The sequence below is a fragment of the Folsomia candida genome, unplaced genomic scaffold, assembly GCF_002217175.1.
Source record: "Folsomia candida strain VU population unplaced genomic scaffold, ASM221717v1 Fcan01_Sc002, whole genome shotgun sequence".
NCBI classification, from domain to species: Eukaryota; Metazoa; Arthropoda; class Collembola; order Entomobryomorpha; family Isotomidae; genus Folsomia; species Folsomia candida.
Window position 1 is genome coordinate 408,485 of NW_019091194.1, and position 480,512 is coordinate 888,996.

At 38.6% G+C, this 480,512-nt stretch overlaps 78 protein-coding genes, 8 long non-coding RNA genes and 1 other non-coding gene across 134 annotated transcripts in view; 40 read left to right on the top strand and 47 right to left on the bottom strand.

Moving 5' to 3' along the window:
- Positions 1 to 839, top strand: part of LOC110844373 — a 6,976-nt gene extending 6,137 nt beyond the window's left edge. The window contains exons 4-5 of the mRNA XM_035848233.1: positions 1 to 81; positions 215 to 839. The exon at positions 1 to 81 is cut by the window's left edge and continues 117 nt beyond it. Of these exons, the coding sequence (XP_035704126.1) occupies positions 1 to 81; positions 215 to 401 (268 nt within the window). The 3' untranslated portion in view covers positions 402 to 839. The remainder of the gene's footprint in view (positions 82 to 214) is intronic.
- Positions 840 to 1,148: 309 nt separating this feature from the next.
- LOC110845020 lies at positions 1,149 to 2,398 on the top strand. Its single transcript, XM_022091375.2, has 3 exons — positions 1,149 to 1,801; positions 1,870 to 2,064; positions 2,190 to 2,398. The coding sequence occupies exons 1-3, from the start codon at positions 1,407 to 1,409 to the stop codon at positions 2,311 to 2,313; spliced, it is 714 nt and encodes a 237-aa protein (XP_021947067.1). The 5' UTR covers positions 1,149 to 1,406; the 3' UTR covers positions 2,314 to 2,398.
- Positions 2,399 to 8,716: 6,318 nt separating this feature from the next.
- Positions 8,717 to 24,027, top strand: LOC110844443 (bromodomain-containing protein DDB_G0270170). Of its 2 annotated transcripts, none has more exons than XM_022090649.2 (2): positions 8,717 to 9,409; positions 21,211 to 24,027. In XM_022090649.2, exon 2 carries the CDS (start codon positions 21,231 to 21,233, stop codon positions 23,637 to 23,639), a length of 2,409 nt encoding a protein of 802 aa, XP_021946341.1. In that variant the 5' UTR covers positions 8,717 to 9,409; positions 21,211 to 21,230; the 3' UTR covers positions 23,640 to 24,027. The 2 variants fall into 2 exon arrangements, with proteins under 2 accessions (XP_021946341.1, XP_035703356.1); XM_035847463.1 differs by lacking the exon at positions 8,717 to 9,409 and adding an exon at positions 20,765 to 21,028.
- On the top strand, positions 10,885 to 10,956 carry Trnae-uuc. The gene has a single exon. It is a non-coding gene; the product is annotated as a tRNA-Glu (tRNA).
- On the bottom strand, positions 12,482 to 17,841 carry LOC110845277. 2 transcript variants are annotated; one of them, XM_035847465.1, is made up of 13 exons: positions 17,178 to 17,841; positions 16,551 to 17,103; positions 16,310 to 16,474; positions 15,363 to 15,906; positions 14,729 to 14,747; positions 14,529 to 14,625; positions 14,335 to 14,456; positions 14,204 to 14,263; positions 14,108 to 14,126; positions 13,913 to 14,038; positions 13,640 to 13,846; positions 13,029 to 13,237; positions 12,482 to 12,954 (listed from the first exon to the last, which is right to left on the bottom strand). In XM_035847465.1, exons 2-13 carry the CDS (start codon positions 16,832 to 16,834, stop codon positions 12,791 to 12,793), a joined length of 2,016 nt encoding a protein of 671 aa, XP_035703358.1. In that variant the 5' UTR covers positions 16,835 to 17,103; positions 17,178 to 17,841; the 3' UTR covers positions 12,482 to 12,790. The 2 variants fall into 2 exon arrangements, with proteins under 2 accessions (XP_035703358.1, XP_035703357.1); XM_035847464.1 differs by having other exon boundaries at positions 16,551 to 17,841.
- A 61-nt stretch (positions 24,028 to 24,088) lies between the features above and the next one.
- On the bottom strand, positions 24,089 to 26,988 carry LOC110845278. Of its 2 annotated transcripts, XM_035847466.1 has the most exons (5): positions 26,303 to 26,988; positions 26,016 to 26,227; positions 25,006 to 25,873; positions 24,278 to 24,531; positions 24,089 to 24,196 (listed from the first exon to the last, which is right to left on the bottom strand). In XM_035847466.1, the coding sequence occupies exons 3-5, from the start codon at positions 25,354 to 25,356 to the stop codon at positions 24,130 to 24,132; spliced, it is 672 nt and encodes a 223-aa protein (XP_035703359.1). In that variant the 5' UTR covers positions 25,357 to 25,873; positions 26,016 to 26,227; positions 26,303 to 26,988; the 3' UTR covers positions 24,089 to 24,129. The 2 variants fall into 2 exon arrangements, with proteins under 2 accessions (XP_035703359.1, XP_021947365.1); XM_022091673.2 differs by lacking the exons at positions 24,089 to 24,196; positions 24,278 to 24,531 and having other exon boundaries at positions 25,601 to 25,873; positions 26,303 to 26,965.
- A 1,574-nt stretch (positions 26,989 to 28,562) lies between these two features.
- On the bottom strand, positions 28,563 to 31,768 carry LOC110844976. Of its 5 annotated transcripts, XM_022091325.2 has the most exons (7): positions 31,491 to 31,768; positions 30,863 to 31,096; positions 30,664 to 30,798; positions 29,969 to 30,589; positions 29,720 to 29,779; positions 29,513 to 29,655; positions 28,563 to 29,443 (listed from the first exon to the last, which is right to left on the bottom strand). In XM_022091325.2, the coding sequence occupies exons 3-7, from the start codon at positions 30,767 to 30,769 to the stop codon at positions 29,153 to 29,155; spliced, it is 1,221 nt and encodes a 406-aa protein (XP_021947017.1). In that variant the 5' UTR covers positions 30,770 to 30,798; positions 30,863 to 31,096; positions 31,491 to 31,768; the 3' UTR covers positions 28,563 to 29,152. The 5 variants fall into 5 exon arrangements, with proteins under 5 accessions (XP_021947017.1, XP_021947021.1, XP_021947020.1 ...); XM_022091329.2 differs by lacking the exon at positions 31,491 to 31,768 and having other exon boundaries at positions 29,513 to 29,652; positions 30,167 to 30,589; positions 30,863 to 31,170; XM_022091328.2 differs by lacking the exon at positions 31,491 to 31,768 and having other exon boundaries at positions 30,167 to 30,589; positions 30,863 to 31,170.
- A 300-nt stretch (positions 31,769 to 32,068) lies between these two features.
- On the bottom strand, positions 32,069 to 37,211 carry LOC110844731 (TBC1 domain family member whacked). Of its 4 annotated transcripts, none has more exons than XM_035848689.1 (10): positions 37,102 to 37,211; positions 36,040 to 36,133; positions 34,887 to 35,961; positions 34,429 to 34,470; positions 34,066 to 34,335; positions 33,867 to 33,985; positions 33,669 to 33,805; positions 33,540 to 33,601; positions 33,240 to 33,455; positions 32,069 to 33,170 (listed from the first exon to the last, which is right to left on the bottom strand). In XM_035848689.1, exons 3-10 carry the CDS (start codon positions 35,864 to 35,866, stop codon positions 32,990 to 32,992), a joined length of 2,007 nt encoding a protein of 668 aa, XP_035704582.1. In that variant the 5' UTR covers positions 35,867 to 35,961; positions 36,040 to 36,133; positions 37,102 to 37,211; the 3' UTR covers positions 32,069 to 32,989. The 4 variants fall into 4 exon arrangements, with proteins under 4 accessions (XP_035704582.1, XP_021946699.1, XP_021946700.1 ...); XM_022091007.2 differs by lacking the exon at positions 37,102 to 37,211 and adding an exon at positions 36,815 to 37,072; XM_022091008.2 differs by lacking the exon at positions 37,102 to 37,211 and adding an exon at positions 36,657 to 36,800.
- Positions 37,212 to 37,334: 123 nt separating this feature from the next.
- LOC110843145 (mediator of RNA polymerase II transcription subunit 12) lies at positions 37,335 to 48,048 on the top strand. Of its 3 annotated transcripts, none has more exons than XM_022089080.2 (21): positions 37,335 to 38,058; positions 38,141 to 38,242; positions 38,314 to 38,671; positions 38,753 to 39,060; positions 39,124 to 40,282; positions 40,357 to 41,301; positions 41,369 to 41,599; positions 41,666 to 41,952; positions 42,014 to 42,161; positions 42,238 to 42,474; positions 42,542 to 42,884; positions 43,036 to 43,347; positions 43,440 to 43,957; positions 44,027 to 44,226; positions 44,283 to 44,449; positions 44,512 to 44,638; positions 44,710 to 44,868; positions 44,955 to 45,434; positions 45,520 to 45,724; positions 45,794 to 46,093; positions 46,154 to 48,048. In XM_022089080.2, the coding sequence occupies exons 1-21, from the start codon at positions 37,957 to 37,959 to the stop codon at positions 46,792 to 46,794; spliced, it is 7,329 nt and encodes a 2,442-aa protein (XP_021944772.1). In that variant the 5' UTR covers positions 37,335 to 37,956; the 3' UTR covers positions 46,795 to 48,048. The 3 variants fall into 3 exon arrangements, with proteins under 3 accessions (XP_021944772.1, XP_035704580.1, XP_035704579.1); XM_035848687.1 differs by having other exon boundaries at positions 44,955 to 45,428; XM_035848686.1 differs by having other exon boundaries at positions 43,443 to 43,957.
- A 3,821-nt stretch (positions 48,049 to 51,869) lies between these two features.
- On the top strand, positions 51,870 to 53,009 carry LOC118432912 (keratin, type II cytoskeletal 2 epidermal-like). The gene is made up of 3 exons (XM_022091135.2): positions 51,870 to 52,343; positions 52,446 to 52,762; positions 52,829 to 53,009. Exons 1-3 carry the CDS (start codon positions 51,966 to 51,968, stop codon positions 52,917 to 52,919), a joined length of 786 nt encoding a protein of 261 aa, XP_021946827.1. The 5' UTR covers positions 51,870 to 51,965; the 3' UTR covers positions 52,920 to 53,009.
- A 526-nt stretch (positions 53,010 to 53,535) lies between these two features.
- LOC110844835 lies at positions 53,536 to 55,757 on the top strand. The gene is made up of 2 exons (XM_035848268.1): positions 53,536 to 54,383; positions 54,447 to 55,757. The coding sequence occupies exons 1-2, from the start codon at positions 53,571 to 53,573 to the stop codon at positions 55,569 to 55,571; spliced, it is 1,938 nt and encodes a 645-aa protein (XP_035704161.1). The 5' UTR covers positions 53,536 to 53,570; the 3' UTR covers positions 55,572 to 55,757.
- A 138-nt stretch (positions 55,758 to 55,895) lies between these two features.
- On the bottom strand, positions 55,896 to 59,081 carry LOC110843897. 2 transcript variants are annotated; one of them, XM_022089956.2, is made up of 8 exons: positions 58,579 to 59,081; positions 58,207 to 58,348; positions 57,893 to 58,086; positions 57,766 to 57,826; positions 57,610 to 57,669; positions 57,258 to 57,534; positions 56,326 to 56,780; positions 55,896 to 56,262 (listed from the first exon to the last, which is right to left on the bottom strand). In XM_022089956.2, exons 1-8 carry the CDS (start codon positions 59,064 to 59,066, stop codon positions 56,026 to 56,028), a joined length of 1,914 nt encoding a protein of 637 aa, XP_021945648.2. In that variant the 5' UTR covers positions 59,067 to 59,081; the 3' UTR covers positions 55,896 to 56,025. The 2 variants fall into 2 exon arrangements, with proteins under 2 accessions (XP_021945648.2, XP_035704035.1); XM_035848142.1 differs by having other exon boundaries at positions 57,893 to 58,122.
- Positions 59,082 to 60,070: 989 nt separating this feature from the next.
- On the bottom strand, positions 60,071 to 61,655 carry LOC110843177 (proteasome subunit beta type-6). The gene is made up of 6 exons (XM_022089126.2): positions 61,517 to 61,655; positions 61,289 to 61,411; positions 61,145 to 61,212; positions 60,929 to 61,060; positions 60,572 to 60,846; positions 60,071 to 60,502 (listed from the first exon to the last, which is right to left on the bottom strand). Exons 2-6 carry the CDS (start codon positions 61,403 to 61,405, stop codon positions 60,375 to 60,377), a joined length of 720 nt encoding a protein of 239 aa, XP_021944818.1. The 5' UTR covers positions 61,406 to 61,411; positions 61,517 to 61,655; the 3' UTR covers positions 60,071 to 60,374.
- Positions 61,656 to 61,981: 326 nt separating this feature from the next.
- On the bottom strand, positions 61,982 to 63,936 carry LOC110843803. The gene is made up of 4 exons (XM_022089844.2): positions 63,611 to 63,936; positions 63,310 to 63,527; positions 62,825 to 63,108; positions 61,982 to 62,508 (listed from the first exon to the last, which is right to left on the bottom strand). The coding sequence occupies exons 1-4, from the start codon at positions 63,856 to 63,858 to the stop codon at positions 62,218 to 62,220; spliced, it is 1,041 nt and encodes a 346-aa protein (XP_021945536.1). The 5' UTR covers positions 63,859 to 63,936; the 3' UTR covers positions 61,982 to 62,217.
- A 1,387-nt stretch (positions 63,937 to 65,323) lies between these two features.
- Positions 65,324 to 69,695, bottom strand: LOC110842967 (lon protease homolog, mitochondrial). The gene is made up of 12 exons (XM_022088855.2): positions 69,265 to 69,695; positions 68,895 to 69,199; positions 68,311 to 68,812; positions 68,043 to 68,234; positions 67,738 to 67,953; positions 67,589 to 67,677; positions 67,376 to 67,515; positions 67,173 to 67,294; positions 66,853 to 67,099; positions 66,502 to 66,782; positions 66,198 to 66,432; positions 65,324 to 66,020 (listed from the first exon to the last, which is right to left on the bottom strand). The coding sequence occupies exons 1-12, from the start codon at positions 69,523 to 69,525 to the stop codon at positions 65,560 to 65,562; spliced, it is 3,051 nt and encodes a 1,016-aa protein (XP_021944547.1). The 5' UTR covers positions 69,526 to 69,695; the 3' UTR covers positions 65,324 to 65,559.
- A 456-nt stretch (positions 69,696 to 70,151) lies between these two features.
- On the top strand, positions 70,152 to 73,265 carry LOC110842968 (protein qua-1). Its single transcript, XM_022088856.2, has 7 exons — positions 70,152 to 70,246; positions 70,330 to 70,397; positions 70,471 to 70,687; positions 70,766 to 70,908; positions 70,974 to 72,539; positions 72,616 to 72,726; positions 72,800 to 73,265. The coding sequence occupies exons 2-7, from the start codon at positions 70,356 to 70,358 to the stop codon at positions 73,097 to 73,099; spliced, it is 2,379 nt and encodes a 792-aa protein (XP_021944548.1). The 5' UTR covers positions 70,152 to 70,246; positions 70,330 to 70,355; the 3' UTR covers positions 73,100 to 73,265.
- A 173-nt stretch (positions 73,266 to 73,438) lies between these two features.
- Positions 73,439 to 75,533, top strand: LOC110845279. Its single transcript, XM_022091674.2, has 6 exons — positions 73,439 to 74,284; positions 74,342 to 74,522; positions 74,613 to 74,746; positions 74,872 to 75,163; positions 75,224 to 75,330; positions 75,480 to 75,533. Exons 1-6 carry the CDS (start codon positions 73,865 to 73,867, stop codon positions 75,531 to 75,533), a joined length of 1,188 nt encoding a protein of 395 aa, XP_021947366.2. The 5' UTR covers positions 73,439 to 73,864.
- On the top strand, positions 75,260 to 79,253 carry LOC110844035. The gene is made up of 12 exons (XM_022090129.2): positions 75,260 to 75,639; positions 75,700 to 76,381; positions 76,458 to 76,739; positions 76,807 to 76,964; positions 77,041 to 77,188; positions 77,260 to 77,396; positions 77,462 to 77,627; positions 77,742 to 78,002; positions 78,088 to 78,224; positions 78,300 to 78,573; positions 78,641 to 78,811; positions 78,937 to 79,253. The coding sequence occupies exons 1-12, from the start codon at positions 75,565 to 75,567 to the stop codon at positions 79,101 to 79,103; spliced, it is 2,658 nt and encodes an 885-aa protein (XP_021945821.1). The 5' UTR covers positions 75,260 to 75,564; the 3' UTR covers positions 79,104 to 79,253.
- A 624-nt stretch (positions 79,254 to 79,877) lies between these two features.
- Positions 79,878 to 86,019, top strand: LOC110843003 (E3 SUMO-protein ligase RanBP2). Of its 2 annotated transcripts, none has more exons than XM_022088905.2 (13): positions 79,878 to 80,074; positions 80,271 to 80,430; positions 80,515 to 80,646; positions 80,721 to 80,811; positions 80,890 to 81,187; positions 81,266 to 82,020; positions 82,092 to 82,729; positions 82,798 to 83,233; positions 83,325 to 83,959; positions 84,070 to 84,520; positions 84,610 to 85,244; positions 85,321 to 85,684; positions 85,772 to 86,019. In XM_022088905.2, exons 2-13 carry the CDS (start codon positions 80,359 to 80,361, stop codon positions 85,858 to 85,860), a joined length of 4,596 nt encoding a protein of 1,531 aa, XP_021944597.1. In that variant the 5' UTR covers positions 79,878 to 80,074; positions 80,271 to 80,358; the 3' UTR covers positions 85,861 to 86,019. The 2 variants fall into 2 exon arrangements, with proteins under 2 accessions (XP_021944597.1, XP_035704225.1); XM_035848332.1 differs by having other exon boundaries at positions 79,878 to 80,064.
- On the bottom strand, positions 86,018 to 86,903 carry LOC110843004. Its single transcript, XM_022088906.2, has 2 exons — positions 86,388 to 86,903; positions 86,018 to 86,320 (listed from the first exon to the last, which is right to left on the bottom strand). The coding sequence occupies exons 1-2, from the start codon at positions 86,530 to 86,532 to the stop codon at positions 86,097 to 86,099; spliced, it is 369 nt and encodes a 122-aa protein (XP_021944598.1). The 5' UTR covers positions 86,533 to 86,903; the 3' UTR covers positions 86,018 to 86,096.
- A 187-nt stretch (positions 86,904 to 87,090) lies between these two features.
- LOC110842936 (histone H2A.V) lies at positions 87,091 to 89,051 on the bottom strand. Its single transcript, XM_022088812.2, has 5 exons — positions 88,892 to 89,051; positions 88,732 to 88,809; positions 88,506 to 88,619; positions 87,420 to 87,549; positions 87,091 to 87,350 (listed from the first exon to the last, which is right to left on the bottom strand). Exons 1-5 carry the CDS (start codon positions 88,892 to 88,894, stop codon positions 87,274 to 87,276), a joined length of 402 nt encoding a protein of 133 aa, XP_021944504.1. The 5' UTR covers positions 88,895 to 89,051; the 3' UTR covers positions 87,091 to 87,273.
- A 1,761-nt stretch (positions 89,052 to 90,812) lies between these two features.
- Positions 90,813 to 98,607, top strand: LOC110844446. 2 transcript variants are annotated; one of them, XM_022090652.2, is made up of 8 exons: positions 90,813 to 91,108; positions 91,234 to 91,281; positions 91,359 to 91,564; positions 92,267 to 92,521; positions 93,027 to 93,594; positions 96,866 to 97,017; positions 97,318 to 97,738; positions 97,798 to 98,607. In XM_022090652.2, the coding sequence occupies exons 3-8, from the start codon at positions 91,411 to 91,413 to the stop codon at positions 98,249 to 98,251; spliced, it is 2,004 nt and encodes a 667-aa protein (XP_021946344.1). In that variant the 5' UTR covers positions 90,813 to 91,108; positions 91,234 to 91,281; positions 91,359 to 91,410; the 3' UTR covers positions 98,252 to 98,607. The 2 variants fall into 2 exon arrangements, with proteins under 2 accessions (XP_021946344.1, XP_021946345.1); XM_022090653.2 differs by having other exon boundaries at positions 91,364 to 91,564.
- A 2,431-nt stretch (positions 98,608 to 101,038) lies between these two features.
- On the top strand, positions 101,039 to 118,336 carry LOC110842866 (cadherin-87A). Of its 3 annotated transcripts, none has more exons than XM_022088708.2 (26): positions 101,039 to 101,398; positions 105,150 to 105,459; positions 106,029 to 106,243; positions 107,921 to 108,058; positions 108,127 to 108,252; positions 109,251 to 109,385; positions 109,453 to 109,645; positions 109,711 to 109,763; positions 109,980 to 110,246; positions 110,320 to 110,475; positions 110,552 to 110,634; positions 110,700 to 110,852; positions 110,921 to 111,398; positions 111,469 to 112,008; positions 112,077 to 112,232; positions 112,299 to 112,434; positions 112,504 to 112,694; positions 112,749 to 113,050; positions 113,119 to 113,500; positions 113,583 to 113,807; positions 113,880 to 114,245; positions 114,329 to 114,413; positions 114,485 to 114,992; positions 115,057 to 115,359; positions 115,423 to 115,605; positions 117,288 to 118,336. In XM_022088708.2, the coding sequence occupies exons 2-26, from the start codon at positions 105,351 to 105,353 to the stop codon at positions 117,619 to 117,621; spliced, it is 5,817 nt and encodes a 1,938-aa protein (XP_021944400.1). In that variant the 5' UTR covers positions 101,039 to 101,398; positions 105,150 to 105,350; the 3' UTR covers positions 117,622 to 118,336. The 3 variants fall into 3 exon arrangements, with proteins under 3 accessions (XP_021944400.1, XP_035703147.1, XP_035703146.1); XM_035847254.1 differs by lacking the exon at positions 101,039 to 101,398 and adding an exon at positions 104,677 to 104,765; XM_035847253.1 differs by lacking the exon at positions 101,039 to 101,398 and adding an exon at positions 104,864 to 105,016.
- On the bottom strand, positions 108,714 to 117,427 carry LOC118434257. Its single transcript, XR_004833877.1, has 2 exons — positions 117,304 to 117,427; positions 108,714 to 110,472 (listed from the first exon to the last, which is right to left on the bottom strand). It is a non-coding gene; the product is annotated as an uncharacterized LOC118434257 (long non-coding RNA).
- Positions 118,337 to 127,755: 9,419 nt separating the features above from the next.
- On the bottom strand, positions 127,756 to 128,783 carry LOC110845280. The gene is made up of 2 exons (XM_022091675.2): positions 128,141 to 128,783; positions 127,756 to 128,064 (listed from the first exon to the last, which is right to left on the bottom strand). The coding sequence occupies exons 1-2, from the start codon at positions 128,592 to 128,594 to the stop codon at positions 128,009 to 128,011; spliced, it is 510 nt and encodes a 169-aa protein (XP_021947367.1). The 5' UTR covers positions 128,595 to 128,783; the 3' UTR covers positions 127,756 to 128,008.
- A 1,464-nt stretch (positions 128,784 to 130,247) lies between these two features.
- Positions 130,248 to 132,814, bottom strand: LOC110844756 (stearoyl-CoA desaturase 5). Its single transcript, XM_022091035.2, has 9 exons — positions 132,656 to 132,814; positions 132,059 to 132,303; positions 131,825 to 131,980; positions 131,626 to 131,756; positions 131,063 to 131,274; positions 130,909 to 130,987; positions 130,783 to 130,815; positions 130,550 to 130,615; positions 130,248 to 130,463 (listed from the first exon to the last, which is right to left on the bottom strand). The coding sequence occupies exons 2-9, from the start codon at positions 132,285 to 132,287 to the stop codon at positions 130,338 to 130,340; spliced, it is 1,032 nt and encodes a 343-aa protein (XP_021946727.1). The 5' UTR covers positions 132,288 to 132,303; positions 132,656 to 132,814; the 3' UTR covers positions 130,248 to 130,337.
- A 3,998-nt stretch (positions 132,815 to 136,812) lies between these two features.
- On the bottom strand, positions 136,813 to 140,615 carry LOC110844755 (ammonium transporter Rh type A). The gene is made up of 10 exons (XM_022091034.2): positions 140,247 to 140,615; positions 140,091 to 140,154; positions 139,873 to 139,995; positions 139,596 to 139,799; positions 139,162 to 139,253; positions 138,537 to 138,566; positions 138,201 to 138,472; positions 137,644 to 137,777; positions 137,316 to 137,497; positions 136,813 to 137,232 (listed from the first exon to the last, which is right to left on the bottom strand). Exons 1-10 carry the CDS (start codon positions 140,428 to 140,430, stop codon positions 137,030 to 137,032), a joined length of 1,488 nt encoding a protein of 495 aa, XP_021946726.1. The 5' UTR covers positions 140,431 to 140,615; the 3' UTR covers positions 136,813 to 137,029.
- A 2,244-nt stretch (positions 140,616 to 142,859) lies between these two features.
- LOC118434658 (formin-B-like) lies at positions 142,860 to 143,809 on the bottom strand. Its single transcript, XM_035848694.1, has 2 exons — positions 143,525 to 143,809; positions 142,860 to 143,120 (listed from the first exon to the last, which is right to left on the bottom strand). The coding sequence occupies exons 1-2, from the start codon at positions 143,807 to 143,809 to the stop codon at positions 142,860 to 142,862; spliced, it is 546 nt and encodes a 181-aa protein (XP_035704587.1).
- A 494-nt stretch (positions 143,810 to 144,303) lies between these two features.
- On the bottom strand, positions 144,304 to 147,219 carry LOC110844757. Of its 2 annotated transcripts, none has more exons than XM_022091038.2 (6): positions 147,065 to 147,219; positions 145,824 to 146,002; positions 145,396 to 145,593; positions 145,139 to 145,319; positions 144,875 to 145,065; positions 144,304 to 144,806 (listed from the first exon to the last, which is right to left on the bottom strand). In XM_022091038.2, exons 2-6 carry the CDS (start codon positions 145,980 to 145,982, stop codon positions 144,663 to 144,665), a joined length of 873 nt encoding a protein of 290 aa, XP_021946730.1. In that variant the 5' UTR covers positions 145,983 to 146,002; positions 147,065 to 147,219; the 3' UTR covers positions 144,304 to 144,662. The 2 variants fall into 2 exon arrangements, with proteins under 2 accessions (XP_021946730.1, XP_021946729.1); XM_022091037.2 differs by lacking the exon at positions 147,065 to 147,219 and adding an exon at positions 146,170 to 146,329.
- A 308-nt stretch (positions 147,220 to 147,527) lies between these two features.
- On the top strand, positions 147,528 to 149,733 carry LOC118434681. The gene is made up of 2 exons (XR_004834182.1): positions 147,528 to 148,209; positions 149,429 to 149,733. It is a non-coding gene; the product is annotated as an uncharacterized LOC118434681 (long non-coding RNA).
- On the bottom strand, positions 149,694 to 150,900 carry LOC110843808. Its single transcript, XM_022089848.2, has 4 exons — positions 150,609 to 150,900; positions 150,286 to 150,542; positions 149,996 to 150,219; positions 149,694 to 149,903 (listed from the first exon to the last, which is right to left on the bottom strand). Exons 1-4 carry the CDS (start codon positions 150,673 to 150,675, stop codon positions 149,804 to 149,806), a joined length of 648 nt encoding a protein of 215 aa, XP_021945540.1. The 5' UTR covers positions 150,676 to 150,900; the 3' UTR covers positions 149,694 to 149,803.
- Positions 150,901 to 151,299: 399 nt separating this feature from the next.
- On the bottom strand, positions 151,300 to 173,735 carry LOC110845281. Its single transcript, XM_022091676.2, has 10 exons — positions 173,347 to 173,735; positions 156,877 to 157,273; positions 156,138 to 156,560; positions 155,662 to 155,783; positions 154,667 to 154,880; positions 154,488 to 154,586; positions 153,895 to 154,173; positions 153,415 to 153,551; positions 153,146 to 153,356; positions 151,300 to 153,079 (listed from the first exon to the last, which is right to left on the bottom strand). Exons 2-10 carry the CDS (start codon positions 156,992 to 156,994, stop codon positions 151,569 to 151,571), a joined length of 3,114 nt encoding a protein of 1,037 aa, XP_021947368.2. The 5' UTR covers positions 156,995 to 157,273; positions 173,347 to 173,735; the 3' UTR covers positions 151,300 to 151,568.
- Positions 171,557 to 173,139, top strand: LOC118434682. The gene is made up of 3 exons (XR_004834183.1): positions 171,557 to 172,093; positions 172,167 to 172,196; positions 172,359 to 173,139. It is a non-coding gene; the product is annotated as an uncharacterized LOC118434682 (long non-coding RNA).
- A 14,011-nt stretch (positions 173,736 to 187,746) lies between the features above and the next one.
- On the top strand, positions 187,747 to 191,793 carry LOC110844974. 2 transcript variants are annotated; one of them, XM_035848796.1, is made up of 8 exons: positions 187,747 to 187,995; positions 188,081 to 188,370; positions 188,437 to 188,685; positions 189,278 to 189,457; positions 189,568 to 189,948; positions 190,015 to 190,161; positions 190,233 to 190,655; positions 190,765 to 191,793. In XM_035848796.1, the coding sequence occupies exons 2-8, from the start codon at positions 188,109 to 188,111 to the stop codon at positions 190,944 to 190,946; spliced, it is 1,824 nt and encodes a 607-aa protein (XP_035704689.1). In that variant the 5' UTR covers positions 187,747 to 187,995; positions 188,081 to 188,108; the 3' UTR covers positions 190,947 to 191,793. The 2 variants fall into 2 exon arrangements, with proteins under 2 accessions (XP_035704689.1, XP_021947013.1); XM_022091321.2 differs by having other exon boundaries at positions 188,081 to 188,331.
- A 1,732-nt stretch (positions 191,794 to 193,525) lies between these two features.
- Positions 193,526 to 215,733, top strand: LOC110845282 (WD repeat and FYVE domain-containing protein 3). Of its 3 annotated transcripts, none has more exons than XM_022091677.2 (46): positions 193,526 to 193,670; positions 193,734 to 194,189; positions 194,253 to 194,847; positions 194,926 to 195,112; positions 195,202 to 195,368; positions 195,463 to 195,575; positions 195,638 to 196,046; positions 196,128 to 196,175; positions 196,279 to 196,446; positions 196,520 to 196,844; positions 196,917 to 197,359; positions 197,437 to 197,908; positions 197,988 to 198,349; positions 198,768 to 198,965; positions 199,037 to 199,542; positions 199,606 to 199,662; positions 199,747 to 200,113; positions 200,239 to 200,483; positions 204,116 to 204,752; positions 204,828 to 205,034; positions 205,110 to 205,156; positions 205,244 to 205,454; positions 205,513 to 205,827; positions 205,891 to 206,307; positions 208,612 to 208,696; positions 208,793 to 208,852; positions 208,926 to 209,114; positions 209,175 to 209,367; positions 209,442 to 209,792; positions 209,854 to 210,028; positions 210,101 to 210,457; positions 210,532 to 210,669; positions 210,754 to 210,997; positions 211,080 to 211,326; positions 211,404 to 211,665; positions 211,729 to 211,811; positions 211,889 to 212,121; positions 212,193 to 212,348; positions 212,413 to 212,667; positions 212,757 to 213,081; positions 213,148 to 213,578; positions 213,647 to 214,084; positions 214,156 to 214,354; positions 214,428 to 214,630; positions 215,048 to 215,245; positions 215,315 to 215,733. In XM_022091677.2, the coding sequence occupies exons 2-46, from the start codon at positions 193,986 to 193,988 to the stop codon at positions 215,442 to 215,444; spliced, it is 11,652 nt and encodes a 3,883-aa protein (XP_021947369.2). In that variant the 5' UTR covers positions 193,526 to 193,670; positions 193,734 to 193,985; the 3' UTR covers positions 215,445 to 215,733. The 3 variants fall into 3 exon arrangements, with proteins under 3 accessions (XP_021947369.2, XP_035704687.1, XP_035704688.1); XM_035848794.1 differs by having other exon boundaries at positions 214,156 to 214,351; XM_035848795.1 differs by having other exon boundaries at positions 197,988 to 198,325.
- On the bottom strand, positions 200,802 to 201,377 carry LOC118434696. Its single transcript, XR_004834186.1, has 2 exons — positions 200,942 to 201,377; positions 200,802 to 200,876 (listed from the first exon to the last, which is right to left on the bottom strand). It is a non-coding gene; the product is annotated as an uncharacterized LOC118434696 (long non-coding RNA).
- On the bottom strand, positions 206,406 to 207,312 carry LOC118434695. Its single transcript, XM_035848797.1, has 2 exons — positions 206,713 to 207,312; positions 206,406 to 206,625 (listed from the first exon to the last, which is right to left on the bottom strand). Exons 1-2 carry the CDS (start codon positions 207,283 to 207,285, stop codon positions 206,509 to 206,511), a joined length of 690 nt encoding a protein of 229 aa, XP_035704690.1. The 5' UTR covers positions 207,286 to 207,312; the 3' UTR covers positions 206,406 to 206,508.
- A 1,665-nt stretch (positions 215,734 to 217,398) lies between the features above and the next one.
- LOC110844941 (cAMP-dependent protein kinase catalytic subunit) lies at positions 217,399 to 229,372 on the top strand. The gene is made up of 8 exons (XM_022091279.2): positions 217,399 to 218,305; positions 227,275 to 227,446; positions 227,515 to 227,624; positions 227,700 to 227,853; positions 227,955 to 228,046; positions 228,119 to 228,300; positions 228,407 to 228,484; positions 228,552 to 229,372. The coding sequence occupies exons 1-8, from the start codon at positions 218,020 to 218,022 to the stop codon at positions 228,669 to 228,671; spliced, it is 1,194 nt and encodes a 397-aa protein (XP_021946971.1). The 5' UTR covers positions 217,399 to 218,019; the 3' UTR covers positions 228,672 to 229,372.
- Positions 221,033 to 222,503, bottom strand: LOC110844942. Of its 2 annotated transcripts, none has more exons than XM_035848644.1 (5): positions 222,316 to 222,503; positions 222,090 to 222,132; positions 221,909 to 222,022; positions 221,803 to 221,829; positions 221,033 to 221,721 (listed from the first exon to the last, which is right to left on the bottom strand). In XM_035848644.1, the coding sequence occupies exons 1-5, from the start codon at positions 222,349 to 222,351 to the stop codon at positions 221,555 to 221,557; spliced, it is 387 nt and encodes a 128-aa protein (XP_035704537.1). In that variant the 5' UTR covers positions 222,352 to 222,503; the 3' UTR covers positions 221,033 to 221,554. The 2 variants fall into 2 exon arrangements, with proteins under 2 accessions (XP_035704537.1, XP_035704536.1); XM_035848643.1 differs by having other exon boundaries at positions 222,087 to 222,132; positions 222,316 to 222,482.
- Positions 229,373 to 229,443: 71 nt separating the features above from the next.
- Positions 229,444 to 232,461, top strand: LOC118434638. Its single transcript, XM_035848639.1, has 9 exons — positions 229,444 to 229,792; positions 229,859 to 229,912; positions 229,975 to 230,219; positions 230,310 to 230,593; positions 230,656 to 230,896; positions 230,961 to 231,048; positions 231,118 to 231,225; positions 231,303 to 231,466; positions 231,712 to 232,461. The coding sequence occupies exons 1-9, from the start codon at positions 229,753 to 229,755 to the stop codon at positions 232,201 to 232,203; spliced, it is 1,716 nt and encodes a 571-aa protein (XP_035704532.1). The 5' UTR covers positions 229,444 to 229,752; the 3' UTR covers positions 232,204 to 232,461.
- A 408-nt stretch (positions 232,462 to 232,869) lies between these two features.
- LOC110844940 (cAMP-dependent protein kinase catalytic subunit PRKX) lies at positions 232,870 to 246,470 on the top strand. Its single transcript, XM_022091278.2, has 11 exons — positions 232,870 to 233,130; positions 233,238 to 233,700; positions 243,862 to 243,896; positions 243,959 to 244,027; positions 244,093 to 244,157; positions 244,919 to 245,028; positions 245,091 to 245,244; positions 245,312 to 245,403; positions 245,467 to 245,648; positions 245,716 to 245,793; positions 245,869 to 246,470. The coding sequence occupies exons 2-11, from the start codon at positions 233,238 to 233,240 to the stop codon at positions 245,992 to 245,994; spliced, it is 1,374 nt and encodes a 457-aa protein (XP_021946970.1). The 5' UTR covers positions 232,870 to 233,130; the 3' UTR covers positions 245,995 to 246,470.
- Positions 246,471 to 246,557: 87 nt separating this feature from the next.
- Positions 246,558 to 247,403, bottom strand: LOC118434640. The gene is made up of 3 exons (XR_004834166.1): positions 247,293 to 247,403; positions 247,111 to 247,178; positions 246,558 to 246,820 (listed from the first exon to the last, which is right to left on the bottom strand). It is a non-coding gene; the product is annotated as an uncharacterized LOC118434640 (long non-coding RNA).
- LOC118434639 lies at positions 246,728 to 247,655 on the top strand. Its single transcript, XR_004834165.1, has 3 exons — positions 246,728 to 246,866; positions 246,927 to 246,993; positions 247,061 to 247,655. It is a non-coding gene; the product is annotated as an uncharacterized LOC118434639 (long non-coding RNA).
- Positions 247,656 to 247,759: 104 nt separating this feature from the next.
- LOC110844939 lies at positions 247,760 to 249,787 on the bottom strand. The gene is made up of 5 exons (XM_022091277.2): positions 249,651 to 249,787; positions 249,072 to 249,581; positions 248,849 to 248,997; positions 248,542 to 248,765; positions 247,760 to 248,433 (listed from the first exon to the last, which is right to left on the bottom strand). Exons 2-5 carry the CDS (start codon positions 249,564 to 249,566, stop codon positions 247,880 to 247,882), a joined length of 1,422 nt encoding a protein of 473 aa, XP_021946969.1. The 5' UTR covers positions 249,567 to 249,581; positions 249,651 to 249,787; the 3' UTR covers positions 247,760 to 247,879.
- Positions 249,788 to 249,866: 79 nt separating this feature from the next.
- On the top strand, positions 249,867 to 253,143 carry LOC110844938 (cytoplasmic tRNA 2-thiolation protein 1). Of its 6 annotated transcripts, XR_004834164.1 has the most exons (10): positions 249,895 to 250,080; positions 250,181 to 250,412; positions 250,495 to 250,613; positions 250,701 to 250,889; positions 250,984 to 251,188; positions 251,260 to 251,658; positions 251,744 to 252,071; positions 252,374 to 252,484; positions 252,552 to 252,656; positions 252,724 to 253,143. XR_004834164.1 is itself a non-coding variant. In XM_035848642.1 (8 exons), the coding sequence occupies exons 2-8, from the start codon at positions 250,033 to 250,035 to the stop codon at positions 252,067 to 252,069; spliced, it is 1,518 nt and encodes a 505-aa protein (XP_035704535.1). In that variant the 5' UTR covers positions 249,867 to 249,941; positions 250,010 to 250,032; the 3' UTR covers positions 252,070 to 252,122. The 6 variants fall into 6 exon arrangements, 3 of the variants coding, with proteins under 3 accessions (XP_035704535.1, XP_035704534.1, XP_035704533.1); XR_004834162.1 differs by having other exon boundaries at positions 252,374 to 252,656; XR_004834163.1 differs by lacking the exon at positions 252,724 to 253,143 and having other exon boundaries at positions 252,552 to 252,708.
- A 1,164-nt stretch (positions 253,144 to 254,307) lies between these two features.
- On the top strand, positions 254,308 to 259,209 carry LOC110844372. 2 transcript variants are annotated; one of them, XM_022090559.2, is made up of 6 exons: positions 254,308 to 254,794; positions 256,532 to 256,952; positions 257,025 to 257,377; positions 257,460 to 257,893; positions 257,967 to 258,150; positions 258,228 to 259,209. In XM_022090559.2, exons 2-6 carry the CDS (start codon positions 256,546 to 256,548, stop codon positions 258,758 to 258,760), a joined length of 1,911 nt encoding a protein of 636 aa, XP_021946251.1. In that variant the 5' UTR covers positions 254,308 to 254,794; positions 256,532 to 256,545; the 3' UTR covers positions 258,761 to 259,209. The 2 variants fall into 2 exon arrangements, with proteins under 2 accessions (XP_021946251.1, XP_021946250.1); XM_022090558.2 differs by lacking the exon at positions 254,308 to 254,794 and adding an exon at positions 256,036 to 256,447.
- Positions 259,210 to 259,601: 392 nt separating this feature from the next.
- Positions 259,602 to 262,413, top strand: LOC110844713. The gene is made up of 6 exons (XM_022090983.2): positions 259,602 to 260,402; positions 260,594 to 260,868; positions 260,949 to 260,991; positions 261,062 to 261,202; positions 261,265 to 261,441; positions 261,522 to 262,413. The coding sequence occupies exons 1-6, from the start codon at positions 260,264 to 260,266 to the stop codon at positions 262,193 to 262,195; spliced, it is 1,449 nt and encodes a 482-aa protein (XP_021946675.1). The 5' UTR covers positions 259,602 to 260,263; the 3' UTR covers positions 262,196 to 262,413.
- Positions 262,414 to 263,444: 1,031 nt separating this feature from the next.
- On the top strand, positions 263,445 to 266,341 carry LOC110843981. The gene is made up of 5 exons (XM_022090056.2): positions 263,445 to 264,355; positions 264,423 to 264,741; positions 264,811 to 264,918; positions 264,984 to 265,173; positions 265,246 to 266,341. The coding sequence occupies exons 1-5, from the start codon at positions 263,925 to 263,927 to the stop codon at positions 265,614 to 265,616; spliced, it is 1,419 nt and encodes a 472-aa protein (XP_021945748.1). The 5' UTR covers positions 263,445 to 263,924; the 3' UTR covers positions 265,617 to 266,341.
- A 125-nt stretch (positions 266,342 to 266,466) lies between these two features.
- LOC110845284 lies at positions 266,467 to 268,200 on the bottom strand. Its single transcript, XM_022091678.2, has 4 exons — positions 267,847 to 268,200; positions 267,530 to 267,769; positions 267,381 to 267,449; positions 266,467 to 267,304 (listed from the first exon to the last, which is right to left on the bottom strand). Exons 1-4 carry the CDS (start codon positions 268,198 to 268,200, stop codon positions 267,059 to 267,061), a joined length of 909 nt encoding a protein of 302 aa, XP_021947370.1. The 3' UTR covers positions 266,467 to 267,058.
- A 5,806-nt stretch (positions 268,201 to 274,006) lies between these two features.
- Positions 274,007 to 278,542, bottom strand: LOC118434547 (DNA-binding protein RFX6-like). The gene is made up of 12 exons (XM_035848323.1): positions 277,858 to 278,542; positions 277,200 to 277,551; positions 276,752 to 277,138; positions 276,462 to 276,677; positions 276,125 to 276,383; positions 275,947 to 276,072; positions 275,737 to 275,867; positions 275,546 to 275,667; positions 274,993 to 275,470; positions 274,740 to 274,905; positions 274,475 to 274,658; positions 274,007 to 274,401 (listed from the first exon to the last, which is right to left on the bottom strand). The coding sequence occupies exons 1-12, from the start codon at positions 278,114 to 278,116 to the stop codon at positions 274,241 to 274,243; spliced, it is 2,841 nt and encodes a 946-aa protein (XP_035704216.1). The 5' UTR covers positions 278,117 to 278,542; the 3' UTR covers positions 274,007 to 274,240.
- A 119-nt stretch (positions 278,543 to 278,661) lies between these two features.
- LOC110843839 (proton-coupled folate transporter) lies at positions 278,662 to 280,974 on the bottom strand. Its single transcript, XM_022089880.2, has 5 exons — positions 280,330 to 280,974; positions 279,722 to 280,250; positions 279,489 to 279,651; positions 278,934 to 279,414; positions 278,662 to 278,850 (listed from the first exon to the last, which is right to left on the bottom strand). The coding sequence occupies exons 1-5, from the start codon at positions 280,521 to 280,523 to the stop codon at positions 278,796 to 278,798; spliced, it is 1,422 nt and encodes a 473-aa protein (XP_021945572.1). The 5' UTR covers positions 280,524 to 280,974; the 3' UTR covers positions 278,662 to 278,795.
- Positions 280,975 to 281,327: 353 nt separating this feature from the next.
- Positions 281,328 to 283,156, bottom strand: LOC110844056 (mitochondrial E3 ubiquitin protein ligase 1). The gene is made up of 7 exons (XM_022090166.2): positions 282,977 to 283,156; positions 282,757 to 282,902; positions 282,486 to 282,679; positions 282,188 to 282,413; positions 282,026 to 282,116; positions 281,888 to 281,959; positions 281,328 to 281,823 (listed from the first exon to the last, which is right to left on the bottom strand). Exons 2-7 carry the CDS (start codon positions 282,883 to 282,885, stop codon positions 281,480 to 281,482), a joined length of 1,056 nt encoding a protein of 351 aa, XP_021945858.1. The 5' UTR covers positions 282,886 to 282,902; positions 282,977 to 283,156; the 3' UTR covers positions 281,328 to 281,479.
- A 67-nt stretch (positions 283,157 to 283,223) lies between these two features.
- Positions 283,224 to 285,925, top strand: LOC110844661 (cold shock domain-containing protein CG9705). 3 transcript variants are annotated; one of them, XR_004834101.1, is made up of 9 exons: positions 283,224 to 283,377; positions 283,453 to 283,618; positions 283,686 to 283,852; positions 283,934 to 284,059; positions 284,127 to 284,245; positions 284,312 to 284,360; positions 284,494 to 284,700; positions 284,874 to 285,037; positions 285,116 to 285,925. XR_004834101.1 is itself a non-coding variant. In XM_022090918.2 (7 exons), the coding sequence occupies exons 2-7, from the start codon at positions 283,523 to 283,525 to the stop codon at positions 284,899 to 284,901; spliced, it is 585 nt and encodes a 194-aa protein (XP_021946610.1). In that variant the 5' UTR covers positions 283,236 to 283,377; positions 283,453 to 283,522; the 3' UTR covers positions 284,902 to 285,925. The 3 variants fall into 3 exon arrangements, 1 of the variants encoding a protein (XP_021946610.1); XR_002547448.2 differs by having other exon boundaries at positions 284,874 to 285,925; XM_022090918.2 differs by lacking the exon at positions 284,494 to 284,700 and having other exon boundaries at positions 283,236 to 283,377; positions 284,874 to 285,925.
- Positions 285,926 to 286,219: 294 nt separating this feature from the next.
- On the top strand, positions 286,220 to 290,324 carry LOC110844957. Its single transcript, XM_022091297.2, has 4 exons — positions 286,220 to 287,942; positions 288,019 to 288,718; positions 288,783 to 289,429; positions 289,502 to 290,324. Exons 2-4 carry the CDS (start codon positions 288,400 to 288,402, stop codon positions 289,919 to 289,921), a joined length of 1,386 nt encoding a protein of 461 aa, XP_021946989.1. The 5' UTR covers positions 286,220 to 287,942; positions 288,019 to 288,399; the 3' UTR covers positions 289,922 to 290,324.
- A 7-nt stretch (positions 290,325 to 290,331) lies between these two features.
- LOC110844958 lies at positions 290,332 to 294,670 on the bottom strand. Its single transcript, XM_022091299.2, has 6 exons — positions 292,246 to 294,670; positions 292,014 to 292,170; positions 291,637 to 291,948; positions 291,431 to 291,558; positions 291,143 to 291,349; positions 290,332 to 291,030 (listed from the first exon to the last, which is right to left on the bottom strand). Exons 1-6 carry the CDS (start codon positions 292,900 to 292,902, stop codon positions 290,413 to 290,415), a joined length of 2,079 nt encoding a protein of 692 aa, XP_021946991.1. The 5' UTR covers positions 292,903 to 294,670; the 3' UTR covers positions 290,332 to 290,412.
- Positions 294,671 to 295,906: 1,236 nt separating this feature from the next.
- Positions 295,907 to 302,227, bottom strand: LOC110845285. 2 transcript variants are annotated; one of them, XM_035848324.1, is made up of 5 exons: positions 301,160 to 302,227; positions 300,490 to 301,096; positions 299,694 to 300,232; positions 297,243 to 299,625; positions 297,016 to 297,150 (listed from the first exon to the last, which is right to left on the bottom strand). In XM_035848324.1, exons 2-5 carry the CDS (start codon positions 301,089 to 301,091, stop codon positions 297,147 to 297,149), a joined length of 3,528 nt encoding a protein of 1,175 aa, XP_035704217.1. In that variant the 5' UTR covers positions 301,092 to 301,096; positions 301,160 to 302,227; the 3' UTR covers positions 297,016 to 297,146. The 2 variants fall into 2 exon arrangements, with proteins under 2 accessions (XP_021947371.1, XP_035704217.1); XM_022091679.2 differs by having other exon boundaries at positions 295,907 to 299,625; positions 301,160 to 302,219.
- Positions 302,228 to 302,616: 389 nt separating this feature from the next.
- Positions 302,617 to 304,549, top strand: LOC110844483. Its single transcript, XR_002547438.2, has 2 exons — positions 302,617 to 303,955; positions 304,032 to 304,549. It is a non-coding gene; the product is annotated as an uncharacterized LOC110844483 (long non-coding RNA).
- On the bottom strand, positions 304,513 to 308,564 carry LOC110844482. Of its 2 annotated transcripts, none has more exons than XM_035848325.1 (8): positions 308,290 to 308,564; positions 308,131 to 308,170; positions 307,898 to 308,040; positions 306,899 to 307,830; positions 305,865 to 306,811; positions 305,626 to 305,791; positions 305,195 to 305,545; positions 304,513 to 305,113 (listed from the first exon to the last, which is right to left on the bottom strand). In XM_035848325.1, the coding sequence occupies exons 4-8, from the start codon at positions 307,763 to 307,765 to the stop codon at positions 304,958 to 304,960; spliced, it is 2,487 nt and encodes an 828-aa protein (XP_035704218.1). In that variant the 5' UTR covers positions 307,766 to 307,830; positions 307,898 to 308,040; positions 308,131 to 308,170; positions 308,290 to 308,564; the 3' UTR covers positions 304,513 to 304,957. The 2 variants fall into 2 exon arrangements, with proteins under 2 accessions (XP_035704218.1, XP_021946387.1); XM_022090695.2 differs by having other exon boundaries at positions 308,265 to 308,564.
- Positions 308,565 to 316,105: 7,541 nt separating this feature from the next.
- LOC118434524 lies at positions 316,106 to 319,046 on the bottom strand. The gene is made up of 4 exons (XM_035848266.1): positions 318,738 to 319,046; positions 316,692 to 318,126; positions 316,426 to 316,559; positions 316,106 to 316,311 (listed from the first exon to the last, which is right to left on the bottom strand). The coding sequence occupies exons 1-4, from the start codon at positions 318,951 to 318,953 to the stop codon at positions 316,198 to 316,200; spliced, it is 1,899 nt and encodes a 632-aa protein (XP_035704159.1). The 5' UTR covers positions 318,954 to 319,046; the 3' UTR covers positions 316,106 to 316,197.
- Positions 319,047 to 320,482: 1,436 nt separating this feature from the next.
- On the bottom strand, positions 320,483 to 322,577 carry LOC110845288 (potassium voltage-gated channel protein Shaker). Its single transcript, XM_035848270.1, has 6 exons — positions 322,406 to 322,577; positions 322,024 to 322,343; positions 321,739 to 321,963; positions 321,441 to 321,681; positions 321,002 to 321,269; positions 320,483 to 320,912 (listed from the first exon to the last, which is right to left on the bottom strand). The coding sequence occupies exons 1-6, from the start codon at positions 322,550 to 322,552 to the stop codon at positions 320,599 to 320,601; spliced, it is 1,515 nt and encodes a 504-aa protein (XP_035704163.1). The 5' UTR covers positions 322,553 to 322,577; the 3' UTR covers positions 320,483 to 320,598.
- A 1,035-nt stretch (positions 322,578 to 323,612) lies between these two features.
- LOC110845289 (monocarboxylate transporter 9) lies at positions 323,613 to 327,206 on the bottom strand. Its single transcript, XM_035848696.1, has 13 exons — positions 327,042 to 327,206; positions 326,809 to 326,976; positions 326,566 to 326,746; positions 326,448 to 326,476; positions 326,233 to 326,347; positions 326,089 to 326,123; positions 325,857 to 326,027; positions 325,656 to 325,785; positions 325,209 to 325,574; positions 324,797 to 325,012; positions 324,485 to 324,726; positions 324,243 to 324,303; positions 323,613 to 324,181 (listed from the first exon to the last, which is right to left on the bottom strand). The coding sequence occupies exons 1-13, from the start codon at positions 327,204 to 327,206 to the stop codon at positions 323,613 to 323,615; spliced, it is 2,448 nt and encodes an 815-aa protein (XP_035704589.1).
- A 341-nt stretch (positions 327,207 to 327,547) lies between these two features.
- LOC118434659 (CD109 antigen-like) lies at positions 327,548 to 330,359 on the bottom strand. The gene is made up of 6 exons (XM_035848697.1): positions 330,080 to 330,359; positions 329,029 to 329,836; positions 328,734 to 328,965; positions 328,146 to 328,568; positions 327,933 to 328,088; positions 327,548 to 327,855 (listed from the first exon to the last, which is right to left on the bottom strand). The coding sequence occupies exons 1-6, from the start codon at positions 330,357 to 330,359 to the stop codon at positions 327,601 to 327,603; spliced, it is 2,154 nt and encodes a 717-aa protein (XP_035704590.1). The 3' UTR covers positions 327,548 to 327,600.
- Positions 330,360 to 330,426: 67 nt separating this feature from the next.
- Positions 330,427 to 334,016, bottom strand: LOC110845290 (CD109 antigen). The gene is made up of 11 exons (XM_035848698.1): positions 333,686 to 334,016; positions 333,409 to 333,488; positions 333,147 to 333,269; positions 332,822 to 333,058; positions 332,563 to 332,766; positions 332,370 to 332,501; positions 331,912 to 332,298; positions 331,234 to 331,495; positions 330,976 to 331,174; positions 330,623 to 330,769; positions 330,427 to 330,457 (listed from the first exon to the last, which is right to left on the bottom strand). Exons 1-11 carry the CDS (start codon positions 334,014 to 334,016, stop codon positions 330,427 to 330,429), a joined length of 2,133 nt encoding a protein of 710 aa, XP_035704591.1.
- A 447-nt stretch (positions 334,017 to 334,463) lies between these two features.
- On the bottom strand, positions 334,464 to 335,689 carry LOC110845306. The gene is made up of 3 exons (XM_022091704.2): positions 335,546 to 335,689; positions 335,171 to 335,460; positions 334,464 to 334,872 (listed from the first exon to the last, which is right to left on the bottom strand). Exons 1-3 carry the CDS (start codon positions 335,661 to 335,663, stop codon positions 334,543 to 334,545), a joined length of 738 nt encoding a protein of 245 aa, XP_021947396.1. The 5' UTR covers positions 335,664 to 335,689; the 3' UTR covers positions 334,464 to 334,542.
- A 300-nt stretch (positions 335,690 to 335,989) lies between these two features.
- LOC118434456 lies at positions 335,990 to 337,218 on the bottom strand. The gene is made up of 3 exons (XM_035848043.1): positions 336,990 to 337,218; positions 336,675 to 336,932; positions 335,990 to 336,602 (listed from the first exon to the last, which is right to left on the bottom strand). Exons 1-3 carry the CDS (start codon positions 337,084 to 337,086, stop codon positions 336,379 to 336,381), a joined length of 579 nt encoding a protein of 192 aa, XP_035703936.1. The 5' UTR covers positions 337,087 to 337,218; the 3' UTR covers positions 335,990 to 336,378.
- A 199-nt stretch (positions 337,219 to 337,417) lies between these two features.
- Positions 337,418 to 339,508, bottom strand: LOC110844493 (probable sarcosine oxidase). The gene is made up of 6 exons (XM_022090708.2): positions 339,123 to 339,508; positions 338,899 to 339,055; positions 338,671 to 338,830; positions 338,419 to 338,599; positions 337,977 to 338,212; positions 337,418 to 337,674 (listed from the first exon to the last, which is right to left on the bottom strand). The coding sequence occupies exons 1-6, from the start codon at positions 339,418 to 339,420 to the stop codon at positions 337,486 to 337,488; spliced, it is 1,221 nt and encodes a 406-aa protein (XP_021946400.1). The 5' UTR covers positions 339,421 to 339,508; the 3' UTR covers positions 337,418 to 337,485.
- Positions 339,509 to 339,729: 221 nt separating this feature from the next.
- Positions 339,730 to 341,242, bottom strand: LOC110844594. Its single transcript, XM_022090836.2, has 4 exons — positions 340,996 to 341,242; positions 340,720 to 340,911; positions 340,560 to 340,645; positions 339,730 to 340,056 (listed from the first exon to the last, which is right to left on the bottom strand). The coding sequence occupies exons 1-4, from the start codon at positions 341,042 to 341,044 to the stop codon at positions 339,880 to 339,882; spliced, it is 504 nt and encodes a 167-aa protein (XP_021946528.1). The 5' UTR covers positions 341,045 to 341,242; the 3' UTR covers positions 339,730 to 339,879.
- A 1,085-nt stretch (positions 341,243 to 342,327) lies between these two features.
- LOC110844454 (cytochrome P450 3A24) lies at positions 342,328 to 347,818 on the bottom strand. 6 transcript variants are annotated; one of them, XM_035848076.1, is made up of 9 exons: positions 347,696 to 347,818; positions 346,392 to 346,443; positions 345,969 to 346,321; positions 345,731 to 345,830; positions 344,781 to 345,253; positions 344,085 to 344,334; positions 343,828 to 344,015; positions 343,385 to 343,758; positions 342,328 to 343,094 (listed from the first exon to the last, which is right to left on the bottom strand). In XM_035848076.1, the coding sequence occupies exons 4-9, from the start codon at positions 345,798 to 345,800 to the stop codon at positions 342,983 to 342,985; spliced, it is 1,467 nt and encodes a 488-aa protein (XP_035703969.1). In that variant the 5' UTR covers positions 345,801 to 345,830; positions 345,969 to 346,321; positions 346,392 to 346,443; positions 347,696 to 347,818; the 3' UTR covers positions 342,328 to 342,982. The 6 variants fall into 6 exon arrangements, with proteins under 6 accessions (XP_035703969.1, XP_035703968.1, XP_035703970.1 ...); XM_035848075.1 differs by having other exon boundaries at positions 345,969 to 346,443; XM_035848077.1 differs by lacking the exon at positions 346,392 to 346,443 and having other exon boundaries at positions 347,696 to 347,741.
- LOC110844455 lies at positions 347,786 to 352,241 on the top strand. Of its 3 annotated transcripts, XM_035848079.1 has the most exons (6): positions 347,786 to 347,899; positions 348,699 to 348,750; positions 348,861 to 350,866; positions 350,952 to 351,246; positions 351,465 to 351,719; positions 351,789 to 352,241. In XM_035848079.1, the coding sequence occupies exons 3-6, from the start codon at positions 350,782 to 350,784 to the stop codon at positions 352,132 to 352,134; spliced, it is 981 nt and encodes a 326-aa protein (XP_035703972.1). In that variant the 5' UTR covers positions 347,786 to 347,899; positions 348,699 to 348,750; positions 348,861 to 350,781; the 3' UTR covers positions 352,135 to 352,241. The 3 variants fall into 3 exon arrangements, with proteins under 3 accessions (XP_035703972.1, XP_035703971.1, XP_021946358.1); XM_035848078.1 differs by lacking the exon at positions 347,786 to 347,899 and having other exon boundaries at positions 347,930 to 348,750; XM_022090666.2 differs by lacking the exon at positions 347,786 to 347,899 and having other exon boundaries at positions 347,930 to 350,866.
- Positions 352,242 to 352,796: 555 nt separating this feature from the next.
- On the top strand, positions 352,797 to 355,312 carry LOC110843962. The gene is made up of 5 exons (XM_022090032.2): positions 352,797 to 353,058; positions 353,145 to 353,521; positions 353,597 to 353,775; positions 353,851 to 353,908; positions 353,973 to 355,312. The coding sequence occupies exons 1-5, from the start codon at positions 352,956 to 352,958 to the stop codon at positions 355,206 to 355,208; spliced, it is 1,953 nt and encodes a 650-aa protein (XP_021945724.1). The 5' UTR covers positions 352,797 to 352,955; the 3' UTR covers positions 355,209 to 355,312.
- Positions 355,313 to 359,250: 3,938 nt separating this feature from the next.
- LOC110845307 (solute carrier family 13 member 2) lies at positions 359,251 to 368,152 on the top strand. Its single transcript, XM_035848055.1, has 20 exons — positions 359,251 to 359,378; positions 361,202 to 362,293; positions 362,374 to 362,428; positions 362,654 to 362,679; positions 362,745 to 362,787; positions 362,867 to 362,914; positions 362,990 to 363,127; positions 363,198 to 363,555; positions 363,782 to 363,924; positions 363,993 to 364,050; positions 364,134 to 364,188; positions 364,267 to 364,412; positions 364,468 to 364,505; positions 364,802 to 364,999; positions 365,063 to 365,145; positions 366,611 to 366,668; positions 366,754 to 366,854; positions 366,912 to 366,965; positions 367,035 to 367,133; positions 367,207 to 368,152. The coding sequence occupies exons 2-20, from the start codon at positions 362,150 to 362,152 to the stop codon at positions 367,420 to 367,422; spliced, it is 2,061 nt and encodes a 686-aa protein (XP_035703948.1). The 5' UTR covers positions 359,251 to 359,378; positions 361,202 to 362,149; the 3' UTR covers positions 367,423 to 368,152.
- On the bottom strand, positions 365,255 to 366,498 carry LOC110843624. The gene is made up of 2 exons (XM_022089609.2): positions 366,257 to 366,498; positions 365,255 to 366,175 (listed from the first exon to the last, which is right to left on the bottom strand). The coding sequence occupies exon 2, from the start codon at positions 366,167 to 366,169 to the stop codon at positions 365,399 to 365,401; it is 771 nt and encodes a 256-aa protein (XP_021945301.1). The 5' UTR covers positions 366,170 to 366,175; positions 366,257 to 366,498; the 3' UTR covers positions 365,255 to 365,398.
- Positions 368,153 to 368,819: 667 nt separating the features above from the next.
- Positions 368,820 to 370,471, top strand: LOC110843156 (acyl carrier protein, mitochondrial). 2 transcript variants are annotated; one of them, XM_022089100.2, is made up of 6 exons: positions 368,820 to 369,072; positions 369,138 to 369,287; positions 369,365 to 369,484; positions 369,694 to 369,781; positions 369,862 to 369,960; positions 370,040 to 370,471. In XM_022089100.2, exons 1-5 carry the CDS (start codon positions 368,947 to 368,949, stop codon positions 369,951 to 369,953), a joined length of 576 nt encoding a protein of 191 aa, XP_021944792.1. In that variant the 5' UTR covers positions 368,820 to 368,946; the 3' UTR covers positions 369,954 to 369,960; positions 370,040 to 370,471. The 2 variants fall into 2 exon arrangements, with proteins under 2 accessions (XP_021944792.1, XP_021944793.1); XM_022089101.2 differs by lacking the exon at positions 369,365 to 369,484 and having other exon boundaries at positions 368,821 to 369,072.
- A 207-nt stretch (positions 370,472 to 370,678) lies between these two features.
- On the top strand, positions 370,679 to 373,051 carry LOC110843077 (thioredoxin-2). Its single transcript, XM_022088992.2, has 5 exons — positions 370,679 to 370,836; positions 372,023 to 372,133; positions 372,206 to 372,325; positions 372,395 to 372,410; positions 372,492 to 373,051. Exons 1-5 carry the CDS (start codon positions 370,807 to 370,809, stop codon positions 372,536 to 372,538), a joined length of 324 nt encoding a protein of 107 aa, XP_021944684.1. The 5' UTR covers positions 370,679 to 370,806; the 3' UTR covers positions 372,539 to 373,051.
- Positions 373,052 to 373,058: 7 nt separating this feature from the next.
- LOC110843076 (cysteine protease ATG4B) lies at positions 373,059 to 375,542 on the bottom strand. The gene is made up of 7 exons (XM_022088991.2): positions 374,956 to 375,542; positions 374,727 to 374,891; positions 374,313 to 374,655; positions 374,107 to 374,241; positions 374,009 to 374,043; positions 373,786 to 373,919; positions 373,059 to 373,712 (listed from the first exon to the last, which is right to left on the bottom strand). The coding sequence occupies exons 1-7, from the start codon at positions 375,131 to 375,133 to the stop codon at positions 373,383 to 373,385; spliced, it is 1,320 nt and encodes a 439-aa protein (XP_021944683.1). The 5' UTR covers positions 375,134 to 375,542; the 3' UTR covers positions 373,059 to 373,382.
- A 54-nt stretch (positions 375,543 to 375,596) lies between these two features.
- On the top strand, positions 375,597 to 380,098 carry LOC110844742. 2 transcript variants are annotated; one of them, XM_022091020.2, is made up of 13 exons: positions 375,597 to 375,973; positions 376,052 to 376,264; positions 376,331 to 376,648; positions 376,736 to 377,151; positions 377,229 to 377,498; positions 377,567 to 377,764; positions 377,837 to 377,953; positions 378,025 to 378,121; positions 378,186 to 378,346; positions 378,444 to 378,719; positions 378,790 to 378,859; positions 378,936 to 379,075; positions 379,167 to 380,098. In XM_022091020.2, the coding sequence occupies exons 2-13, from the start codon at positions 376,072 to 376,074 to the stop codon at positions 379,389 to 379,391; spliced, it is 2,481 nt and encodes an 826-aa protein (XP_021946712.1). In that variant the 5' UTR covers positions 375,597 to 375,973; positions 376,052 to 376,071; the 3' UTR covers positions 379,392 to 380,098. The 2 variants fall into 2 exon arrangements, with proteins under 2 accessions (XP_021946712.1, XP_021946713.1); XM_022091021.2 differs by having other exon boundaries at positions 377,855 to 377,953.
- On the bottom strand, positions 379,698 to 380,722 carry LOC118434461. Its single transcript, XR_004834041.1, has 2 exons — positions 380,622 to 380,722; positions 379,698 to 380,194 (listed from the first exon to the last, which is right to left on the bottom strand). It is a non-coding gene; the product is annotated as an uncharacterized LOC118434461 (long non-coding RNA).
- Positions 380,723 to 380,806: 84 nt separating this feature from the next.
- LOC110844484 (long-chain-fatty-acid--CoA ligase 4) lies at positions 380,807 to 390,524 on the top strand. Of its 5 annotated transcripts, none has more exons than XM_035848053.1 (12): positions 380,807 to 380,837; positions 386,460 to 386,635; positions 387,246 to 387,636; positions 387,717 to 387,968; positions 388,037 to 388,186; positions 388,260 to 388,360; positions 388,429 to 388,490; positions 388,567 to 388,693; positions 388,769 to 388,868; positions 388,942 to 389,070; positions 389,148 to 389,554; positions 389,623 to 390,524. In XM_035848053.1, the coding sequence occupies exons 1-12, from the start codon at positions 380,822 to 380,824 to the stop codon at positions 389,890 to 389,892; spliced, it is 2,181 nt and encodes a 726-aa protein (XP_035703946.1). In that variant the 5' UTR covers positions 380,807 to 380,821; the 3' UTR covers positions 389,893 to 390,524. The 5 variants fall into 5 exon arrangements, with proteins under 5 accessions (XP_035703946.1, XP_021946388.1, XP_021946390.1 ...); XM_022090696.2 differs by lacking the exon at positions 380,807 to 380,837 and adding an exon at positions 382,010 to 382,502; XM_022090698.2 differs by lacking the exon at positions 380,807 to 380,837 and adding an exon at positions 384,300 to 384,709.
- A 1,652-nt stretch (positions 390,525 to 392,176) lies between these two features.
- On the top strand, positions 392,177 to 414,946 carry LOC110845308. The gene is made up of 11 exons (XM_022091706.2): positions 392,177 to 392,466; positions 394,163 to 394,897; positions 409,109 to 409,273; positions 409,348 to 409,578; positions 409,648 to 409,978; positions 410,581 to 410,888; positions 410,954 to 412,050; positions 412,121 to 413,644; positions 413,727 to 413,971; positions 414,044 to 414,091; positions 414,159 to 414,946. Exons 2-11 carry the CDS (start codon positions 394,734 to 394,736, stop codon positions 414,447 to 414,449), a joined length of 4,404 nt encoding a protein of 1,467 aa, XP_021947398.1. The 5' UTR covers positions 392,177 to 392,466; positions 394,163 to 394,733; the 3' UTR covers positions 414,450 to 414,946.
- A 427-nt stretch (positions 414,947 to 415,373) lies between these two features.
- LOC110845309 lies at positions 415,374 to 428,866 on the bottom strand. Its single transcript, XM_022091707.2, has 15 exons — positions 428,734 to 428,866; positions 425,729 to 425,748; positions 425,404 to 425,648; positions 424,744 to 424,775; positions 424,600 to 424,670; positions 424,473 to 424,535; positions 424,183 to 424,404; positions 422,900 to 423,958; positions 422,672 to 422,826; positions 422,527 to 422,606; positions 422,002 to 422,166; positions 421,749 to 421,895; positions 421,456 to 421,665; positions 416,714 to 421,183; positions 415,374 to 415,944 (listed from the first exon to the last, which is right to left on the bottom strand). The coding sequence occupies exons 3-14, from the start codon at positions 425,517 to 425,519 to the stop codon at positions 417,198 to 417,200; spliced, it is 6,306 nt and encodes a 2,101-aa protein (XP_021947399.1). The 5' UTR covers positions 425,520 to 425,648; positions 425,729 to 425,748; positions 428,734 to 428,866; the 3' UTR covers positions 415,374 to 415,944; positions 416,714 to 417,197.
- A 1,990-nt stretch (positions 428,867 to 430,856) lies between these two features.
- On the top strand, positions 430,857 to 445,194 carry LOC110845077 (E3 ubiquitin-protein ligase TRIP12). Of its 2 annotated transcripts, none has more exons than XM_022091435.2 (30): positions 430,857 to 431,248; positions 431,931 to 432,121; positions 432,211 to 432,513; positions 432,607 to 433,188; positions 433,276 to 433,914; positions 434,021 to 434,463; positions 434,531 to 434,907; positions 434,990 to 435,274; positions 435,354 to 435,542; positions 435,615 to 435,827; positions 435,892 to 436,045; positions 436,122 to 436,264; positions 436,342 to 436,561; positions 436,644 to 436,969; positions 437,279 to 437,682; positions 437,765 to 437,874; positions 438,083 to 438,570; positions 438,667 to 438,855; positions 439,063 to 439,284; positions 439,356 to 439,525; positions 439,732 to 439,874; positions 439,965 to 440,334; positions 440,405 to 440,453; positions 440,523 to 440,820; positions 440,899 to 441,248; positions 441,323 to 441,646; positions 441,843 to 441,900; positions 444,198 to 444,283; positions 444,352 to 444,529; positions 444,752 to 445,194. In XM_022091435.2, the coding sequence occupies exons 3-30, from the start codon at positions 432,275 to 432,277 to the stop codon at positions 444,949 to 444,951; spliced, it is 7,449 nt and encodes a 2,482-aa protein (XP_021947127.1). In that variant the 5' UTR covers positions 430,857 to 431,248; positions 431,931 to 432,121; positions 432,211 to 432,274; the 3' UTR covers positions 444,952 to 445,194. The 2 variants fall into 2 exon arrangements, with proteins under 2 accessions (XP_021947127.1, XP_021947128.1); XM_022091436.2 differs by lacking the exon at positions 430,857 to 431,248 and adding an exon at positions 431,474 to 431,623.
- On the top strand, positions 441,907 to 444,196 carry LOC110845078. 2 transcript variants are annotated; one of them, XM_022091438.2, is made up of 6 exons: positions 441,907 to 442,065; positions 442,663 to 442,713; positions 442,810 to 442,984; positions 443,048 to 443,362; positions 443,430 to 443,690; positions 443,786 to 444,196. In XM_022091438.2, the coding sequence occupies exons 3-5, from the start codon at positions 442,834 to 442,836 to the stop codon at positions 443,633 to 443,635; spliced, it is 672 nt and encodes a 223-aa protein (XP_021947130.1). In that variant the 5' UTR covers positions 441,907 to 442,065; positions 442,663 to 442,713; positions 442,810 to 442,833; the 3' UTR covers positions 443,636 to 443,690; positions 443,786 to 444,196. The 2 variants fall into 2 exon arrangements, with proteins under 2 accessions (XP_021947130.1, XP_021947129.1); XM_022091437.2 differs by lacking the exon at positions 441,907 to 442,065 and having other exon boundaries at positions 442,557 to 442,713.
- A 612-nt stretch (positions 445,195 to 445,806) lies between the features above and the next one.
- On the top strand, positions 445,807 to 451,557 carry LOC110843114 (synaptotagmin 1). The gene is made up of 11 exons (XM_022089040.2): positions 445,807 to 446,066; positions 446,408 to 446,857; positions 446,916 to 447,319; positions 447,385 to 447,421; positions 447,508 to 447,605; positions 447,698 to 447,792; positions 448,024 to 448,093; positions 448,179 to 448,220; positions 448,291 to 448,404; positions 448,476 to 448,676; positions 448,759 to 451,557. The coding sequence occupies exons 2-11, from the start codon at positions 446,551 to 446,553 to the stop codon at positions 448,882 to 448,884; spliced, it is 1,494 nt and encodes a 497-aa protein (XP_021944732.1). The 5' UTR covers positions 445,807 to 446,066; positions 446,408 to 446,550; the 3' UTR covers positions 448,885 to 451,557.
- A 1,549-nt stretch (positions 451,558 to 453,106) lies between these two features.
- Positions 453,107 to 459,556, top strand: LOC110843684 (protein tramtrack, alpha isoform). Its single transcript, XM_022089701.2, has 10 exons — positions 453,107 to 453,826; positions 453,897 to 454,006; positions 456,305 to 456,428; positions 456,511 to 456,976; positions 457,050 to 457,412; positions 457,487 to 457,728; positions 457,860 to 458,006; positions 458,139 to 458,171; positions 458,303 to 458,356; positions 458,421 to 459,556. Exons 2-10 carry the CDS (start codon positions 453,933 to 453,935, stop codon positions 458,592 to 458,594), a joined length of 1,677 nt encoding a protein of 558 aa, XP_021945393.1. The 5' UTR covers positions 453,107 to 453,826; positions 453,897 to 453,932; the 3' UTR covers positions 458,595 to 459,556.
- Positions 453,982 to 456,212, bottom strand: LOC110843685. Its single transcript, XM_022089703.2, has 6 exons — positions 456,080 to 456,212; positions 455,732 to 455,940; positions 455,543 to 455,671; positions 455,225 to 455,476; positions 454,830 to 455,158; positions 453,982 to 454,759 (listed from the first exon to the last, which is right to left on the bottom strand). Exons 1-6 carry the CDS (start codon positions 456,091 to 456,093, stop codon positions 454,025 to 454,027), a joined length of 1,668 nt encoding a protein of 555 aa, XP_021945395.1. The 5' UTR covers positions 456,094 to 456,212; the 3' UTR covers positions 453,982 to 454,024.
- Positions 459,557 to 459,703: 147 nt separating the features above from the next.
- LOC118434534 (dynein heavy chain 5, axonemal-like) lies at positions 459,704 to 461,071 on the bottom strand. Its single transcript, XM_035848296.1, has 3 exons — positions 460,893 to 461,071; positions 460,442 to 460,802; positions 459,704 to 459,986 (listed from the first exon to the last, which is right to left on the bottom strand). The coding sequence occupies exons 1-3, from the start codon at positions 461,035 to 461,037 to the stop codon at positions 459,755 to 459,757; spliced, it is 738 nt and encodes a 245-aa protein (XP_035704189.1). The 5' UTR covers positions 461,038 to 461,071; the 3' UTR covers positions 459,704 to 459,754.
- A 52-nt stretch (positions 461,072 to 461,123) lies between these two features.
- LOC110845310 (dynein heavy chain 8, axonemal) lies at positions 461,124 to 467,265 on the bottom strand. Its single transcript, XM_035848699.1, has 13 exons — positions 467,053 to 467,265; positions 466,607 to 466,970; positions 466,187 to 466,549; positions 465,743 to 466,116; positions 465,478 to 465,675; positions 465,310 to 465,411; positions 465,096 to 465,242; positions 464,771 to 465,031; positions 464,507 to 464,703; positions 463,423 to 464,264; positions 463,166 to 463,351; positions 462,796 to 463,098; positions 461,124 to 462,289 (listed from the first exon to the last, which is right to left on the bottom strand). The coding sequence occupies exons 1-13, from the start codon at positions 467,263 to 467,265 to the stop codon at positions 461,124 to 461,126; spliced, it is 4,716 nt and encodes a 1,571-aa protein (XP_035704592.1).
- Positions 467,266 to 480,512: the final 13,247 nt, after the last annotated feature.

A 480,512-nucleotide genomic window follows, 5' to 3' on the forward strand; every position in this document is an offset into this window, starting at 1 on the left:
ACGCGTCCTTTGCGAACTCAGCCAGGAACACAGCCTTACTGGAGAGACGGGACGGAAGATTACGAACAATTATTTGTTGAGGTACGTACATAATTTTATTTTTTAGAATTTTGAGAGAGTATTTGGAAATTTGAATTTTTTGGAAGTTGATCAATTTGAAAATTGAATTGCTTATTCGGAAATTTAATTTTTTTTGAAACTTTTTTTATTCCAGATTCGTCGACGTCCTGGACGGTCTTCCCATCCCGCAGATAATCCAAGCTTATCTGGCCGAATACAAGGAAGCCATCACTGAGGGAAAGAACGCCAAGAAAACTTGTAACGAGATTTACTCTCACAAGTGCAAATTCTCGCTGACCAAGCTCGTCGAAACTATGAAGAAGGAGAGCAAGAAAGAGTAAAGAGGGGGATTTTCTGGGGGGAATGGACTTAATTTCATAACAATTAAGCCATCAATTAATGACAATTGGATTGAATCGTTTGAAAGTTTTTTGAAATTCGGGTAATTTATTGCTGTTTTTTTTTGTAAAATCATTGAATTTTTTTTTGTCCTCTACAAAATCAACTTACTCAATGCAATAATTTTAGTTTAATTGTTGACTCTTAAAGGCTAGTTAATTTAATTATGATTATAAATACTTGACATTTTTGGTTCGTTAATACTGTGATGACTGATGGACGCATACATACAAAAAAATATACGAAATCTGAGCGACGACTTAATTAGTGACGATATTTACGTATTAATTATATAATTAATTACTGAAATGGACGCTTAACTGCACAATGTGACCATGATTTAGACGAAAAATAAAGATAAAGTAAAACTGAAAACAAAACCGACATGTGAAAATGACGCTGAATTTCTTGAATAAAAATGAAAATAATTAATATTTATTTATGTAAAATGTACAACTTTTAAGAATGAAATGAACTTGTACTTATCAATTTTTGCTCATCTTTTGACATGAATGATAACACAGTCACTGATCACTTAACAGTATCGTTTAAATAAATATCAATATCGGGCACAGCATAACGAAAATCACTTAAAAGTCAGCAGACCTGCTGATTAACCCTGATAATTTGACCACCAAAACAATTAGCACTTGTCTTTTCTAGGGCATAATTCCACATTTTATAAACCGTTCATGACTCCCGAGACGTTTCAGTTCAGTCATTCATCATCAGGGTCGTTTAATCTCCATTTTTTCACCATTAACTTGGATCATTTTCATTCTGCTGAGAAAATTCAGTAAAAAGTAGTGCACGCATGGGACAGACAGGTAAATATGTAGGTGGAGAAGGTCAAAATAAGGATTTTTTTAAATAAGTGGTGGTGGTGGTGCTAAATTTTAAAATATAGTCAAAGTTTCCGTGGAAATGATCAGAAAATTGGTGGTGACATGAGAGGAATTCGATACCGGAAAAGGGTCGACGGGGTGGCGTCCTGTCTATTTTTCTATTTTGTGATTCATCTTGTTACTCTTTTCGTGATGGGGGCGGACAACGTGTCAGTGTCAAGTTCGGGTAAAAAATCGAGAACATTTTCCGACTTGTTAAACATCGTGGGGGGTTTGGGGGGCGGTGGAGGGAAACCGGAAGATAAGACATTTTTTGGGGAGGACGCCGATGGAAATGAGATCTTGGTAGGGACCTGGTTTCAATATGGGTCCTACACCCTAGCCACGGCCATGTTTGGGACGGGATTTTTGGTCGCGTGTGCCGCCACGGCGGTTTATTATGTACTTTTTGTCGTCACGGATCCGAGGCAGAGTGGGTTGACGAAGAGTAAAAGGAGGTGGGTGAAAAAATTGGAAATAAAGGATTTTTGAAGGGATTTTTGGAAATTTTGGATATTTTTTTCAGCTTGTCCTCAACGACTTCAGCAGTTGATCGGATTGGTAAACTATTTACCACGGTGGATCTAGCGTTTGACCTGTATGACAGGTTTGACTGGAGTAGTGACGAATGTCGGAGGAGGATGTGGTGTCATTTTAATGGGGGAAATAGTGACGAAAAGAGGACCTTTATGCCAGACTGGGTTAAGAAGAGTAATTATTGGTAAGAGTTAATTTTGGTGATTTGCGCCATAGTTGAACTATGATGTATAACGTTGGCGCAAGTTACTTTTGATTTTTGTGACAAGGAAAATTGTAGGTTTGATAAATATCTTTTTGTGCAAACAGGAATCTTCTAAAAGTGGTCAGTTTAGATGACGCGACGAATTTGGACTGCTCCGAAGATACTGATGACGTCTGTACATTTCCATTTGACGAGTTTGGGAATAAAGTTAAATCGTTGTATGATTAATTAATTAATTTTAATTTTTGTATGTATTGCTCAACTTGAATAGCGTTTTGAATAAATAAAGATGCCAAGTATCATTATAGATTTACAGGTTATTTTGACATGTTGCACAAATATGTACCTATGTAAATAGAAGCAGAAAAACACGTGAGAATCGTGTATTGAAATAAAATTGGCAAAAATAATTACTGCCAAATTTCTGCGCCGGCAAAAATCGATTTTGCAAATAAAATTGAAATTTAGTGAATCGTGTATTGAAATAAAATTGGCAAAATAATTACTGGCAAATTTCTGCACAGCCAAAAATCGATTTTGCAAATAAAATTAAAATTCAGATATTTTTTTTTACATTTTAGTCAATCTCCACATTCTCTTCAACTTCTGTAGCATCTTTATCTAATTCTCACTTTTGCATAATCTATTACATCCATTTCTTAAAACTGGCGTTGAAATTAGGCATAATTATTAATAATTTTAAGGTTTATGTAATCGTTCTGTTTGTCCCTCCTTCTGTCTATAAATCGGAAACTATAAACCAATTTTGACCAAATTTTTGGTAGAAACATGCTAATTTCATTTAGGGTCAAGTTTCTTATGTCGAAAATCATATCAGACGAATAATCGAATCGAGAATAAATGATAAACTTGTGAATTAAAATAAATGACAATTTAACATATTCCTCAACTTAAACAGCGTTTTGAAGAAAATGGAATTGTTAAGAATAAATAAAGCATGAAAGATAAGTGGTTCATTAGTTTGTAAAACAAACAAATAATATTTTTTGCTAAATATTAGTCAAAATTCTGGAGCAAATAATTTTGGTTTGCATTCTACACAGAAATCGAAAGCTGTTGTGGCTATTTTGCCAATATTTTGGCAAGTGATTCATAAAATCACTTTTCTTACTCGTCAATTTTGCGAAAACAATAGAAAATTTCAATCACTAACCAATTCCCCACAAATAAATAGAACTTATCTGTCATCTGTACACAGTAGTCTAGTTCAGTAACAATTCTCACCCTAAAAAACACGCAAGTTTTTCCAATTCCGACCAGTTTGACGAGACGAGTCTTTTTACTTTTATTATTGAAATTGTGCCAGATTGAAATCGAAAATTTACTTATTCGAAATTTAAATACGTAAGAAAGAAAACCCGTTCTTTTTCCAATCAATCGATTGATAATCAATTTTTATTTAAAAAATGTTATCGGTTTTTGAAAAAAAGTAGATCGATAAATAAAATAATAATTTCGCTTTTCAAAATAACAAGATTTAATGGAAAACTACAAAAGTTAGTGGTACAGGGATATTTCTCGTTAAAATGAGACCATAACATGGCACGCCGTCTGCGGTCTTGTGGTGCCGTAAAGATTCCAATAATTCGCAAGTGTGAACTTTTAAAAAACTATGCTTGTTTTTTTCTTTACTCTTGCACCTGTTGTACTTTTCGTGTTCAGTAAACATGCAAATTTTGTTGGTTGGTTAGTTAGTTAGTTAGTTAGCCATGAATATGAGGATGAGGAGATCTTCTTGTTAATACCGGTCTTGCGAACGAGTGGATTTTAAATACTTTCTATTCTTTCTTTCTTTACTTAATAATTTATTGATTTGCTGGTTGGACGGCGATCTTCATTGAAATTCATGTGGCATTGTCATCTTTTAAAGTCTCGGTGTTGTCTGGTGGGGTTTATATAGTTTATTAAACCAAGTCAAGTCTGTCAGTCAGGCAAAATTTGGTATAATTTCATATCAGATAGGGTTGCTATATTTTTCAAAATTGTACATATATATGTATGTATTTTCAAGTTAGTCAGATTATTTGAATAATTTCATCCCCGATTTATTTTTGGATATTTTTCAAATGTTTATTTTCAAATGAAGATTTTAATAATTTCTTCATCGAATTTTTTATATTTTTTTAAATTTTTATTTTTAAGTCAGTCAGATTTTAATTTCATCCCAGATTTTTTTATATATTTTTTAAATATGTATTTTCAAGCCAGCCAGATTTTAATAAATTCATCCCCTAAATTTTTGCCATATTTTTAAAAATATGTATTATCAAGTCAGTCAGATTTGAACAATTTCATCGCCGAAATTTTTATTTTACTTTTTAAAATATTAATTTTCAAGTAAGTCAGATTTTAATAATTTATAATTTCTTCCCTGATTTTTTTTTTATATTGTAAAAAATATGCATTTTCAAGTTAGTCAAATCTTAACAATTTCATCCTCGAATTTTTCGTCATATTTTTACCACATTTTTCCAAATATTTTACTAAATCGAACCCAAAATTTTCTAAATCTAGCACACCTCCCGTGTGTAACACGTGATCTTGGAATACTTACAAAAAAAGTCATTATTTACTTAAATTTTGTGTTTCCTACTGGGTCGATTTTTCGGTAATTTAGTAACAATAAGAAGCCATCAAAATGTTTATTTTCACGTCTTTATCGTCGCATTAAACGTTAAAAGACAAACTTTTAAACTAAACCGAGTCAACGATTTGTTGTATTTGTTTCCTTGTTTTAAGCCTCTCCTCCTAAGAATAGGAATCTAACGGGAGTTGAATTGCCCAATTGGAAATTACAATCGGGACAAGATGACAATTGGATGTGCATCAATTGTCAATTGTTTTTCCGTCGTCTTGTTGTGTCGGAGGGACAATAATTACATCGAATAATGGCAAGAGGCATGCATGGCATCTTTAATTTAACGAGTACAAATGTACATATGTACATGAAGACGACGATGATGATTATATTTTAGTGGTGAATGAATGCGAATAGTAAAGTTTGGAGTCACACATCCTTTGTGTGGAGATAAGCCGATAAAGATCTTCGTTTTTAGAGGGGGAAAGAGGGCTTATGGAGGTATTGAAAGTGTAGGTCTGTCGGTCTGTCCGTGATTTTAATAAAAACTTATCCGATCGACTTGAAATTTTGGGCGAAATTTTATAATTTTTGGTCAAATCAAGAATCTAATTCGAAAGTTGGACAAATCGTGACTGTCTGTAAGTCCAGCATTTCTAACTTTAAACTTACGATGAATTTGAAATTTTGCACGCAATTGTTGCAATTTGAAAATTTTAGGCCAAATCAGGAATCCAATTCGAAAATGAATCAAATATCAGTTTTTCGATTCATTTTAAATTTAAATTTTGTATTAAATTAATTTTCAATTTTGTAAAATTGCGCATCTTGCCGTATTAAATTAAATTTTTGCATTTTTGATTTTAAATTTTGCATGAAATTTTGCAATTTTTGGCCCATAAATCGAATTTGAATATAAGCCAAATGGGTAACCTGCAAGGATCGGAACTTTAATCTCCGAAATAAACTCCCTCATCCTCTTCCTCTCGGGCTTGGCGAAGTTTCACTCTCAGCCTTTTTTTCGATAGTGATTAGTGTGCAATGACCAAGTAGTAAATTCGAATCGTGAATGGATGACTGCTCGTCTAGTCGGCTGCGCATAAATATATTGGCAATTTGTAACGCAGGTCTAATTCCGAGTTTGTAAATGAACGAAAAGAAAGAAAAAAACTGATTTTGCGATACGAATTTGTGTGTGCATGAGGTGTGGTGAATGCAAAAGTTTAGGTTTATTTTTGCATCCATCTTCACCACCAGTGGATGAGAAATGAAATGAAATTGGTGGTTGGTAGCAGTGGCCGCGGAAGCCGTGGGGACATCTGGGGACATTGCCATTGTAGGATAGGGGACGGAGGGGTTTATATAAGATGGGGAGATGGTGGGGACATCGAGTAACCGTGGGGAAATTGTCCACACCCTTCCGCGGCCACTGCTGATGAATGAAGTTTACGCCACAGGGCTGGTTGGTGGTCAGACTTGCCATTTCGTTCCTTTCGGTATGAACAATTAAAAAGTAAAGTAAATGAGTAACTAGGCGCAAAAATTGCGCCCGAGGAGCTGAATTTGTTACACTTTTCGATCAGATGAACGAATATGCAAAACAGAGGTGAAGATGACGAGAACTTGCGTGCTTAATTAGTCGAATTGTCTTAAATTGGAAGATGGATGTTTCACAATGGAGGTCTCCCAACGAATGATCTCCGATTTTGACCACATTAGTGTTAAAATCGATAAGAAATTTGATTAGTATGAAATTTGCGAAACACACGGTCTCCCAATGGGCACGTTTGGCAGAGATATTTGCATCCCAAGAGGAGAAAATGAGTCTTAATGTTGACAAATTTGACAATTTCTAAAAAATTTACTACCCGTTTTTGGATGCAAATATCTTCGCCAAACGTGCCCATTGGCAATTATTGCCTTTTGCAAATTTAATTTCTTACTAATCAATTTGTGATCGATTAATAAATTTACTATAAATTTTCTCCTCTTTGGATGCAAATATCTCTGCCAAACGTGCCCATTGGGAGATCGTGTCTTTCGCAAATTTCATACTAACTAAATTTGCAATCGATTAACACTAGTTTGCTCAAAATCTGAGAGCATACGCTGGGAAACCTCCATTCTCAGTTTGACTGACTGACTGACCGAATAATAAATAATATTCAGTAATGGTTTCAATACTACGTGTCAATGAAAATCTGAGGTGGGCGAGGTTTCTAAATTGGCATGAAACAGAAAGAAAGGCAGAAAGAGTCGTCGTCATTCTTGGAATGGATTCTAAATATATTTTTGTTTAAAGAGGTTGACGACCAGACCAGGGAGGCTAAATAAATGGCAAGTGTGTTGTGTTGTCGTCTCGTCGAGGATGACGAATGGTCACCTCACGTCGGTGAGGACGATGGATGCGGAAGCGGCATTCTTATTAATTTCATATGCGCACCTGTGTCAATTAAAGGGGGATTTTTGTATGCACCGTTGTTTTGCATTTATAAATGTCAAGCGGTTATAATTGGAAATATTTGATTATTTGGGATCCGCTTAAGAGAGAAATTATCGTGGTAAACAGTGGCCGCGGAAGCAGTGGGGACATTAACATTGTAGGATGGGGGAGGGAGGGGTTTGTATAAGATGGGGAGATGATGCGGACATCGAATAACCGTGGGGACATTGTCCACACCCTTCCGCGGCCACTGATCGTAAATAAATATTGAGCATGAAATGGGATTAGGATTTTGGGGGACATTAAACCTCGCGAATAACGACGACTTCCGGTCGACAATGGGATGAAAGTTTGCTTATTCCTAGAAATAAAGAGTTATCATCTTCTTCTTCCGCATAATCACATTTGCAACACGGCGAAGATAAGGTAAGGAACGATATCACCATAAAATTAGTGGTTAACGAGGTGTCAGTTGACCTGCAACTAAATACTTCTTCATTTTTTTATGGGTTAAATGAAATCGAAATGAAATTAGTGTTTCTTTCTTTCTTTCCTCCACTCTCACTATTTCTTGCTTGTTGGCAATAACGCTACACGCATTATTAAATACATAAATGTGTGCATTTTAATCTGAAATAAGCCATGATTCAGTCAAGTATTCGAGTCAAAGGAAACTTTTCGGTCAAGATCAAGAGTACTTAAAACCTGTGTTGGCAAGTATGTACATAAGCAGGAACCAGTGGCCGCGGACAGAGGGGCAATGTCCCCACGGTAATTCGATGTCCCCATCATCTCCCCATCTTACATAAACCCGTCCCTCTCCTATCCCTCAATGGCAATGTCCCCACACCTTCCGCGGCCACTGCACCTAAGTGACTACGTGCAAAGAAGGTAACAAGTTTACCTGTAAATCACCTACCTCAACGGTAAGTAAGGTACACACAAAGTCAAAGTCATGGTAAAGACGCTACCAGTACCACTGGTCGTGGTAGCATTACTGGTCTTCACTGAGCTACCTACTAAACTAAAAAATGCCACGATTTCCCTTCAACTTGAAGAAGAGGAAAGGAAACCACGACGATATTTTATTGTTGCGAATGCGAATATGTGAAGAAGAAGTTGCACATCTCGCACAAGTGTTTACTCACTCAAATGCAAATGCGTGCACTTCTTTAATGTGGCGTGGTATCTGGTATGTATTCGGACATGAGTAAAGTAAGTAAAATGTGCATAAAGCAGGTAACCGTACAGTGGCCGCGGAAGGACAGAGGGACAATGTCCCCACGGTTGTTCGATGTCGGCATCATCTCCCCATCTTATACTAACCCGTGCCTCCCCCCATCCTACAATGGCAATGTTCCCACGGCTTCCGCGGCCACTGAATCCTAGTAGGGACCGACCGGCAACGTAAACGTATGTACAACTTCTTTAATGTGTGTATATGTACACATACTTTTTGAAATTGCATTTTCTTCAGCTACGTAAAATCCATTTGGACACAACCTATTTCACACGTGCTACAGATAAATCAGAGGCATACATTCTGTTCTGTCTTCTTCTGGGTGAAGTTAAGTCGTAAAGAGGGTGGCGTGGCGTGGCTTGGCTTGGCTTTCCGTATTTACATTCACAGTGCAGAAAACTTTGTGTGTTTGGTAGATCTTTATGGTGAAATTGGATACGATTTTGTACTTTTTATTGTGATGGGATAGGAGGTAAGGAAAGGATGGATAGATATTTGGGGTGGGTTATCGTTTAGTTTTATTATTTGGGGGCTTATCTTCTTAAGGAAGAGACGAGATCATCCTCGTGGTAGGTTTGTAGGTAGTAGTAGTAGCGTCTCGTCTGTCTTTTGTGGTTTTGCGATAGTGCAGCAGCAGCAGAGTGCAAATTCATTCGGCGTACGTTTTGCGAAGAGATGTGAAACGGAAATTGAGTGAAGAGGAAAAGTGGAATTGTCAAATAAATTGTGTGAATTTTGATAAGTTGTGAGAATAATTTGAAGTTTTTTGTTTTTATGAAACGGTGGATCTGTTAAATTATAGAAATAATTGAGAATTGTTTGCAAAATCGGTTTTTGGAGTGGAAACTGTGCAGTTTTTTTAGCGATATTTCGATGTAAGATTTGGTGAATTTTGCCGACGTTATCAACTTTTGTGGATTTTTAGTTTAGTTAAATTAGATTTAGATGTTAACGGTACATTAAAGTTTTGCATTTTACCCGAAAAATTAGCAAAAATTGAAATTTTGCTTTTGAAAGTTATTATTGGACACGATTAATGCAGGTGAGATAATTATCATTCATGGTACACATTTTCTAACCTAAATGAATTAGGCAAAAAAGAAATAATAATTTTTTGCATATCATTTTTACACATAATTTTTGCAATTTTTAAAAAATACATCTTGGTCAAAACAAAGGTGAAAGCGAAATTGATTATTTTTTGTGGAATTGGCGGAAGTCCATATAAATATTCGTAAATCCAGTCCATTATCGAAACCACGAATCTAAAAGTAAAATCTTGCACGCAGTTTAAAAGGAAACTTGATAATTTCGTTTGAGTCAAGTTTTTTAGGCAGACAGGTCGTCGGACATGTGATGTTCATTAGATGCAATCTACATGATTTTGATGTGATGTGATATTTTGCGTCAAATTTTTTTTGCACAGATTTTCACTGACATTGTTGTTGTTGTCATTTATTTGTCTGGCTTGGTTTTATGGGGACTCCAAAAATTGTGGAGGAGTCGAAATTATCATTTATTAATGATGGTAATATACATGTCAGATCGAGAGACTGACCAATTGAGACGTGGACGTGACGAAAAGTTCAAAGTTTTGAAAATTCACTTAAAACCAGTTTTTTTGGGGAAAAAATGGAATGCTTGAAACATGGCGATTTACGACACTGGGCCACTTTCGATTGTTTGTATAGTGAAATTGGGTGGTTGGTGGGTGCGGCGTGTGCAGAATTGCAAATTTGGTGAATAATTGGTAGATTAAGTATTCTCACGGTTAAGTTTAACAATTAATTTACAGGTCAGCGGCATTTTTAGGTGGAATTAGTTACGGGAAAATAATTTAAAATTAAGGAACTAATATGTAAATTTTTGTAGAGATATTTTGGAATTATGAAAAAAAAACTTTACAGTGAAAAATTTCATTTTGGTAGAAAAATTACATGAAAAATCTCAATTTGAGTGGCAATCTTTTTGCACCATGAAAAAATTCAGAAATTATTTCGTAGAAAAATAGTGTTAAAATATATACAAACCAACGAGATTCATTTTCAGGCAGAATCATTTACGGGAAATAATCTAAATTAAATCCATAATATGTAAATTTTTGTAACGATGTTTTTGAACTATGAAAAAACTTTACAGCGAAAAATTTCATTTCGGTAGAACAATTACGATTCGAAAAATTTAAATTTTATTGGCAATATTTTTGCATCATCAAAAAATTCAGAAACCATTTCATAAAAAAATCATGTTACAATATGTACAAACCCATTTTTAATGATTTCTCATATTTATTTCTTATCGCATGCTATTTAACTGCAATCTTGCCTTGTAAGGCTTTAACGCCAGAATTAACTGCACAAAAAAGCTTAGTGAACTTACATTCATGTTTATATTAGCTGAGCCATGCCAAAAATTGTGCATGGACTTTTTGCATGGAGTTTGCTCCACAATTCCATACATTGGAGGAGCATGGAACACAATAAAGCCAGATTTGAGAGAAGGTTCCATCACTAGCTCTCCCGTGTGGTCTAGTGGTTAGGATTTCCCGCTTTCACCGGGACGGCCCGGGTTCGATTCCCGGCACGGGAAAGAATTTTTGCCACTTTTTGCTTCGGTTTGCAATCTTTTATAACATTGCCAAATTTTTTACCCAGTGTTTGAAGTTGTGAAGATACTTTTTGCATCATTTTCAAAAGTTTATACTTATATTGTCCACTCTATATTAGAATTAATTTACAATTTTATACCATATTTTGACATATTTGTCGTATAAATGTCATTTTACGGTGATTATTGCACATGGTAAGACAAAAAATATACTACGTGTAAAACATATAAAATATATAATTATACAATAAAATATAAAATTCATATACTAATTTAATTAATTTAAATTCCTGCATCACATGGCACAAAATTGGGATCTATGATTTTCATAATACTAGAAGTTAATATAATACTCAATTCGTCGTTGAAGCACATAATTTTCAAAAAATAAAAAATTTCAAGTTCTTTTCACCCACAATTAATTTTAATAATTTGACCCTTGAATATGAATTTAATTTATTGATGATAAAATTCGCAACACAAATTGTACTAATTTCTAACCGAAAAGTTATATGTTTTTCTAACTCAAATTTTTGCATTCCAATTTTTTCTGACAAAAAAATGTAAAAAAAAAGTTTGTTCCTCGTTCACAATTTTTACTTCATTTTTGCCTCAGTCATCATTCCTCATCTTGACAATTTCAGTATTATTTTTTATATTAAAATTATAAACCAACTTTCCGTGTCAACTTTGCATGTCCAATACAATTGTATTCAGAGTTGGCATTGTGGTCCACAATTGGCAACAAAGACGGGAAATTATAGGTTGGCTTGGCGGTGGTGGTGGTAGCGAATTCAGCACTTTGCGGATTGTTGCAAATACAAAGATATTTCTTCATTCTTGTGCAGTGGCCGCGGAAGGTGTGGGGACATCGGGGACATTAATATTGTAGGATGGGGGGAGGGAGGGGTTTATATAAGATGGGGACATGATGCGGACATCGAACAACCGTGGGGACATTGTCCCTCTGTCCCCACCCTTCCGCGGCCACTGTTTTTGTGTTAATAATAATGAATGGATGGATGACAGGTCGGTGTGATTTAGTAATTTTTTAAAGAGACAAGATGATGATGGTAATAACGAGATATTGGATTTTTTTTGTCATCCTGTTAAAATACCCAGTGCACTGTAAGTTTAATAATAATAGGTTCAAATTACAGGCCTTTTTTCATATCCGACTACTGTAAATTCGAATACTTTCTCTCTCTCTCGCTCCTATCAAAATGTCACTTTCATTGAACCCGAAATTAAATTGGGGCTGATTTATTATTTTTTATTTGTATTTATTGTTCCGGTTTTGAAAATACAAGGTTAGATTGAATGCGGTGATTGTAAAAATTTTGAGATTTTTTTGTGTGAGGATGTATTTATGTTATTTGGAAATAGGAAATCATGTGTGGAAATTGAAAGTTTTTAGGTAAAATTTCGCGAAAATTGTGGTGAAATTGTGCGAATTTTGTCGGAACTACAGTTTTGTTGAAAAGGGTGAATTATTAAATTAGGCGAATTTGCAATATTTATGCATATTTATTTCAGTTTTAAAATTATTATTTTGAGAATTATAATTATTTTAATGTAAAATTAGTTAAAAGCGTATATACTATTTTGACTAGGAGCGATCAAAATATAAATTAAAATATAAATATTTTAATTAAAATGCCATTTATATATTTCTTTAAGAACAAATTAAATTTTGCAGATTTTTTTGTGTCAGAATTGCACACTTGTTAATGTTAATGTCAACAGTACGTACATACATAATTTTTGCGAGTCAGCAGGCTTACATTTTGTGCACATTTTGCAATTTTTGTTCTGCTTAATCCATTATTCTATTAATATTTCGCACGTGATTAGAACTTCGCAGCGTGCTTTGTTTCGTGCTGAGGGACGTGTTCAGTCCGAGTGATTCAGATTCTGCGGCCCGGCGCTGAGAAAATGTGCGCTTCTTCCGCGTAATGCAGGCGCATGGGATGAGAATTGCTAAATTAAATATTTCGCAAATTATTAGTTGAATGTTTTTTTTTTGCAAAAAAAATTTGCATGCAAAATCTTACGCTTCAGCCATGGGTAGTTTTGCTCCAATGCCCAAAGAATGTCGGGTTTGCAGACGAAAATGATGAAAACGGCGACTGCTCTGAGAATATTCAAAATGTCGAAGGCAGCCCAATACCAAAAGACGCCAGAGCCGGAAACAAACCAGGAAATGAGTTCGAAAATGTAGAAAACTCCCATTACGAAAAAGAGTTTGAAGAAGAGGCGATAGCTGAAATATTGGAAGAAATATTATGAATTATTTTGCAAAACTGGGTAAAAATCAACATATAAAAAATTAGCAAATTTTTTTGAAAAAATTGCATGAAGTAAAAATTGCATTGTGCAGTTTGCACGTCGATATTGGCAAAATTTGATTTGACAGAAATCTAATTTTCTACAGATGCATTTTCCCACGTAGGCTTTATTTTAATTTTTTATTTATTTCATGTTTCTGGAAATCCGAGATTTTCAGAAAATCCGATTTCACTCTAACATTTTTCATGAGGAAAAAAACCACACTGTAAAATCCTATTGTTTTCTGTTAGACACGATTCTATCGATTTTTGCAAACAATATATTCGCCCATATTGAGAAACTAAAACTAATTAATTTCCAAAATTTTATAACTCACAACTGCTGCTGTGTGTCATCCTTGGTCGCAATCTTTGTGCTGTTTTGATACACGTATAATTTGACTGATGTGACGGTAAAAAAGATAAGATTGATAATTATCATGGCGGCGATTGGGTAGTAAAGATAAGCTCCGAGTGCTTTCTCCTGTAAAAAGCAGGACGTAACTCCATACCCGGGCGTTAAAATGGTTCCGCAGGATCTCTCACTATAAAAAAATTATGCGGAAATTTTTCTCAAAATTTTGAATTTTTATGAAAATTTTGAATTTTACGGATGGTCTTTCGTCAGGGTCCACCCCGTCCCCACAATTATGGCAGGAACTCCCCATCCCATCACAGAGTAGAAACTGTAGCGCTTGAACCCCTTGGAATTTGCGCCCCTTCGTGGAGTCATCGCTCTTTAAAAATAAATTTTAATAAATTTCCGAAATTTTGGCAAGTTTCATAAACAATTTTGAAGTAAAAACCTGAACGTCAACCAGAGATCTACTGATCATTAACTATTATTAATATATTATTAATATATTATTATTATATTATTATTATTAATAATAATATCAGACCAATGCTTATCATGCACAACCAGCAAAATGTCGAGAGGAAAAAGAAATGGGATAAAACGGCTGAAAAAATGGATACATTTTTTTAATGTTTTCAGGAATTTTTGCAGATTTTTTTTGCAATTTTTGGCAACCTATAGCAAAACAGAATTCCATCCTGAGAATGGCATATCCTTGCGTGACCCGTAAAAGGTGGGACGTTCCCAGGAAAATGTACATGAGAAAGAGGGAGATCGTATGAGATAGGATTGTCCACCTGGAAAAAAAGTTGGGAAAATGATAACCACTTATCTTCTAAAATAGGATCTTGTTTGGCATTTGTTTATACCCGTGAACCGTTTGCCTTTCCCAAAGCATGAAATAGACAGCGATAGTCAAAAGCAGAAAAACCGAGCTCCCAATCATTAAACTACCATATAAGAACCCTGCAGAATAAAAGTGATGCGTAGTTTTTTAGTAGGAAGAAAATTCCAATTTTTTTTATTTTATGTAAAAATGTAAAAAAAAAAAATATGTGAAAAAAATCACCTCCTTCTTCGGTTTCTCCCTGTAAAAAAATTGTAAATTAAGAAACTAATTAGTTTTGAAATAAATAAATATGTGCCAGTTCTGAATTTTATAAAATTTTGAAAGCTAAATGTAGATAAACTTTGCCTGGAGTTTAGCCATAATTTGAAACCTTTAGTGAATTATTTGTCTAATTGAATAGTTTTAATCAAAAAAAGATAATTCAGCCAACAAATTTTTAAAGTAACCAATGTTTCAAATTTTAGTTTAAAATTGATTGAACCTTCATGACCTTACTTTTGTTGGATAAGGTCAAATTTATCCATAATTTGAAAAATGTAGGGTAAAATATAAATTACGGGGTTTCAAAAAAGGCAAATTTTAACGCAAGTTCTATGCATGACATAGTTTGACACCGAAATTTAATTATTTATCGAATCGAATATAATTATTAAAATTACAGGTGCGTAAGACATATACATTTTACTCATGGCTTTTGAAAATTTTGAAAAATTTTGAATTCAAATAGTGAGTGACATAATTTGACACCGGAATTAAATTATTTGTCAAATTGGATATAATTATCAAATTACAGATGTGAAAAAAAAATTTATTCTTGAATCTTGAAAATTTTGAAAAAATTATGAATCCGAACCTCTCTCGGTGGCAAAGAGCACAGAAAAAGGACCAAATCTTCCTCATCATTCTTAAACGGCTTGACCTCCGGACCAAAATTGATGACCGCATCGATACACATGTTGCTGGCGAGGGGGTCAATCACCGCGCAGACGCCGTCTCTCTCCCGGTACAGGATTTTCCCGTCGTGCCGCACCTTGAAAGGGTGGCCGGTCATGTTGTACGGCGTGTGCGACGCGATGGTCTCCGCTGTGCTGGGAAACACGAAAAGGTTCGTTTTATTCTCGTGGCACTGGAATTTGAACTCGGACGGGTATCGGGACACGTAGTGCGGCGCAAGTGCGGTGGCGTCGTGAGCGGCGTGCTCAAAGTCGGTGTACGTCACGGGAGAGAAATAATTGTTGCTGTAGTCCTGGATGGTTTGACAGCCACGTTTGGGGGAAGAATTTGGCGTAAAGGCGAAATTGTAGACTTGATGTAGACCGCAGCATTTTACGATGCAGGGACGTGGGCCTTTGCAGGATTGAGGGCAGACCGAGATTTCCAGGGATGTGGCGTTTTTCCTGGGGGAAATTAAAGTAATTTGCTTACAATGGGGACGCAAACTATGTTCAACTCAGATTAATTTTTGACTATGTTAGTTTGAAAGAGCTACTATTAAGAAATAACGTTTAGTGCGACACTTGAGCAGATGCGAAAAATTCAGCAAGTTCGCAAAAACGCGTAACTGTAGCCGTAGATTTAGCTGAATAACTTTGCGAACTTGCGGCGACCAAACTTGCCGATTTTTTCGCTACCGCACTAAACGTTGTTTCTAAAGAGTAGCTCTTTCAATCTTACATGGTCAAAAAATAATCTCGGTTGAACATGGTTTGCGTCCCCATTGTCAGTATGCTAATTAGCCTCAGTTTTATAAATAGTTTAACTATGGCGCAAGGTGGCAATAAAACAGTGCAGCAAGCTCACCCGTTGACGCAGAATTCATCAGGGTGAAAGTAATGGTCGTCAATTCGAAGGTAGCCATTTCTCAGGAGGAATAATTCAGATTGGTCGGAGGAAGAAATATTCAAGGGCATGGTGAAAGTTGTGAGGGAGTTGGGAGAGCAGAATTTTGTTCGTTGGGGTGCTATCCTGTACATACATGGAAATTTGTTGTTAGAAATATTTTATGAAATATTTTAGAAGAATTTTATGATTTTTTTTTCACCGGAAGGAGAAACTTATGTTCTCTGCCATCAAATGGGCCGGAATTGCGAGAGATTTCGAAGGGAGGATGTCATTGTTGCCCCCTTGTTTATTAGAAGGTTGACATTTTACTGCAGTTTCGCTCTGGAGGTTGATTGCGCAACAGGTATTTATCGTCGGTGGTGGTGGTGGTTGTGGTGCAGAGGTCACATTATTGGTCATATTTTTATGACCAATACTTTCACCTGGGTAAAATAAGGCGACGACAAAGAAGACAATAACGGCCACATATTCACGTGTCGCCATTATTTCGAACAGTTTGGTAGACAATTTTAGCGAATTTGTTTAGTTCAGAAATTCTGACTATAAAAATTGCTGGTCAATCTTAGATACATGCAAATTTTAATATGGAACTTGCACAATTTTCATACTAACTAATTTTGATCCGGATTCCAATTGTCTATACTGTTCTCACCGCACTCACAAAACCACAACTGCTTTGGTCACCCAAAATATTCACGTCGTATTTATTACATCCTGATAATTATGTGTTAACAACTTCCTCTGTCCGGTTTCTGTACAGTGTACGTAATAAATATGTAAGTCTAGAAAAATATTAAATATTAAACACATAAAAAATGTCAGTCACCTCTGTACGACATGAATTTTGAGCTCAGCTCTTATCTCAAAGTTAAGTTACACATTTACACAAGATGAAAAGATAAAAGTGGTCTTTTTTAAGACACAAAATAACTCGAAGAGATTACACACTCTCAAAAATACACTTAACTTAACGTAATCTTATCATGTATTTAGAAACTTATGCAAATAATATGGTCACCGTGTTAAGTTTAACAAATTAGTGTCAGTTTGGCTTGCTGAGAGGAAAAAAACTGGTGAGAAAGCACTTTCCCGATTACGTATTTGTGTAACCGAGTTGGACAAGATGTTGAAAATGGAAGTGTCAAATTAACCACTGAAATCTGACACGTTACTCCTTTTTTGTAACCTCATCACTTAACGAAACTGATGAATTTTCAAAAATACACCATAAAAAAACTTGTAAGAAAAATTTGATACAAGCCAAATGGATAACGTTTTACGATGTTTATGAAAAAGCCAAACCTTGTCTGGTCTGGTTTTTGGACTGAGAAAATTTCCAGGTGGACTGCTGGATTCGTAACGTAACGGATCTCATTAGTCGGACTGGGCGGGTCGTGGTCGTCGAATATGTATCTCATTAGTTGGTGGAACGGACGGGGTATTAATTGAGCCCTATTTTATGCTGTCGGATCATTACTTCTAACAGCTTATTGCGCCCAATAATATGTATCGTACACATATGTATCGCCCTTGACGGTTTTATGACGATAAACAACAAAATTCATCACGCATGCAACACTTTCTTCGGTATCAGGAGCCGCGGAAGCGGAGGGACAATGTTCCCCGGGTTGTTCGATGTCGGCATCATCTGCCCATCTTATATGAACCCGGTCCTCCCCCATCCTACAATGTTAACGTCCCCACAGCTTCCGCGGCCACTGTTCTTTATTGCATAAATACGTGTCGCAGTTTGTTATTCCAGAGGCCGCGGAAGCTTGGGGACAGAGGGACAATGTTCCCCCGGTTGTTCGATGCCCCCATCTTATATAAACCCCTCCCTCCCCCATCCTACAATGGCAATGTCCCCACACGTCCCCACAGCTTCCGCGGCCACTGGTTATGTCGCCCTCTTTCTCCTGCTGCTTATTTGGACTGAAATGAAACACAACGCAGAATTCGACACGTAAAGGATGCCAAGTCACGAATATTAGCGATTAATTTGTGCATGCATATTTGCTCCGTGGGTTGATTGGTTTGGTGGTGGGTGACGATCGGGTCGGATAAGTATGTACGTAAACAAGGCTGTTTATTCATATGTAAATTGGAACACAAAGGTTTCGGTAGGGATACTTGACCTATAAAAAACTTCGTATGAAATGCGTCATATGAATGAATGGAATGAATGGAATGACGTTGCAGGAAAGGTGTGGGTCGGATGGGAAAGTTGAGACTAATTTAATTTCCGTAGTATGCCGTGAGTGAGGATGGTGAGATTGGATTATGTACGTACGTACGTAATTACTCTATCTATCCAGGAACATTGGCCGCGGAAGGTGAGGGGGGACATCTGGGGACATTAATATTATGGGATGGGGGGAGGGAGGGGTTTATATAAGATGGGCAGATGATGGGGACATTGTCCCTCTTTCTCCGCGGCCACTGTCCAGGAATTGTGGGCGGAGGTGGTTCGTTGGTGAAGGGAAGAACATGAAATCGGTTAATGTGTCACTATATATGCTGGTTAGTCATAATTGTTGATTGTGATGGATCGATTAAGGGCTAAAATGTTTGGGGAAAATTGGTAATTTGATTGATATTTGTGTACATATGGATGGAGAAAGGGAGTAATTGTGCTGTTTGGTTTTGATAGATGGCAAAAATGGATTAAAAGGTTGATTTTTTGCGAATTTGTTACATTTTACGAATTTGTTAAATTTTGGGAATTTATTACATTTTGCAAGATAATTTGTTAAATTTTGTATACAAATTATTTTCATCGGACCCAGAAGGTTGTCCAGATTTCATTTTTATTTTAGTTAACTTTGCTGTAAAAAATAAAGTTATGATTTGACGTCAATGTTAAAATATATATCACATTGAATATTATTTATGGCCGTAAGATCAAAGAAAGCGAGAAAATATATGTACGAAAGATAAAAACTGCAACAACTGCATTCAAACTTGAACCTTGTTTATTACAAAATGACGACGAAAATATACAAATCTTTCTTAAATCCACCAAATGTGGAATGAATTGCGTTACGAATCTGTCTAGTAAAAAAAACTCGTAAAAATCGTTAAACAGAGTTTCCTTTTTGTTATATTTTTCGCCCTAATTAATCGCATTTTTTACCACGAGTAAACAACCCAGCAAAGCTTTGTGTACATACAAACAAATAAAAGGCAGCGTCTTGAAGAAGATTTTGCGTTTAGTTTAGTTTAGTGAGATGTACGAATTTTATGTGTGCACATTATTGGCAGAGAAATGATGGTGGTTTATTTATCACCATTTTATGGTGTTTATAGAGAATGGGAAGCTGCTTTTATTGTTGAGGGAAGGATGAGCAGCAGAAGGGATAAATAAATAAATGAATGAATGATTAATTAAATAAGGTCAGTTAACTTATTTATTTGGTTTAGGTTTTAGTTTTGTGTGCATGTGCTGCACTAACTTGCAGTATTAAGTTTAAAGAATGTATTTATGTGGTGGTGGTGGAAGTGTGGTTAGTTAGTAAATAAATTGCTTATGTATGTATTTAAGTAATTAAATCCAAGCTATTAAATTGGATGAGTTTGCGGTTAAAATGTAAGAATTTGATTGATGGAATTATTTGGAGCACAGATTTTTAAAGAAAATTGTTTAAAATTATGTACATATTTAATTTACATATCGTTTGGAATGCGAATGTAGTAATGTCGTCGTTATTGTTGTGTCACGAATAATGGGGGAAATATTAGTAAGTTGGCAAAAACATGCGAAATATTTTTTTAGGTGACACAATTTTTTAATGAAAAATCTGAAAGATTGAGACGTATATATTTATAAATTGTCAAAATTAAAATTTTCATATTTTTAGGTTATTATACGGTCAAAAATAGCAGTTGGACAGACCTTGCAAAATACTATTAGTTTGGCTCCACATGAGCCAAACTAATCGGTAATCGGCCAGCGGTATCTTTTCGTTTGTTTGACAATTTATGACACTTTTTTCTCAAAACTTCATCTTCGCCATTATACACGAAAAGATGTTGTATTTACTTGTAATTTTGTGTTTGCTTGCGAATTATACCCACCGACCCACGTTTTGCATGATGGAATATCCATTATGAAGAAGATCACTGCAGTTATTTGGGCTTGTTTCTGCTATGCTAAGGAGCATATCCTATGTACATATTTTTAGACAATTGTCATCCCTGCGTCAATTCTTGGTTAAACGTAAAACCATGTCACACAGAAAATTACATGGAACAATGCACATTAAATCATTACACAAGAGAGAGAGAAGCGATGTATGTGGGTACGTACGCAGTGGCCGCGGAAGCATGGTTGGGACATTAACATTGTAGGATGGGAGGGAGGGAGGGAGGGGTTTATATAAGTTGGGGAGATGATGGGGACATCGAATAACCGTGGGGACATTGTCCCTCTGTCCCCTCAAGCTTCCGCGGCCACTGTGCGTATACGTATCTGCTTGTGGTGATCACTTGCCAGGGTTTTATTGTGTATTTACAGTTTCAAAAATAAAAGAGACATGTCATACAAAATTTGGCAGTCCTTAAAGCGACTCGGTTTTAAAAATAGTTCTTAAAGTGCGTTAATAGTAGTAACTTACGCCATAGTTAAAGTATGACATTGGCGCAAGTGTAATAGCACCAGCTTTAAAGTTGTGGCGTAGCGTAAGTAGGCAAAAACTTGCAAATTATAATTTGTTTGCATATAGAGTTCTTAAGTGCGCTAAATATATGTAACCTACGCCATAGTTAAAATATAACATTTAGTATAATTTTAGCAGATACGCATAAAGTAAGCAAAAATTTTGCAAATGTATAATTTTTTTGCATTTTTGTCTCTCTTGCAGAATTATCCGACAAGCTAAAGATGACCACGAAGCCCCAACTGCACCCCCTCCTCCGGATAAAGAGTAGCAGAACGAGAAGAAAATGTGACGACGACGACAATAAATTATGCGACGAGGCGAAATTACTAGAAATTCGACAAGAACCACATCCTTTAACCCGTGACATAAAAACAGTGATGGTGACACATAATAACTCCAATTGTGACCAAATAATATCGACTTTGAACAATAATAATACCCAAAATGTGACGTATATTAGTAGTAAACTTAAAGTGAAAATGTTGCCGTGTCGTGCCAACAAATTTTCCAAATTTTCCAAATTTCTCGCCCTGGCAGTGCTCCTCTTAATTGGACAAAGTCTCCTCCTCTCCGGCGTCAATGCCGGCGGAAGCCCCAAGAAAAACAATAAAACCTTATCATTAACCAGCCCCGTGCCGACCTCCGTGTCCAAAGCGTACACCAACATCCCCCTCCTTCCCCCCACCTACGTGGAAAAAGTGAACATTTCCCGATCCGCCATTTCCCGACCCTTTTTCACCCGGGTCACACCGGGCGACGCGAAACCCAAGACGACACGACGCGTAGAAAATAACAACAACCAGTTAAAAAAACCGTCCAAACTCTTCACCAACAATGAGCGTGATCCCCTCATGTCCGCCGACTTTGACCAGGCCGTGTTTGACTCCACCACGGAAAAATTGCCACCCACGTCGACGAGAAAATCGTCGTCATCATTCTCCCCATTTCTCACGCAGACGGATACCGGTCCAAAAATTAGGCTGGAGCCATTTTTCAACATTTTATCCACTTTTCAATCCCTCGCCCTGGGAAGTTCGAAAGAGCAAAAGTTTTCCCCCTCGTATCAAGCCGTGGCGGAGGGCGTGGGCGTCGCGGAGGAGAGATTGAAGGCGAAAAGGAGTAAAAAAGAGAGGAACAAGGGGACAAAAGGGTTGCGCAATAAGAATCCTGGGTCACCCTCAGACCTCGGCAAGTGGAAGGGTAATAAAGGGATCACAAAGTTCGGCAGTGAGGATGCCAATGGGGGGGGACCGGTGCAGATAACGTTACCCAAACCGGTCGTATTTCCGGAAACGAGGCCACATTTTGAGGAAGGGGACGACGACATTATCACGGCAGAGTCTCTCCAGAAGGATGTTAACCCCATGGATGTCTTGACCGTGTCGATGTCCACGTCCATGTCGATGGGTGGGGATCATCATCATGACGACGGGATAATTGTGGCGTCATCAACACCGAAAAGTAAGGGAGTCGTGGAGGATGTCGAATTGTCCCCAATTTCTTCCCCGTTACGCCTCCCCCAACAAATGGACAGCATTACGGAACCCTCGCTCGGATTTCCACTTAATTTGGAGCAAAAATCCCCCCCAAAAAATAAGCGACAGAAATCTAAAAACAGGAATAAAAATCAAAATAACAATGGGCGAATTCACATCTCTCTCACCGACAATCCAAATAACGGTAACTTGACCACCCCAGAATCTCGGGAGAGACGACTTCGTTCCGAAAATCCTCACTTTTTCGAAAACTTTCACCACACAGATTCCGAATCTGACCTTCTCGCGCAGGAGTCCACCCCACAAAACCAGGTGGGGTCCAACCTAAATGCAAATATTCCTCCCGGCTACGCCCTCCCGGCCCAATCTCGCGACGAGGAAGTTGATCAAATGGCGAACAAATATCCGACAAGTTTCGCCCAGTTGTCGCAAAATAACCACCCAAATCCCAATAACAACCTTCCCCCACCGGGACTTGGTCTTCCTCCAAAGTCATTCTTCTCCCTGGCCGGTGGTGGAAATCTTAACGGAATCCCATACCCAAAACGGCCTCCTTTCCATCATCATGCTAATAATAATAACAATTACGCAGCCCTAATGACACCGTCGCATGACCCAAATAATCATCATCCTTATTACTCGCAACAGAAACCGAATATTTATGGAAATCTAGCCACTAATCATCCTTTCAATAAGCCACCCGAAGCCAGCACGGATCTTGGCGAGCAGCAGAACGCGGCCGACAGCAAGCTTGTCCTCACAACCGGAGGGACGACGAATCCGCACCAAAAAATCGGCGTTATGGACGGTTTCGACGTCTTCTTCAAGCAGTACAAGGTTCTCGTGTGGGGCGGATTTTTCGTCGTGTCGGCCCTCGCGTTTCTGTGCCTGGTCGTTTTTCTCTATACGAACAATCCGCCGACCGAAGTGGTCACGGCGAAGGGCTTGTTGACGGACTGGTTGACGAATCCGAGCCCGGAAATGGTCAATTTTTTGTCCTCCGTGGTCAATGAGAATGAAAAAGCGGGTGGGAACGGGAAGAAGAAGAGGAAGAGGTTTAAAATGCAGAAGAGGAAGAGGGCTTATCGGCCGGAGGGGGAGGGAGATTTGAGTAAAAAAGACTTATTGCAATAGTAGTAGGAATATTTGTTTTAGGAAATTTAGGAAATTTTAGGATGCAAATTGTTGTTTTTTGTATATTTTTTTGTATTTTGTAATATGTATCTTCGACTCAAACGAGCTTTTTTTAAAATGGAAGGATAAGGAAATTATTTTATAGGACAGTTTTTAAGGTACGCTTATTTATGGAAAGTTGTTTAATTTATGGTAATAATTTTAAATTATTAATTTAGTTAATGATTTCTTCCTTCGTGATCTACTTTCTTCAATGCCGGATTTGCTTTTATTCAGTTTTTGGATGTTAAAATGTCCTTTTAGATTTCGATTTCTTGATCGTATTCTTGGAAGTTTTTTATTTTTCGTTTATAGCCATAATTGTTGAACATTATTTAATTGTTGGTATTTATTATTTAGAATTATATTAGGAAATTATGAAATAAATATAAAGTAAAAATTGTATTTGTATTTATTCATATTTTTTGCTAATTAATTTCAGCAATTATAATTAAGTATGATGATGATAAGGTTGCAACTTATCGAAAAATTGCACCATTTCAGGCCATCCTTCATCCCTATTTGGAGAAAATAGCTTTAGAAAACTTTTCTAATTAGCGAAATTTTTGCATAATTAATTTTGCACAATAAATAAATACCAAAATCTGATCGGTGTCCCCCCAAATAGTACACTTTGACCTCCGATGACCTCGTTTGACCGCATCCTTCTCGGCATCGACGAGTCTGGTTTCATCCCCAGGAAAAAGTTCCGACAGTCCACGAACGAGCAGACGAAGGCGATCGTGCCCGTCGTGGCGAAGACGGTGAGGGAGACGAGGGCGAGGATGTACAAGCCCGCAAGCAGGGCAGAGGTCACGCCGTGCTTAAAAGGGTCTTGAATTTGAGACATGACCTGACCCCGTGTTTTATTTATTTACATATTTGCATCAAGCACTCTTCCTAGGTTATAGAAATCTCAGATACGTTCGTAGAGCGTGCCTGAATATTTTTTCGAAAAAATTCAAAACTAAAAATTTTAGATCTTTTTTGTTCTCATGATTGCTTACCGTTCGAATCGTTATAGATTTTTCAGGAAAATTTGGTTTTTTGATATAAATTTTTCAGAAAAAATTGGGGTTTTGCTTTTTCCTGAAAAATGTATAGTGATTCCAACGTTAAGAAATTATAATTATATTTTTTGGTGTCACACGCATTATGCAAGCAAAAAAGAATCTCTAATTTTCCGTTTTGATTTTTTTTTATAAAAAAAATACCCGGAAACACTCTTTGGGAATTTCTACAACTCAGGAAGAGTACACCGTTCAGACTTGATCTTCATTTAAATTAATAATTAAGTACTTATAATAATCTGTAAATATTTGCATACGTCTTGAATCGCGCTGGCCGCCATGGTCGAATTTCCTCCTGACGATTGTGTCGTCGTTGCCGTCGTCGTCGTCGCGGCCGTGGAAGTGATGCTAATCGTATCGTTTGGTTTTAGAAAATGGTACGTGAACGCGTATCGGGCCAGGGCGTCGGGTGGTGGTACTGGTGCTGGTGATGACGTCCCAATTCGGGTCACTTTATCCAGAAAACTTTGTAACGTGACCAAATTATCGGTCACTTTGGGAGCCTTCCAAACTTTGCTGTTTGACGAATTTCTGGAGCTTAAGGATGACCCCGGTTTTAGCGAAGAGATTAGAAAAATTATGTGCAAAAATCTGCAGATCATCATCATCTCGAAGAAGATGGAATTTGAATACTTCAATTTTTTTCCTGACTGGCAAATCCGAACAGATTTCACTCCGACGTTACGTTCCACCTACTGAACTAGAAATCTACTTTGGTGTCAATAAAAATATATATATTTCTAAGATGCGTAGGTATATCCTAATTTTGGATGCATTACATTTCGCATTTTTACGATCGAGTAAAGTAATGAAAATAACGTGATAAAATGGATCCACCATGGAACAAGTTTAGCACGAAGTGATCATATTTTACTGCCTTTCACCAAATAGATAAACAAACCGACTGAGAAAAATCAATTAGGAAATAATGGTTTCAGTTTTTTAAAAAATTAGTGTTTTTATTATTATTGTTTATCAATTGATTTTTTACTTCCGTCGTATTTTTTGTATCCTTCGTCCAAAGCTTGGTAGACGGGTTGGACCTGGTTTTCGTAGTAGTTGTAAGGGTCAAGGGAGGACGAAGGGCTGCCCCCGTAGTAGGAGGGCGAAGAGTCAAATTCGTTTCTGCGTTTGAGGGTGTAATACAATTTTAGGAAATAAATTTTGGGAAAATATAAGTAATCAATTTTTTTTAAATTTCAAAATCGTGATTTGAGAATTTTTTGGCCTCAAAATTCACAAAATTTCAATAATCTTGTAACCTCACCGACTTAACAAGCTGGAAAAAGGTGACGACCCCCCACCCCCGAATGTGGACCCCAATCCTCCAAAATTGCCCAAGAATCCTCTACAATTGACGACATTACAAGCAAAAAAGGCAGCCCCAGCGACCAAAAATACGATAACCGCTCCGATAAAGAGTGGCGGCAGGACGGCCGCCTTTAGAGCCGTTAATCCTCCAAGGACACCACCCTTGACCTTCAAATTATTCCATTCTTTTTTACTAATTTGTAGGAAAAATTAATTAACTAATTATCTTCATAAATTACTTACCAACGCGATAGTCGACGCAATACCGACACCACCAGGGTCAACAAGTCTGGTCGGATCGCTGCCAAGATTTCCTTGCTGATTGCTAATATCGTTCGCATAGTTTGGATATGGCGTCGTAGTTATATCGGTTAAACCAGGAATTTGTATATTTCCGGGCAGATTAAATCCGAATTTCGGATTTCGGAGGATTTTCGTAGTACTATTTTTCACAGGTGGGTACACTTTCTCTGTCGTAACAATATTACTTTGTGCCGTCGTCGTTATTGGGACAATTTGTTCCGTGGTAATATTAATATTCTGATCAGCGTTACAGGAAGAGGAAGAAATTAGGGTGGAAATTATGAGGAAAAAAGTTTTCAAATCCATTTCTTTTTTTCAAATTTTCTATTGTGCAAAAATATTTTGAAGTGCAAATGAATGAGTGAGTGAGACGTGCCGAGAATGAAGTTGAGTTAAAAATGGGCGTTGGAGAGGGCAAGGGGTGAAGTATTTATGGCTGTTAATCGGTCCGGGTCGTCTTTAAACAGAAGTGAAATAAATCAGTCACATTGTTCGTGAAATGACAATAAGTTACAAATTGCAAATTAGTTGGTGGCTTGGTCGGTCTCTTGTCTCATTTCGTCAACAAAGAAAGGTTGCACAGGATTTTCGTTATGATGACACGGGTAGTAGTGAAATATGTGGCTGGCTATTTTTCTGCTGACCCAGAATTAGATTATGATGGGAGACTAAACCCTAAAAGTACACGGATGGAATGGATGGATTTGGAAGTTGACACGGATTCGACACCTTAAAAAATTGTTATTAATAAGTCAATACTAAATGGTAAGTAGAGGGCGGATATTTAGTTTTTGGTGACGCATTTGGTGACGCAAGGTCAAATTTTGTGGGTGTTGAAAAATTCAGGACAACTCAAAAATTTCTAAGAATTTCTAAATATTACAAAAATATTCCAAAGTTTTTTGTAAATAGTATTAATTTGCAAGTATTTCAGGTATAAATTTTTAGCAAAATTGTAACATAAAAAACAGATTGGGCGTATTCACGTCAAAATTTTATAATTTTGTAAGATTTGCAAGAATGTAATATTTTGACGACTTTAGACGAAAATATTTTTTTTTAAAGTTTACACTACAAAATAGATTTTTGGCAAAAATCCCTAAAATTTCTTAATTTTACTTTTCTTTCTTAACAAAATATTTGTGAAATTTTTCATAGATAAATATCCGCCGTGTGTTAATAAGTCAATACTAATAATATAATGTTAATAATATGCTAATCCACTCCCATACAGGTATTAAGAGGCATTGTTTTTAACGCCTTTTTTTATTTTATTTTGGAGGTATGTGCGAAGATGAAGTTTGCCCTTTGTTTGAGACAGAAAAATGGTTCCGGTTGATCTTTGAGAGATATTTATTACTCCTTTTATGCGTACGTAGGTACTACTTACGACTTTTATGGGAAGGGTTGTGTGTGATGAACAAAGGTGAAGGATTAAAAAATAAGTGGCATTTTTTTGCGGTGCGTGAATTGAGTTGTTAATACAAAAAAATGCGATAAGTGCAGCAGGTGAAGGTGAAAAAAATATGGGAAAGTTGTTAAGAATTTGGGCAATTTCGTTGCAAAATGGTCAGTTTTTAAAGTTTAAAGATAGTCACGTGCGTAGGGAGGCAAGAAAGCGTTGTATTTTCACAATTTGGGTCACTTAAAAAACAGAATGAGTAATTTTATTGACTTTGACAACATTTTTATTTAAAATTTGTGGGAGTTTCATAATTAGGGATTTTGAAATCAAGATTATTTTGAAGTAGAACAATATCTCCTAATCCACTATTGCCATTTGAATTACTAAATTATGAAATAATGGCATTAAACTAGCACAAATGAATGATTCGCATTTTGACATAACATTGGAGACAAAGTTCGAACCAAGGTGAAATGAAGATGAATTTATTTGTAGCAAGAATGCCATAAGTCGGTAGATTTTGATGTGAAATTTAGTTAGAATTCGCAATTGGCAATTTTTTCAGTCATAGTATGCATTTATTTCCGGAAAAAAATTAATAAATAGCTGGGTGTATTTTCCTTCCAGGAACCGTGATTCATTCAATTTTACTAGGTGAAGTTAGATCATCAGCAATTTTTCATTCATAAATTTAGTCATCATCTCAATTTGAGATTCTCAAATTATGCTGAGCATGAAATTCTTGCCTGAGAAATATTATCAAACAATAACATGATGATTCATGAACAACCTTGGTTTAGTTTTAACAGATTGTAAAATTCATTTTTAATACGATTTGTCTTACAAAAAAAAACAAGATAAAAATATGAAAATATTGATATCTATTAATTGCACGTGTTGGGACATGTGTAACGCGTGGTCAGAAACTTTTCTATAATACCATTTTTTTTTAATAAATGACAAAAAACTGTTAACAAATACTGGCAAGTTGCATGATTATGATTATAATAATTTTTAGAAATTGTATAAGCGTATGTACTTTACAGTCAAGATAAGACAGCAGGTCTGCAAAATAGGAACTTTGAAGTTGAGCGTTAATTGATTAACTAATAACACATGAATGGTAATAAGTAACATGAAAGCTAAATAAGTCTCCAAGTAAAATCACGAAAGACGAATCCTCACAGTTTCCAGCACTCTGGACGGACTCAGGTAGTACATATTTCCTTCTTAATGAGAATGACAAGCTTGGCAATGTAGTTAGTTATTATTACTGATTGAATATTGCTTCCTAAAATCTATCGAACTTTAATTAAAGATTTAATTAAATTCTACGTGATTGTCATGAAAAGAGTAATTGAGAATTCTATGCAAAATATTCTCGATTAATGGGAAAGCCGAACAATTCCGAGGAAAGTTTGTCCCATTTTTTCTGCCTCAATGACTGGAAAGGCTTCAGTGAAGTGCTCCAAGTAGACTTGATCCCCCTCTTCGATAAACCAACAAATCTGGGTGAAACAGGTTTGATAAAACGTTTTGGGAAAGGCTGGTACACATTCGGCAATGGGAATTGGTTGTTTAAACATTTGGCTGGTTTTTGTATTCTTCTTCAAGTAGATTTTGAACCCCATGGGAGAAATTTTGTCCTTCTTGGTCTGCGTGCTTTTGTAGTAAACCTATCATTAAGAAAAATTTAGTCATCGGGAATATGTACCTAATTTCACTATGAATTTTTGATTGCATACCTGCGCATAAATCAAGTAGAGTCCATTTTCTTGAAAAACGACGGAAGTTCCGTTATAGTCAAGGGCCAAGTTTCGATACCATAGGTCGTTAAAGCCCAAATTTGAACCCGTCTCCGCCATGTGCCAAGGACCGATGAGTTCTACTGAAGACAAGAGAATGAAGTGTACCTTGATCAGGATGGATTTTTAAAATGTTCTCCGGCTTACGTTTAGGGTTTTGAATGTTGATCGCTGTATCACGCACGGTTAAGTAGACGGCTCGGGCATCTGAGAAAAATTATGTTTCAAATTTTTAAAAAAGTTTCATAATTCGAATTGTCAAAATGTGTTCTAGTCAAATGACTGAAAATATTTGCCAAAAATGAGAAATAATGAAATTTAAACATCACAAAGGTAAAAGAATGGTAAAAATTGAAATGTGTGTGCTGTTGGATAAAAGAGTGCAGAAAAAAGTACCACTCGTGTTGCCAGCATTTCGATTTTGGTCACGGGCACTCGCGCGATAAGCAGTGAGAAGAGATTTTGCAGTTTTAGCACGTATCTTGGCAGATTCAAGTTTGATTTTAAGCTTAGTGAGATCGATTTGGTCCTTTTCACGGAGATCCTTGAGATTACGGAATTGTTTCAAGATTTCTGATTTAGTAACTGCTGTACCTCGCTCTCGTTTTCGATGATGGGAGGCGGAGGTCAAATTCATATTCTTAAATGAGGAATCCGCATCATTTCCCACCGATCGCGGAACACGTCGTCCAGATTTTTGTGCATTATCATCCTTCTCTTCATTTGCATAGTATTGATCAACAACGGGTGATAACCTTAATTCATTCTCCCACTCTGAACAGATCCTACTGGTATCATCATTTCCCGACATTTTCGCCATGAGACAGGTCAGCTTGAGATTCACGGTGCGGAGTTCTCCCTCCAAAGCGACATTCTTCGCCTCCAAGTTGTGAATTCTGCAATTGAGCACGACTCCGGTCACGATTAGGGTCAAGAGGAGTCCCAAAACGCAAAGTGTGGTTCGAGTGGAACGAAATTTTACTTGCGTCGTTCCAGCAAGTGCCCATTTATCAGAGACTGGAGATAAATATGATTAGAATAAATAAATTAATTACTGGCGATTGATAATCATTTAATAACTTAATTATTACTTGGAATCCGAAACATTCCACCGTTCTTGTCCAATCTGAGGATGGGGCTGCCCCCTCCAACCACAGCCAGTTTCGCCTTGGTCATCTCGGCTTGATCCATTTTCATCACAAATCAAAATTCAATCGTCCCCTTTTCTACAATTATTAAATTATTTATTTACAAATGGATTTCATTATTAATTAATCAATCAAAATTTACCTTTTCCGCTGGAAGAACAACCAACGTAAATTTGTTACGTCTTTTTCGCCCTCTTGTTCCGAACAACTTGTTTCCGTTCCTTCTTCCCTCCGTGAAGTGAATGACTGGTCTGGCCTTGTCCTCTCAATAAATAATAAAATAAAGCTCGTCTCGTTATTATTTGACTACTGCGTCCTCCAAAATAACTGCACATAAAGAAAAGAAGAAGAATGTGTGTGAAAATGTAATCCGATCCTAAATACCAACCACAATTAGTTAAAGTTAACCACAAGCAAATTATCAACTCCTTCGTCCTTCTTCTCGCTCTCTCTCACCAATATTGTGAATGCAATGCGATACCGGCAAAAATCACGACCATCATCACTACAAAACTAATACCTAAATGGAGCCATCAGCCAAGTAGTAAATAAACACTTGTGGCATCGCAGTCTCACAAAATCATCATCCAGCAACATAACATCTCATCTCTGAGCAAAAAATGTACTCGTCTCGTCGTAGTAAAAAAAACTAATCTAATCTTTGTTTACTATTACAAGCGAGACGAGGGACGAAAGATAATAATATTATTGTGCGAAAAAATGCACCTCTTTCTTTTTTAGCGTACCATTAAATACTGAACTGAACTTACCTCGGGTCACAGTCCCACGCTCTGCCAAAGTCGTAGTACAAATTTTGACTTGATTTTGGCAATTTTATTTTTGACTTCACTTTTCTACTTAACAAAAGTTGAGAGGGATCCGAACGAGACGAGATGGACGCGTGAGATGGGCAAAGGTCGAAGGCACCACGAGGTAGGCACTCAGACATCGGATGGTGGCGAGCCCTTGGAAGGAAAAGTGGACCAAAAATCCGAAAATGAATGACAATGAAATGAAGGGCACTTTCAGTTCAGAGTTGGATAATAAGGGCTTCACCTTCCTTCATGAAATGGGACCCTTTCTTCGATTGGTTTGTTGGCTTCTTGGGTAGGCTGAAAGTTTCATGAATGAAAAAAAATATATATCAGGCGAGAATAGACTTCGTGGAAAAGTATTTAGTTTAGTTTTAGACGCGTAGAAAGAAAAGGAGTAAAAGTACCTGAAGTGGATCGATTGAAGGAAGGAATGCGGATTAAATTTCGTCTTCTGAGAAGTGATTAAATGACAAATTAAAAATAAAATGCCATTGAATGAGGTCTATGATCTGAGATTGTATCGTATTAAAAAGTTGAGCATTATGTCATCCTTAACTGGAATAACTTTAACAATTTATTGGTTCAAAGTTGTTAAATTGTTAAAAAATGCTGGCTGTATTTACAAAGTTTGCGATTTTTACGGTATTTTTGTATGGAAAGTACATACGTAGAAATAGAGTTGAGAAGCTTAAATATGGATTGAACGAGAGTATGTAATCAGTCGGAATGAAGTTTACATATATTAGATAATAATAGTTAATTAAAAACAATAAATATTTTAGAAATGAATTAAATGCTGTGTTAAATATTGTTGCATTGATTTTGTAATTAAATAGTTAGTTTTTTAATGTTAAAAGATTGAAGAAAATTTGAAGAGTCGGAATGTTCTGTTGAAAGAGAATGATTAAAGATATTTAAGGTTTGGGAAGAATTAACAATAAGCAGAGTTTAAATACTATTTGAATCATTAAATAACTTGCGCCATAGTTAAGCTACAACATTGACGCAAGTTATTAAAGAGTAAAGTATAAAAACAGTTTTAGAACATTTTAGGAATAGTATTGTACAGTCTCTTTTCATTTTCTGGCATTAATTAGTCCTAAATATTCCTAGTAGCAAAAGCACACTTGCAGAATTTATGTAGTTACTTTTACAATTATTTTGTACATTTTCACAAAAAAGCACCAGTCAGCTCGGAACAAGGTTTAGAGAAAATGTGCAAAAATCTTGGAGTATTTTAAGTAAACCCCATACAAACGCTAATAGTAATAAATTATACTTGTCTTAAATTAATTAATTTTCCAGTAAAAATCGAAAGAACAGGAGTTTGAGTTTTGTCGATTCATCATTCAGCATTATTTGGTATCGTAAGCCGTAATTGATAATAATATTCCAGTAATTGCTGTTTGTTTAAATACAGGTTGGTATTAAATCATAGTTTAATCACTATTAAGCTACAATGATGTCTCGTGGCTTCTGTATGTTCCTCCAGGATTATTTTGGCCTGGACGACGAGAATTTGCAGCATTTCTTTCCTGTTGTCTCTTTGCTTCTTCCAATTTCGCTGCGGCCTTCTTTCTCTTCTTGCTTTGTTTATAGTGTTCTCGTCTCATTTGGTCGTCAGATACATCCATTCTGCAGGGAGTGACATGTTTCAATTAGCAAATTCTACATTAACTTTTAATTCATAACACGTGTACGTACCGTTGAATCTGTGCAACGAGGAACTGCTCATGGGTCACATAATTTGGTAGATTCTTTAGCATTGACAACGTCTCGTACATGGAGGGACACTGTTTGAGAATGCCGGGGCGTCCCAGCGTATATTTTAGAAGGATAAGACCAACGCGAAACAATACTTTGACCCCTTCACATAAAAACGAATCCCACACGCGGAGCACGGAGGACCATGGGAGCGTTCTGCGTTTAATTAAATTAACCAAATTACATTCGGTTCAATTAACTATTATCACAGCTTATCTTTACATCAGTAAGAAAACTAACCGTGTGAAGGCGCAGAGAAACCATTCCGTCATGTAGAGAACGGGGTCGATCTTTTGTTTTTTCTAAGTGCACAAAATTAATAAAAATTTTAGCCCACAGATTAAATGGATAGTTAATTAATTAATTTACCATGTGCTTGTAAACAGGGGGAGCTATACGTTTCAAGAGACCGAATAAAATATCTCCGTCCAATTTTAACTGCTCCATCTCATGGGAGTAGTATCCCTTGAGATATTTGTCGCAGATGGCGACCAAGCACCAGAAAGCTACAAATATATTCATTTTTGGTAAATTCGTAATTTTTAATATAATCGCTAATAAACTCACCGTCTTCTGCCGGCATGTGCATAAGTAAAATGGATGCGATGGGAGCTTGAGCTTGACAATAGCCGTCCTGCGAGTTGAGAATTGAATGTGCCTTGAGAACATTGAAGAGATCTTTTTTCCTAAAAAGTACAAGAGCACCACAATTAAATAGAAGCATTTTAATAGTAAAATATGTTAATTTTATGCTAATTTTGGTTACCCATGTCCCTCCTCTGCAAAAATCTCATGCCACGGAAACTGTCGGTGAAGATCTTTCTTAATGTCCTCAATATCGCTGGTTCTACCCTCTTGTTGCAACAACTTGAAGAAAAGGTCGGGGTCCTTTTTCTTGACGAATGCAGCCCCACAGAGATAGTACCACGCACGACCACGAACTGAGCGAGGAATCCCCTTGCGACACCGACTTCGAACCGTTTTGAAATCCTTACGCATAAAGTGATCCCATTTGTCAATCATGTGAAGCCATTTCCTGAAATAAAAAAAAAACATTAAAATATTAAAAGTTTACACACAGATTGGCTGATAGCTGATTAAAGATATGCATGTACAATTAATTACTCACATTTCACGACGTCTGACTATTTCGGGGGATGGATCCGGTTCACTGTAAAAAATAAATAAAAGTTTGATTAGTAAAATTTTTCTGTAAAAAAAGGTACAAAAGGATCACGCACAATTCGAAAAACGATAAAAACTCTTCATCCGAATTTATATCAAGCACAAATGGCGGTGGTAAATCAAACTTGACACTGTTCTGACTGCGAGGTTTCGATCTCGATCTGAGTGTCATTATTATTTTACAAAAATATTCTTGAACAGAATTACAAAACTATTACGAGATCGTTTTTTCCTGACTAAATGAGACTATGAAGAACTATAAACTTTTTGAGTACAAACAAACTTATAAAAACTTTAAACTGTCCAAAAAACGAAATTTATTTTACAAAATTCATTCTCTGCATACGCAAAATTTCTTAATTATTGCGTAAATCCGTAGAAACTTCATTTTCAAAAATTTACCTTTCATGTGTAAACTGCTCTCCACCCATGAATCCGTACCGGTCGGGAAGTTGCGAGATGACTGACGGGTTATTGACCACACTGCTCATTTCACTCACGGTATCATTTAAATCGGACGGTTGCGAACCCACCAGGCCGCCCACTCCGACGCCGAGATTGTTATCAAATCTGATGGAACATCTCCCATCGTCAGCATCCTCGCCATTAGTTGGAGTAATTTGTCCATCACCGTCGTCAATAATAGCGTGACTACTAGAACCATTTAGCACTGTCACTTTGACCACATCGTTTTCTGGAGAGGGAGACTTTTCGCCAGTCACTCTGATTCGGGTGATGGCCAGCCCGTCAACGTCAATGTCCAAGTCGGTCTCTTGCATGTGAGAAGAAGTCCTCTTGACGACGGTGGTCTCTTGTGTGCTGGTAGAATCTTGGATCCTTTGAGAATTGTTGGACTGGACTTGAATTATTGTGATTGCGCTATGGTCGACATTGTTGGACGATGATGACGACGTCGATGCTATTTTTGTAGATTCTTGGACACTATTCTGACTCTGGTGATGGATCTGCGTTGTTGACGTTGACGAGGGGAGGACTTCAACCGTATTTATGGCGGAGGAGGAAGATCTTTCGTCCGTCGAAGAATTGTAATGATTATTTTGAGAAACTATTTTCGAATTTTCTGCTTCGTGTGAAGAAGATGATGATTGCGTCTTAAAATTGCTACTAGTAGTGTTGGTGAGAAGGAGCGGCGTGCTGGTCAGCGGAGAGTGCGAGGTGACTGGACGGAGGGGGGATTCTTGGGGGCTAGTAATACGGTATGTCGATTCTCCTTGTTCCACAGAAATTGAGGTGACCGTGTTATCACTGCTACTTGTACTGCTGGTGGTTGTGGCGTGACCGTGTCCATGTTCTTCTTGTTGGACACGGCTATGGTCCGTTTTTTGGCTATTTTCAAGGGTGGTTTGGTCTTCGAGACTCATCGTGCTTTTGTTAATTTTATGTAGACGTTAATTATGAAAGAAGGGACGGTGGATAATTGTACAAGGGTTTTGATTCTGGTCGAATTTTTTAATATCTGTGTGTACAGGAAAATTAATTAGGTCTCAGTGCAAGGTTATTTAACGGACTTAACTTTTTAATGTATATTACTTACCAAATCTAACAACCTCTATCCACATTCTTATAATATCGACTTGTCCTCATTTATTACTATCCAGCTGGCTGTCAAATACTTTAAATCGGAATATCTATAAATCCAACACAAAGAAAAGCACAAAGAAAATTACAAAGAACAATAAAGTTTCAGAGTGACACATTATCCAACAATTTAGCATACTTAATTGGTCACAATAACAAATAGCCGTCATCATCATCTTGACTCCACCACTCCACGTTAAACTCGACAACTTGTTGAACTACTAAAATCCCATAAAGTATCTGCCCATAAAATACTACAAGTTCTATTCTAGTCGGTAGTTGGCTGTTAATTCTAATTGAATTCCACACTGCGTTTATTACTTAGTCAACCAATTGATCCACTCCTCATTCCGTACCCACCCTCCACCACAAAAGGCTAAATGCGTAACGTACTAACCACACTTAAAATGAAAACCCTGGGCTCAATGTCAACCCATTGAATGAACTAAAGGATTACTATTCTGTAATCGATACCCCAAACAAACAGCCAACAATTACTAACTGCTCTACTAACTGCCCAAATACAAATAACAACAAATGAATGAAACAAACATCATCAAAAGGTGTAAGTACCTCACTTGTCAAAGATAAAAAAAAGTTCCTCCCCAATTTCACTCACTTCCACTATCCAATCCAATCCACTCAAATACTTGACACACATTTCACCACAATCTTAATTATTTTAAGTAAATATAACACAAATACTTTCATTGTTGTGTTTGTTTATTTACCTTCACTTTCAATCCGTCTGTCTTTTTTACTCCTTGTTTTTAGCTCGTGGAGAGGAGCTCATTTACAACTTTACGCTGTTACTAACCGTGTCTTTTGCACTAACCAACTCAGCAAAAATATCAGCAGCAGCAAATTGCTGCGTTAGTTAAAAAATTAAATTAAATTAAATTGCGACCAACTCTGCCGTAGAAAGAAATGAAATGATGACAAGAAACACGAATGCTCGACCGACCGATCTCACTCAACCACCACCACGACAACAATATTATTTATTACGTTTTTTTACCTAGTCTGGTTTGACTTGTGTCTCATTCATTCATGTCACTGCATGAATTCAGTAATTTGCATAATTTTCGAACAATTAAAAAATAAATAAATGCATTGTTAAAAGTTAATTGTTTATGCATTGGAATGGATGAAAAAATTTGTATGGGGTAAAGTGACACAAATCTCAACTTTTTTCACTCCGCGGTAGAAATTGAACTGTCACTGTATTTACTACAACACCACAATTAACGGAATCTCGATTTCTATTTAGTAGGAAAACCCAGCCTAATAAAAATTTAATTATTTTTAGTATGTCGTTCTTACAATTAAATTTTAATTAAGGATTAAATTAGGGGGTAAAATTGTGTGTGTAATTAGTTAATTAAATGGGTGGGGAAGAGGGTAAAGATCTATATTATGTGGGAAGGAGTGGTGGGTTATTTATTATTCTGATTTAATCGGAAAAGAGGAAATCACGGCAGGATGGAAATCTTGTTGTTAAATTTAACTAGTGATTAAGTAGGGATTTAATTAGTTAAGCTAATAATGAGGTAAATAACATCACTGGAATGAAAAGGTTGTGAAAAAAGCTATTAAAAAAATTTTGTGGCCAGTTTGCAATTGTTTGTGTCTTATTATCAAAAGAACTGACGACGACGAAAAAAAGTTAATTATTTTAGTAGAAATTGAAGAAGTATTTAATTCAAGTTGGTTGTAGTGAGATGTGTCATAAAAGAAGATATAGCTAATTAGTAGTGGATAGTTGAAGGGAGGCTGTTAATTGATTATTTTACTACTATTTTTAACCCCGATCTCTTAATCTCTTCTCTTCTTGCCGGTGAGCTAGACTCATTAAAAACAACCCAGCAATAAAATGATGGCCAGCACGATGATATTCTCTCACGAGAAGAGGCCTTTAAAACGGCCGAAGCTTGGACCGCCGGACGTTTATCCGCAGGATCCGAGACAGAGAGAGGTAAGGAATAAGTTTAGTTGACTAGATTAGTTAGTTAATTGTGCATGGAAAATTTAACGCTACAATTTCTTACTTATTTCAGGACGAGCTAACAGCGGTCAACGTAAAACAAGGATTTTCACATATACCTCAACTCTCTGATGAATTCGGAACTGCAAAAAACTGTAATATTAGCACAGCGAAGGTAATTAGTAAATATAACCAATGCTATAATTTTAAACAATGGCTAATTTACTAATTAATCTGTATTACTAGCTCGGAGCCTTTATGAACGGTGCTCTCTCCAAACGTACCGAAGCTAACACGTTTCCCGACACTGGAAAGCGAAGATTACAAGTAAATACCAAAGATCACTTTTGGCACGTGACCCACACTCCGCGACACAAGACGGTGCTGGAGGCTTGGATGCGTGACCTAGCAGGGGGCAAACCTCTCTCCGCCATTGCGAAAAAAGTCCCCATCTTTAACAAACGGGAGGAAATCTTCCTAACTCTGGCAGAACACCATGTGCCCATGATTCGTGCCGGATGGTTCCTCAAAATGACAGCATCCTACAATTCTGCCATTTCGGAGGCTAAGACAAAAAAGAGGCAGATGCCGGATCCCTCGCAAGGTAAAGAAATTAATTATGCAAAATCTTGATTATGCAAAAAATAATGGAAAATTTAACACGTGTGGTTTTTTTAATTGTTAGAGTGGACAATTTCCTTGGCTCGCTGCTGTAAAGACATCCTCCTCCGCGTCTCTGACTGGTACAATGGTGGCACCGGGGCAATTTCTCTCCTCAACTCGACGTCCTCTAGTACGAGCAGCAGTACGACGGGTGGACCACCATCCGTGGGATCTCTAGCGTCTCCTCTTAGCAATTCAATCAACGGCCCAAATCCAACCAGTGGTTCGAACGCGTCCTCGTCAACTCCAATTCAAGGACTGTCAGACGACGGAAGTGTGAGCTTGAAACAGTGGCTTTACTGCATGGACTTGGCCAAGTATATGTACGAGGTGGGTGAAATTATAATAATTTACATAATTTGTATCTGAACTAATTATTCAAAAAATAATTAGGAGGGCCTCCTCGATCGATACGAATGGCTAATCTGGGTAATCGACATGTGCGACAAGACAAAATCAGTCGATGACGCTGGGTGGAAAGCCCTCCTCCCCGTCATGCTCTCCTTCCTGCCCGACATTGCCCAGTCCGAACTGCTCGCTCGACGGTTGGCTACCCTCTCGGCGCGAAAACTGTCCTCCATATTCACCGATGCAGACTTTATACCTCCCCCGGGATCCAGCCTCGACCAACTTGGACCGCCTTCAGGGCTAATAGAGCGACTAAAGTGTCCCACCCACCGTCCCACCGTGCTCGGGCTATGCTCCGCTATTCAAGTCGTTCTCATGGAGTGTCCCTCCGCAATGGTGTTCAATGGGAATCCGATGGCGCCACAGAGCGAGAGTGGGCGAAATTCTGTCCCGGGTGGCTCTCCTCTCGACATTTTACCTCTTCAGCCTTCCATCTTTCCAATGCCGAATCGCGCAAATAATTCCTTAATCCGCGCCCAACTCAACGATGCGGAGGATTCTGTAGTGCTGCGAAGCCGAGCGGTGGAAGCCAAGTGGAGTTGCGACGAGTGGCAGCAAAGTTCAGCAGGGTCGATTCTGCAAAAAGTATTGGCCACTCTGGAGCCCTTGGATAAACATAATTTTGACAAAATTGACAGTTCGAATTCGTTGGATACCTTGTACTCACAAATATTTACGTGCCCTCCGGTAAAGGAGGATCCCGTCGAGGCGGACGCTCCAATTATTCTACTTCTTTGCAAGTGGGCCGTGGGGAGTCAGAGAACTGGGGAGCATCGTGCCCTTGTGGTGGGCAGATTATTAGAGCATCGTCAAGCAGACGTGTTATCTTCTTCAGGTGGTGGAAGCGGAGGTGGAAGTGAAATCGAGTCGAATCCAGCGTCAGATACGAATAATTTGGGAATGAATATCAAGAGTGAGAGTCCGAGTGATACTAATGGCGAGAGAGGAGATGGCAGCATGATGGACGTTGATAACGCCGACGGGTCAAACTCCAATTCGAATTCGAGCAATATTAAAATTGTGAATGGGTTGAGTAATTCCGGAAAAGGGGGAGAAGACCAAAATGAAGACGGGTTTCCTAACGGGCTGCCAATTTTTCATAATTTATTGTTGGGATTTTTGGATACCGATGCGCCAATTTTGGGTAATTATAGTTCTATCATTACCTTAATTAATTTGAATTTGTAACTAATAAGTTAATTATTAATTTCTTATCAGACGAATCCGTACGTCACAGTAAGCGAATGTTTGCCTCTCTCGTCAACCTATTTTCTTCCCTGATTCGCCACGACGTCTTCTCTCATGACGCCTACCTCTGCACTCTCATTGCTCGCGGCGACCTCTCCAACTTCCCTCCTCCATCAGGCCCCTCGGGAAGTTCGGGGGGATTGGCGCCACCATCCTCTGTCCAACCCATTCCCTCCGTCGCCACGCCAGGCCCTCTTTCCCAACAAGGTGGCCCCGCTACGCCCGCCTCTGTCTCGTCTGGGCCTTCAACCACCCCTCACCACGACACGGATGGACCCCTATTCCCACCACTCCCCCGCATGACCGAAATTCCTCGCCAATCTGACTTTGACGACCCCAACATTGACGACGACCTGGATCGAATACTCCAACACATCACGCAAGATCAGATGGAGCGGGATCAAGTCGATTCACCCAAAGACGACTCTGGCACATCTGCCACTGGGGCTTTTGGCTCCATCACGCCAAACGCACATGGCGGTGGTGGTAGTGGTGGCGGCGGGGGTGGTCAAGCTCCACTCTCCAACTCGACAAACAGTTCGGACCAAGTGAACTCGAAAGTTGGCCAATCGGAGGGTCGTCATCGTCAATATGTAACCAATTTCCAGCTTCCTCAGGACGACAATTATGCCCATGAAGCTAACCAACGACACATTCTGCTCTACGGGGTCGGAAGGGCGAGAGAAGAGTCGAAACATGCAGTGAAAAAAGTGTCACGAGAGTTGAATAAATTGTTCAGCAAGAAATTCTGCCATGACGTGAATGATGGAAGCCGAGTGAAGAAACATTCCAAGAACGAGGTGAATCTGGAAGGTTTGACCGGAAAGTATTGCGCGTTGCCGTACTATGATCAGCACGCGGTGACTTGTTCTTTTGGGGGAACGGTGGTGGAAATGTTTACCACGTTTGTGTCTGGTGAGTTGGATAAAGAAGTTATATTTGTATTTATAAATACTAATTATGTTTGGTTAAATCTGAGCAGGTCGGAACAGTTATCTCCCGACTGTGGAACACATCGGCTACTTGGCCGACTTGATGGAACTTGGACTGAATTATATCGGCCTGTTGGAAATGTGCGTTGGGATTTTGCGCGAGCTGGCGGCCGTTGAAGTTTTGCTGAGCCAAAGGGCGAGTTCGTTGGGGGGCGTGTACACAACCAACATGCAGCTTCAGTTGGTCGCTGTTCTGAGGAGATATCATTCCTGTCTTTTGTGTAAGACACTTAATTAATTATAGCCTTATTTTTTTATTTAATTAACTCCATATTTTTCTCTTCCAGTGGATGGAGAGATGACCATGATGGCATGGGAGAGTTTAGTCGGCCTACTCCGCAGGATAAATTCGACTCACGAATGTTCCTCCGCGGAACGCTGCGTGCTCGCCTATATCACCGAGTTGCAGTCCTGCTGTGGGTTTCTGAGGGCTAAAAGCGTCACGGAATACTTGTCCCCGGTCGCGGCGAAGTTAAGGCAATCATTGTGCAATGATATTCGTCCAGCCGACCCTTCCTCGCACAATTGGAATCAATCCTTTATGACAGAGTGTCTTGAATTTCCAAAGAAAAAGGTTGAATTCAACATAAACATTTTTTAATGGGACGATTTTAGTTAAACTTGATTTTATTTAGGTTGAGGCGTCCATTCTTCGACAATTGAGTGATGTGACAAGCTCCTCCTGCCGCTACAGTTTCGTATGCAATGCTGTTCTGGCCATTTGCAATGAGGCGGACGCCGATAGACTGAACGATTTGTCGTCGTTGTGTGCCGAAATGACGGGTAGGTTTTTGTAGTTTGTGGATTTTGAGATTGAGGACTATTTTTATTAAGAATTATATTACTTATCTTAATCTAGCGGCGTGTCCTGCTCTTGCGGCGGAATGGTTGGGTGTTCTGCAGACGTTGTGCAGCCCGTCGAGTTCTAGGCACAGTCCACTCTATGCAGATATCCTGTCAGCCGTGGATGTAAAACATTTGAGCATCCATTCCAGTTTGGCAACGTTGACTTCTCTCTTAGTGGCGAGGCAGTGCTTTTCATTAGAGGACTTTGTGAAGCAGGCGGTCTTCTCGTTGTTAAAGGCGTGGAATGAGGGTGGGTATAATTTTGGAAAAATTGTACAAAAAAATCGCCTGAGATTTAACATATTGTTTAATTCCAGGCCGCGGTCCAGGGTACGATCCGGACACGGAAGCCGGTGCGAGACTGACTTGTCAATTGCTCCTCAGCCTGTTCAAGACGCAGGAGGGTGGCAACATTTCAAACTCGTCGTCCTCCTCCTTCTCCAACATACTTAAACTCAGTTGCGATCGGAGGTTGTTATCCGCGACGCACAAGACGATCACTTTGGGCGCAGTGTGTGCCGCTTTGAAGGCAATGCTACTTCTGGCGGATGCAGCAGGGACGGGAGATCGAAGAGGGAGACCGGGTCATGGAGAACTTAGCATTAGTCATATACTTGGGACGTCAGATGCCCCCTCGGCAGATAGGAATGATATTATTCGGTAAGTGGTCAACCTGTGGGTTGATGCGACATAGTTAATTTATTTTTGAAATCATGTGCAAAATTCCTACAATTTCAAACAGAATTCTAGAAGATGCTAGCAAAATGATTTGTTTTGTAGGTGATGTTAATTAATTAATTTGTTTATTTAGCGGCGAACCTCGTACTCTGACAAGTTTCGGGTACAGTGCTCTCCAACAAATGTGTTCCGAACCATGGGTACGGGTCCGATGTTTGCAACAAATGTCCGAATTATGGAACGCTGAGACGTTGCTTGATCCCATGGTGTCACCGAAGCAAGCGCAACGCCTCCTCCACCTCATCTGTTACCCGGAAGTTCCCCTGCAAGAGGACGGACTCGACCCAAGGACGCATATTCCTCGCCTCATGGAAAATCTAGACCAGTGGAATTTAAGGGAGGCCTTGTTGACGTTGACGTTACAGAACAAGCAATTAACAAACAAGTAATTTCGTCTTATTTAAGCATAAAAATTATTTAAATCAGCGAAAAGTTTGTATTCTTGATTAAAATTAATTGATCGAATTTTTTCTGTAGTAGTTACAATGGAGGAAATTCTGTCGAGCACGGGAATTGGTTGGACATTGTGGCCCGTGCTGCCTTAGACGTGTTCAACCTCGGAGGCAACGATGGTCACGACTACATGTTGACGGCCGCAACCTCTGTAACGTCACCTACGCCTGGGAAGAGTCCTCGAAGTGGGAAAAAGGCATCGACTCTCGACACCGTGGCGAAAACGCCGCCATCCGGAGGGAATTTAATCTTGGGTGGTGGTGGAGGAAATCCGCTCTCTGGAAATCCACCCTCCGTGTCGAGCAGTGGGTCTGGGAGTAGTTCGAGCTCAAGCAGCGAGTGTGGGAGTAGTGTGGATGAAAATAACAAAGGGACGGGGAAGTCACCCAGCCGATCTGGGAACGAGAAACAGGCAGAGGAACCGATTGAAATCATTACGTGTGGTTGGAATCCAACTGCGGCGTGGCTTTTGGCCCCACTCATGACAAAGTTGAGCTCTGCGGTTCAAGGGAGGGTGCTGCGACATGCGGGAGAGTTTCTGAGTAAGATAACGTCTTATCATTTTTTTAAGGTATTATTTTTCTAATAGCTGATTGTTCGATTTGAATTAGGAAACGTGTTGGAAGTCTACTTTAAAAAGAAGAGCCGCCGCGGTCAGGTTCACAACTCGAATGGTGGCAGCCTCCAAGCGCATCTGCCCTTCCTCGCGTTAATCTTGACATGTCTGAGGGGACAGGATGAACAACGGGAAGGATTGTTGGCCTCGTTACTTACACAATTTACTCAAATTTTGGCCCTGGCCAAACTTCCGGTGAGAAGATTTGTAAAGTTTGGGCGTGGATTAGGTTACTAATTTCTTTATTGCAGGAGGTGGATCCTCAGTCTCCGTCTCTCCGTGACGTGCTCCGCCTTCGCCTCAGTTTGGTTGGAGGCATGTTTGACGCGATTCAACGAAGTAGCACAGCAACGGCAGAGTGGGCCGTTGTATTGGCGCAATTGGTGACACATGGCGTAGTCGATTTAAACAATAACAAGTGAGCTGTTTTAAAAAAATATGTAATGAGAAGTATAAAGAAAAATTGAAACGTTTTTGTAGTGATATTTTCCCAACCGTAATCGACATGGTCACAGCGCTCGTTCATTCCACACAAATAGCTGAACCTGGTGATAGAATCGAAGAAATGAAGAGACAAAATATGAATTTGATAAAAAAGCTGAAAAAGGTAAGGTTTCAAATTGAGATTGAAATGGGAATGAGCATATAGAACAGATCAATTCATAACTTTGTGCGTAGGAATTATCTGACAAGGACACCGACTCGATAAAACCGCTGCGGCAACTCCTCCCATTCTCAAAAGTTCAAGTTGACATCATTGTGACAACGGCCACTTCAATGATTATCGACTCGAAGGGAAATCGTGTCCAAAGTTTTGAATATGTGGATAAGAAACCGGTACGCATTTAATAAATAGTTTAATAATGAGGACATGACTTGAGACTAATTTTAACTAATTCATCTATGAATTATTTTCATTGTAGGGTCTTCAAGTCTGGGAGAAGCAGCGCGTCTCGCCTTGGGAAATTATTGAAGGTCAAAAGAACCCCGCCCAACTTTCCTGGGGATGGTTTGGTGCCGTAAAAATGGAACGAAAACCACTCCGTTACGAAGAAGCCCACCGATTTTTACGCTTCCACTCGCACAACATGATGAAGTCTAATACCCACTTTTTAGAACCCGTCCCCCTCCCCCCGGAGGATGTGGATGTACGGCACGAAATCATAATTAAGGAAGAACATCTCATGAAACCAGAGCAATCTCCCATGTCTTCGGATCAAAGTCCGATAATTTTACAAATGCCGGGCAACGGGCGAACTAACGTGCGGCCTAAAGCGCCAAGGAAGAAGAGACAATCAAAAGCTGCCCTAGCTCTCGCAGCCGCAGCGGCGAGTCAACCCCCACCGCCAGCCATTCCAAGTCCAAGCTTACCTCCGCAGATGCCTCCAGTTCCGTCGGTGAGGGTGGGGCACAAATTATCCAATTATTCTAATATAGCTTTTTCTTTGGTGAAGGAAAAAAGATATAAATTTGAATCATATTTTTCAGGTGAATTCGTTTAATCCACCCCAAATACAAAATCAGATGGCTCCCGTTCCAGTGCCAAATTCCGGTCCGCCACCAAACTACCCACAAGGGGCGAATCCGCAAGGATGGTATAATGGAAATCCGAACCAACAACAACAGCAACCACCACCACAGCAGCAGCAACAGTTCTTTGGTCAAGGACCGACTGGGCAAGGGCCTGGTCCAGGTGAATAGCTTTTTAAACATGAATTTAAGTTATCAGATGAACCGAATTTTAATATTTATTTAATTACAGGACGACCTCCGAAACAAGTCTTGAACCAAATGCTGCGAGCACGACATCACGCTGGCGGAATGCCCCCACAACCACCACCCAACCAATTTAGTCAATTTCCTCAAAATCCTAGTGGTGTAGGACCAGGCGGGCAACAAGTTGGTGGACCAAGACAACAAAACATTTTACGGCAACATTTACGCGGTCAGCAGCAGCCCGGTGTGATGCAGAACCAAAACTTTCAGGGACAACAAGGCCAACCAGGGATTCAACCTAATCCGAACCAACAGGGGATGATGTTTCAGCAACAACAGCAGCAAGGTATGCAGTTTTTATCACTTTTTGGTGTATTAAGTGTACAATTCAACCTCTTTTTTTCAGGAGGAATGAACCAAAACTACGCCTTCAACCAGCCCAACATGGGTGCTCAAGGGTCAAACATTAACCCCAACGTGATGAACCAACAACCACAAACGAACGTTCAACTAAACCAAATGCTTGGCGCTCGTGGCGTCGTCAGTGGCGGTGGTGCTCCCCCAAATCAAGACATTTCCAACTTTATGCAACAAGGCGGTGTTGGCGTTGGAGGTCAACAACGCCCCCAAATGGTGGTAGGTCAACAAAGGACTGCATTCATGCAACAACAACAAGGCGTCGGAGTGGGTGGACCTCAGGGACAAATGGCTTATCGAATGCAAATGGGCGGTGGCGGAGGAGTACCCCCAGGACAAATGGGGATGCAGAATCCGAATCAAATGGGTCAAGGAATGGTTAGTGGCGGCGGCATGCAACCAAATCAGATGAACCAAATGGGAAATCAAGTCGGAGGAATGGGTCCTGGAATGCAGCAGGGACAAATGGGCGGTCAAATGCAGCAAAATCCCAATATGACAGGAGTCCAGCGTGTCCGACAATTCGTGATGCAGCAACAGCAACAACAACAGCAAGGAATGGGCGGGATGGGTGGGGGCCCTCAAAGAATGCAATACCAAAATCAAGGTCCTGGACCTGGAGGCTACTGACGATAACTTTACCTCTGCGGATTAGGTTAACGGATATTATTCTTATATTAATTCACGAAAAATCAATGCATTTCAGTCAAAACACTACTAACTAAATACGGACAAGGAAACCTTTGCATAATAAGTAGTTACTAAAACTTAAGTGATATCAAATTACTAATTTTACGGTTGTTTTTTAACCTGACTGATAAACGTGTGTACAATGTAATTGTGGCATTTCGTATTTATTAAGGCATGTATTTCTCGGCATTTTTTTTCCTCCTTCTGACCACTCCTTGAAATAACTTGGCTGTCTTCCGACGACAGAATTCTGTCTTATTCTTGTTCTGGCTGGGTCGAACTTTTACCCCTTTTTCTTCAAAAATTATGCACGTACGTAATAATGATACCGCGACATTTAGCTAACCATACTTAACTAATCTCGCTCTTTGGTGGGAGAAGAAAAAGACAAATTTTAAACGTTTTGTTGATTAATTAATTAATTACTGATACTCATTCAACTTTTACCTGGACTTTAGGCTAAATAGTTAATTAATTGACATGATTACGAGTCTCTGATTGAAAATTGTCCATAATTATGTACAGAAGATGAGCGGAAAAATTGTAATAATTTATATACTTAACATTGCGTTTTTTTAAAGACCGGATTGCATTTACACCTACCGACCTATACCTAAATACCTTGAAGGAAACGATACAATGAAGAAAAATATGCACGTTAATTAAGTTTAAGTAATTAATAATTAAAAATAAGAACTTGTACAAAATCGTGTCACTCTCTTAATTCTGTTATTATTATTGTTACTGCCCGTTGTTCATTGTTGACCAGACTTAATTATTATCTAGTTTAAAGAGGAGGAGGAAGAAAATCTGTATTTTTCATCACATTTTATTGCTATTAATCAAACATCACATCGAAGATGGGTTAAATTAGTTATTTAATTATGTTGTATAGTTAAACTAAATGATAGTATGTAACTAGTTAATTATGTATGTACTAACTAACTGTAACTGGGTTATAGTATTGGTATTATTATATTATACGAGGAAGAATTGATATACGATGTGTAAGTAACTTATATTTCACGACTTGCACCATGATTTATCTATGGCGCAAGTTAGAACCGAGTGCAGATTAAGGTTTAATTAACTAACACTAAATTTAACGTTGTTAAATGAAAGAACAGATGAATTTTTTATGAAATATGGAAAAGGATACATAAAATGAATAAAAATGCAATACTTTGAAATGAAGAAACATAAATGAGTGAGATTTTCTTATTTCTGTAAGAAATGGGGATTTTGAGAATGAACGTCTCAAGTGTCTCACCTTGGGGTGAGTTGAGAATATGAGACGACCCGTTTAGAAGGGGCACATTGAGACTTTACATCCTACTTTCTCATCTCTTTGGTTTCATTACCTACTCAGGTGGAGAATTAGGATTCTACAAATGCGTTCTCGGACTGGGTTGGGAGTGGGACAGGTGACAGGTGAGGGTGGAGTGATGCGTGTCGTTATTTATGCCAAGTTAGTGGTAAAATTGTCGTAAAATAAAATTAGGAAGGCAAGATAACTGCCAATAAGTCAGGGCAGGAGGAAAGTGTCACCCATTCTGAAGTAAATTAATTTCACTGGTGATGACGGAACGGACGACGAGCATCTAATTAAACAGATTGACAATATCGTGTGTTAGCCCGATTTTATTTTATTGCTTTTGTGTCACTTTTCTCGTCTCCGGGTAATAAAATCCGAAAATGCAAGTATTGCCACTTCAAGCAATTAATATAATTAGCATATTTATGAATTAGGCATGGTGGGCATGGCAGATGACCAACTGCTGGTAACCAACTATTGTGAGAGATAAAATAAATATATGAGACGACATGTGTTGGAGCATAAAAATAATTAAAAATGTTTATCGTTAGTTCTACATTTTTTCAAAATTGGTACTAATTTTAATGAAATTTAGTAGAAAATTATTCGCTCTTCCTTTCTTTTTGTACTTATTTTTGTACAGATTTAAGGGAATCTCAACCCTTTTTATTACATTTTTGCTACATATATTTCTTTATTATCAACCTTGAGACTAAATCAAAACTACAAAAACGAAGGTTGGAAATCGGAAATTTTTCCTCTCGCCTACCAAAATCGAACGAAGGGGAACGTGTGTATTTATTTATGTACGATAATTATTGCACGGTAATTAAATAAATGTACCGCAAATAAGGAACGGATCTCCTCTAACGATACGAGTGTGAGGAGATATACGTATGAAAAATCCTGCCAAAGTATTCAGGCCAAGTCATGAAAATGAAATGACATCCCGACAACAGGATGAACATTGAAAATTGAAATTAGCAAATATGCACTTACCGATATTAAATTCTACTTGAAATTTTCTCCGTCAAAGTTATTTACATACTTATGTTGCATTGCATTGTGTTGTATTCATTGATGTATTTGCGTAGCGAAAGTCGACGCCGGGAATGTGAGACGACTTATTTACAGACTTGCCACCACCCACCCATCCACCTGTCCTTTGACTTTGACCATCAAACAGTGGCCGCGGGACAGAGGGACAATGTCCTCACTGTTATTCGATGTCCCCATCATCCGCCCATCTTATACAAACCCGTCCCTCCCCCATCCTACAATATTAATGTCCCCAGATGTCCCCACGCCTTCCGCGGCCACTGGACTATCAAGAAATTTGAGACATGTGCTGTTAAAGACAATCGAATAAAAACGGCAATGGAATAAAATTACCTGCAGTTTAGTTTGTCTTAAACGAGACGACCCGATATTTACGGGTCGTCGTCGGGGTTGGCGAGGATGTGATGCGATGCGTATTGTTTGTTCATGTATGTATTTGTATTCATCATTATTATTCCTTTCCTTTATCCGGCTCATCTTGATCTCTACGAACTGAATTGTAATGAGGAGGGAAGAAAATATGAACAATTGATCCATTATTGCCCTTTGACTCGTACCTGGTCACGTGGCGTACATTTTTTTCCTATCGGGTTGACGGTAACGATACGAAGATTGTAAATTTCCTTATTTTTTCAATTAATTGCATTGATGGATAATCGATGTAGTGGAATCTTACTATTAATTTCATCAAATTGGATAATTACATTTTTGTTATCGGTGAAGATATGAAGATAACACATTTATTTTCTCAATTAATTGTATTAATCTTAATATGGCGTGATTAATTTCATCAAATTGGATAATTTTATGCGAGAAATGTACCCCTGTCAAGTTGTAAAGGTGCCAATTCACTTATCGGAATTCGAAATATTTGCCACGCATAAGTTTGTACGTATCATCGTGAATCTTAAAAAGCTCAATTATTAAAATCTGTATGCGTGACCTACACATGGAGATCGACACTTTAAGGACAATATGTGTCATTGTTTTATTTTGTGGGCTGAATTTTAAATTTATTTTCCTGCGACCCAGCCAGCCATGTGTCACATTAGTGACCCATATCTCTCATTTTTATTTTTAGTACCTACATAAATAAATTAAATGCAAATGAAATGCAATGCGGGGCAGAAGGTTAGGTCAGAAAGTGGCTTTGATTTGACAGACGACGAACGAACCAGGAAATGTATGTGCCCCATACGCAACCCGATTAGTTAATAAGACAATTTAAAATACGGTAGAGGATAGACGAGCAGATAACGATAATCGATAATCAGCAAGGAGTCGATCACTAAAAATATCTAAGTCTGGTCGCAGAAATGGCATCATTTAATATTTCAGTCGAGAAGGGTTACTTAACCTTTACCTTTACAGAAAGGGTGTGACCAGTGGCCGCGGAAGCTGTGGGGACATTAGCATTGTAGGATAGGGGAGGGCGGGGTTTATATAAGATGGGGAGATGATGGGGACATCGACTCTCTGTCCGCGGACATTGTGGGTGTGACCTAGAATTTCGAATTTGTACGTACACCTAAATAAATACGTACCAAATTTTGTAATCGAGTAGTAGAGACATGTAAATTGTGGGATGGATGGAATGGTAGATCGCTAAAAATGAGACGATATACACCCAACAAAACAATTTATGTATGTATACTGAGCCCGATGTGGTAGTTGGTTTCGGCTTCCTGCAGGGAATGAAATGTTACGTTGTTACATTTAATAATAGGGTCGTGTAAAGTGTAATCACTGATTTTGATCACTTATTTATTGAGATTGATTCTGCATTTTAGTTTATATATGTATGTATGGGATCGTCTCGTACTAAATATTCACTAGTATTACGATTTACTAACGATTTACTAACATATTGATGAAATTAGTGTCTAATTTGTGTCATGTATGCAATTTTTGTAAATAAATATTGATAAAAGCATAGGAAATGAGATTTTCTCATATTCCCCATTATCCACATTTTCCTCTCAAATTCACTAATATTACGATTTAGCAACATATGCATGAAATGAGTGTATCGTCATGTATGCAATTTTTAAGGAATAAATATTGGCAAAAACATGAGAAATGAGATTTTCTCATATTCCCCATTAATCCAGATTTTGTCTCAAATTCTCACATAGCCCCTCAAACTATACATATATACACTCACATCCTTAATTTATGAAAGTGGAGATTTTACCTACCCGAAATTATGCACGTTTTCATTTTCACTCACTAAAAATTTGGCACTTTGACCCTTCACGATCCGTAAATTATTTAGTATACGACATCCTAATGCCCATCAGCCTCCTCTTCCTTAAGTACGACTTAACTGGTAATAAAGTCCCTACTAAATAAATCTTTAACGATAAATAACGACATCCTTCCTCTCGCATCGAAACGCTAAATATAAAGTAGCCCGAGAGCAGAAATTTGTGGACCAAACTTTAACCCACCACCACCACCACCCACAACAACCCATAAACAATAATAAGTAACGATCTTCTCCCTTCGGTCAGGGAGTCGCACTGGCTGCGTATTTTTTACTAACTGTGACGACACAAAATTATTAGTAAGGTTCTGATTTGATGATTTGCAACCAGCCCAGGTAGATAAAAAAGGTATAAATTCCGGCGACTGCACACTTGAACACGTTTATTGCCTGATCTCACCCACCACAGGTAACACATCCGCGTCCATCCATCCGTCTCATTGTTCTTCGCAAAAAAATAATAAATTCGCAATGAAAACTTGCCTACTCGTCGTGGTCGGGACGTTCCTTTTCGTCGGAGGAGTCGCCGCCGCCTCCACGACCTCCAAACTTTCACCGTCCGTGTTGGTATCAAAAAGTAGTAAAAAGACGAGTTCGTCGTCATCCCCCCAAATTTTGTCCGAGGGGGAAAATGTGTTTGTCCGTTTAGCAAAAAGTGTGGCGTACGAGGCCATGCAAGAATTTAGTGAGGAGGGCAGGCGAAATCCGAGATTCGGGATTACCATGAATCTCGGAAATCTTACCGATCTCTCGTCACTCTTCAACAGTACGAACGGCTCCGCAGGAAATTTGACGGGACTCGCAGCCTTGGCCGGGGTTCCGGTGGCGATTAAGGTTTCTTCGTTGGGGGTAAGGGGGAATTTTTTAAGGAAAATTTTGTGGGAGAAATTTTGGGAATTTTTTGGGGAAATTTCTGAGGAAATTTTGTGAAATTTTACTTTTTATTTTTAGGTTAAAGGTGCCCTGTTGGGAGGACTGCTTGGACTAAAGGCGTTCATCATCAACATTGCCATCACGCTGCTCTGGTTGGCCTTCCTCATTTCAGGAACGGCCTATTTCATCTGTAATTTGGGATTTCTTTCCTGCGGAATGGGGGGATTGGGGGGATTAAGTGGAGGTATTGGTGGTGGAAGCAGTGGGGGTGGTTTGGGTGGGTTGGGTGGAGGAGCATCGTCCCTCTTTGGAGGAGGTGGTGGTGGATCATCCCCGTTTGGAGGGAGTGGTGGCGGTGCCAGCTCGTTTTCGAATCCGTTGGGCGGAATTTTCAGGTATAGTTGATAAGGCTTGATAAGCGATGAATTTTATCTTATTTTTAAATGTTATTCTCTATTTAGTTCAAGATCTGGACATGCAGCGCAGCAGTTGCAAGAACAGGCGAGCCCGATTTACAAAGCGATTGACGAAGGGTACAAAAAGTACCAGTAGAGAGAAAATTGACCTTATTTAAATTTAATTAATATCGGTCTAATTTTGACCGTCCGTTCATCACTATTCGTCAAAAATGTCATCAGTTTTCACAGAAAGTGAAAGTTCGACCTGCTTTTACTTCCTGTTCGATGGTATGAAAATGTTTGTTTGCCATGCATTTATTTTTGTACACTTTGTTATGTAAATTATATATTAATTAATGATATGTCGACTGTGAATAGATGACAAATAAATTATTAACAAGGTTAAAACTATGATTCGCATTCAATAAATTTACACGCCATGCATACATATCTTTTGTGATAAGGAGGGATGCACATTAATAGAAACTATTATTCTTAAACAGAATTTTTAAACCTGATAAGTTAGTGATAAGTACTAAACACAGAAAAAATAATGGTTGATTATCTCTTATCCGCCGGGTCATCCATTTTAATTTACATTTGAACGTATAAATCGTACCAAAATTCTATGATTTCATGAACGTTGGCGTGTCAACAATTTTAATAGACAATTCCACGATTGCTTGACTTTTGATTTCTTTTGACGCTAGAATTGTAACTACAAATTTCGAAATTTCATAATAGTTTCCACCCAGTTTTATCCACCTTGCTTCCAAAACCCCCACCTAATAAAATTGTAACAATCATGTCGAGCAAGATTCCCGTCGGTGGTGCTGGACGTGGACAAGGTTCCTACAGTGGAGGGGCGTCACCACGTGACAATAACAATAAGAAGAAAGCTCCCCCCAAACCATCAATGATTCCACGGCTGGGAAATGTCAAAGCCAAAATTGACACCGGACTTGTCCGAAGCGTCCCCAAAAAACCAGCCACAAGCCCAAAACATGTCAGAATTGTGGAAAATGTGGTTGAAACTAAAGGACAAGAAGAACAAGAACAAGTCGATGTGTCCTCTCCAATTATTCAGACCTTTACATTCGGGGGACAGAAATCATCAAACACTTTGTCCGATGGTGACACCGTCCAACCTCAAATTGTCAAGAGCAGATCCTCCATCCTCAAAGTGACGTCTTCTCAACCCAGGGTGGAAATCAGGTCGACGGAAAATGTGAAATTTCTTGAACCCGAAAATCAGAATCGTGTCCAATTCGACGATATCCCAGCAGCACCATCGATGACAGAACGTTTTTATGTTTACGACAAAGAGGAAAAGGATCGTCTCGACAAATTACGCGATGAAGTGCACGCCTTAGAAGCGGAAGTTGAAGGTTTGGAAGGTCCTTTAAAAATTCCACTAATGTCCGCCATTTGTGGACACCTCTCGGATTTACTCTCGGCCAAAAGTAGTGAAGAGGTCAGACCGGAAAGTAAGAAAATTTACGACAAAGAGAAAAAACCTGAGGTGAAAGCAAGCCCGGTGAAAGTTACGTCGCCAACAAAGTCACCTAATCCGTCTGTAGACCAGGTCGGACCACCACAAATAGGATATGACCATTTGGTAAGTAATTTGACCCTTAATTTTACCACTTTAAACATATCTTACCACTTTTTTTGTCCCCAGAACTACCAAAACTCCGGACTCGATCCCTTCTTCGACTTTCCCTTGGAAGAATGGTTGCCAAGATCCAGACTGGTCGACGGTGACGATGAAGGCAACCTGAACTATGCCCGTTCCTTGTTCAAGACCACTAGTTCCGGGACGACCCAGTCAATTCCTAAGGAAAACTATGCCAGCATTCAGGACGTCACAGCGCCCCCAATCTTGCACGAAACCGTGTCCGACCCCAAGTTGGGGGATGACCCCGTCATCCAGTTCGAGTTGCAGGGGCGACCCTCCATCTCCGAGGAGCAACCTCCCCCAATGGAAGTCGAGTCCAGTCCGTCCCTCGACATTGCTTCGGAGAAGATTATTTCCCCCAGAATTTGTGAGGGGGATGGGAGTGTCGAAACCTTTCAGACTTTTGGGGATGGAGTTTCTTCATCCTCCGAGTGTGAAGTGATCCGCGTTCCAAAGTCGTTCAACGATATCCTTCAAGAAGGCGAGTCGAGAACGAATCAGCAAAATTTCGACCTCATGGAGAAAGAAATGGACGTTTTTTTAGAAGAGCAAGCTTTACTGGAGGGGCAGAAGGAGGAGGCGGAGGAGGATCAAGATCTCGTCAACGGGAACGACGACGACCACCCCGAAAACAACGGAGTTCCAGTAGAAGAACGAACCGAAATTGAAAAATCGGATGTGCAGAAAATGGAAGAGGTCAATGAACTCGAAGCTGAGGACGAAGTGGGGCAAGATCTACTGGATAAGCCGCAACCTTTATCCATCCAAGAGCAGTATTATTACACATCGGAGGATGAGGAGGCAGAAGGGGCACACGAACCGGAAGTGGAAGCAGGACAGATAACCGACCCCATCATCCTGGACCAACTTTTCCTCCGGGATTCACCTGCTCACCTTGAAACAGATCTTGTCCGATCGGCGACCTACATTAATCGGGAACTGGTCAAGTTGCGTTCGGGTGTGCGAGAATTGCAGGTTTGGAGCACTGTAACAATGTATCTTTCCGCCATGGCCGTAATTGGGGTCTTGACGATGGAAAATTTTCAAGATTTTATGAATTTACAATTTCCTTCCGACCCTGAACCTCCAAGTTCTTGGTGGGGTTGGATTTTTGGAAAAGGGACGTGAATTAACATGACGGAAATATTTTCTTCGAAAAAGTAACATTTTTTCAGTTGTGGTACGAAAAATAGTGTAATAAGTAAAAAGACTGAAATTATTGATCATTTTGTAAACGTAAAATTCGAATGAATGACAACAAATACTGTAAAAGGAATGTCAATTAAACATGATTGAGATGTAATATTCATTAAATAAAAGCAATCCAATATTCAAATTCAAATTAATTAGTAATTCATGATTAAATACTCAATTTTCTAATTGACTTTAAAAACTACCAAAAATAGTAAATATCTGGAATAATAATTCATATATGAAAATCTCACGGAAATCTAAAAATGTATTTATTTATTTAAAACCTTCAGTCAAAATGTGATTACACTTTTATTTAATATTAAAATTATTTATCTACAATTTAATTAATTACTTAACTAAATTAATTATGTAATATAACGTTAACTTATTATGACCTCCCGTGAATCAATAGCGGAAATTTTAGTGGAGATCTCCCAATTCTAGCTTTCTCTCCACCACCACCACTTTCACCCCCATTATTATTCCTCCTCCCCCCCACGATCCACTTGATCCCATCCGTCGCCACAGCTTTCTCCGCCTTGTAGAACGAATGCAGTAGCACTTCCGCCGAACCGTCGGAAACTTTGATCTCCTCCCCTTCCAAAAACATGTCCGTGTCTTTCACCTGAAAACAAAAAATCGGTGAAAAGTCACAATTTCAAGATTTCCATATTTTTATTTCGCCCACCCGAATAACGACTTCATCCTCGGTCTCCAACCCGATTTGGAAGTGGGCCATATTCTTTTCAAAGTTTGAACTCGCCTCCTCCATCTTAAATCGTGGCGAATTGTTCAAGTCTTGCAATCGATAAGGCAAATACTTATCTTCGTTGAGAATAAAGAAGAAATTTGCGGATTCGTCCGTGACATTGAGCCGCCATCGGTACCGTCCCCATTCGTCGGAACGTTCCTCGAGGGCGTCGAACTCGTCCGAGGGGACGCGTTTAGTGAGGACGTCGAGACAGTGGTAATAGTGCCGGGCGACGCAACGTTTCGCGTAGTAAAGGTAGCCACGGTTCAGCTTGTTTTGCAGGAGGAAGGAGCCGCCCAACATGGTCGTCAGGGTGGACGGGAGAAGGTCGGTGGACAGATGGGGACAACTCTTTCGGACGGCGATGGCGACCGGGAAAATGTAGGGATGACCTGGAAAAATAGTGAGGTCATGAAATCAGAGGAAAGAATTAAGTGTCATGTGTGAAATAAGTTAAGGGTCCTATTTAACTGGGCATAATTTAATATTTTTTGTAATCATAATTAGTACTTTTCTTCCGAATACCTCCTCTCATTTAAATGAAATTCAAATTGACCAAAACAGAGAAAAAATCCCGTCTTTAAAGAAAGGCAAGCTTGGTTGACAAGTAAAGGCTTCCAAGCCATTTGTGGTTGGCTAATAAGAATCGATAAAATTTGTAAAGTTTTCTAAAATCCAAGATTTTAAAGCGGTCTTAACACGTATGTATTATCAATGATGATTTATCATTTCTGGTAAAATCGAGTACTTATGGACAACGAAACACTTTATTATGAGTATTTCTGTAAAAAAAAAAACACTTGGTATGGTCGGGAGTAGTATTAAATTATGATCAGGTAAACATTCCCCATAAATTAATGATAACTTACCCCCGAAAACGTGCCCATAATTGGTCATTTCCGAGTACAGCGTGGCGAATCCAGAGCACTGTGACGTTTCTGCGATGAACGAAGCCAAGGGGGCGATACGATCTGGGACTCCGTTGTACGCCTCCTTCACCAAGTTGGCCAGCGTGGCCTCGACCTTTTCTGGGGAGGAGATGTACTTCATAATCTGGACCCAATGTTTCTGAGCCAACGTCCCGTTTCCTGACAGGATGGCGGAGATGCATTTGTTTCTCTGGTCTTCGACGAGGGTTCCTTGCATCTTGAAGGCAAAATGGATAAGGAATAGAATTAAGAGTGTGGGGAGAGAAAGTGGAAAATGAAATTAGAAATTTACCAAAGTTTCCATCTTTTCGATACTCTGGTGAATATTTGAAATAGCGGAAATGATAGATTCCTGAAAGGTAGAATAAAGTGTTTAATAACTTTTTCTAGTCATTAAGCCCCAGGCTTATCTTAGTTGATAAGGCGTGAATCTTATGGCGTTCCATACCAACTTGTTCTCGAGAGGATTCGGGTTAGAATTCTGACACACTTTTCCAGATTCTTCGTCACTAAATAATCGGAAATACATAAATTAAAAGTGTGAAAATGACTTTATTCATTAATAAAACTCGTACGTGGTAATAGCACTTGACGATTTAGCAGCCTCAGAACTCGAACCGGAAGTAGTAGCAGCAGTAGCAGCAGTAGAATCTGCTTCCCCACCACCATCATCGTCACCTGCACCGCCTCCACCCCCACCCCCAGCATCACCGGATGTAATCGTCGTAGTCGAAGTAGCTACCGTTTCACCCCCACCACCACCACCACCCTGGTACGATAACATGATAATAAACCCGTTGGGAAACTTTAATCAAAATTTTGTGATAAAAAACTGTTTAAACAAAATTCGAACCAAAAATAATTCGCCCTGAGAGCAGAAATGGATTACCGATTCATCTCCGTCATGCCGTACGACGAGTATGTTGTCGTCGTCTCCGCCACCCCCTCCGCCCCCTGAATCGGTGGGTGGTTGAACGTGCACACTTTCGGCGTAGTCAGGCCCCCCGTCGTCACCGCCGTGATGATTGCGTCTTAAAGTAAATATACACAAATTAGATACCCAGAAATCCGGAACAGTGGCCGCGGAAGCCGAGGGGACATCTGGGGACGTTAACATCGTAGGATAAGGGAGGGAGGGGTTTATATAACATGGGGAGATGATGGGGACATCGAACAACCGTGGGGACATTGTCCCTCTGTCCTCACGCTTCCGCGACCACCGATCCGAAACCTTTGAAAATATATAAGCTTTTATTCCTACCCGTTATAATGATTATCATCCGGCTGCGGATATCCATGATCGAAATTATGGGGCTCCTCTTGCAAATGCACGACGGGGAAGATAACCCCCAAAATGACCAGTTTGACGACCAGCAGACACAAACAGAGGCGACCCCGCCCCGTACAACAGCACCACATTTTGAGGCTTCTCCACTCCCAGCACAACCACGAATTTCGACAACAAGGACAACAACTCCTCCGCCCCCGGACTCCGTAGCGGTCTTCGAGGTGACCGTGCTCGTTGGGGAGGAATTCCTCGAAATAAATTATGTTCGGAGTTTCCAAGTCTTGTTCAAGTTTTTGGAAATCTTGTTCCTCCCGAGTTAATAGGAGTGGAATGGTGATAGCGTCCGCAGGTGGAGGAAGAGGGAGACGCAAAGTACTCGTGGTTGTGGGGTCGGTGGCACCCAGAAGGAAAGTGACGCGGCGTCTGGTGTCGAGTCGACTAGCAGCATCGTCGTCGTCCATGTCATGATGATTAGTAATAAATATGCATGACTATGAGTTGGTAGTGGTGAGGAATAAGATCATAAAATGAATGTGGTGGACCTGATTTTTTTCGAGGCTCAATTAATTTTTAACTGGCAAGAGAAGAAATAAATTGAAACATGATGTTGATAGTAATAAATAAATGTGACGAGGTTGGTTATGCAGTTCTGGCTAATTGGCGGCGGAATGGGGGAGGGTAATTTATGCAAAATTTACATACATTCTTATCCTAGTTAAGTTTTGTCCTTGCATCATTTAAAGTAATATTTGTTGCACATTGAGATCAATGCGGGGTGCAATTTTGGATGTGTTTAGTACGTTATTTTTAGTGATATTAGATCTCGTCATGCATAAATGGTAAAATGAAGGAGGGGGATTTCAATGGTTGCAATATTTTTGCAAAAATATTTGCAAAAATTATCATGTTCGACGGTCATGCTAGCGAACAATTTGACCAACTTGCTCATAAAATGCGCATCTTGATAAGGTGATCCACACTGGTTTTGTCAAACCGTTTTGGAAAATCTGGTGCATGCAGAGTTCAGACTCTGCATTGCAGTGCAGAGGCTCGGGCTATATCCAGTCCGCACTCATTCTATAAGGCCAACTTATTACAATAACACGCTATACATCCGCATGCATTTCAGCCTTTTTGGCCAGTGGAATGCTATAATTTATGAGGAACACTGTCCTTCGAGACGAATTACACCGATTGGCGTTAAGTGCATCCTTTTTATTTTCGTTAATGAAATGTCTGCCTGGCTGGCTAGATAGGGATATTACTTACGGATTGCGAAATGCACTCTGTGCCAAAATTACAATGGTGCAGCCTTGGACCACATTTTTAAACAGGGTTGATTCAATTTAACTTCGACACGAGCATTTAATCTTAATTGTAAAATATTTACGAAAAATCTTGAACCAGTGTTAATACTACATATACAAATATGTAATTATTATCAAGCGAATTAATCGAAATCCCATTAAGTTTTACAATTTTGAAGTTAAAGACGTATCATTATTTATTTCACGAAAGGATAGTGTATAAAAGTTTTGGATAATTGACTGAGCGCTACTTTTTATTCATAGTAGTAACAAAATTTTGAATCAAAAAATGTTTCCTATTTTATTATCCAGTCTCCCAAAGGCTTAATTCCTGCTACATTTAGTTTATTTGATTTTGACAAATTAATTAAATTACTTTCACTAACTTACTTACAGTGTAGTAATAAGCTGATGAAAATTGAAATTGGATGAAATGATGAGCGGCGAACCGAATTGGCTAACTTAACCTTCATAAAACTTTGGCAATTCATTGTGCAGGACGACTTTCCGATCGATTCCATCTTTCGTGATGGTTCCAAGACGGACACAACCACCACTTGAACCGTCGCGATTGAGAGCGAGGGTGACAGCTATGATAAAGGAAGAAGGAATTGATGAGATGCGTGATAACATGCATGATAAGTGTTTCCCATACTTACCACTCGTCACAAACTTTTCAGCCTCGTCCCTGCTCATTTTTGGTCTAAAGTTGGAATCTACAAAACCGTAGAGAAATCCAGACCCGGACCCTCCAATGCAGACTTCTTGCCGGACCAACATCCCCCCAATAGGTACAGAGTAGACTTGTCCCCCGTGGCGAGAATCCCATCCTGCAACAATGATACCGGCCGAAAGCTGGTCTCTGTAGTTGTAGCACATGTCTTGAAACACGGCGGCAGCGCCACGAACAAGGGCAGGCTCACCAGATTCAATTCTAATTTAAATAAATTGGTTTAAAAATTAGAAGTCATTTAGGTAATTGATTTGTTAAAAATTTTAACCTAAAATCGTCTTACTCGTGAAATTCCAAGTGATAACTGACAATATCAGCGATGGCTTGAGTGTCCGCAGCAGAGCCGGATCGACAACAATAAATACGATCTGTGACACGGGTTAGCTTATCGGTGACTCGGTTGGCGACGTACATGCTGTAAGTGTAGGAGTTAGTATCTGGTTTATTTAACTTTAAAATGAAATAAATGTCATTGACGAGGATGAGTAAATTAAATTACCCAGTTGTCGTTCGAGTATCTGCTCCAATTACAACACCTCCATCAAATTCACAGGCCATGATTGTGGTCTGTAATAGACAAGTAGTTTATAGTTTATAATTATGATAAGTTCTTATTTATTTATCGTTGAAAAATGTTGCTTACTCCTGTCGAATGCTCCGCCGACATCCAGTCAGGCATGTCCCGGGTGGCAGATTTCTTCGTTCCGCTCACCCCCGCACCTTGTTCGACACCTAGGTTGGCGAAACGTTGCGAAATCATGTCTACCTGAAAATCATAATTAAAAACAGTCAACAAACAAGAAAAACAATAACAAAATTTGGTCGGTCAAGGACTAAATGTTTCAAAATCTTTTCCTTATCTAGAACTCACCTCTTTGCTTTGAACCTACTTATCTTTTGGGGCAAACTTTTTAAGAAAATTTGCAATTAATTTTGAGCAAAAATTAGACGATTCACCGACCGGAGAAAAAATTAATGATTTGACAAACTGAATGATTTGCAATTCCCTGTTGCGATCGGGCACGATTTAGCTTCTCGTTTGTTACTTTGTTTCGCTGCGTTTTTTGCATGAATTTTAGAAAAATTGGTCATATTTGAATTACAATTTTTTTGCAAAGTTGTAATTATTGTTTGTGCAAAAAAAGTTTGCATGAATTTTTGCATGAATTTTAGTGAAATTGCAATCTTATTTCAAGTACATTTTTTTGCAAGTTTGTAATTCTTCTTACAAATGCTTGTGCAAAAGTTTGACTTTGTGCAAAAGTCTTTATGCAAATTCTTATCAAAATTTTTATGAAAATGCTAAAAAAAATCAAAAGCAACACCAGTGGCTAAATATTTTTGAAAACGTTTGATTTTTTATTTATTCAAGATTTTAAATACATCATTCCCCTCATTCATTAACTGGATTCGAATATTGGAAATATGAAATGATTATTATTCTATCACCGCAATTCAAATTAGTAAGAAAAACAATAATAATTTACGTAAAGAGTGAAGACTTGAAGAAACAAGAGAATAATTTAGTTTGACATAATTTTCTCAAAATGTGTAGACATCATTTATTTTGATTTAGTAGTACCCCCACTTTTGCTGACGTCCTTGCCAAGTTGGAGGCTGTGTCCTTGCCCAGCTCTTGACCAAGCGACGAGGGCCAGCAGACGACCAGACTTGTGGTGGCGCAACTTCACCACTTTCTTCCTCACTTTCTACCTGAATTGGGCGCTGAGATGGCCTCCAGTTCCACGATCGGCGAACATACTGTGGACGTTGACGATAGTAGACGGCTGGGGAACCAGAATTCCAGTTTCCGGCAGAAGAACTGCTTCCGGCAGACCAGCGAGACCAAGAAGGTGGTGGACCCTGAAGAGAAATAAGAAATTAGGTCACTTTCGTGTAACAAAATGTCACTTCGTGTCACAAAGAGGTCACAAAATGTCACTTTCGTGTCATAAAAGATCAGTCTGGCAAAATTTTCCAAGTTTTTTCCGTCCCAAAATATATTTCCCCCAAACCCCCAGGAATTTTCGAAAATTTTCGAGGAATTTTTGAATATTCCTGAAAATCTTCCGGAAATTTTAAAATGCCTTCCCAGAGGACATACTTTCCCCCCGGTTTCCTCCGAACCTAGTTCGGAAATTCCGGAAATATTTGCCAGGTCACCACCGTCTCACTTTACCTCGACATCCTGATCCTCATAATGACCCTGTTTCGGGACTCGAACCCACGCTATGGGTCGGCGTTGTCGGACTTGTCGACGACCACCAGTCGCCCATGGTCCTTCTCCCTGCCAATTTCTTTGCTGCCAAGGCTTTGATGGGGCTCGGTTGAAACCACTCCTTCCCTGGTACCCCGAGCTGCCTGGAGTTCCCGGAGACAGCGAGTATCCCCCAGATTGACCTTGGACGGAGTTCCATTGTTGACCTTGTCCCTGCTGAATGGGGGCGTTCCTTTGAGCGTATGCTGGTGAAAGCATGAATTTCAAATGTTAAGTAAGATCAATCATCAACTTCCAGCGGCCGTGGGGACAGAGGGACAATGTCCTCACGGTTATTCGACGTCCCCATCACCTACCCACGTTTTACATAAACCCCTGCCTCCCCTATCCCACAATGTTAATGTCCCCACGGGTAACTCCTAACTAATTGCGTAATGTGTACTCACGTCCAGTCTCCTCCTTGGGGTAGATATCATCCCAGCTCGGCGTATCAAAGGCATACTCATCTTCGTCACTGCCTCCCTCGTCGTCTTGAATGTCATCCTCTGCGTCTTCATCATCCTCGTCGTCATCCTCTTCGTCATCTCTGCCTTGAATGTATCGTGGCCATGGTTTGTTGCCTACTGCGATGGGACGACGACCCCAGGGGGAGGATGGGACACCACTAAATTAAATCCATGTAAAAAGTTGACTTTATGCAAATTTGCTCTTTTCAAAACTCCTTATCAAAATTCATAATTTTCATACCCAATGGCTTTAGGTTCCCTGAAGAAAAGGTACGGCCCTTGACCTCCCCTCGTATTTGAGCGACCTTCACTTGGACCCCCACGTCTCGGTGAGCTCGGTCTGGTCCGATCGGACGGGTAGATGCCTCCCTCCGAATCATCGTCATCCACACGGGCCTCATTCTTCCCCCACTTTTTGTTACTCGGTGCGGCACTCACCACGGCGAAGACGCACACCGTAAAAAATACTGCGGTGGTAATACCCCTCATGATGATAAGCTATTTGATAAACCAAGTGTACTTGTCTGAGCGACGTTGTCTCACCGACTGGAAGCTGGAACCGAGTGCAATCACCCTTTTACTACTTGAGATGGGGAATTAGTAAGCATGAGAAACCGGTCTAACAAGGGACACTCACGACCTGTCGTTTGAGTCCAGGGTACCCACTATGTTTTTTAGAATCTACTAGGACCCCAGATGAAGGATTCATTCATATTTCCGTGTAAAACTCATATTTGGCGCCATGGCGTGGCGCCAAATTCGCCAAATTTGATGGTTTTTCATTTTAAAACCACCATAACTTTTGAAATCTTGGACGGATTTTCAAAATTTTTGGCAAAAATCATGACAAGGAGTTCAACTTTCGTATTCTATGAATTTTTTTCCAAAATTATCGCTTTCAACTTTTCGCAAAATTTTGAAATTTCGGGTTCGTCGAAAAATGCTAAAAATATCTCAAAAACTAAAATTTTTTTATTTTTATTTTTTTCTCTAAAATTTCGACGGTTCTGATCATTTTAAGCATAAAACTTTAAAAATCCGACATAAACTGCAAAAGTTATGGGGGTTTGAAATTGGTCGAAAATCCACATTTTTAAGTTTGGCGCCACGCCATTGGGCCAAATATGAGTTTTACACGGAAATATGAATGAATCCTTCATCAGGGGTCCTAGTAGATTCTAAAAAACATAGTGGGTACCCTGGACTCAAACGACAGGTCGTGAGTGTCCCTTGTAAGAAGAAGAAGCTAATGGCCGTCTTGGCTGGGTGATTATGTCAAGTTTTTGAAATACTGGGTAGAGAGAAAAATGGAGAAAAAAGTGCAAGTGTTTCTGCCATCCACTCCACGACATAAAAACCGGTTGTGCTCGTGATAACTCTGAGGTGATCTGTGCACCGAGATAAAACCGTTGATGAGCAGTCTTGCATTGAAAAATAAAGCCTTTCGTGTCTAAACTTTGATCTTTGTCTGAAAAATGAAATGTATGTGAGTAAAAAAAAGTGAGAGATTTTTTAATATACGCTGGGAGAGGAAGAATGCGTATAATTTTCCGAAATCTGGTGAATACAATCCAATAATCAGCAATGGCATCTTTATAATTCGTAATTTCAATCATTCATGCAATGTACTCAGAGTTCAACAACTTTGGGCAAAAAGATCTCAAATCTCTCAGAAGAGTGAACTGGACACCTTGTTTTTAATTGTACATTGTTGTGTTGACTGCTGGTTTTCAATCCTGATTGCCTTGAATCCGGTCAAAAATCTGGCAAGATTTTGTACCTTATAACAGCAAAATGAATCGGTATTATATTCATTAAATGATATGAAACCACTTTTTTTGATTTTTTCATTTTGGATAATCCCTCAATGAAAAGAGTCACTGAATAATAATGTGTAAATAGTCAAAGGAAGAGTGTCGGGAACGTAGGTAATAAATATGTAAGATTTTGATTAAGAGATTTTCTGCAAATATTTTTTTTATATAAAAAAACCCACGTTATTAAAGCAACAATTATTGACTCTGGTACGTAAATCTACAGATAAAATCTGCATAATCATTGTACGTATCTATACAAAATATTAAACAGACATTGAACAAAAAAGTGTCAACAGTATTAACTAGATTACATATACATATTAAATTCTTTCAAAAATACTATTAACAAACTATGCAATTAACTAATTAACTACTAACTAGAATTGAAAACAATGTCATAAACATCTCTGTAATGATTGGCGAAATGGACTTCTAATCCGTCCTTAATAAAAGTTGGTAGATCGTCGAAATCTTTTTTATTCTCGGCTGGAAGAATGACACAGTTGACACCGACGCGTTTAGCCGCACGGATCTTTTCCTTGATCCCACCAACGGGGAGGACCTTGCCGGTGAGGGAGATTTCCCCCGTCATAGCGAGATTCTGCCGGGTAGGCTTGTCCATGGCGATGGAGAGGAGGGCTGTGACGATGGTGACTCCGGCAGAGGGTCCATCCTTTGGTGTGGCTCCTTCCGGCACGTGAAGGTGGATGTGAGAGTTGATGAGAAAGTTGTTGGTGGGGGAGAGGTCGGAGAGGAAAGTTTTCGCAAAGGTGTAGGAAATTCGGGTCGATTCTTTCATCACGTCGCCGAGGTGGCCGGTCACTTCGAGGGAGCCTGAAGAAAAATATTAAGGAATTTTATGTCAAAATGCTCGCAATTGAGCACATTATAAATTAGTCTTCAGTACAAAACTGGTTGAAAGTTTAAAAATTGCACAGCTAAACTTTTTTTCAAAATTTCGAAACGGGTTTTTCACTAGTAATATTGTAAAACTTTTTAATTTGTGGGTACCGTCTTTCATGGGGCCTTCGCTGGGGACTGGTTTCCTCAGAGAGGTCTCAATGAACAAGGTCGATCCTCCCATCGCGGTCCAGGCCAATCCCATAACGACACCGGGCGGCGTTTCAGAGTACAATCGATCCGAAGTAAAGACTGGTTTTCCGACGAATTTCTCAATATTCTCTTCCGTTACAGTGACGGCTTCAACCTTTTCCTTGACTAGGGCGTAGGCCGCTTTACGAAGTACCTAGAAATTAATTTGCATAACAATGTTAAGAAATTCTTACAGGATGTTCAATAATTGTGTGTGCGTTACCTTTTCGATATGTTTCTGCAGGTTTCGCACCCCGCTTTCTCTGCAGTAAGCGTGGATTAATTTGGTCAGTGCCGGCTCGTCTATTGTGACCTTAGCATCCTTCAGTCCAGTGCTTTGGATAAGTTGTGGGATCAAGTATTTTTGAGCGATGGCCAACTTTTCTTCTAAAACGTAGCCAGAAACGTCAATCATTTCCATGCGATCTTTAAGTGGTTCAGGAATTGTTTCAGTAACGTTTGCCGTGCAGATGAAGAGGACTTTCGACACGTCAACATTCACGTCTATAAAATAAATAGGAGATTTAATATAATAACACACAATCATGTTGTATGTAATTAAGTAGTTAATTGCCTAAATAGTGGTCCAAAAAGTTAGCATTTTGTTCCGGATCGAGCAACTCCAATAAAGCGGAAGTAGGATCGCCCATGTAACTGTGGCGTCCCATTTTGTCCACCTCATCAATCAAAACGAGTGGATTTTCCGTCTTTACTTTCTTCAAACATTGGATCATTTTGCCAGGCATGGCGCCAATGTAGGTGCGACGGTGACCCTTGATTTCAGCAACGTCCGTCATACCACCAACGCTGAAGCGGAAATACTGCGCAAAATAAGATATTTACATATTAATTATGTGTGACAGTTGAGGTTACAATTTGTGCAAAAAAACACACCTCGCGATTTAACGCCTTTGCAATAGATTTCGCAATGCTTGTCTTGCCCACGCCGGGAGGTCCGTAAAAACATAGAATTTTCCCTTGCGTCGAACCCCTCAATTTACTCACGGCAATAAATTCTACAAAAATTTAAAATTATATAAAATTGATTTTTTTGCAAATAATTTTTGGGCATCATTCTAATTTGATTAATAGTTTACCTAAAATCCTCTTTTTCACATCTTCCATCCCGTAATGATCTTCATCTAATATTCCACTCGCCTTGTCCAAATCTAGCGTCTCCTCACTGGTGATTCCCCACGGGAGGATGGTCAGCCAGTCGACGTAGTTTCGAGTTACGCTGAATTCATGTAAAATAATTAATTAATTACTAAAATTTACAGTAGTTATACAAATCAACATGATTTACATACTTGAATTCAGACGCGTGAGAATCCAATGACCTTAATTTTCCAATTTCTTCCTCAATAACGTCTGATATCGCTTGAGGAATGGTTTTACCCTGTCAAAAATATTTATATAATTTCCAATTTATCTTTCCATTGCAAGGTCTTTTTTGCACCTTTAATCTCGCCCTGAATTTCTCCTCGATCGTGTCCTTGTCATCCTTTTCGATTCCCAACTCCTTTTTGATAGCTTTGAGTTGTTCGTGTAACATGTACTTTCGATGCTGCTGTTTGACCTTCTCTTCGACCTCTTTTCCAATCTTTTGCTGAATTCGATTCAACTCGAGCTCCTTCTTGAGCATGTTGAGCGTCGTCATGAGCCTTTCTTTTAACTGAAGAAGCAGAAGAAATAATTAATAGGTCAAAGATCAAAGCATTCTTTTAAAAATATGAGTAGATTACGGAAATAATTTTTTCTTACGTTTCGTTCCTCCAAAACTTTTTGGAAATCGGGATTGTCCGCGGACGTAATTGCCGCTCCGAGATCGCACAAATAAACGGGATCCTCCACGACTCGATCCCCCTGCATGATCACGGCCTGAACGGACTCTCTGTAGAGTGGATTTAGCTGCATGATATCTCGAATTGTGCGAATTACTTCTTGAACTAAGGCCTGCAAAAAATATAAATTTACTAGTTATAAAAAATTGTGATTTACTAAAACGCAAAAATATAATATTCCGTCACACCTTAATTTCCGTATCCACTTGAAACTTTAACGGTTTAACGTTCTCCGTTTCAATCATGAGAACTGGAACAGGTTCATATTCAGGTTCAGCTGGATCCTCAAGCAAAGAAGTGGCTGCACTTTCTCCACCACCGGAAGTGGAGGAAGCCACATCTCCGCCAGACTGGTGGTCGGACGAGGTCACACCCTCACCGTTCTCCACCGTCCCATTATTCCCATAGTGAACTGCGACACGGCGTTTCCTCCTCCGTCGCCCGTTCTTCTCGGTTGACAAACTGTTAAGAGTATCGGATCCACTTTGTGCTTGTTGTGATTGTGCGAGGGCAGCTTCTTCAGCTTCGAGTTCCTTCTCGTCAAGAACCATTTGTCCGATTAGTCTTATTCTTCGATGCGCCATAACAATCATTCTCAACTTATCGCCCATATCCTGCATTTCAACGATGCCACAGAATGTTCCGACCGAGTGTAAATCCTTGACAGAGTAGACGACTTCTTTATCATTGCTGGATAAAAAAAAATGGTAAAATAATTAACGCTGAAATTATTAATTATCTTTTCAATTTAATTTGAATAGTGATCACTCACTTGGCATCCGTTTTTAAAAAAACGCCAACATAAGGCTGGCCCAGCTTGACTTTTCTCCGAATCAAATTAATCAGTCGAGTATCGCTGAGCTCAACGATTTTAATGAAACGAGGAAACACTGGGTTTCTACTGATTGCGACGATTGGCATGTACGGAAACTCTTCTGGAACTTGCATCGCTGCTGGGAGGATTTGTGGGGTTGGTTTAATCGTCACCGCGGTTATCGGGCCGGTAGGTCGGTGATTGTAGGTGTGGTTTTCGCTCTCCGTTTCTTTAGGAGAGTCTTCTTTCTTTTTGATTTCCGGCTGCAATGATTACGACATAATTATTATTATTTTCACTTATCTAACAATTATCTTGTATTTACTACCTCCTCATCCTTCTTCTTTGGCTTATCATCATTATTATTATCATCGTCCCGTTTATTGGAAGAGTATCTTCTCAGGTTTTGATTGAGTGATGTGATCCCCGCAGCGGAGATGGATCGATGTTTGCTGTGACCGATAACCGCTTCATATCGAAACGCATTCCCATATCCACTAACTGATGAAAAGAGACGATAAGCAGTTATCCGGTAGGAATTACGGGTCGCTGTTGTGGCGAGCCGGGCTGAACGGGAGGAGAGGAACATTAAAAAAAAGTTTGTGTTAGCTAACTATTCTTATAATTAAGGTAACTATTAAGGTGCAGATGCAGATAAGGTGACGACGACGACGATAACTAAATAATTAAAATTTATACAGATTTCACAAGAAAGAAAGATGACGACAAAATAAATTCTGTGAATTGATGAGATGAGATGATGAAATATGGATGGAGCTCGTAGCCGCGATGATCGGGGGCAAAAAGTGGACTTTTCTCGTCTCATGTTCCCATCGGAAACTTTAAAAAATTTATAAATACTCTGACCCGGAAGTTGGTGAGTATCACTATTAATTAGTAAATTATTGTGAAGAACAAAAAAATTACTAATTATTCTTAATGAATTTTAATTAATATTCGTGAATAAATCATTGATTTTTGATCCTACCTGTTAAACGATATGTTATACCGATGAGGCAAGTTTGTGGGTTATCATTATTAATTAGTAACTTATTGTGAATATAAATTACTAATTATTCTTAATGAATTTTAATTAATATTCGTGAATAAATCATTGATTTTTGATCCTAAATACCTGTTGAGCGACATGTCATACCGATGAGGCAAGTTGAGACGGTGAGGCAACTTGAGACGAACCGAGTTGCGTGAGGCTGTCGAGAGAGTCATCTGCTGGATGTGAGTGACGAGTGAGTGACGAGAGGAGAACGCGTGGCTGGCTGACTGACTGAATTTTTGGTTTCCGAAAAAAAGTAACGTAAAAAATCAAAAAATAATTCATAATTTCTAAAAAATGATTGTAAAGTTTGGTTAACCTTCTTTTTATTTGTTATAGGGAATTGATCATAGATTCGAATCAAGATGGGGACTCCACCGATAATTAAAAATTCTCAGGTGTCTGTGGTAAGGGTGTTAAATTTAAATTGATGTTGGAGTAATTAATTAATTATTTATGCATAATGTTGTTCTTTAATAGCATCGGCATTATCAACATGTCATTGATAGTGTGATCCGCAATATGTCTGCGACTTTTTTGGACGCAGGGATAGATCAAAGCGTCCTTGTCGAGTTGGGTGTCCAGTGGCGAAAAAATTTGGCCGAAATGGGAACTGTGACGGATTTCAAGGACAACAGGGTCATAGAGGATAGCGAAATCCCATCGACATCAGCGGGGCCTTCGTCCTCAATGAACGGTAAGTTAAACGTTAGTTAACTAAACAATTAGTTTAATCTAAACTATTGTAAACATCTTTTTTTTTGGTTTAACGCAGATATAGCGAAAGGGGATGTTGTCTACATCCTTCCACCCGCGCAGAATGTTGGTGTTCCTGTAGTAATCCAACCTGTCAGTGAGGATGGGCCGAGTGTAACTGTAACGGTCCCGGTGGCAGCTCTACATGGAGGAATATTACGGGTAAACAAGGGAATAAGAGCAAGTCGATAAGATCAGTTGAGTAATATTTTGTTTTTTTTTGTCAGCAAATCATTTCCGTGCCCGGAATGTTTGAAGTTTCGGGCGAGCAAGATTTCACTACGGTCGTGCAAGCCAGAGTGAATGAAGAATTGCGCAAGCGTGGGCTTCACATTATCGAAGGGCGAGTACCCAAGAAGAGCAGGGGGATTGGACGTCGTGGACGTGGAGGGAGGGGTGTTGCTAGAGGGAGAGGACGCGGCCGTGGTCGTGGTAGATTTAGCAAAATTGCTACCAGTGCCACCAGCGATGAAGATGAAAGCGATGTGGATGACGAAGAGGAAATTGAGCGTAAGCCTGCTGGTCGCGGAGGAAGGGGCGGTGCTAGAGGGAGGGGACGCGGTCGTGGTCGTGGCCGGGGTGGATCTAGCAAAATTGATACTCGTGAGTCAAGCGATAAAGAAGACGACGACATGGATGATGACCAGGGTATTAAGCTTCAGCCTGGTCGTGGAGGGAGAGGTGCTGCTAGAGGGAGGGGCCGAGGTCGACCCAGCAAAATTGAGACTCGAGACGCAAGCGACAATGAAGACACGAGCGACAAAAATGAAAACAACATTGATGATAAGCAAGAAATTGAGCCTCAAATTGGTCGTGGTCGTGGTGAATCAAGCAAAATTGCTACTCGTGACACGAGCGATAAAGAAGAAAGCGACACGGATGATAAGCAAGAAATTGTGGCTCAGGCTGGTCGTGGTGGATCAAGCAAAATTGCTACTCGTGACACGAGCGATAAAGAAGAAAATGACATGGACGATAAGCAAGAAATTGTGCGTCAGGCTGGTCGTGAAGGAAAAGGTTCTGCCAGAGGGAGGGGACGCGGTCGTGGGCGAGGTCAAGGTCGACCTAGCAAAATTGAAACTCTTGAGACAAGCGATAAAGAAGAAGACGACATGGATGATGAGCAAGAAACTGAGCTTAAGCCTGGTCGTGGAGGAAGGGGCGCTGCTAGAGGGAGGGGACGCGGTCGAGGTCGTGGTAAATCTAGCAAAATTGCTACTCGTGACTCCAGCGATGAAGAAGATAACGACAAGGATGATGAGCAAGAAACTGAGCCCAAGCCTGGTCGTGGAGGGAGGGGACGCGGTCGCGGCCGTGGTCGTGGTCGATCTAGCAAAGTTGCTCTTCGCGCCACAAGCGACAAAGACGAAAGCGACGTGGATGATAAAGAGGAAATTGAGGTTAAGCCTGGTCGTGGAGGGAGGGGACGCGCTCGATCTAGCAGAATTGCCACTCGTGACACCAGCGATAAAGAAGAAGACGACATGGATAATGAGCAAGAAACTGAGCTTCAGTCTGGTCGTGGAGGGAAGGGCGCTGCTAGAGGAAGGGGACGCGGTCGTGGTCGACCTGGCAAAATTTCTGCTCGCGCCACAAGCGACAAAGACGAAAGCGATGTGGATGAGCCACAGGAGATCACGTTTGAGCCTCGTCGTGGAGGGAGAGGTGCTGGAAGAGGGAGGGGGCGTGGCCGTGGCCGTGGCCGGAAACGTGCTCTTGAAGACGAGCAAATCCCTCAGCTGGATGGTGGGCTCGATTCAGAGTCGGATGACGAAGATATGGATTGTATCGATGTGAGTGAAATATCAATACTGTTTTTTATATTTCTGTATATGCATATTTAAATTTACAATTATTTCCGGTTTGTAGGAAGAGGAAGAAGAACTTAACAAGGCTGCGGCGGAATACCGAGCCTATTTCGCAGAACAACGGGAAAAGATGTATACTCAGGATAACTTGATCATTTGCCAGTATGAAAAGGTTGGTCGCGTTATTTATTTAAAAAATACTTTGCCAAATCCATACTAAATGCTTCCATCCATTCTTTTGTCAGATCATCCGGAAAGGATACTCGTGGAAATTCGTCGTCAAAGATGGCATCATGAAGATCAACGGAAAAGACTACGTCTTCGGTTTCGGAAAGGGCGAAACGGGCGAAGCTCCAGAAGTTAAACCGGTTGGATGGGTGCCTCCGATTCCGAAGGCGGCTGCGCTGGAAATTCTTCCCGCGGCTGGAGCGGTACCCGCGGCTGGAGCGGTACCCGCGGCGGAAGCAGTACCCACGGTCTCGTCTGTACTCCCAGCCAACTTGGAACTCCCACCCGGCGTTTCAAGTGTTACTTTCCAAATCTAATCCCTATTTCGCCCAACTCTGAAAGGCCACTATTTTTATTGTTATTTGTGGTCTTAACTTTTATTTCTTTTATAATTTATTACTGATCCATCTTGTTTACCGTTTTTGTCACTTTGTTTAACATTTTGGCAGTAATTATAAACAATGTATTGTTGATCTTACAAAATTGGTGATTATTTGCCATAATTTCATGAAATTTTGATCCATTTCATCCAATTACTTAGATTTCTCGTTTACTTTCCTCTCATAATAACAACTCATATTATTTACATCGTAGATATTTCCCTTGATTGGTGACGATGATGACTTATTAGATTTAGCGAGTTAACTGTCCGCTCCGATTTAGGGAACCGGTTTATCTGACCCTAGCATCACATCGATTTTATGATCTCAGACGCGATGATGAAAATGATGATGATCTGTATGTATACACAACAATGTAAATTAATTCAATTTAAAATCTGCCAATTGCATTTAACCAACAGTTTAGAAGAGGAAAAACAAACGGGGAAAAATATCTAATATTGTAAAGCTACATACTTCGCATCGCCATCGTTGTCACACTTTGACTAGACTTTTAAATCCCCATGCATGCATCACACTTTTTGACACATATTTACTTAGTTTTCCCCGGCTGAGGGATTTCCTTGACCCGAATTTGCGGTCTGTTAATTAGTGAGCATGTGAAAAAGGTGGTGAAAAATTGTCATCCTACAAAATTTCAAACCCTTTAAAAAGTTATATCGTGTGGTGTGCATCCCAAGAATGAAGGGACTCCGTTGGTGGTGGCATTTCCGGATTCATGAGCTGATAAAAATCCAGCTCTTTTTACTCATAATTATCACAACTTGCCTTATCGAAGACTTGTCATGTGCCGACTCCTCTTCTTCAGGGAAAAGTATCCCTTTCACCGGACTGATAATGGACCGGCCAAAAATTCGCGTCTCCTCATACCGACTACAGAACCTGAACCCCAACAGGATCATGGAGGAAGGCGTCGCTTGTGGCGAGGGAAATAATTGTGACGACCTGATAAAAATTGGTGGTGGTGACGAAGCAAAAAACAGGCTGGGTCAGGATACCGATGAAATCAAGGAGTGGTCCGTGCCACCAAACGCGACACAAGTGACCTTACAATGTTCCAGTAAAAGTGGCCCGATCGAATGGGATTATCAGGGAAAAGGGGTGCGTGATTTTGAGAATCTTTTTTTTAGAAAATGTTCACAATTATATTTTTTTCAGAAATTTCCCCAACTTGAGATAACCAGTAGACGAATAACGGGAGATTTCTGGAGCCCTACGACTTACCTGCATCAATCGGATATCACTTTTAACAAGATTAGTGACCAGCTCACGGGGACGTTTGTGTGCCGGAGTGTGGAAAAGCCGTCTTTGTCGAATTCCTTTTATATGTTTGTCCCACGTGAGAGTTTTGCATATTTAAAGTTTATGTTTATGAGGAAATATATAATGATTTTCGAAATACTGATAGACTTGTAATTCTTTTTTTTAGAGGAACGACGCCCAATCTTTGAGAAGGAGAATGTCTTCATACTGACACCGGCAAGCCGTTCATCCTCGGTTGTGATCCCGTGTCGCGTGGAGGATAGGGAGAGCTCGATTCATTTGTACAAAAAAATGGGCGATGTAAGTGGAAAAAGAATACAAAATGTGTCGGTTTTTTAAAAATTGTGTATATTTTTTAAGACCAATTTATTCTATTAAATTTAAATTCAGTGATGTAGAATTTGGTATCTTTTAATTGTGAACAGGGATCTCTCAAAAGAATGAACATGGATTCCTCCCTTTCAATGAAATTCAACCCCTATGTCGGTTTCGAGGTAGAACTCTCCCCAGAAATTTATGGACACTACGTTTGCAAAGTTGACAAAAAAGAGACGAACCTCAAGAAGAAGAAAATTTACGGTGACGAAGAAGACGAAAAAGACGAGTCGGATGCCCGAAAAGTGCGAGTTAGACGCTACGCAGTGCAACAAGTAGAAACGTCAACGTCACCGGGATTCTCTGCATTTCCGACGAGTGAAGAAATTGCGGCGGAATATGGTAAAGATATAAATATATGTAGATAACAGGTTATCTTTACTTATAAAAAAAATATTATAGGGATGCCACTTATCGATCCGGAAGAGGTTTCTATAACCTACTCCGAGTCTGAAATTGAGCGACGAAATCGACTCCGGCGGAGGGGAGGAAAAAATAAAAATGGGCCAGTTTACTTAAAGAGACGACGAGTCTCTCTTGGTGGAGGGAATAATAACCAATTCAGCCGCAGGGGTGGACGACCACACCCTCACCACCATCCACATGGAGGCGGGCCTTATCTAAGATTAAGGCCTAAACCACTCTTGGGTCCTTTCAGGAGGGGACCACCCCCACCAAATTTGCAACTTCATCCCCACTCCTCGTACAATAATCGGCCCTCTTATCACCAACAACCACCAGGGATGATAAGACCCGCAATGATTGCGCTGCCCGTGTCAATCACGGTGCAGAATAATGAGTCCGAGTTGAACAACGTGGTATACGTTTAATTAATTAACATAATCAGCCAACCGAATTAATTTCACAATTAATTACAGACTTTAACACCCGAAAAAAATGGAGGGACGACGACGACGATATCTTCTTCGTCCACAGAACAGGAGGACCCACAACCCAGTAAAGACTACTTTTGGCCACCTTTGACCCCTGTATTACAACAAGAACACTATGACTCTATACCTCCCCCAGTCTACCCATCGGCATCACCACTATCCCAATATCAGCACCTCAACCGGATCAAAGTCATTCCCAGTCTGATCAACTCTGTGAATAAGTTGGGACAACGCCTTCGCCCCACGATCCGACCCTTTGCTCCCACATCGTCGGAAGAAATGGGAGAATTATCCTCCTCGGAAAATAAAGAAAAACAGACTGAGAAAGACGCCTCACTCGAAGAAGAGTCTTCTGGGCAGAAAAAGAACAAGAACAAGAGACGTCCTGGAGGAGGAAGTGGAGGCGGCGGCGGCGGAGCTGCTGGCGCCATCCTATCACCAAACTTCCTCCCTCAAACCATGAACATTATGAACAGCATGGGCTGCGTCATTAAAAAAGTTATGCTAGGACCGGAAGCGTCATGCAATGGAACCTTTTTGGAGGCGGCAGCTGCAGCAAATGCGGCCCTGAGTAGACATCCGGTCAGACCAGGTCAAATGTCGTTACTTGGAGGGGAGCCAGAAGAGCAAGAAACCATTTTGGAAGTAATCCTGCTACCGAGACCTGGTTAAGATTTTTTCAAATCTAATTTGTAAAATTTCGAAGAAAAGTTTTTTTTTCAAATTGTTATTTTTTTTCACAGCGGATAAGTTCTACCCACCGGAATCGTCCACACTGTACACGAGGGTGCCTTTCTTCGTCAAGTGGCAGACGAGGTCGACCGACTATTCAAACTGGGCCGAGGTGAACCACACCTTGGCCCCCGGAACGTGGAAGCTGCACAAAGCTGGTCATTTTGATGACTATGGGATCCATTCTTTCGAAGTGTTCAATCTCCGGGAGGGCGAATCTGGGCAGATTTCCGTCCCCTATGTCGCCAGTGATAACAAGATACTCGTCCATACGTGGAAATTTGTTGTGATCAGTGAGTAAATTACTAAATAAAATTACATCTTTAAATAAATAATAATTAATTATTTCATCCTCTCCAGATGACACCGCATTTGCTGAGAAAGGATTAAGTCAAAGGGAAGAAGGAAGCAAGAAAATATTTAGTTGCAAATCCGCCACCGGAACGACCAAGCCGAAGCTCACCTTGACTAAACTGACGGACGATGGGTGTCCAGTTGATGAAGGGATGTCAGAAAAGGTAGGAAAATTATTCGAGAAAAATGCATTGACGCCCAAGCAATGTCAACTAAAATGTGTTTCTGAATTGTATGAAGAGGAGGAAAGGGTCTAAACGGAAGTCTCTAGTGGAGGAGGATTGTGGTCCAGGGTGTGTCGCTATCAGGACCGATATCGAGTCTGGGATTGTGTCCTGCCTTGGGGACGGTGTGGATGAGACGTTACGTTATCCCGCAGATATTTATTGTACGAATCAATTAATAATTTTAATTTGCATCTTCGTCGCTGCTAATTTTTACGTGTCTGAAAATTGATAGGTACGGGACGCCCATTTTTCGTCGAGCGAGGAAAGACCAAGAACTTGACGTTGTCACCTAACAAGAAAAAGTTTAATATTCCCTGCATAATTAACAACCCGAACGCGGACGTCTATTTGTTCCACCAGAATCCGAATGTGAGCAATTACTTCAATTAATTGGTTTTAATTGCGTTAATCAAGTATGCAATTAATTTAAATAGGGAACAATATCGGACGTTACGGATTACACGAATTACGACCTGAAACTCGGATTTTCTCTGAATCTGGATGAAATCTCGGATCCTTTGGGAACTTATGCTTGCACGAGTAGCACAAATGTAGAGGATGATACCGATATGGTCACTTATCATGTTAATCCGGCTCCGCGTAAGTAATTCATTTAAGTCATAATTTTTTTTGAAAAAATGTAAACCTACAAAAATTCGAAATAACCTTTCTCTTATAATAATGACGCCTTCTTCTGCTTCTGCTTTCTTGCAGCCCACGTGTTTAATCCACCTCAAGAAACGGTGTACGGATCTCCACCGTTTCGCTTCGTGTGGGAGTCAGTAGAAGAGCTTGAAGTCGAGAATAAGTCGGCAGGGAACTTTTATTCCGGCGTTTTCGCCAAGCCAGAAGGAAATCGGGCGTTTGTGGGAACCTTTGAAATTGCCGCGTTGTCCAAGGGTGCCTCCGGGGTGGTAAATGTCATCAGGGCGAAAGATAAAGTGGTCGTGCACACTTGGCGGTATGCTTATCAAGGTGGTTAATTAGCACAATGTCTATAAGATAAAAGTTCTCTTATGTTATGATAGTGATTGATAACATGTTATCACGTTTCTTCTAGGGAAATACGGACTCTGGGTGGACAGGAAACTAAACATTTTCAAATGCGTGTCCCCCACTTCGAAAATACCTCCATCTTTATTTGCTGTAGAATGCTCAAATCCGAACGCGTGCAGATTAAAGAAGCGTTTCATGGAGGTCAAATATATATTTTTATCTGATCCCTTAATCAATCCAACTCACTTAAACTAATCGTATAAATCTTGGTTACAGGACGACCCTGAAATGCATTTGCAGAAAGATCCAGAAAACCAGTATCATCACCACCACCACCACAAAAAGAACAAGAAGCATGGTCACCACCGAGAGAACAACAACTTTGTCACCGTCCCCGTCGAATGTGGCGAGGGTTGCACCGAGCTCAAAGTTTGGAACGATAAGCGACACGGATTCGTTGAATGTCGTGACAAAGTGGGGCAGGAAGAAGTTAATAATAACGAAATGGATGAATCGTTGACATATTTTCTAACTAGGAATTCTACAATTTGTATGCAATTTGTAATTTCATTTCACACCAGTAAATTCTAATTAATTTATAAATTTTACCTTAACAGTGACCGAGTCGGATGACCTTGAGCCCCTCCGAACCATCGAGATTTCTTCCGTAGTGCGCACGCTGAATGTCGGCGACACGATAACGTTCGTCTGCAGGGCAAATGCATACTTTTATTCGCACGGATTTCAGTGGGCGATCGAGATGAAGAACGGGTCGAAAAGGTTCCTCGGTAAGGACAATTTATTTATTTCGTGCTAAATTAAATTTTTGTAATTAAACCAATTTAGAATTTAGATTTAGAATTCCATTAATTCCATTCCATTCCATTGCAAATTCCATGAATTATTATTATAGATTCTTCCGTCAGTCAAGAGACAACAACTGGGGCCGACCAAAGACAACTAAAGGCCGAAGTTCATCTCACCGTGGGTGGCAAGGATTGGAAAGCAGTGTGGTGTTATGCCCCCTCCCTCACGTCGAACCTATGGGGAAATGCGTCTCAACTTGTTTACATTCATTAATAATTACAAATAATAATTGATGCGCCTATATTTATTTATTTATTCATTTAGCTATTAAAAAATTGTGATGATTGATAATGCATTGAAATAAATAATTATGAAATGAAATGAGTAGAAAAATTGAGACATTTCAAGAATATTCAAGATGAATGTGAGATTTTTTAAACAGTTTTTTGAGATTTTTTTACATTCATTAATAATTTAAAATGCTATTTAATGCCACATTTATTTATTTATTTTGCTATTAAAAACTTGTGTTGATAATGCATTATTGGTGTTATCAAACTGAAATAAATAATTACGAAATGAGTAGAAAAATTGAGACATTTCACTAATATTCAAGATGAAGATGAGATTTTTCGACATCATCCGCAGGTAAATAGTAGCCAAAGTTAGTGATAATTGGATAGAGTAATTAATTAATTAACTAAGCGCTGTAAGATAAGTTAATATTGATAAGCATTCAGTGTTATCACAATTTCTAAAAAAAGATGAGACTTTGAGATGAGAGCTGTTTGTGGATGACATTTTTTTTACATCTTCCGCAGGTAACTGGTACAAAAAATTAGTGATAATTGGCCAGATTAATTAATTAATTGATTAATTGCTTTAAGATAATCATCACGATAAGCAGATATTGATAACCATTCAATGTTATCATAATTTCTAAAAAAGATGAGATTTTGAGATTATAAGAGCCGTTGGTGTTGGAAGGCGCTGGGCTGTGCCACCTCTCGACGAAGAAGAGTCTCGAACCGCGGGATGAATCTGTGAGGACGTTGGGCATCTGCTGCATCTGCTTCTCAATCTCATCTCTCTTTCCGTGCGAAGGAAGACTGATCTTCTTCAAGATATTCTTCTTTTGCGTTGCAAAAATAGTTTGTAAAAGTTTGATTTCAATCTGCTCATTGGATAAGATAAGATAAGGTGAAGCTTATCGGGATAAGGGACCATCAAGAAGGTTAGGACGGGTAAGTTTTTTTTTACTATTTACGTACGTTTTTGTCGGTCGTCGTCTTTCAATACACAAGTTAAACGTTAGTCTTCCTCTCACTCCAACGTTTTTCTCACCCCTTTCTCAGGAAGATAATAACGATGAAGATTAAGTTATCATTTATTATAGTCTAATTTGGGTTGTGTTAAATGTAATAATATTTTTTATGACAGCCACCACGAGTTGGTTGATTCATCATCTTGCTCATTGAATTGATGATAACTGCTTAATCGGGACAACAACGTTTCCGAGGAGGTGACTATGTTTACAACGAAACGAGAAGTGGACACCCATGTGAGAGACTTGCTTGCAAAGGTTCATAGCGATACTGAGGTTAGTAGTTTATTTTAAAAATATGCTATCGATCGATCCATTATCGATCCATATTTATTGATCGTGTCGTTCTCCGTTAACTAGAGAGTCCAAAAGTGCTTCACCATCGCAAAATTGTACGCATCGATTAAAGAGTTTGAATCAGCGAAGAGACATTTGGAAACTTTTCTCAAAGGAAATCCAAATTCGGGAGAAGGATTTAGATTGCTGGGCGATGTGAGTGATTGACTGACTACTGATTTGATAATGATTATATTTGTTAAGTATGTAATTAATTATTGATAACCTAGATCCACTGGGAACTTAGCGAGGAAGAGAAAGCGTTGGAATCTTATAAAGAGTCGTATAAACAAATACAAAATCGGGAAACTTTGAATCGAAGTATGGAAATTTAAATATTTAATTTAACTGATAATAAATAATTGGAGGATTGTGAATGACGTTCTTTTTTACTTGTAGTTTGCGACCTACTGGCTCAAGGAAGTGGACCAAGTGAATCGCACGAATCCCGTCAGAGTTGGTTTGATTTGCAAAAAACGGCAGAAATGGATACCTCGCTGAACGGAAGCTCATATTCAAACGGTAGGATTAACTTCAACAATGGAAGCGACATGCCCGGTTCTTATAACAATGGTGGTGGTGGGCGAGCCTTTTTGAGTACGCTGATTAGTCGGAGTTTTGTCCCGTCAACGGGGGGTGGAACAATGCCCACGCCACTGGGGAAGAGCCCGATTAATGGGAACGGTTCAGCAGGCAGGTGAGTAAGAGTTGTTAACTAATTAGTAATTAGCTAACTAAAGTGTCTAATAATGATAATAATAATTGTGTTTCTCAGACCCCAGCCCAATTTCCAACCCACGTACAACTCCAGGATGGCAAATTCACCTCAATCTTCGTTAAAAACGCCCAAGCAGCGCATCGGGATGGGAACATCGTGTCCCCAGCCATCCCCGGAGAGGATGATGTTGCAAATGTCCTACCTAGAGAAAAAGTGTGACGACGTGATGGATCGCATCGCGGATCAGAATGTGCAACTTCTCTCAGCTATCAACAACATCAAGATTTCTCTCTCGGGAGAAATTAAAGAAATTCACAGTAAAGTGGGGAGCGTGACGAGTCAGCTCCAATCTCTTTCTTTGACGGGGAACGTATCCGAAGAGATTGCAGCACTGCATGGCGACGTTCGTAAAGCAAGACAGGAAATTCACGACCTTCAAGCCATCACGGCAAGTAATGCGGCGGCAGTGGTTGCTGCTGCGACGACTAAACCGAAGGCTAAAGCAGCCACGAACCCCACTGTGGTAAAGTCACAACCATCATCAATTCCTGCAGTTGTACCTGCTGCTCCTCCTCCTTCGGCTATTATTTCTGCCCCTCCGCCAGCTATTCTTGCTCCTCCTCTGTTCTCCTTCGGTATGAGCAACATGAACATCCCACCACCCACGGCAGCTACTTCGATTTATCCTAAAATTGAGACCAAGGCACCAGAATTCAAGGGATTTGGAGGATTTGGTGATAACAAGCTTCCCATTTTTGATTCATTCAAAACTCCACCCTCCCTGAAACCTGATGAGAAATATACAACTCCTGGTAACTATTTTTAACATCTGTAAATAAATAGTTAATAACTGTTTATTAAATATTGGTATTTTATTTCCTAGATGCTGCTGATTCTCCTCCCAAAAAAACTGACGAGCCACCAAAATTGCAGGCATTTGAAAAGTTTTCATTCTCTTCTTCCCCTGGATTTGGAGATCTGGCTGCGACCGGATCCACCCAAGCTTTTAGCAAGCCAATAGACTTCAAAGGATTTGGAAGTGGTGGAGCTCTGTTTGGAAATATGGGCTCGACTACGCCAACAAAATCACCAGCAGCGGAGCCAATCAAACCTAGGAGGATTTCCGAAGGCGAAGATGCGGAAGGATATGTCTGCACGGCCGAGTTCACTCCAGTGATTGACCTTCCACCCCTTGTTGAGGTCAAATTGGGAGATGAAAACGAGACGGCCGTATTTGAGCATCGTGCCAAAATCTACCGATACGACTCATCTGTGAAGGAATGGAAGGAACGTGGTGTTGGAAACATTAAAATTCTGCAGGACAATGACAAGCCTAGCTCTGTGCGAGTAGTGATGTGGAGGGAGAAAGTGGGAAAATTGGCCTGCAATCATCGACTCACCGGAGATATGAAAATTGACTTTTATCAGAGTCAGAAGGTCGTCAGGTGGACTGCTGTGGACCACGCCGAGCAAGAAGCGAGACCTGAGATATTCACATGCAAATTTGGTCAAGAAGAGATGGTGAGTGATGAAATAGAAAACACATCAGTTATAATCAAATAAATCAACCGTTTTTTTCTAATTTCTAGTGTGCAGAGTTTAAACGAAAGTTCGAAGAAATGGTGGACCTAGTGTCAAACACATCTCCATCCTCTTCTCCTGCCAGACCATCGGGTCAAGACACTGCCCCAGTTGTGGCTGATCAAAGACCGCTCTCCGAAGTGTTCAAGAAACCAGAAGGTAGTTGGGATTGTGATGGCTGCTACAGCAACAACCCTCCCAATACGGATAAGTGTCTCTCCTGCACCACCTCGAAACCTGGCAGCGTCGTCAAATCAGAACCCGCCGTCATAGCTCCAGAAACACCCGCATTTTCGTTTGGTTTCAGTCTCCCAGCCAAAACAGTCACGGACACTAAAACGCCAGAGTTTAAAGGATTTGAAAATAATATGTTTGGTGCTGATTCGTTCAAAACCCCACCCAGTCTGAAAGTTGGAGGTGGTGAGCAAACTCCGAAAACTGATGGTAAGTATGTAGTTATGACACTCATTGCTAATTAATTATGTCTCTCCACAGTCGGGCTGACTCAATAAATTGTATTTTCTATTATTATTAGATTCTACTTCTACTCCACAAAAATTGAACGACCCAGTGAAGGTTAATCCTTTCGAAAAATTTTCATTCTCTTCTTCGCCTGGATTTGGAGATCTCGCTGCGATCGGATCCAGTCAAGCTTTCAGTAAACCAATAGACTTTAAAGGGTTTGTAAGTGGTGGAACTTTGTTTGGAAATATGAATTCCACTTCTTCGACAAATTCACCAGCGGCAGATGTTACCAAACCTCGGAGGGTTTCAGAAGGTGAAGATGCCGAAGGATATGTCTGCACGGCCGAGTTCACTCCAGTAATTGACCTTCCACCCCTTGTCGAGGTCAAGTTGGGAGATGAGAACGAGACGGCCGTGTTCGAGCATCGTGCCAAAATCTACCGATTCGACTCATCTGTGAAGGAATGGAAGGAACGAGGTGTAGGGAACATTAAAATTCTGCAGGACAATGACAAACCAAGCTCGGTGCGAGTAGTGATGTGGAGGGAGAAAGTGGGAAAATTGGCCTGCAATCATCGACTCACCGGAGATATGAAAATTGACTTTTATCAAAGCCAGAAGGTCGTCAGGTGGACTGCTGTTGACCACGCCGAACAAGAAGCGAGACCTGAGATATTCACATGCAAATTTGGCGAAGAAAGCATGGTAAATTATGATATTTAACTACATTATCAATTTAATGAGAACATAGCTAAAACAAGCAACAAATATATAACTAACTAAAACAACTCGAATCTTTTCTTTTTGGTTTCTAGTGTGCAGAGTTTAAACAAAAATTTGAAGAAATGGTGGACCTAGTGTCAAGTACATCTCCATCCTCTTCTTCTGTCAAACCATCGGGTCAAGATGCTGCCCCCGTTGTGACTGATCAGAAACCTCTCTCTGAAGTGTTCAAGAAACCAGAAGGTAGTTGGGATTGTGATGGTTGTTACTGCAATAACCCTTCCAACGCGGACCAGTGTCTCTCCTGCACCGCGTCGAAGCCTGGAGGAAGCGTCGTCAAATCAGACCCAGAACCGTCCGTCGTGGCTCCAGAAACAACACCTGCATTTTCGTTTGGCTTCAATCTCCCAGCCCAAACAGTCACGGAGTACAAAACACCAGAGTTTAAAGGGTTCGGAAATAATTCAATTTTTGGTGGTGATGCATTCAAGACACCACCAGGTCTGAAAGTTGGAGGTGGTGAGCAAACTCCGAAAACTGGTGGTAAGCAGTCACAGCTCTCATTTTTCATTATTATTTGGTCCTCATTCTATTTGAATGATTTATTTAATTTATTATTGTAATCCTCGCAGATTCGACATCTACGCCACAAAAATCCGACGACCCATTGAAGGTGAATCCCTTTGAGAAGTTTTCATTCTCTGCTGGAGGAGGATTTGGCGATCTCGCAGCCGCCGCATCCACCCAAGCTTTCAGTAAACCTGTCGACTTTAAGGGTTTCGATGCTGGTCAGCCCCTCTTCGGAAATCTGACGCCTTCCACAGCCGTGGAGAAAGATGGGGAAGGGAAGGAGCGTACAAGAACCACTTCTGAAGGCGAAGATGCGGAAGGATATGTCTGCACGGCCGAGTTCACTCCAGTGATTGAACTTCCACCTCTTGTTGAGGTCAAGTTGGGAGATGAGAACGAGACGGCCGTGTTTGAGCATCGTGCCAAAATCTATCGATACGACTCATCTGTGAAGGAATGGAAGGAACGTGGTGTTGGAAACATTAAAATTCTGCAGGACAATGACAAACCAAGCTCTGTGCGCGTGGTGATGTGGAGAGAGAAAGTGGGAAAATTGGCCTGCAATCATCGACTCACCGGAGATATGAAAATTGACTTTTATCAGAGTCAGAAGGTCGTCAGGTGGACTGCTGTCGATCACGCCGAACAAGAAGCGAGACCTGAGATATTCACATGCAAATTTGGCCAGGAAGACATGGTGAGTGATTAAATGAAAAACACATTTTGATGCATACAAAATTGTCAATTAACTCGGATCTTATTCTTGTTTCTAGTGTGCGGAGTTTAAACAAAAATTTGAAGAAATGGTGGACCTAGTGTCAAACACATCTCCATCCTCTTCTCCTGCCAGACCATCGGGTCAAGATGCTGCCCCCGTTATCGGTGATCAAAGACCTCTCTCCGAATTGTTCAAGAAACCAGAAGGAAGTTGGGATTGTGATGGCTGTTACAGCAACAACCCTGCCAACTCGGACAAGTGTCTCTCCTGCACCGCCTCGAAACCTGGCAGCGTCGTCAAATCAGAACCTGCCGTCGTATCTCCGGAGCGGCCAGTATTTTCATTTGGTTTCAATCTCCCATCCCAAATAGTCATGGACGCCAAAACACCAGAGTCGGTGAAGTTGGGTCCGAGTGGAGGTAATTGAATTTAGTTAAAAATCTATCTACAATGCAGTTCTGCAAAGTTTAAACTTTATCTAACTGTGTAATTATTATTTCGTATAGATTCTGCTTCTTCTACAACTTCGTTTCGCACTCCACCGGAATCCTTACCCTTGGAATGGGCTGAATTCGACTCTACTAATTTCGCATAAGTTTTCATTATTGATTATTTATTTCGATAATTAATTATTCTTGTATTATTCTATTCGCCCGACGTAATTAAGCAATAGAAAATCAACTTTTATGATATTTCTCTTATTGTATTAATAAATGCAAATTAAATAAAATTGCATGAGGCTCTGATAAAAATACTTATTACCGTATTACCACCTCCACCAAGGACATATTTATTTATTACCCAAATAAAATAATCGAGATCGACAAGAAATCAGAAATAGCAACTAATCAAAGATTGGATATTGTCATTGAATCCGGTCTGACTTAACCGACTGATTCCTTGATTTGAGAACACTTTTCGACACGGCCCTTCACAATTGGTGTCTTGGCAGACAGAGACGCAGCTTCGATGCGAATCTATGGACGAGGTCCAGTTGGCGTACTGCGGAGCAAGAGTGGTGCACGTCTTTCCGAGAAATTGGACATGTTCCTTGCCTAAGAAATTTTGTAATTATTTAATTATTCTTAAAAATAATTAATAACTTAAATTAAATATAATTACCTCTGAAAGATTCGTGTTCATAGAGGAGGACGAACGGGGTCTGATTGTTGAGGAGGAGCGGATTCCGAAGCCCGAACCGTTTCGAGTCTGCAAAAGCGATGATGGTAACGCCGATTAGAAGAATGACCAAATATTTTTGTGACATGATTCCTATTCGTGGGTGAGATCTGGAGTTGTATAAAAATGAAAATGATGCGTGGTCACACTTCGACAATCAGAAATGAAATGAAGCATAATTTTTGCTCGATCTAATGTGAGTGATACACACAGGAAGAAGACTGAATTTTGCGGAAGTTTGTAATTTTTCTTTAAAAAGTGCATACAAAAAATATTATTGAAGATTTGAAGATGAAGAGAATATTGACGTAGCGAGTGAGTGATGATGTCTACTTTCTCAAATTTGTCTGCCTTGTTGTTATTGCTGTAAAGTGACCACGCAAGGTTGTGATGCATAAAATTTTAGATGTGCAAGTAGGTATTCACTTGCCAAGAAAGACCACTCAAAAAGTATCTATTAGACTATCGCCAATAGAGGAAATTCTACAAAAACAATAATTATTTGTAAAATGATCGTGTTATATCATCACTCATTTTAGACGCAATTTTAGAATTTATGCAATGATACTTTTTTTCATGTAAATGAAATCCATTGGTTCTTATATAAGTATTTACAGGAAACATTATAGTTTATTTATTCAACTTATTTTCTTTGATTTTGTAGATTTATTCGATGAATAAATATATTTGTAACAAGAAATTATTTCACACTTTTATAAAAATTTTTAAATTAAAACATTAATCTAAACTGCATAGAAGAAACCCAACCAGTCTTGGTAAAAAAGAATGAGGACATTATTACAGACACAATTTTTCATATAATTCCTCCTTAAGTTGGTTTTTGACCTGGCCCTCCGGCTCCACCCTTCTTGCCAATGAGAGATTTGTGAATATGTGGAATGACACCTGAAAATAGGAGGAAAATTTAAGAGTATGGAAATTATATGGATAAAGATAAGTAAAATTTTAGGTTACCTCCTCCGGCAATGGTTGCTTTAATGAGGGAATCCAGCTCTTCATCTCCTCGGATGGCAAGTTGCAAATGTCTGGGAGTGATACGCTTCACTTTCAAGTCCTTGGAGGCATTTCCAGCCAATTCCAAGACCTATTTAGAATGCAAGAAAAGAAAAGACAGAAGGTTTAAGTCAAGGTTAAACTATGGAAGGATTTGGCTGCTAAATATGATTATGCATTCCATCCGCCCAAATATGCCGCACATATTTTTTTTCATACAGCATGCAATGAATTATGGATTTATACACTGGAATTTTTCCCCTTCATGCCTAAATATATCGAAAGGTATCCATCCGGCGCCAGGTTAAATAGCTTTAAAGCGGACACTTGGAGGCTTTGTTTGTTGTTTATTTTTATACTTTTCCCTGAAAAGCGGACCCTTTTCCACACTTTCCCGTCATATACATACATACACAAAGCTAAGCTATTACACCCTTTTCCGAAGAGTGCGTGTAACACTTCCTTGACTCACTGCGAGATATCTGAATCCTCCTATGAACCGGTGCAGTGCAATGTTAATGAAATCTTTCCCTCCAATCCAACCCACCACCATCATCACGAAATATTAACGAACGAACAAAATGCTTTCCTTTTTTTAGGTTCACCATCACCACCACCATTGCTGCACTGCCGACTACTTGGTGGCTTCCCTCTTTTCTCCCTCCCAAAGTTCCCAGGCCGGCACAGGAACGTTACCCCTTCTTCACTTTATAACACCAACAACTTAGAAATTCTTTCCCTCCGTTTCGTCATCATAAACTTTGTAAAGCAGAAAGCTCGCTCGTTCACTCACTCACAACTACGGAAATCGCTTATCTAAAATCTCTGCTCCATTCCCTCCTAAATAAAACGAAACTCGGTGCCGTCGATTGATAATGATGACGCTGGATGGTTAAGGTGACGATGAATGAAATGCGATAGGTATAATATTAATGATAACACCATGATAAGCTAAACTTTTCATCCTGATGATAACCCCTTATCTAACCTACTTACTATTACTACTACGCCAAACGCAAAACTAGTTTTAAAAAATGTTTTACTAACCTCAGCGGTCAAATACTCCAAAATAGCGGCACTGTAAACCGCCGCCGTTGCTCCGACACGTCCATGGCTTGTCGTCCTGTTCTTCAAGTGGCGATGGATCCTGCCCACGGGGAACTATAAACAAAAAATAAATAACATATCCACCACTAAAAATATTTAACCACCCCCTCACAAAAATTATATCCACCTTATCAACACCTATTTTTACTTATTATTTTTACTTTACCTGAAGTCCTGCTCTCGCCGACCGGGAAACCGCTTTAGCTTTCGCCTTTCCTGAATCCTTTCCAGCTTTACCTCCTGCCTAGAAATTTAGTCGAAAAAATACTCAGGCACACTTTTTCGACAAAATTTGCTACGAAATTTTCCAAATTTTTTGAACATACCATTTTTTCGGGTGAAGAAAATAATAATTTTTGAGAGAGTGTTGGTTGGCAGTGTGTTCAGAGTGGTGGATGAGATCAGAGTGAACGAGGGAGAAAGAGAGAGAGAGGGAGATTCTCGCTCGGTCCGTTCGGTCGGTCGCTTGCTGGATGTTTTACAAAGTTGAAGAGGGAACGTCCATATATTACGTTATCGAAAAAATGCAAATTTTTTCTGTTCCGTTTGCTGCTGTAAGAGTTCAAAATAATGTACGAGTACATTAGCCGAACTGCGTAAGGTTTTCTAAATTATTTAATACCCGATATAATTTATTTCGACGTGAAAATCATTCAATTGTGATTGGAATTTGGGAAATTGAGTGATTTTCACGTCAAAATAAATTATACAATACTCGATTTATTTATTTATAAATCGAGTATTAAATAATTTCACGTCGAAATGAATTATTTAATACTCGATTTATGAATAAAAAATAAATGCGGGGAAAAATTTTAGTTAACCGAGGGTCTCCGATGGGGTAATGTGATACGTCATTTTGTTCGTCTCGGCGAGCTGAATAAGAATATCCAAGCGCGAAAGCGCGGAAACGTCCCGTTCAAAAGTTATGGCGGGTTAAAGTTTGAAATTTTTATTGCATTTTTGGACGTTTCGGAGAATTCTAAGACTTTGTCTCACTTTCCTCCGTGGCGGGAAAATTTTTGGGGCGAAATGAGATTCTTGGGGTAACGTGAGATTTGCGTTTTTTTGGCGGGGCGGGACCACCCAACACCGTTCTAGCTAGCTCTCCTGGGTAGCTCTTCTAGGTAGCACTACTAGCTAGCTCTCCTAGTTAGCACTACTAGCTAGCTCTCCTAGGTAGCACTACTAGCTAGCTCTTCTAGGTAGCACTACTAGCTAGCTCTTCTAGGTAGCACTTCTAGCTAGATCTCCTAGGTAGCACTACTAGCTAGCTCTTCTAGGTAGCACTACTAGCTAGCTCTTCTAGGTAGCACTTCTAGCTAGATCTCCTAGGTAGCACTACTAGCTAGCTCTTCTAGGTAGCACTTCTAGGTAGCTCTCCTAGGTAGCACTTTCCGCATACCTAATCTAACCTAACCTGCTCGCTTCGCTCGCTAAAATACGAACAATACCCCAATATTAGACAATTAGTAACAGTGCGGGGCCCCCACTTTCGCACTTTCTAGGCTCGCGGTCTAAACGTGCGGGGCCCCCGCTTGCCCACTTTCTAGGCTCGCTTCGCTCGCGGTCTAAAAGTGCGGGGCTCCGGGTTGGTCGTAAACACGTTGGATGACCCGCCCCGCTAAAAAATGCAAATCTCACGATACCCCAAAAATCTCATTTCACTCCAAAAAGTTCCCGCCATGGAGGAAAATGATTAGAAATCGATTTCTACAATAAAAACATGAAATCTCACGTTACCCCAAGAATCTCATTTCGCCCCAAAAAATTTCCCGCCACGGGGGAAAGTGAGACAAAGTCTTAGAATTCTCCGAAACGTCCAAAAATGCAATAAAAATTTCAAACTATACCCCGCCATAACTTTTGAACTAGACGTTTCCGCGCTTTCGCGCTTGGATATTCTTGTTCAGCTCGCCGAGACGAACAAAATGACGTATCACATTACCCAATCGGAGACCCTCGGTTAACTAAAGTCTAGCCCACACCCCTTCCCTATGATAAGCTTAACACGAGTAAGATAGTCGAAATAAAACCACACTCCTAGCTATTTGACGACGTAATATATGGATGCTCCCCGATAGGATTTTTAGGTTCACTAAAACTGCTGGCTGGCTTGCCTGTACGTTTTTTCCTTTGATGGGATGACGCCAACCAAACGCGAGCGGGTTCGTTAGTGGCGTGGTGAACGAATCAAAGTGAGAGAGGGAACTTTCTCAAAAACTGCTGAGAGAGGAGTAGTACATAAATTCTGTGAGGAAAGATTTTTAAATTTGACGAGATTTGTTTTCTCGACGTTGTATAAATGAAATTTTAAATAAGGTGGTGATTGTTACAATTAGTTGGTTTAGGGGAGCAGGGGGATACCCGTGGGGGGGTTGGGACGGACTGGTTTTTGGACAGTTTATAATTTGACACATTTATAATTTTTTTAGAGTCGTGATTTATTAACGTAAACAATAACATTGAACATTAAATTCTCGTAATTCTCATGGAGAGACATCGTTCAGTTCAAAATTGATGTCTATTCGGACAACTCACAGGTAAATTAATCTTTATAATTAAAATGAATTCACATGTGTGGAATGTGACATTCCGAATGTCTTAATTGTTAATATACGGCTTGTTTTGTTTACTAAATTGTGGTTCTATTATCTTGAATCTATAGTCTTTATGCTGTTAAGTCAGTCCCTCACTTCGTGGAATGTTTTAATTGGTAATATACGGCTTGTTTTGTTGGCAATAAATTGTGGTTCTATTATCTGGAATCTATACTCTTTCTGTATGCTGTAGTGTAGTCCCTCACTTCGGTCTGTCATCTGTGATTTAATCTTTGTCTGTGGAGATGGAGACGGATACTAACACGCACCTGGATGAGGAGTTGGAAGAAGATAAGCTGTGGGAAGACTTCTTGCAAACTTTCCAGCGTCAAGAACTAACATTGTACAGTGATGATGAGGGGGATGAAGAATTTGAATGCGAATATTCCTCATCTTCTGGTAAGGAATAACAAATAAATATCTATATTGTATCTTGTTCTCCAAGTTAAGAATAGTCCAGCCTCCAGCGTTGTTTTGTAATTTACCTGAATTTTTGTACTAGCTGAAGTTCATTAATTTGTATTTTTTCTTTCTTCTACGACTATAATTATGAATTTGACAAGTATTTTTCTAATGAAAAGAATGTAATTTATTTTTTTAATTAATGAATACAATCAAATAATTGTTAACAATGTCATTAAAATACATGGTAGTTTTACATATAAGATAATACATACATTGTGTTTAATTAATTTTAACCCCCTAGTTATCTTCCCAACACAGTCCGCAACCAAGAAAAAAAAGATAAAATGAAAGAAATTAACATTTAGAAATTTCTCCTACTCATTTTTATTATACCTGTTATAATTGAGACGTTGAGTGTATGGGGACAGGAGTGGTTACCCTTCATTAAAGACATGAAGACTGCAAATGACCGCGGGGGACGACGATACACACACCTTTCTTCCTCCAGCGACTTAGTATTACAGTTCAATATTGGCTTCAATTTTTGGCACCAGCAGGAAAAAAAAACCTAACGAAATTTATTATATTTAAAACTACCATGCATTTTAATAATATTGTTACCAAATAATTATTTAACTGTAACGGGTAAAGTACTAATAGTTAATTAATAAATAATACCTTTTTTGATCTTTCCAGGCAGCGAGTCTTCTGCGAACTCTTCTGATGGGGACGAAGGCGAAAGCGGTGATACTGGTTCCGACTCATACGGTTCTGAATGTTCTGACGATCTTCCAGGAACTTTTCCATACATGGATTCCGACTCTGATGATGACTCAGATCCTGACGATCAAGATACTATTGCGTATAGCAGCTGGGTCAACGGGTTGAATGGATTTGCTCCAGAGGTCCAAGTTATCACGCTGGACGATGATAGTGAAGACGATATAGCTGGTGAGTTAAGTCAAAGAGCATCTCAAGCACTCGATATTACCCCAACTCAGAGTTGGCAACTCTTGATTCCGCTTTAAATAGATAACTATCTTTTAAAATCACATGTATTAAATATTTATTTTTATTTTGACTTACCTGTGCTCTGAATTAAACATCATTGGCCACAAATTTCGGTGTGATGCTTACATATCACAAATATGCACAACTTTTACGCCAAAATTAAAATGTACTTATAATTAACATTCATTTACTTGAACGTTAGATTATCTACTTCCTCACTTATTGTGCATTCATTGAATGACTGCAATATCTACTTTCTCACTTCTTGTAGTGTCTTGTACACGTATATTGATTGATTTCTATCTACTTCCTCCCTTGTGTGATTGATTGTTTCATTAATAAAACACATATCAGCCAATATCAGGAGGATATGCCTATATAGTTATGTAGTAATAAGTAGTGTGCACTTACTATAGGGAACACTAAAATTATGTATTTTTAACAGGAGAAATGCGTTGTTTACGCTGTCCCGATGGACCGGCATCGGTATACAAGGACAAGAATTTATTCCTCCTTCACCGCGAGCGTCACAAAGGAAAAAATCATTTTGTCTGTCCGACATGTTTAAAGCCGTTCATACAAATAAGTTACTGTTTTGCTCATGAAATCAGACTTCACAACTTGGAGCTGAATTCGCTACAAAATCCAGTACTTTTTGAAGCTAATCGGTATCGGGCCATGAAACTGGAATGGGAATTAGAGCAAGAAAAAATTGCTCAGGCGGAAGGAGGTAATCTAAAATCTCCCACCAGTAAGTGCAAAGTTGAGAAGGCGCCAGCTACTTTTGAGGATGATGCCGATTTTTTTACCCAAATCGACTCACCCGATGACGGTACTGCGTCACCACCCCCACCGAAAATTACAAAAGACACTGATATTATCAAGACACCGTATTGCACTAATTTTACTGGTCTGGTTCTCTACCCTGAAGAGGGTGAGTATGAGACCGACGATGATGATCCCAAATTTTACCCGGATCATGCAGTCCCCAGCACAGCGCTGTATCCCTATAGGTATTAAACTTGAACTCATTTTCTACTGAACCCGGAGTTAGGGCTTGTGTATCCGCTATGTCTGTCTGTGCGTTCGACGCACAGTCTTCGTTTGTCGGTAAATATCTTAAAGCTCTGGAGCATGATGGGTTGGCATGTGATCAAAGTCCGAAACCCTGCAGTGCAAACTACGGAGTTGTATAGGGATATAGGGACTTACTTGCGCAGAGTAGGTTACAGTAAAGAGTTTGAGGTACATTGAGACAGAATTTAATTGCGCTAACCTCAACTTTCAAAAGCATAATTGGAAAGTCAGGAGCGTTGGAACCTTGTGGTGAGTTCCTTCTATTTTTTTACTTTGTAAAAGTATAGTTTTTTAAACAATTAAGTAATTCTATTAATTTTAAACTTCGAAATTTCAACTTTAATTTTCAATAAATTTTACACTGGGGAATAGTTTTACCTTCTCGGAAACCTCGATTATCCATACATCTAATTTGGGCACATTATTCCCCAGTAAATCCCTTGTTTAAATAACCAACTCTGTGATGCAGGCTACATCTACCCCGAGTCAGGAATTGCTTTATCCCAATTGACTTGACTATTACCACCCCCGAGAATTTTTGTTATAAAATTTTTATTTGACAGTTTGCACCAAAATTTTTTAATTATTTACAAACAGACAGACAGACAGACATACCGCTTACATAAGCCCTGACCCAGGTTAAAATCTACACTGTACCTACGCAGAGCCCGAGCCAGCTTGGATAAGTAAATCTTCATACTATGCACACTTATCAGTTGATATGTCCCTAATTTGATCCTTTTTACCAAATTCCAACTAAATACAATAACTTTTAATAATCTTTCGGATCTCTGGGGTTGATGTTAAAATTTTAGCCCGAACCAGGGCTAGGTCATGTCCGTCTTTCGATAACTCTCGAACGAACTGACCAACCGACTTGATTTACCATGTGCATATTGGACAAAGTTAGGGAAAGAGTTCACAGATGGGCGAAATCGGTTAAGTGGTTGACCGGTGAGGTCATCGGAGTGGGCGGGGTATTATGCACCAAAATTTCAAAATTGTAGCAGAAAGTCGAAATTTTGTATAGAGCTTGCTAATGGCTGCTAAATGAAAGTCATAATGAAATCCAAGTTGACACACAAAGAAAAACCTACAATGTGCAGTATAATATAGCCCGAGTTAGGGACAGAGTCGGCTTCTAAATGCCAAAATGCTTGTCAAGTGACCGGTACCAACTACTATTCGCAATCGTCAAAAATGTTCCCATAATCCAGCATGCAAAATTGCAACTAATTCCAAAACCCTACTGGTCCTCCTGACAAAAAAAAATCTTAAAAGTTACTTCATATTTATTAAGCTATTCTAACCCTGTAGAATCATGTCAACTTTTAGTCTTCTACGTTTTCCAAACCAGTGGTCCTACTGCGGTTCTTAAGTAATTCGTTCGTTCTAACATTCCCATTTCACTTTAGTACACAAGTTTGACCGATGTTCCGAATATCAGCTACCAACTTTTAAAATAGTGACTTTTAGACGGTACGGGTCACCCTCTAGGGCTACTCTGGTTCCACTTTGTTCGTTTTTAACTTCCATTCGAAACCATTAAGTATTACCGTACCGAATTTCATCTTTTTAAGACAATTTCTAAAAATCGGTATGGGCAAACGGGTAGTTACCCCCTAGGGAAACTTTACATAAAAATGTTACTAATTTCGCTTCATATTATTTCATTATGAGCTATTACCCGATAAAGAATTTATTTGTGGGCCATGTCTGGGGCACAGTAGCCCGCAAGTATGGCCTCCCGTACAAAAATAATCGTGTCTATTCCTGCAGAGTTAGACAGCCTGACCTTGCAGAATAATTCCTGCAGAATATTTCTGTCGTTCTCTGCATAAAAATTGTGTCGACCCGGTTCGACAAACAGTATTCTGCAGACTTCGACAAGAATTTTATACATGACACTTCCTGCAGATAGTTGTTTGTCTATTCCTGCGTTGCTTTGATGTCGAGTGTTTTATGCATAAATTCTCCTGGCGTATTATAACTAATTAATTAAGAGAATGATTTGTGGCGCTGTTGCCCGCAGATTCGGGCAAGTCATTATGTACGGAGCAAAATTAATAGCAACAACAAATACTGAAATAAATTTGCAACACTGCTTTATTCCAACTCTACAGAGTTAACAAGTTTTGTAACATTAATTAATTTACCCGACTGGTTGAAGTGGCCAATATATTTTTTTGGTACAATATTTTCAGCTGATATTATCCTAACGTGATCACTAATTCCAACAACTTTTGAAGACATGGTGGAATATTTTTCTTCTGAAATTGTCAACCTCCTAACGAAAACGAGCACTTCCATTGAACCACTGATATAAATAATTCTTTCTATGATATACAAATTTCCACTAATATTTGCAACTGAATTTACTCGTTTACTTGTATCTCTTTGTGCGTTGTTGTATACCTTACCAAAAATAATGAATGATTTGAAACTCTGCCCCTCTGATGTGTTATAACCTAGCTTTACAAGTTTTTTCTTTTCATATGAACTGAATATATAAAGTTCATATTACCAGTGGAGGGGCGACCTCCACTGGTAATTTGGAACCAAGTAATATGAAGAATTGGTGCTAGTTAATGCAAGAATTAGTGGAAAATGGTAGCACAAAATTTTGTAGAAAACTAGCGATAAAGATGGATTTACTAATCAATCCTGGTTCGGGCTAAGCAAAGTTATACTGATAGGTTTTTGAAATTTTGGCTCGATTTTGAAAACTCGGTATGGATCACCAGTGGGGTCCCTGTAGACCAAAAATTTTTCCAATTTTAGTTCATATTCTTCCATATAGAACGATTAGCAAGCAATATACCAAATTTGAGCTTTATTCAACAATAGTCGAGTTTCGACTCGAAACTTCCGAGTTATTGAAATACTAATGGACGGACACGACAGGCACATAAGCCCAAGCTCTGGCTAAAATGGAATTCTTTTAGCATATCTCCTCAAGCTTGTCTCCTGGATGTGATCCTAAAATAGATGATGATACATTCCCTCTTTGAACTTTGACGATTATCTGAAACATTAAGAACGTTACCCTCTTCTCTTCTGTGAGGGCTGCGAATACATTATTACAGTAAATTTAATAGTGTTTTTGCCAGAATAATATTGAATAATAATGTATTGTGGAAATACTTTCACCCTTAGGCGGACGTTTTATTTTTCAATTTATTAACTTACGTTACATTTTACTTGCAGGGGTGTCGAACCATTGTCAATCTACGACTGTTATGAAATTCATCTCCGCTTTGGGAGGAAGAAAAGAACGGCAGCCAGTACCATTGCTAGGTGCGCCATGGCACGTAGGCGACGGTTAATTGAAGAGGGAAAAATTGCCGAGGACGATATTGGTACGGTTTATTCGTTACACATAAAAAAGCTAGGAAAAGTGAAAGGATAAGGGCTCACTTTTAGTACTTAGAGGGGTCCAGATTAGGCCTTTTTTCAACGCCTCGTCGTCCTGAAGAAGACCCAAGAGGTCGAAACGTTGACAAAAAAGGCCTAATCTGGACCCCTCCAAGTAATAAAAGTTAGCCCTTATCCTTTCACTTTTTTTATTATATCCTCACTGCACAATTTAAATATTATATATCACACATAAAAAAGCTTATCGTTAGCAAGATCTTAAATATTGTCGTCTTATAATTCAGGTCGTTTCTGGAAACCTCCCAAGTTTAATCGACCCCCAGGATCAACGAACGGGCATTCAAATTCCACTGCTATCACTGCCGGTGGCAGAGCCCCCAGAAAACGGGGTCGAGGGTCTTTGATTCATCTAAATAGCGAGGCGTCGTCATCTATAACTGGTACTTCAAGCACTGTCATCAACGGTAGTCGGAAGAGGAAGCAACGCTCCCCCATCGAAAATGGTATTGACAAAGTTAAAAAACGTCCACCCATTGCAAAGAAAACAATGCAAGAAACACGACGTAAAAAGAAACCACTTGTCGTGTCCAAGAAATTGGCACCAGTTGACGTCAAAGGCAGAACGTTTGTTGCTGGGATTATTGCTAGAACCTGTCTAATCTGTGGATTTTTGTGGACATCAGAAGCTGAACTGAAAGCACACAGGTTGGACAAAAACAATTTTGTGGTGTTGAAATTTTACTAATTTTATAAAATTTTCGCAGAGATGAATTACACCCAAAGAAGACTGTACTCGAATTGATGACCCTGACCAAAAACCCAACCAAATACGATTATAAAGAGAAATCTGACCCAGTGTTGGATGAATCTAATGCAACCAAAAAACGTTGTCGACTTCAAAATGAGGCAAAACAAATAAAATCCATTCCAATCCCATTGCCAAGTCCAAAAGAGGACTTTCTCTCCAATCTCGGGTTGATTACTAAGGAACAAAGGGTTTATTTGGAATCCCTACCGAAACCAATTCGTGGAAAGCTATGTTACGTCACCATGATTGATCTGCCGGAGGACATAATCTCAGAGTTAATGTGTGACGGCAAAGTTTATACCTGTCCAAAGAGCAACTGTGATTTTTACGCTAAAACTCGAAATATCGTCAAACTACACGTCCGGTCCAAGCATCGTGCCTGGGCACTAAGAAATAATGTCGAATTATAAAATAAATAAGGACGCGATATGGTATATTTTTATAATTAATATTAGTAATTAAAAGTGCTGCGTTTAATGCACTTTTCGCATCGTCGCGTCGCTAGTCAGAAGATAAAGGGAAGGCTATTTTGGTGCTAAGAAATGTATTATTATTTAGCACCATAATCTCAAAAAATTGTGAAATCGGATTGACAATTTTTTGACAAAATATTTAGTCTATTGATTTACTGTGAAATGAACTGAAAATTGTGATTTAGTTAATTGTGTCTATTTATGTGTGATTAATTGTAATGAGTCGAATTTGAGTTAATAACTACGAAATTAATAACAAAATAAAGGTAATCGCAACAATTTGAAATTAAAAACCTGACTTATCAAGCCACTTATTTCATCCCTTGTTAATTTCAAAAACTATACATGCATCTCAATTTCTCCGTGTCTTCGTGGTTCCCAATATTATTTGACACTTTTATATGCAATCGAAGTTCGCAAATTATTGTATTCATTATTTTTATTTAACAAATACTGATAAAATCTTAGAGTATTTAATAATAACATTATTATTAAATACTCTAAGGACAAAATACAAAATACACTTGATTGGCTTGGGGAGAACCACGATGTTTGTGGGGATAATCTGGATCGTGGGGGCATATTACTTTCACAAACATATTATGCACCCACTGCGCTCGCAAAAGTTACTTTAAAACATTTTCATGACCACACCGTCGTGGCGAGCAGATCTTGTTTCACTCGTCGTCCCCACAAAACACGTTGCAAAAAACCGCATCTCCAGATTCGCATCTATTCGCGACTTATGGGATCAACGGATGGACACAGGACGGACATATTGATCCTATAAAGTGATAATTAAGGCCGAAGTGCATTTCAGGACCTTGGAAGATATGTATAATATAATATAGAAACTTTATCATTCTACATATTTCCAATGGGGCACCGCGCCATTCTTATTGTTAGAAACTGTGTCAATTAATCGTGTAACAAGACATATCCCTAATTTAATCCATCCCCCAGATTATGACCACTTTTATAATTTGCATGTCTTATTTATTATTGTCGTCAACTTGTAATAAATAAATAAAATGCAAAACTTTACTATTCCTCGTCGCATCTCACAACATGACAGGAACGCCATGCTGTGATTTAAAGTCTGTGATAGCGAAAGAGATCTCCTAACGGCATTCCTCGAGCCGGAATGAATATCATCATTTTTATTTTATGCATTTTTATCCGACTGACCCACCAAGGAAAAAAATAACAACACAATGGACGTACTTAAAATTTGTGTGAGTGAGTGAGTGGTCATTGACGATTTTGAAGTGATGACGGACTTAATTTAATTATCATGCTTATGTAGATTTCACTTGTTAGTTCAGTTAGCGTGCATGGCTGTTGTGGTTTGGTTTGCATGCATTCTTTAAAAAATTCTTGAAGAAAATCCTTGTTTATTTATATACTTAAATATTTTAAAGAGATGTCTCAATTTTTAGTAAAATTTAAATTTTAAACCACGACCAGACCAGGCCACATCGCTTCTTCTGTCGACAAAACGGTGCATGCAAATTATCAACCGCATAAACACCACCACAAACCGTGCGCAAATTAAAAGATGCAGAAAGATAAGTATTTTCAAGTTAAGTCCTCGTGAACTGATGCCATTGTTTTTAAAATATCCTCTTTGTTACATCATATATATTTATTTAGTATGCACAAAAATACACGGAATTAATTGTAATTAAGAAAAAAATTTAGTGAAACGCGAGATTATTTTTACATGTTTTAGATATCATGACATCATGATAGACATCTTAATAGATGTGCACAGTGGCCGCGGAAGGGATGTGGACAATGTCCCCACAGTTATTCGATGTCCCCATCATCTCCCCATCTTATATAAACCCCTCCCTCCCCTATCCTACAATGTTAATGTCCCCACACCTTCCGCGGCCACTGAATAGATGTGCAAACTTCCATACAAAGCAAGTAAATCGTCGTGCGAATGACATCCGTTAAAATAGAAACGTGTGAGACTTCAACCCTGCTAAAAAGTATCATCACTTTTCTCATCTCATCTCTTCTTCCTTAATGTCTCACATATATTTTGTTATTAATAAAAAATAACACAGCATAAACCTGATCACACTACAAGATGCGCTTCCCGTTGAAGAGATGCACTTTTTTACATGCTTTTTCATACGCGACGCCAGTACCACTACAAACCGTGGTACATTACATACTACTACGGAACCCGGCTGTATACTTTTCTTTGTAGGTGAATGGCTTCAAGATATAGCGTAAAAATCATCATCTTTTTTATACAGCTTAATACTTATGAATCTTTGCCTTTATATCTCAACCTAAATACCAAGACGCCCTCGAGAGAATACCTGCCTACGAACCTACCCCGATTTTCCTCAGTCAGTAGACGCACCTTGTAACTATTCGAATCTTTAACACTAAATAGGCGACAAGAAGGGGACGAAAAACGCAACAATGGAGACGGAATATGCGGAAAAGATAGATATATCGTTGGTAATGGAATGGAACTGCTTTTAAGCAGGTAACACAATCATCATCACGTTAAGAAGAATGCATTGTTAAGATATTACACATACATTTGGGAAAGGTGGACCCTACCTGTACTTTCATGAGTAAGAAGACTCACCTGTAAATTAAGGTGGCCTGAGTAGATCTTATTGTATAAGGATGGTGGACGCACCATAATAATAATAACCGCATTGTTGAAGATTTGTAGTAGTTGGTAGTGACCAGCAGCAGTCGTATTATTCATAGGGTTGGAGGTGGTTGGTTGTTTGTGGACCGGTCACATTTTGCTTGCCAAGAAGAAGACGTTGGATTACGGTACACGGTCCGTTGACTTGACTAACTGGCTGCTGCTGCATTGAGATTTGAGACGAAGAGTGCAGCACAGCAATGTAATTATAATTGTGTGTGTGTGTGTGTTATGTTATTGTGAAAATTATTGTGTGGTGTGATTTTTTTTGCTTACGTGAATTTTCTGTTTGAGGAAGGAAAAGTGTTAAAAATTGGAAAAATGGGAATTGTGAAATTGGATGAGAATGGATTGCATGGAGAATTAAATAATTAAGTGCTCAGTACATAAAACCTGAATAAGTAAGTTAAAATGGGGATTAAATTGTAATTAAAATTTCGGCGTGTTAAACCCATAAATTTTGAGATATTTGCGAATTTTAGATATTACATACGTCTCAAAATTGTTGATACAAATTTTTATGCACAAATTTTTCTCTGGTTTAAATTAAAATTGTAATCAAACTCGAAATCAGAGCTTTCTGATGATTTCTGATTAGTAATAAAAAGCATCTTCACACTTTTATAGGTAACAAATCAGGCAAAAGTTAAAGACACGTTTCACTTCACCTTGAAAGCAATTTCATACGTGTGCTTGTAAATCAAATAAAAAGAAAATTGTTATTTGCTGGGGAATAAGAAATGTAACATTTTGCACTTAAAATATTGCTACTAATTAGTGAAAGAGAACATTAATAAGTAAAAAATAGTATTACAAATTTGCGCATTAATATAAATCTGCAATGTCGAATGAGAAATTGGGAATGTTCTTGCGTTAAGTTAGGTTTTTATGAAGAAAATGCTCATCACTTTACTTGTACAAATGCATTTCATACGCCATCGGCTAAATTATTTTCCTTTTATTAAGGAGTACACAAACTTTGGCACAACTAAACTGTGCACATTTCGTAAAGCAAAGCAAAGCAAGCAAAATTGCAATCAAGAATTTTACATTTGCAATTACACGTTCTCTTCTTCTTCTTCTTCATTCAGCCTACTTTTTGCCAGTCCGGTTTTTCATGCAGAGTTCAGTTCAGCATGTTGTTGGGCTGCATTACAATCCAAAATCGAACAATAAATGGTGAATTTTTCTCTAAATTTTTACATTGTGAGATTATCTAAATGAAGAAAATGAGACAATAATGGTCACGAGAGTGTCGATCTTCTTCTCGGGGTGACGACGAATAATAACATAATCGAGTAAAAATTTCTAAATAAATTGAGATAAATTGTGACCCCGACTGATTTTTGGTGTCATTATGCACAAGAACATTTATATTATTAGGACAATACAATTTTGTCTTAAATCATTTTTTTGAAAATTTAAAAAATTGTTAGATTATGTTTTTTTCACTGATTTTTGATGTCATTATGCACAAGAACATTTATATTATTATGACAGTACAATTTTTGTCTTAAATCATTTTTTTAAATTTATTTTTCAAAATTGTTAGATTATGTTTTTTTCTAGTCTAGTAAATCAAAAAGTGTAGCATACCTATTTTCGGTATAATTTTTTGATAGCAGGTACTTTTTAACATGTTTTTCTTTAAATTGGACTACTTATGTTCACTACTGACCGGCACTTTAATTTGGAATTTAATTGGACTGTAATTTAATAAGCCTTGCACACCGCCCGCCATGTGCTGTTTCCTCTTTTTTAGCTCTTTTAATGTAACGCTCTTCATTTCACTAATTGTTTCACCACTTTACCACTTAACATAGCAAAAAAAAGTAGAAAAGGAAAAAAACCCTCGATTTGTTTAGCATGTCAAATGTCTTGCTGCGATGACAGATAGCATGGCAGAAATAATTAGCAAGTTAGTGAATGTCCGTCGTGGAGTGCTATTCACGGTCTCAATAATTTCATTCTGTCTTTCGTCGCACGGGAAGGACGGTCAATGCAGCCAGACAGCGTCCTTGTCAATCAGAGGTAGATAAATGAAATTAAGTGTGTATAATTTAGGATAAATTGTCATCAATGAAATTTGCATAATTTGCATATGAAAATAATAAGTAAATTTTTAAAAAACTTTTCAATATAGCTTTGCGACATGTTCGAAATTTCGAAGTTGTATTTATCGGTCAAAGCAGGCAGCGTCCTTGTCAATCAGGAGTGGATGATGTTAAAAGTGTGTAAAATTTTTGGCATAAATTTGGGAATGGGAAAAATGGAAATTGTGAAAAGTTAAGTGTTATTTAATTTGGATGAAAATTGATTGCATTTAGAAGTATGTAAATTAAGTGCTTAGTACATAAAATCTGATTAAGTAAGTTATAATATGGGGATTAACGTGTAATTAAAATTTTGGCGTCTTAATCTCACAAATTTTTCTGTAGTTTAAATTAAAATTGTAATCAAACTCGAAATCAGAGCTTTCTAGTTATCTGGTGATTTCTGGTTAGTAATAAAAAGCATCGTCACACTTTTATATGTAGCAAATCAAGAAAAAGTTTAAGACATGTTCATATGTGAAACATTAATCAAAAGGCATCAATGGAATTTACATATGAAAATAATCAAAGTAAGTTAAAAAAAACTCTTAGGATTGCATAGCCCGAACATGTTCGAAATTCTAAAGTTGCATTTGGTACTCAAAAGTCATTGTTAGCCTCCAACTCCATGTAAAATGCTACATTGTATAACTCGTAGAAATTGATGTGGCCGCGTGGGTCACCCGCTAGGGTAACTCCGTCGACATTTTGTTCACAAGTCTTTGATAAGAAGCAATTAGGACCAAATTTCAGCTTTCCAAAACAATTTATGAAAATCGGTGGGGGTCTAAGCGTTCCCTTCAGCAAAAAAATTAACCTATTCCGAGTTTATACCTCTATTGTGACCATTGATCCAAATTTCAGCCTTTGATAACCATCCATATTACTCAAGAATATTATTACTTAAATTTATTAAGTATACTCGGCTTAAAGACTTTATTATTGCCGGTTTACTAATCTTTTAAGGAAATGAGACCTTTCTATATACATTTTTTTTATTTTTCCTCTTCATTGCTATATTTATACTGAAAGTGAATTTGATTCCATTTCTTTCATCAAGCCAAGTCAAGACATTATTGCAACATGAATTGTTCTCGAATGAAATTTCCCAGCATTTAAGACACCACGGTCAGAAGGTTGAAGGATTAACGTGTTATTATTGTACCGGCTGGGATTTAGTTGCGTATTTCGTTGCACAATTATTAAGCATTGTTAATGTTAGTAGTCTGGCATGTCATCATTAGTTTGGTTAATATGAGGTTTTTTTTCTGCACACCATGCACACTATTTAACCCATATTATTGGATTATTGCTTTGTTCTACATTGTTGGACTGATGCTGAGATGATGATTGTTGGCGAGGTTTCCTCAGATAAAATGGGAAAATGTGCAAGTAAATGTGTAGTAAGGTGAACATCCTTATCCTTGATTTATAAGTGATATGTACATATGCATTTTTACTGCTCAGGCAGAAGTTCTACGGCTGCTGATGCTCCTCGTAAATAACGTTCGCTTTCTTTAATAATCGTGTGAATTGGTTCATTTAATTTTTACTTTGCAAGCTTCAGATATGTGTTTGCGATGATGGCGTGGCTTGTTTCGTTCGTGGGGAGAGTGTGCTATTCTGAATGAAAAGAAAAATAATACGAATGGCGAATAGGTTGTTGTCGAAGAAAGTGAGGAACGAATTTCTTATTATTTTTGTTTATCTGCTTACTTAGTTATTTACGTGTAGTTAGTTAGTTAGAGAGATTGTGGTATCTAAATAAATACACATCTTTTTTGCATTGAGACCATGATGCTTTGGAGAAGAATTGGACTGGAAGTAATTTTAGGTAGATAAGTAGTTTTAGGATGAGGATGTGATCAAAATTACGGTAGCGTTACTTACATACACCAAATTCAGAATGAGTTAGTGGTTTAAAAAGTACGGTACTTGATATTTATTTTGTAAAAAAAAAAGATTTAAGGGAAAGAAAAATTGTGTGGTTTTCGACAAGTTTTGGTTTGAGAGGAGATTTTGTCAATTTTTGTGTTATAAATTATTAATTTTTTTACAGATGGATGATAACATCGAAACTACTCAAAAAATTGTTAAACTGTGACAAAAATGTAGAAAATAATCGACTCGATTTGAAGAACGGAGGAAGAAATCTAGTCAATTTTTTAAAAGAAGATTAATTAACATGTGAAAATTTGCAGTGCAGTTAACAAAGTAACAAGTTTTTAAACTATTTTGTGTAAAAAAAGTGCACGGAAAGATGGGATTACAAAAATCTGAGAAGAAAAGTTTACTGCCAAAAATGCAGCCAAAAATGTCGATTGGGTATCTGCACATTTTAATCAGCACGATCATCATCTTAATTACAGGTAAGTCAAAAACCCTATGATTAAAATCAAAAAGGTAAATATTACACATGGTAGTTTTAAACCGGAAAAATCTTACAATTTTGGAAATAAGTATCTGTTTCCAAAATCTAAAATCACTCTCATTTTTGATACATTCTCTCATAAAATCATCTCCCCATTTCCGCAACGAGGCTGAGAGAATTACTTCCTGAATTGAGATTTTTGATTCCATACCGGTGTAAATAACCTCATCACAGAGAGAATAAGAACTTATCCTTAACCAAACCATGATGGACCACACGCTTGGATAAGCACCACTTCCTTCTCTTTTGCTCAAAATTACGTTTAAGTTTACTTTTAACTCGTTGAAATGAAATTACTTTGAGGAGGAGGATGAAATGTCGACCATGCACAAAACCATGACCATGATTTTTTCAGGATGTAGCAAAATAATCAATGTAATTTTGACAGGTGATGATTAATGATGACATTGACCACGTTTTGGTCATAGGTTTTTGTTGAGTTGTGGTTTGAAATTGAGAAAAATGCATAGAAAAATTGTGGCTTATCGGAATAATATAAATTTTCAGTGAGAAAATGCGAAGCAAATTTGCCTCCCTATTTCACCGAAGATATGAACAATCATGTGATTCCGGAGAACACGCCGTTGGGGACGATCGTCTACACGTTGAAGGGGGTTGACCCCGAGGGATCTCCGGTCAAGTTCGGTCTCATGGGGACAGATCGGTTAAAAGTGGATGAAAAAACTGGGGTGGTCACCGTGGTCAAAGTGATAGATCGTGAGGTACGATGTTTTTATTTTATTTTTGCAAAAAAAAAAGTTCAAAAACGTAGAAATTTTCTTCCAAATCAGGAAAAGTGAATGAACGGCTTAACTAAACTGACTTAGATTTTCGATTTGGAATTTATGAATTACAATATTAATTATATAGATAGATAAGTGGTTAACATCGTAATTACAATTAGAAGGCTGAGGTGATTCGTTATATATGAAACACTTACTTAAATGGCGATGATAAGTAAATTAGAAAATATTTAAGGAATGCTAAGATTCCAAATGATGAAACATTCGCCGACATGATAACCCGTCACATTCGTGGTGGCGACCAGTTTGTAGCCGTGTCCGTCAAGATAACTGAGCATCTGGCTTATCGACGGCATCACTTCGTGCAGGGACTGGACCTCCTCAAATTTGAGGGTGGCTTCAGGAAATTTCGAGGAAAAGTTGGTATCTTCATTAAGTCCAGTAATTTTTATGGTGCCGCGAAGCCGGTGGCTTATCGGGTTGTCGATGATGGATAATCTAGATAATTAAGAAACAACAAGATTATTTGAATCAATTTGATTAAGAAAAAAAAGTTTCCACAAAAAATATGTAAAAGTAAAATGCCAAACTTACGATAAAATTGCGCAACGCATATTAATGAAATTGAAGATGAACCTTTGCGTCACACCTTAATTTTGTGGTTTTGGATAAGATTTTAGAAATTCTGATATTTTAAATTCGTTCAGAAATTTAAATCCACAAATTACAAAGAAATTTTACCATTCAGACAGAAAAACCTGCTGTTTTCTGGGCTCAATTGAGCTAAACTAAACCCCAACTTGTCAAATATGGTCAGATCGGCTCATATATAGATGGAGAAGAAATGCTTATTGTATTGCACACTATTTATTTATGCATAACAAACGGATGCACAAAGTGTGTTTGTTTTGTTATGTTATGTTGCATAATAATGCAATGCTCTGGACAACGTAGTTGTGTACTTGCTTAAAAGTTGTGTAATTCTCACCCTAATTATTACATGAAAAGGTAGACCAACCTGTATTTACGGCTTTGTTTTGTACATTGGTAGATAGAGTTGTCTGGAAAAAGATCAGGATGCATTATGTAAGAAGGTTAAGTTTTTACCAAGGCCAAAAGTTAAGGTTAAGTTAAGTTAGTTGAGCTGAATCAGGTAAAATAAATTCTGTAGTTAAAGAGGTGTTTAAAATGAGAATGAGACAAGTGAGTACTGTGAGTAGCTTCTGAAAATATGTATGCATGCAATTCAGCATTGAATAATTCATAGATTCGGTATATTATACAGAATCTATGAATTCAGCATAATAACGAATAATGACTGATAAGCAATGTATGATAATTGATAACCAATGTATTTATATCTGTTTCGACATCTTTATGTTATAGTTTAAAATGATTTTTAAACGGTTTTGAGGACTCGAAAACCTATTTATTTTCACTCGGCCAAGCTCAATGTATGTATTTATGAAAAATAGCACAAAACGTCAAATGTTAAAATGATCTGTTAAATCGATTTTACGAATTAAACTATTTAACTTTCCATCTTTGGCATTTTAGTTGTACAATTCGAAAAGTATTAATTAAAAAAAATATGCATTACTTTCAAATGAAAAGTTATTTCTTCATGAATAAATTTTCAAAATTTTCCTTCCTCAGACTACGGACCGCTTAAAACTAGTCGTGACGATAGAAGACGTGGTGAAAGAGGGCGTCGAAAATAATAACGTTGTCCGAATTCCATCTTCCGTCACCATTTCCGATTCGAATGATAATGCTCCCACATTTCTTAACCAGGTGAGGAATCATACATAATTTGTACAAAAATTTCGAAAAAACTAAAATTTTATCCCCGTTTTTTTCAGAGTATTTACGAAAACGTCGAAGTCATGGAAGATACGAGAGTCGGGTCTAAAATTCTCGGCGTGGACGTTGTCGATCCCGACCTGACCGGGATGGCGTTATCCCTCACGTGCACCGCGTCACCTCAGGTAAGCAATAAATAAATAACTTTAATCCGTAATCCGTGCCAAATTTATCTTTTTCAAACCTTGACACATTTCGAAAGAAAAAAAAGTGGTTCAGAAAATTTTGCATTTAGTTTAAAATATTTAAAATTGAGACCGTGTTTTTGTGCCGGTTGAGAAGTTTCAATAGGGAAAGGGAGACAGGCAAATTGTGGTAAAATGGTCACGAACGGATCCAAGTCAACAAGCGAGTGAGTGAGGGGACGTCTGTGTATATTTTTATTTTTATTTCAGCGTCATTCTGGCAAATAAGTGTAAAAAGGATGTTCTTTTATTGTATATTCACTTTTATTTAAAGAATTCGTGAAGACTAAAAGTAGGGAAAGAATTGAATAATACGAATTGTTATTTGTTGCATTGTTGTGTGGTTTGGTTGGTGTGAGCTCTTTGACTTGAGGAGGCAATTTGATGCGAAAAATTTGCACATTTTATAGTAATGTAGTGTGATGAGCATTTCGCAATTTTGTACATTTTTTAACAAGTATGTATTTATGAGGGCAGTGAGTGAGAACTTTCAAATTTTTATTTGAGGTCTTCTTCTGACAACCAGAAGACCTTGAAATTTATGAATGGTTTTATTTTATTTATTGCTGGGTTTTTCCGTCGATATGAAATAATTGAAGGAATTTGGATATTTTTTATGTGCAAGATGTTTGGCTATTCTAACTAGAAATGAAAATTTTTAATAACTCTTGGTAGTTTGGTAAAAACAATTAACTAAAAATATACAAAACTAAATACGAAATATATTTTAATTTGCATCTTACTAAAAACCATGCATTTTCCAGACATAGTTAACAAGTCTTGATTTTATAATCTAATGATAAGATAGTTGTTACATTGTGAACCAAATCTGGCAGTAATTTTAATCCACAATTTGACATACTTTAAACGACAATTAAATACTCTAAAAAAATTATGATTTTTTACACAAAAAATAATAATTACCCATTATTTTTCAGTCTCCCGAAGCTTGTACCATATTCCCCGTGGTGGTGCAGGAAACAACGGCTGGTCTTCTGAAGGGGGAGGTTCGCCTCGGTCAAGCCTTGGACTTTAATAAGCGATCCCTCTACCAGTTCAAGTTGACGGCATCGGTAAGATTTTTCAAGTCCACATCTTTTAACTTGAATAAAACTATTTTTTAAACTTTTTCTTTTTCAGGATGGCGAACACAAAAGCAGTGTCGAAATCCTGTTGAGAATTCGTGACGTGCAAAACACTCCGCCAATTTTTACCGGTGCGATGGCAGGTCGCGTCATGGAGGACGCGGATGTCGGAACGCTGGTCATGCTGATCCAGGCGAGAGACGGAGACCTCGGGAAACCCAGAGACGTTCGGCTGAGTTTGTTGACAAGTAAGCAAGTTCAAAGAAAATTGATAAGCTTAATTAGCGAATTAATTAATTAATTGATAATTAAGATCCTGGAGAAGTGTTCCAACTTGACCCGAAATCAGGCCGACTAACAACAACGGTAAGAAGTAGTTTGGTGAACAGAGGCCGCGGAAGGGTGGGGACAGAGGGACAATGTCCCCACGGTTATTCGATGTCCTCATCATCTGCCCATGTTATATAAACCCCTCCCTCCCCTATCCTACAGTGTTAACATCCCCAGATGTCCCACAGATTCCGCGGCCACTGTTGGTGAAAGGTCATTGAACTTTAGGGTTTAATTTTCCTTTGTCCGTAGCGTCCCCTGGACCGTGAAACGTTGGGGAGTCTGCTCACCCTGGAAGTTAAAGCGATGGAGCTTCCTCATCCGGGAGAACTGACCCTCTCGACGCAGGCGGACATCGATATTCTCACCACGACTAAAAACGTGACCGTTTTGATTGACGATGTGAACGATTCCGAGCCAAAGTTCAACAAGAAAGAGTATTTCACCGAGATTGGGGAAAACACTGGCGTGGGGACACCACTTCCGGATTTGGGCATGGTCATTTCGGATGCAGACACGGTACTGATGAAATTAGAGAATGATTTGCATAGAGAAAATTATGATTTTTAAACAATTTTTTGTTTTGTTTTAGGGGACCTTCAGCGATTTTACGCTCAGAATTGAGGGCCCGTTAGCAGATTTGTTTGATATCCAGCCAAAATTTGCGAGTGGAAGTGTCCAACCGGTTATTCGGGTTAAGAAAGCGTTTGATCATGAGAATCCGAACGAGAGAAAGTTCATTTTGCTGGTAAAGATTTCAAAAATTTTGAAAAATTTTGAAAATGAGGGAGCAAATTTTAATTACGAATTTTTAAAATTTACAGGTCGTCGCTCAAAATACGGACGAACCAGAACTCTTTTCCACTGCCACCGTAACGATTGTTACGCTTGATGAGAATGATAATCGGTAAGTTGATTAAGAGATTAGTAATTTTTTGGGTAATTTACAATGCTTTTTGGGTCCTGAATTAGACCAAAGTTCGATCGGGACGTGTACCAAATCAGCATCCCAGAGTCGACCAAACCTGGTACCAAAATTGGCGAAATTACGGCGGAAGATCCAGACTCGAATGAATTTGGGAATGAGGGACTCATCTATCAAATCATAGGGACTGGGAGTAAGAGGTTGGTGTCCTGTCCATAATATGTAATCGGGGTAATAGGTCAATCCAAATTATTTGTATCTCACACAGATTCACCGTGAACAACCGAACCGGAGAAATCTACGTGGCTCCCTGTTCCCCCAAGGAAGACTCGCTCCCTTGCCTGGATTACGAGACTCAAAAGACGTACGATCTCCTCTACATGGCGAGTGACACTTTCAAACGGGACGGTTTTATTAAGAGCGTCGTCCCCCTTCAAATCATCCTCACGGACTCGAACGATTCTCCCGTCACGTTTCCAGAGCCGAAATATGGACGAACTCTGCCAGAAAATTCGGCCCAATTTGAACCTCCCTTCTACATCGTGGCGTCCGACTTGGACGCCTTGTCCGTCATCACGTACCAAATCCTGGCCCCGAAAAACTCCAGTATCCACACGTACTTCAGGATGGATGAGAATTCTGGGGAACTCGCGATCCGAAGGGGACTCCTTCCACCGGCGAACTACTCGTTCAAAGTGGAAGCGTCGGATGGACTGCATTCTGCCGTAGTTCCGGTACTTGTGCAGGTAAGGGGTCGTATTTTGTATCAAAATTCACTAAATTATACACAAAATTCACAATATTGACCACTTTTAGGTGACCGATATCAACAATCACGCCCCCTCATTCAGCCAAACCACGCTGGACGGAAGGGTACTCACCATCCCGGAAAATACCACCGTGGGCTCACTAATCGTCGCAGTGAAAGCGCTGGATCCCGACCTTCGTGAGAACGGCGTCGTCCGCTATTCGATCGACAAGGGAGCCTACGGATACTTTGAGATAGACCCGGTCAAGGGAGATATTACGTTAGTGAAAGAGTTGGATGACGACGCCGTGTCGAACTTTGACCTCCTCGTGACCGCTTATGATCAAGGAAGCCCCTCAATGAGGACGAGCATCAGCGTTCAAATCAGCGTGGGTGACGTGTACCATAAACTGCCCAAGATGACGCCAGGCGTTCAGAGGATTCAGGTTTCTGAGAGTGCGGAAATTGGGGAGGAAGTCACCGTGATAGGGACGAATGCAAAGGACTTGAATTTAGGGGATCGGTTGCAGTTCGATTTTGTGGACCCGATCGAAGCAAGAAATTCGGATAATCAAGCCATAACGGGGGCAGGGTTGGAAATGGTTCGGGTAAGAAGAAGAGCAAATTGCGAATTCAAATTTTGCAGGTGCTAAAAATTATGCACTATTTTTTGCAGGAATGGTTTCGTATCGATAACGATGGGAAAGTCAGAGTAGCCAACGCCCTGCAAAGAGACCTCGTTACCGCGATGAATTTGACAGTAATGATCACATCGGAGTGGGCAAAACCTGGTTCAAAAAATTTGGGGAGTTTGATGATAACCGTGTTCGAGGTGGGTATAAACAAATACTCATTGATAAGGGAAGGTTGTATCTTATCTTTTTACTTTAAATTCCAGGTGAACGATAAGCCCCCCACTGTGGAAGATATGGAAATTGAAATCCTCGAAGAACTTCCCCCTGGTCAAGCCATACTCACCTTGGAAGCCGAAGATCCCGAGGGCGGCCAAATTTCGCACTATTTTATAGAAAAAGGTAGCAAATACATAAGATACAATTATTATTTTAAGTAGATGAGTATCTTATCTTAATTCTTCTTATCAGGATCCGAGTATTTTAGCGTTGACAATAAAACCGGCGAAGTGAAAGTGGCCGGACGACTAGACTATGAACACCAACCCAGCTACAATGTGACCGTGGTCGTGGTGGACAGCGGGGTCCCGCAGCTATCCTCCACCGCCACGATTATGGTGTCGTTAGTTAATGATAACGATAACGATCCCAAATTCGATAAGGTAGGTAGTTATCTTTTAATTTATTTTTCTCGCTAATCATTTATCGTTATCCAGACCGAGTACGAAGCCTCCCTTGAAGAACACCCCACACCAGGAAAAGTGGTCGCTCAAGTCACCGCGACCGATTTGGATGTCGACTCGACAATTAACTACGAAATTGTGCCATCCGAATATTCTCCCGCATTCGAGATCAACCGTTTAGGCGAAGTGTCCATCTCTTCTGAAGGAAGAGCGCTTATCGATCGCGAAACGATGGAGCATCACTCCCACATCAGTCTCAGCATCAAAGCCAGCGACGGAGAGCGCGTGGCTTATACCACGTTGCGAATTCGAGTTCTTGACATTAACGATAATCGGTGAGAATCCCGTTTTTTGAAAATTTGAAGTTTTTTTTTAAATTTTATTTTTTATTTACTTTGACCAGGCCAACCTTCCCCCAGAAGAGTTACCACATCACGGTCCACGCTCCACTCCGGGCGAAACAGGACATTCTCCGCGTCGCAGCGTCACACGGGGCGGACTTACCGGAAACGGACCGAATGCACTACTCCATTCTGGAGGAAGGCAATGAAAACGGAATTTTTGAGATTGACGCTGAAACCGGAGTCCTTCGAGCAGCTCAGGCGTACGAAAAAGCGGGCGAGATGAGCTTATCGATACAAGTGGATGACGTTGGTGGGGACAAAGAGCTTATGGGGGATCATACCGATAAGACGACCGTTTTGGTGCAGATATTACCAGGAAATTTTAAAAAGCCAGAGTTCCTCTTTCCAAATAAGATTAATTCGACTCTGGTGGCGGATGAGGTATGGACGAGATTTTGGCACTTTTGGGACAGAAATGGTGTATTCAAAAATTTGAAAATCTTAATTCATAAATATTTTCTAGTCAAACGTCGAAGAAATCGAGAAATTCGCAAACTCCGCCTTTACCAAAGTTCTCGGACAAATTCTTGCCTTCGACCCGGACGAGGGGGATGCTGGAAAAATGCAGTTCTTTTTCAAAGAAGGCGACAATCTCGTCACAGAGACGGAACGGTTCCGAATTGAGACTGAGACTGGAAAAGTCCACCAGATTCGACCCCTCGATCGCGAAGAGATGAATAAATATGACGTAATTAACTAGTCAATTATGTAAATAATTAAAAAATCTTTAACTAATTAACAAATTATCCCAATATTTCAGCTCGTCGTGGTCGCAAAAGATTCCGGAATTCCCGTCTCAACTCAAGCCCAGCACGTCCTCACCATAAAAATTTCAGATATTGACGACCATAAACCATATTTCCGGCGTCGTGAGTACGATTTTACGATCAAAGAGAACTCTCCAGAAAGTACGTTCATCGGCCAAGTCTCCGCTGAGGACGAGGACGAGGGAAAAAACGCCCAGATTTTCTACTTCCTCGTGACCACTGCAGCCACCAAGCATTTGAAGGAGGACATCAGAGTGGACATCAAAACGGGGATGATTCACAGCAACGCCGTCCTCGACAGGGAGCGGATAGATTCCTACCAGTTGTACGTGAGGGCGGTGTCGTCACCCATTTTTAATGTGAGTTGTGTAATAATTTTGAAAAAATAGATTTCCGAGACAAAATTTAAGGTATATTTCAAATATTTTTTAAAAATCAATAGAAATCAATGGAGCTGATGGACTATCAAGAATTTTTGGATGATTTTTCCCTTGCAGCAATCAATATCACAGTTTTAGATGAAAATGGTTAATTATTATATAATTATTTAGCTTCAGATAAGGCGATTATTCACTAATTTTCTTCTTCTTTTATGCAGATAACAGTCCCCGTTTCGTCGAAAAACAATATTACGCCGCCATAAACTCGGAGGCAGAACCTGGTCGTGAAATCATGACTTTAAAATCGATCGACATCGATTCTCCCCTCACCTCCCCCGTTTCCTATTCCCTGCTCGGGGCAAACCTTATTCTCGACGACTTCCGGTCTGGAGGGTCCGTCATTCCATCCCCGTTTAGGGTCGATGCCATTTCAGGAAGACTCACCCTATCACAATCCGCCATGCGACAATATTCCGGCGGAAATAATAGATTCCAGGTCAAGATCGGGGTACGAGAAAGTGTCGCCCCGTATCACTCTGACACAACCCAGGTGCAAGTTTGGGTCGTCGAGTCGGCGCAGGAAACCATTCTGACGGTTGAATCACCACCAAAGTCGCTTATCAAAGAAGGCCTTATCGACGTATTGACGAACATTACCGGAAATTATGTCCTCATAACGAAAATATCACCCCACGTGGGAGAAGACCTCGTCGTTAATAAGGAATGGTATGCTGATTAATTTTTCTTCGTGACCTTTGACCCGGATTTGACCTTGATTTTTTTCTTTAAGGAGCGACGTATTTGTGACAGCCATCGATAAAACTACCTTCCAGCCTGTCCCGGTTTCCCAGTTTTTGCAAGCCTTAGACCTCGGGCATGACCACCTTCGCACTGCCGATATGCCAATCGTCCTCCATTCTGCGGTCCCCGCGGTCTCCTCCGTCGACGGAGATGGGAACGAATACTATTTCAACGGAGGGGACGCCTTTGACGCGGCGTTTGCCGGATTGATTGCGCTCATCGCCCTTTTGTGCATGGGCCTCGCCGCCATTATCGCGTGCTGCTGCTGTATCAATCGGATGTATGAGAAAGAGTGAGTGGAAGAAAGGCTTATCTTAAAGATAAGGACAGATTTAATCCTGATTTTTGTTTGCAGCACGGACTCTGAAAAGCAGACGATCTACGGACCCATGAGCAAGTACCCCTTGCACGTGAGCCACCCCTCGATTCCCGGCACGCCAAATATGACCATGACTGGACGCCATCACAACGCATCGAACGTGGGAGGTGGCGACATGATTGAAGACATGGCGACGGATAACCCTCTCTGGATTGATCAGTTAGTCGCAAATAATCATGATAACTTAGTCCAATGTCCCCCAGAATTTAGGGATGATATTAACAACAATAATTTCAATTTCAACGAGCCCAACGCCAAATTAGTGTATCATCCAAACTTTATCTTGACGAGGTATCATCATGCATTTAACGGTGGTGGGAGGAGAGCAAAGTCATTTAGTTATCGAGGCTCATCAATTAATTATAATAATTCTTTCCGCTCGTTTAAATCGGATTATCGTAAAAATGGGTTCACAATCAGCCGACCGAGGCCACGTGCTCGACCGATTCGAAACAGTAGTCGGATCCCTGCCCCACCGCCGCCGACGTCATCTTCATATCAGCATTATTTTGACGATAACAAGGTTGGAAATATTGTTGGCAGAAGAGAAATGTCATCCGGCAGTGGATCTGCCGTCACGATGAGATCTTATCTTTCTCCGGCACCCTCCCTGACTCTACAACCTTATCGAGAACAAAGCATTATCAGTGCGGGGAGACATTCAGCGCTGCCAGAAAGGTCGAAATCGTTCGCTAGCATTAGTCGGAGTGGGTTTAGTGGAAGGATTCGAGGCAGACGGAGTCGTCTTGGTGGTGGTGACGATGACGATTTGTTGCTAAATATTGACTCCTTCCCCTCCTGGAATAGTCGGGTGGGTGGGAGTGGTTTAGGTCGGAGTGAAAGTTGGCTGGGGGGAGGATCCAGTGCAAATTTTAGTACTTTCTCCCCGAAAAATATCGTTTTTCATCGTCACCGACCACCAACCGGGCAGTATTTCATTCCGACGACGTCGTCTCAGTCGGTGTTAGGGTATCGACATTCCACGGCGAGCTCGTTGCGTCCCAGAAGAGGGCTGAGTAAATTTAGTAATTGGGACATTGCTAGTAGCGTCGGTGGTGGGGGTGGTGGCCTCGGGAAAATTAGGGTCAAGTCAAAAAGTCAGAGTTTTTTGGGAACTTTGAAAAGAAATTGGAGTCGTAGAAGTAACAAGAGGAGGAGTGATTGGGAAATTGACTTTTAAATTTTCAAATTAATTAATTATAATTCGAGGCACACGTGTCGACATTGTTGCACGTTTGTCAACTTCCGTGAGAAAATAGATATCATTCATACAAACATCGTGGGATTTTTTTTTCACTTATCTGTTAACTAATTGACGACACAACGTACATAAACATGCTAATTTCTTCACGATTTATGATTATCTCTTCACCCATGAAGTCAGTCCTCTTTTAAACGGCTAATTAATACTTCAACTAAACTGTGCTTCCTCGCATTTATTCACAATTGATGTATGCATTTCCTCATTATTATACTGCATAGCATAGCGTGTCATAACGTTCCTTATCTTGCGATGATATTTACTTGTCTCATTTACTTTAAGGGTAACATTTAACATTACTAACAAAAATAATACTTAATTGTTACGTAACGCGACGTAATGAATAAAAAAAAACTTAGCAGATTACTAACTTTTAACACAAAATCTAATCCTTTTTTACCATCACGAGTACAATTTATTCCTCATTCTTGCATAACAATCATGAATTCGACATGATTTACGCATGAATGGTTGCGAATGAATTATACTCGGATGCCCTTGACCTGGTGATCCTGACCTTTTTCAAAGTTCCCAAACATTTCGAAATTTTAACTAAACCATTTCCTTATTTATTTTACAGTAAAGTGAAGACTTACGAAGAGCAAGAGCTGACTATGCAAGTCGCCTCAGAGTTGGACCACTCCAACGGAAGTGTTGACATCGGGGTGGACGATGACGATGAGGAAGTCAACTACATCGAGGAGGAGGACGAAGATGGTGAGGAAGGTGACAATAATGTCGTCACTTCGATTCATCATCATAATCACCACCTTAATAAACGACAGAGGAATCAGTCCCCACAATTTTCGCACGCTTACGCCACCCTCCACCCCCAACCGAGAGGGATGGGACAGGCAGATAACTATGATAATATTAACATTTTAGGCGAAGATACAATAGCGGTGCATCTATAGTGATAAGGTGTAAGTAAGATATGTGTGTACTGGGCTTATGTAAAGTGACGACTTAATATGTAATTTATGTATGTATACTACTTTGGTAACTTGCGCCATAGTTCAACCATGGCGCAAGTTACGAAAGGAGGCGATAGTTATAATTCTTTATATTTAACTATTGAAAGACTTGACTAATTTTTAAGAGGGATTGCATGGCTTGTTTTTTCGTACTCTTTTTGGTTTTGGGGTTTGAATTTGTTGTTAATTTATTTTGTTTTGGAGAAAGGAATTCGTATTTTTGGGGGATAAGGTTGGAATTTTTACTAAATTACAAGTTAACCCACTATTTCTGCTGACTAAAAGTTGAACTATGTAAATTGTTATTTTTTTAGTAAAAAATCGTGTGGGTGCGATCATGACGAAAATTTCTAATGTTTCAATTAGTGGGATGATTTATAACAGTTAGATAAATAAGTACTGTTTAATTAACAGTAGATATTTTTGTGTCATTTTAGCGTGCAATGTACAATTAACAGCTTTATTATGTATTATTTAATTGAGATTAAGCATTGCTTATCATATATATGTATATACATGTTATGTATGATTTGTATTGTGTGTGATGCTTATTAATTGAGTTTCATAAATTATTGAATAATTTATTTTTTGGGACAGAGGTAACCGAAAGTGCCAAATAAATGAGTGTTGAAATCTTCACAAGTAATAATTTGAACTTGACGTAATATTTTTATTCCATCTCGAATTGACAGCCCCGAAATTATACCGATTACAAGCTACTAATTTGCAAAATCTCAATAAAATTGCTAAACCAAAGCCAAATCTGGTCACGAATTTTATCAGAATAAGAAATGTTCTACTACTAATCTGTTCTACAAATACTTTCACTTTCCTCGGAGAAGGTGGATTGGATAAAAAATGTACATAAATTAATACATATTTTAAGTTAGAATTATCGGATCGTATGGATGACATTTTTAAAGTGATTTATTCACGAGCTTTCAGGGTTCAACTGCCCCCTTCTTCAGGTGTAAAAGTGTACAGGAAGAAAGAACACCTTAGGTAATCCCATACTTTGCGGCCCAAATATGCATTACTTTGGTAATTTATTTAGTGACCAAAGCAGTCGAGCTCCCCCTCAAAATTTGTATCATTAACGTAACAAGTCTTGATAATCAAAATTAAAAAAATCTGGGAGGGAGCTCGTTTGTCGCTTTGAGGTATGGACAAAATCCCGAGGTGGTTTTCATGAAAATCTACTCGGAAAAGTGGTCACCACGTTGCTATATTTGTGTTGCCAACAGCAAAATCACGCACAAAAAAATATCTCTCAAATAGCTTCACTTAGCCCGAACCAGGATTTATGAGTAAATAAATCATAGCAACGAAATGTAGTAATAGGGTGAAAAAAAAGTAATTCCACCAAAATTATGTAATCACACCCCTTGAGCTCGAGGGGGGTGGTCTGATTGACCTTAAAAGTTGATAAGATCCTCCCCCCGGGGTCATATGCATATACAATGCCAAATCGAAAACAAAAATCGAAAACTTAAATGTACATTTTGCATACACATAATCTGGATTTGGTCGCACAATGCTCACTTTTAACTTCGTATTCGTTCATGAGAAGCCATTAAGTATAACTGCAGAATTTCAGCCCTTTACGATAATTTCTGAAAATCGGTATTGCTCCCTCCGATAAAAAGCGCATGACATCCTTTACATTGCGACATTATATCTACATTAGGACAATTGTGCCGAATTTTCGAATCTGAGTTTTCGAATATGCCTTCCACGACTATTTGGAATACTCTGCATGACCCCACCTGACATGTATGTGACCCCCACCGGTCCAACTTCTTTTTATCTACCCCATCTTCTAACTTGGTCGTTACATTATGCAGACATATGTTGTTACCAAATTTGGTCAAAATCGGTCAATGTTCTAAAGTGATCGAAAGACAGACAGACAGACATGACGAGCCATGGTTCGGGCTAAAATCTAAATATTTGATTATTTGGCTGTAAATCACCAAGTTACGATATTTAAATACTCGGAAAATTGCGAAAATAAATGGGCCGGGGATTTTGGCTCGAAATCGTCTCTAAGGGGCCGCAAAAAAGGGGAAAATCGTATGTGTCCTTTATCACGATTGCTTGACTTTAAGTATCTAGGTAACGTTAGTCTCCCTTAACGGTTGCGACAAATGGTCGAGTTACAAATAAAAAATTCATTTTAAAATCGTTGGTTCAAAAAGGGCGTTTGAGTCTCCAACTACTTTGACCCTTAATAACTTTTGAATATGCAGACATAGAGACTTAATTCTTGAGGATGAAATCATCGTAATTTTTAGCTTGATTTTTTAAGCTAAAAATCTCGAGGGTATTATTTCGAAAATTAAACTTGAAATCTCCAGTGAGCCCGAGTCAGACTCGGTGGTTGTAGGTTAAACCAACCATTTTCCATGAAATTGTAATGTACCAAATGCATTTAAACTTGTGGAGTGACATATTTTTGAAAAATCTGTATGGATCAAGCCCTACGGTCTCACCCGTTCTGAAAATTTCAGCTCAATCGGTTCAGCCATTTTGGCTATCGTGTTCCGGAAGGACATGATGGTTCCATAAGAACTGACTTAGGCTAAAAAGACAACAATTTTGCAGAGCCTTGTAAGATGGCATTATTCTGAGAGCAGGACTCGTAATGAACGATGTGCATATAATTTTGTGATTTATTTTTTGTATATAAACCATTACAAAACACGAACTTAATAAACTCGGAAAATTTTTCCTATTTTAATTCATATTGTTACGATTAGTTTTACGACAGTTATCGCAAGAGACGAACAGACGGACATAACGGGTACATAAGCCCTGATTCGGGCTAAAAACCTAAATTTAGTTAAAATTTTCACCAATGCATAATATGTATGCACGTGCATAATACACATTGTATATTTGACAAAAAAACAGGCGTAAAGTGCATTAGTAAAATGCATTTGGTACAATAAAATTCTGCAAAATGGTCGGTTTGACCGATAACAGCGAGCTTGACTCGGGCTGCACACTGGAGATTTCAAGTTCAAACTTCGAAATAGTACCCTCGAGATTTTTAGCTTAAAAAATCAAGCTAAAAATTACGATGATTTCATCTTTAAGAATTAAGTCTCTGTGTCTTCCCATTCAAAAGTTATTAAACGTCAAAGAGTTGTTTTTTTCGACCATCGAGAAGAAACAACTATTTTTAAAGTTAATTATTTTATTTGTAACTCGATCATTTGTCGCAACCGTTAAGGGTAACTAGGCACTAAAAGTCAAGCAATCGTGGTCTTTTATAATTTCATGGAAGATAATATTTTCAAAATTAGATGAAGTTGTTGACATCAATGGGGTCGCTGGGTAACCGGGATAGTACTTGGGTGTATAAGCGTTGGCGCTAGGGGCAGCAGGAGTAGCGATGTCCAAATTGGGTTTATTTCCATACCTAAGTCTCGATTAATTTTGTTTCGTGTATTTCTGATTAACAATCAGAATACATATTTAATACATAGTACAATTAATACATATTTAACTTTCGTAAGTATGAGTTCTTGTTTTTAAGGTGTGACGAATTAAGCCTTCCCGACACTAATTACGACACAATTTGCATATCCAATGCAATTCCCGGGTTCTGCTGCTATATTATGCTGAGAAAATTGCTCTACATACCATTTGACAACTCATTACATTACAATAAAAATGACACCAAGACAGATTTACAATTGACAAGCCCCAAATGTTTATTCCCACTAGACTCAATCAAATAACGTGGCTTGGAGGGAGGAGAGAAAAATAACTAACTTGACCAAATACATACAAAAAATCACTTCTCGTGACCAATAAGAAACTTCAAGGTGCTGGAGAGATGCCTCTTCCAGCACATTACCTGCCGAGATGCCTCTGCAGTGCCCTACAACATACCCTTTAACCCTTTTTCACCCTTGGACTGGTTTTCCTTCTTCTTATTTACTGCTGCTGTTGTTGCTGGAACTTCTCCAACACGGCAGCAGCACCAATCTTCGAGTTCCTCTCTCGACCGAATCCAACGACGAACTGACTGATTTTTGTTCGAGCTCGCAGTTTTATGCTACGAGCCAAGACTCATCCTCATGACAACTCAAATTACCCCTAAACTACTTTCTCCATAAATATAATAATAATATTCTCTCCCTTACAAAGGATCCACTTTTTTAAAATTATCATGAATTTCATTACTTTATCACAAACTTTTGTATGAAAAGGCACCGTTGACTGCTTCATTGTTGGTCAGCGTGCACAATTACACCGCATATTTGCATTCCCTTCGTTTCTTTATACAAATTAAGCAATTTTTTATTACACTTTATTTACGATTAATTTGAACACAATTTTAATCTATTTAGTAACAAAGTTAAGCGTAAGGTTTTCTGTTCTTTGACAAAATTAATCCAAATTCGGAGTACAACAAAATGACTTCTGAATTTGCAAGACTTGAATTTATCTGCAACTACAAGGATACGCTTGGCCACACCTAGGGCAAGTGGGTGGAGGATAGCTGTCATCATTCCCCCCTCGCGTCGGCGTCGGCCACACTGACATCTTGGACCGGATATTGGCGATGATCGCGCCGAGACCGCTGCCAAAATTATTTCTGGTGGAATCCATTGTTCTCAATTGTTGAAAAGTTGAAGAGCTGAAAAAAGTGAAAGTGAAAAATATTATGAAATTGTACTTTTTGTTGAACGGCTAAGAATAGTTTGAAATTTTACTTCTCAAAAATACTGAAATTTGGAATAATGGGGATCAAAATGAAATTTGATGCTTCGGATTGATTTGGATCTCGGAATGATTTTCAGTGAATGAGACGATGGCTTTTTATACAAATCGACCAAATCCAATTGTTAAACTTCATAATGTATCATGAAATACTTCCGATGAGCCAAAATCCTCATGATAAATATATGAAGAATGCATTCTAATTTGAGTTCTGGCTGAGACGTTCCGTCATTAAATAAAATTTCGCCATGCACCCATGCACGGTCAGGTACTTTCCTACGCATGGAATTTCATGAGGCATTCGTAATCCGAGAAAGTAAAGCAGTGACCGAGGTCATGAGCAGGAAGATGCAAAAAAGTTTGAGTGCACTTTGTGGACGAATTTCGTCATAGATAATTTTTATCATGGCTCGTATGCAGTACGAGTTGTAAAAGAGTCAACAGTGCTGACTCAACATTATGCACGATTGATAAGGCTTTCCTCGCTCATGAAGTTATCATCACATACATATGTTAATTTTAAGCTTGCGACAAGCTGATCTCATGCATGCTCATGAACACGGATTATGTTTGTATAAACCAATTATAAATATTTTGTATTTAAATTGAAAAAAATTCATGACTTCGAACAAAGAGGAGAGTTTTTTTTTAAACGTATTGATTTTAATTGAGCAAAATGTATGTAAAAGTGTATAATTGTAAATGACGAGGATGTGATTTAGTAACGACAATGCATATGTGTAAATTCGATTCCTTCATAATTAAACCATTCACAGGAGAGGCTTACAAAGATTTATAAACGTCTTCCAAGATTATCAAGAATTAATATGCACAAAGTCTACGTCGAGAACATTAATTTGCACAAATAGGAATTCTTTAATAAGCAATAATCACTCAAAATCAGTAAGTATACTATCCAAGTCAATGCTCAAAATGTACCGGAATTTTAAAAATTATATGCTGTTTTTGTTTCAAAGTTCATGAATTGGTAAAAAAATAATATTGAACGCATATTTAATTAATCTTAAATTTGCTTTATCATATTTACATACTCTTTGAAATTGTTATTAAATTAGAAGAAATCATAAATTAGAAAAATCACAATTAGTTGATAATTGACTTAAGTAGACGGAAATAATTTTTTGAAATATTTATTATCCTCAAGTTTTCCTGACATTACAGAATCCGACATAAAAATAAATACAGAAATTTGAAAAATTATCTCAGAATTTCTAAATATTTTGATCTCATTGAGACCAAGTTTGACACAAGGCGAATTTTTCTTGCCGTTACATACTTGAAACTAAATACGTCATATCTCATATTATAAAATCCTCGTATCATTATAAAGAAGGGTATCTGTTATGGTGATCGTTTTGGGCTAAATCTCGATGGGTTTTGAATTAGTTTGATAAGAAATTTTTTTGGGCTTTTGGGCGATTTTTTGGGCTAATATATCTTATCAAAATTCGGTTGGTTGCAAGGTCCTGAATTTTACTTAGTTACGTGTCTATATAAGGTTAACTCACTTGATGGTAAATTTTGTGACCGAGAGCTTGGGACGAGTTTGGGATTATTTTGGGGAAAAAATTCGTTGTTACGTGAAGTTAAGGCCATTTTAATGTAAATTTATAAAATAATGATGAAGATCAAGGCCGGTGGTGGTGGTCAAAATTGATTATTTCTTGAGCACAGTTGGTTATGGTAATGATAACGAGAGGACAAATTTTAGAAAAACAAATTTATGCATGCAACTACTATACAATTTACCTACAAATTTGTAGGCAGTATAATTAATAGATTTCAAATGTAAATATCGTCAAATATGGTGTCAAATTGGTGAGTTTAAAATGGAATTGATCGTTTCCAGATCAGCTTCCGCTGGTCGGGAGGAAGCTCAAATTCTTCTTCACTATCCCTCTGAATTTCTTCCTCATCTTCATCCAAATTCATATTGCTCAAGCAATGTACTCAAGAAATAATCAATTTTGAACACCACCACCAGCAGTGATAATCGTCATTATTTCATAAATTTATGTTAAAAATTGCCCTAACTTCACGTAACAACGTATTTTTTTCAAAAATAATCCCAAACTCGTCCCAAGCTCTCGGTCACAAAATTTACCATCAAGTGAGTTAACCTTATATACACAAGTAACTAACAATGGAGAGGTGTCAGGTGGTTATCGCTAATGTGGACCGGACTAATTTTAAATTGTTCAGGCCCAGAAATAAGCCCACCCGTATTTTTTCGTTTTCTTGAATGGGCATATTTACGCCCGTGGCGGAATTTTCAAAAAAAAATTCAGCCAAAATCCTGATTTTTAAAAACGCTGTAACTTTTCGAATTTTAGCCCGATTTCAAAAATTGAATACAATTTGTGTTCAGAATTACTTCCCTGAAAATATAAAATTTCATTTTCAAAAATTTTTTAAATTTAATATTTTCATGCCATTTCTGAGTTTTTAGCCCGAGTCAGGGCTTATGGAACCGTCATGTCCGTCCGTCTGTCTGTCCGGCACGATAGAGCCAAAACGGCTTAACCGATTGACTTGAAATTTTTACCATATGCATATTGGACAAAGTTAGGAAACGAGTTCGAAGATGGGCGAAATCGGTCAAGTGGTTGACCAGTGGGGGTCATCGGAGTGGGTGGGGTATTATGCACCAAAGTTTCAAAATTGTCGTAGAAGGCTGAAATTGGGTACAGAAGTTGCTAATGGCTCCTACTAGATAAAAATGACTTCAAGTTGGAAAAATTTTCATCTCCAGGGACCCTATGGGGTGACCCACACTGATTTTTCAAAATCGTCATAACAAGCTGAAATTTAGTAGAGTGGTTGCTAATGGGTCTTAATAGGAGAATATGACATGAACTTGGTAAAATTCTTATCTGGAGCGACCCTATGGGGTGACCCATACCGATTTTTAGAAATTACTTTAAAAACATTAAACCCGGCACGGTCATACCTAATGGCTTCTAATGAAAAGATATGAAGCTAAAAGTGAGCAAATTCTAACCAGAGTTACCCTGGAGGGTGACCCATACCATTTTTTAATTTTAATTTTTTCCATCTGAAATTTGGTACGAAGGCTAAAAACCACTTCTTGATAGCAAATATAGTTTTGGAAGTTCAAAATGGTAATATTATGTCGGTCAATTCGGAGAAAAATTTAGAAACAGCTAGGACTCACGGAGTCAGGGACTCTGTCCCTGACTCGGGCTATATGGAATCTGCACTGTAGGTTTTAGAAATGAAAAAAACGATAATTTTTTGAAAATTAAAAAATTTTTGAAAATGAAATTTTATATTTTCAGGGAAGTAATTCTGAACACAAATTGTATTCAATTTTTTAAATCGGGTTAAAATTCGAAAAGTTACAGCGTTTTTAAAAATCCGAATTTTGGCTGAAATTTTTTTTGAAAATTCCGCTAAGGGTGTAAACATGCCCATTCAGGAAAACGAAAAAATATGGGTGGGCTTATTTTTGAGCGTGAACAATTTAAAATTAGTCCGATGGTTATCGGCGATAACCACCTCACACCTCCTCATTGTAAGTAAAATTCAGGACCTTGGTTGGTTGTCAGTGGTTTTTGATTAGTAAATAGCGCTCAATGATTCTTACCCCGATTTAAGACTAGGGGAACCGTTTTGCCAGTCTGTCTGTTCGTATGTCTGTTCATTTACAACTTTGTCAAATGAACCCCGATTAATTGCAAACTTGGCGAGTTGGCAAATTATACTATCAAACAATTATTCAGCATGTCTACGTTAACTCCAAGGGTCCTGTTTGAGTCACTTCCAACCCATGAATGTAATCAATGTTTTTTTCTTGTCGGGCTGTGGTTTATAAACATTGGAAATGTTATGCAAAATTGTAGCAACGCGCAACATGGTTACCATTTTATTAATACCTGTGGTAATTTTGCATGGTTTCCATTTCATTCCATGTTTTTTGATGCATTTGAATTAATTGCTCGAAACCTAGAAATGTACCATCTTCAATTCTTTGATGAAAAATCACCAATAGTATGATCATCAACATATGCAAATATTTACAAAATCGTTCATGGTCTTCATATTTTAATCTGCGCTTTTGTTTTTGGCCTATCTAACTACGTGTTAAACATAGCCCAGGAAAATATTTGTTTCTCCACTTTTGGGTATGTACCATTCCTGAAATTTTCAGGAATGGTAGTTTGATAGTTGTATGATATCATATAAAAAAATCAGAAATATCGCTGGTGGGCTTCATAGTCTTATAATTAACCAAAATTTAGCCCAAACCGATCACCATAACAGATTTCCTTCTTTATTGAGAATAATTTATTACGAATTTATAGCGAATTTATTTATTTAAAAATTATTTGATATATGCACATGCTAATATTTATTGAATCGTTAGCAACGATAATATCTTCTATCGATAATTACAATTAAATTCATGTAAAAAAATATGAAAGGTGTTGAAACTTGCGGAGATGATTAAGTTTAACTTCCTAAATTTTCAAATTTCGAATTTTCAAATTTCTATTTGCACCCACACCCATTGGTCGCACCGCAGTTGGAACATTGTTGTGGCGCTCCACTGTCGCGACCAAAATTATTCCAAGGCCGCACCCACCCACATGACAATGACTTCTTTGAAGTTGGTTGCGTTTCAAGGAAAATGATCCCACGAACGGCCAGAGAGGAAAACATTTCCATAATTTTTTGGGGTAGATTAACTACAAGAATTCAAATTCAAACTTGTCAAAAAATAAAAGTAAAAAATACACAAAACATCAAACACATCAAACATCATCAAAATTGTATGCAAATGCAATTTACGTAAAATTGGTACTTACTTGATATATGTGATTAAAAATTAGTAAAGATGTGTTGAGTTGACTTTGTGCAAAAATTATTTGCAGAAATAATTGATGTTATGTATTTAGGATTACTTATTAATATTTAAGTGTCTGATTTCAGATTGACTTTTACATACTTTTTGTGCCCCCTTTTATATCCAAGTTGTACATATGAGTTGAATTGTTCATGAATTTTTCAAGGAACGCGTCCATTTTTTGTAGCATGTCATCAACATAGAACAATGAGCTATGTATGTATGATTTTCTATCCCGTTCATGAGCGGATGATATCATGAACAAAATTCATGGAAAGTACAAACACTGAATAAATAATCTAGAGATGAGGAGTACATAAGATCCTGCATGGGTTTAGATAAGGATAAATTGATAAGCATTATGCATGAATTGTTATCATTGTGAGGGAGAGGACCAATGAATGTCAATGTCAGGGTTTCATGCATGCATTTAAATACCCGCAATGAGAACATTTAATAAGATCAGGTACGCATTTATTACAAAATTTATAACAAAAATATTTCAGAAATTTAAATACGAACAAAATAAAATAATCCTAGAAATTCTAGACCTCAACGAAAGTGAATTATTCATACTATGCAAATTGCGAGTCTCACAATTCTCTTATTCAGTCATCTCATCAGTACATATCAAACTTAAATTCTAAACACAACAAAACTTCATATTTTAACATTCATGTCACGAATACTTAATGGTATCCATCATCAAAAGGTTCCTAACGTTCCCTGCTCCGCGTACGCATTAGCATGCATTTCAGGAACTGTAAAAAAATCATCAAAAAATCATTTTCATTCTCTCAATTTCTCCCCAAATTTTTTCAAAATTTCCATACATACCATTCGCCTGCGTATAAGGTGCCGACTCATCGGCCGGATTTGTAATCACGCCCTTTCCAAGGTACCCATTCGGCATAAAGTTATACCTCACCGTGCCCCTGGGATCATTAATCCCGTCATCGCCCTTGGTCCGGAGGGCGTTCGGCGTTATGAAAACGGTCGCCCGACGCGGACCGTTGACCTCATGGACGTACGACTCCCACATGTTGGCTTGGTCGGGGGGCACGATATTTTGCGGGGGGACGTTTAGCGTGAGCGTCGTGCCGGGTTGGAGAGGTCCCCGACCACGCCCTCCACCAGGAAACAGGTCCACCTCCGGCTCACCTTTGTGTTTTCTGGTCGTCACGAGTGTGGCGCAGGGTGAAAGTAAGAGGGAGAGAAACGGTAATAAAATTATGACCCGGTGGTAATAATAAGAATGGCTGGTGGGTGTTTTGATGGGTATGATTTCCATGATTTCGAGGGGTCACTTTCACTTATGAAATTATGTTTTCTGACAATTTCTTCACGAAGACACGTGCATGCAAAGCAGACTGACTGACTGACTGACTGAAACTGAAACTGACAACTCAACTTGTATTAACAAGGACACTATTTAATGTAAGACAGACACAAATTAAGAGACCTGTGAAGAGATATAGACCACAATTACAAAGCACCTCCACATTTTTCCTGTTATTCGTTCGTTCATGTTCTACTTGTCGTTTAAGGAGGAGAGGGATGAAGCAATACGTTTATTTATTATGCGACACAGTGCTCTACTCTTTGTGTGCCTTATCCGAGCTCATCCATCCATCCATCCGATAAGGTATAAGGATCAACTTCCTTCCTCATAAGTAAGCACTTTTTTTGGATGGGACGACACCCAAAAGTGAAAAAAAGTAAGTTTGTATCATTAATAATTCGAATTTCATGGCCCTCCTGAGATGTCTTCGATTATGAACACCCAGTGGCCGCGGACAGAGGGACAATGTCGCCACGGTTGTTCGATGTCCCCATCATCTGCCCATCTTATATAAACCCCGCCTTCCCCTATCCTACAATGGAAATGTCCCCAGATGTCTCCACAGCCTCCGCGGCCACTGCCTCCTCCAAGGTTGGCTAGTCACTCGTGCAAATGTCATGCCTTAGTAAGTCGTAGATGGGAGCAGAGTATTTTTCTGTTGGGGGATTGATTTTTATCTGAAGATGCGGATGCAAAATTGATAAACGTATGGTTATCTTTGTCTTCATGATAAGTTTTGAAAATGGTCAAAACTTTTACTTATTATAGAAAGCGGAGATGATTCAGAGTAATTGTAGGATTTGGTTTGGTTTTCTGTGACTGGGCTTTTGGGGTGAATTTCACTCTTTATTATGGAATAAAATAGTTATGATTATTATAACAGATTCGGAAAAGAGGTTGTTTATTTATTTTTTTATTGTCACATTTCGATTGTTTGTTGTATCTTGAAGAGTAAATTTCAAAGAATTTGCGTGTCTATTATATAATAAATAGTTTTTTCAGTGGCCAGACCGCATTGCATAAATGCGTACAAACAATGGGTATCAATTGCTAAATATGTATTTATTTATGCTGCATGCATGCAAATATGTAACGCAAATAAAAAAATTGCATAACTGCATGAGATACTATGCAGTTAATTTAAATTTTGTTAATATTTAGTTCAGTTGGGTCAAAATAACGTACATATGTAGCGAGTATTTTTTTTAACACGCGTTTCTGCCATGATTTCTTAATCTATTTATCTGGTAATGTATGTACGAGTATATTTATACTTTTATGATATTGTAAGTACGAGGTTGGAAAATTATCGCAAAATTATGTACATAATAATCGATTGGATTACAAAATTGGAGAAAAATGGATTATATTTTAATCCAAAGAGGAAAACTGGGCAGTTTTTGGTCACTTGCGCCATAGTTAAACTATAACATTTACTAAAGAGTGAAGTACATATAAAAATGCAGATTAAGTCACGAAGTCAGATTATTTTTGTCAAATTTTTGTCAAATTCAAATGTTCAAACATTTACAAAATACATTTTCAGAAATTCCCTTCCGAATTAATGAATTTGAAATAATTTCAAAATAAAAATTCATAATGTCGAAGATATATTGATTTATTTCAAAATCGAGTAGTTTAAAAAATAAATAAGAACTAAAATATTCACATCTTTTTTGAGCAATTGATCATTTACTTCTTATCAATCCACATGTACTCGTGCTCTTCCACGACTTCATGTCCATGTCGCCCAGTCCGTGCCATTCTTGCCTTGATCATTTCAGGCGTTACTCTCTTCACGTCGTAAATGAGACCAACCTTTTAATACGAAGGATAAAAATTCATTTTAAAAAATCAGGAAATTGAAGTTTGAAGTCATTTCAATTTTCAAAAATTGACCATACCTTTTCGAAAAAGTCTAGTGCAATCGTGGTGAGATTTATCTTCCAGCCCCACTCAGATGTGGAATACTATACCAAGAGAAAAAGAATTAAATTAACGACCCTCCTAATATTATGGTTTTTGCCTCCTATATTGTGGAAATGAACCCCCATTTATTTAAAAATAAATGGGGGCTCATTTCCACAATGTAGGGGGCAAAAAACTTCACAGGGGGGTTGGGGGTGTGGTTATTTACCTCCCAAGGGAATGTATGGTGGAAGTTATGGAACTGCGAAATATGAAAAATTGTTATTAAAACTTATGAAAAAAATGTGAAAGTTAAAAATTATTATGAAAAATTGTGAAAATTAAAAAATCTTACCCCTTCGCCTAATGTTAACGCTGACACGATCCTATTCTCGGCAGGTGCGATATTTTTATCGTATGGGCGATCCCCGAACCTAGGAAAGAAATTAGAATAAATTTCCGAACGTTCCGTAATTTGAATTTTCTAAAGAAGAAATCAATTCCGTTACATGTGAGCGGCCGAATTGACGAGCCACGTGGCATTGAGGGCGAGACAGTAGCGAAGAACGACTGCGACAAAGTAGGCGTTCCAGAGCGTCTCCCCCCAGAAATACCACGGCACCACGGTCGGCATCACGAAACAGAGGGAAATGACGGAGGGGATGTAATACTTTCGCTGGTAGAAGACCACCGGGTCGGCCAAGATGTCGGACATGTCGACCTAGCATTAGTTAAAAATAGGTGTTATTTATATGTAATTGGCCTCCTAGATTTGTAAAAGCTACAGTGTATATATGTAAAACTTGCAAATTTTCAAAAATTCTCAAAAATTTCAAAAAATATTTTTCAAGGTTTTAGAAAATATGGCTTAAATGTAACAATATTTGATTTAAAAAGTTTGAAGTGTGAAGAAACCATTGAAATTAATACGAGTTTAGAAACACATTTTAAAAAAGAAGATTCAGTTAAATCAATTTTTCAATCTAAATAATTTTCCAATTTTTTTTTCAAGAATAATTAATCTTAATCAATCTTTCAATTTGACCAATAATACAATTTGTCACCAATGTACCTTTCCTCCAATCCTTTGAACATCGGGATGTTTTTTGCACAACAACCAGCCCACGTGGGAGAAGAAAAAGCCTCTCTTTGAATTGACGGGGTCAGCATTGGTCTCCGTGTACTTGTGGTGGACGCGGTGGTCTGAAAAGTCATAATTTTATTTTTATTTTCAAAAATTTATTTTCGGAAATTTATTTCGAAATTGATACCTCGAGCCCATTCATAAACCGAATTTTGATACGACAGCGAGTTGCACATGGCGAGGAAGACGCGGAGTGGGAATCGTGCCTTGTACGCGCGATGTGACCACAACCTATGCACCCCGGCAGTGATGCCAAAAAGGGAAAATTTGTAGACAAGGATTGCTACAAAATAATAAAATAAAATTTCGTTTAAAAAAATTTCCAGAAAAATTTGAAAAATAAAATGAAATTTCTATGTACCGTATAACGTCGTGACGAATTTGGCATCTGTAATGGCAAGTTTTAACCCATACGCAGCCCCGACGTGGAGAAGGATAAACCAGAAAATGTTGACGGGGTAGAGATGATCCCAATAATTCCATTCTTCCGAATCTCCTTTTACGTCCTTTTTGGCATCACTTTTTGAGGAATCAAGCTTACGATCGCGTAAATCTTCGGGAGCAGCGACACCCGTGTTTTGTGGAGGCATTGTGAGACAGTTCTTTCTGAGGGGGAAAAATGAGACAAAAGTTGGAGTTGGTTAGTCTCAATTTGCTCAGCTGTAAATATTGTTTATTTGCAAGAGGATGTCGTAATGAGATGAATTAGAGGATGCATAAAAAAGAACTAAATAGTCGTGGCCTAGCAAAAATTTGCATAATGATAGGGCAGCATAAATAATTTGCAAAAAGCTTTGCACCCCTTAATTTTCTAAAATTATTTGAAGGTCTTAATTGCCTAATATATACACTGTGTGGACAGATAACAAATAATTTGAAATTTTTGCAATTTTTTTTTTGCAAAAAATGTGTACCCTCAAATTTTGAAAATTATGCTCAATTTACTTAATTTACTCACCACAGAAATGACGCGAGGGTTGTTAGACGCTCAACTTTGCTCAAGAACTACTATGCGACCACCGCTTGGTTCCAGGGGCAGAGGAGAAGTGAAGTCAAAATTTGGACGACCAGCAAACCAAATTCATACCGACGGGGGTACGGACCCACATTTGTTATGTGTGATTGCAAGTGGTTGATTTGGTGTCATGCCATAAAATTCGGTGGTACTCCTTTACAAGTGGGGATACAGATATGGTTCCATAGTTGGTTAGTCAGTAATCCAATCCACCTGTCTGCATGAGGCAAAAATTACCTATACGCATGTAAGAAAAGCCGATAGATATGTATGCCGATATGTATTTTTGCAATGTTGCGAATCCCACTTGACAGGGTAGGTAATTAGGTAATGTTTGGGGTACATAATTGTAAGCCAGGTTTGAATTCGTATTATTTTGTGATGCTGATGAGGATTGATTGTTTGATACGCTTTTTCCTTTTATTACGTGAGTGATGCTGACCTATGTTTATTTTCCTGATAAAATGATGGAATTTTGAACCTTGGCTGGACCGGTGGATGGATGGCTTTTTGGAGGAAGGAAAGTTTGATAAAAATAATGATCAAAGTGCAATTCCAATTGCATGTGTTCCCAGTGACTGGGGAAGCTGTGGGGACATTGATATTGTAGGATAGGGGAGGGGTTTATATAAGATGGGGAGATGATGGGGACATCGAATAACCGTGGGGACGTTGTCCCTCTGTCCACACACTTCCGCGGCCACTGGTTATTCCTAAGTGGACAGGTTATTCAGATTTTTTTGACAAAACTGATCTCTAAAATCATCACTTAAAATGACCTCTTAAATCATTCAAATATAGGTTTTTGAAAATTCAAAATATGTCATTTTTCGTAAATAAATTGGGCTAAAATTTTTCGTGTTCAGAAAAATTTAATACAGATTAATTAGATGCGAAAAGAGAGAGATTACATAAATTATTAATTTCGATTGGAATTTCACGCAAGGAAATCCCGACGAGAACATGGGAATATCAGGACAAGTTAAGGACAAATGGATTTAGTGAGAATAACTATAAGGATGTGAATAGGGTAAAGTTGCTGACTTTTTAAGTTTTTACATTTTTCCAATTTTTCTCACACTTTCAGAAATACCTACTACTTTGTCATGCAATCAAATAATGAAATAATTCAATGAAGATTAATACTGTAGTCAAGAAAGAACAAAGATGTGTGGGTGGAGGTGATGAGAATGACGATTAAGATAAGTTAAGAAGATAACCACGCATGGCACGATTGGGTCATCAAACCAAAACAATTTGTTGATTAATTACTTTCTGGGGTGATGTTTCTCATCATCCTCGTCTGCTAAATACTACTGGTGATGATGATATAATGGTCAATGTCACGTCATATTGATTCATAACTTTCCAGCCGCCAGGAGTGGTCCGACACAAGACGAAGATGACTTTGTCTTAAGAACGTACGATATTTGGTAAAACATGGATAAATACATGCATAAATTTGAAATAAAAGAAGGCAGGCAAGCCATCATGTGCCAAAGTCCAAGTATTTTGCCATAAGCATTATGTCGCCTCGAATTGGTTGGTATAAACATATATTTATGTATGTACATACGGCGTCGAACGGATATTTATGTATGCATCGGACTTCTCTCAGAATTTGATGCTTAGTCTTTTACTTGACTAAACAATTGTGCGAATTGTTGATGTTCAGCATATCCAGTTCATTGAGGAATGAGTACTTTTTGTATCACGAATTATTATGGAAATGCCTTATCTGTCTGTCCGTCTGTCCATATCCACGATAACTCTTGAACGGATTTGAATTTCGACATGTAGTCTTCACTAATGTCCTTCTAAATTTTGGGGGGAGGGGTTACACTTGCAAATGAGCGTTGGAAGTTTACCGGTCAACGGTCAAAAATTTCGAATTTTTAATTTCGGCGTAGTTTGGGACGGGGATTGCAGAAATGGATATGTTTCACCAGAAGATGACCTTTCGACCGTGTAAACGAGGTCAAAGGTCGAAAATGTGTAGAAATTTTGATTTTACGGTTTTAGACCTTATTTGGAAGGTGACATATACGAGACAAATTTCCGATTTGGTTTCACCCCATTGCTACATTTCATTTCCAACGGTTTATCATTTAAGCCGCAGCTGCATGAACTTATGTATCATCGGACGATGTACTTACGTATGTACACATGCACCATAGAGTTGAAGTGAGCAGTATAAATAATTTAAATGAGGCTCATATGCAGTCGTTAAAATGAACACTTTAATTAATTAAGTAGATGCCAGCGTGGTTCGTTGATGGGTTGATGCCAAGCTCTCGAGTTGCAAGCTTTTTAAGTATGTCTTGATAACATTCAACCTTATGACAGGGTCCCACCACACATCGTACGAGAAGTACGCGTCACAGTTCGCCAGACAGAATGGTTTTATTATATTTGCATACATGTATCTGGTGAGGGTATATTTATATAAAAAAAAGTGCAAAAATGGCGAGAACATAGGATACAATGCGACTCATTTTTGCACGTGCAAATCTCGTGAAAGTATGCAAGTTATGGAGAGTGAGGAAGAGCATGCAAATGCATACAAACAGCTAACTTTCCGGCCGGGTGGTTGGGTGGTGGTGAGTCAGTAATACACAGGTGGTAATTTGTGGGATGGAAAAATCCGATTTTTTCTGGAAATGTTTAATTTTTGATGGAAATTTAGAATGATTAGGAATTTGCGAATTGTAGATAATTACTAATTTGGGAGGAAATTTGCATAGTGCGAAAATTTAACAGGTATGCAAAATTGCCGGATTCGTAGCCAAAGCCATGCTTGGGTAAATGTGTGTGCACATTACATAACAGCCTATGGCTAATAACAACATAAACATGTACATATATATGTATGTATGTATACATATTGTGCAAAAAATTTTCGCAAATTCTCTCTCATTTGTCCATCCACATCAGACCACTGCTCACTTGCACTCGGTGGCTGCATGGCACGCATTCCATGACATTTAAACTGCCTAATAAACTCTTTACGCCGTGTGACTTTGACAAGTTATGGATTTATGACATGGGGAACCCCATACCATGAAATTTTTTGCAGGAGAATGGAAAAATTGGTAAAATTTCCTAAACTGATTTCCGGTTAAATTATTATAAGAACATTAGCATTATGCAGATACACGTTAATCTTAAAAGCGTAATGGGATCAATTTACAGGCTAGATTTGACATAGTACATCGTACCAGAAGAGAATTTGTTCCAACAATTGCACGCATTTTTTTCATAATAAAGATGATTCTTACATTGACCATCGATTGAACAATGATCAAGAGCTATTTATCATCGTCTTCCTTCTTGGAATCTCAGTTATCCATGAATTTAATTCCAAATGGTTGCATTAATTAATTAATTACTTTTCGATTGGTTTAATCATTTCAATAATTTACACGCCAGGAATGTCGATTCCACTCGGACTTCGATTTCTCTTGATAATTCAATTGCAATCTGAAGAGTTCCAGGTGTCAAGGTGTCCTTCATTTTTGATATTAAATGATTTTTTTGTAGATTGTCAGACTTTAGTGTCCATGTTTAATTTTACAATTATTTTATTTTTAATGTTATATTTACTAGATGAATGTTTTTATTGGGCGTAAATTTTTGATTAATTGTATTCAATGTCTGTTTTTGTCTGTTCAGAACAGTGTTCATTCGGCTCATTTTAAAATATTATGCTTTACATGTCACACAATTCTTAACTTACCAGTAATTTGCAACAATTCATAACTATTATTCGTTCGGAATTAATATGCAAATTAATGTGTCTCCTTGATCTCTTTACAGATAAAAGGTTGGAAAGTGTAGATTTATCCTATTTCAATTTCTGTCTGTCATTATTGCAGTGATGTCAGATACATAACTTTGCGAGCTTTTTGTAAACATGTTTTTTTCGTAAAAAAATATGTCCAAAAATGGGTTGAAACTTATCTTATCACGCCAGCCAATTTCCTGCGTCAATACGAGATTAGTTAATATATGGCATCTAAAAATTTCATATTCGATCCTCTCCCAAAAAACGTATGCACTTTAACCGTAAATTTGTCCCTGTAAATATTCAGCTTGAAAAATTTATAACTTAACTTTACCCAAGATTTTTTTTTATTACTACATCTTTTTACAAAATATTTGATATTTCATTTTACGTCAATTTATGTATATCATCGTCAACCGTTTAACCACTTATTATGAGTGCATGGAAAACTTGACAGAAACAAAATCCTCTGAATTTTCACATTTGCATAATCCATTACATTATACTGAATAAATTTATATAGATAATTTACTTTACAAGGCTTGACTAGCAACATTTTTTGTATCTGAATCCGCCCCCAGTTCAAAATCGAAGGTACGATTGTCCAAACCCTTGTTCTTGTTGGCCTCCATCAACTTGGTCTTTTCCTCGTCCTCGGGACACTCCCAGAAGTAAACGTCATCAAAATGCTGGTCGAGTGGGACGTTGTCGAACACCGGGGCACGTAGGATGAGACCTAATTCCAAAAATTTATAAAAAATTTAAAAATAATTAATTAAAATTTAAAATTTTAATTAATTATGAATTTGTCCCACTTACCGGTCAAACTTCCACCCACGATCGCAATGGCAAGCGTCACTCCTAACGTGGCGAGTTGATAGATGGCCTGCGACGCGGCGGTGCGTCCCTCGCCGGGCTCCACGTCCGCAAATTCGTTGACAATTTCCGAAAATTCGGACGAATTTTGTACCGGAGCACGAGCCGGGTATTGCTGGTAGAGACTGGAAGATTGTATGCAAAAATTGTGAGAAATTTGTATACACAATTTTATAGAATTTGGAAATTGTGAAAAAATACACACAATTTTATAAAATTTGGAAATTGTGAGAAATTTGGGCACACAATTTCATAAAATTTTGACACCCACCTATTCCCGTAAACTTGCTCGTTCGCCATAGCTGCCATAATTGTGCCCGCAATGCCACCAATAACTCCAGGCATTCCGTGTAAATTGTGCACCCCGCAGGTATCATGGAGCCCAAGTTTTGACTTGAGGAAGGGCTGCGGAGAAAATGGATCGATAATTAATTAATCAATCAATCAATAAATTTGTCAATTAATGATGGATGAATTTCAGTGGCCGCGGAAGCTGTGGGGACATTAACATTGCAGGATGGGGGAGGGAGGGGTTTATATAAGATGGGCAGATGATGCGGACACCGAACAACTGTGGGGACATTGTCCCTCTGTCCACACACTTCCGCGGCCACTGTTGTAATTAAGCATTGACTGAAGTTTGCAGATATTACATCTTGTATTCAATGTATTCAGTGGCCGCGGAAACCGTGGGGACATTAACATTGTAGGATAGGGGAGGGAGGGGTTTATATAACATGGGGAGATGGTAGGGATATCGAACAACCGTGGGGACATTGTCCCTCTGTCCCCACAAGATTCCGCGGCCACTGATTAATTTGCACGCACCGTTAAGTAAACGTATCCCAGCGTGGATATCGTGCCTGCAATGGAGCCAATGATCAAGGCGCCGAAGGGACGAATCATCAAATCGGCTACCGCCCCGACGGCCACACCCCCGGCCAACGTGGCATTCTGGATGTGCACCATGTCCAGCTTGTTCTCGTGGGAGAGGATTCCCGACCAGACGAAGGTCATGAGAAGAGAGGCGGACAAAGAGAGGAGCGTGTTGATTACGGCGCGATGCTGATCATCCCCAGAGGCAAGGGCCCCGTTGAAACCTAAACAAAAATAAGTGGGTTTATTCAACCTCAGTTTGATATTTTTTTTATAAAAAAAACTTACTTGGCCAGTAAATCCAGAGGAAAATTGTTCCTAATTTAAGAAAAAATAAGAGTTTTAGGTAACTTGTAAGCAGACACGGGTCAATTAGATAGACGAATAAAATTGGTATTTGGAGGTTTTCTGACATATTAATAATTGTATATCGCAAATATTTCGGTTATTGTTAGAAAAATATTTCACATATTTTTTTTAAATACAGAAACTTATTTTGATAAATTTCGACGACGAAATTTTTTCTAAAAAAATTGGACGTTACTAAAAATCTTGAAAGTCAAAATAATATGTCATGTACGATAATTAGATTTCGTACATTCACGTCAAACTTTAAACAATTGAATTCAATTTAACTCAATCTCATCCAAATTGCAGATTTCAAAATGTGCAAAGCATACATACTATTTTGAGAATAGTAAAGATTTTAACCAAGCAAAAACTAAAATCCACCATTGGCATATTCCTCTAAAAATAGATGGAAATAGGTAAATCCTTCCTACACAAATTGTCAAGTTTACGAGGTGAGAAAAAGTCAAGGTTGTTCCATTGTGAAGCAAAAGCTCCCTTTTTCGACACACATATTTACATACATTTCCACCTTCGCCCTTCCACTTGACACTCACTCACTCACCAATCATCGCAAAGAGATCAGAGGTCTTGGTGGCTGCCTCGTTCGTGGAGTTGATGTCCTTCGTCGGCTTCATCATGCGGCTCAACGCCAACCTGTTTCGAATCGTTGGGAAATTCAGACCTTTAATGTTTCCAATGTTTCAAACAACGTTTCAAAATTGTTTCAAAATTATTGTGGTTTTTTTTATTGAAATAAGGTGTCTAAAATTCCAATAAAAAACAAAACCGACAATAATTACCTGTTTCGAATTGTTTGAAAATTCAGACGTTTAATGTCTAATGTTTCAAAATTGTTTCATTGTCGGTATTGTCGGTTTTTTTAAATTGAAATTTCATTGTTTTAAAACCGACAATAATTTTGACTAAATTTACTGTAAAGTTGTAGTTTGCTTTTGACATTTTCATTTAAAAGTGAAAAGAATTAGGTTAAAATACCCAAAGTAAGCTCCGAACGCGTGAATAAACATGGAGCCTCCGACATCAATCGCTTTAAAGATTTCGGCCCCGATGTACTCATTCAACGAGTAGAGGAAGACCTCGATCAGCACCATGACCGTCAATTGGAAGGGCGACGAGACGCCGAGAATCCCTCCAAGCGAGATGAGCACCGCACCAGCCGCAAAGTCGGCGTTGATCAGGCTGGAAAATTTGAAAGTGGGTTTCTTCAGAATTTCTAAACTTTCATAATTTTTGGTATGTTTTCAAGACTTACGACGTAATTTCGATATTGATCATGCCATGATCGTCGTGATGGAATATTCCCCTGCACAGAATTCCCCACTGGATGGCGACCGCGGAAAGGAGCATGGTCAACCCGACGGCCGAATATCCATAACTAATTTATGAATATTTATGGTTTTTAATTTCAAAAATTTCAAAATTTCAAAATTGCGAACTCTGTCTGCTAAAACTTGAATTGAAATTACTTACCGTTTCAGAAACGTCATGAGGAACCCGAAACCGACGAAGATCATGACATGAACGTCCTGATACACTGTAGAGAATTCAAAAAGATAGAATTAAAATTCATTTTTTTAAGTATACAATTTTTTCAAAATTTGAAACCAATTTTTATTTTTTATGTACTCGAATCATATTTGACAATTGTATTGGCCTGTGGTCTAAGTCCGCCTTGGGACGGATTGACGTGATGCTTTTCATGGGACCCGTCCGCTTGGAGGTCATACCCGACAAAAATGGTGAACAAGAGGACGATCAAAACCTCCAAGCAGAGAAGGATGAGACCGAACTTGGCACGGTCTAAATTCATCGTGGTAGATTTTTTTCGAAAATATGAAACTACTCAATTTTAGAAAAAAATCCGAAGAATTCAGGTGTTCCAGGAAATGATGATTTCCAGGAAATCCAATTAACTAATCGTCCTACGTATATTTTTTTGAATGACAAAGTACAACCATCACTTAAAACCAGTGGGGCAAGACTGTGATCTTTCCTGGCAAACTGGACGCTTTTTCATCCAATTTCAAGTATGGAGTGGTAAAATAGCAGTAGTAGGAACCAAACCATTACAATAATAATAACAACGATCTTTACACTCCTATTGATACTACGGCTATATAGATAATTCAGATCATGTATCCACACAGTACGAATTGCACACTGCAGACGCCATGGGTAAGGCGTATCATCTTTGCGAATCTTGTATGTACAAATACACGCTCAGGACAAAAAGCTCACTGTTTTGTCCATGAACATGAACAGAGAAAGCGTACTGCTGGTTGATATGTACGAACGAATGATGATTTCAATAGGCGTGCTCAACTCGATCTCGGAAAAGTTTGCAAAAAAATCAGACTTGCAAATTTTTCCTGTTGACAAAATTATGTACAAATTTTGCCAAATTTTTTGCAGAAATTTTCGATCAAAAATTAACGTGACTAATATATTTATGTAAGTTACATAAAAACTGCTCATCTCTCCGCCTCTGTTCTCAGAATTACGAAAATATACTTATTCCATAAACTTTGAAGGATTTGCTTTGAATGTCAAACTAGGAATTAATCCCGTGGGGAAAAACAAGCTAATAAAAATAAACATTGGTCTTATAATCGCACGTCAATCACTCCTTCTGGTCTGCTACATGCTTCTTTAGTCATTTTATGTCATATGTCAAAATCCATTGAGTCATTAAAGGCTCCACATACATGCAAAATCCATACAAACAAACTTTTCATATCAGATAAAATACAGTAGTGAGGAGCAATAAATACCATATTTTTAGTACTAAATAATCTCTACTTTTACGATATTTCACCAGACGCGGAGCAGCCCAGTAGTAGTAGCAAAAAGTTATATTTTGTTTGTATAACACGGTCCGAGGAGGAAGGAGAAGAATTGGATTGGATTTATAATCCAAGGTCTTTAATTTAAAAGGTCTAATTACCAAGAGAGAGAGACCCCATCAAACAAATGTATATGAATTATTTTTCATGCACAAGCTACCAATGTAATGTTCGTTGAAAGCATTCGGATTAGATTCTGAACATGACAGGGACGCCATGCCACGCCAGCTTTTTTACGAGTGTGTCATGTGCTGTGTGCTTATTTTAAATGGAAATACATTATATTTTGCTAAATATACATACATGAACTAAAGATTCTATTGAACGAGTAATGATTTTAAATACATCTTTTGGAAGAACAACAATTAGCAAATTACGAGTAATTGGAGGTCATAATTGATTTGAGAGAGTCTAATAAATACGATTCTTTCTTCTTCTTCTTTTTTATTGCAAGTTGTAAAATATTTTGCCAAGTTTTTTTTTTCAAACTTGAATCCCTAATGAATCGGCGTGAACCGGAATTGAATCGAATTTTTATACAAATCTGTCCCGATCTTGATCACCCCACTACGAGCATCGTAATACTGTTAATGATCATAATACTGGAATGTACCGTACTCTAAACAAACTATTTAAGAACTGTAACAAAACAAGGCGTATGTATGTATGTACCTATGTAAAAGTAGGGAAAGTGACTAATTGTATGGTCAAATTATACGAATAGATAATTTGCATGATTTGTACCACCAAGTAACAAACAAGCATTCATAGTTACCCCATCAAGTCAATTGCTCGTCATTCATCATCATAATCATCTTTTTAGCACTTGAATGGGTCCGCAGGAGAGTCAGGAGAATTACATAAATAACGTTCTGGTCGACACTGGACTGGTGGTCGAAGGAGGATTTGGATTTAGACGAGAAAATATGCTATTAAAAACATACAGCTACTAAAAAAGTTAAGCCAGGCCAGGCCACACACCATCAACAGTGACCGCGGAAGGCTGTGGACAGTGGGACAATGTCCCCACGGTTATTCGATGTCCGCATCATCTGCCCATCTTATACAAACCCGGCCCTCCCCCATCCTACAATGTCCCCACATGTCCCCACGGCTTCCGCGGCCACTGACCATCCATGATCTGATCATGAATATGAGAAGACGAACCACACACCACATATTCAAATATCTACATACATACATACAAAAGTACAAGGCCACATAAAATTAGACCTCATGCATGCAGAATTTTTCGGGAAACGGAATTATGTACAAAGTTGTTGTTTTTTTCATGTCCATTAAGATTTTACGAGCAATTAAATTCCTTCTTCTCCTTTTACTTTTGTGACCTATTTAAATAATCAATCTGAAAATAAACAAAGCTAAATTTATCCATTTACTTACTTGAATCGTATCGGAGAAGTTTCTGTCTCGCCATTCGTTCATGCTCGAGATATGCGAGGAAGAGTTTGTTGTCTTCTGGGGATGGAGGGAGGAGACCACCACCTCCCGCGAGGGGGGAAAATGGACCGGGTGGTGGTGGACCAACGCCGAACAGGGGACCGTATGGCGGATACAGGTTTGGATTTCGACCACTCACGCTGGTTCCGGGGGGTGGGGTTGCCGGCTGATGGGAGGCGGAAGGGTGAGCATTTTTCTGTAAAAAATATTTGCATGGGTCAAAATTATGGGTACATATTTAACTTAAATTTACTTATAATGGAGACGCAAATCATGTTCAGCCCAGATTATTTTTTTGCAATGTTAGTTTGAAAGAGCAACTCTTTAGAAACAATGTTTAGTGCGGTACTTGAGCAGATGCGAAAAATTTAGCAAGTTCTGGACGCCATACGTTTGAGAAAACGTTGCTCTGTAGAACCGAGCGTTTCCGCGAACTTGCGGAATTTGCGTTTCCCAAAATTTGCTGAATTTTTCCCATCTGCTAGAGTGTCGCACTACTGTAAATATTGTTGCAAAAAAACCCTCTTTTGAACTAACATGACCAAAAAATAATATGACTTGAACATGATTTACGTCCCCATTCTTAGTCTGTGTAAGTACCCTCATCTGCGAAATTGTGACGGCGTCCGCCTGTTCGGAATCATAGTTGACGAAAATGGCAAATAAGATGATGATAAGAACCTGAAATCCAAGCAGGATTCGTTCCATCGCTTTAGTTAAGGGTTTCTTCACTTCCTTTCGATACTTGATGGTTGGATTTCGCTTGTTCTTCTTATCGGGAGGAATAACGTTCTTCTGGCCGCCTTGGAGGTCAAGTGTGCTGTCGCCAAGGCTTGATGGGATTGAGGACGTCGAGGCACCGGAGAAGGGGAACACGGTGTTCATTTCATTTCGATGAGGAGTATAAATATAGGAAATTATTGAATATGAAATAATTTTGGGCCGAATTTTAGGACAAGAATTTTTTTACCAAATGTCTGGAAGGTTTCTGGTTGTTAGTGGACACCGAGGAAGCGATGCAGAAAGTGGGTGACCCCAATGGAGTGGAAGTGGATTTTATGTATGAAAATGTAAAAATGACCACCCACTGACATGAAGAAATGTGCCTACATAAAAGTACGAGGGCTTCCGTGACCCAAATTTTAGCAAATGCGTTTTGCGAACTGGGTTGACAGTCTCATCAGGGGTTTGGACATGTGTCATGTCCGATGGGAAGAAAAACCACTTAAAAATGCAAAACCTACTGGAAATGCTGGGCTGAGCTAATTATTAATTGAAATTCAATCCCAAACTTCTATTCTGATCAGCTATTTTTCCCATATTGACAAAAAAATATCTCAATATTCCCAAAAAGATAATCCTAGAGCTCTTCAAAATAATAAATTTTAACTTTTTATTCAATTCGTAATGAAATTTGTATGGTATAAATTTCATATCATCATATTTACCAAAATAATATCCTATTCAAGCATTTTCTTCTCCAACTAAGGTCCTAATTACAACAAAACTAATGATAATTTGTCCTCTTCCTTCAGCTCGAACCTAAGATTAAACTACCAACTCGTTGACCTATAATTTTAATTTAGAATAAACATATGTATGCATAAGGGTAAGTAATTATCGCATCATCACTAAAGATAACCAATTAATTAGCTTCCCCTCGTCAAGAAAAAAAGGTGTTGTTTTGAGGGTAATGGATGAATGATGGAGGAAACACACGTAAGAATATAAGAATTATTTAGTCCCCGGCGCTGTGATCCTTTCCTTTGTTCTTGTTCTTGCCCCCTTTGCTGGACGCGTTCGAGGAGACGGAAGAGTTGCAGGACATTGTAGAGTCCGCGTTAGTTGAATCCTTGTCTGAGGCAATGGGCAAGGCGTGGTTCTAATTTGAAAGTTAAAGGTAGGTCAGAATCTAGTAAATTAATACTTAATGCATCTTTTTTGACATACCACGGCCTTCTTTGCCTCCTTAAACACGGCGTCTGCCACGTTGGACGTGCTCTCGAGCCGGTGACGGACCCGACCAACGACGCGATCCTTTGCCGTTCCCAAAAGTCCGAAGAATTGAGCGAGAAGGTTCCACCCTCGTTCAGACCTCTTTTCGTCTTCACCAGTCGTGTGAGTCTTGCGTTTGTCTTGCTCTGCAATTAGGGAATAAATCACAATTTGTATAACTAAATCAAGGTGGGTGTGTGTTTGGATAAAATATCTTACCATCATCACTCGGTGGCAAAACTTTGTCCAATGTCTTTGACGCTGTGCCAAGAATAAATTGTAAAATGTCGAAATAAGTCTGGACCGGACGTGAGATGAGGACGCCTTCTGACGCTTTAGTGACACGAAGCTTGGTTTCCAAAAGTTTGTGTGTTACTGCTCCCGTCACGTCGGACATTATCTAATTAATTGCGAATTATTAAAATAAAATTGAAACGGGGTTCATTGTACAGAAAATGTTTAAATACGATCCGTACCACTTGCGGCTCTTGCTTAATGACAGGAACTTTATCCTCCAAATTTGCGAGTCCTGTGGCGGCAAAGTTATCAATCTTATGCAGAGGTTGACCGGCAAGGCAAAGACCTCTCTGCGCAAATGGGGTCACACGACCGACCACGGCGCCCGTAACACTCTCCGCAAGTTCCAGTGATTTGTGAGTGATGGTGTTGAAATCCTGTAATAATTTAACAATAATTAGTTATATAGAAAGGGAAATTATGTCCAGTCCAGTAACATAATTCCGATTGGATGAATAGAATTATGTCATCATCATGTGTCACCCTGACCCCGTGATAATGACCTTTGATGCGGACGATGAATACCGTGCACGGTATTAATCGGAACGTCAAAATTATACTAATTGAACTCCCTTGAACTTGTGTAAAGAATAGAAATATTTAATACCTTAACCCTTCCATAAAGTCCGGCGGCATGTCCCACGCCAAACTTGACGACAGGAATATCCAAGACTTTCTTCAAGAATTTAGTGGGTAAAGCTGATCCGTCCCCGTTGCACTGGGTGTGCTGTTGTGCTTCCATTTCTCGCTGATGTGCACGCCTCATACACCTGGGGGCACGAAAATCTGCAAATTATGGAACAAAATCTTAAATAATTGTCCATAAAGAAACGCCCCCGAAACAAAAAATATATATTCTTCAGCTAAAAAATATCCATCCCCGAAAAGAGAAAGGACGCCACGACCTGACCCTGACCCTGACCCCGACCCCACAATCTGTGACCTTTACTTACTCTTAGTTCCGGAAATGGGGGGACCACACCGCAGATTATCGGGAGAAAAAGAGGAGGATGAGCTTTAAGACACCAACCAAACCAAACTACAAGAATTGGACTGACTTGTGTCACCAAATCCTCTGAGTTGAAAGATTAACTTTTATCTAAACGAACTTGTCCGTCGTCCTTTTTCCTTCTTCAGACGACGGATGGAAAAGATAATGCGAGTATGGAAATGGATCGTATTATCGTCATTTTCTGGGGAGACTGACTGCCACTGCTGCTACTGATCTCATTTGCATGAACTGGACTCACTCCTCGCTAACTGTCATGCCTTATAAATTTTAATGTCAAGTTGTTGGTTATTAACACGAGAGTTTTTCATGTCCTTTAACTGGCCGGGTCCAATTTACATTTTACAGTTCAAACTCGGTCGGACTTTGACATTTGGGTGCATACTGTGTACTGATTAAATTACAGGCTTGCTTATGAACTCGTGAATAAGAAACTACTGAACTAATTTACCTATTCTTGAAGAAATGGTGATTTTACACCTACATAACTCCTTGACATTTAAGAAGAACAGTTATAATACAGTAATAAATAATGCTGGGAATTGTGTAACGATGCAAATTCAAAAATGCGGGCCCAATAACCTTGCAGAGTAAAGGTCAGTTAAACTGACTCAGTTTAGTTTACGAGGAATTTAATTATGCTCATTTAACCACCATAAATAAATTATAAATGCACCGCAATGAAAGAAACTGCTGATAAATTTACTACTACCAAAGTGAATTATGGATGGATGAATGATTGATTGATTAGAAGAAATATAAACAAATGTGCAAAATACATGTGCAAAATTTATTGCAAATTTTTGCTGTTGTACCGAAAAGTTGTTGTTCGTACATACCTTTTGTCACGGTCTTTGGCTACAAAGCAACAGGTGGAAATATTCGCACTTCTTTTTTTTGCTAATCCAGGTGTAATGTAATCAGACCTTTCAATCAGCACTGTTTATGGCGCAGTTTATTTAATAGTAAGCAAAACTCGTAAACAAAACTGACTTTGGAAAAATTTTCTGTTATTGTAAAAGATTCACACAATTACATACTTAAATATTTAGAAAAGTTTCTCTTTCAACTTTTTACTAAAAGAAGTTAGTTGACTTGACTCGCGGAAAAGTGGAAGTGGATTATTTGCCAACGACACGAATTGGAAGACTGAGAGCTGAATTTATTTTATGCTGCAAGGTGGAAGTAGTCTAACTAACTAACTAACTTTAAGATAAGTAATTGTTGGTCAAGCTATATGATGACGAGGATGATGATATTATTTTATTAGTACCACGACAGGGGATGACGATATAATTCAAAGTTCTTTAACTTGTTTACCAAGAAAAATATCATTAGCATGGGTGAGAAGGTGGTTGCTTGTTGGTGGTGGTTATATGCAAGATAAGGTATTTCTTACTTATGCACAAGTAACCTCTTATTCTCATTCTCATTGTACAAATTTTGTTGAGAAATGTGTATAAGTCAAGTGGTAAATACACATGGATTTACACGTTATTATAGCGAGATATTAGTCATGCAGACATTGCAGACTTGTTGATGATGGATTCGCAAATAATTCGCATGGTTAAAGAATATGTAAGAATACGTGTCGTAATTGCTAACACGTATTGCTAATTTTTGGTTTGCTGAATAAAATTTAATTTACTTCCTCTCCTTTATTAGTAGTAATAATTTCCTCCCTGTATCAGCATGCTTTACGGGATTGTTGACTTGTTGGGGGTTATATTTTGCTAAATGTGTTATGGAATGGAATATAATGATTCATTACATGTTATGTTGTGAAATGAAATGAATGATTTTTTTGGGTGCAGTGGATTTAAGTAATGCAGTTTAATTTGTTTATTTATGTAAATGAGTTGGTTGATATGAAATATTTTGACGTGCAGGCAGAGGAGGAACAAGGAGAAGAGGACACAAGTCCAAGAAGAACACGGAACAATCGTGTGGCTGAGCACGTGCCGGCTATACAAACGTGTTAACTGTAAGTATGTATTAACTTTAACTGTGTTGCAGTTATGTAAATGTCCAAAGTCAAAAGTTGACTTGATTTGAGATTTGACCAGTAATTAGAGATGTGCATAGGGCAGGGTATACCCTAAAAAAACCCTACCCTGCCCTACCCTATAGGGCTTTGGGCGGGCGGGCTTTTATTACCCTGAATTTTTAAGGGTAGGGTAGGGTAGGGCTTTTTAAAGTAGGGCATAGGGACGGGCGGGCTTTTTTGTATGTACACCAATATGCTGTAGGGCAGGGTAGGGCTTTTCTGCTTTACAATAACGCAGTCAACCATCGAGCAGGCCATTAGAAGTGAGACGCGGGACAATCTTGTCATCTTTCTACTATATTAATTCACTTGTGTTACAAGTACTTAAAATTGATTATACTATGGAGATTGACTACTCCATGTTGACATTTGTTACTGGTGTGGCGACACAAAATTTCGAAAGTTGCAAAAAGACTCAAAATTTCGTGCGTCACATTCCATAGATATAAGAATTGTTGAACCACAGGAGTACGAGAGCCAAGAACTTCATATTTGTCCGGTGGAAACGTAACGAAATTACCTTTGATTTACAAAATTACTAGACCATTTTTAAAGTTTTAATGTCATTATAATTTTTTTCAATCATCATAATTGCGAACTTAATATATTGATATTATTAGTTGCTTTAAACGATTTACATAAACAATTATGAATAGGGCCTGGGCCCGAAGCCCTTTAGGGTAGGGTAGGGCTTTTATTGATTAAGAAAATCTAGGGTAGGGCTAGGGCGGGCTTTATTTTTCCAGGGTAGGGCAGGCCCGGGTTTCAATTTTACCCTACCCTATAGGGTAGGGTAGGGCAGGGCTGGGCCAAGTAGGGTATAGGGTAGGGCGGACAATGAAAAATGCCTGCCCTGCACATCTCTACCAGTAATGCAACCAGATTTTAGTCCAATACAAACAGCGGCCGCGGAAGCCGTTGGGACATCGGGGGACATTAACATTACAGAATAAGGGAGGGATGGGTTTATATAAGATGGGCAGATGATGGGGACATCGAACAACCGTGGGGACATTGTCCCTCTGTCCCCACCCTTCCGCGGCCACTGTCCAGTACAAATATAGCATGAGAGGAAATACATGTCATCATGTGCGTATGGAGAATTTTAGGATTTGCTTGGGTTTGACGATGATTAATTTATTTATGGTTTTATTAGCACGTGCAAATATTCTGACTAATGCGAGAGGGATTCGTTTTGACGAGACATGGACATGGACAAGAGCTCATTGGACCTTGTCCTCTGGAATGTGACCTGTTTCGAAATGAATCATTTTACTTTGCGGTAGTTGTGATGGATGATTTAGTTATCTACAAATTAAGGTTGAGTTCCTCTCCTAGAGTTAAATTTAATCGTTATACATAATTATTGTGCAATGAAACTAGACGACATGAATTTAATGAGAATAATCTAAATGCAAAAGTTAGACTTGTACATAAATAAAAATTGGGTTGCAGATTTTACTTTACGCGGAAAAGAAACTAGATATATTTACAAATAGGTAACTATCAATTTGAGCGTTAGATTGATTTTTTAACGAATTCGGACATCTGAGCATCCACGGAACGTTTCCTGTGGTCCACATCCCGAAGCAGAGGTGCCGTTTCCGCAATCTCCCCAGCCATTTCCGGCCCTGGTAAAAAAATAATAATAATCAGGTCAGAATAATAATTTTGAATTTCAAAATGTTTTTTTTGTCGAAATAATTTTTTTCGAAAAACATACCTGTAGTTCCATTGAATAATGCAGTGATCACATCTAACTCCTGATGGAAGTTGAAGCCTGGATCGCATTAGTCCGGTGGACGCGGCTGGCAATTTGGTCCCCCCGGCGCCAGGACCATCAGCAATTCGGAGTACATTCTGATTGAAACAGGCTTGATTTTCGGTTTGGGGGTTTGTGCACAGACGGAATTCCATCGCACCCAAGTGACTCGTGGTCAAATCAATCTAAATATAAGAATAATTAATTAATAATTAATTAATTAATAATAATATTATTATTATTATTAATACCTCAATATCGATAACCTGTCCGGATTGATAATCTCCCGTGATGATTCCTCTGTACCAGGTGCCTCCAATTTCGTTGGGGCGTGGGGTCGGGTCCGACGCTCGGTCACCGCACACGCCACAATTGCTTCCTGGCTCGTCAGCCTGGTGAAGTCCTCCGCAGTAGAGTTGGTTATCATCATAGTTTGCTGGGGGATTTTGCCCCGCAAATTCTGGCACCCTCCAAATTGAACTTCTGTTTGGTGGGCGCATAAACCTGCCTATAAAGTTAATTTTAAATTAATTAACTGCAGTTAGATAAGTAAATTTACGTATTTAATATTTACCGTGGGCGTCGACGGCGATGAGGAGACCGCCGCTGAGAACGAGGGCAAAGACGAAAAGGTGCTGCATTTTGAGGTTCGTGTCGTCGTACCGTTTTTTGAGCAATGGTGATAACCCTGCCGGACCAGGGGCAGCTTTATATGTCAAGCTCAAGTGGGTTGGATGGGTAGTAACGCTTGCAAATTAATACATAATTGTTGAGTGGGGACATGTACACATTATTTGTACGAGGATGGGACAGTTGACAAGCAAGATAACAACTTATCAGGAGAGAGAAGAGAGAACGATCATGAGATGATCAACGGCATATTTATGGAGTTTCCAAATTGATCTTTGTCACTATTTATAAAATATTCAAATTTTTTCTGGCTAAAAAATGAACAAAACATTTCCCAGATTTGTTTGCAGTGCGTTTTCATAATTTCTGAAAATGCAATATATTTAATGTGTGACACCTGTTTGCAAATATTTGCATATATTTGCATACAATGTTTCTGGAAAAATATTTACGAAGTCATGCACGGATCCGATGAGCTTTGTTGTTCGCCAGGCTGGATAACGATCAATCATATCAGCACACAATAGTAATTAACTAATCAATCAATCAGTCCTTGACACTGGAGTTCAGTCAATTTGGCAAGTTTGCAAAAAATAAATCATATTATCGTCCATCACACGGGTGATGAAATGCAGTTGAAATTGCAAGGTCTCATTTATTTATTTGTTACATAAATTCCTGGTCTGATCCACTCCTCTCGCACGACAATTAATAATACTCACTCAATCATAAGCCTACATAACAACGCAGGCTTTTGGCATTTTGTTAAGATAAGTGTAATTAATGATAACACACAAGTACGTTATCCATCAATCAACAACTACACAACTATTCGATAACACGAACTAAAAACCATCAATATTTATAAATTCCACGTTTCGTAACACTGTTACATATGCGTTACTTAATTGGCAATATCGACTCCCTCATCCGTCGAGGACGTGTTTGGTGAAGGGGATGAAGATAAGTGGTGGAGCTTATCATGCATCGTGGTCGTGTCATTATTAATACAATTTGTTACTATTTTATCCTCCCCAACGTCAACAGTAGTGGGGTCATCACCGCCCCCATTTTTTCCACTCGACGCCGTCGTGGTGGTGGTGGTGACGCCATCTTGATTCGTGTCGAATTGCACGGTAGTCACAATTCTTCCGGGCGTAGTCGTCGTGCCAGGGTCGTTTTTCGCCCCTATTTTATAACCACCACGTCGACCACCACCCATTTTGTTGTTGAAGACCATTCTTCCCATGGGAAATTGGAGTTGAAGCTCTGTCCTGGATTTGATCGTGGTCGAAGAAGTTGCACTCATCTCTGCTGCGCCAGAATTTTCATGACGTTGTGACGACGAATCTGTACTGCTCGCTATTTTAAGCTTTGTCTCCGGCTCGTTATTACCGTTTCCGTGTATCAGTTTTCGGGAAGAGGGATTAAATTTCTTTGCAGAATTTTGTAGATTCTGATAAGCCAGCAATTCATACGCGGAGCGGGGACGCCATGGCGGATATTTATTGTGGGGATGCGGTCTTACAGTGACAGCGGGTCGTGGGATGGGAGGTGGGAGGCTGGAAATGATGGAGGATGCAATTCGTGGGGCCGATCTGCTCCGGGGGGGCATGATTTTGGCAGCGTTATTTTTACCCAAAGTTTGACCACCACCACCCCCACTGATCGACGCGTATATGGCAGACACGCTCGGAGAGGGGGAATCAATCCGAGGAAGGGAAGATCGTCGCATCATCTGTTCTTTGGCGAAATTGTCGAAAGACTGTCCTGTCGGAGGGGGTCCGGCGTGGTGGTGGTGGTGCTGAGACGGTGATGATGAGTACATGCTTATCGGTCTTTCTCGTTGATAACTCCCATACCCAAGGCTGGACGAGGTCCGGCTTTGAGTAGGTTGATGATGACCTGTAGTGTTATTCCGCAGGTGAGGATTGGGACAAGGCTGCTGCTGTTGATGACCATTGTTGAATTGGAGGACATCGTAAAATGGCGAATCGTTCAAAATACTGCGACGACTCCGTCGTCCAGATGAAGAGGACGGGAGCGAGTTCCATTTCGACATGGGGACCTGAGGACGTCGAAAATAGGACGATGACGTCGCCAACATGATCTCATCTTCGAGGATGTCTTCGTAAGAACGATTCTTCAAGTCGGTCGTCGTGCCCGGTCTGGTTGACGAGGAGAGTTGTTTTCTGGGGGGAAGTTGCGCATAAATTTTGGGGGATCGTTGCAACTGTTCGAGTGACACGGTGGTTTGCTGGGTGGGAGGAAGTACGGAGGGAGTTTCGGGGGAGGATGAGGGAGGTTGTTTTTTGGCTGCGTTATTTTTCCCAGGGTTCGATTTAATTGGATTATTTGAACATTTTTTCTGCGTTGAACGGCGAAAAGAGAAAAGTCGGCGGAAGAAGGATTGTTCTAAAGGAAAAACAATATTAGAAATTTTTGAAAATTACATGAATTACGTAATAATTTTGCGCTTACTTTTTGATTTTGCATCGTCTCCTCTGTTTTTGTCCGTCTCGCTGGGATGATTACTAGTGGGTGAGGTCGTCACGGGTAATTTTGCTGACGCTGTTGTCGTGTCATTCATTGCATCGAAATAAGGTCGACTATTTGGTTCAGGAACGAGAAGCGATCTCGTCTTGGACAATCGGAACGACAAACTTCTCGCTCCCATGGTTGGTGTTAGAATCTGTAATTAGTGATTTTTTAAAATGTTTTAAATTTTATGATAAGTTGCATCTACTAACGTCAAGATCCCGTTGGCGGATAACTCTTAACGAATTGTGTCGCTTGAGGGGAAGGACGCGTTGTTCATTTTCAAGTAGAAGATCATCTCTTGAATCATTACCACCACCGGAAGAGTAGGAGTGTTGCGATATTTTATCTAAAATTTTGAAATAATGTTGAAGTTTGTGTAATTTTAAAATAAGGTTGAAATTTGTACAATTTTGAAATAAGGTTTAAATTGTACAATTTTGAAATAAAATTGAAATCTGTAGAATTTCAAATTAACGTTAAAATTTGTACAATTTTGAAATTAACGTTAAAATTTGTACAATTTTGAAATAAAGTTGAACTTTTAACAAATTTTGAAATAAAACTGAAATCTGTAGAATTTCGAATTAATGTTAGAATTTGTACAATTTTGAAATGAGGGTTAAATTTGTACAATTTCGAAATATACGTGAAATTTTGTTCAATTTTTGAAGTTGTCTCGTGCTACATACCGACATCGTAATACGACGCTGTTAACGCATCCAACGGTGGAACGTTACTATTGTAGCCGATGATTTGCTGTTGGGGTTGCGATTGGCCGTCCCCTCCGGCACTCATGTAGCGAAAAGTGTCCGGGCTGACGATAAAGTAGCCGTGCGAAGTCTGGTAGATTTTTCTGTCCCGGATCAATCTTTCCAAAGTGGTGTAAACCAGTTCCCTCGGGGGGAGGGACATGAGGGGGAAGGCGTTCGCGAGGGCGAGAAGGATCGAATCCACGAAGGCTTCTTGGCCTTGGAGGAAAGATAAGCGATTGGGTTATCATTATGGATTTATTATTTGAAGATGAGGATATTTAGGGGCAGCTTTTCATGATCTTTGATTTTTAATTTTACGTTGTTCGTAAAACAGTTTTCAAAATTTTAAAATCATTTGTTGTAATGGGAGAAATGTGAATCTTACAAAAAAGTTAACATTTTTGTGACATGTGTTTCTTAAATTTTATAAAATGTCAGGTTTTAAATATTTTTGCGACAAAATTTGCATGATTTATATGCATATGCAAATTTTTAGCCTGTGTGATCTTCTATAAATAATGCCTAATTACCTGACGAAGTTAGCTCCAATATTGCCCAACACAGGGAATCTGACAATGGTGCAAATTGACCCTGTGACACTGGCTCAGCAATAATTTCTTCAACTTCGCCTACAGAAAATCGTCGTAAAAACCCATAAAATGATTTATCAATGTTTTCATCTCATTTGCATACACATATTACTTCTTACCAATAAACTCGATCCGATACCCGGGCGGATTTCTTAGCATTTTTCTCCCCCAGGCCGTCCTGATGACAGATAAGCGTTGCGGATGTAGACCATCGGGACCACCTCCGCCCACTAAAATGGTCGAGGGTAACAACCACCCTTTATACTCCAAGGAACGGATGGCGTCACACAACGTGGCGTTCCAGTAACATTTCAAGTTGGCTTCTTTAAAGCTCTGCGAAACACGTGAAAAAAATTGCGAATTTGCGTAAAATTTCGAATTTACGTAAAATTGAGAATGTACGTAAAATTGAGAATGTACATAAACTTGCGAATGTACGTAAAATTGCGAATTTACGTAAAATTGCGAATGTATGTAAAATTGCGAATTTACGTAAAATTGAGAACTTACGTAAAATTGAGAATGTACATAAAATTGCCAATTTACGTAAAATTGTATGACTCGAATACTTATAGTGTCAACATAGTATAAAGATGCCTTTGCGCCAATGTTATGGCTTAACTATGGCGCAAGTTAGCTAACAAGTGAGGTACCCGACCACCTATTTTATTGATTGATTGGTTTGATTTGGATTTTACGAACAAAAAAATCTAATAGATCCCTCGCAAAAAATAATAATGAGCCAATTTGTAAAGTCTGTGATCATTTTTCACTTTGAAACTACTTCATGCTCGTCATGATGATTATTTATTTAGTTGAATAAAAATCGAGCCAGAAATTGATCGCATCTTCTCAACCTCAAGCTTGGATAAATAATTGAGCAATTTAAGAAAGGTGTCGTCGTGACTGATGGCTGAATCTTTGATGAGCTTGATGTTGCGATTGAAAGGAAAATGTCCTCATTTTTGCGCAGTTTTATTATTTTAAAATGGTCAAGATTCAATTTAAGTAAGTAGTTTAAAAAAAGTTTAGGTTTGGCGACTAATGGGCGACTCTCATCTCATCTGCGTAAATATGCAAATTTCACTTTCTCCTATTATGTTTTCTTTAGTACCTTGTACAACTGAACGCCCTGCACTCCTGATCCGTGGTCAGGAAGGATAATATTTGATGATCCGGGGTCACCACGACTGGATAATAATGACAGGTCGGCATCCTCATCGGAAAATGGGCTTTCTATTTTAAGGAAATAATTTCGGAAATTACTAGTTTTGTTAGCTAAAAATGGTAAAATTGTTAGGATTGGTAAATTTGGTAAAATTGGTAAAATTAAGATTGGTAAAATTTTGCCGGTGTTTTGTTTTTATACTAATTTGAGGAAATTTTAGACCAAATTTTCTTCCAAAATAGAAACTTATTTAGATATGTACAAGTATTACCATTAAATACATAACTAAAAATTTGTAGGATTGGTAAATTTGGTAAAATTAAGATTGGTAAAATTATGCCGGTGTTTCGTTTCTATATTAATTTTAGGAAATTTTAGGCCAAAATTTTCTTCCAAAATAGAAACCTATTTCCAAGAATTACCATTAAACACATAACTACTTCGACTCCTTCGTCTCAGCGTGTTCCCATTTGTGCTACTCGCATGGTGATCCGACGAGCCCCCAACCACTACAAACTTTATGGCAACGCAGTCTTGCAGAAGGACCAAGTACTTCGTAAGGAGACTGCTCCCCCCACCACCCCCACCGGAAATAGTGGTCGGATGTCGTAACAGTGGTGGCGGAAGAGATTGGCAACTATTTAAGTTTTTTGGCGTCACAAGTTCCTCAAAGTTTCCCGAGGGGTGGCCCGAATCTGCGGAAGAGGTCGAATTACTGGATAACATGGTCATCGTGTTCTTTTTCGTAGTCTGGGACGATTGTCCTTGTTGACCGACAAGATGGAAAAGTGGGGGCGCAGGCACAGTGGCATTACAGTTTGTACTACTCCTTATTCCGATGTCACCTAAGGGGTAAATAAGTGACAAGTCCACATTTTAGCAAAAATAAACGAAATGTAGCAATAGGGTGAAACCAGTAATTTCCCCCAAAAATATGCGACCACACCCCCTGAACTCGAGGGGGTGGTCCGATTGACCCCAAAAAGTTTATAGGATCCTCCCCTTGAGGTCATAATCAAACCCGATTTCGATTATCTCGATCCGTCATCCTGCTGACGGACAGACGGACGGACAAAGTCTTCCCATAAAGCAGCCGAAGCTACTTAATAATGCCCATTTCTTGATAACAATAAATTAAATAAATTCAGTAAATTTCTTCACCTGAACTTGGAGCTTGAAGTTGAGACGAAGGTTTATTTCTTCTCCGCCCCTGGGATTTGGTGGCGGTGGCAGTGTCATCATCTCGGCCTTGATTAATGAAGAGTGGCCCCATTCTCATGACGATGATGAAGTTAAAAAGCTGTCGGCTTTTTTTGACAGGGTTGAATTTGAATGTGTAATGATTTTTGTTTCCTTTTTACTCCTACTTTCTTAAACGTTGTCGAGGAGGAAGAAGAGGCAGTGGCGTCGACGACGTCATTGTAATGGTTTGATCTCAATTTCAGTGTCACCTCAATCCCGATAATGACTTCGTGGGGAGATTTATTATACTCCGGTTGTGTGAAAGGTACAAGGTTGAGAAGGTTTAATTGTTGATTTTTTACTCTCCGCCCGTCTTCTGTAAAATAGACAATGTTTTGCAGGGTTAAAAAATGTATGAAAAATTCGCAATTTTGCGAAAAAGGACTCAATTATTTTTTGTGGGTTGGACGAGATGCTTGCAAATGCATTTATTTAAACTGTCGAGTAAAGTATGATCATTAAGATTGGGTGATTATAGTTAAAAGTCGTATTAAGTAATGGATACGTGGTCTGGTCATTTTCCTCCTTGAGAGGAAAACAAGGTGTGCAATAACAATGAACATTATGAGAAGAGAAAAATAAAATATGACGGCCTTGGTCCAGCATTTTTCGCTATTCGCGAAGTGCAAATTTTTCATATTCTTGAATAATATATGGCATCTTAAGTATAAGTGTGACCACATAATAGCATAGTGATAGATACTGGACGGGTAATAATTTTGCGGTGAGTGAGTTTTTAAACTTGAGTGACTTTGAGAGTGGTGGTTATGTAAAAGTTAAAATTGGGCACGAATTAAAAATAGGTTAGGATAGTGTTAAGTGTACAGTGGCCGCGGAAGGGTGGGGAGAGAGGGACAATGTACTCACGGTTATTCGATGTCCCCATCATCTCCCCACCTTATATTTATAAACCCCTCCATCCCCCATCCTACAATGTTAATGTCCCCAGATGTCCCCACGGCTTCCGCGGCCACTGCATTTGCGTGAGCGTAATAAATAGTTTAGAATCCAGCAGTAAATAAATATTTCAAGAAATCTTTTAGAGAAATATTTCTTATTTTTTGGAAAGAATTGCTGAATTGTTTTCCGGCATGAGTTTGATAAGTTCAGCATGTTATTTAGGAGGCCAAAAAAGTATGTACATGCTTAAAATCCAGCCGTTACCGTGTTGTATTATTATTGCGTAAGGATAAATTACGATACTTAACTAAACCACACAAACCAAAAAAGTCCCCTTTCATCCTGACAAGGTTATCCTAATTGGAGAGATTAGTTGAAATAAATGGTGCTAAATTGCTCTTGCGTCCATTTCTCAACCTTTTATGTCCGTCGTAATAATAATACTAATTTTACGCGGCTGGTTCACGTCATATTTTACTGCAAATTTTACGATATTCTCGAAAATTATGTCGAGACCTAAATTTTAAATCTATGTTTGTTACTCAGTTTTCGTGTATTTTCGAAATTTGGCTAAGATTTTGAAAACACTTGAAATTTTTTTCTAATGCAAAACAACACAATATGGGATGACAAGGACAAATAACTTGGTGTCATCTTCTCCACCATAAAAATTAATTGCTTTCCAAAACAATTAATAATAGCTGCCCATCGCAGTTTAAGTACTATGCAAAAGAGTTTCTTTAAATGTAATCAGGATTTCTAGAGAAAAAAAAATCCGTATGGTTTTCCATTGTGATTGAAATTTCACCATTGTTGATGATACATGTAGAGATGTGTAATATATCCAAAACCGGTAATTAATCGTGAACATTGGTTTTAAATGTAGGTTGTATTTTAAATTCAACAAGCAATTAGTGGATGAGAGGAATTAATCACAATCAGTCAAGATTTGCATATTATTTAAGTAGGTAGGTAGCAGTAGGCACCTGGGTTATTATTATTATTGGATATGAATTTTTAAAAGGTTTGCAATTTTCGTTTATATATCGATAATTTGCTAATTGGCACGTTTTTTCTTACGAATTTATTGATGTTGTAAACAAGTCAAACAGTGATATTTTGAGAGATTGTAAAGCAATTTAGTTTAGAGTGAAAACTTGTATAAATTATTTTAAATCAAGTTTTTCTCGTAATTGGTACACTTAGGGAATTTATCAATGAATTGGTGAACTACATGTGAAATGAAATAAAATTATCACATGAAGTTCGTACCTACATCACCGGAATTTAAAAATGTGTAAGTTTTAAGTGCATAATTTTCATGTAAATTTTTTGCTTTCCAAGTGTTTTTAAACAATTTACCACTTCCTAATTGGTTAATTTAATACCGAGTAAAGCCAGATTTAAGATTTCAAAAATACAGAAACTTTGGAAGTTGAATCCTCTATAAAACCTAACAAGGTTTTTAAAATATTATTTTTCTGATAATATAATTTCTGATTATAAAATCATGCAAATTAATTTGCAAATTTTTTTTTCATTTATATAAAAACGTGTGTAAATTTTTATCGATCTCGTTCACTTTCCATTTTGCTTTAGAACAAGCCTATTGTTTTTCTTAGGTGAAGCATATATGTAGTAATGTTGACCAGGTAAAAAAAATGCTAAATTATCGGTGAAGCCGTCCATACTCCATGATTTGTTGTAACAAATGCACTAATTTTTTTTTAGATTTTTCAAATAGAATTTTTAATTGGACATAGATTTTTTTTTAAATTTTTGTATCGAGGCAAATGGTCAAAGATCATATTATTTGCTGGATTATTTTCCTAAAATTATAAACCGTGAGATGAACACTGATTTAGCATATTATTTTAGTACACGAAGATAACAGCATGTCTTCTTTAAGATAAGTCCCACTTAAGTTTTTCTTTAAGAATTAGTTTAGTTTTTTAAGGTGATGATGATTCCTTATTTAGTGTTAATGGTCTTGCTGTGGTGTTGGTGTGGTGTAAATTTGGCATGGGAAGAAAATAATAATTTGACATAATTTTAATGCTATCATCATTAGAAAATTTAGAAAATTAAAAGAAAACTTTGTTTTAGATGCATTTTGAAGAAATATATCAATCTCAACTTTACTAAAATATGTTAAGTAAATCTTGACGATTGGGGAAAATGAAGCATTTAACTGAAAATTTGCAACCCCAATTTAACAGTTGTCGTACAAATGTAGGGAATTATTTAAAGTGCAAAAAAATGACCACACACACCCGACTAAAAACTAAATTAGGCCACACAACTCAGGACATGAATACCTACATAAATATGTACCTAGCTACATAGTTGTCAAAGGTGTAAAACTACAGGTAAACCAATGATGTGGGAAATTTAAGCAAAAAATGTTAAAATTACGCAAAACTGGTAAAATCACACAAAATTTGGTGGTACTGGGAGAGATGTATGTACACACATAACTCCGATTGCGTTTAATTTTAATATAATTTAATTTTTCTAGTTTATTTAGATAACTTAAAAAGTTGGTAATAATTTTTGTACATTTTACTAAATTCGTGAAAACTCCACCGTGTGAAAACTTCTGATAAAAAATCCGAAAATCTACAAAATTGCTCGTTTACAATCAAAATCGAAATAAATTTCCCGCATCCGCAATCTTATCAAACCCTATCTGGAACATATGTCACCAATTTTGTCACCAATTTTTACCAAACACTGCCGTTATTTCGTCATAAAATTTTTCGCACCATTATCGTCTTCTTCCTCCCATGAGAAAAAAATACCTTCTTTAAAGCATAATAGCTACTTGGCTCGGTTTACTTACACGTCAATAAAAATTGTAAATTACGCACCGAGTCAGATTTACAGGTAAAAGAAATGGGATTATTTTACTTTGTAGTGTCATGTGCTCAATTCCGTAATAACGGATACACAATAGTTTTCATTTCATTAATCCGCAATCTCAATTTGATCACAGATTTCTTTCACCAACTGTCAAACCTCCAATTTGAACAGGATTAAAAACAGTGGCCGCGGAAGCTGTGGGGACATCTGGGGACGTTAGCATTGTAGGATAGGGGACGGAGGGGTTTATATAACATGGGAAGATGATGCGGACATCGAATAATCGTGGGGACATTGTCCCTCTGTACCCACCCTTCCGCGGCCACTGATTAAAAGAAACATTGCAAAGAGAAGGATAAATTTTGAGATTACAGATTAGCGAAAGAAAGAAAAAAGATGACCAAGAATAAAATGGTTTGTTTGAGAATAGATCGGCTTATCTTACCATTTTTTTGCGAGTAAGTAGATAAGCATTTATCATGGCCTCCTCCTTTACAGAAAATATGTACGTAGCACTAGTAAGAAATTGTAGTAATTTTAAAGGTATCAATTTTATTTGTTAAGCTAATTCTCACCCAAAAGTTCGACGTACGTAAATAAGTGAAGTTCACACTCTAACCAAACCACGATTTATGAATGTATATGATGACATGAGATGATTAGTGGTTTGGTTTTGGTTGGATTATGAGCGTGAGATTTTTATGAAATAACCTATTTATTACGTAGAATGGTACATATATTTACAAATGAGGAGGAATCCGCTATTTATTTATAACGAGGAACGTATGAATCATCCGTATGAAAGTTCGTGTGTGCAAAACGTGTCAATAATTTTGTGGCAGTGCGATGCCCTTGATTTTGATAACTTAAAAATTGAGAGAGTAGACAGTCGATGGACTGGATTTGGTTGGCGAAATTATTTTTGCACGTATGCAAATGTATAGAGGATTTGGCCAACTTTCATAAAATTTTATAAATTTAGCCCGTCTTGACATTTTTAATTGCACGGTGGACTTCTAAATTGAAGTAGGTATGCAAATTAAGTCGTCTCAGACAATTTTAAAAAAATCTCGGGACAGCAAGTTCGCATAGCCCGAGCCACAATTTAGATTAAACGTGTGTAAAATTTACTAAAATTTCATCTCGATCGGATAAGTTTATCAAGCCAGACAGACATACACGTACAACGCATTGGTTCCATAAGCCTTTATTCTAGCTAAAACTGCTCTATTTTTTCTAAATCTCGTTTCTTTCTTAATAATTCTGCACGTCAAAATTTTATGAAATGAATTGAACGGGATGAGTATGCAAACATGACACAAATCAAAATCAAGTTACTCTTTTGTTTGACAAGTTTCAACTCGAGAGAGTCAATCATCGTCTAGTCGGCCGCTCATAAATATTTTGTATGAAACGAAACGCATGACAAAACTTAACTAAATAAGTAACAAATGTCAAGTTGAATGTTGTACAAATATTTTATTTTTATTGATCGATAAACTTTTTCAGTTTATGAATTACTCGTCTTGAAAGTGGCGTTTTTTTCATGATTTTGTTTACAGGAAAGATCTGCACACACAAAAGAGCAGTGGCCGCGGAAGCTGTGGGGACATCTGGGGACATTAACATTGTAGGATGGGGGAGGGACGGGTTTATATAAGATGGCGAGATGATGGGGACATCGAATAACCGTGGGGACATTGCCCCTCTGACCCCTCCCTTCCGCGGCCACTGACAAAGATAATGAGAAAATTGGAGCTAGTTTGTTTTTGTGGTTTAGGTTTGGTTAACTGTAACAGATGCATAAAAAAGCGACGTCGATTGGGCTGTAGGCTAGTCAGTCAGCTCGTATTATTAATTATTTTCGAGATGTGATTAAGCATGACAAATTCACTCTTGTCAAGAGATGACATGACCTAAGGAAATTCGGGTACTTTTTCAAATATTGGAATTAGAAAAGTAGAGTAGATTTGTGTAATTTTAAGAAAAAATTCAACCAAATCTTTGTTCGAAGTTCGTTGAATTCGATCTAATATGATTTGTATTTACTAATTTTTATATGAAAATATTTATAAGCGCTTAAATTATACAAATTGGAAAAACAATCAAACATAAAGTTATTTATTCTTTAGTAGAATTTATTGATAATTTTGAATAGTTTTCAAACTAATATTTTCGTGAAAAAAATGAAAATAAAAAGCATAAACTAAATAGTTTAATTATTAGTACAAACATAAATCTGCTGGTTAATTAAACGAATATTTTTGTCCATCATTAAAAAAAGCTTTTTTAAATCATTAAATAAACATTAGTTTGACGTTACTCGTTTAAAAAGCATACGGATCAAAGTTCTAACAGAAATGTTTCGTTGATTGATAAACTGTAAAATGTCATTTAAAAATCACTTTTTCAAAATTATGAAATATAAGCAAAAACATTCCCTAATTTCCAAAAAATGATTCTAAAGTTGATAGTTACATTTCATAATTTCACAAAAAAACTCATTTTTAAGTGCAGACGAGTACCATTTCATAATTTTAACCCATTTCGAATGTACAAAAGAAAACAGTGGTGCACAATCAGAGACGTCACTCACATAATTGAATTGTACATCGAAATCCACAATAAAGCTGTTTCAAAGTATAAACAGAGAGCGGCGAGAATGAAATAAATGTCTTATTTTCATTCCGTGTCATCATCCCATAAGAACTCAACCCTTTCCTTCCTGCTTGAATGCGTAAAAGAAGAAATAATGATGTTGTTTTGTGGTGAAGGATTCCTATTCATTTTAATCTCGATTACGAAAATAGTTGGCTCACGCACAATGAAATTGAAACTGCTTCCTTCCTCCTGGAGAGAGATGCATTCACGGATTTGCATATTATGTTACGTCCGTACGTGACTTAACGCTATTTTTTGGCAGCTTATCGACTTTTTCGCGTCCAGAAGTATTCCATTCTTAAATAAGAATGGAAATGGAATGGAATGCGCGAGAGGAAAAAATGAAGATGTGAATGGAGTAGATTTTTTTTGACAAGGGTCCAAAATTTTTAGATTTTGAAGAAAAAAAGAAGAAAATGTATCAATAGTAATTTTTTTGAAAATTTTATGTAAAAATTTTCTAGAATTTGGAGTTCGGAAATTTACTATTTTTTGACAAGTGTCCAAAATTTTTAGATTTTTAAGAAACACAGAAGAAAATGAGGGTAAAGAGGTGTCAGAAGCAATTTTTTAAAATTTTATGTACCAATTTTTCTAGAATATCTATTTAGGAAATTTACTATGTAATTTATTTCATAAAAAGACGCCACTACTTAAAAGTGAACACAAAAAATGCATGAAAAAGCTTGTACCTCTTTTCCCATTAGTAAAGAGTTGACACGTTTATTGCATAAAAATTTAGTATCGGTATGCAAAAGATTTCTTCCTGGATGTTTTTTTTACGGAGTGTAAAACTGTATTAGTTTTGTTTTAAATCTGATAATCCTTGAACACATATTTTTTGCGAATAAAGAATCTGCTATATATTTTGAATTGTTTTATTTCGCATAAATTAACTAACGGCGTTAATATCCATCAAAATTTTAAGAAATTGTTTAAACATTGAATATTTTGGTCAGAATGTTATCGCGGAATTTAAAATTAGATTGTATAACTTTATAAATTTCATTAGTTTTTGTTTCTCATCTTGGAAAAAAGTAAAATAATTTTTGGCACACAAATGTATAATCTGTTATAGATTTTGGATTGTATATTTTCCAAAAATTAAATAGAGGCCTTTGTATCTTTCAAAATTTGAAGAAAATGTTAAAAGTTGTTTTGAAATTTAAAATTTTATTTTTTAATTTTTCTAAAAAAAACTACCCACCTGATCATGTCGTATGCTTATTTCATGTGTAAACAAAGCAATAAAAACTGAATCATTAAACTAACCGATCACGTTTGGCTTTTACTTTTACTATGCAGACTTTTAGAATCGAATCCTTAAAAAACTCGGGACATTAGCATTCATTTATTTACAAGGATTCATTGAACTCGAATTAAACAACGGTTCGCGACAATCAATTGACTAGGATAATAATGATTTCATTAGGAATTTGTAAATAAAATGTGGTCTGGTCAGGATTAACCGGCTTTTCTTCTTGCCGGGATAAGAAGGTTTGATTTTTGAAAAAAACGAGTGGGCAACAAAGTTGTTTGCGACAAAGATGTTGTTGTTAATTATGAAATTGTCATGTTCACAGTTTCAGTTCCCGACTGGACTAACTTGAAAGAGTATGAAACCAGTGGGCGCGGAAGCCGTGGGGACATCTGGGGACATTAACATTGTAGGATGGGGGGAGGGAGGGGTTTATATAACATGGGCAAATGATAGGGACATCGAACAACCGTGGGGACATTGTCACTCTGTCCACACGCTTCCGCAGCCACTGATTGAAACGGTAAGAAAGTTTGTGAAAAAATGCAGAAATACGAGCCAAGTAAATTTTATGAGAACTTTAACCAAATAAAGTTTAATCAATGATAAATCAATTCCAGTTAGTTATTAACCCCATCTGTAAATTTATTTAATCAAAGAACTCAAAAAAATGAAGAGATCGACGCCATTAAATAACTAAATAAAAATGTTTAATGGTCAAAAAATTGGATAAGATTTCTGTGGCTTTTGAATTTTCACGAATTTAGAAAAATATTTCTAAAGTACTTAAAATCGTTCGTGTTTCTCTAAATTTGTCGCAAGAACAATTACTTAGGGAAAAAAATCTACTAAATGAGGGTAACTCACCAATTATATTAACTAGATTGGACGAGTTTTATTTATTTTGTTGTACACGCAATTTATTGATTAACAGCCAATAACAGGTAACTTTCTTTACCTCAATATTGACCTTTTCTCTCATAAAATGGTAAAAAAATCCAAGTAATTCATGATCAATTGTATGTAAATATTTTTGAGACAACAGAAACGAAGAAAAGTAAATAACAATCTAAAGATCGTGTCGCAATAAAATTAATTGGTTGTCAAATCGAATCAAAATACATATTTTAAAAGTGCGTGTGAAACATGGCAAATTATGAGATTTATCGTTACGAATTACGATTCTGTTTCAACAATCGAGATCAAGTGAAAGAAGGAGAAATCGAAATTGGTATCGTGATACAAACCAAACCAGTAATTAATCGTGATGACATTAATTATATTCTGTATGCCAGGCTACAATTGGTCACATGAGGATACAGACCAGAGATTAATTATGTTGGATAAAATGTCCCAGAAAAATTAGGCAAAGTTGAGAATGACCAGTTTTAAAGGAATTTTGTAAAATTTTAAATTTTTGATAAATGACAATTCTTATAGAATCTTGAGAAAGAAACTTTAGACTCGAATTTTTAGATAAATTATGAAATGTGGGGTCAAAATTTTGAAATTTTGACGACAAAAATTATCCAATTTCAATTCGAATTTCTCTAAAACTTGACAAAATCTGTACTTGTTTTATTACGACGCATCTCAAATCTGACGTATTTTTGCTTAATATTATCCGCACAGCCTTATTAGTCTCTTGGGAAAATTGATTTCCTAGAAACTCGCTTTCATTTCCATATTTTAAAGGATTCTAACAAACTATTGTTTTCCTTTGAGGAGGTAAAAATGACCGCTTAAGTGGACACAACCATATCTGGTTTTGTCGGTAAATACGTATGGTTTATTGTTTTGAATAATTGATTGCATGAATATTTTTATGGATGGCTTTAATATATACTTATTAAAAATATTGCAAATACGTAGTAAATAACCCACACTTGCGTTTTGCATAAGTAAATAAATCTCTAGTTTTTTTCACATTTGCAAAAATTACGAAAAGTTTAAATATAGAGGATCACCTAAAATTACAGCTATTAAGGAAATGTTCCACCCAATATTGTTACTAAATAAATCCGTCTCGTAATAAATAATTGGAGTGGATTGACCACACAGACCAGACATGGTTAACTGCCAAAAATTGTGGTTTGTAAAAAAAAAATTATAAAAATCTCACAACTAGAAATAAGTTTGAGTTTGACCAGATTACGTGAAATACATAAGTCACATGTTAGATAATTTGAGTTATTTAAACTTTAAATTGTTTTTACACACTGCTGTAATACCTTTGCTAACTCTTTAATTTTTAGGATTATTTTCATAAATTATTATCGACGTGAATAGTTATCGAATTGAATTGAAGAATTGTTAACTTGCAAGATTTTTATATATTTACTCCCCAAAAATTCTTAACTGAAATTCATAACTACAAAATAATGCTTTTTTTTATTTAATGATTAATTAAATAGCATTTTCTTTTGATTAAATATAATTTTTCCCAGGTTGAATTAATTGTTTTTTTGTCATCAATGTAAAAATAAATAGGCTTGAGACTTAAAAAATTTAGAAGATATCACCGAATAAATCGCAGAAAAAAGAGCTAAGGAAAATAGACACGTTTTAATATGACAAGATTTATGATCGGATTATGATAATGATCATTTCTTCTACTTATCATTGCACACTTATCTAAATGACTAGCAAGTTCCCAGTCGTATTATCATTATGCTTAATATTATTAATAGTATCAAAATTGCATGAGACGTGCGAATTTCCTTCCACCTCGTTTGTAAACTAGACAATTTTCATAAATACACGCACAATTACCTAATGAGGCTAAGGCTCCGATTTAAATTCCACCTCAATAAATAAAACCCCAATTAAGACTTAACGACTAATGAAGAGATCATCATTAAAACTGCAACCTTGTCAAATCAACGTAACAATTTCGTTTTATTCTCTTGATTTGACGTGACCAATCAAAATCGCACAATAGCCGGAATGGAGACCCAGTTTAAGATATCCTTTACAAATTAAGTAGCTCAATAATCAAAGAAGTGGCAAATTTACACCGTTCACAATAATACGAGTGTCACAAGTAATAAATAAGTAACAGCGTCATTCATAATGCTAAATAATAAACCGTTGTGAACGAAAAGTAACAATGGAGTGAAACCAAATGAGATGTCGCCTTGCGCAATTAACGTCCAAAAACCGTCAAAACATAAAAATTTCGACATTTTCGACCTTTGACCTCGTCGATCAGGTCATCTTTGGTCGAAACTATCCATTTTTGCAATACCCGCCTCAAACTAGGTTTGAAAGGGTCGAAACCGACAAAAAATAAAAATTTCGACATTTTCGACCTCGTCGACACGGTCACCAGGTCATCTTTGGTCGAAATGACATCGATTTCTTCAATTCCCGCCTTAAACTGCTTGTAAAACAATCGAAACTAAAAATCCGACATTTGTTACCGTATAACTGTGACCTTTTGACCTACAATACTCATCTTCGAGCTTAATTTCTTCAAAAAATTAGAAACATATTGGTGAAGACCGCATGTCGAAATGTTCTAAAATTATCATCGACATGGAGAGACAGACAGACAGACAAGGTTTCCTATAAAAGGGTTTCCCCCTACAATACATCCTTAATAAGGGAGCTCGTTAACTAACTCATCCTTCGCTGGTGGTGGCGTGGCGATGATGAGGAGGAAAGTCAAGCCGTATTTGAAGACGTGTCACCCAAGCCTATTCAGCTTTCGAAGACGCATTCATTTAATGTCGCCATGCAATGCATTCGGACTTATTCTTCTATTTAACAGAGAAGAATTGATGACCAAAAGTGACAGTAACATAGATAGAAAATAAATGGTGGTGACCATCTTTTTTACCGACCAGCTTTCACAAGGGGCCATCCACATGCATGAATAATAACAGAGTGACAATTGGTAATCAAAGAAATGGCGATGATTACTTAGGTTGCTTTATTAAGAAGTTTGTAGTAACAGGTTCATAAGTGTTTTTTATTTATGATAGATAACTCAAAATAGTGTGAGAGGAAGGCTTTACAGACTGAATTTCAAATAAAAACTTTAATTTTTTCCAAAAATTTCAGGAATATTAGTCCAAAAAATAGTGGTCATTAATATGTCATAAGTTTTTGAGTGTGAAGAAATGAAGTAAAAGGAACATTAGACTTTCAAATTTTGTGATTAGTAATATTCTCAGGAATTGATTGACTTTTGAGTCATTTTTAATTTTCCAGGTAGTTTGAATAATATTTTTAAAAGCAGGTTCTGTTTAATGATGGGAGTAATTGTGCATTTTTTTGCAAAATATACAAATTATAATAATTTTATTTTTTTATTTTAAGTATTAATGGGATGGAGGGTACAAATTTTCTCGATTAGTGAATTCATGTAATTTATGAAGGTGCCTAGGTATTGATTGATTTTAAAGGGTTTGCAAATTTTTACATTTTCAATTTGCAGATTCAGTTTAATGATGTGCAAAACTTGGATAAATAACATAATTTTCGAAAAGCGTAAATCATAGGGTAGAAAATCGGTGAAAAAATGTTAACAAAAAAACTTTTAAGTTTCTTCTACAAACCCGTACTTTTTTTTACAGTAATTTGAAACCACTCGGAGTCATCGTAAAGAAAACACGTAAAAAAATTAGCCAACATCCTCCGGCTACTTTTAAAAAACTCGGCTTACTTGTCAACCACTTAACTAGACGCTAGTCCAAATATTGGCCAATATTCTTCTCTTAACAAGCCTACTCTACCCGTCACGGTAATAATACTTTACATTTATTAAGTAAGTGGGAAGACCTTCCTTATATTCATTGTCTGTCTGTCTGTCCGTCCGTCTGAATATATTCTGAATAAGGCCATGTGCTTTTCACCATTTGACAACACATCCGAGAGCTAGATGTAAGTTTTTTAACGCTGCGACGAGATCCTGACAGGGTGAAAAAAAGGTCACAAAAATACGAAATACGTCGTGCAACCTATCATTTTGAAGATATTTCAGGATGGAATTTAGCCAAACCAAAAGATTCTGAATTTTAAGGTCACAGTGAGGTCATAGAATGGTCAAAATGTGCTTAGGACATGCAACTTGCAAAAACCTTGTCTTCATGTCTGTATTGATATTTGCAAATATTTTGCAAATATCAATTAAATTTTGCAATCAAAGCTCTGGGACATAATAGTGCAATGAGATTGACATACCATAACATAAATATGATCCGACTTGGTTCACAAATACTTTTGCAAATTTTTGCGACCTTTCGCCGCGGTCATAAAAAATTCGTGACATTCTAAAAACAACACATGGCATACGGAGCATCAAAATAAAGCTATTTCAAAGAACCCTCTTTGGAAACGTACTTTAGTCAATTATTCAACAACGGATTATTACATATGTATTCGGTTTCACCACTTTTTTATACCCCGTTTTTTACCAGAGGTTATTATTTTAAGCGTTTGTTCACGAAGACGGAATAACAAACAAGAAGACGTCGATGATGAGCATACAGTGGGATCATTATTCACTTCATGGCTTTATTTATTTACGAGACAGGTCGGTCCGTAGTACATCGTCACATTAGGACACGAAACGGTAGTGTAACGGTAAACGTGGGGGTACAGGTGTTACTTTATTTGTATTCAGTGGCCGCGGAAGCCGTGGGGACATCTGGGGACATTAACATTGTAGGATGGGGAGCGAGGGGTTTGTATAACATGGGCAGATGATGGGGACATCGAACAACCGTGGGGACATTGCCCCTCTGTCCACACTCTTCCGCGGCCACTGTCATAGTTTGGGGGCAGTGTCAAGACTTGCTTTGTGTCTAATTAGCGATGTCGATGGGAGCAGAAGAAAAAACCTGTCCGGGTGGAGTGCACTGATTGGAAGGGTAATTAAATTAAGATCAATTGGAAGGTGAGATGCATACGTAAACTTTTGAACTAGTGAATAATTTTAACTTTGCAATTTGTTTTGATAAGTTGAACTTGTGAAATTCGGGCGGATTCGAAAATTTGAAGATGATGAGATGATTCGATATGGGAAAGTTTTTTCGTTAATTATTTTGTAAAAACAATTTACTAAATGTAAATCGCACTTATACAAAAAATATGTATTTAAAATATGTATACATATTTTAATATTATTTAAATAAATTAAAAAGTTGCTTATTATATACAAATAAAATAAGTTTAAAGTTTGTATAAATAAAATCCAATTAATCCAATTAAAAAGTTGCTAAAATTATACCTAAGTTTAATTGGATTTTATTTATTTACAAAATTCCCAAATTGGCGTTAAACTTTGTGATTTCTTGAATTACATATGACTATGGTTCAAATCCATACAATATTCTCAAAAAATTTAAAATATTTCAAAACAAGAGACAATTTTGTCAACGAAAATTAAATTCTTAATAGTAAAAAAAATTAATGCCATCCTAGCAGCAGAAAATAATTATTAATTCTACCACGTATGCACACAAATGTAAATATGCACCGATAACACAAATTGCTAATTCCATCCTGCCAAATAACACAATTCACACATGTACACACATGTGTAAATCTCCCGATCTTATCTGACCCCACGAGATACTTGTCAATTTCACATGCATGAAATTATTCCGTACTCACTTTCATACATGAATTCTCATTTAGAGATTAGAATCAGTGGTGATATGTGCACATACAGTGGCCGCGGAAGCTTGAGGGGACAGAGGGACAATGTCCCCACGGTTATTTGATGTCCCCATCATCTCCCCATCTTATATAAACTCCTCCCTCCCCCCATCCTACAATGTTAATGTCCCCACATGTCCCCACAGCTTCCGCGGCCACTGTGCAACGTGTGCAACGAGAGCAGGTAGTATAGTTAGTTAGTTAATTAGCTTCATGTGCGTTCCCTAAATAGTTTGTGCTAATAATAAAAACCAAGTGAAAATTTCTATCGTCACAAATATGCATGCACTTCAAGAAGAGCAAATCTATTTGAAAAATGTGTTCGTTCGTTCGTACAGCGTTATTAAAATTTGAGGAGCAGTTTGCATAATAATTTGTGATTATATTACATTCACGTGGACTGGTGTAGTAGCAACAAAAAACGGGAATAATGTGTTATTTGCATTCCAAAGTCAGTCAGTAAAAGCACGCACACTTAAGACTCGAACTTTTTTTTACAGTTTTCATGATCTCTCGCTCGACTAGTGATACGAAAATACATCACAAACTGAGTAAGACGACTATGTTGCATGTGATGCTGGACAAAAAATGGATTTGCATGCACTGAATGTGAGTGTAATTGCATCTTCCGCATCTCATCCTCCACCTCCACCTCGACTTAAAGAAGAAGAAGACAAAAAAAGAAGTTCTTCTTAAGAGGACGGAACGGAACGGATTGGAAAAAATGAAGATGAAGATCGTCATCGTGACGATGATGATGATGATTTGACACACGTGTCCAATTTTGGGGTGAAGAAGAAGAGTGTTACAGTTTAATGGTGAGAGGGTACAAATAATTATAATGGGTGTTTTTTATTTGCAGAGGATATAACGCCGAATGGGAGATTTTTGGGTAAATTATGAGCTAAAACCATGTATATAGATTTGATAGATTTTGGATGGAAATTTTTGAGAAATTTTGGAAAATTTGAAAACTATGATTTTGTATTTTTCATAGGAGGATACAGTTTAACGGTGAGGGTACAAATAATAATGGGTGTTTTTTTATTTGCAGAGGATATAACGCCGAATATGGGATTTTTGGGTAAATTATGACCCAAAAACATAAAGATTTGATTTCATCTTGTTCAAAAATGTTGTGAAATTTTGGAAAACTTGAAAAATATGATTTTATATTTTCATGGGAAAACTCAGACTCCTAGTTTAAATAACTCGTAAGAATGGCGTAATAAAGTTTCATTTAAACTTTATTACAAGTATTAGATAATTGAAATTATATTTAAATTTTAAGCTGGAAAAATAATTGTACTTATTTTGTTTTTTCTTGTAGTGGATAACGCCGAATATGAGATTTTTGGGTAAATTATGATCTAAAAACATATAAAGATATGTCAGGTTTTTGGTCAAAAATGTTGGCAAATTTTGGAAAATTTGAAAACTACTATTTTCTATTTTTAATGGGAGGACTTGGGACTTCTCAGTTTAAAGTGCTCGTAGCTGTGGCGTAACAATGTGTCATTTAAACTTGATTACAACTCTTAATTGAAATTCTGCTTAAATTTTAAGTCTGAAAAATTATACTTATTTGATTAAATTGAAGTCAACAATTTGATTACATTTCAAATCGCAGACGAGTTAAGACAAAATATTTTAAATGTAATTAATTAATTTTAAGTTTAATTCAATCATACTCAAATATGACCTATCATATTTTTCGATAGCATATGCACAGGTCTGAAAATTGATTATCGCCCTTAAACTTACTCAAGAATATGAATTAGCCTAAATTATTATTTTCTTTACTGATAAAAAAATGATCAGCTTATATAATCCAATTTAACTGGATATCTGACTTTCAATTCTTTTCCATAGCTTTTTTCTCTACTTGCATATCCTTCACGGCTGAGATTTAATCACGCGTCGAGAATGAAACTCGTGAATGCAAATATGAATTTGGAACATAAATAAAGGAAAACTTATAAAATTTTCTAATTTTATGAATCCTATAAAAAATAATTGAAATAAAAATTAAAAAAGTTTACCTCTCAAGTTTCACCGTTGCTTATAAAATATTTATATCCAATTCCAGGAATATTCTCAAATTAAAAAATAAACTTTTCCAATTTCACACCGTTTATTACACAAACAAAAAATTGTAAAATTTCACTCCTCAAAAATTCATAACAATTAAACCGAAACTGATCAAATCATATCAGAAAAAAGTTGGCAAGTATAGCGAAGAAACACAAAAGATTTCCAATCAGCACCAATTTCCAACCACGTCTAATCCGTGTACATCGGTCTCGTCAATGTAAAACTGCACCACGACGAATTTCCTCCATCCATGCACTTTAGGAAAGTAGAGTCGCTTTACTTACTACACAAATTTTGCTTGTGGATGTTGTCGACGTGCAGATTTAAAAGGTACTGACGCCGCAGGATCAAGTCGAGAGAATCTGTATCTTCTTTTCCTTTCCTCGTTTGGCTACTTTTTTGTGGAGGATAATACAGACGTGCAGGGGCCGCGGAAGGTGTGGGGACATCTGGGGACGTTAACATTGTAGGATGGGGGAGGGAGGGGTTTATATAAGATGGGGAGATGATGCGGACATCGAACACATTGTTCCTCTGTGTCCACACCCTTCCGCGGCTAATGGCTACAATATAAACCTACACCCAGTGGCCGCGGAAGCTGTGGCGACATCTGGGGACATTGCCATTGTAGGATAGGGGAGGGAGGGGTTTATATAACATGGGGACATCAAATAACCGTGGGGAAATTGTCCCTCTGTCCCCACACCCTTCCGCGGCCACTGCAGACGTATCGTATGTATGGTACAGTTGGTTGGCTTGATTTTACAGACACATCAATGCAATTCTATCCTCTACAAAGTCTTACATGGAGATGAACCCTCTGCACAAAGTGAGGAAGTCTTTTTAAGCAGCAACTAATCATGCAAGTATAAAAGTTTGGCCGAATTTTGTGATAAAATCGAACCATTTAATGTGTAATTTGCCCGATTTTATCTTCCCCAGACTTTCGCACAAATGCATTAAAAATGTGCGGATTATGTACATCTTTGTAGACTTGACTCGACTCGAAACATGACAAATCAACAACTTGTAAATAATTTAACGAGTCTTTCTTACTTACCTTTACCGAGCAAATAATCATTTATCATGTAAAAGACGATATTTAAAACCGGCTCTCGCCAAAAAAAAAATACATAATTGGCGAAAAATAATAGCAAGAAAAGAAAATCCATTCATGTTCACACACCGCTGACAAGTTTTAGTTTAACTGAACTGAAATTGCAAGGAGACAGATATTTTTTGCAAGTATGTTTGGGAATGAATTGATTTCGAATTCACAGTAGCATAGGCCGATGGTGATGATGATGACCAGTGGCCGCGGAAGGGTGTGGACAGAGGGAGAATGTCCCCATGGTTGTTCGATGTCCGCATCATCTGCCCATCTTATATAAACCCCTCCCTCCCCCATCCTGCAATGTTAATGTCCCCAAATGTCCCCACACCCTTCCGCGGACACTGAAGATGACAATGGTTGTTGTTGGTGGACTGCAGGAGGAGAGGACAAGTTGAATGTGAATGTAGGTACCAACCGGTAAATAATTGTTGTGATTTGGTCAAGATTTAAATTTTGCGTGCCTACTTTCCTCTTAGTGTTGATAAGGCGTGAAATCAAATGAAATGAAAAGTAGTCCCTTCAATGGCAATGGGGGGAGGTGGTTTTTACTTATGCTTACTGTGCAATTAAATAATCACGAGATCACAAGTTTGGATTGTAATGGCGACGGACTTGAATTCGATTTTGGGAATCGAATGGAAAGTTTTTTGTCTGTCTGTGGGTTTGATTTTGATTTCCTTGAAAATTAAGAAAGAAAAGGTGTCGTCGTTTTGAGAAAGGGTGAAAGCAAATTGGGAAATATGGATTTTTGTGAAATATTTGCAAGTCGATGGTGATTTATTTGGAGATTTATGTAAATAATAAAGATTTACCAGATGAAACAGTGAGTGACAGAAATATGTAGTTCGTTTTGAGAATAAATAAATTTTTAAAAACACGTTAATTTCGAAGAATTAAAGGTTTAGTTTTTTTCGAAAAAAATAGATTTTGAATTATAATAAATCATTTCTTATAAATGACTGGAGGAGAAAAATTGCACATGAATTGTATGAAGTTGACGTCGTTTTAAGTTACTTAAAGAAAAATATATAAGTATAAAAATACTATTAGATAATCGTTTCCTATCACAAAAATTTTGCAATAAAGCTAAAAATTAAGATTTTATTTACAAAATTAATTTTAAAGAATTAACTCGATAATTCAAATTAACGGAATAAGTACATGTAATTCATCCCGTTCATTTAAACCATTTGAAGTTTTTACTAATCTCAAAACATTACAACAGGTTCTCAATCTTTGTCGACAATTGAACTCATCGTTATACAAAAGTTGAATTCACCACAGTACAACTTGTTACTAAACCTCTCTGGCTGCACCCATGACAAGTTTACAGCTCGATTTTAATGAAATTATGCGTTCAATCTTATAAAAAAACTGACTCAATGAATGACTGAAAACCAGTCAAAATCTAGATAAATTACAAACGTATCAAAGAAAAAACATTGTAACAAATCTGCCAAATTTCCGGGAGGGTTTTCGCAATTTGAAGTCCTGTTGCGCAATAAATACTGATTTCTGCTAATGAGCAAAATTTGTAGTGAGTCGTAAACATGTGCAAATATGTCGATCTGATTGCAAATTCTGAGTGACATATAAACAGTGGCCGTGGGGACATCGGGGGACGTTAACATTGAAGGATAGGGGAGGGAGGGGTTTATATAAGATGGGGAGATGATGGGGACATCGAACAACCGTGGGGACATTGTCCACACCCTTCCGCGGCCCCTGAACACGAATGACACTTGACTAACCAACTGATTACTATTCTCAGCATCTCGCATAATATCGCGTCAATCAAAGTGTCCACATGTCGATCGATCGTTTTTTATCGCTCTTCCCCCAAAAAAAGACACACATGATAATTACATTACAAACTATCTATTTCTTGATGTAATTTCCTTCCTGTCATCGAGTCTACATTTAAATTTTTGACATTTTTTATGCGCATTCTAGATTTTTTGATTCGATTGTAAATATGTATTCGTTCGTTCGTCCACTTTCTAAAATAGTTGCCTGGTCTGGTTAATCATTATTTATTGTTGTGTTATTATTATGATGCCTTTTTATTACCACACCGCACCGTCAATGGTAAATATTTCGAAGTTGTCGTTAACTAAGGAGGGGAAATAAGCATGTATTTAATAATTAAATAGCGTGGATACGCAGGTAGCAGTGGCCGCGGAAGCGTGTGGACAATGTCCCCATGGTTGTTTGATGTCCGCATCATCTGCCCATCTTATATAAACCCCTCCCTCCCCCATCCTGCAATGGCAATGTCCCCAGATGTCCACATGGCTTCCGCGGCCACTGTACGCGATGCAAGTGTCGTTCTGTGAAGAGGTTGTGGTGACGATTATCTACGTATTAAGTAGAGACGTAAGATTTCGAATTTCTAAAATTTTCCGTACCCACCACAATTTTTAATTTAATTACAAGAACTGTATAAGAAAATCATCGTAATAATGGTCAGGGTTTGATTTTCATAATTTTGGTTGATTTTTTATAGTGTCAAATGTACTTATATATTTTGTTTATGTGTGATGATGCGCAGATAAGTAGATGGGTGACCAAAAGGGTAATTTTTGGTGGCCGTGGTAGATACAGACCAAATGACGGAAAAGAAGATGTAATTACTATAATTATCTGTGGTGGTGGTGGGAGATGGTACGAATGGGTGACTGCTGATAAGCTATGACCTACAGAGAAAATAGGCATCTTGAGGAAATGCTGTGTTAATTTTATAGCGTGGTGAAGGGAAGATTGACATATGACGGAAAATTGGTTGGTGGGTGGTCAAGAATTTTGGAAAATTTTTTAAAGTTTAAAATTGTCTATTTTTAAAAATTTTGAAATTCGTTTTAATTTTCAGTATAAAAAGTAACTAATAATTTGATTTTTTTCTACGAAAATGGGTCAGAAAAGTAACATTTAAGAATTTTTTCTGGCGTAAAGTGTCCAATTTTTGAGTAAAAGATAACTTGAAACAATTTTTAAGTTAAAAAAAAAAATAATTTTCTCACTCAATAGAATCAAATATACGGTCGAAAACTAAAAATTTTATTTACCCCAAAAGTACCTAGGTACTGTAGCAAGCCGACAAATTTGGCATAAATTTGCGTACGTAACGAAACGAAACGAAACGAAACGACCAATATTATATATTAACGAGCGATAAAAATTGGTCTGAAATTCTCTTTAAGCCGTCATTATTATTATTACGGTTTAATTTACGAATTCAAATTATTTTGCATACTTACATGGGTGGAAAGAAATAGATAAAATAGCGAACGGTCTCTTTTTCAGGTTGTTGAGGCAGTAAAATGAAATCCTGTGATGACTTTGGCCTAGTAATTTTCATACAAGATTACATATGTACATCTTATCGGAGAGGAAGACAACTAGTGGTGATCTTCTGAAGAAAATGCAAATCTGGATGTTCTCGATTTTGAAGAAAAAATTATTTGTTTTTAGTCCCAGTCAGGAACTAAAAATTGAAATAGGTCTAAAAAAAAGCTGAAATTTTGCATAAAAAGAAAAATTGATAGACAATAACGTTGCCCCTTTTGTAATTTTATATGAAGTTTGACTAAATTTTGGTCGGAATTCAATCAACGATACATCAATTTCAGTTATTCACGAGATCGACGCCATTAAATTAAATGTAAAATGTTAATAGTAATAAAAATAGTTAAGATTCGTGATCTTCTATGAACTAAGGATAAGTAAGAAGATTTATAAATAAATATCGAAATATTGTGTCGCAATAAAATTTATTGTTTGTCAAATCGAATCAAAATACGTAGTGTAAAATTTTTATGTGGCAAATTATGATATTTATTTATTTTTACCGAATTACGATTCCGTCTCAACAATCGAGAAAGGGTGATGAGCCAGACTGGTTTTCGAAATTAGAAATATTAGGCTTAAATGGTTTCCAGCTTAAACTATTCATGCTACTCGTACGATTCGATTCAATTTACTTATCTGTGTAATGAATTTGTACGTAACTTTTCCAGAAAAATATTTATGATCGTTTAAATCATACAATTGGCTTGATTTTGACAATGAATTACAAATTGGCGTGAATTTGGTAATTTGCGTTTTGTGGTGGCGTAAATTGTACAGATTCAAAGGTGAGAAAAGAAGAAGGATAAAATCTTGGTCGGCTTATCTTATCGGCGTGTCTCATCTTACCACATCAGTCAGCCTTGCTCTTCATTATCATCATTGTAATTACATAATTACTGAATTATGATAAAATATTTTTATAGTTCACACAATTAATGGCAAATTGCAGCACAAGTTAAATTAGCTGATTTAACTATTGTCATTTTAATGTTATCCTTCTGACACCAAGCTATCTACAGATCTGTATTTAACTCAATTCACACAAATTAATTTTTGTACATATAGCCATATTGGCGTACAAGTGTGACAATTAACTACCTATTTATTTATATCAGATAGATTGGAGGGATGATAAGTAGTTGGCAGGATACGATTCTTGTAGGCTTATCTGTGTCTCATCTTGCCTCCCATATCCTTGTCTTGATTATAGTTAATGAATCTAATGAGAAATAAAGTTTTGTTAAATGGAGTAGAATATCAGCAATTATTGCATATTATATGATCAATATACGACTAAAAGACAACCAAATAAGTAGAATAAAATAATTTATAACAATTAATTATTTAGTTATCTATTTTCCTGTACAAATTCTCCAACCTTATGGCCTCCCATTTTTGATTGGGAAATGTACAAATGTATATTCACATTTGTGTGAAACTAAAAAGCTACATCTTAATTTGATTAATAAATAATAAAAAAACGATTGAAAATTAAATGGAGAATTGGAGACAACCATTGCAAAATAATATAAATTTAATCAACAAGATAATCTAAAGTTTGTGTACTTTTTTGCATCACTGTCAAAACTGAGGAGTATTCATGTCAAAATAATAATAATAATAAAAATAACCATTGAACTTGTAATGAGGAACTCAGGATGAGGATAAAGGTGTTAATTAAATTCCCATACTCTCGTGGAAATATATATGTACATCTTAATCGAAGATGTTATCTGATTTGTTGCACTAGGTACCGTTGGAGAGATGAAACTACACAAATAGAATGAGATAACACATAATGCACCTTTCATGTCTTATTATATATTGGAATATATTATTTGTTCAATTAACTTTACTTGATTAATTTTGAAGAAAAGTTAAAGATTAAATCGTACTATTTAAATTCAAGAACCCAATTAGGCAACCTTTGAATTAAATAACTTATCATAATATCGCCAAACATTTGAAATGGCGTTCCTGAACTGCAAAAACTTCCAGTTCTATTTTTTATTTCGAAGACAAATTCTTTCAGATTAAATCAAACACTATAAATTATGTCATTAAATTGACACGAAGAAATAAATAGTTAAATTTTATAAAATTTGCAAACCGGGTTTAATTTGCAATTTTGCAAATTTTGTCTTACATTTTGAATTGACCGAATTAATTCGACTAATTTACACTTGACAAGATTACGTAATTATCAACGAATCTAGCCGTCATGTCATGAAAGGAGAAATCGGATGGACAGATTTCCGTTGAAGCTTTGATTGTACCGTACTTTGTAGAACACATATTCCGTGAAATGTCTCAAGGTTACTTTACCAACGGTGCAGAACAATATTGTCCCAATGGACTGGACCGGAGTTACTCATCCATCCATCCATGTCACTAATTAATGAGGAATTACAATCTCATCCAGATCTCAAGGTCGGTCCCCAGACCAGACCACTTGAGGATAATGGAAACACAGTTTTGAGAAAGTGTATACGTGACGTGTTTTGTGTTTGGTAATTAATTTCATCCGAGGAGATGATGAAATTGAAGTCAATCTAATTTCAAGTCAAGATAGACAAAAGATGACATTTGGACAGAAGTGAAGTCGTACACAGTGAAATCTAAATGTCAGGGTCACGTCACAATTTTGAGGGGCTAAAGGCGAACAATAGTGTCAACTACGGGACAGATATGGAGGACAATTACATATTTTGAGAGATTGACAAAGAGAAAGGTTTGCCAAATAGAATTTAATAAAGTGAGGAAGATTCGCAAATCGTAAAATTAGTTGGTAGGGCTTGAAGTTGATAAGAAATTTATGCGAATTTTGCCAACATTTGCAAAAATTGAGTAGTACCCCTGTTTTAAGGTTAATAAATTAGAAATTTTCAAATGGAGCAAAAATCATTGATAATTTTAATATTCGCAAAATTTTTTTCGCGAATTTATTCCTTGATATTAAAGTTTAGTAGTCAATATTTATAGTGCAGCGTGTGTACCTTTCTGAATATAGAGCCAACTGCAAGTCATGCATAAAATAGAATGCAATTTTATAGCCTGCAATAAAATATTGACCAAAATTGTGCAATTCTTTTAGTTGGGTAGATTTCCTGATAGTTTTCACATCGTAATAATAATATTTGCAATGTTATCTGTACCACTACATAAAATATACATCATTTAGGTGAAGGTTAATACCTGCAAAAAAAGTTTAAATGGTACTAAAAGTCATGATTATATACATACGTATGATTTTATTTGATACGAAAAAACGGATGAAATTGCACGTGCAATTTTTTGTCTGCTAAGTAAATAGCAAACATTTGGTAATATTTTACTCCTAAATAATTAACACAATTGCATAAAATCGTTCAATGTCAAAATTAAGTGGAAAACATTTTTATCAATTTTTGGAAACGCGAGATTTTTTAAGAGATTTTATTTTATGACGAGGACAAGTTTTCATTCACGAATTAATGTATTTTTTTCTTTAATTAACAATTAATTAGATGCATTAAAAGTTCAAGTGGGGCAAGTGAGAAGTAAGTAGTAAACTCCAATTTTTTTGCAAATTTGCGAATATTTTGTTAAGTATGTGTCTACCAGCAGCATGTTAAAGACTCAATTTTTGACCATTTATTTTGCTAAATCAATATTTAAGGCTTTATAAAAATCGCTAAACTCGAAGATGATTTTTAAGCAATAACATTTTCAAAGCTAAATAAATAGGTATGCAAATTTGCTACAAATTGATCGTAAATTCCAAACCTTTAAGCGATTATCATCTCGTTGGATTGGATTAGAAATTGCCAATTACGATTGTTATGAGGGAAGAAATGTCATCATTATTAAAACAAGATCCCCTCAAAAAGCAGCAAACCTAAGGCTATTTACTAACAGAATTCTGTTCTAGGTGGTCTCACGTCATATTCGATGTCAAAAAAATCTGCAAAACTTCACTTTCCAAATTAGTATTGTTCTTCTTTCGCCAACAAAAAATGTTATCCTTTCTTTTTGCGAATTTTAGTTTCGTAATATAAAATATACAAATTTTGAAAAAAAACATTTTTATTTTATTTTATTTTAATTAATAGAATAAAATATAAATATGAAAGTATATTCCAATATAATTAGCAAATTGCCCACAATTTATAGATAATTAATAAATCAATTAATCAATAATGTTCCTCATCTAAATATGTACTCAATTCGAATTTACTACCTTTATTACGTCAATTTAAAATAATAATAAACATAAAATCACTTTAGACTTTGATATTGTTCATTTAATTTAAAATGTACAATTTTTCTTATTTGTCTCAAAAAAGTAAAAATACGACATCAAATTTTGATTCGCGTGCAATAATTTAAATTTAAAATCGAAAAACTTAAAATTTGCACACTACCAAATATGAGACCTTAAAAAGGAAGCATACATATTATTTAATTCACAATAGTGTAATCAAATTATGAAAAAATGGTACGCTACTCCATTTACCACTCGTAATAAAATACAAACAAATAAAAACTAGTTTATTCTTTATGTACCAATTGTTTTTTTACAGTTACAGGAAAATTTTAATAATAAGCACTTCTAAAATTAAAGAGGAAATTGAACCCCAACCGATCGATCATTTAAATATCACAACTTTCGAACTGGTGAGTCAGAATCAAAAATCCTGAAAATTGGAAGAATTCTGAGAACAATATTTTTACCAGATAAAAATTGGTTCACCAAAATGTAACCCACAATTTATTTCTATGCGTTATAATAATAAGAATGTCACACAATTTTTGAATCTGTCCCGTTTCCCGTTGACAATGGATAATCTCGTCTTGTGAAAGATCACACTTTTTTTCCTTACCAGTCGTATCCTTATCTTTATCTTGAAACGATTATCATCCATTGTGGTTGGTGGGCCGAGGAAGAAGAAGTAAAAGACTCTAATAGATACATAAAAGTGCAAAAAGATCTGAATATAAATATCTCCGTAATCCATCTCAATTCAATTTTTGTCACATTCAACGTGAAAAGAATGCGAAAAGATTTTTTTACGCCCCATTTTTATCAAGATTATTATTTCAGATTAATCAATAATTTGAAGACAAGATGAGTTAAAAATGATGACGATGAAGATGATACGATTTTCTGTGCAGCTTAATCCGTGCGTCTCATCTTGCCTCCATTATAACATCGTATCTTGGAATGACAGATCAATAATCCTGCACATTTTGTTTGACTGTCATTTGTGCCAATTTTATCTATATAGCAAAAAAAGTGCTAAATTTTTTCGCAGTTATATTTGCAAAACCAATTCACACAGTAAATGTTTAAAAGGAGTTGTTGATACTAAATATGATTTTTATGGTGAAGGAAAGGCATCTAAAAATGTTATAATTATTCTTGAATCAGTCCTGATTAATTTACAATTTAAGTATTAAAACGTTTCATTAAATTCATGATTTTTTTTGTATTCCCAGATGTGTCAAATACTTAATAATCGGATTCACGTCTTAATTTTCAGATTCAATGGAAGATTGATAAATAAATAAATGTAAAAAACGTATGTTTAAGCAGTTTGAGCAGCTCAATCAACCAGAGGTAAGTGTTATTTGGTAGAGGAATCAGTAATAAAAATATCGTCATCATCATCGTCCTCTTTTTAAAGTCTTGTCTAAATGGAAATGGAAATGGAAATTAAAAATGAAGAAGACTTGCCATTCAGATGAAATCAAGTCGTATTCATTCACCTTCTGAGACATCGGACTTGGGCATAATTATTGTCAATTGGTAATCAGGACACAAATCTTGCCGTGTATTTTTCTACGTTTTTGCGTTTGGATGCATCTTCATGATTAAGACGGAAAATAGGGTTTACTATCTGATTTTTTTCCTGGCTACGCAGTTCTGCAGGATGACAAAATTTTCAAAAAAAGTAAGCAAATACGATCAAAATCATGCCTGCTGTTACGCAAGTAAATATGTAAGTTAAAAATTATCTAATCATTTAATTACACAAAATTTTAGTGGAAAAACTGAAAAAACGATTTACTTTATTTGTCAATATTTCGGATATTATTTTGCCATTCATTATCAAGAAATGCGTAGAAAAAAGGATGTTAATTTTTAAAATTATCACTAAATATTTTCAGAAACTTTGTAATTCAGTATGGTTTTACTTAAAAAGTTCGGGATTATTTGCACCATGTAAATGAGTAGCAGCGTCGAAATTACAAACTTTACAAATAATCCTCATTTTCGAAGAGATATACAAATTGTCGAAAATGTAGGACGAACAAAATACCATAATTTTTGCGAAGAACTCGCATTCAATCCAGAAATGATGCAATGCAAGGATATACACAAAAAATTTGACACACTACCAAAAAAATTTCTATTTCTCCAACTCCATAGAAGGACATCAATCCCTAATCTGTATCAAGAAGTCATCCTTCCTTATTATTCAACTCGTAATCCTTTTCACACGAGGAAACTAAATCGCAATAAATAATGCAGCTTATCATATATTTAATAGATTTTATTTATAATGTGGCGAATCGAACGTTAAAATATGATCCTCCATAAGTGCAGATTTATCTAAATAAAAGTGAATCACTTTATCAATTTCATATCGTGTGATGGGTGTGTGTAGGTAGGTAAAAATTTGCAGGTGGGTGGTAAATTAGTTTCGCTTATCGTTCAATTAAAATTTTTTTCGTAAATGGATTTTTTCGATTTAAAATAAAATAAAATATTTAGGGTTTTGATGTGGGTTGGATTTTTGCACCTGTTAGATGGCCCAAAAATGTATTTTAGGAGAGAAATTTATGAAATCGTTGAAAATGATAAAATTTCAAATTTTTCTAAATTTTCTAAATTTGAAATTTTTCTTAATTTTAGAGATAAGATTTTTGCTATATGTAAAAGTGATTTTATTTACTTTCTAGATTGCATAAGAAATGATTAGGTTCCGTATATTTACACAATTTTCCACGTCTGGTTGAAGAGGATGAAGAGAAATACCTTATTTTCATTCCAAGTCAGTAACCACTTTACTTTCATTAGATGCGGAGAAAAATGAAGAGCAGATTAAGTGGATTTCTGCGGTGTGGGAAGATTTCGATCTGAATTCATGATACGAAAATATCTTTTCGGGAGTCGGTCGACTGAAAGTAAAAAGTGCGACTTTGGATTCTCCTGGAGAAAAAAATGCGGAGGAGATTGCGTAATGTTCAGGCAAAAAATATGTATTTTAAACAGTGGCCGCGGAAGCCGTGGGGACATTTGGGGACATTAACATTGTAGGATTGGGGAGGGATGTGTTTATATAAGATGGGGAGATGATGGGGACATCGAACAACCGTGGGGACATTGTCCCTCTGTCCACACGCTTCCGCGGCCACTGGTTCCAAATCGGAGCTTGCAAACTGAATTAATGTGCAAAAAATTTGTGATTTTTATTTTATTTTTTATTTGTGGTTTTACGAAGCCGATAATAATAATTTATAGAAATTGATAATATTTAAAGGTGAAATTAGGTCAGATTGTCTTCTCTCTGGAATTAGATCTGTTATTGTTATTTTGCACTTTATTCTTGAGGATATTTCGCAAACACCGAAAATAGATCACATCACAGTATTGATACTTAATATTGGCACATTCCTTCTCCGGCTGAGCGGTGCTGTGAGAGATTGGCATTTTTGCATAAAAAAGGTTGTATGTATGACTCTTGCTAAAGTATGCAGTTGGCAGATTTGTCCCCCTGGAGGTGGAGGAAATGCTCGGAATGCGAAACGAAAATGGATGGACGTCGACTCCTTCACTTGTCATGTCGGGTTAAAAGGCTTCCTGGATGCAGAAAAATTCCTTCCGGATTTTTTATTTCGTTTGCGTACAAAGTGCGGAGATATGTATAGGGTGGTTAAAAAAGAACTTTATATGTATAAATTTTTTAAATCATTTTTCAACGATTTTCATAAAATCATAAAATTTGAAATCCCAAAGCACGATTTAAACTATTTTTTGGTGAATAAATAATCATCAGAGATTAATAAGAGTTAGTTCAAATATGATTATTAAATTTCAAGCTGAAGAAATCTTATGAAAATTTTCTGAAAATGTTCTGAAAATGTTTTAAGCTTGGAATTAAATTGCGCTAATTTTACAGCAATATTGCCATTATGATTTTCGATTTTACTGTAAATCTTCTTCAAATGTAAATGATTGAAAAACTGCTGCAAAAATTTCTCCACGTAAGTACTTTTCGAACCACCCTGTATTTCAGACAGAATAACGTTGTCACAAGGGTTACATGATCATGAATGATGTGAATGTTATAAAATTAGAGATGACGACATAACAGATAATTCTATGCATTTAGCCTGAAATTTTGAATTTTTCAAGAACTTAATGTGTATTAAATGAAAAATAAAAATATTGTTTGTGTTCTACGCCTTACTGCAAGTTTGAAAGAATATTTAGTTTATTATTAAAAAGTTGTAGATTAATTTTAAATTAATTTGTTTATCTTAAATTCGAATACATTTCACTTAGAATTAATAAAATTTGATAAATCCCTTGTTAACTTATAAATTCAAGTATAAATTTTGACACATTTTGACACTTGCATTAAAAAAATACTTCTTGTCGGTCAATCACGTACATATAAAAGTTGTCCACATACTTGACTTCTTAATAGTTGATGACATATTGATCTGCAGGATTTCTTAGGAATGCAAAGTAATTACATTGCAAGTCCTGCTCGTCTAATTTCTTTCCTGTCATCAAGTCAAGTCAAGTCAAAGTTTGACATTTTATTTGATACGTGATTTCTGATTGGATTGGATTCTCCACTTTCTAAAATGTTTGGTAGATGCATAAGTACACGCAGTTAATCAAAGGCACAATTTTACTAGGTTAATGGTTCCTGAGATGAAATGGAAATTAATGGTTTTTAGCAAATTTATCGTATATTTCTGCAATAAAGTTTTGTTCAAGAGCACATTCCTTAGTTAACTATTACCCTTGTTCAATAAAAGTGGAAAATTGGAAATGTTTAGACTTTTTTACTATAAATTTTAATAGATCAGCAGATCTCAAAGGATCACTTGTAGGAATTTCGTATTTAATAAGAGACATTATGTACCTGATGCTTTTACATGTGTAAAAGAAGTTTAGATAAAAGGAATGCAGCAGGATTTATGTTTGAATAAGTGATAATTCTGTCAAGGAATGATTTGCGTTAAATATAAAATATTATAGTTATTTAATACTGGTAAATATGGATGTTACCGACTTTATCTCGTGTCGAAAATTATGTTGATGAGTTATTGTTATTGTGACAGGAAATGAAGGGAAATATACTGTCAATAATTTTACATTGAAAAAATTGTTAAATAGTTTGAAAATGTGTGAGAATGGCGACGATTATGGAATTTACGAAAGATCGTGTTTCTAACTTGACAAACAGGTTTGTATGCAAAGTATGGACAAGAAGGTAAAAAAAGATAAACCAATGTCGAATCGACATTGTCGATATTTAGTAATAATTAGTATACTGGACAAGTTAACGTAATTTAATTATTGACATGTTAAAATACTTGATTAATTTTTCATTAAAATAAAATACTTCAATAATTATTTAATTGAATTCGCATGTATCTTCAAGCTTCAGAGTGAAGAAGATGAAATATTCAAATTTTGCTTGGTGCAAATATTTTTACAAGGCAAAAAATTATGTAGCAAAAAAAACGAAGTTTGCAAGTTCTGTGAAGAAAATTGCAACCATGATGTTTTTGCGAAAAAAAATAATTTTCTCTTTGTTGAAGCGGGTAAAGATTTGGCTTCCTGTCAGTTTCTGTTTCTCTTCTTATTCTTCGCTCCATTTTTTACCCTGTTATTTTGTTTACTACGTCTTATTTTAATTGTGATTTGCTTGTTAATTAGTAATTAATTTTAAATGCGGTTAGTTTAATTGGCATTGGTTCACTTGTCAATTAATTTTTCTGGGTTTATCAATTATTAAGTTGTTTTGTAGCTTTCCGTTTTTTTTTATTTGAAGAATTTGCAAAAGTGTATTTTGATTAATTTTGACCTGTGACCTGAGAGTTTTATCGAGATACTTTAATTAAATTAAAAGTAAGGTTATAACTTTAATTAATAAATACAAGACCCCATAGACGGATTAAAATAGGATAATCTGTAATTTTATTCCTTATTGCAGGTCAAATAAGAGAAAATTAGTGCCGAAAATGGTTTCGACGACGCCCTCATTCCAGGATTTCGAAGACTTCCAGTACCTTCAAAACTATGAAGATTTTACCTGCCAAGACGATGACGATTTGAGCAATTTAGCCAATGACATGAATGTTATCAACGCCTTTTTCGACGGCGCCAGTTCGGGATCAAGTTCTTATAAGGAGGATGAATTCAACGCTTTCGATACAACAAGGACGACGGAAAACACAGTGTCGCGTGAGGGGGACATGATTGTTAAAGCGTTAGCCCTTGCAGGCGAGGAATTAAAAAAAACTTTACAATACTATGTAACGTTTATTTTCATTTCTTGTTGTTTTCTAGACGCGAGAAAATGCGACGAATGCCATTATCCCTTCTCAGAAGGGAACAGTCCTGAAATCTATAGTGGATGTGGTCACATGGTCTGCAGATCTTGCTATGTTTGGTGTTACGACTTCAATAAGGGCGGATGCAGTCAGTGCCCTCCTAAGCAGAACCTTACTCGCAGCCATGTTAATGACGTCCACATGGCGAAAATGGGAGCGGCGACGGCGCCAACAGAGGCTCAAATTCCTTCTAAAAAGAAGAAAGGTATGGACAAAATGAAAACACTATTGTTGATTTGCTTTAATGTCAGTTATATCCAGAAGTAGGAGGGAAACTCGCATCTCGACTGGATTTTTCAGCTCTTGTAGAAGATAAAGCACGCGGGTTCAAATCTCAGTAGAGGCTAGTTTACATTTTTGCAAGCCAGTTTTGACTAAAATGCTTTTAACTTTGCCATAAGAGGTCAAGTTCTACTAGTAGGATATTCAAACCGCACCGACAGCGTGTGGGGGTGTGGTCAGTATGAAAAAATGATGATATTGACCACTCCCCAATATCTTCCCGGGGGTGGTCCGGCTATGTTGCTAGTAGAACTTTACCCCCTATACAACGGTATAACATTGTGGTCAAAACTAGGTTGCAAAAAGTAAATTTATCTGTACCGTGCTGCGGTTTGAACCTGGAATACTTGCAGTCAAGCCGAGCCGATGTCCCCTACGCCAGTGTGTTTGACCCGAGTTGCAGCGCAAGCTTTATCTTCTACAAGAGCTGAAAAATCCAGTCGAGATGCGAGTTTTCCTCGTACTTCTGGATATAACTGACATTAAAAACTAATGACCATTATTTTTCTTTTTAGTGGAGACCGTGGAAATTTCAAGGGAACATAACGAAGCCGGCAAAAAGTTTGAAGAGTTGGTTGTGATGCGTGAGGCCGACAAGCCGAAATGGAATAATATCATAGGTCGTGTCCAGCAACAAAATGAGATGGAAATGCTGACAAGAAATCAGAACCAGTGGGAGGAGGGAGCTTGTTCAGGTAAGATATTGGTACAACTTTAAACGGCTTGAATATTCCGAAATTGTACTAATTCTGTCATTTATATTGCTAGTTGTAGTAGTGGTTATTTATATTTCTCGTAAAAATAGGCTTCCTTCAACCTTGTGCACCACATGCGGTTTCTGTTATTCTGAATCCATCGGATCAACTACAGTTTCGACGACAGGGTCCAGTATTTAATACTCTACAGCAGAATCCAGTACCTTTTCTATTGCCTATGCAGCAAAATCAAGCATTTTATCGAATTCCACAGCAAAATCAAGCACCAACGTCGACAATACATCATATTATGTCAGCCAGTCAAATCCCTACCAGAGGAGTGTCGCCAGATCATGTCAATTTTGTTTATCAAAATGGTGCAGAATCATTTCCCAACTTGATACCCAATCTGAATGAAAATATTTTCAATCAAAATGAAATATTTAACCCTATGATGATGATGGTCCCACCTCAAAGTATCATCCCGCCTGGTAAGATAGATTTATAGGGAAATGGTTGATTCATTTCGTGTGACTAAAGTTATACACAATTTTCAGGTGTAACATATTCCAACGGGAACTCTACAAACACTTTGACATACGATTTGCAATGTTCTCCAAATAATGACCAGCCAATTTCAAGTCATAAGGTTTCCAAGCACAATAACGGCTCTAATAATCGTCGTCGTCGACCATCGTCCAAAAGTGAGTTTGTTAACTCACGTGCTCACTAATTTAAAATACTTGACGATCTAATGTACAGTAATTTTTTGAAGATTCTACAATTGGAACCTACAGAAAAATTTGCATAAAGGAAGAAAAACCATCTATACCCAATCCTAAACTCATGCGAACATTTGATGCTCCAGAAAATGTCGTCCTAACCTTCCCCAATCCGGTAGAGTTTATTATGAACAAGACGGAACCTAAGGAACCTGGAAGTCCAGAGAAACGTCTCTACCGCTACTCAATAACAGCAGATTCCATCGTTGTCAAAGTGGATCAAAATACGCCTACATCTGAAGCGCTCGACTATCTAAAGGATGTCAAAATTAAACCGTTCAATCAAGCCCAGAACCAGAATGATATAGACGAATTCAAACGGCAACAAAGACTATATAATCTTCAACGAAAGGCGAAGAAGTTCAGGAAGGAGGGAGAAAAGGACTGCGTTGATACAGTGGTAATTGGAACTCAGGGTGAGAAGTCGCAATTTTGATACATTGAGAAGTTTGCTTAAAAACATACAGTGCAACCTTCATTTATTCCGAGTTAGAGACAATCCCATTAAAAATTTTTAATTTTTAGGCCAATTGCGACGCGCCATGAAACGACCCTCCTCTCCCAAGTCCAAGTCACCTCCTCAGTCTGGACTCCAAATTCCTAACCCCCAACAAATTCAACTTCAACAGCAGAGAAGTTTGAGCGTTATCGTTCTTTCTAACCAGCAAACATCGAACCTTGTCGACAATAGCAGTAGCAATTATTAATGAAATGTATAATTTTCACTCATCTCATATAACGGTTCTGGTCCAGTTTTACTTATGCATACAGTTTTTATTTAAATATTTTAATGGTTTCGTTTGATCGTTTACAATTTGTTTAAGGTATTATTTTGCGTTTACCTAATTTGTCGTAATACTTCGAAACGTTATCTACGTTGATTTTACTGAATGTGATAACGTAATTTTTAAAATTTGATGTTTTAGTGTATGATTACATGTTGGAAAAAATGTTTTATGATCAGATTGTGAATGTATATTGTCGGTTATATCGTTTTTAACAATATTGTGCATGGCATGAACTGACTTACTGGAATAGGTTATTTATTTTACTGACGTTTTATCAATATTGTTATTTTTACTAATAGTTTTACAAGTATGTTATTGTTGACGAAATTACTTGACTCTGGTGTATTTAGATGTAACTGATATTATTGACTCTTTGGTTGTTGTTACGAAGTATGAAATATTAGTACTTTCAGTCAAATAGAATAGAATAGAAATAGCTAAATCAAAATTGTGTTATTGTTGACGAAATTACTTGACTCTGTTGTACCTAGTATTTTGATGTAACTTATATTATTGACTCTTTGGTTGTTGTAACGAAATATTACTACTTTCAGTCAAATAGAATAGAATAGAATAGAAATAGCTAAATCAAAATTGACCTTGAATTTTCTACCTCATAGAATATGATACGAGCGTAAATTGAGTGAAGTCTGTGTAATTCAATATGTCAGAATGAAAGCATGTACTACGAACTGTCGGATTGAAGTGCACTTGACACTTGAAAGTAACGATATTATTAAAAGCCTGACTCGAACTAAAAACTAAAGTGATATTGAATTACGATCCAACCTGAACAAAAAGAAAGCATTGCATAGAAGATTTAACTTCCATGCAAAATTGATATTCCATGTACTTACTACTAGGTGATTTTACGTACTCCTTCTTTTTCCCATCCCACCCAAATAATGTCACTCACGATACATTTGCTTAGTTAGTTGGCTGTTCGTGACCCAATACATGCCAAGAGAAAGCTACTTTCACCCCGAGCTACATACTTACTACGAGATCTCGCTCTTTTAGCTTCACAGCTCTCGAGCAGGAGATGAAGCAACAGCCTCTAAACAAAATCAAGGTCACCTATGTATGAACTTTCTCCCTGGCTTTCTCTCCTCTCCCGGGACTTGGGTAGTGGTGGTGGTGGTGGGTGGACAACATGCATACATAGTAAGGCGTATATACATAGCTTTGTCCTCATATATGTATGTAACGTTATGTTCTGTTATGTTAGTTACTGCTCGATCTCTCGAGAAAGGAGTGACAAAGTAAAATAAAATAAAGTGCTCTTTCACTTTACGAAAGAAAGAAGAAGAATGACACGGCACGGATGGTTCAACAACAAGATGAAGCCAAACTTGCGAAACCTTGCGAAACCGTGCTCTTCTTCTACTCCATTATTCGCGTAGTTTGGTTTGGGTTGAAGTACGTGGAGAAAGTGGAAAATCATCTCATCTCGTAATGATGATGCCCAACCAAACCTTCTTTCTCCTTTCCTTCGTCGTCTTCTTCTTTTGATTATATGGATGGATGTAAGAAGAAGTAGACGAGCAGTTCTTTGAGTGGTTGGTTCTCTACTAGTTGTTTGTTCTTGTTCTTGTCGACTTTCTCCTCCTCCTCCGTTCTCTGTTCCGTAGTTTGATTTTGAATCGAATAATAATCGAATAATGTAGGATTGGATATAAGAGAACACTTCATTTGAGTCCGATCCGATCTGCAGACTGATCAGAAGAAGGAAGCAAGATTGATGATTGCTTTCTCTTTCCGACTACTCGATTTCATTTCCATTTCTGCTTTCACCCAGAATGCAACACGGTGGTGAAAGTGGTGAAAGTACATAAATTCGGTATTGCGATACATCTTATTAATTTTTCTGACGTAAAGTTTCCGATGTATTTTTCCCACCCTGCTGATAACCACACCTACCGCCCACTCGTCATCTTTATTTTTCACCGACAGGGGAAAATAGATTCATTATTTATTTAGAGACTGAAAAAGAGAGAGAGAACTGCCTCTCGTTTCCGGTGGTTGGTGAAAACGAGAGAGAGAAAGTTTGTTTGGATGGAGGTGAAAGTTGTCAAAAAAAGAGAGTAGAAAACCCGAATTCACCGAATATCGGTGGTTTGGTAGTTTGGTAGTAAAGGAAAAAAACAGGGTATCGATTTATGTATGCATGGTTTGGTTGGTCGTAAGTAGACGTAAGAAGTGAGACCAACCTAGTGTACGATTACGAGCGAGAGAATCTGTCAAAACACCTGCTAAATAAGAATGCACAAATATTTTACTTACTTACTTAATACTGGTCACAAAAACTGGTTTAATTTAATAATTAGTGTAAATTTACGTAACTGTGTGGGTAATTAGTAAATGTGTAAAAAGGACGGGTTTTAGTCAGCAGGCAATGTAATGTGTTGTGAATTTAGTGCAAAAAGGTTACCTATATTTAGTAGGAAACATATGACTCATTGTTTAAAGTAATAACTGATGGTATTTTTTGCTAATTGTGAATTGTGGGTTGGGTGGGTTGGGACTTATCAATAGTGTAGAATATGGACTGATCAATCATTATCGTCACATTGGACAAATATCAGCAATCGAAAAGAATGAGGGAGTTTCCTCCCCGAGTTATTTCGAGCCGAATTATCGTGTGTGAGTTATTTTGGTATTTATTTAGATAAACTTGTTCTTTAACCTTTGAATGTTTACTTGCAGATAACGTATTAACGTCCCTTCACAAAGAAGATGGTGTCGTCACAAAGAGAAGAAGAATATCATCATAATCATGTTGATACAACAAAGACAATAATAGTTTGGAGTGGACATAATGACACTTAAGTAGTTAAGAAGATAACATTTTGAAGGAAAGACGACAAAAAGTATTATAAAACTAAGAGTGTAGTTGTTTTATTAGTGTGGAAGGTAAGGTTTTAATTGTTGTGAGAGACAAATATATTCTGCCCCTGGATGGAAAGAAGTATGAATATAATGCGGAAACTTTGGGTGAGTGGGGGTGGCGGGGGTAGTGGTTCCGGCCCAAACTCCAGCAATTCGCCCAACGGGGGTCAAAGTATTTCCTTGGGATTGATGCATTTGAGGAAACTGTTTGGCGAATGGGTGCATTCACCTTCGGACGACAAGATTTACAACATGCTACCACTATTTTGCAAGGTTTGTGCCACAAATTTTTGCGAAAGATTGATTGGTTTTCAATTTTTCTCTCTTGAAAATTAGGTATTCAGCACTGCAGCAGCATCGGAAATGGCGGAACGTTTCCCAGAAATCAATACATTTTGTTTGGCCGTGTCGAAACTGATCGTGTCAGAAGTGAGGCGACGTGCCGCTAACGAATCGACGGAAGCAGCTGCTGTTGCGATCGCCAAATTTTTAGAAGCGTCGCACCAAGCGGAGGAAGACTCACGGGGATGGACCCTCCTCTCCACGCTGAACTTGCTCTCGGCAGGGGAACAGGGTTTGGTGGATACGATGACGGGAGCCTCGGTCCCGTCCACCCTGGTGAAATGCTTATACCTATTTTTCGACTTGCCGGAAGTTCAACCCCCCGAAACGAAGGGACCTGCTTCCGATTTTTCCCCAATGGAGAGACGTCTCCTCCTACAAAAGATTTTTGTCCAACTTCTCATCCGCCTCAGTTCCCATCCTGCGCCGGCAGAAGAGTTGGCTAAAAAGGATGACTTGGTTCTTCTCTTTTCTGCTGTGACGTCCACCTGCCCACCGCAGAATGCAATGTGGAGGAAATCAGCAGCGGAGGTGTTGATGACCATATCTACGCACGGATTAACTCCTCCCGTTCTGTCATACATTCACAGTAAGTTGATTATTTAAACAAAGTGTAGAAAATAAAATGGACATAATTGCTAATGATCATTATAATTTGAATTTCTAGATAAGGGGTGTATCTCACTTTGCATTGAGAATCTCAGACGAGGATCGGTCCTTACGCCATTGGAAGTCACGGAAATGGTTCTCACAGTGTTCTGCTTTCTCAAAGACTCTGCAGATTGTTCACAAGTTTTGCTTGATGATTTCAAATCTTGTCAAGGATATCAGTTTTTGACAGAAGTACTTTTAAGGTGACTAATTTACAATGATACCAGACCAGTGATAAGAATCAAGTATTATCTGGGATGCGAGTTTAATAAATAATTTGATAATTTTACAGGTTGGAATCTGATGCATCGGGTGAGAGTCAAGAAGCAATTCGGAATTTGGTCCTTGTCGTTGCATCGCTCACAATGTGCGGAACGACAGCATTGAAGCCAAATACTGCCAATTTTAATTCACCATTTTCTCTACCAACATTCCAACTTCCTCCGCTCGGTGCAAAGGGTGAGTACAAGCTAATCATGTAAATATTATTTGACAAACTAAGGAGAAATTGTAATCTATTATTTCAATCTATTATTTGATATATATGTTGCAGGAAGCACAGTCAGAAACTTGCCCGCATTCCAAGTCCTACAGTCAGTCTTCTCTCGCTGCACGACACAATTCCTCTCCTCTGTGGCGTTGGAATCGATCTCAACCGTTTTTAAGGTAAGCCCTCAAAAAACTTTCACTCGGAATAATTAGTAATTTTGTACCATCTCCTATTTAAGGCGGACAACTCCAACTATTTCATCGTCGACTCAGCCCTCCCCCAAATGGCAGAGAAACTCATACACAAGCCACCCGATGTGCAACAAAAGTATCTCGAACTGGTGGAATTTGTCGTTTTTCAGCTACAATTCACTCCTTGCAAGGAACTTATCGCGATCTCACGCATCTTGAAGAACGACATTAGCGAGAATTATTTGTTGGACAATTTTGGAAATAATGCCTCGGATAGGAACTCGGCCAGTACTAGAAAGCAAAGTCTTAGTCTTGGGATAAATCCTGTTTCCGATATCGAACATGAAGTCCGGCTCAAGTTGAAATGTGTCAAAATTTTGTTGAATTTGACAAAGCATAACATCTTATTCAAAGACGTTTTTCGCGAGGTGGGCATCCTTGAAGTGATGATTACATGTAAGTTATGAATATGTACATAAATGATATCAGTATACATAAGACTATCTAATCCTAAATATGTATGGACAATAAATATAGGTCTGCATCGGTTCGGGAGCGATGTGGAGGCGCCGGATCATAGAAAGGGTACGAGAATTAGAAAAAAACAAGTTTGAAAATTTGAGTGATGAGTGATTAGGATTACATTAAATAATGAAATCAAAATATTTTGATTTTTCGTTAATCCCAGATCCCAATTTTCACCTGAAGCAAGAGTTGGGTCTAGTCGTTATCGAATTACTAACTCTTGTCCTGTCAGGGAACAATTCAAATGTAACAATATTTCGAGAAAATAATGGATCGAGATGCACCGTGCAGTTGATCAAGTGTTCAACTTCTATTCGACCGTATACTTTGGGTACAATTAATAAGTATTTTATCAACTTAATTTTAAGTATTATGATTTATTTAATTAATTGATTCTTTTGCAGGACTGATGCAACAACTCCTTATGAGCCAAGGCGGGGAAGAAGACATGTCCACCGTCCTTGTCCTCCTCCACTCTTCCGACTGCGTGACGGAACTCGAATTGAAAATTGAAATCCTCAGCGCCCTCCTCTCCTGCTTTAGGGAAAGTCACCGAGCTCGAACCAATTTCAGAAAAGCGGGCGGTTTCCTCTATTTAATGAGTGTCCTTGTTTCGATGGAGGGTCAACTAGCGCCAGGGACCTCCTCAGTTACAGCGACAAGTACCCAAATCCGCGAGAAGATGCACACAATTCAGTTAATATTCACTTGCTTTGCACTCGCGATGCGGTAAGTTTTAAGAGTTTCATTAAAATTCATTTAACTCGGGTAAATTGAAAGTGCATAAATATTTTTACGCAGATTTGAGCCAGCCAATGCAAAACTATTTCATCAAGAAATCTGTCTTCCAAGCTTGGCCGACACGCTTCGTCTCTTGGGATGCTTTTCCAGAGAAAATCAGACAATCCAAGGTGGAGGTGGACTGCTCCTCCCACCACCACAACCACCCACTTCTTCCTCGTCCAATAATTCTTCACCCACTTTGACGAACAGTATTACTAATAACGAATCTCAGTCACAACAACAAGCTTTCAACAACGTACAATTATTATCTCAACCAGGAGGGGATCAGGACAAGCTGCATGTTTTTCACACAATTTTCACCACGTGTCCTGGAAGTGTGGACCCGTTAACGTTTCAGGATAAGGTTCCCCTAATATTGGTCTTTGCCGTATTCGTGTTTCGACTTTTGTACGATTTAGCGACGGATAATTATGAAAGGAATCCGTTGCCTGCGTCGTTAGGTTGGTAGTAAATTAATTTAGTACTGCAGCGATTTTTTATGCTGTCATAATTTACTCTGCTTTTTTTGTTTTGTTAGGCGGAGCATTCCGATCTCCTCGCAAACAGATCTCTGGCGACGATGGGGGAACATCCACCGCGGAAAACTCGACCCCCACCAGTCCCGCACCGGGTTTGGGACTAATTCCCGTCAAAAAGAGTGCAATCGGGAGTCTCAACTTTTGTCCCCCAACTCCGGAACCCGTCGTGATTCATTCCGCCGTTGTAATCGTCATGATTAAACTGATCCCGTCAGTATTCATTGGGGACTCTTCTTCTACGTCAAATTCAACAGGAATGCAAACAATGTGCCAATTATTTTGTGCTGAACTGGTTAAAAGTCTCGTAAGAAGTGAGAAGAATCAGCAGGTCATGTCCCAGGCGGGGCTAACGGAAGATATTCTCGAACACTGCTCCGTCGCATTGAGTGACGAACAACATCCTCTTCATCAACCAATCCATTATGCTTTCGAGAGAGTGGCAACACATTGTTTGTCTTCGAAAGATTTGAGGTATAAATTTCCGGCGTATAAATATGTAAATACTATACCTACATTTGTATCAACCAAAAAAATCTATGAATTTATTCAGACGATTCATGCGGCTCGGAAACCCATTAAATTGCGAACGAAATTACCTCCCTCCTGTGACAACGTTATCATCAAGTCTGACCTACGGACCGGTACCACTCTCTCGAGTCAAGTCCCTCGTCTCGATGACCACTCCCAAGTCGTCCAACTCCTCCAACATGTCTCAGTCATCTACACAATCCTCCTTCTACTCCAACTCGACGACGCCGTTCCCATCCTTCATCGAGTTTGACATGTCTGCGGAAGGATTTGGATGTCTATTTCTACCTTCAATTGCTCCCAGTGGACTGCAAGCGACGCCCGACTTTAGTTCGGCTACTCTCCTGGCGACAGGAATGGGTATGGGAGAACGAGGGTTTCCTGGTAATTCGCTATATTTTGCTGAGTGTTTTGTTGCATTTGGAAAAGTGAACATAACTGTATTGCATTTCTGTAAAAAAATTGACAATTTAAAAAATTAAATTAAAAGGTAACTCTATAGTCAAAATCTTCTCAGACAAAAAAGATTACTTAATTTCGAGCTTCAAGTTTAAAATTTAATCAAGGTTTCTACTCTTTTTTTTTTGCAACGCCAATAATTCCAGCTTCACAATAATAGCCCAATCAATTTCGCTTTCAAGCCACATTCTATTAGCTGTGCAAGTATGGCAATGATTTTTATGTAAATCATAACACTTTTGATTACAAACTAATTTAACTAACAAAATATTTTATAATACTTTCAACTATTTTAGTAAAGCATAATTTGTGCTGTTATTATAACACATCTCGTTGTGGACAGGTACTACCGGGATGGGATATTCTACTTGGTTCTGCGTCGACAAATTTAGCGACCCACGCGCAGATCCACATCCCATCAGAATTCTGACCGTAGTCAAAGAAGTGAATGGAACTCAGAGGCTAACTTTGTGCATAACGGTGTCCGCCAGAGATAAGGCGCTGCTCGTATCCACGCGAGAAACACAACTTCCTCCACAAGGTAAATTTATTTGTGGTAATAATTAAATGTGTAAAACGTGTAAAATAAATGTTGTTTTTCTTGTATATTAGGAATTGGTGAATGGGAACCCGATGTCAGTCCACCTCACTCGGTTCGTGTCTGGTGTCCTGATCTGATCCATGAGAACCAGTGGTGTCACTTGTTCTTTACTTTCTCCCCCTCGTCAAACCACCCATTCACGATTTATATTAATGGACGCTCTACCCACTCATGCAAACTCGACTATCCTCACCGCACAAAAGGAGCGAGCTATAGTGCTTTCATTGGAACGCCACCCGCTTGGAGGAAACTGTCGCGGTTGACGTGGCGTCAAGGTGTCTGCCACTTGTTTGAGGATTGGGTTCCAAATTCGCAAACTGTTCACACGATTTGGAAACTGGGACCTGAATATCCTGGCAGTTGGCAGGCTGTCAAGTTGCAGTCAGACAATCACAGCACACTTGTTGCCGAAGACAAAATAATGTTTGGACTCAATGCCCTCGCCGTGTCGCAATTGACGTTGGCGAAAATTAGAAAACTATATTCCAAGACGGATGCCAAAGCTATTGCGAAACAGGTATGGTTATGGTGATGACTTTGTTAGTGAAATGTACCTCATTCTTTTTAAATTTACTTCCAGCTTGGGTTATCTTCGCACGAAAATGCGACCCCAATTTCCATCCTGCACAACTCTGCGGTATTGTACAAACATAGTATTTGATGGTAGATCCAAAATTCTAATTTTTAAATTCATATTATTTGATTGAACTTATTTCTTTAGGTTCATTTAATGGGACCTAGTCGCTGCTTGGGCGGAGTGGTGATTGGTTACCTGGGGGTCAGAATATTTCATCCTGAACCCGTCGCAAAGGGGGTGCTCTCCGTTGGAGGGATTCCGATTCTGATTGGTCTCGTCGCAATGGCCACGACAGGAGAATCTCTCTACGCTGCCCTTAAGGCGCTCGTCTGCGTTGTGAAGAGCAACAGCGTGAACGGGTTGACAAGTGCGAATCTACTTGATCGAGGCTCATCCCAAATGTTGGGGTACTTGCTGAAGAAGAAGAAAAGTTTGCTGTCTATGCGGGTGCTGCATCTAGTCTTTGGTCTCGTATCGACCGAGTGTGGCTCAATCAAGGAAAATGGGGGAGGTGGGTAGAACTTTTTATGCATTTCTGCAGGGTCTCAAAATTGGTAGTTGAGAACAGATTTTTTAAAAAATAATTCTTACATTCAATACAAATTAATACTCCAACTAAAAATTACGCTTTTGCAGGCGGAGGATTTAATGACTTGCTCGGTGATTTGGACATCTGGTGTGGAAACAACGTCTACTTCAGCCACCCATCCCCATGTTCGGACTCGACCCAAGTAAAATCCGACCAAGAATCTGTGGCTTCAACCCCTTGCGATTTCTTGGGGGCGTCTAATATCAAACCCACCGTGACGCTTGGAGCACCAGACTCATCATCATCCCAACAACAACCTCAAACTCATTTCGACTTTAGTCATGCCGACCTGGTATTTTCCTATATCTATTTTTTTAAATTAATTAGAAGGGAACGAGAGCGTAATCTTTGGATCGGCATAAAATGAGCGAGTTTATTGAACACACATTGAGATATAATTTAGAAGTGTTTGTAAATTTAAAGTGCAAAACTAATGCAACAAAAGATAAATTTATTTCTTGTTCAAAGTATATTTCTTGAAAGGGGGGTGTTTGTTTACTGAGAGAAGATGTAAAGGCAAAGGGAAGAACGACCGGTTCTGTGTTGCAAAACGACGTGCTTTATGGAAGTTTTCATAGGAAATTGGCTTGTCGTAACCAACTTTATTTTGTAGTCCTTTATTCAAAATTTCAACTGTCACGGTATTTCCATCCTGCTCCATCCTCCTTCTCATCTGATTTACATACTATAAGACAAAAATAATTTAGGCTTGAAATTCTATTATCATAACCAGAGTAAAATTCATCTTACTTTCCAATATTGTTGCCATTTAAAGGCGTTTTCACGATTTTTTTGAGTCGTCTTGCCAGAAAATACAAAGTCCTATATCCACTCTAATAAAGCGTTAGTGTTAAGTCGCTGACTGAGTCCCTGTGGCTCTCAATGCAAGTTGCCCCGTAGAAGAGACAAAGAGGAAAGCTGAGCAACCACTGCATGCATGAATTTTCTGCATGAGTCTCACTTCGCCTGCACGTGACTTTCACGTACGTACACTTGCCATCAAACTCAAATTAAATGTTTTAATATATAAACACAGTGTGCAAGTATTACTTGCACACTCAATTTAAAATTGAGTGTGCTCACATCACTCATCAATAGTGGTTATCATGATAAGTGATCTTGATAAACACTATTAATTAATTAGTTTAGTTTGAGACACTCCACCTGCAACGACTGGAATATCAATTCGAATGTATTTTTGACGCTAAATCCAACGCCGTTAATGGTTTTGACCTCCGAGGCCCGTGTGACCTTCCCGTGACCGTGGGGGGTAAATATGGCTTATTCGTGATGTCGCATATCAATTCGAATGTATTTTTGACGCTAAATCCAACGCCGTTAATGGTTTTGACCTCCGAGGCCCGCGTGACCTTCCCGTGACCGTGGGGGGTAAATATGGCTTATTCGTGATGTCGCATATCAATTCGAATGTATTTTTGACGCTAAATCCAACGCCGTTAATGGTTTTGACCTCCGAGGCCCGTGTGACCTTCCCGTGACCGTGGGGGGTAAATATGGCTTATTCGTGATGTCGCATATCAATTCGAATGTATTTTTGACGCTAAATCCAACGCCGTTAATGGTTTTGACCTCCGAGGCCCGCGTGACCTTCCCGTGACCGTGGGGGGTAAATATGGCTTATTCGTGATGTCGCATATCAATTCGAATGTATTTTTGACGCTAAATCCAACGCCGTTAATGGTTTTGACCTCCGAGGCCCGTGTGACCTTCCCGTGACCGTGGGGGGTAAATATGGCTTATTCGTGATGTCGCATATCAATTCGAATGTATTTTTGACGCTAAATCCAACGCCGTTAATGGTTTTGACCTCCGAGGCCCGCGTGACCTTCCCGTGACCGTGGGGGGTAAATATGGCTTATTCGTGATGTCGCATATCAATTCGAATGTATTTTTGACGCTAAATCCAACGCCGTTAATGGTTTTGACCTCCGAGGCCCGTGTGACCTTCCCGTGACCGTGGGGGGTAAATATGGCTTATTCGTGATGTCGCATATCAATTCGAATGTATTTTTGACGCTAAATCCAACGCCGTTAATGGTTTTGACCTCCGAGGCCCGCGTGACCTTCCCGTGACCGTGGGGGGTAAATATGGCTTATTCGTGATGTCGCATATCAATTTGAATGTATTTTTGACGCTAAATCCAACGCCGTTAATGGTTTTGACCTCCGAGGCCCGTGTGACCTTCCCGTGACCGTGGGGGGTAAATATGGCTTATTCGTGATGTCGCATATCAATTCGAATGTATTTTTGACGCTAAATCCAACGCCGTTAATGGTTTTGACCTCCGAGGCCCGCGTGACCTTCCCGTGACCGTGGGGGGTAAATATGGCTTATTCGTGATGTCGCATATCAATTTGAATGTATTTTTGACGCTGAATCCGAATCCGTCAATAGCTTGGCGTTAATTGTAGAAGTTAATGGGGTTTATGGAACTTAACGGGAGCGTGAAGCGTGGGAATTTAAATAGTTAGCTATGCAGTTACTCCCACACGACGGGAATTTAAGTAATTAGCTATTCAACTACTCCCACAGGGGGAAATCAAATTGTACTGTGACCAGATTAATTAAAATGCAGCATGACTTGGGCAAACCCTCACTCTGATGTATGCATGTGGTATGACAAAGTCTCCAGTGGAAATTATTTAAAGTATAGTATGACGAATTTTTCGCTTTGGGCACACCCCCCACTGGAACCCTAGAACCCGGCCTTGGCCGGGCTATACGCTAGTAAAGGAAATAATTGCAATAATTATTAGTTTCTTTGGGAAAACTGAGACTAAAACGTGTAATTTACTAACTTGTCTGTAACAGACAGCACCACCATTAATTAGTTTAATGAGTTCTGATTGATCGTCATCATCTAATTTTTTCCTATTCGTCAAATGATCGCATGTTTTTTTTCGAGAGGTCGCAAAATACAGAAAAAAATTAAAATTTTTCGTATGTTTTTCCATATGAAACGTCTGCATGGGTCCATAATCTTCATTCCATGCGTTTGGAGGTTGAAAATACGCGACGAATAGCGTTGCATGGTACGGAAGTAACTTTTCTCCGTCTACAGCTTTCATGTCATCATAAAATGAATCAAATTCTTGAAATGACGCACTTGCTTCGTCGTCATCGGAAGTTTCATCTTCGATTTTGAGCAGTGGAACGTTTCTTGCAATTTCTTGCAATTTAACATAAGAGGAAATAGTTGATTTGGTTCTTACCAGTCTTTTCATCAAGTTTGCTTTTTTCTTCCTATACACATCAATAAAATTAATTAGGGAGATCTATATATTTTCTTGAAATGCTACTCACTGTTCATTAGATGCATTGTGTACTCCGGAGATATGTTGTTTGAATTTCTGATGATCGTTTCCCTTATATTTGCATTCTTTAACTCTATTTCCTGTGCAGACATAAGTATATTTTGATTCTTGTTCGGTCCGGTCTTCTTCACTTTTATTAAATTTTTCAGTAAAAGGGATTTCTTTTAATAACGCCGATTCTTTCTTGTGATACGTGTCGATGTGTTGCTTAAATTTTTTTTGTCATTATTATTGTATGCTTTTCTACAAGTCTCGCTGCCTCCCCCATTGCACACAAAAGTATATTTCTTTTCGTCGTTGTGTTTTTCTTCTTCTGTTTTACTAAATTTCTCGACCAATGTTACTTTATTTACTTTCCTCATTGTTGAAATTCGAAAAAATTATAAATTCAATGGAGGGGTGAAAGGGCTGCCAATTTAAAGTCAGAATGGAGCCATGTTTGTTTATTATATTGGTGGATGTACATGCCAACTTTCAGGTGTATAGCACGAAATTTAAAATTTTGTGAAAAGATTTCTCAACTTGCCACCATCTCTTTAAATAGTACATAATTTTTCTTTGACTAATTTTTTTATTTTGTTTAATAAGGAGAAAGCCCTGTACGAACACTTTCTCCAAATGTTGGCCGAAGATAGCAAAAATTCTCTCGAAATTCTTCGCGATGCAACCATCGTACCAAAACTGTTACGACGACTGTCACAATCGTCACCCAACCAGCAATCCATCTTCCTCCTATTGAGCCATCTCCTCGCCCAAAATAAAGGCGTCTACTGCTCCCAAGATTTAATCACTTTTGGTCACTTTGTCGTTGGAGCGTTGCCCGTTGTCAGCGTTGTTTCAAGCAGTCGGGAGCGGGAAGCAAGTATCACGGAGACGATCGAACTCAGAAATAAGTGTTTGCAGTTAATCCATTCCTTAATGTACACGGGGAAAGTGCTGAATATCGGATTTTGTGAAGAGCTCGTGACACGTTTAGGGTTCGACTTTGTCCTCCTCTTTGCCGCGCCGCATCTCCATCCTTCAACGATACTGTGGTCTTTGAGAATTCTTCTCTTATTGTTGACGAGCAGCCCTGCATTGAAGAGCAAATTTCGGGACGGAGCATCGAGCGCGTTTTGTTTCGGGAGGACGATCACGTACCATTCTGTATCTGGACAGCGGGGGGCAATACTGCCGTTGAAGAAGCAAGATTCCAAGTTGGGGATTGGGGATGATGATTCGCCAGGTGAGTGTGGAAAATTGATTAAGGATGATTAATTTAAACCATGTCGTGGTGACACTATAATTTAAATTTTTTCAGGGGGATCTTCTCCGGTGTCGTCAGCTGGCGCAACTGTGGCAAGTATCGCGTCCGGTCTGACAGGAAAGGGATCTGCGGGACGACAAGTTGCTGGTGGGTGGGGGAGACTGAGTTGGTTGCTGGGCCAAAGGTGTGAAGACGTCAAAACAGAAGGCAACGATATCCTCCCGACGGAAGTGTGGCTCATTATGTGCGCCATGACGCTGAGTGAGAATAATTGTCATTAGCGAAGCTGAAGAGTGAGTGGCTAAAAGAAATTTGTTTCTATTTTTCACAAATTAGGTCAACCTCTGAGGAATGTCAATATGAAAGTTGGAGAGGGAGATCCGGTAAGTATTTATATATAGTTTCTAAAATTTATATTGGGATAATTTTGAGGAAGATTTTATTTTTGTAATCTATTTAAACCAATTTAGATGACGCTGGACGCAATTTGGCACTACGTGTTCGCCCTACCGTCGAGTAAAATGACGTCGTCACTCTACGGAAAAGTCAACATCTGTCCGGATGCAATAATTACATTGTTGAATCTTGTCCGCTGTTTTATCACTGCGGAATCTTCTACATATTCAGCAAATTCGATGAGTGGGAGTTCACCTTACATTGCAATGTCACCAACTGGACAAGGTATATATTTATAGCTAAATTACCTATGTAATGTTTAATGCAACATTATTTTCTGCAGGGCAAGGATTCAACTATCAGTCTGACGTGGGTTCTTGTATTATTCAATTCCTATGTTACTTGTACTCCCACACTCCTGAGTTTCAAAGTGTTTTCACCTCGGCCGAAATCCTCTCCGCCCTCGCAGCAACCGTCATGCCCATCGAGGTCAAACAATTCGACACTATAGGACCTGCGGATCTCTATGATTGCGAGGAAGTCAAAACGTTTGCCGATTCTGAACCCTTGGTCGTGCTGGGACAGAAAATTGATCGGCTGAATTCCGCATTCGATAATGACGACGATATTATAACAGGGACAGAAATGACGGATTCTGGTGAGTGGAAAAATACTAATATTTTGATTGGCAACTGACTAACTACTTTTGTGTTTCGATTAGGAATTTTGGACGAACATGCGAATCCTGTTGTCTCAAAGGAACCCAAACTTGGTGAAGTTGTACACGATTTTCCCCACGATTTGGCCAGCGCTGCCTCTAATTTGGACAATGTTATGAGCCATCCAGCCAAAAAGATTATTCTTGACGTCCTTCGCATGATCATAATTGATTGGATGTCCGCCTCAGGGAATCAAACTCAGTCAAAGTCACCCATGAATATGAACCTCCTCATTGATACTGTCCTCGACGCGGGGAACAACGAAGCCGAGCTGAGTCTTGGGTTGGGAGGCAATTCTCCAAGTGGGAATTGTCCTGCATTGATAAACACTGGAGTGGATAAGACCACCACACTGGCCCAGTTTCACACTTCTCTCCTCGGAACGTTACTTGACCACTTGATAGCTGGTCATGCCTTAGGTATTAAATAAAAAATTCTAAGTCTCATGTAATGTGACCAATGTGAACATGTTTCATGCATGACCCAACACTGAATGCATGATTCAAAGGCAGGAATATAAGCAAGGCGATATTACGACAACACTCAAAAAAGGTTGTCTTTAATTGTTTCTGTCTAATGATTGATCACAAGAAAAACTGATAATTTCAAGAAAGATTATGTCATTTCTTCCTTTTCACTGGTGATTTGGTGGTGTTTGAGAGGGGAACACAGTTCTCATTCCTCTTTTCAGAATTTGCACGCAGCAACAAAGCTCGTTCTCGTTTCATCGCCACCAACTAATTATTCAAATACAGTTCAACGATTACAACGAATGCAATACAAATTACTAATTTTAGAGTTGAAAATAAGGAGAGTTGACTTACCTTTTGTTTTGTCTCATTGTGAGCTTTTTTCTCATCCTCCAACTCCTTGAGCAACTTTTCTTCACGAAGCGAGGCCTGATGCAGCTGTTCCTCCAAGTTGCAAATTTTCGAAGTCCCTTGTTCAATCTTTGCCCTGAGAATCGGGTCGCCCAGTGGTCGATCCCCTTCTTCTGTTTCGTCTATGAAGACTAGTTCACGGTCCCCAAATACCAACGAATTCTTCAACTCTTCCACTGCTTTGATGATGATGGCGAGTTCATCTTTTTCAAAAAACGTGAGAGCTTCTGGGGGCATAAGTGTGTCCACGCACACTTTTTGAAGAATATTGCGAACTGTCCACTTCCCGTTCGAACTGCATAAAGTTCCTTGCAAAGGGTGGATGGGGACGACTCTTGTTTCATTACAAATCACCTCAAATCCTTCTGGGAGGAGGACCCTCGACGAGCAAGCCGTCTTCAGCATGGTGGTGTTGTTACTGGCACTCTGCACTACAGACTTGTTTTTCTGGGCGGCAAGAACCTCGTCTCCATACGTAGTTTTACTTATACTCAGACCGATCGTGTTGTCCTTCATCCAAATTTTGAGTATTATTTTGTGTAATCCGCCATTACTCTCTGCAACCAACAATAAAAACGAGGCAAATATATATGGAACCGTAGATATTTTATAAAGTTAGTTTACCATAATAGTCTTGAGGTTTAAATGCTCTTGTCATAATTTTGCAACCATCACCGTCTGCGTAAACGTGTGTTGGAATGGCGACGTGTCCTCTCCTTGTATGATTTTGCAGCGACACCTGATTACTCGCCACGAACTTGCAAGTCATGCATGTCGCCACCAATTCACCACCAGTAGTCTCTATTTCGAAATTTTCGTAAGAGTTTTTCGGCCTAAGCGTTGTTTCTATAAATATAAATATAGATAACGATTATTGTGGTAATGTATAAATTAGAAAATCATTAGCTAAACATTACTGTCAATCTGGCTGGATCTGGGATGTCGTACCCTCATGTGTAGAAGGACATCAGAATTTCTAAATTTATTCAAAGAATGGTTAGGTTAATCAAACAGTAAATAATACGAAAGTACATGAATAAGGAGAGACAAACCTTTTATACTTTAACCCACAAAGTACACACGCAAACTTTCTCTCATCGGAATGGGTCATCTGATGACTGTTCAGATTACCCTTTGTGACAAACGTTTTGCTGCACTTGTCACAAGCAAATTCCTTTATATTGAAGTGTCTTTTTCGATGAACTTCAAGTAGATATGCCGACACAAAACGTTCGTCGCACATGTCGCACTCGTACTTATTTTTTATTTTGGCCACTTCGAAAGCTTCCGGTCCTTTCACTCTTTTTCGCAGCTTCTTGCCAATGGGTGCCATGTCGAACTTTTCAGTTATACCACTTTTACTAATTTACTCACGGTCAGAGTGTGGGCGGTGAGAAGATACTTTGTTTACTTTTATGAGTGGTAAGGGAATTAATTCACAGCGGAGTGAGTTAATGAGACAGAGCAGTGAGCTTTGTTGCTGCGTGCAAATACTGAAAATACGTTTTCGTTTCTTGTTGTGAAATAATGTGCGCGTAGTTCCAGAGCGGATGGGGGTTAACTCCTCGTGAGGTGGGGTTTTGGGGGGTTCACCTCCGGTCTGCAATGAAAATTATTACTTGTTAAATATACGCACATGAAAAATAAGTATGCAATTCACTCTGCAAATATTTAATCCGGTTAATTGTCACCCTGTTAGAACTCAGCTTACCCATCGCGAGACAAAAACATGTCGCGAGACTTGTGACGAGAATCATGTATTCAAACGCTCTTTAAAGAAATAATTACAATTTTTAGACCCAGTACAAAATTTAAAATTTTATTATTTTGACCACTTGATAGCTTTCGATTTGGACAGGATGACTACTTATTTGCACTCGGTGGCGCTTTTTCTGTCGAGATTGGTGGATAAATTGTGGTTGGAGAGGTGGGTACAATTTGTTTTTATTATTAATAACTATATACGTAACTATTAATTTATGTAGTACAGAGAATTAATACTGAAATATTTGTTTGTTAAAAGTTTTTCGAGAGATCCACAAGTCGTGTTGGACTATTTACTGGTGCTCATTAACCACTGCAGGTATGTAAATAACTTGTCTTTGTCTTGTCTTAAATTTTGATTTATAAGGATTGCATTTATTTTCAATTTGTAGAAGTAAACGAACTCCACCCGCAACGACCGATTTGATTTTTAATTCCTTCAACCGCGTCGTCTTATTCGTCCTCTCTCGACGTGCCAATCAATGGGACAAAGTAGAAACACTAAAAAAGCTGAGAACGATCCGCACAGTAATTTTTGGGGCTGGAAACCACCAACAAGAATTTTTCGGCTGTCTCACTCAGTAAGATATTCATTGTGTTTAAGTATTTTCCTGCAACTAATTAATTATTTTGTACAACAGTGTCCTCATGCAACTCATCGACGGTCTTCCAATTGCTCTTGAGAGTGCCAACAAAACCCAGTGGCACGTCCGAGTCACACCCCGTCCGGGAGAGGAAATTCATGAAAATGCTGACATCGAAAGTCGACGAGAACAAAGGGAAGCGGCCCGGCTAGATTCGGAGATTTCCACCACGGCAGAAAAAGTTTGGGAGGTTAGGTTATTGTTTATTGTACAGAGAATATTCAAACGATCAGAATTGATTTGAAACTTTATTGGTTAATTTAGGATTTGTTCATCAGCAAAAAGCCTATGGTGGAAGACACGTTCAAAATTAGCTTCTCGTCCCCCAAACCTCCTTCCCTATCGTCTCTGCGGGATCAAATTGGCGACTCGGCAAACAAATTGTGGCTCACATACGTAGCGTCGGAGACAAATCCGGGGAGTAAAAAACATAAGGATTCCGCAGCAGTGTCACAATCGTGGGAAATCCATCAACAACTTCAGTCCAAGTTGCAGAAGGTTACAGGGGGTTTGACCCGACTGGCAGGAAGGTCGGGAATCAGAAAGGATTCGGAAAAAGAGAAAACGACACGAGAACTTGTCACACAGTGGCCAGAATCGAGAAAAGCACAAAATGTGAGAGCTCTAATGATTTAGTGTTTAATCAGAAATCCAGGAGGTTTTTATATATTTTCAGGTGGGGATCCGTCAAACTCTTCTCGTAAAAGAGATTTTAGAATCACAAGAGAAATTCTACGGAGAAAACATCCGGCATTTGAATCGATTCGTGAGAGACACGCTACTTCCAGAGTTGGAGGTTGAGTTAACTCGTGAGCGAGGTCTTTGGGGACCATTTAGTCCATCACATTTGGGTAAAATTATTTTTTAAAATTTGAGTTGATTGGCACAAATTACTAAAGGATGATCAATTAAAACATATATAGATAAATGGATGATGGATACAACGGAGGGTCCCTGTCGTATGAGGAAGAAGATGATTCGCAACGAAATGTTCTACATTCACTATCCCTTCACTGGCGATTTGCAAAATACATCAACCTCTTCGATCGGATCGGCAACCTCATCTCCGAAAATAAAGCGGATAAATCCTCCAATTAGTAAAGACTCGAGAGAATTTTATAAGCGATTCAGACATCAGATTTCTCTCGTTAGTGAGACAATTAGCGGGTGTACTACTAGCAGTATTTTATCGACATCCTCGGTGGATGAAAGTGACGATGGGATGACTTTGACGAATCTGTCGACCTCAAGCGATCCCACTTTGTCACCGAAGAGTCAACGTGAGTAGTAGTCACGTATTTAGGATTATTATGTGTTAATTGATTAATCAATTATAACGATTACTTGTTTTTAGTGGCATCTGCCTCAGACGATCCATTCTCCGACTGTTACGTAGAAGCTGCTTCGACTGATAATCAATTTATGCTGTCACGCCTGATTGGTTCGACGAATGAAAAAATCTCTCAAATTTTCCGTGTCGCTCAAATTCAAGGTGACCCTTCTCATAATTGAAAATTGTAGTACAGACTAGTATTGTAAAAACAATTTATATAACACATTTCATTGTCTACTATAGGATTGGATACGGCCGAGGGACTCTTACTTTTCGGAAAAGACGATTTTTATCTCGTCTCTGGATTTACGATATTGAAAACGAGAGAAATCAAAGATTTGTACTACCTTCCACCAAACGCTTACGAACCCATATTACCCCCACAATGTTACGGCGGAAGTGGACCTTCTCCCGCTAAACCAAGGACGAAGACGCACACCTGCCTGAAATTCAGATATGAGGATATTCGCGAAGTTCATAAACGCCGGTGAGTCATTAATCTATCGAATTATAATTATAATTATAATTATTTTTTTGTGATAATAATTTAAATATTTTTCTTTCTCCAGGTACTTGTTGCAACCGATAGCGCTGGAAATATTTTTATCCGACGGTCGCAACCATTTACTCGCCTATCCTAGAAAAATTCGTAACGTTGTTTTCTCCAAGTTTACGTCCGTATCTAAAAACTTGTCGGATTCGGGGACAGATGCCAAACAATCAGTGGCTGGGCAGAGAAGGACGGCTAACGTCGAGCAAAGTCCTGGACTCCTGTCATCCCTGATTGGAGACACTTCAGTTACACAGCGTTGGGTGGTGGGTGCATATAAATAAATAGTGTGAAAATTATGAAGAATTTACTTAAAGAAATTGAATAATTCTTGCTTCCACAGAGAGGAGAAATCTCCAACTTTCAGTACCTCATGCACATGAATACCCTCGCGGGACGGTCGTACAACGATTTAATGCAGTATCCTGTCTTTCCCTGGATTCTGGCCGATTATGATTCCGACTTTATCGATTTGAATGACATCACGTCCTTCCGTGATTTAAGTAAACCAATGGGTGCACAATCCTCTGGTAGGTTGGGCCAGTTTGTGAAACGATACAAGGAATGGGACGATCCACACGGGGAGACTCCGCCATATCATTATGGTAAGTACATATGCAATGAAATAATTATCAATGGCTGGCCTAATAAAGAATCATGGAATACAGGAACTCATTACTCCTCGGCGATGATTGTTTGTTCATATCTCGTTCGGATGGAACCTTTTGCGCAACATTTTCTTAGGCTACAGGTTCGTAGTTTTAATATTTAATAGTTTTTATTTTTTATTGTGAATGTGACGCGGAATTTGCTTTTGTTTTGATACAGGGAGGACACTTTGACCTTGCGGACAGAATGTTCCACTCTATCAAGGAAGCATGGACTTCTGCCTCTCGACACAACATGGCCGATGTAAAAGAGCTCATCCCAGAATTTTTCTATCTCCCAGACTTCCTCATGAACAACAATAACTTTGATCTGGGAAACAAACAGAACGGAGTTGCGTTGAACGATGTGATTCTGCCACCGTGGGCAAAGGGGGATGCGCGAGAGTTTATTCGGTACAGAAAAGAAGAAATTTAGATTTATGAATTGGTTGGAATTTCGCGTTGAAATTTTATGATTGACACAGGGTTAATCGAATGGCACTCGAGTCTGATTACGTGTCATCTCACTTGCACGAATGGATAGACTTGATATTCGGTTATCGTCAGCAAGGTCCTCCCGCTGTAGAGGCGGTGAATGTGTTTCATCACTTGTTTTATGAAGGAAATGTGGATATCTATTCGTAAGTAGAATATTTGTAAATGTTTATATGCAAATGAGATATTGACGAATATTTTCTCAACTAGGATTGACGACCCCCTCGAAAAGAATGCAACGATCGGATTTATCAACAATTTTGGCCAAATTCCGAAACAACTATTCAAGAAACCACACCCTATTAAACGAGTGACAAACAATTCCGGCTCTACAAGCTCAATTGGTGGAATGAGTCTTGGAATTGGAAAACCGTACAATTTAGGAATTCTACAACTTGATAATTCTAACCCAATTTCCGCTCTGGCCGCCACTGCGGGAGCACTTGCAGGTCACGCCCCGTCCGGGTAAGTTTAACCTTATCTGCTAGAGATGTATATCATATTTTACTCTTTTTAAATTCATCCTGTCATTTAAAAAAATCTTTGCTTTGCAGGGAGAAAGTATTTTTCCACCACATCGGAAATTTGAGACCAACACTTACGCCAGTGAAAGAGTTGAAGGGGCCGGTGGGTCAAATTATGGGGTTGGAAAAGCCAAACTGTGTCATTGCCGTTGAGCAGAATAAATGTTTTCTGTCCGCGTCACGGTACATCTCTTGGGGATATGCCGACTGTTCGGTGCGGGTTTGCCATGCCGAGACGGATCGTCCCCTGTTTGTGTGGGAGCAGCAACAACAACACTTGGCGATGGGAAGCATGGGGGAAATTGTGTGTTGTTCAGCATCAGACAAATTAGTAGTGACAGGGTCGACCAATACGGTAGAAATAATTAACAATTTAATTAATGGCGTGATGATACTAATTATTTTTCTACTTGTCTTTTAGGTCGTCTCCGTGTGGGACGTTTGCGAACGCGAATTAAAACTGAAATCTCACCTCTTTGGTCACTCCGAGTCCATCACATGTCTCGCCATATCCCCTTCGTACAACATTATCGTGTCCGGATCGAAAGACATGACCTGCATCGTGTGGGACTTGGCACGACTCTCCTTCGTCCGCCAACTTGTTCCACATTCTGCGCCAATTGATGCTGTCGGGGTGAATGAGCTAACGGGAGACATTGCGACCTGTTCTTCCTCCTGGTTGCATCTCTGGTCTGTCAATGGCGAGTTGATTGGACGGATTGACACTGCTGGAGTGGGGGGAGGGTCAGGGGGTGGCGTGAATCATGGCATTCTCTGCGTCAGCTTTTCAATCTTGAATGAATGGGATAGTGATAACGTGGTGATGACGGGCTCGATGGATGGGATCGTGAGGTTAGCTTTCTATTTAATCCATGATTCGCTTCACGATGACTGATAAAAACAAATCTTTTCGTATTCAGGTCGTGGTCGATCCGTTATGTTCAAGGTCCCATTCGGAAAAAAGCGATAGGAGACATAATCAAAGGGAAAAGTTCGGAGGATGATGAAGAAGATTCCTCCCTTATCACGGAAGACTCAGACACGGAAGAAATTATTAAAGTTCCACCTTTCTCGGCTGAAGCGGAAACAGACGGGGCCGAAAAGGATGGTGGCAGTCATTTGGCGGTCGAAGTGTTCGATCCGGACAAGGATAGAGATAGTTTGGAGGATGTGCATGAAGCTGTAAAAACAGAGGCGAACCTTAGCGACAATGCTGGCGGACTGGTGGGAGGAGGATCTAATGAAGCATTCGAGTCTGGGAATGCTTCTCAGATGCAGGTCCCCTCCATTCATTCGCCAGTTGTGATACGAAGACAACGAAGGGATCGAATCCATAGTTCAGACTCGGATAAACAAGGGTACTTGTTACTTAATTTCATAAAAGTTTGTATTTTTTAGGCACAATTAATTAATTAAACTAAAATTAAAGGACGGGAGGAAAAAACGACGCGGAAAATAAACGAGCCAAACGCCGCAGCGAGATTCCTTCTTCTCTCGCTTCGAAGGAGACCGAAGCAGAATTTCAACGACAACAACCAGATCCACAAAAACAACAAAGATCATCATTGAGAATTCGAGGATCTAAAAGCGAGACGAGTTTATCTTTCGAAGACGAAAGTTTCGAAGTAGTAAGAAATTTGCATGCTAATTAATTGCTCAATAGTTCGAGTGGTTACATTTAAAGGATTATTTTTTTTACAGGTGAGTGAGAGTGAGATTGCTAGAATGCGTCATGAAGAGAGAAAAATGAGTCATGGAGCTGCTCTTTTGGAAGCTCATAAACTTCGAGAGGGATACGTTTGGGAGAGGAAGATTATATTCCGTGGAAAAATGACGATGCATACGGCGTATGATCGGAAAGATAATACTGAACCGGCCTCCATTACGGCGATCAGTGTGTCAAAGTAAGCCAGTTGGTTTTATACATATGCGATACAAACAGGGTTTCTTTGATTATACGGCAAAATGGAACAACTTTTTTTAATATACGTTTTAGATTGAAACTATCTAGGTTTATATTCGACATAAAATTCTGAGCATTTTCATGTGCGATTCGATGTTTATTGCCCAATGTTCATCTTTAACATGCAAATGCAAAATGCAACTTTGCCTGATATCTATCGGCTCAAGTCACATAGCAAAATGCTCAGAATTTCATCCGAATGAATCCAAATATCAAATTGGTTTGTTCTAGAATGTATTTTAAATAAGTCGTTTCACTTTCCCCAGTAACATCACAAATCACACCTAAATCGCAAAGTGTGATTACCAAACCTGGATACAAACCATTTATTATTCTAATTTACTCGAATTATTTGCAGAGATCATAAAAATGTATACGTTGGGGATGCTCGAGGTCGAATTTACTCTTGGTCCGTGTCAGATACGAGTAGTGGTCATCGGGCCGATCACTGGGTGCGGGATGAAATATCTGACGAATGTGCTACTTGTCAGACCAAATTCACGCTTACCGATAGGAAACATCACTGTCGAAACTGTGGACAGTTATTTTGTGCAAAGTGAGTAAAAATCTGGCTTCAACCTTCGAATAACGATGCTAAAAATGCATTTGATATTTTTTTTTCTAGATGTAGCAGATTCGAATCTGAAATATTCCGTATGCGAATTTTGAAACCCGTACGGGTTTGCGAGCCGTGTTTTATCCAATTGAAAGGACGCCTCACCTCAATGGCGTCACTTTCGTCCTTTGACAATTAATTTAAACCTTTTAACCCTCAAACTATGCACTAAAAAGAAGACGAAGGAATGAAATCAAATCAAATCAACCCACCAGTCTGATATTTAACGATGCTACATATTATCAAAGAAAAAAGAAGACAACATATAAATGCACGAAGCTAAAAGAGTCAATATTAATATTATAAATCAAAGATGAATACCAAATCTTTAAAAAGTCTTAAATATTTAGTCTAACAGATATAACGAGAAAAGAAAATGATATATGTAACATTCCATTAATAAAAAATAAGTGTAATTTTTAATGAAATATGTCTTTGAAACTTGCCTTGAAACCGTGGAACAAATTGCGCTATTTATGTGTTATCGCATCCTTCAAAATTCCATAATTCCTGTGATTGATGGCTGTCTTGTCGAACTGAGATGGTGACGTGACGTCGACGTAATTTGCATACAAGCAAACACAGCGAGTTCACCTTCATTTCCCATTTCTCGGACAAGGTTTTAAACAGTTCTTAAACGAGCAAGTGAGTGAGGTTGAGGTGATAATCACATCTCAATGTGATACGTACGATTTGATCACCTGGCCTTGTCTCGATTCGTTTTTTTTGAAAATCTATTAATTCTGGTGGCAAAATCTTCATATTTTTACATATTAAACGATTCCATAAATCAGGAAAATAGAGAAAAATACATCTAAAAATGTGCACACATGTGTGGGTGCCGATGACTCAATCAGTTCAAAAAGTCTGTAAAAATTGTCAATTTATTTCCTGCTAAACTTTGTTAGTTCATTGTTTCTGTTTCTGTTTTTACTACGACCGTGTTTATTTGTCTCGGCTCATTATTATGATAATGAGCCGAGACATGCGTATTCTGCAACCGAGTTCAGATACCTCTTTTTTTGCAATATTGGTAGTAATCTTCTTGCCGTCACAGATGTGCTGTACGAGGACAGAATCTGTCTCCAACCAACATCTTTCTTGCAAAAGAATCACGGATGAGATGAGATGATTGAGTAAGTTGGAGAGACGTTAAAAGCTTTTTCTTCAACAAAAGTGCGGAAGGAGGAGGAAAAAAGAACGGTTCCAAAATGTAATTAGTTGCTGGACCCGAGCCAATAATTGAGTTCAATCGGAAATGCAGGAATCAAAAAGCGAGGTTTTCATGCAAAGATTATGCAAAAATGAAATGCAAAAAATAATAATGCGAATTTTTTTCAGATTTCTCAAAATTGCAACCCATAATAATCTGTATTATACAATTTTCAATTATGAACTCGGTGCAAATTTACGATTCGACTTTATCATTTGACAAAAAAAAACGTAAATTGGCAAATTTACAAGAAGCCAGATGTGTTTACACATAGTGGGAAATCTTTTTTGTTAACTGCATTTAAATGAATTTTTAAACGAAGTCGTCGTATCCTGATTAAGTTTATAATTGCATGGAACGATTTAACGGAACCGAGTAAGTTAAGAGAGAGGATGGGATGATAAGTAAGATAAGAGCTAAGTAGATAAGTAGGAAGGACGAAGAGGAAGTTTTTAACGCTCAAGGAAATAATTCAGACGGATTACTCCTCCGTCCTCAAGCAGAGAACAATTCATCCGTCTTCAGAACAATTAGAACAAGACGAGAACAACGCAAACGCAATTGTGTTTTGGTTTTGTTGCACATTTTATGGCTTTTTGGATTTGGATCAATAATTTGTCGCAGTAGGAAAGAGAGAGAGAGAGAGAGACGGCAATGAAGATCGCATCATTAATTGTCAACCTCGCATTAACCTGTTTTGGTGTTAAAACATAAAATTAAACCAAATATGTCGGGTAAGTCACGACGTAATAAAAGACTAGGTTGTGCAGCATTAGGTATTTGCAGGATGCAATTTTGTCGCAATTTTTTTGGATACAATTTTTTGAATGCAATTTTTTCACAAATTTTTTGCATGCAATTTTTTCACAAATTTTTTGCATGCAATTTTTATTTTATAACAAATTAAACACTTGGTTTTTGGTGGAGTAGTTATCAATGGAAAGCCCGATGTTTTAAAAAACCCAAGATTTCTGACATAATTTGACACATCCTTATTTTCAAAAATATTCTTTAAACAAAGTTTCTAGAATTTAGAAATGCAGTACAATTCTGAACACGTAGAACGTTGAAACTACTTGAAATCCCACCGGTGCAGCATCTATCAAGCCAGCAACTTGAGACGAGATGAGATTTTGAGTAAAGAGCTGTTAGTTTGTATCGCTATACTGTCCATACGTACGTACGGAAAAGTCTGGCTGATCCTGAGTCGGGAATTTGAGACTCGCCCGTAGTAAAAAGAGTCGGGACGATGAGACTTTTTGGCTCAGTAGTGTTCTGGGCACGGTATCATCACAAGCAGCCAAAGCACACACACACGCAGTGATCATTTACATACATCTACGACCAACGTGAGACAACGAGGAAATCTCACAGGAATCATCTTATAAAATAAAAATTTCAAATTTTGTGCACCTTGAAACTGTGAAAGTTTACCAATCTCACCTGGAAACCATGTCCTCATAATTCTTGAACTACCAAAAAATAAAATTCCAGCACGAAAATGCGTCCCTCTTCAAAGAAACAAGTGGAACCCGAGAAGCGGAAATTAGTCCCATCTTCCTCCCTCTCATCCTCCTCTGAACCTGATCACATCTCCTCCGAAGATGTCGACGACGACGAAGAAGAACTCGTCGTCCCTCATGACGCGGACCATGACCACGACTCCGATGACGATGACCACCACCACCACCTCCAGCATCGTCACCCCCACTCCACCCAAACGTCCGTGGACATGGGACGCTTCACCAACATGTTGGTAGAAGACTTGGAAATTATCGATACCATCGGTAAGTCAAACGTTCGAGATGTTTCTTCTTATCGAAATTTTCATCTTATCCGTCGCTACCTCCTCCTCATAAATAGGAGACAGATTCGCGTTAAACAAAAGTTTCTGCTTATCTAAATTTTCATCTTATCGTCGCTACCTCCTCCTCCGAGACACATTCGCATTAAATTAAATTATTTTCGTCATATCTTCCCCTCATTACTGCAAAAGCACACTGCTCCGTCCAAATTTGAGACAAGCCTTGCATTGTGTAATTATCATCTCAAGGATTTTATATCCCAGGAGTCAATCCGGTCACAACCCAGAATTCAGTGGCGAATTCTGCCTGTGACAATTCCACACTTGCCAAATTAACACTGAACTGTGTTCTTTGTCTCAACATTTTCTTTTCCTGAGTCGTCTTTCTTCTTGTCACGAAATTGAATTAATTTATGATTCTAGAAGAGAAAGAACAGCATGGATGGAACACATAAGGAAACATTGGCCCAAGTCGTGGTGTGATTGCGAAAGTGAGAAGAGGTGCCAAATCCCGACCAAAGTTTCGATATCGCGTGTTAATACCTTATCATCATGAGACGTATATGTATTTATACATAGTTACATCCCATTGTTTTACTTGGATAAAGTGCACAGATTGAGAAGATAAGAAATCCGTCTCGTGTTAGTTAGCTGGTCTAATTTTAGTTTAGAGATCTCTCCATAAAATTAAGGCCACGGTATACAAATAGTAAACCAAATTACGAAAAGGGCACGCTTCATAATAAAAATCCAGTCTGGTTTTTTGCTTACCTAACTAACGAAAGATAAATATGTATGTATCTAATTGTGTATATTTACGTTGGTTAGTTGGTCATGTAACAGACTACTTTTTTTACTCAGTTTTACGAGTGCATTGCTTTCCTGGCGATATGATGAGGGCACGTTTTGCATTTTCGGAAATGTCGTAAAAATATGAATGTACAGAGGAAAAAGTGTAAATAAAGAGGACGCGTAACACAAAAAATGAAGGGGGGTGATTCATTCCGGGGGTAATTTTAGGGTATTTTTCCCCTATTTTTATGAAACCGGTCTGGTCAGTAGATACAAAACTGAGTCAGAAATATAAACTGTACATAAGAAAAGAGTCGATTTATCATCTCGTAACCCAGAAATTTATAAATGTGTGTGTACATCTTTACTCTGAAAAGCTTATTTATTTATTTAAAGAAATTGCGAGTCTGTGTTTATGTTACCTAGTTCATTTTCATTTTATTATGCAAATTTTGCCTGTTATTATGTGAAGTACTTTGTTCTGTTGCATTACTCACTTTCACTCTTCTTAGAAAAATATAGGTTTCATCACTCAATAGACAAATGAAATGAATAAAGACGTTTTTTAGGCCGAACCAGGGCTTACGGAACCATCATGTCTGTACATCCGTTTATCCGTCATCTCATCTCGATAACTACATGCTTATCTGAAATTTTGCGTACTAGGTCAAAGTATCTATCGAAGAGTCGAGCCAATAAATCTGTATAGAAATTGAATCTTCCATGTGTCTCGGGCTTATCGAAGTTTCCAGATAGGTCGTCATATCTCTACAAATCAGTCAAATTAGTCATCAATACCGTGAAATGAACGGTTGTTCCTCCGCTGTTTAACTTTCGACGGGAACAAATTGGAATTAAGTTGGGCTCATTGCTCATACGTCGACTTGGAACAGATTTAGGCCACGAATGACGACACAGGGACAGAATTGACGGACAGATCCAGACCAGAACAAATCACACTGTTTAATTATCTTTAATATTATTTCATTATTGCTCAGACACAGACACAGACATTGTTTTGCCAAAAACAACAAGATTTTCAGCAGTCCGTGTAGAAAGAAGGGTGGAAATTCGTGACTCATGGGAGCGCAGATTTCTCATCGTCTGGAAGAATATACATCCGTCCGAGGGGACAAAAATCAATTTCATTTCCATCTTCATCTCCTCCTATGACCAGTGACCGCGGAAGCTGTGGGGACATCTCGGGACATTGTAGGCGATGGGGAGGGAGGGGTTTATAAAAGATGATGCTGACATCGAATAACCGTGGGGATATTGTCCCTCTGTCCCCACCCTTCCGCGGCCACTTATCTGCTAACTTATCTTACGTAATAAAGCAATGCTTCATCGTGACGATGACGAACAAGGCCCGTTTTCACTCTCGATCTCCGGTTCAAGTGGAGTCAGTGGAACATTAAATCTTATTTTATGACGAGTTTATACATTTCGTTTTTATTTACACCCTCATTTCCATCATATCGTTCTTTTTTGTGAAAGATTTTTAAAAGATTTTGTAAAAAAAAGTTGGGTTAAACACGTGTAAAGTCGTGGTCCAGATTAGCAATCCATCTGTTAAGCGTGTACGTATTTATGTGTGTGTGCGAATATTATGCTAATAGTGCAGATTTTTATACAAGAAGAAGAGTAATAGTTGGTCGGCTTGGCCAAGTAACTTTCAAAAATTAACTGGGTTACGTTCGTCACTCGTAAAAAATAAATCGGATCGTGTGTGTGTGCGGAAGTCGTGTAACCGTTTGAAGAGATTAGTACGGATAGTAAATAGTAAGTCATGTCATATAGAGAAAAAAAATGCAAACTTCATGCGTACATATATACATGGATCTGAAAGTTTCCAATTTGTCACGTTAAACTCTATAACACCTTATCAATCAATATATACAAAATCACAAATTGTATGTCCAATTTCAAATCTCATTTTTATTTGGCCTAATGCAGATAGTAATAATAATACTTGACACCAACATATACATATAACAATTTGCCAATATATCTACCAATATATATCTTGTTTCTCTTAAATTTATAAAAATCTGCAACTTTTCCAAAGGTACAAAAACAGGGTACATTATCAACCAATTATTTAAATCAATTCTACAAGATTTCAATAATAATAATTATATAATTATCACTTATATAATTTTCTTTATTTTCCTTCTAATTTATTTCTGTCATAATTTAAGCAATTATAAACAACCTAAGATACCACCAACAGCAATTATTTAATTTGCCTTTCTTTTCTATCATTTTCAACTTTCTAAAACTCACATCCAAATTTTTCACCTTACCTTATTCTTACTTAATAACTAGTGTAATAATATATCCTTATGTAATTCTGGACCACAATTTCTGGTCGTGCGGTGCATGCTGGTTATAATTATAATTTTACCTATTGTGAAAAGGGTAATAATAATTTGGGACATTACATCGCAACTCCTTTCATGTTAAAATAATCCTTATACGCCTTCTCCACCATCGTGTCCACCCTCTCGACTATACGCTGTCCCAATGCGTTTAATAAAATTTGCAGATGGCACTTCATGAGAGATTCGAGGGAATCGATCCCAACTTGTCTAACAGCACGGATAACTTTAAATGTATAAAAACACAAGAAAATTAATAAAGGTGTGAATTTATTTCAGGCATTATGGTTTTAATATGACTAAATACCTTCCCACTCCATCTTTATCTGTTTTTCTATCAAAATAATTAGTTATATAAATTATATGCAAATAAATTAAAGCTGCAAATGTAAAACAAATTTAGCTGCACTTACCTTCTTTTCTCCCGTGATCTTGGAAGTTATGGTAGTAATTCATCTCAAGAGCTAAATCCTGTTCAGCCATTAAGAAATTGAGTTTGGCCTTGTAGTAAGTCCTCTGCATTTCAACTTAAGGATTAATAAAATAAAATTAGATCTTTAATTTTATACAAAGCTATTTTAAATTACTTACTACTTTTTAGCGAATTCATTCTTGGAACTGGAGGTTGTTCCTGTGGCTATTTCAAGTATTTTTAAAAAATATTAACACAGCTAGTTCAGTTGCAAGTAACAGACTGATATGAAACTGAACTAATAAATCGTAGTTTTGTAAATTTACTTATAATCGTGAAGCCGTTTCAGATGCAAATTACAGATGATAAGAAGTTCATTCATTCTCATATGCATAAATACATTCTTACCCAAATTTCCTGTGGCCTGTTATGATGGCAAACCATGATTGACTTGATTTCCTCCAGCAAATTGTCCCAAGCTCTACACTTTACCACTCGAATGACGGCACAAGAATGCTAAATTTCTTGTGCTGCGAATGCATTAAATATTTGAAACGCTGCATTTGTACAATGGTGTCAATTTTTATTTATACACGCTTATTTATATCTGTACTTATGCATACTTAAGTAAGTACGTAGACAAATAGTGGATGGATATTTTAGTTTAAATTTGGAACAACCCTTTTTCCAAGAAGCTAATTTCATGCTGAGAGTGGTCACATTTTTTCATGCATAATTTAACGAGCTAAAATAAAACTACAAAAAGGAAACTGACCTCAAAATTGAAATGGGCCTACATTTTCTTTCTAAAAACTTGAAAGTATCCTTGTACGAATCAAATGCATTCATAATGCTGGGAAAAATTATGAAAGAAGCACAACTAAAAAAGGTTTGGTGTTGTGACGTAGTAGAAGAAATGCTCCTGTTACATATATGCATAACTTATCAATACAGGTGTAAAGATAATATTGAGTTCACGTCATGTTTCCGGTCTAAAGAAAGAAGCAAGTCTTCTCTAGAATGGTCTGGAGATCCGGATGATTTCGAGAGATATTTGTGGCCAAATCAGGCTCATATTAGTATTGCTAAAAAAGATAAATAACCATAAAACCACACCCACCACCACGTTTTAGAATTTCCCATCAATATCAAACAAAATGGTTAAACAAATCGTTACGCTTTCAACACGGGAGAAGAAATTATCTAATCTTAACAGTGGCCGCGGAAGCCGTGGGGACATTAACATTGTAGAATGGGGGAGGGAGGGGCTTATAAAAGATGGGCAGATGATGGGGACATCGAACAACCGTGAGGACATTGTCCCTCTGTCCGCACCCTTCCGCGGCCACTGATTATCCTAAGCCCACCTGCCACAAATACTGAAATGCAATATGTACATACACACACACGCGATACGTAAATATACACAAGCCCCCCACACATTCATAATTTTTTGTTACTTTATGCAACTACGAAGATTAAGTTGAAGTTAAATGTCACCTTTGCAACAACTGACTGAGAAAAAGAGCTTGGTTTATGTATATCTACGATTTTTGTGTTCATCATATTAAAAAATCTGACCCGACCCGAGACAAGTTTGTGGATACATTGCACCTCTCACTTAATATGGAGAAGGAGGGATCAAATCCTATTTATTTAGTAATCGCACTAGGCTAAAAATAACGTTTAAATTCTCTACTCTACTTTCTACATCGCATTTTCATTCTACATACATACACCAGCAACAAGTAATAAATTCCAATTTGTGCTAAGTACACGGAATAGTTGTTGTTCCGATCTTGGATGATTCCAGCCTCGAGATGATTCCATACGAGATAATTGTAATTTGATGGAAGACATATGCATGCATCTGGTTGCAGTGGCCGCGAAAGCTGTGGGGACATCAGGGGACATTAACATTGTAGGATGGCGGAGGGAGGGGGTTATATAAGATGGGGACATCGAACAACCGTGGGGACATTGTCCCTCTGTCCACACACTTCCTTCCGCGGCCACTGTCTCTCCTTGGAAGAAGAAAGTATTTCCTAAAAATGTAGGAATTTAGGTATCTATTTTTCCACAATGTCACAGCCAAGGAGAAAGAAAAGTGTGGATGTGTCCCTCGTCTGTAAAAATGTGCACATGGATAATCGATTCCTTCCTAACTTATCCTCAGTCAGTATTGACAGCATTGTCTCGAAAAAATGGGTTGGATTACTTACTCCTTGCCCACTTTATTTTTCAAGGTTTATTACTGGGCGGAAATACTAAAGCGGACGGACGGAGACCTTGTTACAAAATACTAATGGTTTTGAACAATAAACAAAAACATTAAAAAAAACAATAAAAAAGCCTGTATTTTCCCAACTCCTCGGCGGTAGGTTTGTGTCGAAAAGTGGAAAAATCTGTCGAAAAAATCACTGGGAGATTTCTGTTTAATGGGGGACATGACATTGAAACAGGATTTTTGTTTGCATAAAATACAAGTGCAAATTGCTTCTGCACAATTAGACGACATTCTCACGTCAGTCATTTTCTTCCGAGCGAATATCCATTTGTGAGGCAGTGGCCGCTGAAGGTGTGGGGACATCGGGGGACATTGCCATTGTAGGATGGGGGAGGGAGGGGTTTGTATAAGATGGGGACATCGAATACCCGTGGGGACATTGTCCCCACACTTCCGCGGCCACTGGTGTGAGAAGAAAGTCAAGCGAGATGATGGATGCATGTCAGTCAGTCGATCATCAACGTTAGATTTGCATCATATATTTTTTTATGCTATACATAATTCGAACAAGGTCTGGTTCATCTTATCGCGAAAATCTTGGTTAATTTTGGGTTTTTTAGCTGCATAAATATACTGTCAAGCGTGAAATGTGACCTCATTTTGCGGAGTAAATGAGACTAGTGATATTTTTGAGGAGATGAAATATACAGATTTTAACGGAAGCAGTTTTGGTTTCAGGAAGGTTTAAAATCGGGGCTGGTGGCAGCCAGATAATTAAGGAAAAAGTGGATAAATCATGTTTTTTGACACGTTTGGCCATGAAAGTTGGACTAGATTGGAAAAAATTAGTAAAATCGGGATTATACATTAGATATTAGGATTGAAATTATTGGAAATTCGTACCAGACAGCCTGGGAGGAGGTGGAGGAGGTGGGTGATGATGATCTAATGGAATCGACACTTCGTAGAATTTATTTCAATTTATAAGACTCGTGAAAACAGTGGCCGCGGAAGCCGTGGGGGACATCTGGGGACATTAACATTGTAGGATAGGGGAGGGACGGGTTTATATAAGATGGGAAGATGATGCGGACATCGAACAACCGTCGGGACATTGTCCCCACACTTCTGCGGCCACTGCCGTGAAAATGAAAATCACACCGATGTCTTGTCAACTCACAATTATCTATGTAGCTAAACCAAGAAACAGCCTAAAATTAAATACTGTGGGGCGATGTCTCCACCGATTTATTAAGATTTGATCACTTCAGTTAGTTGCAATTTAGTGCAATGCTTAATGCGAATGATAAGATGGAATTGTGCCAATTTTGTGATATCTTACTTATTCTTGACGGATAAAATAAAATGGTGGTTAGTTGAGATTTTTGGCTAGGTTTTAATGCTTCGTGTACATATGGTGTGACCCTGATTTATGTACGAGAAACATTTTATTTTACACAATTTCCTTAAAATTTGTCGTTTTATTTACGAGTGCTATTCCGTGATCGTGAACCTTGTCATTGCACAAGGTGGTGGAAAACGAGAAAATATCAGGTTTGCGAATTTAGATTGGGGAGAAAAAAAATCCTTATTTTTACAGACTTTTGATATATTTATTATTTCAATTCGTGGGCTGTTTCTCCAAAAAACGCTCTGCTCTGGGAACAAAACTGTTTGTTTAATTCTCATCAAAATGCAAAAAAAGTACGGGAATGATGCGGAAAAAATATAAAATTCGATTCTCCGCTAAATGGGAAATCTTGTCTGTGTTCTCTCGAAAATAAAGCTTGGTCCGGAAATTGGCACATTGTCAGCGTCGTTCTCACGCATTGCTTTATCGAAACTCCATATGCAGTTTAGCTCAAAGTTTAACAATAACAAAATTATTTTGGATTTAGACTCTGCTTGCTGCTAAACGTTCCGAGGTTGGTAACCTTCACGTCATGTTTCACGATTAATTAGCAAACAGAACAGGGAACGTTGGCGAACATAAACATGCATGACATGGCAGAAGAAGTTTGCCACAGTCATTACCATATGCAAATTAGTTACATAAAAAACATGGTGAAAGTTGGTGAAAGCGAAAATAATAATATTTACCCCGTGCCCAGAGGGAGGCAGAGATGACTGGCGTGTGTTTGTAGTCAGTGGCCGCGGAAGGGTGTGGACAGGGGGACAGTGTCCCCACGGTTATTCGATGTCCGCATCATCTCCCCATCTTATATAAACCCCTCCCTCCCCCATCCTGCAATGTTAATGTCCCCACAGCTTCCGCGGCCACTGTTTGTAGTGTTAGCTTTTTACCCTGAATTTGAGCCCATGTTATCGTATGGTTTCCATCATATTTCAAAATTTTTATCCTTGAGTCATATTAAAATCGTGGTCTGGTGAGTGAATGATACCCAAACGCTCATTTTTTTCTCAGAAAGTACATTACGCCCAATTTATTATTTTGCATATCCAATTTTTCGCCACAACTAAAAAAAATTGCGACACTCGTCTGCTCACAGGAAATTAAGGTCCCATAACGCAAAAAAAGATCTTGTTATTTATTAATAAGCCGCGGAGTAGACGAAAAGGTAGCAGGTTTCCGCCTGCGAGGGGTACATATCATATTCCAATTACCAACTTTATGACGATAACGCCGAGCCGAAACCGGGGTCGAAATCCAATTAGGAAAATGTTCTCTGATTTTGAATGATGCGAATCCATTTAGATTTTTTGTAACTCTTCAGAGAGGAATCGCAGTCGGCTTGTCTCCTTGGCCAAGTAGGTTAAATTTAATGCTCATAAATAAATCTTGCGAAAGTTATGTGTGCGAAAATCAGTCGTGGTGGTAAGTATGACGACTTACCAAGCCAAAAAACTAGTCACACATGACATGACACACAGGGGAAGAGGGGAAAAAAATCCGTTTCCCTGTTCCAAATAAATAAGGATTGACGTGGACATGAGGATATGGTTTAGTGTGTTAAAAGGGGAGGAGAGGAAATGAGTCATAAAAAATTATGCGTCAAGATTTCTGGGGGAAAAATGACATTTTTTGGGAGGAGACGACGAGTCATAAAATGAGTCATGAAAAAATAATGCGTCAAAATTTCTGAGGAAAAATTACATTTTTTTTGTTCGTTTGTCTACAGGGGTTGGATCCTTCGGAAAAGTGGTGTTGTCCCATGACGTGGAAACTGGGGAATATTACGCCCTCAAAGTGCTCTCATTTTTCGACATCTTGCACGCCAAGCAGACCGACCATGTGAGAAATGAGAGGGACATGCTCCTCGCCGTGAGGGGACATCCCTTCATTGTGGACTTGTAAGTGGGGAATTTTGGAGGAAATTAAAATTTTGAAAAAAAAATTATAATTTATGTTTTTGGGACAGAAAATGGTACGGGAAGGACACGTATAATGTTTACTTCCTCATGGAATTCGCAGCAGGAGGGGAATTGTATTCGTATCTTCACAAAGCGGGACAGTTCTCGCCGGAAACTTGTATGTAACTTTTTTAAGTTTCCTAAAAAAAAATTAGAAATTTAGATTTAAAAAAAATATTTCTTTGATTTTTAGGTGCTTTCTACGCCGCCGAGATTGTATGCGCATTGGATTTTATGCACGCGAATGACATCGCACATAGAGACTTGAAGCCTGAAAACCTTCTCTTGGATCAAGACGGCCACTTAAAAATTACGGATTTCGGGTTTGCCAAACAGTTTGAGGAACGGTGCGAGAATTTTGATTTCATTGAATTTTAAAATTTTAAAAATTTTGATTTTAAAAATTTTATCACCAGTATTTTTACAAATTTTATATATGAAATTGTAGAACAAGGAGTGTTTGCGGCACGCCGGAATATTTAGCCCCAGAAATTATCGAGGGGACGAGTTACACCAAGTCGGTGGACTGGTGGGCGTTAGGTAATAATTTTTATTAGGGTTTATTGCAACTTGCAATAAATAAATTATTGCAATTTTTATGAATTTGTATAGGTGTCCTCATGTACGAAATGCTTACGGGAAATTCGCCCTTCCGTGGTAAAGGGAGAGATCGACAAGCCACGTACGACAAGATTTTATGTGGTGTCGTCAAGTTTCCGAAAGAAGTGGATCCCGTGTGCAAAAACTTTGTGAAAAAGTTGCTCGTCCGGCAAGAAGTTAGACTGGGTTCAAAGGTGGGTAGATTACTGAATATTAAAAATTTGGCAAAAATTAGTTTACATTTTGCAAAAATTTGTTTAAATTTTGCAAAAATTAATATCTAATCAATTTCGCATTTAGAGCGGCGCTGACGAGATAAAGAGTCACAAAATCTTCCTGCAATTCGACTGGGATCAAGTATACCAGAGATTATTGGTGGTATGTGAAAGTTGCAAATATTTTGCAAAAAAAAATTCGCATAATAATTTGATGATTTCTTGTCTAGCCACCCATCATTCCAAGCGTCTTTTTTCCCGGTGATACCGGAAATTTCTGCAAGTATCCCGATTCATGGAGTGTGCACCCCGTCTCGTCGCAACAACAGAGAATTTTTGCAGATTTTTGATTCTACTCGGAAGTGGAGAAACTATTATTGCGATGAAAGCATGGCATTGTTGCATCGCTCCCATTCCATGAAGTTGATAAGTACTTATCTACATATACACATTCATGTGTATATTCATGTGTGTCACATGAATCGATGTATCGTTTTAAAGAATATTTAAATATCGCATTCATTTTTCTGAAGGCGTCGACGAAATTTTTATTTTATCAAAGATCTCACTGGTCCAAAAATATTATTGATGCGAATGTCGTTACATACAAAAAATTGGTAAAATTTCTGCCAATTATTACTGAATACTGCGAGATTTACGGGCATAATCGGTTTAAGAATTTGTTTTTAACTTAACAAAGTGAAAAGCAAAGTGTTTTGTACTGTTGTAAATAAAAATGTGTTAAAATCTGCAATTAATTAATTCAAGCTGGCTTTTTTCATGATGAATAAAAAACAACAAGACTTGTACCTAATTTGAGGTCGTAAAATAATTTTTAAGAAATATAAATAGTTAAATATTTATGATTAAACTTCTCCAATTTACATATTTAGATAGTTTCAAGGATTAAATAAATTTTTAGATTATTGTTCCCGTTTAAGATTATAAATAGTCATAAAATTCAGAGAGACTTATTGTTGTTTTTAGTGTAATTTATCCCTCTTGTCCACTAGAAAATAAGTAACGTAATAAAAATCGTAAAAAACTGTGATTTCTACGTATTTATTTCAAAAATTATTTTGAATTGCATTGTATTTTTCAGAAATGTTTTGGCAATGTACTTGCTACACCCGTGCATTAGTACCTACTAATCTGACAAAATTGCAAGTCCAAATATTTACACGATTTTTAGTTTCACTCTGATTCAATGTAGACAGGAAAGATTGAGGGCAATCAAATCCCCATGCAGCGAGACAATCGGTTCCATTGTTTTACAAATATTTTTACAAACTAATGTGTAACAATAAAAGAGGCACATTTTTCGTACCGCTAATGCAGTGACATGTCAGAAGACAGGACGGATTGTAATTAAGCCCATGTTGGCAGATCCGTCTGGATAAGAACGTGACGATTTTCTACTCGACTAAAGTCATGGCGTCGTCCCGACTGTGGGCATGTGCCTTATTTTGTGGTACCATAGCAAATTCAGTAGTTATCATGCAATTAAATCGGTTACTTGAAGAATAACTCTTTCCAGGATTGATATCACTAACGGAGGCAAGAAGTAGTGCACACAAGGTTTCGTCGCCAGGTGGGACACAACAAATTAGATTTTTTTGACAGAATTGTACCGTTTTCTTGTCTTTTTTTAAGCGAAACGAGAGTATGGCACCGCGGAAGGGCTGCTGGCCTCCGCCGCGATAGAATCCATCCTTGAAACACCACAAATTAAGTCATTTCTCGACCCGGCGAAAGTAAAGTCCGCTTTGGACAATGAAATGGTCATGGCAGCAACGCCGGAAGCGATCGAAGCCATCTTTGCCGCTCCCGTGATCAAAGCGCTCCTCACGCAGGAAATGTTCACAGCCTTTTTGGGGAGCAAGTTTCTCAAAGAATTTGTAATTAATTACGGATGATAAAAAATGAATTTTAGATTTCAAAATTCTGGAAATTTTGGAAATCCTGAGTTATTTATTTAATTTTCATAGGTAACTCCGGACACGATATCCGCCTTGCTTAACGCTGAACCCCTCGCTGCCCTCACAACGGCTGAGAATCTCAAAAAGAGTGCAGATTTTACGCAGATTTTGTCCCCCGAAGTTCTAACGGCGATCCTGAACTCGAAAACGGTAAAGAATTTGTTGACCCCGGAAGGCGTCGGGATCATTCTCAACAGTCCTGGACTTGTCGCTGCGTTTTCGCCGAAGACGATTGAAACCGTCCTCGCCACGGATTCGGTCAAGGGCATGTTATCGCCGGAGCTGGTGTCACAGTGAGTGAGGTCGTGGATTATGTAAATTTGGTCAGATTTTGTAATATGAATTTTTTGCATAGGGTTGTGAACAGCGGTGTTTTTAAGGCAGCCTTGAATCCGGAAGCGTTAAAGGTTCTGTTGAAAAATGAAGACATGAAAAAATTAGTGTCGCCCGCATCGCTAAAAATAATCATGGAGAGTCCCGTCATTGCGGAAGCGGTGAAGTCGTCGGGTGATTTAATTGCGGGTTTGATAACGCCCGAGATGGCGAAGGATGTCTTCAACTCGAAAATATTGACGGATTTGTTAACTCCGGACACGGTAATTAAGATAATGATGGGTACATAAATTGATAACCTGTTTGCCTGCTTATCTTACTCTCCAGGTGAAGAAAGTCCTGGATAATACCATAATTAAGAAAATTCTTGACCCCAAACTTTTCCAAGCCGTGTTGACCTCGTCCTCTGCGAAAGGTTCCGGAGATTAATTAAATTAAATTGTTTATTTGATTTAATTTAATTAAATTTGATTATTTAATTAAGGGTTCCTTGTTCCTGAGACGTTCAATACACTTTTAGCGAGCAAAGAGCTCCAATCATTCCTCGCTCCGGATATCATGGATAGTTTGCTAAAAAGTCAGGCTTTGAAGAGTGAGTAAAATTTGTTTGTAAATAAAATGACCCAGGTTGATGAATGACCTTGACTTTAATCTGACCTTGATTGATAGCTCTCCTGGCCCCGGAATCTATAAGGGATTACATGAACAGCAAAGTAGCCGTGGCCGCGTCCAATCCTGATTCATTGGGACGTATTTTAAACTCTGACCTGGTCGCGGATATCTTCACACCGAAAGCCGTCAAGTTACTGTTGGACACAAAAGTTTCGAAAACGGTGAGTATCTGGGTTCCGGGAGAGTTGTCGACATTGGTCGACAAACAACTGGTGGCTTATCTCAACTGGTCGACAGGATATTGATCGACACGGCATATCGGTACCCCTACGGAAAGCCACCTACCTACCAAAAATTAGTCGACTAGTTGTTTGTCGACCAATCAGGTGTCGACGAGACGTTTGTCGACCACTCGACACTTTTAAGAGTTTGGAATTTAAAAACACTAAACATTCATGTCCTTCAGGTCATGTCGATGGACACAATTCGAACCATCCTGGACTCCAAAACGGCTAAAAATGCCCTCTCTTCCGACTCATTGCACGCCCTTATCGACTCCTCCGTGGCCAAGGAGCTCTACACGACGAAACATGTCGTCGAAATTTTGAACAATGACATCCTCGCGGGCGCCGTGTCGCTTCCGAATTTAAAATATTTAATGAACTCTGACCTCGGAACGAAACTCTTTGATGGGGATTCACTCGATAAGATTGTGAGCACGAAAGTGTTGATGAACGTTTTGCATCCGGAAACCTTTGGACCGATTATTCTCAAGATTGCGCAACACAGGGTGGAGTCCGGGGTGGGAGAGGTGTTGGGTGGGTTGAAGAAGATGAGTGGTGGTGGTGAGGAAAGTGGGAGTGGTCACAAGAAGAAGGGGAAAAGTGAAGGGGGAGGAGGGATTGGAATAGGGAGAGGTTTCGGGGCACTGGAAGATGTCACTGGTTTGTTGGGATGATGTGAAAATAAATTATTTTACAGAGAAAAAATTGTGTTAGCATCTTAATTTATGAAGTAGCTTCGGCTACTTTATGTGAAGCCTTTGTCCGTCCGTCCGTCCGTCTGTCTGTCTGTCGGATAACGGGAGAACCGATCGAGATAATCGAAATCGGTTTGCGGCATCATATACATGTCCCCAGGGGGAGGATCGTATCAACTTTGTGGGGTCAATTGGCCCCCCTCGAGGTCAGGGGGTATGGTCCCATATTATTTGGGTTTCACCTATTGCTACATTTCGTTGCTACTTTACGTTTATTTAATCCGACGACGTCAACTTTTCTGAATCTGGAGTAAACTAGCTGGTAGTAGAGTTTGACTTTAATCTGGAAATAAATAATGTACTTAGATTCTATTTCGTCACTGAAACCGGAGTGCGATTTCAGAGTAAAAGATGTTCTTACGAGAGAGATGAGATGATTCCATCGCCACGTTTTACACATTTCTCGCTATGACGAGACTACTACAGATTACATATATCTGTATACATATTATGCATAAGCAGTGCTTGCTGGTGGCAGATGGGATTTCTTGCTCTCATGTCATCTTCTTGTTTTGCATTCATTTTCATCTTCATGATGATGCTACAGAAGAAATGCATAAAAGGGTTGAGAATCTTGTCCGTGTCTCTCAGTCACTAACTTTGTGCATGAGACGGCAGCTATTCATTTATGAGATTATGAGAGGAGGCAAGTTGAGATTTTTGCAATACTGAATTTTGGACAGAAGTATAATAATTTCATTTGGAAATTTTTTTGAGATATTTTTGAAATTGTGAACAAGTTGATAAGCAGAAGAAGAAAGTTAGCGAATTTTTAAATAAAGTCAAATTATTGAAGTAAATAATTTTGAGGACCCGAAAATCAGGACGGAGTCGGAGTTATTAACGGTAAGAAAAATCAGATCGATAACTACATATCTTGTAAAATTATTCATATCAAAATCTGATTTTTTTTCAAATTCCGAATTTCAAAATTTCAAATTTTTTTTTTTCAGATGCGTCAGTCAATCTCTGAAGAAGACATGGTCGGCGTTGGTGGTGGTGGTGGTTGCGGCGGGGTGTCCGGCCTTCGTCGCCCCGTGACCGTGGACGATGTCGCCGTCTCGGAGGCGGATGGCGACAAAGAAAACGAAGAACAAGAGGACGAGGAGGAAGAAGAAGAAAACGATGAAAATGACGAAGAAGAAGAAGAAAACTCCACCACCAATAACGCAACATCGTTCACTTTTACGGTGAGGAACTCTCCAGCGAGGGGGCTTCATCCCCGGAATTCGCCGACACCTCCACCCCCCACCACGAACCATCACAATAACAATAATGTGAAGGAGGAGAACAACAAGAACAAGAACAGTACCGTCGTCGCCACGACGAGAATCGGGAGGAATAGGAAAGTCGGGGCGAAAACGAAGGAAGAGTGTGACGCCATGTTGGATAATTTGGAACTTCTTAAAACAATTGGTAAGTAAAAGATTTCATTTGAGTAGCTGTCAGATTTCTGCATTATTGCGAATGTAAAATTTTCGTAATTCTTGGAAATTCCGGTCAATTGATTTGCGAATGATATCAGAGATATTTTTTGCATCATAGCGAATATGAAATATCTTGCAAGTCTTGTCAATTGATTTGCGAATGGTATCACAGATGTTTTTTGCGTCAAATATGAAATTTCCTGCATTTCTTGGAAGATCCTGTCAATTGATTTGCGAATGATATCAGATATTTTTTGCATTATGGCGAATATGAAATTTTCAACATTTCTTGGAAGATCCTGTCAATTGATTTGCGAATGATATCAGATATTTTTTGCATTATGGCGAATATGAAATTTTCAACATTTCTTGGAAGATCCTGTCAATTTATTCATTAAACAATCGATAAGTAAAGGATTGGTTTCTAATTTTCGAGAATATCAATTTTTTGCAGTGTTGCAAATTTCTTGGAAATTCCTGTCAATTTGATTACCAATGATATCACACATCGCGTCGTAGATTAGATTCATATCACGAATTAGCATCACTACATATTGTCATCATCTTCAATACTCTGGTTCCTGGTAGCATATTTTTTTCCAACTTGGTAAATAAAACCAATTGTTGAATTGTTTGCCCTATTTTGCTCATTTTGTTTGATTCAACTTGGTCACATCACAATTGAATGTGCTGGGTGGACAGTTACTTGGGTTGGATCAAGTTGAACCCTATTGTCCAGTTGGACAGGTCATTTGTCATTTTCATAAAATTCTCTTTGTACTAATAACGTGCGATGTTGAGTCATTAATAATTTCCGTGTAGAGTAGGTGCAGGCAGCCATGTGGGTGGATATGTATAAGATTTTGTGACAATACTTAATGTGTAGCTAACTGTCCAGCCAAATTGTTCATAAATTCCAGTTAGTTCTTCTTTTATTCGCAGTTTGCCAACTTATTAAGTTTACAAATTCCTTACTTTATTAGCTGTAAATGTGGTGTGGCGTGGTTGTAACTGTTTTGGCAGAGATTGACCATACATTTTGTCTCTGTATAGATTTTAGAGACACTGACTCGACATTTATCTCGTATTCATATCCAGTGGCTGCGGAAGGTTGAGGGGACAGAGGTGCAATGTCCCCACGGTTGTTCGATGTCCGCATCATCTCCCCATCTTATATAAACCCCTCCCTCCCCTATCCTACAATGTTAATGTCCCCACAGCTTCCGCGGCCACTGTTCACACCACGTAAGAAAAATGGGATCATCGTTTTCTTATTATGATTTTGGTAAAGTCATCCCGAGACATTTTTGGGATGGATTACACTCCATTAATATTTTGCACTGTTCTGTGGTCTGGTAACGACAACCACCAAATAGGACTACGAACCACCAATTGTACTAATCCGTTCTACTCCATTCTCGTCAAAAAAGATGAGACGAGAACAATGAGAGAGACTACTTAAAATAAAATTTGCATTTTTGCCATAAAATTCTCAACGAGAATCTCGTCATCGAATTTCTTTTTAAAGAATGATGAAAAAATCATCCGTATTGCTTCTTAAAAATGGAAATATGTAGGATGACGATGACCAGAAATAGTTTTCTAGAGATTCGTCATACTTACGAAAAAAAACTACTAAAAATTTCATATTTCCATTTATTTCTTTGTTTTTCTACTGACACAACCTACTCAGAATTATAATTCCAAACGTCAAAATTATGAATGACGAATGTCTAATGTAAAAACAACGTTTTCTTTCACTTTATTTTCTTAATGATGATACAACAACCTACTCAGAAATCGGTTTAAAAATAAAATCCAAAATTTCAAAAATTTAATGACCCACCAAACCCATCACTATTTTTTGCGAACTTTAACCTACCGCACGATTTCTTTCTTTGTCCTCTTCCACCCACACTAAAAACAAAACGAAGTTGTAAAAAAAAAATAAAAAATAAAAATCTTCATCTTCTTATCGCATCGTTTAAAATCGCAAAAAAAATCTTGCCCTTCACTCCGTCTCGTGTGTTTTGCCTTCGTCCTCGTCGTCGTCATACGTATTTTATGGGAGTTGAAGAAATGAAAAGCGTTTATTAATAGCATTCTTCGGGCATTGAAGTCTTCTTCGTGGGGAGAAAAAAGCTATTAAAAAAACAGCGTATTGTTTATGAGATGGGAGTAAGAAGACTGCTAAAAATACGACATTATACAACTCTTCTTCTTGGCGATCGCATAAATAAAATAAAAAAAACCTCGGAAAATAACATTCACCCACCACAAGAAATGAAATATGATGGGATCCAAATGTCACACATGTAATGATGGCCATTAAGCGTAATTATAATTAAGTTTGGGCCATGTTATGTGATCGTGACGTAAGTAAAGTAAATCGTACATAATTGATGACACTACTGGCACAATGAGGATTATTGTTGTGTAAATAAGTAATGAGTGTCGTCTAAAAACAAAAATATTGTCGTAGTCGCAGCAGTTGTCGTGGTGTGTGCAGTGGCCGCGGAAGCTTGGGAGGGGACAGAGGGGCAATGTCCCCACGGTTGTTCGATGTCCGCATCATCTTCCCATATTATATAAACCCGTCCCTCCCCTATCCGGCAATGTTAATGTCCCCACATGTCCCCACGGCTTCCGCGGCCACTGGTCGTGTGTGTAATTGCGAAGCGAATTTTTTTTCAAGGATGAAATGGATAAATGATATTTCCGCTCATATTTTATTTTATGCTTGGAGAAATGACACCGCTAATCCTGCAAAAGTGGAGTGGAGTGGATTGGATAAGCTGGCCGAGTTGAGAGATAAATTTGCATAATGTGCGAAAATGAAATCTCTGGCGGAGTGAAAGTCTTCAAAAATTTTATTTTTACGAGGTGCAAATTGCAAAGGAAAACAATCTTTGTGTGTGAGACGATGTGCCGATGAGCTGTAAATATGTGAATATGTATGTATGCAAATAACTTTTTCGCGGATGGAAAGATTTGCTCTTTGAAAATTTGCGAGCGTAATTTTTTTGCATGTTTTTATTTATACATACGCAGTAAGAAGAAGACAAAGAAGAACTAACTAAATGATAGGTTTTTAAAGTTATTGTCTTTTTCGGATGGCTGTAGGCCAAATTGGGGGCAATTAGTGTTCGCAAGATGCAAGCGTGCAATAATGGGATGGCGAGAAGCAAATTGCCCATTAAGTTTGTATGTACTTAATGAATTCCATGTCGCATAATGAATAATCACAATTAGAAGGTCGATATGGGGAAGAAAGTTGCGAATTTTTTTTGCACAAATTATTTATCTATTATTGGGAACCTTGTACGTATTTCGTTCTTTTTTTTAAGTCTGGGATTATTAAGGTGGACGTGGACGGGAATTATTTACTGGCTGGACCATGATCCGTATGTGACCTGATCCCATTTAAATGGTTTCATGTTGACTTTTTCTTTTTCCATGATGATGATGAACCATGACCCAGATTGTAAATATATCTGTGTGTATCATTTTTTTGCACGCATCTGGTCTGGGTGGATTGGTGGATTATTCGGTGTGTGTGGTGTAAAAATGTGTCGGATGCCGGTGCGGTGGTGTCGTATAATTTTTGGATTAAATGTGACTGAAATTGTGGGGTAAGTGAGAGGGTCAAGATTTATGGGGGCCGCAAGATAAGTAAAAAAAATTGAGAAAAATTAGATTTTTTAAATAAAAAAGATTCACTATCTAGATTTGCTATATTTCAACGCTGTTTATTTATATTTGTGGATGCCGTAATTTGAAGAAATTTCCAGATAGCGCTTCAAAACACATTAATTTTTTTTAATCGGTTCACAAATGTAATTTGATTTTTTTAATTTCAAAATTTGTCTACTTTAACTTTCTGGAACAATTTGACCTCCAAATTTTCTGAAATTAAAATATGACCCTAAAATCTAAATCCCTCACGGTAAAACCACCCCCACCACACAGATACAGCGCTTATCCATATTTTGATATCTACTAATCCTCCTCCTCCAAATGTGTAACTACTTAATAACAACTTTCTTACTCTTTCCATCATCTGGTGAGATACATATATTTTGGCCCATTTTCAACCTCGTGTCGTACTTACTTACTTATGTAAAGTATTAATAGAATACGTACTTTATTTATGCATACAAAGTGTTGCTTTGCTGCTCGGTTTTCCCCCGTATGCATGATAACCCTATAAACATTAGAATGACGGATTTATTGGGATTTCCATCGCACTAAACTTCACCCCAAATTACGATGCACGCCAAGTCCAAAGTTACATAAACTTGTCGCATGGGTCCAATCCGATCCAATCCACTTAACTTTCAAACCGGAAGCTTAAAAACAGTATGCTTCGTTGGCTGACATAATGTTGTTCTTTAAAAAAAATATATATATATTTTTTGAGAAGTCTACTGAACCGGGATCAGATCAACTCTTTGGATTTTTTCATATTATTGGGAATGAGATCATATTATTTTTCTTGCGGTTCCATGTTTCTGAGAAATTTTCCCTTTGACAGGTTGATATTTTTAACTGAAAAGCGTAATAATTTCTGACTTTTTTCCCCCAAATGTGACATGAGGGAGAATAAGTTATGAATTTTTTTATAGATGTACCAAGCCAAATTATTTTATAGTCGGGTGGTTAGTTAGTTAGTTAGTTGCCACGCAGTCTGGTCTGGTCGGACGGCATCGTTGCGACATGATATCATCATCGTCAAAAGACAACTTTTTAAGATAATATGGACAAAAGTTGTATATGGAAAATGGAAATTAAAAATGGCGACAGATTCACATTAGTCATGTCGTACATACAAATGTGTCAACTTTTATACGTGTCTGGTCTACTGAGCAGCAGGCTGTGGACAGGATACGATTCGGTGAAAATGTTGCACAAAAATAAGACGACTGTTTCCAATAAAGAATGATTCCCGTCGGGAAATGGAGATATTTTTGTGGGTGCAAAGTATATGTATTTATTTCCCCGAATTTTTGCTAGTGATTGCCATTTTTTGCTCAGATTGGACTGTGATCTTTGATCTCTCCGTAATGTGGTACCGAGTTTTTGGCGTGGTTGTAGGATTGTAATCCCAGCAGGTGCAGGTGGTCGAGAGGACAATGCAATGGATGTGGAGATTAATTAGCAGTGTTCACGACAAAACGAGATAGGGATAGATTTTTAGTTGGTGGCATTTAAAGAAATACAAATATGACGCCTACACACGCAACGACTGAATTTTAAAGTGCTCTTTTTCTTCCCCTAATGACTCTGAGTTTCCATATTGGTAACAACATTTAAGTGAATGAATTGGTGGTGGTGTGGTACGTACAGGTGCATTCATTTCATTATTATATGGCATGACCGGTCATATTTGCAATAAAATATGGATGGAACGGATAGAGTGACATATTTAATGATGGTCAATCAAAAGTCATGACTTTCGAAATTTCTAGAAATTATTTGCTGCAATTTAGATATCTAAGCGGTACAAATCGGGCAATACTAAAGCAATTTAGAGTCATTTGTCCTCCAAAACCTTGAACAAAGGTTCAATCCTCTCCGATTTAATGGAATGTGGATTCGATTGCCACGTGAATTGCACGCAATTATTTAAACAAAATCTAAAAACTGGACTGAAGTTTTTACGATTCCGAAAAAAGATAGCTCGATTTGAGCCAGGTTAGTTGTCAATTTGTCAATTAAATGGAGATTAAATGAATTGACATTTCGGACCCACCTGTCAATTTACATAAGTACTTATGCATTTAGATCCATCTATCTATATATTTAGTTAGGTAACTTTTTTCATGAAAAACTAACTTTAATTGACTCTCCTCGTCCTTCGAAACCTTAACCTAGCACAAGAAGACTCAAGACCACATAATTTTTAGATTTAGTGGCAGATTAGCGAATTACATGACACTCGGAATACAGAATCATTTAATTTGCATGCAATCGACTAATGAGATGATAAGAAAAGCTTGTTTTTGTCCAACTTTTCGCAGCTTAATTGGCCCCTCTTGTTTCTTCCGTGGGTTGAAATTGTTGCCGAGCTGCCACATAAATTCCATATTTATACTAAAATCATGCCCTCTTTTTAACGTGTCAAAATGGTCGGATTTTTTTAAATTGTATGAATGAAGTCGTCTCTTAAAGATGTGGACATGTCCTTCTCCGGAGTCCAACAATGTTGTCTGTCGTCTGTAATTTTACAATTTTATTAAGACGACCATCCAATTTGTGGCGTGGCGTGGCGTGACATTCCTTTATCTTGTAAATGAAGCAAAATTTTTGGGTTGGGTTCTCAATTTTGGGAAAAGTAGGCAAAAAATACGTAGTGGAAGCACGATTCTGGAGAACTTATGTTATTTATGGCGAGATTATACCAAATTGTGGAATCATGCAATGTTTGTTTAAATAAAGGCAATAATTTTGGATTATAGTGGTCTCTTGTCAGGTTTTTAATTTAATTTAAGTTAAGTTCATGGACGACTAAAGGATGAACTCGGGGGCGGGTTTTGTACATTATTTTCTCCAATTTTATGACCGCGTCGAATCTAATTTATTCTTACGAAAAATATTTTGTAAAACTGCGCAAAAATCTGGAGTCACGTATTGTAAGCGTGGTAGGTATATAACGAGATAATAACAATAATACTTTATTTTATAGTCCGTCAGCCCCAAAATTTCTAAAAATTTCGTCTGTAACCAGTCGGTATCATCATCGTTATCATTTGATCTAATCTTCACCGCTTTTGTTTTCCTGCGCAATTAATTAGTCGACTAATTAGGAGCCATGCTAGCTAATGATGATTTTATACTGCGTACAAGGAAAAGAAAGACGTGCAGTCTGCCAATTCGATTCAATTCACAATTCAGTTTTTGGCACGGGGTGTGCGAATTTGAAGAAAATGTATGATCCTTATACCTCCCTACGGACGGATCGACTTGGTTTTTGGTGTGGGGGTGGGTGGCTGGCTGGCTTGCACTTTTTGATTAATTTGGACATCTCGTCTCTAAGAAGAAGAGAGATTTACACTTTGGCTGAGGAATATATAATTTAAATTTAAGCCAAGCAAGCAGTTGGTGTGATAAATCAGAAATCCTCCTCCGTACCTGTCCACCAATTTAGTTTAGATGATGCTGCTATTACGTGGCTGGCATCTTTTTTGGCAGCCAAAGGGATGGATATCAATATGGATGGAAGTTAAGAAGATGTGCAAACAATATTTTAAATAGAGATGAAAAAAAAATCATCCCAGGATGATCTTCCTCCTCTCGAGATGATGATCTTATCTTATCGCTTGCCAAGTGAACCGAGAGAGAAATACACGAGTTGTCACCTTCATTTCATTAAATGAGTGCACAGATTTGATTACAAGATTTGGAAAGATAAGGGTAAAAAATCGAGCTATTTTTACGACTTTTTTTCTTCTTCAATATGATTTTGCAATAACAAATAAATTATTTTTCGTTTTGATTGAAGAAGTTTTTTTGTCCACCATTTTTTGGTTTGGTCCGCGGTGACATTTATGATTTGGATATGAAGTGAAAATGATCTCATTTTAATTATTCGACATCAATATTCAATTAGTTAATAATATTTTTTGTTGAAATTTCAATTTCACGCCATATTTGTAGATAGCTCCTTTATTTATTTATTTATTTACGCCTTAAATGGGGCGGTCCTTTATTCGATTAAGTTTAAGTGATGGATGATTAATTTATTGAGGATAAGTGGCAATTAAGTCAAGTCAATGCAACCTCGCCCATTAAAAGGGACATATTTTCGCAAAAATATTTGCAAAATGATGAATTTAATATTTTCATTCACAACTTTTTTCCTGGAGGAAAAATTATAGGTGTGCCAATTCTTTCCATTTTAGGGAGCACTACAAATATTTACACTGCATATTTTACGTTATGTAAAACCAAATACTTGGCTAAAAATATTTGCATATTTTCCACAGTTTATTTACACATATACAACAAAGGTGTGGTTGAATTGTGGTCATGTTATGTTGTCGTCTTTGTTTCATCTCATCTCATTTCGCCTCGTGTCATCTGTCACCCACAATTATGTAAGCAAGCAATGCATAATCATCATTCACTTGAAATACTTTTAGTAAGTAAATAAATTCTTACAGGAATAAATAATTCAAGTTAATGAAAAAAATTTACAAACTATTTTTTACGATGGCAGACAGACAGACGGAATAAAATGATGAGATGTATTTATTTACCATGTAGCTCATCCCATTTGTGGACTAGATGACAAAGATTTAATAAAAAGATATGTACAAGTTGATGAGCCGATGACAGATTGGAGTCGACACAAACTATTTGCATTTAAATTCCATTTACTTAATATGTAAGGCTTGTATTTACTAATGGAAAAAACCATTTACAGAAAAAAAGTGAGACAGACTGATTGACGGGTTACATGGAAAATGGAAATATGATTATGGAAAAGTAGGTCGTTTTTGTTGAAAGTGATGATGCAAATTTTTGTAGTGGTGCAAAATACTAAATACGAAATTGTGTCTGTAAAATATGTAGTTTTGTGGTCTTGACTTGGATGCAGAAATTTAGGAGATGACGACTCAATTAGTTAGGAGGCAAGTTGAGATTCTAAGTAGTACCTCTACTTTACTCGTAGAAAGCGTGGGTGGAGGTCAATTTTCTGCACGCACCAAATCTAACGATAAGTGTATTATCATCTACAATGTCTCTGAGTAATTAGTTGTGTTGGAATTTGACACGAAATGTTTAATGAAATAACAGCCCAAAAAATCTCAAGTAGTTGTTTGTTACTAAATGCTTCTGTACATTGGCACTCCAGTCCAGAAGACGACATAAACTACTAAACGGTCCACTTGACCGTCTAAACACAATACCGAGTGACATTGCTAAGTAGGTAGAAAATGTAATTACATTTTTACTGAAGGCAACTCTCATCCTCCAAGAATGGAGGGATCAAAGAGGAACATGATCATGTCTCATTTCGTAATAATAATTAAGCCAAAATGATCAAATTGGAGTCAGAGGAAGAAGAAGATGATTTAAGTGGTCAGGAAGTATATAGTAAAGAAATATACATATGTAATTTCTTGATGTTTTTTTAGGACAGGCCAATAACTCGTTAAATTAAAAATGTATATCTAGCTCTCACTTTTTTATATGTAAGGAGTTTTGAAGTTCAATACTGCACTTCATTATTACGAGTGTCGAATTAAATTACGTCTAGGTCATTTCTCATCAACTCAGATTTGATTTATCGTCTGAAATAAGAATAATAGTTGAAAAAAACGTGATAGATTTTCCGTTTGGTGAATGAGAGGTGCTTCACTTGATGGATTTACTTATCGTGGGGGTGGATCATTTAGGGCAGGAAGGAAGGAAGTCGTAAAAAATAATGCATTTAAGAAGAAGAAGATGCACTGATTAAATTTTGGTTTATTAAAAATTAAATGTTACATATACAACTAGATTTTCTGCCTACGTGGGTTTAGCTTTGATGTATATAAACATTTTAGAAATTGATGGACCCGTCAAGTCAACCTTTGTTGTTTTACGTCACCAAACCAAACCAAGGAGTAATATTTTTGCTGCTTTGTTTTGATATTTGTTTGCCTTCATCCCAAAATAAAAATTGTGCATTTAAATATATTTCGTTTAAAACATTGAGAATTAAAAGACTTGAACCCCGACGACGAGACAAGGTCACGATGACCGTGAAAAAATCTTTTTAGGGATGCTAAAAAATAGTAACACAACAGCTGCACAAACTTTTTAAAGTATTGACATTTTCTCCCATTTTGAAAAGCTTTTTGGTAGAAAAGTGTGCTCATCTTATCCGTACGTACGTACGAGAGCGTACTATATTTATTTACTGTTGGTCTTGAACTAATGGTCCGTGGACATGTTTTGCTTCCTTCTGATGACGCACAGAGAGAGAGACACTGACACCGATTTCGGGTCACATTTGCCAAAAAAATAATCCAAGCTGTGCAATGCAAAGTAAATGGGAAATGTTACGAGTTATGTTATGATAACCAGGTCGGGATTAGGTCGTCCGTGTGAAAAAATTATTAATAAATTTGCATTTCTTCTTCTATTTGCATTGCATTTGCAGGTACTGGCACTTTCGGAAGGGTTGTTCTCGTCCAGGTAAATTAAACTGCAATTAATTAATCAATTCGGTGACCTGAAATATTTTATCTGACCCCCAGGAAAAGGACAGCTTGGAATTTTCCGCCCTCAAAATTCTGGCCCTGCCCGACCTCATCCGACTGAAGCAGGTAATTTTTTACGTCAAGTTTTAATAAATTTCATATTTGTACATATTTTTTCATATTTTTCACAGGTGGATCATGTCAAGAACGAGAAAAACATTTTGCAAGCGGTCCATCATCCCTTTATTGTGAACATGTAATAAGTTTTTTTTTGCATTTTTGAGGTATTAAGTTTCCTAAATGTGGAATTAGTGTAATAAAACACGAGACTATTTATTATGCATGCATGCCCATCAAATAAGTAGTAGTGGCGAGGCGACTGCCAATTTGACGACACCATGTCCCCAGTCACGTCGACGTATTGACAGGCAGCAAGACTGACAATGTGAAACTCGTCCTGTCAAATCTTTATGTCCAAAAAGTTGCAGGAAAAACATAAACAAGTCGGAGCGAGAGATAATCAATGTGATAAAGATAACCATGTCAATCAAAGAGTTTGAGACGGAAAATTATATTTATACCAATTTTTCCTCCTATTGCAATTATATTCGTATGTATGTAGATGAATTTGCGAAAAAATTCGCGAATGTGTTTTCATATGAATATATTTTCATGCAAATGGATCTTGTCGAATTTCCAATTTACTGTGAAGACCTGAGATAAATTTAATTGTGCCATAAAAGGTCTTGTTATTTCTGCGTCTCGTTTTGGCATGTGGTTGAGTTGAGTCTTGCTTCTGCGAAATATTTGCAAGCAAGCAACCCAAAAGCGTTGATGGGTTGTGGTTATACGTTACGTGTAATTTTGTGGAATGGAATGATGGACGATGATGAATTAGTTTCGTGCATGAGATGAATTTTTATTTATTTGTGTCCACAATGCGTAGTTCAGTTTTCTTCGGGGCGAAGGAATTAATTAAGTGGAAAAAATTGATGGTTTTTTTATTCATGTTTTTAGGACGTGGCATGGCAAAGATGAGTTCAACATTTACATGATGTTCGATTATGTCTGTGGAGGAGAATTATTCTCATATTTGAGATCGGCTGGAAAATTTCCGAGCTCGACGTGTAAGCTTATTTTTCGCAAATTTTTTGATGCAGAGGCAGATGTATGATTTTTTTTGCAATAGGTGCCTTTTATGCGGCCGAAATTGTACTGGCGTTGGAATATTTGCACTCAAAGAGTGTCGTTTATCGGGACCTGAAACCAGAGAATGTGTTAATTGATAGAGACGGTCATTTAAAATTGACGGATTTTGGGTTTGCAAAGTTTCTGAAAAACAGGTAATTTTTGTATGTCAAGTTTTGATGTGTTTCATATTTACTAAATTACTTAATACTTACAATTTAGAACGTGGACGCTGTGCGGAACTCCGGAATATTTAGCGCCAGAGATTATACAGTCAAAAGGTCATAATAAGGCCGTGGATTGGTGGGCATTAGGTATGTCAATTATGGGTTGAAATTGTGTCATTTCACTGCAATTTTACTATTTATGCGTTTCAGGCGTTCTAATTTACGAGATGCATTGCGGTTACGCCCCATTCTTCGATGACAACAATTTTTCAACTTATGAAAAGATTTTAGAGGCGAAAATCGATTGGCCGAAGTGGATCAATCCAGTAGGAAAAGATCTCATGAAGAAACTTCTCGTACCTGACAGATTTAAACGGTTGGGGAGCATGAAGGTTTGTCCAGAATTTAGTAACTTCATAATTTTTTTGAAATATCAAATTTATTCGTTATTTCATCCAGAATGGTGTCGATGACATTAAGAAACATCGCTGGTTCCGAGATTTTGATTGGGATGATGTGCTCAACCGTAGACTGCCGGTGAGTGAATTGTGCTAAAATTTGCATAAATATGTACCTTGCCAATTTTTCACTTATTTTTTTGTTCCTACACAGCCACCCATCATTCCTCAAGTATCGTCGGAAGGGGACACTCATAATTTTGACGACTACCCAGAATTGGAATCATGGAGGTCTAAAACCGTCCCGGATGAGGAACTTCAGCTTTTTGAAGATTTCTAGAATCGAGCTTGGTTTTTTAACATTTAGATTGCTTATCCATCCACCAAAGTATTTCTGTATTGTTTTGTAGCGTAAGTAAGAAGTTTTAGTGTACATAAAAATTGTTGAAAAAAATGTTCAGTATTTTATTTTCACTTTATAGAATTGCCAGTCTTGTTGGGATGTTATTTTGTTCAGGAATTGTTAATTTTAATTATTTGTGCGTGTAAATATGATAGATTTAAAGGGATGAAGTTTACAAATGGGAGAAAAAGAGCACCTTTTTTGTAGATTGTATAAAAATAATGGTTAGTTTTATAGAATTTTAATTCACACTCAACTAATTTTAACTTTGCTGAAATAAATATTTGAATAAGTTATGAAATGAAATATAGTAAGTTAAGTTCATGTAAAAAGAATATTATTAATGTGTATACTACGCGACAATAAAATATAAGATGAGACTGAAATAAATAAATCATACTAAAGACTAAAAAGCATATGGGTTCTTACATCAAACTTCTTTTACATACATATAACCGTTTGTTCTGTCATAGATTAATTATAATTGCATAATGAGTAAACAATGAGGTCAGGATTTAAGGGGAAAATTGCGAGTTCATGGGAGCGTTGACGTTTGGAGAGAAAGCAGAGAAAGCTTTGCATAGCACAAAATTGGGCTAAAAATTCCCAAAAGCTGGATACTACCCGGGTGTCAGTTCCACCACCCGCATCTTGTATGCTGTGATTATTGATCGAAGATTTTTTAACGCGCACAACAGCCAGGAAATTCCATCCCTTCGATATCCTCCCCTTCTTTTTATTTCTCTGGCCGAGTCACGAAGTCCTGGTTGGAAATATTAAATATATTAATGTTAAAACTTCATAATAATGTAAGCAAGCATATTTAATTACAAACTTCAAGCTTTAACTCTCCAGTACTTTAATTACAGATGATGAAGTCGTTTAAAAATTTTGTCATACGAAGGGCGAAAATCTCAAAAATTTGGAAATTTGAAGGTAAGTAAATAATTGTTTTAATATTAATAAGAATGAGTACAAATGATAAATATATAATAATTTGCAGATATTTGTTTGGGACAATGTCAACGTTAAAAATGGTACTTGGAGGCGTACCGTAGAATCGTAAAATTAAATGTCTGCAAAATCATGGGGGCCGCTACAACTTGTAAATGTAGTCGAGTCTGTAACCAAAATGGAATCCTTAATTATATTTAACTGTAAAATAGAATATAAATTTTGCAAAAAAAATAATTGGCTTACAACTCTAACGCTCTAATATTTGTTAGGTTACTTACATTTAAGGCATTTATGGTGAAAGGCGACAATCCTGGTGCGCCTGAATAGAAATACGGAAAGTAACCTAACTACTTACATCTAGGATAAATAAGTAGTTAGCTTACGTGTAGTGGAACATGGAATTAAATCAGATTATTTAAATTTGTTAACCACCACCGTCACAAGCTGGAGGGTCTCTGTCCGAACTTGTCTGTAACTTGGTTGTTACTTGGCTTGAACATAATCCCCATAATTACAAATGTAGTGTATTTATGGCCTAGGTTCAATTCCATGCATGAAGAGAAAGACTGGAACACTATTTCCATGCTTTGTAGACGTAGTTTTACAGATTTTTTTGTGGCTAATAAATATTCCGACTTGAACAACGCCTTAGCTGTGTCTTTTATTGACCATTCTATAATCTCTGCATATAAGATTTATGACTTTATTCATGCATGAAAGGATGGTGAATCATATGAATCAAATATAAATTACTTACAATAGTTTATTAGATACAAATATTAAAATCAGTTGGTTTCATCTTAAAAAGTTCCATACATTACAAGTATACAATGTTGCGATATAAAAATACTGGTACGGCCTAAGATCAAGTTTGTATTCTCTTCGGTTCATGGGATTTTGTATGTCGGTTTAATTTGGTCAAGTGTGGAAAACTTTTCGTGCAGTTTGGCCAAGGACATTGAAACTTGGTCAATGGAGTCCCTACCCCATGAGATATGCGTAAATGCTGCACTAGCTGGGATTTCGAGTAACTTTTTCCACAATGTTCACAAACTGTAGATTTCCTTTCTTCCGGTGATTTAGTATGCAGATCTATATGTCTTTGAAGGGCAGCTTTGCTTGATAATATTTGTAAACAGTTTTCAACCTCGCATTTAAAAGTTGAGGGCAATTTCTTATTCTTAGGTCTCCTTTCCATTGTAGAAGATGAATGTTCAGTATCCCTTGTTTCACAATTACTTAATAAGGGAACATCCTTTGATTGACATTTATGAACCCTTAGCAGGCTGAGATTTTGGAAAATAACTTGACATTTCTTGCACGTTTTTGTAGTTTTCTTTTTGGATCCTTGACAAATGTGGTTTTCCGTTTCTGCTTCGGATTTAAATGTAACACCGCAACCTCTCGGACAATTTCTCCCTATTATTATATGATAAGTAAAGTCATTAAGAAAAATCATTCATTCGTATTGCGAGTATGTACCGACTAATTGTCGATGCACTAATTATTTAATAATTTACATCTTACAATTATAATGTTCGCTCAAAATGTGTCGCGACATTGCTCGTTTTGGATCATTTTTGTCTTCATTCGTAAACTTATAGTTACACTCGTCTGCGCCACATTTCCAATAATTAAAGGAAGAATTAGGTTTGAAGACTTGGATGTAGCCAAACATATCAATGTTATCAATTGATCTTGTCCACTGAGGGTTGTAAGCACTCTTCAGATCGTCAGGATCTTGTAGTAATCTGCGAAACATGGACAAAAATACATGGAAATCAAAAATGACCTATTGAATTTGGATCATGACAAACTAAAATAATGTACTCACTCATTTACAAAGTCACTTCCACTATTCGTACAAGGTGCAGGTTCACAGTTAAATATTATGTCGCCATGATTTGTACTGAAAAGTGATAGCACGGTTTCACCTTGTTCTGATTGTTCTGAACAAGAATTCGGTGATCCATCCATGACATCCTGTTACGACAAAATATAACATCTTATCTTATAAATCAATCATTGTGTTGGTTTGGTGCAAGTGGGCCACTCACATCATTCGACAGCTCATCCCAACTCGACGATGACGCCGAATCACTGCCTCCTCCTAGCCCAGTAATTTTGGCCAACCTTCGTGAACAAATCCCCCTGTTTTGTCCAGTACTGAAGAGGACTTGCTGTCTAAAATTGTCGAATCTTGTCGACCTTACAGGGGCGATAAGACTTGTTCCTTCCTCCTGTTTAATTCTTTTTGCAGAATTTCGCACGATATTTTTAAAATCTTCGAGTATCATGGTAATTTGGAGCTGAATGGAGTCCATTTGTTGAGACAAGGCCCAGTAGGAGTGGGCCTTGTCGTAGCAAGGGGGGCAGAAGGGGAGGCCTTCATCTTCAAAGTTCCAACAGGTCACGACGCCTTCTTCCACGGATAAAGAGGTCGAGAGTAATCGGAATATTTGCTCGAAATGTGTCTTATCCGTCTGGGTTGGTGAGGGTTCATGTAACAATGCGGGGATAGGCGCAGAGCAGAAGAGACACATTAATTCCATATTATAATTAATTGTCTGCAAAAAAAAGATGCAAACCAGAAATTAAATAAATGAAAATATTTAAAAATTGCAATAATTTGACACCTTTTATAAATTTAGTTGATTGATGGCCACCCAACTGCATAGTAAAGATTTCACATTATGCATTAAGTTCAAATTACTAACTTAACTAGACTGGTTAATTGTCCAGGTAAGAGTTAACTATTAATTAATTAATTATTTATTTATTTATCTATCAAAAATTACTTTGCGACGTGCAAGTCTATCAGACTTTCATCGAGTAACAAAATATCTCACTTTTACTCGTCTCCGATTTTGTCAGCGAGTTGCAGAACTGCCTGAGGAAATCGTTCCTCCACGTGCAAATTAATTTTGGTATTTTTGGTTATCCTTCCACCTTATCATTCGTAGTATTAAGACATATGACGTAAATAATTTTACAGATAAGCTATAAAACGAACTTAGCATGCCGTTAGACTGCGAAAACAAATGTGGGAACAAGGCTTCTATGAAGGTAAACAATTTGGCAAAGTTTTGATTCAAAACATTGGAATAAAAAAAACAATCAAAACAATTTGTTGATCAATGATAACTTATCATCTTTGTATTTACAGCGCCCAAAAACTGGCCATGCTCTTTGTCAACCTTGCTTCTTTGCCGCATTTGAAGCTGAAGTACATGAAACTATTGTGAAAGGAGACCTTTTCAAGCCGGGCGATTCTGTCGCAATTGGAGCATCGGGTGGGAAAGATTCGACCGTTTTGGCATATATTCTAAAGCTGCTGAATGAAAGACACAATTATGGACTTCAACTTGTCTTGTTGTCCGTGGATGAAGGAATTACAGGTATTGATTATGAGTTACTTTTAGAAATTCAGCTAAATATATTTGAAATTTTGACACTTTTGTGTTTATCAATTATCAACAGGATATCGTGACGACAGTTTGGAAACGGTGAAACGTAACGAGCTCGAGTATGGGTTACCTTTGACAATTCTCTCCTACAAAGATTTGTACGGGTGGACGATGGACGAAATTGTGAGAGAGGTGTGAAAGTGGGAATTTAATAACTATTGTCATTTAACTATATTACATAACTTAGAAATATTAAAATTCGCCATGTTTTATTGACAGGTTGGAAAGAAGAATAATTGCACATTTTGTGGCGTCTTTCGTCGCCAAGCTTTAGATCGTGGAGCAGTTTTACTCGGAGCTAATAAAATTGTGACTGGACATAATGCAGATGACGTGGCGGAGACGATTTTTATGAATTTACTTCGTGGTGATGTAGCTCGATTGCAAAGATGTACGGCTATCACTACTGTAAATATAATATTTCAAAAATTTTATAAAAATTTTGTTTAGATATTACAATTTAGTAATGAAATGATAATGTTGGTAATGTTTCGTTTTTTAGGGTGCTGAAGGTACTCTACCACGCTGCAAGCCGTTTAAATACACTTACGAAAAGGAAATTGTGATGTACGCCTATTTCAAAAAGCTAGACTATTTTTCCACCGAGTGTATCTATTCACCTAATGCGTATCGAGGCCATGTTCGAACATTCATTAAAGATTTGGAGAGGGTTCGACCCCGTGTGATTATCGACATAATTTTTTCAGGTTAGGATAGAGTAGATTTATAATAGTTGAAACGCCAATACTAAATTATTAACTAAATTTATCCACTACAGGGGAACAACTCTCGGTTCGAGAAGGAATCAAAATGCCAAAACAAGGAATATGTGAGCGATGCAAGTACATCTCGTCAATGCGGATTTGTAAAGCCTGTGTCATGCTAGAGGGACTGAACAAGGGGCTTCCAAAATTAGGAATTGGAAAAAGTTCAAAGGTGAAGGGGCAAATGAAAATCCTCGAAGGCAAGGACGAGATTTGCAGGAGTGATGGTGGGGCCAAGAGTGGTTGTGCCAGTCAGAGGGAGGGAAAGCAGGTCTGCTGTGGTCGTGGAGGGGGATGTTCGAAGGAGGAAAAAGTTGATGATCCTGTCCAAGATACAGAGCCTAAAGTCAAGCAAGGGAAACAACGATCCCTCAAAAAGCGGAGGCAAGCAAGGGAGAGAATAAATGCCACAGGTGGGTTCTCTAGAATCATTATCACGCAATTGAAAATTATATCTCATACATCCGTCGGTAAATGTTTTTACCCTAAATTTCCCAGGAAATATACCTAACCTGCCAAAACAGGATGAACATGTGAACGGAGATAGCACCGCCACTCGACTTAATGACTATGATAATGCATCACACCTTGAGGACGACGACGGATTACATGACTTTTTCGGCTGTGGTGGTTTCGCCACGTCGTCCAATGATAACAATGATTTAATATCCGGACCACTCCCAGATGACGAAGTGGGAACAATTCGCTCCAAGATGGAACAACAGAATCATCACCAAGTAGACATTGATATCGAAAATTTGGGTCAACTAGCCGCCACCATGTTGCACATGGGAATTGTCGGTGGTAGTACTCGTCCTAAATAGTTGTAAGCCTTATCTCTGTTATTAAAAAAATCCACAACATAAGCAAACTGAAATTGTTCTCCAATGATATCATTTTCATAGAAAATCTAAAGTTAGGAAAGCTAGGTGGCTAACATTGTTTAACTGTCCCTCTGTCAGTTCATGAGTCCAGATTATTTCTCTAAATTGTTTAGATAAAAAATCCTGCCGATTCCTAGAAAAGATCAACTATCATTCCTATATTAATCAATTTTTATGACTTGTTAAGTATGCAGCTGCGCCTCTACAAAAATTTTAACCCACCCAACTCTCAATTTCTATACAGACATCTACTGACCCACCAATTTATTTTACTCGTCGTGGGATTACATGACTTTATATGATAACCAACCCCACTAATTGAGCCAATTTAACCACTTCAACCTTTTCTGTCGTGGTATGGTATTTAATCTTTGCATAACGAATCAACAGAATTTCTGACGCATGAACCTAACTTACTACAGATAAACTTCTCCGTACGTATTGTTGTTTTTGTGTCCACTCTCAAGTCAAGAGTCCACTCACCAAATCCCATATTCAAATGAGAAATGAGCAAGATATTAGATGAGGTCTACATGTCTATGATCGGGTACACACAATAAAAATTTTGCACTATCATGATCATTGTCTTTACAGAGAGGGGTGAGTCATAAATGATGTCGTCGGAAAAGAGGGTTACCTGTCCGAGTGATTGACGACAACTCCATTTCGCCCACATGTTGAGATGAGTGGTCTAAAATATGAAAAACATGACATCATTTATGTACCTCCTTGCCCTCACTTTGGCAACATGGCGTTTGACCAAACACGAGCTATCTTCATGCATGTTCTGCCATATTCCATCATACGACAAAATATATCTTGGAATAGACTGTTTCTTTCGCGAGGATGCTTTTTGGACGTGGGAAAACAACTTTTGAACACTCATCCATGCCCACTCTCGTTCTGTTTTTCTCTCCTCTTGTTTACTCAAGTCGAATAATTATACTGGAGAATTAATTATAAATTATAACAAATGTTCCAAATAATTAATAAACTTCAACCTTCCTTCTTTAATTTATTATTTTGAACTGGTTCTTAGTCTCTTCTGTAGTGATTGGGGAGTGAATTTTGTAAATTATTTTTGGTAAAATTGCATTATTACGGCCTAGCTCGGATTTATTTCAGTGGACTAGCTCGGATTTGGCTGATAATTTTTGTGTAAATACCTATTATGGTCCCCTGAGCAAGAAAATACTTTTTTTTGCGGCGGTCTCGAAAATTAAAATTTCTAGAAAGCTTCGAAATTTTGTATAAAAATTATTTTTTGCCTCAGATTTTCCTGAAAATGATTTTATAGACTAATTAAACTATGCTGAACAAGAATATGAAAGATTTTTTGAAAAACATTCAATAGTAAAAAAGTTATAAATTATTGAAATTTTGTATACAAATTTTTCTTGGATGTTCCAGAGAATTTCAAGACTTTGTCTCAGTTTCCCACACGATAGGAATATTTTGTGGTAAAATCAGATTTTCGGGGTAAGATGAGATTTCTAGTTTCCAGCACTCCTAGCTAGCTCTTCTAGGTACCACTACTAGCTAGCTCTCCCAGATAGCTCTCCTAGGTAGCACTACTAGCTAGCTCTCCTAGGTAGCACTACTAGCTAGCTCTCCCAGATAGCTCTCCTAGGTAGCACTACTAGCTAGCTCTCCTAGGTAGCACTACTAGCTAGCTCTCCTAGGTAGCACTACTAGCTAGCTCTCCTTTTTCAAAAGCCATTTTCATGAAAATCTAAGAGAAAAATTATTTTTATACAAAATTTCAAAAATTTTTCGAAATTTTATTTTTTGAAACCGCCGCGAAAAAAGGTATTTTTATGCATATGGGACCTTAGGGTATTCACACAAAAAATTTCAGTCAAATCCGAGCTAGGCCGCTATACTGCAATTTTACCATAATTTCTATACTAAATTTCAAAAATTGACAACTTTTTTGTTTTTCGAGACCGCCGTGAAAAAATTGAAAACTTATTTCCGCTATTTTGATTAAATTATAACCCATAAAATGAATGATTTTCGTTCAGATCATTTGTTGTATTGTAATATGATGCACACTTTTCTGTGTGGACGTGCTCTGGTGCTAAGTGTGGAAAGGCCCGTGCACCGCACCAAGTTGAGGCAAGTTGAGCTATCTATCTAACAGAGCTACATTTCTTATCGTGTGATATTCCATGTATTTGAGACCATGTAGTCACATACAATCCGACTAAAGTCGTATGGTTTAACAACCGCATGTATTTTTTTGTGAAAGGATTCTTCCATCCAGCTCAAACTCCATCATCATCATTCCGCACACACAGACAACCACGTCGCATATATTTGCATATATACTTTCTAACTAATAAAATACGTATGAGATTCAATTCAGTTGTTCTCATTTTACAGTAATTATATTACTGTAAAGTACGTCGGGATTTGGTAAAGTTAAGTAGCAGAGATCGTCTCGTTTTGTAAATAGCGTAGTTAGTATTGAATTACTGGACAAGAAGAAGAAGAGACTTTTTTAAAGGAAGTTGTGCTGGACACGATAACTAACCGATAAGGAGAAGAAGAAGGGGCTTATCAGCATAGTGTAAAATAAACCACAACTGGAGAGTTTTGACTGGTCTGGTGAGGACGTGGACGTGCATTTATACAGAAAACAAGTCGGTCATATTTAAACAAGGTAATTAAGATTTACTTAATTTAATAGTTACACTAATTAGTGGTGGTGGATGTAGTAGTAGTGATTAGAGTTTAAGTATTTAGGACAAGGATTTCAATAATTAAATCAGACCAAGACTATTAAGGGATTTACTTTTTTTATTTCGGTTTCGGAGTAGTATTAAATTAATTCGGTATCATATAATTTTATCGTTCATCAAGTTCATCTCGTTTTTTTAATGATTGATTAAAACGTAATCAGTAGTTGCTCTAATCCAATTTCACAATTACGAATTGTTTCTTCTGAGGTACATATGGCGTGGTTTGGTTGGATTGAAGCTTGAAATTGTGATGATAATGCAAAATACAATACATATCCATGAGATGAGATGAGAAGTGAATTCATTTACACAAAAATACAATGCAAGCAAACCCAACCAGGCATAAGTTAGATGTTTAAATATAGTTGAGTTTATTAAACTGGAGCATTAACTTAAATTGTGGTCGACGATGTAACATAACATTAGTGGATATTTCATGCATCTTGATGAAATCCGTATACCATTGAAGGACACCCATTCACTATTATAGTCTAGCTCTGCTGTGGGTGGGTACATAAATAATTAAATATAATTCAAGATTTAATACAGAATTTATTCAGTTAGTTAAGAGAGATACAGCAATGTGGTTGGTACCAAACACCAGCGTCAAATTTCCTGGCATTGCAGATGTTAGTTTTTTAGCGTTATATTACCATTACAATTAAATACTGGAATGACATACTTTATATTCATAATTAATTAGTCTAAAACGTTAAACATACCCTTTTCGAGTAAAATGCGATGTTAACATTCACTTTTTTCATGTCAGCAAAACTAACTTGAGTAAATATTTAAAGGGAACTCGACAATAATGCGAAATGTTGTGTATCCAAAAATTTTACTTTCGTCATCACTTTTTTCCCCGTATTTACCTTATCGATGATATTCCATGATGAATAATACGATACGAACAAAGGCGCACGTGACCATTTTAGGTACTTGAAACAATGTGTTTGTTCCAGCAGGTTCGTCATGTTCTGTCCTGTAAATTTTTATAGGGTCATCATCATTAAGTATCAGGCAGTCCGTCAGTTGAAGTGGGGATTGTTAAAATAGTCAACACGGCTAATTGCTTGTGAGAGGCTTATCATAACCCGTGTAGGTGACCTTATCACCACCCCCAGTACGTATATGCATATATGTACATGTTTCACCACACATACATCCATGATGAGTACGCTAATGGATGGATGGAATTTTATGGTCGGGTACGGTAGGAATACGCTTTGTGTTAAAGATGTAGTCACATAATATCCAGCACTTGTCGTTGTCACATCACAGCAGTTTGTTATTGGGATAGAGAGGGAAGGACAGTTGTGGAATCTCAGTTTAATAGTGACAATTTTTTAGTTAAACAAAAATACCGATTGTACTCACCGGTCCGGTGTTGGAGGAAAAATACATAAAATATAAAAAAACAGAAAAAATGAGTTGGCAGCAGAATCATAATCATAATAATCAGGGTCGTCGAGGTGGTGGCGGTGGTGTCCCCCCATTTTATGGGGGCTATGGGTTTAATTATTTTGGCGAGGATAGAGTTCATGAAGCCTTGAGAAACGTGCACATTACGGAAGGTGGATATTTTTTACATGAACATGATGCCGTTCGTTTTGGAAATTAATTGGTAATAATTTCTTATTTTATTTCATTTCTTTTAGAGGAAGAAGAAGACATGGTGATCACAATGCAAGATCGAGAGGCGGCCGAGGTGCTGCTGCAGATGGGTGAAATGAGCAGAGGGCTTGGTGGGAGTGGTCATCATCTTCAGCGTAAATCCGTCATTACAAATACAAGGTCAGCTTTAACACAAAAGGAAGACCCCACACCACAAGTTTGGAAGGCTAATACGGGTACGGGTACAAAAAACGTTTCGTCGCCACCATCCCCATCGCGATCGCAGGTTCTTCATCAACACACGATTCCAGCCGGAAGTGGAGGTGGAGGAATCGTTTTTATGCAGAAACAATCCAGCAAGCAAGGCCCCCCAACGTTGCATGTTAAGAATCCGCTTCACAAACCATTCCCTCCACAATCGATAAGCAGTCAACCAGCTGCAGATCCACACGTTCCAATTTCTTTGTAAGGATTAATTAATTACATTTTTAAATTGATGATATGATTGAAACTAATTATACGTTTTCTTCTAAATAGCGTTCAACAACGTAAAGAAATTATGCACCCTTCTAAAGGAAATTCTTCCCATCATGATCCTTCAACTGATAAGTCGACATCGTCTGAACCAAAACTTGTACAGCCGTTAGGAACATTAGCACAACTTGAGAGAAAAATTCATACATTTCAACCGATAATCAAACCGTCATCGTCGTCGTCTTCTAAGAAACAGACCGGGAGTGATCCAGGTGGTCCAAATAGTAGTGGGGGCAGCCAACAACAGCATCATCAACATTTTACACAATATCTTCCTCACCTTCTCCAACCTTATTCGGGTCGGCCACCGCAACCGCACATGATGGACAGCGGAGTTATCCGACTTATCAATCCAGGTAGGTATCAATCAGCACATATAACACATAAAATTGGGAAGGTCAAAAAGATAATGATGACTGTTTTCATGCTCATTTTCAGGAACACAACATTCTTCAACTGGTCTAGTCCTTCCCGTCGCAGGAGTTGGGGGAGCATTTATTCATGTCCCTCTGCCTTCTCCCTCTTCACTTTCCCCCCAACAACCCGTTCCAATTTTGCCTTCCAAATCAGCCTTAAACTTAAATCTTGGTCCACTTATTAATAAGAATAATTCTCCTTCTTCCATTGTATCGTCATCCCTCCAGAATCAGACTACGGGTGGCACTATTATTGACATTACGGCGTCTTCTCCAAATCTTTTACGAAATAATCTTCAGATTTTTAATAGTAATAATTCGCTGTCGCCATCGTCAATTTTAAATTCCGATCCAACTTCGCCTGAACAAATCTTGAAAAAGAAGTTAGACATCAAGGCAGAAAAAAGATCGTTAAGGGCTCGCGTCCCGTTGCATAAGGATGCGTCAAAAGACATTGTAAGTAGGTTATTGATTTAACTAAAACAATTTTGATTTAAATTACTTATGACTTGAATTAAAATAAATATAGGAAGTGGATGGGTTTATAATTCCAAGGGAATTTTGGGCCAAAGCATTCGTCCAAGCTGATATCTGTCACGCGGCAGGGATCCTATTTAAAGCCCTCTTTTCTCAAGAGGAGATTCAAAAATGTACCCTTCGTGGAAGAAATGGAACATCTCTACTAAACTTGCAGAAAAGATCTGCAATTTTTCGTAAGTTTATTATTGCATAAATGCGATTATTTAACCACTCATTAATTGACAAATTGTTAACAATTTCCTCTTTGCAGACGCCGTCGGTTGGATGAAGCAAAAGAATCAGAATCCCTACTCTTTCGACCCCGCAGCCACCCTTTACCACACCCACCAGCTCAGCCACGAGGAGAAAATGATAATCGAAAAGAAAGTCTTTGTCGAACGGAGGTACCAAACTTCTCGGAAAATTAGGGACTACCAACGCCCAAAACAGCGACGACAAAAACTTCTTTTGCAACTACAACAAGAAGAATTACTTCGCAATCCAATCAACACTACGTTATATGAATCAGATCCCGTTTATGAGCATGAGCCAATCACAAAAGTTGAAGAAATTGAGGTCAAACCGGAACCTGTCGATGTCGACTATTACGACTACAGCAACAACACTAATATGACATATCATAGCGGTCAACAATCTGCGCCTACGTCACCTCCGTACATAAAAAAGGAACCAATGGACATCGATCCGGAGCAGGCAAATTTATCAAATACTAGTTTTGCCGGTGGGGGTGGGGACACACCATCCTCTCCAAAACAAGCAAAACTAGACATCAACAAAAAGTAAGGACATGTGCGTCTTACTTTGATGGAAAAACAAGACCGATAAGAACCTGGTTCCTGCCTGGTTTGATTTTGGGTCAGATTTTCGTACCTGTGTGCGCATCGACTGTGCCCTTGTTTTCTGCAGAGCGCCTATTCATATGGCCTTGTTATTCCAAATCCAATCCGTCAAATATTTATATATAAATTATATTTATAAAAAAAAACAAATCCTGTGGACAGATGTGTCTTTAAATCCGAAAAATTCTAACCTAAATTTAAATTTTAAATTAAATCATCACTGTGCATCATCATCATCAGTCATCGTCACATTGACGATATGATAAACGATGTTATTTATTTGTTATACTTCTAATTAGCATGACACAGATGGGGTATTACCATCCTCAATAAAAAACTTCATACGTTGTTGACTATTGCAAAAAATAAAAAACATGAGATCATCCATCTCCACATCGTCATTGGAATACCGAGATCTTTGACGCAATCACTCCTTCCCTATGCAAATATGTATGACCCCCGGGCATGAATGACTCACGTGCTCTCATGAATTTTCATCACCCTTAAGCAAACATGCTTCTTTTAACAACGTGGCTTTTCGTAAACGTCAACCCTTTTAGATTCCCAACCTGGTAGAAATCTTGCTTGACGATGCTACAAAATCTGACATGGGGCATCCAACTATCCCTCGAAGAAGATAGTATCCTTGTTATCCTTCACTTATCCAGACTTATTTTTAGAGCTGTGATAATCCTCCACAATCAACCCCTTATCAGACTCGTAATTCTGATCATAACGCAAATTTGGACCCACATTCCTCCTGTGGCACCTCTTTTCGACAAGGTTGCCAGCTCTCTAAAAGACGAAACTACGACCAAAACGTGTACCTCCTAGAAATAAATCTGCATCAGCATTCTTTTCATTCAGTCGGGGTATATAAAATTTGACTGATAAGCCAAATAGTGATAAGTTGCAGCGTCAATATTTGACGTTCACCCATTCGTTCTGCATATTTGTGTATAAATATTACTAACTCATCCGTCCAGTCCACCCAACCCACAGTGTACACATAAATCGACCAGACTGTACATATACATAGATCAACATTAACTTTATAGCTGACTTAACAATACCACGTTAATTCCTCGTCCTTGGTTAAATGTTAATGTGTGGAAAAGATCTGTGAGTGTGTGTGTTGTTCGTCCATGGAGTAATTTCTAGGATGGAGTGGAATTATTATGATCTGTGGGATGATGATGTAGTTTATTTAAAAGTTCAATCACAGCAGGGCGACGTGCATTACGCAATTTATTATTGACAGTGACAAATAATTTGTGCATGTATAAACCTCAATTGATGCGAATTACTACTCGTCGTCATCTTCATGTGACTTCATGTTCGAAGAAGTACCGGAGAAAGAAGGACGATTGTCAACTCACTAATTTTAGTGCCGATTAATTTATTCAAATTAAATTGACCCTGACAAGATAATTATATTATTGGGTACATGGATTCCTCCCACAGTCGCCAAACCCCCCGTGCGTCTTCCACTCCTAGGGACGAATTAACGACACGTTGCGGCGACGCCAATTCGGCGACGAATAATAATTCCAGCGGTGGAAAATCTCTAGTCTTGGTGGATAGCAGTAAGAAGAATATAATATAATCATTTTACAAGATAATAAAGTTAGGGTAGTTTAGATAATCAAATGTAATTATATGTTCGTTCGCCCCTGAGTAAGATTACGTTTGGTTATCAACATCATCCATGTCGTGTCATGTTTAATGTGTGTCATTTCATTGTATTTTATTTAACTTTTCTTTCCTCTCTCGGCAGACTGTCGCATATTGAAATTCGCCCTGGAAAAGGGGATGACAAATAGCAACGATAATAATATGGGATCGAATAATCACTGTGGATATAACGGAAATATGAAGAATGGTGGGGGCGGCACACCCATCCCGCAGAAATTTCCGTACGGACAAGATGAGCTGAGGAGGCTCGTGTTGCAAAAGTATTTTCCACGGTCGGCAAATCCGAAACCTTTTTCTCTAAGGGATGAGACACAAGTTCGGGAGGCGTTTGCAGATTTTGTGCAAAACGTGCCAATCGTGAGTGAAAAGTTTAATGTAATTAAGTAGTTTGTTTACGACTTAATTATAATTATATGTTTTTCTGGAACTGTTCGCAGCTTGTAGATGGTCATCGCGTGTCGAGGAAGGCGTGGGCGAAAGGTTAGTTTAATTAATTAACAGTTCTTCAATAATTAAAAAGAGTGGAGTTAAACGAGTCATGATTTTTTAGCGTTTTACGAGAGTGACATTATCAACTCGGCGAAATGTCTGTTTGAAGCCTTGTTCACGGAGGAGGAAATGCGAATTTGTACGCTGAATGGGAAAAATCAGACGCAGGAGTTATCTGCAGTAAAAATGCTGGCGATTTTGAGTAAGTTTTTAATAAATATTAGTTTGCAGGGAAAAAGTTTGAATAAAATGGGTCATTTGTAGGGGCGTCATGTTGGATGAAAAATAAGGAGCAGGATCCTTACCTCTTCAATCCTGCGATCCCTTCACATAACGTCCACCCCAGTAAAGAAGAACAGGATAAGATTGAGAAAAAAGTCTTTACAGAGCGAAGGAGTCAGGCAAATAGGAAAAACCGGAAGAGACAAGCTCCCAGATTCGGTATATAAAATATTAATCCCATTTTTCGCTACTTATCTGCATCGATAACCTTACTGAATGTGCTGACTAATTTCTTCTAGATCGTAACAATGTCCTCATAGAAGGTGATTCCGACTCGCAAAATAACCTCCTCGATCTCGACCGAACCTCAAATACATCTGATGACCGGGCCTCATCCCCTGGCGGGTCTGTCTCCTCCCTCTCCCCCCATCCGGCCCTTCCACCCCTCATCCCCGTCGCGAGAGACGCCCCAATCTACGAATTTGGCGAACTGGAGGAATTATTCTACCGTTTCCCAGAAGAGTTTTTGGAAACGCTCCTCCCCAATTGGTCATCCTCCTTCATCTTCATCGACGGTCTCCTCGTAGAGCACGAAAAGTGGAAAAAAGCTTGGGAAGAGGCTGAACCCGTGAAGGCTGCCTGGATCCTTTTCCTCGCCTTATTCTCCGACCAAGAAATCAAAAAGTGTACGCTAAACGGGAAAAATGGAACGACGGAATTATGCCCGGTCAAGAAACTCGCCATAATTCGAGCGGTTGAATGGATGCGACGAAATCAAGGCAATGCAAACTTGGTCCTTCACTGGGACAATGACTTCGACGAATGTAACGTCTTCCCCTCAAAAGAGGACAAGGAAAAAATTGAGACTAAAGTCTTCACCGAGAAGAGATACCAACATAGTCGACATTTAAATATGAACAAGTCATCATCATCTTCATCCGGGCCGTCATCCCCTTATTCTGGACCAAGGTGACGAAAACGACGAGGAATATTGAAACGGCAACGACACGTAAATCATATTAGTGACAATGTTGAGACCTTGTTAATCGTGTACCTTTCATGACAAGCAAAATATATGAGCAACTTCTTCCTAATAATCGCCTTTAATTCCAAAAGGAAAGAAAAAACGTATGTACCTTTTCAACTATTTTTTAGAAACTACATAAATTAAATTTTATACCAACCAAAGTACATAATCTCCATTTATTTTCATGTATTTCAAACAAATGCATTCAATTCGATACTTTGAATGTGAACGAACTGAACGACCGACTCAAAAACAATGTCTTTTCTCTCATCAGATCAATCATTGACACCTTATCATCCTCTTTTTGTTGGACATTTCCCTGTGTGCGTAATTGTATATTCATTGCAAAAATAATAAGCACCATCCATCCATCCATACGTTTTAGCCAAACCACTTGACTGGAATGTCCTCCAGCGATGCATGATGATAAACGAAATATTTATTTTATTATTCTCTCATCCGTCGAGATAAAATGTAATCTGCATCCTCTCTCCAATTCAACAACAACAAGGGTGCATTAAAAACTCTGCAAAATCATGGAGCAGCGAGTGACAAAATATTATTCATGTTGGATACATATTTATTTACATCTGCTATTTACAAAGTAACATTAATTTATGCTTCATATCCAATATCCTTCCAACTACATCAATATTTCCCAGAAATCCATTATCATTTAAAGTTTACCAAGTAAAGTAGTTAATCCTGTTGAGGCATTCATTCATTGGCGAAGATGAGAATTTGTCTAGGATGAGATGAGAATAATATGGATGGATGGATGTCAACTCGGTACTAAATCAGTGTCGATATTTACATACATATTACGTATGTATTGTAGATATATAACCAGCCACGTATGTCTTTTTATTTGCATCGCGTCATGACCAATTTCAATTTCAACCAGAGATTTATTCGCATCACAAGACAAACTTCGGCTGCTGTTGCGTCGTTGTTCGTTGTCCATACATTATGCACAATAATGTACATAGCACCATGTCACATCAACGTGCTAATTTAACCACTCATGAGGGCAAATCTGCCAACAGCTCGCTTCTTCCATACAGCTACGTACATGTATGGCGTTTCAAATGCCAATTCGGATTCGCATATCCATCCATACTGTCTGTACTAAAATTCGCGAATGAATACTTGCATACACATGTCTCTCTCCTCATGAACAGCAAACATAGCACGAAAGCTGAATAAACTAAATAGGTATTAACATATGAAGATGACTGCAGAGACGCCCAGTTTTTCCTCCATGAGATCATGACGCTGTGCTACTGCCTAACCAACCCGTTTTTTTCCTCTCTCCTCAACCTCTTCAACCTTGGGTGTACATGCGATTACATGAATCCCATTGTGCACTTGGCACGTCTGCATATTATTTGCAAACACGCCATTTTACTTTTCGCACTCCTTGGACAAGCTGCATATTTACGTGGTAAGGTTGGAGCATTTCAGTGGAAGTGGAAATTGGGCCGTGCATTCCTCCATTCATGAACGGTTCATGAGGATTCATCATCACCGAGGAAATTTATTCTGTGGCGGAGATATAGAATATTTCACGATCCACTCTTAGCTAACACACCTGGATTGACTCTTGAGAAGGAGAAGTGGCGATAAGGGAGCCAACTAAACAAATTGAGGTTTTTATCGATACCTTGCTGGCATCATGGGTTACGGTGAACTTTCATCGAGCAGCAAGGGCGTCAAGGAACAGAGGGCGAGGAGAAACAGCTATGTTTGTAGTGACACCATATTAGCCAAGTTTCAACCCGTCGATATCGTTCCGCACCTGTCATCGCCGCAGTCTCCTCCACAATTTGGATATAACAAGAAATTACTGTACGACTTAGTGCCCACGACCACTGAACCGATCGTTTCGAATGAGGCGTCGTCGTCACCATTACCGGAAAGAATCTGTAATTGTGAAACGTGCTGGGGCTTGGGCGTCTGGGGAGGAGATTGCCCCTTTGACACACTAACGGGCGAAATAGTTTTCGAATTTTTGGCACAACTGGAGTTATCAAAGTCAGAGGAGGAAGAAGATGGCCAAGGCCAGGCTTCGTTGCCAGAAAGTGGCATGGCGGATATTGAGATGACGTAAGAATTTTTTTTTTTGCAAATTATGGTAAGTATGCTTATCGAGTATGCTTATCGTGTGTCGTAGAGATCTAGCCGCGGTACCGGTTATCGCGACGACGACGACGATGATGACGCTGATAGGTCCGAGTTTTTCGGGGTCGACACAGACCTCGTTTTCCTCGACGACGACCTCCTCCTCTTCTTTACATGGACAGCTGCTCCTTCATTTCCGTCCAGACTTGTTCGAGCCGATAGTCAATTCACCCTTGACACCGTTTGGGGATGAATTGACGACCATTTCTGATTCAGACTTGGGCAGTTTGACCGAGGCGGACTGGAGCTCGATCCATGTTCCGATTACACAACGGGAAGAAGTTGCAGCAGTACCAGCATGGCCGGAAATGGTAAGTGGTAATGAGTGGTTTTAAATCTTATCCACCTCGATAGCCCAATTTTTTCTTCTTAAAACTCAGCAAGTAAACCTTGCATCGCTTGAACAACAACCTCAAATTCCCGGCCCATCCAAGGACACCGGTCGCAAAATAAACCGTCCGCCACGTCGCACCTCTTTGCCACCCATTGTAAGCAATTTGACAATAATCTTCTCTAATTATTCAAATTTACTAAACATTATTTCTCCCCCCAGATCGTGAATAATAAGGAAATTGAGCACCCAGCTTGGGCAAAAGGTTTCTCTCAAATAAAAATGGGATTGGGTAAAGCATCCAACGCTTTGTTTGACTATTTCTTCTCCAATGAGGACATTTTGAACAGCACGGTTTCCGGGAGGAAAGGAAGTACTCCATTGGACCCTAACAAACTAGAAGCGATTATCAGTAATGATAAGACATACTAGATTTTAACCCAATTAATAATTAATTAACTAATTAAATAACTCGACTTTTTAGGGGCCATCACTTGGATGAAGAACAATCAGGCGGATGGCCTCGACCCGTACAATTATCGGGTCGAGGATGCCGGTGAGTTGACCTCGGATGAATTAACGGCCGTAAAAAAGGTCTTCGTCGAGCGGAGGAATGAACGGAAACGAGGTTTAAGAAAACTGCAAAAGAAGAATGAAGGTGGTGTTGGTCGTGGTACGAAAAAAAGCGGGGGACGACGCTCTTCTTCTTCATCGTCGTCATCGTCATCCTCCTCGCTGCCCCTCGAGATCAAGAATATTATCAAAACGTGTGGAAAATCGAGTCCCACAAGCAGCGAGGATGGTTCGAAGGATGACGATAAGCCTGGGAGTTCGAAACGTGTCAGGAAAATGTGAAATTTTTCAGTCACTCAAAAAAAGTCATGAAATTTTGCCAGTACACATTTGCATACAAACGGAAAAGCTTGAGCTATTACCTTTTTCAAAATAATACTTTTGCTGCATTTATTACCTCGTAAATATATATTAAAAAGATACTACTTTGTTACCTGCTTCGGATATTAGGATTATTTGTGGGTTTTCACTTTGATAAGTCACTTATCATAGGTAGAAATAGGGAGATGATGGGGAAAACTGGACATGAAAATATTACATTTATGCTACCTACTTCGGATATTAGAATTATTTGTAGGCGTACACTACACTTTAATAAGTGGAGGAGAGATGATGGGGAAAACTGGACTTGAAAATCATTACATTTAAATTAACTAATTAACTATTAAGGATAAGTACATAGTTTAAGAAATGTTATATTTATCATGAATTTAAAAATGTTAACTATTCTGCATTAAAATGCATTTGACATAAATATGTATGTGCCAAAAACTTTTCATACTTTTAAAAAATACTATATTAACAAAGATTTAATAAAGACTATTTAAATTTTGCTTAAATTTAGCTCATTTCATTTGTTGTAATTTTGTTTCTTTCGATGCCGACAATTTATTTTAATAAATTTCAGTTGTCAATTTACCAATATTTAGTAGACACACTTACGATTATGAAATGCATGCATGAGCCGTTCTTTGATTAATAAAAAACAATTATGTTTCTGAAACTTATTTATTTCGCGATTTTCTCATCATTTTTCACAATCCATTACAAATGGATGTTAAATAATTACATAATTAATCTTTACTTACAATCTTCTAAAATTAAATAATTAATTTGAGTATTGTGTTTGTGCGTGTATATGTGCATCATAAAGTCCATTATCATCATCATAAATAGTTTAATTTGTGTAGTCTTCCTAAATTCTTCGTCATAATAATACGTATTTATGTAAATAAATATACTATAATACCAGTATTAGTCCGAGTCTAATCCTAAGAGTCAAGTTGAAATCTCAAATTCCCCAAAAAATCGTAATTAAAGTTAGTCCGTCGAGTTATTTATGGTAAAATGTACAATTAAAAAGTAACTTTAACCAATTTTCTCACCTTGCACCACAAGTCAAAACTATAAAAAAGCTCGTCATTTATCGTCATTTACATTTAGTTGAAAGTCAGTAAAGTTAAAAAATTTGTCGATTTGTCGTATTTTTTTTCTTTGGATTGTGTTGTACATAAAAATTGTCAGTTTTTCGTATCATATTGGAGTAAAAGTCGTATTTAAAATTGTGTTAAAACGTGTCTCTCTTTTTGTAATTTTTTTCTGCTTTGTGATAAAAAGTTTGGTAAAAAAAAATTATTGAAAAAATAAATAGGAAATATTTTCGATATGAAATTCTTCTAATTTTTCGAAAATTAAAAAAAAATTGAGAATAATTCCACTCTTAACTAACTGTTGGCAGTGGTGGAGAGAGAGTTAGCATTGTTGGCAGCATTACTCGTACTCGATGAAGACGAAGTGATCGAATTCGTCGCCAATTCTGACGCCCTGACGACATCCTTATCCCTCATGGACTTTTTTTCCTTCTTCGACATTGCCGAAAATGCACCCCGGAACCATTCAGAGTCCTTAATCTTGCCGATTATGTGACTCAAATCGGTCGGGATTTTAGTCATGAGGTCACCCAGCGTGTCCTGATAAGAGAATTGCATTGTTTGGGAATTAATAATTTTACGACTTGTAAACACAGTTAATGAATGAATGAAATACCTGAAGCATGGATTTGGCCGTGACTTCATTATTCTCTTTGCTATTGATGCTTCGACCCGGCGTGATTACCTGGATTTAGATAAGCAAAAAAGTGTGATAAGATAAAAAAATATGACCAGATTTTATGGATAAAATCGTCATAAAATTACTGGAATTGGAATTAAAAGCAGTAACGCGAACAATAACGCGGCCTTCGCCAACAGAAGGGGGAGAAGAAGGGGGATGAACAAGAGGAGAAGGGGGAGGAGCAGTTTTAACAAGGCCGCCAACCCCAAGAGACCCTTAAGTCCACCCAACCCGGTCAATCCTAGTAATCCCAGGAGACCCTTCTCTATCCCGCCTTCATCCTCCTGGTAATAAATCGGTGCTGGACCCCAGCCTCCGCCGCCCTAAGATGAGAGATGATAACCCATCACGAATTATACTCCATTCTTGATAAAGACGTCGATAAGTCATCGCAACTTACCCCACCACCACCCCCACCATGTGGCTGTATCGCGTAATGGTAGACACCCCCTCCCCCACCGCCCCCACCACCACCACCTCCCCCCCAACCACTCCCACTCCCTCCGTAATCCCCTCTCGGCTCTACGTACGCCGTCTGAAAGGAATTACTGCTCGCCACCCCACCGCCATTTCCTCCGCCGACTGACGACACTAATGGCGACGAGACACTGCCACCCGACAACTGCTTTCCAGCCTTCCCTCTCCCCGCTGAGTAGACGAAGGAGGCCGCGGAGGAGGGCGAACTGCTCCCTGCAGCCACACCCACGACGAGACAACAACACCCCACCACGAGGAGAGAGATGATTCGTCTCATTTTCCCCACTTTTCTTCTTCCAAATATTTACTATCTAAAACTTGAGACGATGATAATGTCGACGAGATGTTGACTGTCGTCAGGATTTGGCAGGTGGACGCTATTTATGCAGAAGCTGGTAGTGGTGGTGATGATGACACCTATTTTTAGGGTGGTGGACACTGCATGAGCTAAATTGAGGTAATTTTAGCAACAATCCCTCAACATTCGGCGTCTTTTAAGTAGCATCTGGTTCACTGGGTAGTTTTAGGCTACCTGAACTTGTAAATACGTACATGTGTACGGCTCAATTGCCTGATTTTTTTTCACATTCAAACAATGGGTGCGTAGAAGAGGATGAGAGTAAATTTATGTACGGGTACATAAGTGGCATCAATCGAGGCGTTATTTTTGCAAAAAAATGTACCCGTGCGAATGAAAGCCGGTCACAGGTAGAAGAAATATGAGAATCAATCAATCAATAATTTCAGACACGTGGGAAGAGAGAATGATAAAGATTCTGAGTTCCGGTTAAAAATCGTGACATTTTAGACCGAAGTTCCATAAAAAATGATTCCCAATATTTTAAAGTTTCCTGAAATCCGGTCTGTTAAAATTAGTTCATCATTTAGTTGTACCAAATGCTTCAAAAAATATGTACGGTTTTCTATTCTTGAAATTTTCTTCCAAACTAAATCTACTTTTTAAAGTTTCCTAAAATCCGACCCGATAAAATTATGTCGTTCAACTTTTCGTTAGCTCATCATTTTCTTCATTAAATTGTCCCAAACGCTTCAGAAAATATGTACAATTTTCTTCTACTCCTGAAATTTCCTCATTCTACTAATTTCATTAAAAAATCATCTTCATTCTTTCTGCTTACTTAATTGCGACCAAAATTATAATAAATGAGCGCAAATTCTCACCCGCTCAACTAAATAAGCACCTATTTATACATCACATCCATCTAAAAATTTGGGATGAGTGATGAAGAAGGAGACGAAGGAAGACGATTTTTTCATTTCTTCTCTTAAAGGAGAACGAATCCATTCCATTGTCCGAAACAATTGTTGAAACAAGTTCATTGTCACAAAGAAAAAGAAGAAGAAGAAACTTGTTCATCACATGACTAGCACTCACTCACTCACTTTTCTTTATTATTAATGCAACCCCAAATACAGGATAGCTTTAAAAACCAAGAATTCCATTTCAAACTCATCCAATCCAATCCGACGACAACTATTTTAACTTTACAGCCAATTATAAATACGTAGCTTAAGCAGGATCGCGACCAAATTCGCCACCATTTGTCACCAAGAATGACGACGATGATAATCGCATCTTCTTCTTCTTGGTATTCTTCTTAGCGCAAACAATGGCCGCGGAAGGGTGGGGACGGAGGGACAATGTCCCCAGGGTTATTCGATGTTCCCATCATCTGCCCATCTTATATAAACCTATCCCTCCCCCATCCTACAATGTTTATGTCCCCAGATGTCCCCACAGCTTCCGCGGCCGCAAATAGAATAATACTTCGCCGAGGACAATGGGGGAGATGGAATGGATCGTGTAAATAAAATGTATGTACATGTGTAATGAAGAATTCGAATTCTTTTTATTTTCCTATTGGGAACACACTTTTTCTCTCGAAATCGTTCCCCCGTTCGCAATTATCTGAATTCTGAATGTGTCGAAAAACACTCTCGTCCGACACACTCCAGGGTGCAGAAAAGGTTCCACTTTTAGTTTCCATTTTGGAAATTAAGTTAGATAAATGGAGTCAAGTGATAGAAGAAGACGGCCTAGTTATTTTATTTGGGAGTTGTTTGGGTCAATTTTTTTTTGATCGGGAAAGCATAATAATTTGTAATTCTTTTAAAGGGAGATGGGTTAATTTGGAATTATTTCTATTTTTAGGGTTAAGTTGACCAATGAAGTGATAATGTAATGGTGATGATGATAAGATAAGGTAAGATAAGGCAGGTTTTTGTTGTGTGTATGTTGCTGTTTAATAATCATGTCACGGAAGTTGGAATCCGCACCTGTGTCGTTTCACGTCTTACTACAATCCGTATTGTTGATTTTGATTTGATTCTGATTGTGCAGAAAAAGAGATTTGGATTATGAATTGTAAAAAGTACGACGGGTAGTTTAGGTTTGGGTAGGTGGTTGAATTCGGTTTAGTTTTGTTTAGTTTGGTGGTGACAAAAAGATTGAAATGAAGATGGATGAAGGAATTTTAGGCATTTGGAAATGGTGACAGTTGTTCTTTTAATTCGGTTGGTTTTTAGGTGATTTTATTGTAGTTGGAAAAATGATGATGATGATGACGAGGAAGAAAATTATAAAATTCTATGAAATTTATTTCCCAATTTAGAAAGAAGGAGGAGAGGAAGAATGAATTCGGGAAATTGGGTTGGATTGGGTTTTGGTCAAGTTATTTTAGTATTGGGTTAAGTAAATTAGATAAAGATGGTCAAGAAAATACATAATTTTAGAGTAAAATGGATTAATTTGAGGTGTGGTGTTTTTTTGTATCCAGTAAGATTTGTAAATGAGGACAAGGTATTAAACTGAGGCAAGATGAGACTTGTGTTTCTTGCGTTGCTGCTCGTGGGGAAATTGAGATTTTCTCACGGTATTCGTCGCCAAAAAGTACTTTGCACAGAAAATTGTAATTGATTTTAGTTCGAAAATCACGATATTTATGTGGCATAACTGAATAATTTACGAAATATAAGAAAATCCATGTCATGATAAGACTAAACTGCTTCTTGCGTGGCTACTTGTGGGGAAATTGAGACTTTCTCAAGACATCCTTCCCAAAAAGTACCTACTTCTCGAGCACCTATCTGTAATCAATTTTAGTACGAAAATCACAATATTTATGTGGCATAACTGAATAAAAATCCGTGTCATGATGCCATCCTACTTTCTCCACGCGTTTCCAATTACCAAATATTTTCCATTTCATTGTCATCGGATACAAAACACGGCAGAATTTCACGCCTCGTCAACCCACACCACCCACAGTAAACCACACCACCCACATTCCAAATCCTGTGCATGTGCAGCGAGTCCAATTCTCTAGTGAAAATTCTAATTTTTCAATTTCCTAGAGATAAAAAATCACTAAAAAAGAACATTCCTTGAGGTCATTTCGAATAGATTTCTTTATTAAAATTAACTTTGCTCAGTAAGCGCCGTGAATAAAAAAATATTTGTCAGGGGAATACCGTCCGCTTCTTCACGCCTTTCCATTTGTCATCGGCATTGTTTGTTTGTTTTGAGAAAATTGGTTCTACTTTGCTTAACACGCTGATGACGAGGAGGGGACACCCACCCGCTGTCCGGCACTAATTTGTCTGCCTTCACATTCGAATCGCAATCAATAATGAGTTAAATTTTGCAGGCATTTTCTCTCAGTGGCCGCGGAAGGTGTGGAGACATTGCCATTGTAGGATGGGGAGGGCAGGGTTTATATAAGATGGGGAGATGATGGGGACATCGAACAACCGTGGGCACATTGTCCCTTTACTTCCGCGGCCACTGTTCCCAAGATTAAAAAAAACATTCCGATTCATGAATAATCTGACAAATCTCTTCCCCCCGAGGAAGGAATTTGAATGACTCAAAATTTAATTCGAAATCCTAAATGTTAAGCTCACACACATTCGTTAATAAAAAATATCTCATAAGAAAACTAATCCAGGGCAATTTTATTTTCATCTTTAATCGGTCAATGCAATCTATTTATGTGTCCCAATTACCTACCACCGAAATTGGTCTTTTGAAGGTGGTGGTGTTAAAATTAAAATTAAAATCTGACTCGCCACAAAATTACTTTTTTTTGTCGTGAATCACAATACAATAAAATACAATGACAAGAAAAGTTCTCACCCTGACCACGCACACACATCTTTATAAAGAAAGAAAGAAAGGAAGATGTCCAAGTTCAAGATTTTTATTTTCACGTCTTTCTTCTTGTGGCATGGGAATTGACGTGAGCGAGTGAACGAACGTGCATGGGTATTGAAAGGTCGGAAAAGAAGAAGAATTCATTTCCATTTCATTAAAGGATCAAAGTCGAGAATGAGATGTGGGAACAATTATATTTTGGAGCATAATGGTTCGTGGTTTAGTTTGGGGTGTAAATTCGGTCATCCGCTTTAAACTTACTTTTACTATTAACTACTTGCACTTATTTTGGTCGGAAATAATGGAGGCAGAGGTAAATAAGTTGGTAAAATTGTAACAACTATACCGACAGAAAGAAAGAGATCCACGTGTGGAGCGAGTGGAGTGGATTACAGGGTTGACAGATAAATAGATAGACAGCTATTTTACACCGGGGAACAATTAGACGGATTCTTTTTACGGGATGATAATGAACGACGTGTTAATTAAATGGGGTCGCTTCGATGTCGAACTGTTAAATGGCAACTTTTATGTATGTATATACGTACATCAATAAAATGTCGACTTGTCATTTACATACTTTTTTAAATTAAAAGGGTAGCATAATTCCTACCCGTGTTTTCTTCTTTTCGTATAGCGTGGGAACTGAGATGGAAATGGACCCGGCGATAGAATAGGATTCGTGACGGGCTTAACCTATATATAAAAAAGTGCATCTATATTAAGGAAATTTTCATAATTTCGAATCGACAAGGGCGTGCGATTCGTCATCTCGGCAAGTGGTTAGATTTAATATTTAAAATAATTGCGAGAGGTGAGAGAGAAATCATACCACAAAGAAAATCATGAGCTTGGTTAATGACTTTTTTATACGATAATTGACCGTGCTCGGTATTATTAAATATATCCGGTTTTAAGCATTGAACGAGTCAATGACTACCTAAAAAATTATGTCCTACACGGTAAACATACTTTCATTAACCTTAATATTTAGAAGAAAAGTGCGTAGTTATTTTAAAGTAGAGGGGAAAAAATGGGAAAATCCGGAAAATATTCGAATCCGAAAATGCATTTACATACTGCAGTTTTTTTGTACTTCCATTCTTCTCCTCGTCCCAATTAGTTCCACCCTACTAAACAACGGAATGTTCCATCATCAGTTTATTACTTGACACATTTAGATATTTGCATGAGAAAAAAACTAGATCACAAATGGCCAATAAGCAAAATAGATAATTTAGCTCCCGTGTAGATTGGATTGGATCTTCTGCCTCAATACAGAAGAAATCAATCATTGAACGATTGGATTGGAAAATACGGGCAAAAAACGCACCTGTTGCGATGATGGTGGAATTTGGTTTTCTTTGTGTCCGAATAATAGTGGTAAAACATTCGTTCGCATTTTCACCTATGCAGATTAATTGTTTATGAAACATAATTGAAACCGAGATGAGATACAAGTTGTTGTATTACCATTTTTTGGCCACTATATATGCAAGAGATCATCTCGCCGTATATGTATACGTCCTGCGGGGACATTGTTCACTTTTCGTTTCAATTCCGTTCCATCCTCTCCTCCTTGTTCACTGCGGGGAGAAAACAATGAAAAGTTAAGTCAGTAAATTGAATTGAAATAGCTTTTGAAGAAATAAAGTCATTAAATTTTAAAAAGGAGCTTCATTTTGCGTGGAGTGGACCGCAAATTAATTACGATCCACTAATTTATAGGACATTAATCTAGTTCAGTAAGTTAAAAGTTGGTGTGATGATGTTAATAAGCACTCCACACCCTGCTGGCTAAACAATATTTTTAAATATGCATGTACAGATAGTAATATTTAGAAGGGAATAAGTAAATCAGATCAAAAGTTTTTTTTTACATACAAGTTTATGCAGTTTATATCAGGCAGGATAATTGTATCATCACAAATTAGACTAGAATTTGGAAACAATCAGTATGTACGAAACAAGATAAAATATATGTTAAAGGCATAATAATTAATAATAATTAAATAAATGTAGGTAGCATAATAATGACAATGGTAAGATAGCAATCTCTGAATTAACAAGATAAAAATTCTTCAAATATTTGATTAAAAACATGATTGAGTGATTGATCTTCTGATATTCTCAAACGTAAATCTTAGTTGTGGTAGACGTTGTCAGGGACGGTGTGATCCGACGATGACGTAGAGGGTCCCGGCGCATTTGTGGCGAACGACATAGTTTGTCCGTTTGTTAATGACATTGGATTGAAATATGTTACGGTAGGCTTTCGGTAATCTGGACTGATGGGAGGATTATCTATAAAAGAGAGGAATTATATTAGTGTTTAAAATGATAATTTATTATAAGTATATTTGCATAATCCACTCACAATTTGAGAGTGGATCGTTGCTATTGCTATTGTCATTCAGAATGAAGTGATGTGCAGGTCCTAAAATTTCCTCAGCGCCCGCATGGACATTACGACTCCCTCCTGGTTGATCACGATTTTGTTGTTGAGCGAGAGTCATGGATTTGTAAATTTTGGTATTTTCTCGCCACGTTTGATCACGTTCCTAAAGAAAATAAATATAAATAAATGACGGTTAAATAGAATTACTTATAAAGGATGATGTGGTTTCCAAATAAATATTAACCCTTAGAATCGTTTCGTAGTAAAAGATGGGAAGAGTGTAGCCCTCGGAGCGCGCAATGGTCAACTTTGTAATGTGTTGGATTATGTTATCACACCATTGCAGGAATCCTTTAAAAACCCCAAAACTGACAGCATTATCTTTTACAATGGCTCCCAACATGCGATCGCTACATAATCAAAAGCAAAAACATTAAATGACTTAGCAAATTAATTTAGTTATATTTGCGTAATGAAGCCGGTTTATGTATGCATACCTTGCATTTTTCCAAATGGAAAAGGGGCATTCCATTTGTTTTGTGACTTCTCCTTCTGCAACCTGTCGATTGCTTTCCTCAACTAATCTTTGAGCAACCATTTCCCCCCAGTGAACCCAACATTTTATCGAGTAATTCTGGTGTTGATCCAAGTTCTGTCTGAATTCAAGAATTAGATTATTTTGAACGAGAAGTGCACTCTGCTTCTTGAACAGAGCTACTTGTTTCTCCATGTTCTCAAAGTTAATGGAACGACAAAGTTCTGAATGCATGGCTTGTATATTGTCCACATTTCGAATAGTGGACACGGCCGACTTTAGCATCCTGTTCAAGTTTGAGTAATCATCCAACATGACGAGCAACGTTTGGAAACAGCGTGTCTTGATACTGACCATCAATTTGGGATAGTCTTCCAAGATTTTGTTAAAGAGGTATAGACCTTCCTTAATGAAAGATCGCAAGGTGTTGACCATTGAGACTGTAAAATTATAAACTTGTTAGTTGCTAATATGCGAGGTAACAAAAATACAAGTTTAATCAATGTGTATCTTACTAGGCATTCCTTTGGACAAGCATGGATATAAAATATCGATGGCGTACTGGTACGTGAATAGATCCATGGACATGATGTATTGTTGGACAGATTCCAGTGAGCATATTTTGAACAGAGTAGATCTGTAAGAATGGAAAGAGTTAAAAGGTTTTTAAAGACATTTTAGTAGGTTTTGACATTATGTGACATACTTGGACATGAGACTCTTGTAATGGACAGCTCCAACTTCCTCATGTGTACTGTGAGGCTTGTTTCGCCAAAATAGCTTCCACTCATTATAGATTAGTCTCAGATCAAACTTTTCAACGTGGGTCAAAATCATCTACGTACAAAAGAAACATTATGTAAAAGTTATGTGAAAACAATTTGGCAACCAACTTGTTTTTTTAGTTTTTACCCACCTGACAATGCGAGTGATACATTGACTCAAAAACATTCAGTAACCCCGAGTCAAAGGAAAGGGTAACGGAATGGTCAACTTGCAGTTGGACAAACGGGCCAGTGTCGCGACGTTTTCCAAGATAATCCTAAACATTATACAAGTTAGCATAACATAATCAATTAATATATATCTAGTACCAGTGGAGAACAATCGGCAAATTCGTCGGGATGTTCTTTCGTCTTGAAAATATCACTCCTACTTGGAATTCCTTCAAAACAGCGACGCACTCTGCGCCCCCGTTTCCCATTTCCATCATAACTTAATCCCTGCTGTGTCTTAACTAGGTTGAGTATAACCATGAGATGACTATTTGTCTTAAGATAAACGCCGTTATAATGATACTTGGAGTTCCCTCGAGTTCCCAGTCGACGTGTCTTCAGTCCAGGAAAGACGGATCTATATACATTTAACAAAATAATTTAGAAAATTTCATATGCATAGAGATTTTGATACATATTATTATGGTGCCATTACCTTATCAGTTTTCCAAACGAGGCCGCATTCACTGGCTCCAATGCGTTCTGATTGCACAGGAGGACATACTGATCATAAACGAAGCCACGGGGTAAACTTCTACCAGGACAATACTCAAAATTGTCGACCAACCATTTCACACTGACGGGACAATTGGTAACCAAACTTAAAGCTTTTGCGTCCGCTTTGGGACCACGAATTCCAGAGTAGGAAGACCTACATGAAGTAATTGCAAAACGTAATTATTAGCTAAATTATGAGCAGTACATAATTAGGCTGTTTTCACAAACCTCTTCTTCTCCTGACCCTCCATGATATCGTCCATCTCGAAATAATCATCCTCGTCATCGTCACTTTGCAAAAAGAAGAAAACGTCTTCATCATCCTTGTCAGCTTTCTCATCTTCCACCGAAGTGTCATTTTCTCCAAACATGTCATATTTCTTGATAGAAACACCGCTGTTGAATAGGTTGCGCGGTCGGAGGCCATACCTGCCACTTCCACCGGGCTGGTCATCAAAACCCGCGTCCAGGTCGAATTTGTGATAGAGTGGCACTAGAATAACGTTAGAAGTATCACCATCTGCTCGGCTCTCGTTGGGAGAATTTCGACGGCGTGGTTCCGGGGTTTTTTGACATAAATTGGGAAAGATTCCATCAATACTTTTGTTCATCCTTCTAACGAAAGAAAATTTGATTAGTACATTTTTGTAATTATTTAATTGCCACTATTTCAAACCTTGCAGGAGTTCGCTGCATCCGAACTGGCGTGTTGAGATCGTTGTTACCAGGTTGTGGCGTAGTGTTCACCACAGCGCTTTCCTCCTCATCTCCCGTGATCAAACTGAAAAACGAGTAGGTCTGATATGGCACTACACTTTTGATGGGCGTGGACGTCTGAATTGGGTTATGGTGCATCTTTATCTTATTCTCCTGAGAGTTCGGCTTCGCATCATGATTTGGTCGTGGTGGTGAAGGCCTGTTTGTTCTGACTCGTTCATTTTCAGAAGCTACGATTGGACTTAATAAGGTCGTATCCCCATTTTTATTGGAAGTCACAGATTCCGATGGTCCAACAGAAGGCGACAAATCTTAATTATTAATACAATTAGAAAACAGGTAAAAAATGTCAATGAAAAGTAGGGTTGAAGTACACCAAGCCGTGCGCACGAAAAAGTTCTAAGTCCCCAACACGAGAGCTTATGGCCGGGGAAGAATTTTTTCAACCTAACCTATTCATGATAACTTAGCTGACAATTTGACACTTATCAAATTAATTTTCCCCTGCCATAAGCTCCCGTGTCGGGAACTTAGAAATTTTTCGGTTTGGTGCACTCCAACCGAAAACTAGGTTCACTGACCCCTCGTATTAAAGTAAAAATGCTTATTTTTCTCACCACTAGCTTTACTCCTTTTTCTGGATGGACTTGACCCCATGCCAGAGTCTTCGAGCCCCATCGATAACCCCGCATTCTTGCTCGTACTGCTTCTCGTTGTTCGAAATGCCTGCGTGAGAATGGGACTGTCGCAAAGGGACAAGTTGCTGGTCTTCTCCTCGATGTCACTACACTCATCCAACTTCGAGAATGAATCGTCCTGCGACCTGATTGAAGAGGGCCCCCTCGGCTTTTGACGATGACCACGTTTCCTACCCATTGTAATTCCTGGAAATCAAAAAGATGTTAAATATTTATTACTTCTGCATTCTGGAAACCCAATATTTTCAAATCACCTACCTCCAAGAAACCTCGTGCTCAGCGTTTTAAAATTCTCCCACAGCAACATAAACTCTTGCAATTACTCGTAATTATTTTTACCTCTGGTACAACTGGATTTGTCGACACTGATGTCGTCGTGGCGTCACGATTGGCGAAAGAAGAAAAATAGGTCCGTCCAAGGCAGAAGAGTGAAGAGAATGAGAAAAAGATGCGAGAAAACTTGTCTGAGGGAGAAAAAAGTTGGAGAAATGAACTGTGAGAAAGTGCGACGTCATTGGAGGTCATCGACTTTTTCACTCCAATTCGGAAAATTTAAATGCAAATAATTAACTTTAATGGCTGCAAAGATTGTAATTAATGGTAATAATGCAATGTGACTCATATTATATGAGACAATAAATTAAGAATAATTAGGAAAAATTTATTATATAAAGGTGAAGAAAATAGGAGGCAGAGTGAGATTTTATGTACTTATTTAGTAAATCGAGATGAGACACAATTTATTACTATTTTTATTCGCAGTTTTTGATAAGATGTATGATAAGTAAAATTAATTTGTGTGATTTGAGAAGAGATAATACTTCCAAGTCGCAAGTTTGTATGTAAGGTTTTATTTTCTACTTCTTTTTCTTGTCGTCCTTCTTTTTTGGCTTGTCCTGCGATAGGAACCATCTATTTGAAGGAATAAGGATGGTTATTGTTATTATCATTTGTAGTATTACAATTATAATGCCTTGTTAAGATAAGATTCTTACGAATAAATGAAAATGGGTGGGACCGCGACGGCCGCAGAAATGAGGAAGAATGACCCCGGCAGGATATCCAAATATCTGGTGTAAACTCCAGTGTACAGCGAACTCGCGACGAGAGGAATTATTGACTCTAAGCTTCCGATAAAACTATTAATTTTTCCCAGCTCAGAAGTTGGCACGATTTTGGAGATGGTCGCTCTAGGGACGACCATTCCTCCTCCAGAGAGAAGAGTTCCTAAGGGGGCGAGATACATGAGGAAAGGCGACGTGGCGAAGGTGAAGACAAGCGAAGAGATTAAATTTCCCAACGCTGCGACGATACCCGTTCCAGCGTCGGACATTTTAAGGAATGAGGTTAGCACCGCCATGGATAAGAAATTGGATAGGAAGCCGATCACAGTTTTGTATGTCATCCATTTTCCAAAAGCACCCCCGTCCCAGTCGAATTGGAGACGGGTGAAGAGGTAACAGACCCCCATTTCACCTAAGGTTATATAAATATCGTTTAACTGTAACTACCAAGGGGTAGATTTAATTAGTAATTAGTAATTTAATTACCCATCATCGGCATCAACGCACAAGCGTGGGCCACCAAAAGTAGCCAAAGTTTCATCCTTGCGCCATCTTCCCTGGGTCTCATGACGGATGTCCAGGCATCCTTAATGTGTTTAAAGTCGAATAATTCGCCAATAATTTGCGACCAGGATTTTCCTTTGGTAGCCTAAAAAATTAAAATACTTAATAATCCGTCTTTAATTACACATTAACTAAAAGAACTTGGATTTCCTCACCCCCGGTTGTGGCTGATTTTCCATCATGACCCACAAATAGATCAGCGACACTGCTTCCAAGCCTACCCCGAGGAGGAAGCAGGTGGCGAATGGGAGTCCTGAATGCGACAGCGCTCCACCTCCCGCCAACCCCAAGGTCACGCCGAGAAAGATGCAGCAGTGCGCAATTCCCGTCCGCATCGTCCTCTTTTCCACGACCGTGTTGTCGGAAACGTAGGAAAATACGGCGACCATGAAGCACGCCTGATTTCCGGAGAGAGAAGCGATCAAACTCGACACAACGGCGACACTCCACGCCCCGGTTGCCTTTTCGAGGAAGACACACCCGATGAGGAGGACGTTTTGGATGAGAAAAGCTCCAATGACGAGCAGCATGGGCAACTTTCGACCATATTTGTCACTCCAGGCACCAATCAGGAAGACAAGGACCATGGGAAAGGCATTCTCGAGAAGGGTACGATACACCATGACGCTGCTGATTAGTTTTTGGACTTCCTTCTCCTCCGTGGCGTACTTATCGCCAGCATTTCTATAAAAAAACAAGCAAAAATACTTAAAGAAACGTAAATAATTTCATAATTTTGGTATGTATGCAATTTTTTTCTAACTTTGCTTTTAACGCGTCGCAAACGGCATCTCCATAGTCCAAGTTCACTCGGCATGCTTTCTCCAGCATGAAATCTTGCACAACCATGAAAACCATAATTGCTGCGGTCATGTGCATGACCAATCCAGGTTCCAGAGAGGCGATGCTACGCCACAGGGGCATTTCAGCTTTCGGTTTTGCCGTTTTAGACGACATGGCACAAATAGTAAAATTGCAAAAGTCAGTAAATTTGTACAATGAATTTGCAAAATAATAACAAAACAAAGTTTTCCACACTTAACGTTTTTGTTCACATGACCAGAACTCCACTCTACTTTTCACACAACATGTGACACGAACGAAACTCGGCCTGCCGTTATCTCCTTTGTTGGCTTATCGGTTATAGGTTGAGATAATGATAAGACTTTTGGTGTGAAGCACTTATTTACAAAAGAACGAAAACCAACTTAACATATGTAATTCATACGAAGTTCGTATGGTGAGTAATGTGCCTAAATCTATGTAATTGGCGATTTAAGTTAATCTAGCTTTTGAGATGGGATTGTAAATATTATTCGTATTTTATCCTGCTCCTTAACAGCCCAGAAACTATTGTAGCACTGACTTTGAAACAACTTAACTTTAGGTACATCTCATCTCATGCAATTGCCGGTCTGGTTTTCATGATGTTCATATAAAAAAGCCAAGGCCATCCCAATCCCAATCCCAAATCATTGTGCATACATATCTATTTGTCCAGCATGTACACATCATCTTAACTTTTTTATACTCAGAGCCGAGTCCAGTCCAGTCCGAATGCATTCAGCTTATGAAATTGGATGTCATGCTAAAACGTTTCATTTTTGTGAGGCGATATAATTACGAATGCGTGCAAAGGATGATTTAATCAGTATCTTTGGTTGAGTACGAGATGTTGCAGGTGTGTCCCCGATTAAAACAGAATGCAAAAAAATAGAGTGACCTGCAGAATTTTATACTATTGGACATCGTAAAGTTCCATGAGCTTGATTTTGACGGATACCAGTCATGTCGTATATTTAAAACTTGCAGTAACAGCAACATGGATCATATATTATTACAAAAACATATACATATTATTTGTGTCGGACTAATAATTTCATAGTTTAATAATACAATTATTACTTAATTACTTACACAATGAATGCAGGATGTGTCGATATTACGATACTACGGCATACAGGGCACTTAGAGCCTATCTTTAACACACAATCTGCACAAACGCAAACATGGCCACAGTTTAGCAAAATTACTTCTTTGGGATTTGTCAAACACACGGTGCAAATCTGAATCTCGGCCAAGCCTTCGATATCAACTTGGGAACGTTGGCGAAGAATTGCATCACGCATTCTTCGCATTTGATACTCTTGCCAGAGGAGGCGAAGTCGACGGACGGCTATCACCGCGCCGACAGAGACGACGACACATATGGCGACTTTTAGGATGGTGTTGCGACCTTCCAATTTTTTGACGATGCCTGTAAACAAGCAATAATTTGAGTGATTTCTTTATGATAATTGTTTTTAAAATGTGTGCCTTACTTTCAACTGGCAATGTGCTCAAGATGAATCGATATTGGTCTTCGTCCTTAGGAGTGACGAGTTTGATGTTACCTAATTCATTTAAGTTAAAGTTAATGAATGAATTATTTTTTAATTAAATATATAATCATTAATCACCTTCTGGATCCTTGACTAGGCGGCCAATCCCAGTAATTACGGTATCGACGGGAAGAACTTCCTCTGTTCTTTCTACTCCACGGACGGCGACCTGTGTAATATAGAAATTGACCAATTAATTAACATTGTTATCAGTCACACTTATTTACCAATGAAACTCACCCCAGTAAAAAATCCCATCACTGTTGACGCTACAGAGGAATTTGAGGGCGTAAAATTAGTTGATGTCGTTAAAAATAAGGACTCATCTTCGGCATCGAATGGATTGTCAATTCCCACCAAGAATTTCTTGGCGGAGGCAGAAAGTGACCGCTCCCGATCAAGCATGCTTCGTAAAGCGAATGGAACAGAGTTGTGTGCTTGGTGAATCGTTCTAACGTTATCTCCCCTGCAAAAAAATAGTAAAATTGCATGATGCATAACAAAGTCAAACCATGGCTATTAAAATCAACTCACTGACCAATTATTCAAGGCGGATCTTCGATAACTGTGTTCCTTAAGGGTGACCCTTTGCATAACCGTTTTAAGACCGGAAGAACTCTCGATTGTTTGTCCCATGTCACGAACCCTCCCCTGAATCACGGCATATGGGACTTGCTCTTTCCCCTGAAGCAGTTCTTCCAACTCTGAACTAACCGAGAGTGATGGTGCTTCCTAGTTAGGTAAGTAATAAATGTTAATTAACTAATTCCCTATCTTTAATACTCTACCACAAAATATTATGTACTTACTAAAATGTTCTTGATAAGCCGTTCCTTCTTTTTGTACATTGTGTAAAGAACAGCGGCACAGACCACGTCGATCCCCAGCACGGCCAAGTCGCACCATTGATTCCAATTTGCAGTAATGTCGAGTGCCATTATTATGAATCTATAACCTTTATTCAAAATTAAATTAAATATAAACACTATTTATTAATTCAAAATTAGTACAACTTTTTCAAAAACTTACGGTGTAATTTCAAACGTCACCAGTTGGCAATTCTACTAACAGTATTTTGACTAGTGAAATCCCCACATTCTATTTACAATTACAAATTTAGAACCATATTTTGATTATTATTATGGCTAATTAAAATTTTAAGTAGTAACTAAAATTTTGAGCCAGATAAAAAAAATACAATTTTTAGGTTGGAACTGAAAGTTGGCGGAAAGTGAAAGTGGGGAAATTTGAGACGCGGAAAGGACGACGGAGTTTTTCCAGCAGACACAAAAACACGAAAACAAGTGTTATGAATTGAATTATCAAATCAATCAACCACAATTTTTTAGTGTTTTTGCTCGAGTTAACTTTAATTAATTAGCTTTAATTAGTTAATTGTTTACGATAATTTATCGAGATTTCTTCACCTTGTAAGTTTATTTTATCAAAAATTTCCATAGCTGAGCATAATAAGTGATGGATTGCATGTTTAATATGAAATACAGGTGGGCGTAAGAAGATCCAACAAATCTCACATTGACATTGATAAGCTAAATATTGAGGGGATAAGGAGTGATGGACGCCGAACTAAACCGAAAAACGCTCGAATTGCGAGAAACCGGATCGCAACCGAACCTTGAAGCAAATCCGGTTTACCCGGTGCTCAACTTGGTACATAAAATAGTTAATGATATGATTGATTAGATAACCTAACCTAATATTGACCTATGGTGGGCAGGGTGAACCAGCTGCATTGTCGACGGAACCATTGTCCATTCATCGCGGTGGGAAGCAGGCATCTCCTTGTGCGAGTCCGACGCATCCCAACTCCCCCGGGGGACTACATATTCCGCATATCTTTCATGGAGGTAACGTCATCACGAAACGCAACCGCTCCAACTCCACGTATGCAGTCTATTATAATTATGCAAATTTAAATCGTGGTAGAAAATCTAGAGAAGTTTACGGTTAAATATTTCTATCCAGTTATGAACGGGCAAAGGACAATCCCATCGAGCATGGCATCATCAAATATTTCAACAGAAGCAAAGGGCACGGTTTCATTGTCAAAGACCAGCGAGAGGGAGAGGAAATATTTGTCCATATTTCCGAGTAAGCACTAATTTAATTTATTAATAAATTGCAAAGATGGCTAATTTCTCTACTAAAATTGTTTCAGCATTGAAGGAGAACTGGTTCCACGAACAGGGGACCAAGTGACGTACCGACTTTGTCCAATTCCACCAAAATTGGACAAATTCCAAGCTATTCACGTTCGTATTGTCAATTTTACGGAAGGTAAGTCAATCGTACACATGTAACAATGATCAATGTACTAATCATTATTTTTCTGTTAAATCGTAGAAGTTCATCTCCGATGGGATTCGCCCCTCCGGGAAGAGGAAAAGTCCGAGTTAGTTAAGAAAACTGTTATAATAATGCATTATGATCCTAACAAAATATAATGCTGATAATGACGCGCAAAATTGTAAGAGTTTGATAATGTTTTTATTATAACTTGTGGAATTTGTTGTGTTGCATGATAGGATTCTTCCCAACCACTATGAGATCTAAGTAAGATCAAGTCTTGAGTGTCTCGCGTCTTAATAAATGACACTCGTTGGACATCACCCAGGACTTGTAGACTTCAGCTCAGCCAACTTTATTAAAATTACTCGAGTTATTTTAGGTTTTCTTAGTTCGTCGCGTTTTTAGTTAACAATTTCGAGATCAGCCACATTAGTATATTTTAGGTATGGTAGTTAATCAATTTCTAGTTTTTTTTAATTGCCTATGTGTCCTGTACTTGTACATAACATTAGTCTTATTTATGCAGTTTAAACGATCGCATGCTCCTTACTATTTTCTTTATCTAGCTCTGATACCAAATTGTAATTAAAACTTTTGTACAATTTTCTATTTTCAGCCTTTTGCCAGACCCTTATGTCACGTAACCTGAACAAATCATCGACCTACTACCTTTGATTCATTTTTCTTGTTCCGGTATCCTTCAGTTCCTTCACACAAAATTCAAATTTTATGAATCGAAAACAGCTAATGGACAACCCTGCCTATTGCATCTTGCACAAAGTATTAGTTCAAAATTCAAGAAATTCCATTATATTTTTGTCAACGGATATTGCAAAATTGTATTTCATAAATGTACAGAATTCAATCGTCAAACAGTTCTTTCGGTATTCAGGTCTGACAAATTTTAAAATAGCAACATTTTCATGCAAAAATGGATATACTTGCTTTTGTTTTTTATTATACGGCCCTCGACGTCATCACTCGTCTCATCACTGATAGCTTTGCAATGATGTCTTCGAGGGCAGTATAATAAAAAACAAGAGTCGTAATCAATTAATTAATTAAGGAACGATTGTTAAAAATATCTAGTGTAGAGATGAAATGAATGATACGGTGTTATAGTATTTCGCATCGATGCCACCGAATTTAATTTAAAAAATTGCAAAATGAACTGCGGTTGCATGGATCACCTTACCATAGCTATTTTTGAATTATATGCAACCACCCCCCCTTAAAAAATGGGGGTAAAAAATTGGGAAAAATGAGAAAGCTAATGTACACTCCTTAAAAAAAGAATTAGACCTCAAGTTGTATTTGACATTTTAATTCCCCCATAAATACAAACATTTTGATGCAGAAAAAGTTTCAAAATTTGAAAATCGGCGGTTTTTTTGCCTACATACAAATCACTAAAAAACTCCTTGTTCCGGTCATTTCTAGTCTGACAACCTGATGCTAGATTTTTCTCCTTGAGAAGAGCTACATTTTCAGCTTTTGTTGGCCGAGTAGAAATGACCGGAACAATGAGTTTTTTGGGGTCAAAGTTTCTGAGGGAGGGGCTTATTTTGCAAGAGCCGTAACATACATACATACATAGTATGGCTGCTTGTGAAATACTACCCATAAAAATAATGATAAAGAATAAAGTTATTAAAGTAGTAAAATTAAGCTTTTCTGAATTTATAATGGTGATATTCACTCGAAAATTAACGCTATAGGACTTACCTACAGACTTATCAATTTTTCAGATAAGCAAATTTAGTTTATCCAAATCGCCCCAAATTTAAAACTTAAGCTTTTCTGAATTTATAATGGTGATATTCACTCGAAAATTAACGCTATAGGACTCACCTACAGACTTATCAATTTTTCAGATAAGCAAATTTAGTTGATCCAAATCGCCCCAAATTTAAAACTTAAGCTTTTCTGAACTTATAATGGTGATATTCACTCAAAAATTAATGCTTTGAGGCTTATCAATTAAGTTATCAATTTTTCAGATAAGCAAATTTAGTTTATCCATATCGCCCCAAATTTAAAACTTAAGCTTTTATGAATTTATGATGGTGATATTCACTAAAAAATTAACGCTATAGGGCTTATCTCCAGACTTATCAATTTTTCAGATAAGCAAATTTAGTTTATCCAAATCGCCCCAAATATAAAACTCTTGAATTTATGATGACGATAATAGGAGGTATGGTGTCTACTAGACACTGAACGGTAATTTCGGGTTACATATATAATTAAATGAGAGGTGCCTGGTTGGATGAAAAGTTTGCATGGAAAAAGTGAGACGAAGAGAAATGGATTTCATACGACCCTGACTCGAAATGATGATGGATACCCACCGCGAACCACTTTTCTCACTCTGTCTCACATTCCCATGCGAAATATGGAAAACGGTTTTGTGGAACACTTGACGTGGTATTCATCTGTAGTTTTAATTAAACAAACAATTTTAACCGTTATGCATGCCACTGTTAATTTTAATTTTAAAATATATACTAAATAGTACGCACTTCTAATAGTTTGCACCGTATTCATTATTATGTTACCTCACTCTTATCGAGATATTATTGATATCCATAATTTTTGCTCGTCACCTTTCGCTCGCTACACGTATGTTAATTAAGGTACATAATTAAGTACCGGCCATACATTTATTTTTTGTCAAGTTGAAGGACTGTCTCGTTTCAATTGAAATGCTGACTATTCTTCAATTGACTGGATAGCACGTTCTCCACACCTTGTAAAAAAATATGTAGAAACTTGTATTACCAACTAAATATTTTTTCATTTAACAAAAACGCAAACATCACTTTAACTTTAACTATGCAAAGGATAAGTAGGTTAAGCCGTCTGTAACATGTAACGTGACGTATGATTCGTCCGTTCCCGTTACTACCTTAACCTTCCGACCTTCTTATGAAAGTATTCAACTCATGAAAATTGGATATTGACAGAATATATTGAGGCAAGTATTAGAAATTATGTAAATATTTTGACAAAATGTTACCCACTTTCTATGCTTTCTTCTTATTTTTAACTACTCTAAATTAATTGACTAATTAAATACATACGTATTAATGTTAATATTAATTAAGAGATTATACCGATTAAACTAAAAAGAAATGAATAAATGTAATTTGGATAACGGCACGATTTTTTTTATTAACGGTAAGAAATGAAATGTAGAATATGAAAATCATCACTAATTTCGAAAGCAAAGCGTTTCCTGCTAACTCAATTAAATAAATTGAAACAGTAAATAAACCAGGGTTTGTTTTAAAATTTGGCAACAATTGTATGCAAAATTTGCATTGCAAACACTTACGACCCAAATACCCCGTTTATTAGCGTTCATAATCCTTCATATTTCACACAACGCGTTGCAAATACTAAATGCAAATCATTCCATTATTGCGTAATAATCAGAAAGAATTCTTTTTTTTTGTCCAGGCTTTGCAGGTTGATTAATAACCTTTGATTTTTTGCCGAACTATGTAACTGATGAAGCCGAGCTGAATGTGCGAATCCAGTTGTTTTCGCAACTATCTAATAAAGGAACCAATGTTGTTGTTGCAAAATATTCCATTTGCAGACTTGTACAACTGCAATTATTACTGGGACTGGATGGATTGGCTTGAATGATGCTGATTTCTGCAGATGCCTACTCACACATGTAAATAAATAAATAATCCATTCTATGATACATACATCCCTTTCGTTAATAAGTTTTGATTCCACTTTTCATGCAGCTTCTGTGCCGTCTTATTGAAGAAGAAGATGCACCATCACTACTGAACATGAACCCACCTTAACCATGTCTTCTTCTCTTATGTGATGGGGAAAACCTAATGGAAAATAAATGTTTATTGTAAATTGGTTGCTTCATAATGCAGGATTCGTCTTAATTCTCATGGGTGAATTGCGTGTATGCAATCAAACCCTCTTCTTCTGCCTGAGAAGAACGTTAATGATTATTTGCTGAACAAGATTTCGGGAGCAGATGGGAAGTTGTTCCAGTCCAGTCTCACATTCCTCTTCGGGTTGTTTGGACGTTAGTGTCAGGTGCACTAATAGGACCTGATTTGCATAAAGATTGCAAAAATCTCAGGACTTTTTTTCTCACCTTCAAAATGCCCCCGAATCCTGAGACGTTGGAAGAATCTGACGAAAATGTCCAGAGTCGTCGGCCCACAAGCCTGCTCAATAGCGTGCACTTGGTGAGAATGGCGGATAACGAGATGACATCGAGGACCCCGTCGCCGTCTTCGTCTCGATCCTCGCCCGTCTCCCTGCTGAGGGTGACCCCGTATCAAAAGGAGGTTCCAGACTGGGAGTCGCCCGGACTCAGAGTCAGAGTCACCGATATTGTGAAACAGTTTGAAGATATTAACAAAAGGGGAAAAGAATACGATGACCGGTATCGGAATGAGAGCAGGAGTAGTGGAATTGGTAGGAATTTTGGTAAATTTTGTGGGGGAAATTGTTGGTTAATAATTATTTTGTGACATTTTAGTGTCAGATTTTGACGAGGATCACGACCTTAATTGGTCAAATTCTACATTTTCGAGAAGTTCTACGCCCAGAAGTAGTCAGGAGAGGGAAGAAGTGCGTCAGGATGATCGTCACGTGGAGTCATTTGATGCTACGCCCTTGAGACGACCAACCCCGAGGTCATCTGTCAATTCCACGCCGGATGACGACGACGAACCGGTGGCGAAAGTCAGTGACCCAGAAGACGACGACGAACCTGTGGCGAAAGTCTGTTATCCAGAAGATGATGGCGCAGCAGTGGACGAAGTGGAGTATGGCGTCGAGCTAAATAACAACTCCTACGACGAAAATAACTATGACGAACCCTCCCTGATTGTCCGTCTGGTTAAGAAACTGTTTACATTTTCCGTTCTATTGTTCCTCTTGGGAAGTGGGGGATATGGGGGGCTCCTTCTCAGACAGAAGTTAGATGACGCTTTTAATCTTGATCAAGATGAAGTTTCTGGCAGTTTTCCTACGCCATTTTTACCCGTGAAGATTGTGGGTGCAATAACGCTAAAATTTTTGGGATGGTATTTCATTTTTCGAAATAGTTTTAAATGTTTGGAATCATCCTCGTTTTTTGTGGGGAATGGACTTTTGGCAGTTTTCCAGCCAGCTCTTTATTTCGTGAGTTTAAAAAGTGTTTAAAATATGTATTCGATGATAATTTTATGATAATAAAATGTTTCCATTTACCAGATTTCTGGGTGGTTATCCAAATCAGAAAATGCCATCGACTCATCACCATCATCGGACCCATACTCCCCGAATTACGATCCTTACTCGGCTTCCGTGTCAGAATCTGAAGAAAAGGAAGATATCGATGACGAGGACTCAAATCCGGCCGAATTTTCTTTCGACGCCGCCATTCCTGAAGAGTCTGACGCCACAGAAAACGAGCAAAAGACTAATACGGGAACAGTCTTGCTTATCACTGCGTGGTTATCACTCCTCCAAATCGCCTTAGTGATCACACCCTCGCACTTTTACCCAGAACTAGAGGACATGTCAAGCTTAGAATCATTCCTAATTTTTGGCCAGTTACCACAACTCATCATTTACCTCGTGACCTATCCCGTCTTCACATTTAAAGGAGGAAATCGGGCAAAAATCGAGTAAATTATGGAGGTGACCTTGACTCTTAAAATTAGTTTTACTGATATAGCTTTATTCCAAGAAATAAATTAGGATGCCGTAAATCTCAAGCCATTACCACCACGATTGGTAATGAATGATTGACGCTTTGATGATTTAACAACCAAACCAAACCAAACCACCCACCACGTAGCAAAAGATACCATTTAAATATCAGTAAAATGGTGAAATGCGGATACCCAGCCCACGCACGAGTTTATTATGTTCCTAGCCTGCAAATTTTACGATTATGTAGTTTAAATGCTCATTGGTTATTTTATTAGATTGGAAGTGCTTAATCATTAAATTTGAAGCATAATTTTTCTCTCCGTGTAAATACCTGCGTCTGTGCCTCCCGAATAATAAAGTTTTCAATGTAGGAAAAAAAATCAAAATGTTTTCAACAATTTACAAATTTTATTATTCAGTCATTTCTAACAATACATAATCTAAATTACTTAAAATATCATAAAAAATCACGAAATTGAACTAGTTCTCACCCTCTGTCTACTAAAATTATTGGTTCTCCTACTAAAATTCTGATTAGAATCGCTGGTCACTCTTTTGTTTACAATTGTTGAGCCATGACCACCACCACCACCAATTCCCTTATTTTTATAGTAATTCTTATAATATCCCGCCTGACTGTGGTGGGGGTGCCTGTTCCCACAGGTGAAGACCTCCTCGTCCCTTAAACCCAGGCACGTCCTCCCCAACGAGGCGAGCTCCCCTTCAAACGCGGAAATGAAATGGGTCACGTCGCCCTCGTCGGGAAAGACGGACGCGTCCGCGACCACGTTGGCACGAATGCGCCCATTGTACCCGAACAGGCAGAGGCCAATTCCGATCTTGTTGCGGATCGGGGACCACCCCACGACATCGATGATTGGGTCACCCCCAAAAATTTGGGCGGTGCTTCTCGGTCCGGGTAGATTGGAGAGGAGGACGGTCCCATTACAGATCCTGTCCTGTAGTAATTTCAAAACTGGGACGGGAAGGCAGCCACCGATCCACGTGATCCAATAGGACATGATAACCTCGGCCGAGTTGAGGAATCGATTAGCGAACGGTTCTTGAGAAAGGGTGACGCGTTCCTGGATAGGTATAGAAATGATTGAGTTAAGAATATTTGCGAGTCGCAATTTGCAAATAGTCACATGAACTATTTGCAATTTTTTCGCGAAAGTTAGTAGAAACTGCTCTTACAAGCGCATCCTCCACTTGAGTATGAATTGGCGTGAAAAGGACACAAAATCTGTTTTGCGCCTTGATATTTGGATACGGAATGAGTGCCGCGCACGTGGCGGCGGTTAATTTTTCCGGGGGTGGGTGTCCCTTGGCTTCCGCGAGGGTTTTGAAGGCTCCTCCGATACAGGCGGTAAACACGGCGGTGATGGAGGATTGGGTCGCGTCCTAAATTTAAGAAATTAATTTAATTAATTAATTAATTAATTGTAGGTTTAAATTTCTTGAAAAATGAGTATATACACATACCTTCAATTTCTTAATCGCCGAGAGCTGGATGGGTCTCGACCATCCCAAAGTTTTCGGCCCACACAGAGACGGACCATGAAATGGGTTCGTCTCTTTTTTCATGTACAGATTTCGTAGCAGATAAGGTCCTAAAAAATCCATTAAATAAATTAAATCTGATGATAACTAATGAAAAGATAAGCCAAGCTATGTATGTATGTACTTACCCACTAACATCAAAGCCGCCATATTGACACTCATCCTCTGTTTCAACGTCGCTCTGATGGGTTTCATGGGGTCGACGCCCGCCTCGACGACGTTGTCGGCAAAGACAAGTCGCAACCCTTGCGCCGCCGAGAGACCGTCCATGATGGAGTGGTGGACCCGGAAGATGAGGGCGTAATGGTGTGACCCCTTCCGGCCCGAGGTGTCGTCCTCATAGTGATAATTCGGTACGACAAGGACTTCCCACTGGGGCTTATCTGCCGGTAAGATGCGGTCGTAGATGGCCGTGATTTCTTCAAATAGTTCTGCCTCGCCTGTGGTGTTACAGAATTTTATTAGTAAAAAAATTGATATGAATATAGTTGCATGAATTGGTTACCCGTGTGCTTATCGGGGTTATCAGGATGTAAATATCTGATATGTTCGCTCAAGTCAAACTGCGAATGGTACTCCCATCCAAAATAATTTGCACGTTGAACAGCCTTAAGTTTTAGTTTGGTAAACATGGCTCGTCCTTGAGTGTCTTTTCGCTCAATCTAAACTTGCCAAAAAAACTATGATGTAGCACAACCATTAATTTTAATTAAGTCATCATTTTCCTTGTTACATACCCAACTGGATTTTAACCGCTGTCTTATCTTCTCCAAATCTGGGACGCCCTCGATAACATAGAGACTCGTGAAGTTGCATGGATTAAATTCTGACTCCGACGCCCAAAAGGCATCCTGTCCCCGCATGAGACGCACTTTCCCCCCAGTTTTGAAATAGAGGTAAATTCTAGCCAAAAAGCGGCCGATAATGTTGAGAAGGAACATCGGAGCGAAAAAGAGTGGGAGAAAACAGGTCAGGATAAAGTCGCAGATCATCATTTCAAAGAGACCGGACCAGTTAAAAGGACCTCGACGACGGTGAGAATGATGTCTAGTTTCTGGGGGTGGTAAATTACTACCCCCATTTTCTGGAGGTGGTGATAAATTACTACCATTCCTCTGAATAATCGGCCCCCTTTTCCCCCAACGCCGCGCTTCCCTCCCCGGACTTTTTACCACCAAGTCGCCACCATTCTCCGTCATCGCCGCGTTGTCCGCGGGGGCGGCGGCGTTCTCTTTGTTCGCCGGAATGAAAAAGAGACGAAGTTGACTCTTTATCAAAGTGTTTAACTTTTCCAGGGTGAATTCCGGTTCGGAATTTGGTAACTTCTGAACTCCACCACCTCCGCCACTTGTGGTCATTTCGTCAACCTCCTTTTTTTCACAAACTTTCGACATTTTCACAAACTGCACGAATTTTACAGTTACTCTCTTGCACTGACTGTGACTAAATTAAGTCTCACATTTGATCAGAATATGTATGTGCAGGTAATAATTTGGAGGTGACATGAGACTCGTCTCGCTCTCTACGTCACTAAATATTATTATTACTATTATTTTGGCTACGTGAAAACCTTGTCTCACATTTAATGCTGTTATTCACATTCTATTTTGTCCTGCCGAGAGTAAATAGATAATTCTAGCAGCAGCAGCATTATCACCACCACTTTTGCTGCTGCTGATTAGTGTAGTAGACCAGTGGTAAAATAATAAATAATAAGTGTGCCAATTGTGCCACTACGATATGCAATTTTACTTAATAGCATGACAACATGGTCAAGATTTTCTTTGTAAAAGTGGATCTCAACCAGAACTAGAGGAGCGACAGTTGCTGCACAGCGTAACCAAACCAGTGATCGCTTATTATGAACCACACCACGCACTTTTATGTGTAAAAGTTTTCTATAAATTTTTGCACATGCATAAAAATGTAAAATTCTTGCACTTCACTTATTCACTTGTTTGTTGTCTTACTGGTTTGGTTGTAGAGATAAGTGTTACGTTTGTCTGTTAGGTTTAAAAAATATTCAGGTGGTGGTGGTGATGGTGGCGCTATACGCACCAGGTAACGTTTTGAATCAGACTGAAGAAGAAGATCGACTTGGTTAGTGTATCCGACTCTTTTTTGTTAGATATTTAGTGAGTCATGTAAAGTAAGTGGTTTACTTTCAAAGAGGAGACCATTGTCAGCGTTGTCGTCGTGGTCGAGGGGATCGCATCTTGCGTTAACTAATCCCCCAAGAATTGACACCACCCATGCAAGCATCCATCCATCCGGGGTGTAGATTTAGTGATAGAATTGCATTACAGAATGGCGACAAACACACACTTTTTTACGTGTACATGTGCCAAGTGGTACATATGTACGCATGCAAATTACCTACATGCAAATTACCTGACAATAAGTAATACTTTTTGCACTTTATCGCAATTTATGTGTAATTTCCTACTCGAGAGGAGATTACGATTACGAGATTATAAGTAAGTATCTATTACGTAAAAGTTTTTCTTAAATAAAATTTTGGTATTTTGGTCGCAGCACGGACTATTTTTATGATTTTGTGTGATACTAAAAAGACACTAATAAAATTTTCTAAAATTGCTTTTGTCTTGAGATTTTAGTTTTGGCAGTAGTATTTAAGTAATTTAGGATTGTAAATTATTTATGAGATGAAATTTGCACAGACCAACAATTTAAATTTATTCGAGTGGGAATATTACGTCCATATTTCTGCGTACGTGTAATACATACGTGGCCTGGTCGATGTCTTGTTTATAATACTCGTGGCTTTAATGTGTAAAATTCTTCAATCGAAGGTTTCCTCAAGTTATGGGAACTTTTAGCAGGATGAGCATTGTTCTCCACTCCGCTGCTGCTAAAACTGGGAGTAATTAACTGCTTTACTGTACGTAATAAAGGATGAGAATGTATAAAATATGTGGCCAGCATCCATGGGAAGTTGTAGATTTTATAGATTTGATAAGCCTGCATAGAGATGATGAGGTGTATGAATGTATGTAGATGGGCAGTCTAGCGTATCTTCCAACCAGCCATGTCCATCAAAATCCTCACTTTAGTATATGTAGCAAGGTCCGACTGACTTGTAAGTATGTAGTAAAACTCAATTTGAAGTAATTGCCTATTTTTTTCTGCACCACAAGTAGATAAAACTGAAAGTATTTGCATTTACTTATCTACTTCCTTTTTTTGCGAAAATTCTGGCAACAGCACCACAAATTGAATGGGGCACGTGACGTGAGTTTAATGGAGGAGGATTTGGCGACTTATGGAAAGAAAGAATGCTAATATTCTGCAAATGCAATATTCGTTCATATTATGTAAGAATTTAAGTTCGAGTCCAACTGTCCGTGATATTTTTTTGCAGAATGTTCATCAGCGTTAAGAAGTTGAAGAATTTATTGTGGCAGCTGCAGTAGCTAAACTAAAAGTATTTAGTCATTGCTTGTAAGGATTTGGATTGCTGAATGCGAGGTGCTTCTTGGCATTTGCTGTAGAATTAGGAAAAAAAAATCAGAATTATCACGGAAAATGTGACGGCAAAAAATAAGCTTGGAGTGCAATTGTGATAATGGCGAGGGGAGAATGGCACAAAAGTGTGACTCATATAGCGAGGCGAGAGGGTGCAAAAAGTACTTACACTTACATATGTACTTACAATTAGTAAATTGTATCAAAATTTAGACAGATGAAATATTTATATCTTTCCGTCAAATTATATTTATTTCATGGGTACTGACTTCGGAAGCTTTGAGCCAGTTTGAGTCGAAGATGATGATGATGTCAATGGGCAGTCCAGACTGGTAATTTTCGAAATGTTTATCGTAGTGAATGTAATGGAGTATACAATTCTACGCTAGAAAATACATGTATGGGCAAATAATGGAAAAAATATATGGCCAGCGTCGCATTAGGCGACTCGCATAATACGAAGACGCCTCGCAGTTAATCACACATCAAAGTGAAGCAAAGTAGAAATAGTCTGTCAATTCTGTTAAACAACGGCCAATCGATAGAATATGTACATACGTTCAAATACCTCGGTGTAATGTTAGACTCTAACCTTAACTTTCGTGATCATTTTAATGCTGTTACTAAGAAAGTTTCTCAGAGTTTAGGTTATCTACACGGTTTAAAGCGGCACCTGACCGATAAAGTCATGGCCATTATGATTAACAGCCATATTCACTCGATTATGGACTTTTGTATTGATATCTGGGCCATTCAGACTGATGCCCAACTCGATTCAATACAACATAAAGTAAACTCCTTCCTTGTCAAATTCATGTTTCCCTCCCTTGCAAAAAAATTTCGACATAAGAAACATTCACGCTTTAAAATCAATAAGCAAGCGATAAAGATAAATGAGTTGTTATGTAAGTGTAACCTTTTGACAATACGAGAGCGTCGTGATTTATTTCTGTATAAGTACGCTTTTAAACACCTCCAAGACCAAATAAGTTCCTCCGCAATTAGACGTTCTTGGCCACTCTTAACTGTAACATCATGTAACTTTGCTCAAAAATCCATAAATTATCGCGCGACCAAGTTATGGAACAAACTCCCACGCGATTGGGACCCAAACTTGAGCTACAACAAATATGTACAAGCCGTCCGTGAACACATCATTAATGCACGTGACGACCAATATTGTTATTGAGTCCATTAGATATTTTTTAGGTTAAATATATAGTTTTATCTACTTGTGTCATAGTTTTTAAACCAGTTTTGTAAACTGATAACTATTAACACGTGAATAAAGGTTTAAATCATAAAATCATAAATCATAGTCGTCGATCGCTTAAATTCGACACAATAGTCTTAATGGAGGCTATACATACACTCGGAATATATATAAAGGTGACCTGAAAAACTTTTTGGTCTGGTGACAGTACCACCTTCACTAATTTGAAGAAATTTTAAAGCTGAAATTGAGCTGAAATTGAAAAGATATCAAATTGCTCATAAATAATTAAGAAAAGAATATGAAGCCGAATTTCTAACTTACTTAACCGACTAACTTGCTGTATAAAGTTAAAATTTGGTATGATTTTCAAAATTATATTAAAAGTAGTGACCCCCAAACGGTCATGGAACTTTTGTTTATCCATACATACGCAACAATTGTTATGATGAATCACAATTTATTTATTTGTAATGTTTTGCATTCTGAATGGATGAAATGGATTATGAATTGTGATGAATCTTTTTAAGCGCTGCGTTCAACTTAGCGTGGACTTGGCTTGATTTTGGAACTGGTTGCAGTTGTTTTGAGGAAGTTGGTATATGGTTAAATAGAAATTTTGACTGGTTTTGACCACTTTCTGCTGCACCTTTTAGGTTTGGTTTTGTAGAGTCAAATTCTTCCTTAAAATTCTTGCTCAATTGGTCAATATTTTTTTGAAGGGCTTGTTCAAACTTGTCCGTCAAAAATTCAGGTAGAATTTGAGACTTTGAGTCCTCTTTGAACCTCCGGATTGCATTATGAGATGCTGTTTCATGCAGAATTTGAAAGTGGCTGGCAGTTAAGAGGGGATTTTTTAAATTACCGTCCATTTCTAACATGTAGGTGGAGGTACATATTTCAACAAGTCGATTACCAATAGCCTCTGGTTTCCAAGTATCAACTGCAATTGTACAAGCCTCTGTCATTTGAGAGACACAGAAAGCAGCTAGATTTGCATCAACAGAAAATTCATTTGTTACAGATTCTACGTACAACTGGATGTACTTGGTGGTAATTTTCCTCAAGGTCGTGTCATCTATGTAGTTCATTGTGTTGAGCTCGGCTACAAGTTCTTTGGAAAGTTGGACCACTCGATTTTGAATGGTCTTGCGCAAAGATTTATTTTTGGCGATATTTTCACTCTCGAATAATTTGAAAGCCTCGTTAATTTTTTGTATGAGCAGGTCATCATACGTTTTTGAATTTAGGTTTGAAGGTATTGTCACCAATTGTTGAAAATTGCTTAGTAGTTCAGAGAAAGCGTGATCGTGTAGAGCTCGTAATTTTGAATCAGACACGCAATAAAATTGATCCAACTGAGATTGTACCTGCTTTTTGTAGTTTTCCAAGAGTTCATTAATTTCTTGTCTACTTTTCTTATCATGCTGGTCAAGGAAATTGTTGACCGATTTTCCATGCAAATCTTGGAGATCGGCCTGCAGAGCAACTTTCTCCTGCCGGAACCTTTGCATATCCCCAATCTCTGTAAAACTGCGTTCAAACTCGTCTAAAACGGTAGATAATACAGTTTCGTGTATTTTCTTGAGTTCCTCCTCATTTTGAGCACGGTTTTTTTCAATTGCTTTCTGATAGTTAACTTTAGCAGTGTTGCACAGCTCGGAAATTTTGGTGTTAGTAGCTTTGTACAAATCAGAAGCGTCCTGTTGAATTTCGGAAAAAACTTGCTCAAGTTTTTCATTAAGTTCTTTCTGGACTTTTCCCTCATCTAAGTTCTCGTTAAGGCGAAGGATATTGGTCAGATGTCGCATATTCTTTGATTTACTGTGTTCATGGAATCGGACCAGGTCTGCATCTGTAATATTTTTTACGGTACTCCTTAAATTGTCCATCTCCGAAAGATACATTTCTACATAATCGGAAACTAGCTGTGACATTTTTGTTTGATTTTGTTTGACTTTTAAGGCCAATTTTTCCTTATAGTCTTCAAAACGGCTGTTCATGTCGAGCTGTAATTTTCCCCAGATTCTATCGACAATATATTTTGGGAAATTTGCAAAAGTTTTCTTTGCAGTTTTTCCGATTTCTTGTTCCAACTTTTTGTGAGTGCTTGCTAGCTCAGTTTTCTGAACGGGTGGTGCCACTCTAGATACGAGTGCATCCATTCTTTCGTCATACGTGGCAAGGAAAGTCTTAGATTTTTCCAGCGCTGTCAATTCAGCCTTTTCCAGGTTACAATTGTTGCTGGATTGCGCATCTTGATACAATTTTTGAACCCCTTGCCTGATTTTGTTTTCTACGGTTGAACGATTTTCAGCAGGTATCCAATCCGATACGGAGACCTTGCTCAAAATTTTGCCAAGAATTTTCTCATGTTTATTTACAAAATCTTCATTTGACAATGGTACATCAGCCGTGGAAAGGACGGCACTCTTAATTTCTTGGTCATAAGTTTCCACTGCATTTTTCACGGCTTGGTCAAGCAGCGATTGGAAGCGTTCTTTCTCGTTGTGGATGCTAGCGATGAGCTCGTCACAAAACTGTGTGGTTTCTTGCCGCATCTTATTTTCGAACTCTTTCGCCTCCTCTGAGGAGCAAATTATTTGAATTTGGTTCAATGTCTGACATGCTTCCAAAACTTTGAATCGGTGTTCCGTCTTGAGATCACTTTCCGAAGCGGTGCCAGATTCCGCGAGTGCGGTCATTGCTGTGATGTAAGCGGTGTATGATTCGTCGTATATATTTTTTGCAGCAGATGACGCTTCATTTCGAGCTGTGCTGAATTTTTCTGCATATTGTTCTAGAATCTGATTGATTCCAGTGTTAAATTGATGGCGAAAATGCCCCTGGATAATTTCGGATTCATTTGCGAGGGAACCCATGAATTTGGGAAGGACGATGGATTCGCATTTCTTATGAGTTTGACTCAGTTTTTCTTCTGTGACATTTTTTACGTCGTTGCCTAAAGCAAGGTTCATAAGACTGTTGTATTCTTGGGTACAAGTCTGGAGCGATGTTTGACACAAGTGTTCAAGTTCTTTAAATTTAGTGGAATTTTGCCCTCTTATTGCTGTGTTTTCCGTGTCGATTAACTCTTTGATCTTGGTTTCAGCCTCTTTCTGAAATGTGGCATCCCATCCTTCACAATCTTGACGAACCTTTAGCATAATTTTTTTTGCTTCAGTTTCCAATATGTCTTCCAAATCTTGTTCGAGAAGAGTTTGTCGTGTTTTCTCTGCCAAAATTGACTTAAACTGTGCTAAAGAGACGTCCAGAATTTTATTCAAAATGGATTTGTTGGATGTCTCATTTGTCGCAAAAATGTCTCCAAATAAAGTTTTCAAATCGGACAAAAGTATGGCACGGTGTCGTTGGACAAACTCTTGATTTTTAGTTTTGTTCCCTTCCGCCATGAACTCTGAGTAAAATAACAAATAATTGTAATTGTAATTAATTATTAACAATTATCTACATAATTATGCACACCTGTCAAAGCTTCCTTCCCAAACTTGTCGCAGTACTGTTTGAATTCATTGTTTGGAATGTACTTGCATGATTTTTGAACCTTTTCCAATTTCTCTTTCGCCTGGTTGCAGCATTTTGTAATACACGAACCCAACCTGGCCTCCTCCATTGCTTGATAAAGTGATTTCGGTTGTGGGATCGTTTTCCCGTTGAAAACTTCAACATATTTTTCAAAGTAGCTTATCAGGCTGGTCCCGTCAATGATATTGTTCCCAATTTTAATCGGTTTTAGATCGTCGTATGAAATCAAGTTGTCCACAAAAAGGCGTAGATTGTCACGAAATGCTTCATTTAGAAGACCCAAAGCTCCGGAAAAGTTGTTATCCTTCGCAGCCTCGCCCGGATTGGGCATTAGGAAGCAGAAAATTTCTTCAAAACATGTGACCAGCGTTTTCTTTGTAACTTCCGGTGGCATATCGGGCGTCACGGCGAGTTTCTTCTCGAGAAAGTTGGAACCACCGAGCGGTCCGTAGGAGTGAGTATTTGGAAAATTCCAGTCCCTAGTACAATAGCGAATTTTCTTGTAATGCTATTTTCTAAGTAGTCACGGATAGATATTTCTCGAAAACTGTCTTAATAACCACGAGTGGCCGCGGAAGAATTGGGACAGAGGGACAATGTCCCCACAGTTATTCGATGTCCGCATCACCTGTCCATCTTATATAAACCCCTCCCTCCCCTATCCTACAATATTAATGTCCCCACAAGCTTCCGCGGCCACTGTTAATAACGACATGAATTTTTATATTTATAATACCGTATGAGGAAAACGAGTTTTTGAAAGGCACTCGTAGCAGTGGAATCCTCTTCTAAAGAAAGCATTCCAAATTCGACAAAATTATGAAATATTTTCAACGTGTCTTCCTGCATGTTGTTGAACAAGTTGTAGATAAGGCAGGAAGACGTCAGGAGGCTGAGACCGACAATCATGGCCCAGTCCCTCTCCGTCGTATAGCTGTCAAAAACTCCCTGAGTGTCCATCAGCATGACGGCAATTTTGGTATTATCCGACTTCGTAATGATGAATGGCTTCGACCATAACCACAAACCAACGGTGTCACGTTCGGTACCATTTTTGAAGTGAAATCCGCTCAGGCCATTCAACCGGTCGAGATCCTCCCAGTAATCGGTTTGTCCTCGAGATAAGCATTCCAGCGCGTTTAGGACGACGGTGAGGAGGAATGATTTACCTTGACGGGACGCACCGGCGATGGAGATAAGGCAAATGGGGGTATTTCCTACCTCTTTCAGGATCTGGGAGAGAAGTTTTTTCTGCAAGACGAGTCGGGATGGTTGGCTGGGTAAGAGTTTGAAGTTGACGATTTGGACAGGTTCTCCCAGTCGGATGGAGGATGACATGATTTCTGAAAGGGGATTTTTGTGAATAATTTTTTACAAAATATGAAAAATATAATGTGCTTATCAACCTTTTTTCAAGAAACGATGAGAAATTTGTGAATAATTCCGGCCACTTTTTTTTTTTTTTTTTTACTTAATCCTTGAACATCATGTTTGTGATTGTAAAATGATTTGATGTTAATATTTTATTCTGCTCGCATCGCAGTATTTGTGATTCAAGTGTTTATGGGATTTGAGTGCAGTGCAACTTATACACAAGATAAGATATTTTATTCTATGATATCAAATACTACTTCATAACCAGGCAATCTTATCTATGTTAGAAAATGATAACTTAAATATTTGCACGACTTTCAGTAAGTAATTATGTAAGTGTGTGGACCAACCATTAAAGTGGTATAGCTAGTTTTCGTGGGGTCCAGTAAACCCATACTCACAATCAGTACCCCATAGATCCTGCTCTTAAATAATATGTAACATGTTATGTTGATTGTTGAAAAATACGTGATATCTATCTTTTCATATGCATTATACATGTGTATGCATATGAAAAATGCACTTTATGCTTGTATACATACTTACATATGAATAAACTGCAAGCAGGTAAAAAATTGAAGTCACAAATATATAATTGGCGACTTTTCTCTCCAAAATTGTTCAGTGATAACTGATTGATAGCACATTACACGTGGTGTACGAAAGGGTTCTATTGTTTAGATCATCAGTTTTTATTGGTTCATAATTTTTTAAACTTCTGTTCAACCAGCTCTCAGTTTTGCATATTTTAGTTAGTTTTGCCCTGCATTTTATGAAATTAATTGCATAGATAATCTCATCAACAACAAATATTAATTAACACTTATATAATTTACTCCAAATATTTCCAAATCTTTATTCACCCTTACTTATAAGAACAATGTATAATTATAGTTTCGGCCAAAAAGTTGTACAAAATAAAAATCAAATGTGGTTGTTCTTTAACAAGTTATAGAAGATAAGTATTTTGGCATAATTAGTTACAATAGTTTAAATGAAGTATGCAGATTTTGAGCTAAGAAATTAATGTTTCAAAATGCAAATTTCTCCCTTATCATGCAGCACATTTTAATTTTCTCAAAATAAAAAAAATGCAAATTAATATGTTAGCGAATTATAAAAAAATATTGTGAAGGTTTAAAATTTTTATAAACTATTCACAAAACACAATTTCAATTTCATACTGGGAACGCAATCTGTGTGCCAATTGCCAAATTTCGAAACTATTTTATTAACCCACTTCTTAACAATTAGCCAACCATTTGACCTGTTATAGTATTCTTCGAACCCATCCAAGGCCTTGTTAAGATACGCATTTTAACACCAAGTTGGTGTGACTTTTTGTCACACGCTTAATCTGTATTAACATATTGATGATAACTTCATGAGCAAGTAGTCCCTTATCAGTCGTGCATAAATAATGCTCACTCTTTTATAACTCGCACTATGTAATGTATCTTAATTCTTGATAATGTTGGATGTTTGAGTTCATTTGCTTTATGTAATTTTATGATTATGACCATATTCTTATTTATCATTCATTGTGTATGTAATTCAGATTTTGACTGTAGTTGACCATTTTCTCAACTTTGCCAGCCAATGCGCTCAGTTTAATTTGCCTATCTATCAGCAGTTCAACTCTCTTTTCCAGTCCAAATCATTCACTCTGCTCAAGTTTATTTTTACTTTTGTCCTTTTTGTAATATTCATTACCTTGAGCAGTCTCCTATAAAAGGAGGTCATTTCTCCCTCCTCGCTGTCATTCTCTTTTTGTACGTACCTTGACCACGTCACTTTGTCACTCAAGTCCACAAGTCTCAATTTCGCCCCAATTTGTACATCAATATATTTTTAACTGAAGTAAATGTGACTATTTTGATTGTGATAACTTGTGCTCATCATCACGACTGATTCTCATCTCCAACACTCATCCACCACTCATTCATCCCCTGCTTCCACGGTCACCTACGGCAACATTTCCATCCAACGAGTTCATTCACACAAATCCCCACATTGGAAGTGCATGATTTATAAATCTACGCCTCTCCATTTCCGTGAATCGTTTGATTATGAAAGAATCGAATTTGCATTGTCGTTACTAAATCGTAACCGCTTCATTTACATTTTGCCCAATTAAAACCAATACGTTTTAGAAAAAAATGTTTAAAGTCATGAATTTTTTCCGTTTAAATACAACATATTTATAATTGATTGATACATAATCCGTGATCATGAGTGTGCATGAGATCAGCTTTGTCGTGCTTTCCTGTCCCACGGCTAATATTAACATATGTATGTGATGATAACTTTATTAGCTCCCTTATCAATCGTGCATAATGTTCACTCTTTTACAACTCACACTACATACAACCCATGATAAAAAGTATGACTAATTCAGCCACAAAATCCACTTGGTTATGTTTCATTCGGGCCTTTGTTATCCTATGTTTATGAACTCTGTTATTGCTTTACTTTCTCGGTTCATAATGCCTCATGAAATTTTCCATTTGTAGGAAAGTACCTACACGTGGGCACATGAGTATGCATGCACATGGCCAAATGTTACTGACCATCTCAACCAGAACTAAAATTAGCATGCACGTTCGACCCGCATTGTTCAATTCATGCATGTTCAATTCAGTCCTTGATTAGTACTGTGCGTGGCTTATCTGAAATATTTTCATGAAAAAATATGAGACTCAAAATTGGATTGGATCTGGTCGATATAAAAAGCCATCGTTTCTTTCACTGAAAATCATTCCGAGATCAACTCCGAAGCATCAAATTTCATTTGGATCGCCAATTCCAAGTTTCTATATTTTTGAGAAGTAAAATTTCAAAATATTCTTAGCCATTCAACAAAACGTACAGTTTCATAATATTTTTCACTTTCACTTTTTTCAGCTCTTCAACTTTCAAACAATCGAGAACAATGGATTCCACCAGAAATAATTTTGGCTGCCGTCTCGGTGGGGTCATCACCACCATCCGGTCCAAGATGTCAGTGTGGCCGACGCCTACGCGAGGGGAGAATGACGGCAGCTACCCTCCACCCACTTGCCCTTCGTGTGGCCAAGCGTATCCTTGTAGTTGCACATAAGTTCAAGTCTTGCAAATTCAGAAGTCTGAATTTAGAGTAAGAACATTGAACAGAATTCATACAGAACAGAACAGAAAACCTTACCACTAATTTTATTACCCAGATTTTCTATAAATTAATTGTAGATTGTATTAAAAAGACGTAAATTTGTGTCATAGATCCTTCATGTTAGGTTCGTGTAAAAAATAAATGATATACGTGTGAAATGAAATATAAAAAAAAATCTCAATTAAATTGCGCATTTTACACATGATTAAGATAAAATAATCAAAATTCATGTATTAATTTTTTAAGGGTACATAAAAGATAAGATCAAATTTTATATCATAATTTTAACGCTCCAATTGCTTATTGAATTAATGTAAATACATATGTAGGTAAGGTTTATGGTAAAATAAAATCCATAGATTTTCAAAATAAAAGTACATATCAAGTAAAATATCCTCAAACACCGAAGTAAGTACGTAATTATACGACAATTTGTACAATAAAAATCAAATTTTTCTCAGGATTGTATATAGGTTTTCCTGGGTCCATCTCTATTATAGCAAACAGTTTCTTTGAAATGTTATGTCGAAACTGTAGTACATAGTTATAAAATGCGTCAAATATTAAAAATCGTATCAAATCTTTCCTAATTATTGATTGGGTGGACGCTCAATGTTTAACTGTATCCACATTTATCTCATGATTTGCAAGTTATTTGAAATAACTTGCAAACACGAATAACTTATTTCGTGCTTTTATACCACGTTTCAAATTCTACAGCTAAATCTGAAATGACGACCTTGGAAGTTTTAAACTCCTTTGTCGAATTCAGCCAGTCATCAGTTGGTTGTTTAGTTTTTAGCACCACTGCCTTTGTCACAGGCAAAAGTCGCACATCCTAAAATCAGAAACAGGACAATTGTACAAATTACTTAATTATTCATTTAAGCTGGAAGGTAAAACTAAAATGTTGACATACCGGAAATGGGAGATGTAAGTTTCCTCGAGCAGGATAAGTTGCACAAGGAATTCCATAAGGATCTGTCACATCGGTCATTTGTTTTCCCACGGGTGTCATAATTTTGTGAATAGTTGGCACGCCTAATCGGACCTTCATATTTTGGCCGCAAATCATCTCAATAAACATTTCCCTCTCCTTGTCCGTCCAACTAGCAGTACTTTCCTTTTTGATTAGAATCTTATCGTGAAATTGGAGATTGCAATGAACCGCGAGGGCTCGTATGGGTTCGCCAAGCTCTCTCGGGAGTGGGGAAATTTGGCCAAGTTTTACCCAAAATAGACCTCCGTAATCGAGTTGGCGAACTTTGACCTAAATAAAAATTAATGCATTTGTTTCGAATAGTGAACATTTTAAATTTTTACACAAGTTTTTGAGCCAAAAATTATTACCCCTATGCCGCTCTCAGGATTATTTTCATTTACACATGGGAGAGAAATTACGACCACTCGGCACCATACATTCTCTTCTGGCTTGACCTTTGCCAAGACTAGAGATCCGATGGTAATTTCTTCCAAAAAGTTGAAAGGCAACTCACTACTGTAGGCTGCCGGATTTCTGAAGAATAATTAAAAACAATTAAACTGTACAAAAAACTAAATATAAGTATTTGTTTAATTATCTTACTTACTCCAACTTTCTTGTTACATATCGCAAATTTTCAAAGTCTTTGTGCAAAACTACGTAAAAGCTGGAAGGGCTGATAGCATAGGAGCACCGACAATAGTGCAGGCCATGATGGTCGATAAAATCCGAGGAGAATTCAATTTCCTCTACCATCCTCATGATTGGTTTCAACCCTATCATTTGGGCCTGATGTTTCTCCACCAGAGTTAAATTTTTGATTCGTGATTTTTCCAGTTCCGCCATCCCGGGGTCCTCAGTTTGGGTCCGATAAGCTTCAAAGTTTTGGGTCGCGTTGGGAAAGTATGTGAGAATGAGGAATGTTTTGGGCTCATATGTGACGGGGTCGTTGTCTTGTTTATGGAAATATTCCGCAAAGGTTACGTAACTGCTGAGGGAGGATAGGTAATCCTTGACAAAGCTGAAGGTGGACGAGTACCCCAGCGCGAATGGGTTGATGTGGACGCCAAAATAGGACCAAATCAAGGAGGGTAATTCTTCCACATTGACGAAACCCGTATCATTCAAGATAACCGTCATGAGGATAAAGTGGGTAAGTTTGGCATCGAAAATGCGACGACTTGCAATTAAGCCTTTGTACGCGGCTGGGAAGAGGAGTGTCTTTCCGACCCCACCGACTGGCCGGGCCACGTGAAAAATATCTGTCAGACTGACGAAGAATTGTATGTAATGTTCAGTGTAGTCGTCAATGTCGAAGTCGTCCGAGGTTATACGTTGCCCAATATTGAATCTCACGTGGTAGCCGTTCTTACGAAAAAATAAGTCATTCAGTGCGTTTGAACTTATCCCCATGGGGCACCGGTGGATAAGTTTGTTCAGTGTGTAGCAAAGTTTTAGAGGGGTAAAGTATTCTTCTCCATTGGGGACTTCGTTCCAGTTGGATACGTTCTTTGGAAAATTCCAATATTTTGGATCGAACACGGCCAGATTTACCTGAAGATATAAGTAATTAATTTCATTAAACGGTATTAACTTTAAATTAAATGAAATGAAGTATAGGAACTTTGATTTTTATTATACACTTATTAATTTCTCTTTTCGTTGGGGGTCACAGTTCGGGTTATCTAGAACAAGTAGAGATTCGGCAAGGAGGTCACGCTCGGGAGGTACTAAATCAGGTTCGAAAGCTGGAGTAGAGTCTGTACTTTGGACATTGTTGTCTTCTTTCTCCTCGACTGTGGTAACGGGTTTCGTTTGAAGATTCAAACCTATGAGAGACGTCACTTTCGATTCTAAATAAGACTGACCCCACTTTTCCATCGGGCGTGGCAAGTCGAACCATTCTGCTTTACTCTGGTTACTTCTCGGGTCGAAATTAGTGTACATTTCGACATTTACTTTGTTCTCGATAACCCATTGGTCCATCTCCTTTCTTACTTGCTCTACAGTCTCGAAACCGGAAAGAGAATAGTTTCCCGAGATTAACGCTTCCCTCTCAGCTGCTTCAAAGGTGACCAGTTCTTCTTGCATGGTGTCCTCGAATGAGATAAAGAGAGGATCGAATTTAGGCGATTCGTCGTCCAATTCTCCAAATTTCTGCAAAATTTCGAGTCCCACATCCTCCTCGGTTATTTCAGTTTTGATTTTAGGCCGTGTTCCTTTAAAATAAGCTGCGCGGATTGCATCGGCCCGTTGTGCTTTCTTCAGGCGGTGGTTGAAATTTAACATGCCCATGTAGATGAGCTGGTCAAAGGGGGCAGACTCCGGAGAATGTTTATCTCTTCTGTTCGATTTATTATACTTTCTCTCTTGGTCTTCGATTAAATCTAATTTGCGGCAAATGCAGTACTCTACTTGGTCAGGCTCACGTTCTAGTCCAACTCCAGCAGCAGCAGGGGCGGGGAGTGGGTGCGGCTGAGGCGATGGCTGACCGCCCGTATCATCCATTATTTACTGATCTGCTATCACAATAACTTTATCTTTGTGGGTCCATCAATGTACTGCACTGGCATCTAAGAAATTTCAATTTTATATAATAACGCCAATTATAGTGATTTTTTAAAAGTATTTTTGAATTACTAGAATTATTTGTTTTTGAACTTTAAGGAACGCCGACGTCCTTCGTCCTTCATCTTTGGTGTGTGACCGGTCGAAAGTCACTTTGTTTTAGTGGTGCCATGAATTGTTTTAATTAATGTTCTAACAGAGACAAGCTAGGATATCTGAAAGTGTCAACATATTGTTAAATAATGAATAATTAGAGTTTTAATAAATAACTAATGAAAGGTTTATAACTTTTAATTATAACTTACCAAATAAGTGTAGTAACTTTTCACTTTATTTATCAGTCAGCTGTAAAAACATACACATAAAGATAAAACTGGATTTAAAAAATAGAAATCTGTCAAATTAATTAATTAAAATTAACTATTTAGTTCTTATTTACAGATTTAAATTTCATATTCACCAACTTTTACTCGTTACTGCTGACTATCTGTAAATCAACAAGCAGTCAGTAACGGACAGGTAAAAAAATGATTTGCCTCAAGTCTCAATAGTGAGATGCAAATTAAGACATTTTATTACTGAATCTAAACTTTTCACTTTTGACGTAATCAATCTCATCAATTTCATCAATCTCAAAAACTTGAGATTGATGAAAAAAGGTCTGGTCGGGGTTATCTTGTGAAGAAAGAGATTATTCAACTATGCCAGCTCTTAATTGTTCTCAGCTGAGAATGAGATGCAAATTGAGACATTTTATTACTCAAAACTTTTCACTTTTGACGTAAATCATTTACAAATTCTCATTTCGCCTCAAATTATTACTTTCATCTCAAAATTTAGTAATTCTAATCGAAAATAGTCTGTATATCTTCCTCACTTTTCACCCCCACTTCCGGTTGCCAATCAATCTCGTCCTCTTCCTCATCTCGTGACCCGGGCATCACCCCGTCCCCTCCGACCGGACGATACGGACAATTTTCGACATGGTTCAACTTGGCAAAGTTGGTAGTATGCAGGTGTGTATGGGCGTTTGTATATTTACATAGATCAGATTTGTATTTATATATGTACTTTATATTTTTGTAATTTTATATGCCTTTGAGTAGTTACTGTATGACATTTACATATTTCTTTGTTCAACTGAAGTAATGGAAATTATGTGTATGCAATCCGCCTCGATATGTACAATGTAAAAGTTGTTTAATACTTTGAAAACTTACAAGTTTACACATATGAGATTGTTGCTAAATGTTTAAATGTTTACAAAGATGTCAAAACAGCTATACAAAATATATACAAAATTTCTAACTTATGTTTAATAATTAAATTATAGCGTAATGAGTAAAAAAAATAAAAACAAATGCGAAATGATTAATACGCAATTCTCATACTTTCCAACTACTTATCTCAAATAAGAAACTGATTGATTATCAAAATCTGCTCAAATAAGAAACTGATTGATTATCAAAATCTGCTCAAATTCATCCACTATCAAAATCTAATACGCAACTAATAAATATTCCAAATGCTAAAGTCTGAAGGCGGCGTTACACTCACACTCTCGCTAATTTTCCACTGAACCAATTTGGCATCTAAGAGTTGGCGACACATTTCCGTCTCTTCGAGGTTCTCCTGAAATCAGACAGATAAAAATATAAGATTTATTTTTACTCATTACCAACTTCTTTGCTGATAAGAAATAATTCCAGAAATCTAAATAAATGCTCACCCCAATGCAAAATCCGGTCAGGTTAAGGACCCTCAACGCCTTGGTGCATAACATCCCTTTCACAATGTAAAATGGCAAGGTAAATCTGGACACTGGGGGCATATCGCCCAAGTTAAAGTCGACCCGTTGGAGGTCTGCAATTTAGAAAAATAAATAAAGTTCGCATTAAAAATTATTTCCGATATCACGATTTTATATATCAATATTTATCAATACTTATAATAATATTTTTTATCTTTTCAGATTTTTCAAAATGTACACATTTGTAAATAAACAAGGTCCCTAAAAAGGGGAAATCTTAGTGAGGTAGTGCAATTATAATTAATAAATAAAATTAGATTGCAGAATTTTTGCTTCACCGCTCTTGGTTCCATTTTTAACTTGGAGCATTAATCGTTTAAGTATAACACTTGCCCCCTCAAAACGTCCGATGATTTTGTCTGAATAGAATATCCAAATTAATATATTGAATTGAAATTATAGATTTGTATCTTTTTTAAACAAATAAGTACGTACATAGTTCACAATTGTTCAGCCATTATATTTTGTATATCGCAAGTAATTTAACCCACTTATCGTTCACTATATAGTAAAAATGCATTCCTACCTCAATTTTTTCAATAAAATTAAGAATTCATTCGTATGCGAAGCAAAATTTATAGTGTATCCTAAAAAAAATGGAACCGAGAGCGGTGATGCAAAAATTCTGCAATCTAATTTTATTTATTAATTATGATTGCACTACCTCACTAAGATTTCCCCTTTTTAGGGACCTTGTTTATTTATAACTTTTAATTGTCCATGGGATTACTGCACTGCACTACTCCTTTTCATTAGTTTGATCCGGAATAATTTTATTAAATGCTGGGTATTTAAAACTGAATAAATCCGTTATTTCTTAACCGATTTACATCATTTTGGTCAACATGTCCGGCTAGATTACTAAATACCAAAAGACCTGATCTGAAGGTGCAACACCAACAACAATTTCACGCAGTTTACCAAAAGTGTTACAGAAACAACGATTAAATAGTTGTGCTGTTTACAGTTTTGAATATTTAATTTGTTTTCAATTTATTAGTCTTGCGTCGTTGTCAATGACAATGATTTGTAGCACGCACGGAATTTCTGAACTTCAAATTGGATTAACTAAGCCAATTCTTAACAGATTTTGATATATTTATACTTAAAATTTTCGGGATAAACTGCCCTACAATTCGTGGGTATCAAACTGTTGATAAAGTTTGCTAGTAACTAACAATAATTACAAATGTGTTTCTAAGGCTACATTTTTGCCCATAATTCCGGTCAAGATCACGTAATCGCTTAGTCGGATCAGATCCCGTTTCTATATTATGTAACAATAATCGGTGCAAAATTTCATCAAAATCGGTTGAGAAATTACTGAGATATCGCAGATGGTCACTTTTTTAGGGTGGGTCAAATGCATACTTAGTAATTTTTTTCGTTGTTAGGTATTTGCCTCACTAAGAATAATAGAAATTAACTTACCAGGAAATTTGGCCAAATAATTCGCCAATGCTGCCCGAAATGGCGCCGCAACCCTCACAGATTTGAGTTCAGCACAATCCAAAAACTTGATCTTAAGCTTCTTGACCTTCGCTTTGGCCAAAATATCCAAAACTTGACCCACGTACACGTCTTGGTAAGCGAAACTGACAGCTAACTCCAACTCTTCCACGTTCGGAAACATTTTCAACAGTTTCTCCATCGACCCCAGATTTTCACTCGAGGGGAAAAAGACCTTATCAAGAACGACCTTCTTGACATGGACGTTGGCATAAATTGGATTTTTCTCCGTGATTTCCCCCCTCCTCGTACTGAACACGGTCCCGTACAAGGTGCGCTGTGAAAGCATCAAGTCTGCCAAGGAGAGTTGAACGTCGCGAATCACCAACTCCCCCAAATTTGGCAATCTTTGCAGAAAATCTTCACTCCCAAATCGCAAGCTTTCATAATCCTGGTACTCAACCACCTTGAGTTTCGGCATGAGGGGAAAATCCACCGTAAACCCTCCCTCATACATCGTCATTCTCTCCTCCCACCCAGGTGATTTGTCGCCAAACATGACAAACTTTTCCAAAGTTGGGCTCAACTTTTCCAAAAACTGGATAAATTCAGTCTGCACTTGGGCCGAGATAAAGGTATTCATCTTGAGCGAGGTGAGTCTGGGGAAGGTCATGGAGTTCAGAGCGTTCATCGAAACATTGTCGAGGGGGCCACCGCTCAGGGAGAAGCTGGTCAGGTGGTCCGAAATCTGCGCATCTCTCAACGTCGTGAGGAAGTAGGACAAGCTTTGACCCCCACAGTAGCCGAAGTTGGTGTCCAGGCTGGTCGCGTTGGGGGCGATGGCGAGAAGGCATTTCAAAACTGACAAGGCACGTCTCGGTCGGACGCGGTGGTTCGATTTGTAGGCAATGGTCAAGTGTCGGACCGAAGGGGACGTGAAATTCAGCCAGGATTCGGTTTTAGGGTCGAGGGAGCCTTCAATATCGAGATTTTGGAGGTGGGTCAAGGCCAAATGGGTTAACGAGGGACAGTCGCGACCTACAAGGTGCGGCACGACGGAGAAGAAGTGGTGCGTGTCGAGGGAATTGGCGGGGTCTTGGAGGGCGAAGGCTTGCAGGGTGAGGGAGGTGAGGGAGTGACCGAACGTGGCGAAGACACGGGACACTCGGTCGAACAGGATGCAGGAGGAGAGGGGTGGGGTGTGGTGGAAGTTGTAGGTGAGGCTGGTCATGGGCAGGGTGTCAGTGATGGGAGTGGTGGGGGAGGAGTAGAACGTTGAAAAGAGGGCGTCACCCCGGTTGTCGTAGAGGTCGCCGCCGAGGTGGATCTGGGAGCAGGCTCGGACCAGCGGGGTGGACATGACGGACCAGAGGGAGGACACGGCTCGGCAGGACTTTAGGGAGGCGTGGTCCAAGTAGGGGAAAATTTTTTCCACGACCTGGGAAAATAGATTGGGGGATATTAGTTACGTCATAATGTAATTATCGAGATTGGATAATTATTCATAAAACTCGCAAAATATTCTGAGCACGAGAAAAATATTCATAAAATGGTTGCATTGAAGTAAAATGAAGCATTAGAGAAAGCTTAATTGTTATAATTTAATTGTGTATATAAGTAGTTGTCTCAATATGCCTCTTATTTTTATTTTAAAGCGATAAACCATTGTGTTGGATGATTTTATATTCAAATCATCATTGGATGTCTCAATCTGCCTCACATGTACTCATTACAACGAGGTCTAATCTCCCTAAACTCACAATTAACTCAACTACTAACAAATGATAAACGGCTTCTTACGCATACAACCAAAAAAAACTGCCATGAAACTTTCTGAATGTAATAATTCCATCGAAATCTCGTATTTTTAGGCAACCAGTTCAATTCAATTATCAAATTTTATAATCCAACATAAACAAATATGTAAATATATAACAAGTGTAAGCTAATATTGTTCAAGTTAATTACCAACCCAGAGAAACAATTAGCCGTTGCATGGCATACTTGTAGGATTCATGAATCGTAACCTTAAATAAGGACATACCACGTGCATAGCACGCACGTGGTTGGCCTGTTCTGTATGCAGTGCATACAGAACAACCATTCTAATTTGGTAATTTTAAAAATATATGTACTGTCAAATGTCGCAAAGAAATCTGACTCATTTTCAGCAATTATTATTATCAGGGAATATGAGACGGCGTAAATAATCTCATGAAATATTTTTTGTGCGATAAAATCTCAACAGTACATGCATGGAAATTAATTACTGAAACCTAAATTAAATTACTCACATTCGCAATCAGGAGTGGGTTTGTTTGTCGCCAGCGTTTCGTCTCCTCCTCGGCGACGACGATGGGTTGTTCGCCTTGCAGGATTTGTGGCGAAACCTTCTCCATCCTTTGGGACGGGGATTCTCGATAGTTTTCGTTGAAACTGGGTGACTGGTTGGTCTTCTCGGCATGAATGCTGCATCTCGAAGCAAATTCATTACCGATATCCATAATGGACACTTAAACGTTCTCTTCTTATCAACTAGCACTTATCAAGATTCAATTGTTCTTTTACTTCTTCAGTTAATGGGGGACAGATTTATTAATTGGCAGGTTTACGCCTTGGTTGGAGTGTGGATTTATTTTTGTAGCTAAAATTGAAGGAGGACAAAATTGCGAAGGAGGACTGATTCTCGAATGCTGGACTTTTTAGGTATCTACTGGAGACAGTCAATCACAGTTAAATTTGGGATGCAAGTAAGCAGTCAAATGCATAACAGGCCAGGCAAAGTCAAGGGTCACTTGGTCGGGGAGTCGGGTAGCCGCCGTGTACCTGAAGAAGGGTTAGTTTTCCTTGTGGCAGGGACCGAAATAAGTTTCTTGGTAAGTTGTGTGGGATTAATATTTCCTTCCAGAACGCGCATTCTGAAAAATATTGGAGGAAAAATATTCCAATGTTTTTCTAAGGCACAAGTAACTCAATATTTTTAACTGGTCTTTCATACCAGACCACGCGTTTCTGGAAATGTTCGCCTTTCTAATTCTTGAAGAATATTGTTCACATAAATATTTATGAATAGGAAATATTTAAGCATTTATTCTTTGAATTACTGGGAAAAATATGATAAAACTCTACATCAATTTGGCAACTGAATGGATTTAAATACAACCAAATGTTGACCCATCGCCCTCTAGTCACCCATACTACATGTAATTGAATCGGAATATTTGTAAAATTTGGAGATTCGTGAATTCCAAAAACTTGAGATTGATGAAAAAAGGTCTGGTCGGGGTTATCTTGTGAAGAAAGAGATTATTCAACTATGCCAGCTCTTAATTGTTCTCAGCTGAGAATGAGATGCAAATTGAGACATTTTATTACTCAAAACTTTTCACTTTTGACGTAAATCATTTACAAATTCTCATTTCGCCTCAAATTATTACTTTCATCTCAAAATTTAGTAATTCTAATCGAAAATAGTCTGTATATCTTCCTCACTTTTCACCCCCACTTCCGGTTGCCAATCAATCTCGTCCTCCTCCTCATCTCGTGACCCTGGCATCACCCCGTCCCCTCCGGCCGGACGATACGGACAATTTTCGACATGGTTCAACTTGGCAAAGTTAAATTGTTGTTCGTCAATTGACTGGTGATAAAAGTAGTTAAAACTCGATACGATTACGGGAACATGAAGGGCAATTGTTAGTGATCGCGTAGAGAGACCTCACCAACTTGCCGAGCACGACTTAATGCACCGTTGGGGGCAGGTTACGTGCAGATTTATTATTTTCTTGTCCACCGACCCCCTTGTAATGACTCATGATCAGTGGCCGCAGACGTAGGGACAATGTCCCCACTGTTATTCGATGTCCTCATCATCTACCCATCTTATATAAACCCATAATTGTGGGTGACTTTCTAATAAATAGATGTGTCATTCGATGGGCGACCGCCGTGTACAATGGGAACAATATACTACTTAAAAATAGGAAAATTAGCAAGCTAGCGTAGAACTTGGTGACCAATCGTCAAAATCAACCCATTTTAAAAATTATTCATTGGCTTGGGAATTTATTTAAAAATTCTGGACGGCAAATTTATAGATCAAGTCGTTTCCAATTAAAAAGATATATGTACACTCCAGATTTTTACAGGTTTTGAAGGGAGAGATCAGAATTTTAAATAAAATCCCAGACCCGAGAAATGATATTAATTGAATGATATCCATTAATTTTATTTTGATGATTTTGGGATGCGTTAATTCATGGAAATATTTATAATGGAATGTCATACATATTTATTTGCATATAAGGGAATGCAGTATGCAGATGCAGGTGTAATGGTGTTTATATATTTAAATAAGATTTGTATTTGTAAAATGTACTTTATATTTTCGTAATTTTATGCTTTTGAGTAGTTAATGCGTGACATTTACGTACTTCTTTCTTGAAGTAATGGAAATTATGCGTATGCAATCCGTCTCGAAATGTGCATGCAAAAGTTGTTTAATACTTTGAAAACTTTTACAAGTTTATTCATGAGTCCATTAGATATTTTTTAGGTTAAGTATATAGTTTTATCTACTTGTGTCATAGTTTTTAAACCAGTTTTGTAAACTGATAACTATTAACACGTGAATAAAGGTTTAAATCAATTAAATCAAAATCATAACAGATTGTCACTAAATATTTACAATGTCAAGATATACAAAATAAGTACAAAATTCCTAACCTATGAAATTAATATGTAAAATGTTTAACAATTTAATTATAGCGTAAGTCAAAAATAAAAATAAGTACGAAAAAATACAAACAAGTACGAAGAAAATAATTCGATTTTCGCGAAATGTATACAAAGATGTCAAAACATACTATCTGTTTGGACATCTTTGAAACCAACATGTTTAATAATTCAATTATAGCGTAAGTCAAAAAATAAAAACAAATAAAACAAATAAAACAAATACGAAACGATTAATACGCAATTCTCACAAATTCCAACTACTTATCACAAACAAGAAACTCCTCGATTACCAAAATCTACTCAAATTATCCATCCAAAATTACATCAAACAAACATGATTGCTATTGTAGTCGCCAAAAATCTAATAACCAACTAATTAATACTCGAAATGACTAAAATTTGAATAGGGCATCAAACTCTCGCTAATTTTCCACTGGGACAATTTGTTATCTAGGAGCTGGCGACACATTTCCGTCTCTTCGAGGTCCTCCTGAAATCAGTCAGATAAAAATATACAAAAATTTAGATTTATTTATACTCGTCACAAACTTTTTCGCTGATAAGAAATAATTTCAGAAATCGAAATAAATACTCAAATACTCACCCCAATGCAAAATCCGGTCAGGTTAAGGACGCTCAATGACCTGGTGGATAACATCCCTTTGACTATGTAAAGTGGCAAGGTGAATCTGGACATTGGGGGCATGTCGTCCAAGACAAAGTCGACCCGTTGGAGTCCTGTAATTCAGAAAAGTAAATAAAGTTTCCATTAAAAATTATTCCCAGTATTTTTCTTTTAGATTTCTCAATTAAATTCAAAAAGTTTAATACTAATATAAATGTATATGTAAATAATAGAAGTTAACTTACGAGAAAATTTAGGCAGATAATTCAGCAATGCTGCCTGAAATGAAGCCGCAACCCTCTCAGATCTGAGTTCAGCACACTGTTGAAACTTGATCTTGAGCTTCTTGACCTTCGACTTGGCCAAAATGTCCAAAACTTGACCCACGTACACGTTCTGATACGCGAAACTGATAGTGAGCTCCAACTCCTCCACATTTGGAAACATTTTTAGTAGTTTTTCCATCGAGGATAGATTTTCATACGAGGGGACGAAGACGACATCAAGAACCACCTTCTTGACATGGACGTTGGCGTAATTCGGCGTGATCTTCCCCCTTTTGTAAATGTTCGGACTGAATATGGTCCCCCACACGTTGCGCTGTGGACACAGCATCATATCTCCCAATGAGGATTGGAAGTCGCGAATCACCACCTCCTCCAAATTTGGCAACCTTTGCAGAAAATCTTCACCCCCAAGTCGCAGGCCTTCATAATTCTGATACTCAAGCACCTTGAGTTTGGGCATGAGGGAGAAATCCATCGTGAATCCCTCTTCATACCTCGCCATTCTTCCCTGCAGCCCAAATTTCCCCCGTTTGTCGCCAAACATAACAAACTTTTGCAGCGTTGGCAACTTTTCAAGAAACTGGACAAATTCCGTCTGCACTTGGGCCGTGATGATGGTATTCATCTTGAGCGAGGTGAGTCTGGGGAAGGTCATGGAGTTCAAAATGTTCATCGCCACCTTATCGAGTGGTCCACCACTGAGGGAGAAGCTGGTCAATTGGGACGAAATCTGCGAGTCTCTCAGCGTCATGAGGAAGTACATGAAGGTTTCACCCCCACAGAGGCAGTCGGTGTCGAGGGTGGTCGCGTTGGGGGCGATGGCGAGGAGGGACTTCAAAACTGTCATGCAGTTCAAGGCACGTCTGGGTCGGACGAGGCAGGAGTTCCCTTCGAAGGAAATGGTCAAGTGGCGGATGGAAGGAGAGGTGAAAGTCAGTCGGGATTCGATTTCAGGGTCGAGGTAGTCGAGATTTTGGAGGTGGGTCAAGGTCAGGTGGGTCAGGGAGGGACAGTCGCGACCCACAAGCTGCGCCACGACGGAGAAGAAGTGGTTCGTTCCGAGGGAATTGGCCGGGTCTTGGTGGGCGAAGGCTTGCAGGGTGAGGGAGGTGAGGGAATGACCGAAGGTGGAGAAGAAATTGGACGCTCTTTCGGACAGGAAGGGGGTCGAGGTGTGGTGGAGGTTGTAGGTCAGACTGGCCATGGGCAGGGTGTCAGTGGGGGTGAGGGTTGAGAGGAAGGCGTCACTCCGGTCGTCGTGGAGGGGGCCTTCGAGGTGGATCTGGGAGCGAGATCGGAGCAGGGGGGTGGCCATGACGGACCAGAGGGAGGATACTTGGCTGCAGGCTTTCAGGGAGGCGTGGTCCAGGTGGGGGAAAATGACTTCGAGGACCTGGGGAGATATAAATTGGAGGATATTAGTTACTTCATAATTACAGGATTATTACCTAATTATTCATAAAATTCGAAAAATATTGGGAACACAAGTATTTTGCAAAAATATTGGTAAAATGATTGCACTAGAGTAAAATTAAACATTAGAGAAAGCTTAATTGTCATAATTTAATTGCGTATATAAGTAGTAGTCTCAATACGCCTCTTAGTTACATTTTAAGGCGATGAACCATTGCATTACATATTATTCCATTACTGTTGGTTCTGCAGCAGAACTTCTGCTGCGAGAGTTGGAATCCATCGCCAATTTACATTAGCCGAACCGCATAATTCTTAATACCAGTTTATTTCCTTTTGACGTGAAAATCATTCAATTTTGCAAATTCCAGATACAAAATTGAACGATTTTGACGCCAAAATAAATAAACTGGTATTAAATGATGGATTCCAACTCTTGTCGCAAATAAATCTGACTCATTTTCAGCAATTATTATTATTAATGGTTGAAACTGCAGGGAATATGATACGGCATAAATAATCTCATGAAATATTTTTTGTGGGATAAAATCAATTGCAAATTAATTAGTGAAACCCAGATTAATAACTCACATTCGCAATCAGGAGGGGATTAGTTTGTCGCCAGCTTGTCGTCTCCTCCTCCTCGGCAACGACGAGGGGTTGTTCGCCTTGCAGGATTTGTGGCGAAGTCTTCTCCATCCTTTGAGCCAGGGACTCTCGATAGTAGTCGTTGAAACTGGTTGACTGGTTTGTCTTCTTGGCTTGAATGCTGCGTCTCGGGACAATGTCGTAACCAATCTCCATCATGGACACTTAATTGTTCTTTAACTTCTTCAGTTTAATGGGGGGCAGATTTCTTGTCAGGTTTACGTCTTGGTTGGAATGTGGACTGCTTTTGAAGCTTGCTTACTGGACGAGGACGAAATTGCGAATGAGGACTGATTGTCGAATGCTGGGCTATTTATTTACTGGAAGCAGTTAAGGATTAGTTAAATGTGGTAGGAAGCAAGTAAGCAGTCAAATTCATAGCAGGCCATGCAAAGTGAAGGGTCACTTGTTCGCGGAGTCGGGTAGCGCGATACCTGAGGAAGGGTTAGTTTGCAGGTACCGAAATAGGTTTCTTGGTAAATTGGGTAGGATTAATATTTCCAGACCTTCCAGCACATACTATTCTGAAAAATATTGGAGGAAAAATATTCTAATGCTTTCATAAGGCGCAAGTAACTCAATATTTTTTGACCGGTCGTTGATACCAAGCCGCACATTTCTGGAAGTTGTCGCCTTTCTAATTCCTGAAGGATATTGTTCACAAATCCTATAAATATAAAATGCTAACGGATTTATTCTTCGAACTATTGTGGAAAATATGATAAAACTTGACATCAATTTGGCAGCTTGTCTATAGTGGATTTAAAAAATATCGACATTATGATATGATGTGAATAATTATTTCTACGTATCTATTAAAAAACTACTAAATACATGCAACTGTTTCAATGTAAAATTTGCAAAGTGAAGGGTCGCTTGGTCAGGGAGTCGGGTAGCCGCGGTGTGCCTGAGGAAAGGTTAGGATGGGAAGGGGTTTCTTCGTGGCCGGTACCGAAATATGTTTATTGTTAAATTGGGTGGGATTAATATTTCCTTCCAGAACGTGCATTCTGAGGAATATCGGAGGAAAAATATTCCATTGTTTTTCTAAAGGGAAGTTTCTTGGTAAATTGGGATTAATATTTCAAGAACTTCCAGACCACACTATTCTCAGGAATATTGAGGAGGAAAAATATTACAATGTTTTTCTAAGGCGCAAGTAAGTAACTCAATATTTTTAACCGATCGTTGATGCCAGAACCAGACCCTACATTTCTGGAAATTTTCACCTTTCTAATTCTTGAAGGATACATACTGTTTACAAATAATATTATAAATAAGTGGAGAATATTTATGAATGGAAAATGTTAACGGATTGCTAGAATTATTGTGGAAAATATGATAAAACCATCAATTTGGCAATTTGTTTTGAATGGATTTAAATACAACCAAATGTCGACCCATCCCCTCTAGCCAGTCCTACCCCACGATTTGGAACTGAATCAGAACATTTGTAAAACTTGTGAATTCCAAATACTTTTCTGTGAAACTGAGAAACTGTGGTCGGGATTTCTCATGCTTATGACATGCTACAGGTCGTTCCGACTTTTGCAGACAATTTTCAAAAGTGCATGCAAATATTCGTTTAGGATTTGCAGATAAACTCACAATATAATTTTATATCATGAAACATTTTATTGCATTTAATTTCCGGGAGGTAAAAAACGATTTGTCTCAAATCTCAATAGTGAGATGCAAATTAAGACATTTTATTACTCCAAACTTTTCACTTTTGACGTAAATCATTTACAAAATCTCATTTTGCCTCGAATTACTACTTTCCTCTCACAATTTCAATATAATTCTAATCGAAAATAGTCTGTATATCTTCGTCACTTTTCACCCCCACTTCTGGTTGCCAATCAATCTCGTCCTCCTCCTCATCTCGTGACCCTGGCAGCACCCCGTCCCCTCCGGCCGGACGATACGGACAGTTTTCGACATGGTTCAACTTCGCAAAGTTAAATTGCTGTTCGTCGATTGACTGGTGATAAAAGTAGTTGAAATTCGACACGATTACGGGAACGGGAAGGGCAATTGTTAGCACACCCGTGATGGCGCAGAGAGACCCCACCAGCTTGCCGAGCACGGTTTGAGGCACCGTTTCACCATAGCCGACTGGAATTTCAGTTTTCAAGTTCAAAATTTCAAAATTTCAAATTTTTTAAATTGAAATTCCTAAACTTGAATTTTTAAAATCCGCTCACCTGTCGTCATTGTAATCACAGCATACCAAAATCCACGCGGAATCGAGGTAAATTCAGAATTGGGGTCGCCCTGTTCGGCAAAGTAGATGCAACTCGAGAACATGATGACACCCAAGAATACGAAGAAGATCAAAAGAAACAATTCGCTCATCGAACTCTTCAACGTAAGCCCCAGGATTTTCAACCCTCTTGAATGTCGAGAAAGTTTAAAAATTCGGAAAACTCGGACTAATCGAATGACTCGAAGTATGCTGAGGGATGCAGTTCCCTGTAAAATTAATCGAATTAATTACCTAATCACATTAAATATTTAAATATAAATGCATAATTAATTAAACTATTCTCATACCCCCTTGTTTCCAATTCATGGAATTAATTACATTGAATATTTAAATATAAATGCATAATTACATAATTAAACCATTATTGTTATACATACCCCTTTGTTTCCTTCTTCAGGACTCGCACCCGCCGTCCGGTAGGTCGCGAGGGTGAGAAAGTACGGAAAAACAGACACCAAATCAATGATATTTTGCAAATTTCGTACAAAATCCCATTTGTTTGGCGATGTCACGAATCGAACCAAGTACTCCGTGCTGAACCAGATCGAACAAATCGTTTCCGTGAGGAAGAACGGGTCAGCAAAATCCATCGGTTCAAACGCGGACTGGACTGCGGCCCTGCGAATGAAAAGTAAATTTAAATTAAGATAATTAGTACTTAATTATTAGAAATACCCATTCTCCGCGGTCCTCTCTTCAGCATGCCCATGAAACTCGGGAATAGTTTCCACACAGAAAATTATAATGGAGAGAACAATCACAAAAACGGAACAAATTGCAAGAATTCTGGCCTGAATGGAACTTTCCGGATAGTCGAATAGCAGCCAAATTTTTCTCTGGAGAAGGTTCTGCGGCATGTCGTCGTCCTCTGTGGGAGATTCTGCGACACCTTCCTCCAATCTATTGGTAAGAAAAATTTGCAAATTTGCAAAAAAAAATAGGAAACATTATTAAGCTCACTTGAAATTTGCAATCACGGATTGCGGCAACCCAAAAAATTCTGCGTCATCATAAAAGATGTCTAAATGAATATTTTCTGGGCGACGGAGATAACCCCCGCTCTGGAAAAAGTAGAGGATCGCTTCAAAACTGGAGGGCATCCTGTCGAAAAAATAGCAATCCGTGTCCGGGTCGTAAAATTGTGCCAGTTTTTTCGGACTTCCTAGTAAAGTTTCCGGGAATCGGTTTAATGTTCGGAGCTGAGTTTCGAATATTCGTCCGTTCACGTTAAACTTGACCCTGGTACAGGAAGCGTGGTCGTGCGCGATGGGGTGGGGCGACTGATAATTAATTATTTATTTAATTATAATTAAATTTGACATACATAATTTTTTTGACCTACCATTTTCGCTTCTTCTCTCAATTTGTCTCGTTCCTTTTTCAAAATAATGTTCCGTCTTTCTTCCTCCGTTCTTTCCACCCTGTCCGGACTTTTGTACGACCACTTGGTGTACTTGCCCCACTCGGGACGGTACGACGGGATGAGCATGGCTTCGATGAAGAAGTTCCATAATCTTCGGGGTAATTTTTCTGGAAAAGTTTGCCAATTTTTTATTAAATTGTAAGTCAATTAAATTTTTAAAGAAATGTGTAACTTACTGAAAAAATTTCTCGCAGTCTCGACAGGGCGAAAGGCAAAGAGCGATTTGAACGTGTCCCACCCATCGTGTGGTTTGAGATGCTGTATTTTATTCTGAGTGGTGGTTCGAGTTGGTGGCTTGGAGTCATTTCCGGTTGAGACGAAGGAGGCAAACCAAACCTGAAAGAGTGAATTATGAGCGATTACAAATAACCAATTAGTCGTACGAGGCGATTTTTTTTATCTATTTTGTTTACCAGAAAAGTCAGCCAAACGACGCCCATCGCGATCCCGACGGGAGAAGAGATTGCATTCAGCGCTATTTCTACACTGTCGGATTCAGAATCCGTGTCGAAACTAATAAGGGGTTCGGATTCGAGCATGATTTTTGTTATTTAAATGATTTACAATTGATAAACGTATCAAATTGCACTTTATTTTGGACAACGTGCAAAAATATCGACCGGATTACTTCTCAAGATTTTTTGACACTTTTTTGACGCACGATTGCTTGACCTTAGGTATCTAGGGAACGTTAGTCTCTTCTATAGAGTGATAAAGTGTCAAATAATCTTGATAAGCACGATTACTTGACATTGTAAGATGTGTTGCAGCAACCCCATTGATAAGATGAATAAAGTTCCAGAATTCTACTTGTATCAAATATTCTTTAAACGCCAAAACGAGAGAATTACATAATGCACCTTCATTAACGATATGAATAATTTAGCGGAGCTGAATAATTTAATTAAGCATGATGACCTAAAATTACAAATTCAAAATCTGCGTGATTTCATTCCGATGGATAGCATTATTATTTAACCAATACAATATAACTTTAATACACTTGTTAATTAAATATATCTGTATTTTCACAATTAATTTAACCAAAATCCTCCATTCATTTTCACAATCTCACTCAACTTGTCACTAGAATTTATCTGAGCGCATTAATATCATCATTTACCTACTAAATTGGTAGGACCCCGGAAACAGGCGTGCCCCCAATTCCCCCTCCCCCCGGCGACGTTGTCGTCGTCGCTGTCCCATTGTCCCCAGCCTCCCCGTTTCCTTCCTCTTCCAAATACCCGACACGATAGTACGCATCCTTCTGCGCCTGCAAGACATGCTTCGGCTGTCCAAACTTGACCACGATGGGAATCATGGCACCGACCAGGGCAGCCGCCACAAAAAATCCCCCCGCCACCCTGAACGGAATATCGTAACTTCCAAACGTATCGAACAAAGCGCCCGCGAGTGGCACCCCCAAGATGGACGCTGTCCCCCAAAACAAGATCAGCAGGCCGAAAGCATTCGTCAACTTTTCCAGGCCGAGAAGTTTCACCAAAATTATGGACGTGAGGGAAATAAACCCTGAGATAAATAGGCCGAAGAAGATGGCAATTCCGATAAAGTCGGCGTACGAGGTGCACCACGGGACGCAAGAGATGACGACGCCGGAGAAGAAGAGGCAGCAGTTGTACATGACGAGTGAGTTCATTTTGGGCAGGTCGGACAGAATCCCGGTGGTGATCCGGCCTAAAAGACACGTGTTCAGGTTAGTGATAAGCACGATAATTAAGATTTTCTAATTGACTACCTATTGTGTTTGACGCTCCCATAATTGAGATAAGCGAGGACGCCTCGGTGGTGCGAACTTTCTGGAATTATGATAAATTAGTAACAAAATTATAGAAAAGCAGTGGCCGCGGGAGCGTGAGGGCAGAGGGACAATGTCCCCACGGATATTCAATGTTCACATCCCGCCCTCCCCTATCCTACAATATTAATGTCCCCACGGCTTCCGCGGCCACTGCAGAAATGTATGACCAATCCACGCACCATGGCTTTTGCGGCCGGCACGATGAAAACTGTGGGGACGTAAAATCCCAGAAATCCAAATACGTTCGCGACCACGATGAAAATGAAGATGGGATTCTTCAACAAGGAAAAATCCGTCATTTGAGAAAGTGCCGTTTTAAAGGCGTCGCTCGGATGGAGATGGAAACAGGGGCAGAAACGGCGACGATGTGCGGCGAAGAGTGATGGTTCTTTGTCTGGTGATGGTGGTTCATCTCCTCGTCCTAAATTTGAAGTTTAGAAAAAAAAATATTTTAGGAAACATTGATGTTTTTAAAATAATATTTTGATTACCATCCGGCTCAACATTTATGACGCTTTGTCGATACGCCGTAATACTTTTTCTATTCTGATATTCTGGAAGATTGTGAATGGATCCAGAGTAAAAGACATCTTTTCGTGACATGGGACGAATTATGTGGCGTGATTCTGGCCTATTCAACCCGAACAGGTCTTCCTGTCGGATAACTCCGGGGTCCTCTGGGAAATCTGATTGACTCCCCGAAATTACTGGAATAGAGTACAAATTAATTAAAAATTCATAAATCTAAGCAGTGGCCGGGGAAGCTGTGGGGACATTAACATTGCAAGATAGGTATCGTAGGGAGGGGTTTATATAAGATGGGCAGATGATGCGGACATCGAATAACCGTGGGGACATTGCCCCTCTGTCCGCGGCCATTGAAGATTTCGATGGTACCCTCACCACTAAACTTTTGCTTGCTTGACGATGCCAACGACATTTTCGAATTTCTAAGATTGGATCGACTCGGACTCGCTTTTTCTGAACCGATCGGGACCGCTCGGAAGGAGTAAGTCCTCCCCATGTAGCTAAATAGTGAGTTTGTCCTCGTCTTGGAGTAGTTAAACTTGAGAAGAGAACTATGTCTTCGACCACTTGCGGAGACAGTATTGGGAATTTCTTGACTATGGATGGACGTCGTTGGAGTGTGTGGTGTCCCACCGTCGGAAGAAGAAGCTGCTTTCTCGGGGTCCGTGGCGCCTGTAAGTGGTACTTTTAATCTTCGTTCCATCCGTCCATCGGGGAGTTGGACCATGAAATAGCCGGAATCTTAAATTGCAAATGTAGACATTTTACGTTGGCTATACCAAATTGTTCCCAAATGTTCCCGAATTTTTTCCAAAAATTTACCACACTCTTGTGTACTCTTGCTCTTAATAAATTTCGGATCGTCCAGATCGTCCTCTTCTTCGTCATCCTCATCGTAAACGTTTTCCAGCTGTACTTGCACGACTAAAGGTTTCATCAGCATTCCAAAACCCTGTCGTAAAAAAATCAATCAATCATGAGTGTGTATTTGCATAAGTATAAATTACACCAACATGAACTTACACCACACATGAGTACCAGTCCAGCATAGATAAGGTTGACCTGCTTCCACGATAAGACCTTTAGCAGCGCCTCCGCAATCTGAGCAAAGACTAAAGTTCCAACGCCCGACCCACAAACGGCGACCCCGGTGGCAAAGGCACGTTTGCGTTCGAAGTAGTAGCCGACGCACACCTAAAAATGAAAAACAATGAGATAATTGGCTGTTAAAAGTAATTTATTTTAATATATTTACCACGGCAGGCAGATAAATTAGACCGCAGCCGATTCCTGAAATGGGCCGATTGTAAGAATTTAATAAATTTCTTATTATTAACTGAAAAACTCAGATAGGTCTGATTAGCAGGTTGAACAATTTATAAATATAAATTTTTGATACCTCCGATAATACCATACGTGAAGATAAGCACGCCCAAATTATTTGCCAGAGAGGACAAGGCGAATCCTGCCGCGGCCACAATCGACCCAGCCACACAGACTGCTCGACATCCAAACTTGCCAGTGAAGAAACGAGTGCAAAAAATACTTTTAATTGTCGTTGTTGAATTCACTGTTTCAAATTAATTATCAGTTTAATCATGCAACTTTAATTACCTTGTTCGTTAATGCGGAGGTAATTGGTCCTATTTAAGCAAAATGTATTTCAGTTTTCGAAAAATTTCCGAAAAATTTAGTCCGAAACTTGTCACCTATTTATTTACATATTACATACCTATGAGCAGCATAGTGCCAACCAGCAGTGACGCCGCCCACGCCACTGCACCCGCTCCAACGTCGAAAGATTCAACATATTTGGGAAGAAATAGTCCAAAACTGTTTGCAATCCCGTCCACGAGTACGTTGCACATGAACGAGGCGAAAACAACGACCCAACCGTAACCACCGTCAGGAACCTGTAACGCAGTAATTTGATCAGTGACTGCGGTCACTGGAGAGTATGACTAAGAAATCGTACCCCTGCCACCCCAACTGCGGCCACGCTGGAAATATTAATTCCTATGTCGTCATCTTCACCCCCCTCGTCAAAATCAGAGACGGACGCCTTCTTATTATTTGTCGTCGTCGACGACGACGTGACTTGCTTTGCTTGTGGAGGCGATGTCGCGTCATTCTTACTTTGCGACTAAATAAGTTAAATGAAATATAAGTAATTGTGTTGGAATACTTTGATAAGTATTTTTTTGCTACATTTTCTCCACTGGATAAATTCGTATGTCTGGAGTGCATGCGTTGCAGGGACGAATTTATGAAGACGAGGCCAAGCGGATTGAGAAAGCTGAGGAGACTGTGGGCTGGTTCTTCTTCTTCCTTGTTTTGGTCAGTTTCTGGTGGTTTGTCGTCATGTTGGGACATTGTGTTAATTTACATACTGAGGTGATTACATAATTTTTTAGTGTTGTATAATGACATGAGACATGATTAATTTTGTGGCAAAAGTCTGGTTTCACGATTGCTTGACTTTAAGTATCTAGGTAACGCGTCTCCCTTAAGGGTAACTAGGCACTAAAAGTCAAGCAATCGTGGTCTGGTTTGGTTTGGTCAGAGTTTTTTAAAAGTTTCAAATTTTGCTTGGTTACAAAATCACTTGTTCAAAATCAAAATGACTTGTTCAAAAATTTCTGAATAATTTTGTCGAGCTTTTTATGAAACCACAATGCTCATTTATTTGACTACATCGTTTAATGTGTTGCATTTTTAGATTTATTTAATTGCACAATTACAATCATCTAAATTAATTAATTAATTATTAAACGCACTTGTGCGCTTTACAAGAATCGTCCAATTCACAGATTTGACAAGGATCAACTTCCGCCCCGTCGTACAATTTGGTCACTCTCTGCGTCGTGTCGTAATAGTCATACACACTGACGGAAGACTTTGAATGCTTTGCGACGAAATGAATCCGATGCGCAGTTACGGTCACACATGTCGTTTTCGCCGTTAAAGAGTTGAAGTAAATGTTCAACTTTGAGTCGGAATTTTCCAACTCGGTTCGTTTTATCTAAGAGAAAACAAAAAAAATATTTAATTTCCTAAAAAATTCGAAACGTATTTATGTATCTCAAATTTTAAAATTACTGCCACATCCTTCTTCAAATCGATAAGCTCATCCTGCTCGAAACCGTACCCCGTCGGGATATTAACTTCTAAAATGGCCATATTTGACTTATCTCCTTGCTTGTAAGCCGTGCAAATGACAAAGTGCAAAAGTCGATTCTTATCCTTTGGTTGAACCTGTAATTCAAAATTCTTCAAAATTCTGAAAAAAAATAATATATTCCCAGAAATTACATCAATTTCCAAACTGAACGCAGAATTGTTCCCAGTCTTCATCGTGTAGTAAATCCAACTCAGCTGGGCCAACGCGGTACCGACGCCTTCCGCCTCGAAAGTGACGCTGGTCAGGCCCGCTGGGAGGAAGTACTCCTGCAACGTCCCTACGTCGTCCGCACCAATGTCGATGGTCCTCGTGACCCCGGCCGGGAGGAGGAGCTTGACCTTCACGTTGTAATTCGGAGTTGAGGTCGCTTTGGCCAAACCGGCCAACGCGGTCAGGCCGACGACGGTGTCCTGCGTGGAAATAAAACCGCCCTGGTCGTTCCGCTGTTTGAGAAGCCAGTGACCAATTTCGATGGAATCTTTAAGTTCGTCCCCTTCCCGGATGAGGTAGGTCAGCAGGGCGTACGCGGTCATTTCTACGGAGGCGGGTTTGACCTAGGAGATTGATTGTAACTAGTGTTTAAAATTGCTTATCCAGGATGATGATAAGGTATCAGGGACGTACGGTGTTATTCATTCATCATTCATTCATCATTCAATTCAAACATTATTCATTCATTCATTATTTAATTTAGAATTTATTAACATACCGGAGTCAACAATGCCGCCATAATTTCTGGGATTCTCCTTATCTTGGAGGGAGGGGAGGCTCTTGGCTTCGACAAAGGTGAGCAGGGTGAAGGCCGTGAGTGCGTAGGTGCTTCCACCCCCACCCCCTTGCAAAACCAAGTCGTGGATGTACCCATTCTCGACAAAGCTCCCATTGTCAGACTGTTGTCGAATTAGAAAGTCAAGGGAGGAAATTAGGACCGCGTCGTCGATGGAAATGTATCTGAAAATTTATGAAATTTTGAAATAAATTTTTTAAAAATTACGAAATAGCAATAATAATCACCTCTTCGCCCCGATAAACGATCTCACAACGAACGCCGTCAACCACGTGGATCCATCCGCGTCTGTATTCCCAAACGCGGAAAACGAGCTGTCAAACCTCTTAAAGGTAAGTTCCCTTTGATAACCCACCTCCAAATAGGAAACGGCCTTCGTCTTCACAAACGTCGTCAGACTCCCGATCGATTTCAGATAATCCAGGACAACCAAGTCTGGCACGAAATTGATCATATTTTGCTCCCCGCAGCCGGACGGGAGTTGGATGAGCGACTCCAGATTTATAATCGCGCCCCCGATAATGTCTCCGATAACGGTGAATTTTACGATATCCCCGCCCGGGACGCGGTGCTCGGGAAACGTGGCTGATAGCGTTTTCCGAACGATTTTATTACTCGATTTGAGCAGGTTGACGAACACGGCGTCCGTTTTGGACTGCTTGACCCCCGGCGGTTTCACGATCAAGGGTTGCGTCACGCCATCGCCGGCTTCATTCGTGGAGGCGACGGCTTTCAAGGAGAGGACGAGGTCACCAATCTTGGTCGGGCTGATGACGAAGGTGACCACAGCGACGGAGGGGGAGGGGATGGAGTCGATCGTTTTGGTGAGGATGCCTTCCTCCCCGATGGCCAAGGTGAAGGCGTCGTCAGGATTTTCGAGGGTGACCCGAGCTCCAACTGGGTGACCGAGATAGTTGTGGACGAGAACTTTCAGGGTGAAAACTTCGCCCTGGATGACGGAATAGGGGACGCTCAGGACGATGAAGAAGGGACGAAATACGGTCAGTTTGGAGGATGATTTTGTCACGCCGAGGCCTAATTATTGATTAATGGAGTTAGTTTGAGAGATGTGTAAAATATGTAAATATCAGTGGACGCGGAAGGTGTGGGGACATCTGGGGACATTAACTTTGTAGGATAGGGGAGCTGCGGGAGGGAGGGGTTTATAACATGGGCAGATGATGGGGACATCATGGGGACATTGTCCCTCTGTCCACACCCTTCCACGGCCACTAATTGAAACGGTAAGCATATTTTATCTGGCTTATCGTCACTCACCATCGCTCGAGATTATCTGGAAGGCATTTATAATCCAAGAAGTAATCGTGTCTGGCACCATTTGCACCAACTCTGTCTTGTCGTCGTGTTCATTCAATTCGGTGAAGATCCATGTTTCGGGAAATGCTTTACGAATTCGGATTTCCGGTGGGGGTGGCATTCCTCCCCCGCCCCCTCCTCCTCCCCCGTTTGCAGCGAAGGCACGCCCCATCGGCATCGGCGCTGCTCCGACGGCGGCATCCATCGACATTTCCGCTTTCATCATCATCATCGGCGCCATCTCAAAATTTACAAAACTTTGCAACAATTATCCAACATCTAAGACACTAAATTGATGTGAACTATAATTACTTTGCGATGGTGTTTTGCAAATTTTCTCTGTAGAAAGAAATTTTTTTGTTAAGTCTGAATTTCAGAATTTCGCAAAACAACACAAGACAAATCGCACAAGTATTTTTATTTATAAAAAAAGCCGTCAAGAAGAGAAAGGTCACCTTAAACCCTCCTCCCCGCCGGAATCCTCCACCTCTGTAGAAATTATACCTGGTGCGATAAATCGGGTATTCGTTCTTCGTTATGATCGCGTTCGACATGATGTTGATTCCGGTGTTTTCAAAGACTTGGAAACTATCAGAACCGCCCCAGGAACGGATCGAGGTCATCCCGCTTTCGTATTGTTGCTCGATTTCTCTGCAAAAAAATTGAAATTTTGGGGTGCATTTTTATTTATGGAAATCAGAGCTCGGCGGATATCATGGATATTTGGAGGTTGGAGAGCGACAATTTTTCATGGATACGGATATCTGGATATTGGAGGGCGAGATTTTAACCCAGATATTTTCGAGCTTTTCACCCGATATCCGCCGAACTCTTATCGAAATTTCTGTGATAAGTACTTGACAGTGTTGCCATCAATGTCCTTGTCCTCTTTGAGGAGGAGGACGGACTGGTCGACCCCCCGGAGAGCGAGGAGACTTCCTTCCCCCACGTTTTCAAAGCACAAGGTCACATTCGTGCCGGGTTCGACGGTTTTGTTGAATTCGGTATAGTCTCGAACCCCCACGCGGAGCATTTTGTCTTCCACCCCTTTCACGTCTACCGTCAAAAATAGAAATCTTCAAAATTTTATCAAATTTTATTTTCGAGATTTTTACCAATTTTGAGCGATTCTGCTATCACGTCGTCACTCTCGCCGAGAATTGTGTACACCACGATATGCACGGAAGGGTCGGATCCAGCCTCGCAGGGGATCCTGAGCAACTTTTCTTGGACGGGGTCAGTCAGTGAGATCCGATCCCACGCCACCATGACCCCTCGCGATATCATGACCCAGTTCAACGAGTCGAACGGTTTATTAACTCGGACGAGAATGGAGGCAGTTTCGCCGACGAGGAGGGGTGGTTTTTCCAAGACGTTCTGAATTAATGGGAAGAAATTAGGAGGACAAATCAGTATTTATGCAAGAATTATATCGCAGAATATTTACGACTTTCTTCAAAACTAAAATGTTTCCAAAATTCAAAATTGGACTAAATGTTTTTCAAGATTTTGAGGTTTTATGAATATCAATGTTTTCTAAATATTTTTCAAAAAGGTTCTCAAAATAATGTGCAATTTGTCACTATTTCGATGATTTATGATGTAAACATTAGTATTTGTCAGAAAAAATAGGTCAATAGAAAATTTTGATCATTGAAATTTAAAAAAAAACAAATAAATTTTACCGAAAAACTGTCCAAAAATGCAAAAATCGATCTTTCACGTCATTTTGGAATTTGGCTTCGTAAATATTAAACCAAAAAGTAAGTTTCCAATTTTAAATAACTAACTACCTTATGATTCTGCAGGGTCAACTCCATGTAAGAATTTGTCGGAGAAATCTGCCTGGATGGAATGCCCAGCCATTGGGTCAACCCTTTGTACGTGGCTTCCACCCCGTTCACATTTATCATGTCGTTCGTGGGAGGATTGAAAGTGACCGTGACCAATCCAGTGGGCGGGATGGCTGTGAAAATGACACCCTCTTCGACATTGTAGGCGAAACCGTGGCGAATTTTGAGGGCTTCCGGGTTATCATCGCCAACCGGAGTGTCGTCATGTCGCGCCACTTTTATGGAGAAGATAAGTGGAAAACCAGGCTTGTAGTTGGCAGGGAGATTGACGGTGGTCATCTTCCAGGGGTACTTGTACAGGTGGATGGTCTTCGTAGCGTTGATAATCTGTGGGAAATTTATTTTTTTTGCAATTAATCGAATTTGCAAATTGCGAATAAATTTTGCAAATCGCTCACTTTTCCGGAAGCAGTTTCCGTACAAGATGCTTCTATCGTGTACTCCATTCCGTACTCTGTGGCGTCAGCCTCTTTGATTTTTAGGTCTTCTTTAAGATCAAATTCGATCATGCCAACTCCAGCGTTTAGCTCCTATTTTAAACACAAATAATTACACTTGACCTTGACCTTGTGACCTTTTTAATATTGTTACCTTTGTCCTCGAGATGGAACGAGGCGGTCTGTTCTTCTCTTTCTCTGGATCGTTCCAATATCCCCAGTAAGGCTCGTAAGTTGGCTTAACTAAAACAGTGCAGGGTCCTTGGACTCCCTTTCCGTGCGTGTAGATCGATTTGACCTCGACGTTGAACTTTGACTCGTTGAACGTTACGAAGGTCGGGATCGTTTTTAGTTCGACCTAATATTAATTAATTTTTTAATTTACAATTTATCGAGGAAGTAATTAAGCGTACCTTAAATTTTGGGAGGACGTATTGATCCACAGAAAAGCTGCGACTTTCCTTCTCTTCTTCCCCCTCGTCGATTGAGCCCCCTTTCGACACAACTTCGACACTCCAGTCGCCCAAATTTGGCTCTTTCGACAAGGTGAGAGAACCCTTGACGAAACCAAACTTTTTCTGAAATGGGATCTCCCGTCCCGTCCAAGACTTCACGATGTTTCGTTCGCTGTCGTAAATGTGAATGATGACCTAAAATGAAATAAGTTTTCAATTTTTTTACTGTCCATATTTTATAGAAAATTTATTTTTTTTTAAATTTGATGACAAATTTTGGCACCTTTTTCGCCTCCAAATCTACCGGGACAGGTTTTAGAAATCGATCCAAAAAAAGGACACGGAATTGGACCGTTTCCCCCGGTTTGTAGATTGGTTTGTCAGTTTGGATAATTACGGAATGACTCTGAAAAGAAGAAATTAAATATTAATTAAATCATACCTAATTTGCATACAGGAAGTACCACCACCTTTCTCTCTATATATGCAAACGCATAATCCGCCCCCTTCTGTCCGCTCCCTCTACTTGTCGCCACCACGCTAACATTATAAACTTCGTCGATAAGCAGAGATTCCACGTTGAGCTGAAGAATCGTGCTCGTTTCCGGTTCGAGGGTGGCGTGACCTGAATAATATTTTTATTTTTTTTACAAAAACCGGAAGTGACCAGTGGCCGCGGACAGAGAGACAATGTCCCCACGATTATTCGATGTCCGCATCATCTCCCCATCTTATATAAACTCCTCCCTCCCCTATCCTACAATATTAATGTCCCCAGAGGTCCCCACGGCTTCCGCGGTCACTGGAAGTCACGAACCTCACCTTTCGCCAGCGTTTCCACCAAGGTTTTATTCCTCGCTTTCTTCAATACTCCACCAGGAGCCACCCAATCCTGCTGATCCTCATTCGGATTCGGACAGTTTGTGATCCTGACCTCAAAATCGACCTGACCCAGTGACCTCTCCACAGAAAGAATGACCGGATAGCTCGAATGCGCATGTATAGTTTTGGGTGAAGTTGCCGTGAAAAGAAAGTCGACGGATTTCAAATCTGCCACCACTTTATGCTGCGGTGGTCGCGGGGGTCGAATCTTTTTCGCCAAACATGTCGCGATAAAAATGGCGAGGAGAAAAAATGCAAATCTTGACGACATTTAGAAGCCGAGAATAAAACTAAACTGGACTAAATTTGAATGGAAATTCGCTTTTGAAAACACATTTCCACATTTTACTACACAATTTGTTGATCGTTTCCTTTCCATTGTGAATGGAACATAACAATGGAAACCGTTCCGCTCTTTGTGTGACGGGAAGGTCACAGAGTTCCTGCAGAAGAACGTAGTTCACATTTGAGAAGGATTTCGTATACTCAATTATTGCTTCGTTTTTTTTGCAATAATAAATACAATTCATGTTAAGAATTTTATTGTTACAAGTTTTTGTTGTTGCACGACGCCAAATTTCACTTAGAAAAATTATGACCAATAAAGTTAAATAATAGGTTTATATCCAGACGATGAGATGAAATTGTAAATGAAAATGAATGAAAAATGAGGAATTGAATTTCTCAATGAAAAATGAGTGTTAATTGAACTTCTGAATGAAACGTGGTTATATATTCACGTTAAAACATGGATTGGTATTTTTATTCAAATTACAATGGCCCCACGTGACCTTTTTTTACTTTGTGGTACCCGGTGTCCCTGAATTTCTTGCAATGCAAGCCTTTAAAGTATCTTTGGATAAGCAGCCTCCCAGCTTTGTGGCTGCCGAGCATTTCGACACCTCAATATTGCCACCACCATCGTACAATTTCTCCAACTGCTTTTTCCTCTGGGTCATACAACTCGTCACGATAGCTTCTGCCTGTCCCGGAACGTCACCTACTTTGGCGTCGTAACCTTTAGTGTGGGTCAGAAAGTTGGTAATTTTTTGGGTCAAAACCTCCTTGTCCGGCGTCCCTTGAGCGTCAACCATCCCCAACTTTTGGAGTACGCAGTGTCCAATGCACTTTAAAAAATAAAATTATGAAAATTTTTGAAAAAAATATTAATAAAAAATTTTTTTTAGAAATCAAATACGTAAATCCCGAATAATGCCAAAAATTGTTACCCAGCCGGGAATCGAACCACGGCTCCCTTGAATTCATGTCAAGTGCTCTGACCTCTGAGCTACTAGGGCAATTAGTAACATTATAGGGACTTTTACTGATATTTGTCTGTGGCCTTTTTCTGTGAATTTCTACTTTCTTTTACGGTGGTAACGAACTGTTGCCTACCAAAGAAATTAATAAAAAAATATTTGCTACCGGATCTTCACTCTCGTCGTGGACACCTTTTGTCAAAATTTTAGGTACGCCTCGAACTCGTCGGTTTCGTGTCGACGTGAAAAAATGAATGGGTTCGGGATGATAACCTAAAAATGCTTCAATTTCCGAAATGACGTCTCTTTTTCGTCTGTGACCATGTCCACCAGTGGTCAAGGAATTGCTACATTCCTTCAAGGACTGGATGGTTTCTTCGATTGGGAAGAAAATCATAGTGCAGTTGAAGACGGCGAGTTGTTTCAGGTTAGTGATTGCATTCTGCTTGAAGTTTTCTGACGAGTAAGAATTTTTGATAAGAGAAGTGAGCTTAAGATAAGACAAGCTTGTAAATAAATGACTTATCAGCAGATAACCTACCAACGTCTTCGGTCGTCCAGTTACTTCCGATTGACTTTAAGTCAAGGGGGACTCCATTGATGATTGGAATGATGGCGATGATGATGACGAATTTTAAATCGAATCTTGATTTCGCCATTTTGTAAATAAATGTAATTTTCTAGAATTGAGTTCATGTGGCACGAATTCTATCCATTTTATAGAATTTTATGAATGAAAAGAATTTAATTTGTGGGATAAATTGTGGATCAGAGAGTAAAATAGGGGGATAATTTGGTGACATGATTATAATAATTATGCGTACAGTTGACAGTGCAGTGGTATGACATGGAATAATAATGAGCTGGATTTCCTGTTAGGATTCAAATTCGCAAATTGCGAAAAATTAGCAAATTTGTATGAAAATACTGCACTTTGTGACTTGATTTGATGGAGTAGGAAACTATATACATTGGCATCTTTTAATTATTTTTTTGAAGGAATAAATTGCAACAAAATTTTATTTCGCAGTATTTTTTTTGCATATCGTGTTATAACCTAAAATTTAGATACATACTTTATTTGCAACTTTATTTGCGTAGTCATCAATCCTCAATCCATATCTTGGGCAGGGTGAAGGTCAAATTTGTCAAGATTTTACACGTGTATGTAGTGTCACACGCAAAGGTCACTGTTTTTAGTAAAGTTGTTATCTAAATATCACCAAGTAATATTGGAGACTATAGTCTAATTTAAGTTAATGCAAATAATGAGATGATCTCATCCCCGAATGTTTTTTACACATTTCTGAGCATCATCTTCCAATTCCTTTTTTTCAGATTATTAAAATATTTTTGATTTTCTGACCGAATTTATTAACCTATAATCCCGACCACATCGTTCACCGGACTTTGCGTCACAGCCACAGGATTCTGCTCGTCCGTACAAACGCAATATTTCGTATTATCCTCCGGGGCAACGGTACAAACCGAATTTTTGAACCCGTGTCCACAAACGCAGTCCCCCATGCAGCGTGGGTTCACTGGGGCGCAGAGATTCGCTTCGACAACCGCTTTGTACGCGGCACACACGGCCGAATCTGTCATGAATTTAATTAATTAATAGTTAATTAATTGGTCATTAATTAATTAACTTTTCATTTATTGCTAACTTCTTGGCTCTGCCGTCCATCCAATCGGAGTAGCTTTTCCGCCCTGATAATAACAAGTGCACATGCCCGGTCCGAACTCGACAATGGTTCCCACAGTCCCGGCGGGTCGGTCGATGCACTCGCCCCACACCGAGTTGTGAGCACATTGACAGTGAACGTCGCACGTGATGCTGTCCAACGCAGTATTGTTGAGGCGACAGATGCCCTCAAACAGACCGGAAGTGAAGAAGGTGGAGCATTGGGTTTGAGTCAGGGCGCCTGAAGCAATTAAAGTAGGTTGGTGATATTTAGTTATGGGATGATAATGATGATTACCTTCCCAAGTGGGTGGCCCGTCTGTGTCGATAACCTGACTGGACGATACTCCCAGGGAGACGATAAGAACGAAGACAGTTTGGAGGAGAGTATTCATCTTTAGGGGGAAAAAATGATGGAAAACTTTGAGAAAAAGTAGTGCTGTGTCTTTTCTTTTAATCACTTTACCAGTGAACAAAAGATACGCGAATAAATCTTGGGGTTTGAGTTGCACTGCTTTTTGTAGAGTTGTACGCAAGATTAGATGATGAGTTAGCCAAGCAAAAGGTTACAGGTCAAATTGTATCGTACGCTAATAAATCAATTGATATCTGTATATTTGATGGATATGTTTTGTATATTCGTCATGATGTACTTTGCTTGAAATTTTGTTATGCTAATTCATCGGCCAAAAATTCAAAAAAAAAATATGAAATATAGATATTTCATAAAACATATTGTTATTAATTCTTTATTATTAGTTTTAAATATTATTGTCACAATTTTGATAAATTAATTAAAGGTTGGACGACTTTTTGAGCCTTTGGATGGTGAAATGTTTTGCGGCTCGGGTGGAAGATGGGGACAATTTTCCCACCCCTTTCGTCACCATTTCTGCCAGAAGTGACCCCACGACGGGAGCCAGTTTAAAACCATGACCGCTGAATCCACACCCGATAAAGAGACGACCATCGTGACCTGGGAGCTGTAAGTTAATCACAAAGTGTGTAGTGACATTATTGCCAATAATTTTTGCACACACTAAGCAAATTATTATGATTATTGATTTATCTAATTACTGTAGTAAACATACACCTTAATTAAAACAAAAACTTAACAACTTTAAGATTTTCCAAATTCGAGATTTTGTAAAATTCTAGTTTATGAATATCTAAATTGAGATTTATTCTATTCACCTAAATATGATATCGACAAAATTTGCAACATTTTAAAAAGTCGACAAATTATTTTTTCAGAAATCACACCAATTTTCAATAAAATTTGTACCTCATCAATGACAAAATCCTGATCTGGTGACACGGTGTACATACAACTCTCCGTCCTCACAGGAACTGGGTCCACGCGAGTGAAGAAATTTTGCAGGAATGGGGCCACACCTTCCGTCAAACCGGTCACATCGGGTTCAAAGTCTCGCGTGTCAGGGTCGACCTCTTTCCCATTGTGGAGAGCGCATTTTATCAGACCGGGGAACTCGTGGGCGGGTGTACCGTAAAGGAATGGGTCTGTAAATGAACATAATTTAGCAGTGGCCGCGGAAGCCGTGGGGACATTAACGTTGTAGGATAGGGAAGGGAGGGGTTTGTATAAGATGGGCAGATGATGCGGCCATCGATTAACCGTGGGGACATTGTCCCTCTGTCCTCACGCGTCCGATTCCACTGCATTTTACTGAATTATGAACATTTATTATCTTTGATTTGCTAATTACCTTCATAATTAATGAAAACTGGGAAGGAAGACGAGTGATAAGCAGAAATTAGTGCAGGGTCCACTTTCCAATAAGCGATCGTTGTCTGTTGGACTTGTAAAGGGAGATCGTTCCTAGGTCCGAATTGTTTCTGGAGCAATTTCCGAGTCCATGGCCCCGCCGTGAAGATTATCTTCCTTGCCTATTTAGAAAAATATTCAGATCAAGATAATCTCTTTTGTACATACAATTGTATTTTTATATTTTTTTAACCATAAAAATCTCCCCCTTCTCTGTCGCCACTTCATAGCAAAACTGGTCCCATTTGACTTTCACGACTTTAACATTGTCCCGAAGAGTAACGCCTCTCTTGGCGGACAGCGATTGGAACACGGACACTGCTTTGTTCGCATTTAAGATGCCAGAACTCGGACTTTAATACATACGAAAAATAAGCCAATGATAAGTTGAATGGTAGATAAGTATTTTTTTTATTCTCACCTGTACACCGCAATCCAACCGTCAGGAATGGTAATCAAGGGAAAACGATGCCTCACATCAGACGGGCTGAGAACTTCGATTCCAACGCCATACTTTCGTGCCACGCTTATCAACCGTCTCATTTCCACATTATTTTCACGACTAAAATCCAATCCGCCTAAACAAATGTCACACTTATTTTTAAAAAAGTAGCCAAAAAACCTACCTTTTCCCTCCTTACTGACCCGTCTTTGTGAAAATCCTGGTCTTTGCCTCCTTCTCGACCTCATCCCAGAGCGGATAAGCCCTCGTTATCATGAGCTGGGTGTAATTCTCTTGCGGATAAGTCATCCTGGTAATTCTCGAGTCCCCGTGAGATGACCCTTTTCGATGCAAAAGGTCAAACTGTTCGAGAAGTAGGATTTTCAAGTCGGGATTATTTTTGGCGAGAAAATACGCCGTGGCGGAACCCATCACGCCGGCCCCGATGATACCAACGTCGTAAATGATGGGGGCAGACGGTCGAAAACTTTGATATGCCATTTTTCTAGGAAACTTTAATTATTTTAATAATTAAGGAGCAACCAAACGAAATGTGGATTAGTGTCAAAGGAAATGCAATCTGATTAATACTCTGTGAAAATGCCGTCATTAAATTTAACCAACATTTGACTCTGAACTTTAACATTTGTCATGTAATCAAAACAAACTGGATTTGGGATCATTCCATGATTTCATCTCATGCAAATTGCCGAGTGAAAATAAGAAAACAAGATTCTTTTTGTCTTTTAAATATTTTTATGTACTTTTTTCCTTTAAAATAAATTTAACAACAACATAAAACAACAACAATTAATTAATTATTACAAGATTTAATTAATAATCCGACTGACTTTTATTTAAAATGAACACTTTTTTTTCTGGATAATATTCACCAAGTTTTGTTTTTCTGTCTCTAAACCTTTTGCACTATTTATTATTTATTTAAAAATGAAAATGAAATTAGAACCACCGAGTAAAAATCATGCCCAAAACGGTAGCCGCGACGACCCCAGCGACCGCGACGGGTTCGGGACGCGCGGCAGGGTTGCACTCGTCCGCGTAACAGGCACAGTAGAGCATTTCAACTTCAAATGTTCCCACTTTGCGGTAACATTTCAGCGCATTTTTATCGTCATCCTGCAAGAAAGAAGAATTGAACTCATTTTTCCAGTAATAAAAAAATAACTGGTCTTTTCCACTCTTGAACTTATTTAATTATTATGATCTCAGTTTATTATTTATTTAACTGAATTTTGTCTGGAATTAGTTATTGCTCATCAAGTTTGGAGAAGGTTTAAAAGGGTCACCAAGAGAGGTTATCAGCATCATTAATTGATCTGGGCAAATGTCAATCAAACAAAACTCTGCCTATAAAAGTGGTCGATGTTCTTTGTGCTTGTGCCAAATTGGGGCAAAAATTCAAGCCAATGGTGGTGCTTTCTTAATGCAAAGTTTTGACTAAAGTGGGAGTGGCCACTCGTATTTTGTCATAAATAGAGTGGAAATTTTCAAGCCCGGTCAAAACTTTACGTTAAGGATACCATCGTAATTTTCTCTGCCGAATTTTAATTATCTCATCGAATCTGGTCAAAATTTTACGTTATCATCATATTTCCTGCAAAATTTTAATTATATCTCACCGAATCTGGAACGAGTCTGTTGTCCGGAAGATATCCACAGCTTCGCACGACCCTCTTGTCCTCAGCTTTTATTCCAACGAGAGAAGCTGAAAAAATGACACTATAACTTTATTTTCCATCTCACAAATCTTTATAAATTTACAAAAATCATCGGGGTCACCTTTTTGTGTCGTCTTCCTGCAAAAGGTGTAGTTGGTGTAGACCTCTTTTCCACTCTCGGGGTCGACATGGCGCGTCTTGTTCAACTCGCGCCCACAATCGCGCAAGTAGGACGAGGCATCCTCCAACTTGAAGGGATCCTTGCACCCTTCGTGGTCATTCGAGTTGCAGACGTAGCACTTGATTCCGAACCCTAAATATGAAAATAGAGGAGAGTTATCAAAATACGGGACTTATCGACAGACAGACGCACGATGATTAGATAAGCCCTGATTACCTGTCGTAATTAGGGCCGCAAAGACCAAAAAGAGCGTGGAAGTATGCATTTTGTAGATTAATTATTCTTATCCCGCAACGAACTTCTTGGTCCCACCCTTTACACCCAAGAACTGAACTTGCTTTGCAAAAAATTATTCCGTCTCTCTCTCTTTCTGTCTTGGCATTCATTCAGATTAAAAAGCCTTTATCGCATCGTGTTATTTGGATTCTTTTTCGTAACGCGAAGAGATGAAGATAAAGTCAGGAACGGAATACGAGAAGAGTTAAAGACTTATTGAGAAAACTGTGCTGTTTTTATTGCTTGGCTGTATTATCCAAGTTGAGATTTAGGAGTTCATGTTTAATGATGGTGAGATAGGTATGGATGAAATGAATATAATTATATGAACTCCAGTAGTTCGTGATGCGGCTGAAATGAAGAGGATGGATGAAGATTGAGATAAACTTCCAGTTAGTTGGTTAGCGTATTCCATCATGATCAGGACTTCATTGCCAAGAAGGAGACGAAGTGCTAAGAGAGTTTGATTTAATTTTATGTATGAAATGAAAGTGTATGTGCATGTGTACATATATCGAATCCTAAAGTTTATGCCGGCATGGGATATGAGGATAAGTACTTATGTAGCTATACTAGGTTTTAGTGTGGCTGTTAATTTAGAAATCCAATCTATAGCTATTCCTATTCGTATGTATTAAATGGGTTGTGGTGTTATGTAACATTAATAGTAAGTAAGCAAGTAATCCTGGATTATGATGTTTTATGGAGAATGAAACAAGCCTGCTTGACGGAGATGATGATGATGATGACGAAGGTGGATGATAATAAAGTGATGCTTAAAAAATTAAGACTTGTTTTACTATCGGGAAGAGTAAATTGCGAATAAAAATTTGGTTTTGAGCAAGTTAAACATTTTATCTGTAATAAAAACGGAAATTAGTATCACAGTTTTGGACACGCATTAAGTTAACTAATTAGTTGTAGGAATACTTAATATTTTAGGGTATGGTACATAAATATGTATTTACTACACACATTTGGCAATTAACACTATTATGTAATGCATGGTACAGATAGTGAGCACAAAAAAAATGTGCAAAAAATATATGCATAGAAAACTAAAGTTAAATTGTGAAATATCAACCTGCCAAAAATTTGCCAATTTTTTTTCACAAAGCATCCCTAACATTTTGGAAACTTACGGCAGAGAACTGTCTTTAGAAAAAAAATCCTGCACATTTAACACTGCATAAAATTTGCATACAGATAAATTGTGGAAAGTTTTGCAGAAAAAAATTGACACCTTTACGATAGGTCAATTTTCCCATTGGATAGTTACACATTATTTATAAATAATTTATGGTATCACTAATTTTTATGTACATTTTCACCGGCATTATTCACTCAGCTATGCTTTTCACTCAGATGGAATAACTAAACTCGTCAGTCTGACTACTAGGCATGCACACAACAATTACTTCATAATCTTATCCAATACATACATAAATTATTAAATAGCACATAAATAAATACTTAATAAATAAATAGCTACGAATCAATTAACAATGAAAGAATAGAGGTTATCCTACTTTGAAAATGTTTAACCATAACAAGTGTTTTTTATTACAGAAATACTCATAATTAAAGTATTTCGTTATCCATAAATACTAGTATTTTGCCAGAAGTGATAATACACGTTAAACTCACTTTAAAATTTAAATAAAAAAAACTTTACAAATTGTATCGATTTTTACGATTAGCCAACCACAAATGCCTTGAAAGCTTTTGCTGGTCAACCAAGCGTTTCTATCAAGACAAGATTTTTTTCTTTGTGTGTCAACTTGGATTTCATTATGATAACAGGAAGTACATATTAATTATGGTCGCAAAAAGTATATTAAATTATGATCAGTTAAATATGTAAATGTAAAATGAATAAAATATCTGAATATTACAAAAAATTGGTAACTTCTACCCATAACAATCCTCAAGATACATTCCTTCTCAAGGAGAAAGTTAGCTTGATCTCTTCCCCAGGTACGAGCGTGACTGTAGGCACGGCCAATTTAGGCGCCCAGTCGATCGGTGGTGCATGTACACTGAAAAGAAAAAAAACGAATATTTATAAAAACTGAATTTAGAAAAAAAATCCACCCGAAATTATCGAAATTTTATAAAAATATGTGAATATTTGTCAATACTGAATTCTCACGTATTTAGACAAAAATCCTGCTGAAATTACAGAAATTTCATAAAAATATGTGAATATTTATAAAGACTGAATTTTCATGTATTTAGAAAAAAATCCTCCCGAAATTTCAGAAAAATATACGAATATTTATAAATCCAAAATTTTCGCGTATTTATAAAAAAATCCTCCTGAAATTACCGGAATTTCATAAAAATATGTGCCAACGCCATCTTGATCTCTGTGAGGGCAAACCTCGCCCCAATGCAGGACCTCGGTCCAGCCCCAAAGGGAATAAAAGCCATCGGATGTCGCCCCACTTTCTCCGCAGGATTGAACCTTTCCGGGTCAAAGTGTTCCGGATCAGGCCAGAGGTTCGGGTCGTGATGAATTTCCCAGATCGGAACCTGCACCGTAGAACCGGAAGTGAGAGTAATACCACCGAAATTCATGTCACGGTTGACATGCCGAGTCACAAACGTGGCGACAGGTGGATACAAGCGGAGACATTCGGATACGACCTTATCCAAGTATTTGACATTCTGGATTTGATCGTAGGTCGGAATTTCGTCGACCTAAATGAGAGAAAATTTTTACTTTCACTTTTTGAAAAAAACTTTTTTCAAAAAAGTTCGGAAATTTACCCCTAAAACTTTCTCCAATTCGGACGCCAATTTTTCTTGGACGTCTTGATGTTGTGCGAGCAGCAAGGTGGAGAAAGTCAGAGCGGATGCGGTGGTCTCAAACCCGCCGAGAATGAAGATCCAAGAATTCGCCAAAATTTCAGGGTCGGACAATTTTCCAGAATTCAGCATAAATTGGAGGACGTCAACTATTTTTTTTTTTAATTGTAAAGAAATAGCAAGTTTTTTTAATCTCAACTTTCACTTTGCATACTCACCGTATGAATTGTTGTTTTGTTTCCTGTCCGTTGTCCCTCGTCGCCTATTTTGCAACGCGTCCGTGACCGAGGTCATGATCATTCTCGTCATGAGATGCGACACTCCGAAGGCCTTCATCCCAACCTCGGCCACTTTGGCGATGGAGGGAAAGCACAGCGCGAGGAGGATGAAGGGACTCATCGCGTGTTGTAAAAATCCACGGACGGCGGCTAAAAATTCGTCACCGTCGTTGTCACGTTGGGAATTTACCTGAAATGAGAACAGTTTACATATTAAAATGGAAAGCTAGTGTTCAAAATTTCAAAATTAAAAAAAATTTCAGCGACGAACATCAGATAATATTTGGAAATTTTAGTTAATTTGATGTTTTTCGAGTTTTGTATATATGTAACCTTCAACTTATGAACGTGTCAGACTTATCAACATGCCTGAAATGAGGACATGTTACATATTAAAATGGGAAACTAGCGTCGAAATTTCAAGATTGAAAGGAATCTCAGACGAAAATCAGATAATATTTTGAAATTTTAGTTAATTTGATGATTTTCTAACATGTTACCTTTAACTTATCAACTTGTCAGACTTATCAACACTTATCAAATGGATGACAAGTCCCACCAACTCAATAAAAAATTTAAAAAATCTCTTCAACCCCCTAATTTTTTCCTTGCCTACTTTCTCCCTCGGTTTCTCACCTCCATCGCTAACGCACACCTACTAATCACATCGCAGGTCAGTCCTTGATACAATTTCCACACGTCAATTCCTCCTCCTCCTCTTTTATTCACTTTCTCCGCTAAAATTTCCCCCGTCACGGCGACACAGACGGCCATCGTCCTCCCCATTTCGCGGAGACTCGCCTTCGCAAAAATGGGAGAAAGTTGTCCCCTCACGTGACTCCATCGCCTCCCCCGCAAACCGACCAAGGTGTCCGTTACAGGCTCCATTTTGACAATGAGGGGAGGTCGATCTCCGCAAGATTTACGATTTTTTACCAAAATCTCCTTCACCAAATTCACCTCCGATACGACGAGGGTGGCCCGAGTGCCGACAAAGTAGCCGAAAATTTTGCCATATTTTTTCCCCCAGGTGTGCATCACGGTCAACGGAGTTTCTCCAGATTGGCGGAGCTGGGTAATATTTCCGGTAAAAAAAGATGGCGGTGGGCCTAAAGAAAACAAACGACTTGTTGCACAAAAAAGGTTCAAAATTAGCTGAAAAAAGGCACAACAACCTGAGATTCCATGTTTGGAAAATGTGCGAAAGTGGAGAATTCTGCGATATGCGAGATAACCAAAGAAGATCAGGGAGAAGCTAATGATGAGAAAAGCTATCATTTCAGCGAGTGGAAATATTCACAAGTGGTCACGGAAGGCAGTGTAGCTTGTACTATTTATGGAGTCCGAGAGGAGTGGATGCAGTTCGCCATTAATTTGCCATTATATTTGCACATTATCGATACATGTATAGTAGCTTATGTACATCTCGAAATACAGAAATGCTGATATTGATATGGTGTGTATATCCATACGCATATACATATACTTCATTTGCATGCTATAAAAAAAGACGCTGCTGACCATGTGCATGTCATCTTTCAGACGTAAACTTTGTTGCGAAATGTGTGACACAATTAGATACTTACATAAGTTGCATGATGTTGTGTCTGACATGATTTGGTGCAGGTTTCGATTATGCGTGCTGACGACTTTCATGGAAAGTTATAGTAGCGTAACGACAACCATCTAGAATGATTTTTTTGTACAAAACAACAACAATTTGCCTAAATATTTGCGGCTCCAGTGCAGCAAGCATCAAAATATTTACCAGTTTTTCGTTACGTAAAACTTGTCAATATCATGATTCGTTTGAGCTGGTCTTACCATTAGGTGATTGTCAGTGGCCTCGCAAGCTGTGGGGACATCTGGAGGCATTAACATTGTAGGATGGGGGAGGGAGGGGTTTGTATAAGATGGGGAGATGATGCGGACATCGAACAACCGTGGAGACATTGTCCCTCTGTCCCCATACGCTTCCGCGGCCACTGGTGATTGTTAAGTAAGTCCCGTTTTCATTCCGTTTCGTCAAGACATAACAATAGCGGAAGAACAAATTATGTTTGATGAAAATGAGACTGATGATCCACTTAAAAAAGTTGGACTGCTCAGTCGGCACAATTTCCAGACAGTGTGGTCTTTCTGAAATGGAGAAAAATGGGTTCCATCCCATCCTTGGCCTGGTTCGTTAATAAGACAACAAAATAGAATTAATTGGTCTGAGCGAATATTGTCTGAGGCCTGCCCTACCCCAAATTTCTTGTCCAAAATAAATTCACATTGGATGGCCGAACTTGGTTATCTGCAAAAATTTGCTTAATTATTAGCAATTTTGCAAAATTATAACCATTGACGTTACAATGTTGCAATTTCAGTAAATTCTCGCAATAAGAGCTAAACGAATCTTTATTGATCCGTTGGTGCGACATGACGTGAAATCGGATTTCTCGTATAATCGGATTTCAGCCAATTTTCTCCAACTTTCTCCACTGCTGCCAACTTTCACTCGCCCATTTTGGCAAGGACAGTTGTCCCATTCATTTCATGGTTAATTCATTACTTCCAAAAGTAGGAGTTATATATTTCATCCTTATTTTTGTCACCAAATTATGATGACAATGCTTGTCTTCTTATTTATAATTACCTTATGGTGGAAATAATAACGATTTTTGAAGGGTTATCGCTTTATCCGGTTACAAAACGCGGATCTACCTCGATCACGATGTTGTTTTTAATTATTTTTCCTAATTTTAAACATTTGTTGATAAAAAATAAAATTTTGCATATTTCGTCCCTATTTTTGTCAGCCAATTATGATGATGATGTTCATTTTATCATTTATAATTACTTTATGGTGGAAATAATAATGATTTTTAAAGGGTTATTGCTTTATCCGGTTTCAAAATGGCGGATCTACCTTGAGGAAGAGATTATTTTGAATTATTTTTCATAATTTTCCACATTTGCCTGTTTATTATAATTAAAATTGAGAGCCTAGTTTAAAGGATGCAGACGCAAACATCTCCATAAATCATGACACGTCGCACTGTTGCCCTTGTCTGATAAACAAGATTGAAGGAAAAGATGACTCAAGTCAATAACTTTAAGGTATTTACATTTACATATTTACGCTTCGTCAGATTTATCATGTATCTCCTTCTCCTCGTCACATCCTGTGTCGCATCAAAGTGCATAAAAAATTAATCCATAATTGATCTGTGATACCTATTCATTCGTCAAAATGGCAATTCAAGTGATTCAAAATCTTGTAAAAATTTAGCATATCGCGCAACCTTCTACATGTTTTTATCAAATTGTGCGGTTTGCAATAAAATTTTGGATTGAATGACTTATATAAATTTTTGCAAATGTTATACTTTTACTCGCCCTGTGTCGTCCTTCACCCGTCGAGATGAATATTAAAAAATTCTCAGACGCACGTGGACGTGGAGGACAGGGTCATATCTTTCCATTTGAATTAAAATAAAACACGCCACACCAATGTGACATGATTAACATATGGATGGAGTAACAAATAGTTGAGATAAACTTACGTTCGATTTAATCCAGTCCAGTCTCAATCTGCCTCTCCTTGTTTGTGGATGTCCGTCGTCTCAATTTCCCCAAAAAGTTGTCAGGGGCCCTGTGTGTGTCACAGGGCCCCTCCTGATCCAACCACAATTCAAGAAAGACTGACCAGATTTCTAGAAAAAGGAAGATTTTTACTCCAAACCAAAGCCGCATTCGGATTGCGTGAGGTACAGAGAATTGTGTCATTCCATTATTCCAGTTATCCCATTATTCTCGGTTGCGCAACGAATGATGCCCCGTCCAGTCTTTAAGAAAGGAGGAAACATTAGCATTGACGGATGTGAGTGAAGGAAGGGAAAAAAGGGTTTATGTAAATTGCGTTGGGTCCTTTTTTCCTAAATTCCAGCAACTATCTAATCCCACTTGACATTGACAGTTGTTTGACTGACTGACATCCTTACACAACACTTACAATGATAACAGTTAGTTAGTTGTTTGCAGGGCTGGACAGACTGAGATAACAGACGAGTAAGTTAAACTGATGGGTGTACAGTGGCCGCGGAAGTGTGGGGACAGAGGGACCATGTCCCCACGGTTATTCGATGTCCGCATCATCTCCCCATGTTATATAAACCCATCCCTCCCCTATCCTACAATGTTAATGTCCCCACGGCTTCCGCGGCCACTGGATTATTAATTATTTGTCCTTTGTCTCCCTTCCTTGGATTATGGGGAACGTGTCCAGGGGGGCCTGTTTGTTCGTCTCGAAAGCCAGAGATTTTTAGAAATTTGTAATTATGACAGTTTCGACATGAAAAGTGACATGATTGACTTTTTCTTCGTCTTGGTCGGGTCGTTGTACGAGAACAAAACTGAACAAAGTCCGTGTGGTCTAAAAATGGTACAAAAATAAGATTCAGGTGTTCACACAAAAGATTACGTACGGCATCATTGTAGTAAAATTGACAATTGGAACGGAAAGAGTTGACCATTCCTTTCGTTGTGTAACGCATTTATTATTTAAAGGAAAACAATGAAATGAAAAAGGGGTGACTGCAGCAGTTTTAACCTGAATTAGGTACATATAATTATTGTCCACTTCATTTCCATTGTGTACTTCCTGCCCATAGGTCAAGTCGACCATAAACCTAATTCACACTTATTTGTTCGGTCTGATGAATGGACTAGATTGGACAAAGGACAAGGTCATCGCGGACAGAAATGCTTTCCAGTCCAGCCAGAGCGACCAGCATAAAATTAGTCAGAAGAGTTACCAATACGGCGAGAATTTTAAAATTTCAGCAAAAAAAACGAAATATTGAGGGATTTCACGTCAAGTTCGTAACCTACGTAACTGCGTTAGGTTTGTAAGTTTACACACTCTTGACGTGAGTTGACTTTGTAAACATTTTCGTAAAGTTTTTTTTGGTAAAAAATGTCGTATATAAAACGACATCAAAATGTTGCTAGCCAACTTTTCCCTACCTTACACGAAATGAAATTTTTGATTTTTTTTGCCTAAAATATCAGTTTTTCAGGAATTACACAGCCATTTCTTATGTCACAAAATTCTATAATATACCAAAATGATCGTATGATCAAGACCGATCGATTGACACCCCACTGGATGAAGTGTGTCAATTTAGCCCGGATTTGACATTTGGGGGCTGGTCGGATAGCGACCAATATTTTCAGCTGGAGCAATCTTTTGTTTGAGTAATTAAATTAATTTGCATGATGATGAAAAGTTTACAATAGACAATTCATCTCTAAGGCAATTTCAACCGAAAATGCAAATATCAAACACTTGAATTATTTACGAACTTTTATTTACGAACCAAAAACATGCTTTTGAAGTGCGTAAGTTTCGTAAAAGTTCGTAAGGCAATTTTCCTTAGAAATGTGTGTAAAAGTTCGTAAACGTTTGTAAGCTTACAAACCTTACGCAGTTACGAAGGTTACAAACTGTGACGTGAGTTCCCTCATTATAATATTATTACGTATCATTTTTTATTTAACCGTTTGATACTTATGGTACGACCCAGTACATATCTTTTACTTCATTTTTAAAATTTTCAACTTTACCCAAAAATCATATGTGGCACATAAATCCAACAATTTTAAAACTTTTTTTTACAGATAATTTAATAAAATGCGACAACAAATAAATTGTAGGATTTGAAATTCTTATGAAAATACGTACAATTTCAATTCAACCCTATTTTTCATTGTCCGACAAATGTTTTTCAGTATGAAATAAAAAAAGGTAAATAATTTTTGTCATTTTATTTATTGGTCTAGGCACCATTATCGTTTTGCCGTTCGGCCCGTCCTTCTTTTTTTCTGAGAGTCCATTATGTAATCAAGGACCACTTAAAGTGTGTCCTTGAACTCGGTAAACAGTGATATTTCGTGTGTATGTAAGTAAACCCATCATCATCGTCGTCATCCCTTCCGCTCCGGTTAGCTAAATAGGTTGTTGGTTAGGATTAGAGGAGGAGGACAGAATATGAGAAGAGGAAAGGATTATCCTTCCTGGATGATGATGGGTATCGGATGATAAGTAAGTTGTTTATGCATATGGGCAGAATTTGGGTGGATTAACTGTCAAAAAATTGACTATTAGTTTTAATTGGGTGTAGAATATTTAAAAAAAATAATATGAAGATAAGATCTTACCCATGTTAGCGGGGTTTATCTTATATAAGTGATGATGAGAATTGGGTGATGATTTTATTCTACGTGAAATTTTAACCTACTTAAATTCAGATTTAGGTATGTTGTATATATTTATTTATTACCAGTGAAAAATGAAGGTTACTGGTTTTCATGTAAAATTAAGACTGATAAGTAACGCTTATCTTGATAATGAATACCGCAATTTCTTACTTTATGAGGTATAAAGATAACCACTTTTTCAGAAAAGTTAACAATAACTCGATCTTTTAAGTACGAGTTGGGTATTAAATATGGGCTGTTATCTACATACGTTGGAGTTTAGTGGGACTAAAGTCGCAATTTTTAGGCAAGGTTTATTATTATTTTTGCCAACTGGTCACGTACGCAGTTGGCCTCAACAAGTTATCGTTTCTGAACTCTGAGTGAAAAAATGGCTTTACAAATTTTTACGAATTTAACTCGCATCATGTTTTCTATCCTGATTTACTCCTACTTAATAATCCTTGTGGCTGAAGGTATGCAAAAAAATTGCAAATCAAAATTGCAAAAATTGTAATTCTCGCAAAAACTTGGTAACGTTTCTCTCTTAAAAATTTCCAGGCGCGACAGTCCCCTCCACGACGAAGAAGCCAACAAGTGTCTCCCCAGGTCGTCCCGGATGCGGCGGTACGGTTACCGGAAGTGGAGAAATCCGCTACAAATTTGGCGAGCAGTACGAGAAAAATGAACAATGCGTGTGGACCATCGTCAACCAAAAGTATCCCCTCGTCACCCTGGACTTGATTGACGCTGGGTTCGCCGAGGAGGGTGACCACCTGGAAATATTTTATTATAAAGATGGCAAATTAATGAACCCCGTGGCAGGATCGGGGCCACATTGCGACGGGCCAATTTTGTACGTAGAAAAAAACTTGTATAAAATCAGTGGCCGCGGAAGCCGTGGGGACATCTGGGGACGTTAAAATTGTAGGATAAGGGAGGCTGGGGTTTATATAAGATGGGGAGATGATGGGACATCGAATAACCCTGGGGACATTGTCCCTCTGTCCCCACACCCTTCCGCGGCCAGTACATAAAATATGGCTAATTTCCAGCCTAGCGATGTCCTTGCAGGTCACGTCGCACCCAATTCTGCATGGTAAACAGTTCCCTCGTCTTCCTCGTCTTTCGAACGAACCAGGCCCTTCAAGGGACCGGATTTTCCGTCAAGATTGAACCCAGCGGAGCCATGTTGCCACCCTCGGGGGAAATTTTTGAGTCTTACACATACGGTCCGGACGGCTCATGGGTCGACTACGATGGACCGTTCGTGTCGAACAAGATCGTGTCATGGACTTTGGCAGCTCCGACGGAGTTTGTCTTGTACAGGTATCTATCTCTTTTGCATAATTAATTAATTATGTAAATGAGATACATAATTAATTCCTAATTATCCAGGTACAACGTGACCTCACCCTGCCCCCCGACCACCCCTTTGACCCCACTCGTCTCCATTTTCCAAGCCAGTCAAGGCTCCCCGATCAGGATGGAATACGCCTGTGGTACGATTACGGAACCCATCCGGGTCATCCAACTCCCCACCAAGGTCGAACCCTTCATCATCATTTACGAGAACGGAAAACGGACCTACGCCCAAGGGGATGTTAAATTCTACTGGAATTTGGACGGACCTCCGGAAGCGTGGAAACCTGGCAAAGGTCGAGGTCGAGGAATCATGACGTCCGTCTCGACGATTTGGACGGGCTTGTTTTTTATCATCGTCGTCACCAAGTTCATTGGGTGATGTCGTGGGGATGACAAATTTACATATATTTGTACAAATTATGGTAATAATTATGCATTATGATAATAATACGGAGGAAATTAATAAAGTGACGATTTACGCATGTCTGTACGTCGTTCTGCCATTAAAACATACATAAACTGGCTCCTACTGGTCGGATCTGTCTGTACGCAGTGGCCGCGGAAGCCGTAGGGACATGTGGGGAGATTAACATTGCTGGATCGGGGAGGGGTTTATATAAGATGGGAAGATGATGGGGGCATCGAATAACTATGCACACTTCCGCGGCCACTGTACAGAGTGGCATTGCCAATAAACTTTCACAAAATCGAAAAGCAGTCCGACAGCTTTGTCTTCAGAAGAAGAAGAAGAAATCGAAATCATGACCACGACATAGTCAAAGCAAAGCCCACGAGGATGATGATATATGTCAGGCAGGACTGAATGACATGGGATGAGGTAACTTTTTTCATAATATCAACCACCACCACCACTGCTTTGCTACAATTATGCAAAGGGAGAGTGACTATACCTTATTTTTCTAATGGTCCACCCTAATCGTGGGTCGTAATAATGTGTCGAATTTTATAGCGGAAGTACAAAAAAAAATTATGTACAACTTTCCATCAAATCGCATCATTTGCAATGTCAATGTCGCACACTCTCACGCATCTTATCATCCAAGTGGTACCATTAACTTTCTGATCAAGACAAACTCTAGACGTATTTGTATTTGTGTGTGCGTGTTTCTGAAAAATGTGGCCGTGGTCGTGAATGAAAATTTGCTAGGAAAAATTTAGAATTTTTAATAGCTTCAAAACATGAAGAGGTCAGCCGCCTGGATTTTTTTAGGGATTGTTCTTCTCCACTCGAAAAGTGCGGGGGGATTGTTACTCGACCTTTTTGGGGAGAAGGATCGGCACGGTGAGTGACGTGATTACACAATTTTGTTTCGGATGGAGAAATATATTTCCAAAATTTATTTCCGAATTTCCACAAAAATTTGGCAGGGATATCGATCCGCGTGGAAGTTAGTGACACGGAATGTTCCACATTTCCGGTTTCCTGGTCGTCCAAAGCCGCCTCGGTGAATACGCTGGGGAGTTGTGTGCAATTGTATGACGAGCCCTTGTGCAAGGGAGCCCTCACGATAATCCAGCCATTCCACACGATCCATCAGATGGATCTTTCCCTCATCAATTTTGCGGAAAGGGTCCAATCAGCGTCGGCTTGTGGGCCGAAGGTGAAATCGGGACGGTTTGTCCTGCAAAATGCGGCAGATGCCTCGGTGCTCACGGTCAGTTCGAAGTATGGCGGTTTCGCGAGGGCATTCACGGTCAATGCGAGCACCCTGATTTCAAAGGCGCAACAGTGGGACATAGTTGAGGTGGGAGTTATTTTTAGAAATGTCAAGGTCAAGACGAGGTCATGCTACTGACATCATATTTTACTCTTTTTACAGCTCTCAAATTCCGAATATTCCCTAAAACCACGTGAATTCGGGGACAATTATCCCGTCTCGTATGACGAGGAGTCTCTAAAACAGGGGAAAATTGTGAAAAAGTTGTGGAAACTGATGAGCGTGGGGAGAGGGAGGTACCTCATCAAAAGCGAAAAAGCGCAGCGTTGTCTGTACAAAACGTTAGTTGTTTCATAATTTTAATTTTTTTAAGAATTTTGAAAATCTTTAGAAAATTTTGTACCAATTTTTTTCAGAGAGCAGAGCAAAGTGGAAGAACACGATTGTCGAGTTTGGTCCCCAAATCAAGAATGGGTACTGTAATTAGTTAACTAAAATCTTAAGCAAAATTTACATATTTACAAAATTCATGGTGCAGGTCCTCAAAGAAATATTTGGAAACCCAAAAACTTCCAAAAACGCTGGCTCCATCGCATCCCGCGGTCCCGGCTACAATTTCAACGTGCTCTCCAAAGTCGCCTCGTACATCCCCCCGAGCAAACCGTTGCCCGAATTTGCTCCCATTTTCATCAACGCGTCCACTCTGGCAACCATGAAGCGGAAGAAAGTGACCCCCGCGCCGTACACGATTCAGAAAAAGATCCGCCGCGGTCCGCGCCCCGTGTCGAAACCGACGCCCGCTTTGTTGTCCTACATTCGACCTCCAGGCCTAAGAGAGAGACCCGCTTTAGCCAACAAGGTCGCGAACAATAACAAATTCCTGCTGCTCAAAAATCCGCAAAATAACGTCAAGGAATTCGTCCCCAGTGACGATCGTGTCGAAACGTACGCGTACTATCAGCAAGTCCTCCTCGCCGAAAAGGAGAGGGAGGAGCTCCTTAAAAAGGGCAAGAAACCTCTCGAAATCCCAAAACTTCCGCCTTTTCCGCCATCAAACAGGGACAAAAAGAAGGTCACGATAGGCGCCAGTGATGACGAAGAAGGTGACAACGACGACGAGGAAGACGACGATGCCTCCACCGAGAAGAAAACTATTACTATAACGATTCGGCGGAAGAAGAAGAAAGATAAGCAAGAGGAGGACGAAGATAAGTCTGAAGATGACCAAAATTCAGAAGAGGAAGATTCCGATGAGGAAGATAAGCCCAAAAAGAAGAAGAAACCACCACCACCACGACCAACTCCACCGCCGTTTAATCCATATGATATCAATTTTGTGAATTTTGACCACACGAACCAATCTCACACCGGAGTTTTGCAAGATGACGAGTTGAACTCGAGTTTTTTGCAGTCGGTTTTTTACAAGGTTAAATCCCTCGTTCCGGGCTTATCGAGTGGTAAGGATAATGAAGATAAGAATGCAGCCACAACAACGGGACAGCAAAATCATCAAACTCATCCACATTTGATGAGACCAAGTCATCATGAGAACAGTAATGAATATGGACCACCACCACCGCCACCGAGACGACATAAATATGAACAGCGACCAGAACATGACCTTGGACCACCACCACGTGGCCATAAACAGGGACCCGACCAACACGACTACGATCTGCAGTACGGTCCTCCTCCAGGTCTTCGCCTCCCGAAGAGGAAAAGTTCTACCACAACCACCACAGAAAAGTCTGGTTTGTTCAGTTTTCTTGGATGAATTCAAGGAAATTGGAATGAAAAATAATAATTGTTCATGAATATTTATTTATTATTTAGCAGCACAAAAAAATAAATGGATGCATATTTATTACATACAAATTACTCTCTGATATAACCGCAATTTCATAGGCTGACTGGAATTTGCCAATTTTTTGCAAACTTTGCCATTTCATTTAATACATGACGACTGTACGCGTCCAAGTAAAGTGAGTCGTCCAACCGCGAATAAAATATGTATAAGTAATAATTATCTTGATTAACGACACGATACCAGAAGCCGTCACCTACCTTCCCGTCTATTGGCCAGACTGGGAGGTGTGTCCGTGTCGGTTCTTTTCCATGCATACAAACTGGATCGGCACAGAGCAGTGGCGTCTATGCTAAATTTTGTATATGTACATACGTATGTACATCGTACATTTGTGCATACAGTCTGCAGATCCTTGACCGATAGCACGAATATGTAACAACCCGTAAAAAATGTGCTCAAGTGTCAGTCAGGTACATACATTTCGAGGAAAGGCTTCGTAATCTAAATCGGTATTACGTCGTTTCATTTCATCCATCCGTTTCATATTTCATTGACACAAGCCGACCGGTGATGCTGCCGATAAGACGTATAAATGAAGCGTTTTTATCTTCCCCTAGAAGAGTGCATAATATCCAATAATTCTGCTTCTGTTTGAGTTTTTGTCTGATTTTTCAGGTCTAGGTTTTAGAGGTGATCGATACTACATTGAATCCAGTACGAAATTCTATCGGATGAGCATGCAGAAATGATTCATCGGTTTATACCAATACTTACGCCGTTTCTCAGTCTGTCAGTGCAGTGGTTGGTTGGTTAGTGGGTGCAAAAAGCAGGCTATCATCATCTCATAATATGTAATCCAGTAGTTCATAACCTTGTTTCTCGTGTATCTCATCCATCCCACTGCTCACTCGTTTCGTTGTTGTCGTATTATGTAGCTTAGCTCCTCAGTTACATAAAAAGATGACGATGATGTTTGGCATATCAAGACACAAGTATTTATATGATGCGATGTAGCGTGACTATTCCGTATCCTGGCTGAAGCCAAGTTCATCACCTACAAACTAACGAAACACGACACGGTCACGCAAAAGCAAATGGGCCACAGACATCCATCACTCCATTCGTACTTGGAAGGAACGAACTCTTAAAACGTGACCTTCGCCTTGGACTCGTACTTATTTAAGTTCTCGAGTAGCAAGCAAGCAAGCAAGAGAATCACGGCGTAATGAAGTACGTAGGTACATACATAAAGTGAACAAAAAAGACTGCATTATGCACTAATAAATACATGATCTGTGAGATTATGCATCTGAAATGAAAGAGATGCACAGCACACCCATTAAAAATGTCCTTCATTGGAAGATCATTAATTAAACATGGACTTGGAAGAAGAGTGGCTTCGCTGTTGTTGTAAAATTCAGACAAATAAATGTGCAATCGATTCATTTTCTGCACGCGTAGCGAGTATCGATTGATGATAAAATAAAACCAAAACCAATAAACAATTCCTGGAGGGACTTTTTATTTGATTTTGATGTCAAACAGGGCAGAAATTGAGAGAGAGATTCAATTCAATGAATTGAATTCATCAACATCCACGAGAAGGGTATATGTCGTATTTTTTTTAAGAAGTGAAAATTTTTGCAATGAAATGTTCAAATTTTGCGAAATCGAAAAGCCAGAAAGTTTATTCGATCTTTCATTTTAATAAAAGTTTCATAATTACATAAAATTATTTCTGGCGTCACAATCGCTCAAAAATAATAAAATGCTGCCTTAAATATTTAATTCACTTGCCTACTCGACAATTTTGCTCTTGACATCGAAAGACCGGAAAATTTTAACCTGCACTAAATTTTCCACTTTAATAAAAATAAAAATTATTTCTGGCGTCACAATCCTTCAAAAATGATAAACTGTCGCCTTAAATATTTAATTTGGTCACCTACTCGAAAATCAATTTTGGTCTCGACTGACTCTCTAAAATTGAGCAATTCAATTGTGTCTGCTCTGCTTCTCTGGGAGAAGGATGCAGTCAATTTCATCCACATCCATTAATAATTAAGATCAATCGTATTAAATATTTCTGACTGCAGGGACACCTCCACGTCCATCTTTCTCTCCACGGGAATGAATGAATGCATGCATACCTGCATCGATTTTGAGACCCGATAATTATTTGCAATTGTTGCAAATTTCAGTCATTGTCTCCTCTTAATCCTGTCTAGAAACTCCCAACCCTTTTTTCTTTGTTGGCTTGGTGCGATGATCCCATTGTCACATTTCGTCAAAACATGTGTGCAATAAATAAATGGTCAGCAGGCAGGCAGCGAAATATCCAGTGGCCGCGGAAGCCGTGGGGACATTGACATTGCAGGATAGGGGAGGGAGGGGTTTATATGACATGGACAGATGATGGGGACATCGAACAACCGAGGGGAGATTGACCCTCTGTCCACACCCTTCCGCGGCCACTGCATGCCCTGCATCAATTGTATTGTTTTCTTTTTCGACAATAATAATGATACGTTTCTCTCTCCGTGAGTGGATTGAGGTCACAATTGAATTCAGAATCTTGAGCCCTTTCTAATACTAAATTATTACTCGAGGTAGGTATGTATGCTTCTTCTTATTATCGATTAACGGATAAATTGTTGGGTTTGGTTATCCACTTATTGTGCGTCTTACACAATAAACAAACAAAAAGTGGTCTAAATAAATTATGGGATGGGAATCGATGTGGGATTTATTTCAGTGTATTGTAATCCGGAATACCAAATATTTAAAAGTGAGTTCATCGTGTATTAACGTTTTTTAGCGCATGACATTGAACTTTTTTGGGAAGACAGACAGTTTGTAAGGAAGGAAAGGTGGGACAGTATTTATTTGTGTAGAAGTCGGGATTTTGCCAACTTATTTTTGCATGCAAAAAGATGAGATGAGATGAGTTTGAGAGGCAGACATGCGATGCGATGCGATTCGCTAATGTGCGCTTTCAGTCACAAGAACATGAATAATTATCCATCTTTTTACTACTATTTACATGCATTCATGAGAATGACTAACAAATGGCATGATTCACCCAACTTGCGTAGTTTTTCGGTCACTTGTGTATGAGTTGAGCACCCGGGTTGCATACTTGCATATCCGAATTTATCGACATGACCGAGAAAGAGGAAAATGAGACAAAATTAGTAACATGCCGTTAAGCACTAAACTAGGTCACGTAGATGCATTTCATATGTTTTGCATGAAATTTTTTCATGTAACATTTCAATATAAGAGAAAATTTGAGAATTAGTGTGTACATAAAATTGTGACGCATTTCATACGTTTTGTGTGAAAAATATGCTCAAAAATTTGCATGTAACAGGAGAAAAGTTGCAAATTATTGAAACAATCATGTACATAATTGTTACCCGACCTCAATGAAAAAGAGGCGTGTGCATCACTAAAAGAGTAAAAATACCTCAATTTACTGCCGACCTTCTTTAGCTTTCTTTCTTCCTTAACATGCCTATAAATCAGTCTGAAACACGGATGATACGTACCCAACATGCTTTTCGTTTCAGCCCTCATCGGTTTTGGTGGTTAGTGTGACTACGAGTTAGTGAAAATGCGATGGTTTCAGAATCATGTATGAAAGCTATTTGATTCCATGCAGCATTTTCCTCTCCCACTACGACGACTACCTACTCATTCATCTCTTTTGGTGTAAAATCCATCCAATTTTACCCACGACTTTCTCCCTCCCTCGATTTGCTAGTTGGGGAAAGGTCGGTTTGGTTAGTGTGGGCTTTCTCCATACTGCGAACATTGGTGATGTGATGATGTCTTTCTCCATGCAATTCATAACCTGCAGCCTGGAAAGCATGCCGCCCGTAAATGTCAAGTGTGAGCATCACCCTCACACTAGTACGGGACCGACTTCGGGGAAAACCCGAACCGAATTGTAGCTGATATAGATGGATATGCGTCCCATGATTTCCCTTCTTCCATCTTCTCCAGGTTCTCAGTTACACAATGGATTTTGCCGAGAAGAAATCTCTGTCGCTCGGTGCGCGTACGGTGATTGGACGACTTTTAAAAGAATAATAGCTTAAAAATAATCTGTAAATGTGACATACGTTCGGAAGGGTAAGTCGTCGTCATCACATTGTTCGTGATACGATTGGTGCGTGTGTGTCTCGGTGGTACGAGAGTTAGTGCAGAGTGGTTGGTTCTGGGTGGGTGGTTGGTTGGTTTGGTACATATTGTGTAATTATTAAGTATGTACATATGCCGTGAGTCTATTTCTGGACGACTTTACTACTACTCGGAGTTATTTATTACTACTACGGTATAAAATAAGCGAGGGTACAAAAAATATGTGAGGACGACAGGATGTGAGAAATGTGTGAGATTCTTTATTTTATTTTTATTTTGACACCATCAATCCAATCCGATCAAGTATGTAGTAAATTGTTTAGTATTTACGAAAGGACATATTTTGATAGGTTTAGTGGGTTTGGTGGTTTGTTTGTGCGTCACTCTGGCTCGTAAATGGGCCAACTACTTAATAAAATAATGAGACGATGAGATTTTGTATAACACCAATTGGGTCCCATTATACATAAATATTATCAGTAAACGGCATCTGCTCCGTTTTCTACGTACGTACTTAGGTTTACGCACGAACCTCAATTAGAATTATGTGTTTCGAGAAGAACAAATGACTAAAGTTGCATGGAAATACTTATATACGTTTTTTTACTGGGTTGGAAATTTTTTATGGAAAATTCAATGATTCACGTTTCTCGCATAAAAATGGGAAACATTTTATAATGAAAATCTAAATCTAGGAATGACGGATTTAAGGCAGGTGTTAATTTTACAACCGGATCTTGAAGGTGACAATTATGAAGTGCATGATTGACGTACTTATGATTAGTAAAAATTGGTGCTGCATATGTACTAAAATATAAATTATGTACGTACAGAAATTTAGCGTACGTGACAAAACTTTTCGCAAAAAAGGTCCACTGGGCAATTCCAGTTTGGAAGATTTTTTATTACGAAAACTGAATCACCAGACCACTCGTCAGTGACGCTAATGACCGAAAGAATCTGTACCAGACGTTTCTCATTTCATTGACTACGGTACACAATGGGGCGACAGATACATAAATATAAATGAAGCCTTTGTCCCATTACTGAACAAATTATCAATTCGCCTCATGATGAGACCACGAATTGATGCATCAATTGATTCCACGAAATGAGACGCGTCTCAATCTCCCCGTCAGCGGAAAGTTTTTCATGGCTTATCCGTATGTCTACTACACACTTTTACGACGTGATAACTACCCTAACCTGAGTCAGACCCACATTATTATCCAGCGAACTACATAATTCATCCATTAACAAAGTCATTAACAGCCAGTTAACAAAATGTCATATATAAAAATATTGTCGGGTATGCAATAAACGACAAAATAGAAAAGACGGCATCACGAAATCACATGTATTTGTAATATACGGATACTTTTAGTACCAAACCGACTTGATTTATACATACATACATACCTACAATTTGTATGGTACAAATACATGCATGCGTACATTTTGCCCTTTGTGTACATGGATATGTAGGTAGTCCCAAAAATGCAGGCAAAACCGCATGCAAGGAAAAAGCATGGCAAAAGTAATGCTAAAATGCCAACCAACCAAAATGTGAATGGCAAAGTGCAGAAATAATGCGAATCTCGACTTAAATATCTGAATGAAATATAATTTCCTTGCCATTTATTACATACAACCCACTAACCAACCAACCAACCACTAGAAAAGACCACTTCTAGAATTTATTACGTACTCCATACTCCACAAAGCTCTCGAGAAATAGGAGAGTATATACATTGGACTCCTTCACATGTAATAATGGTCAATAAATTAAAATTTGATGCGTTTGATTTTTCTAGAGGCAGACAGACACCTAAAATACAAATTGTTATTACTTCCCTTCCACAAGTCGGCCCGTCGTCTTCACGTGAACGCTCTTCACGCGAAAAAAAATTCAATCCAATTCATAATTTACGCCAGATAAATACATAATCTTATCAACTTTATACATAACTTTCATTCAATAATTAGCGATAATTTAGGAGACAGACGCTCACATTAAGTTCTCACCATTACATTTTTTTGTGTCATATAAATAAGAGCAGTTTTTGTCTTTAATGCTTCCATTAAACCGTAAATTATCCACGCTTACTTAATGAATAATAATCTTTCACCCCGGCGGCGTGGTCATGGTCGTTAGTAGTGGGACAAGAAGAAACAGTGGTGCTGGTGGTGGTGGTGATAGGATTTTGTATCAATTTGAAGAACTGAACAGTAGCAGGATAAGCCGTCTTATCATCGTTGAGTAGTTCATTGCTAATAAAAAGGAGTTTGTGGTACTGAAGTTGTAATAATAATCGCGTAATTATTAATGGTGCTGGTTAACTAAATAGGGTGAGGAAAAGAAAGAAATCAGTATTACAGGAGGTAGATCGACACTGTTGTAATTTGCATACGAGGAAGTCATCAGTTCAGTATTAGTGATACATTCGTGGAGTAGTCGTCCAAGTTTTTCGGGAATTTGAGACCGTAGGAAATTATTCAATAATTCTTAAATATGTAACCAGCTTAGCAATCTAATAATTAATCCACTACACTTTTTTGAGACATTTCGTAGTAAAGGAATTTTAGAAGACTGAGCAACGAATTTTCCTAGTAGGAATTTTATCGAGTAATAAGTACATAAGTAATAATTACATAATATACGTTTCTGAAAATATGACCTTAAGTTTCTGAAGTAGTAGGGATTGCTCATAAATAAATAAATACATAAATGCAAGGGAAAGTATAATAAAAATAGGGGAAAAATGAGTCTAAAAAGTTTACAAATACGGATTCTGAGAAATTGGGAGTTTTTCGTGATTATTGGTCTTCCCCTCCTCCTCCTCCCACTCCTCTTCATCCCGGACGATGAGGTCATCGGGGTCGCGCCAAACACGAGGCCTTCCACCGTAAATAGATTTTTTTTTCAAAAATATTTTTGCATATTTCGAAAATTGAGATATTTCACTATTTTTGACATTTTTTTTAGAAATTCAAATGCGCCTTTGTTCTCATATTGATGGCTATATATTGGATGGTGGAAGGTAAGTAGATACATAATCAGTGGCCGCGGAAGGGTGCGGACAAAAGGGACAATGTCCCCACGGTTATTCGATGTCCACATCATCTCCCCATCTTATATAAACCCCTTCCTCCCCTATCCTACAATGGAAATGTCCCCAGAGGTCCCCACAGCTTCCGCGGCCACTGCTTACGTCGAAAAAGGTGTGATACCTATTGAAAATTTGTAACTGAACTTTTGTTTGCAGCGTTGCCTCTCGCAATCACTGCGCTGGTGAGTTAACTTTGGTGGTATTCTAAAGATTAATCTCAATTAATTAAATAATTAATTACTTTCAGCTACCAATGGTTCTCTTTCCCCTTTTGGGAGTTCAGGACACGGGTAAGTTCTTAACCGGGATAACTTTTAGTCATAATTTTTTCTGTGTTGAAAAATATTTAATTCTGAATTTTGTATGTAGCCAAAGTGTCGATAAATTATATGAAAGAGACAAACATGATGTTTGTGGGTGAGTAAATTAGTATCTAGAAAAACTAAAACCTTCATAATTTCAAGGCTCATAATTTTTTTCCAAATTTCTCAGGTGGACTGATAATAGCAATGGCCGTAGAATATTGTAACCTTCATCGTCGTATCGCTCTCACCGTAATGACGACGGTGGGGGTTAGTCCAATCCGACTCATGTGTGGAATTATGCTCACCACGTCATTTTTGTCCATGTGTAAGTGTTTCATAGTTATGCAAAAATGTGCAATTTTTTTTGCATAAATTTATTGCAAAAATTTATGCAGGGCTATCTAACACCGCCACGGCCGCGATGGTTTGCCCCATCTCGATGGCCGTGTTGGAAGAACTGTTTCCCAAGCCGGACGAAACTCCGCACGGTTTTCGAAAGCGTCGCGCCTCGATTTTCAAGGAGAGGAGTGAAGTCGACTTTGAAGCCTTTGTCGATAAGATAAAGAAGAAACGAGCCCAGTTAAAGCATCAGCAGTCCCTCCCGGCCGAATCCTTCCGCACTGAACCACGACCCCCGAAAAAGATGATGAAGCAGTTGTCCTTCAAAATCGACCCCGAGCCTCTGGAACCATCCGAACTGACGAGATTCATCCGGGAGAGGGATCGCCAGAAGGATATCCAGTTCGAAATGCAGTGAGTGGTTGAAATTGTCTAGGTGTGGAAATCAGTGGCCGCGGAAGCTGTGGGGACATCTGGGGACATTTACATTGTAAGATGGGGGAGGCAGGGGTTTATATAAGATGGGGAGATGATGGGGACATCGAACAACCGTGGGGACATTGTCCCTCTGTCCCCACCCTTCCGCGGCCACTGGTGAAAATCATAGCATAAATTGAGAATGTATAATGTTCCCCTTTAGGATGGAAGAACAAAACGAGAACGAGGACGAACACGAGGAGAACAATGACGCGGAAAATAATCCGGAAAAGATAAGAATGGCGAAAAGGTTGAATCTCAAGAAGATGTTGCTCTTTTCGATTTTACTCTCCTCAAATATTGGAGGTGAGCGAGGAAACTTTCGGGAACTTTAGGTTGGAGGATCACATTTATAAAGTAATTTTGTCCTGTAGGTACTGGCGTCATCACGGGCACCGCGAGCAATTTGGTGTTCCAGGAACTCATAAAACCGTAAGTGACGCTTGTTTAGTGGTTTTGTTTGTAGTTTTTAATTTGATTAAATAGTTAATTAATCTAATGATTTTCTCTGATAGAGTGAACGTGGGTCAAGGTGGGAAGTATGTGGACATCAGTTTTGCAACGTGGATGGTGAGTAAACATAAATAATTGATTTTACACAAATTTGCACTCTGACTTTGGAGAATACATTAAATTCTGTTCCGCCAGGCGTACAACATCCCTCCAATGATGGTCAACATAGCATTTTCCTTCATCTACTTGGTCGTCATGTATCTCGGGGTGCCGGACTGGGTCTACTTTTGGCGAAAGCAAAAATCTACTCCAAACTCGGATGAGACCGAGGCGCTCAATAGGTATATACGCAAAAAATATGCGATTTTAATGTTTTATTAATCCATTTTGTTCTAGGGTTGCCCGAGTTCTGGAAGAGAAACGTCGCCTCTTGGGTTTGTAACACATAATAATTATTACTACTCGGACATTTTTTTAGCCCGAGTCAGGACTTATGTACTTGTCATGTCTGTCTGTCTGTCTGTCTATCAATTACGCTCGTAAAACTTATCCAATCGACTTGAAATTTTGCACACAAGTAGAATATGCAAAATTATGAATCAAGTTCGGAAATCTGAAAAAAGTTGTCGTGGTCGTATTATACCCGCCTCAATTTTTGATAACAACCTGAGTCGGGCTAAATAAAGCTGTTGTCTGTTTTTTTTATTCAAACTGAGACCATTCCTTACAGGGAAAACGTCCTTCCACGAGTCGGCCGTGTTTGCCCTCTTCCTCATCATCGTGGCTCTGTGGCTTTTCCGAGAACCAAAATTTATGAAGGGGTGGGCCGAGCATATTAGCGATGCGGACATCGGCGACTCCACGGCCGCCTTGTTCGTCGTCATTCTGCTCTTTATCATCCCTCGAAATATTGAAACCTTCTGCGGAGGTAAATCCACCCATCAAAATTCTCACTCTGTATCATTCATAATCTACAATTATTCTTTTCCAGTTGGTGACAATAACGGTGGCGCAGTACTGACAAAGACTCCGCCTCTGTTAGATTGGAAATACGTACAGTTGAATCTCCCCTGGGTAAGTTTGTAAATCAAAAATTTCAAAATTTACCACTGTCGGCGTAAGTCCGGATTCAATTATTTGCATATGTTCCAAACTAACTTTGCTTAACTTGTTGAGCAAAGGGGAGTTTTTCTATGAATTCAAGTTTTATTTTTATAGAAATAGTTCATTAACAAAAAAAACCTCCTGTGTGCAGCCTTCATTTAGCCCTGACTCGGGCTAAAAACCGGAAACAATAAACATCGAATAATTGGTTTAACAAAATCTTTTAGATCCAACAAATAACAATTTTATCATATACTTTCTTTTGCACACCAACCTTTTTCATCTTATCAACATCTAAAACTTGTCTCGCTTTCTCTCCGACCCCCACAGTCTTATAAATTGGAACCATAAATTTAACCTCAGTAGGAACAGCTTTGAGCTTTTCTTTCTTTACAACAACCCCCTTACCCGTCATCATTACAATCATATCATTAAAAATACTATCATCCCATCCATGGTCGAAGTGAGTGTACTTTTCTGATAAGTTATAAACATTATGACCATCAACAGTCTTCATACCCAATATTTGAGCAACTAGAACCCCCTTATGACCTAAAGTTTCCACCTCCTTCGTCTTTTGCAAACTTTGTTCTGATGTGAAGGTGGAGGGGTCAGCCTGGAACACATTGTGGATATTGTTGGGTTCGATTCCTGTCATCGTCGTGACTTTCAAAAGTTGGTGGCCTTTGGATCCTTTCACAGTAAATTCACTTTTCTTGGAATGGTCTTCTCCGAATCGATAGCCTCCCTCCTTGTTATATCCCACATAGACATAGGGTAGTTTGTTGTTGAACGGGGTGGGAATATGAGGAGAAAGTGCGAACGAGAGAGAAATGTTCTCATCCCCTATTTCGAACCCCATGTCGTTCAACTCGAGCCCTTTCTTCACCTCCTCCAAGTTCCCTGCATTGGTGATGATGTCGCAGTTGATAAAATGGATCTGCTCGGCTGGTTCGGAAGTCATGTTGTTGTAGATTGTTGTGAGGAGCGACATTATTATCTGAGGGATTAAACAAAGTGTTACGGTACGGTACATATTTATATTTAATACTTCAAATTAGGTTTCAAAAATGCGTCATACTTCAACAGTTTGAAACTGTACCACACTCTCTGCAGGGGGTGATTCCCATCTCTTCTCGATAACGAACCAAGCAGTGGGGTGTTTGATGACGTATTGAGCTACGCTCTTCTTGTTATACCAAACTCCTCGTAGAGCTTCATTAATAAGAAGATCCGTAAAACGAAACGATCCATTTTTTTAAAATTACTTTTTTAATTGAGAGAAAAATTTAAAATGATGAGAAATAAGAGAGAAATGATGAAAATGTGGAGTTTGAATGAAGTGGAAGAGAGAAAGCAATCCGGGGTATGTGAGACATTGTGATAATAAATTTTATTTATTCCCCTATTTATTTATTTATTTATTTATTATTAGGGCGTGATCCTCTTGATGGGCGGGGGGTTCGCGTTGTCGAACGCGGTCGTCTATTCCGGTATGTTTCCATAAAATACGTAAGAAATTTCGAAATTTGAAATAATTTCTAACAATAATTTCTCAATTTTGTAATGACGCTTTAGGCCTCTCGGAATGGTTGGGGCGTCAACTCCACGCCGTGGAGACCCTCCCACTCACCGTCATCCTGGTCGTGGTCATGTTCCTGACCGCCACGCTGACCGAGGTAAAGCTCCCCTAATTACTTGGCTCACTAATTTCTAACTTATTCTACTTGAAACAGGTGGCTTCCAACTCTGCCTGCGTTAATGTTGTGATACCAATCCTGATTGCGCTGGTAAGTAACTTATCTTGCTCGATAAGCCACTCTTATCACCACATTTATTTTCTATTTATGTATTTATAGTCGGAAAGCCTCAACATTCACCCACTCTACTTAACGTTACCGGCCACGGTGACGTGCTCGTATGCATTCCTCCTTCCAGTCGCGACACCCACGAATGCGGTAAGGTTTTATGATAAGATGATCAAGTAGCTTCTAGATAAGTGGGTTATCATCAATATTTCCAAATTTCCAGATCGTCTTCGCCGCCGGGGGTGGCGACATCAGCATCATGGAGATGGTCAAAGTATGTCTATTTCCCAACTTTGCCTGCATCATCGTCATCCTCCTGTTCCACGTGACGTATGGGAATCTCATCTTTAATTTTAACGACTACACGTACCCCTCGTTGGCCTCGTCGTCGACCCCACTTTCCCCGCTTTTAGTAGTAAATGGAACATTTTTAAGATAGGGGGAAGTAAAAAAGAAATGTATTTATTGTGATGGAATGGAGGGGAGAGAAAGTAGCCAAATGTATACCTGACCTTTAATTCATAGGCCTTTGTTTTTTATAATAATGAAATGAATCACGAAAAAATATACGATTAATTAAAATACGCAATGATAACGTAACAATTAGTTAATTTTACGAACAAAAAAATCTACATAATAACGAAACAAACAAAACAAAACAAACTGTGTCCATAAAATCAGAGAAAAATATGTAACATACAAATTCAAATCAATCAGGAGATAAATATGGGTTTAAAAGTATTTCACGGTTTTTTCTAACTTGCGCCAATGTTATAGTTTAACTATGGCGCAAGTTAGCAGGAAGTGAAGTACTGGGGGGTGGTGCGTATAAAAAAAGAGTGTACCTTCTCACGGACAATGAGGGTCAGCCAGCATATATCGTTCAAAAAAATATACTGCAGAGTGTGGCAATAACAGAAGAACACAAATTCAGTAGTAGTCGAATAACTAAAAGAAAACATTGTACTCAAAACAACACTGTTACTTATGAAGAATTGTTAACTAATAATTAAACAAATTTGAAAGAAAAAGTTCCAGATTCTTATGGTGAAAAGTAAGTAAGTTTATAATAACAACGGGGTTGACAAAATGTTTGAAAATCGAAATGCAAATGTAATAACGAGGAAATATTTAGATTTCTGAAATAAAAACAAATTTGCCAATTAAAATTGGGTGGGTAGCTTAAAAACATTCCATTTGATCCATTTAAGGGTAAAATGTAATGGAGAAAGTAAGAAGAGAAAGCAGAATCTCAACTTGCCTCACTAAAATATGTAAGCAGCAATAAGTTCACCATGTATTGATCCAATTTCTGTTTCGTATGTAATTACGTGCTTATCTGATACCCAATTACTGTCATTTTTGACAGCAAAGGAGGAACCAAAGTCCAACGAAGAAAAGTACTTTCTCCTCGTTTTACTTTCTCTGCTTTCAAGTCCTGTCTCATTTTGCCTCGTCTCATTCTCCATAAGATTTCTCTCTAATTGGGGCTCAAATTTTACAAAATTTTGACACGACATATTCAGATAACTGTTATTTCATAAAATATTTATTAAGACGATGCAGTGGGTGTGGCTTTCTCTGCTTTCACTTCCTGTCTCATTTGCCTCGCTCGTCTCGTTCTCCATGCGCTTTCTCTCTAAATTGAGGCTAAAATTTTACAAAATTTTGACACGACATATTCAGATAACTGTTATTTCATAAAATATTTAACATAGTGCAGTGGGTGTGGTCGGATTAATTTTTTATAAGATACTCAGTTATTCAGCAAGTGAGACAGACAGACTAAACCCTGCCCACCCCAGTGATCCATGTGCTCCCGTGGCTTGAAAGTCGGGAAGTGTTTGAGTCTTCTCTCAGCTCTACTCGCCACCCTGGATTATTGGACTTTATTTAGTTTGCGCCGAATTCGCCACAAAAATTAATTACAATTAAATAACCAATTATAAATTAAAGTCTGAAAATGGCGAGCAACGTCGTCCGCCTATTTTTGCGGGGTGCCCTGCCAAAACCGGCCTCCGCCGCGACGACGAGCAGCTTTCTTCACGCCCGGACATTGACGACACTTTCGCTTCCTAAAATTGTTCAGGTACCATTAATAACTTAAATGATAAGTTGATTTGTTGAGTAATTTTGTTAATGTATTTATATTAGAGTGACGTACTGACCACGAGTTGCAGCGTCCTCGTTCCTTTGTCGCAGCGACGATTCTACGCGACTGAGCGATCATCGGCAAAAGTTGATGAATTAAGGGCCCGTGTTTTAAAAGTTGTGGGAGCTTTCGATAAGATCACGGCAGATAAGGTGCGTAAAGGGATAAGATATATTTGATGAGATTATGTTTATAATGTAAGTATGAGACGATTGGAAAATTGGAGCAGGGACTAGGAGGACGTCAGCAAGTTCGACACTATTCTGCTGCTGAGCCTCTGTCCTTGGAAATGATTCGTGATAGAATTCTATTAGTCCTTAAACTTTATGATAAAGTCGATGTTGGCAAGGTGGGTAAATCATGGTTTGGAAATGGCCTAATTTTTGAAAATCCTTAATTAAAGAGATTAAAATTCAAGTTGTCAAATTAATTTGTAAGAATTTTCAAAAATTAGGATTTTCAAAGAATGGGTTTACCTTAATTTGCTTTTTGGTCTTATTGGGATTTTATTTCAAGGTGTTTCACCATTTAAATTTTTGATGTTTTTATTTATTTTAGCTTACAATTGACTCACATTTCATGAATGACTTGGGCCTGGATTCTTTGGATCATGTCGAAGTCATTATGGCCATTGAAGATGAGTTTGGTAAGTTCAACAATCAATTTTGATGCTGCGTAACTAATAACTAAAGGTTTATAATTACTAACAAATATTTTCCTTTATAGGTTTCGAAATCCCTGACGCAGACGCCGAGAAACTACTAAGACCGGCAGATATTGTCCAATACATTGCAGATAAAAAGGATGTCTACGACTAATTTTAGTGTGAGTAGCTTTCCAATATCAATATTGGACATTTAAAACGTAACCCTAAATTTAATATCTCGCTCTTCTTGTTTTTCAGGTACAATTAAAAATTTAAGTAGCAGGACATTACACCATGAATTGGATGATATGATTTATAGCATAAATGAAGAAGAGAACCAACTTTATTTACGTGCGGGATGATGACGACTAAAAACTACCGACGACGACGAAAAAAACCAAATCAAGCAACACACGCCATAATCACACCATCATTTAAGATCTATCTTCGTCACCAACCATACTGCAAAAAAATTTCTTCTTAATCTATATTCTACTCTCCTCGTTTAAATTTACTAAACCTAAAAATTATTCCGATCCCATCCTTCCTTCGTTTTTAAACCGTGCAAGTAAGTAAATGAGTGTATGTATAATATGGGTCAAACTATAAGAAGTAGTGTAACTAAACACAATGAAGAAACGAGTCAAATGTTCAATAAATTAAGAAGCTGTTTAGTAGAAAGAGATACAATTTTGCATGTACGTACAGCAACTCTAACTCAAACGTTTTACTGCGAAAATAATAATTTTGCCAATTTCCTTCAAAATTAGTCACTCATAAAAAATTATGGTGGTTAAAAAAATTGCACAATTTTGGCAAATACCGACAATTTTCATATTTCCAGCTCTGAAAGTGTATGGCATATGAGCAGTCAGTCAGTCAGTTCATGGTTTGGTTCTGGGTGCAGTTCAGTTTCGTTCTCAGTTGCGCTCTACCTTTCGCCGGGTTTGCATTCCCAGCTTGATTTCTTCCGAGACAAATATTTTTTGGAGGTTGCTTATCTCGTAGCTTATCCAGCAAGCATAATGTCGCTCATCCACTCCGTCCAAGATAAGGTGAGAATTTTGACTGTGACGAAAATTTTGTACTGAAATTTTGAAAATATGGGAGGATTTTGCGACGGTATTTTTATATTTGTATTCATTCACTCGCCTCTGGGCAAGTTTGACCTTGACTCGTATTGTGTATAGGTATCCCTGTCTTAGTCAGAGATAAAATTGGCAATTTGTACTTAATTGTTAGTTTTTGGACTGGTTAGTCATTTAACAGTGTGGGATTTATGGTATGTATTTTAGAAGAAAATGGGATAAATTTGTCCGTTTTTGATTTATGTATGTAAATCCCACTCATTCATGCCCCCGTCATTGTCATCAATCGTCATTCCTAATCCATTTTTCGTGTCGCACCATTATTAATACTGTAGTCGTTGCAGTCATCGCAGCACCTGTGACCAGACCAGCAAAAGGTAAAAAGCCAACGCACTTATCCACCATATATGTGGATATAAAGTAAGAGGTAGTAGACATGGAGTGGACTTGAGGAAAACATGCAAAAGCATTTAGTAGGAGAGAGAGAGAGAGTTGATAAAATACCCGGATTCGGTTCGGTCGGGTATTATATTCATTAACATTATAGACATATTAGCTTGAGGGAAAGTGTCCTATTTTCTGTTTTTCTCTGATGTTCTCGTCGTGTTGTTGGCTGATGGCGGATCCCTTTCCTTTGTGTCTTGTGTTATATTATATTTCTAGGAATCATGGGTCGATAAATGGAATTGGGGCGGAGGATGATTACACAAAGGATAAGGTGTATATAGCATAATACAAAATCGGGATCAGCTTTTAGCTTTTGACTTTACTTTACCCACCACGACGGCTTTATTTTATAACGTTGTGTTTGAAGGGATGTCATGATGCCGTCTTTATTAGCAATATACTATGGACCGTTATTGCACTTGACGAGATTTCTGGAACAATTCAACTTTGTTCAAACGAACGACTTTATTTAAACGAGTTGAAGATGATAATGCACAATGAATGGCATGGCATTGGTTGGTGATAAGATTGTGTCGTGGGCGAGGGAGGGATGACATTTTTTTTTTCTAAATTCATGATCATTATGCATTATGATGTCAGCAGCGCGTGACGCTATATATGCATTATGATGATGTATGTTTGTATGTAAATGAGCAGGTGACGAAACATGTCTCAATTTTAGTTGTTTTTTTTCTTAAAATTCCAGTCGGACTTTGACACCCAGCTCAAGGATGCTGGAAACAAGCTTGTTGTCGTCGATTTCTACGCAACTTGGTGTGGACCGTGTAAAATGGTGGCTCCCAAATTGGAGGAAATGGTAAAGAAATATATATATTTATGAATGATGACTTGAAATATTTCTTAACTAATATAATCTTTTACTATATAGGCGGCCCTATTCACTGACGTGATTTTCCTGAAGGTCGATGTCGATGAAAATGAGGAAGTCGCCTCGGAATACGGAATCAGTTGCATGCCAACGTTCATCTTCATCAAGAACGGAGAGAAGGTTTGTTAAGATAAACTACCAAACTTAATTTACTAACAGTGCTAATTTATGTTTTTATTTAAAAATTAGGTTTCCGAGTTCTCTGGTAAGTAAAATAATCTACTTAACTAACTATATTTGTAGGGGCCTGGAAAATATTATATCGTTTCAATTCTTTTATTCGTAGGAGCAAACGCCGACAAAATCAAGGAATTAATAGGTACAAACAAGTAAACACGCTCCTCACACTCGGTTTCAAAAAACCACTACTACACTATATAATTTAATGTCATTAACGATCTGATAAGTCTCTTCAATCAGGACCTAAATTTTGTTATTACTCATTTTAAAATAGTAAGCAGTCGAATTTTATGTTATCATATCCCATTTTAATCACAACATCTCAATGTTTTACTCAATTTCTTTTAAAACGACCAAGACAAGAACGATTTGATTTGATACATAGTCATCCTTTGTTTTCACATGTATTACATTACAATAAATGAAACTTAAATATGGATCATTCCAACAATAATAATTAAAAGCAACTAAGAAAACAGAAACTTTTATGAATTGTTAAAATTCAACACTATATATTTCTAATTTTAATTTCTCACAAGCTGTAGAAATTTGCATGTAATGCGATTTAGAAAAAATTGTAATTTGACATTAATTCGTTGATTGGACTATACTACTGCCCTTGATTTGAAATTTTCGAAATAAATATGACGACTTGTTAAAAACAAACTGCTCATTGTGTGTAGCACATATTCTTTATTGATTATTCATCCTAAAAATCTAACATAATTTTAAATATTAAAGGTATATATTATTTACGTAATAAAAGAAGGTGCAATTAAACTCACAATAAGATTAAATATATGTACAATTATATAGTAGATGTGGTATAAATTAAATTAGCACACATTTGTATCCGGCCGTAGATTAACAATTATAAAATATTTTTCCGTCCGTACGACTAATAGTTTAAATTGTGTATGATTACGGTTGGTTAAGTAAAATGCAAGAGACATGGATCCGGATTATTAAATTATTAATTATCATATTATAATTTCAGCTATCCTAAAATTTCAAATTCTTCATCGTCTACATCACCTGAAAATGTGGAAGATGAGCTACTTCCCATCCGTGTTTTACTATTACTACTACTGCTCCCAGGGAGACCAATACTTGTGAATCCTCCAGGTGAATTCCTTCCTCCAGACGAATTTGACCGAGGGGAAGACATGAATATCGGGTCTGACGTTGTCCAGTCCTGCGGACGTCTTTCACAGATTTCGAATAAAGGCAATGGAATCACGGAAAAGCGATCCGTGAGCTTTCGACACAAGCTGTCAAAGTCTGCTTCAGATTTGCAGTAAAAGCAGAGCGCGATTGACGGGTCCATCTGTAAATGTGGGAACTGGATTAGTATTACGTTGGGGCTTTAAAATTTTGGCTTTCTCCTTAAAAAATTATACCGCAAGGAAGGACATTCTCCCCGGCTTCTGAGAGTGGTACGTTTCGTCGGCCGCTTTTTCAGATTCATCCAACTTTGAGCCGACGTGAACTGTGGGTTGTACGGTGTGTGGGTCGAGATAGAGCACCTCGTTTTCTAAGAAAACAAAAAATCAACCCATCATTACTCACTTTTCATGCTCAATCTAAAGCTTTAGCAATTTTCTTATTAACATCTTATCTTACCAGCATAACCAATGAAATAAAGAGCATGATTAGGCCTATTAATTAGATTTTTTAATTAAAGCACAATTAATTCAAATGTAGTGAGTAATATAATTTACCTTCCACCGATTATTCCGATGCTCTGTGGTATCTCAAAGACTGCTTTGATCCCAGGAACATACGCCTCATTTAAATCTGAGAGGCCGAGACGTAGCGGAACAATTAATAACAATGGTCTCCACTTGGGGTCGATCCTACGTAGATTTAACTAGAGATTAAACAAACTTTTCCACCCAAAATACCACAATTATGCAATTAAAATTACCTGGGCGTATTAATAATAGAGGAAGATGGAATGGTTGCCGATGCGAAGGGGTTAATGGAAGGATGCGATAAGCAGAGTCGTTTCACCTCTGACTGAACGAGGGTAGAGTCCATGGCGATGTGCATTGTCAAATCAAGCCCAGTCGCCCCAGAGGAAAGCAGCTTTTTGAACGCTTGACATACCGTGTTGGGTCCGAGCCACGTACCTACAGGTTTACCCAAGGTCGACCCTGTCTGAGCAATTTGGTGGAGAGAGAACGGAGCAGAATTAAGGTCGGCAAACAGAGAGACGATTTTTAAGTAGGAAGGATCTCTGGAATCTGGTTCCCAATGCCAATCAATACCTAAAATAGACGGTATATAATACTTATGAACTTCAAAGCGCATTTATCAAATCAAATAGTTAATTATCTACCCAAATGTCTAAGTATAAGCGCCTTTGCCATAAACATTTGCCCCGTTCGGATCATACATCCCCATCCTTTGTCCGATGTCAGCGACGTTTCCCCCACACTGCCAAAATTTTTGCGATACGTCACCCACATACAGCTCGCCACACTGCGGCGCAGCTCATCTAAATCTGCAAAATTAAACAACATTAACGAAGGAACCTTTTAATACGTATTTGGCTGTTTAACTCTCACCATAATTAACGGAATAAGACCTCCCAAATATCCAAACGGGTGAGTCACACATTGGAAAATCTCCCTCCGAGTTGAGATAAGCGTCAAACATGATATCCATCTTGCGACGAATTCTATGACGAAAGTGTCGTACCCCTTTCAAAACACGGACACCTCGATCCACCCCCCAATCACTCATTCGTCGCCACCAAGAAAAAGGGGATAATCTTCCTTCACGTTCTCGTCGTCTTCTTTGTTTCTTATCCTTCTTCCTGTCCCCTCCCCCTCCTCGCCCGTAGAAAACTCCGTAAAGAACAACTCCAAGAACAATAGAGCATCCAATAAAAAGCGCTGGGAGAACAAGGGCGTGAATTGTTTCGTCCTCCACGACGAAGAAATTTGACGAAATTTGGTTTCCAATTTTTGCCACAAAAAAAATCCCCCTCAATCAGATCACGACGACGCACCCAAATCCTGGTAACCCACTTAATTAACAAATTGCCTAATTAACTTAACTTAACTAACTAACTGTGGTGCACGCAGTAGACAGAAATACATCCTTGAAATACAATCGTATTTATTGTTGATATAATAATTTGCCAACTAAACACAGATGATGACTTCGCACGCCCCGAGTGAGCATATTCCGCCAGAGATTAGGTGGTGGAGTGGGCCACTCAAAAACAGCAACACAAAAGAACTCGAGTAGTAGTAAAATAAATAAATAAATAATTATTATTTAACGGTTAACGATTAATGGTGTTATTATTTAATAGACATTTAAATGTGTGTGTGTAACAGGTAGAAATTAGGTGACGTTGTAGTAATTGTGTTTGTGACATTGTTTTAAAGGACAGTCGTGTAAATTTTATTGGGAAAATTGTCGAACATTTTATACTTCCTGATAACCCGCTGCTATTTTTATTTTAATGTTTGTGATTAACGTGGAAGAAGTAGTAATTAACCACCATCAATGTTCCTGCTACGTTTGTTCCTCCTATTTTAGCAGCAGCGTCACTTTTGCGGCGAATTTGCTCCGGTAATTAACCTAAATATTTAGTCTAGAAGAATCTAGACGATGAAAGGATCGTTTTTAATGTCTTTAATATGTCTGCAGCACCCCTGTTACCCTGTGTAATGATGGAATTGGACCCTGCGTACTTTTTTGAACGGGACGACACCAATTTCACCACCGCAATCAATAACGAGAATCGAAATCCTAAAATACAGACGAGACGATTGTCTGATTATTCAATAATTCTTGCACCGAAACCAATCCCACCACCGTCGAGGCGTGAAGATCGTCAGGCCGCGCGGTGTCGCAAATCAGGTCTTTAATATGATGTTTAATATGTCTTTTATATCAGGTTTTTTATATCTGTTAATTAATATGCAGGAATGGTGCCTGGTGCGATTCGAAAATATTTACTACAGAAGAAGAAGCATGAAGAGGAAGAGGAAGAAGATGACGACCCCACAACTTCCGACATAGACGGAGACGATGATGCCGATGAGGGGAACAATGGTCAACAAGTTGTCCTCGGGGAAGAGCAGATCGTCCGACGGTACAGTGATGATGACGATAATGATGAAGAAGATGGTAACGGCAACGAAGACGAAGATGATGATGGAATTCAAGTTGTTGGAGTCTTTAATAACCATCATCACCATTATAATAACGTGCTCGGGGAGGTCAATGGTGGTGGTGGGCATGGTACTGATTTTAATTTCGGGTCGAGTTAAATGAAATCACCAATATTCAATTTATTGATAGCATTAATTTAATTTAATTTAATTTCAGTTCTGCAAGCAAACGGATTTCCACAAGATTACGAATCCGGGAGTAGCGACCAAGAAGACAATAACAATAAGAATAAGCGAACCTACTCTTCTTCATTTGGTCTTAGTCCCGACACTACGACGCCAGAAGTGAACATTGCCTCGACCAGTTCGATTGTGAGAATGTCTCCCCATTTAGAAATCCATTCTTCTCCTGTCATTATCGAGGTGGAGCAGAGCCCCGCCGAGAAACGGATGAGACTGGAGAGGACGCCAAGAAAAGGAGGAGGATGTACGAGTGACAGCAGTTCCGGACATGGAGGTGGAGTTGGACGCAAATCGGCGTCAGCCGCTTCGAGCGATGTTGAAGGAAAGGGACCTAAACAACCGTTTTGTCGACAAGTTCTACAAGATCCACCTGTTGTTATATTTAAGCAGGTAATACAATTATTTATGTAAATATCTGCTAATTAATGATATCTCGTTTAACCAATTTGATGTATATTTTATTATAGGCACCTTTGGATCCCGACTTGGAAAAGAAAGTCCGGAAAAATGCCTGGAAAGATATTATCACTAAATTTGAGATAAATTTGAATAACAAACTAGTTCCTCAACCCCAACATGTTGGCGACCTGATTAAAAAAGCTATTCTGGGTCTTGGAACTCGAGTTGCAAAAGATATCCCTACCTTGGCTATGGATTTTTTTCAAACTCTTGTTCAAAAATACCCCGTTAGTGGTGGGGACGAAACTACACAGTACTATTCTTGCACATTCACACAGGTACTCATTTTATGGTATTAATTAAAATATGGAATATTTTTTTCTAATTATTATTCTCTTCCTTCTAGACATCTTCCGATATGTGCTCAATGTCAGAATTTCTGTTTGACGTGTTAAATCGTGTACAAGCAGATGCTCAAGCTCGCGTGCAATCCAAACCATTCCCTTTTTTCAAAGTATTAACGAAAATGGTGGTTCAGCAGTATAAGGATTATGGAGCTTCTCAAGTGAAGTTAAGAAGACCATTTTTCGTCCAATTCTTAGAGGTTTGTATCCACCCAGTTAATCATGATGCAGTCTGTATCTGCTGTTGAAATTTGTAATATAATGTTAATTAGTTGGATAATGGTGTACAGGAGCAAGATCGAATCCTCTCGTATAATTTGTACTGCAAGAAATTAGTACACTTCACCTTCCTATTGAAAGATTATCCTGAAGAGTTTAAAACCGTCATGGTAAGTTTTTTTGATTCGATTTTGACATAAAATAATAATAATTGACAACTCGGATAATTTATTTCTTGCAGCGGTGGGTTGGCCTGCTCGCGTACCACTTAAAGAAACATGGACCACTAGATGACGAATTCAGAGCTCTTGTCAATGATTTTGCAGACACATTATCGCGTAAGGATTTTAAAGCATTAAGTGTTGAGTTTTGTGCAATTTTCAATGTTTTTTTATTCGCTAGGGCCAGAACATTCCTCTAGCACGAGCCAAATTGTGCAAGCCGTTTGCGATTATACACTCGGAGCTGCAGTCAGCTTCAAAATATTAACGAATCGGATAAAATTCGAGTCTGTTAAGGACAACTCGATGAGGCCTTTTGATGATGATATTGCCATGTACTTGGTGAGTTACTAATTGTACCGATTATCCTGAAAAATGATTTTAATCATTTTTCAAAGTTATTTAAAAATAACTTTTAACAACTTATCTCTATTTGTAGCGATCTCTTTCTAAATCTGATCTGATAACCGGTCTGAACCTGAAGGAAAGGAGGCATTCCAACGAATACCCCACCATACCAATTTCCTCCCTTGTCAATGTGAACGGCAGGAAATCTGAAACTGTTGCTGTTAACTTGAAGGGAGAATCTTATCTGCACAAACTGTGCAAGAAAGTGAGTCATGACTCCAAGGACAGCTCGAGCCTCACGTTAGCTCAACAACTCAAGCAGCAAAGATTCTCAACGGTCAACCCCACCGATAATTTTGGCAATACTGTAAGGATTATATGATCAATCAAATCACGCATGAGCTAAACAAAAATTCAATACAATGCATTTGTTTCAGCCGCTACACGATGCCATCGCTCATGGGAGGTTTGATGCTGTGACAAAATTTTATGAGTTTTGTACGCATGGTGAGTAGTGAAATTTTGTGGAGTTTTACTGAAATTTGAGGATGGGATATACATTTTAAAATTATGTGGTATATAGTAAATCTTCCTGAAGAGCTGCGAGTAAATTTACTGGCTCAGAATGAAGTTGGGGACACTCCATTTCATTTAGCTGCAGTCTCACATGACCAAAGTGAGCAAATGTCTAAATTACTGTGCTACATGGCTGATAATCTGCAGGTTAGTATGGATTTCGACAATTGTACAATTGCATAATCGCCAAAATTGTCCTGCTAAATAAAAAGTTACAAGCTACAATTTAAATGTGCAGGTAAAAGAGGAAGCGCTAAAGGTGTTAAACCATCAAGGAAAAATGCCGTACGAGCTGGCATTCAATGGTAATGCCCGAACCCTCCTAAAACCGCAAGTTCTCACCGAATGGTGGTGGCAACTCGGAGATGTTTCTGTTCATCCCAGCTACCGAATCGAGCTACAGTCATTGGACACGAAGAAACTTATCTTGTTCTGGTCCGAGTTTTCGAATGAAGAAAATTGATACGCCGTTTGAGACGAGGGGTTGGAGAAAGTATAGCAAAAAAAGTACAAGTGGATGAATTTCGACGAATTTTGAATGACATTTAGAGTCGGCCTTCGTTTTAATTTTAAACTGACTAAGTTCTTAGCAACTTTATTTTCTTGGATGTGTTTTAATTTAGGATAAAATCTACCAGTGCTGCATAGTGTTCAATAACCTTAACTATCAAATTATGTACGTTCCTACTTACCCTTTATATTAATTTGATTTTATTGATTTACTTTATTATGACTATTTCACATTCAAACTTGATTACTACGATAATCCCGATAGCTTTACCATATGGTTAACGTTTACGTATTAGCTTTAATATCACGACAGGATAAAAGTATTGTTAGATTAGTAGGTAAAAAGTTTCTAAATATATGAATATCATGCTTCTCTGCTTTGCTGTAGAACGGCAAAAAGTTGTTATATTATGAAAGAAAGAGCAATATACATACATAGGATCTAAAAATACTTAACAAATATGAAATGATCATAATCGAATCGAACTCAACGATATCTAAATTATCCGGCTAAAAGTACATTATAATTTGACTAATTTAAATTTTCATGGTAGAAAGAAACTTGTCAAGATATGCTTTACATTATTACATGTATTATCATGAAAGAGAAGAACAGTCGCAATAAAAATTAGAGCCGTTTGTTCACCTTTTGCCAATCAACGAGCTACTTGTATGTGAAATTTAAGTAAGAGAGCCCAATTTCGTCTCTGTCCCAAATTAGTAGTCAAGCCTGCTTTTCTTGTGTATCCGGAAAAACTGCGTGGGACGAAAGTAATTGAATCAATCCCATCTCATCTTTGAGTCGTGTCGGTGCATTGTGAAATCTGTCAAAGTGACTGTGGAGTTTGAGATTGCGGAGGTGGAGGTGGAGAAAGTGGGGATCAAGTAAGTAAATACGTAAGTGGTTGGTTTGGTGTGGGATATTGGTTTCCTCCTTTGGGTGAAAGTAAGTCGTGGTCGGATACCCGGGAGAAAGTTGAAGTCGTTTTATTACTTACTTCGCAGCTGAATCTGTTTGTGAACAGATTCAGCAGGCAGGTGCACTACGAAGTAGACGAGTACGTGGTTTCAGTCAGTCGGTCAGTCATTCATTCGTTCATGACGCAGAAACGGAAGAGAAAGTCAGAAGGAGAAAGTTGTCTAATTTGTTAAACTTTTTTGAAAGAAAAAGTGCATCTGTTACCGTTACGTAAAGCATATGATCGATTTTCGGGAAATTTTGACCCATTACCTCCCTGGCGTGACCTATATTATCATTTTGACACGTGAGGAATAAAAGCGTTAGACCTCAAATTGATCACATGCTTTTTCTACAGTTCAATAAAAATCAATTAATAATCTAAAGAATTAATAAAATTACCTCAAATTACACTCTAACAAAATATGCACGGCGGTGGAGGTAAGAAAATCTCAACTACTTTCTTAATAATTACATATTATCTATTTACTTATGCATTTATCATATCTCATATCGTGCAAAATATGACACTTTGAGACAACAAATGAGCTAAATATACGTGTCTCATTTTGGTACAGACTAGATTCGCACAGAAAAAATTCAGCAGGACTAATTTTATAAAAATGAAACTCTCTCCGGAGACAAAAAACTATATCCAATCATCCTTTATTATGCAATTTGTCCAGTCTGACTATGTATAGATGAGTCTGCAATAGCCAATATATTCTTAATTAAGTCGCATGCAAATAAAATATTATAGCCTTTCTTTTCTCCCTCTTTGTCTCAATTGTCCTCTATTTTTGCGTGTCTCCCAACTCAAAATATCTCATTTATCCAACGAATTTGCAACACCATTTCGACTAAGAAGAACAATTAGTGCAAAAGCATATCCTGCTTGCCGAATGGAAACGAAATAGATAGCACAAATGTCAATCATTCCTCATCCTGTCCGTTACAAAAATGTTTGGTCGCTTTACTTACGTGTCTTTGTCCATATAAATCACGCCACCCTCAAAACTACGACTTATTTACACATGTAAATAAAAAATACATAGTCTGCCTGCGTTCCGTCCTGTCCTGTTATTTATCTAACTTTGCTGTTCTATATCCAACCACCATTCATTTTCATGGACAAATGTAAACACGCGTCCTTTGTTCCTCCTCCCACGTTGTATAAATATGTCACGATTTAATATTACGCTTTTTGACTCACTCACTCGCATGCCATGCATCATCGTGTATAAAGTTTTTGTACATACTTCCAATTACGTAATTTTCACTAGAAAAGACAACAACAAGACAACACGCCAGCAGTATTTCGACGCTGGTATTCGTATGCATATGACTTTTATGTATTATGTACATATGTACATCGTTGCCAATATATCAATGAGTGACGGCATCTGCAGACTTATTATACAGCGCATTTTTTGTCGGTATGTTATGTTTTTTTCCTATTTCTGCTAGTGGTACATGTGTTGTGGTGGGGTGTATGGAATCGCCAAACTTATTACTTTTTGGTCCACATATGTACGTGTACAATAATATATAATCTGCTTTAGGAGTCAGAATGTAATACGACGTGGATTGGATGGATTGATAGATGCATAGCTTTTTAGATGCATGCATACCAATCTCTAATAGAGTTAAAGTTTATGGTTAGAGTTGGAAAATAGCTTGGAGTTGGGGGTCGTTTGTTGCTAGTGAATCATATTTTACGTAATAATACTGGATTATTAGAGGCGGAAAATTGCTATGTTGTTGTGTTATACAGTGTGCAGGCAATTTAATTCATAATATAAGCGTCATCTCATCTGTTGGTGATGCATATTTAAAGTTATTTAGTGTGATTTACAACCCTCCGTAGTTTTGGATGACTCAAATTTTCAACTGGACACGGTTTGAGACAGATAAAGTGATTTTGTAGAAAAATCGATGTAATTTTTGTTATTTGGTGTAAACAATAAAGGAACAAAATTCTTAGACTTGGAGAAAAGTGTTTGTGCTAATAACTCAATTTGCAAAATAATAATATTTCTTTGTGGCGTTAGTGCGGTTACAAAAATTTGTTGCATTTTCTTCAAAGTTTCTTCTTCAGAATGACTGGTAAGTTAGTGCTATCTTTACCAATTAACCAATTACCAGCTAAACCCAATATTAGCCAAGGCGCAGCTTTTCATACGTTTTATCTATGCAAACATTGTCCAAGGTGGTAGTGGTGGAGGACAGGACAAACTGCACTAAAAACTCAGACTTGTATTGCATATTTACATACACAGAAAGTAGTCGACTAATAAAACCAAAAGTTCTTAATCGTGTCATCTAAACACGAGTGATGTGCAATGTGTTGGTTGGGATTTTTATTTTTGGTTACAAATCAATACTACACGTACGTCACGTCTGATTGGGATTATTGGACTATTGAACTGTATTCCATTCGGGCGTCTGTCCGTCTTTGTCTCACTTTTCCACAAAACTAGACTTCTTCCTTTTCTTCCTTCTACTCGTTTACACATATCTCGTTTGCCCCGTATTTAAGTAATAGGATCAAAGTGCATCAAATAAAGTTTGACACGGTGACAACAGAGTCATTGGGGATACACGTGGTCACACTTTTAAGCAGTGGCCGCGGAAGCATAGGGACAATGTCCCCACGGTTATTCGATGTCCCCATCATCTGCCCATCTTATACAAACCCCTCCCTCCCCCATCCTACATCGTCAATGTCCCCAGATGTCCCCACAGCTTCCGCGGCCACTGCTTTTAGGGACACTACCGCACCTTTCTTTCTGTTTGGGATGCATGCCATGCAGCGTGGCTTTTTGGCTTCTCATGGATCCAAAGTCCCTTAAAGTTTAACAAGCTTTGGTTTATTTCCATCATTCATTACATTATTTTCCTTTCAACCGGAAGGAAGAAACATTCGCTGAGAGCGTGGTGACTAAATTCTGTAACATAACACCAAACCAACCACTTAATCAGAAAACATGCAACACTGATTAGCGTTTGTGGGGTTCATGGTCCACTTCATGATATTTCATATACTATAAAGAGTACGAAGTCGAGGTCGAGGTCGGGTCGGAATAATATTTCATATGGATGAACTGAAAATGAAAATGAAACCAAAGAGTAAAATCATAAAGTCGTAAAAGAAATAGTTTTTTAAATGTATGGTCAAGACGAGATTAGAATTTTTGTAACGGTTCCAGACATCCAGACATTGTATGTGTAGTGTAAAAGAGTGGGAAACTATGATAAGAAGCTGTTGCGTTATCGGGATCACAAGGTTAAAAGATGTCTACAATTTTGAAGGGAAAGTTGAGAAATTTCTGATTTTTGTATAATTGTAAAGTTGAGACGCCGTTTATGCAATGGCAAAATTATGATATGTCATTTTGATTAAAATATTTAGATAATGTTTGTCGATAATCCAGGTTTCATTACAAGAACAGATCAGAAGGTTAAAAGATGTCAACAAATTTGAAGGGAAAGTTGAGAAATTTATGATTTTTTGAAAAGTTGAGACGCCGTTTATGAAATTTCAAAATTATATGAAATTTTGATTAAAATATTTTTAGATAATGATTGTTGACGATCCTGGTTTTATTAAAAGAACACGAGAAAACTTTATCAATTTCGACTCGTCTTCATTATCAGGCTAATTACAGACCTTGCCAGCTCGAAAGTAGTGGTAAGAGGGGAAACAAGTCAGTTTATAGAGGATTAAGATAAGCGAGGAGATGATGATCTCTACCACTTTATCATGCAATATGCACGCAGGGTGCACTCATTAAGTTTACCGATTGATCTCTGTCCTCTCGTTCTTGATCTGCCGGTCACTGGACTGGACTGGACTTGGACTTGTCCTCTCATTTGGTTCTTCTAATCCAGTCTGGAAATTGTGGGAGTACATCAAGTCGAGTGCACCCTTTATTTATTTCATTTTACTCTTTAAACGAAGCTTCTTCACATCCAATATTGATGTGTATATTCGTCCTCGCGAGTAAGTCAGTAGTCGGTCAGTTAGATAATCAGTTGTCGTGGTGGTGGTGATGATGGTTAGTGGTGAATTACTTATAAATTCATGAACATTTAGCTGAAAAGTCTCACTCTGTCAATTAATCCAATCCAATCCAATCCATGGACTTACTTTGGTAAATTTACCAAGTTGAAAATATATCAAGATATTGTTCAAACGTGTGAAAATATTGAAATTTGGGAAAATATTGAGGGTAAAATAATTGTGATAATAAAATCCCTGGTGAAAATTAAGTGATAATCTCCATACTGATTATTGATTTCTGGAAACGCCGGTAAGCATTTTTGGAGGATAATTTATATAATTGGAAGGAACACCGATTGACTGTACTGAATTACAATAGGTTAGGGTTAGGAAATTTTTGAAAGCAATTATCAGGATTTTTGAATTTTGTTTTGGGAAGTTTTTGGAAGTTTCTTCTTCACGGATTCTTCATGGATTAATTGCTGCAAATATTTTGCAATAATCTCGTCATCATGATCTCATCTACGTGCAATTGATCTTGTCTCAACTTATCCATCCACGTAATCTCTTTTCCAATCCTTCTTTATTATCTGGACCACGACCACTTTTACTTACTTATCACTCAAAAGCGATAAATAAGATGACGATGATTTATTCGTACTTTGATCTCTCATCGACGAAATCCAATCCCAATACGAATCAAAAACCAAACCTCTCTTCTCTTGAATAACGTGACATGTCATGAATGGCATAATTTTCAATGTATTCCGTTTGACTCAGATTTGTGCCGTCTCAAATCGGCCTAAATAAATCGTAATCATCAACTCTTTTCTGACCTGGGTGAAGATGATGATGATCGTACGATGCGATTATAAACAGTTTATGCATGATTTATATAAACCAAAGCCACGTCATTATTTGTGACCATTCATTTAAATTAATAATAATAATTTGGCCTTCAACCGGATGACGAGGTTTAGTTTAGTTTAAGCTTGGATAAATTTTGACACGTTTTCGTCCATCCGGCGACACGTGGTTTGAAAGAAGACAAATATGGAAATTCTTCTTGTAATCTTCCTTAATTAATGGCATGTCAATTAAGCTCAGCTCATGTTAACCTTTAGAATCTGGACTGGACACGCTTTCGAGATTAGTAATTCCCTTCAATTTGTTGTGATTTCTGTCCTAATTTTGCATGTGGCTGGACACGAACCAAGTAGTTTTGTGTGGTCAAATATCTAAATTGGTTGCAATTATTGATGCAATTAAACATAATTTCACAATTAATCCATAAATTCCCACAATGCATCATAAATTCTTGACCACGTCGTTGGGGTCGGGTCGAGTACGGACTAAAAAAAACTACTTGATAAGTATTGTGCAAGTTTACCTTGAATTTGAAATTGTTTCATAATCCAACTAAGTGTATATCATAGTTTATCAATGTTTATGTTAATAATAAATAATACCTTTTCATAATCCAATCTTTTTATGACGGATACTGCAATATTTAAGTGTTTTAAATGCGAAAGTGTTATAAAAATACCGCAATTAATCTACACAATTGTCAATAAATAACAATTATCTGTCCAGGTTTAAAGGTTGACTAGTATTTAGACGTGTAGGTGGGTGTGGGAAGGCACCGGAGGAATCGGGGTGAATAAATTTGCCGATAACCTCACCAAGCAGACAAGATAACCCCTTACATATTCTTCCCCTCTCTTGTCTGTGCTATCGTCACGTAATAATATACTAAAACCATGATAAGTCAAGTTAAGATAAGCATACCTAACCATGTTATAAATACGTTGCCACGTTGTATGCATATGTAAAATGAATGATAATTATTAAAATGGCATGGAAAACTAAACCACAAATCAGTTAACTTTAATGTCAGTCATTTTCTGACCGGTGGTGTCGGTCGCAGTGAGAAATTCGTCTGTACGATTACGAAAATCATCTCAATTTTTCCGTGCGTTGAATTTTAATTAATTAAGTAATTATTATACTTTAATTAATTAATTATTTACTTAATTAAATTAAATATTAATTAATTACAGATCGTCCCCCGTTACGATTTCTCCTCCCTGAAGAAAGTGACACGATGGGTTTTTCGGACACTTTGGTGGTCGTCTTACTGCGGGCGATTACCTTCATTTACGACGTTTTGACCCTTCCCATCTACACCATTGTGCAGTACCCGTGGCGAAAAGTGAGAGAGTGCAAGGAGTCAAAGGTAACTTAATTTTATGACAAATGTACAAGATTCAATGTCCAATATAGTTCAGTCCATTTGGGACAAAAGTCCATGGTCAATAATCATCAATCTGTCCATCACGCAGCAGCTCCTCAATTAATACTTAACTATCAGCCTGACTGATCAATTAAATATGTAATCTTGTTGATGCTGATTGCAAAAACGCAGCCAGCACAATAATAATTGCATAATAATAATATGTATATCCTGCTTACTCGACCTTGATAATCGCTTGTTTTGACATTGTTTATTTTATTTGGTGACACTTGAATCTTGTCCCACTAAACTTGTTAATATTTAAAATTTAAATATTAACTTTAGTGTTTAACGAGTTAATTACAGCGAAATTTTGTCATAATTCGACGTAGCGGGCGACAAGGTCACTCTTTTCGAAAAATAATAAAGAACAAAAACGTCTTATTTTTAAATTTTCTATAAGAAAAAAATCACCAGCAGGCTAATTTCAGAAATGGCTTTAGCATGTATTTCGAAGCTTAGACGGTTGGGAGACGCAAAGAAACTCTGATTTAAACGAATGAATTCGTGTCGTAGCGTCATGTGGTCAAATAATTTATTTGCTTATTTATAGGCCCAGGCCATCAGCCACGAGGGTGGCATCACATTCCGCAGCACGACCCCCATTTCCAAGATGCACGTGGAACTCGAAAAGCAAGGGATCGACACGATGGAGAAAGTGTTCAATTACGCCGTACGCAGAAATGGGTCGAAGCGTTGCTTAGGCTCGAGAGAACTGATCGACGAAGAAGACGAGGTTCAAAAGAATGGAAAAGTTTTCAAAAAATACGTTCTGGGTGAATACCTCTGGAAAACTTATAACGAGGTGGACCGACTTGCTTCCGGATTTAGTAAAGGCCTCCGCCAAATGGGGTTGGAGCCCAAGGGGAAAATTTGCATCTTTGCGGAAACAAGGGCGGAATGGTTGATCGCGGCGATTGGATGTTTCAAACAGAATATTACTTGTAGGAATTTATTATTATTTAGATTATGGCGGTGATGATGATAAGATAATTAATTAATTATGGTGCTTTAATTAATTTAGTGGTCACTCTGTACGCGACGCTCGGAGAGGACGCCGTAATTCACGGGCTGAACGAAACCGAGTGCGAATTTGTTCTCACGTCGCACGACTTGATGCCGAAATTTAGAGTGATTTTGGAAAATTCGAAGTCTGTGAAGCACCTGATTTATATGGAGGATCCTCTGAGAAAAACGGATGTTTCAAAGTTTCCGGAAAATGTGAAGATTCACGGGTTTTGCGATGTCATCGCGGCAGGGACGAAGTCTTCGATTGGTGAGAATTTAGTAGGATTAAGTATGAAACTAGTTATGCAGATTAAGTAATTATTATTGATTAATCAGGTGGGAGCCCCCCGTCCCCGGAGGATGTTGCCATTATCATGTACACGAGTGGAAGTACAGGGGCCCCGAAGGGGGTTTTGTTATCGCAGAGGAACGTGTCCATCGCCATGATGGCGTTCTCTGACGCGTTGGGACCCGTATATCCCGATGGTAAGTAATTTAATTTAACTACCAGCAATATTTAATAGTTAGCAATAATTAGTACTAATTAATTAATACACAGACATCTATTTGGGATACTTACCACTTGCACACGTCTTGGAATTGATGTGCGAGTCGATATCCTTCTTATCTGGCATTCCTATCGGATACTCGACGCCACTGGTAATTTTAATTTTTAAAATTTATGTAAGTTTGCAAATTCATTGCAATTTTGGATTTGTTTTTTGCAGACCATGACGGACCAATCTTCCAAAATTAAACGCGGCTGTAAAGGAGACACTTCTGTTCTCCGGTAAGAAAATAATTTAATTAATTATCCATTTACTACTTAATTTATACTATATTTATGTACTTTTGTGTATTTCCAGTCCGACCATAATGGCGTCTGTACCGCTCATCCTGGACCGAATTTACAAAGGGATTCAAGAAAAGGTCGGCGAGTCTGGAAAAATTGGACAAGCACTTTTCAAGTTCTTTTACGACTACAAACTCAAAGTATGTTCATTCATATCTTCAAAAAATGTAAAATCTCTTTGCACAATTAACATTTAATTATAATTAAATTAATAGTGGTACTACCGCGGATTTAACACACCACTCGTGAATCGACTCATATTTAAGAAATTGCGACAATTGATCGGAGGTCGGGTCAGAATTTTGGCATCGGGAGGTACGTAGAATAAATTATTTGTGCAAAATTTTGTGCAAAAGTGTGCAAAATTGTGATTTTTTATTACCTTTAGGAGCACCACTTGCCCCCGATACGCACGAATTTATCCGCAACTCCCTCTGCGTCCCTCTCCTCCAGGGCTACGGACTTACCGAGACAGCGGCTTGCGCCACAATTTCGCTCGGATCGGACATGTCGACAGGTAAAAAATTACAATATTTTCAGAAAATATTCTTCGGAAATTTCTCATCCTTAAAAACTTCATTATTTTTTAATTAGGCCGCGTCGGGGCGCCATTAGGCTGTTGTGACATCCGCCTAGTCAACTGGGACGAGGGCAACTACACCATAAAAGATCGCCCCTTCCCCCGAGGAGAAATTTTAATCGGTGGCGACAACGTGGCCCTCGGCTACTACAAACTTCCCGAAGCTACGGAAAAGGACTTTTTCGAAGAAGATGGCCGCCGATGGTTCCGTTCCGGCGACATTGCCGAAGTTCAGGAGGACGGCTGCTTCAAAATTATTGACAGGAAGAAGGATCTCGTAAAGTTGCAGGTTGGAGAGTACGTGTCGTTAGGAAAGGTCGAATCCGAACTTAAAACTTGCCCTTTGGTCGACAACATTTGCATTTATGGCGACGCCTCGAAACAGTTTTGTGTCGCGTTAATAGTTCCTGCGGTTAAGCATGTAAGTTTACTAAACCACAAAAAATTTTGGGAAATTTGATTTTTTGACAATCATTTTTTCACTTTTAGTTAACCATTCTTGCCACAAAATTGGGTAAAAGTGGGGACATGACGTTGGAAGAGATGTGCGCGGACGCCGGGTTGGCGAACGCCGTCTTAAAAGAGATCCAGATACATGGGACGAATTCGAAACTAGCCAAATTTGAAATTCCCGGTGCTGTCACGTTATGCAGTGACACGTGGCAGCCGGACAGTGGGCTGGTAACGGCAGCTTTTAAATTAAAAAGGAAAAATATTCAGGACCATTATCAATCAGATATTAATCGCATGTATGCTTAATTAAAGAGAAATTAACTAATTAATTTTTCAATTATACTAAATATTTGTTAAGCGCTGTTTGTTATTATCTATTTGTTGGGTTGTGTTTAGACTTTACTCGGTGGTAACTTGCGCCATAGTTAAATTATTATAAGACTTGGCGCAAGTTAGTAACGAGTGAAATATGAACGTAATACGTTTAGAAGTGTTAAGTAAGATGACTTTTATATGCATTATAAATAATTAAAAATTCCAATTAATTAATGGAACATTTAAGTAAATACGCATAGATATTTTGGATGTGATAAATACCTACATTAAATATTTAAAAATGTGTGTACCAATGATATCATCAGTCAATCAATCAACTAATCAACAATCAATCATTACAGTTACCGATGTTATTATTAATTCTAATTAATAATCTTCCTAATACCAGAAATTAAGAAACTTTTGTAACTCGTAAATTAAAATAGTAGAATTATGTATGAAATAGAGGTTTATTTTTTAATAAAAAATAGAGGTTATTAGTAGCCTTGTTATTTAGTCAGAAATAATTAATGGATGGGAAAATTGAGATTGGGTGAGACGACAACGATTGAGATTCTTTGTACTGGTGAGAAAAGTGAGAAAATAAACCAATAACTACGAAATTGCCAGATTTTTACCTCATTTAGCACATTTTTGACGAAACGAGTATATGTAAAATTCGTTTCAAGATGTATTCGCAAGCATTCCAAATTTATGTATGAATGCAATTTTACGATTTATGCACGTTGTCTCGTGATTCTATACATGCTTTATGCATTCATTTATCGATTTATACACCTTGCCTCATATCTTTTTGATAAGATTAATCACCGCTTCTTGGGTTTCCTGATACTTTTTGATATTTCATTTACGTGCAAGATTTCCAGTTACATGGGCGAATAAATATGTAAATAATAAAAACATGACCAAGTATAGTAATAATAATAATCTTGCTCTTTATCCAAGTCCAAATCCACCAGCCCCAATTTTTATAAAGGGCTAAAAACTTTACTGCAACGAGCAGTGGCCGCGGAAGCGTGGGGACATTAACTTTGTAGGTTGGGGGAGGCCGGGGTTTATATAAGATGGGCAGATGATGTGGACATCGAACAACCCTGGGGACATTGTTCCACTCTTCCGCGGCCACTGACAATGAGTGAGTACTTGACTCGTGAAAAATGACGCATCCATCCATTCCAGGAATATGTAAGAAGAAGATTACACTTTTTAATTGCCACGTAAGTAATCTTCTCCCATAAAAGAAGAACTGAGTTAACTGATTCACGACTGAGATATTCTACCTGAATATTTTCTGCAGACGGACAAGTTTCTTGATTCATGACCAACTCAACCAACCAACTATAAAACGGTTCCTGGTTTGGTTCGCATCCATCCCATCGTTTACTTGGCTTCGTGTCATAATGTGCATTGTTTAAGTTGAAAAGTGGTCATTACAGTTCACACCTCTTTGCCCCTTGTCCAGTCGAATTAATGATTGATTACCTGTCCATTTAAATACGTACTTTGACAATGTCGAAATCACAAAAATGTATGTATTTAGTGCAAAAATGCTCTGGTATAATTAAAGAAAAGTAAATGTCAGAGAATGCACCTCACTTAATTTACATATTTACCTTTGTAAATATAAATATTAGCTAATGCCACCAACAACAATTAAAGCTAAACCAATGCCAAAACTGAGCAGGTTATACATACATGAAAGTCAAGTCTTAAAACTGACAATATTTATTTCAACAATAGCCATAAGAACATATCTAATGCTTAGTTAGTTAGTTAGTGGTTAGGTTTAGTTTAGTGTGGTCTGGTTCATTTCATTTCATTTTATTCCATTTCATTGTTGCCTGTCTATCCACACACACAGAGATTTATCATTCTGACGACTGGTGCAGCCTCTAATTTACGTAGTATTTAATTTAAGTGCCTCCTTCTCCCAGGCTTACCTTACCTTAACTTTGCTTAACTCCTCTGGGTTAACATTGCCATTATTTTTATTAAGATGAAAAAGCCAACCACGTCCTGCAATGCATTTCAATTTTGCTCAAGAGTAGAGTAGACTTGGCATTGCATTGTTGCTGAGGGATTGCTTATGGGGACCACGTTGGGATTGAGACAGGTGAGTGCATCAAGCAGGTAGGTAGATATTTAGCTATGTAGGCAGGCAGGTAGTGGTCGTGGTGGGATGAAATCAGGTAGTTTTGCTAGCTGGTGGCCTGGCCTGGCCGTATGCAATGCAAATGCAAACTTTAAAAGTGCAGTAGTAAAGTAAAGTAGTTGTAAAACAGGTAAAGTTCTCTCCTCAGTCACACTTTGGGTCTCAGAGACGCGCAAAAGTAACTAACTTTCCTATCAGATTGATTGGTGATACAATTAAAATAAAATTTTGAAAAAATAAAAGTAGAGATATAAAGTGACCATTGGAATTTGAAAGGAGTGAATTTTTTTAAAAAATTGAGAAATTAAATACGAAATACATAAGGAAGTTGAATTTTTCAAAATTGTACCATTTTTCATGGCGGTTGACTAATAAAGCTTCTATTGCTCAAGGTAAAAAGTTTGCAATTTTTTTTCATCTTACTTAATTCAGGAGTCTCATCTTATCTAGATTTAATGAAATTTCGATAGAAATGCGGTAGAAATTTGGAAATTTTGCCTGGTTAAATTCCAGCAAAAATAAGCTTTTAGTGGGAAAACATTGTCCCATTTCCACTCTAATAGCTCAACTTAACCCTTTTTCTCCTTAAATGAATGGGTGTAAAAATGAGGTGAAGGATAAACTTGCATGCATTCTGCTGCATTTCTGGATATGCAGGATTGCAAAGTACAGTTACTTTCTGCATCGCCTTCTCCCAGTTTCCATCACGTCGCACAAATGTCCATGCCAAGAGTCCGGTTTTCTTAAGCACCTTTTCGCATTCACACCTTTACTTTTCCACATATTTATTATTATTTTAAGTGTCGAATTCCATTACCTGACACAAACTTGGTCTCGTTGACGGTGGCATTTCTTCCTTTGTAGCTCGCTTATAATTAAAATTTGAGATGCGTCTTGCTCCTCAAGGGAAGGCCGCCACGGACGGACGGGTCAATATCTTATCTGCACTTATCTATTATCATCGAAATTAAAAATGGAATCGAAATCGCGCATTGTCCGTCAACTATCTAGCAAAGACCTTCTGATTCTTGTGACATGTCAATTTCCATACTGATAATAACAAGAGGTTTCTTAATCGATGGCATGCATACAGAGAGTTGGTTTCGTTTCGTTTCGTTACATATATTTTGCTATGTAGGTATGCGCAAATGTGAAGGGAGGTGGAGGAATGAGTGTAAAATATGCAACATTCATTTAGCCAAGTGATGAATATTTACGGCAGGCAGTAGGCAGTAAGTACTTATCTATTTTGTTAGCAGTGACCGCGGAAGCCGTGGGGACATGTGGGGACGTTAAGATTGTAGGATAAATAGGGGATGGAAGGGTTTATATAATGATGCGGACATCGAATAACCGTGGGGACATTGTCCGCGGCCACTGTTTGTTATGTATTTGCTTACTTGGCTGGGAGAATGTGCACGGTTTTATTTTAATCTCATGTGTATCGCATGTATCGCAACAATAGGAATAATAAGTAATAGCTGCACTTCTCTTGTGTCTGAGTGACTAATCTGCTCTGATACCTAGAGGGCTAAGAATAACTTATGTAGCGTTTCATTTACTAGCACATACTGCTTTTTATTATTCGACACGAATCAAATTCCATTCGGCATTTGGATCCAAATTTAGAATTAGAACGAATTAATGCCCCTTTGGATTGGATGTCATATTTGAAGCGTTTGGCGTCATTGGCTTCATTGTTGTTGGCTGGGGTGCAGCGCAGCAATTATGCAGGATTGGACTGGCGAGATCTAGATGACTTATTTTTGTGCAGGGCGGAGGTGGAAAAGTTGGATTGGATTGCATATCCTTTTTCTTGATGGAGTAATAATATTACTTATTTATCAGATGAAATTACTTATATTGAGGAGTCGTAGTGGATGGTCAGTTTTGTCCGTATTGTTGTCATTATTGGGTTGATCAGATATCACTAATAATGCATATCACTCATTCACTTTTGTCCCTGCAAAAATAATGCAATTGCAATTTTGGTCTAGTTTTATGGCATATTTATGACTGATTTGCGGGGTCAGTTCGTTCGTGTATCTTTTGACCCTTTATTGCAATGATTGTAATTATTATTTCCAGGGAAGGTCGGTTACTTACTTAATAAGAAGACCTCCATCCATGGCTCCTACCCATTCCAGACTGACTTTCACCCCTGATCGTGACCACTTTCGGGGTACTTTCTCCACGGTATCCTCCATGCATTCTTGCTGCTCAGCCTGCGGTCAGTAGCGCCAGACCAGCCATGCAAACGATACAATGAAAAGAAAGAGAATCAAATTACTGTAGCGGACACAATTAACTAATAACAATTAAAATCCGTAATTAACCTGTCGCGTTGCTTACCGCGTCGCTGCGCGCCGCTCTGTCTGCAAAAAAGAAGATTTACAAGTGCCATTATCAAGCCAAGACTACTACCTAAAAAACTGCCAACTTGAGAAAGTGAATCTTCTCCAATCGTCTGCCAAATTAACGCCACATGATACTTACACACGACCCTTGAAGCATGATGACTCTGAAAGCGAGAGTATTCTAAAGCTAAAAACCCAATAAAATAGATACAAAATTTATCTCGTAAATTGATCTCGTTCTTTGAAATCGAGGGGTTAATTCGAGGTGTGTTTTAGTGTGTGTGTAAGTCTGCAGAATCATCATGTTGGTGAATTGGAGTGGGAAATTGGGGCACGTCTTTGGGGGACGCATCTTCAGGATTCTTATCCTATTTTTGTGCGCCTTGGGCATCCTTGTCGGCGTTTATCGGGCGCGAGGAAACAGAATTGAGAAGGAACAACTCCAAAAGAACAGGCCGCTTAAACAGTAAGTGCATCAATTAATATTTGCATGCATGCAAAAATTAGTATTATGTAAATTATACATCAATCCCTTCATGTCCAATAATGCATCGATAATTTTTAATTCGTATTCGTCACATGTCTCATAAATTTCTTGACACTTTCCTTCCTTATCGGTCAGTCAGTTTCATTGTGTTTCGTTTTGCATGCAAAATATTGTTTGCAAAATATAAGGCGACATGTTTTTCGTACATGCATGCAAAATATTTGCGCATGCAACATTTATTTTCTTAATTGGAAGATATAGAAATTTAATGATCTGGATAAAAGGACATTGGATTTTTCCTCGTTTCATAAATATTTAATTAAGTAATTAAAAAACGTGGTCATTATTTTTATCCAGTGAGTCATACACAAAAGCGCATTGTTTCCACGTGTAAGTGAGTAGATCCACTTAAAATATTGGGTGCCATATTACCAACCATGATCTCATTTGCATATTTCATATTTCCATCCACTGTTTTGACTACATAATTAATGAGGATCAATTCCTCATTAATCACGCAGAGGCAATGAACTTGTTGTCGAATCGCCTTGATCTTGGCCGCTTATTGTCGTTTCCTCCAGAACCTTGAGGAATTCTCCGTAAAGTGGAGAAGAAGTAGGCGACTATTATTATTTGTAAATTAGTGGACAAAAAAATTTGACAGGACAACAAGGATAAGGAGACAATGGGAATTTATGACAAACTCGTGTCGAGTTTACTGGTGTACATGTCATGTTCTTCAAACCACGCCAAGAATCAACTTCCGATTCGTCAATGTTCTTGATTTTTGTGACAAAAAAACAACTCCATAATTTATGACGGAGTCGTTAAAAGGAAGGAATTCCCTTGATCCTTATTTTATATTCCAGTCAATTTTTCGTGGTATGGTAATGACAACAATTAAGCAACAATTAAACAATTTGTTTTGCTCAAGATTTCGTAAAAAAGAGAGCAATTATAATATAGTTAAGTTTAAGCAATAATCTGTTCGCTAGACTCGTTTTATTATTACCTAAATAAATTTTTGAATGAATATCTTGATGTCATTGGCAAGTTGGTGATTTGATTGGATGATGGAGTTGACCAAGAAATAATAAATGTGGTTTGGTAGATGGATTGGATTTGTAAATTTTCATTGTTGCGCGAGCTGTAATTAAGGCTGTTCAGTAGGTCCGTGGCTAATTGTCCCTCATTGACATTGGGGTTGGGTTCAACCTTCTTTCTTTTTCAAAGGTATCAACAATAATACTTATCTGACTCTGACTGACCTAATCCATATCAATCAGTTGGACTTGGACGTACGTAGGAAAAGTTATTCTTTTAATAAAATTTGATATGTGTTATATTAATAATCAATCTTTATTATTATAAGATTTTATTGATTGGTTGATGAATGCTGATTAATTGTTGGTTGGTCATTAATAAAAATATGATATGACCACCGCCGGAAAACCAATGTCAAGTACGTTGGTTGAGACGCGCCCAGTAGTCAAGATCATTTTTTCAGGCCATGTTTACTCTGTTAATTGATCATAAAGTTATTATTGGGGTGATGATGAAGGTGAAATAAAGGAAAAAGCACGTAGGTAGGTAGGTTAAGATTTAAACGAGAGGACGACTAAGGTTAATTATAATTAAAAGTTTTAATGATGGTTAAATTGAGACGTTGGTGATAAGACAATACATAATTTCGTACTTTTCTGGGAAAAAATTTGTCACCATTCTTTTTCGCGAAAATTTAATGGGATGCATTTCTCTAATAAATATCTAACGATAAGTTGTAAGTGCACTTCTCTCATGTAATAAAACTTAGTTTGGTCTGGTCAAGTGCCTATTTGGTCTGAAAATTAAAATTAAATATCTCTTAATAACGAGACAAGAATGATTTGCATGCACTATTTCGTGTCTCATGTCAAATTTATTTTGTTTATTTTTCCCTCAGAAATTGGTACGTGCAATATTTGACTAACTGCACTATTGCAATAATCATAAAAATAAGTGCATATGCATGCAATTCAGCGACAATAATATCCGATTTCATGCCCGACTACAAAATTAAGAGAGACATTTATATAAACATCCGCCATTAATTAATTAATAACTGAATTGTTTTATACATATCTCTCAAAAAATATTAAAACCAAACCACGCAAACATATCAATTTAGACAACATAATAGCATCAAGAATTAGCCAAGAAAGGGGAGAAAAAAGTACATGTAAAATCGGCCAACCACTTTTTAATCCTTCGTGATATATGTAATCACAGTAAAATAAAGTAAAGTATGTAGTTTGACGATCAAATCATTCTCCTAACGGGGACAGATTTGATTACTTTTTGCACATACAAAGTTTTTTTTTTACATAAGGCAGAATTGAGCCCTGTTTTAATTAGATGTGTACAAATTGCACGTAGTCTCATGATTTATTTTATTTTATTGTATTGTATTTCGCATCTCTGGGAAGTGCGGAAGTGCCGGTGGACCACGACCACGCTATGCAATGCAACATATGCAGCAATCTTCTCGTAGTCTAATCCTAAGAAGTATTTATTTTCTTGTATGCAAAAGTGCTCTAAATTTCTCCCAATTGTTTAATTATTGTGAACCGTTCGAGTACAGATACAAAAGTGCATGCAAAACTTTAGTTCGTCTTCTTCTTCTGGGCTACGTGACTCATTGTGTGGACAGATCTTTTATTGTGGGGTTAGATTTCAAAACAAGGCGTCAGTCATCGGCCATCCGCCTTATCGTGTCGTCATCTTATCAAAGACCTTATATTGTAATATACATGTGTACATAATATGTAAATCTGTATTAAGAAGTGGGGGTATTTAGCGAGAAATATTTAAATGACGTGGGTGCATGCAAAAAATTAAAATATTTATTATAGGCATGCAATTTATTGCCAACTTTCTATGCACGTATTGATAATACCGACCGGACGGAGGTAGGTAGTTGGATGACGCTCATTGGACTCCATTGTTACGATATTGTTGCCATTGTTGGGATTATTGTTATTATTATGACTTGGTTAAGTCGGTTTGAAAATCTGCACTTTTTTAGCTGAGTCATTCATTCACATCCTTTTTACAAAGAAAAGGTGACGACTTTTGCTTGATAGACGTTTAGTTATTAAGTATTTATTATTTATTATGCTGCTAAATATGTAGGCATGCATGTGTAATGATTAGTTGGGATACATGAGAAAAGTTGGTTAGTTAAGCTTCCTTTTAGAAAAAAATCGTAGTTATAAGTTCGACTTTTATTAGCCGACTAACTAACTAAACATGGTTTGATAATATTAGATTTCAAATTAAATGATTGTAATCTAAAACTTTCGATTTGATTTGATTTCTTATTATTGTTATTGTTTGCCTCGTTGGTTCTCTTCTGTGAGGACAATTTTGCAGCAAAATTTTTGCTGCAGGATTTTTTTTCTGCAAATTTTCCATTTAAATATTTCCATTTTTATGCAGAATCACAGCATTTCAGGAGAATTGTCATTGTTTCAGAAAAACATGTAGGTGGTAGGAGATACGTAATAAAGAATACAATTTTATTGCTAAATGCTCACCTTCATCCAGATTAAGATAAGTAAATAAGTTTTTAGTGTGAAATATGTTAAGCTTGTTTCTTTCAAGTAAAGGACACATATTTTTTTACGACATGAAATGAAATGATGAAGCAAACTAATAATCCTCTCTCCATTGTATTTATGTGCAAAAGTTGGCAATGAGATAAATATACTAAAACTTATCAAAGAATTGATACATGATGATATGTTATCTTTGCATAAATTGTCCCCAAGAAAAAGAAAGAACTACCTCAACCTTAACTATATTTAACTTGTTTGATGATGATGATGATTCACAATATTTAAGCAGTGTTTGTTATCACGTGTCATTTATTACACAACAGTGCACACACACGTTTAAACAAGTGCAGCAAAAAGACAAAGTGATCATATGTACATTTACGTTGCGTATGTACATGTATGCGCACCTTAATGAATTTGGTTTTTTCTTGTCAGGAGAAAAATAGAAAAATTCTTCCTGGTTATGCTTAGAATTTTCTGCAACTTCACTGCTTGCACCCAGCCAAATATCTGTAAATGGATGGACGGCATACAAATATTCGCACTTAAGATTTGCCACTATTTTTACGCAGATTTTACGTTGATTATTGCATAATAAGTAAGTAAGCTAAAATTATACCTATGTTTTTTCTTCCTCTAACACCCCCACAAGGCAGGCAAAACGATGCATATGCATTATTTTTGTGTGCCTATCGTAAACTCAACTAAAGTGGACTAGATTATACATTGTTTATCGCGTTTTTTAAGAATTTGTTAGACCAAAAATTGCCATAATTTTACGCAAGATTAAAAATTTAATGTATATTATTTATTCTGTATGTATGCAGGTGGGTAGGCACGCACGTATTTATGGTACATAGTGTACAGAATTATGTGTGTGGTGTAGGCACTTAAAAGCTAATCGGTGGTTTAGTTGGGGTTATTTAGTTAATTAGATTTTAGGCAGAGGTAAGGTAGGTAAACAGTTCTAGTCTACTTGTTGTCTAGATGGATGGAATACAATAATTACTCGTTTGTTTGTGGTTTGGTTTTGGTTTGGTCTGGTTAAGTGTGACCCTCCCATTCAATATATGTATTTATTTACGAGTAAAAACAGTGGCCGCGGACAGAGGGACAATGTCCCCACGGTTATTCGATGTCCGCATCATCTCCCCATCTTATATAAACCCGTCCCTCCCCTATCCTACAACGTTAACGTCCCCACACCTTCCGCGGCCAATGTTTATGACCAACTTGAATGAACGCTTTTTATCTATTTCCCAAGTTTTGGTAGTTAATCAATTAATTAATTAATTAATGAACGGAACGGAACTTGTTACTGGTTGAAATTGCAGCAGAAATATTTAAATATCTGCATATAAAGGTTGCATGATGCTAATACACAAGTCATAAATTAGGCATGGATGCAATACTCACTTGTCATTAGGCGATGATTTATTCATCCATTTAAATACATTTCACAAATGTCTGTAATGCATGTAATGTCATCGCGATTGGATTTCGCATTGTTTGTATGTTGTGGGGTAATCGATCGCTTATTGGTTTGCACTTGAGAAATCTGTTGACTTTGGCATTTGCAAATTTTTTCGCTGAAAGGATTTTTTTTGCGATTAGTGAAGCGTAAGAGCGTCGCAATTTCATCAGTTAGGTGTGTATTTAAGTAGCTACTAAAAGGAAGGAATTGGCGAATTGATTGACCGTCCCAAGGTGAGAGTCGAGTCAGGATTTTGACAATGAACGACTGATACGTAAGGGTTGACTTTAGCTAATTTTGAGAGACGTTTTTGGTTGGTTTAATCCAGAATAAAGTAGAGTTGGTTAACAAAATGGGCTTGTTATTGATAAGCGGTTGCGTCCCATCCTGTCAACCTGATGGATATTCTAATTGGAGACAGAGTGACATGTCCGTGTCGGGATGTCGCCAATTATTTAGTCGCATTCTTCCTCTCCAGTTTAATCCAATCCAGGTAAATAAATATTTAAGTGGGGGTTGGATTACAAAGTATGTAATTTATGTCGACAAAATTCGCAATTGTATATTTTGGCAAATTGGCAATTGACTCAATTTACGTCAGGTCATGTTCTTGTCGTCGGAAGACGTGACATGCCATGCCATGTGTCACTTTTACTCGAAAAGTGACATGTCAAATGTTGACAAGGAAGGAATTTTTGTACGTGCAAAAAAATGTATCCATCCCCTCAGGAAATATTTCAATATGTACGTGGCTGCTAGCTTCACTGTTAATAAATAAGATTTCCTTTTCCGTGTATGGAAAAATGAAATATTCGCATGAATGAATGCAAATCTCATGTTTCTTCTTGTTTAAACCTAAAATTATTGGTTTGTATGTGTGTATTTGCACATGCCCATAATTTTGCTTAACGGTTTTGTTCTTTGAAAAAAGTTAGTTGAACTAGTTACTTAAATAATGACGATGCCGACGACGACGACGGTGGGTGGTGGTTTCTTGACCTCACCTCCACCTCAACACCTTTAACTTTACCTAAACAGTGGCCGCGGAAGGTGTGGGGACATGGGGGACATTAGCATTGTAGGATGGGGCAGGGAGGGGTTTGTATAAGATGGGGAGATGATGGGGACATCGAACAACCGTGGGGACATCGTCCCTCTGTCCGCGGCCACTGATTCTTATAACCTCACCTCGTGTATAACAATAATGCATATCTATTATTTACTTATCTCACTCACCACATCCGTCCCTCTTCTTAATTAAGCACATTGTTTTCAAAACGCAAATATGTAAGGAGCCAAAGCCAATTGTTTGAAAATAAATATTATGGCGGAGCAAACGTTTATTTTTCTTTTATTTTCATTCAAGGCTGAAAATGGGATTGACTTGACACGTGATTTTTATGTATGTATATACATTCTGGTAAGATAAGTTAAGGTGTTTGGATGAGTGAGTAGGTGAGGTGAGGTGTAGATGAGACTGGGATAAGGTGTGGGCAATCAGTGTGTAAAAAAATAATGATGATGATAACTATATTTTGGCAAGGGAAGGATTTAGTTGGAGTGATTATAAATAAATACTTTGTTGGCCATGTCGTCGACCATTCTTATCGGAGTTATTATCGACATCATCACCTTTTTAAACCTTGATTGATTCGATAAATAAATTAATATTTACGACTTGATTTAGGTTTAAGAGGTAACAATTTGGAATGAAAATTTGAAAAGTTAAGATATTTAACTTCCACACGAATTGATCATTGAAAATTGAAGATCCTTTCATCTTTTTATTGACTTGTATTTAAGTCAAATTATCTTAAAATCAAAAAAACGGCACTGAAATGAGACATTTTATGGATAAAAGTCAATTAAAATATTTGGAAGTAAAATTTTCAATTTAGAATTTAGATCCCGATTTAAATTAACGAGTCTGCATTTTAACGGTTCCTCAATTAGTCGAAAAAGAGGGACAACTGGATTGGATTGTTAATTCGAAACTGCAGTAAAATAAAAACAATTGAATCATGACGCCCAACTAAACGAATGAACGGTCGTATTTCGTGTTGGTGTAGTTCAAGTTCTTCTTGCAAATAAAATAAAACCTTCTTTCGTCTGATGATGTGAAACTGGTCGTCAACCAATTTTTTTAAGCGAGTAGATGCAAATAAGTAAAAAAACATAATACGACACCGTTTCTCAGGTTGAAATATGCCTTATCTTCGGCGAGATCAAGATCATGGTCGCAAAAATATTATGCAATTACGCACTTTTTTATCGACATTTTCAGCTCGAAAAAGATCATTATTTAAAAAAACTTCAAAATTCAGAGTACCATTTAAAGATAAATGCATAATAATAATAAATTAAAATTTCATGTCGTTTTCACACATCGCAAAATCCCTGGAATTTGCATCCATAAATAATTTTATTACAAAATGATTCTAATCTCGTACGTAAACATGTATTTAAAATGAAAACGATGTTGAAATAATTTCCCCCAAAACAAGACAAGCCGCAGACCCACTAACGTCGTAATAATAACGAAATAATGTCTTATTTTGGCTTAAATCCATCCTCAATAATTTGGTGCTAAACTTCAGTCGCTAACTGAGTTAACAATTCATGCCGAAGGTTATCTTGCCCCGTTATATAAATTAAGTATATACTTTTTATTATTATTATCTGCCGTGCTGACTGTTTGTTAACTACACTACTTATTTAATACTTAGGACCATTCTTCACTCCCAGTTTAAGTTTTTGTCCCAGGATGAAAATCAAAGTCGCAAAAGTTAACTTGGCCTTTGTCAATTTAACTTTACTCAAAGTCGCGAATAAAATAAAATTGCATGGCCATCATCATCAAGTAAAATCCTGTTTTTTTTTCTATGATATGCATGACAAGATCCATCACAAAAATTATAATAGGCGAGTTGTTTAGTATTTATTCGAAAAAATTATTTGATATTGATATTTGCGATTAATTCGCACTTATTTTTATGCAAACAGTGGCAAGTTCCATTGCAAAAATTATAATACGAATAACAGCCGAGTAATTTAGTACTTATTCATAAAAATTGATACTTGCGAATTTTATTAATTCGCACTTATTTTTATGCAAATAGAAGAAAAAAACTATGAAAGTGTGAACAATTTTTTTTCACGTAATTTCTTATTCTAAATTTGACACATGGCATAATAACATGGAACTGATTCGCAATTTCACACTTTCCATTAAGTTACATTACCCGATAAAATTGGAAATTGTCGTCACTGTTCCTTTAGAAAAAAAAAGTTTTGAATGGCCAAATTTCCACGTCAGTCAAAGTCAGTGTCATTGTGCATTTGTGTGAAATCTACGACGACAAGAGGGTCAAGGGGGTTGCATTTCATAGAAATACTTATTTATTCGCATGGGTTATCATCGTCTCGATAAGTTAAATTGGAAATTAAGCAGTTTTCTTTCTTTCATGAAATAATATTTGATTTCCTGCTTTCCTCATGATTAAAAAAAACGACAATAATTTTTTTCTGAAAAGAGCCACCACGAATTTCAATTAAGTTATAAAATGATGACTGCATCGAAGCAATTAAATATTATGACATCGAAATCGCCTCCTCACTCCTGTGCAGGATGGAATTATTTGATGACGAGGGTAATTTTATAAGTGGAAATAAATTTCTCCCAATTGAGAATCTCTGACTAATTAAACGAGACCATCAACCTATCTGTCAAGTAGGAACTTAACCATAACATAGCACGAGTATATAAGTGACGAGGATGTTGCATTGCGTATGTGTAGAAAGTGGCAAAAAACTTTCCACTTGATTTCTTGTCTTGCTGAGATTTTGTACTATAGATTTTATTTTACTGAAATTCATTGCCACACACAGAATCACATCCTAAAATTCAATTCAGTAGTAGGTAAAATCTCACTCACTCACTCACTTATTGGGAATCAGAAGAAATGTGTAGGCAGACCAAACCACATCTTTTTACCTGTCATTTTGTTAGTTTTGAAAGAATCATCGCCGATCGTGCAAGGTTTTCCTATTTTTGTTCTCATCTATCTAAAATCAGCTCAAAGTACACGACATGGAGCCATTTCCTACTTGCATCTTGAGCTACACAACAGTGTCTCAAGATTTGTAATTGTTCTGGCAAGATGACATTTTCACATATGCACATATTATCTATGTGTGATGACAATAAGTTGTCTTTGTCGTGAAGTCAGTGTCATTAACTCGACAACTTTTGGTGTGGAATAATGAATAAATAAACAAAAGATCAAGTCAAATATTTTCGTCGCTCTTTTACACAATGAGTCAAAGCAAAGCAACCAGTGGCCGCGGAAGCTGTGGGGACATTAACATTGTAGGATGGGGGAGGGAGGGGTTTATATAAGATGGGGAGATGATGCGGACATCGAACAACCGTGGGGACATTGTCCCTCACCCTTCCGCCTCCACTGAAAGCAACTGTAAATAAATAAATTGATTGCATTGCATAGCGAAAAACTAGAAAAATCTGGTTGTATGCAGAAAATCTATGGATTTATTATGTGCATTAAGATGAAATACCTGTGGTTCTTTGATTGATATGGCAGAATTGCATTGAATTGCATTAAGTTATTCGTTTCGATAGGTACTTGACGATGACGACTTTTGTTGATGCATAGCGAATTGCCAATTTACGTAGATCCCTACTTGGTTGGTAATGAGAATGAAATTGTTGAGTGTGGGAGTTGTTCCAATTTTTTGGCACTCTTGTGCCTATCTCAATTCGCATGGATTACTTTATTGGACTGGACTGGACTTTGAATTCATAAAAGTACAATGATAATGATGATGATGATTTGATCTTAATGCTCGTCGATTGAACAAAGTACGATGGTCAGAGTACACATTTGGTAGTTAAGACTAGGTTTTGTGTACGTATGTTGTACTTTACTGCAAAAAAGAGCATGCCAATTACGATTAAGTTCCTTTTCTTTCTTCCTGTCCTGCAAAATCCAGACAGCATTGTGCGGAACATGATTAAACAAAATGTGGATCTTGCATGTGATTTTTGAGATGACGCAGCAGTACAAATCTAATCTACGTACGTAACATGCTATGTACGTATTTACAATTTAAGCGAGTCAAGTCTGAATTGGTCTGTGTAATATAATTGTCTGTAATTATGTACATACATAGTATACAAAACTTATAATCAGTGTATGTACATATGCACATCCAGGGAAAACCTAACCTCGGGTTTTCTATCGCTGGCAACTTTTCTGTGCAAATTTCCCCTTGCAAATTGTTTTATTTCTTCTTGAGAAGTAATTGTAATCTTGTCTGCAATTTTTATGCGTGACGGTGAGCAGCCCTGTTTTTTATCCAGTTTTCCGCAATAATCGTGTCCAGATGAATGAAATGAACGAATTTTTGCCAGTGCAAAATTTGCACTGCAAATTCATGAATGACATGACACAGCTCTCTTTATCCATCCACGTGTCACGTGTGGTGTGGATGTAAACCATTAAATAATAATATTTAATTCACCTTTAAAAAAACTTATCTTTTGCCCGTCATCTTAATCGTTTCGCGAAAGAGTGCAAAACAAAGTGCAGAGGTTATACAATTAAATATTTATACGCAATACATAAATAAATGAATAATATGCAGCATATTTTTTTCCAAACATGCACGCGATGAAGGTTTCTTAAGCAATTGGTTGGTACATCTTCTCGTCTCGTACACCATAATTTTCAATGTTAATTAATCTCGTCCACCCACAAATTACCTTACTTTACTTTTGTGCCTTACCCGACCTGAACACGAATCCACGGCGTGGTTATCTACATATTAATAGTTATCTAACTAACTAACACCGACCTTACCTTAAGTAATATCCATCTCTGTCTCTCTCACCCCTTGCTGCAAGGCAACCTTACCTTACCTTGTCCTTAATAATACATTTTCATTATCACGCCAGTAAGTAAATGAATAATAAAATTATGGAATTTACAACACTTTTTTCCGCACGTTTAATTAAACAGAAATAAAGTTCACAGGGAGATTATACAATCGACAATCAAGAATGAGTAAGAACCTTAGAAAATTAGAGGACGCTTTTTTCCACTATTATTATTAACAAGATCAATTACATGATACAGTGGCCGCGGAAGGTGTGGGGGCATTAACATTGTAGGATAGGGAAGGGACGGGTTTGGATAAGATGGGGAGATGATGGGGACATGGAATAACCGCGGGGACATTGTCCCTCTGTGTCCGCGGCCACTGTACATTACATGAAATATTAACGACCATAGTTAGTAATAGTAATAAAATATGCACATATTTAGATGCACCCCTGGAATCAATTACAACCCATTAGTTGGAAATTAATCATACGAGTTAAATAATTAATCAATGTGCACTATTCTCGACCTAGACCCATTTTTATTCCATTTTTTCTGCCATATTTGCATCGCACACTTATTTTTGCATGTACGTGCGGTCACATTTGCCGAAAATCAAGGATCACATTATGACGGAATATTTAATTTATCATCTCGTCCTCTCACGAAATTAAAGCAATATTTATATTTGTCTTTATGACGATAAGCCGCTAAACTAAAAGATGGGTGAGGTAAGTGCACAGATATGGACGGACGTTGGTCCATTCATTACATTACGACATATCTTTGTGTACATATACCGTCATCGGTAAGGTAAAGGTCACTTTTCTCCATTAAAATAAACATATTTTTTCATACTTATTATTATAAAACTGTTGTAAATATGGACGTATACACGACATGATGAAGACTGCATTAATAATTTGATTTGTGTCAAGTTTAGCCACTCTCATTCACTGACTGCCTGAAACCACGGACAATGTTTGGCTGCACATTTATCTAATTTAATGTTTAGAAGAGGAGGAGGAATAAAAATTTAGCAGTATTTATGTATGCTAGACTTATTTTGGAAAAATTTCTGAGGGACGTAAGTACATACCAGAAAAAACGATAACAATTACATTTTTGAAGTTAGTAATTCACTTAATCGCATTTCTTACTGAATGAGAGATTAGAGAGAAACAATGGGTTCTTAAAGTCATCATTTAGTGAGCTGACCACCACCACTGTTAGGTTAAATAGTTGGTTAGTTAGTTATATGTACTTACTTATTAGTGACCACTTTGTCCTATCTCATCTCTATAAATGTGGGTCACTGTCAGTCGCACAGCCAACAATATACACCTGATATACTCGTTGTCGTCATTCATAAATGGAAAAGTTAACGAATTGCTTAAAAATGCATCTCTTCTCCAAAGTCACGTTTCTTATTTTTATTGCCAAGCTGCATTTCCACATTATTTAGTAAGGATTATTTATTGCAAAAACATGACAATGGATGCAACAACACCTGCAATTTCGCAGATTTACTTTGTTTGTCCGCTACACACGGTCGGCTCATTTATCAAATTGTATCCAGCTCGAGTCCAGGATTTGCATACTTATAATATTCGCCACAAGGTTTGCAACTGTGAATTATTTAGCGAGGAGGTGACTTCGCAATTCTCATTATTATTTATTTGTCACCCCATCCATCATTTTCAGACGGGGGTACAAAAAAATTTTCAGCAGTGGCCGCGGAAGCGTGTGGACAATGTCCCCACGGTTGTTCGATGTCCGCATCATCTCCCCATCTTATATAAACCCCTCCCTCCCCCATCCTACAACGTTAATGTCCCCACAGCTTCCGCGGCCACTGTCAGAAAGGATTAAAAGTGTGTCGATCCGTGGCTTGGCGTGGAGGTGTCGACGACGTATTTTTTAGTATCCACCTCTGGTCAGGTGGACAACAATACTTGCAAATATTTCCTTTATAATACAACGGCAACTATGTATTTACGAAGGCCATTCCTCCCCTGACTCTCATTGAGTTCCGTTAATTGACACTTCTCGTAATAAAAAAAGCATAACAAAATATCAACACTTTGTTCTTAACACAGAAGTTTACACCTTTTCTTTTCAAGTAATTCCTATTCCTGTCTGTGTAAAAGTAGTAAATATAATAATTTTATGGACTAAAATGTTAATGCACGTCTTAAATATAATCAGGAAGAAATTAAAGTTAAATTTAGTTGGGTGGAAGTAAAATGTAAATGTGTACGTAAAATTAGTCGTGATTTAACAATCTTCCTATTTATTTACTTTACTATTGAATTCATTTCATTCCTTGTTTGTTTATGCCAATTTTTTGTCAGCTGAAATTCACTTTTTTTGTGGGATGTTATTTATTTGAGCATGATCTCGACCCGTTGGTGACGAGTTCTTTTGTGATACTTTTATTTATTGTGATTCAATTAAGGCAGGGATTTGATTATGGAGAAGTAATCGAGCATAAAATGAGGAAAAAATATGTTTTGTATTATTTTATTATTACATCGAGTAATTTAATGACGATAAAATAAAGTGAGGAGATTAAATAGGTCCAAAGTTTAACCTTGGCATAAAAAAATAGTTTAACTGAGGAGATTTAATCGTCCACTTGTTTTGCGATTTGATGCGACATTTTTTTTTCCTGGCAAAATTTACTTACTTGTTTATTTAGCTATGGACAATTACAATTAGGGAATAAATAATAATGGGCATATTTTTTCTATTTGCGTAGATTTGGATCGCTCGCTGAGTCATTGTTCATTGTCTAATTATTAGAATTTTGATGGTTTTGCATGTTTGCTGTGGTCATGCAATTATTTTGCTGGATGACGTTTATTAAATGACATGGTCCAGACCAGTCTATTATCTTCTGGTCACCGTCATGCATGACAATCTGGAAGTGGATTATTGCGTCCGCTGATTTTTTTACGTATTTATTTACAAACGTACATAACATCCAGAATTTTAATGTGGGATTTTTACTAGGAAAAAATGAACATGAATTTAATTGAGCTTTATATAATGTCCACTTAGCGGGGAGGAAATTAATTGTGATGATTCCCCACGGGGGCTAAATCTTTATTGTTACGGCATAATAATAAACTTTCTCCATTTTTCTGTGTCGGTCTTTAATTCAATAATAATAAAAATGTGCATAAAATTAAACCATTTTTTTCCTCTAATTTTACAGCAGTGCGACCAATTTATTGCAAAGTTCGGCCAGTTCGCGATGGGTAATTGTCGCCAATCCAGGCCCGGCAGGGGACCAATTTGTCTGTTCGGTCGCCCGTGTCGCGAAAGATGCCAATTATTCGTGGAAGACGATCATCATTGGGGAAAAACTGGAATGTTGCAGGTATTTGGGAAATTACGTACGTATTTGCAAAAAAATTGGCATACCTACTTATTAGCATAATTTATTTATGTTAGAATGCCCGATTGCTACTCTATCCATACGTCCCAATTTCTACGGATGAGTTATCGCACGGCCTCCACGTTGAAAAGTTTGATGGCGTCGGAGGTTGAATTAAACAACAATTCGACCACACCGAGTTCCTCCGCGTATAAAGAAGTCGTCCGGAATTTAGCCTACATTTGGGTCATCCATCGCGGAGCCAGGCACGTTTTTGACGCTTATGTCGATGAATATATTGCAGCCGGGTAAAAATTTTTACAAAATTTTGTCCTCTTAAAAAAATTCAAAAATTTTAATATTTTTTAAAATTCTAGCGTATCGATCCCCCAATTTGAAGAAGAACTAAGTCGACAACTCCACACCTTAGCCTTGGACGAATCTCTCGCCCTGGTCGAAGACAGTAAGATAAGTCACCACCGAAGTCGTGGGGGTGGCGGGGGGAGTGTTTTCCGCAACCCGTATGCTCACTTTGGTCGGCCAGATGTTCGTCTCGTCCCTGGGGGAACGGGGAACAATTATTTGGAACGGCACGGTCACCACGTCCCCCTCAGCGCGGCGGCCGGGGTGAAGCATAACTCGTCCCGAAGAGCGTCGGAATTTCCGACGTTTCGAATCTGTGAAGTGAGACCACCTTCGATTGAAAAGGTGAGATTTTTATAATTGCGTCATTTTTGTTGTTAGTCATCATAAATCAGGGCCAATGTCGCAATCCTTGGTATTTATTTTTATAGTTTTTTATTTGTTGAAGATGAAGACTAGGGGACAAATAAAATTAGAATTCTCGCGTTAATTATCAAGGTATATGGTAGCTTGTTGCGTAATCGCTGTTTGTTGCATCGTGGTCACCAGTGACAAAACAGGGGTTAAATGTTATGGCACAATTTTGTACATTTTTATAGTTGTTGCATGCATTATTGTGTGGTTGGTGATGTGCAAAAATGAAGGGAGGGGTAGATACATACGTATGCAGTGAATGAATACTTAATTATTCAGGTGACGATGAGGGTATACTCGAAATCTGACACTTTCACCTTCGTGCGGATGCAAATTTTTGTTATTGAGTTTGACGTAGTTTAATTTGCGCATTGAAATCGAATCAATACACAACAAAGCGAAGGAGAGAGAGGAAGTGGATGATTTGCAGGTTAAAGCGTGACGAGAATGAAAGTGATGGTGACAAATTAGGTCAAAAATTATCCAGCTCCATTTTTTTATAAAAAATCTGAATAATTTTTAAAAAATTCCAGTTTCTCGAAATCGATGACGGTTGGTGGGATCTCCGCGCTCCAGCCTTGGTTTTACCTGGCGATACGATGCCACCTCTCTGCACGCGAAATACGATTTACAAATCCGACGTATTCTGGGCACTTCCGATCCTCCCAGACTACGCGTCGGGCAACGACAATGGTACCGAGGAGCAAGACGTATTTCCGGTAAAAAATAGCACGTCCCGCATCCCGCCCTGGTACATAAGAGGTCTTTGGAGTCAAAGTTTGCTCGGCGATCTGGGTGGGTCAATTCGACTCACGTTGTCACGAGTCCCCACGTTGCAATTGTATGTCTTTTTTATATGAAAAAAACTATGTGCTTATCATTACCAACTTATCTTGTTGCGTTCAGGAATCAGAATTACTTCACTGGCGGCGACTACGAGCCTTCCTCCTCCCCCAGCACGTCGAAACTCTTGAAAAGATGGCACTGCAAGTCCCGCTCAACCTTCCGCTGCCTTCTCCTCATGTCGAAAGAACTCTCGAAATCCGTCTACCTCCGAAAGCACGACCTCGCTCTTATCGAGGCATGGATAATCGACTTGAAATCGATCCATTACGCGGAACCCCCCATGCTCCCGAAAAGACGCTCCCATACGAATCCTTGCCTCGGGGCGGATGGCCTGCACGGCGTTTCTTTCTTCCCCGCCCTGGAACCTCACTTGTCCTCCGTCGCCGAGTCCGAGTACAGTTTGGCGAAACGGAACGAAACGCTGCGAAGCTTGGTCAGTGCAGCGGACAGGCTCCGGGTCAAACGGGATGAAGGGCTTTCCTCCGATCTGACCCCACCGGGAGAGCGTTCCACATATTTTTCTACGGATTGGAGCGCCTACATTCCAGTGACGGAATCAACGTCTGTCCAACGATACGGGTCGTCATCGTCATCTTCTTCGTCAGAGGATAAGAGTTCACAACTCTCCTCGAGCAACGGCCCCGTCACGTATTATGCCCATTTCCGCGACGCCTTTAGAGAGTTGGAAGACTCCCCGTCGGATTTTGTGAGGACGTTGGTCACCCATTCGAAGCAGAAGGCCGAACTGGCCGAAAAACATAGGCAGCAACAGCAGAATAGGAATGGAAAACAATTTCTGACTCAACCGTTTCCGTTATCAAATTCAAAATCGGGTTTCTCATCGTCTGAAACTTCGTCTCAAGAGGAAGAGTTTCCCATTTTGAAGGCAATGACGGAAAATATGTGCACCGGTTTCGGACCTCTGATTCCTTTCAAGCCGCGCAAAACGTATGACGACCTCCTTCTCATTGTCGTCTTTTCGAACCAGCATTACGATCTGATCCCCACGCTGGAGGTCTTGTACCGTTCCATCTTCCCGAATATGCTGTACTGTGGTCACCCCCATGTCTCGGTGGACCTCTTTTTGAGAAAGTATCAAACCGCGGAGCATCGCTCGTTCTCCTTTCTTCCGACGTATACACGAGCCACGTATGAGTGTAAGTACATATAGGCGCTTATCTGTACAGTCTTATCATGTCCATGTATAAATAAATTTAAATTTTGCAGGCGTCCTGGGCGCGATGGAGATGAACTACGAGGTGAAAGGCTACATCGTGATTAGTGATGAGACGCTCATGAAATCTTGGAACATTGAGGACTTGGACAAGAATAAGATCTGGGTGAGCAGTTCCACGACGCATGACTCTCGCCATGTCCCCGTGACGAAGGCTTCCTGGAGAAATTTGGACCCTCGTGGACAAAAACTACCCCGACTTTTGGACGGGATTGTGAACACGTGGAAGCTCTTTACCTACATTTTGGTTGGTCATGATGGATGGAGTATAGATCAAGGTCAAGGGCAAGGGAAAAGTCAAGGTCAAGGGGGACCGATTACTGTGAAGAATATCAGAGAGCGGAGAGACGTGGAAAAAGAAAATGATAAGAATGGGAGTACCTCTGATAAGGACAAGGAGTCCCTTGAAACCGGGGAATCGTCCTACGTTTCCCATCAGATCGATTCCCACTCCTACTCCCCCTTTGGAAACGACTCTTCCAGCGATGTCGTCGCCGTGGTGGAGAGCAAGGCGGAAAATTCGCTCAAGGCCGACCCCCCACTGTCCTTTGGTACTGGTGGTGGAGGATGGGACCTCTCCCCATCCGACTGGGACAACAAGGGCAGCACCATCTTGAGCGAAACTTCCAACGAAACTACAACCACGACCGAGACGGATGGCGATGTTGAAGTTGGCGAAGAAGATGAGAATGAGTCCGCTTCAAATGATGATCTTCTAACCGGATCGTCACTCCCTTCCGCCTCGTCGTCACCATCGTCTTCCTCCACACCGGAACCCATCATGGACGAATTAGAGTCCATCCTTCTCCCAACCCCGTTATCGAGCGAGCTGCTGGACAGCTCTTCGTCAAACAATTCTAATAATAATAATAATACGAGTAATATATCGTCCTCAACCTTGTCCAGTAGTTTGAGTGATGGTGGTTCCGCCGGGGAAGAATTGGAGGGTGGTGGTGACCTCGCCTCCACGACGACGGCGGGGACTGTCACCACGACCGGAGGAGACAGCTCGTCCGTTGGTGTTCCACTGTATCACGTGGAACACGCCGAACCACCCACGCCCCCGACGTGGCATCGACCAGGGGATGAAGCCACGCTTCGTCCTGAGAATAATTCCACCTCGACAACAACCCCTACAACAACCACAACGCAAAAAATGCCACTCCAAGAAACTGCAAAGTTCCTCAACAAGACTGTCCCCGGTGGTGGTGACGAAATCCAAGAACACCAACGGGAAGTGATCCCCCAGCGGCAGGAGGAAGATGTCCCCCTCTCCGTTAATTATGACCCTCTTCCCAGCATAACGACACCCCCCACTTTCCCAACATCCTCCTCGACACGACCCCCCGCACAATTTTTACAAAGCGCGATAAACCCCAGTTCCGACTCGGAGCTGGTGGCTCGAGAAATGGAGCTTTTACTAGAACATGTGCAAGACGTTTACTTAAACATGTTACATGTCGTCTCAGAGTACAAAGAGTTTAACGAGTCCAAATCACAAGAGTTTAGCTCAGAAGGTAAGTACTTATCAAAATTTCATTTTTTTACCTCTCAAAAAAGAATTTTTTTCACTCATCCGTTACTTTATTTGTCCTGTAGGACCATCAGAATCCATATTGTCCTCGACACGGTCAAGCCTACTCGAGGATACTAAATCGCATCGAATCTCCCCCCGAGAATTTCGACATATCCGATGCACCCTGCAAGATGACGGGCACCAGTCGGAACTTTGCTCATCTCTTCGTTCCTTCATTTCCACCCTGGGACAAAATCTGGGTGGGGAAATTGAGTTAGACTATGACACGATTCCCATGTATTATCTGCCCTCCTGGGCCACCAAATCGGTAAGCCCATCCAGTGATAAGTACATAAGATAAGCTATGATATTAAATTAACTTCTTATTTTGAAACTCTAGTTCTACTCCGTTGCCAATGTGCTCCTCCATTTCGGCGTTATGGATGAGGTTATTGTTAATTAACAGAATTACATAAGTACTTAAATAAAGTTAACCATTACATCTTATCTTATAGCTCGCCCTTCCCCTCTTATTTCGTGGTCTGGCGATTGAAGGGGACTGGGTCAATTTGCGGAGAAGTGCAGCTCTAAAAGTCATCTCGGAATATGAGGAGGATTCACCCTCCCCCGTCTCCCTGCCCCCACCAAACGTTCGATCGACATCGTCCTCCTCGTCCGCAGAGGAAGATTCGCCATCCTCCCCAGCCCATTATTTTCATCCCTTCAATCTACACAAGGTTCACAGCGACTTGGACAAAAGGAAGCTCTTTTGTTCAAACTATTTACTAAAAGTGTTTCAAATGTAGGCTTGACGTTTAAAAAAAAATTAAAATTAATCATAAAGTCATCTCACTTCAGTATTTTTGTGTTTTGTTTTTTTTTCATTAAGTTAAAAAGTTTTTTTATCTAATTTTCTTATTTTATTATGTGAAACGACTTTTTTTGTGAAATTGTGTGAAATTGTGTATGATTTTTTTGTTTGATATTATTCGGCTCGTTATGTAGTTATCTTCCTTATCAGGTCCTTAATATGTACCTTATCTGCTTGGGTATATGTATGTATTTTCTTCTTCTTCTTGGACTGACTCATCGTCCAGAAACTTTTTATCGTAATGTGATATTGTTTTATTGTCCAGCTACAATATGTTATTATTTAGAGAAAGATAAAATAATAATTTTTAGCCAAATGATTTTCTTGAATTTTAAGAACGGCATTGCTTACATGCAAGAACAAAAAGTGAATTATAATATATGTACAGGATAAGAGTTGTGTACAATAAATCGTCCAAAATTTAAAACAGTTTTCCTCTTCGCAATAATAATGTCTGATTTTTTAAAGAATTTGTAGCCTGGCTATTGATAAACAAAACGGTTCTAATTTTCGAATTGCACTTGTTTCATAATTATGTTTTGCATGCATTTTAAGCAGGTCTGCGTTTACACAATGGTTTGATACGGATGGATTTTAGCTCCTTATTGAACTGTGATGTACATTGCATATCATTCCAAACTGGAAACAGCTTTTGTTTTTCTGCAGTTTAACGCCAAATCAAATTTATTTCATTAACGGAGCTCGTAACAAGAGGAGAAATTTGAGAAATTTGCGAAAAAATTTGACACGGACATAGAAAAATTCAGAAAAATGATCTTTTCAACAAACAAGCCTCGTCACAAGCATGGTTAATTGATAAGATGACAGTGAGGTAAGTTTAGTTTCAATGCATGAAAAATATTCTGCAAATCTTTCATATTAATATTTTTTATTATCCATTTTAAACTAGTTGAGATATATATTTTATAATGGTGAATAAAATCGTGTTACATAGTTATCCACCAATTAACTCCTGCCTAATTGCGATTGGGCGACAACAAACAATTTCTTCACTTAACAATTCATGAAAGGATCAACAAAAAAAGGATTTTCAAACGTACATATTTTGCAAGTATATATTTATAAATGTATTCATGAAGCAAATTCCGCCTAAAACTTGACCACATTATTTAATGAGGCTAAAAAATCACAAAAAAACTACCCAAAAAACATAATTTTCACAAAAAACGAGGCAGATCAATAGGGCAATAATTCGGAGAAATGTTTTTACTGATTAAACATAAATATATGTAATAAATTTTAACAATAATTTATTATTGGATATTTAATTGACAATTTTTTTATATCCTGCATTTTCTAATACACAGGGAAAAAAATTATTAAAGCTTTGACAAATGGGATCTTTAAATTCACGTCGTATCATCATCGAGTTGATTATTCTTGATTTTTTGAGAATTTTCACATGTCACCTGGAATTTATACAAAAAGATTATTAAGAAATTGCTTATTTTTTTACGTTGCATGATACACCCCAAAAATCGGCAAGCGGATGATGGCAGAATTTTAGATAAGCTATAGGCGAGCAAAAATGATCCATAATAATTTATTTATTTTTAATCTATGATGTCCTGTTATCCAAGAAATTGCAGGAGAGAGAGAGAAAGAGAGCGAGCAAGATAACTACTTATCCTTGAAAGACCAGACTCATTTATCGTTCTTCCCTTGATAACTCAGGAGTGGATTGAACTTAACGGCAATCTCATCTCATCTATCACGTGCAAATTATGCCATTAATTACTAACTTAATTTTTAATTAAAAAAGAAGAAATGGATCACTTTTGTTTTGCCAAACACAAAAAAAATTGTACGTTACGGAGAAAAAATCAGCATTTTTCTTAACTTACTCTTGATTATTTAAAAATAAATCAGAGTTTATCATAAATACGAGCACGAGAGAGACGGACAAATATTTAATTATAATGAGAACAACTACACACAAAAAAATCATCACGATCACAAAAATTTGCCGTAAAACCCGAAATTTTTTTTGAAATTGCAAAAAATTTGCAAATTTGGGTTGCAAAAAGTGTGAAAATTTAGACGTAAATTCCGGGGTTTACGACGTTCATATCATCAAAGAGACGTTATCCTTAAGTACAATATGGGATAATTTATTCAAGAACAGAACAGAACAGAGGCATAAATGCAAGAGAGATGAGATGAGAGAGAGAGAGATACCTGGTTCAAAAAGGGGACTTGATTGACCTCACAAGATGAGATGATAGTAGTACGAACGAACAAAGTAGTGAGTTATGATGGGGTCAGGTGGGGTCAGGTCAGGTCAGGTGTGACATTATTAAGGCTTATCATCAAAAGGCGATGATTATGACGATACAAATGTAGAAATGACGTTAATATTTAAGAGCATATTTAAGTCGGAGCTGTAACATGTAGCTATTTAGCTAATTATAATTATATACATCTTTAAATACATAATCCAGTCTAGCGAATTGGCAGTTAACGAGTGAATTAAAGTCGTCAAAATCCAGTCCGACGACAATAATAAATAAATGCAGAGAGTGGTATCAAAAATGAACGAGATTTATGATGATACCTCGAAATTAAGTAGTTCTTTTTCCAAAAAGAAGTGGCAGAAATATTGGCAGCAATATTATAATTAATTTAAAATGTAACTAACTGTCATAAATTAATTAATTATGACTCAATTTTTGTTAAATGGAGATTTTGGCGAGCGAAAATCTCTCCTTCGGAGCAACGGTGCGGGCAACGGGACTTCGAGAAAGTCGGACGTCGACTTCCCCGAGTCCGATTTGACCAAGGAGCACGACGACGAAGAACAGGCGACGACGGGGTCACTGCCATTGTTACAGTGTGCTTGACACGTAGAAGTCGTTCCAACAGCGGACATAAGCGAAAAATGGGATTGAGATAACAACTCTCCTGGAGAAAGTTTCCCCCCAATTTCACCAAGTTCAAAAGTTTGATAAAATTCTTCGCCAAATTCTTCTTGCAAAAGTTTGAAAATTTTGGAAGGAAACTTGGAAAATCGTTTTGTTCCAGGCTGAGAAAATGAGACCCGTCTCGAAGTTGTTGTTGTCGCTGAATCGGATTTTTGGCGGAGGTGAAACTCATTAATGATATCGGCCAAGAGTCGGTCACGTGTTTGCGGTGAGGTGGGCGACAACACGCCGGAAGATCCGGATGGTGACGAGTTTGACGTTGTCGCCATTTCCGTGCTGTTAGAATTGAGGAGGATGCTTTTCAAGGGGAGGGGCGGGAGGCGGGAGCGCCGCGTAGACGTGTCGACGTGAAGTTGCAGTTGTGTCGTCGCGGTCGTGGTTGTGGCGTCAATTTCTTCTTCATGGGAGGATTTCGCCTCGTTGTCCTCATTATGAAGGAAGGATAATGGTGTTTTACTCGAAACAAATTGCTGCTCACAGTCGAAGAATTCGTCATCCGTGGCGTCATCCTCGTCTCGGAAGGAACTCTCATCTTGGAGGAGTTGGAAAAGACGAGAGTGCGTTTTCGCCCGTTGGTACCGTTTCCTCTCGGCCGAGCGGGACCTTGGTTTCGTGACGGTGTCTTGGAACTCTGCCCGTGAGGTGGAGGACTCCAACATGATGAGAGATTGGGGTCTTGGTCGGCGAGGGGAGGGAGCATTGTTCGGGTTGGCTCGGTTGGACGCGGCTTGTTCACGAAGAGAGCGACTCGAGGAGGAAGTTTGGCGTCGGGTGACCACCACCGATGAGGATGATGATATAGCAGTCGCAGCAGTGTTATTGGTCGTGAGTAAAAGGTCGTTCGAGTTTTGTTCGTCAGGATCCGTGTCGACGTCGGAGATGGGGCGACTCAAGTCGGTCATGACGCCGGAGTCGTCTTCACTCCCCAGGCTGAGAGATTCGTGGAGGAAGCGTTCAATTCGCCAGAGGAGGGATTCTGCTCGGGAGAGTTGGGAGTCGATGTGGCACGTGCAATTGTTTCCTTGATGGTCTTTGGATAGTTTCATGGATTCGGATATTTCCTGGATTTCTAGAGGTCTTATCTCGTCCGATTTTGTCACTGGTTGGGTTTGATCTTTAAAATCTGGGGGTGTTTCATCCTCAGGGGATGCTACTGCTTCAGATAAGTCTTTTTCTTCCTGCTGTTCTTCGTCGGGATCTTCATCTTCCTCAATTTCCACCTCGGCCACGGCAGCCACGCTGCTTTTGAAAGATTCGTCCGAATTGGCGTCATGTTCATTTCGTGCCGTGACGCCTTTGACCGTGGTTCCACTGCTTTTGGAGGAATCTTCAGAATTTTCTTCCGTCCCATCGCTCAACTTTCTCTCGGGGACGAGTACTTTCTCCTCCTCAATTTCCGCGTTGATTTCTTCCTCCACCGTATTGCCTGCCTGTTCTTCTTCTTCTTCCTCCTCCTCTTCTTCTCCTTGTTCTGGATCGGTTTCTTCTCTATCCACCGGAAGTGGGAGGCTGATTTGGACATCGACATCTGGCGAAAAATCATCCGCGTCATTACCCGTCGTGGTGGTGGTTGTATTGTTTCGATCTATAATACTGTCCCAGAATGACCATCCTACCGACAAATCGTCACCTTGTTGAGTGTCATCGTCTGTTGCGGGTGTTGGGACAGATTTTTCGACAACTTCTTCTTCCACTTCTTCCTCTTCTTCTGCTTCTGATCTTGCAGAATTTGTTCCAATTTCCGGCGAATTTCTTGGAGGGGACGATTTCGGAGAGGATTTGTTTTTGCTTTCCGTCTCCCACACGAAACTGAACGGGGTCGGACGGCTATCCAATTTCAGAGATCGGCTGGACTGCCTCCCCCTCAAAACAGGTAAGCCCACGGGGACGGAATGTTTCTTAAACTTTTTGACTCGGTGTCGCCTATGTCGTTGACCAGAGTCGCTCTTCATCCCAGAGTCGGACTCGTAATCTTCACTGATTTCAAAGTTACCAGAGAATCGCCGGGTTTCTATTGTTCGAAGAGATTTGTCCCAAAAGTTGAACTCGGTGTCCCAACTTGTCCCGATTTTGGAGGAGGATGTACTTTTGCCAAGATTTATGGTTATTGTTGTCGCTGGTGGATCAACAACTTCTTCTACGGACTCTGGTGGTTCAATTTTGGCTTCATTATTTGTATATTCTTGTTCGTCATCTTGGTCGGTTTCTGCTGTTCCCCAAAAATCGTCAACGGCTTGAAATTGTTCTTGACTTTCCTCCTCCACGGGTTCACCACTAGTTCCGAAGGAGCCCCGATAATCATCCACGACTGTGACGTCCTGTTTCTTCACTTCTTTCTTACTTGAAGTCGAGGGACCGATAATTTTGCTCCAAAAGTCGACATCCTCCTCTTGTTCTTGTTCTTCCTCGACTTCCGTGTCGCCCATTTTCTCATCAATTTCTGTGTCATCCACTTTCTCCTCAACTTCCGGATGAACCTTCTCCTCGTCTCGGGAGGTTTGTCTCGATAAAGAAATCGTGAAGGAAACGACGGGTTCGTCATCTTCGTCACCTTCGTCGTCATCACGCCATTCGTATTCTTCATCTTTGACTTTCTCCTCTTGCTCAGTAACTTTCTCTTCTTCGACGCCCTCCTCATCTCCTTCTGCCTCATCCCCTTCTTCCTCCTGCCGACCCACGTCCACATCTCCGACCAACACGGTCGTGATATCTTTATAACTTTTCGTCTTCCCAAAGCACAACTTGAGCGGGAGTCTGACCGTGACGGCGACGGGTTCATTTTCATCGTCGCCATCTTCTTCCTCCTCTTCCTCCTCCTCTTCTTCTTCACTTGAAGAACTCGAACTAGTCTCGTCCTCCCGTTTCGACACGGACTGTTGAGATTGTGAGGCAGACTTGTTTTCTATCACAGACACGGAGGAGGCTTCATCCTCACTGGGCGATTCTTCCTCTTCTTCCTCCTCTCCCTCAATTTCTTGCCCTACTTCCTCCTCAAATTCCATTTCCGGTTGTTGTTGTAACCTGCCGCTCCTAGGGGTGGAGCCTCTCGACTCATCCGTCAACTCTTCAATCGTGCTGAGAACATGTTTTCCCCCCGGCGGACGAACCGCAGCCTCACTCTCTGACGAAGAAAAGTACTCCTCAATCAACATCGACATCGAAGAGGGCGACATGACCTCATCCACAATCGTGGCGGCGTCGGAATCCTCCGAATTACACAGCGTCGACACCGTCGAGGAGGACGGTTCTTCCACAATGGGCGTGTTGCAACGGTCCCCGTCTTCACTCATCCAACCATAATTATCAGACTTGTTACATAACTTTACATCATCGTAGCAGGAGTCGTCTTCAGTCTCGTCATCACATTGTTGCATATTTTCCACATATTTTTCAGTCGATTCAGGTAGTTGTTGTTCATTGCTATCACAAAATTCGTCATTTCCCTCAACCACGATTTGTGGCACGTCAAAGTAAGAAGAACCGTCGGGGGCCAATGTGCCGGCGAGTTCTGGGGGAAAGTATGGGTTTTCAGGGTCCCACCCTTCCGGATAATCGTACCCCGTCATGTCATACCCGGCCCAGTAACAGGTCACGTAGTACCACCAATAATGCCAAGAGAGGTAAATGGAAGGACAAGGAGAGGAGGACAGACCACCACCACCACCACCACCGCACCCACTACTATTAGCTATGTTCGTGTCTGAAGAAGAAGAAGAAGCGTCAGGTGCTGGCAATAAGAGAAGAGAAATAAATGTTGGTGGAAATTATGGAAAATTATGAGAGGAAATTTATAAAAAATAAATAAATCACGTGTAGATAACGAGCCACTCACTCACACTAAACTTAAGAAAATGAAACATGGAGAGGAGACGTGATAAATGATAAGGTACATATTTGCATAAATGATAAGAAAGATAAGGCCCAGCCAGAAGAGGTAAATAAGGCGAGAAATAAATAAATTTTTGCAAATTACGAATAATTTTCAAAAAAAATCCTTACCATCCGCATCCTGATCGGGTCCCGTCATGGCTTGCAACATTTTGAACGAGCGTGACGGGATGTTTGAGCCCATGTACTTTTTTGGGGAGAGGGCCCTCTGTTCGGACGGGGGGACGGGGGAAGGGACTCGGTCGGAAGGAGGGGTCGGAGAGGTGGAGGACATTTGAATGGGGATGTTGTGCATGACGGGACCACCCAATTGCACTTTGTCTGATTTTGGGGAAGAATAAAATTTTTAAAATTTTGAGGAAATTCGAAATTTTCGATTTTCGAATTTGTTTAAATACGCTTACTTGTCGTTCTGGCAGGAGGGGCAGTACTGCTACTGCCAGCAGATTCAGAAGGAAGTGTCGTTTGTAACGTTTTAAAAGCTTTCGATGGTATGTGACCCCCTAGGAAGCGAGGTTCCGCGGTGTTGTGGAGAAATGATCCGTCGTCGACTATATACAATTTTGTATGAGGTGAGAAATAATGAATGATGAAGATATGAATTTCATACATATGCAAATTTTTAATTGGTAAATATGTGCAGAATATCGAGAAAACCTTGCGGATTGAAGAGACTGAACATATTTTGTTCATTTTGAAACAAGTCCATTTTCCATGGATCGAAGTCGTACTCATCCTGCTGCTGCCAACCACCAAACCCACCAAACCCACCAATGCCTTGTCGTTGTTGCCGTTCATCCATGGACGAAAGACGTCGCAGATCTTTGCAAAATTAGACAATTGAGCAGATTTTTTTTGGAGGGGATGCGAAATGGGGAGCATTCTGCAGGCAAATTTGCAAGGCTCACAGTCAAGATGAGACTTTTTATAAGAATTTGTAAATCCGGGTAACAATTGCAGGTCGGGTCAACTCAGGTCGGATGCATGACATGGATGGGTGGTATAGTTGGTATGGTTGGTGCTATAGTTGGTTGGGTGGTTTGGTTGACAGCAGCGTGCAGGCAGGGTAATTTATTTAGATGAGCAAGGTGCACATTTAAAACACGCATAAATTCTAAACAGAAATGATTTTTGAATCATTCTTGGAACAAGGGGGAAATAAAATAAGTAGAAAAATCTCACCATTTTCTGCAACTTTTTGAATCACTCGCATCGATTTGGACTGGACTGGTTCCCTCTCGGCTTGGTCCGCGATGGTCACGCTGTAGTATAAAACCGTGTTAATAGGTTTATCTATGAGCAATATTTTAGTTATAGTGCCAATTACTTGTTTACTCCAGATGCCAAATCTCCAGTTTGCTGTTTATACGCTTCAGCCGCATTTTGTCCAGAATATAGCCCAATCGGATTATTATATGTGGAAGGTGTGGCTCCCTTCTTCATTCCACCGGTCGGAGTTTGTCCGCCCGATCTGGTCTCAACCTATGGCCAAAATTATGACACCGTCAAAATCCACAATTTTTTAAAAATAAATGACGACCTCATATATACACACCTGGATCGGAATCGTCCTCGTGGGTGTCGGCCACCCACGCTCTTGCTCGGCCTGAATTTGATGCTCCTTATTTAAACTTTCCTGTCGTTGGATCTGAATCGGGATGACCCGGCCTAAATGTTGGGCTGCTTTTGCCTTGCTTTGTTCCGGTGACGCGGCCCCACCGCCACGCGCCGCCAATTGCGGATCTTCCTTCTGCGCCATGGCGATCGGAATCGTGTACACTATTCCAGCTCCACCACCAATTTGTGACGAGGAAGGAGCAGGTTGACTCCCACCCAGGGTTCCCCACGGGGTCGAAATATTTGCGGGGTTGACATACGGCGGAGACTCGGCTTGTTTGGTGGCCATCTTATTGTACGAGTTCATCCACGGGGTGGGGGTCTTTTTCAACTGGGGAGTTTGCATGGATGGTGGTGGTTGTGGTTGTGGCTGCGGTGGCGTCCTTGGCATAGACCCGGCCGATGAGGGGGCCGTGCTTGGACTGGGCGTGCTGTACGTGGGGGATGAAACTTGTTGCTCTATTGGGGGGATGTAAATCGATCCCAAGTTTTGCGCCTTGTTCTGCGCCGCTTGTCGGTAGTGTTGTTGTTGTTGTGGTTGATTTCGAGATATTTGTTGCTGTTGCTGCTGGACCGGTGGTGGTGGGCTGATCGGTTGTATGTAAATGCTTCCCTGTCCAACATTATTATTTGTAACGGGGCGAACACGAATTTCCTCTTCAAATGGGTAATTTTGAGGTGGTGGTGTTTTCGCTTTGACGGGGGGAGCAGGAAATTGGGGACAGGTGACCATGTTGGTTGGAGGTGTGGGTGGCTGTTGTGTTGGGACACGGGCCAAAAGCTCGGCGTGAAGTTGCATTTGCATCGCGGCGGGCGATGACGCCGGTCCGGAAGAAGTGTTATTGGATGGGATTTTGGCCATCATCGGAGGAGGAGGTGGTGGTGGGGGTGGTCCACTCTTGTTTCCGTTCGATATTCCTTGTCGAACAGAAACTTCGCCAGTACCGTCTGTGTAATCGAGCGGTTTTGGGGTTCGATTTAGCGTTTGTGCGGCTCCCTGAAGTCGTATTTAATAAATTTATGAAATGTGAATTTAAAATGGGTTGACAGATAAAGATAAGTTTTTCAAACTACATAGGTTGCGAATTTTTTGCAAAATTTGAATATTGAATATTTAAACTTTGGAAAAAATTGATGAAAAATTGATGAAAATTTGAAAAATTTAATATTATATTTCAAATAATTTGTCAAATAGTCTGAAACTTCTCATTATTTCCTCACCTGCGGAAATACGCAGAACGCCATTTGCGGCTGCATCGCGGCCATTGCTGCGGGTGGGAGGGGACCTGCCGACGGCGAAGGTGTCGTTCCTTGTTGCGCACCGCCGGCCGGTTTCGGCGCGGAGGTTACACCTTCTGCAGCCGCGTTCATTTGTAACCTTTTAGCCATTCGAGGACTGCGGATTTCAGAGAGGTCAATCCCTCCCGGAGTGTAGGTGAAGGGCTGGAATTCAAAAAATTGGTCAAAAGTTGAACTTTGTCCACAATGATCAAATGATTTAGTCAAACTACCTTCTTGTCCTTCATCATGGCGCCGGCAAGAGCTGCAGGGGGACCCTTGTCCCTTGGACCAATCTACTTATCATCATAGTATCAAGTTCCCCACCCCCAAAAAAATAAATTTCCAGTAAAAATTTACCTCAGAATTCAGTCTCACGGAGAGAATCGCTCCTGGCGGTGCCATGGGTGGGGGCGGAGGAGGTGCAGCACCTAAAAATTTTTTTTTTCTTTTAGAAATTAGCACAAATTCGAAATCAGATCTTGGTTTTGGCGAGTATTGTACCTTGAGCACCCGAGCTGCTTCCGCCTCCTCTTCTGCAAAAAGCAACATTTCATTACATGAAGTACAACAATGTGTTTGAGTTATCTATCTCAATCGCAGAACTGATTGATTGACGGATTGATTAATTTGAATAATGGGGGTCGTTCGTATTTGCATTGCTAACAATTGAATAATTTCTCATCTTTTTGCCAACTCATCGTCGTCACAGATGAAAGAAGTACATTGTACATGACATGAATAAAATGACTTGATAAGTACATGTCGGACTACTAACTTATCCTTTGATTGTCACATATTGCCAACTCTGGTACCAAAAATGTATGAAATTGTCCAATCTGAACCTTATCCCTGCATAAAAAAGTACCCAAAAAATGGAAAATCCATTATTACGCCATAACATTCCAAATTCCAGCCTACCCACGCACCCATATTTTATCAGATAATAGCCTTTTAAAGCTTTTAAACTGATTGAAAGTACCCATCCACAAAAAAAAATCTTGCAAAATTCTCAACCTTTCACTTCACTCACTCAAAAATTATCCACACAAGTTTTTTTTCATTAAACATGCAATTAAAATTCCAACATCCAACCCACCCAGAACTAAATTAATTGAATTAATTAAAACACCATTAGGATAAGTAATTAGATAATTAGCTTACAAAATTGTCTCAATGATTGGCAAAACCCCATCGTCTCGCGTGACGAGGGCAGGATCTTGCTGACTGATAAAGGCGTTCGCTTCTCCACTGTAGTTCGTCAACATGTCGCGGTACATCGTGTACACCAATTTCTTAACGCGGGGGTCGTTCGGGTCCAAATCCGTGTTATTATTATTTTTCGCATTGTTGTTATTGTTATTTTTATTGTTCTGCTGGATCTGGGCGACGCGGTGTCCTCGAGGCGTCTGTTCTGCCACCGGCATGATGATCAAGATGTAGATAGTTAGAAATTTAGTATGTAATATCACACGAAACTTTTGGTTACCAAAATTTTGTTATTTGTATCTGGAAATTTTAGAAATATAACAAAATAAATACACGACTACACAGATTCATTGCGAAATCGAGACTGAGCAAAAATTGTGAAGGAAAGCTTTAGTTAGTCGAATAAAATGGCAAAATATCAGACAAAATAAAGATATCCTAACATTTATCTCTCTCTTTCTCTCTTCCGTAGTCCAATATCATTTATTTAGTCGAGCTGCCAACTACCTAAGTAACTCGCCAGGCAGACATCGCGACGATCATCATCTGCGTCAGTTTTGTGGTATCGAGGACCAAGGAGTTTATTCCTCCCAAACGAAATGCAGTCGTCGCGAGTCCACCAGATTGATCACGATACTTACGATGATATCAACCAAAACATGTTTAGCAAAATGGCGAAATGTGTATCTAGCTTTTAGCAAAACCCAAATCCACACCCATTTCACTCACTCACCACACCAGACTCAACATTAGAGTGGAGTGGAACTTGTCCAAAAAGTAAATAACACACAAAGAAGAATGAACAACACGACGGCAGATGCGTTCTTAAATTTACAAGAAAAGAACAAGATGTTTCAAAACGATGTGAATGTTACGAAAGGAACAACTAATGAGTACCAGATGTGCGCATCTCTTCTTCTCGAGGGACACAAATGTATCACGTACTTATGTAAAAGTAACGCTTAATTTCGCCCAATCTGTCGTTTCGTTAAGACAAAACCAAACCACCGTTTGTGTGTAAAACGAACCGTCATTACGTGTAAAATATTAACGGTAAAGATAACATAACGTAACATTGTCTGGATTGGGAAAGGTTTTAAAAAAAGTGTGGCCATAAAATAACCATTAAAGTATTTTGCACAATTGCAAATATTTTTGCAAAACAATACGCATCGAGAGAATTACATTACATTGATTACATCATTTTCATGGACAGAAATATATGAACTATTGAACATAAAGAGAAATATGGTTAAAAAAAATTTGTACCAGAGTTTACCAACTTATGCAAATATGCACACTAATGCAAATTACGGAACAGTACATTAATCTGCCATTACTGCCATGCCATACGTAACAATCTGACTATTCAGGTAACGTATTACGTCCTTCCTTCGCTTCCCCTACGTTAATTCAATGGGGGACAATAAGCTAATGAAATGGAATGAATTGGCGAGAATTTTATCGTATCAATCAAATCCATCGGTAACAAAATCTATCCATGCAGCACAAAATAAATTCCTATTCTCTTGTAGCTTTTATATTTCATTAACGTACCACAGAACTCTGTCGTCCATGATAATGTCTCAATTTGACTATAGAATATTTGAACTCTTAACTATGCCATCCAATGTACGGCGTGGCGTCCAATGAAATAGTTTGACTTTCATGACGGCCTTTTGCACAAAGAGAGAGATGCATTATCTCCTTTTACATATGTATTTACAGATAGGCTACTTTGATTTGGTTGGAATATTAGAAGCGACGACCTTGGCCTCGGTCAAGCCCAAATGTGGAAATGGAAATGTAAAATGTACATATCTGCAGATTAGATGGGCGACATTTTATTTGCTAGAGTAGAATTTTGTCCCTGTATGGAAGTCGAGATTGAGACTCGCTTTTCTTCTTCTTGACAAGAATTTTTGTAATGTGCATAACTTATCAGATTCATACGTACGTAAATGTGGGTATGAAATGAAGAAGCTACATACTAAACTTTTACATTTTTTTCACTAGAAACACGTAGCTTAGATAAACATTTCGTCGGAATATTATGTTTCTCATGCTGGGCAAACAAATTCGTGGTCGGAAGAATGAAATGGAACGACGAATGTCGTAAAAATTAATGAAATCTAAACATTTACAGAGAAGCGCATGTATCAAAAAGCATGGAAAATAGAGAGATATAGGAAAAGACGTTGTAAATAAAATAATAGATATGTATTAAAATCTGATCCTTGTACTTACCAGGAATGAAATCTGTTACATGACACCGTGTCAAATCACAAGAAGAAATGAGATAATATAACGAGTCACACGAATCGATATAGTGATCTTAAATGGATGAATATTTCTTGAAAACTCACAACTATTTTACATGCACAATATCAACGGACAAATCCACGTTGTTTTGCAAAAATTGGAAGAGAATAATATGCATAGGACTTTGGTGACGAGTCTCAATCTGCAGAATGAAACGACTAAGCAGAATTTAATGATCAACTGCTTTTACATCCATCCATTGTTACCACATGTATGGCGTCATCTCCTTTTTCTATGGGATGCAGGAGGGATAAATTTGTTAGTGGTGGTGGTTTGGTTGGCAGCAGTGGTGGTCATGAAATGTGATGATGACCTCACACCCCAACTATGACAGTGTTATGGCTCCTAGTTTGTAAAAAAAGGTGGAAAAAATGGACTAAACAATGACAATTCGTTACACGAGTCATATTCTATAACAAACTAATAAGATTGTTAAGCATTTATATTTTTGTTAAATTTTAATCTTGTTATGTGTCCAAAAACTGCAGTAAAAGTGGTCAATAAACTGGTCCATATACTGATTTTGAGATGTGGATATGAGTACGTAGCTCATTCGTTAGAATGAATGATGATAAGAAATTCATGAGTAATCGGAAGTGCATAATGTGAACTGCATCTGGCTCTGGATGAAGGTAAAACTATGCAATGAAATATGATTCACTTTACAAACAAGTTGTGTTGCAAAATTCCATTTGCAATTTGCATGCTTATTTTGCACCCTGATAGTCAAATAAGATTCAAAATACGAGATAAAATCAGGAAATAAAAAAAATAAGAGTTTAGCCGAAAAAAAACTGGACTACTTTAATAGACGATGATGTCATATATTGGTCGCGTGGGCAGCACGACACCGACCGCCGTATCATTTTATGTTTCTCAAGGTAATGTAAATGACAGTTTGTCCTCTAATGCATAAAGAAAGCAGTAATGCGATGATAAGTACTTATCTGCAAATGCACTCACCTCCACGGAGCTCCACCACCACCACTCGCACCTTCACCCACACCACCCTCACTTCCTCCCTCACCACCACTCCCACCACCACCACTTCCACCTTCGCAATTCTCCATCTTAACAACAGACTAACACCACACCGGCATTAATCGGAAATAAAAAGTTGATATGAAAAAAAAACTAACTCAAACTTTTATTTCGAAAACCAAAAGAACAGGAACTTTTATAACAATATTTTGTATTTTTTTCGGAAAGAGGAAAAAAACTAAATCTAATTAAAAGTAATAATATACTGATAATAATAATGGTGTCTCTCTTTCTCTAAAGTTTGGAGACGACGACGACTTCGACGACGACGACGACTCTACGACACCACGAACCCAACGACGAAAGCAGTCGGCATTATAATATCGCCGGAGTGGAATATGGATTGGATATATGTGGGCCGATTTTGGCCAACTTCCCAAAAAATGTTGGGAACATGATCACCTTACTTTTGAAAAGTCCCCTCTCCTCATATATGCATGCAGTTAGTTAATAGTTTTAGCTTATATTATGCTGCATTCGGCTAAACTTATCCGACTTCTGTGGTGGTGGTGGATTGAAATGAGTGGAAAAAATGTTGACTTTGGTTCGCATTTTTGGGGCAACGGCCGTCTATGAATCGTCTCCAAAAATAGATTCCTTTTTGTCTCCGGCGTCGTCGTCGTCGACGTCGTCTTCTCAACCGAGAACGGGACAAGATCACGAGAGATATGTATCGGGGGACCTGTCAATGTTGACTAGTACTGCGGGCTGGCTGGAGGAGAAGATAAGATGTGCAGGTCGGTTTTGTCGAGATGGAGTCAGTGTCTTGTTGCACAATGGAGTGTCATTTGGACGTAATGACGCGTGGAGTGGAGTTCAGACTTATGTATGTGACGAAATTTGAGAAGTTTGGTACAATTTTGACAGACGTGGAAAATGGTCCAGTTACGTAAGGTTCCTGTGACCCCATTTTTATCAGTGTTACGAGATCTTTTACCGTCCCGAGGTCAACCATAATCTCGAGAAAGGTAATGATGTCAACCCCCATTTTTTCAATTATGATTTGACATGACATGACATGACACTGATTTGTTATGCAAGTCCCATTATGCTTCGTGTATGTATATCTTGGCAGAAAGACAAAGACTTTGAGACAAAGTCATCTGAATATTTTTAATTAGGCCAAAAGACAGATTATCGGATCTGATTTGAAATTATGCAAACATTTGGCATATGCGATTTTGCACTCTGACTGGACTACATTACACACTGGAAATTCATGCCATTTTTGAGGTGATGATGATGCACCTTTGCCATGTGCAATGACTGAGTTACTTATTTTACTATATACACTTTTCCACTGCTTGCTCTGCCATGTCTTTGTTCTGCACCAGGTCCTTTTTCATTGGGCAGTAGGTAGGTTAGCCAGGCTGGATTTTTGCGAATATATTTTCGCGATTGCTCCGTGTTAAAGAGACCAATGGGTGCCTCTCCTTCGCTACTTTTACGTACGTACATCCTTCCTTTTATCCCATGTCGACTTTGGCAAACCTCAAACCTTTGCGTTCCCAAGTAATAAAACTTGCTCAAATTTCACTCATTTTATTCCTTATTATCGGGGTCGTCTCTGTTCTCTAATCTCCTCGTGAGATCCTGTTTTCCCCCAACTCCTCTCAAATTACTGACCTCACCACGACCATCTTTCATCCATCATTATTATCATCAGAAAGTTAACTTAACTAGAAAATATGCAAAAATAGTACGTTATAATAAATAACAAGCATCTTGACATTTGTTCCCTGCTGCAAAATCCAATTGCCTTAATGGTCACGATAATAGAAGAAACTTGACACTGACGACCAACAAAAAATAATGTCAACCCTCTCTTCCGATGATGATGACACATACAATAGCACATAAAAATAACTAAATACTGTTTGTTTTGACTCCACATTTCAATTACGCAGTTGCTCACACAGACAGCTTTCTAAGTATTCTATTTTGTCCAGCAGGCAGACATAAATCGGACCCTTCCTCCACCAACTAAATCTCTCCCTTCTTCCTTTGTTCATAAATATTATTCCTTGAACTCAAACCCAACAATATCCACAACAATACTCTTTAGCAAGGTGCCTGCATGTGCGTTCCTCAGCTGTTTCTACCAGCCCTACCAACAGCAAAAAGCTAATACAGCAGCGATAAAGCAGCCAAGACGAGTCCAAAACTCGGGGAGAGTCCAAAACCAACCAAAACTTGCAGCAAGCAGCAGCGACGACGACTAAAAAACTCACACAGAAAATCCAACTTCATCCACCCTCGTCCATCGTTCGTCTCTCGACAACATCACCAAATCACCATCATCACTTCCAATTCCAGGCGAGAAGAACCAACAGCAGAAGGAGAAGAAGAATCGAAATGAAATATTAATTTCGACAAGGACTTATCCATCCACCACATTCCGAAGTTGGATAAGAAGGTTATCATTTTTTGAGGAAGGGTAAGCAAGAAAAGTTTTGAATTTTGATTTTCTCTGTTTGCTTGTTCTTCTTTTCTGCTATTGGATTTGGTTGGGAGAATTGGGAGAGAGAGAGGCAGGCGAGGAGTTTTACTTGCTTAGCAGCACAGGCAGGTTGCTCAACTCAGCAACTACTCTACAACCAGGCCACCATTGCATTGATCCGACCATTGCACAACTTGTTTCCAACTTGTACAAGTTACTTCTTCTTCTTGAGCCTAGCAGCAGGAGGAGGAGGAGGATAAGAAAAAACGTTGTTGGAAATTTATATTTTGGAAATTTCAAGTCAAAATTTGGGGTAAAATTTCTGGGTAGGGAGATAAGTATTTCTTTGTGTGGGAGGGGTCGATAAGTGAGGTGAGTTTTATTCTTTCTTTTGAGGAGGTGCTGGTCTGGTGGTGGCTGGAATTTTGTTTGAAAAGTGACTGGCATGGTGGAGTGAAGGGAATTAGGGGATAAGACAAGAAAGATAAGATAAGAGGAGAAGATGGAGAAAAAGAAGTAGAACAATATGGTGGATTTTATACATTTTTGTTTTCCTTTAGTTAGTTCAGCTTGTCATTTGTTTCTTGCTTATCTAGTAGGAGGGGGAATATTGCAATTGTTTACTATTAATTAATTAAATTGGGGTTTTATTTAATTTGATTAATTGGTCTCATTCCAGGCAGGTGACGACACATACGTTGACTTGTTGAACCACGCGGTGTGGTAGTTTTTTTTTGTGGACGTTGGAAAAAAATTGTCATCTTATTCTTTTGACCAAGGGGAGTGGAGTAGTTATTACTTAGCAGCATTCGTCATAATTGTGAGATTGTGTAGCAATTACGAATTTCGAGGAGGTAGAAATATAATCAGGTACTTACTTTAATTTATCTTTCTTTATAAATCTGGGGTAACTTGACTTGAATTCAATTAAACTAATCCTTGTGGGTGTGGTTTGACAGGGGTTCTTTGATTTTAAGTTAAGTTTTGAGCGAGTTGGCATGCCCTCTGCGGTGGCAAGCGTCTATGGCCGATCACGCTGACGCCATCCCATCCAAAGGCGCTGGGAAGTCACCCAGAGTCCATAGGACGACGAGGCGATCAAAATCTACAGTGTCAAATTTACAAATACAAACGGCGGCGGTGACGAAAAAGAGCAGGAAGTCGACATCTAGTTCTTCGCAAGAGAGTGTGGCGTCAGGTTCAGGTCTTCTGGGTGGGAGCCGATCAGTCGCAGTGAAGAGGAAGTCAAGCAACCAGTCAAGGTGGGTCTCGAAAAAAATTTAAAGTTTTTTTTAGATTATGACTTGAAAAATAATGATCAATGTTAATTGTTTTGTTAATGTTACTTTTTGCAGAGCAAAACAATCTGACGGTGTAAAAAATAGTAAAATTTCAAAACTTGAAGAAAAGTCATCATCTAGCTCAGCAGTAGCAGCAGCAGCGGCGGCGGCAGCAGGAAGATCAACTAACAACAAGACGCCCACATTTAGTCGGACCACCTCCTACAGAAAGTTAGTAACAGACCGTATTGACTCGGGTAGCACTACTGAGGAAGACGACGACGCCGAAACCGAGGACGAAGAAGAAGCAGGCACAACGGACTCCTCGTCTTCATCATCCTCTCCTCAAGCCTTGGCTGGAGTTGGAGCGAAAAATTCCACACAACACCAAGTTTCCACGTCGTCATCATCATCCCGTTGCTGTACTCGGAGCCGCAGTAACAGCGCTGGTGTGGTGAGCGGTGCGAGTGGTGTTGGCGGCGGTAGCGGTAGGGCCACTACTCTTTTGAAGAAGAAATCTTTGGTGGAACGGAGCAACGACGCTTCTTCAGCATCTACCTCGACAGGAAGTGCGAGACACGTTTCTGGAGGAGGGGCGAAGAAAGAAGAGGAAAGTAAAAATTTAAAGAGTAAAGTTCAAGAAGTCCCAAAGGAGCCGTAAGCACAAATATTAATTCTACAACAACGCCTTGATAAGTTATGAGAATGATAAGATAACGATAACACAATTTTTATTTTTCCTAGTGTTTCGTCCCGTCTGCGCCAACTTCCCAGCCGTGTCGCTGCTGCGAGTCAGCTTCACGTTGCCCGGATTGCACGAGCTCATGAAGCAGCGAGAGCCGCGCAGCAATCCGCCAGCAGTTCGTCATCATCTACATCGAATAATAAACAAAAACGAGAAGTGTCAAAAACTGTTGCTCCAGCCAATTTACGAAAAGTTGGGCTAGTTTCTTCTTCTACCGGATCTTCTACTTCTTCATTTTCCCAAAGTGGGCGACGAAGCCCGAAAACAAAAAGTGAAACAGAGTCTGCGAGAAAGGCATCGTCCCCCAAAACTTTAAGAAAGGCTAAAAGCGCCACCGCTACTTCGCAACAACAACCACAAAATAATTCTGAATTGGACCAGTTACGGTATCGCCTTCGAAGTCGTCCCAGCACAACCTCGTTTTCGTCCACTGACGTTTCCGATAAATCCAATAAGAATATCCGGTCATCCACGAGTGGTGGTGTAGGTGCTCGCCCTAGAGGAGCAAGAAATACCAAAAGTCTCGATAATAATAAGGTTGTAAACTTTCCAAGTGAGAATCCCTCATCGGTTCGTGGGAGTGGTCGTGGTGCTGCAGTCGCCACAAGTAACACCACGGGGTCTTGTGCCAGCAGCAGGTAATATTTTTTCCATTTATTTGTGTATTTGTTGTATATTATATTCTACATGATTTGTTTTATGTATGGAAACGGAATTATTAGTTTAAATGTTTACGTGATTCAGGTGTGGCAGGGGAGCAGGAGGTCCTTCTGGTGCGGAGGGATCTGCAACTGGGAAATCTGGAGAGCCAGGAATGAACACCTCATCATCTAATCAACAATCCTCATCATCTCGACGTGGTGTGGTGGACCCGGCAGCTTCTGAAAATAGTGGCACATCTGCTGGCTCTGGTGGTCCGACTTCATCATCAACATCCACAACAGCTATAGAGACAAATTCCTCTTCTACTACTGCTGGTGGCGGTGGCGGTGGCGCGGCCGCCGCAGCCTCGGCCTTCAGTCGAGGGCTGGCTATGCTTTCTGGTGAAGTAGATGCAGACGAAGGAGACATGGGACGACTACAAGCACTCTTGGAATCACGGGGCCTCCCCCCTCATTTATTCGGAACGTTGGCCCCACGAATGCAACAGTTACTACAACGGGGAATTAGCGCATCGTCCGGAAATGGTAACTAAAAAATGAATTGGTTTATGTATTTCAAATTATTATTAATTCCAATCTTGTTCTCTTTTAGTTACAAAAGCCCAACAACTTCTTCAAGGCCTTCAAGCCACTGGGGACGAAGGTCAACAGCTGCAGGCAGCGATTGAAATGTGCCAGTTGCTCGTCATGGGAAATGAAGACACTCTGGCTGGCTTCCCCATTAAACAAACAGTCCCCGCCCTGATTCAACTGCTCTCGATGGAACATAATTTTGATATAATGAATCACGCTTGTCGTGCCTTAACCTACATGATGGAAGCCCTTCCCCGATCAACTCCCGTCGTGGCCGAAGCAGTACCCGTACTCTTGGAAAAACTACAAGTTATTCAATGTATGGATGTGGCGGAGCAGAGTTTGACCGCGTTGGAAATGCTGTCACGAAGACATGCAAAAACTATATTGCAGGCGGTAGGAAGTTTTTTTAATATAGCATTATAGTTATTTATCTGGTACACGATCTAAAGTAAATTTGTCTTTGCATTTTATACAGAAAGGGGTCGAGGCTTGCCTGACTTTCTTGGACTTTTTTAGTATCGTGGCGCAAAGAGCTGCCCTCGCCATCACTGCAAACTGCATGCAAAACCTTCATTTGGAAGAGTTTCCTTTGGTAGCGGATTCTCTCCACTTTATGGCAACTCGTCTCATGCAACAGGATAAGAAAAGTGTGGAGAGCGTCTGTCTGGGATTCAGTCGTCTCGTGGACTCCCTGAACGCTGACCCGAAAAAATTAGAAGAAATTGCCGGGCCTGAACTGCTTGCTAACTTGCAACAGTTGGTGAGTAGTTTTTGTTTACTTTATCGGTAATCGTTATCATGAGCAAATAATTGATCGTATCAAATGTATCGTGGTGCAGCTCGTAGTTACGCCACCAATCGTTAGCACTGCCACTTTTATCCTGGTTCTGCGCATGCTGGCACAACTATGTTCTCGGTGTCCAACCATTGCTGTGAAGTTACTTGAACAAAACATTGTGGGGACTTTGTCATCTTTACTGTTACGATCGTCTCCGGTCACGACGAATTCAGAAAACACGGCAGACGAAGTAAGCTTTTAAAACAATTAGGTTATTAACTTTCACCACCGGATAACTTAATATGGTGAATTTATTTTGTAGATTGAATTGGTCCAGCGGAATCCACAAGAACTCTTGGAAATGATGAACCTCATTGCCGAACTTTTACCAAAACTTCCAAAAGACGGCATTTTCATTGTAAATACGATGATGTCAAATCCCGTAGTTGCTGCACAAGACGCAGTCCAATGGCAGTGGAAGGATGATCGGGGTCAATGGACTTCGTATTCTCCATTTGATTCACGAATAATTGAGGTAATTAATTGGTTAGCTTTGTTGAGTTAAGTTTGAGTGTATTAACGTCTTAATTTAACTACAGGCTGCACATCAGTCTGGCGAGGACGAAATAAGTCTGTCTATGCAAGGAAGAACTTACACGGTGGACTTTTTGGGACTACAACAAATAAATGAAGACACTGGAACCTCGCGTACCGTTCAGAGGAAAGTTAGCCCGTTTTTCTCTTTGAAATCTGGTAAGTATCAAATGTACTACTAGGAACAATGTTACTATGTTTTGTGCAAATATGTTATCGTGAGAGTAATTTGAAGGTACTGATGCAACCACTGCTGAGGTTCCTGCGGTACCAGAAGATGAGCGAGCTACATATTTGGCCCTACATCCCGACTTTTCTCTCCAATTCTTACGTCCATTGTTTGCCCTTCTCTCTGAGGCCAACAGTTCTTCTGCTGGTGTAAGTCTACTTTCTGGTGTTGGTTGATGTGTTATGCAGATAATAAAAAACTTGTGTTAAATTTATTTTCTTTGTAGCCTGCCGTAAGAACTGGGTGCTTAAAGACACTCCTTCGCATCGTACACTTTCTCCCAGCGGAGTCTCTCCAAAAGAATCTGAAGCCACAACTCGTCTCCAACAATTTGGCGAGTATGTTGGGATCAAGCGATTTAAAGATTGTGGTTGGGAGTTTCCAGTTATGCTATCTCTTTATGGAGAAACTCCAGCAGGATTTGTGTGTTCACTTTCGTCGTGAAGGTAAAAAATCAAGAAAAAGACAAGTTAAATATGAAAAATAAGGCTCTATGGCGCTAATTACAAAAATAATGTTTGTACACAGGTGTGTTTCATCAAATATCGCGCATTTCCTCCTCCGAAGTTGTGGGTCCGTCCCCGATCAAATCAGATATTTCATCCCTCCTCGGGACCACGCCACCCAACAGCAGTGATGTCGGACTAGTCGGTCTCGGGCTGGGAAGTCTCAACTTCCTCTCTACGAAAGCTCTCCCCTGTTCTTCAGGAGGCAGTGGTGGTTCGAGTTCATCCTCCTCGACTTCCCACCCGATCCGTGTGCCTGTCCCTTCGGTGAACCTTGCCGCTTCTGCAGCGTCCGTTCTGGGAGGACTCCAGCACCATCATCACCACGCTGAAACAATGACAAATAACGTGAGCGTGACACCACTCCTACTCTCTTCTTCTTCTGCTTCTTCTTCTTCTACTCATTCTCAATCCCCCCGACCAGCTTCTACGACTTCCCTCCACCACCCCATTATTTCTTCTCATTCTTCTATTGTCCCCCCGCCCCCCGTGAACAACATGAATATGAATATTGTTCACCCTTCGAGAGTACCAATTTCCCCTTTGACCCCACTACAAGTCCCACATCATCACACTACTACTACTTCTTCTACTTTATCCTCTTCGTCACCTTATGCCTTTAGTTTATGTGTTGGTGGGTTTTGTATGCAACAACAGACTTCATCAGCGTCGGCTGGACCCCGACCAAATTCTGGAGGTGATAATGGAAACACAATTGCTGCCGCGGTGGGTGGAATTGACATCTCATCCGCACTTGGAGCCACATCCGTGTTGACACGGGGAACAAATCCAATAAGTATCCAACCCTTGGCCAATCCAATCGTGAATCCAATCAGTGTTAGCCCCTTGACCACTACATCGGTAGACAGTGGAACAGGAGAAGCAGGAGCGGCTGGACTTCATACCAACATTTTTGGTGTGCCAAAACTGAACAAAGTTGAAAAGGGAGGAGCAGGAGGAGGAGGGCTGGTCAGCAGTGGCATTTGCCCCCCAGCGTTGGCGTCAAAACTTCCCGCTGTAGGAGAAATTGGGGGAGAAAAGAGTAGTGAAGATTTGCAATTGTAAGTAGTATTTATTTTTTTAAAGGATTTCATTGATTTGTTGGGTATATTCTCAATTAATTAGTGAACCAATTAATTGCAGGTTGTACGATCCCTTCAAGCGAAAGCGAGTGTCCAAGAGACCAATTCCCACTTCGACCACGCGTCGATCTCGTCAAGATGAAGCTTTAGCAAACTCGCCTGCAACACCAGGTACACTTTTTTCAAGTTATTTTGTTTAATTTAGTTTATTGGTTAATTATGTTGCAAAGTTTATATGATGATTAGCTATACTAGTTTCTACCACTGAATTTTAGTGAGGAAAAACCGCTCGCCGTTCTGATTTATTATTAACACTATTTTTTTAACGCATGATGTGTTTGCATCATATTCAACTCTGCATAACTATGTATTGATTTAGGGCACTCTGCTGCCGGATTTGGTTCAAGTTCATCCGGATCGAGTCAGACGAGTAAACGGAGCAGCAAATCTGGATTTTTCGCCTCCCTTCATCCATCCCGTTGGACTCGTGGGAGTGGAGGGGCGACTGCTGCCAGTAACAATTCCAACACGTCAGGTGGAAGTGGATCATCTTCTTCACGAGACGCCAATCTCACCACCCCAACCACTAATTTACCAACTGCAGATAGAACACTTCAACATGTAGGAGCTGGGCCAGGTCCCGCTGCCGGTGGGTTTGCAGCGCGTTATCACACGCACAATTTGGCATCCTCGTACAAGGAGCAAGTAAAAAATTGGCTGAAGGAACAAAGCTCTGCATTCACGATGAAATATTGTCGATCACTGTCCGAATCTAACGACGGAGTTGGTGGTAAACATTCCGTTGAGCAACACCCGGACGAATTGGTGCTTCCCAAGTTGAATGAAATTATTCAAAATATTCGCCAGGTGAGTAAAATTAGTATATTTTAATTCTAAAGCTGATTTTTTGCTATTTTTTGTGATAATTAATTAACCTACTTGATTAATTGTTTGTGTTTAAAGGAATCCAAAGTTATGGAGGCACTGAGGGATTTGCGCGTCGTAGTGATGGAGTCGGATATTTCTTCCTTTGAAATTAACCATTCCGGCCTGATTCCTGCCTTGTTGGCTTTCCTAACTGATGAAGCAGGCTATACATCGAGTCGAGATTGTCGAATTCGATCATTCATCCATGTGCTGGCGGATTGTCCTGTAAGTTGCAATTTGTTTGTAATTTAAAAATATTGCTTATTGGTATCGCACACATGATGATTAGCTATACTAGTTTCTACCTCTGAATTTTGGTGAGGAAAAACCGCTCGCCGTTCTGACTTTAACATTTTAAATGCAATAGATTTGAAACTAGTTTTATAAAGAAGAAAGTGTTAACTTATTACATCATTTTCAATATTTTTGCAGCTGGATTTCTTGAGCGGAGAAAAGTTGGAATCTGTTGTTGGTGCTAAATCTGAGACCAATAATCCGACAGCTTTATCGTCCCTTGTATCAAAACTGAACTCGTGTCTTTCTCAACTGGAACAATTCCAAGTTAAGGTACATGAAGTTCCAACAAATTCGGCTACGTCTCGCACTGCCGCGCCCACTTCGGCACTTCGATTCTTCAATACGCATCAATTAAAGGTGAGACCACTGCAGTGATAATATCATGAACATTAAATTTAATCAAGTTTGTATTTGTTTCAATGCTTCAGTGCAATTTACAACGACACCCAAGTTCAACGACACTTCGACAATGGAAAGGTGGTCCCGTAAAGATCGACTCTCTCGCACTCGTTCAAACCATTGAACGCTATTTGATCGCCAAGGGATTCGGTCGGCTTCGGGAATCCCACGATAGCGCTGATTCAGAAGACGATAACAGGTTAGTAGTTGTGGTGTATGAAATAAATATAAAATCGTGGTAAATTTAGAGTTAACTTGTTCAAGTGATGATTAGCTATATATTTTTCCGAATTACATTGAAGAAAATATGGTTGAGGTTTCTGATTGATTAATTAACACCTGAAAAGTAATTTAATGGTTTTGATTAATTTTAAGGATTTGTAATAACTAAATTAATATTTACAGTGACGACGATATCGATGACACCCTCGCCGCTGCTGTAATCTCTCAGGGAAGTGGGCGACACAAAATCCAGTTCCTAATTAACGACAATGTGCTACCATATACGATGACGGTGTATCAAGCAATTCGGCAGTTTGGCTTAGGTGGTAAGTAACAAACGTTTTAATCTTGATTTACGTGAATAATGCGAAATTATAATATATTCCAAAACGTAACTTTGTCCCTCTTCTGTTCAGCCCAAGATCAAGCAGGGGAATTAGAATCAGATCTCGATCCCTCGTCGGCTCTCATTTCAACCTCAAGAATTTGGTCTCAAACTCACACAATTTACTATCGCCCATTACCAGAGGATGCCGCGGCTGCAGCAAATGCGGCCTTGTCGTCTTCCTCCAAGAAGAGAAGTAAAAACTCTAAAAGTTCAAAGACCAAGAAGGATCCGTTGTGGAACGAAGGGACTGTTCCCGATCCAGTTCCGCCGTATTTACCCTTCCTCGTGGCCACGTTGCCAGACGGCGTCTCCGTGACTGACCCGAGTCTTTCAGTTTTGAACTTGCTGCGTGTGATTCACGGCGTGTGTCGATACTGGAGATATTTATACTGGCCTTTGTAAGTCTTCATTAGTTAGTAGTAGTACTTTAGTTTAATGAGAATTAATTATTCAAATTATTACTTACAGGATCCATGATCAGCCGCTTATTCCACATTCAGAGTTTATTAATTCAAAGGTGAGTCCAAAGTAAATTCAAGTAATAAAGTTAATAGTTAAAATAATAACACATATTTGTGTTATATAGATTGCTGCCAAAGCCCAGAGGCAGTTGCAAGATCCCGTGGTTATAATGGCAGGGAACGTTCCACAGTGGCTACAACAAATCGGAGTCTACTGTCCCTTCCTTTTCCCCTTCGAAACTCGACAGATGCTCTTCTACTCGATCACCTTTGATCGCGACCGAGCCCTTCAACGTCTCCTCGATTCTGTGCCTGAGTTGAATGGATCCGAACGGGAGGATCGCGTCGCACCTCGCCTCGATCGGAGGAAGCGAACTGTTTCACGCGATAATATTTTACACCATGCTGAACAACTTATGAACGGTTAGTAGTAATTTTACAAATCCATTTTCAGCTAAAACAGACTGGTGTTGAATTCATATGTATATGTGTATTTTTTAGATTTTGGAAGCTCTCGACCTTTGCTGGAAGTACAATATGAAAATGAGGTCGGCACCGGTCTTGGACCAACCTTAGAATTTTACGCTCTCGTCTCTCAAGAATTGCAAAAGAAGGAGCTTGATTTGTGGCATGCAGAATCCTTAGTAGCTGACGTGTCCATTTCCACTGATAAATTGATCTCGACCAATTCCAGCGGGTATTCTAAGCAGAAGGCATTTATTCACTCGAATTTTGGCCTGTATCCTAAACCTCTGGGTCGCGCGGTGAAAGCCGGACATCTTTCCAAAGTCAAAAATAAGTTTAAGTTTCTTGGAAAATTTATGGCAAAAGCTGTGATGGACTCGAGAATGGTATGCAATTGTTTAATCTAACTTGCGTAACCTTAGATTGAATTTACAATGTTGACATAATTTTAATTTTTTAGGTTGATCTTCCCCTGAGCAAAGCAGTGTACAAATGGGTCCTCGACGGAGACAATGCCATGTGCCTGGCGGACATGGCCGATGTTGATTCCACCATCGCCCGCAGTATTCGACAACTGGTCAACGTTGTATCCCAAAAGAAGGCACTCGAGAGGAAAATGTCACCCACCGAGTTGGCCACTGCATTAGAGTCGCTGACACTTGATGGCTGTCAGATTGAAAATCTTGGGCTAGACTTTACCCTTCCAGGTCATCCTTCAATTGATCTCAAAAAAGGAGGGAGAGACATTGCAGTCACAATCCACAATTTGGAAGAGTATATCAAGGTAAATATTGTAAACCATTTTTAAATTTTATTTTGTAGCATCAAACATGATGATTAGCTATACTAGTTTCTACCACTGAATTTTGGTGAGGAAAAACCGCTCGCCGTTCTGATTTTACTTTAATTAACATTATTTATGTCGGTTTGTGTTTATGCGAATTATTTAATTAATCGTTATGTATTATTTTCATATTCAGCTTGTCTATCACTGGATGCTTATCGGAGGTATTCAGCGTCAAATGGAGTCATGGAGGGGTAAGTAAGGTTAACCATGCGGTTAAGTACTCCGACTGAAAAGATCAGGATTGTATACAAAACGTGTTGAAACCTGTCTTCGTTTGGTCGTCTGTTTTTCGTTTGCGGTTTTTTTTTTCATTGTCTTGGCCTCAGTCATCACCTCATCACTCACTCAGGAGGAGAGTACGCCAACCTGATAATGACAGATCTTGATGTCCTTTGGATATATGGTAGTACCCCCTCTGAAAGCAAAAAGTGTGAAGCGGTTTGATGCCATGGCCCAATTTACGCCCGTCACACCCCTTTGAAGGCGCGCCGGATGCCAAACTAGCTGCACTAAAAAATTCGCCAAAAATCCAATTTTGTTCGGATTTTCATAATAGTTACATATTTATGATCCAACATAGTTGCTTTATCATATCAGATATCAATCTGAATTTTTTTGGAATTTTGAATTTTTTCAAGCCATGCCCTTTTCAGGAAATATTCGAAAATATTGAAAATTTCTGAAAAGTTAATTTTGCAACTGAATATGATAAAGGGACTATCTGGGATCACAAATACATAATTATTATGAAAATCCGAACAAAATTGGATTTTTGGCGAATTTTTTAGTGCAGCTAGTTTGGCATCCGGCGCGCCTTCAAAGGGGTGTGACGGGCGTAAATTGGGCCATGGCATCAAACCGCTTCACACTTTTTGCTTTCAGAGGGGGTACTACCATATATCCAAAGGACATCAAGATCTGTCATTATCAGGTTGGCGTACTCTCCTCCTCAGTCATCATTACTCGCAAATCACTCGATCGCTCATGGGAATTAAATTCTTCATGTAAGTTTTGGTTAAAATTAAAATTTGTCTTACTATATTATTAAAATATATAAATTATTTGGTTTACTTATTAATTTACCTTGTTTTGCTATTTAGCATTATCGAAATTGTTCATTAATAATGGATGTCGCCCAGCTTTTCAATCCACTCAGTCCCCTCGTTCATGTGCTGGACCAGTTGTCGGACCCCCTACCCCCTGTTCATGGTCTGGACACAATTTGGGAATTTGACGATATAACTGGGGCCCCTATATTTCCAGATCAAACCAATGGTATTATTATTTATTTATTCACATGAGTTGATGATTGATGATGATTAAGTCTTTTTTCTCTAGTTTGGAAGCGTTTTCTCCCGTCAACCTTTCTCACAACAAATTTTGCGTCCACACCAGCGGGGATATCGTTTGTGCATGGAATGCAAAATGGAGGTGAGAACTTCACTGTGGACTACGATGCGAATAATGGCGAGTGTGGTCAAGCTCGAGTTAGTCTCCTTTCTTTAATTCTTCAAAATGACGTGAAGAAAATTCTGCTTTATGATGCTGGCCGATTCCTCAACGTGACCAAGACTGTTGCTCCACTGTTGCCATACGACGACATTTATCCTTTGCAGGCATTGAGGACCACATCTCCTCGAAAAAGTAGTCCAGGTAGCCTTTACAATTTTTACACTTTTTCCTGTTGGGAATCTCATTAATATAAACGTTTTTTTCTTAGTTCTTCTTGCAGAGATCAACCTGAATTCTCAAAGGGGCTTTACTGGGGCCGGTACATTTTGGTGTCGTCATCCTTTGTGCACCCGGGGCCCGCTGATGACATCATCGCCCGTGGTTCAATGGGGCCCTGCTGCAAATCAGGTGCTACATTTGAGGTCGAGGTTAACATGTTCAAGTAACAACACTGTATCATATCCACTGTTCTGAGTGTTTACGACAAGGGGTATGGACGAATTACGTGGGTGAAAGCGAACGGGGTGAGGTAGGTTCTATATTTTAGAATCTGCATAAACTTGTGACTAATTATTAACATGAATTATTATGAACGGGATTATGAATTACGGGAACTAATTATAGGGGGATAACATACATACGAGAATTACGCAGCACGTTAATCAATTCAGCCATCAACCCCACTCCAATTCGTACAACCACAAGAGCAGCGAATTTTACGGAATTGTATCGGGAAGGATGGAGGGGATTGACCAGGATGATGATCAATTAATGAGGGATCCTTATGTTCACTTTAACTATCTTCATCGACCTGAGCACCGTCGATATACTATACTCGAAGGAGGATTCGTTAGCAATTACCAGAGACGTGGCCATGAATATTTGTTTGCATTGAAACATGGGGGTTTTGTATACAATCCGGAAAATTTCACAGGAGCATTGAATCATGTTTAATGTTTCGTCGACTTACCTAGTAGATTAAGATTACGTAGTATATATTTATTTTTGTGTTTTTATCTTATTTCTGAATCAACAGAAGGATTTGACTCTGTATTTCCGTCATCCTCTCTGAAAATGTTTTACCCCGAAGAGCTCGAAATGGTTTTCTGTGGTGCTAACCAGGTAATGAATCAATTTTTGCATGGTATAGTTAGCAAGCTATTAATAAACATAAATATCCTTTGATTTAGTCTGCGAACGAGAACTGGGAAATGAAAACATTGATGGAATGTTGCCGAGCTGACCACGGTTATACTCTGGATTCGAAGGCTATCCAAATTTTGTTTCAAATCATGTCGCAGTACAATTCACAGGAACGTCGAAAATTTTTACAATTCGTAACAGGGTCTCCTCGACTTCCTGTTGGAGGTAATTTCTAATACTTTGGTTGTTTCCTGTTCATTTTAGAGTTAGTCTAGTTTACATGATGATTAGCTATACTAGTTTCTACCACTGAATTCCAGTGAGGAAAAACCGCTCGCCGTTCTGACTAATTACTAAAATTTTAAAAACTGCTTTCTAATTTGTTCTCAAGTAAATGCATTTTTACGAGAATTTTTTTATTAATACAAATACTTGAATAACTTGCAGGTTTCCGCGCTTTACAACCTCCCCTTACCGTCGTACGGAAAACAATTGAGGGCACTACCGCCGAATGTGACGAGTATCTGCCCTCCGTGATGACTTGTGTTAACTACTTGAAGCTCCCGGATTACTCTACCGTAGAAATAATGCGAAAACGTCTCCGCGTAGCCGTAGATGAAGGACAACTCTCCTTCCATCTCTCCTAATAATATTTCGTTCTCTTATATAAAATGAAAAAATGCTAAAAGTCGTCAAATAACCGTTAAAATTAAACAAGTAAAATATTACCCTTCGATAATAACCAACCAAAACTACTCAATCCTCTACTCCTCCTCATCTGATATACGTGTGTATGTATGCAATAGTTAATTGTATAGATAGGTAGACATAGTTATTACATACAAGATAAAAAAAAACTCAATAAAAGTTCACGTTTCCCATGAATTCCATTTGATCCCTGTTCCTTCTATATTCTTTATTGCTTCACAAATTCCATTCTTCTCGATGAAAGGAAGACACGGATAAATATTAGATGGCTTCTCGAGATGGATCGAGCTCTCTCCCACCACCTCCTCGTTATTTATTAGAGTAAGTGAGTGAGTGTGAGTGAGGAAAGAGAGGAGAAAATGAAATGAAAAGGTGGACCAGAACGAGAACACTCTCCAGCCACACGAAATGAAATCACATCATGATTGGAGATTCAATTCATCTACAAGGCCAGCCAGATCAGTGAAAGGAGGAGAAAGTTGGTTTGACTGCGACTAACCAACCCTGTCCACAACACCACGTAGAAAGAGCGATACCAACGAAATATGTATGTAATATTAAGGTCGCCTCGTCATTCTCTCTCTCTAAGCTCCAGCATCATCAAGGCCACACAGCCAGCCAGCAAACATGAAGAGGAATCCTCGTCGACCCATGTTCTCTCTCTCTCTTTCATCAATGAGTCCCACCGAGCCAAACCCTTTATTCTCTCGCAACCTGGCGTGTGGAGGAGAAAGTCGGACGCGTTCGGAGAAAGTTTTTCAGAGAGAAAGAGAGAGAGAGTCAGGAATATTTTGGGTGGTGGTTGAGGTCTCTCCTTTCTCTCGTATGGGTGTACATATACGTATACGAATCACTCGTAAGCAGTGAGTGGTGACGTTGCCTGGCTCGCATGTCGCATAGCAGCAGCCTCTCCTGCAGAGTCCCAACCCAACAATGAGTAGTAGTTCACACCTTGTGCCGCCCCCACTCGCCTCCTCCTCCTCCAAGAAATCCACAGCCCAGTAGGCACTAAGGGCACCAGAAGAAGAAAAGGGTTACGGACACAGAGAGAGATGTAAGTGGACAAATAAAGTTACTTTATTTTCTGGACAACTTTCTCCCAAGTGAAAGTTGGTTGTGGGTTGGGCTGTAGGTTTTTTCCTTCTTGTTGGGAAATGACCTTGCCTGATGGGTGAAAGTAAGTAAGTGAGTCCCGAGAGCCCTTTATTTGGTGAGGTAATAATGGGGTCCTAATTGAGTGTACATGGCTGGTTGTAAATCTATACACTTTCTCCACCCATGTCATGTCTAATTGCCCCTCTCGATTCACTTACTCTCACTCGGAGTAGTAGTACTAGTAGGCTAATTTGTCTCAATATTGTAAAATAACAAGTTTCTCTCTCTCCCATATTGCAGCTCGGATCATCAACGTCATTACTTGCTTTCTACATACGTACATACATATTCATCACCAGTGTTACATACATAAATCCTTCAAGAAATATAAGACAGCCTGAAAGACTCTTCTCCTCCCTATTTGGGGAGAAAGTAGTCGTGTCATGGCGCCACACCCTCTCTTGGGGGGAGCCTTTTCCCTCCCTTTGGGTGAAAGTAGCAGTATCCTGGACCAGTTGGAGGATGACGACGGCGATACAAATAGTTTAGGGTTATCGGGAGGTGGTGGTGATGGTCCCTTATTTTCGTCTCCCTTAGCCTCTTCCTCCCCGCAGAATAATCCGCTAACCTGGCTGACCCCGCATCGATTCACGCGCCTCGTGAAGCGCGCCGTCGCGGCGGCGGGGGAGGAGAAAGTTGTGTCTTCTACTGCACCCACTGCCACGGAACCTCCCTCGTCAGAACCTGCTGGTGAGTGATTATCATGCAAATTCTGGGGGATTATGAAATAATTTTCTATCCATTATAGGACCTGGAACTGTTCAAAAGGTGTTTAACGCCGTGGAAGACATCGGTTCCAAAATGGTGGACAAGGCCGCGGAGAAGACGCACATTCCGATTTGGGGCGTCGTTCTCATCCTGATCGGGATCTTGCTGCTTATCTGCCTCGGATGTTTGCTCTGTATGCGCCGCCAGTGGAAAAAGTTCCGCTCGTCGGAAAAGGGAAAAGGCGTCGTGAAAGGGTTAGCAGGGAACAAACTGTTTGGAAAGTTTGTGTCGGATAAGATCCAACCGGAAGGGACGGACACGGGCGGATTGATGGCAAACATTGAAGACACCGCGATCGAGGAGGAGGAAGAAGTGGAGAAAAAACCGGCCGAGAAAATTGGCAGACTCAATTATAAACTGGAGTATGATTTCAACTCGACGAATGTGAGATGGGAAATTATTTTAATTAACTAACTAATTAACTAATTGACCCTATTTTTATGAAATAGTTGACCGTGAGCATTATCCAAGCGGCCGAGTTGGTCGGTAAGAACTATTTTTCGAATTATTTTTCAGTTTTATGATGAAAATTAATATTTTATGGGAAACTTTCTCTTTTCTTTTCTGGACAGCTATGGACTCTGGGGGCACTTCGGATCCTTACGTAAAAGTGTTTTTTGCTGGAGAAAAGAAGAAGAAATTCGAAACAAAAGTTCATCGCAAAACTCTGGTAACTTTTTTAAAATATATTGCGAAGCATATTTATATCACGTATAAATACAGATTTTAATTAACTAATATAACTACTTGTTAACTTTACAGAACCCAGTTTTCAATGAGACCTTTGTTTTTAAAAGCATTCCATTTGCGGATATTATGGCAAAAACGTTGATGATTCAATGCTTCGATTTTGACAGGTAGGCATTCTATTTGCACTCGTGTGACCACCAGTGGCCGCGGAAGCCGTGGGGACATGTGGGGACATTAACATTGTAGGATGGGGGAGGGAGGGGTTTATATAACATGAGGAGATGATGCGGACATCGAATAACCGAGGGGACATTGTCCCTCTGTCCACACCCTTCCACGGCCACTGTTTTCCACCACTTTCACTCTTGCATAATTTATGTCTCTCCTTTTCTCCCCAGATTTTCCAAGCACGATCAAATCGGTGAGATTCGTCTGCCAATGTGTCAAATTGATTTGGCCGTTTGTTGGGTAAGTACACATTACATACATTGTTTGAAAAAATGGATGAAAGAGTTGCAGTTTCATGCGAAAAATAAATTGCGAAAATTTTCAGGAGGGATGGAAAGATCTGGACCCACCACTTGATGAAGACTCGGTAAATTAGATTAGAAAACTTTCTCTGACCAACTTTCTCCCACTAACTTTCACTATTAATCTATTAATAGGAAGCACTTGGAGACGTCTGCTTTTCCCTGCGATACGTCCCAACGTCTGGAAAACTTACTGTGTGCATTTTAGAATGCAAAAACCTCAAAAAGATGGACTTCGGTGGACTATCTGTAAGTTTGTTAAATTAACAGTAATTAATTGACCAATTAATTAATCTTAATTAATACATCTCCTCTTTTAGGACCCCTTCGTCAAAATCAATTTGTATTTGAATGGCAAGAAGTTTAAGAAGAAGAAGACGTCCGTCAAGAAGTGTACGCTGAATCCCTACTTTAATGAATCCTTCACCTTTGAACTCACACCGGAACAACTCCCCAAGGCCCACCTTGTCCTCACCTGTTTGGATTATGATCGCATCGGGACTTGTGACCCTATTGGAAAGGTGTGTGTTTTTTACTACATTTGGGGAGGGAATTATAATTAATCGGTAATTGTAATTAACTAATTGGTTTATTCTTTTCCAGGTGGCCGTGGGACCCAATCAGGAAGGCAAAGGGCTCCAACATTGGATGGATATGGTCAACACGCCTCGACGCCCCATCGCCCAGTGGCACTCACTCAAAGATCCAGAGGAATTCCAAGCCTCTTAAGTCTCTTAAAAATTTTAAAAATCAAGATTTCCTTAATTTTCAACCCTTATTAGATACACACTTTCACTTTTTATTCGTTTTTCATAATTTCATAATTTTTTTTCGACAGACAACGAAATCAAATCATCTCTTTCTCTCTCTCGAAACCTTTCTCTCTCCATTTTTTCATAAATTTAATTTTCTCTACACTTTTCCTCCCCTTAATTTTTTTCCACATCTTTGCGTTCCCTGTAAATAAAAAAGACTTGAGGAGAAAATAAGTAATTACTAATCAGCTAAATAACGTTACATACGACGAGGTAAACATATTTTTAAAGTCAACTTAAAAAAAACTCTCTACTTTAAGAGAAAACTACAAGAGATTTATTAAATTATTGGGTAGATTTGTAGTAAAAAGTTACATTTATTACTTGAAAAAAATCTTTGAAAAGTTAGGTTATTCAGGTTATAACAAAATTATGTATCAAAGTTTTTCGAACGCTCTGCATAATTCTTCTTGTTAGATTTGAGAAGACTTTGATTACTTACGTACATAAATATGTAAATGTTTTCCAAATGATCAACTTTAAAAAAGAGTGGGTTAATTAATTACTTAATTTTTGCCATTAATGTATCTACATATTTTCAATTAATAACTTTGACCATTAATTACGATTTTCGTTAATCATACCGTATGATTCATACGATTAGTAAAAGTAGAAAAAAAAGTATTTAGCTCAAAAATTAATAACTGATCAAAACAAGAACAACAATTAACCTACGAGTATAAAAAAGTATGTGGAATGACGAAGGTTCAGAAATTATGATAAAAAGTGTGACGAATGATTTCGGTGCGAATTTTGGATGCTACTAGAATTTTAGGAATGAACGTGTTTTAAAGCAATTTTAAACTAATTATTAATTAATTAATTATCATCAAATTGTGCATTTTACTTAACTAAGCGATATTAATTAAATAGCCCACCAGAAACTTGAATAATTTTCAGAAAAAAATCTTTCCAGGGCTCAATCAGTTTTAAATAATTAAATACGTAGAATGAGATGAGGAACAATATTGTCGTGTTTTAATTTATGTACGAAAAAGGGAACGTAGTAGCAGAAAGTAAATGATAATTAAAAAACTAAAAGTTAATGCGAAGCTTAATTTTGTATAACGTAGACTTAGAAATTAAATACAATTACGGAAAAAATTGGAAACTTTGGACGAAGACAATTACAAAATGCCATTTCTTCACTTCCGTATTATATATTGTCCTTATTATGATTATGGCTAATTAAATGACTACAATTAATCATTAAAATCTATATCTAGACACTAGAGCTAAAGAAAAAGCTAACAACAACCACTACAAATTTGTCAACATAACATAATAACAATATTAGATGTATAAACTAACAAACTGATTATCCCAGAAAAAAGTAGTACCTTTAAAAAACGTAGAAAATTTATGCTTATCGAAACAGAAAAAAGAAAAAGAAATTACGACATCAAATTCAATAATTTACAAAAAATATGAAACGAATACGACGAATATTATCCCGTCAATTAAACAAATGCGAATAATCAAAATATTTAAAAAACGCATTAAAAAATTAATCATCGCGAGAACAACAGTTTATTAATTATTCTTCTATTTTATGTTTCATAATACGTGACGTGACAATGGCAATATTTCCAATTTATTCCAAAGTAAAAGAAAAAATTACTCAACGAATATCACCGAATAAAATTTAATGGAAAGCCGATTCCGAAATTATTTAACAAAACAGAGGAAAAAAATATGTAAAATTTAATAGATTTTAATTAACTGGATAATAATTAAGGTAATGAATAATTAATTAATTAATTGATAATTAACAAAAAAGAAGTTTTATGTTTTAAAACGAGGAAAAAAACAGTGGCTTTGGGTTTCATTATCCACACTAACAAATCGAGACACAAAATTCTGCAGAATTTGACAATATTATTTTTTAACAGGGCAGATTTACGTTTTAAGATGAGGAATATTGTGTAAAGAAGGAAAAAAATTGGTTTAATTTCTTAAAAAATAATTTGTCTCTCCTGCTGATTGATTCTGGATTAATTAATTAATTAATTGCCATTACTTATCCGATAATCCAATCCGACCTGATTTGCCATGATATCACAAAAAAGAACGTAATGCTGTAATAATAACGAATAATCAATCAATCCCTATTTACTACTTGGTAGCTATTTAATATAGTCGTAGAAGAAAAAGAATAGTAGTTAGTTAACTAAATAAATTGCTATTAATTAATTAATTATTTGAATTTTAATCGACCCGGTGCACGTATAAAAAAGAAAACCTACTTAATTATTAAATCCATCTCGTTAATAACTTGACATCATTATTAATTATTATTAATCATTATTATTCTGAGAATATGGATTAAATATCATCAATTATTGTTAAAAATGACGACTCTATATCTACATAATAATGATAAAAACTGGGTAAGAAAATATATAAAATTGCGAGAATGCGATGCACATAAATACGCGACGGTGAAAACGACGAGGAAAATGAGAACCATTATTGTAATGGAAATGTAGTGATGACTAAACTAAAAGTATATATGTAAAATGGTACATTATTATGTATGGGATAAGTTATAAATAAAATAATAAAATTTATTAGGAAAAATTATAAGGAAATTATTAGTCATTTTTCTCTTTTAAACTTGACCGGAAGTGAGATTTTTGGTACTTTACAAACATAATTTTTGGTACTTTTTCTGCGATGTTGGATATCATATCATGCAATTTGTCGGGATGTGGAGGTGGAAGTGAGGCAAAGTGAGATTCTGTATCTCACTCACAAGTCTCACACGTCTCAACTTGCCTCATACGTCTCAAGTTGCCTCCATCTCTTCCCGAGAAATACATACATACGTATATGCATTTTACATGGAATTGAACTATGGATTGGACTTAATTTCGTATGCAAATCCATTACGGAAAATCTACTTCGTGCCGCTTATCAATCACTTCAACTCGTGTAATACCCAAATTTAACTCCACCTCACAAACAGAGAGGACACGCCATATTTATTGTGTCATGTTCATATTCAATGTTCGGGTAAAAAAATTCGATGAAAATTCACTCTCTCTCCGTTTCAAGTATTGTGAATTGTGATTACTTTACTTACTTGGTAGCAGCAGAACTTTTATTAGTTGGTGGATGGATGGGGGCTTATCTTCCCCCACTTTAGCCAGTATTATCCACTCGACCGTAATTATACGTTCCATCAGCTCGTGTCATGGAATACATTAGTTACTAATTGGCATCATCAAATCCCATACCATTTTATTGCGTGGTTGGTGTGTTAAATAGTAAATGAGAAGAGTTATACGTATTACTTGAGAGTTATCGGGCTGCCTAGTAAGTAGTATTAGTTAGTTGATAACAGTGGCCGCGGAAGGTGTGGGGACATCTGGGGACATTAGAGAGGGAGGGGTTTATATAAAATGGGGAGATGATGGATAACCGTGGGGACATTATCCCTCTGTCCCCTCTGTCCTTCCGCGGCCACTGGTTGGCAATACACAAATATCACCGCAGTGAGAATACATATTAACCACATCCCCTACACACATTTAGCTTCGTGTAAGTATGTGATGATGCAAAATGTAAACCACAACATCCAAAATCCAACCCTTTTCCTCCCCTGTGTGCAATTCTTCTCTATTTATCTCTCTCCCCTGAAAAACAGGCATATCTCACGCCACGACACACGATTTATCATACAGTGCCGGACCGGACTGGACTTATTTAATGAAATGAATGGTTTAATTATAAGGAGCGACGGGGCAGAATGTGTGTAACTCGTAGAGTGGTAAATATATGTACAGGACACGTTGTTCTTATGCACGGGACATGAAAGAACGTGGCCATGTAATGTAACACAAGCCATAAGCCACCCACGCCCTTTCGACTTTTTACATAAGCGCGTGTGCATCCAAACCTGGGTTGCATATCCAATATCTTATCTTTTTCCTGTGTTAAGCCCACCACCTACCCCGCACCCCGACGGTGATGATGACGACGTCGACGACACGATGAGTCCATGTCAAGAACAGAGACGCAAGGAGTGCACGCAAGGTTTTGGGGGAAGGTATACAACATAAACACATTTCCGTGTTCTGTTCATCCCCATGGTTCGCTCTCGGGTTTGGTCTATAATTGGCCAACGGGTTTGTTTGCGAGAGTCGGAGAAATGCCCGGACCAAGACCCGGGTATCCACGGAGGAGCGCATCCCCTATACCGAGAGAGAGAATACAACCGCCCTGCTGCCTCCCTCCCTCCCTCTTCCCCCAAAATGCCAACTTATCTGTCCGTGCTGGCTGTCTGTACGTACGTAGTGCTATTCTGTGCTCATGTCATGGCACGATCAATGGTGGAGTTCACCCTCACAAAAACGGCATATTTGGCAATGTTCTACACCACCGAGGTCTCTTCTCTACTTGTGTAACGCAACTGCTCCAGTTGTTTTTTGCATTATAAAAGTTACTTAATTCTCGCCCTAAAAAAAGAAGTTGTGAGCAGAAGAGGCAGAGAGAGGAATCAGCGAGGACGAAGATATTCGCACTAGCTCGTGACACTTTTTTGCGAATCTGTTTCTGTTTGGGGAGAAATTTGCAGTGGTGCTTGGAAGGAGAGGAAGAAGGGTTGTTATTAAGTACGGTGACCATCAGGAGGAGATAATCAATCAGGGGGCGAAGGTGCTAATTGGGAAGGAAACGAAGGAAAATTCCGTACTTTTTTGGAAGTGAATTGATAATTTCTTTGAGTCGGTGTCACATTTTGGAAATATTTTTTTCGAAATCGAGAAAATCTCAATTTCCCGAAAAATAATAACATATCAGATCAGTGGAGCGTGGGAGGAGAGGAATCTTCACGGCAACTAAAAGCCACACTGGTACGAATTTTGATGCTATATGAGACTTTTGAGACGACTTGTTAAGAGATTCGTATTATTCGTATTTTAGACGAGTTATCACCTTGACCTTTGACCCGACCTCAAAATGACGTTACCACAACAAACTAGTCAGCAACAAAGCCAACACTTTCTCCTAAAATGGAACAACCACCGGTCAAAGTAAGTCGTTAAATTAATTTATTGATCCTCTACTTCCTCTGGGTTAACAGTAATAATAACCTTAATACGGTACTCATGAGCAATCCACTGCATTAATAACTCAAGATCAGTTAAATATTGTCCATCATAAAAAGCTGCCTCATCATCATAACTATAATCCTCATCATGCTCCTCTGGATTCTCATATGTTTGTAGAGGAACATTCTGCATATCACTAATACGACTTCTATTAACTGAAAAGGTAGTATATACTCTACAATTAACATTGACAAAGTCGTGTCGAGTATCTGGTCGTGGTGCATGCAAATAACTTACAATAACTGACCCTAAAATCGTCATAGACTCTGCTTTCAACATGTTGGTCCTGTCATATAAAATGCGGCGAGGTTCAAATGTGAACTTATGTCCACGCTCCTTTGCTGCATAAAGAAGACTTTTTCCTGCGCCCTTATCACTCAACTGCTTCTTACTCCAATCTGTGGTGACTCCTCTGTATTCGAAATGATTGTTGGATTCCCGATATAGGACAATCTTTGACTCTTTGAGGGACTCTTCATTAAATGGGACACCAAATAAGTCAGAAAGACCAATTGACTCGAGGTCTTCATCCGACACGGATCCTTGTAGGGTAATTGTGATGCCCAGAGAGTGGAGTAGTGGTTCCAGTTGGTCATGCAGATTAACGGGAAGTACGGTTTGGTCTGATACGTATTCGTAGGTCGTGTCATTTAAAGATTTGAGGATATGGCAGAACTGCAAACCAAATGGAACACATTATACACCCGCACTTATTTATGTGTACAAACTCTCAACTATTATGTACCTCAAGACATGATATTTTATCTACCGCTGCCTGGTAAGTAGTAAAAATCCATGCCTCTGTGACGACTGATGGAACATTCGGAGGATATGCTTGTTTGTGCTGAAACCACACTTTTTGTAGATATTTCTTCGTTTTTGCATTACTCCAATCCCCATCCACTGAAAGTTGGAACTGAACATGTCGATAGGGATGGTTTTCGGTTTCTTCTTCGTTGTCATCATTGTCATGAACACGGGTTATTTCCAGCACCACATGAACCTCAGTGTTGTAATGTCTAAAACAGTGTGGAAATTCGAACGAAATGTGTTTTCCTTCCATTCTAAAACAACCTGTGAACGAATAATAATTTTCACTATTACTTGTACTAATCATTACAGTACACATATTCACCCTACCTGGAGTCATGCACAACAAAAAAAGGCTTTGGCTGTTGGACTGTAGAATGAAAAATTGCCGCTCATGGTCATACAAAAAATGGCATTCTCCTCCTCTCCAAGTATTCAAGGGCATTCCCACTGCAGGATCATCCATGAAAAGTTCAATGTACTCAACAAACTCCAAAACATCATAAACGTGCCCTTCGTCATATCCTCTCGCGTTTTCGAAGTACATGTTCCACATCCCTCTCATTTGATTTACTACCGAATCTGAAATATTGTTATAATATTGCATGGGGACAACAATTTATCATAACCAAACATTGTAACTATTACTGGGCGTGGTGTGTCCGGTCGAGTGTTGACCCTTTGTTGAGCAAATGTATGGGGCTAAATCAGCGAGTGGTTCACATCGAGGAATGATAATGGTGGCTAAAGAGATGTCATCATCGATGTCCATCGTATCTGTACAAATTGTTGGCATTATTCATCATCATCGTCATCATCACTTTTGACCAACCATACCATCATATAAAACATTATCCGGCTGGAAGACATGGGAGTAAGGCAATTGCGCCACTTTTGTCGCAGCCACGATCCTCTCCAGAATCAGAACTTGAGCACGGGTCAACTCAGGATACGGAGTGGCGAATAATTCTAATATTCGATCAGAGGCAGCCTGGTCAATTTGGTCGAGTGGTTCCACCTCCTCTTCAGTTTGCATTACGTGATGTCTGTTGAAATAAGTAGAAATTTACATTCCCATCTTGAACGTTTTATTTTTTCAATTCATGCAATTCATAAGTTAACAGTGAATTTATTTTGTTCCATATAGTCGAACAACATGGTAAAATAATTGGGGAAATTACTTACATCGGGAATGCCATCTCACGTTTCTTGTCATTCAATTAAACAAAATTGTTGTGTTACAAAATCAAAATTCAGCTTTCTTTCCAAACTGTCAAACTCAAATCCTAAACAGATCGGCGAACCAAATGTGGCCCACATTATGTGGGTGAAGTGATACTGCGGTGTTTCATGTCAGACAAACTCATATCTCGTTTGAATTTAAACAATAATAAAGTCTTTTTTTACTAGCATGGTCAACGTGTTTGAGTCGCTTCTCACAGCGGAGAATTTGGTCGATGTGACGATCGCGGTAGAGGGGAAATTTCTCAAGGCGCATAAAATCGTCCTTTCCGCGTGCTCTCCATATTTTCAGGTAAGCGCACCACTTATCAAACATATCCTCTTATCATGTACAACTATTATAATGCATTTTCCTCGTCTTTTTTCCTATTTAGGCCATGTTTGTCAATCACTCGCCCTCCGATCGTTACCCAATCTTGCTCTTCCACGATATAAAGTTCGCCCATTTGAAAACCCTGCTCGATTTCATGTACCGTGGCGAGATTTCGATAGATGAAAAGGATTTGGGCGACGTGCTCAAAGTGGCGGAAGCCCTATCGATCCGAGGTCTCTCCAGTTTCGAGTCGGACGATGAGGAAGGCGACGCAAAACCGGAAGGAGGAGGTGGTGGTGGTCAACAGCAGCAACAACCGGGCCAACAGGGAGGTTCGTCATCTTCAGGAAATAATGGGACAGAAAACAGTGTAACAAACTCATCACAAGAATTTGACGGTGGGGGTGGCAAGAACAATGCTTCATCCCCCATCAGTAATCCTCCCCCTCCTCCGTCTGATATTAACAACGCGGCGACGCCGTCAAATTCTTCGCCCACGAGTCACAAATCCAATCGCAAACAGAAAGGTGACAAATTATCTACGATTAAAAAATTGTGTCCAAAATTCTGAAAAATAAAATTCTGAATTTTATTTCTCAGGTACAAAAACTAAAAACAAACTCGTCACATCGAAACGTCACCACCACCATCACCACGAAAGTCCTGCTGGTGGATCCTGTGACGCTTCCACGATGGCGAAAATGACCATTGGTGGTGGTGCCAAAGAGAAAGGTGTCAAGGGTCCAAGGATCAAATGTGAGACTGAGACTTCCCAAACCACCCAAGCAGCCCAAACGGTTCTTGCGACTATGGAGGCGGCTGCGGGCGTCGTCTTGCCCGTTAAGAAGAAGCGAGGGAGGGCCAAAAAGGTCGTTGTAGATGCCATTCCGACCACAAAACTGACTCCGAGGCCGACCACGACCCCACATACGTACGCCGCCAGCACAAAGTCGCCTTCTTCAAGTGAGTTGCAATTATTCTTTTTGCACAAAAATGTGCAAATTTTTTTTAACTCGGTTTGTTTTTCCCATGGTCAGAATTCCACCCGATTCCGTTAGCGGGGTCGAAAGCATCCATACTTCCACCACGACATTCTGTTCGGAGACGAATCCCTCGTCGCTATCCGGGACTGCAGACGCGTCTCAAACGGGTCAAATTATCCAAGCAAGACTACGCCAATGACGAGGACAGGGCTGCCGCTGCCAACAATGGAAATGCCGGGCCCAACCAGTACGAAGAGATGGATGATGCTTTACTACAACAAATGTTGGAGGGAGAGGTATATATGTACATATCTACTTGATTGAAGAATTTTGATAAATTTCCTGATTTTATACTTATGTATGAATTAGGATTGTGAACCTTTGAGTAGAATGGGTTGTAATGGATGTATTGTTCTAATAATTCCAGGAAAGCCAATGTTTGAACGAGATGAGCGTCAGGGGTTTAGACTTGTTCAAATATGCTTCCGTGGAGGATAATGTGTATCGTTGTATTGAGTGCGAAAAGTTGCGAATTCCAAAAACTTTCAAAAACAAGTATTCATTTCAGAGGCATGTAAGTAACTTTTATTTCGTTGTTAATTCTGACAGCGATTGAAGTTAAAAACCAGTCAATCAATCGATTAGTATTTTTAATTAATTAACGTTTAATTAATAACGACTTTATTAATATACTTGTTTTCCGTAGGCGTTTCTCTATCATGAAGGGAACATGAGAAAGGTACAGAGTTTACTTAAATAAATATTTAAATTGTGCCAAATTTAAAAAAATTGTGCAAAAATTGCATGAAATTTTGTCCGGATTGTATGCAATTTTTTGATAAAACTATATGAAATTTTCTGAAAAATTAGGTATTCCCGTGTCCCGTTTGTTCTCGTGAATTTTCACGTCCCGACAAAATGAAGGTAAAACTACCATAAAATAAATCTCTTACCATAATTAACTAATTTATCAATTCCTTCATTCAAGAACCACATGCGGAGCGTGCACGAGGGTTGCGTCACCGGAAATGGGAAGGAATCCAAGACCGAAAACGGTTCTACCTCATCGTCCGCGAAGGACGTTTCGACAAAGATGGAGCTCGACGATGACGAAGAAGATGGCACCCTCAACCAGAATGATGAGAGTAGCTGTGATTCCTAAAAAAAATTCTAAAATTCTGGTAAAAAAATACTACGCAAAAATGCAAAAAAAAACTTGGAGATTTTTGCCACATGAAAGAATCAATTATGGAAAAAAAGGTGTCAGAAACTGTTAACTAATCAATCATTGAAAATAATCGTAATTAGTTATTGATCTTTAATCATGAATCATTAATTAGGTTGTAATGAGTGATTATAAACCCACTTTCCGTTGTTCCTATAATTTTCATGACTTATTGTCCTATTTGTAACAATTATATGTCGTTAATTAATGGTCTGTTATAGTGTTCATAATCATCAATCAAAGATATCCTCACTAATCATTCGTGGTGCTCTAGTCAGTCAACCAAAACAGAAAAATAGTCAATTTAGCTTTAGTTAATTAAGGTGCAGTCAGTTTTAATTGTTAATTATTTGTAAATTTTTAACGCTTAATAAGTATCGTCACCACCACCACCGTAAGGTTATAATTTATAACTAGATATTTGTTCACCCTCGTTTTTTCGCGTTAATTGTTAAGTGTTAACTAACTAATTAACTAACAAGATAATTAAGTAATTATTTTTTCACTACGATTACTACTACCAATGAATTTATGCAAATGACTAAAAGGTGAAATGAAACAAAACAATGCAAAAAATACGAAGATATAATTTTTCGCACTAAAAAATCATGACTCGTGTGACTAAATCCTACCAAATTGATAAGGTATTTATAAAAAAAATACTTCGTAGATAATTAATTAGTGCATTTTAATTAATTAATTAACCTAATTAATTACCTAAATGTGCAACAATTTACAAACCAAAGAAAAGAGAGAAAACTACAAATGCAATCATGGATATCATTACACAATCGAAATGCAAGAAAAGTACATTTAAATAATGTAAACCGTAATCAAAGAAAAAAAGCATGTTCAAAATTTTTAGGAATGAATAAAAACATTGTTTTCTAAATTGATAAGCCATGCAAATTGAAAATTCCATATCTTCGTTCATCGTCTACCTTTTTTCTAGCTATGTACATAAATCAGATTTTCTTTATTTATATACATCGACTTCATACTTTTACAATAAAATCGTGTCATAAAATTTGATAAAATTTCTCTTCTTTTTACATTTAAATTTCCAGATTATTATTTTGTCCACTTTTTAATTACTTTTAAAATTTCTCTGCCGCCTCCTTCGCCGCTTCGGCTGCCGCCGCCTCGGCCGCGGCGATTTCCTGCTGCTCGACAAACTCGTTGACCGCTTTTTCGCAGAGTTCCAACTGTTCCTTCAAATGTGGGAGGATTTGCGCCATGAACTCGTCGCTGACGCAGAACGAAATGACGAACGGGTTTTCTCTCGCCCCCTGCATTATCTTCATCCAGTTTCGGTTAGAGTTGTTAAATCTGGGGGAAAATTGAGGGGGAATTAAAGAGTTATTGAAATTAATGGCGTTTGTGAAAATCTGAATTTTAGGAGTATTATATGGAAAAATATGGATTAAAAAATTCTGGGGGGGGGGGGGATTTTGAGGGGGATTAAAGAGTTGTTAAAATTTCGAAATTCTCAATTTTAGGAGTATTGTATGCAAAAAATTTGAATTACAAAATAATATTGCAAGTCGCCTCCTGAAAAACTTTGATTTTGTCAAATTAATGTGATTTGCGAAAATCTTAATTTTCGAAGTATTGTAAATATGCAAAAAAATGTCAATTAAAGAATATTGTGCAAGTCGCCAACTGACAAACTTTGATTTTGCCAAAATTCAAGTCAATCAGCCACATTTGACGGGGACTTAACAATCGTAATGATCGACGCCCATTTATCGTTTACGGGTAAAAATTATCCCAAAAATATGTACCGTTTCGCCTCCAGGGGAATATTTCTCGCGATATCACCCCCCACAAAGACGGCCTCCATGTCCATCCACAGCGTCTGAGTTTGCAGCCACATCTCCAAAATCCCTCTCGTCTTCGTATAATCGCCTAGCCGGGTGTTCAACTCTTTTTTGAAGAAACCGTGATACTTATTGTCAATCATGGCTTGGACGACGAGGATGGATTTATCCAACGACGCCATGGTCTCCATCGTCTCCGCCTCACGGAGCAGAATTTCGCCACGATTCTTAAAATGGGCGAAAAGCAGGGGGACCGTGCTCCAATCGAGTTGAAGTTGTTTCAACTTCATCTCCATTTCCCGTTCCTCCTGTGCCCCGATGCAGGCTGCATTTAAAATTTAAAATTAGGTAAATAATTATTAGGGAGCAAAATATAACGTCTTAATTATTGTAAATTATCGGAATAGTATCGGACCGTCCTCCACGAGACCCTTAAATTGCAAGATGGGCGCTTCCATGACATGCTTCAAGCTGAAATTTTCATTCTCAATGTTGAAAATGTGACCGGTAATGTCGCCAATTTTCTCCCAGTGGCGATCCTTCATGGCGCGATTGGTCATCAGCTCAAGGAGCGGACAGGTTTCGTTGAAGTCTTCGATTCGCTGTAAAAATCAGGGATTTTTTCATACCAATTTTTTAATTATCTTTAATCATATTTAATTCTGACCTGTTTCAACGCCTCGTACGCCGGCCAGCCCTTCAGCGCTTTCGGCAAGGCGTTACATCTCGACTGAAATTCGTGAATTTCCACATAAATTTTCGGAATTTTCAAGTCTCCCCACTTTATATCGTAGTATCCATTCACCGCCCGCATGACGTCGTTATAAAGCCCGTAAAGTTTCTGAAGAAGAGAAAGTTCCCGATGTAACTTCATCAAATCGGGATATTCCGTGGGAATGATGCCAAACAGCTTTTCGGCCGCGTTAAACATAACGTAACGTTCCCAAAGTTCGTCAAATTCGTCTTGAAAAATGACGAGGCGATCGGATGCATTCTGTGCCGCGAGCCCCTCCACCATGGGCCCACTCTTGACATACTTGGCGTAATAGTTGGCCAAATCGTTCTTGAATTTTGCAATAGCTTCGAACAATTTCTTCTTATTGTTTTCCTGCAGGTTGCAAATCTGTCCGTGCATTTCGAGGGCACGGGTTTGCAACCGATTGAAATTGTAGCGCAGCGTGTCCGCCCGGTTGGACTCTTCTTCCGGAATTTTGTACTTTTCCTTCCCTAAAAACGTGTAGCATTCTTCAATTGGAATGATTCCGACGTCAATGTCGACCTGTTTTGAGCGAATGTTTGCCAACGCGGTCATCACGAAGCGGATGTCGTTCATATCTTTTAACGGCGTGTTGAGATCTTTGCTCGCTTCGTCGATGAATTTGGAAATCTCTAACGCCTTGACTTTGTACTTGTCGCTCATTTGGCGACAGAGGGAATTTTTCCATTCTTTGACTTCCATGAGGAAACCCATCTTCATTTCGGCGGTGAGGACTTCCAACGGGCCGACGCGGTGGGAGGGGGCGATGGCTTCGATTTCGTCCTCTAATTCGCGATAGCTCCGCATGATGGCTTCAACCTCGGTGATGACGGGGTCGGTTTCGAGGATGTCTTTGATTTCCTCGTCGCGCGTCTCTTTCCAGAGAAAGTTGTACTGGGAGTATTGGTAGATTAAGTTTTGTACGGTTTGTTTGGCCTGGAGGACCACGGTTTGCATCATGAGAACCATTTTGCTTATGTCTTTGTAGTCCATGACGGGTTTGTAGCTGTTTTTGAGGCGAGAGTTGAGATTTTCGAGGGGGATTATGGTTTGTACTGGAAAAATTAATTGGTTATTAGTATCAGTTTGAGTGAAAATCAGGGAAATATTGGCGAAATGTTTAATAAAAACAACGTTTGTTAAGTCTCGATGTCAATAACGTGTTTTTTGTACCATAATTTAGGAAAAAAAATATACTTAAAAATTTATAATTGACACAATTCATATATTTTTTAAATACATGTGAAAATATTCGCAGAAACTCAAGAAATTGTGATTTGTACTGCAAAAATTAATTTGTTTTGATGTCAATTTTACTGCAAACTGTATTTTGCAGATCAGGGAATATTTGCTAAAAACACGGGCACAAAATATTCATTATGTCATTTTTGTTTTGTTTGATCTTGGTGTCAATAATCGATCTTTTTTGTATTTTAGTTCGTTTAAAAAAATATTTAGATTTCAAATATATGGATAAGTTCACATGTTTTTTTGAAAAATATGTATATACGCAAGTATTTTCGGAAACTTACAATATTAAAAAAAATTACTAAAAACCTACACAATGCATCGGCCGGTTGCAATCGTGGATACGGATTCGCTCCAGCTTCATCCAACTTTGAGACGTCCTTATAATACGCGTCTGCCGCCTTGTTGTCGAACGACGTGCGCCTGCTCTGCCCCCAAATGACCACACGTTTCAAACACTCCGTGATCAAAACGATGCTTCGATTGAGGAGCTGTTGCATATCGCCGAGTTGCGGTTTCATCTGAATCGTGGGAATTGTGAGGATCAAATCCGCCGTGAATACGGGGACACGGTTCAGAATTTTGCCAGGATTTCGTTTCGACACTTGTGGCTCCTCTAAAAAATTTAGCGAATTTTTGGCCTAACTCTTAATTTTTTATGTTTCGCATATTTAAGTAATAACCTGTCCTTTGGCGTAAAATGTCGAGCGAGATTCTCGTCGTTTTTTGCAGAGCTTCGATACATTTCTGATTATAGAATCCGAACACGTTGCGACTCTCTTCGTAAATGTGTTGCTGCTCTTCTTTCGTCATCGTATTCATTTGGATGGAGGGATCGACGGGGGGTTTTTCTACGATGATTTCGCCCTCTAAAAGCGTGCAAAATTCATGAAATTTATGCATTTTTCTTGGCCCAATATTTTCAAAATTCAAAAGCAACCTCTGAAATTAGGGATTGGCATGTTCGCATTCAACCACAAGGTCGGGGACTCTACCGGCGTCGGCATGTCGCACGTTCTCAGCAACATATTAATCAACTCGACCACCGCTTGCTCACACATTCTCGACTTGTACTCCAAATCCTTCGCCACGACGACGCCGTACCGTTTAATAATTTCCATATAGTCGTTCACCGTCATGGGGCGATCTTCCGGAAAATCGATCATCAACGTGTGCGAAATCTCGTAGAGAAACTGGTTAATTCGAAGATTCAATATTTCCTGCGTTTTCTTCACAATTCCTTCCAAATCGTTCTGATGGACGTCAATGTAGTCGAAATATTCCTCCCCTTTGAGCGAAGTCCAGTTAATATTTGTCACTCCGGGCATGAAAGATTTCTCGACTTTTTTCAGCAGCGGTCTCATCAGGACGGATAAGTCTTGCGGGACTTTTTGCTTGATGACTAAAAACCGCTCGAGCAAACCTTTGATTCTTTCGTACGTGTGGAAGATCATTTCCTGCTTGTAGTACACGACTTGCGCAATGTCGGGGACTTCGAGGCCGAGTTTTCGGATGATTTCGGTCTCATCGATAATCTGGCGGAAGAAAGGGTCAAAGTTGAGGACGAGTTCTTGGCGGACGGTGCCGCGCAAGGTGAGAATGGGCGCTTCAAGGGCGTCGTAGATGAAGTTGCAGGTTTTGACCCAACTTTCGTGGACGAGCATTTCGTAAAGGACGAGTTTCTTGCAGGTTCCGTTGAAGAGTTTGATCGTGGGGCGGGCATCGTCCCGTTTGAGGATGGAGGTTTTTTCTTCGAACCATTTCATGGGACGTTCGAGGCGTCTGAAGGGAGAGGATTATTATTTTTTAAAGTGGGACAATTCGGGAAAAATTAGGGACAATTTGGGAAAAATTAGGGACAATTGGAGAACAATTAAGACAATTTGGGAAAAAATTGGGACAATCTGGGAAAAATTAGGGAAAAATTTAAGACAATTTGGGGAAAAATTGGGACAATTTGGGAAAAATTTGGCTCTATTTGAGAAAAATTTGGGACAAATTGGGAAAAAAATATATTTTTGTACTTGTAAAGGTGCCGAGCCCACGCAATTTTTCCCCCAAAGGGTGGATATCCACGGGGGATTGGAGTCTCGTTCTTTTCAGCTTCGTAGATCTGTAAAATTAGCTCAATTTCGTTGTGGTAGAACTGAAAAAGGTACCAATTTCTCCCGTCGATGTCGAGACAAGGATTTTTTAGGTTTTTAAACCGCTCCAGTAAAACCTGTGGAATTTTAATAATTGTGAAAAATTGGTCTGTTGCATTAATTTGAATATTTTTATCCAATTACCAAACCATGCATACAAGTCGGACAAGCTTCGATCGATTGGTCCATAAATTTCTCCAAGTTTTCTTGAATGTCGTCAATCGTGCTGCGAATGAGGACAAAATCCGTGTCGAAGAACGGCTTTCTGAACTCGAAGGGGTCATACGTCTTCTCTAAAATTTGTTTGTGGAGGTTCTTCAAGCGCGTGGAAATTTCATCGAGGCCGTCAATATGCGAGTCGTGAATGGGAGTGTAGAGATTGAAGATTTCCACGATTTGGATAATCTTGGAAATTTCGAAATTAATTTTATAGCACTAAAAAAATTAGTGAAAATGGGAACTTTCATACCTTCGTCAAACGCTCACAGAATTGTTCAAACCGTCCAAAAATATTGTTCACGGACAAATTAAACCTTTTTCCGTCCGGATTGTCCGCCAATTCTTCTTTGGTTGCTTCATACGCGCTACGATAAACGTCGTAGAGCTCGATACATTTCTGAAAAAAAGTCAAAATTCGTGTACTAAATTTCTTTCCATTTCGAAAACTTGTCAAAATTTCTCACGTTCAGCTTATCCAGCATGACCTTCTTATCCTGCGCCCAGGCCGTGACGGTGTCGTCTTTCGTTAAGTAGCGACGACACGAGGCAATCATTTGGTTGCTTATCTGGAATGATACAATATTTAATCAAAAATTGGACACCATTTTTGTTTTATCGATTAATTGACCCACCTTGACCATCAACGCGGTAACCTTTTCGCACGTGTTGTAATACCGCGACGTCGTGTGGATCGTCCTTATCACGTACATCATGCTGTTGATGTGCTCAATCATTCCGGGAGGGTCGACCTGATAAAGCGGCGTGCAAAATTTCTCCAACGCGTACATGTACCGGACATTATCCTTGGCTTCGTGATACTCGTCGGTCACCTGTTAAATTAATTTTTAATTAATTATGTAAATAATTTGCTACTTAATTACTTAAGTATTTACACACCCTCGTGTCAACGTCCTTCCAACGCTTCAAAACTCGAGACTTTGAGTGGATCAAAACTTGAATGAAGTTTTGAACATTGATTTGCTGCACTTGTTGGATAATGTAGCACATTTTGGCCATAAGATTTCGCCAGTACGCCAATTCCGCGAGTGGACCCATCGTGTCGGTCTCTTTCCTCATTTGTTTCGACATGGCGAGAACTTTTTCGAAATTTTTGCACCACATGATCACCGTATGTTCGACTTTGGCGACAATGTCGGGATTTTTTGAGGCTTCTATTACTTCCTCCGCGGTTCTTAAATATGTCTGGAAAACTTCATCCATATCGGAAACGTTGCGGAGGTCGAGTCGACTCGCAATGTCGTGACGGGAATCTGAAAATTTATTAGTAAATACAAAAATTGAAATTTTAAACGGTAGAAATTTTAAAAATGAATCACTTACCAAACAGGAATTCTGCATAGTGGTCAATACTGGATAAAAATCGGAGCCTAATTTTTGCCGCAGTTTCCGGATCACTTACAGAAATCCAGGTGGAATTAAGTTTCAAATGTTTGAGGTAAATATTTTTCAATAAATGGTGCACGCTTTCCAACACAATTCCAGGTTCGTCGGGGTCACGAATGTCCAAAATTCCGAAGAAGACTTCATCCGCTATGTTTTTCATGGTGATTTTGTGTTCATGTCCGGTCCGGAAGAAATACATGCAGATTCCTTTCATTGGAATGTCCGACCCATCCGTGACCATGAGACGTTTCATTTTCTCCTTTTTCGTGGGTTGTTGGACTGGACGACCAGACTCGGGTCCTGGTCGCATGGATAATAATTTAGTGATAAGTACTTATTATAATTTCATTTACTTACCGGGTGGGTCGGCATCCTGGTAGCAGAAAACGACCCCCTTTTTCCCCTTCTTGTCAAAGAAACTGGCCAAAATTGCCATATATTCGGCCGCATCAATCACGAATTCTTCAATATCCTTGGGTTTGAGGTCTAAATGAGAGGCGACTGTTTCGATGAGGAAAAGATGATGCGTGTCAAGGTCGGCGCGTCTATTTTCTCTGTCCTGTTTTGCTCGGAGGATCTTCTGCTTTGTGATTTCGGCCTGGAGATGAGCGGAAATGGAATGTTTTCTCTTTTTCATGTCCTTTCCGACCTCCTTGGGCGAACTTTCGGCGGGCAGAGTGACCTTGCCTCCCTTCTTTTCGGAGGCATCTTCGTCATCTTCCTGATTGGTGAGAAGGAAGTCATTAATTACTAATTAATAATTAAGCAATGACAATTAAGTATTCTGTTCAAGTGAAACTTACCCCTTCGTCTTCGTCCTCCGGCTTCTTATCCTCAGGGGGTTTGTCGGGAGGTTGGCCGCCAGAATCTGCAGTGGGGGCTGGGGTTTCTGAAGGAGCGTCACCTTCGGCGACTTCCTCCTCTTCTGGCTCAGACGACCCTGCAGCGACTTCGGGGGCTGGTTCGTCCTCCTCTTCACCACCTTCTTCGTCAGGAGTGTTTTCCTCCTCGGACATTTTTGCTCAGAAGAACAAGTTTTTGGTTTGAAAAATTGTTTGAAATGCGGTCGTCTGAAAATGAAATTGGGCACAAAAAAATTTCTCTGCTTTTGATCGACTGTGCAATTAGGATGGAAGTTACCTGGATACTAAATAAGCATTAAGCATTCGTGATATTTTTGGACATGTCACTTTACTGATATGCACAAAGGTCAATGATAAAAGTAAATAATTTTGTATGCAAAGTATAACCGGAAGTAAAAAATGCTTTATATGAGAAAATCGGCGATTATGAAACTTATTGATGAGATGAATTGTATGCATGCATATTTATAATATGAACAACGTGCTGCTAAATATCTACATACATAAATCCCAATATTTATGTATATTAAACTAAACTATGGTTCGCGTAATATCTGTCGCATTTCCTTTCCGATCCAGCCCCAGATTTGCATTTGCATCTTTTGCACCTATCCCAGATTGACCTTTTCCCAGTTTCCGTGTCGTCATCGAGGCGTCCGACGCTGTGTCATAATTCTCCCCGTCATTCGGCCAATTACGAGTTGCCCTCCTTTCGAGAAGCTTAACTTCCATTTCGTCCAGGTCTACGTCCGAGTCTCGCTCGTCGACACAGGCTCCAGTCTGCACGTCGCGGAAGAAATGAGCGATCACGTAGAGTTGGAGCGGCTGATGAGAAATGGGGATTAATTAAATGACACAATTATCAGTGGCACCACGAATCAGTGGCCGCGGAAGGGTGTGGACAGAGGGACAATGTCCCCACGGTGATTCGATGTCCCCATCATCTGCCCATCTTATATAAACCCCTCCCTCCCCTATCCTGCAATGTTAATGTCCCCACGTGTCCACTCGGCTTCCGCGGCCACTGACACGAATGTGCATATGTACCTTGCATATCGCCGAGATAAGGATGATAACCACAATCATGGGTCTCAGGTCGGCTTCCGGTGAGCAAAATTTGGGATCCAGCCTCAACTCTAGAGCGCATCCGATGTACTGAAGTTGGGCCAAAAGTTGGAGGAAGAATATGAGAAAAATTATCTTTTTGTTGCTCGACTTTCCCTTAAAAAATTGAATTTTACATCAATTTTAGTTTTATCTCGTGCCGTTAACTATAAATTTTTGCATACACACATTTCTCGTCGTGAAAATGATCAGTATATCCGTCAGCATAAAAATCGCTTCGCTGACTTGGATCAGAATGGTGCAAAGCTCTGCAAAATGAGGACAATTTACATGGAAAATTTCGCAAGTTTTAAAAATTTCTGGTACCTAGAATGCCCATGGATTCGTATTTCAAACGAGCCAAGAGTTTCGGTGGGAGTGGGACCGTTGTGTTGATACCGATCTGGTTGTAGTACGAGTTGCAACTCATCATCACGCGGTGGTAAATCTCGTGCAGGATTTCGGCCGACGTGTTGTCATTGTGGGCAGACCCGATAGAACGGATGATCGCTTTGTATGAGGAAACCGAGTCAATTAGTCGATCTTGGTCATAATTGGGTTCGAATTGGAGGCGGATGAGGCCTTCGGCTCGCGTGTAGACGATCCACCAGAGAATTCCGGTGTAGGTGGAGAGCACCTGAAAAGGAGGGGGAGGAATGCCGACTTATGGAAATCTGGAATTTGTGAAGTTCTTACAAAGTCAACGGCAGCAAAGAGTCTGTAGCAACTGTGACAATGCATTCTTGTCTGGTTCAAATTGACGGCAATGATGTAATGGCAGCTGAAATTAATGAGTTGGAAATTGGGATGTACAAGTCAATTTTTGTTGGAAAGTCACACTAACAATGCAATTGTACATTTATTAGAAACATTGGTGAAAGTTCCTGATTTATATTCCCGAAAAGTGCTACAAAGTTCCTTGGCTACGTTTTCACTTACTACTTTTGGTGCTAAATTAATCATAATTTGCTTGGTCATCAACTTGAGGACCAACAAATTGCAGGAATGATTCGATAACTAGTGTCATGAAATTTCATCCCTGAATGTCTATACATAAATTAATTTTCTTCGTATAAACCTTGATTATGTTCACTGACTTGCATTTCATGCATCAACTTTTTCATGTGCACTTTCTCCAGGTTAGGGTCCGCTCCTCTTTTCCCACATCGGTTGATGTCGCATAAGTATTTTCTACCTTGCTATGTTATACAGTATGCATATGGATCAACTGATGAGTATGTCGCAAAATCTATTTGTTAAGTTTAATATGCAAATGATGCTCGATTTTTTTCTAAGCTGGGAATTGATTACTTGTTGGTTTACATTGCATGAGAGTTTATGCATACATTTTTTTACGAGGGGAACATTTAGTGTTTCTTATATAACTTGTCCTGCTGAGGAACATGGCGTTGAACGTATTTATGTATGTATGCAAGTGGTTTCAAAGTTGTGTTGTCTGAATAAAAAGATAAGTTCCTATATTACTTGTCCCGTTGAGAAATTTGACGTTGCATGTAAACGGCTTCAACGAGTAAAATGATAACTGAGGAATAAGTACGATTGTCCATATCGTGGTTACTTTGGTTGGGTCCCCCTTCCAGCGAGCAAGCACGTTACTGAAATGCACAACTTTCTCCATGCTTTTGTATATATACAAATCCGACAGGTCGTCATTTTCGCACGAAATCCTTGTTTGATTTGCTAATTAGATGCATTTTTAGCTGTATCTATTTCTTCTATGCCACTGTATAGGTATGTATATTGGATGATTCATTTGCATATCGATGCCAGAGCGTCTTATTGGCCATTGGAGGGTTGGGTCGGACATCTCGGTCAACGATGGACACCTTCGGAGTAGACGACGCTATGCCACGTATGAAATATTTCCAGAAACGCCCAAACTGCGCCACAGTTAGATTTCCAGCGTCATTAGAAATTTTCTAGTCATTCGATATCCACGTCAAATTCAAATCTTCTCATTTCTCTCATATTCCGAAAACTTTCACTCTTTTACATCAAATTCTAATCTTATTCATTTCCATCAACTTTCACTTTTTCTCTCTAAATTATTTTCGCTTAATTTGGCAAGCAATCTTCGAGCTTGCACGATGGAGGGGGGAAGTGGTCCGCGACCACGGGAACGACGCCGCTCATCCCCTCCAAGGACGCGCATTCGTCGGTTAACCGTGCGGGAGTGGTTTGCACGCCTTTGGTGGTCACAGCCTGACCAAAAAGGGCCCGTGGTGCAGGTATATGCATATTTTCAGATCTGATATTTGTGACTTTTTAATTGCTAATAAATCGAATCCATAATTAATGCTTACTAAATAAAGTATTAATAAATGAACCTATTAGCGATTTCTTATGTAATTCAATAAACAATTAATCGAAATTTCTAAGTAAAAATGTGTCACATTTATAATAAATATGATCCTCAGAATTAGTCAGAATCCATGTTCTTCAAATTAGCAAAAATGTTATTTATATTCATGAATTCAGTCAATCCAAGCAAAATATTTGAACCAATTTAAAATATTCCAAATCAATCCTGCAGGGCTTGAAGCAGATGAAGTTGGGCGGACTGAAGGAAGCTTGTCGACCTAAGATCCACATGGCCAAGAGGTCAGCAAAACGGTTTTAAATATTTTTTTGCATCGCATTTCATACAATATTGAACCAAACGAGCATCTTTCATACGATTAAGCTTTAATATTTAATTACTGATTAAAATATGATTAACTGCAATATGATTGAAGATTATTTACATATTGCATACATATTTAGTTTATGTACGAATGATTCATAACCTCAAGTGACGCATCTGACTAATCATTAGTAATTATTTTTTTTATGTAAATCAAAAAGTTAGCCTGACGCATTTAACAAAGTAATTGAGACGTTTTTAAATGAGTAATTAAATTTTTGTGCAAATTAAAAATTTAGCTTGCTGCGTTACTCGAGTTATGTCAATCAAACGGTCGTTAAAATAAAAACCTTTTTTACAATAATGATGTACTTATTTATTCAGAAGGTGCTTGTGCACTTTATTTGCCACCTGTCACGCCACCACATCCAGTTCAGAATTGTTTGCAAATGTTACAATTTGCATGACATATTATGTAAAATGACACGATATATGTACTCTGAATGTTTGGTTCAATTCTTCCGTGTATTCTGTTTCCGGTCTTCGGGCGCTTATATACTGCTTGCTTACTAATTAATTAAGGCTGCAAAATGTATCAGCGTAAGATTAGCTGATAAAAATGTCAGCTTTGCATACTTACTTTCATACGCTGTAAATAAGCAATATGGAACAAAGGAAAAGTTTCATGTGTATCTTTTCCAAAAATACTCCATATCTCTTCGCAAAGAATGAGGCTGGAAAAAGTGTACCATTAAATCGTGTACACTTTGACCAACTTGGTCGACGCATGATTAATTTGCTAAACAATACATTCGCATCCTGAGTTTAAACTTTAAATTGAAATTTATTTGCTTTCACTAATGAAACGAGAAATATTTAATTCATCATCTCAAAGATACCGGCCCTTAGAAATATTTAATTCAATTCACGTACATACATATTCACACATGACGAATTAAACAGTGCTGTTTATGGGTGCATCGAATCAATTATGTACATACACATATTTAAGCTAAATGTGTACATGCGTGTCACCCCTGAATTGCACGATATTTATGTTCCATCTGACTCATACGGCATCACACGCGACCATTAATTAGTTTATTCTTAAAAATAAAAACGTCTCATGCAATATTTTAAGAGCAGCCATGGAACATGTTTTTCTTTGAACTCCGGAAGTATACAAACAATGAAATTTGTAACTATTTATTCAATCAAAGGGTTGCGTCATTAACGATTTTGAAAACAATGAGTTATTACGTATGTATTTAATTAGGAATTTTTGGAGTTCATTTTTAATACATGAATGTCAAGTTATTCGTTAACTGCATAAAGAATTTCATTAAGCAATTAGCTTTGGGAAAGCTTGCATGCAATTACGATCACGAGGAAGATGGTATAGAGAATAAATTGAAAGATAAGCGGAAATGAGGCATGATAAAACAACATTTAAAAAACAGCATTCTTCGGTGAGGGTGCGACTAAAAACTTTAAAACAAGAGCATTGAGCAAATTTTAAAATTTAATATTGCCAAATTTTGCCTCACCGTGGGCCCAAACCGATTTCGTATTTAACTGAATGCCAACGGTGAGGCAAAATTTGGCAATATTAAATTTTAAAATTTGCTCAATGCTCTTGTTTTAAAGTTTTTAGTCGCACCCTCACCGAAGAATGCTGTTTTTTAAATGTTGTTTTATTTTCTGGTTTTTGGGTTGGAATTTTTTTGTTTGTTACCAATAGCAATAAGATAGATAAGGTGCAATTATCATATGCGATTAAGCAGCTTAAACGGCTGCAGATACCATCAAAAGTTTCTCATTTTTCAACCGATTTTGCTCGAACGTATCTTAAATGATGCGTAATCAGTGCCCGGACACTAAAATCAGCTACTGGCATGATCATTGTATTGTGAAATTGAATTTCCGGTTCATTTTAAAGTTTCAAAGGTCCTAAAATTCTTGTAATATTAGACTTTCATAACGAGAAAGATGAAAAGACACTAGATTTCGTAATTGTCTGATTTTTTTGTTTCAACAATTTTTCACTAAATTCAACCGTTCGAGCTGTGGCCGTGGCGGAAGTTTTAGGACCCTGTCTTGAAAGCATACCTTGGCTTCGCCGTAACCATGCGCTTTTCTGTCGTGAGGGTAGCCCTTGGTTACTTTCCTCACCTCAGAAAAACGATGGGCCGTTGTCAGTGAGTTACTGACGAAATGTAGTGCTGACCCATTCGTTGTTGCCAGTCCTGCAACATAAATATTTAATTTGGATATAAATGGGAATAAAATCAGGGTGAAAGTTGTGGAGAAATTACCTGCGATAGATATGGAACAGGGTGTCGTCGTCCCTTATCTTGTCGTAGTACAACGTCTTGTCCGCATATTTGAATCCATCTTCGAGTATAGGAAACCAGCAGCCTTCGCATTTAGGCACCTTGCTAGGACCGTTGATGCAACTGTAGAGGGCATGGGTCATACAGTCTGGATTTGTGGTAGAAATTTCGTTACCACAGTACGATATGTTGTGTATTCCATAGGACGGACAGATGCAGAACGAGTTAAAATTAAAACTCCTATTTTCTGAGTACACAACGTCAGAAAATATGAGAGAAAATATCATTAGAAACATTTTATCAATCTGTCTACTTTGTAAAAGATAAATTGACTCGTTTTCTGTAAATTATACAAATAATGGCAAATCCTCAGAGTTTAATTCCATTCTTCAATCGTAGTCTACATAAACTACATAATTAATGCAATGGCAATAAAATTCAGGAATAACAAGGTTTTAATATGAATTCAACAGTGTTGAACAATGCAGGCTGATTAAATTCATAGGTTTTATAAGTTTCATAAGTTTCATAGCTTTTCCAGAGAATATTCCGTCGCAAAGAACGGGGCTGGAGAAAGTGTGCAATCAAATCGTGTATGCGCTGCTGATCTTCGTTTTCATTGAGGCCTGATCGATTTATTTTCCACACATCGTGAATTTATGAGTTTAAACTTAAAATTGAAATTAATTGACTTTCACTAATGGTTCCACAATGAGACGAGAAATATTTAATTGTTCAATTCTTATTCAGGTCTTTCAATTAGTCACATTCATCTTAAGAACACCAGCATTTAGAAATAATTCAAACTGGTTATGTGGCCAGTTAAATAACGCCGTTCACGGGTGCATCAAATCAATTAAGCACACACATTTAGAAGTATGAATGAAACACAATCTGATAGTATTCAATATAAAAGTAAGTAAGCTGCATAAATATTAATTATTAATAAAGCCGGATACATATGCATGTGCTACGCCCGAATTGCACGATATGTTCCATCCGACTCATACTATTTACCAGCACACACGGCCATAAATTGGTTTATTCTTAAAAATAAAGACGGGCCTCCTGCAACATTTTTGAATAGCAGCAACATGTTTTTCTCTAAACTCCTGAAGTTGACAAACAATGACATTTTCACAATGAAAAGGTTGCGTCATTAACGATTTTGAAAAACAATGCATAATTATCGGTAATTTCGAACTGATGAGAATTTCAGTTTAAAATGCATGAGCTTCATGTTATTCATGAATTTTAATTAAGGAATGTGACTGAAATATTATTTGATGCCAATCGTAAGAAATCTTACACGCAATCATGAGAGAGATGAGATAGGGAATATAATAAAAGTAGCTTCGATTTTCCTGAAGTTGGTGAAATTTTCAACAAAATCGTAATTGTTGAACACAAGGCTAGCGACATTAGCGTTTTGAGTAAAAACAAGTTGCATTTAATTTATTACGGATGGGAATTTTGGCTTCAATTTTATATACATGATGTGAATGTCAAGCTTAAGAATTTTAAATCAACAATTTGCCGAAATAAATTGAAAGATCAGCCAAAATGGTGCATGAAAAAGACTGGTTACTGCCGGAATGCAGTGTTGACCCATTCGTTGTTGCCAGTTCTGGAACATACATAAATATTAAATGAGAATACAAATGGAGATAAAATCAGGGTGAAAGTTGTGGAGAAACTGACCTGCGAAAAACATGGAATAGAGTATCGTCGTCCCTCATCGTATCGTAGTAAAACGTCTTATCCGCATATTTATCTTTGAGTATAGGTAACCAGCAACCTTCGCATTTAGGTACCTTTCCGGATTTGATAGCTTAAATAAATTTACGTAATTTACGTAATCAAGTTAATTTACTCATTGAATCTGAGGCTACTTTCAATTACCTCTAAAATATTTTTTCTCGTGCAAATCAATGCAAGCAGGACTTATTCTATTGGGGACATGGCCATATCGCGAATTTTTACAATATTCGTTCACTCTGGCGACCTTGTTAGGGCCGTTGCTGCACTCGTAGAGCGCATGTGTCATACAGTCTGAATTTGTTGTCGAAATTTCGTGCCCACAGTAGTAGTACTTATCTGGGCTTCCAGAGGAGGGGCAGATGCAGAACGAGGTAAAATTATAACTCGCATTATCTGAGTGCACAAAGTCAGAAAATAAGAAGAGAGAAAGTATCGTCAGAAACATTTTATCGAATTTTCTATAAAGATAAGTCCTTTGTCAGTATTAATATATTATACAAATAATTCAAGGCAAAAGGTCAAAATGCACTTGTTTAATTTCATAGTTCAATCCTACTCTACATTTATGCACAAACTAAGAATTAATACGACAGCAATAAAATTCTGTGATAAAAGAATGTTGAACAATGCAAAATTGTTTCCTGTTCAACACTTGATAAACTGAAGTAGATCAGTGTTATTGTTGTGAAGTGAAAAGGTCAATTCATCAGTTAATAATAGCAGTAAGTCTCCACTGCCCAGTGCCAGTCTGGACGGAGTAAGCCTGTAAAAGTGTGCCGTGAATTGGACCATTGTTTGGACAAGAGACATCAACCCTTTGACTCTACCCGAAGCTGAACCTTCCGCCCGAGGACGAGTTTTATTGAGGACGACCACTCTACCCAAATCCTGAGTTCCCGTCTACCAAATCTCGACCTTTTTCGATTCTACTGCTCTTTATTAGGCAAAGAGAAGGTAACAAGTCTATTTCTGTTTTTCGCTTCTGCTTTCCCTACTCCACAACGACAAGATGACATCAACAATAAAAAGAATAGATGTTACGCACATTGTCAAGCTAGACGACACCAATTACGCGAGGTGGAGACTTCAGATAACTTTACTTCTCAAGTCACATGACCTGTGGGAAGTGGTCAACGGCACTACCCAACGACCTGCAGATGAAGCACAACAGCCAGCATGGGATAAGAAGGATATACAAGCACAATCCATCATTGTCCCCACTCTCAGTGCCACTCAAACAAATCATATTTATGACTGCGCTACATCAAAAGCAATGTTTGACAAGCTGAAAAGCATCAATTCAGATTCAAGCTCGCTTAACAAGCAACATACCATGGCTAGATTCTTCAATTACAAAATTGGCAAGAGTCAGTCATTGATTGAAGCATTTGCAGAGGTGGAAGAGCTGGGCAGAAGACTAAATGAAATGGGAGTCGTCATGCCTGAAGCATCCATTGTCACAAAGATTGTCTCAAGTCTCCCCGACGAGGAGTATAATGCCTTCAAAAAGGCATGGGACAGCGTTCCGGATAAGGACCAGAGCATGATAATGCTACTTGCCCGTCTGAAGAAGGAGGAGTTGGAGAGGAAGGAATCCAAACCAGCAGCAACCAATCAAGATGCAGCAAAGGCATTCTTGACCCATGACCAGAAGAAAGGCAAGAAGAAACAGAGCATTGAAGAGTTGAAAAAGGCAACAACCTGCCATGGGTGTGGGAAAAAGGGCCACTGGAAAAGGGAATGCAGGAGTAATCGACAAAATCAGAGCAATAAACCTTCAGATAATCCCGCACAAGCCCATAGAAGCCCTGGGAAAGCGTTCATGCTAAATGCAATACAAACCCCCATGCAAGCACCCGTGACTGAACAAGTGTGGCTAAGCGATTCTGGAGCTAACCAGCATGTCTGTGGAGATAAGGCATGGTTTACAAGATATGAAGAGTTTGACACTCCCAAGTCAGTCTTCCTAACGGACAAAAGGGCTACACAAGCACTAGGAAAAGGGACAGTGACACTTGACGCTTACATCAACGGCATATGGGAGGGATGTACCATAGATAACGTGTTGTACATACAAGGGGCTGTCAACCTTTTTTCTGAGGGATCAATGGCTAAGAAAGGGTACTCCATCGTCCGTGACAAGAATGGAGCAACATTTTATCAGGATGGACGGTTTAAGGGGCCAATTGCCGAGTTCAAGAATGATATGTATGTCATGAAGTTTCGTCCCACTTCACAAATTATTGCTGCATACATGCATCCCGTGACTAATGCTAAACTATGGCATCAACGCTTGACACACATTAATATGAACTATGTGGTGGACTCCATCAAGAAAGACGCAGTTCGTGGAATTGACCTGGAGGCCGTGTCACATAAAATTATGTGTGAAGACTGTGAGATTGGGAAGCAATCTCGAAAGCCATTTCCAGCCGCAACAAGAAATGCAACGATAAAACCAGGAGAAATGGTCCATATGGACTTAGCCGGAAAAATGCCTGTTGCATCCCTGGGAGGAGCTCAATATTTCTTACTCTTGAAAGACGATGCTACTGGCTTCCGCACTGTATATTTTCTCAAGAGCAAAGACGAAGCCAAGGATCGTATCAAATGCTACATTGAATTTATGGAAAATCAAACAGGAAGAAAGGTCAAGATATGCCGTTCAGACAATGGTGGAGAATTCTGTAATTCACGTCCACAACCGAATACTGGACAAGCAAAGTCCAAATATAACCGCATTTGAAGCAATATTTGGCAAGAAACCTTCACTCCGTCATTTGAGAGTCTTTGGTAGCGTAGCATTTGCACATATACCAGCCCAGAAAAGGACGGTCTGGGGAGCAAAGGGAGAGCGACTTATCCTGTGTGGGTACGCATCAGAGAGCAAGAAATATCGTCTTTACGACCCTGAGTCCGGACAAGTGGTTGAGGCAAGAAATGTATCTTTCCACGAAGAAGCTTTTGAACCGACAGTAATGATACATGGCGAAGAAGAAAGAGATGAACCTGATGAATCCAAATCTGAAAAAGATGATGCAAAAGATGATGCACAAGATGATGCACAAGATGATGCAGAATGGACGGACGAGGAGAAATACGATCCCGAGGACCCACAGCCTGATCAAGTTAACCCACAGCAGTACAACCTCACAACGAGAAAATGGGTGACGAATTAGAAGTCCAAGTTAAAACTGAAAAAGGAGACTACACGGCTCGCATTCCATCGCAAGGGACGACACGTGTTGTCTTGCCTGAAACAAGTAAAAAATCAGGAGCCACTCGCAATTTAAGAGACAGAGCTAAAATTAAGAAACCAGATAGATATCAAGCTCATGCCATTTATGCAGACAAAGAACCTTCAACTTATAAAGAAGCCGTTGAGTCTAAAGAGAAGGAAGAATGGATAAAGGCAATGCAAGATGAGATTGAAAGTCATAAGAAAAATGGGACTTGGAAATACGTGAAGAGGCCAGCCAATGCAAGATTACTTGACAGTAAATGGGTATACAAGCTTAAACGTAAAATGGATGGAACAATTGATCGATTTAAAGCCCGGCTTGTCATACGAGGGCATAGACAGAAAGAAGGCGTCGACTATTTTGAGACATTCTCCGCCGTATCTCGGTACGAGTCCATAAGACTTCTACTAAGTATAGCTGCAGCAAAGAAAATGCATATCGCACAGCTGGATGTCCAGACAGCCTATCTCTACGGGATTCTAAAGGAGACCATATACATGTCACAACCTGAGGGTTTCCACAATGGAGATGACTCCATCGTGTGCCTCCTGATCAAGGCTTTATATGGATTGAAACAGGCTGGAAGAACCTGGAATGAAACATTCACCGAATTTCTCGAGAAATTCGACTTGCACCCATGTTACTGCGATCCCTGTATATTTGTTGGAGATGTTGATGCAATAATCACTTATCTCAGCTTATGGGTGGATGATTCACTGGTCATTGGAAAAGATAAAAATGCCGTGCAGAAGATCATCAATGCAATCAAATCCTACTTTGAAATAACGATAATGGAGCCCACAGCCTATGTTGGGATGCAAATAATCAGAGATGGAAATGATGGGTTACTTTTGTCACAACCTTTTTACATCCGTAACCTGCTTGAAAAGTACAATATGCTGGAGTGCAACCCGACGAATGTGCCGATGCAACCTCATGCAGGAGAACTCGTCCCAGCCGCAACAATAAACGAGACCCTTCCGTATCGACAGCTCGTTGGATCATTAATTTACCTAGCCAAGTGCACACGCCCTGACATCTCATATGCAGTGTCCCGCCTGTCTCAGTTTATGCACGCATACGACGAAACTCACTGGAAAGCTGCAAAGCAAGTCCTCCGCTATTTAAAAGGCACCGAGGAACTCGGAATCAAATACAAACCGTGTGAGGATATGATTCTCAGGGGATATACAGATGCAGATTATGCTTCCGACAAGATGGATAGAAAATCTACAACAGGTTTTGTCTTCATGCTAAATGACAGCGTTATTTCATGGTCAAGCCAAAAGCAACCCATTGTCTCAATGTCATCAATGGAAAGTGAATATATATCTCTCGCTTCTGGAGCGCGTGAAGCCGTTTGGTTACGACGATTTCTAGAAGAATTAGGATTCCCACAAGAGTCCCCAACAATAATTCATGTTGACAACCAGAGTGCAATAAAATTGGTCAAAAATCCAGAGATGCACTCAAGATCCAAGCACATCGATGTCCGGTACCACTACACAAGAGAGCTAGTTAGTACAGGACAGTTGGCAATTGAATATGTACATACCAGTGAACAAATTGCTGATGGATTAACTAAGCCACTACTGAAGACCCAGCATTTCAAGATGAGACACGATCTCAGTATTGAAAGAAATGAGACAAAGGAGAGCAAGGACAACCCAACTAAAGTAAAGAGAGGTCCCCTCCAAGCCAACTTCTCACTGATGAGCCTTCTCACCATCCTTCTTATGTTTATTACGCAAGCTTGTGGGGTGACACATCAGAATGCGATCCCTTTACTATGGAAAAAGAGTCCAATCCCAGTTACAACGGGATATAACCAAGTCCACTTGCTCGTCAAATTCATGAACCCGTGCGAAATTTTAACACAGGATCTACTCCATAAGGATTTAAGTGCCTATGCAACCGAGAAATGTAACAAAATATACGACGAAATGTTCCTGGATGAGCTAGAAAAAATGTGCCCTAAAAGAAAATTCTCCGATCATATTAATTCGCGACATACCAGAGAGATTGGACGAAGAGTGAAGAGTCCTCCCATTACTTGCAGTTGGAGTAATAATTGGTGTGACTGTCCTTGTAGCCGGCTTATCAGTTGGTGGAGCAATCAATTCGTTTGTTCAAACTGGAAGAATCTCTGCTTTGCAAGGAACAGTAGCGGAACAAAGGGAGATGCTGGATGAATTGGAACGTCGCGTGGAAATATCGGAAAGAGAGATTGAGAAGCTTAAGGTTAGCCTAAATGCTACACTACAACAGCTTCAGCTACATCAGCTTGATCACGACGAACTCAAGGGAAAATCCATT

Coding starts and splice junctions, on each gene's coding strand:
- LOC110844661 (XM_022090918.2), top strand. CDS start 283,523: ATGGACGCCGAACTAAACCGAAAAACGCTCGAATTGCGAGAAACCGGA. Junction 283,853..283,933: donor CGCAACCGCTCCAACTCCAC/GTATGCAGTCTA, acceptor ATTTCTATCCAG/TTATGAACGGGCAAAGGACA. Junction 284,246..284,311: donor TATTGTCAATTTTACGGAAG/GTAAGTCAATCG, acceptor GTTAAATCGTAG/AAGTTCATCTCCGATGGGAT.
- LOC110845310 (XM_035848699.1), bottom strand. CDS start 467,265: ATGTCCGAGGAGGAAAACACTCCTGACGAAGAAGGTGGTGAAGAGGAG. Junction 466,971..467,052: donor CGGAGGACGAAGACGAAGGG/GTAAGTTTCACT, acceptor CTCACCAATCAG/GAAGATGACGAAGATGCCTC. Junction 464,704..464,770: donor CGACTTGTATGCATGGTTTG/GTAATTGGATAA, acceptor AAAATTCCACAG/GTTTTACTGGAGCGGTTTAA.
- LOC110843177 (XM_022089126.2), bottom strand. CDS start 61,405: ATGATTTCGCAACGTTTCGCCAACCTAGGTGTCGAACAAGGTGCGGGG. Junction 61,213..61,288: donor CGGCGGAGCATTCGACAGGA/GTAAGCAACATT, acceptor TGTCTATTACAG/ACCACAATCATGGCCTGTGA. Junction 61,061..61,144: donor GATACTCGAACGACAACTGG/GTAATTTAATTT, acceptor CTACACTTACAG/CATGTACGTCGCCAACCGAG.
- LOC110843077 (XM_022088992.2), top strand. CDS start 370,807: ATGTCGCTCATCCACTCCGTCCAAGATAAG. Junction 370,837..372,022: donor TCCACTCCGTCCAAGATAAG/GTGAGAATTTTG, acceptor TTAAAATTCCAG/TCGGACTTTGACACCCAGCT. Junction 372,134..372,205: donor CTCCCAAATTGGAGGAAATG/GTAAAGAAATAT, acceptor TTTACTATATAG/GCGGCCCTATTCACTGACGT.
- LOC110844942 (XM_035848643.1), bottom strand. CDS start 222,351: ATGGTTTGCCATCATAACAGGCCACAGGAAATTTGG. Junction 222,023..222,086: donor AATGAATTCGCTAAAAAGTA/GTAAGTAATTTA, acceptor TTAATCCTTAAG/TTGAAATGCAGAGGACTTAC. Junction 221,722..221,802: donor GATAAAGATGGAGTGGGAAG/GTATTTAGTCAT, acceptor ATACATTTAAAG/TTATCCGTGCTGTTAGACAA.
- LOC110844493 (XM_022090708.2), bottom strand. CDS start 339,420: ATGGCATATCAAAGTTTTCGACCGTCTGCCCCCATCATTTACGACGTT. Junction 339,056..339,122: donor CAGGATTTTCACAAAGACGG/GTCAGTAAGGAG, acceptor ACATTTGTTTAG/GCGGATTGGATTTTAGTCGT. Junction 338,213..338,418: donor AGTTTTCATTAATTATGAAG/GTAATTAGCAAA, acceptor GTTCATTTACAG/ACCCATTCCTTTACGGTACA.
- LOC110842968 (XM_022088856.2), top strand. CDS start 70,356: ATGGGGACTCCACCGATAATTAAAAATTCTCAGGTGTCTGTG. Junction 70,398..70,470: donor AAAATTCTCAGGTGTCTGTG/GTAAGGGTGTTA, acceptor GTTCTTTAATAG/CATCGGCATTATCAACATGT. Junction 72,540..72,615: donor AAGATATGGATTGTATCGAT/GTGAGTGAAATA, acceptor TCCGGTTTGTAG/GAAGAGGAAGAAGAACTTAA.
- LOC110843962 (XM_022090032.2), top strand. CDS start 352,956: ATGAAGAGGTCAGCCGCCTGGATTTTTTTAGGGATTGTTCTTCTCCAC. Junction 353,059..353,144: donor TGGGGAGAAGGATCGGCACG/GTGAGTGACGTG, acceptor AAAATTTGGCAG/GGATATCGATCCGCGTGGAA. Junction 353,909..353,972: donor GGTCCCCAAATCAAGAATGG/GTACTGTAATTA, acceptor TTCATGGTGCAG/GTCCTCAAAGAAATATTTGG.
- LOC110845077 (XM_022091435.2), top strand. CDS start 432,275: ATGGCCGATCACGCTGACGCCATCCCATCCAAAGGCGCTGGGAAGTCA. Junction 441,647..441,842: donor ATTTGGAAGAGTATATCAAG/GTAAATATTGTA, acceptor TTTCATATTCAG/CTTGTCTATCACTGGATGCT. Junction 444,530..444,751: donor TCCTCGACTTCCTGTTGGAG/GTAATTTCTAAT, acceptor AATAACTTGCAG/GTTTCCGCGCTTTACAACCT.
- LOC110845285 (XM_022091679.2), bottom strand. CDS start 301,091: ATGTCATCCTCCATCCGACTGGGAGAACCTGTCCAAATCGTCAACTTC. Junction 300,233..300,489: donor AAACTCGTTTTCCTCATACG/GTATTATAAATA, acceptor CTATTGTACTAG/GGACTGGAATTTTCCAAATA. Junction 299,626..299,693: donor TGGGAAGGAAGCTTTGACAG/GTGTGCATAATT, acceptor TATTTTACTCAG/AGTTCATGGCGGAAGGGAAC.
- LOC110844455 (XM_035848079.1), top strand. CDS start 350,782: ATGGCTTTACAAATTTTTACGAATTTAACTCGCATCATGTTTTCTATC. Junction 350,867..350,951: donor AATAATCCTTGTGGCTGAAG/GTATGCAAAAAA, acceptor AAAAATTTCCAG/GCGCGACAGTCCCCTCCACG. Junction 351,720..351,788: donor ACGGAGTTTGTCTTGTACAG/GTATCTATCTCT, acceptor CTAATTATCCAG/GTACAACGTGACCTCACCCT.
- LOC110845279 (XM_022091674.2), top strand. CDS start 73,865: ATGAAGGGACTCCGTTGGTGGTGGCATTTCCGGATTCATGAGCTGATA. Junction 74,523..74,612: donor CTTTTATATGTTTGTCCCAC/GTGAGAGTTTTG, acceptor TCTTTTTTTTAG/AGGAACGACGCCCAATCTTT. Junction 75,331..75,479: donor GAAAAAATAAAAATGGGCCA/GTTTACTTAAAG, acceptor GGGTCCTTTCAG/GAGGGGACCACCCCCACCAA.
- LOC110845306 (XM_022091704.2), bottom strand. CDS start 335,663: ATGGCGAAATCAAGATTCGATTTAAAATTCGTCATCATCATCGCCATC. Junction 335,461..335,545: donor CTGGACGACCGAAGACGTTG/GTAGGTTATCTG, acceptor CTTACTCGTCAG/AAAACTTCAAGCAGAATGCA. Junction 334,873..335,170: donor ACGACGAGAGTGAAGATCCG/GTAGCAAATATT, acceptor TATTTTTTAAAG/TGCATTGGACACTGCGTACT.
- LOC110844443 (XM_022090649.2), top strand. CDS start 21,231: ATGACCACGAAGCCCCAACTGCACCCCCTCCTCCGGATAAAGAGTAGC.
- LOC110843624 (XM_022089609.2), bottom strand. CDS start 366,169: ATGTCGCTCCTCACAACAATCTACAACAACATGACTTCCGAACCAGCC.
- LOC110845307 (XM_035848055.1), top strand. CDS start 362,150: ATGAGTCTAAAAAGTTTACAAATACGGATTCTGAGAAATTGGGAGTTT. Junction 364,051..364,133: donor TTCCAGGAACTCATAAAACC/GTAAGTGACGCT, acceptor TTTCTCTGATAG/AGTGAACGTGGGTCAAGGTG. Junction 366,669..366,753: donor GAACGCGGTCGTCTATTCCG/GTATGTTTCCAT, acceptor ATGACGCTTTAG/GCCTCTCGGAATGGTTGGGG.
- LOC118434456 (XM_035848043.1), bottom strand. CDS start 337,086: ATGAATACTCTCCTCCAAACTGTCTTCGTTCTTATCGTCTCCCTGGGA. Junction 336,933..336,989: donor CGGGCCACCCACTTGGGAAG/GTAATCATCATT, acceptor TAATTGCTTCAG/GCGCCCTGACTCAAACCCAA. Junction 336,603..336,674: donor ATGGACGGCAGAGCCAAGAA/GTTAGCAATAAA, acceptor AATTCATGACAG/ATTCGGCCGTGTGTGCCGCG.
- LOC110843145 (XM_022089080.2), top strand. CDS start 37,957: ATGATGGCCAGCACGATGATATTCTCTCACGAGAAGAGGCCTTTAAAA. Junction 41,600..41,665: donor ATATCATTCCTGTCTTTTGT/GTAAGACACTTA, acceptor TTTCTCTTCCAG/TGGATGGAGAGATGACCATG. Junction 43,958..44,026: donor ACATGCGGGAGAGTTTCTGA/GTAAGATAACGT, acceptor GATTTGAATTAG/GAAACGTGTTGGAAGTCTAC.
- LOC118434638 (XM_035848639.1), top strand. CDS start 229,753: ATGGCGTCGTCCCGACTGTGGGCATGTGCCTTATTTTGTG. Junction 229,793..229,858: donor GGCATGTGCCTTATTTTGTG/GTACCATAGCAA, acceptor AACTCTTTCCAG/GATTGATATCACTAACGGAG. Junction 230,220..230,309: donor GCAAGTTTCTCAAAGAATTT/GTAATTAATTAC, acceptor TAATTTTCATAG/GTAACTCCGGACACGATATC.
- LOC118434695 (XM_035848797.1), bottom strand. CDS start 207,285: ATGAAGGACAACACGATCGGTCTGAGTATAAGTAAAACTACGTATGGA. Junction 206,626..206,712: donor ACAATGAGACAAAACAAAAG/GTAAGTCAACTC, acceptor TTGAATAATTAG/TTGGTGGCGATGAAACGAGA.
- LOC110843156 (XM_022089100.2), top strand. CDS start 368,947: ATGGCGAGCAACGTCGTCCGCCTATTTTTGCGGGGTGCCCTGCCAAAA. Junction 369,485..369,693: donor ATAAAGTCGATGTTGGCAAG/GTGGGTAAATCA, acceptor TATTTATTTTAG/CTTACAATTGACTCACATTT. Junction 369,782..369,861: donor GGCCATTGAAGATGAGTTTG/GTAAGTTCAACA, acceptor TTTCCTTTATAG/GTTTCGAAATCCCTGACGCA.
- LOC110844056 (XM_022090166.2), bottom strand. CDS start 282,885: ATGGCACTCGACATTACTGCAAATTGGAATCAATGGTGCGACTTGGCC. Junction 282,117..282,187: donor TGATGGGATTTTTTACTGGG/GTGAGTTTCATT, acceptor TATATTACACAG/GTCGCCGTCCGTGGAGTAGA. Junction 281,960..282,025: donor CCTAGTCAAGGATCCAGAAG/GTGATTAATGAT, acceptor TAAATGAATTAG/GTAACATCAAACTCGTCACT.
- LOC110845020 (XM_022091375.2), top strand. CDS start 1,407: ATGAGAGGAATTCGATACCGGAAAAGGGTCGACGGGGTGGCGTCCTGT. Junction 1,802..1,869: donor TTGACGAAGAGTAAAAGGAG/GTGGGTGAAAAA, acceptor TATTTTTTTCAG/CTTGTCCTCAACGACTTCAG. Junction 2,065..2,189: donor GTTAAGAAGAGTAATTATTG/GTAAGAGTTAAT, acceptor TTGTGCAAACAG/GAATCTTCTAAAAGTGGTCA.
- LOC110844035 (XM_022090129.2), top strand. CDS start 75,565: ATGATAAGACCCGCAATGATTGCGCTGCCCGTGTCAATCACGGTGCAG. Junction 76,740..76,806: donor GTGGAAATTTGTTGTGATCA/GTGAGTAAATTA, acceptor CATCCTCTCCAG/ATGACACCGCATTTGCTGAG. Junction 77,397..77,461: donor TGTTCCACCAGAATCCGAAT/GTGAGCAATTAC, acceptor TAATTTAAATAG/GGAACAATATCGGACGTTAC.
- LOC118434659 (XM_035848697.1), bottom strand. CDS start 330,359: ATGGCGCCGATGATGATGATGAAAGCGGAAATGTCGATGGATGCCGCC. Junction 328,966..329,028: donor TCGTTTATCGGGGCGAAGAG/GTGATTATTATT, acceptor ATAAATTTTCAG/ATACATTTCCATCGACGACG. Junction 328,089..328,145: donor CGTTCAGTTTGGAAATTGAT/GTAATTTCTGGG, acceptor TTTGAATTACAG/GTTCAACCAAAGGATAAGAA.
- LOC110845280 (XM_022091675.2), bottom strand. CDS start 128,594: ATGGAAATCATACCCATCAAAACACCCACCAGCCATTCTTATTATTAC. Junction 128,065..128,140: donor ACCTTATACGCAGGCGAATG/GTATGTATGGAA, acceptor ATTTTTTTACAG/TTCCTGAAATGCATGCTAAT.
- LOC118434534 (XM_035848296.1), bottom strand. CDS start 461,037: ATGACCAATCGCGCCATGAAGGATCGCCACTGGGAGAAAATTGGCGAC. Junction 460,803..460,892: donor TAAGGGTCTCGTGGAGGACG/GTCCGATACTAT, acceptor TTTTAAATGCAG/CCTGCATCGGGGCACAGGAG. Junction 459,987..460,441: donor ATTCCCCTGGAGGCGAAACG/GTACATATTTTT, acceptor ATTTTCCCCCAG/ATTTAACAACTCTAACCGAA.
- LOC118434524 (XM_035848266.1), bottom strand. CDS start 318,953: ATGATGGAGATTGGTTACGACATTGTCCCGAGACGCAGCATTCAAGCC. Junction 318,127..318,737: donor ATCCCCTCCTGATTGCGAAT/GTGAGTTATTAA, acceptor ATATCTCCCCAG/GTCCTCGAAGTCATTTTCCC. Junction 316,312..316,425: donor TGACCGGATTTTGCATTGGG/GTGAGTATTTGA, acceptor GACTGATTTCAG/GAGGACCTCGAAGAGACGGA.
- LOC110845309 (XM_022091707.2), bottom strand. CDS start 425,519: ATGTACCGCGACATGTTGACGAACTACAGTGGAGAAGCGAACGCCTTT. Junction 424,536..424,599: donor CCGTGAGACTGAATTCTGAG/GTAAATTTTTAC, acceptor GATGATAAGTAG/ATTGGTCCAAGGGACAAGGG. Junction 423,959..424,182: donor CGTTCTGCGTATTTCCGCAG/GTGAGGAAATAA, acceptor ATACGACTTCAG/GGAGCCGCACAAACGCTAAA.
- LOC110843114 (XM_022089040.2), top strand. CDS start 446,551: ATGGCGCCACACCCTCTCTTGGGGGGAGCCTTTTCCCTCCCTTTGGGT. Junction 447,320..447,384: donor ATGATTTCAACTCGACGAAT/GTGAGATGGGAA, acceptor TTTATGAAATAG/TTGACCGTGAGCATTATCCA. Junction 448,677..448,758: donor CTTGTGACCCTATTGGAAAG/GTGTGTGTTTTT, acceptor ATTCTTTTCCAG/GTGGCCGTGGGACCCAATCA.
- LOC110842936 (XM_022088812.2), bottom strand. Junction 88,620..88,731: donor CGGCGAGAGCAGGACTTCAG/GTAAAGTAAAAA, acceptor TTTTGTTTATAG/TTCCCCGTGGGCAGGATCCA. Junction 87,550..88,505: donor TGGAGTATTTGACCGCTGAG/GTTAGTAAAACA, acceptor CATTCTAAATAG/GTCTTGGAATTGGCTGGAAA.
- LOC110845289 (XM_035848696.1), bottom strand. CDS start 327,206: ATGTCCCAACATGACGACAAACCACCAGAAACTGACCAAAACAAGGAA. Junction 326,348..326,447: donor CCTCCGCATTAACGAACAAG/GTAATTAAAGTT, acceptor TTCACTGGCAAG/TTTGGATGTCGAGCAGTCTG. Junction 325,575..325,655: donor CAAGAGTACACAAGAGTGTG/GTAAATTTTTGG, acceptor TTGCAATTTAAG/ATTCCGGCTATTTCATGGTC.
- LOC110843685 (XM_022089703.2), bottom strand. Junction 455,672..455,731: donor GGATAATGTTTTATATGATG/GTATGGTTGGTC, acceptor CAATTTGTACAG/ATACGATGGACATCGATGAT. Junction 455,159..455,224: donor TTTGTTGTGCATGACTCCAG/GTAGGGTGAATA, acceptor ATTCGTTCACAG/GTTGTTTTAGAATGGAAGGA.
- LOC110844976 (XM_022091325.2), bottom strand. CDS start 30,769: ATGAAAATGGATCAAGCCGAGATGACCAAGGCGAAACTGGCTGTGGTT. Junction 29,780..29,968: donor AAATGCTGGCAACACGAGTG/GTACTTTTTTCT, acceptor AATTTTTCTCAG/ATGCCCGAGCCGTCTACTTA. Junction 29,656..29,719: donor CAACATTCAAAACCCTAAAC/GTAAGCCGGAGA, acceptor TCTTGTCTTCAG/TAGAACTCATCGGTCCTTGG.
- LOC110844482 (XM_035848325.1), bottom strand. CDS start 307,765: ATGGATGATACGGGCGGTCAGCCATCGCCTCAGCCGCACCCACTCCCC. Junction 305,792..305,864: donor TATGTAACAAGAAAGTTGGA/GTAAGTAAGATA, acceptor ATTATTCTTCAG/AAATCCGGCAGCCTACAGTA. Junction 305,114..305,194: donor ACTTACATCTCCCATTTCCG/GTATGTCAACAT, acceptor TTCTGATTTTAG/GATGTGCGACTTTTGCCTGT.
- LOC110843839 (XM_022089880.2), bottom strand. CDS start 280,523: ATGTCGTCTAAAACGGCAAAACCGAAAGCTGAAATGCCCCTGTGGCGT. Junction 279,652..279,721: donor AAAATCAGCCACAACCGGGG/GTGAGGAAATCC, acceptor TTAATTTTTTAG/GCTACCAAAGGAAAATCCTG. Junction 278,851..278,933: donor CCACCCATTTTCATTTATTC/GTAAGAATCTTA, acceptor TCCTTCAAATAG/ATGGTTCCTATCGCAGGACA.
- LOC110844713 (XM_022090983.2), top strand. CDS start 260,264: ATGGATTCCTCCCACAGTCGCCAAACCCCCCGTGCGTCTTCCACTCCT. Junction 260,992..261,061: donor GAGGAAGGCGTGGGCGAAAG/GTTAGTTTAATT, acceptor ATGATTTTTTAG/CGTTTTACGAGAGTGACATT. Junction 261,203..261,264: donor AAAAATGCTGGCGATTTTGA/GTAAGTTTTTAA, acceptor GGTCATTTGTAG/GGGCGTCATGTTGGATGAAA.
- LOC110843076 (XM_022088991.2), bottom strand. CDS start 375,133: ATGAGTGATTGGGGGGTGGATCGAGGTGTCCGTGTTTTGAAAGGGGTA. Junction 374,892..374,955: donor GTCTTATTCCGTTAATTATG/GTGAGAGTTAAA, acceptor TTAATTTTGCAG/ATTTAGATGAGCTGCGCCGC. Junction 374,044..374,106: donor ATCGGAATAATCGGTGGAAG/GTAAATTATATT, acceptor TCTAATTAATAG/GCCTAATCATGCTCTTTATT.
- LOC110845284 (XM_022091678.2), bottom strand. CDS start 268,200: ATGAGACGAATCATCTCTCTCCTCGTGGTGGGGTGTTGTTGTCTCGTC. Junction 267,770..267,846: donor ATGGTGGGGGTGGTGGTGGG/GTAAGTTGCGAT, acceptor CTCTCATCTTAG/GGCGGCGGAGGCTGGGGTCC. Junction 267,450..267,529: donor TGCTTTTAATTCCAATTCCA/GTAATTTTATGA, acceptor ATCTAAATCCAG/GTAATCACGCCGGGTCGAAG.
- LOC110844756 (XM_022091035.2), bottom strand. CDS start 132,287: ATGCCTCCACAAAACACGGGTGTCGCTGCTCCCGAAGATTTACGCGAT. Junction 131,981..132,058: donor ATTCGTCACGACGTTATACG/GTACATAGAAAT, acceptor ATTATTTTGTAG/CAATCCTTGTCTACAAATTT. Junction 130,816..130,908: donor CGTTAACATTAGGCGAAGGG/GTAAGATTTTTT, acceptor CATATTTCGCAG/TTCCATAACTTCCACCATAC.
- LOC110844957 (XM_022091297.2), top strand. CDS start 288,400: ATGCCCCCGAATCCTGAGACGTTGGAAGAATCTGACGAAAATGTCCAG. Junction 288,719..288,782: donor GAGCAGGAGTAGTGGAATTG/GTAGGAATTTTG, acceptor GTGACATTTTAG/TGTCAGATTTTGACGAGGAT. Junction 289,430..289,501: donor TCCAGCCAGCTCTTTATTTC/GTGAGTTTAAAA, acceptor TCCATTTACCAG/ATTTCTGGGTGGTTATCCAA.
- LOC110844938 (XM_035848642.1), top strand. CDS start 250,033: ATGCCGTTAGACTGCGAAAACAAATGTGGGAACAAGGCTTCTATGAAG. Junction 250,081..250,180: donor GGAACAAGGCTTCTATGAAG/GTAAACAATTTG, acceptor TTGTATTTACAG/CGCCCAAAAACTGGCCATGC. Junction 250,413..250,494: donor CGTGGATGAAGGAATTACAG/GTATTGATTATG, acceptor AATTATCAACAG/GATATCGTGACGACAGTTTG.
- LOC110844755 (XM_022091034.2), bottom strand. CDS start 140,430: ATGAATTTAGACCGTGCCAAGTTCGGTCTCATCCTTCTCTGCTTGGAG. Junction 137,778..138,200: donor TGGGATACGTTTACTTAACG/GTGCGTGCAAAT, acceptor TTTTCTCCGCAG/CCCTTCCTCAAGTCAAAACT. Junction 137,233..137,315: donor CGTGGGTGGAAGTTTGACCG/GTAAGTGGGACA, acceptor TTTTGGAATTAG/GTCTCATCCTACGTGCCCCG.
- LOC110843808 (XM_022089848.2), bottom strand. CDS start 150,675: ATGCAGCACCTTTTCGTCTTTGCCCTCGTTCTCAGCGGCGGTCTCCTC. Junction 150,543..150,608: donor CATCGCCGTCGACGCCCACG/GTAAATATTAAA, acceptor TTAACTTTATAG/GCAGGTTTATGCGCCCACCA. Junction 150,220..150,285: donor GACAGGTTATCGATATTGAG/GTATTAATAATA, acceptor TCTTATATTTAG/ATTGATTTGACCACGAGTCA.
- LOC110844974 (XM_035848796.1), top strand. CDS start 188,109: ATGGTTTCGACGACGCCCTCATTCCAGGATTTCGAAGACTTCCAGTAC. Junction 188,686..189,277: donor TCCTTCTAAAAAGAAGAAAG/GTATGGACAAAA, acceptor TTTTCTTTTTAG/TGGAGACCGTGGAAATTTCA. Junction 189,949..190,014: donor TCAAAGTATCATCCCGCCTG/GTAAGATAGATT, acceptor CACAATTTTCAG/GTGTAACATATTCCAACGGG.
- LOC118434547 (XM_035848323.1), bottom strand. CDS start 278,116: ATGGGTAGGAAACGTGGTCATCGTCAAAAGCCGAGGGGGCCCTCTTCA. Junction 276,384..276,461: donor TCGTTTGGAAAACTGATAAG/GTAATGGCACCA, acceptor AAATGTATATAG/ATCCGTCTTTCCTGGACTGA. Junction 275,471..275,545: donor CTTGTCCAAAGGAATGCCTA/GTAAGATACACA, acceptor ATAATTTTACAG/TCTCAATGGTCAACACCTTG.
- LOC110845290 (XM_035848698.1), bottom strand. CDS start 334,016: ATGTCGTCAAGATTTGCATTTTTTCTCCTCGCCATTTTTATCGCGACA. Junction 332,299..332,369: donor CGGAAACTGCTTCCGGAAAA/GTGAGCGATTTG, acceptor AATTTCCCACAG/ATTATCAACGCTACGAAGAC. Junction 331,175..331,233: donor AGCAGAATCGCTCAAAATTG/GTAAAAATCTCG, acceptor TTTTGACGGTAG/ACGTGAAAGGGGTGGAAGAC.
- LOC110842967 (XM_022088855.2), bottom strand. CDS start 69,525: ATGTTCCTCTCCTCCCGTTCAGCCCGGCTCGCCACAACAGCGACCCGT. Junction 67,954..68,042: donor AAGTTTTGGAGGAACGAAAC/GTAAGAAAAAAT, acceptor CTGCTTCTTCAG/TTAAAAGAAAGGCTCATGAC. Junction 67,100..67,172: donor CAAAGGCGTTAAATCGCGAG/GTGTGTTTTTTT, acceptor TATTTTGCGCAG/TATTTCCGCTTCAGCGTTGG.
- LOC110842866 (XM_022088708.2), top strand. CDS start 105,351: ATGGGATTACAAAAATCTGAGAAGAAAAGTTTACTGCCAAAAATGCAG. Junction 108,253..109,250: donor CGTGCACCGCGTCACCTCAG/GTAAGCAATAAA, acceptor ATTATTTTTCAG/TCTCCCGAAGCTTGTACCAT. Junction 112,695..112,748: donor ACGATCCCAAATTCGATAAG/GTAGGTAGTTAT, acceptor ATCGTTATCCAG/ACCGAGTACGAAGCCTCCCT.
- LOC110845078 (XM_022091438.2), top strand. CDS start 442,834: ATGGATGTCGCCCAGCTTTTCAATCCACTCAGTCCCCTCGTTCATGTG. Junction 442,985..443,047: donor ATTTCCAGATCAAACCAATG/GTATTATTATTT, acceptor TTTTTTCTCTAG/TTTGGAAGCGTTTTCTCCCG. Junction 443,363..443,429: donor TCCTCGAAAAAGTAGTCCAG/GTAGCCTTTACA, acceptor TTTTTTTCTTAG/TTCTTCTTGCAGAGATCAAC.
- LOC110845281 (XM_022091676.2), bottom strand. CDS start 156,994: ATGAGAATGGGGCCACTCTTCATTAATCAAGGCCGAGATGATGACACT. Junction 154,881..155,661: donor AGGGCGTTCAGTTGTACAAG/GTACTAAAGAAA, acceptor CGTGTTTCGCAG/AGCTTTAAAGAAGCCAACTT. Junction 153,357..153,414: donor TCCGCCAACGGGATCTTGAC/GTTAGTAGATGC, acceptor CACTAATTACAG/ATTCTAACACCAACCATGGG.
- LOC110843684 (XM_022089701.2), top strand. CDS start 453,933: ATGACGTTACCACAACAAACTAGTCAGCAACAAAGCCAACACTTTCTC. Junction 456,429..456,510: donor CGTGCTCTCCATATTTTCAG/GTAAGCGCACCA, acceptor TTTCCTATTTAG/GCCATGTTTGTCAATCACTC. Junction 458,172..458,302: donor ATGAAGGGAACATGAGAAAG/GTACAGAGTTTA, acceptor CTGAAAAATTAG/GTATTCCCGTGTCCCGTTTG.
- LOC110845278 (XM_022091673.2), bottom strand. CDS start 26,668: ATGGATTTGAAAACTTTTTTCCTCATAATTTCCACCCTAATTTCTTCC. Junction 26,228..26,302: donor TTGCGTCGACTATCGCGTTG/GTAAGTAATTTA, acceptor AATAATTTGAAG/GTCAAGGGTGGTGTCCTTGG. Junction 25,874..26,015: donor TTTTCCAGCTTGTTAAGTCG/GTGAGGTTACAA, acceptor CCTCAAACGCAG/AAACGAATTTGACTCTTCGC.
- LOC110845277 (XM_035847465.1), bottom strand. CDS start 16,834: ATGGCGACACGTGAATATGTGGCCGTTATTGTCTTCTTTGTCGTCGCC. Junction 13,238..13,639: donor GATGACACACAGCAGCAGTT/GTGAGTTATAAA, acceptor CCAATATTTCAG/CTATCGCCTCTTCTTCAAAC. Junction 12,955..13,028: donor AAACTACCCATGGCTGAAGC/GTAAGATTTTGC, acceptor TATTTAATTTAG/CAATTCTCATCCCATGCGCC.
- LOC110844742 (XM_022091020.2), top strand. CDS start 376,072: ATGATGGAATTGGACCCTGCGTACTTTTTTGAACGGGACGACACCAAT. Junction 377,499..377,566: donor ATTCTTGCACATTCACACAG/GTACTCATTTTA, acceptor TCTTCCTTCTAG/ACATCTTCCGATATGTGCTC. Junction 378,860..378,935: donor TTATGAGTTTTGTACGCATG/GTGAGTAGTGAA, acceptor TGTGGTATATAG/TAAATCTTCCTGAAGAGCTG.
- LOC110843897 (XM_035848142.1), bottom strand. CDS start 59,066: ATGGACGACGACGATGCTGCTAGTCGACTCGACACCAGACGCCGCGTC. Junction 57,827..57,892: donor TCGTCAAGTGCTATTACCAC/GTACGAGTTTTA, acceptor CCGATTATTTAG/TGACGAAGAATCTGGAAAAG. Junction 57,535..57,609: donor TCGAAAAGATGGAAACTTTG/GTAAATTTCTAA, acceptor TTTGCCTTCAAG/ATGCAAGGAACCCTCGTCGA.
- LOC110843803 (XM_022089844.2), bottom strand. CDS start 63,858: ATGAGGGGTATTACCACCGCAGTATTTTTTACGGTGTGCGTCTTCGCC. Junction 63,528..63,610: donor AGGGAACCTAAAGCCATTGG/GTATGAAAATTA, acceptor GATTTAATTTAG/TGGTGTCCCATCCTCCCCCT. Junction 63,109..63,309: donor CCCCAAGGAGGAGACTGGAC/GTGAGTACACAT, acceptor TGCTTTCACCAG/CATACGCTCAAAGGAACGCC.
- LOC110844939 (XM_022091277.2), bottom strand. CDS start 249,566: ATGGAATTAATGTGTCTCTTCTGCTCTGCGCCTATCCCCGCATTGTTA. Junction 248,998..249,071: donor GGGATGAGCTGTCGAATGAT/GTGAGTGGCCCA, acceptor TTGTCGTAACAG/GATGTCATGGATGGATCACC. Junction 248,766..248,848: donor GGAAGTGACTTTGTAAATGA/GTGAGTACATTA, acceptor CATGTTTCGCAG/ATTACTACAAGATCCTGACG.
- LOC118434658 (XM_035848694.1), bottom strand. CDS start 143,809: ATGAACACCGTGTTCCCCTTCTCCGGTGCCTCGACGTCCTCAATCCCA. Junction 143,121..143,524: donor TCACAATTTCGCAGATGAGG/GTACTTACACAG, acceptor TATTTTTTACAG/AAAAATGCTCACCCTTCCGC.
- LOC110843981 (XM_022090056.2), top strand. CDS start 263,925: ATGGGTTACGGTGAACTTTCATCGAGCAGCAAGGGCGTCAAGGAACAG. Junction 264,356..264,422: donor ATGGCGGATATTGAGATGAC/GTAAGAATTTTT, acceptor CGTGTGTCGTAG/AGATCTAGCCGCGGTACCGG. Junction 265,174..265,245: donor CAAACTAGAAGCGATTATCA/GTAATGATAAGA, acceptor TCGACTTTTTAG/GGGCCATCACTTGGATGAAG.
- LOC110844757 (XM_022091038.2), bottom strand. CDS start 145,982: ATGAGGCGTGCACATCAGCGAGAAATGGAAGCACAACAGCACACCCAG. Junction 145,594..145,823: donor GACTTTATGGAAGGGTTAAG/GTATTAAATATT, acceptor AAATTATTACAG/GATTTCAACACCATCACTCA. Junction 145,066..145,138: donor TTTGCCACCGAGTGATGATG/GTAAGATATTTT, acceptor CCCTAATTGCAG/AGCAAGACAAACGCAAGACT.
- LOC110843003 (XM_022088905.2), top strand. CDS start 80,359: ATGTTTACAACGAAACGAGAAGTGGACACCCATGTGAGAGACTTGCTT. Junction 80,812..80,889: donor TCGGGAAACTTTGAATCGAA/GTATGGAAATTT, acceptor TTTTACTTGTAG/TTTGCGACCTACTGGCTCAA. Junction 83,234..83,324: donor GCAAACTCCGAAAACTGATG/GTAAGTATGTAG, acceptor TATTATTATTAG/ATTCTACTTCTACTCCACAA.
- LOC110844594 (XM_022090836.2), bottom strand. CDS start 341,044: ATGCATACTTCCACGCTCTTTTTGGTCTTTGCGGCCCTAATTACGACA. Junction 340,912..340,995: donor TGCGGCCCTAATTACGACAG/GTAATCAGGGCT, acceptor TTTCATATTTAG/GGTTCGGAATCAAGTGCTAC. Junction 340,646..340,719: donor CAGGAAGACGACACAAAAAG/GTGACCCCGATG, acceptor TCATTTTTTCAG/CTTCTCTCGTTGGAATAAAA.
- LOC110845308 (XM_022091706.2), top strand. CDS start 394,734: ATGTTGGTGAATTGGAGTGGGAAATTGGGGCACGTCTTTGGGGGACGC. Junction 413,645..413,726: donor ACAAGAGTTTAGCTCAGAAG/GTAAGTACTTAT, acceptor TTTGTCCTGTAG/GACCATCAGAATCCATATTG. Junction 414,092..414,158: donor ATTTCGGCGTTATGGATGAG/GTTATTGTTAAT, acceptor CTTATCTTATAG/CTCGCCCTTCCCCTCTTATT.
- LOC110844484 (XM_035848053.1), top strand. Junction 387,969..388,036: donor AGGGACGAAGTCTTCGATTG/GTGAGAATTTAG, acceptor TTGATTAATCAG/GTGGGAGCCCCCCGTCCCCG. Junction 388,491..388,566: donor GGAGACACTTCTGTTCTCCG/GTAAGAAAATAA, acceptor GTGTATTTCCAG/TCCGACCATAATGGCGTCTG.
- LOC110845282 (XM_022091677.2), top strand. CDS start 193,986: ATGGAAAGAAGTATGAATATAATGCGGAAACTTTGGGTGAGTGGGGGT. Junction 194,848..194,925: donor CGTTCTGTCATACATTCACA/GTAAGTTGATTA, acceptor TTGAATTTCTAG/ATAAGGGGTGTATCTCACTT. Junction 214,631..215,047: donor ACGGCGATCAGTGTGTCAAA/GTAAGCCAGTTG, acceptor AATTATTTGCAG/AGATCATAAAAATGTATACG.
- LOC110844958 (XM_022091299.2), bottom strand. CDS start 292,902: ATGTCGAAAGTTTGTGAAAAAAAGGAGGTTGACGAAATGACCACAAGT. Junction 291,559..291,636: donor GGCGGCTTTGATGTTAGTGG/GTAAGTACATAC, acceptor TGGATTTTTTAG/GACCTTATCTGCTACGAAAT. Junction 291,350..291,430: donor CGGCGATTAAGAAATTGAAG/GTATGTGTATAT, acceptor TCTTAAATTTAG/GACGCGACCCAATCCTCCAT.
- LOC110844941 (XM_022091279.2), top strand. CDS start 218,020: ATGCGTCCCTCTTCAAAGAAACAAGTGGAACCCGAGAAGCGGAAATTA. Junction 227,854..227,954: donor GCCAAACAGTTTGAGGAACG/GTGCGAGAATTT, acceptor ATGAAATTGTAG/AACAAGGAGTGTTTGCGGCA. Junction 228,301..228,406: donor AAGTTAGACTGGGTTCAAAG/GTGGGTAGATTA, acceptor TTTCGCATTTAG/AGCGGCGCTGACGAGATAAA.
- LOC110844940 (XM_022091278.2), top strand. CDS start 233,238: ATGCGTCAGTCAATCTCTGAAGAAGACATGGTCGGCGTTGGTGGTGGT. Junction 244,158..244,918: donor CATCCCTTTATTGTGAACAT/GTAATAAGTTTT, acceptor TCATGTTTTTAG/GACGTGGCATGGCAAAGATG. Junction 245,404..245,466: donor CGTGGATTGGTGGGCATTAG/GTATGTCAATTA, acceptor TATGCGTTTCAG/GCGTTCTAATTTACGAGATG.
- LOC110844731 (XM_035848689.1), bottom strand. CDS start 35,866: ATGAGTCTCGAAGACCAAACCACCCTTGAAAATAGCCAAAAAACGGAC. Junction 34,471..34,886: donor GAGCAGTTTACACATGAAAG/GTAAATTTTTGA, acceptor TATTTTTTACAG/TGAACCGGATCCATCCCCCG. Junction 33,171..33,239: donor CTCGTTGCACAGATTCAACG/GTACGTACACGT, acceptor CACTCCCTGCAG/AATGGATGTATCTGACGACC.
- LOC110845288 (XM_035848270.1), bottom strand. CDS start 322,552: ATGCTCATCCCGTCGTACCGTCCCGAGTGGGGCAAGTACACCAAGTGG. Junction 322,344..322,405: donor TGAGAGAAGAAGCGAAAATG/GTAGGTCAAAAA, acceptor ATTAATTATCAG/TCGCCCCACCCCATCGCGCA. Junction 321,964..322,023: donor TCCGTGATTGCAAATTTCAA/GTGAGCTTAATA, acceptor TCTTACCAATAG/ATTGGAGGAAGGTGTCGCAG.
- LOC110844372 (XM_022090558.2), top strand. CDS start 256,300: ATGAGTTGGCAGCAGAATCATAATCATAATAATCAGGGTCGTCGAGGT. Junction 256,448..256,531: donor AAACGTGCACATTACGGAAG/GTGGATATTTTT, acceptor CATTTCTTTTAG/AGGAAGAAGAAGACATGGTG. Junction 256,953..257,024: donor CCACACGTTCCAATTTCTTT/GTAAGGATTAAT, acceptor TCTTCTAAATAG/CGTTCAACAACGTAAAGAAA.
- LOC118432912 (XM_022091135.2), top strand. CDS start 51,966: ATGAAAACTTGCCTACTCGTCGTGGTCGGGACGTTCCTTTTCGTCGGA. Junction 52,344..52,445: donor TTAAGGTTTCTTCGTTGGGG/GTAAGGGGGAAT, acceptor TTTTATTTTTAG/GTTAAAGGTGCCCTGTTGGG. Junction 52,763..52,828: donor CCGTTGGGCGGAATTTTCAG/GTATAGTTGATA, acceptor TTCTCTATTTAG/TTCAAGATCTGGACATGCAG.
- LOC110844446 (XM_022090652.2), top strand. CDS start 91,411: ATGGAGACGGATACTAACACGCACCTGGATGAGGAGTTGGAAGAAGAT. Junction 92,522..93,026: donor TAGTGAAGACGATATAGCTG/GTGAGTTAAGTC, acceptor TATTTTTAACAG/GAGAAATGCGTTGTTTACGC. Junction 97,739..97,797: donor GCTGAACTGAAAGCACACAG/GTTGGACAAAAA, acceptor AAATTTTCGCAG/AGATGAATTACACCCAAAGA.
- LOC110844835 (XM_035848268.1), top strand. CDS start 53,571: ATGTCGAGCAAGATTCCCGTCGGTGGTGCTGGACGTGGACAAGGTTCC. Junction 54,384..54,446: donor AAATAGGATATGACCATTTG/GTAAGTAATTTG, acceptor TTTTGTCCCCAG/AACTACCAAAACTCCGGACT.
- LOC110844454 (XM_022090660.2), bottom strand. CDS start 345,422: ATGATAGCTTTTCTCATCATTAGCTTCTCCCTGATCTTCTTTGGTTAT. Junction 345,254..345,319: donor TTCCAAACATGGAATCTCAG/GTTGTTGTGCCT, acceptor TGTTTTCTTTAG/GCCCACCGCCATCTTTTTTT. Junction 343,759..343,827: donor AATTGGAGAAAGTTTTAGGG/GTAAATTTCCGA, acceptor TCTCTCATTTAG/GTCGACGAAATTCCGACCTA.
- LOC110843004 (XM_022088906.2), bottom strand. CDS start 86,532: ATGTCACAAAAATATTTGGTCATTCTTCTAATCGGCGTTACCATCATC. Junction 86,321..86,387: donor TGAACACGAATCTTTCAGAG/GTAATTATATTT, acceptor AAAATTTCTTAG/GCAAGGAACATGTCCAATTT.